This window comes from Dermacentor albipictus, chromosome 1, assembly GCF_038994185.2.
Source record: "Dermacentor albipictus isolate Rhodes 1998 colony chromosome 1, USDA_Dalb.pri_finalv2, whole genome shotgun sequence".
Classification (NCBI taxonomy): Eukaryota; Metazoa; Arthropoda; class Arachnida; order Ixodida; family Ixodidae; genus Dermacentor; species Dermacentor albipictus.
Genome location: NC_091821.1, coordinates 111919010 through 112495725, shown reverse-complemented (window position 1 = coordinate 112495725; position 576716 = coordinate 111919010). Strand labels below are relative to the sequence as shown.

At 45.8% G+C, this 576716-nt stretch overlaps 1 protein-coding gene, 1 long non-coding RNA gene and 2 pseudogenes across 2 annotated transcripts; 2 read left to right on the top strand and 2 right to left on the bottom strand.

Moving 5' to 3' along the window:
• Window positions 1–187446: 187446 nt before the first annotated feature.
• Window positions 187447–567014, top strand: LOC139049438 (proto-oncogene tyrosine-protein kinase receptor Ret-like). The gene is made up of 21 exons (XM_070524812.1): window positions 187447–188822; window positions 407125–407421; window positions 472704–473000; window positions 483014–483261; window positions 491795–491957; window positions 496873–496976; window positions 499122–499229; window positions 503184–503451; window positions 507964–507987; window positions 514964–515413; window positions 516188–516486; window positions 529724–529871; window positions 532086–532193; window positions 540833–541092; window positions 542364–542486; window positions 543786–543856; window positions 547591–547631; window positions 549269–549365; window positions 557342–557441; window positions 562730–562847; window positions 564779–567014. Exons 1-21 carry the CDS (start codon window positions 188729–188731, stop codon window positions 564970–564972), a joined length of 3612 nt encoding a protein of 1203 aa, XP_070380913.1. The 5' UTR covers window positions 187447–188728; the 3' UTR covers window positions 564973–567014.
• Window positions 302669–302797, bottom strand: LOC139055070 (U2 spliceosomal RNA; annotated as a pseudogene).
• LOC139055071 (U2 spliceosomal RNA) lies at window positions 338242–338384 on the top strand (annotated as a pseudogene).
• On the bottom strand, window positions 549637–576505 carry LOC139049440 (uncharacterized). The gene is made up of 4 exons (XR_011508262.1): window positions 576311–576505; window positions 561580–561672; window positions 556944–556986; window positions 549637–549885 (listed from the first exon to the last, which is right to left on the bottom strand). It is a non-coding gene; the product is annotated as an uncharacterized lncRNA (long non-coding RNA).
• Window positions 576506–576716: the final 211 nt, after the last annotated feature.

The window sequence follows — 576716 nt, the reverse complement described above, 5'->3', positions numbered from 1 at the left end:
AAAGTGACCGCCTATGAACGAAGAGAGCGTTTGATTGGCTTGTTCAGACAACCCTGCGGGTGACTGCCCGATGCTTGCGTCGGCGGTTACACAAATTTGACGTCAGGAGATTGGAATAAAAACATATTGGAATAGTTTTACGTTATATGGCCTACTATCGCTACAACGTTTACTTGTGTAAGACTATACAACTTTTTAAATTCATTTATTCCAGAAACAAGTAACGAATCACAAATTTTTCCCACCTCCATATCGTAAGTCAACCAATTAAAGAGCTGCAATTCAAGATTATATGCTGTAATGTATTTTTATTCCCTCATTCTTGTTGTAATCTTTTATTATGATCTTTGTAGTATATGTCCGTCCTACTTTTTTCTGTAACGCCCTCCGAAGGCGCTTCAATGAATGAATGAATGAATGAATGAATGAATGAATGAATGAATGAATGAATGAATGAATAAAATTTCGAGGACACCTAAGCACTTATTATGAGTTGTGAATGCGAAAGCTTTAATAATTGAACGCCGCTAAGCGTTCCTTCGAGTTAGGAACTCCTCGTGGGCAAGCGAGCGCGTTATGATGCTTGACCAACGCCTCCCAAAGGGCACAAGGCCAATGTACTTCGATCCGTGACGTTGTGCTGCCTTGCTCGAATGCCATAGAATTTGATGTGGACGCTCCCTAGTAAGCCGCGCTGATTTTGACGCTACCGCTTTCGTCACCCTGGGCTTGGCAATGGAAATTTCGATCCAAGTAGCATGATGTCATAAAGCGGAGTGCACAGGCCTGCTACCTACGCGTAGGAAGCGCTGGTTTAGCCCAGTGGGCAAGACCATAAGCTTCTGAGCATGGTGTTGTAGGTTCGGAACTCACTGCAGCCAGCATTTTTCAATTATAATATATTGTTTTTTAATACAGTAATTTCTTTATAGCGATTACCAAGGCGAAGCTCGAAAGCAGGCTAGAGCTTGCGCGGTCAAGGAGCGCGCGGTAAACGCTCGCTTCCGAGAGCGACGCGGTAGTCGCTGCGATGCCCTCTCCCCTACACCTGGCGCGCCAGCGCGGCAGCAGGTGTGCGCGTTCGCCTGCTCTGCTCCGTCGAAACGCGCATGTGAAGTGGCGTCCCAGACAACCGAAATTTAGGTGCCCTTTCGCTGCTACAGACGACGGCTTTTTCGCTCAATGGGCCATTTGCTGCCTTTCGCATCAATATATAAATAAATAGGTAGTGACTACAGTGACGGGGCCCGGCACTTTAACATCTGTACTACAGTGACGGGGCCCGGTACTTTAACATATGCACTACAGTGACGGGGCCCGGTACTTTAACATATACACTACAGTGACGGGGCTCGGCGCTTTAACCTCTGCCCTGCAGTTCTTTCAAACATTCTATGCAAACAACTTCGAGCACTTCACGGCAGGCAGTGAACTTTATTAAGGTCCTGAGGAGCGACTCCGAAACCCCCTTATGAGGGAGGGGGCCGCCTCGAGCCGTTCCGACGTTGGGACGGGCAGGCCGTGCCTCACCGCCTCCTCCCACTCTTCTTCCGTGGTGAGATGACCGTGGTCCCGTAACGAGGGACACCGCCAGAGCATGCGTTCTAAGTGCAGAATGGATCTCCGCAATCCGGACACCTGCCCCGCGCGGACGCGGCGTTAGGTTGCCCCTGTGATCCACCACGGCCCCCGCGAACCTGTCGGACGAACCGTATTGGGCGACGTCGACGAACGCGACCGATCGTGGATCGTCGGCGACGGATCCGAGAAGTGCGGCAGCTCGGGCCCGGCGTGTGCCTACATTGCGTTGCTGGTGCACGTTGCGCGGGAACGGCGAGACCGTCACGGCCTCCCGCGACCACGCGTCGAGCACGCACCGCCTTTCCCTGTAGGGTTAAAGTCCAGCGCCTCCAGGATCCGCCACACCGCAGGCGAGGAAGCGAGCCTGACAACCTGGACTAACTTCTGTGACCCAACCTCATCGAAGGTGTTGTGGACCCCCAGCTGCATGAGCTTCTCTGTGCTGGCGCTTATGGGGATGCCGAGCACTTCACGGACCGCGGTATTTTATTCCAGTACTGTCCACAACACCACGTGAATTTCACGATGTCAGCAACTTCCGTGCAGTAACGGAATACATCGATTGCACACATACGGATCGAACGACCGCAATGGGTACTTGTCCACGAATGTACAATCTTTTGCGTATGCACTGTAACACCTATGATGATTATAATAAAGAAAGAAAGTTCACTCTAATGGAAGGGGAATGGTAAAAAAAAAAAGGCACGGCACATGTTCCTGCTTGTGTAGCACCAGACAATGAATATTCTACTGAATTAAGAAAAAGAAGCAGCGGGTAATTGCTCGCTTAGAAGATTGATAAACATGCAGTTCGATAAAATTTGAGAAATAATGATATTGAAGCTTCCAAGACTTTAGAGGAAAGAAAAAAAAAATTAAGACTGAATCATCGCGACGGAACATCACAAGTCGCTGTAGGCGTCGAAGACCATAGCTAGAACAAAATTATTTTTGAACAGCTCCGATAGTGTCCATGCAACAATGGTTGCTTGCGTACTGTAAAATGGTCATATTCTGCGGCATAAAGCTCACGGCACGGTGCGAAAACGTGATCGGAGCGAAAGCGAAACATTGCGCGAGGACATGCATGCAGACGCGAAGTCGGTCACCGCGAACCCGTGCGATCGCTGCATTGCAGCTTCATTCTGTTATGCTACATTTAGTTACACAGAGAGCCATCCCACTATAAGAACATCTTTCACATAGTTTTCTCAGCGATTGCTTACGTTTCACGCAAACCGGTTCGGTGGAATCGATCGCGGCGACCGCTCGCAGTGTCCCAGCTTACTGTACGTAGTAGGCAAAAAGATAGCGTTTCTAAACCATTCTGTGCTTTCTGTTTATCCAACATGATTATTTTAAAGGTAAAATACTGCCATTTCGAGAGTACTTGCAAAATTGTTCAGGAGGGCTGCCGCGTAGTATGTTTAACGCCGACGCATGTGAGGCGCTTCCGACAGATGGCGACTCCGTAAGTCGTCCTCGCCCCCAATACCAGCATCGTTATAGTGACGGCCCCGTCGGTGTAGTGTTGTGTTAAAGCGACGGGCCCCGTCACCGTAGTGTGGATGTTAAAGTACCGGGCCCCGTCACTGTAGTGCAGATGTTAAAGTGCCGGGCCCCGTCACTGTAGTCACTACCAAATAAATAATACTTATTTTCAACAAGCACTTTTTCATGAGTCTGGTTTCCATCTTTATTAGTGTCCCCTTCCCTAACTTAGGAGAAAAAAAAGCAGCTCGCGCTCTTCTTGCAATTAACCTGCCTGTCTTCCCAGTTTTTGTTTGTCTATTTTATGAACACGAACTCCACTGCTTCAATTTTTCTGCCTCGAGGATCCCGATCTACGAACAAATGGCGCAGCGTTTGCAGTTCTGTCAAGGCCTGGACGGGGAGGTGCTGGACGACCAAACGTTTATGACGAAGTTCATTAATCGGGAAGAGAAGGGGTATGATACTTTAGTGCAGATTTCCGATCAGGGGCCTAACAAATTTCCTTGCAGTGGCAAAGCCCGGAGACTACAAGACGGCATGGTAAGACGGGAGCGCTTTGCTCGCAGTTGTATAAACTGTGAATTCATGCCACACAACTCTACTATACTAACGGACAAATTACTAATATATTTTCTGGTGATGAGCACATGGTCGAACAATAAGGGATATCGCTTGAGCCAACGGTTCGATAAAGGGATGATATCTTCGCGTCCTTTTGTGGAGACACATGAACATGGACGCTTAAAGTTCCCGTCTTTTTGTGAACTTCTTTCCTCTTTGGACTAATGTGTTCTGAGAAGTCTCGCGGAGAAATATTGGCGTCAAAGGCCTGAAGTGGGATCCGGGGGCCACTGAATGCTCCACAACTATGCTCCCGTTAACGGAGTGCTGAAAAGTGGCATGTTTTTACTCAGGAACAGCCACTTACAACAGCTCAGCTACAGTATATCGCCTCCTCCCAAATTATGTATGTCCCCAAAGCTTCAGCGCGGAATGAAGCACGGCTGATCGAAAGTCATTGATGATAACCCGCGCGAAATACCGGAGGTGCTTGACAGATTTTCAGACGGTGACATTGAAAGAGCTTTCCAAAGGCGTAAGGGCGCTGGAAGTATGGTATATTATTGCTCTTGGGGGATATCTTGAAGGGGACAAGGGCCATACATCGGTATAAAAGGTTGCAGTTGCTCTGTTTTACTGAGGTCCAGTCCAGGAAGCTTTTTATCACACCTCGTCAGTAACTAAATTTACCCACTTACCTCTCCCAATTTTCTTCTCACCTATGCCGGAATGGCAACGCAAAAGTCAATGAAAACGATCAGGAAGGCACGAGAAGTGCGAACGCGTGCGCAGTTAAAAATTGGCCTTATTTTGCGAGTAGCAAATAGCGAGTCTACGTATGTACTGATTATTGACAAAAAACAGCTATTACATACAAGTTATCAATTTTAGATACTAGATGACTAGTTGTCATTAAAAGCACTGCACGAATAGCCTCTCAACATCTTTAGAACCTGGTTGCAAACAAGTTTTCCAAGAATGAATTGCCGCCGCATGAAAGAGGAGTTTTTCAATAACGCTAATGAATGGTTGCTAAAAAAAGATCGAAAGTTGCGGAAAAAAAAAGAACAAACTTCTGAAGGACTTGTGGGCCGTAAACACATGTGAAAGGGCCCGCTCCAATGAAAAAAAAAAACATTGGTCGTAGCGTAAAAGACTAAAACGCTACATGACTAAACTGCCACAACACCAAATGACAGACCAAAGCAAAACTAGCAGGTTGTCATACAGACTTCCCCTGAGAAACCGAAAATAAAACTTCTATTGTCTAGTTTGCTTTTGCACTGCTTCGAAAGCTTTTGCCATTATTTCGTTTCCGATAAATTGCGATACTTTGTTTAGAAGACGGATAACACTAACAAGACTTTAACAGTCGGTTGTTGCGTGATATTTGGTTAGTTTCGGAAATTTGAAAACGCCGATTAGTTTCTTTTCGAACATGAATACGAATAGTTAGTGTGTAATATTTGATTCGTATTCGAAACTTCGAACATTCGCCCCACTCCTATAGTTAATACTACCAAAGCCAAAGCAGGGCTTTTTAGGTCAAGGAATTGTTAGGTAAATACAGAGACGTACTGCTTTAGAATTTAACAATGCTTACCTTCATGTTGCCCAAACAGTCAAAACCCTTGCAGTTATATGTGCGAGCAGCATCTAACGCAGAATAATCATATCGACACGGTCGCTACTAAGCTCGCTCGCATTGCTGGTATATTTAGATTATTATGCTTCTTTCTTCCTCAGAATAATAATTTGGTCATATACAACACACAATTTCACACAACATGCTGCCACCTTAGGTGGTGGTGGTGGTGGTGAAGTGTAGCAACAGGCGGGTTTAGCCTGGCGAACAAGGCCGGCAATTGCTCCGCCCGAGCGTCTCGCACAATACCGCTGAAGGGTGTCACCATGTGTCCATCAAACCAGTCTCTCTTAAGAACTCGATGAGGAGACGTGAAGTTTCTTTTCGGGCTATAACTGATCCCGCGGGAAATATAAGGTGGTGCAGGCGCGCATGCGGAAGGTTCTTGCTTTGCAGATTCTTCAGGAGAGTGTCTCTTTCATCTTGGAGTAGCTGGCAGGACCACAAAAAGTGCTCAATGTCTCCTGTCTCATTGCATGCCGAACAGTTCGGAGAATTGATTCGCCCCGTTTTAAATAACCAGGCCGGAGTATTTGCAGATCCTGTCCTTATTCGATATAGAAGTGTGGCTTCCTCTCGGTGCAATCGCTTGGTTACGCAGGGCATATGCGGTGGAACCCAAAGCGACGCAAAGTGACTTCGAATGTCAGATTTTTGCACGTTGTTACTCTTTGGGGCCTTGATTTTGGGACGATGATAGAGCGCTGCGTATGCAAGCGCATCAGCTTTTTCGTTTCCTGAGATACCAATGTGGGAAGGAATCCATTGAAACTTTACTGTGAAGCCTTTGTTGTTGAGCTCTTTCATGATGGCTAGTGATTTACGTGGGAACTTGAGGGATGGCAAACCACGGTATATTTGCTGTAATGCGGCCTTTGAGTCCGTAAGGACAACCACATTCTGCGGAGGCAAAGTCTTTAATTTGCGCAGAGCATAAGCTATTGCTGCGCCTTCCACAACTGTCGACGAGGCTATACAGTCCAGACGGCCAGACCACGTATATCTTAGAGAGGGAATATAGAATGCAGCTGCACAGCGGTCTTCGTCTGCCTTGACAGAGCCATCTGTGTATACTTGTAGGTGACTCGGGTAAATCGTGTTCAGGTGTTCCAGGACTAATGGCTTGGCTTCTGCAGATGGAATGCAGCTCTTTGATTGCAATCGTGGTACACTTAAGTTGCATATGATGTCCTCGAATGTCCAGGGTGGTTCTATCCTTTCCCTCTGTCTCGAGCAGCGCAATCCTAATACGCGAAGCGTGTTCAATGCTGCATAAAAATGTGAGCGCGGCCTGTTACCTATACGTCGTAAGAGCGCTCTACCGGGCGTAGACTCACTCAATCGTAGGAGCTGGATCATCAGAGCCTGGGAAGCCTGAAGTCGTAGAGGGCGTGACTCAGCTTCGTAGAGCACTTTCTTGTTTGACGCTGGCTGAGGGACTCCAAGGCAAAGTCGGATACCTTTTCTGTGGATGGCTTCTAAGCGCTCGTATTGGCTGTCTGAGGGTGACATCAGAGGTAGCTGATACAGGATACGACTTGTAACCAACGCCGTATGTAGCCGTAGCATGGACGTCGGGTGGTTGCCTCAGCGTATGCCAGCGACTCGCTTGAGCACATGTAGCCTGGGTGACGATGACGCCACAACGTGGTCAACACCGCGGCGCCAGAGTAGCCTGTGGTCTAAGGTAACGCCCAGAAATCGGACGTTGGTGACTTGTCGAATCTGGTATCCGTCCAAATTCAGCGTCAAACGTGTAGATTTTCTTTTCACTCCAGGGAATAGTACGAATGATGATTTTTCTGCTGATAGTGATAATCCAATCGTTGCCAAGTGGCCCTGAATGGCTTTTACTGCTCCCTGGGCTATTCGTGCAAGGCGGCGATGCTGGTAGCCGGAGACCCAAATGCAGATATCATCGGCATATATAGATATCTTCACTGGTGTTCGATGGTTTAGTACACTTGGGAGGCTACTCATGGCAGTGTTAAATAATAAGGGAGATAAAACACTCCCCTGTGGCACACCGCGAAATATACGTATTTCATCGCTCAAAGTGTCGCCGAGACGAACTCTGATGCGACGATCATTGAGGAACGTATGTATGAAATGCAAGAGATGACCCGTGACGCCTATAACTTGCAACTGGCTGATGATGGCTCTTTGAGACACGTAGTCGTAAGCCTTAGAAACATCCATGAAAACAGCAAGTGTCGACAGGCCATCCGCACTGTAATGTTCTATGTGGCTTAGAAGGTCCAGCACATTGTCTTGAGCGCTTAGGCGCTGCCGAAACCCAGTCATGCACGATGGTAGTTTTCGACCCTGCTCGACATACCAAGTGAGTCTTGTGCATGCCATCTTCTCCATTAGCTTCGCTGCACACGAGGTCAGTGATACCGGTCTGTATGAGTCCAGAGCTGCAGGATTCTTTCCAGGCTTCAGAACCGGTACCACCCATGCTACCTTCCATAAATGTGGGATAGCCCCACTGGCCCAGACTTGGTTAAAAAATGCCAGCAAATCATGCCGTCTCTCAACCGGTAGGTTAGTCAGCATCTGATTACTGATGAGGTCAGGTCCCACCGCACAGCGACGTCGGAGGCTGCTCATAGCTAGTTCCAGCTCTCTGAGTGTGAAAGGAGCATCCATTATAGACGACGATAGCGGCGGTGGCGGGTTGGTTGTGCCAGCTGACCTTCCGGAAGAGTATATTTCAGCGAAGTCATTCGCAAGACAAGCGAGCGTCTTGCCTAACTTCAATGCTAGGGCTTCAAATGGCTTGTTTGGTCGAAAGTTTCCAGCAAGGTTATTAACGACCCACCATATCCGTGGAACTGGCGTGAAGACCGATAGGCTTGCACAAAATGATGCCCATTGATCTCTTCTTAGTTTCCTTGTATAACGTCTAATTACTGCGTTAATCCTGTTATATATAGTCTTCATTGATGGGTTGCCTTTCGTCCTCATCAGCCTCCGTTCCGCTCTTCTACGGGCAGCGCATAGATTTTTGAGCTTTAGATCGGGAGCGGGGAAGTGGTCGGGTAGATTCAGCTCAGCGGTAGCCAATCTCTTGCTACGTAGCATGTCCGCGAACAGGTTTCCAGATGATTCGCTTAGGCCGTCCCTGTATGTATCCCAATGCGTCACAGGACAGGATCTTCGGCCGTTGGTTCGATATCCAGCAATGTTAACGAAGACAGGAAAATGATCACTGCCCATTCTATCTTTACTAGTCGTTGACGATGCGAGGATGTCCGTTGAGTGTAACGTCAAGTCAATGACACTGTAAGAGGCCGGTGGTCGAAAAAACGTTGGCTGTTTGTCATTTGCCACGCAGAGTCCCTCGGTGTTTAAAGCGCTAACAATTTGCTTTCCACGTGCATCAGTCGCCTTGTCGCCCCAGAGAGTATGGTGCGCGTTGAAGTCGCCACATATAATCCTAGGAGCTGGGCAGCGGCTGCAGAGGTCTCTGATAATTTCTCCCATCGAGACCTTCAGGCGAGAGCTCACATACACAGAGGCCACGCTGAGGCTTCGATTTCCCAGCCGCACTTGTACAGCAGTGACTTCCAAAGCACTGCTGCAAAGGTCTTGAACTGGTAGAACGTAATGTGGTATTTCACGTCTCACATATAGCATGGCGCTTCCGTTCGGAAATGTTGGAATACTTTGGTTTCCATGTGCGACATAACCAGCAATTGTTCTGGAACTTGGAAGACCAGCCTCGGACAAGGCCAATATTGGCACAGGCATGTTGCGTAAGAAAAGCGACAGTTCAGGTAAATGGCACGCAAGACCCGCACAGTTCCATTGCATAATAAGTGGCACCTGTGGACGAGATGGTGAACATTGTGTCCTGACCGCATCCATATTGCTAGGTGCTTTAAGAAAAGGTAGAGCTGAGAATCACTGACTCGAGAGCGAGGACTACTTCGAGCATTTCCTTCATCGAGCTAGCCGGCATCTTCTCTATGTGTGATCGTAAGGCCTTGAAGAGAGCACGTAGCACCTGCTGACAGTTCTCCTGTGGTGTGTTTTCATCGCAACGCGATTGGGGTCGCTGCAGTACAGACACATAACTTCGCTGTTCCGGTTGTTCAGCAGTCTTCTCTTCTACGGGGCCTCTGTTCATTGATTTGACTGTTTTAGCCGGTCCGCTGCGTGATGGCACCACTGTGTCCTGGATTCCTGGAGAAGGCTTCAGGCTTGGAAAATCAGTTTCACTCTTTGAGCTCCATTTCATTGCGTCTGACTCTCTGTGTCGTTCTGTCGTTTTCTTCGTCGTATTTTTCTCATCGTTCCCTGTTGGCCCCAAGATAAACGTTTTCTTACGCTTTATTGCCGCTGCCCGCGTAGGACACTTGCTATAACTAGCTGGATGACCACCACTACAGTTTGCACATAGAACGTTCTCTCTGCACGCGCATGTTTTGAAATCGTGCGGTCCTCCACATCTCTTACACCGCTGCTCACCACGGCAGTACTTGGCCACATGTCCATAGCGCTGACACTTGAAGCACCGAGGTGGTGTCTCAACGTAGTCAATGGTCTCGTGTCTTGTGAAGCCCAAGTTGATCTTCTCTGGACGGTCTGTATTTGGAGCGAACGTAAGAACCACGGAGCTGGTTCGCCTGGACTCCCAATCTGTTTCGGAAATTTGGACGCGTCGCATGACTCTCCTTGCATGGTAAACTCCTTGTGGTTTAAGGTATAGCAACAGTTCCTCGTCAGTGTACCACTTCGGAACTCCTCTAATAATGCACGTGTTTTGCAGGTACGAATTGGGCACTCGTGCTGAGATTGCAATCCCTGAGATCGACTTGCAGCTGAGAAGGGAATTCACATGCTCTTCTGTCTGTACATCTAGAAGCAGGGCTCCTTGAGCAGTAAATCGGCTCCTAACTGGCGATGCGCCAAGAATTTTTTCAATATCCGTAGACAGAACAATGGGGTTTACTTTTTTCAGGTCGGCTCCTTCTGTGGCAGGCGTAACAATCACTGGGATTCCGACGGTCCTCTTCTTGCGGTGACGCACAAGCCTGAAGCCTTCATCGTCCAGATCTGTGATGTCAGCTATGTCACAATCGTCAATAAGCGTAGACTCGTCGTCTGTTTCTGTAACCTTGTATCGCTTACAGTCACGGTTGCTCTCAGGGTCAGTCGGTGGCCTCTGCCCCGGTGTCAGGTCAGGCGTAGTCATGACGGGGCTCTCGCCGCTACCAGATCGGGCTCTTCTGCAGGCTCCTATCGAAGCGACGGGAGGCGAAGGCCCTCCCGGCCTCCGGTAGGGAAGGTACCTTGGCGAGTCGTCCGACGTCTTCGACAAATCTATTTGACAAGACGTCGAAAAAATTCAAAAACCCTAGGGAGCGAGACAGCAGTGCGACTGTGCCGAACCAAACTTCTTCTTCCTCCGCTGCCACCTTAATTTGGGCCCCAACAACTCAGTATAATAGAACGATACTCTTTCTGCTGCAGAAAATAGTACTGCGAGCGATAAGTAACCCGCGATTCGACGCTCAAAGTGAACACTTTCTTTTCGTCTCTTGGAATCAAGAAAGTGCATGAATTTGGCAAGTCTTTATTTCTGAAGAGGACGGGATAGGAAAAATCTGGTTATCTGGAGATATTGGCTTGTCTCACTAAACATGGTATGCCATACAACGCACGTAACGAAGAAATCTGGCACATTTCCGCCTCAAGAACACGTAACGGTGACCAAATGATCCGCGACAGATTGTCATTTTTCCTAAATAGAGAGCTAGTATGTTAGTTCTTTTTCTTTTCTTATGTGATATACCTGCTTCGTGTTATATAGTCATCTTCAAAAATTCTGCTATCATTATGCGGCCATTGTGATATTTTAGTTCAGGGGGTACGCATCCTCTAAACTATGTCTGTACTCCTGGAAAGTCTATCCTTAAGTATGGTTGTCATAAAAACATTGAATTTGAAGACCGTCCTTAGCACAGAAAGCGTTGAAAGCACTGCTGCGCTTCTTGAGTACATGTGGACTGAATGACAGACCCTGAGGGGTGTCGTGCGCTCCATCGCACTCATTTGCAGATTTTTTCTTTTTTTTTTGCTCGTGTTTTCTTTTACCATGTTTATTTACCATTATTCCCTCATCCCAGCACATTGTATCTAGCCAGCCTATGCACCGGCTAACCCGCCTGTCCTCCTCCTTTTTTCCTTCCCTTCTCCTCCTTGCTTTGGGGTCTCTCCAAAATATATGCATCCTTCGAAAAATTGCGACAATTAATTTTAACCTTTGCAGAGCACCCACACGGCTCCGTTGATTCTCAGACTGCGTAGCAGGCTAAATGTAATACCGCAATCGAGCCTATAGACGCGGTTATGGGGCTTTCTGCAGAGATCTTCCGCCTGGACAGAAAGGAAAGAAAGAATTGATTTCGCGGCGCTTTCACCTTGAGATTGCCCTCACACCGAAAATCGCGTAACACTGGCGGCCGCGTCCTCGAGATTCTGAGGGACTGAGGAACGAGAGGAAATGCTCCTCTCCCCAAACTGCAAGGGCACAAAAGTAGCGGCCGACACGGCACATCTCCTTAGGAAGTGCACTGTCACAGAAGACACCCGAAGAAGGCACCTACCTCAAGGAGTCGTGTTACTTAGTGACCCGGATGGCCTCCGGGCGTGGGTTCATGGTACCCATTTGAATTCATTCTTCTCCTGCATCGTATACTTTTTCATGGATTTTCCGATGTAGACGCGAGACCAATTCTTTGACCGGGCGGTCGATATTAGAATCTAAAATAAAGATGTTTACACAACCCCCCATGGAGTGACCCCAAGTGCCGACCTAGTGCTTTGGCACCAGCGGATGGTGCCGTCGTACGAAAGGAGGCAAGTTGCAATAAAAAGTCTCGGACACTTGATAACTTTCGTCTACGAAGCATCTTTTCTACAGAGTCAAGTGAATTCTACGAAACTGCAGCTGCTCTACGCAACGGCATACCGTAGTTGCAAACAATGTGAATGTTGAGTGCCAGCATGTTTCGAGCAAACTATACTCACGAACAGCTTTCTGTGGCTAAGAAGGCAAAGCTACTGAGGTGTGGCTACTGCACATGTATTACCGCGTCAAGTAGTCTGGCGGCGTCGCCAGTGTATTTGGTTGCTCAGAACAGACGCAGAATCGGCGCAGCTTCCACGTGCGACGGTTTCGCGTTTGCCTCGACGCGGAAGAGAAAAGAACCCGCAAAATCAGTAAACTTTAAGCCTCAGTGGTGCTTTCTGTCTTACTTAAATGTTGCTAATAAGGTGTTTACGTTTCATCTTCCTCAACTGAACTTAACGTGCATTAAAACGCGGGACTCTTTTCAGAAGCGCCCTCACTTGTGCGTGCTTTGCCTCCGTAGCTTTCCTTTCATAGCCACAGAAAGCTGTCCGCTAGTATAGAGATGACATATTGGTACCGAGCTCTCACAGAGACCGACAACGGGTTTCGCGTCCTGTTACGGCGCACTCTGTGGAGCTCTGTATCAAGGCTACGACAACATGGGTGGACTCTGCTGCTGTGCAGTGTCAGTGACACTGTATGGCGTGGCGATGAGCAGATTTTCGCTCCCTCGCTGCTGCACGCACTGCCGCTGGCGCTCTCGAGGCGGCAACTGCGCGGCGCGCGCAGCAAGCCGGCTCGGCTGCGTGATGAGCCCGCGGCCACTCGCCGCAGCTGTGACTGGTCCTCGCCCCTCCCGTTCGTGGCACCCTAATCCGGCGCATGTGCCGCTCTGCGCCGGGGGCCCACATGCGGCGGCCGCCAGATTCGGAGGGGCCGACCGGGCGCCGATGGCCGCAGGGGGCTCGCGAAAGCAAACAAAAATCGCCGCACCACGGGCCCCGTGTTTACGCAGCGGCTGCTGCCAGAGACAGCGGCGCGCGCGCTTCGACGCTGGGGCCCGCCCACACCCCACCGCCTCGTGCGGCGGGCCACGGGTTTGCCCGCGCAGCGCGTAGCGTTGGGCACAAGTGCACGCGGGGAAAGAAGACTGAGAGAGTGAAATGGTCTGTATGCCAAGTAAGGGGGCGATGCAAGTGCACGGAATTTTTTTTTTTTTTTTACACGGGAAGTGCGCCGAGCTTACGTGCGACGCCGTCCGTGTGCCCATGAGTTTCGATCCACCCTGACAAGGACTGTGGTAAACACTACACGTGGCCGCAGCTACAGCCATCAGTGGAGGCATAATGTGCAGAGAGCCGGCTATGTGTACAGTGTTATTGAGCACGGTAACAAGAGGGCATGTGAGGTCAGGCACATTATTTATGTCAGCGGAAGATATTACGTCATCCTGTAATAACTGCCTAAGAATTCTTATCATAGAGTTTCAGTGCCATGAAATTGATGTACAAGGCTAATTGGGTATTAGGATACGTTGCCTATAGTATATCAGTGCACGTATATTCCCAACCGTACGCCCGACACCGTGGAGTGTCAAGCATATGTGCTTCGGTATCTGCAAAAGCGTAGAATTACTCGCGCACGCACTACGTACTTCTTCATTTTATTATTTGTTGCTCATTGTCACTTTCTTGCGACAAAGTCATTGGCGCGACCAGCGAATGTAAAGGCGGAAATATATAGTCAACCACAAAAGTTTACGGACCACGGGATCTCAGGAAACGTTTAATTTCCGAGCCGCCTCTAACAGTAGTTAGTAAAACCGAACGTCACAATGTTGTTCAATGTCAGATTTTGTGTTCCGTAAAATTTTGTGGTTGAGTGTACTTATGGCCTTTCAGAGTGTGCGGAGGAAAATTCTTTCTGCAAGAGTCCTTATGGCCGCTTTCGCGCCGGCACCGATGCATATCAAACAAGAAGCCCATCATCAGCGAGCAATTTCCCGCCCCGCGCGAAGTTCACTCAAGGGTAGTGATGAAAACACAAGGCACGAGCTCATGCATCCCGCTTGCGCGGCTGCAACAGCGTAGGACATAAGCCGTACCACTGCGGCCTCAGGTTGAATAGTATGTGGCTGGCGTATATTGTTCAGGATGCTACTGAGCAGCCCTGCCGCGGAGGCCGCATGTCTATGCAATGGAAAACGCCTGAGTACCGAGCTTGAGCATACGTGCACGATAAACTACTGCAAGGAGTCAAAATTGAGCCTCTCCACGGCGGCGTCTCCCATAGCTCCCGTGTTGCGCTTTGGGGGGCAAGCTGGACCACATCAATAAAATCGGTGCACGCTAGCAGGGGCAGAATCTCCGCAATCGGAAAGGAGTAATACCCATGCAAGGAATTCTTACCGTTACTTAGAGGAGGCTGTGCTGTGGGGACTTGCTACTATGAACCTCTTAATTTATACAGGACAGTGGAGGTTGCTGAAAGATATGGGCATCACACATCGCTGATTGCCTTGCGTGACGGGTGTTCTAAAAGATAACTTTATCAGTATATCGCGTGTGCCATCGTTCAACTGACCTTTTATTAAGTTTTGTCGGATTACAATTTATTTATTTATTTATTTATTTATTTTTATTTATGTATTTATTCATTCATTTGTTTATTTATTTATTCATCAAAGATACTTTCAAGGGCTTGAGTTAGGGTGATCTGACGAGCATTGCATATTGCACATGCGTGCTCTAATTTAGACCTAAGGACTTTGTAAAGGTTTAGCTCAAACGAAGATTACCCGGGCGAAAAGATATGCGACGCAGATAGCCGGACATGCGGTTATCGCTGTTATTCACGCATTCAATATGGAGGATCGGGGATACGGACATGAATATCTCTAGCAGTGTATCTCTAACAATGTATCTCTTAACACTTATTGTGCGCAACAAACAGGGACGAAGAATAGAAAAAACACAAGGACGAGCGCTCGTCCTTGTGTTTCTTCTATTCTTCGTCCCTGTTTGTTGCGCACAATAAGTGTTAAGATGAATTTGTTCCAACTAGGCCGACTCGCAGTAATGTATCTCTAGCAGTTTACGGCAGACAAGGGAATGTTATTAAGAAAGTAGGTGTGCATGTTATTGCTGGAGGAGCGACGGGAAATACATATGCTCTTATACTCATCAGGGTTTAGTTGCACAAGTCACTTCCTGCACCAGTATAATATTTTGACGATCCCGTATAACTTTGGAAGATTGTATGCCGTTCGCATTTATTGTGGTAGATTACACAGTTCTCTGAAAACATCCATATATTTGAAAAGGGAATGCAGTGAGGAATGTCATTAATACAGATTTAAAAAAACTGATGAGCCTAGCACTGACCCTTGTGGAACAAATGAGGCTACATCATTAGTAGTGGAGGAAGAGTCAGTAAACAGGTACGTACTGGTTCTGATTAGACATAAAGTCTGTGCTAACGCACCAGCATCTATGCTAAGTCATTTGGCTGAGCTTGAAGAAAATCAAATCGAGTGAAACAGAGTCGAAAGCCTTTGCGAAAGCTAAAACAATGAAATTAGTTTCAAAGGTTAATGAACAGGATAATAACAAACTATCTGCGTTTCACCCTATATTTAGCTCGAAATTCCCGTTGAGAAGCGCTGAAGAAAACGGTATTCTTAAAAAAACAAGAGTATTGTGTATGCTCTTGCATTCTGCGGGAAATGCACGTAATGAAATTGGCGGTAGTTATCAGCAAAATTAACAACACCTTATTTATGCCCAGGAACCACCTTACCGACCTTCCAGGCAAAGGGAAAAGGAGACATCTTTTAAGACTGGTAAAAACTTCAGACAGGGCAAGCGATGAGCCCCGTTGGGTAGGTTTAAATACTTCAGATGTAATGAAGTCGGGACCAGTTGATAAGGAAATTTGGGGCTGTTTCAACGTTCTGAGATTCATTCAACGCCAACTGCGTCAACAACTATCGGATCTATTGGCGAAAAAGGTCCATAGGTAAAGGCGTAAAGACGGGAGGATCAGTTTTCTAAAAATAAAAAGAAATTATGGGGTTTCACGTGCCAAAACCACTTTCTGATTACGAGGCATGCCGTAGTGGAGGACTCCGGAAATTTTTGACCACCTGGGGTTCTTTAACGTGCACCTAAATCTTAGTACACGGGTGTTTTCGCATTTCGCCCTCATCGAAATGCGGCCGCCGTGGCCGGGATCCAATCCCGCGACCTCGTGCTCAGCAGCTGAACACCATAGCCACTGAGCAATCACGGCGGGTTTTCTGAAAATACTGTGTTGCAAACCTAGCGTTCGGAGCTGTGCAAGTTCGAGATCAGGTTTATTTACCAAACATGCGTATCACATTCATTATATAATGGTAATACACAGTGAGCCCTAAGTTAGGAAGTGTCATCGTTTAGATGGAACAGGTACGGTGGCACGGATTATCTGAATGTACTGGCTTTCAGAGTCACTGATCATGGTCCAGAACTTGCGAGGATTTGGAACTGAGTAATAATCAGAACGTTTTATTGAAAACAACTTCTTTTGCTCTTCACGATGCGATATGGCTTTCACGATTAATGCGGACATTTGAACACCAACGTTCTACAGCATTTGTTAGCTTAGCGCATCGAAATATCAACTTCCTTTTGTTGCTCAGTAGCTTTAGTAAATCGTTAACCTTAGGCGAGCGAAGATTTCACGGCATTCTAATTTTTTGACACATAGAGGTTGATTAAGATAACACCGTGTTTTAGCAGTTTACCGGTCGGTGAGCAATAGTAGCAATGTATTATATGCCTTTAATTACCGCATGTAATTATTTAGGTGTGGCTGTAACGTATGCTTTACTATAACCTTGAATAACAGGTCTTTTTTTTTCTGAGGGCAAAGCTGTGCTGCTCATTAAGTGAGATCGATTAGACAATGTTCACTGATTATGTTCACTGAGTATGTACGGTCGCGATCAATGAGCTGCAACACTGTGCCCGCGGTCGAAGGGGATCCAAGAGAGCACTCTGGCGCCGAGAAAAAGAAATGGGTTTACAAATAGCAGTAATGGGAATGGTCTTTAGCTGTTGAATTTTTCGTATGTCGGCGCGACCGTACAGCCTTGGAGTCCCTTCGACCACGGGCACCGTGTTGCGGTTCATATTGAACGCGACTGTACCTTGGAGGACTTCGTGTCGGGAAATGTAATCATGAGGCGGTGTAAGATGCTAGCGGAAGTGGGAGTAGTGCGTGCGGGCTCATGGGCAAGCTTGGCAATGTTGAAAACTTCCTGCTTAAGACTCATTTTTGCTTAAGGGTTACTGAATAACTCATCCACACGATATCAAGAAAACTAACCACCCATAAAACAAATAGACGCGAAGTTCAATGCTGCATGCCAGGAAATGTAAGGAATTATGTAGTCGTTCTATGCCAAGTTAGCAGAAGGAGTACACCATGCAGCTGCGGCAGCATAAATACAATATCAGTTCGTGTTTACATATCACTACCTCATTTCATTTCTAAAAGCATCAAATCGAAATGTTGTGCCGAATCACCCAGTTTTTCTCATGAATTGTAGTTTAGTTTAGCACCCTGCTTGTTGTGTTTTAGCTATTGAAACACGGCGGTATTGAAACACGCCGATCTTTAGCCCGCAATTAGAGAACAAGGGAGGTCTGTGTGCGAGCCTTTCTCCCGTGCGCACAGGGGTCCTGCCGGGAAAAAGGGGGCGACGGAAGGCCAGGGGTTGCAACGCGCCAGAGAAGCGATTACGCGCGGCTAAGCGAAGCATCTGGACAGAAAACGCGACCGCGCATTCTTTTCTTTTAGAAGTTATTGCGCCTCGCCGAGCGCAGTTCACAGTCGTTGTCATGTTTCTTTTCCGAGGACGTCCAGGCCCGCGCCAGTGCCGAGGAAAACGGAACCGAGACGTTGACGAGGGTATGACGACGACGTGTTTCAACGACCAGAGGGGGGCCTGCTGCGTGTGGTGCAGCAGGAAGCCAGTGGGCCGCACGGTTTTACGACGAGGCGCGCGACTCCTCCCTTCGCTCGCACTGCAGCGAACGAAGCTCGGGCCGCGCGTGCTCTTTAGCGGCGGTGGCCACCAGACGCCCGGCTGCTCTCGAAGGAGCCGCGATGTGTCGCGCGGCGCACATCGGAGCAGTGGACCGCTGCGACAGGCGATCTCTGGTCCGGCGCTCGAGACAAGGGCGGCACTGTCGCTCATACGTGCACTCCACTCGTCTGGTTTTCGCTGGTGTGCCTGGCCGGGGATCTCCCCCTCTTTTCGCGCAGGCAGGCCAGCAGCCAGTAAGGACAAAAAGCAACCGGCGGCCGCCGTCCAAGACAAGACCGCATCTATCATTACACGCGGGCCCTGCCCCGCGTTCTTCCAGGGCCGCTCGAGGGCCATAAAGTCTCACGGTGCTCCGGCGCCCCGAGCGCCTGCCGCTATATGCGAACGCGCACACGCACAGAGGCGACTGAACAAACAGATGTCTACGAGTCGAAAGCGGAATCGAAAGCCCTGCCCCGCCCCCCCCCCCCCTCCTCTCCTTGGCGCCTTGTTCTCTTCCCTGCAGAATGGAAGTGAAAAAAAAAGAAAAAAAAGATGCACAGATGCTCTGAAGAAGACACGGTGACTGCCACGAGAGGGTGGGTTGATGTGACTCTGTCAGCTTATTCTGCGGTACGTGTGCGCATCGAGCTTTCCGCGGCATCCCGATGCCGGGTTGGCCTTGTCGTTATCGCCTTCCATCTGGAGAAGGCGATAAAATCTGACGGCGGCAGGCGTTGCCGATTCCCTGAACACACACGCCTGAAATTTGTTCCCGCTTAGATGCGAAATGATCGCAAGAATAGGATAAACACACCGCACAACAACTCGAGTGTCTCTTCTGCAACGTGGACACCGTCACTTGAAAGACATGCTTGCGAGAGACACTAGTATAGGATTGCCGCCTTTTCAATGCCAGATCCACAACGTTTCTTTTTTTTTTCGACGTTGTGTGACCGGCGCCTTTGATATTTCCTGGTTCACTAACACATGCAGTTAAACGACGCGTGTTCCTACGAATCGTCCTTGCGTAGCCATGTGGTTCTTTAGGCCATTAAGCCAGGCGCGAGCTAAAGGTGGCACACGATGACTAGGATTGCGCTTCAGCCATGGGTGGGTGAGAGAGAGAGAGAGAGAGAGAGAGAGAGAGAGAGAGAGAGAGAGACAGAAAGGCAAAGGAAAGACAGGGAGGTTAACCAGAGATTATCTCCGGTTGGCTACCCTGTACTGGGGGAGGGGTGGGTGATTTAACTATAAAGTATAGCAGGTGTTTGCCTTGGGGCACAAGAAGTGCTAGCGGTTGTCCGCACATGCACTTCGTATGCGTATTGGGAGATATGCTTCAAAACAATTAGGTAAACATATCCGCGCCCTCAAGGGCAAGGATTCGTTTCCTACCAGTTCAGGAAGGTTTTTTTCCAGCTGAATGACGGGAAGCCTGGAGGATCAATGCTATAGGTTGATTTCGTGAACTTACCAGTTTAGTGGTCGTCGATAAAACCAGCAATATTTAATAAAATTTCAACTAAGGATAAGATTGCAATCGCAGTTTTATTTGATTGAGACACTTTTCACGCTGCTCCCTTGAGCGCCATGTTTGGTAACGTGTTGGTGCGGCAATTGCTCGCCTCAACTTACCTCCCTTACCTCTGTTCACAATGGCAGGGCATGACGGCAGTACTGCCCAGCAAGACAATGCCTTAGCGTTTGTCGTCGACAATTACTGGGTAAGCGACAATAAAGCTTTGGCTGAAGCTTCAGAGGACATGTTAACTGTCACATATCCGTCATTCTGTGCTCCTTACGCTTCGTCCAAATGGTGCGGGCAAATTTGTGTACTGCCCGCGGTTGTGTTTGAGAATACCAACTGAGCCAACAAACAGTTCTGAGAATATAAAAAGGACAAATAAATTTTAGGCGAGTTCTCAATAAATAATTAGGTTATCGTGACTGGGGTCCCACATAGAAGCACCCATGCTCTAATTTAACAAGTATTGCAGTTTGGTAAGATAAAAATTTTAAATAAGAAGTACTGGAAAACCTATGACGTGGGTAACTCAATATACACTCAGCGTTATCAAAAACCCATGCGTGAATTGACAATGAGAGGTTAGACGTCATATCAACACTTGATATTTATATGAATAAACTTGTACTGAAGCGCCACTATTTAAGTCGTAAATGGGTAGTTAGGTGTGTTACGAGTCGACCGAGACACTGGTTATTATTTGCACTTGTTAACGTTTAGTTCCACTGCACAAGACCTGCAATCGTTAGAATCGTAACATTATTGCATCGTCTGCGGCTTCAGATAGCATTCAGGCGTAACTTTTTACAAAGGATTCAACGTGTTGCTAGTCCGCAGTGTCATTGCGGCCACCATGAAGAAGACGTACAACACCTTCTTCTGAAGTGCCCACGACATGATGCCGCTAGGCGAAGACCTCAAGCCGATTTAATGTTAGACCACATACGTTTCACTTTGAAAAAAAAAATTATTTGGACCGTGGCCAACAATAGCGGCGCAAAAAAAAAACAGTTGCATCTTAAAAAAAGAAAAAAAAATCCACCTCCAATCTAGCCTGTGAAAATGGATGTAAACTGAAGCTGGTGTGGATGTTAGACAAGTACCACCACTTCAACTGACGTCGGACGACGTTGCACCAGCACGACCACCACAAGCGACGTACTTCACGCGCGCACGCACATGTTCGGAAGTGCAGCATGCATCCTCATTTTCCCAGGCCCTCTGCCAATCGCAAGTGCCGTACTCAACTGCATTAATAATAAAAAGTAAATCACGCCGAAAATGAGTACAGTACCACTTACACATAAGCTGATAGCTTCGGATTGTTATTCGAACATACGAGAAAACATAATTCTGTTATGCGGAAACTCAAATACAAAACTCTTTTCCAACTGGCGTTTTTGGGAGGACACGCCGCGAAAAATCCCGACCAACTGGAGGCTAACAAATTCGCTGTAAAACTTTTTGGCGAAAACAAATGTTATTACTAGATGTTTGCGGTTAACTCCACTTTCACATTTTCTTTGAATACCAGAGGTTGTATACTATGTTGTACGCGTGAAGCTCACATCTGGCATTCTTATATATTGTTATGCGTCTTGTTGGGGATATGAACTGACCTTACGTGCGTATTTTCAGGCTCTTTTGTACACTTTCACTCATTTACGGAACTGTGTATGTCTTTTATTGTGCTTGTACTTTCGTCTGTGGGTAGAACTTTGAAGATGTGAGTACTATTCGACTGTCGTCGGTGCATATCACGTTTTTGCGCTTTTGTTTTGCTTGCCCTGCGAAAAGGAGTAGCCGCCACCAATAATGATACCAGCTTCTCCTTTCAGTTCGTATTATATAAAAAAAGTTAACTGTTGCATCGAGGTCAGACTAGAGATGGTTAGTGTAGGTTATATCAATTATTTTACGAAATGCAATTCAATTATCCGCGAATAAATTAATGTTGGAAGATACGGCAGATGGAAGGAGGTTATGCCCCCAATACGGAAGCTTGATATTCTCATAATGGCAAAGCCTTTAGTGCAATTCGAAAAGACAGGGAATAGACAGAGACAAAGTACAGCGCTAACTTTCCGCTGACGTTTATTGAAACACAGAGGCAGATATATAGCGAAGCAGGTAAGGAAAGATACTAAAGATACAAAAATGCAAAAGAAAAATCACACTCACATTATGAGTAAACCGCACCAACTAGCCCAAGAATCAGCCTTGCTTGAGATACGCCAGAGTGAATATTACTAAAGCTGAAGTGTATCCACAAGCAGTGACAAGCTGAATGCGATTTGTTAGAAAACACTGAATCCACGTTTGCAGGTTAGTATAACCATTTAAGTTACTTAGTCTGTGCAGCGGAAGTGTATTCAAATTTTTGCCGAACGTTCTTCGAACGATCCAAGATGCGGTGAAACTTGAGAGCGAAAGGTGCAAGCCGGCCGGGTCTCGCACAAGAACATTTTCCGGAAACCGCGCTGTGCTGAGGCAAATAATGATTCAGACTTGAAAAAAATTGACCGGGTAGGGAAACTTGCATGATTTCTTAGTTTACAACAGGATCTGGTCATGGAAATAGGGGGTAGTTAGCAGGCGAACTTTTATTACCTGTCTTGGGCAATGGTACTAGCTTTCCCATTTTCCCCTCATTAGTGTAGGCGTACGTACAGTGATTGCTCAATGGCTTTGTAAGTGCAATTTCGAAGCTTTTTAAAGGTCTATAACTTCACCCACGGCTAAGAAGTTTAGAGCGAGGAGCCTCCAAGTTTGTTACTTTTTTACCGCGCCTATGATTAGCCCCACACAATGATCAATCTCACTTCTTGAAGCACTGCGAAAATGTCAAATTTCAGAATCTTCAAATTTCAATATCTTCCGAGTGGTAGTGAATGCCGAAATACGCAGCACAGTGGTGGTGCAGGAAAAGTAATCCCAAATGTCCACTATCTGATAGTATTTTAACATCAGCCTTTTTTGTATGGATTTGCAGATGGCAGAAATACATCAGAACCTGACATCACTTGTAGCAAAAAGAAGTGCTTTCAGGCTACGAAAGGCAACTTGCTCTAATGACAAAGAAAAGAAAGTTTACACGTGCTCCTAAACGAAGAATGTACATGAGGCTAAATTTAAGGGGTAAAATTCCGGCAGAACCAATCTCACGATGAATGTCGACGTTAGCACGATAAGCATTGAAGCAATATGTAATCACCCACCGCATTGCCACCTCCGAAACTCGTTATGTACGCGGCGTGTATGCACTGTGGGGCTGTCTCTGTGGCGCATCCTTATGGATACGTGGCGTCAGATTACAGTATATGACTCCATTCCCGGAGCCATTACAGTGACTATAGCTGCGCTATCTCGTAGTGCCGCCGCGAAGTACGTGCATGGCGCACACGTGAATACATATTTAGACAAGATTGCCTGTAGTATATATTAGAAGGGTGCGATTCGGACCAGCATCGGATACATTTTAAGGGACCTTTAATGCTATTAGAAGTTTTTCGGAATTTCTCCCAGTTTACGGTATTTCCGTGTATCTGCAGCAAGGCTGCGCTATACTTCAGTATAAGCATTTAAATGCGATTAGCGTTCTTTTGAGAACTTCATTCAGGTTGCGGTGTCTGTTTTTATATCCGCGCCTAACTCATTTCCCGCTAACTTATGTCACGGGCTAGTCAAATGGATAGAACATCGGGCTGCTGTGCTGTGGTAGCCGGGTTTAAAAACCAATCCTCGGACCAATTTGGGTTGTTGCTGGATACGTGCCACTAGGTATGTGCGCCTCTTCAATGACTCTCTTTAACGCCAACTTGGGCCACTGGGTATTTGACAGTGCATGTGCCGCTCTTCAATGAACCATCTTGATGCCAAATTGGGTCGGTGGGTATGTGCCACTGGGTGTGTGGTGTCTTTCATATCTGGAGAGGGCAAGGTCGGTCGGACTCTCGCCAGTTTATTGAGGGCTTAGCCTGAGACAGGGCATGACGTTCGAGGAGGAATGGAGAAGACGGTGCTCGAGTTGCGGCCGCACCGTATCGGAGCTGGCTTCGTTCCCTTCGTTCTTTGTACCGGAGCCTGTGGCAGTGGGGCTGCCACATAACTCGATTCCCCGCCCAATGCGAACTTCTAGGGATCGCGAATAAAAATGCAGGAACAAAAAGAACGTAAAAGACGGCTGATAAAGCGCGGGGAAGTGCATACAAGAAGGGAAAGCGTGATAAATGATGTCCCTAATGAATCCATATATGCAGCGTTTGTGATACGTACAGTTAGAAGTGATAGCAATTTACAGTTGTTGTACAGTCTATGTACAATGTCTAGCGTGGTTGTAACCGAAGAGAAGGCCAGGCAGGGAGCATAAAGGCGAGATCGACATAATATTGCAGTTCAGGAGGTCGCCCCTGAGAGAAATGATCAGGGCATCGTTGCCAATGCCGTGGTTGAAGCAATAGCAAAATACTCACAAACGACACGAAGGAACCCGAAGGTGTGACGAAAGCGATGTGTCACGTCTTGCAGCAAGAGGTACAATGACTGCAGAAGTGATGTGTCTCCTGTGCTCGCAGCGTCCTCGAGGTTGAGGCCGGAGTGGTAGTCGACCCATACGTTGATGTGGCAGTAGAGAGCGGGCACCTGTGCTGGAGCGCTTACGGCAGGCGAAGCCCTGTCCGAGTTGTGGAATGCACTTGTGGAGCGCCTTTCGGGTGCGTATCTCTCGCTAGGTTTGGGTTGTCGTCGGTTCACTTGCAGTCGCAGTGGGAATTCTAGTAGCAGGGAAGGCCCATTTCACAGGCGCATTGTATCGCTAGAATGTGTTGTCAGATGGCGCATATTTAGGGCGTGGATTGGAACGATGGCAGGGTTGGCGTCGCTGTAGACGACATTTGCGCTTGCAGTTATGGGAGGACAATGAGAGCAATATATCCGACGCTGATGGTGAGCCGAAATCCTGGGTCTGCAAGGCTGTTGTAGGCTTTGATGGTTGTTCCTCGGGATATATTTCCAGCGAGTGTTTGATTACGACTGTCTTGCCCGTCGGGGCCGTCACAGCTGCGAGTAGTTGGCAAGATTGATGCGCCATGATTGGTAAAGGTGGTGCAATGCTCGACGCATCAGCATTTTGAAGCTCAGGGGGAAGGGAATGTGAACAAGGCCGCAGGCGGTGGCATGGTCGCGCAGGGGGCATGAGGAGGTGTAATCCCTGCTATATAGTGCTCCTTTCCTCGTGCCTACCTGCAGGTAGGAACTAGGAAAGAAGCACTAGGCAATGGGCTGGGCTGGTGCCATCATGACAACATGCTGGCTGCGTGAAGCCGTTTGTGCAACTGCGTGATCGAAATGCTTTTGATGGGTGGCGTCGGTCGCATTCGAGAATGTATGCTGTGAGACATCGAGAGAAGGAGCGCACGATGTGTGCGTCACAGCGTCTTGCATGTCAGCGGTTGTCGGCATAGAAGAGCGACTGCAGTGTGTGCAAATCATTTCTGACACTGCTTGTTATGTTTAGCATCAATAGACGATGTAGGCGCGGAGGTTAGGCACGTCGCGGGGAAGGGCGCGACATGGGAATGAACGGACGGGAGTTGACAGAAAACGAGGATGTTGACCTCGGCCCACAGCCAAAAACGCTTGAGGTGGAGGACCGCGAAGCGTGATTACAGTATCAGGGGCATTTGACGTGGCTGCGTAGCTGTTTTGTGTGGTGAACGTAGTAATCGTGTGGTTGGTGGCAAGTGGGATGGCACTGCTGGTTCTGGTAGAGCTAGCGCGAAAGTGCGCAGCGCACCGTAAGCCTGTGGCCCTCGAGGCGGCATATCACAAATCAGAGCACGAGGAAACATAGCTACCGTGATGTTGTACCGGTTCTGCTGTGACGTGATGCTCACGGAGGTCGAATGCGGCCTCCAGCTTGAGTGACCAGAACTCCTGGAACGGCGCTGGCTCGAGAATGCAGCGCACCGGTGGGTCCTCAGGCATGCTGCTGACGTCCGTGGTCACTGGGTACACACCCAGTGGCAATTACCGAGTCACCCAAGTTTGCGGGAAAGAGGTTCATTGAAGAGCTGAAGATACCCAGTGTCATAGACCCAGTGACCCAAGATGGTCCGACGGTCGGTTTTGAACGCGGTTCTCTCAACACAGCAGCCCGATGTTGCACCTATTAGACCACGTGGACTACCCAGTGACCAAGGTTGGCGTGAAAGAAGTTAGGCGCAGGCCAAGAAGCAGATAGACACCACCTGAGTCAAGCTCCAAAATAAATGATAATCGCATTGAAATGATGATAATGAAGCGTTCGCTGCTTTGCTGCAGAACCGAAGGTGCACTCTGGCATATAATGGGAAAAGCCTTGACTTGAAACAGCGTTGACACACCTCCAGAATCGCGAGCAAGAACGTGCGTTGGATAGACATAAGATCGCCAATCGCTATTGGCGATCTGATGTCCTTGCGTTGATGGAGCGGGTATCAGTGCCATCGCGCACAGCGGCGGGGCTGAAAGTACGGATGGCATGTCGTTAGCCCCATTTGTGAGGTCAGTACGATCGGTTGAACACATCAGAACCCCATGTGCTATATGCAGGGTGTTTTACGTGACTTGAACCAAGGATTAAAAAAAAAAATGTGCTTAGCCGCAGCTGAATGAAACCAACGGCATATGGTTTGCCGTCATGTGGCGCTCCCGTTAGAGTATTCTTATATACTGCTTAATTAGGCAATTAACTAAGCTAAATTGTGCAAGAATTTTAATATTCACTTTATGGGTCAAGTGCGTTTCGTTGCGATGTAGAGGGGATTTAGAAACGACTGATCCAATTTTCTGTGGCAAGGTAGATGCTGCGTGGTGATTTTTTTCGATGTTTAGAGAAAGCCCGCGAAATATGAAATAAGACCACGTGATTGCAGCGATTTCAACGACACTTCCTGCGAAAGAACCGCGCGCGCGGACCGTGGCAATGTGAGCGGCCGCGCCTCTCGGCATCGGCTTCACAGTGCGTCAGCATCTTTGGCGGTGGCACACGGAAAGGAAGCGTCGTCGTCCCTGATAAGCGACAGGCTCGACGCACGGTTGAAGAGCGCTTCAATGCGATTGCGCAAGAGCGCAGTCCCGTGGTTTTATTTCATATTTCACGGGCTTTCTCTAAACGCTGAAAAAGATCGCCACGCATCATGTCATCATCATCATCATCAGCCTGGTTACGCTCACTGCAGGGCAAAGGCCTCTCTCATATTTCTTCAACTACCCCGGTCATGTACTAATTGTGGTCATGTCGTCCCTGCAAACTTCTTAATCTTATCGACCAACCTAACTTTCTGCCGCACCCTGCTACGCTTCCCTTCCATTGGAATCCAGTCCGTAACCCTTAAAGGGACACTAAAGGTTACTATTAAGTGAACGTGGACTGTTGAAATACCATCCCAGAAACCTCGAAACGCTTGTTTCGTGCCAAGGAGAGACTTATTTTAAGAGAAAATGCGTTCTGAAGCGTCCGCGTACCTATAGCGCAGTTCAAATCGCCCGCCCTCCGATCGAGGAGTACTGACATCATGGTCTCATAGTGACGTTGCGCCGATGGTTGCGCCATCGGTGAGTAGAACGGCGTCCGCAGACGGCGCTGCGGCTTTTCTGCGCAAAACGCAAACGCGCGGCCAGAAACAGAGCCAAGACAGAGCCGACAGCAGAGCGAAAGCGGGAGTATGGTGGCTAGCGGAAGGAGAAACGCGCGACCATAAGCTAGTACTTTATATAATGACGCAAACTTTGACACTCGTCGCAATGGACCCTGACAACGACAGACTGGCTCGCGATGCTGGGCTAAACTTCAGCGATTTGAGCACTGACGAGCGCGAACTGCTGCTGAGGGTTCGCGCTGCCGGCGTCGTTGCGTACTACGACGGCGGCCTTGACACCGGCTCTCCGGAGCGGGAAAGCAACGAGGGCTTCCCACGACATCACAAGGACGTGGCATTCTCACTGCTTGTTCGAAATGAAAGTTTCGCGAGCCAGCAGAACCCGCACAGCACGACGCGTTAACGAAACTACTGAAACTCCAAAGCGTGCGCGGCGCAGAGTCGAGCGCGCAGAGTCGAGCGAAAACGAAACCTTTCCACCATCCATACTACTGAAGAGTAACGTCAAAAGTTTATTTTTTCTTAGAATCGAACAGACGTAGACAAGTACCATTTTCTTCTGTCTTATAATCGAATGAAATGATATTTTTAATACAAGTAGTTGAGTATTAGTAACACAAATTATGAGGAGTGCTTTCGTCATCGGGCTAGTACCGGAATGTCGCTGGGGGGTCTCAAATCATGTCATGCATTTAGCTCAATTTCTCGGTTACTAAAGCTCAGTTCGCGATTAGATTGACGCCTTAGACGTTCTAGAACATTGCTCTACCACTTTAACTTGACTTTCTGGTAACCTTTAGTGTCCCTTTAATGACCATCGGTTATCTTCCCTGCTCATTACATGTCCTGCCCATTCCCATTTCGTTTTCTTGATTTCAACTAAGATATCATTAACTCGCGTTTGTTCCCTCACCCAATCTACTCTTTTCTTATCCCTTAAAGTTACACCAATCATTCTTCTTTCCATAGCTCGTTGCGTCGTCCTCAATTTAAGTAGAACCCTTTTCGTAAGCCTCCAGGTTTCTGCCCCGTAGGTGAGTACTGCTAAGACACAGCTGTTATACATTACTCTTGAGGGATAATGGCAACCTGCTGTTCATGATCTGAGAATACCTGCCAAACGCACCCCAGCCCATTCTTATTCTTCTGATTATTTCATTCTCATTATACGGATCCGCGGTCAGTACCTGCCGTAAGTAGATGTATTCCCTTACCACTTCCAGTGCCTCGCTACCTATCGTAAACTGCTGTTCTCTTCGGAGACTGTTAAACATTACTTTAGTTGTCTGCAGATCAACTACAAGAACAATTGGGACGGCTGCTGAAAGAAAAAAAAAGATATATCAGAAGTTATCACTGGGGATAACTGTTCAAATAAACCAATAGCTTTGTGGGGCAAAACTGGTGAGATGTCCTGTTGTGTGGGAGACGAGCGTGTCTGTAAGGACAAGGCGATAGCGGTGACGATAGCGTCATAACAACGACTGTGTGACGACGACAGAATGACGATGACTAAGATGTCATGACGGCAACGGAATGAAGACGGTGTGACGACGGCATCAAATCGAGAAGACGACATGACGTCAACGAAACGACTATCGACACCTTAACGACGACGACGCAGCGGCGACGATGATGCGCCGCCGGTTTCGCGAAGATGGTGTGACTACGATAGAACGACGACGGCGATATATATTGTAATGGACAGTTAAGGGAGTCCAGATACAACTATTTATTGCGGGCTAACTTGTGCCCTGGGGGTAAATAAAACGCACCGCCGCGTTCTAAACGGGAGATCAGGAAAGCCTTCTTCTTCTCTCTCGAGCGTCGCTTCACCTCGTCTTCTTCTTGTAGACGCCGACAACGGCCACCTGCGATGCCAGTGCGTGCGGCGAAAACACGTGCCATTATTTCATCTGTTCCTCCAATACGCCGTTGTCCTCTTGAGGGGGGCGCACAAGCCTGCGCGCGTTGTTTAATATATATATATATATATATATATATATATATATATATATATATATATATATATATATATATATATATATATATATATATATATATATCCATTGTTTCCGATATGTTTCGCAGATCTCGTTGTACAACCTAAGCCTAATTATTATGTAACCTCTAACTTGAGCATTTCACCTAGCTTACGGGATCTAGCTTTACTGCGCTGAGAAATTAAAGTCCAGCTCAGTGTTGAGGTAACCCTGTCACAGTCTCATATATATATATATATATATATATATATCACACAAGGACGGTGTAACGGCGGCAACATGACGACAGCGGCATGCCTGCGTACAACTATATATATATATATATATATATATATATATATATATATATATATATATATATATATATATATATATATATATATATATATATATATATATATATATATATATGTGTATATATATATCACACAAGGACGGTGTAACGGCGGCAACATGACGACAGCGGCATGTCTGCGTGGCACGCACGGGATGACGCTGTTACAGGGATACCTTAACACCGAGCTGGACCTTAACTGCTTAGCGCAGTAAAGTTAGTTCCTGTAAGCTAGGTGAAAGGCTCAAGTTAGAGGTCACATAATAATTAGGCTTGGGTTTTACAACGAGATGTGCGAAACATATCGGCAACTATCTTGCTGTCTTGTGCAAATTATAAAATGTATTCCACCCCTTATGTAATACCCCTATAAAGGGGTCTTTAAGGCAGTAAAGTGAAGCGCGTAACACCAGTCACTGCTGCATGCGAAATACGCGAAGACAGATGGCCACGTTTACATATATAATAATTTACAGCATATACAATATATCGCTCCAATCTCTTTGTCGTCTCGCACTAATACAAAAGGGATTATGCGCAAGGAAAACGTATCACAAGCCGGAGGGGGCTTCAGTGGGGGAATTAAGTCGCTACCAGCGAAATTGTGTGGACTACTAGCGCATCACACCAACGGGGGAATGAGCGAAAACGCGGGACGCCTGACGTTCGCTCTCCTCCACTCAGCGGCGAGACACGTTCTCCAAAAACAGGCCCGAGTTTGTTTCGGACGCCGTCGCACGTGGACTGAGGCGCTAGATGTAAAGGATGGCGCATCACATCATGATGGCGCGCAAGCATATGCGATGCGCTGTACCGTCGCATCACGTAAGCGCGCGGCTAAATACGTATACATACACGGCCAAGTACCAGTTACTGTAGAAAGTGAGAGAGGTCTTCCGCTGCTAGTTAAATTGAAACGAATGGACACCCAAGGCACGACGAGCGACAAAGAACTCCCCAAATTCAGAGAAAATAATGTGCATGTAAACAATAAAGGACCTTTATTTCCTTCACATCAAGATGCCAGCAAGGCTTTGTGACCAGCTGTATTACGAACTGTGGTGTACTCATGCAGCTAAAATAAACAACAGTCGTTCTGTAAGCCCAAATAAACAGTATAGGTTGAGCTAAACGTTAACAGAGTATGAGAGCCACAACATGAAGCCCCGCGACTGCTGCGTGTTTTTGCTGATGTGTGCGTGTTTGTCTCTTGTTTTTTCTGTAATCTCCCTCTCTTTCTAGGTGCGTGCATTTTTCTTACTTTTCTGTCTCCCCTTACCTCTTCCCCAGGGCAGGGTAGCAAACTGGATATCTATCTTGCGGTTAATCTCCCTGCCTTTTGTATCTCGTTCATCTCTCTCTCTCTCTTTCTCTCTCTCTCCCATGCCGCTGCATTTATGCATATTCAGTTCGGAAGTCACGAATGGCAGCAATTGCTGTCGGCAGCGTTTGCGTTGGAACTATTCATTGCGAAATGGTGTTACCGACTCAAGCAACAATGCCGCACCCGGCTGCCCCTGATACATTGCATAAGATTCTGCAGAGGCGAGCTATATGCGAAGTTTTCGTCATTCGGGGCATGCGTCGAGAAGGTGTATCTATACCACCCTCGGCGCCGGCGCGTGGCGACGATTCTTCCGCGGGCCACACGACTGTCGCCGGCGTCCGGGGACCAACGAACTCGGGTGCACCACTTGTGCCGCTGGTTCGCGCCGGCGGCGGCAGCACCCGTGCGCTGTGCCGCACAGCCGGCCCAGGCGGCTGGAACGAGCCGCGCGGGCGACCGTTCCCGAGCCGATGAAAGGCGGCCGCAGATGGCGCGCACGCAGGCGCTCGCCGCCGCGTGCGGCAATGAACCGGACGCTTCGGGACTCGAGTTCTAACCATAGAGATGTGTGTGGCGCGCGAGCCGCAGGAGGTCCGCCGTGGCGTTTATTTTTGCAGCCTGCATGGGACAGGCGGTCGCTTCGTTAGGATCTACCAGCTGCGGCGGCAGTACGTCGCGGCGGCGGCCGCTTTTGTTTTTCTGCTCCCATCGCGCACGGCTTTCACCTAGAACGTGCGGGACGTTACGGCCAACACCTGTGCCTCTGTCGGTGCGGCAGCGTGCGCGCCAGAAACGGAACGGGCTCGAGCGTGCTCAGCGCGGCGCGTTCTGCTCGACCCCCCTTCCGCGTGTATCGGCCGCGGCTGCTGCTGCTGCAACGTGGGACTCCGGCCGAGTTTTCTTGCCGCGGCGGTGATCGATGAGCGACGCCGACGGGGCGCGTAGACGCGCCTGTCGCACCGGTGCATGGACAATCCGTGCAACACACCAGACACGACGCTTCGGCGTTCTCCCTCGTTTTCCATTTCAAGGCAGCCTAAATTGACGGTCTCGGCGAATTCCTGCTCGCAAGCTGATCCAATGAATATCGCGCAGACGTCGGAATAACTGAAAGCATATTCGTGAAGGTTCGATTGCTCAGTACGGTGGGGCAACACCTGGTATAAAACTGGGTTGATCAGATAGAGAGTTCGGAAGCGACATGCGTCCGGATTACTCGGTTTGACTTTTCAGTGAAGGAAGGCACTACTGCTCACTGATACTAACATGTGTGGCAGCTGCTCAAACAAACAAACAAACAAACAAACAAACAAACAAACAAACAAACAAACGAACGAACGAACGAACTAACTAATGAGCGAGCAAGCAAGCAAACAAACAAACAAACAAACAAACAAACGAACGAACGAACGAACTAACGAGCGATCAAACAAACAAACAAACAAACAAACAAACAAACAAACAAACAAACAAACAAACAAACAAACAAACAAACAAACAAACAAACAATGGGATTCCCAATGCAATTGAACATTATTGCGCATTATTCTGTTGCACAATGCACATAAGTACATTGAAAGCAAGCCCAATCTAATGAAAAACTTTATCATTACAATAAACGGCTTCTTTACAATGCCTGAAATAGGCCATGATCCAAGTATGGTAAGCCGAGACAAAGGATAATTTGTTGGTCGCGTATAGTTGGGGAGGTGAGTCGGGGCTGCCCATGCTGTAGCCATTACACTATGCTCAACTGTAGAACTGGTATTGTAACAGGAGGATAGGTATCACGAAGCAGCGGAATGCATACGAGAGGCGCATCATATTGAGTGTTCTCCAGCTATAGCGCTTCGATTACTTTCACTTTTTACTTCGATTACATTACTTTTGTCATGCGAAGAACAGTAAGCATGTTAGGAACGATTACCCTTCGCAGACGTCGACTTACGCACGCCGCAACCAGCATTCGCGCCCGTAGTTAACCTCACTGCCTGAATACGACACGACCTGCACGCGTGGCGAGTTAATGGGCGTCCTGTGCTCTCTGAAAATTTAGGACACAAAATGCTCTGAGCAGCAAAGCGCTGATGCTTGCCGAGCGACTGACTTCAAGTGCGCCAATCGATCTGGTCCCCATGAAGCGTCGTCGAAAGGCTGCCCGAGACACAAGACAGACCTGAAAGTCCTCAAACAAATGGTGAGAGACAACTCGACGCACAGAGAGGCCGCCACCAAAGTGCGACGGCATCGTGGCCGTCGCAGACGGTCTTCTTCTGCTAAAAATGCTGATACAGTCGTAAGAAAGACGCTGTTTCCTGCAGCTGGTGCTCCCAAGGCGATCTACCGCACTGACAACACGTTGTCTGGTGACGCAGTGAACACGTCTACAGCAAACGCCTTGTCTGCACTTCCGGCATTAAGTCCTCCAGCAGAGCAGAGATTAACGGTGGACTACCGGCCGACGCACCAATGGCGGCACAGATCGCATGCAAGGTCAAGACATGCAAGTAATAGAAATACGAGGGTTTTTGTAAAATGAAGCGTTCCCAAGGAGCTGCAGTAGCGAGGAGCACTGTTACGCGGAGTCCGGTGACGCTGGCGTGTAGCTTGGGTCCTCCTCTCCCAGTCCCCGCCCCGGCTAGTTGTCTGCGACGCTCAGTGTTGGCTTGGCAGTCGTTAGAGATGGAGCTCTCACTCGCTTCTCCCGCCAGATGGGAATTACGCTCTGTGATTCGTTTCTTGTGTCAAAAAAAAAAAAAAACACTGCGCCGGTGAACATTTATTCCCAACTGTCTGAAGTCTACGGAGAAAAGTGTATCAGCGTACAACACGTGCGAAAGTGGTGAGAGAATTCAAAAACGGACCTACAGACGTCCATGACGAACAGCGTTCTGGACGGCCATCGGTTTCGGACGAAACCATTGCGAAAGTGGAAGAAACAATGCTGAAAGATCGAAGGGTGACGGTTTGGGAGCTCTGCGCGATGATCCCTGATGTTAGCAAGAACCGGCATCGACAAAAATTTTGACAGACCATTTAGGGTATGCCAAGGTTTGTGCGAGGTGGGTTCCGAGAAAGCTTACGAAAGACCATAAACGGCAACGTGTTGAAGCGGCCCACAAGCTTCTTCAGGCCTACGAAACCGATGGCGAGGAATTCTTGGACTCTATTGTCACTGGGGACGAGACCTTGGTCCACTACACGACACCGGAAACGAAACAACAATCCCGTCAGCGGAAACATCCAGGGTAGCCGAAGCCGCGAAAGTTCAAACACTGCCTGCCGGCAATGTGATGGCGAGCGTCTTTAGTGACAGGAAGGGATTATTGTTGTACGAATTCATGCCTGCCGGTACAACAATCAATGCGAACCGCTACTGTGAGACATTGCAGAACCTTCGCCGCGCGATTCAAAACAAGATGAGAGCCATGCTCACGAAGGGAATGCATTTGCATCAGGACAACGCTCGTCCTGACATCGCCCGTGCGGCAAACAATCTCATCAACAAATTTGAATGGGATACTGTCACACACCCACCCTACAGCCCAGACATAGTCCCAAGTGACTACCATCTCTTCGCTGAATTGAAGAAACATCTGAGTGGGACGTATTTCAGAACCGGAGAGTAGCTGAAGGAAGAGGTTTTAAGCTACCTTCACGGCGCGGAGGGAGAGTTCTACGATTCAGGCATAAAGAAGACGGTACACCGCATGCGCAAATGCACTGATCTTAATGGCGATTATGTCAAAAAATAGGGGAAAGTCTAACCTTTCCAAAATGTATTATTCAATGCCAATAAACATGTTTTTCAGTACGAAAAATTATTGGGAACCTTAATTTTACGGACAACCGTCGTAATCACGTCCCTAATGAAAGTCATTCGCGCGTTGATAAATGACATGCAGACGCCATCGGCTTGGGATGCACTGCAAGTGCTCGACAGTCTGGATCTGGTTCTTGCGAGCTTCCAATAGCAAACACGATAGCTCTACCACATCATCCGTCCTTCAGACAAGTCAAGGAAGCATCCATTATGCAATGGGATGCCCGTGGACTGAAATTCCGTGCTGCTGATTTTAGCTAATACGTTTTCGCCAATCGATTCCCCATTGTTGTTGTCTATGAATTGAACCTACAGAAACCAGTCCGGCTCTCAGGCTATGAACATTATGTGTCATCGACTTGTATTGACATTAGCAAGGTTATCATCTACGTACGGTATGAACTTACTTATGTTGTTCAACTAGTGCGGCCTCTTGACAGTAATCAGTATGTCTGTTCGACCGTGAAAAAACACAAACCTGCGTTTACTATAGTGGGAGCTTACCTTTCTCCATCAAGTCGTTTCGACAGACAAGGACTGAGTGACATTTTAGATACAACTCCTGGTCCATAGATTGTTGTTGGGGACTATAACGCACATCATTCACTTTGGGGAAGCATCAAGGCAAATTCGAAAGGAAGGAACTTCGTTTCATTTGCTTGCGACAATAAACTTTGCTGCTCTAAACGAAGTCAGTACCACGTTTCTTCACGGCCGGGCGTATGGTAGTTGCTTTAGAGTTAGCTTTTGTCACACGATGTCTTACTGGCAGCGTCCATTGGTTCGCAGATATAGAAACCCATGGAAGCGACCATATTCCTACCTACCTGATGATAAAGGGCCTAGTAAAATCGGCTTCACCAAATCTTCAGCAAACAATAAAGTGGTCAGTGTTTGCATAACTTATGGAAGACGCATGCCACAAAGGCTTTTCGTCCACACTGGAAATTCAGATCGCCAAGGCCATGCAGAATGCTATTCGTTCATTTCGGTCGTTGGAGAAATACACGGATTTGGAGGCGGAAATACAGAGCCTCCGTGCAAACCGCCGGCGAGCGGGGCGACGGTACAGACGGACTAAATTGGTTTATAGCCTTAGAGATGCCAGATGAATTCAAAAGAAAATTCAACGTCGCATTGCTGTACTGCGAAATCAATGCTGGAAATCTTTTTTTCGATTCCCTAGATCCGTGCAAACCTCTGTAGGTTGTCTGGAGAACAGTCCGTGGACTTCGAACAGCTCCTCAACAGCGCCATCCATTTAAATCTCTAGCGCTCAATCAAGGACGCCGAGAAGTCGACGTAGCCGAAGATTACTGCACAAGGATCGCGGGCCTGAAGTTCCAGCTTTGCAAACCTATTCCTATTGTCCCCCCTTGCTCCCAAGATCCTCGTATGGACGCTTCTTTCTCCATCGAAGAAATGGAAGCCGCACTCGTTGGGTGCAGGTGATCTTCGTCATCAGGACTCGACGGCATTGCATACTCTGCGCTTGCAAACCTTGGTCAAGAGGCCAAATATGCATTTATTGGCCTATACAACACATCATGGCGTAACGGCTTGGTCCCTACGACGTGGAAATCCAGTCGCCTTGTTTCACTCCTTAAGCCTGGCAAATCTCCATTGGCATTGTGATCTTACCCTGCAACAGCACTGGCCAGCTGTGTCAGCAAAGTAATGGAGAGAAGGATCCTTACACGGCTAGAATGGTACTTGGAATTTTACAATGTCTATCTAGAGGTAATGGCTGGCTTTCGACGCGGACGCTCGGCAATAGATTGCGTTATTGATCTTGTAACGTACGTATAGCACCAGAAACACCTGAAACGAATCACTGCGGCCTCATTCCTTGATGTTAAATACACCTACGACAATGTAGATCATCATGCAATTCTAGAAGCCTTAGAAGCTGTAGGGATCAAACAAACACGTATTTCGCTGGATACGCATCTGTTTGAATGGAAGACTTTTCTTTATTTTGACTGAAGAGGGACCAACGCCGTCTATTTATACCAGTCGTGGTGTACCACAAGTTGGAGTAGTCAGCCCTACCCTCTTCAACCTGGTGCTCGTCGGTCTCGCCGGTTTGTTACCGCAAACCGTATAGCTATATGCATATGCAGACGACATTTGCATTTGGGCTTCAGGAGTGACACGTGTACAAGTCCGCACACGACTTCAGAAGTTTTCAACGGCCATGTCAACATACTTAAGAAGGGAAGGCCTGGAGCTTTCACCGGAGAAGTGTGCACTCGTTGCTTTTACTCGCAAAACAACGGCCCCATGTGCTTTGCGGATCAATGACCAAAATGCACCACACATACAAACGCACCGATTTCTTGGCGTCATCATTGATATAAACTTGTCTTGGAGTCCTCAAGTGTCGAACATAAAGCGTTTGGCCGTCATTGAGGACCTTCTCGCGTTTCTCGGCGGGAAGTCCTGGGGCGCAACTGTCTCCCCAAAACTACGCCATCGATTGCGACAGTGGCCATTGCCAAAGACGCTCCTTTGACAGTCTACATTGCTACAAATGTCCTGAGAGCACACATCCGACTTCTGACTCGGATTCCCACAAACCATGTTGCTTGCTTGCCTGCAAAGAGGCCGCATTCAACTTTTGCGAAAAGTATTGTAAGACATCTGTCATACTTGCCATCCCAATTTACACCTGCTACACCATTTTCAGACCCATTGTGCTGTCTGCGCCGACCTCAAGTGCGATGGAAAATTCCAGGCATCAGAAAGAAAGCTGGAGCGTCGTTGCAAGCTTTGAAGCAAGCAACTTTGGTACACATTCAGAATGTGCACAGCCTCCGGCAACATGTCTACACAGATGGTTCGGTAAACCTCAACAGCTCTGATGTTGCAGTCATCATCCCGGCAACATCTGAAGAAATCAAACTAAAAGCTTCATGTGTGACCACACCGACGGGTGCAGAACTTGCGGCACTCCGTGCTACACTTGATTTCATTAATTAAGAATCACCGCAACACTGGACAGTATTTGGTGATTCCAAGGCAGCCCTTCCGTACATACAAAGCCCAATGCGTCACGGACTCAATGAACAACTGGCCTCAGAAATTCGACAGATATATTACCGCAGCCGTGATAAGGGACATAACATAATCTTTCACTAGCTTCCAGGACATTGCAACATCAGCGGGAATGACCACGCAGACGAAGCCACCCGATCTGTAATGAAAGTGGTCAATGTGTCTTGGTTGCACTTTCGCGAACAGAAGCTGTAGCTGGCCTGCGACAGATGCCCCATTAATGTACTTTGCCCCTGTGGGACTCGAATGTTTTCACAGTGTGTCGTTTGCGTTCATTGCCTCCGGATATACGCATGCATCTACCGCCTGGGCTACCACGACGTGTACAGACCATGCTCTACCGTCTATGGCTAGGCGTTGCATTTACAAACTCGTATGCTTTCCTTATTGGAAGGGGCAACAGTCCCACGTGCGACTCATGCAGCAGCGATAGCGATGAGACGCTCGCACACGTTATCTGTGTCTGCCCGCGATATAGGGCCCAGAAAGAAGTAAGGTGCAGAGTGTTGGACCAATTGAACAATCGTCCACTATCAGAACTAAATATTTTATGTCAGTGCTCCCAAAGAACATCCCCACTGAAGGCCTTACTTGCGTTACTGCGGTCTAGGGGCCTTCACAATAGACTTTAACAACGCCACCCCATACCGCTCTATAGTGTACGTGGTTTGCTAGTGCTCGTCTCTCTTTCTCCATCTCCTTCTCTCCCCTTCCGCTCTGTTTCTCTTTTTATCACCCTACTCCTTCCACCCGTGCAGGGTAGCCAACCGGAATCACCTCTGGTTGGCTTGCCTTTCTATGCATCATTTATCTCTCTCTCTAGGACACTATACAACATGCTTCTCCCTTTTTATTTTGAACAAAGTGCATTTCCTGACACAGAGACTGGAGTTGCTTGACAGGTGTAAAACTTAGCTAATTAATAAAATTGAACTATTTAATACCATTATATAACTGAGGTCATGGCACATCTTTGCAGAGTTGAAGCCTATCATTCCCCAGTGTTCCTCATGTGGAAAATTCTTGTTAAATTATTGCTGATTTCGCTATTACCATTGCCCTGTAGATGAAAAAAAGCCCGCTCTCTTTCATTTCATCGACGTACATTATAGATATTGAAGCACTGGCCAGTTCAGATATTTGTGGATAATGCAGCGCTGGCCAGTTCAGCCGACAGCTCATCAGCCAGAGAGCGTTCTTCCTCCTCTTTTCTCGAGTGATGGCGCCCACGCGCCTCGTTCAAACAATCAAATACCACACGCATGTAGCAATATGTACGTTTTTTTTATTTTATATGGCCTGTTACCTAAGTCGCTTCCTGCTCGGCCGTATTGGGCTGGTAGGCATCAGAGGTAGGCAAAGGCCCTTATTTTGGTTTCCATCCCTCCCTCTAACGTCGCAAGTCGCGTCCTCATCTCACCTTCAAGTAGAAAATTTTGCCCGCTCTCCCTCGCCCTCATCCTCACGTTAAAAAGGCGACCCTCGCTCTCTTGCCTTCGGTTTAATACAATTTCAAGGAAACCATTTACTCGTCCCGTGAGCTTAGTAGACGAACACGATTGTTTGCCGTGCCATTCCGATTGCCAAAGTCTGATAAGAAAAATCGATACAAGTATTAAGTCACCATCAACATATAGATCACCACAAAGCACCGCATGATGTTCAAAACGTAGATATAAAAAATTTCTTGACTTCTCCAGACAGACGTATTTCACATGGGCTCCCGCTTCTCGTGTTTCTCACCCCGGAACAAGGCCAGTGACGAACCCAAATTTTGCACCGGTGCAACCGGCAAGACGAGGGAAACCGGCGGACACTAGCCACTTTCGGGTGAGTGCACCTTATCTCAAGCTATCAAGCGCTATTCCCGACGACCGCCCTCCCGCCCAGTTAAGCCTAACGCCAGAACCCGCTGCCACAATCTCATCGACAAAAACACCCTCGCGCCACGCGCCGCGTGAGCACGAGCACACGAGCGCTCGCCCACGCCGCGGCGAAGAGCCCCTACGACGAGCCGAGAGGCAGCTGCTGCAAGCGAAATGTCAAAGAACCAGAAAGAAGATGAATCAAATGCAATGCAAACAGATCGGACGGAAGAAAACACCGGAGAAGGTACCTGGAACTGTTACGCAGAAAGCGGCCGAACAATCGAAGCAGAAAGCACCTGGATCACAAGAAACAAGAAATCCCAGAAGGACACCTCGAATTCAAAGACGCCGGTAAAAAACCAACCGATGAGCAAACGCCCCATGCAACACCTTCACAGCAACAACGCAGACCCAAGAGGCCGCCCCTGCTACTTGACGACTTTAAGATCGTCTACCACCCGCAAGCAGGTCTCGACCTCGCCAAATGGAATACCGTCGCAGTCATGCACGCCATCGGTAGAGCGAGTGGACTATCGCAGCAGGACTTCAATAACAAAGTACACGTACAAGTAGAGAGAATCGAAAATTTAATAATCGCAAGCACGGCCGACAAGGAAGACGCCAAGATGCTGGTCAGCATCAACAGAATACAGCTCGGAGGCACTTACCACAACGTAAAAGGCAACATACGAACCCCTGACGACGTCTCCCGAGGCGTTATCAATGGCCTCATACCAGGAACAAACACCGCAGAACTTATGGCAGGAATCCGAACACCGGCACGATACACCGTTCTTCCCGCCCGAATGATGGGTTAATCGACCACGGCAGTCGTATTCTTCGAAGGACCGCACGTTCCCTACTACATCATCTTCCAGAGCGTAGACTTCCGCTGCAGACACGGGACACCGCCAAGACGTCTGTCCGAAACCGATCACAGATTTTTGCTACAAATGCGGCAAGATTGGACAACCACAAGACCATGGCTGCAAACCGACCTGCAAGCTCTGCGGAGAAGCGCACGAAACTGCAAGTACAGAGTGCAAGAAGAGACCGAAGCCAAGCCCTCCACCCTACAATATACGGCAACAGCGCCTTAACAGACTACAAGAAAGAGACAAGCGCTGGAGCTACAGCAGTGTGTTCCCGGAGCTGGGCACCTCGGCCACCAGCTCGAGCAGTGTGAGCGCGAGCAGCTCCCCCAGGCGCAGCAGCTCCAAGCCAATACTGCGAAGTGCTTCGCGCTCACGTTCCCGCTCTCGCTCCCGATCAATCAAGCGCGCGAGCTACGCCGACGCGGTAAGCGGCTCGAGCTACTCGGGTGGTACGACCAGCTTGGATGCATTGGCCGAAGCCGCAGTCATACTGGTCCTAGAAAACAAACTCGCCCAGCAACAAGTTCTACCCAAACAGCAGAACCAGCAGAGCAAACTGCAGTAAGAGCACAGCCAATTGCAAAGCCAGCAAAACCTCATAGACAAGCTACACCGCAGTCAACAGAAACAGCAAGAGCTCACCGATAAACTGCTTCAAAAATGCAAAGAACAAGAACTCACAGACAAGGTGCATCAAAAATGCTAGGAGCTCGAAAACATAAACAGACAGTCGGGAACGACATTGACCAAGGCCGACGTTGAAGCCATAGTAGATGCAATGTATCTGATATTTCAAGAAGCCTTTATGAAGAACATTCACGCCACAATGGAAAAAAATTGTCCAATCAGCAGTCGAAAAAACAGCCGCTACCTTCGAAAACAAGATCGCCACGTTAAACGCCAGAATAGATGGGATCGCGCCACAGCTCAACAATTTTATCGCGCACGTAAAGAATAACTACATCACCAAGGCACAGCTCGACAATTCGCGCCCCACGACTCGGAAGAAGGCACGGGCGAACAGCCACAGCGACTCTCACTCGGTCTCGCCCACTCGCGATTGCCGACTCGAATCCGAATCCATCGACGATGGCGACCCCTAACCACAAGGCAAAGAACCAGCATTCAACTATACGCATATGGCAATGGAGAATATGGCAATACCGCCCTCCGACACGCCAACCTACAAGAATTCGTCAAGCTGAAACAACCCGACATCATAGCACTACAGGAAACCAACGCGCAGAACGTCCGACTGCAAGCATGCGCCACGTATGCACAAACCCGACGAACTGCCACACTGGTGAAGAAAACTCTCACAGCCCAAAAACATGACGTAGAGAACACCCAGACAGAACACACCTTAATCGAGGTTTTACCGGAACGAAAGACGCAGAAAAGCCTATTCGTGGCCAGCGTGTACAGCCCGCGTCGCGACCAGCTACCGGACATCGATCACTTTGTACGAGAAATCAGGAAATCCACAAATGAACATGAACTCGTCATAGTGGGAGACTTCAACGCCTCGCACACGGAATGGGGCTATCATACCACCTCAAAGAAGGGTAGGTAGAGTCCACGATGCCGCCGGCAACACAAACTCACCCTCTGGAATTATCCTCTCCAGACCACGAGAATTGGAAACAGCGTCTCCAGGGACACAAACCCCGATCCTACCTTTACTGCGGACGTCCCCTGGGCAGAGTGGAGTCGACTCCAGGAAACTTTAGGTAGCGATCACCATATCCTCCAATTAGATGTAGCACACACCCGTAAACAGACCAAGACCGGAATTGCACGGCTAACCGAATGGAAATCCTTCAGGGACCAGCTAGGTTCCGAAGCAAGCGTAACTGACATTGACGAGTAGCTCAAAAATGTATTATACACAGCAGAACGTCACACCAAGATCATACAACTCGATGCCTATACACCCGTGGTCAAAGCGCGCCTCCTCCATCTCTGGGAGGCAAGAAGTGGCCTACTGAAGAGATGGAAGCGACAAAAGCTTAACAGAAAGCTCAAAACACGTATCGCTCTTCTTACCAAGCAGGCTCAAGGCTATGCGGACCACCTCATCAGGCAGAACTGGTACGCTTTCTGTGACATGTTACAGGGGACTCTGAGCACGAAGAAGACCTGGCAGCTCCTACGCGCACTCCTGGCAACTCAACCCACCAAATTGAAACAGAAGCAACATTTTCGCACTCTTATCCGCAACCACACCGGATCAGAAGAACGCCCCCTGCGAGAACTACAAAAGAAACTATGCGGAGACGCACTCTCTACCGCGTCAACTCGTAGCAAAGAATACTCTGTAAAACCGAATCCAGAACTCGACCGACCCTTTACGCAGGCCGAAATTCACGTAGCCCCTGTCCAAGCTGACTAGAAATACTAGTCCTGGTAAAGAACGGATCGTTAACAAACACCTACGCAACCTACCACAGCAGGCCACCGAGGCTCTCCTCCGTTGCTACAATGAGTGCTGGGAGAAAGGAGAACTGCCTGCTGTGTAGAAACACTCCGACATCCCATGATCCCCAAGCCCAATAAACCTCTCAGATTGGAGAACCTACGCCCGATCTCCCTCACCTCGTGCGCGGGAAAGCTTTTCGAACATATGGTGCACGACCGCATTACCCAGTACCTGGTTGACGACGGCCACCTACCAGACACCATGTTCGGCTTCAGGCAGCACCTCTCAACGCAGGACGTACTCTTACAACTAAAAGAAGGCCTTCTAGATCACCTAAACAATCGAAGCAAATACTCTATAGTTGCAGTAGACGTCAAGGGAGCCTTTGATAACGTTAGCCACGACGCGATCCTCAACAATCTCGAAGGCACCGGCTGCGGCACTAGGACCTGCGCATACGTTAGAAACTTTCTGATGGACCGCACGGCAACAGTCGGAATCTGCAACATCCGCATTGAAAGCTTCCTACTTCCAAACAGAGGCACCCAGCAAGGGTCGGTCATTTCACCGCTACTCTTTAACGTAGCTAGGATCAAGCTACCCCCACTCCTCGAGACCATACCAGATCCGCGTCACGCGATGTATGCTGATGACATCACGCTCTGGACTAGAGCTAAGAACGTTGGACGGCAAGAAAGTAGCTTACAAGAAGCCGTCGACACCATCGAAAGCTATCTCCGAAACTGCGGCCTCCGCTGTGCCCCAGAGAAGTCTGAGCGTCTCGTCCTGAAAACAAGAACGAGAGGCTGGCCACCTAACTACGAAGAGCCCGACCCCAGCATCTCCCTCAACGGGACAACAATCCCGAAAGTCGACACCATGCGAATACTTGGACTCCACATCCACAAAGACGGACCGGGAGCTCTCAGCCTACCAAGACTAGAACGCACCCTTTCGCACCTCACACACCTCGTCAAGAGGATCTCAAGCCAAAGAAGCGGGCTCAAGGAACAAGACACTCTAAGGATAATACAAGCACTGCTCACCAGCCGCATCACATACGGCACGCCGTACCTGGCTTTAAAGAATGCTGAAATAGAAAAGCTCAACATCATGATAAGGAAGGCAATCAAAGTCTCCCTGGGACTCCTCACCATGACCTCTGCTTCACGTCTCCTTAAGGTGGTCGTCCACAACACGTGGCAAGAGCTCGCCGAAGCGCGCAAGAACAGTCAACTGGAACGACTGAAGCTCACACCCACAGGGAGATCAGTTCTCCGACACCTGAACTACAGCGAGACGTATGTCGCAGACACGGACAAGAAAGAGCGAATCCCACCGGACATTTTAGAGTGCATTTGCATCGCACGTGTCCTGCGCAGCATGCATCCCATATATCACAAATGTAGAAGACAGGCTAGAGCCAACGCCATCGACGACGGGAAGAACTGCCAAAGAGGTTCACATTGTGTCACCTGATGAAGTGTTCTCTTTTTCTTTCTTTCTTTCTTTCTTTCTTTCTTTCTTTCTTTCTTTCTTTCTTTCTTTCTTTCTTTCTTTCTTTCTTTCTTTCTTTCTTTCTTTCTTTCTTTCTTTCTTTCTTTCTTTCTTTGAGAAGGTATTGTATGTCATGTTTTGAGGCTGCAAAAGAACACGTTATGCCGATGATCTCTGTATATGGCTTCGACGTGAGCGACGCATTTGCAATCACACCTGCATCTTGGTCTGTGCTCGCAAAACTCTTATTTATGAGCGTCTCCTCAATAGCCAGTGTTGGGGCGCCAGCCACTCCTGCTTGTTATCGAAATTTATAAATGTAAGCACTGTACGAAAGTTAGCTCATCAGCAACCAAAGTTGAACGGCCACGCCTGCTCAAGATATTTTTCCTAAGACCCTTTTTTGCCACGTCTCTTAATCAGTAATTACGCCCGTAACAATATTGTCAATTTCTTGGCATTATCAATTCAGTGTTAAAAGCTTTGGAGAAGATGGCTTGTTGGGGAGTTAACCTCTGCATTTATTTATAATTCTCTCTCGTCTACGAGTTAAAGGGTCAACTGGTGTGTTCAATAGGATGTGGTCGCAAAAAAAGATGATTCAGTACAGCGATGACGAAATAAGAAACAGTTGATATGCTTCAACCCGCGAAAAAAAAACAATGTCATTAAAGATTGTAAGCACTTGGAACCTCTCACCCTGGCGGCTCCATCCGAGCCCCAGTATGTCATTGCTGGCTCAAGAAAGATCTTAAACACAAAATGTAAGGCATCTGTTTTTATTATAACCTTGTGTGGAGGTTGTTAATTACTAAAGGGTAAAGTGTTTTCGGCAGGATTGCCTTAACAACGATGCACTTCGAAGTATTTGGAATCTAGGTATACCAAAGCAGAGTCAGACAGCTGGGCAGGTTGGTATGGTATCCGCTTCGTTTCTCCAGCATGAAGACACTGCACCGCTTTCCCAGACGCGATAGCAACTGGGGAAGGCTGCGAGTGGACAGCGTAGCGTCGTGAGTGAACGGCGCGAGTGAACCACGCGGAAGTGCTGATAGCGGTGAATCAACAGGTAGACCGAAAGAAGTCCGAAAGAGCAACGCCGCTTCCTCGTACGTCGATCAAATCTGGAGAGGACATTGCGGCATCGTGATTGAGTAATGAGGTGGTGTCGACTTGGGTGCCGGCCCTACTGGCTGCCATAGACTTGATGCAAACTTGCGCAACAATAATGCAATCTGCAACGATAATGGCAGCTAGAAAATTTTACCTGATTAGTCATTATTATATGGCGTTTCTCCATTGTTGTGTTCTTGAACGACAGCAGTAGCTGCAAAGCTGAATTGCACGTTGTGACCAATCAATCTTTCCAAAAAAAGAAAAGAAAAGAAAAAGAAAGTTTAGTCTACAAAACACTTCATGTGTCAAACGAGCAGAAAGGGGGTTAACCGAGGGGCCCGCTTTTTATTAATCAATTAGGCGTGCGATGCTCTCGCACGCGTAATGCGAAGACGCGGGTTCCCCACCTGCGGCAAGTCGTTTTTTCATCCACTTTCAATTTTATTAATTTATAATTTCTTTATTTCAATTAGTAAGTACAAGTAATCTCCCCCATGTTGTCCTTGCCATCTTTGTTTGTTGGCTTCTTATCTCATGTGTCCAAGTTACTGCACTAATGACACTACATGTTCCTGATGGCTTGCTTATGACGCTCAAATGAAATTATCGATTGGGTGCGGCAGCTACTTCCGCAAAGTCAATGAAATCACAATTTTTCTTCACTTTCATTAAGAAAAAAGAAACGAAAAAGAAGAAGTAATTCTCGAGGAAAAATTGAACTATACGAAAAAAATGGTCGGGTACGGTATATAACAGAACCTTAACAAATAAACGAATCAAGGTGAGAAGTGTGTTTTAAACTTTCTGTGCGGCCTTATTTTGCATATGACATAATCCGCTACAGAATGTACGAATCCGCCTACAGTATACATACTATGGGCACTCAAATTAACATGCTGTAAAAATATATTTTAAAGAGATAAAACTGACAAAATTGTCTTATCACTTCAGAACGTGATGAGCTAATATTTTTCAAATACACACTCTCAAGAGCTAACAACGGCAATTTCGGTCGTAGTCGGAAGGAATTAAGTTACTGATCATCAATGAACGCTGAAAACAGACCATAAACTTTAGAATAAAAGAAATGGCAGTCATGATATTTAGGGTCACATTGCTAATAAAAACCTCAAAGTAAAACGTTCCAGGTGTTCAAAATGCCCGTTCATTTTAAGGTTCCAACTGTTTTGTTTTGAAAAAGAATAAATATATAAAAAAGAAAAGAGTTGCAAAACTGTTTGGCTCGTTGTAGAACACCACGAGATACGATTTGCGAATTCCTGCCTCTCTCATGCGTGGACATGCAAACTAGCGTGCCTGCGTTAGATATCCACCGGTACATGTCCATGGAACCCAGAGCCGCCAGAATAACTTCATGTGCAAGGTTGTCAAATGCTATTTTGTGTTAAAGAACACTGAATGAATTTATATCAGCCGTGAGCATCTTGGAGTTCTTCGGGGAATCGCACGAAGCCTTTCAAACCTGGCGTTCGTCGTTGAATAAGATTTCGGCACCCGCAAAACTCCTGAGCTGGATTACATAGCTCGAGCCACCGCGTCAATGAGGTCGTCTTACGCCAAATAAAACTGGTCGGTTCCTTACAGTACACCAGTAAATTCTTCCCAGTTAGTGCAGCCAACATAGCGCTTGCGTTGACCACCAGCAAGGTCATCATTTACGATATATGCCGGCACGTTGTCACTTCCACCAATGTCAATGTCAATATACCAAGACGTAAGCGATGATAAACATGCAACCATGAATATCTCAAGATCACTAGATGCTGTAACCTTGTAAGGTTAAATGTAAAATTAAATGTAACGTAAATGTAAGGCCATTTCAAACTTCTACAAGCACTCTGCTAATTGCAGTGCCAGTCATCGAGTGCATGATGGAGAAACCTGAGAGGTGTGTGCTAGGTCTTGTTTTTGTTTATCGCTGGCTCATCAAAGTTAAAGTAGCATATGTGTCAAACTTATACATTCTACCAAATGCTGAGTGCGCTTCTAAAGTATACGGGAACCTATTTTGAACTGACATAATTTCACAGTACATTGAAGTGTGTTTTTACTATATCATGAGCTGCATGGCACGTTAATTACACAACATTTTGCTCCGAATGGAAGCTTGCAACAATGAAGTGTCTTTTATACTTTAAATCCACCTTTAAATCCTCCTGTGCTGCTAGAGCCGGCCACATTCTAAGAATTCCTCAGAGAACCTAAAAATTTTCGCAGTTTCACGAATCGAAAGTGGTTTACTTCGCTGCCGACGTAATCACACTGACGTTCTGTTTATTTTCAAATTCAGTCACGGTATCCTCACCTGCCCCGAACTCCTCAGTTGTATTATGTTGTGTATTCCGTGCAAGATGACCAGAGAACATAACCTTTCTATGTTCCTGCCTGTCATCGCCAGCACTAAGTCGTCCGCAGAATACTGGGTCTTTATCACGCTTATTTTTATGATCTCGATATTTTTCATTACTCGCTCTCATTGTTCTTTTCCGAGCTTTGGGATGTTGTCTCATAGTTTCCCACATTGTTCAACTGCAGTTCTCCTCCTTTTCCTTTTCTATTCACTTTGCGCCTTGCTGTTTGTGCACTCTTCCTTTCAAGATTTTTCTATTTGTTCGTTGTTTTTTTTACCTGTATTACCCAGCTGTTTTCTTTTTCCTTTTTGAATGTATGCGTGCGCCAGCACTCCGGCCTCATGGCTGTTTCTGGGCATGGTAAATAAATTATTGATTATTATTATTATTATTATTATTATTAGATTTACCAAAAGGAACGTAGACTTAGCACCAAAGCAAGTGAATTTTTCTGCAATCTCATTACATCTTCTTTTCCTCTTTTACTATTTCCGAAACTTGGCTCTGCTGTGAAATTCCCTCTTCAGACCATTTTCCAACTAATTACAAGGTATTCCGCTGCGACAGGGACTTTCATTGGATCTAAACAAAAAAGCTGGTGGCTTACTGACTGCTGTTGACAGTTCACTGAGACGTGTTCGGTGCAATGACATAGTAAATGTAGAGGAGTCGGTTTGGCTAGAGGTCAGCCTAGCATGCTGTGAAAAATTGTTAATTAGATCTGTCTATGCACAATCTAATATTCCCCCCGTCTTGTTTGACGAGGTCATCTATTCGATTGAAAGTGTAATATCTTCCCATAGCAAGCACAGAGCAATCCTTCTTGGCGGTTTTAATACATCTTGAATTGATTGGAACAAGCTTAAGTATTCACATTGCAATAATTACATAAAGAACACATGCGCCGGGCTGTTGGACTTTCTGTCCTTCAGTTCCCTTCAGCAGCATAACTTGATAGCTAAATTCTGTGGCAACGTCTTAGATCTTTGCCTCTCGGATACTCAACTTATAGATGTTCTGATATTTCTCTTGTTCGTCCCGATCAGTTTCACCCGTCACTAAAGATAACTGCCTCTGCGTTAGCCCTGAGGCAGAGCCCCTCCAGCGATATTAATGAATTCTCTCGCTTTGATTTCAAGCGTGGCGATTATGTTGGTTTACATGATTTCTTGACCACCACCGACTGGTCACTTGTCACAGACAAAACCAATATTGATAACCAAGTAGATCAATTCACGAAGCTTGTTTTGAGCAGTATGCCCAAATACATTCCCCAGTGCAGCCCTAAATGCTCTTATAGCCACACTTGTTCTTATCTGAACTTATAACTGCCTTAAAAAATAAACATCGTACCCTAAACACAGAAGTCCTGTGCCTATTGAGCGGAGAGAAAAATTCCGCTTTTTTCGAACTTGCTGCAAACGCCTCTACAAGCGAAAACACGACTCATATATTGCATTCTTGGAAAAGAACGCCGGCACAATTTTGTAAGTCCGCAAGCGCTCTAATAAACGTGGAGAGTGTCTTCGCCTGCTCGACTTTTATCAGAGTAGAAGTCCGAGCAGCCGCGGAATATTTTGCTGCCCATTTTTTTTATCCTTATAAAAGCTTCAGGCTTCAACACTGGCGTCAGTCAGGAGCACACGACGGTTCCTGCATCTAGTGCTGTGTTGTTTGATGAAAAGCTCATCAGCGAATGCCTTAAGCGCTTGAAGCCTTACCTATCCTGTGGCCCTGATCTAATCCCCTCCGCAATTCCAAAAGCTTATGGCCGTATTTGCCCCACTATTGACATCTATATTTACTAACTCTGTGAATACTTCCACTTTCCCTCACATGTGGAAAACTGCTCGTGTTTTTCCTATATTTAAGTCTGGCTGTAAAACCGATGTTTCAAATTATCGCCCAGTTTCTCTTTTCTGTGCCACGTCTAAGATTCTTGAGCTTGCTATTCATAACAGTTGTCCTTTACTGGAAAGAACTCATTGATTCCGAATCAGCATGAATTTCTCACCGGCCGCTTTACTATCACAAATCTCGCAAGCTTTATGGCCCAGACCTCCACGCCGGTACTTCAAAGGGGGCAAGTTGACGCAATTTACTGTGACCTCAGTAAAATTTTCATGTAGTCAGCCACTCACTGCTTCTGATCAAGCTTGCGTACTTTGGTGTTGACTGGCGAATTGTAAATCGTTTGCCCAGTTATCTTCTTGACAGATCACATTATGTTAACGTCAATGATCAAACGCTTTATTTTTACATGGTAAGTATCAACGTCCCTCAAGGATCAGTATTAGGACGACTCCTTTTTTATTTTTATTAATGACGTTCTTTCCGCTATTCGGAATTCTTCATTGCATCTATATGGCGATGACATCCAGATTTTTAAAGGAAGTTCATGCTGTTGATGACCGTCGTATCCTGCAGTCTGACTTGTTTTCTTTTTCTAAATGGTGCAAAGATAATAACCTTGCCTTGAATGCTGCTAAGACCAAAGTCATGAATTTCACACGTAAAACAGCAATAATTTCTTTTTCTTATTCTGTAGATTCTTTAAGATTGTGTAAGGTTTGTGAGATCAATGATCTCAGGGAAATTTTTTGACACAACCTTACACTTTTCTTCTTCCTAAACGCGTTGCAATGTGGGGTATGCGCTCTCTTGGCTCTATTTGAAGGCTGTCAAAGGAATTCAATTCTCCTACAGCGTTCTGGAAGTTGTAGACAAAAATCTGTCTTTCTCAAATCGAGTACGCGACGGTCGTCTGGAATGACATTTCTAGATCCAACAGTGGCATTATAGATCGGGTCCAGGTACAGTTTCTAAGCATATATCATCACCGTTTTGCTAACACGTACACTGTACATTCCTCTTACACTGTTTGATTATTGTCCTTGCTCTTTACTTCGCTGCCGACGTAATCACACTGACGCTCTGTTTATTTTCAAATTCATTCACGGTATCCTCACCTGCCGCGAACTGCTCAGTTGTATCACGTTTCGTATTGCGCGCAAGATGACCAGAGAACATAGACATTTCCATATTTCTGGCTGTCATCACCAGCAATCAGCCGTCCACAGAAAACTGAGTTTTTATAACACTTATTTTTATGTTGTCGATATTTTTCATAACTCACTGTCATTGTTATTTTCCGAGCTTTGCGTTCTTGTGTCATAGTTTCACACATTGTTTAACTGCCCTTCTTCTTTTTCTTTTATATACACCTTGCGCGTTGTTGTAGTAAACCCTTCTTTTTAAAATTATTCATTTGGCGGATTGCGCACAATACCTTGCAGGAGGAGGAGGAATAAACTTTATTAGTTGAAATGAGCCGACGGTAAAATCGTCCGAGGTGGGCGGCGTCCCTAGTCCAGGATGCCGTGGGCCTGAGCTGATAGCTTGGCCCTGCTCACCAGGCGATGCTGGTCTTCAGGGGTCGAGCTTGTCAGCTGTGCCTCCCACTGCTCGACGGTTGGTCCGGTGATGGGCGGTGTCGATGGGTTTTTTTGACATTCCCATACCATGTGGTAGAGGGTATTGGGCGTGGAGCAGAAGGCGCATTTGTGAGTATAGCTCGTGGGATACATGGTGTGTAGCAGGGTGCCGTGCGGGAATGTGCCGGTCTGTAGTCTTCGGAAGATCACCGCCTCTTCTCTTGTCAGCTGGGGATGCGGGGGTGGATAGATCCTTCTACCCAGTCTGTAGTGGCTCAGGATATCGGCGTATCTTTTCGGGACGCTATCTTGTTGGTCTACCGGTGCTCGTGAACCTGGTGGGATAGCCCGGAGAATGTGATCTCGGGCAGCGGCATTAGCCGCTACATTACCCGCCAGGGACTCGTGTCCCGGGGCCCAAACAATGTGCACTTCTGGAAAATTGTCTCGTTTTTCGAGGATGCTGAGGGCTTGTTTGGAAATGCGGCCCTTTTGATAATTTCTACATGCTGTTTGTGAGTCGGTGATTATTGTGATTAGATCTTCCTCTCGCTGTCCCATAGTGGCCGCCAGGGCTATCGCCGTTTCTTCCGCGCAGTCGATGTCTGGAGTGCTTACCGAGGCCGCTGCTACCTCTTGTCCTTGGCCGTTGATCACGCTGATAGCGTGGGCCGCTCTGTTCTTGTACTTTGCTGCGTCGGTGTATCGGACTTCTCCTTGTTTTGGTCCTTCGTAGGCCTTACGTAGAGCTTTCACTCTCGCTCGTCTCCTTTCTCTGTGGTGTTCAGGGTGCATGTTTCTCGGGATGTTGGCCACCGTGATCTTCTCCCGCAGGGGTAGAGGAACCCGCTGTTTTGTAGATTCATATTCAACTGGGTAGCCCAGTCTTATTAACGTGTCCCTACCCGTGCTGGTGAGCTTGAGTCGCTCTATCTGGCTCGTCTTGTGGGCCTCTACTAGTTCCTCCCAAGTATTGTGGATGCCCAGGCTGAGTAGCTTCTCCGTCGACGTCGTCGGTGGAAGCCCCAGTGCCACCTTGTAGGTCTTTCGTATCAGGGTGTTCAATTTGTCTCTCTCGCTGTTCTTGAGACCCAGGTACGGGGTGCCGTAAGTGACTCTACTGATTATCAGGGCTTGTATTAATCTGATTGTGTCCTGCTCTTTCAGGCCGTGCTTTTTGTTTGTCACTCTTCGCACTAAGTGCGCGACTTGGGTAACTGTCGCTTGCAGTTTTTTAATGGCGGCGAGACCGGCACCGTCCTTCTGGAGAGTGAGGCCCAGAATACGGAGTGTGTCCACCTTGGGTATGTTGACTCCATTTAGTGTCAACGTTGGGTCAGGTGTCTCCTGCGGAGGCCGCCCTCTTGTCCTTTTTTTGAGGATCAGGAGCTCCGACTTTTCCGGCGCGCATGAAAGACCGCAGCGGTGTAGATACTGCTCCGTCCTGTCGATAGCTTCCTGCAGGGCGTCTTGTTGTTCGCCTGCCGATCCCGTGCACGTCCACATGGTCAGGTCGTCTGCATACATTGCGTGACGGATACCCCTGATGTTTTCCAAGAGGTTCGGCAATCCCCTCATCGCTATATTGAACAGCAACGGGGAGATCACCGACCCCTGGGGTGTTCCTTTGTGCGGTATTTGGAGCTTCTCGGTCCTGAGATGCCCCAGGCCTATGGTCGCCGTTCTACCCGTCAGGAAGTCCCGGACGTAGTTGTATGTCCGCCGTCCGCAGTTGGTATGCTGTAGGCTGTTTAGCACTGCTTCGTGTGAGACGTTGTCGAAGGCTCCCTTCACGTCGAGTGCCAGGATGGCACTCTTGTGGAATGTGCTGAATACCTTGCAGTTTTTTTTATTGTATTTTTTTACATTGCATGCATGCTCCAGCACTCAGACTCCATGGCCTTTCCTGGACACGGTAAATAAAGGATTGATTGATAATTGATTTATAATAATAATAATAATAATAATAATAATAATAATAATAATAATAATAATAATAATAATAATAATAATAGTAATAATAATTCCTAATGCTTCGACCTCCGAGTAGTCAGAAATTTAGAGCGTTTGTTGTGTAGGCTTCTCTCTCGAGACAGCGACAGCTGGCACATCGTTCTGAACTGCAGGTGTTGGAGAGAGTTACGATTGCAGTCAATGTACGAAGTGGTACTGGAAGAACAAGAAAAGAAAAGCGACAAAAAGCATCAAACAAAAGAAGGCCCATTAAACAGCGCACTTTTCCATAATCTCTCTGTGCTGGGCTAGAAATGCGGTTTGTGGATTTAGCGTTGGTTTAGAGCACATAAAGTTAGGGAGAAGCCGACTTCCCAAGTTTTGGAAACAATCCCTTCCATCTCGGCGAAGGCGGAAAACATGAACGGCGCTCTGTCCTGTGCTCTTCAGTCGCTCGTCCTGCGTTGCGCTGTTCCTGTTTTTATTCTAAAGCGGAAAACATGCTGACGGCTATCAACGTTGACCTCGCAGAAGCGGAGCCATGAACTGCAACGCGGGAGATGCGGTTGTGTTGCAGCCTGATACCTGCGCCAAAGTTGCACTCAGCAGGGAATGCAACCAAAGCCTGTGGGACGTGTGAAACGCGCTGAATTTCTAGCGCGGCGTTTGCGCCTAATGCCGCAGTAGCGGCTGGTTCCAGACATCATTGATTCTCAGTATGCGCGGCCGAAGCGGGCGAGCCAACCATAGCTGAGGACCGGCAACGAAGACAGCCGCGCTGCGGTAGGGTACGCGTGGTGATAACGGGCCGCTGCACGGCGATTGCTCCCCCGGCAGAGGGTGGGACCAGCGATAAGCAGGAGCAACGCAGGCCGATTTAGAGCGACACGCGCGAGCAGTGCTTGCCTGCCCAACAGATACAACAGGCAAAACAGATGCCTGCCTCAAACCAGCAGCGCACATGAGCTCGCGGGAGCGTGTTTTATAACGGCCTATGTCATTTGCCAGCATTTCCGTCCATCGTCACTGGCTCGCACGCCGTCGTGCGGCCAATAGCGCAGGGATCGACCATACGTCATGGCGGAAGAAAGGGAAAGGAGAAGGTAACATGAACTGACCCGTGCCAAAGTACAGCCTCTGAACACCGTCACACGGCTCTAGACAGGGGTGACGAAAGGTACATGCTAGTTTAGTCGACTGCTGAAGCTCTAGCGCGTCAGCTCCAAATGGTGCTCCCGCGCTAAATGGAGAAATCGTTTTCCTCGGCAACCCTCACACCGAATTTCATGAGATTTGTTGCATGTAACAGGAAAATCTAGTGACTCTAGAAGGCATACTTTTGAAGTAGGCCGGCGAGCTTTTCCAAAAATTTTTGAAATCGGAAAATTGAAAAAGAAAGCTGAAGTACCAAGTTTACAATTCTGTAATGTAGCGATAACGACGATATCACAATTCTATAGTATAATACACCTTGTAATATACTTAACACGGGCAATGTTGCACCTCATAACATATTACGCACCACTCTGAAATATAATACTAACCTGCGAGTACGACATTTTCAAAATCCTTGTAAACATTCTAACTGCTTCACGTATGCTGTAAATCCATATATCTAGTTAGCGTGCCTTAGATCTTCCAACGGACGCAATTTGCAGAATTCGATATATGTTTTTCGAGCAGAGTTACAAATGTGTAAACTTCATGCTTCAGTGATTTTATACTTACCAATTTTAGGAAATCTGTGTCAAAATTTCAAGGCCTCAAATCGAAATTTGCTTCTTAGAGAACTGGAATATAACCTTCCCTATCAAATGCAACAAGTTTTATTTAAATCTTTTAAGTGGTTGTCTCATAAAAAGCATACCTGTGTTTTGCATGCATTTGAATAGGGAAGAAAGAGTTGCCCTCGCGATAAAGCTTCCTTTTAACACCAAAACCTAAACCCCGCACTGATGTCATAGTACGTCTATATACAGGGTGGCACAACTATCATGCACCAAGATTTAAAAATATGCAAATGCCGCATAGCTGGACAGAACCAAGATAATGGTGTTGCCCATCGCTTGGACATACTTAGAATATTTTTTTCAATCCTCCTACCCAGATAATTAGTCCTAATCAATTAATCAAATTCTCATATATTATAATTTGATGAAAAGTGTCAATGAGAAAATTGTAGAGCAACATGAAAAGCTCCCGATACAGCTTTCGCTTACTCAATACATGCTAAATAAAAGTGGTTTTCCGAGCGTGAAAGAAACCCGGGAATACACGCGAAATTGCCGCGCGACTGGCCGTTCGAAGCAATTCACTTAAAGCACAACGTTCTTTCCAATTCCAACGTTCCAACGTTCCAACCAATTCCGAGAAATGACTGCTGAGAATGACCAGTGAAATGCATTACGGCTCAAGTTAAGAGTTTTACGTACTGAGTTTTCGCAAAGTGTGGAAACATTTTAACTGGAACAGAAATCCCAGCAGATTTGGAGTACCCATATCTCGGAACTGGCGGAAGACACCGAGTGCCTCGCAGAAGGTTGTGCTTTAAATACTGTTTTAATTAAATTCTGCATTTACAAGCGGTCCCCTATAGTCTAACTCACTGCGGGGTATGCTATGTTAACTTGTTAAATTTTAGTAATTAACAATTGCACTGGCGATTATCACGCAAATTCTGATGTCCGCCGCTGCTGTCAAATTACGTCGGGTAAATATAACAATTTTCTCTCAGAAACGTGCGGCGTACTGTATGTGTGACCTCCGATACTACTGTCCTCGTATCTTACCTGAATACTGTAAAATTAGTTTCGTGTCCAAGTGACAATAGAGCGACCAGTGCTCTATCTTCTTTCTTTCTTTCCCCACCATCTTTCTCTCCCCGTTGTAGGGTGGTAAGCCATGCCTGTGGGTGACTAACCTGGATACCTTTACACTTTCCGTGCGCTCCCTGTCTCTCAAACTACTATGAAGAACAGTAGCCATAAGAAATAATACCGCCATCATTATTTTCTTCAATCAGCCGTGCTCATCGCCTGCTCGGCATGGTATGTCGCTGGAAATGTCATGCCTCGCTGCAATCACCGGGAATCGTCGCTCTGAGTCGGTTGCATTTTTTTTTTTCGGCTGGAACAATTGAAGTATGGAGCTCAGATGCGAAGGCTGATCACACACTGACTGAATATAATCTCTGCGCATGCATACGGACAGCGGGCGTTTCCAGCCTATCTCTGGCTGCACGTCTCATGTAAACGTTTTCCTTGCTCCTTGTAAAAGCGTGAAGCGTTATTTAATCTAATTATCATGGGTCCACTAGGATTCAGATTAACTGCGAGCAAACAAAATATTGACTTCTTTCCTGGCACGTATTTAAAAGAAGCTTGAAATGACCGCATCTATACGACAGACGGAGTCGCAGCGCCACCTGTCACGGGCGTTGTCAACTATTTTCAGCAAACGGCTCACGCAAGGCGCCTTCTCCTCGTGTGTTTCCACTAGGTGGCAGAGCATGCTTTACAGGAGAAAGAATTGCGAGGTAGTGTTGTGGCGCATGTTTCCCATTCCTTTTAAAGATAACGAAGAGCAGACTTGATAGCACATACAAATAACAAATTATTACTAAATTTTACAACTGGGTGTGCGCACTGGATTAAAAGTCATGCTACTTCTATATAATTTTCAATTTGCAGTGTTCGACAGCAAAGTTGCTATGCGAGGGTCTGCAAGAACGACCGCCCTAAGGCGACCGATGTAAACTTCTGCTCTAAATGTCGACGAAAACAAAAAAACTAATTTGAGCTAAAGAACTAACGAATTAAATTTTTTTAGGTGATGTTGGACACGTCAAGGATGATATCTGCGCAATTTTTGTAAGTTCTTCGGGAGATTATGTGCGGACACATACACACAAACTCCAATGAATCCATCTGTCCATCCATCCATCCATCCGTCCGTCCATCGATCCATGCGTCCGTCCGTCCGTCCGTCCATCGCCCAAATTTTAGTAAATGGGAATGTGATACTATAGGTATGTGGAGCTATTCAATGAACCTCCCTCACGCCAGCTTGGGTCACCGGGTGTATACCCCTCTTCAATTATCTTCTTTGAGGCCAACTTGGGTCTCTAAATTTGTGCCACTAAGTGTGTGTCACTCTTCAACAACAACAACAACAAAAAACATTCTTCAAATTTCTGCGGTGCTGGAATCGAGCCCGCATCATATATACTCAGTCCATTTTGTGTGAATATATATTCATACACGCTTCATGCGTGGACTTCGCGGCAGCGCCACTACAATGTGCAGCGTGTGCAGAGGGTATCCGCGAAAGCAAGATGAACGTCATCTACAAAGGCAAAGGTGATAAGGATGAGAAGAGCCCGTACAGTCCAGTTACCGTAACGTCGGTGGTATATAGAATGGTAATGGAAGCTATAAAATTAGATCCGTCGAAGTGGGTGGAAAAAAAAGTTATGTACTGGGAGAACAATAGAATGGGTTCAGACCAGAGAGACGCTTGGAGGATATGTTTTTAGTAACTCACTGCACAGAGATTCAGTAGCTCAGGATATACCTTTATGAATAGTATTTCTAGATATTAACTGAACCTATGACAACATAGACAGGAAATTGTTATGGGATATTCTCAAGCACGAAGGCGTAGACGACGATTTCATGGAGCTGTTGAGGGAGATATGTAAAGACAACCGACTACAAAGCGTATGGGAAGGCCGAAAACACAATGAAGGGCTACAAATTCACTGAGAACTGAAGCAAGGGTGTCCTCTGTCTCCATTCTTGTTCATACTTTTTTGTTAAGAACATAGGAAAACGACTGGAAAAGAGTTAATTAGGGTTTGATTTATCCTGCATGCATAATGGACAATAGGTGCTACAGAGGGTCTCCGGACTGACGTAAGCGAACGACATAGTGCTACTAGCGGACAATGAAAGAAACTGTGCAGACATTTACGAATGTCTGTGGCAACGCAGCGACAAATCTAGGGCTTAAGTTCAGCACAAAGAAGTCGGGAAATGTGATCTATAAAGGGCAGAGAGAGTAATTACGTGGTGTCATTTCAGCAGCAAGTAATACCATAGTCAAGCAATATAAATACTTACACACATAAACGTACACACATAAATGCAGGAAAGACTTATGTGTGTACATAGGCGTACACACATAAACGAAAGAAAGACCTACTGAAGCACCCACGAAGCTAACCTGAAAATAAATGAGAAATGTAATGCAGCAATAATGAATCGTAGAACACTTTGGGGTCACAATAAATATGAGGCGGTGCATGGAACCTGGATAGCAGTAATGATACCAGCACTAACGTTCACAAATACCATTCAGTGCTTAAAATCGGACATCTCGCCGGGGTTGGAAGTTATCCAAAGATCGGTACTCCGATTGGCTTTGGGAGCCCACGGTGAAACCACAAATGAGGCAGTGCTCGATGACATGGGCTGGGCATGTTTTAAGCTCAGAGAAGCGGAGAGCAAAATTAGTTTTGAACAAAGACTCAGGAACATGGATGAAAATAAATGGACAGTTAAAGTGCACAAGTATCTGTACCAGAAAAGCGTGGACACAGAATGGAGGAACAGGGCAAGAAATTTGACAACCAAGTACAGCGTAATTGAAAGCGTAAATACAGAACCAGGAGTCATCAGAAAGAAGGAGAAACAGAGTCAGAGAATTGGATGCAAAGAACGGAAACAAAAAAGACCATGGAGATTTACAAGAATGATAAGAAATATATTAGAACGGAAAATCCGTAGGCTAAAACAAAGTGCGGTGCCTTGCTGTTTGAGGTCCGAGCTGCTCGCTCAAGCACAAACACATAACGGAGAAAATATTCGCAACAAGATGAGGCATGCGCAAATCCCCAGACAACTCAGCACACCCTAATGGAATGCGAAGGGATTCTCCCAGTGAGACCCGTTGGTAAAGTATACTTTCCAGAAGCGCTTGAATATAAAGTGGACGGTAGCATCATACGGATCGGCAAATAATCAGATAAGCAAGTTTAGAGCATGGGTGGAAAAGAAAGCCGGGAAGAGATTGATACGACCGGATCCGTTACAGGCAATGGTAGCGGTGTTAGGTAGATAGAGAAGTTTTGAAAAATAATAAAAAAATTAAGGAGACGTATAAAAATTGCTAAAATAAAATCACGTATAGCATACCTGATTAAATCAAGCAGGCTAGGTAACTGTGTGTCACCGCCCCGTTTCAAAGGAGGTGCTAATAAATCATAATATTCCATCATCATCATTATCACCGTTATCGGAAGCGGGAGAGAGGAGCTCGGCTGCATATACGCATCATGCCCGACGCGTTTCAGCGTCGGCAGCACGGTGCGTTGCTACATTGCTTCAGTGCGAATCGCATTAACGTCTACATACATCGTGAGATGGGTTCTGGCAGAATTTTTTCTTCATATACATAAAAAAATATATTGAAATCGCAAAAGTGATCATTTCATAGCTTAGGTTTGGACACGCTGTATACTTTACTTGCTAGGTGGTATGGATAGATTGAGAAAATTAAATCAGCTTGAAGTAGTGTGTCCTGCGAAAATATTCGATACAGCTAGGCTGGACTGCTTAGCACTATACAGTGGCCATGCGGTCGACTCAGGCTCCGAGCTTCAGGAAAATGAGACGGATGACGTTAAAGCATGAAGATACATAAAAAATGTCCTGTATATGCAGAAAAGGGAAGACGCAACAAAATTGCAGTGAGTGAATTACTAGGTAATGTTACCTCGTAAAGGTTACCATAACGAAACATGTTTAAATGGGGCGCCGAATGCCCAGGGGGCGCAGCTGATCAGTGCTATCCGCTTGACACCTTTGGTAATCTCAGGAATTTCTCTTGTTTTGTTACAGGCGAGGAAATGTAATACTGTACTTCAGTTGTTTTTCACGCTTAGCGGAATCTGAATATTCATCTAGCTGAAATAATGCCGTACGGTACGGTATGAATGGTAATGTATACCGTTCGATTAACTGTTCCGCTGACCACGCGGCACTCCAAAATGATCTTGCACATATCAGTGATTGGTGTGCTACGTGACTCATGTCCCTAAACGTGTCGAAGTGCAAAGTAGTTTCCTTTTCTCGAAAAACTGTTAACTCTCACTTTTCTTATCATTTGGATTATGATATAGTTGACCACGCCCCAGAACATAAGTACTTAGGAGTGCTCCTTACGTACAATCTTTCATGTTCTAATCACACCACCTCCATTTCAGCTAACACCTCCAGATCATTAGGCTTTCTGCGCCGCAACTTAAGAACTGCGCCTTCACCACTAAGAAAACTAGCTTGCATAACTATTGTACGGCCACAGATTGAGTAGGCCTCTTGTACATGGTCTCCTCACCAAAAAATATTTCATCGAACTCCTCCAATGCATCCAGAATAGAGCGAGCCGTTTCATGAAAAAAATATAGTAACCAGTCAATTGTAACCCAAATAAAAGTCGATCTTTTGTTGCAACCGCTAACTACTCGCCGTGATATTTCCCTTCTATTATTATTTCATACATTCATTCACACAGTTGTCCTAACCTTATCAAACCTGAAAAAAGCTTCCTCGACGTCACAAATACTGAACAATTAGTTCAGCTACACCTGAATTTATGGCAATACACACGCTTTTAATTTTTCAGCTTTGCCCCGTGCGGTCCGTTTATGGAACGCTCTACCAGATATCGCTTACCAATCTAAACACAGTGCATTTCACAATATTCTAATCTATCAATATACCGTTTCAATCGTCTAACACGTCTTGCCTTCCTTTCATTTTTTTCCTGCATTATTTCTACAAGTTAATAAAGGAATTTCAGTGATCTTAATTTTTTACTATACTTACTGCTGTATACACGCAAAAACATTTATAATGTTGTTATGCTATTATGTTATTGCGTTTACTGTTTATTGTTATTGCTTTACATATTTTATTTGGTAATGTGGTATTAATTTTCCATGTTGCTTGAATATTATTTTCATTGTACTGATGTTTTTCCCCCGATTTCATACTAATATGTTACCGTATTTCCCCCCTTACACAATGCCTTCTCGAAGGCCTGTAAGGTACATGTAAATAAAATAAAATAACATAATCGAAGGAAGATGTAAGCAATAAGTGCCTTTTATTACATCTAGGGGAAGGCGGGAGATAGATATTACACGGTGAAGGCGGGAGATAGAAATTCAGGACGATGAGCAAAACGAGAACACGGTGAGAGCGGCGGAGCGAAGGTTTCGATAAGTGGACTTGCCTTTTTCAAGGCGGCATAGGCGACAAAGCATATGTCGCCTTGAAAAGACAAGTCTACTTGTCGAAATGTTGGCCCCGCCGCTTTCACCGTGTTCTCGTTTTGCTCATCGTCTTTTATTAGATCTAGGATGATAATCATGAAGTTTCTGATTTGTATAAACCCTCGATGATTGACCGGTGGCCTTAGCTACAAAGATTGAAGCAGGACCGTTAGTGCGATGGCATGTGCTTGTTCTCAAATTAAGTGTGCTTTCAACGTATGTCCGCCAGGTACTCACCCCCATCGTCGTCTTCCTTCTTATCTTTAGGCAATTATCCTGTCTTGTGTTTAGAAGGATTGTCTCGTTTTCTTCTTGCTGCGGCTATAGCCGTCTTTTTTACTACACCTATACTCCTCCAAAGGTTAAGTTCAATGCTAAATTTGTTTTGTTTTTTTACCTTTGGGTCCCTTTTCTACATCCCGAACCGCACATATCTCAAGCAAAGCAATCGGTAACACTTTCGAAGACATGCTGGTCCTGACAAAATCATAGGCAAGTCGGTGTAGCTCCATCATCGCAAATGGGTCGCCTGGTGTTCCGCTGCCGGCTCAACCAGCGTCGAAAAAGTCTATTGGTTAATGAAATGGGAAACAGCGCGAAAAATTTGGGCAAGGAGGCAACAAAACTGCTTATTTTTACTAACGCAGCTCGGACAAACAACGATGAGAGAAGACGCACGAAAATTGACAACACGAGAGCTCGTATTGTCGGCTTTCGCCTGTGTTCTCTGTGTCGTTGATTTTTGTATGACTTCTGTGGGTGTCATTGTTTGTTCACGATGTGGTAGAAAAATTATTTCATGCCAAATAGCTCGATTCAGCATACATCTAAGCAAGAATAGACAAGTCAAACGTGGCACTTACGTTTTCCGTTTCGGCCAAGAATACGGGCCAACTTTCCCATGTTTTTGTGCTTCTGAATTCTCTTCCTTTCGCTCTGTTGGCGTTCACGTGCGGTATTTAGATTAACCTTGGGCAATCGGTGCTAATCCGCGGAAGATCGTCTGAAACAAAGCTAACGAAGCTTACAAGCATGTGTGCACCTTCGTGCTTGATTCCCTCGCTCCTGCGCAAAATTTTTCATTAGCCAAACTCACGAGGATGTTTGTTCTTCAGAGATTGCAATTAGTCTTCCAATTTTGCGTCTTTCAGTGTAACACTTGCCATAGTTATTTGCCCGGTTTAAAGAAACGTGCAAATTGCCTGCACATATGGATGCGAGCTGCTGTCGCGACGGCCGTTGCATGGATGCTGGATGGATGTTATGAGTGTCCCCTATGAGCGAGCACGCACTTTTTTTTCAATAATTTGATCAATACTTAGGTCTGTCAAAATGAGCTCCTCCAGCCTGGCCCTTTCTGTGAAAATAGACCAGTCTGCCATTTGTAATTTCCAATGGCGTGGTTTATTAGATATAATGGGTAGCGTTGATGTGAGTTTGATTATAGCAGGTGAATGATCACTGCCATATGAAGTGTTCAGTACTTCCCCTTTAAAAATCGGCAAAAACATCTGGTGAGCACAGTGCTATATCAAGGCAGCTAAAATTACGTGAACTCGGTGAAAAATATGGTGGCGCACCTGAGTTCAAAAGACAGATGTTGTTTTCGAAAATAAAATCGTCGATAAGTTGTCCTCTTTGGTCATTTTTATCGATGCCCCAAAGAGTGCAATGATAATTAAAATCTCCTAATAAAACAAAAGGCTCCGGCAACTGGTCAGTTAAATTTCCCAGGTCTCGAGTAGTGAAATGGGTATGGGGAGGAACGTTCAGTGAAGAGGTGGTGGCAGTCTTAAATGATAAAACATTGACAGCTACAGCCACGTACGGGGTACTTAACAGAACGTTCCGAGTGGGGATGCCACCTTGGGCGACAATAGCTACACCTTCTAATAGACGGCTGGAGTGCTCGCGGTCGTTTCGTACGACGGTAAAACCTTTAAGAAAATGTGTATTTTTAGGGCCTAAGTTCATTTCTTTAAGGCGGAATGCTACTGCCGATAACCTATTTATGATGTATTTGATGTCACCTAGTCACTTGATGTCACCTGTCTGATACAACTCCCCTGCTTGCGTTGAGTGAGCGATGTGGAGAGATTGTGGATTAGGCCTCTGCAATTCCAATGAATGATGAAAGCCATTTTAATGGAATTAAAAAAAACTACTTATGTGTGTGAGCTTACACGTTGTAGGTGACAAGTATTAAAAAGTTTATTACTGTCATTAAGGGCGATAACTGTTCAGGTTACTTGTCCCTTTCTCGGCGCAGTTACAAGAAGTTTGTTGTTTTTTGGCGCGCTCCAAGGAGCGTGGATCTTTTGGTGTCAATGACGCCGGGGTTTGCCGGTCGACCTTCATCGCCTTCTCCGAGGCGCTGGATGATCGAGAGCCAGACGCCGAGACGTGCGTCTCGGGCCGTGGAGTTCGGTTCAAGTTTGGGCCCTGTGGCACTGCGTTCTTCGATGATGATGGAACAGCACTGGCTGCAGCCACCAAGGGGGCGGGTAGAGTTTCTACAGGAGTACCGGACGTGGACCCTGCAGAGTGGTGTGGCGGCTGTGGCAGCGCCACACCCTGTAGACGGGTGTGGCGCTGCCCCCTTCCGCGTCACACTGGCATAGCCTACTTGAGATAAGTGCCCTAGCCTTTTCGTCGCTTCATAGAATGATATCTTTTCCTTTACAGTGATTACAATTATTTATTTTTCTCTTTTCCAGCAAACCCTTGCAATTGACTTGCAATGAGCCCTTGCATTGATCGCCCTTGCACTTGACAGATTGTGCGGGAGCATTGCAGTTGTCAGAAGGATGGTCATTGGCACTACGCTTCGCGCATGTTTCTTTGCCTCTGTATGATTGTGATGCATGCCCGAACCTCCGGCACTTGAAGCACCACCTCGGATTCGGTATGTATGGTCTGACACTGATCTTCAAATATCCTACGTCAGGTAAACTGGGTACAGTGCTGGTACAAAATGTCAATATCACATGTTTCGTGGGTATCTATTGGCCATTTTGTTGTAGTGTGATTCTTTGTACCTTAATTACGTTTTGCTCCTGAAATGATTCAAGGAGCGCTTCGTCACTGAGGGTCAGGAATTATTCTTCTGATACAACTCCCCTGCTTGTGTTGAGTGAGCGATGTGGAGAGAGTCACTTTAGTGTCACGGATACTGGTGAGTTCAGCAAGCTTTTCAAGTCGATCTTTCTTGGTCAGTTCGAGGAGGAGGCCTCCGCTAGCCACCATTGAGGCTTTGTAGCCAAGTTCAATCGCGTTTGCTAGGCATTTAGAAACTAGGAATGATGACAGTTTTCTTACGTTTGTGTCGCCTTCACTGTGAAGAACTTGCTATTTTGGAAATGTGTCTTCTATTGGTTCCAAGAACAGCAAAGTTGTTTCGGTGCGACCTCTTTTAAGAGGCCGATTTGAAAGTCAGTGGAACGCTTCTGCCATAACATGGTTTCAAAATTCGGCGGCCACCAACGAGCCCAAGAAGGGGAGGCTACAGGCTCCAAGAAACCTGCAGGTGACAGCTCTACACCGCCATTATAACCTAATGTTTCTACCCAAGGTTGGATGTATTACACGCGGTTAACCCTTGCCGCCCGGAAATTTGGAAGTAAGAACAAGTGAGTAGAAGAGAGGAAAGATTGAAAGTGAGAGAGAAAGAAAAATATTGAAGGGGGGGGGGACAGGAAAAGGCGACTGCCGATTTCCTCCAGGTGGGTCAGTCAGGAGGTGCCCTCTATGTGAAGCAGAGGTGAAAAAGGTGTGCTGCCTCCACCGGGGGGCCTTAAAGGGCCAAACACCCGGCATCGGCTCAACCCCAGGATCCCCCTTTCCCCAGAAACGGCTCAGCCGCGCATGGCTACACACGGGAAGGTCCAACCCTCGTGTGCTCGGGTACGGTGGTGTCGCAACGCACCAAACACTTGCTCACGCAGAAGCCCCTGCAAGGATGGCCTGATCTCATTAAATACCGCGCTCAGTGCAACCTTGGTGAACGAGCGCCAAATACACTCTTGCTCCTATGCAGCTACTGGTGGAAGACTGGCACGGTTCCCCAGGAATGGAAGTCAAGTCGCCTGGTTCCGTTCTCAAAGCTGGCAAGTCGCCTTTGGACATTGCGTCATACCATCCGATCGCACTTGATAATTGTGTATAGGAAAAGTGATGAAACGGATGATTGAAATGCGTATGGCGCGGTACCTAGAGCAGCGTCAAATTTACCAAGACACGTTGACAGGATTCAGGCGCAGCCGTTCATCTGTAGACAACGTTGTCGACTTGGTAAGGTACGTCGAATTCCAGAAGGCCTGTAACGTTTGTCTGCTGCCTTGTTTCTAACAATAACAATAAACAATAAATGGGCTTACGATATTGTCACCCATGAAGCCATCCTTAAAGTGTTAGAAGGAATGGGACTTGCTGGCAAGATATATCTCAGGGTTCGTAGCTACCTACAGTTGCGATCATTCTACGTGCTCTCCGGGGATGGCCCAACACCCCATATTACAGCAGCCGCGAAGGCCCTCAAGACGGAGTACTAAGCCCAACGCTTTTTCACCTAGCCCTTATTGGACTACTCGAGAACCTATCGAGCACCGTTCGACTTTCTATCTACGCCGACTACATATTTATCTGGACGTCGGGGGTGACATGGCTTCACCTTCGCGCTCGGCTTCAGAAGGCGGCCTCATCGACATCACGCTGCCTTCGTAAACAAGGGCTGGAGGTGACGTGGGAACAGTGCGCAGTGGTGGCATTTACCTGGACGCCAATGTCGTATGTGGCGTATCGATCAACGAACAAGTGATATCGTCCAGCAGAAGTCCCAGGCTCTTGGGGGTTGTGATTGGCAGAGAACTATTCTGGACTCCTCACGTGAACCTAGTGAAAAAGCGTCTGGTTGCTATTTGTCATCCGCTCAGGTTCCTTGCAGGAAAGAACTGGGGCGTGTCCACACAAACTATGTTACAGCTGTACATGGTGTTGCTTGTTAGGTTCATCCGGTAGAGCCTACCTGTTATATCCAACACCTGCAAAACTAATTTGCGTACTATTCAGAGCATTCAGGCCCAAGCTTTTAGGATATGCCCTGGAATATCACGCAGCGCAGGAACGGCTGAAATTATTGCCATTGCTCAAGATTATTTAACCACGACGCACATCACCGCCGAGGCAATGCTTGCACATGTCAGGCACATTACGCGGACCCCTTGCCCCCAACTTCGCCGCACTCACCTTGGAAAGACCCCGCAACTCATTTATCGCAACTGATAGTGCATATCGTGTCTCGTTTACACCGGGGCACACACCTGCGGCCATGCCGGTGTCTCCTCCATTGTGTTTGGTCCATCCTCAAGTACATTCCGGGATTCACATATCCGGGAATTCAGAAAAGGTCAGATCTACCACCGTCTGCACTAAAACAATTCTGCTTACTCCTGTTGTACGAGAGATACAGTAGCCACGTACACGTTTATATTGGCACATGAACAATATCGACAAGTTCTGGTGGTGCTGCGTTTATACCGACGAGAGAAATAACACTGCGAATCATGACGTCACATGTCACGACGTCCACGGCTGAAGAATTCAAGGCTGTAGGCAGTGCCCTTCAATTTATTGACACATTTGGTCTTGGTACATGGGCTGTGTTTTCCGACTGGACCTCAGCATGCTGTCTGTTCTCCTACGTGAACCTCACAAACAGCTAACATACCAAAGTGCCCAACTTCACCAAGACGTCAAACAGAAAGGCTACGAAATTATTTTCCAGTGGCTACCTGGCCATTGTAGAAAGAGTGGAAACGATGAAGCAGACAAAGCTGCCCGAGATTTACTCAAGAACAAGACAGCGTTCCCATTCATCTCTCTAGGAGACGCTGCAAGGCAGCTTCGTCACCTGCCATGCAAGCTCGCCTTAACAGAGTGGAACACGCCCAATATAAGGCGCACCAGCTCGCACGAACTGAACACTTTGCTCCAACTCCGACCTCCATCTGGGCTTCACTGACGTGAGGCATCGCTTCTACACCAGCAGTGGTTGGGAGTGTCTATCACGAAGACTTACGCTACTTTGATTGGAACGACTGAGAGTGCTGAGTGCGATGTTCGTGGTGGCGAATAGAACATTTAACATTTATTGTGCCACTGTCATCAATTTCAGTCACAAAGGAAAACATTATCTATCGCATTGCGGCGACTGGGCGATCGGCCGTTGTTCGTGCAGGTGCTACTTGAAGACCATTCCCATCACTCGTCGGCCCAGAAACCTGTGAAGGCACTTTTGTCTTCTTGAGGGTGACTGGCCTATGTGAACGACTTTGACTTGCTCATCTCCTCCGAGTGCGTGCGCGAGCTCATCGCTTCTTTCCCCCTCCTTCTCTCTATCGTATCATTCTATTCCCGTCCCCCAGAGTAGGGTAGCTTCCCGACCCATTTCTAATTAACGACCCTGCCTTCTCTCTTTCTATCCTCCTCCTCCCTCGACCTTAATACACTGAGTAAGAATAAAAAAGTTATCATCCAGACTTCTACCAATTACGAAGCCATTTTGAATTTCTCCCAATATGTCATTATGTTCTGCGAATGCTGGCAGTTTTCATTTAATCACCGGTATTGATAAGCTGTATATTACCGATGTAATTGTCAAGGATCTCTATGAGTGAATGCTGTCTTTCCCCCCCTTTACTTTTATAAATTAAATTCATTCTACTTTGTTGCCAACTGTGTGGCATTCATCATTCTTCTAAGCTTTTTTCTACTGCTTTCATCAGGACTTCTTTACATCATGGCCCTAGTTTATTAGTCAGCATAACGGGAACCTCGTTTAACTCTGTGGATGTGCGTTTAGGAATTTTCTCTTCAGCTTTATTCCAGTTGAAATTTCTCAGCACCAGTACCTTTGCCATCTGGGTCTCATTTATGCTCTTCATAAAGCGAAGCTTTGTTTCGCCTCTTCCTTCGACTTTTCCACTGCTGCTGCTGCTGCTGCCTCGCACGCCGCGTCGGGAGATGGTTCAAAGCATGCATATACATGGAAGGAGCGTGGCAGAGAGGAAAGGCGATGCGAACAACTCGTTGGGACCTTTGTACCGCGTCGAATGTTCACAATGCCTTCTGAAGCTCCCTGGGCGTCGCCTCAATACCTTCTTGACGCCTGTAATTATCAGTGACCCCGCAAAAGCATGGCACAAGATAGGTAGAATCGATGCAGCCACTAAACGAGAGAATAACAGCCTTGGCACGCTTCACTCGCAACTCGAATACATGGGGGAGTGCAGGAGAGGGAAAAGGTAAGGTGAGAAGGCAAGGAAGCGCGATTTCTATGGGTGCCTCCATGCGCGCGCCCCGAGGCAGAAAGTACCAAAACCACTTTCTGATTATGAGGCACGCCTTAGTGGAGGACTCCGGAAATTTCGACCACCTGGGGTTCTTTAAGTTGCACCTAAATCATTCTGTAACCCTAATGGTCCACCGGTTATGTAACCTATGCATTACATGACCTGCCAAGCTGCATTTTTTCTCTTACTGTCAATTAGAATATCGGCTATACCACTTTGCTCTCTGATTCACACCACTCCCTTCCTGTCTCTTGACGTTACGTCTAACATTCTTCGTTCCATCGCTCTTTGCGCGGCCCTTAACTTGTTTTTGAGCTTCTTTGTCAGTCTCCAAGTTTCAGCCCCATATCTTAGCACCGGTAGAATGCATCGATTGTACACCTTTCTTTTCAATGATAGTGGAAATCTTCCAGTCAAGATCTGACAATGTCTGCCGTATGCGCTCCAACCCATTTTTATTCTTCTGTAAATTTCCTTCTCATGATCAGGGTCTTCTGTGAGTAATTGAACTAAATAAACGCACTCCTTGACAAACTCTAGAGGCTTACTGGTGATACCGAAGTCTTGTTCCCTTGCCCGACTGTTCCTCATTATCTTTGTTTAATGCATATTAATCTTCAACACCACGCTTACACTCTCTTTGTTAAGGTCCTCAATCACTTGTTGCAACTCGTCCCCAGTGTCGCTGTACAACAATGTCACCTGCAAATCGAAGGTTGCCAAGATATTCGCCGTTGATCCTCACTCCAACTCCTACCTAGTTTAATAGCTTGAACACTTCTTTCAAGCACGCAGTGAATAGCATGGGGAGATTGTGTCTCCTTGTCTGACCTTTTTCGTTATAGGTATCTTGATACTTTTCTTGCGGAGAATTAAGGTAGCTGTGGAATCTGTAGATATTTTCCAAGATGTTTACGTAAGCGTCCTGTAATCCTTGATTACGTAATGCCTCTATGACAGCTCGTATCTCTACTGAATCAAATGTCTTTTCGTAATTATGAAAGCCACAGAGAGAGGCTGATTGTACTCTGGATTTCTCGATAACCTGATTGATGACATGGATGGGATCCATTGTAGAGTATCCCTTCCTGAAGAAAGCCGGTTCCCTTGGCTGAGTGAAGTCTAGTGTTGCATTTATTTTATTGGAAATTACCTTGGTAAATATTTTATATAAAAGTGTAAGTAAGCTAATAGGCCAGTAACTTTTTTTCAGTTCTTCAACGTCTCCCTTTTTGTGGATTAGCATAATGTTGGCATTCTTCTAGTTCTCTGGAACCCTTGAAGTGGACAGACAGTTCGTATAACGGGGTTTCGGTTTTTAAAGCATTATCTCTCCTCCATCTTTGATTAAATCGACAGTTTTTCCATTTCCCCGGCCGCTTTTCCCCGTTTCATGTCTTGCAAGGCCCTTCTATCTCCATCGCAAGTTATAGAAGGAGAAGTTATAGAAGGAGCCTCTGTAAACTGTTCATTACTACTTCGTATGGAGATATCATGGCTGTTCTGGGTACTGTACAGGTCAGTATAGAATTCTTCCGCTGCTTTAACTATATCTTCTAGATTGCTGATGACATTACCCTGCTTATCTTTCAGTACATATATCTTGGTTCGTCCTATGCGAAGTCTGCTTATCACTGATTTCATGCTGCGTCCATTTGCTACGGCTTCTCCAGTCTTTCTCACGCTATAATTTGGAATATCACTTATTTTCGGATTTTTGATCAGTTTTGACAGCTTCGCGAATTCTATAACATCTCTTGAGTTCGACATTTTCATTTTTTGTCGTTTCTTTATTAGGTCCTCAGTTACTTGGGAGAGCTTGCCTACTGGCTGCCTTGGTGCCTTGCCTCCCACTTCAATTGCTGCCTCTGAAACCAGCCTAGTTACGGTTTCATTCATTGCCTCTATGTCATCTTCTAAGGCTGCATATTTATTTACAAGTACCAGCCTGAATTGATCTGCTTTTACCCTTACTGCGTCAAGGTTGTCTTGTTTCTTGGTGACCGATTTGACGCCTTCTGTCTTCAAACTGAGGTGAATCCTAGACATCACTAACCTAAGATAACTGCAATTCACCCTACCTAACACTTTTATATCCTGCACTATGCTGGGATCGGCAAAAAGTATGAAGTCAATTTCATTTCTTGTTTCACCATTGATCCACTTTTTGTTCCTACGCTTCCCGAAGCAGGTGTTCATTATTCGCAGCTTATTCCTTTTTGCGAATTCTACCGACATCTCTCCTCGAATCCTGGAATCGACGCCGTAATTGAAAATTGCTTGCTCTTCAGCCCGCTTTCCCCCCACTTTTTCATTGAAGTCTACCAATAACAGAAGAAACTGAGTTTGCAGTTTTCTCATCGCTAATTCAACATCTTCATAAAACTGATCTATTTCATCATCATCATGACTGGAGGTTAGAGCGTAGGCTTGTACTACCTTTAATCTATACCTCTTAAGTTTTATTACGACTACTGCTACCCTCTGATTATAGCTGTAGAATTCGTGAATGTTGCCCGCTATGTACTTATTGATTAGGAATTCTACTCCATACTGCTTCTTATCTGGAAGTCCTCTATGGCGTAGGACGTGGCCATTTGTGAGCACTGTATAAGCTTCACAAGCTCATCCTGGACATACTCTATTTTCTTTAGCATTGTCATCACGGTGTCTGCCTATCGAGTCGATTACCTTTCCACTCTTATCCTGCCCCTCGTCTACCTTGAGGGACCCCCGCACGCTGCCCTCTTTACCGCCTTTCTTGCCATATGCTGCAGTTAGCTTTTCTGACAAAACCGGGCTCCAGGGTGGCACTATACGGAGTTCCATTATATCAAGGCCGTTGCCGCAAATCCTTAGCAGTACAACGGCTCTCTTGTCTCACCATCTCGCAAGACGCACTCCCCCAAAGAAAACACTTCCGCGCCTGTTGGGTCATTGGTCCGTGTTGGGTCAGCACCGCAATCATAAACTTGTGTCGCCGCCTGTCGGCATCTGCAGGGAGCAGCTGGTCAGGGAAGGCTGCTGCGTGTTGCGCGCTCCTGGAAAACGCGGCAGCCTTCCCTAAAACGCTGCTAGCGGCGCGATTCGTTGCAGATTTGCGGCGTCACGGTCGCCTGCGGACTGAATCGAAGATCTGTCTCGTCGTGTGAATCCCACTTTAGGAAGTGAAGTAATTGAGACGCAGTCACACAGATATAAAGTGAATTCCAGCTATGCGGAAGGACCAATAAATGATTTCACGACTCAGTGGGCGACTGTCGAGATGGGCCAAAGAAGTAGCCACCATGTGTTGTTTCATTGCGTCTGTTGGGAGCCATTACTCGGAATATATTCGAATGATTTAGAGAGTCAGAACATATATAAGTGACTAAGGGCCACACTCATGTAAGCGCCACGTCACCAACTTGGCCGCTAAAAAAAACCTAATTCAGTGACTGAAGAGTGCGTCGCAACTTGTGTGCGTATCTTTCTATCATCTTTGCTACCCTTTGCCCCCTTACCGCTGCATAGTGTAACCAACCTGCCTATACTGGCTAACCTCCCTGTCTTTCCTTCTCTTTGTTTTTTAAATTCTGAAAGCGTGGCGTGCGCAGTCTTCAGACATCGTTTTGAAACGCTGTGATGTCACAGTCATATCTAACGCCACGGAGGGCATCGAGGACGACTGCATCCATGAGTGTGCTACCAAACCAAATCTGAGCAGCGGTGACAGCGACAGTAGTGATGATTGTGGACGGGCACAAGCTGTGTGGCGTACGTGCGTGTATATATATGTGATGAAAACAACAGCGTGCACTCTTTTGCACACAAATATCTAGAAAAATTAAGCCGCAATGGCCCACCGCCGTGTAAGGGATGCCTCTCGTCAAGATTGTGAAAAAAGGCGTGGCTCTTACACGAGTATATAAGGTACTCACTCTATGGGGAATGCGGATGCTAACTCTTTTCTTTACTGCTATTACAATGTTAAAATGCACCGTTCCTTCGTTCCTCGTCATATAATTTTACAAGCTGCACACATTTCTGCTTTATGGTTATGTAGAGTCGATTTGTATGAGCCGTAGAGACGACATAACTAGAAAAATTCGAACATACCTGGGTGCTCAAAGCGTTCTACCTCTCCCTCTTCTTGTGTGTGTACGTGTGTGCGTGTGTGTAAGTGTTTGCGTGCGTGTGTGTATTGGCCAACAACTCTACAGACGGACAGAAAACGTCTTGGAAATCGGGGTGAACGAAAGCACCCTCTATCCACAGACGAAGTGTACATCTTGGTGTGCCCTCTACTGGCCGTGGCTGGCACTTGAACATGAGGGCTTTGGGAAGAAAGCGGATTGTGGGCTACAGATAAGCCTTCGGGTTGCTGAACTAACAGTGAGATTTGCAAGCCCTAAGCGGTCACGCAAACCGTGAGCTTCGATTGCTGCGGGGGCACCATAGTGGAAGATAGGGAGGGACGATAACGTGCAGATGGGTCATGTGGATCATTCTGGGAGCAACCAAATTCTCTAAGCGTGCAAGTGAGCTGCTATCTCAACGCGTTCTCGCTTCATGAGATAAGGATGGCTACGCTGTAGTCAGCGCCTCTCTTTCGGTCATGAAGCCAAAGTCTAGGAGTAAAAAATATATGTATACTCGCATGCGTAAGCAGATAAGGGGAGCGAAGATAACATTTGGGGAGGGAGAACCCTCATGGTCAATAAAAGACGACGCTACACTCTACTCCGGATAACCGCTATCCTTTGAGTAAAAATGAGTGTCTTGTCTGATAACAAAAGATCATCTGAGAAGATAATTCTTTTTTTTTTAATTTCAGAGATTTGTCTGAGTGGATTTTCTAAAATTCTGGTAAATCTCTGGGTTACTTGTGTCTAGAGATTGGCTGTTTAAACGGATCATCCTTCTGTATCATCAAATTCAATGTGCTGTTGGTAATCCAAGCTTTCCTAGCTTTTTTGGGCTTTTATTATTTGCTGTTATATGACTGAGTAAGCGCCCTGAAAAGCTAATAAAACAACTCACACAGTTTGTCACTCTTTTTCGTTACAGCCATCTCTCGTGTTTACTACCAGCAATATTTATTTATGAAACTCCACAAGTGCGAAAAGGGTCATGATCGAAATGGGAAACAATGACCTTTCCAAAGAGGGGAGGGCGACACAGATGAATCAGTTAGCAGAAAAGTAATCATTTGATCGTATCACGTTAACATTAATGACACCTTACTCGATGTATTGTACGTGAACATTTGTGATGAAAGTATGGAGTAAACTCTTGTAGTCCCCTTTAATACTAGTAGAACTGGTAATTGTACTGATGCTTGCGTTTCATTCAAGTACCCTCAATATCTCTTAGCGAAGTGGGCTGTATGATGCAACACCTGAATGTCTATATAACCACCCAGAGGTAAATTGTAGCAAGAGAACAGATTATCAATAAATTAAAGAAAATTAACTCCATTCCACTGATGTGCAGTATAACAAGGAGAGAAAGAGAGAAGTGATAATGGAAAGGCACAGAGGTTAACCAGGCTGAGCCCGGTAGACTACACTGCACTGGGGAAAGGGTAGGGGCTCTGAAAGAGGAGAAGGAGGAGAGAAGTGCACACTTTGCACTCTGCACACGCACTCAAGCGTTCACCCTTCGGTTAGTCACAAGTGGTTATATAGGCTGGTGCATCTGAAGAATCGCAGCGGAGCTGTTGTGGCTTCGCACATCGCAGACGCACCAGACCACGGTCCGAAGATGTTCTGTTCTGTGAAAGACCTGCCATCTAAGCGCCCTAAAGCTATCCAAAGGCCAATCCTCCCATCTTCGTATTTCGGTTAGTCACACAGGAGATGTTTGATCGTTTCTCCTGTGCGACATGTGTTACAATTAGAACTGTGCGCCATTCCAATTACGAATGAGTAGGTATTCGTCGAAAAAGAAAAACAAAACTAACAGACAAGATACTACGTTCATGAAGAACAATTAACATCTCAAAGTCGGCCGTAATTTGGCTAAAATCTTTCTATATATCGCCACTTCAAGCTTTTCCTAGTCATGCGTAAAACACCACCCCCTTTCTCACTGCCTCAATTCAGGTAATGAGAAACATAGCCTGGTATTTGATCTTAGCAAAAAAGCTGAGAAGGACCAAAAACACCAGCACCAACCCTACATTTAAAATCATCACGGCCTAGCAGTGCGTAGCTGTGCTGCTCATCGCATGCCCGGAAGACCAACTCTGGGCAGTCCGGCTGACTGACGACGTCGCCAAGACTCAAGGTCTGGCTGCCGCCCGAGGAAGTGGGCTCCGGCGGGGCTAGTCTCCTGGCCTCCCGCCTTTCTTGACCACCGCAAGGACATTAGTTTTTAAATAAATTTTTGTCTCTGTCTCACTGATATTTTTTCTTCGTTGCTATACTGTGTGTGAGACACCATAAGAATGTCAAATGAAAAAAAAAATAACCAAAGGAAAACAGTAATGTATTAAGGTAATCGTATTTTTTTAACTGACATAATTACATCCTGGTCTCCAAGCACATGTTTGCAGAAGAAAATGCACTCGCCATTTGAAATCTTCTTTGATGCTTATGTTTTGCAATGTTAGCCAGCATGCTGTGACAATGAGTGTATCTTGTTACCTGGGTTAAACTTGTTCTTTGTGCTGTCTCATGTGCTCCCTCAGAATGTAACACATCTATGATTAGTATTTTACCCATGGTCTGAAGTGTTTAACCTTTTAAGAGTGTGCAATCTTGTATTTTATATTGATTATCTGTCCTCCCTACTGTAATGCCGAATGGGCGAAGTAGGTATGTAAATAACTAAATAAACAAATACATAAGGAGATGTTGGCACCGAGGGATGGCAATGGCTGCCCTCTTTAACATGGGTGACATGCCAAATGCATCACACAATATCACAAAGGTAAAAAAAATACATTAAAAATGAGACATGATAAAATAATACATTATAACTGTCACAAACACAACAGATACAAGACCAGCGCTGTCCTGTATTTATGTGTTCCTTGTGGTCGCTGTATTTTCGCGCTGCTTAAACGAGAAGTATCGGTTGCACCAACTTGCCCAAACAAAACTACTCCTAAGCCAGATACAGTACAAATACACGCGTTGTCATAAGAGTGAGAAGTGCGTACAGCATCTACGTATCTGCATTGTGCACACACTGTTATTTTCACCTGGCAAAACTCGCATGCATTTCTCATTCCGAGTATTTCTCCGTAATATGAGTGACCTGCAAAGACTCTTTAGGAGCAGCCAGCGCACGTTTTTGACGAGTAGTTGTTGGCGAAGGCCCCAGCAGCTTCTTTAGGATCATTGGTCTTCGATCGAGCCTCATAATTTTGACATCAATCGGTTTCATGGCTTAACGTATTTGTGGCAGTCCTTATTGCATGCAGACTGCATGTTGAAATGAAAGAACGATGTGCACGTAGCCTACTTGGAAAGTGTTTTATTAACATTGGATAATGTTAACAGCTTTCCAGACATAACTGCTGCAACAAGGACGATGCCCGATGTATACATGAGAGCCTTGACGCCAGATATGCGTAGCGCACATGAAGCATTGATTTGCAATGCACATGAAGCATTGGACCATCCTATGGTCCATGCATACATCCATTGCTTTTCTTTCTTTTTTTTCTTGCGAGCAACGCCTTATCGCTGGGCGTCGCCTACCGACCATTGCAACGACCTTCAACCCAGCCTAGTAGAAAGAGCACGTAGCAAACTGTCTCGTTGAAAAGCAAATCGCCTAGGGCCGATGGCCCCCGAGAAATGGTGCAGACATGGTAGATGGGCTTCCATAGAAGCCAGTATGTTCAGAACACGGCGGTTTGTGTTATATACACCGATGCCATCTATGACATGGACTCCGGGTACTATTCTCGTTAACGAAAGCTGAGGAATCACACGAGTGCCCCATATATAGGCGGCCCACATTTGCTTCCGTTTTTTTTCTCTCTCTTCTCTTCACATGCGAACCAATGAGGAGGGTAACATTTGCCGTCCTTCCCCGATGAACAGTGAGAAATGTCGACGTCAGCATTACGGATTCGTTCACTGACGAAACCACTCAGCTTTGTTGAAACAGCATAAAGCTTTCTTTCTTTTTTTTTCTTTTTTTTAGTGAGTGGTATAGCTTTCATTTGAAACATTTCTGCTTCCTGTGTACTATCCCTAGATAGTCACCCTTTCCTAAAGGACAGACGCTTGCTGTCTAAATTCCTGACACTCAGCTGACAAAGCAGCGTTTTTCTGCCTTAAAGCGGCGTTTTCGTTTTCAATTGCAGAACAGGCTGCAACCATTGCCACAATTGCAGCAAGATTAGTTATAAAGAAATCAGTAGAATACTCCATTTGTGGCGTATTCCTTTCGATGTTACTTTTGCACTGCGCCTGACGACTTTATTCTTGAAAGCCAGTGCAAAACTTCATATATTTTTTTTTGTGTCCATCCTGTGCATCCAATTTACCGTTTACCATATCCATTTCGTTTCAGCCATATTCCCTCTGCCTGTACTGGTGTCGTGATATGCTGTAGTGTACTATCATCTGCATATGCAATACCCCAGTTAGTGGAGAGATTGACAACTGTCGCCGTAGCACAACTGGCAGTGCAACGCGCACGTAATGCGGAGGTTGTAAGTTGAGCTCCCACCGGCGGCATGCAATTTGTTCGTCCATTTTCGTTTCGCTTTTGTTTATTATTTTATACGTTTCAATTTCACAGTTAATTTCCTCGATGCTTTCATAGGCTTCATTGTCGTGACGTCAAAGAACACAGTAGCAATACTGTGAAAGGCAAAACTAGCTTTTATTGGGCGAACCTGTGCCCACAAAACAGGCTACACTTAAAGCACAACGAGAGCGGCGAACACAGTCAGCGATCGTCGAAAATCTGATCAGTGGGTCAAGCGCGTCGGCTTTTGTACAGAATCGTCGAATGTTCCAGACTAATCGTTGGGACCCGCGTGCCTTCCACAAAGTTCTACACCATTCGCGTCAAGCGAATAAATCAGATAACGCAAGCTTCGGCGACAACAGACTGCGGATAGAAGCATCGATAACTTTCCAGAAACTTCGGATACATACATGCGCGTCCCACGCTGTGCGATTTGTTAGGCGGCGAAACTTGGTCGCCCGATAAATATAAGTACATATAAGTACACGTGTCAATATGGTCATGAGCAAAAAAAAAAAGAAATCAGCTCCTTGGTTGCGCTTTTCTCTCTCTCTCTCTCTCTCACACACGCACGCACGCACACACACACATTATATATATATATATATATATATATATATATATATATATATATATATATCTGACACCAAGGACAACATAGGGGAAATTACTTGTGCTTAACAAATGAAATAAGGAAACGATAAATTAATGGAAATTAAAGTGGATGAAAAAACAACTTGCCGCAGGTGGAAACCGAACCCACAGCCTTCTGCAAGTTGTTTTTTCATCCACTCTAATTTATATTCATTTATCGTTTCTTTATTTCATTTATTAAGCACAAGTAATTTCCCCTATATGTTGTCCTTGGTGTCAGTGTTTTTTGGCTTCTTATGATATGACTAATAAAGATCGGGCCCCTCGGTTAACACCCTTCCTTCTCGTTCATATATATATATATATATATATATATATATATATATATATATATATATATATATATATATATATATATATATATATATATATATATATATATATATATATATATATATATATATATATATATATATATATATATATATATATATATATATATATATATATATATATATATATATACATATATATACGTGCGTGTATGTGTGTAAGAACAATATGAAATGTCCCAGAGCTCACACGCTTTCAACTCGACGCGGAGGAAGCCAGCTGGTATAGGCCATGCGTATACGGTATATATGAGCGTATTGTGTGGATGCAGCTGTATCTAGCTTTGCAGATAGTGCCTGTGGCTGAATTGCATCACTGGCTTGCCCTAAAGCCTGCTGGAATGCAAACGCCTGGAAAACACCCTTCATTCTTTATTTTACAGCGCAGCTGTTAAAGGGACTTCCCCAACGGTTTTCGGCGGCCAAGGCTGGCATGCGAGGACTGCGAGGGCTCGATATCAAATGTAACGGCCACGCAGCGTTTGTCGGAGGCCCACTTTTGCTTGCAAACGAATTAATCAATGATTTCTATATAAATTTTACCTTGCGTATATTTCATTCCAATAAGCAAGAACTTACATAGGCAGTTCTTTTTTAACGAGTAATTTGTTATGCTTGTTTTCCACGTCGCCCTAAACCAGGTTTTATTTTCGACTCTTCTTTACTCTTGCAGTATAAAGGAAATGTCTTCTAGTTAGTTTTCCCAATTTCATGACAACTTTTCACGATTCATGAAAACTTCAGGGACCACTTGCCGCAGATGGACGCCAACTCGTATCGGCTGTGAGTTCGGCTCCCACCGGCGGCAAGTTGTTTTTTTCGTCCACTTTAGGTTCCCATTTCCTTGTATTTCTGCATTTTCTTTAAACGATAGCAATTAATTTATTCTATGCCTTCTCTAGTTCCATTGTCTGTTCTCTTCATACGGTTGTAATTAACAAGAAATTGAGCTCCTCGAATCGCCTTAATCTCTTCCCTCGTATACTGTGAGTCGCATATAAGGTACGATGTATTCCTGAGAGCACTAAACACAATAGTATTTACTAGATGTATCTATGGTTCGGCGTTCTTTGCATGATTGTGTGGAAGAGAGAGAGAGAGAGACCGAGAAATTGCTTGGGGATTGGGGAGGAGCAGGAGGAGGAGGACGAGGAAAAACATTACTGATTAATCAAAGGAGGGGAAGAGGGCCAGAGGTCCAGGAGGGTTGCAAACATGAGGACACTGGGCTGGCCCTACTCTTCAAGATAAAGCTTATAAAGGAAGTATTTTGAAATTAAGATCATAAAGTCTTATCTTATGCATAAGATACAATTATATTGATCAAAAGCGTAGGTTCATGGTTCCTAGTAAGCACATTTGACATAACTCTTGTAGTGTTCAGGAAGGAATGGTCTACGGTACGGTCCCATCTAGTCGACACAATTTTTGATGAAAAAGAAGAGCTTGTATGTGTGTGTGCGTGTGTGCATGCGTGAAAACAAATCTGAGCCCGATAAGGATCCAAATATGGCCTTTTTTTTCTTTCTTCCTGACGTGACGTTACTCTTGACTTTGTTTTGCAGGAATAGTGTCTCCGTGACAGAGGTGGTATCGGTGTCTACAAGACAAACCGCCCTGTTCTGAACTTGCTGGCTTCCGTGAAAGCCCGGCTACAACGCGTGTGCCATCTCTGTCAGGCGCCACCTGGCCTCGGCGATTTGCTTTTGAACGAAACAGTTCGCTACGCGCTCTTTCCACTGTGCTGGGTCGAAGGCCGTTGCAACGGTCGATAGGCGACGTACGAAGGCGTGTGTTCACTTTTCTCAGCGACTGCTGAGGTTTGTCTGGCGTAGGGTTGTGGCTGCTGATAACCGAAAGACTTACAAGCGAATTGCAGCGAAAGAGACGCGTGCGGTGGTCGCCTGCCCAATCGGCAGCCCACGATTGTCCAAGCGAGTTGTTTGGAGCCTGGAGACTGCGGCATAAGAAATGACGCGACCTTAGGGGCGCGATCACCCTGTAGACAACGGCGTCACGCTTAAGAGTATGGGCACGTGGTGACCGTTTGTTTACCGTTGCTTTTTCTTTGCTCTAGCTCCCTGTTTTCATGGAAAATTTATAAAAATGAATTGCCAGTGGGGGACATTACGATTCCACCTCTTCAAGTGGATTACCTGCATAGGCAGAACTCACTTGCACAAGTAATCAGAACGGTAATAGAGGTAATTAGCAGTATTCTAGATATTATCTCAATTATGCACGTTCTGACATACGCTGCAATTACTGGACTCAACTCGGGCAGTAGTGAAGCTGCGTATGCTCAGCGGAAGCCTCGATACTAGAAGGAATTTCGAGATATTCGTCCCTAAAAAGCGCAACAAAAAACACTAGCGATACAGCTTACACTTCTAAAAAAGCTTCCTTCGTGCACTGTACGACTAAACTAAGAACACCAATGCATTTTTCAGTGCATTTGGGGGCAGATATTTAGTAACTGGTGGAAGTGTTCGGATTTATATACGAAGTGGATGTGACATTATTTTACTCAGCTTCATTTCTGCAATTGCAACATGCAGCCTAAGGTAAATATTTGAAAATATATTTATATGAGTATTGTTAATTAATTAAAAGAACAGTCTGGCTTGCCACCCTGTTAATGTTTGCTAGTCTAGTAATCTTCCTGAAGAAGCGGCCCTGCATTGTCTGCTACAGGGGATATTTTAAATATATTTTCTAAAAGGAAAGAGAAGAATCAGGTAAAACAGCCTTTAAGGCAGGTAAACGTTGGCTGTCGAAGAGTGTTCATGAAGCCTTCAAGATGACTTCCTGCTCCTGCAAGCTTGGGATGCTTTACTTCAGCGGAAGTAAGGCTGCAAGAAGAGGAACCGGTATGCGCAAAAGAGTGCACATGCACTGTTGTGCATAATAAGTTTTAGCAAGTGTAGAACGCAATGACTGCAGGGAAGCCGCACATAAAATGCCAATAAGCAACTTTATGCTACAAAAAACAAATGTCTCGTTAAATAAAGGTTCTTAGCTTGGCACGGCAGCCACTGGTATAGACCTTTACATATAGCGAATGCCCCTGTTGTGTTAAGTGACCTTTAGAAAACTCATGAACACAACAATCAAACCCCGGCCCTCAGTCCCCAGCAGCTGCGCAGCAACTGACCACGGCGGCGGTCAGACCTGCGACGCAGCAGAGGGTGCTAAGAATCACTGGCTCCGGGCAGGCCGCCATTGGAATATCAACCTGGCAACGTTTAACGCTAGAACGTTATCTAGTGAAGCGAGTCTAGCAGTGCTATTGGAGGAATTAGAGGGCAGTAAATGGGATATAATAGGACTCAGTGAAGTTAGGAGGCCAAAAGAAGCATATACAGTGCTAAAAAGCGGGCACGTCCTGTGCTACCGGGGCTTAGCGGAGAGAAGAGAACTAGGAGTCGGATTCCTGATTAATAAGAATATAGCTGGTAACATACAGGAATTCTATAGCATTAACGAGAGGGTGGCAGGTCTTGTTGTAAAACTTAATAAGAAGTACAAAATGAAGATTGTACAGGTCTACGCCCCTACATCCAGTCATGATGACCAGGAAGTCGAAAGCTTTTATGAAGACGTGGAATCGGCGATGGGTAGAGTGAAAACCAAATACACTATACTAATGGGCGACTTTAATGCCAAGGTAGGCAAGAAGCAGGCTGGAGACAAAGCAGTGGGGGAATTTGGCATAGGCACTAGGAATAGCAGGGGAGAGTTATTAGTAGAGTTTGCGGAACAGAATAATATGAGGCTAATGAATACCTTCTTCCGCAAGCGGGATAGCCGAAAGTGGACGTGGAGGAGCCCGAACGGCGAGACTAGAAATGAAATAGACTTCATACTCTGCGCTAACCCTGGCATCATACAAGATGTGGACGTGCTCGGCAAGGTGCGCTGCAGTGACCAAAGGATGGTAAGAACTCGAATTAGCCTAGACCTGAGAAGGGAACGGAAGAAACTGGTAGATAAGAAGCCGATCAATGAGTTAGCGGTAAGAGGAAAAATAGAGGAATTCCAGATCAAGCTACAGAACAGGTACTCGGCTTTAACTCAGGAAGAGGACCTTAGTGTTGAAGCAATGAACGACAATCTTGTGGGCATCATTAAGGAGTGTGCAATGGAAGTCGGTGTCAACTTCGTTAGGCAGGATACCAGTAAACTATCACAGGAGACGAAAGATCTGATCAAGAAACGCCAATGTATGAAAGCCTCTAACCCTACAGTTAGAATAGAACTGGCAGAACTTTCGAAGTTAATCAACAAGCGTAAGACAGCTGACATAAGGAAGTATAATATGGATAGAATTGAACCTGCTCTCAGGAACGGAGGAAGCTTAAAAACAGTGAAGAAGAAACTAGAAATAGGCAAGAATCAGATGTATGCGTTAAGAGACAAAGCCGGCAATATCACAACTAATATGGATGAGATAGTTCAAGTGGCTGAGGAGTTCTATAGAGATCTATACAGTACCAGTGGCACCCACGACGATAATGGAAGAGAAAATAGTCTAGAGGAATTCGAAATCCCAAAGGTAACGCCGGAAGAAGTAAAAAAAGCCTTAGGAGATATGCAAAGGGGGAAGGCAGCTGGGGAGGATCAGGTAACAGCAGATTTGTTGAAGGATGGTGGGCAGATTGTTCTAGAGAAACTGGCCACCCTGTATACGCAATGCCTCATGACCTCGAGCGTACTGGAACCTTGGAAGAATGCTAACATAATCCTAATCCATAAGAAAGGGGACGCCAAAGACTTGAAAAATTATAGACCGATCAGCTTACTGCCCGTTGCCTACAAGCTATTTACTAAGGTAATCGCAAATAGAATCAGGAACACCTTAGACTTCTGTCAAGCAAAGGACCAGGCAGGATTCCGTAAAGGCTACTCAACAATAGATCATATTCACACTATCAATCAGGTGGTCGAGAAATGTGCGGAATATAACCAACCCTTATATATAGCTTTCATTGATTATGAGAAAGCGTTTGATTCTGTCGAAACCTCAGCAGTCATGGAGGCATTACGGAATCAGGGTGTAGACGAGCCGTATGTAAAAATACTGAAAGATATCTATAGCGGCTCCACAGCCACCATAGTCCTCCATAAAGAAAGCAACAAAATCCCAATAAATAAAGGCGTCAGGCAGGGAGATACGATCTCTCCAATGCTATTCACAGCGTGTTTACAGGAGGTATTCAGAGACCTGGATTGGGAAGAATTGGGGATAAAAGTTAATGGAGAATACCTTAGTAACTTGCGATTCGCTGATGATATTGCCTTGCTTAGTAACTCAGGGGACCAATTGCAATGCATGCTCACTGACCTGGAGAGGCAAAGGAGAAGAGTGGGTTTAAATATTAATCTGCAGAAAACTAAAGTAATGTTTAACAGTCTCGGAAGAGAACAGCAATTTACAATAGGCAGCGAGGCACTGGACGTAGTGAGGGAATACATCTACTTAGGGCAGGTAGTGACGGCAGATCCGGATCATGAGACAGAAATAATCAGAAGAATAAGAATGGGCTGGGGTGCGTTTGGCAGGCATTCTCAGATCATGAACAGCAGGTTGCCATTATCCCTCAAGAGGAAAGTGTATAATAGCTGCGTCTTACCAGTACTCACCTACGGGGCAGAAACCTGGAGGCTTACGAAAAGGGTTCTACTCAAATTGAGGACGACGCAACGAGCTATGGAAAGAAGAATGATAGGTGTAACGTTAAGGGATAAGAAAAGAGTAGATTGGGTGAGGAAACAAACGCGAGTTAATGACATCTTAGTTGAAATCAAGAAAAAGAAATGGGCATGGGCAGGACATGTAATGAGGAGGGAGGATAACCGATGGTCATTAAGGGTTACGGACTGGATCCCAAGGGAAGGGAAGCGTAGCAGGGGGCGGCCGAAAGTTAGGTGGGCGGATGAGATTAAGAAGTTTGCATGGACGGCATGGCCACAATTAGTACATGACCGGGGCTGTTGGAGAAGTATGGGAGAGGCCTTTGCCCTGCAGTGGGCGTAACCAGGCTGATAATGATGATGATGAGAGAACTCAGCTTGAAGTGTCATAGGCGTGAACTACGCGTGGCCGCGATTGGTTGTTCACCCAACACTTATCTAGACGCTCTCTACTTCGGGGCTGTGCTGTTTACCCGCTGTGCTAGCACCGAAAAAACAGGCGAATAAATAACTGCTTTTACATTACTATGTCTTACTACGCAAAGATTTTTCTTTTTTCATGGCATCGTGCTTCGTGCCTGCCTGCTGTTAGCATGGCCTAAAGGACACGCCCGGAAACAAGGTATGTACTATGTACAGACACGGCCGCACGATGGGAGACACACATTGTTATACGTTAGCATTAGGAGTGTCAAATTGAAAAAAAAAGCGTATGTGAAGTGCGGGAACCCAGTCACGTGACAGAGGCAAACACACACACACACACACACACACACACAAACACACACGCACACACCCACACACACACACACACACACACACACACCCACACACACACACCACACACACACACACACACGCACACACACACACACACATACACACACACACACACGTGCACGCACGCACGCACATATATATTCACACGTGCACTTGCTTACCTTTATCGGGTGACCGCTTTTCACCGTCTAACAAATGTTATCGCTCAGCACAGAACGCGCCTGCATGTATTGGAAGCTTGTCTAACGTTATCGACGGTTCCATCTGCTGTCGGCTGTCACTAATCTTTGTCTAATCTGATCGCATGTATGCGCAACGCGAATTGTGTTGTAATTCTGGAAGGCACGCGGGCACCAGCGATTACTCTCGTACCTTCGATGACTCATGTATAAAAGCAGACGCGCTTGACCCGCTGATCAGATTTTGAAGACCGCCCACTGTATTCGCCACTATCGTTGTGCTTTGAGTGTTACTTGATTTTGTGGGCAGAGGTACGCGCAATAAAATGTTATTCACAGTTTTGCTGCTGTTTTTCACCGTCACTACTACCCAACATCTGGTGGAGGTGCTTTTGCGTTCATGTACCGGACGCGCCCCCGTCAAGCCCGAACTCCGAAGACCACACCAACATCGCCAAGGGCCAGCGAGGTAGCCGCAGACTGCAAGGACTGCCCACGAGCCCAGACTTTTGCCTGAGGCAACCAGGAAGGTCGTGGCCAAGTCAATAACCACAATGGCAGCCCCAGCGTGCTCCATGGTGCTTCAAGAACCGAGGGAGCCACCTACTTTTCGTGGAGCTTCGTCAGACGATCCGGACACCCGGCTCGAGACTTTCGAAAGAATATCAGCCTTCAACAACTGGACCTCTGAGGATAAGCTACGCCACATGTACTTTTCCTTGGAAGATGCCGTGAGGACATGGTTCGAAGACTGGGAGTCCACCCTTGCAACATGGGAACTGTTCTGCAGTAACTCCCTGAGGATCTTCCCGAGCGTCGTCCGGAAAGAAAGGGCCAAAGTTCTATTGGAAGCCCGAGTGCAGCTACCTAACGCGAACGTCGCCATCTTTACGGAAGAAATGAGTCGTCTATTCCCCCACGCCAACCCGGAAATGTCCGAGGAGAAGAAAGTCCGCCTACTCATGCGTGGTGTGAAGCAAGAACTTTTGCCTTAATGATACGAAGCCCACCGAAGACCGTCGAAGAGTTTCTTCGTGAGGCCACCAGCATCGAGAAAACATTGGAAATGACGAACCGATAATTCAACCCCCGCACGAACTCTTCATACTGCGCCGGAGTTCAATCACTGGCCACTGACGACCTGCGCGAGACTACCAGAACGGGCCTGCGGGAGGAGCTTCAAAAGTTCCCTTCGACGCACCCTCCAGTAAGTAGCATCCATTGCTGACATCATCCTAGAGGAAATTCAGCAGTCAGTTGGAGTCCCCGAATCACAGCGCCCTCAGGCGGAAGCGATGGCCTACGCCGCCGTAGCCCGCCGTCACGCTCTCCCTCCGCGCCAGGGCCGGGTAGTTCCGCAGTTCCGTCATTCGTCGCTGCAGTCACCAGCTAGCTCGCCCTACCGTCACCCAGTGCAGCTACCCAAGGAGGAATGACGTTTGGCGCGCCCCCGAACACCGTCCACTGTGCTACCACTGCGTAGAAGCGGGTCACGTCGACCGCCGATGCCCATACCGCGGTTTGGGGCTGCGAGGCTTCGCCGTCAAAGCGCTGCATCCGCAGCTTGGCGAACGGCTTCTTCATATCGCAGACTACATCACCGCAACAGAGTGCACACCCCGATGTCTTTCGCGTTCGCCGTCGCCACGACGCTACCTGTCGCCGCTGCGCCGACCATACACTGGCCCAGCTCGGGACTCGTCCGCAAGCCCCTATTAAGAAAACTAATAGCAGTAACTGATGGAGGTGCGGTTGCTGTATGTCGTAATTACGAAGATCCTCCGCCGCCGACGATGACGCTTCAAGATCTCTTTCGACGCAGCCGATTCTGCCCTCATCGACTGTGCCACCGGTACGCTGTGCCTAGAGCTTTCTCTTCTTTCAGACGTTCGCCCCGAACAACCGAACACCCTCTGCACTACAGCGTTTGTTCGCTTACTTCCAAAAGCCCTAACCTTCGTCGAATTGGCCTCAACGGCAACCGTGCCTGATGGCGACTACGTCGTCGCACCTATTCGTCATGTCCTCCTGGCGAACGACATCTCTGTGCCACACTCCGTCATAACCCTTGCCGCTAATCGGATGTGTCTCCCCGTTATCAATTTTGGCTTGACGAAGCAAGTGTTACCTGAAGGCATAGCGGTGATCCACGCTCTTGTCAGTGACAGGCAACCACGTCACTGCTTTTGCAGCCGACGCGTCTGCAGATCCTCCTGATTACCCGCAGGATGCCTTGAAGCTCGGCGGCCCATTACGTCCCATGGTCGCTCCGGACCTCGCACCTGACCAAGCAGCCACCCTATATCGCCTTTTGCTTTCCTACCACGACATATTTGACACTAACAATCGACCACTTGTTCAGACGTCAATTGTTAAGCATCGGATAAACACTGGCGACGCTGTTCCCATCCAACGCCGACCGTATCGCGTGTCCATGGCAGAGCGACAAGTCATTCAGCAGGAAGTAAACAAGATGCTCGCCAGAGGCATTGTTGAGCCCTAATCGAGTCCTTGGGCGTCGCCGGTCGTGCTCGTCAAAAAGAAAGATGGCACGTGGCGTTTCTGCGTTGATTACCGCCACATAAACCTAATTGCTAAACAGGACGTTTACCCTTTACCACGAATCGACGACGCTCTTAATTGTCTTCACGGTGCCAAATACTTTTCGTCCATCGACCTTCGATCTGGTTATTGGCAGATTTCCGTCGATGAGCAAGACCAAGAAAAGACCGCTTTAGTCATTCCAGATGGCCTCTACCAATTCAAGGTTATTCCGTTCGGTTTATGCAATGCCCCCGCCACGTTCGAACGGATGATTGACTCTCTGCTTCAAGGTTTCAAATGGTCAACTTGCCTTTGTTACCTCGACGACATCGTTGTGTTCTCTCCTACATTTGAGACGCACCTTGAGCGCGTCGCAGCTTTCCTAGACTTCTTCCGCAAGGTTGGGCTCCAATTAAACTCATCGAAGTGCCACTTCAGGCACCGACAGATTACAGTGCTAGGACATCTCGTCGATGCTTCCGGTGTACAACCCGACCCAGAGAAGGTTCGAGCAGTAAAGGCTTTTCCTGTACCTCAGTCTGGCAAAGAGGTCTGGAATCTTGTGGGGTTCTGTTCTTATTTCCGATGGTTCGTGAAAGATTTCACAGCAATCGCTCGACCTCTCACTGAACTTCTTAAGAAAGACCTGCCTTTTACGTGGCGATCCCCTCAGGCTGCCGCATTTTCATTCCTTATCATGGTTCTCACAAATCGACCGGTCTTCGCCCATTTTGACCCGTCCGCACCTAAAGAGGTCCGAACCGATGCCAGTGGTTATGGGATCGGCGCCGTCTTATCGCAACGCCAACACGGACACGACCGCGTTATAGCCTACGCTAGCCAGCTCCTGACAACTGCACAGCACAACTATGCGATTACCGAGCGTGAATGTCCTGCTATCGTCTGGGCTGTTTCAAAGTTCCCCCCATATTTATATGGCAAGCCCTTCTCAGTAATCACAGACCATCATGCGCTCTATTGGCTTTCGTCGCTCAAGGATCCTAATGGCCGGCTCGTTCGTTGGGCCCTCCGACTACAAGAATACCTCTACACAGTGAGCTACAAGTCGGGACGCCAACACCAGGACGCAGATTGCCTCTCTCGCAACCCAGTCGAAGGCGCGACCTCTACGTCTGATACTGACACCGATGCCTGTGTTCTTTCTGTTTTTCCACTGCTCCATGTCGCCGACGAGCAGCGCCGTGACCCGTCCTTGCGTATCATCATTGACCGCCTGGAATCGTAACTTGCCGACAGTTCCCTTCGCTAATTCACATATGAAGATGGCGTACTCTACCGCCACAACGTTTACACAGACGGCCCTGCATTACTCCTTGTGATCCCTAAACGCCTTCGCTCGGCCGTTCTCCACGAACTTCACGACCTCCCCACTGCCGGTCACCTGGGTGTGTCACGTACCTACGTCCGGATCCGCCGACGCTTTTGGCCAGGGCTTGCTCGCTCCGTTCGAAGATACGTAGCTGCGTGTGAGAAATTCTAGCGACGCAAGACACCATCGACGCTCCCTGCTGGGTACCTTCAACCACTCGACATTCCAGTGGAACCATTCTTTCGGGCTGGTTTGGACTTCCTTGGCCCTTTTCCTCTTTCTACCTCTGGGAACAGGTGGATCGCTGTGGCCATGGATTACGCCACGCGCTACGCCATCACCCGAGCGATTCCTACAAGCCGCGCCACAGATGTAGCCGATTTTATTCTACGCGACGTGATTTTATTATATGGAGCTCAGCGACAACTTCTCACAGACTGTGGCCGGACATTCCTATCAAAAGTTATCGCGGACATCCTGCAGTCCTGTGCCACGAGGCAAAAGCAAGCCACGTCATACCATCCGCAAACAAATGACCTCACGGGGAGTCTCAATCGCACTCTCACAGACATGCTCGCGAAATATGTCTCTTCAGACCACACTCCCTGGGTCCTCGCTCTACCGTTTATCACATTTACTTATAATTCCTTGCGCCACGAGGTTATTCCCCATTTTTCCTTCTGTTCGGCCGAGAAGCAGCACAGCCCCTGGCACAACCCTCCCTGTTCACGCGGCACCGACTAGTGAATATGCACTTGACGCCGTCGCGCGCGGTGCCCACGCAAGGGAAATCGCCCATGACCGCCTTCTGAAATCCCAAGAGAGTCAAAGGCGTTTGTACAACCGGCGACAACGAGACGTGCACTTCCCGCTTGGTTCTTTGGTGCTTCTATGGTCTCCGACGCGTCAGGTCGGCCTGTCAGAAAACTGCTGTCTCGTTACACAGGCCCATACCGAGTGCTTCGTGCTGTGACTCCCGTCACCTACGAGATCGCCCCTGACGCCCCATCTGCTTCCACGACTTACACGACTGCACATTACACGACTGAAACAGTATCACCCTCCCAGTGATGACATTTAGACGCTCCGGGACGTCGCTTCTGCCGCCGGGGGATTATGCTACACGCGTGTGGTATTTGATTGAACGAGGCGCGTGGGCGCACTCGAGAAAGGAGGAGGAAGAACGCTCGCTGCATCTCGTGCTGTCGGCGGAACTGCCCAGTGCTGCTTTATCCCTTGTAAATATATTTTTTAAATAGTCTCCAGCTTTAATCCTTCGTTGGCGTAACAATAGCATTCGTCCGGCTGACTGTAGAACCATCGTCGGATAGCTGTTTGGGCTTCATCTTCCACGCAAATCACTGTGCTGCCAGGAACTTCTTCATTGGACCGAGAACGTGCAAATTACTAGGGGCGAGGTCCGGACTGTATGGTGCGTGGTACAGACTCTCCCAGTGAAATGACCAGAGCTTGTCCGTGGTTGTGAATGCCACATTTGGCCTCGCGTTGTCGTGAAGCCCAACCGCCAACTTCAACAACTGATAGCAGCGCCGTGCCGCGGAGCTACCGGCAGATAAAGCCGTGCCGGTCCAAGAAAGATACACTGCTGGGAATGGATATGTTCGCATTTACAGCCATAATTTGGCTAAAAAAATAGGGGCAAAGACTTTCTGATTCGCCCTCGTATGTGCAAGTCACATGAAAGCTGGTAGTCATGTATATCTTCCAGATAACATGCCACATGTCAATTACGAGCAATTTCCAACCTCCCTGGACTGTTCGTACAAGTGACAAGGCTCTCCAAAAATAAGTCGTGCAGGCCTTTTTCTGTCCATGTAGGTCGTTGAACAACTGCCTCAAATGATGAAGCCGTCTCACGAACCCGCCGAGTTTGCCTCCACATATCACTTTTGGCCTGTTTTCTTGTGTTTTGTTCCAGTGCCACAGCTTCCTCGCAACATATTTCAAGCTTCAGAAATAAGAATGGAGACGGGCGTGGTGAGACGTGATGTTCCTTCATTTCCTGGTGTGCACAAGCCTGTGACCACCTCCTAAAATTGCAGTATTTCCAATGTAGTATAGGATTGCAGCTATTAATTATACAGTTCAACATCATGCAGTTCTTCACAGCACCACAGCAATTAAAGCGTCATACGGTTGAGCACGAGGGCCGAGGTTCTAGCCAGTGTATGACAGCCGCATTTATTGGGAGGTGTGAAGCACCAAGTAGTTCTGATTCGAGTGCTTATTAAATAACATTAAGCACCTAAGATTAATGGCTTGTTGCTACAATACCCTCAGAACTTTCTTGAACTTTATTGTAGACTTCCTTCCTTCACGATAGAAATTCACTAGGTTGAAAGAGTTGATGCCAGCGTTCATACAAGTGGACTCATGCCTCAAGAACGGATGCTTGGTCAGTAGGATAGCTCGTGGATGAGGGCTGCCACAGCGGACGTCATTGTGTTTACACACACAACTTCAGGGGGCACAAATGCTTGATAACCATGTGGTAGAAGTGGCTGCAGATATTGAAGAGCATTTCCTTCTCGTGTTGGTCCCAACTATGACGCCCCTCCAATAAAAAATCTGAGAACACCTAAGCTCTTAATATGAGTTATGAATGAGAAAGCATTAACCTTCATTTGAACGCCGCTGAGTGGTCCTTCGAGTTACGAACTCCTCGCGGGCAAGCGAGTGCGTTAAGACACTTGTCCAACGCCTGCTAGTAGCACAAGGTCGGTGCACTTTGATTTGTGATGTCATACAACCTTGGTCGACTGCCATAGGGGACGCCCCCGAGTAAGCTGCGTTGATTCTGACGTCACCGCTTTCGTCACGCCAGGCTTGGAAAAGGAAATTTCGGTCCAAGTAACATGATGTCATAAAGCAGAGTGCACAGGGCTGCTATCTAGGAGGTACTGGGTTAGCCCAGTGGGTAGGACACTCGGCTTCTGAGCATGGGGTCGTAAGCTTGAAACTCAATACCGCCAACGTTTTTCTTTTCAAATTATTTAGCTTTTTTTATACATTAATTTTCTTTATAGCGATAACCGAGTCGAAGTTAGAACGTAGGCGACAGCCTGCGCGGTCAAGGAATGTGCAAGTAACACAGGCCTCCGAGAGCGAGGGTATCGTGGCGATGCCCTCACGCAACACCTGGCGCTCCAGCGAGGCAGCAGGTGTTCCCTTTCACCCGCTCTGCTCCGTCGAGGCGCGCACGTGACGTGTCGTCGCAGCCAATGGTAATGCGAGTGCGGTTTCGCTGTTACAGACGCCGGCTGTATCGCTCAATGAACCATTTCATGCTTTTGCATCAACAATTTGGCACCTTTCTATATGCTTGCTAAATGTCAATGGGGCAGGCTGTTGATAGCTTGGGACCCATAGTTCTTTCTTGTTGAAGCTTGGGCAAGTTGGTGGGATATTATTTTGCAATAGTGCAAAGGGCAAGGACGAGACGAGTGCCCATACACAGCACTGAGTGTGTGCATTTGTCTAGTTCTTGTCCTTTGCGCCATAGTTGTTATTCTGGCAGTCAGCTCACTGAATATACCGCGGCTTGGTCTTGCATAATAGAACTTTCTGTTTATAGGCTCGACAAGCCCATGCTGACACGCGCTCCTCTATTCTGCAAATGACAGGGGCAAGGGGGCAAATGGGCTGCTACGCGGTCGTCGCCACCACTGTGGATGCTCTCTACATGACTTTTGAGGTTGTGGTTCCTTGTAGATCTTGCTCTTTAAAAGCAGAGTCAGCCTTAATGCAACTATGATATGGCTGCAACCACCACTTGTGCAAGCATCACAGTAATACATCGAGGATGTCCCCCATCCACAAGATTTAAACCTCAGATGAAATTCACAAAACTTTGAAGTCTTCCTCTGGCTTGGAAAGCACAAAGATTTGACCAATACGTCACCAGGGGTGAAAAAAAAAATCCGCCTGCCTTCCATACTGTGAAAGGGGGTGTACGGTGACGCTGGCGCGGACGTTGGACAAGCACCACAACCACAACTAACGTTAGACGACGTTACACAAGCACCACCAACCCATGTGATCTAGGTCACGTGCTCACGCACGCATGTGGAAGTGCAGCATACATCCTTATTCAAGGCCGACCGCCAAGCGCAAATGCCTTTGTGGATTGACGCTGGCATAGCTGGGCTCGGTCATCCGGGTCAACAATCTGTGGGACACGGCGTGGAGAGGAAGCCACCGTAGCCAGGGTTTATTTAGGCCAGTGAGACATAGATGCCGCAGGATCTCGGGAGTGGCCGATACCGCGGCCGCTCTGGTCGAGCGCACCAGCGTGTTCTATTCTCACGCTACCTGCACGTGATCCCCTCTTCTTCTTCGCCTGCATTGGAGGCGATATTCGCGCCGCTAAACCTTATTGAACTAGCGCTTAGAATTTATTTGCATCAGAAAATGCATAAAGTACGACTGACACACAAGCTGCAGGCATGATAGCTTCGCATTGTTATTCGATTACATGAGAAAACCTAAATCTGTTAAAAATGAATTGTGGGGCTTTATGTGCCATAAGCTCGATCTAATTATGAGGCACGCCGTAGTGGGGAACTCCGGAAATTTGGACCCCCGGCGGTTGTTTAACGTGCATCTAAACCCAAGTACACGGGTGTTTTCGCATTTCGCCCCCATCGAAATGCAGCTGCCGTGGTCCGGATTTGATCCCGCGACTTCGTTCTTAGCAGCCCAACACTATAGCCATGCACTAACCAACCAAGGCGGATCATAAATCTGTTATGTGGAAACTGAAAGCCAAAGCCCTTTTCCAACTTGAGTTTGAGGTCTGTCTGAGTGGACGCGGCCGCTAGGTGGGGGTAGCATCAGCGCAGCATACATACTCATTCTTGCAGGCCCTCCTATCGCAAGTGCGTTATTGAACTAATTGAATTTGTCAAATTAAAATGCATCAGAGAATTCCTAACGTACGAATTACACAACCTACAGACATGATAGCATGGGATTGTAATTCGAACATACGAGAAAACAATTCTGTTACGCGGAAACTCAAGCACAAACCCGATTTCCATTTGGGTGAGCACGCCATGAAAAATCCCGACCAACTAGAGGCTGACAGCTTCATCGTAAAAGAAAAGCAGCGATGAGATTACCATATATTTCATGCTGCTTATCAGAACACCCTAACTTGCACAGTAAGCCCTTCAATATGATAAACTTACGGTTCTTGACAATGCTTTATGTCGTACGTTAGCACGAACAACCTAAGCCACCGTAGCGCGCATATTTCATTAAAGAGTTCTCTTTCTTTCTATGCATGGTGCTTTACCCAGTCCAATATGGGACGCAACGAAACGTCAGTAATCCTTCAATTTACGGAGAGGCAGTAACAATCGCCGATCGCGCATCCTGTGCCAAGTCGGTGAGCGCCGCACTGCTACAAGAAGAGCACACGCATGCAAGCGGCGAGTGAAAGCATTCGTCGACATGAACGGCCATGCAAGAGCAGTACTAAGGCGCGCGCTGCTTCGCCGCGCACCTAAAGCTGCATAGCAACTGCACTTGCCACAATAAAAAAAAAGCAATAAAATTGTACGGCACCCCACCTGTTCGACGAACATGCAAAGTGGAGAGACGCTGGGTCAGTGTACGACGCGCATAACAGCTTGCGACTTCGTTCTGCTGCACGGTTAGACGGGCCGGACACATTCACTCACGCAAAATACGAGTAGCGGCCTCTTCCTGAAAAGTAGCCCGGGACGATAGCTAAGTCTTTGCACCACAACATATTTTTGTTTGTCATTCCTGAATGTAAAGAAAAACAGGGGTGCTATAACGTAAAACTATTCCAAACTTTTCTATTCCAATTCTGCTAACAGCCCTCCACGATTGGTCAAAAACTTTTTTCAACCACCCCCACTTCACTTGTCTGTCACGCGACGTCACGAAAACCGCGATACCTCCCCATCTGATATGATGTGTACACACTGATTATGCATGATTTGACAGAAAAAAGAAAAACAGTTATTTCTGATTCAACCCCTTTTCGCCATTAGCCCTCGGCTATTGGTAAAGTTTTCGGGCTGCACCCACTTCACCTGCCTGTCACACGACGTCACAAAACCACAAAAACTCACCGCGTCAAAATGACGTGTACGCGATAAAGATGCATTAATATGCCGAACAAAACTGAATTTTCTTCGGAATAGCCGCAGGCTGCCCCGTTCCGAAAGGAATAAAAGATGGCTGCCGCCGATCGCTCAGACGCTGGCAACTCGCACCTGCCGGAGAGAATGGGTGTATTTGCGTATAATAAAACTTCTTGCGTGGCCGTGTAACGTTTTCGAGCACTTTCGGCACGTTTACCCCCTCATTCTGCCAAATCTTCTTTGCTGAGGGTCCGTTTTAGCTTCATTCTTGAGCTTCCGTTGCATGCCGCCACGATTTTCGACCAGCCACCGCAAGCTAAGTAAGGGAATGCCGACCAATCGTAGAAGCCGGCACCGCCCTCTTCATCCGGTTATCGAGTTTCAGGGCAGTGGCTCGGCCCCATCGAATCCCTCTCCACTTGAGCGTTCTCCTCGCCTCTTCTCAGCCAATTAGACACGACAAGCTGCTCAGTGTAGTTTATGTTATTCGTTTTTCAAGCAAACAAAAGTGACCTCCTATGGATGAGGAGAGCATTTGATTGGTCTGTTCAGACAACCCTGCAAGTGACCGCCCGGTGCTTGCGTTGGTGGTTACGCAAATTTGATGTCAGGAGACTGGAATAGAAACGTATTGGAATAGTTTTACGTTATAGGGCCCCAGAACAATGAAACTTTCACACCACTCGCAGACAACGGCGACGGTACCAGCGGCGGCACGCCGCCTTCACCGCTTTCCCTTCCGCACTGCCCAGAATATAGTTCACAGCTCACTCGTGTGATGGTAACCAGACTGACCAAGGCTGACTTTTCTAAAGGGCTCATTGCGTTGGTAGAAACGCCATTATGTCGGTGAACTGTGCTGTGAGCTACGGCTACCGCTTGCTAAAGGTCAGTTATGCTTAACAGTGGCGTAGCCAGAAATTTCGTTTAGAGGGGCTCACGTTCCAGCTCAGCCTCCTCCTTAAACAATTTGTCGAGAGATCAAATAAATGAATAATAACTGCATAGCCATTGCCAAAGAAGCTGAAAACGAATTCTTGAACTGTACGCACTCTCAAGACAAGCAAAATATGTATTTTTTCATAAAAAAATACACTCGTATGTCCCAAAAATTGTGTCCGAAATAACTGATATCAATGCTTCCATGTATTTTTTGTATATTTATTAAGTAAAGAAAATATCACATGAACTTTAGAACTATATCAGTTTGAAACCAGGAGAGCAGTGCATGCCGCTGATATGAAAAATGCAAAGGCCCTCAAATGAACAAATTGAGGACAAATATTTTAATGAAACTGTCATTCAAGAACCTTGTTGACATTTTTGTACATATGCAACGGCCAGGGAAAAATCTCAATGACGCTGTCCTTTGTTCAAATGTAATGCGCAGGAGCAGCTGTCGCCGGTCGGGTGTTGTGAACAATTGCACCAAGTTCGCAACAGAAATAATATATAGAAGGCAGAAGTTCTGCAAAATATATGAGGGCGAGGCAAATGAAATTGAGTCAATGCAAATATATGACAAATGGGGTACTTTATTTAAAAGTAGCCTCTATGAGCATTCAGACATTTGTCCCATTCACTAATGAGTCGCGTGATTCCCGACTCGTAAAACTCCTTGGGTTGATGCTACAAAAAGTCTGTAACTGACTCTTTCACGTCATCGCCCGACACGAATCAGGTTCCCTTGAGCTGTTTATTTTTCAATAGCCCCAAAATGTAGACGTCCCAAGGCGAGAGGTCTGGACTGTATGGCGGATGTTGCAGCGTTTCCCATTTGAACGTTGCCAGTTTTGTGTTAACCACATCAGCGACGTGGGGACGGGCAATGTCATGAAGCAAGATCTCCCTATTCGTCAATTTTCCACGTCGTTTGCTCTTGATTGCGACACGCAGCCTATCCAGCGTTCAACAATACAGGGAACAATTCATAGTCTCTCCAGGTTTAGCAAATTCGATAAGTAATGGTCCCTGACGATCGAAATAAAAGTCAACAACACCTTTCCGGCGGAAATGACGGCCTTTGCTTTCTTTGGGGGTGATGAATTCGAATGTTTCCACTGTAAGCTTTGCCATCGTGTTTCAGGCTCGTAGTAGTGGCACCATGATTCGTCCCCGGTCGCAATTACAGGCAAGAAGTCATCACCCTCATTGTGATACTGGATCAGATGAGTCAAGGCAGCGCCGAAATTCTCCGCCTTCTGGCGGTGGTTTAAAACCTTGGGCATCCATTGCGCGCACAAGAGCCTATAAAAGAGATGCTCATGAAATATGGTGTGAACCGAACCGTGGCTGATGTTCACACGCTCTCCCAGTTCACCGGTGCTTATCCTGCGTTCTTGTGTAATCAGCTCACCAACCTTTGGAATTGTGTTGCGGGTGATTGCACGGTGGCATTGGCCCGGTCTTGGATCGTATTTGAAACTTTCACGTCCTTCTTTGAACCGTTTGCTCCAACGCTTCACAGCGGCCAATGAAATACAATGTTCAACGTGCACGGCAGCCACACGGAGACTAATTTCTTTTTGGGAAACGCCTTCAGCTGTCAAACACCTCATGACACCACGTTGTTCAACTTTTGGAGCGCCCATTATGTCCCGCAACCATGTTCAACCCAGTGTATGAGAGCATTAAATAACATTTATCTTCACACCCGCGTGTCACTTGTGCGCTACGCGCATGCCTCGCAGATAATGAACAGAAACATTGTTGCGCGGGGTGGGTTGGCTCACTTTCATTTGACTCGCCCTAGTACATTAGAAATTTGAAGATACAATGGAATATACAAATGCCAAGATACAGCTTGATAAAGGGCAAAAAAGTATCACTGGAAACAAACTTCACTGCACGTATACACAAAACCTCGCAACAAGATATTTAAATATGCGTATAAGTCTCCAATAAATCTACGTATCTAAGAAAAAGTCACAGTATATAATGCGCCAAACAAGGCAAATAAAGATGTTTCGCAATCACAGATGTACAGACCATAGAATCCTAAGGCCTGCCCTCCTCCCTCCACTTCCCTGATGTATCGCGCGCGACGGAAAGCGGTGCGCTTCCTCCCGGCTTTTCTCCCTTGTGCACACAAGACTGAGCCACCATCATCGGCTCACCCATGCCACCCCTTCCCCCTACGCTTTCACTCGCACATACAGCATGCAGCGCCTGGTCATGATGTTATCGCCCTTTGAATTTATACGGGACATCACGGCGATGGGGACGGCAGGAATACGCCTAGAGTGTACAAATAATTGCTCTCGCAATAATATAATAATGGTATCCGTAAACTGAAGCGTCCCATGGTCCATCACTTTCCGCTAAAGAAGAAGTAACAAAATCGAACTTCGCTGCGCCGCAACGATGTCTTCTTTTTTCTGTGAGGCGGGGGCACCGAAATGAAAAAAAAAACGTAAAGGAAAGCATGTTGGCCACAATCGAATGCCTACTTTGGGCACCTAATGTGGCTACCGGAGGAATATCGAAGACAACGTGACATGCTTGGTCGACAGAAAACCACAAGTATACTGCTCGGTATCCTACACCATCGAGACAAAATTTCCCGGAGAGGTTGCGCTCAAGCGACCACGTTGCAATCCATCGAGTCCCCGAAGTTATGGCGGCGAGCGACAATTCATTGTTTCTTTTTCTTGTCTACAAGCCAGTGAGAGAAGAGATAGAAAAAAGGGTGCTTAGAAAGGCAGGGAGGTTAACCACAGGTAGCTTCGGTTGGCTACCCTGCACGGAGGGAAGGGTTAAGAGGGATAAAAGAGAAAGAGAGTGAAAGGCGGAGATAGAAAAAAAGAGGGAGGAGCACGAACAAACCGTGTACGCTACAGAGCGGTAAGGGGCGGCGTTCTTAATGTCTATCGTTTAGCCCCGTAGACTGCAGGAACCTTAATAACGCGAGTAAGGCCTTCAGCGCGGATGTCCTTTGGGAGTACTGACCTAAAGCTTTGAGTTCTAATAGTGGAAGATTGTCCAACTGGTCTAGTACTCCGCACATCACTTGTCTCTGGGCAATAAATCGCGTGCAGACACAGATAATATGCGCAAGCGTCTCATCGCAGTTGCATGTGTCATACGTGGGGCTGTTGGCCATTCCAATAAGGAAAGCACATGAGTTCGCAAACGCAACGCTTAGCCACAGACAGTACAGCATGGTCTGTTTACGTCGTTGTAACCTTGGTGGTAGGTGCATCCGTATGTCCGGAGACAACGAACGCAAATGACAAACTGTGATAACGTTCGAGTCCCACAGGGGCAAAGTGCATTCATAGGACATGAATCGCAGCCCAGCAGCAGATTCGCGAAAGCAGAATCAAGATACATTGACCGCTTTCATGTGCAGATCCGCCGGCTTCGTCGGTGTGGTCATTACCGCTGATGCTGCGATGTCCTGGAAGCCATTGAAAAATTATGTTGTGTCGCTTGTCATGATTGCGATGGTACATGTGTCGAATTTCTGAGGCCAGTTGTTCATTGGGTCCATGGTGCATTGGGCTTTGTATACACTGAAGGGCTACCTTAGAGTCACTAAAGACTGTCCATTGTTGTAGTGGCTCCTGATTAATGAAATCAAGTGCAGCATGGACTGCCGCAAGTTCTGCACCCGTCGGTGTTCTCACACATGAAGGTTGTAATTTTATTTCTTCAGATTTTGCCGGGATGATGACTGCAGCATCATAGCTGTTGAGGTTTAGCGAAGAGTCTGTGTAGACATGTTGCCGGAGTCTGTGCGCCTTGTGAATGTGTTCAAAAGTTGCTTGCTTCAAAGCTTGCAAAGCCACTCCAGCTTTCTTTCTGATGCCTGGAATTTTCAATCGCACTTAAGGCTGGTGCAGACACCACAACGGGTCTAATAATCGCGTAGCAGGTGTAAATTCTGATGGCAAATATGACTGATGTGTTACGATACTTTTCGCAAAAGTTGAATGCGACCTTTTGCTGGCAAGCAAGCAAGATGGTGTGAGGGAATCGGAGTTAGATGTCAGATGTGTGCTCTCAGGACATCTGTATCAATGTAGACTGTCGAAGGAGCGTCTCTGGCAGCGGCCGCTGTCGTAATCGAGGACGTAGTTTTTGGGAGACCGAGACAAGTTCTGAGTGTTTGTGCTCGCACACTCTGGAGTTTGCGGATATTTGTAGTGCAAGTATTTCCTAGTACAAGTATGTTGTACCGCAGGAATCCCAAAAACAGTTCTTTATATAGTTGCCATATTGATGGTAATGTTGCGCTCCAGGTCTTCTCGCCGAGAAATGCAACAAGGTCCACAATGGCGGCCAAGCGCTTTGTCATGTACGAGACGTGAGGGCTCGAAGACAAGTCTCTATCAATGATGACGCCAAGGAATCGGTGCATTCGTCTGTATCGTACACTTTGGTCATTAATTCTCAAAGCATATGGGGCCATCGCTTTGCGAGTAAACGCAACTAGTGCACATTTCTCAGATGAAAACTCCAGTCCTTGCCTTCTTAGGTAAGTTGACACGGCCGTTGAAGCCTTCTGAAGTCATGCGCGGACTCTTACACAAGTCACTCCTGAAGCCCATATGCAGATGTCGTCTGCAAATACGGAGAGCTGAACGGTTTGCGGTAACGAATCGGCGAGACCAATGAGCACCAGGTTGAACAGGGTAGGGCTGAGTACTCTGTCTTGCGGTACACCACGACTGGCATAGCTAGACGGCGTTTGTGCGTCTTCAGTCAAAATAAACACAGATCTTCCGATCAGATAGCTACGTATCCAGCGAAAGGCGTGTCCACCAATCCCTACAGCTTCTAAGGCGTCCAGAATTGCATGATGATCTACATTGTCGTACTCACATTTAACATCAAGGACTAAGGCCGCAGTGATTCGTTTCAGATGTTTCTGGTGCTGTACATATGTTACAAGGTTAATAGCGCTATCTATTGAGGAGCGTCCGCGTCTAAAGCCAGCCATTAGATCTGGATAGACGTTGTAAAATTCCTAGCGCCATTTTAACCATGTAAGGACCCTTCTCTCCATTACTTTGCCGACACAGCTGGCGAGTGCTATTGGACGGTAAGATGACAATTCCAATAGAGATTTGCAAGGCTTGAGGAGTGAAACAAGGCGACTGGATTTCCACATGGTAGGGACCAGGCTGCCCCGCCATGATGTGTCATATAGGCCATGAAGTGCATCTCTGGCCTCTTGACCAAGGTTTGCAAGCGCAGAGTATGTCACGCCATCTGGTCCTGGTGACGAAAATCGCCTGCACCCAGCAAGCGCGGCCTCGAGTTCTTCGATGGAGAAAGGAGCGTCCATACGAGGCTTTCGGGAGCAAGGGTGGATAGTAGGAATAGGTGCGCAAGGTGAATAGGTGAATGCCAGACTTGTTATCATTGCGCAGCAATCTTCGGTTACGTCGACTTCTCGGCGTCCTTGATGGAGGGCTAGAGATTTAAATGGATGGTGCGGTTGAGGAGCTGTTTGAAGTTCACGGACTGTCCTCCAGACAACCGACAGAGGTTTACGCAGATCAAGACTAACAAAAGGATTTCCAGTGTTGATTTTGCAGTGCACCAAGGCGACGCTGAATTTCCTTTTGAAAACGTCTGGCCTCTCTAAGGTCGTAAACCGATTTAGTCCGTCTGTACCGTCGTTCTGCTCGCCGGCGGATGGCACGGAGGCTTTGTATTTCCCCATCAAAATCTGCGTATTTTTCCAATGGCCGAAATGAACACATAGCATCTTGCATAGGTTTGGCGATCTGAATTTCTAGTCAGGAAGGAAAGCCTTCGTGACATGCGTCTTCCATAAGTGATTTGAACACGGGCGAATCTATTGTTTTTCAAAAATTTGAAGGAACAGATTTGGTTAGGCCTTTTATCTTCAGCTAGATAGGAATGTGGTCACTTCCGTGGTTTGCTATATCTGCGAACCAAAGGACGCATCGAGGGAGGCATCGTGAGACAAAAGCTAAGTCTAAACATCTACTATACGTCCGGCCGCGCAGAAACGAGGGACTGCCATCGTTTAGACAACAAAGTTCATGGTCGAAAGCAAAGGAAACGAGGTTTCTTCCTTAGGAATTTACCTTGATGGTTCCCCAAAGTGAATGGTGTCCCCCAACAACAATCCATGGACCAGGAGTCGCATCTATAATGTCACTCAGTCTCTGTCTGTCGAAACGACTCGATGGAGAAATGTAAGCGCCCACTAGAGTAAACGAAAGTTTGTTTTTTCATGGTCAAACAGACATACTGATTACTGTCATGTGGCCGCAATGGAGGAACAACGTAAGTCAGTTCACACCGTATGTAGATGATCATTTTGCTAATTTCATTACAAGTTACAAAAGGTTCATAGCCTGAGATCGGGACGAGCTTCCGTATATTCGGTTCACAGACGACAATAATGTGGAATCGATTGGTGAAAACATAATGGCGAAAATCAGCAATACGGGATTGCATTCCACGAACATTCCATTGCATAACAGACGTTTCCTTGACTTGTCTGAAGAACGGCCGACGCGGTAGAGCCATTGTGCTTGCTACTCAAGGCTCAAAAGAACCGGATCCAGACAGTCAAGCACTGGCAGTGCACCCAGAGCAGATGGCGTCTGCATCTCATTTATCAACGCAAGAAATAACTTTCATTAGAGACCTGATTATAACGACTACTTGCGTGTCTTGACCTTGGACGCGATCTGCGCCGTCATTGGTGTGTTTGTAGTGCACCGTCGATCATTGTTCTGCTGGAAGACTTAATATCAGAAGTGTAAGCCAGGCGTTTGCAGTAGACGCATTCCCTGCGTCACCAGACACCGTGGTGTTAGTGTGGGTGAGCGCCTTGGGAGCACCAGCTGCAGGAAGTAGCGTCTTTCTTACGACGGCCTCAGTATTTCTAGCAGACGAAGATCGTCTGCGGCGGGAACGACACCATCGCACTTTGGCGGCGACCTCTGTGTGCGTTGAGTTGTGTCGCACCATTTGTTTTAGGACTTTTAGCTCTGTCCTGTGTCTCGAGCAGCCTTTCGACGACGCTTCATGGGGAGCAGAGCAACTGGCACACTTGAAATTAGTCGCACGGCAAGCATCAGCGCTGTGCTGCTGAGAGCATTTTGGGCACACGGTCGAATGTTTGCATAAGCCGCTGACATGCCCGAACTTCAAACAATTACGGCACTGGAGTAGTCTTCGCACTAACGGTTGCACTGCATGACGAAAAAATCCAACTTTCACGTGTGACAGCAAGCTTCCTCCCTTGAAAGTTATCTTCACACAACGTGATTCTGCTACGGAACGGATTTCAATAATACTTACATCTGTTGTGGCGGGTTTAACCAAAATAGGTAGATCGTTGTCGTTTGTGTGGCCAGAACGCGTCCAAAACTCTGCCAGGCGAAAATCCACTCGGCTAGAGAAAAACAAACCCGCATTCAAGTGCGCCGCGCGGTGATCTGGGCAACACGAGAAGAAATTTGGAGGATGCTTAGCCTTCGCTTTTAAGAGTGCAATGCGATAGCAATCAAAGTTCCCTGACAGCTTCTCAGACTTCCCGGCAACTGGAGCGTATGGAACTGTTATGTTTACCGGCAAACGCTGTCCGCGACCGCTATGCACGAAGGCGGGCTTTGCGGTAGAAACTCGGCCTTTTGCGTGGGCCGCAATGCGGCCGAGGAGAGTGCCAGCTAGAGATATTGCAAGGAACCGGGCACGCCGCTCCATGGCCCCCAAGACACACGCGCGCCGGCGCGCGCAAATGGCGAATGCCGCGGCCGGTCTGTGAATTGCAGAAACGCTGAAAAAGGGGTTTCTTTGCGTTTTTGTGTAAGAGAATAATGTTTGCTCGTATAGTAAAATTACAATCCGAGAGCTATCTTATCTGTAGGTTGTGTGTAAGTCGTAGTTTACAATTCTTCCACGTATTTTAGCTTGAGAAGTTCATCATACCTTGGTGGTGAAGCAGCGCAGTGACAAGGACAAGGCGAAGACACACAATAATACACGACGCTCGGTGCACGACACTTGCGTGTCTTCGCCTGGTCCTTGTCACTGCGCTGCTTCACCACCAAGGTATGATGGTTAATCGCCAAGTCACCCAACTTTCAACATTATTGAGAAATTCATGGACGGACTGAGTATGCGTGGTTCGAAAATATTTTTGCCGAAACGATGTCCGACGCCGACACCGGATTTTCTGCGACACGGGATCCGGCACGGGACACGCCATCGCGTAAAAACACATGCACTCTGATGGCTCTGGCAGCCGACGGGTAGCGAGTACAAGAAAATTGAAGAGGCTCAATGTGTCCTCGCGAATAAAAGTCAAAGTAGAAAAATAAATAAGAACGTAGTTACTTTCGCTGGCTTTAGTGTCTTGGCATGGATGCTTTGGCGCAGGTGAAAAAAAATGTTGATATTATTTTCTGTGACATGACGGCCCAAATGAATCCCCACAACGCTTCGTAACGTCGGACCTCACTGCATGATTTGCCAATTTGTCTGACAGTGTGTTGATTAGGCTTGTCTCGTTGTATGGTCCGTTGTACTTTAGCAATGTCAATGCACCTTTGGTGTCAAACCTTTATAACAACATTAAACCCACAAAGTTACGGAATTGAAAATCTAAAGCACGACTTCGGAAATATCAATGCACCTTTTGCATCAAATGTTTATGAGAACTTTATACCCATAAAGTTTCTGAATTGAAATCCACGCATTCCGTATATACCGCGGCCTCCGTGACATGCCGTGACGAGCCCGCTCGCCATCAAAGTGCCCTTAAAACTTTGTGCTTGGACGGGCTCTTTGCGTTATGTAACTCCAGGCACATGGGCATTGCCACGAAATCCAGCCCGAGTTCGCAATGTTCGCGCTGAAATGTCTTTTCGAGCGTGAAAAAGACATTCTAGACAAATCCCAGAATGATTTCCGGCACCGGGGTTGTTTTGGTCGGTGGTGCATAACAGTAAGAAAAAATTTCGGGGGGGGGGGGAACTGAAGCTCCATAAGCCCCTCCCCCCTGCCCCTGGCTACGCCCTTCATGCTTAAACATTACATCCTTTCTAATAAATGAAAGCAAATTCGAGATGCGTGAAATATAAGGAGGACTTCATGCAACGAAGCAGGCATGAAATAGCCAAGGACAAGCTCGAGTGCTTAAAGACAAACTTAAACAACATTTTTCACTGCATAAAAAGCCTAGTTTGAGATAGTGTAGATATATAGCAGCCTCCGTGCAAATATTTACGCTTGAAATACGAAACGAGTCCGCCACAAAAAGCTCGTCAATAAAAACACGTTTGTGATACTAAAACTAAAACAGAAAAATAAAAAAGAAGAGCAATTTTGACTAAATCTTGTCGCCGGAAATGGCGCAAAACCCCGAAGGTTGAGAACCGCGCCCCTCTTCGGCATGACCTCCGAGATAAGGCTGCGACCGCGAAGCGCTGAAAATACTGGAGGGGCTGTGCGGGGATCTGCGCCACATCCGCTAACCGCTAACCACCAAATGCACTCGTCGTTCGCTAAGGTGCAAGGCTGTCAATAGGAAAATGAAACAACTACCAGCCGTACAGTTTTGCCACAATTACTTTAATAGTATACTCACACTACTCCTTCATAACCGATCTAGCCAAAGTGAGATGTTGCAATTGACGTTTAACGGACACCACTTCACTGCCCTCAGTAATTTCGAGATACTTGGCAGCCGAATTACGTACACCCTATGAGAACAAATGTAAGAATCGGATTGTGAGGTTTAATGCCCCAAAGCAACGTGCGGACTATATGGATAATAATGGCATAATAATAGACGGCTCGTGATAAATTTTTAATAAACTTAACGATCATCTAAATTAAAGTAGACGAGCCTGTTTGCAATGCGAAGGGCAGCAGCCGCGGTCAGGAACCGAACCCGCGACCTCGTGTCCAGCAGGAGAACGCCATATATCCACTGAGCCACCGCGGCGACAGAAGGGAGGCACAAATGCGATACAAAACAGTGGTGAAAACTATTCATGCGGCTGCGCGCAGCGGCGTACATGCGTAACAATAGTGGCACAGGGAGTAAGAGGCTCGATCGAACGGCGACTCTGAGCAGCGGAGTTCTCGTACGCAACACTGCTTGCCTCTCCCGCCCGCTGTCTGTCAAAAGAAAAGATAGCAGATTGTCGCTCGGGGATAGAAACGTGTAGCCGAAGTGTCACCAACACGGCTGCCAACTTCAGACAGTTGCGACGCAATTGAACACGCAACTGCGCGGTAGAGCGAGACGTCCAGCTGGCGAAATGGTTGCAAAATGAAATGCGCCTAACTGCAGCCGGGTCGCATCGCGTCTACGCGCAGCACCAGCAGCAACAGCCGTGCGCCTGTTCGGGCCCGTGCACAGCAGGCGCGCACGCAGCGCGGGCGCATGCGTCGCTTGGCACGGCAGCCGCCACCGATCCGAGGGCTCCACTGGTGCAGCAAGCCGCCACTCTCTCGCGCTGCAACGATGTTGCGGTAGACAGTGCGCTTTGTTGCTGGGACGCTATTCAATAAGCACGCCTCGCCGCATGGAGCCACCGGCGAAAGGCGCGTGAATGCGCGGCGCGCAGCGCATATATTGCGCGACATTTCCGCATTTAGGTACGAAGCGGAGCCCCTGTACCACCCGCGAGTCGTGCAGCTGATTTCGTGGTTGTACACGGGCACATGGGCTGGCCAAGCCTAAACGAATAAGTGACTCTGAAAGCGAGAGGGGCCTTTAATTACCTTTGATGGAGAGTGCCACGTTGTAGTTAGAATGGAGGGGGGAGGGAATGAAAGAAAGCTGGCAGTATGAAAGAGAGTATCTCACCACACGAGCCACACGCGTGCGAGATTGTCTGAAAGAGACGCTGGGAAACACACTTTTCTAGCGACCGTCCATTGCAGCTTTTCTTTAATCATCTAAGCTGCGCAACTAAAAGGAATGCGGGCCGCTTATGTACGTGTGTTCAGTATGAAAAGAAAGATAGGTAAGAGAGAGGAAAAAGAAAATGCAGAAAGTTTAATCTAGACGGATTCTTAAAGAAAAAACAAAGGCTGTGGCACACGACTGCGGTGTTGGGCCCAGACACTCTTGTCCTGCACAATTTTTTCCGGCAAGTTCCGTTCGCAGCCGGGTATTAAGTTGGGCGAATTGGATAGTAATAATGATGGCGCCACAACAAGAAATGCCAGTGACGTAGAAAAGCGAAAAAATAATTTCGCTCTGGTTTAGAAACTTTGCCCTTGGCACTGTGTTGCCACCATGGACTGTTCATGCAAGTAACATTGCATTGTTAAAAATGATGTCGTACAGTAACAACCGACGCAACGAAGACCTGTACTTGAGAAAGCACGTGATCATGATACAATGAGGCTGCTGCGAGTGGCCAGATATTTGCCCCATTCTTAAAGTAGAACTTTGCGCACAAGTCTTTCTCATCTTTCTATTACCCCTTTCCCGTACTCCACCGCAGGGTAGCCAAGAAGACATTTCTGGTTAACATCTTTGCCTTCTTCCTTTCTATCCTCCTCCTCCTCCTGCGCACAAATGACGCATCTCCGCCAACATCTCTTCAGTGCATAGTCATTAACGCACATGTATGTGCATTCAAACATAGTGCAAGGCTTTTCGCTCAAAACTCCGTGGAGATGAGGTTGGCAATGTCCATAAGTGGGCCATGTCGTGCAATCGAAGTGAGCAGCGATGTAAGCTATACCGTACGTGCTCTACTATATCACAATACTGTGCCTTTAGCACAGTAATCCCCCCCCCCCCCCTGTTTTTTTTCAAGCTGTAAAGGAAATACGAGTACTAAGTATCACGTGATAGCTGGTTTGTCCGACCGTAGAGCAGTGCTGTCATAATATGGAGAGATAAAGCAAAAAGAGGAAGGGCAGAAAGCTCAACCAGTCGAACGACCAGTTCGCTATAAGGCCGATCCAACGACAACGGCGGCATGGCGACACGGCGGCGTTCAAGGTAATGAAGAAAGGTGAAAGAAGTGGTAAATGAAGTGAATCGCTGCAAAATAGCGCTCCCCCAAAACATAAAAATTTGCGTTCATTTGCTGCGACTTAGGGTAGTCCAATGTAGCTGGCACCGAAACATTGCCGAATTTAGCGGAATGAAACTAATCTGAGTCTTTGACAGCAAAAGAAAGTAGAAGAGAGAAAAAAAATTATGGGGTTTTACGTGCCAAAACCACTTTCTGATTATGAGGCACGCCGTAGTGGGGGAACTCCGGAAATTTCGACCTACTGGGGTTCTTTAACGTGCACCGAAATCTAAGTACACGGGTGTTTTCGCATTTCGCAGCCATCGAAATGCGGCCGCCGTGGCCGGGATTCGATCCCGCGACCTCGTGCTCAGCAGCCTAACACCATAGCCACTGAGCAACCACGGCGGGTGAGAAAGAAAGAAATAAAGAAAGAAAGACGGAAAGGAAAAAGAGTACTTTCGTTAGAAAAAATTGGCAACTTCGCTAAGGCTAGTCAGCTTGAATTTCAGATTGTGTTTCCCATTTCTTAGACGGACTTCTCTACGTCATGAATTCACTGCGACACGCCAGCACTGTCCGTTCCTTTGCCACCTGGTAGCGCAGCGAAGAGCCATAGTGTGGCCGGTACGCTGAGCCACGTAGGTCGATTTTATGTGCAGTATTTTCCTCTCGCAGGTTTACATCATTGCGTCGCAGAATGTGGTGATAAATCATTGCATTCAGTCACAGAATTATAAAAAAATTATATCACAGAATAGCGCTGCGAGATTTCCGGCAGCTTACTTTAATTTTAATGCCGACTTCGCAGAACTAACGCAGGTGCCTAAAGAACTTATATATCTCAGCGCCTTAGTGCCTACCATCATTTTACATAGGTTTGAGTGGTGCGACGCTTCTTTACCTTATAAATTTGAGCGATGTAGGACAATATGCGGGTCTCCATCATGAAAACTTCTATTAGAAAACCAATATTTGTGTGTCATATGCTTTAGCCACGAAATGAAGTTTTCTTGTAGCGTCAGTTCTAGATACGGGGATCAGGAAATTCCGCATAAAAATTCACCGACGATTACAATACTCCCCAATGCGAAGTTGCAGCGCAGCTGTTTACGTGTTTTCGTTTCGCGATATATTGGCGGGCGCGAACAATCTGTCTCTTGCGGCACGTTGCTAACGAAATGAAGTGTGGCCCGACTGCCTCGCTAATCGGGAGATTGCGAGAGGCAGTGCGTGGGTGACGCGTGGGCGCGATTCACAGCAGCCGCCGCAGACAGACCTCCGCTAATGCAGTGCTTTGTTTCCATATATGGTATCAGTGGCGTCATCGATGAAAAGGCTGCGTGCACTACTCTGGCGCCCTTTTGTAGCCATTGTTGGCGCAAAGCCCGTCTTGCGCAGCACTCCGCTTTTCTTCTCACGCTTTCGCCACACCCTCCTCCGCCTTCCTCGCACTCTCTTCGATATCACCGTCTTTCATCCGCGCCCCGCGTTCGCTCTTTCATCCTTCGCTGTGCTCGTTCGCTCGATTACGAGGACACCGAGGGACGATGCCGACGCCGACACTCGTCGCAGCAACGGGCGCCTGACAGCAGCGCGATGAAGCCTGACATAGCTATGAAGCTCGTTCAGTAAACGTTGACACAAAATTATAATGGCTGGCTGAACGAGCTTCGTAGCAGTAGTGGACATAAGAATTTGCGCAAAAATAATCGACAGCACAATTACTAATGATCAAAATCTCCCTAATTAAACGTTTATTCCAAGACATTATGGGGCATGTTGAAAGGGAAGAAATTCGCCAATACTCAAAGCAGAACTTTTGACGTGATACGTCTTTCAGTTCCGCAAGCATAGGGGTCGCTTGCTAAAACCTCATGTAACGAAAACGCATAATACTGTTATTGCTTATATATTTGCAACCATACTACCCACGCTCCTTGCTTTGGTATCGTTGTGTGGAGGAAAGAAGCAATTACTTGATGTGTTGTGGTTGGCGTGCATAGATTGTACCGTTGTCGCGCCACACATGACGCAATCGGCGGTAAATTTACCGTCTCGCTCGGTGTTTAGAGACGCGTTTGTCGATCCGATCAGGGGTGGCCGCGTTTTAGAGAGCTCACTCATTCAAAGTAGGTATAACTCATCAAGCTTAAACCTGTGCTCATCAGTAGATATAAAGCTTACAAGTGCGCAATTTGTTGCACAAGTTTGACGCTTGCTTGGCTGCGGCGCGCCGCGTTCGACACATATAGGTTCTAGAAATGGCGTGAAGAGACTCGGGCAGCAAGACTGAGGGATCTCAACTCGCACCCGCCACCTGTGACTATGCTGAGTCCACTACGAATAGGGAGCGAGCAAGAATGCAAAATCAAAATATGGGGACCCCACTAGCTGGATCATGAGTTAAGCATGTAACCTGTCTAATGCTTGAGTAAATGTCGCCTGTGTATACACATCCAGCCGCAAGCGCAAGATGATTAACATGGCCCGCTGTGGCAGCATATTGTGAACGCCTCGTGATAAGTGCGGATATGCATTTTCATGTCCCGTCTTCTTGCACATCGTCGTACGTTGACACAAGTGCTGTCTATACCTGGTTAGTTTGAACTTAGTGTTCCCGCGTCCTTTTCTGATGGAGTTCTCGTTGCAGCGACAGCGGTGGCATCAAATGACACTTATGTGCAGCGCTCATGTCCTCTGCAATGTGCAGTCACCGCAGTTTACTCCCCGCACAGCTGTGGTGCAATAAGACCAGCGTTGGTCCCTCGGTGCCCTTGAGAGGTTTATACTGTCTGAGCACAATGATAATGCCATTTATTTTCTTGTCGCAGGAAGAAGGCATCCCTGCACTTATGTTCATGTGATACAACCCCTCCGCATCCTCCCGGCGGCCGTCGCGACATCACTATTGTTAACCTTTGCCGCATTTCTTCACAGCACTCCTTTTACTCCGAGTAGGTTTACAAACATACCACAGAGCCCTATCAGAAGAAGCTCTTAGTCCATCCATTTCCCCGCACGCGCACACAAATGAAATTGTGCAGAAAACAGCTGCAACAGGTTATCCGCATTCTCAGGTGGAAGTGCGCCTCTGGTTTGAAGAAATTTGCTGCATTCGCGTTTACATTTTTGCAGACACACAAATTACCACGTATGTATATATAATTAAAGAGAAGCTTTTTGGAGCGGCATGACTGAAGTATTCCCGGTCTTATTACGTGGGAAGCCAATCATATCGCTCGCCCTAGTGACGTCACTCGCCCATTCTGCGCAGAATGGGCACACGAGGTTCAAAATACGGGGAGTGGCTCCGCTGCGATTCTAATAGCGATGCAGTGACGGAATGCACTAAGCGAACTTACGAACAACTTTTGGCGTTAGAAACATGTAATGGTAGCACAGATGCGAAAGCAAAGTCGATTCACAAAATTTTAACAGCCGTCGGTGCTGCCGACGCCAGAAGGAACTTCCGCGTTATGGGGGTAGCAGAAGAACTTGTTTGGCCTAGTTGGTGTTTACTGCATATAATATTGACCGCAAATAAAGACGGGGATGGAGGAAGAGAACACATAAACACATACCGTCCGTGTTGTTTATGTGTTGTCGTCTTCTGTGCCCGTCTTTATTTGCGGTCAATATGATATGCGATATGGGGGTAGCAGTCTTGCAAACATCATCATGTCTATCTGTGTCAGTTGAGCTGACGCGAGTAAGCGTTGGACCAGGCTGTTGCGGCCGATTGGCCAGAAGCCCCAATTGACAGCCGAGGATGGCTTGTGCTTTCATCTTTGCGGCACGCTCTGATTTGACAGCTCTACTGAGAAGCTTTAGTGCATAATTGCATTGTACATGCGCTGCTGTGTGAAGCAGTAACATAATAGATGTGCTACGAACATCTACATAATGTATGATGGGCTGTATTTCTCTATTTGCGCAATAGCCTGACTGTTGATACTTCTCATGAGAGAATATTGGGTGGTAGCAGATTGAAGTGTGGCCCTAACAACCATGAAGTTTGTCACTGATTTGTTTTGAGAACTCCTATAATTTTTTATATGCGTAACCCAACGAGGAAATTAAACCCGTCCGTCGCTCCGTCCATCCCTCCGTCCGTCCGTCCGTCCGTCACGTAAGACATCGCTTTCAACATAGAGCCCACAGCAGCAGGCGAAATTAACCTTCGTGCTGCCTCTCGCTTCAACGGGAACTAAGCGGCGAGAACACAGCGCCTGCACCAGGCACACTTTTGCTATCTTCGGCTGGTCGTTTCTGAGCACTCTGGAGCGCTCTCGCGAGCGGCGTTGTCTTCGGCTGGTTGAAAGAGGGTGCGTGCCCTGCGTTCGGCTGGTTCTTCTCGATTGCTCTCCTCTATCTTGGAGCGCTCTGAGGCGCTCCGAGCCCTGTCGTCGGAGCAGTCATCGAGATTGAAACGTCATCGCAGCGCCGCGTCGCTGCTGTTGGCGACGGCCCACCGTAACCTTGGCAATCTAGGCCACTGCATGCTGGCGTCTCGACGAACGCTCGTCCCGCCGGCACGTCCGCCGGTTTTTCCGGCAGCGCCGGGAGCTTTGGATAGGCGAATCATCGGACGTTAGCAGTAGTCACGTGGTTTCGCATCGGTAATTTCCTCCTCGGAGAGCGAGTCGCACGTTCGGCTTGCGCGCTTGTCCCCTACCTTTGAGCTCGGGAAACGACCGATCTACCCGACTCTGCTTCGGGGCATACAGGCGACCAGTCGAAGATACCATTTGTCTCCATCGTAGATTGCTTTCAAGATAGGGCCCGCGCGGCCGCGCCATACGCCGCCGCCGCCAGAGTACGGTTCATCGCGGCGTATAATGGTTCGCATCGAGAGGAGACAGCGTCATCGACCACGTTTACGTACGAGGTCTATCAAATGTAACACTATTAAATTACGTCACGTACTACAGATCGCATCAGCCAGTGCTCGTTTTTCACGAAGCAGCGGCGTCCAAACGCACCATCATCCAAGTTGAAGATAAAAAAGAACCAAACAAGAGAGTGTAAATAACAAATGTATACATTTGCTTCATTTACAAAATCTCTCTCGTCATTTCATACCACGACTACACCCTCTGCGAGTTATCCATAACATGAGTAAACATTGCTACCTTCTTCGTCTCATGCTGGCCTCAGTGTTGTCAACATTTCAGTGTTGCAACTGCACGTCTTCGTTTCACGATTCTTTCGCCGTGTTTCTCACTGTTATACCAAACACAGGATCATACGACGATGAAACAGCAGGTGATTAGTAGCGAATTCTTACGCATAATTTAGATAACTCCCACAGGATGTTCTGCGTGTAACTTTTTTTACTCACCGCTAAGCTGAAGTGACGTAGTGTCGGTGCCTGCAGCTTACGCTATGCGTCCGATGGACGGCAATCCTGTCTTCATAGGTGTTTGCGAATTCGGCCCAAGAATTTTCTTCCAGTCGGTGACGGTCTTACGGTGCTCTGCGCCTGCTGTCCAGTAGTCAACTTGATGGCGCGAAAAAGCCGGCCACAGTTCCCTGGTATCGTGAAAGTAAAGAATGTGAAACGTGCACCACGTTAAGCGTTGTCACTAAAACACACGTACGTTGTATCAGCAAGGTAAGAATTTTTGTCACTCGAATTATGCTGTCTTGTGTGCTCTTCTGCCGGCGCCCAGTTCGATCCCTGAATTCAGTGTGTTTGAACGCGGCTACGATATTTATATGTATTTAGTGGTGTAAGTGCATATCGTATGAATTATGCTGAAAGACTGACCGAGCTTCACATTTAGGCCGTGGTGCTTGCAGCATTCAGCTGACATCGCAAAAATTGTTTCGATTGAGTTGAACTGCCATATTTATGTTCAGCCACAGCGCACGTATCCGCTACTTCTCAGACTGGCTTTGACTCGAACTCAGTGATATTTACGGTTTCAGATGTTTTAATTCTATACCAAAAATGTAGAGAAATACTTATCACGAAAGTGTTTTGGCAAGGAGACACAATCATAATATGATATTCATTGCATGCTTAGAAGTAGTATTCAAGCCATCATTCAAGCCACATTAGGAGTGACGAATGACGGTGAGTAACTCAACATCTGGCTTGCAGATAACATTGTCCTGTTCAGCAACACTGGAGACACATTGCAAGAAATGATTGAGGACTTTAACCAAGAAAGTTGAGGACCTTAACCAAGAAAGCCTTTTCGTTCTGCAGATAAATTATCAGTATTCATTGCATGCACGACGTACTCGTTATACGGTGCTTGTTGTGCTGCCGAGTCCACAGTGTTGCATTCAAATTGCTTTCGATTGTGCACGTGTCCTTCATCAACTACTAATACTGTCAGGAGAAGTCGAGTTAAACCCAGGCCCAAGCACCCGTACAAGCGAAAAACAAATTTCCGGTGACATAAGGACAGTACTGACTGAAATTCAATAATCTGACCAAACTTCACTTCTAAAGAAAATGAAATACATGCCACGTAAGCTGTCCCAGAGCGACAGCGCTATAAAGGAGATTAACGACCGTCTTACCAAAATTTAAGAAGATTGCGCATCCCTGGTAGTCATAAAAAAGCAAGTTGACGACATCCGGATGCTTGCCGATCAAAATGCAAAATATATCTCATTGATTGAGAGCAGGCTGGATGAGTCGGAAGACCGCGCAGGACGCGCAAACCTAGTCTTCTTTGGATTAACAGATCGCGAACGTGAAACGTGGACCGAGTCAGAATCGTTAATAATAAAACTATGCCGTAAATAATCAAATATAACTGTTCAGTCGGTGGACATCGAACGTGCCTACCGTTTGGGCAAATTCAAAGCAAACAGCAACAGTTCGATTATTGTTAAACTATCTCATTTCAAAGTAAAGGAACAAATTCTTTCACAAGGTAGGAAACTCAAGGGCACTGAATATAGAATTTCAGAAGATTACTCTCCTAACACCCTAACAGCTAGAACACGTTTAGCCGAATTCGCCAAGACACAACAAAAGCCATGCAAGCTCCGACACGACAAGCTAAATATTGGTAACAAAGCTTACACGCTCGATAGTAACACCCAAGAGGTTGTCCCTCGTACTTTAAATGCCTAGGCCCCAGCAATGCTAACTCCAAGAATTTCTTTTCGTTTGTTTTTACTAACATTACAAGCATTTTACCTAAGCTTAACGCTCTCAGTAATCTTGCCGTCACAATAGAGTTTGATCTAATCGTAATTACTGATACATGGCTTAACTCTATAATAGAAGACTCTGAAATACTGCCATTTTTGCCTAATTTCAATATCTTCAGGTATGATCGAGCTACCAAACGTGGTGGCGGCGTATTCATTGGCGCACATAAGGACCTTCAGTGTACTGAAATTAAGACATCGTCCTCCCTGGAAATTCTGTTCGTCCTGTGTAGCACCTCTTACCCACCCACAATAATCGCAGTCTCCTATCGCCCCCCTGGTAATGATCCTAACTTTGTTGTAGAATTCCACGAAGCATTGCTTTCGGTAACTGAATTACATCACCACTCTCCTATGTTACTGTTCGGTGATTTTAACTTTCCCGCAATAAACTGGACTAACCTGACATCAGCAACTTCGCAACACAGTACCGAAAGCGATCTTGTTAACTCATGCCTAACCTTTGGATTAACGCAACTTGTCACTGAACCTACACGTCAAAGTTTTCATTCTTCTAACATACTCGACCTCATTTTTGCTTCTGCAATACTTTCCGCAAGGACGCGTCTGCCTGGTCTTAGTGATCATTCCACAATCCATGCATAGTACTCCTGTCAGCTTACACAACCTACGATGATAACCAAAGTGATCAGACTGTATGACAAAGGGAATCACTCGGCAATTAACTCGGAACTCGCGCATTTTTCTACTTCATTCCACACCAGTTTTTTATGCGTTCTGTCGAAACTAACTGGCTGCTTTTTAAAATAAAATGCTCGATGTGTTCGCAAGATACGTACCCGTTATCACCCTAACCGAAAAACAGCCGTCCTCGTGGTTTAACATCACGCTAAAGCGTCTTAACAATAAAAAGAAAAGGTTTTTCGTTCGGCTAAACGGTTTAACAACGCAAGCGCATGGAATAAATATTACCTTGCAGAAAAAGAATTCGAAGCTCTAGCCAATAAAGAAAAACGCACTTTTTTTTTGCAAACGCTGCCGAATATGTCAAAATATAGCCCCCCAAAATTCTGGAAAGTTATTAACTCTAATAACTCCCAGCCATTAGTTCTGTTTGATGAACAAAACCATCGTATTCCCGATTGCGAAACAGCTCAACAACTTAACCGTAGTTTTTCTTCCGTTTTCACAATTGAACCTGTTAACATATTACCTCGCTTCCGTTATTTGGATCATGCAGTCATGCCTGATTACCTTTTGTCCTTACGGCATTCAGAAACCAATTGATTCATTAAAACTTACATCATCGCCTGGTGTCGATGAAATGAAACACCAAAACAAATATGAGCGCGGTTTTATGTGCTATTTTTCAGCAGTCATTGTCATAGGAGTGGTGCCGGAAGACTGTAGAGTAGGCAAGATTATTCCAGTCCCCCCAAAAGGTCCTCCAACGTTTTGCACTAGTTATCGTCCCGTTTCACTCACCAGTATTTGTCGCAAACTAATGGATCATGTTATTTACTCTCAGATCGTAAACGTTTTGGTATCCGATAACCTATTTCATCCTGCTCAACATGGCTTCCGTAAAGGTCTTTCATGTGACACTCCACTAGCTTTATTTCTTCATGATCTAAGTTCTAACCTCGACTTGAACGTACCTGTAGATGTCATTTTCTTAGACTTTCAAAAGGCATTTGACAAGGTTCCCCACCAACGGCTACTCCTAAAGCTTTCCCGTCTCAAGATTAATCCATTTGTTCTAGACTGAGTACGTAAGTTTCTCACTAATCGGCAGCAGTTTGTATTTACTAACACGCAGTCATCTAAACGATCTTCTATACTTTCGGGCGTACCACAGGGCACAGTTCTCGGACCACTACTCTTTCTAATTTACATTAATGACCTTCCTACTGAGATCTCTTCTAATATTCGATTGTTCGCAGACGAGGGTGTAGTTTATCGACGCATAACTAACACTTCAGACATGGATTTGCTTCAAAATGACCTAAAACGCGTTGAATTATGGTGTAACAAATGGTTGATGTCTTTAAATACTAAAAAAAATCTCACTAGTTTCTTTCCATCGCAGACAGGGTCACCAAGCAGGGAAATACACCATATAGGGCTCCGAAATCTCATCCCTTGACTCATATAAATACCTCGGCATAACTTTTTCAACTACACTAAGTTGATCACATCATGTCCTTAACTTAGCCAATGCCGCGAATTGAACCCTCGGTTTTCTCCGCCGGAACCTAAGACTTGCTCCCCCATAGGTAAAATTATTAGCTTATGTTACATATGTCCGCCTTAAGTTAGAATATTCATGCTCTGTCTGGGGTCCTCATCAACATAACCTATCTAATACACTTGAATCAGTTTAAAACTGTGCAGCCCGCTTTATTTACTCTATTCCTATCATGCAAGCGTGTCTGAACTAAAAACCCGTGGTGGTCTTACTAATCCAGAATCATGACGTCATATTTCTAGACTGTGTCTTTTACACAATTTCCATCATTAACCACTCCAGATTTTAACTATATTACCAGCTCATCGTCAATCCAGTCGCATTAACCACAGAAAAGCCGCGTATCCTCCCCCGGCGCAAACTACCTCCCATCTACGATAATTTTTTGTGAAAACCGCAAGGGACTGGAACGGTCTGTCTGCCTACGTCACGCACCACTCTGACGCACATCACTTCAAGGCTGCTCTCGAATCACTGTTTTGTTAAACTAAGCCAATCCCTCACGTAATACCCCATCTCTAGGGCCTTTGTGGTATAATAAACAAAAAAAATAAAAAAAGTGCAAGAGTAGGTTGAAGATTATTTTCGGAAGAGAAAGGTAATGTTGAATAGCCTGCCGAGCGAACGAGAATTCATGATCGGCAGTAAGCCTTTAGAATCCGCGTAGGAGTACGTTTATCTAGGCCAATTACTCACAGGGGACCCTGATCGTGAGACGGAAATTTACAAAAGAACAAGAATCATGACCGGGAGCTCACCGCAGTCGTTGAAAAGAAAACGGTACAATCATTGCATTCTCGAAGCCGGCTTTTCTGAACATCAGGGTTTAGTTCGCGTGAGTGCCACCACGTGGCGTAGTGACTTCAAAGTTTTCAAACTTCCCGCAGTGACATAGTGATGACGTCAGCAAAACAAAAATAAAAGAATTAAAAGCTATCCCTGTGCCCTGAACTTCACCACAAAGCTTGTCCCGCCGGCGTTATCAGTGTTTTTGATAACGCGTAGCCGCTCGTCATCTGAAAAGGACTTATCATCCTAAGGACCTTTCGTGGCGACGAGCGATGTTTCATTCCGGGGTTTTCAGAGGCTTACCGAAAGGCAGCCACGGTTCTTTTCTTTTATGCTACGGAGTAAACGGGCTAGGGTAATCGTCGGAAGCACTCCGCGGCAGCTTTTCTTCAGTCGGCAAACAAACTCCTTTTAAACCTCGCACAGCGTCTGCGAGAGACTGTTGAGCTGCTTTTGATTTTCGCCTATCGGTTCCATTAAGGTGCCCCCAATTATTTGCCTAGCGATTTTGCAATCCGCACTCATGGGCTGCTGCAGAAGCTGCAAATCGGTATGTGCTCAGCTATTCAGATGGCATTATTTTGAAAACAGCGCGAATAAAGAGACACAGAAAGAGGCACACGACACAGATGGATACATGGATAAATTGGTTTTGCACCTTCAGGTAATAGGCACCACACAAGAATTCTGCAAACTGCCTCTGTCCTGTCATGGTTGTCCGCGTGCGCGAAAGAAGACCGCTATTTAAGATTATTGCGCAGTAATACACGCGGTATATGTCTGTTCTACATATTGTCTACCATGTCGCTGTTCCGCCTTCATAACATATCCGCAATGTAGACTAGCAGATATCGAGCGCCAAAACGCCTGCCCACATACGCAAAGGTCTCACGCACAACTTCTCCCACTTACTTGTGTTCGAGCGCTGTGCTACTGTCTTGGACATCATTAAGGAATTTCGAGGAAGGTGACAGTTGGTACATGAGATAATTTGTTCGCATCCTCATTGCGCGAGAATTGGCACCAGCTGTCGAAGGATGACACTGCAGAGTGCATTGTATTTAATGTGATGGAGTCCGCGTCCCAAATTTCAGACCCGACTCACCCATTAACGACTGACGACCAGGCATCTCGCTTATATGTCCAGTCACCAGACACTTCGCGGGCGCTGGCGTAGGCCACAGGACCTACTGGACCTCTCTTCAACACTTGCCGACAATGTCACATTATTTCTCATCATCAAATATCGCCTGAACCAGTCCTGCAGCCAACTTATTTGTCTCGAAATTTGACCACCCTGTCAACGTTATAGTTTTTTATCTTTAATTTATCTCCTACATTTAAGTTAGTGCTGTCCTGACATTCCTAGCAGTTTCATCTTTGCCAAGATGATAGCATTTTAATTCGCAAGCATTCTTTGTCGAGTACCCCATCAACATATGTCACGCGAATTGTGCAATGTCTTGCATCTGCGCAAAAATGCGCAATTTGAGAAGACATGTGAATGTTATAATAGTGTGAATATATATCATTGGTAGCATCATAAGAAACGAAACAAAAAGAATCGATCAGAGAGAATACACATATGATCAGATTTATGTATATCTTTAGAGATGCACAGGGCTCCATAGAAAATGCACGGGAACGCCTATAGTAGGGATGGGTCAACTAAATTTTGTGGCTGGGTCAACTTGAAATTTGGGGGTGGGCCAACTGAAATGTTAAGGTGGGCCAGCAGAAATTTGGCGGTGGTCCAACTTCAAATTTGGGCGTGCGCTAACATGAATTTCGGGGTGGGCCAACTTAATCTTGGGGGTGGGGCAACTTGAAATTTCGGGTTGGCCCAACTTAAATTTTGCTGTGGTCCAACTGAAATTGAGGGGTGAGCCAACTGAACTGGGGGTAGGCCTACTTGAAATTTAGGGGTTTGCGAACTGGAAATTTCAAATTCGAGGGTAGTCCAACTTGAAATTTGGGGTCTGCTAACTGAAATTTGGGGGCATGCTTGCGCATACTTAGACAACTTCAGTGCATGTAGTCGCTGCATACTTTTGGTCGCTTCTGTTCATGTTTCAGGAGATTTTCGAAAGACGTCGTAACAATAGCACGCCCCCTTACCATGCAGCTCAAAAAGTCCTTTTGTTTACATGAGGCCTTCTGCAAGTTTCTGCCTTCTTGCCGTACATCAGCCTCCTGAATTCACTATCAAATGTAGCCCATTATGACGACTACGATACCATGAAAGTCCGCAATGATACAACGGCCATGGGATTGAAGTCCTTTAAATCAACTTTACCGTGGACACGGCAGCCACTTTTTCGTACTTGGAATGGAACTATTTCATTAATGAGCACGATTCTTAAACATATACGCAAATTCACAGTTTCAAGAAATTGTGTTTATTTCTTGGCGTACAGTCGCGTATCGTCATGGTGTCGCTGCGCCCTTTGCGGGATTTCATCACTGCGAGAGCCAACTTGGCCGAGTGCAATGGAAAGCTAACCGGCCAGAGCGTGTAGGGATGAAGCAGTAACGCAGAAAACGCCGTGGAACATTATTAATGAGAATTTTTCGATCTGCAATGAGGATGAAGTCGTACACTGGAAGCATGCTGATAACTGTGATAGGTGAGCGCGATAGGCGATTATAGCCCGGCATTAGTGGGAGGCAGACGAGAAGTGCGGCCGTATAGGTGTGAGAAAGTATTTTGTTTATCAAGTCAATGTCCCTGCGATTCATGTTTTCGAAAGTGTTAAGGTATTTATGCGATAATAGCTACGTGTTTTTGCAGTTTCCTGTCCTATTGCTTTGGTATTTGACTAGTCAAAACGAAACCAAACGCATCGAAAACGAAACGACGCTTTTGCGCGTGATACGCGGAATGCGTTGCTGTAGCTAAGCGTGCGCTTCTGATTTGCGATGTCCTCTGTAGATGACTTGAACGAACTGGAACAAAGGATTTTAGCTCGAATGTCTTCTCAGAATTTAGATCCTTACGAAGTAGCACCCGAACGTCATGCTTTGAAGGACGAAAGCGGAAGCGACGAATCCGACTTGCACGATAGACCACCGTCCCAGCTACAAGCAGCGCGTCTGGAGAATGCCAATTGGTAAATGCTCACTTGCACTAGGCCTACCAGACACCGATATCCGTCTGCCGACTGTCGGCGACAGCGGTTTTTCCTTCGTGTCGGCGCTTCTGTCACACTGTACCAACGCCGACAATCTGCCGACGGTCGGCGAAGAGCTCAGCGTCGGTACAGTGTGACAGAGGCGCCCACACGAAGGTAAAATACGCACCCATTTACGGCACAACTCGTCGACGGCATCTTGTATCACAGAGAGATCATAAAACTCTGGGTATACTTGCAAACTCGAGCTATACTCACGCGCGTGCCGCACTTGCAACAGCATGTGTGCCGCCACGCATGTGGGACGACGCGAGCGTCGCTCGTTAGCCTAGACTTCTTTTACTTCGTAATACGCATAGAATAAAGCGCTAATAATATACTCACTGCAATTTCAAGCAATAATTATATGTACTTAATGACAGTCGACTTACGTCCAGTAATCTCTTGACTTCATTTCGAAGTATCAAGATTTCACCGCCAGGCCTCGCCACTTACTGGTTTTTCTTGAGCACCAACTTCCTTCATAATTTAATCCCGGGGAAACAGCCGTTTACACGCTTCAACGACATGCAAGCCAGCATGCTTGCAATAATTTTAAGAAATGGCAACACTTTATCACTCAGAAGCACAGAAGGTTGTTCACACAATCTGCCCCCATAACCTCGAGAATGTTATGACAGATCCAATACACTTGTTGGATTCAACGTTAGGGGAAGCTTGAAACGTTGATTGAAACGTTTTAATGAAACACTATAAAAGATACAGATGATGCATGCAACTTTATTTGTTTTCCAAATACGCGCAATGAACTAGACCCACGTTCTCTTTCCATCGCATTAGCTTTGTTGTTTGGCTTCGCCGTAACATACATATAACTTCGTGCTCAACACCTCATTTTGCAGCACGGACGGCAAGACGCAAAGAAAGACATTGTTATAACGTTAAACCAGTTTGACAAGAGCCCTAACATAATTGCTATCGACAATGATGAGCACCATCTATGAGAAAGTCATGAAAAGGGGCAATAAATACGGCGCTTAGAGTTAACTTGGCTTGAGCACCATCTATGAGAAAGTCATGAAAAGGGGCAATAAATACGGCGCTTAGAGTTAACTTGGCTTCTCTCTTACTTACACCTTCGCATATCCTTGGCTCATTATTTTCAAACTGTGGCTTGGCTACAGCCCACCAGAATCGATAAGAGGGGTAAGCCTCATAGCTGACAACAACTATGGAACTTTTCTGCATGCACTGTGCATGTTAAAGTGGGAGTCTTTTAGTTTGAGTCACCCAAAGAGAGAAATAGTGATAGCGATATAAATAGATAGTGAGAAAGGAAGAGAAGGCAGGGAGGTTAACCAGAAGAAAGCCTGGTCTGCTATCCTGCACGGGGAAAAACGGATTTAAAGATATAGGAAGGGACAAAGATGAGTAGCGAAACAGAAATTGGCCCACTAATTCTGAGACGGCACATGTCACTATAACTGCCTATCTCGCATGCCCGTAGACCCCAAGAAGCGAACTAGCTCTCTAGCTGCCATTAGCACATATGTACGTTGTGACCGCCGTCCAATTATCTTCTGCACTGGCAGTGGCCGGCTGTCCAGGGTCTCTAACGCAGTGCGTAGCACTTGCCTTTTCGTGCTAACGTGGGCAGGTGCAGAGAAGAAATGCGATTGTCTTCTCACAGCCACAACTGTCACATGTATGGTTGTCAGCCCATCGAACTATAAATGAGTGTGATTTGGTAAACGTAACACCAAACCACAGTCGGTACAACAGTTTCTTAACACCTTGGTAGTGCAGATGGTAGGTAGATCTTCTCGCCAAGAGTCAGTGAACGTAGGCGACTTTTTTTTTATTGACATGATATAAGGAGATATCGACACACAATTTAAGACGCACAATTTAAGAATTTAAGCGGGTGGTACATACATCGTGTAAATGCATTATCACATATAGTCACATCAGAACAGTCAACCTAATTCACAAACACATGCACATATACAGCGACATTGAAATGAAAGGAACAATAAAAGCGTTACTAACGTCCAACAATGCCGCTGTCTTCAAGAAAAGTATTTAGTGCTTTTAAAGCGCGTCTTCTCCAAGGACGTTGTTTCTTAAAACTGAAAGATCTGCGGTCTAATTTAATTATGGTTGATTTAAGTAGGCGCCTTGGTGTGTCTTGATATGGGCAATCTAGAAGGGGGTGATATATATCTTCGTCTACAAATCCACAATCACATTCGGGGGTTTCCGCACAGCCAATTCTGTGTAAGAAATACTTTGTGTAGGCAGTGCCTAGGCTTAATCGATGAATAAGGATTTCTATAGTTCCGTCTAATGACAATGAAAGTTTGAATTCAATAAACGGATCAATATGGTATAAGTCCGAGCTCTTATAATTCTGGTCAAACCAAGTGTTGCTACACATTTTGAAAGACGCTGTCCTTATAATGTAGCGTAATTCATTCGTTGATATTGGGAGCGCAACCGCATCATCTTTGAGGTGTGCTTGTCGTGCTGCTTCATCGGCGACTGCGTTGCCAGGAATGTTAGAATGCCCTGGTATCCACTGGAATGCTATTGTATGTTTCGCTTCGCTTGCCTTTGTGAGGTTTTTAAGTGTTTCGTATATTATACCATCACTGATTGTTTTCCCTTTTGTGCTGCAGAGTGATGTTAGAGCCGCCTGTGAATCCCTGAAAATTACCCATTTTTGCGCATTTCTTGCTGACAGTTTAAATTTTGTCGTACATAGGATTGCGAACAGTTCAGCCGTTGTGGACGAAGTCGCACGAGATAATTTAAATTAGTCTTGTTTGTTGAGGTGTGGTATAATGAATGATGAAGTTGAAGAGGTTGCTGTAGTAGTAGTAGCTATACTGGAGCCATCCGTATAGACGTGTGTGTATCCTGAATACCTCATATATAGTATATGGTAAAGTGCTAGTTGTTGAGCAGCTAGAATGAACATGTCTCTTTTTCTGAATATCCCGTCTACTGACAATTCAATTTTCGGAAGTGTAAGCAGCCATGGAGGATATTCGACGTCTGAGTTCCAAAATTCATTTCTTGGCAATATGTGAAGAGTTTCTCGAATTTCTATATGAACATAACTTTTATGTCGTTTCATTATGTCTAGAGCCAATGGGTGACTTTTATGCTGTGTTTGAAGACGGAAATAATGTCGGCATGTTTCTGTAGTTCGCATAACTGGAACTTCAGCTATTACAAGAGAGCTAGAAGTCGCTCGTGGAACTCCTAGAAATATGCGTAGTCCTCTAGCTAAAAATCTTTGAAGTTTCTCTTCTTACGTGCGGGAAAGTCCGTAAAAGATGGGCACGAAATACGCAATTTTTGTCGTATTATTGCATTGAACAGTCAGCATGGACGATACTGATCCGCCCCATGATGTACCTGCAAGTCTGCGAAGTATAGTCACTATGACATTGACCTCGTTTACGAGTTTTTTTATGTGAGGTGCCCAGGATAGCTGCCTACGAAATATTATGCCAAGAAATCAATGTTGTGTGACAATAATTAGAGGGTGTCCTCCCAGATTAAGAGTGAATTTTTTTAATTGCCTCCGAGTGAAGGGCAATACAACTGTGTTTGCGTGTGATAGAACCATCATTATTCAAAAGACTAGCGCAATATAGCAGGGACAAAGACAGAGAAGACGACAGGACGAGCGCTAAACATCAACTGGTTTTTTACAGCAAGAGAAGGTACATATATACATTTCGTTGGTGCATGCGCACACAGTGTTAAAATAGTACAAACTCATTCTAATCAAAATGTGGCAGACTGTTCTGTAAGTACATTTTTTCTTTTCTGGACAAGGCAAGTGAAGCCGTGCTGACACAGTTATCACCCTCCCTGTCTATGTGATATGCCTCACTAATCTCGCGCCCCCACCTTGTGCCTCCCCTACCAAGCACACACGTGGCGTCAAACGCAGGCACGCACCCGCATCGCTTACAGTGCATGGCCAAATGGCCGCCCCCCGCTAATGAATCTACTAGCGTTCGGTGCTCTCGTAGCCGTTCATTTAGGCAGCGTCCAGTCTGCCCCACGTAGCATCTACCGCATGAGAGAGGTATGCGGTATACGACCCCAACCATGCAGGGTACAAACTTGCATTCATGTTTTTTGGCGCAGACCGGTTTATGCTTCTCGTTTACGGTCTCGTCTGCTGGTCGTATCAGCCTCGCACTAAAAAGGAAATTCTAGCATATAATTCGGCTCACTCAAAATTGGTTAAGAGGGGCATTGCAAAAAATTGCCTGCGTGGTGCTCTCGAAAAGTCCTGCCACCATAAGATTGAGGTTAGCTTGCAGATGCAAGTGCTCCGGTTGCAGAACGCCGGTTTTCCGAAAGAGATCGTGACGGCTGTGGCGGAATGCCTTCTGAAAGAAATCAGAGCAGGTGGACTTCCTGGCGTAGCAGCCGAAAAAAGCTGCAAGAAGCTGAAACGTACAGCTATTCCGTACGTGCACCAGCTATCGCACCGGCTGAGGAAAGTTGGTGAAAAGTGCGGCGTGGACGTGATGTTCACTGCCCCCGAAAAGCTGGTGCGCATGTGCAAAGCCGTAAACGAGAAGCATAAACCGGTCTGCGGCAAAAAACGTGAATGCAAGTTTGTACCCTGCATGGTTGGGGTCGTATACCGCATACCTCTCTCATGCGGTAGATGCTACGTGGGGCAGACTGGACGCTGCCTAAATGAACGGCTACGAGAGCACCGAACGCTAGTAGATTCATTAGCGGGGGGCGGCCATTTGGCCATGCACTGTAAGCGATGCGGGTGCGTGCCTGCGTTTGACGCCACGTGTGTGCTTGGTAGGGGAGGCACAAGGTGGGGGCGCGAGATTAGTGAGGCATATCACATAGACAGGGAGGGTGATAACTGTGTCAGCACGGCTTCACTTGCCTTGTCCAGAAAAGAAAAAATGTACTTACAGAACAGTCTGCCACATTTTGATTAGAATGAGTTTGTACTATTTTAACACTGTGTGCGCATGCACCAACGAAATGTATATATGTACCTTCTCTTGCTGTAAAAAACCAGTTGATGTTTAGCGCTCGTCCTGTCGTCTTCTCTGTCTTTGTCCCTGCTATATTGCGCTAGTCTTTTGAATAATGATGATACACCAACTAGCCCAGCTTTCTGCTGTGATAGAACCATTCCTCTCTCTCTAAAAAATTGGTTCATGATACTTATGCCGTCTTGCAATGCCATCTGAAGTAGTCGATCATTAGATCCAGGTGCCCAAATACACACATCATCTGCATACTGTGAAAACATTAACTGTGATGGCAGTCTTCTTGTTAAATCAGCCATGACGCAGTTAAAAAGAAAGGGGCTGAGTACGCTTCCCTGTGGTACTCCCTGTTTGACAATATGTTCATCACTCTTTCCTTCACCCGTCTGAACAAATATTTTGAGACCTGATAAAAATGCAGAAATCCATCGCAAGGACCTGCCAGACAGACCAAGTTCCAACATGCTTAGCAGAACATGAACGTGACTAACGGTGTCAAATGCCCTCTTGATGTCTAGGAATACTGCTATAGTCATGTTTCCACCTGCACGCTCATGCTCCACACAGGTTACTATATCTAATATTGCATCCATTGTGCATCTATGTTTTCTAAAACCTACTAAGTAGTTGGACAACACCTTCGTTTCATTACACCACCATTGAAGTCACGCGTCAATCATTTTCTCCATTACTTTGCATAAACAACTTGTCAAACTAACGGCGCGGAAGGATTCAAGGCACAAGGGCGTATTACCAGGTTTTAAAATTGGTATGATTCGAGCGACTTTTTAAGAGTCAGGTACAGTTTCCTCTATCCATAAGTTATTATAGATGTCTAAGAGAGCATTTGTACCTGTCGGTCCGAGGTTTCTTAGCATATTGGACGTAATGCCGTCCGGACCAGCAGCGGACTTTTGGCAACATGACGCAATTGCACATTGAAGCTCACTTAATGTGAAACTATGATCTAATTGAGGATGTTGGGCCCAGTAGCAAGCAGTAATTTTCTGCTTAGCTAACACTACTGAAATATCAAATTCTGCACATTGCGATGAAAAAGCAGGTCTGGAAATAAGCTCACAAAATTCATCTGCAACTATTATCTCACATGGGTCCCGAGCTACAGCGAGAGCACGAAATGCGAAGCTGTGTGTTACAGGTCCGCTAAAAGAACGAATTGCTAGAAAAATTCGTGGGACAGACGTGTCAGGAGACAGCGTGCCGAAGAAATTGTGCCAGTGCTGTTTGCCTAAATTTTCCATGAGTCTGCGCATTACATTGTGTATTTTCTGAGCGTTTCTGTATGCTTCTAAACTTCCGCTCCGTCGGTACGCTCTTTCGGATCAGCGTCTGATGGCTCTTAAGTGTTCAAACACTTCGTCAACTGCAGCATAATCTTTTGGAATTGAGACCTCCTTTGTGCATATGTTCATATTATCCTGCAGAAATTGTGTAAATCTTTCCACTGTTGCATGTTGATTAATTTGATCCGTTAGGCGGTACCGAAAAGCTTTCCAGTTGGTTGCTATAATGCCTGATATCATAGTGCATGCTAGGGTGATTTACAAGGATGGGAAAATGATCACTTCCGTGCGTATCCATATCTGTTGTCCATCCCACATCATTCACTAGATCATGTGAACACAGGGTAACATCAACATAGGCGACTTTTCCTCAAACTACTTCACTTCTCCGAGGTGAATGTACAGTGCCGTCCACTGCTGTGTAGAGCGCTCGAGCGGCGGGCTTTGCGCTGCAGGGCGACACCTGCCAGCAGTTGCTTGGTCCGAGATAGTGTGCCCAAGAGCACGCGCAGCCTAACAGACATGCAGAACTGCTTTTGACGAGTGACGACGTTGAAAAGCGCCTTTGTTTACCCTAATCTGCACTCGGTCTCAGGGCACTTGCGGCACGGCAAATGCCATAGAATGAAACGTATGCGATGATAACGCCTGCCGGTCCTTTCGCAACAAATGAACCGCGCTCACGGCCTGTTCGAGATAACAAAGGCGCTTACGAACATGACCGCTGGTTAAATACAATACATGCAAGTATTAGCACGTATTGTATTATTATATGTATTATTATTATTATTATTATTATTATTATTATTATTATTATTATTATTATTATTATTATTATATTACAGCAGTGGACTGCACTGTACAATCGCATAGTATGGAGCGAAGTGTAGCAGCTGAATTTGTTCTGGCGAAGGGAATTGAAACACATCTGCCACTGCCGCGTGCAGAATGCATTACATAGTATGCCATAAAGTACTATTTTTTAAACTAAGCTTACTTGTAAAACCAATAAAGCATTTCCTTACGAACCGCTTCCAATTCGTTACGGCTAATGGGCGTAACTCTACACTAATTGAATTTCGATCGGATGTACCACAAGGATCTCTGCTGGTACCACTACTATTTCTTATATATATTAATAATCTGACTGCTTAAATATCTTCCAACATACATCTGTTCGCAGATTGTGTTATCTTCCGGGAAATTAAGAGCACTAATGATACGATAACACTCCAAGCTGATCTGGATAATATAGATGACGGGTGCGGGAAGTGGCGAATGGAATTAAATAATAACAAATGCAAAGTAATGTGCGTATTCAGGTCTAATTCTACTCCTAGCACCTACGATCTGAATAATGTTCACTTATATTTCTTCGTATCGTATAAATATCTTGATGTACACATTACAAATAACTCGAATGGGACCATTCATATACAGTACGTCATTAACATTGCTAATCGCATGCTCGGGTACTTAGCTCGAGTACCGACTACTTTAAAGTTACAGTTTTACAAAACTAATACGCTTGAAACTTGAATATGCATCTGTAATATGGGATACCAGTCACGTAAACATCATTACTTCACTTGAACTGGTACAAAATAACTCTACCCGTTTCATTCTTTCTAATTATAACCGTGCCACTGGTATAGCCTTAATGAAAACTAGCCTACCTCTTATTCCACTAGCTAACCGCCACAATATAGCGCATCTTTCGTTATTCTATAAAATTTTTAATCACACCATACTTCACGAGAACTTCATCCTGCTGCCTCAGTACAGTTCAAAACGTGTTGATGATCGCAGTAACGTAGGAGTTGATTCATGTCACACGAAGTCTTTCTTTCAGTCTTTCCTCCCCCGCACATCTCAGGAATAGAACCACGTACCTCAAGTATCGTAGCCATCACCGATAGCAAACTTTTTCGCGAAACATCAGCTAATATTGTATAATCAGGAGAATCATTGTATTACCATAACACACTGAATTTGTTTGTTTGCTATACACTTCTACTGTGTAGCCACTCCCCTATTTAATGCCATATGGTGCTGAGGATATTTTAAATGAATGAATGAATGAATGAATTAATGAATTAATTAATTAATAAATACGTTTGCTAGTGCACAATATTGTATAATCAGGAGAATCATTGTATTACCATAACACACTGAATTTGTTTGTTTGCTATACACTTCTACTGTGTAGCCACTCCCCTATTTAAAGCCATATGGTGCTGAGGATATTTTAAATGAATGAATGAATGAATGAATGAATGAATGAATGAATGAATGAATGAATGAATGAATGAATGAATACGTTTGCTAGTGCACAAAAAAGCTTGTGGGCGTTGAGAAAAGAGTGAAAGAGGCTGAAGTGTTGAGCTTATGCGTGGAATCCATAAAACAAATAGACGACGCAAATTACAGCTTATAAAAAGTAATCGTCCGATCTTATTTGATCTACCTGGAATAGCCCAAGTGTTCTATTGGACTAAGCGTATCTCTCAGAGGACTTCTACTAAAACTCGCAATACAAGACAATTCCCTTTTATATGAACTGCGCAATAAAAAAGAAATGTGGTCGCCATATTGCATGTTGCCTATACATAATTAATGCACCCACAAACAAACGATCGGCTATCGTCGGTGCGCAATATTCGGCGACTCAAAAGAGGCCCCTACAATGTCTTGTCAGTTCTTCGTCCAGGGTCCCGGGAACTACTAGTGTCGGAGATACGAGAAACGCACCATATGATCGCGAAAGAACTCTCTCTTCGTATCCTTATCTTACCCTCCCATTTTCCCTTCTCCCAGTATATAGGGTAGCCAACCGGGGTCAGACCTGTTAACCTCCTTGCCTTTCATTTATAATTTTATCTTTCTCCCCTTGCCTCCCCGCCACAAATACTTGTACTCGAGAAGCCCGTTGTGTTTCGTGATGAAGAGCTTGGTTTCAACAATGAGGATCGACAATTTGCATTAACCTTCAACCGCGGCAGAAGCGTGATTGTTTTGTCCGTCCAGACGCACTAGAGGTTGCGTATTGGTACGGCTGCCAATATATCCGCACGCTGAGAAGCGTTTTCGAAAATGTTGTGAAAGGGATTGACAAGGAGAATTGTCGAATGATGGAAAACGCGTTGATCCATTGCCGAAGTTCTCTGCTGCGCTGCCCACGTCTGGGCAAACATGTCCGCTAGAAACGATTCCCGGGAATAGCTCGGGAGCTTTTAGATATCTGGCTGGGAAACAAAGCTTTCGAAAGGCCTCGAGGTGAAAAACACCCGTAAAGAATCTGACTCGTTTGAAAAGTGCCTAAATCATTCTTATTAGCATAAAAATTTGAGAGGTGCTGGCAAAAAAAAAAAACGCCTCTATTCCTTATCGCATGAGAAAAACGAAGATTGTTCTCGGAAACGTAACGAAGTTGCAGCATGTGAACTTTCAGTACAAAAACTGGGTAAAAATGTGTATGCACGTGTCCAAGCGTATAAGTGTATAATACTTTCTAATCACGAGACATGTCGCAGCCGGCGCCGTGTGAACGCGCTCATTCATATTACGCAAACACAACGAGGAAAAAAATGTTAAGTTAGTGAGGAATCGGCTGGTATTGTTCGAACTGTGTATATAAACGCAGAAGTCTGCAGAAAATATTGGCGCAATACTACGTACGGATATATTTGCATATAATGCCACTTGTATTCACATTAAACCATGCGTTCAAGTACTGTGCGACGCGCTGATGGACTCTAATATGCCCGAAAGAAACCACAAACGCACGGTATTGAATAACCCGCTGCTGTGACTTGTGGCTATGACGTCATGTTTCCGAGCACAAAGTCGCAGGTGCGATTCGCGGCCATGGCGGCCGCATTCTGATGGAAACGTAATGCAATAAACGCTCTTCTACTAAGCTTTGCGCGTCTTTTAACGCCCGTCCAATGTTTCGGGCATTCAAGATACATTAACGATGAATGGTGCATAGTGAACGATTGCGATAAGTATACGAGGCCTATTCCCTGCAGATAATCTTGCCTACGGTCTACGTTAGCTTCTATTAATTGTTTTTTGCACAAATAAATCAGAATATACGCTGCGTGTTACGTCGACAGAGTGGTTGGATTCAACCTTCCTACTTCGTGTAAGAGGGGACACCTATGAAGCTGTACACCCCGCATGCGCCGGGTTGCGTTTCACATAACAGGCGTGTTCTATTCGTGTGCATTCCAGAGAATTTAGATTACGAATGCCTGCGACAAAACGTTGACTTCAATAGTCAGTACTCTGTTTCCTCAAACTCCGCAGGAAGCATTGGCATGACGAAACGGTTGGTTTTAATGTCTCAAGGCTACACCCGGTTATGAGGCACGCCGTTGTGAACAGCTTCGGATCCCTGTTGACTTCCTTGGACACTGTAATGCGCGCCAAAATCTCAGTAAGCGAGCATTTTAGGCGTGGTGAGGAATCGAACCCAAGACCTCGAGCTGAACTCGAGTACCACGTAACCACTGAGCCACCTCATGAAGCGGACAAAAAGCGTGCCTCGCTTTATATTCAAAAACAATGCGGACAGCGGGACTCTGGGGAGCAGTGCACCAACCAGACTGGAGGAGTGGATCTCTCGGTCACCGAACATCCCGCACAGGAAGGCCCTTATGGTCTAAAAAAAACATTCCTTTGCTACTTCTGAAATTCTCAAGGGCCAGGCGGCCTCTCGCCGAGGGCTTCGCGTCTTGGTTTTGGTCTGGGTTCGTCGAGGAGAAGGACGCATGACAAAAGGCCGCAGTAGCCTTTTCCCACCGGAGGGCATGAGGGTGCTTGAAGTGGAAAAATACGAACTAACAAAGAATAAAAACAAAGACATGCGACACTAAAAAAGAAGTGGTGTTCTTGGAGGCCGTATTTTGCCAACGTACGAGCATTGTTATGTAGACTCACCAAGCCAATTTGTGATGTGATGGCGCTGATGGTGCAGACAAACGCACGCACGCGCGCGTACTCGAACGCACAGACAGCCACATACATACATACATACATACATACATACATACATACATACATACATACATACATACATACATACATACATACATACATACATACATACATACACACACACATACATACATACATACATACATACATACATACATACATACATACATACATACATACATACATACATACATACATACATACATACATACATACATACATACATACACGCACGCACGCACGCACGCACGCACGCACGCACTACCTCCCACACAGACGGGCACGCCCGCACAAACCTACTCGTGTCGGCGTGCGGGCAAACACAAAAGCGTGCAACTTGCAGGGCTCACTAACTTCCGAAATAAACACAGGACTACGCAGGAATGGGTAACGTTTAAAAAGGCAGGTGCCGCTCAGAAGGCTCATCTGATGCAGTCGATGCGTGCTTGACGCAAGACCCCTGGCTCCATGGCATATGACATGCTCTCTCTCATTTTAATTTTTTGTATGTATTTCTTTTTACTTAATTCCAGAGTGCTGCGTTCTCCGTGGTCTGCCACGTCCACCGTTGCACTGAGTCCCAGCAATCGCGAAAGCAACCGGGTAAACGTAAGGATTCTCAAGGGAGTATATAATCATATGGTGAAAAGGCGACAGCTTCGCATTGCCCTCATTAGAAATCGCACATGAAAGACAAAAAAAGAAGAAAGTCTGAAAAACTGCAAGAACTGCAAGAGGACTCATGCAAATCATAAAATTGTATGCGTTCCGCACGGCTCATAACATCGTGAAAATAACAGCGCACAAACAAACAAAAAATAAATAGTACCTACATGTGATGGCATTTGAGTGGTTTCGCAGAGGGTCAGAGGGCTCAGCGAGGAGCTGCACAGTGTTTAGCGCGAGTTAAAGGTTCGCGATGTGCTGCTTGTAGGTTCCGTTCTAGCGAATTACAAAGAGTTTCGCACTTTGTTTGGGCGTGACCACAAAATCCCATTATTGTTCCCCAGGAATTCTGCCAATTAGGGGAAGCCGCCTCAGTGGCGACAGACATGGCGCTCCAACAAAATAGGCTGCAGTAACGGAACGTTGAAGTCAATTCGTTCCTGCCACAACTTCCAGCACAGAGGATGCTGACATTAGATGGTCTATCAACATAAACGAAGGAAAGACCTACTCAAGCACCCACCAAGATCGTATAAAAATGAAGGGGAAGTGGAATGCAGTAATAACGAAACAGAACACTATCGGGTTACAATAAATATGAGGTAGGGCGTGGAATCTGGAAATGAGTAATGGTGCCAGTGCTAACGTTCGCAAATGCCATTCTGTGCTTAAATTCTAATATCTTGTTGGGGTTGGAAGTTAACCAAAGATCGCTGGAACTGCTGGCTTTGGGGGTCCACGATGAAACCACAAATCAGGCAGTGCAGGGCCGGTACTTTGCAGCGATGCCTTTTCCGATTCTATTCTTTTTCAGACTTTTCGCGCTTGGCCAGTGGTCAGAGCGGCGGTCTGCCCACGTTATCAACGGGATCGGGTGGCCGTGTGTGGTGGATGATAAGAATAGCATAGAATAAGGCATAAGGCATCGCTACAAGATAGCAGCCCAGGATGACATGGGTTGGGCATCTTTTGAAGTAAGAGAAGCGCCGAGCAAAATGAGTTTTGAAGACAGACTCAGGAACAAGGACGAAAATAAAAAAAAATCGGCTAAACTATACAAATACCTGCGCCTCAAAAACGTGGACGCGGAATGGAGGAAGAAGTCAAGAAAGTTGGAAACTGAGCGCAGGGTGATTAAAAGTGTAAACAGGCTACCAGGAGTCATCAAAAACAAAGTACGAGAAACAGAGACGTTAAATTGGATGTAAATGATGCAAACAAAAAGCCCATGGTGATTTACAAGAACGGTAAGGAAGAAATTAGAAGGGAGCATCTGTACTATAACACAAAGCCTCGCTATTTGAAGCCCGAAGTGGTTGCCTAAGGACTGAAACGCACCGGAGCAAACATTCGCAACATAATGAGACATGAGCCTGCTGCAACAAAAATCCGGAGGAAACTCAGCACATTCTAATGGAATGCGAAAGTATTCCCCCTGCGAGACCTGCAGGTAACGTACACCTTACAGAAACGCTGATATTTAAATTGGATGGAGGCATTAACCTGTCAGCAGTCGAGATAGGCATGAGATGCTTAGAGTATTCGTGGAAAAAGAAGCAACCAAGAGATTCATAGGACCGGATTCGTTACAGGCATAAGTAACGGTACAAGATAGACAAAGAAGCTTAAGGAAGAGAAAGAGAGATTAAAGAGACGTACGCAAAATGTAAGATCGAAAAGCATGTAAAACATACCTGATTAGCTCAAGCAGGCTAGGTGAATAATTGTCCGCACCCTGTTTCGAAGGGGATGCCAATAAATCATCATCATCATCATCATGCTAGTGCCTGATGACGTGGTCGACCGAACGCTCATCATTATTGTGTGGATGAATCTGCATCGCTTAATTCAAAGGCATTTGTTCCTCTATAGATATGCTGTCGCTCCCATCGCCCCCGTTGGAGTGACGTAAAACGTTACCACGCAAACGTGTGGTGGAGCTGCCGTTAGTGCTGTAGCAGAAAGATTGTCGTCTCTGTACGAGGTGAATGAACTCGGTAGCGTAAGTATACCACAATTTTGAGAAGCACCACAAGCACATGAGTTGTTAGGGGCAAATTTTACAAGAAAAATTTTGATGGCCCTAATGCCGTAAAATTATAAAGCTGTGGATATCGAGAAATAATTTGTCAATCGGCGTGATAGTCCCTCTTGTTTTCCGTCTCTCATTTCGCCGGTATTGTGGCTGCTCAAAGAGACGGACTCTGAGCAGACGAAGAGGAAACGAAAAGCTTTATACAATATCTACAGATATAGCAGTAAATAGTGTACTTGTGGCGGTAAGAGCACCAGACAGACGGGGTGGCTGGCGGCAACTCTCTCTTCTAACTATGGGCTGGTTCGGCCTTAAATCCCTTTGACGACCCATCGTCTGCAGGAACGATGGGTCGTTCATGTTATCTACCCATCGTATGCTGCGTCGCATTCCTTTTTCGTCACGGGAGTCTCGTTGCTGCGTACCATCGGACTCCACGGGAATGGGTCAGCAGTTCCGTGGAACATTGAAGGCTGTCAGCGGATGTTTGAAGCCCAGCACAAGGGCAACCACTTTACAAGAACGCGAAATGGGGGGGGGGGGGGGACGCCTGTCACTTAGATGATAGGCACGTGGTGTGGCACAATACCAGGCGTTGCTCGCAGCTCTCGTACTACTGCTAGCGTCTTCGCGCAGCTAGCTTCAGCGATGCACCACTCGACGAGAAACGAAGAGACACCGCCAATTTGTGCCGTTCTTACCGAATTAGTGGTATAGCTGCACGCTCAGCTATACCCCTAACGCACGATGTTTATGACGAGTGACTTGAGCGAACTTGTAGGGCCAAACTCCGGCACCATGTCAACCGATAAACCCGAAACCTTGCAAACGGCAGTAAGAGCTCGAGCTGGACGCTCAATTAAATCAAGTGAAAAAGCGCATAAAAACAACTCCGTGAGCACACGTAAACAAGTTTCGTAAGTGTTTTCCCTGAAAACTGTGGTTTGTCCGTGGCGGATTTTGCAAAGAAATAGAAAATAAAAACAAGTTGAAGTGGTCACTACTTGAGGAAGGTTCACTGAAAGCTTTACGTAAGGTTGTTCGTTTTCTCCGATACTTGAGAGTGGAGAGACTAGACGGAAAGATGACGGGGCCGGGGGGGGGGGGGGGGGGGAGAGAGGGATTCAAATACGAGGGAGAAAGATGGAAGGTGCGCAGCAGACGTGGCTGCGTTGATAACCGGAATGATGATAGAATTCAGCCGCCGATTCTAGATCAACAGACCTACTTCTTCAGAGACGCAACAACGTGCACCAAAGTTTTCGATTTTCTCCCTCTTGCGGTCTGGTAAGTCTTACGCGACCTAAAGGCATTCCCGCGGCGCCATGTTACGCAAGACACGCGAAGAAGAAAAACAAAACAAAAAACGCACAACACAAGTTGAGTAAAGGCTTTTCATTAGATCGCATTGCTTCCGGGTTGTACCGGACAGACTAAAAAAGATATAAATAAATGTGTACTATACTTGTCAAGCTCGACATTGCGAACACAATCTCAGGCCAGATGCCTGCATGGACCATGTTTAGTTGATGAAGTAAAACGTTTAACGTCTCAAAGCAACATCTATAGCCTGGAGAGACGTAATGAAGGTCTCCAGATCCATTCTGACCATTTGATGTACCTCATAGCGTGAGCCTGAATTTAAGTATACTACACAAGCGTGTTTGCAGTGCTGCGTGCCAGTTTCACCTCTTCCGCATGAACTGAGGCTGCTTATCTCAGTTTTTGATGGCTGCAGATAGCATGCGGCTGTTTGGACTCCCGTGTAATTGTGTCTGGCTGCTGTTATCCACCTTTACTGCAGTAACGTTGACCATGCAGCAGCGGTAGGAGACATCATCTGTCACTTTTGAAACGTGAATAATTCTCTATCCCCCCCCCCCCCTCACACACCTTTTTTTTTATGCGAAGCATATTACTAGAGCTCAACCCAGCTCCTCAGGCGCGGCGGTGTCGCCTTCAATACCACGTGACACCGTGACGTCACGACAGAGGAGAAACGGGGCTCCAACTCGCGCCGTCGCTCGCGGCGTTGCCTTCAAGGCTGACCACGTGACACTGTGACGTCACGACAGAGGAGAAAAGGGGCTCCAACTCGCGCCGTCGCTCGCGCGTCACGGCGGTATATAAGCAGCTGCGCTTGCCTCTGCTAGACACTCACGAGGTGAGATGCCTCCTGGAGACGGAGCTGCTCGTTGGAATGAGAAGCGAAGGTTGCGGCGTGCTACAGAGACTGTTTCTAGGTGGCTTTGCTACGGCGCAGCGACTACGCGCCCCGCATCGGACGCGGTGAGCGTCGAGCAACGCAGCGTTCGGCGCGACAACGAAATGTGCGCCTGAGCAAGCGCCGCACGCCTGAGCCGACGCCGACGACACCGGCTTTTCTGCGACACGAGCTCTATAACGCTGTCGCGTTAAAATAAAGGCTAGTATGCTTCGCATCCTGGCTCAACCTTAGCTAAGCCACAGCCCGTTTTTTTCATTTCTACAGAAAATACAGTTTTGAAACCCAGTATATGTTTGCCCCAATATTGACACAAGTGTTCATGACGACGTCTTTATTTGCAGGGACCATCTCGAAGTCAATGAAGCGAGAGGGCAAAGTAGGACTTGTCTCACGTCAGGGAGCCGAAATCGACTTCCTGTATAGACGACATGCACATGTGCATAAGTAGACATGTACATAAGTTGAAGGAATCCACAAGCCTGTTTCTCCTGCTCTGGACGCGTCCCTTTCGGTATTTTTTTCTGCTTCAATTACGTGTTCTGTCCGGACAGCGACATCACGTGGACTATATTGCAGCCGTAGTGTTGCGTAAGTGGTCCAGAGAGGTTCGCCTCATGGAGGTATTTTATAATCGTGCGGCGATGCGTGCGCTGGCATTTACTTCTTCTTTTCTCCTAGAATATATTATCTTTCAAACTTCTTCATCAATATTTGCCCCTTCTTTCAAGCATCAATCTGAACATAATTTCAACTTCACGTGGGCATTTACACAATATACAAAGCATAGGTGGACAGCTCGGCAACAGCCACAGAATGTCGCCCGAATGCTGTTTCTCACTTGTGCAGCTTACCGCCTTTTTATTCGTAACCGCTGTCCCTGTTGCTGCCTTTTCAGTAACGACTGCGCTATCACCTACGCAATGGCACGTGGATGACATCGACGAAACGCCCCAAGTCTGTCCTATCGGTCACGTGTGCGATACATGCGGCCAATCCGTCGGCACGTCACCTGTTCGCCTAGATATCGCCTCAACGCTGCCATTCTAGATGAACCAATAAAAGACCCTTCAGGCTCAATGATATCATTTAACAATGGGTTAAAAGCCGTGAGCGTGCTTCCTCCCCAGCGGTGGACAGCTCGGCAACAGCCACGGAAACTAAATGTTGTTTGTTGCTCGTACAGGTATGTTACCACAAAAATGCTCGCTGCTTTAGGCACAGCTATGTCAGCTGTTATACATCCCCCAGGTAAACGGGAGGTGCGTCAAGAGCGCCAGTTTTTCCCCTGGTGCTTCGTAGGCACCAGGGGAGAAACATAAAGAGAAATATAAAAACAAGCAGAAATATCGCAGTTCTGAGAAATATAAAAAGAAAAAAAGTAAGCCGGTTGTTATGGCAACCGTTTTGCTGATGCGCGAGGGGGAGACGGTCATCCCTATAGACGTCTGCAATGCGCTCGAGGAGTGCATGCTCGATTTTCTAGGCAGACGTAAGAGGAAACGAGGACGAGTTGCGCTTGCTCTTGAAGTCTATTTTATTCGAACAGCTGCCATTTTCAACCTCTTTCTTCTTGTGATGGCAGTTTATTTTTGTGTGTGTGCTTGTTCATGTACTGATTATTTGCCAACAGCACATTCGTATTTTCTAATATTTTACCCTATTCCGTTATACGTGAGCCAGCATGCCATAGCACGTGACCGCGTTTCGCCAGGACGTTAACAGACTAATGGGCTTTATTTCGAATTCTTATTAGAAAACTTTGTACAGCCGGAGATACAGTACACAAAACAATTTTTCAGGACTGAGATCTCGTATCTATAGTACAAACAGCGCATTCTATAGGCTCATACACGTAACAAAACTTCTTACAATTTCTGAATAATAAGTATTTCTGATATGGTTGTGAAAATTCTACCGAAGCAAGTCGTTTGTCCTAATAGTTATCTGTGATCACTTATACAAAAAATTAGCAGTGAGCGAGGCCCGTTGAAAGGCTGAAGACAGCACATTTTGCATTCACAAACACAGACAATACAGAGATTCGGGGAAGGTGGAGTTGTCCGTGCTGTGGCAGTGGTGTTAAAAAAAATGGAGGCGATAAGTTATATGCTTACACACAATGCGATTGCTGGGACAAATGTCAGCACTGTTTATCCATAGCAGTGCTTTCAATTCATGTACGTCGACTCTCATTCTATTTTGCTGCGGGATTCATGCTAAAAATATTGCACAATGATTTAACAATTCAATTTTTTTTGAATTGCTAGTATATTGAAGTAACATGTTTGGTAATGCTGCATTATCAACAGTTGTCTGAAAATACTGATCAGTTTCTTACATCTAAACTATCTTCATGAATGAATTTCTTATTCACTAGTAGATAAGGCACAGACGGATTAGTTTGTTCATTCAAAAGACGCAGCGCGACTGGGATGGAGACAAAGAAACACAGACCACTACACAAGCACCGACTAACAACTGTTTTTATTTGCACTGAAACCAGCCTATGTATGCGCAAAAAGGCTTACCATGTAGCATCGCAGTTAGCATAGATATCGATACACATGATCAACGAAAAACAAGATACCGCAAGCGTTTAAGAATACGTTACTAAACCCATAGAAACAATAAGAACAAGATGTGGTCTTCGAACATAGTCTACTATCACCACGTATCTCAATTCTACGGCCTAAAGCGGTCACTATGCATAAGAAATTATGATAATGGAAACAAGGAACATGTGCACAGAACAAGGTATCCACACACTTGGTTCGAGCGGGCTTCTGCAACGAAAAAAAAAGCAACTTTAAAAGTGGGCAAAACTTTTTAGACCTAAACAAAATCTCCAAGAAACTCAATCTTATCGTCACTCAAAAATATGGATGGCTTGCTGACGCAGTTGTCCGCCAGTATTTTGATAAAAAAAAAGTTTCCACGATCTCTCACTCGGTCCTTTCTTTTGCTTTCATCAGAAGCTTAGTGTTGTGAAATTTTAGTTTGCAGCCGCACAGCTTGCAATGTATAGCGAGATAGCTGCCCCCCGCTGCGAACACTCGGTGATCCAAATGTGCTCGCGCTTCTTCAGGTTGTCCTACCCGCTCCACTCATTTGCTGAAGGTTTCTAGTTCTTCTGGAGAGGTTTCGGCTGAGGAAGCATTGTCGAACACGGATAATCTTGTGCTTGTACAGCTTTTGACTGAAATACTGTCTAACCATAAGGACACCGCTCGCGACATCGCAGAGATATAAAGCCCCGTTGGCACGCGCTTCGAGGCACTTGAATCCCGTATTTCTGCTCTTGAAGGGGCGTTTGCCATACCTGCATCATGTCTGCAAAACGGATAGTTACGTAATTAGGTAGATGCACCCAAACGCGTAGTAACTGAGTTGACTCGAAGGAACGATGACCTTGAAACTCGCTCCCGGAGGAATAACATTACGTTGCACGCATTAGTAGAAAATTATGGTGAAACTTGTGATTCTCTTCTTTGCAAAACATCTGAAGTATTTTAGAACAATATGGAGATTCAATGCCCTCGAATTTAGCGCCCCCATCATTTTGTAAGCGTTCGTGAACGCCAACCACGCCCTGCAATTTTGAAAGAGCTTCACTTTAATAATAAGCTCACTGAGTTGAGGAATGGTTTTAAGCTTAAGGATTCTGGACTTAAGTTTTCCAAGGACTTTTCTCCAAGAGTTCATGGTATGAGGAAGAAATATTGAGAAGCGTCCAGTATGCATCGCACCAGCGGGTCTTCTGTTAAGCTTAGATTTGACCACTTTTTTATCGATAACAGTCAGTAAAATTGGTGCGATGACTCTAATTCTCTTAATGTTTCTAATCGTCGCAGTACAGCAACAGCTACCAAATCATATTCAGCAACAGTTTAACCCTCTTCAATCCGAAGCAATCTTACCATCTTGAATACCAACGCTAAAAAGTATATCTAATAAATTCCCTCATTTCGTCATATTCACCCGATATTATCGGTATTACCGAAACTTGTTGACATGAAGGTACAATGACTCAGAGTTTATACCACCAGGCTACGTTAGCGTGCTAAACAATCGTCAAAATAAAAAAAAAGGTGGGGTTGCACTGCTTTTTCTGTCGGATTTCAAATTTAAGGTACTCGTGTCTCCACTGGACATAGAATCAATTTGCTGTAAACTATAATATGGGAAACAACCTTTAACTATATGCGTTTAGTGCTGGCCTCCCCTAATAGTCCTTGGGAACTTCTTGACGGCCTGGAGCAGTTTAGGCTACGAACAAATCTATCTGCCTCAAATTTCATCCTACTTGGTGATTTGAATGCTCCCGGAATCGACTGGTCGTCTCTCTCCCTTTTCAATCATGCTGCTGCACTAAACCAAAAACTTATTGGCTTCGCAGTTTGTCTTGGCTTAAAGCAGGTCATTTGCGATCCCACCCGTGGTGGTGCTGTGTTGGATTTGGTTTTTCTTAGCACTGACGTAACCAACACGGGTTAATAGTGTGAAGTAGTTGAAGGTATCTCGGATAATGATGCTGTTTTTCCATCTGCCAAAAGGCCGATGTATAACCAAAGTTGTACTCTCTCCACCTTTTGACACTTCTCAAAGGCTAATGATGTGTGACATGAGTAGTTGGCTTATCATAAGAAGCCAACAAACAATGACACCAAGGACAACATAGGGGAAATTACTTGTGCTTAATAAATGAAATAAAGAAACGATAAATTAATGGAAAGTAAAGTGGATGAAAAAACAGCTTGCCGCAGGTGGGAACCGAACCCACAACCTTCGCATTTCACGTGCGATGCTGTACCAATTGATCTACCGCGGTGCTGTTTTCCCATCCACTTTCTTGGGTATTTATGTGTCCTAGTAGAACCCTGGGAGTGTTAGCCAGCGCCACCACTCACAGACCTTGGCGGTGGACGTGGAACGTCTTTTTTGCCGCAGGCGTCACGAGAACGTGATCTTTTTAGGGTCAAGGCAACTGGTCAATAAACCACATATGCTACCTGAAGGCATCAATGTTGCCGGATTCGAGACCCTCGTTATGTAATAACGTGAAGAAAGGGGGTTAACCGAGGGGCCCGATTTTTATTAGTCATATCATAAGAAGCCAACAAACACTGACACCAAGGAAACATAGGGGAAATAACTTGTGCTGAATAAATGAAATAAAGAAACCATAAATTAATGGAAAGTAAAGTGGATGAAAAAACAGCTTGCCGCAGGTGGGAGCCGAACCCACAACCTTCGCATTTCGCGTGGTTGTATTTTCCTGTATTCTTGACACTCAGTCTCTAGTCACGTTGACGCGCTTGTGGCTTGTCTCGAAAGCGCTGTAAAATCATGTATAGTGTGCTTCGTTCCGTCAAAAACTAAGAAGAAAAGCAATAACCTTACTTGGATGAACCGCGAACTGCAGCACTTATCGTGGCGTACTAAGGGACTTCCCTCTAAGCGCTAAAACAATCCTCAAGCATGTATGTTATTTGCACGGTAAAAGAAAAACTCCAACCAAAAAAAAAACATCTCGGCTAAAAATTTAGTCTATATAGTTCAGTTTTCTAAGCTGCTTAAGTCTAACCCTCGCAAACACTCTGGTCTTTTATCTCACCTATAGCTTTCCTCGTTCCATATCTTTCAAAATTGGCACAGTGTTAATAACGATATATATATTAGAAATTTCAGAAGCGTTTAATACTTACTTTCAGTCTGTATTCACTTCGGATGATTCTAGCGTTACAACATTTGCGACTAAAAATTCTCATGTAATCGATATCATCGTTAGCTTAGAAGGTGTTTTGAACCTGGTGCTGAATTTATATACTGAGAAACCTCCCGGGCCTCATGGAATTCACTATTCTTTTCTGGTACGATTTGTGCTATGGACATCTAGGTATGTGTTTGTTATATTACAGAAGTCCCGAAACAATGGTGTTCCTTCTTCCTGAAAAAGAGCAAACGTACTACTATTATATTGTTACGTAGGAAGACGCATACGATAAGCTATATGCAAGTATATTCACAAGGAAATACGCCGCACCACGCCAATAGGCAACAGCCCGCGCTAGCCTCTCATCGTCGTCGTCGTCGTCTTCACACTGCTCGCCACTTCGTCATCGCAAATACTGTTCCGTAGCAATATAAATCAAATGACAGCTAGCATTTATCAAATTATAGGCCTATTTCTTTTAACGCGAACATCATGTAAGATACTTGAACACATTAACTATAAGCATATTGGGGTGCTCCTTGAAGATAATAACCTCTTGGCCAGTTTTCAACACGGCTTCAGGCGCGGTTTTAGTATTGTGACTCAACTCACGGAACTCGTCCATGATCTTTCTCTTCATATCTATCTAGGTAATAAGATTGACGCCATTTGCATAAGCTTTAGCAAGGCTTTTGACGCTGTACAATACTCTAGATTGCTTTTGAAACTCCACAAAATTTTAAATAATCCTAAGTTAGTTTCCTAGCTTTTCAGTTTCTTATCTTTACAGCCACAATTTATACGCCACGATTGTGCGAAATCATCTGTGGTTTATGTCCCCTTAGGGGACCCGCGGGGATCTGTATTTGGCCCGCTGTTTTTCTCATTGATTATAATGACCTCCCAAAACACGTCACTTCAACGATACGTCCCTACGCAGACTATTCTGTTACGTACAGTCCAGTTGGCTCTCCCACTAATCATCAACGCCTAGGGGATGTCTTTTCTGCATTATGTAAATAGTGTGCTGCCTGAAAAATAAACATCAATTCTAAAAAAAAACTTTTATAATGTCTTTCACTAACAGCGAAACGCCCTTACTTCTTGATTATAATTTCAACCGTATACCACTAAGAAGTGTTTCGTACTATAGTACGATACAAGTTAAAAAGAAAACAGTAGCTGGCAACCAAGGCACACGGACCGCGCGGGGTTGTGTTACTCCGCTAACCAATCACAGCAGCAAACGAAGTCATCGTTATGTGACGTTTTCAAAATGGCGCCATACTTGATACCTCCGGTGCGTCCGCTGTTCCTAAAGAGTCTTTTTATCGGGGTAAGCAATGGGGTGTGCAACAGACATGGACAAAGTGTATGGAGCCTGAGCCTTTCACTCTTAAAAAGTCAACGGTACAGTTCATTTCACTACTGAGCCGTTTTACTCATGAAACGTCAATGCCAACTGAAGTGAAACTTGACAGTAAATAGTTGCAGCGAAGCGAGCGTTTTATTTAAGTTCAATAAACAATTAGGCTTTCACCATTCCACTGTAACAGACGAATGAAAATGTACAAAATTATACGCTTATAATTTTATTTTTATGGTTACCGCCTTATTTAGGTAGCAGGGAAAGTTTTAAATACGAACTATTTCCAGCCTTGCGGAGAAAAAGTGGCTGGTGGTTATGAGGGCGTGGGAGGGGCTTCACTGCAGACTTGAGTTGTATCCCACTGTAGAAGTATTTAGGAGTTATTTTTACACCCACCTTGTCTTGGTCCAAACATTTAGGTTACATCTGTAGTAAAGTGTTAAGAAATCTTGATTATCTCTGCTTCACCTGGTCTGTTGCCCCGAGGGACACTAAACTAGGGCCATAGAAAACACTGATTCTTTCAATATTAGAATATGCATTCTCGGTTTGGAACCCGTATAAACAGTGCGAAATTAATGCTATTGAGTCAGTTCAGAGGAAAGCTGTTCATTTTGTATACCATCGCTTTGAACCAGATTTTTTTCCCGTACAGCTGCTCTTTTGGAACGAAACCTCTAGCTTCTTTCAGGACGGCGGCCCACTGAATTTCGAAGATTCTGCACTCGTTCAAGAAATCCCTTTTTTACCTCTCAAGTTCCCCCATTTTAATTCCTGTTTGCCAAACATCAACTAGACGTTACCATGCCTCAAACATCAGACCATTTTATACACGCACCAAGACTTTCAAAAACAGCTTTTTCCACAGAATTTGTTGCTTGCTGAAGCCGGATTATTACGTCTCTCTCACTATTTAGATGGCATTGCTGATGCCTTCTTTTTTCTATATTTTTGGTGTATTTTTGTGTTCCCGTCTGTACACACCACAGTCACTGATTGTGAAATCATTATTCAAAAGACTAGCGCAAATAACAGGGACCCAGACGGAGGAAGCGACAGGACGAGCGCTAATCCAAACATTAGCGCTCGTCCTGTCGCTTCCTCCGCCTGTGTTATCTGCGCTAGTCTTTTGAATAATGATGTCACAGCAACTAGCCGAGCTTTCTGCCTTGATGACTGTTTGTGAAGACACTACTGTTATAGCCTTAACAGGCTGCAGTATGCATAGATAAATGAAATTGTCTCAAGCAGCAAGCTCTGAAGTTTGGTATTTCGCACTGAGAGTTTGATAACGAATTAAGTTTTCTTCTTCATTTTTTATGCTGTATGAAACTAAAATATACAGACCAACAACATAGACGCCCAAACGAGCATGTCGCTCACTTGTCTTTTTCAAGCGAAGGTTGTATTGCCTCGCTCGTGTTGGCGTCGGTGATGGTGTTGCCGTACGAAAAATAACTCAAGCCGTGCGAAAATAAAATTTGCTTGTAGGGCTGCGGATCCGAACCACCGACCTCCGGTTTGCGAGATCACCCCGTTAACCGGTTCAGCCACTGTCGGCTTTTTTTTTGCTTTGTTACATGGAAAACAAAACTGCAGATATATTACAGAGCGGACACAGCTAAACACTCAAAAATCGGGCAAGCACACACTTGCGTCCAGCAAGTGCATCAGGTCTGGCGGAGGTTCCTGTGCAGCGTACACACTTCTCACATAAGCAGCACTTTCGCGAAAGAAGGATTTTGTAGATCGCGGGGCTTTCGGCAGGCGATCATACAGTCTTAGTTTCTCCATAGAATGTATAAACCAAGTGCTATGAACATGCCATAGGGAGGACCACTCGTAACCTTGAGCGGTAGAAACATAATTGAATATGGAGTGATGTCAATGTCCTTTCTAAGCGTCCGTTGGAAGATGTCACCCAAAAACACAGCACCCCTAAATCTATGGAACGGTGATCTATGGTCTCGGCACGCGGACAGAGTCGAAAGCTTGTTGCTCGCAGCAAAAAGCAGCCCCTCGAATTCAACCAAGTTTTGACAGGGAGCATTTCCGAATGTAATTTAAGGAAACATGTTCTCACTGCAGGAGGTACACACATTTTTCAGAAGTGCGTAAGTACATCCTGGTAAGGTCGGCTTAAATAAGGTGCACGATACAAAGGATCTCGAAAAATCGTGTCCACCAATGCCACAGAAATTGTTTTTCGACTCGCAGTGAACATGTACTCCAGGCTGAATCCAACTTTCAAGAAAATAAATGTGTCAACGACCTCCTTGAAAGAGTCCCAAGGAGCCTGTGGGACATCTTGGGCATTTGATAACAATACTATATCAGGAAGATAATGAACTAATCGGAGTTAGAACATTTCACAGAAAAACGGATGGTCACTGTCTCGAAAAAAAGAAAAAAAACAGGCGAGAAACAATTTGCCTGACGAAAAGATGGACCAATCCTAGACCAGCACGTTGAAGGGGGAGGAACAGATTGTAGCGCCGCATCGATTCACAACTCGAACTCCAAATAAACGTTGCAAATACGCGATGCAGTGCCTGAATGCGAAGTCGTGAGCAGTGCAGTACTTGCAGCACATACATAAGACGGGAAGCTAAGAACACGTTGCACACTTCAGCCCGCATGAACAATGACCAATTCCGCCCTCGCCATAAATTTACTTTACGTTGAATTTTTCCAACTTCTCCCGACCAATGAGTGTTGCTATTTCCATACTGTGAGAGAGGCACACTTAAAAATTATGCGTGGCTCTGCTATCGCAAACACCAAAGACCAGCGGAGCTGGGGGAAGGCCAGTAAAGTAATGAGACACCGCACGCTTAGTCCAACATATGCTGGGCTTCCCCCAGCTCCGCTGGTCTCTGGCGTTTGCGATAGCTGAGCCCCGTAAATTTTTTTTTCAATGCGAGAAAGAGGACCACCGAAGCGAGCGCGCGGGTTTTTATCGGAGAGAAATGAAGTCACACCACCTGTGTCCACGACGCGCCGCTCCTTCTCTCCCGCTAGGATTCACCCACCTTCGCCGCGTCGCTATGTTGTACGATGCTATCTTTATATTCGCTAGGCTCCACCCACCCTCGCCGCGTTGCTATGATGTGCGTTGCTATGCTGCGCGATTGTATACTCTGATTTCACTCTCTCTCAGCTCTCTCTCCCCCTGTTCGGTGAAGCTGCGGACGTCAAGAGAAACCCAGCGAGGTTCTAACAGCTCCACTGTAATAACGCAGATCTTTTTTCTATTGAGTGCCTGTGTATGTGATGGCTTTGTGACTCATATTCCAAACCAAAAACATGAACTTTTTGAAAAGTCATCTCTTGCACCAGAAGCTGCACAAAAATGTTCCGTAATTGCAAGAGTAGTCTTTACACCATTTTATCAGTAGAAAAAAAGGCCACGTCGTCTGCATACGCAAGAATCAGAACCTCATTAGTCGGCAATTGAAACCCTTTGAATTTTTGTTCTTTCAGAATGATCATACATAGTGGCTCTAAATACAAGCAGACCACAAGCGGTTACAAAGGGCATCCTTGTCTTACTGATGATACAAGCCTGATGGGAACGGAGAGAGGTCCATTCACTATTAGCCTCGTTGAGCCATTAGCATAACATATTCTGGAGCAGGGATGCGATGTTTGTATCCTATAGTACAGTAAACAGAAACGAATGATTATCCCTGTCGAAGGCCTTAGCGAGATCCAGCTGCACTATTACTACCTGTCCAATCCCCTCAGCTACACACGCTAGCACCACTCTCGCAACACGATTGCTTGTCTGAATGGACCGGCAACTGATGGCACTTGTTTGATGATTGCCAACCACAGATCTTATCACGACTTGCTAATACCTGTGCAAAAATTTTATAGTCCACACTGCATAAGGAGATAGGCCGATATCCGTCCACTTTTTGCAATTTAGTCCCACCATAGTTTTTGCCTATGAAGACAGTGTGCCCTTCGTACATCGTGGCAGTTAGGTACCCTACTTCCAAGGCCTCACGGTACACCTCACGTAATAATGGTGATAAGAGGGAACGAAAACGCTGTTAAAATTCAGCAGTAAGGCCATCTGGGCCGGGCGTCTTGCCTTTCGCTAACGAATCTATGCATGGAGTGACCCAATTAATATCAATGCTTTCATTTGTGTGAACATAATCATCCTAATTTAACTGGGGCAGCAATGATACAGATTCCTTCAGCATCTACATCCAATGGCTTATGGTCTCTAAATGGTTTTTGATAATATTCGAAAAACGCTTTAGTTGTTAGAGTCGGCTCAATAACAATGATTCCACCAGACTCAATATCTAGTATTTGTTTAGACAGCACGTGTCGGCACTCATCACCCACGGACCTACTGCAAGGCTGTTCTTCCGGAAACCGCTGCTGTCGCGCACGCACAGTGCACCTCTCTATTTTTTGTGTACAAAGTTTGTAACTGCGCATGGGTACTATGAATATCATCAATATACTGACCCGGATGTAGACATTCAAGCTCATGAAATTCACTCATAAGTTCATTACCGAACGCTAATTACATGTAATTAAGAATGCTAAGGAGATGATTACAGAAAGTTAATTACCGTAACTGCGCTAATTACGCACGTAAGTGCGGAAATTGCTCTGTATATAGAGGCTATCAATCCGTACGCTCGAATGGCGAACATAACGTTACCGTGATTTATATTTTTCTCAGTTTGAAAATTTTGTGCAGAAAAAAAACACCCTATATATATATATATATATATATATATATATATATATATATATATATATATATATATATATATATATATATATATATATATATATATATATATATATATATATATTGCAACTGACGATGGTCTGCTACGGACCACCATCAGTTGCACTTCGCTCCCCGACGAGGCACGACGTGTATCGGTAGAACTACTGAACAATAACAACACTTTGCAATGTGTTGGACCCGGTTCAGCTCATGTAGCTGGGACCTCAATGAGGCGCGACGTAATGCTAACGCATTTCTTTCGCATTTACTGCTCATCGCCGCTGAATCTTTCTCTATGTGGTTTCATATATCAGTCTCTACATATTATCACTTGCCTGCAGTAATCATACTTACATGTCGCTGTAGAGGCTGTACAGAACTTCTTGAAGAGAAAAGAGAGACAAAAATATTTATTTCACTTATTTCGCGTTATCTCTGTATAAGGTGCCAACAATCATGAACACCCTTCGACAGCCGGATGCAATAATGCAAGGCAGCTTCAGCAGCCACCATTGCCGATCCGTATCTATTCCTGCGATACGAAGGACGATCGTAGGGATATTGTCTCACGAGATTTCGTTGCCACTGACCGGCACACAGCAGTGTGGCGTCGTTTGACGCCACTTGTGGATAACTTGGCGCCTCCCTTTGCTCCAAAAATGCGTCCTGTGCATGACACTCTACTGGGAATACGACACTTCCCGCGCATGCTTTTCGAAAATTCACGAAGTCTTGTTGGCACTGTTTCACTATCAATTGAAAATTCTAATAACCGCCGTTTGATCGATGCAGGCACATGCTATAGGGCGCAACCCCTTGCGGCCGTTAACGGGGCGTAGTAGAAGTGTAAATGAGATACCCCTGAGATGCCCGCGCCTCGCATCTATGACATTGAAGGATGACAGAATGTTTACGCACCATTGCAATACCGTTATTGAGCCGAACCAAGCTTCAGTTTAGCACTTGATGGTCGCTGTTCTTAACGCATATAAGATTCAAATGTTAGCCACTGTATACGCGCCAGTAATATGCAGGCAAGTATGAAATGTGAACAGTAAAAAAAAAATGGCAAACATTCTGATTTGTGAAGATGGAATGACAGCGAAAGCTGACGACAGTCGAAGCTCTCAAACGAAAAGCAGAGTGCTTCCGCTGCCATTTCATCTTCACAGAGTGCAATGGTTGTCATTTTTCGCGTTGCGAGTCTGGCGTCGTTGCTCGTTCGGAGGTACCCGGGCTCGCGATTGTCGTTTTCGTTCAGCAGTGCGGGAACGCTCTTCGCCGCTGGTAGTTTCGCGCCGGCGCCGTTTACATTCTCGTTGCTGTTCCCTGCGGCGCTCCTCATACGCATGTTGTTCTTCCGCTGTAGGAACTATACGTGTCCGCCAGATCGATAACGCAGCCGTTTTTAGCGCCGATACTTCTCCTGTTTATATACTGCGATAACCTTGATGTCACGCTATTGCTCAAGGCGAGCATTTTAATCTGTTCCGCATTTTAACATCTGCGCTGCCGTACTGCACCCATATGTGTTTCTTAGAAATCGCTAAGTCCGTTTCTGTTGCCGCACGCCGAAAAAACTACGGAAGGTTAGTCATATACAGCTTTCGCTGTAAAAAAAGTAGAAGGCCTCTTGTCCATTTTTATTTGAAAATACGATGCGGCATGTTGGCACGACATATCTTCAGAAATCAGCTTCTGCGCAAGAATCCCGCCAGCGGTGCACCCACAGCCGATTACAGAGCGGTCCAAGTGCGTGGTCAAATTTTAAAGGGCCCCTCACCAGGTCTGGTCATTTTGAGCTGACAAGCGCAGAGCATACATTGCGTTATATGGCCGTGTCTGCAAAGTATTACATTGCTACGCGCCGCGGAAAGACCTGAAATTTCAATCCGAACGCCGTTTTCCTTTCTCCTCGCGGCCGCTGCGCTCCAAGCCGGAGGATGACTTACTCGCGTCCCTGCGCCTACGTACTCGAGTCCGCTGTGTGAAGTCGCTCGTGGTGACACGTGTATTCGAGAATTATTCAAGGCACCATCTGTTATTTGTGTGATCTGTTGCTTGAATGTACGAATTGAAGTTTAGAGAAATAATAAAACACACAAACGGAATGTCTGCGTGTTTGTTGCTTAACTTCGCACCGAAGCAAGATAGATGTACTTCGTCTGCCTGTTCCCACAGTCATACGGTCAGGTGCGTAGGTACCGAAACTACGCTATTTTCTACTGGGCTCCAGCGCCCCCCATGATCAGGCTCTGCGATCTGCTTGTTCTGCCTCGGTATTCGTGTAGCACTGACTCATACTGCTAGTCATATTTCCTTGTGCGCAGCGCGCAAAATTGTGCGCGGCGCGAATGAGACAACAGCTCGCGCGCGACGCCGTCAGCGGAAATTCTTAGCGCCGGGGAACAAAAAAAAAGCGAGGAGAAAGAAAAGGGAAGGCGGGGCCCGTGACGTATGTCACGCGATCCTCGAGGTCCGGTATGGGAGAACGCAGGGAAGGAATTTCGCTTGCGAAGGCTAGACAGGGCGCGTGGTGAGAGAGTCACGCTATGCAGTGGAGCCCGCCTGCTGAAATCATCGGTTCGCGGCACTGAAATATTTCTATCTCGGCTATTAATGAGCCGACTTGAAAAATTTATTGCGGCAGAACGCTCCCTAGAGGACACATAACTTCCAGCGTATAACCAAAATTTGCCATAGGACCTGGTGAGGGGCCCTTTAAATTTCGCCTTTATGTCCAACCTGGAAATACATACATACATACATACATACATGCATACATACATACATACATACATACATACATACATACATACATACATACATACATACATACATACATACATACATACATACATACATACATACATACATACATACGGGACCATCTTTAAAAAGACAAATTTTAATACAATCAGATCAGGTAAAAGCTGAAATAGATAACCACGTAGCAACCAATAAGCAAATATTTAATGAACAATATTTAAGTAAACACGTAACTAGCACAAGTACAAAAATACTATGAATTGATATATTTTATTCTCGCTTTTAAAGTTTAAGCTGAGCTAGTCTGACCTTTTAGGTACACCTCATTCATGTTTCTTTCCATCTTTTATTTTTTTTATATACAACTTGTTGGTTTTATGTTTTTCCCTACTTCCCATTCGTGGTCTGGCCCTAGTAAAGGGAACATGTATTCACATTTTCGTGCATGCGTTCACTACGCAATTTATAGGCGTTTTCTTTTGTTACTTGACTTACCGTATTTCATCCACTGCATGACAATGACCGCATTTATGTCAGATTACCGGGTATCTGCTTCTACATGTTGCACTAGTAAATTTTAAGCTCTGAGCGGCTGCGGACTGTAGATATCTCTGGCCACTTTCAAGATGTCTCCTACATCTTTTCGTCTGTAGGGACCTCCGACTCTCTGTTGAAAACAAACCTTGACTTGACTGGAAAACGTACAACGCTTGAGGACGATCAGGAGCAGCAGAAAGAACGCTCGCTTTTTTCACCCCGTCATTTAGATGCTGCTGATGAAGAACACGCAACGTGCACTGCGCTAACAACTAATATCAAACCCCTTTTGGGAAGAACACGATGCGCCGAGGCCATTGCCGCTTGTGTACTAATGAGAAAGCTTGTGCGTTCTCCTGAACTTACTCTTGAGTCTCCACGTATTCGTCGTGAGAGGCGGAGATATTATCCGACTGCGAATTGCGACGGCCGCGCCGACTTCTTTCGTAGTAATTTCGCCTTTGTTGCAACTAAGAGAATTATAGGCGCGTCTTAGTGGAAATTTTCATTACGTGGAAATTGCCATTAAGCTCGGTCTAAAATAAGCACAAATCACAAATTTTCTCAGCATTATCGCGACTGCCTACAAGAAACTACAATTGCACAGCAGTACTAAAGTGAAGCAAAGCGAAGGGAAGAGCACTTTGCCCTTGAGCGAAGAATATTTTATCAGTCTACAGATGAGAAATCTTGGGCATACGTGTCAGCTCAATTATAGTGTTGCAGCTATTTCCAGTGGCAGTATACAAAGGTAGACAATTCGCAGAGCCAGGAAATTCAGGGCAAAGAAAAAGAAAGAAAGCAATATATAGCTAAACAGGTACCGAAGTGTGAGTATACGCCTGCTCACAAAAAGAGTTTTTTTTTCTTCTTTTTCTTTTTTTACAGGAGACGCGCGTCAAACATTGCGACGCTGATCTGAAAAACGTTGAAGTGAGCTTTTTGTTTGTGCTTTATTTTTCATTTTCTCGCACAATTACTATCAAACGTGATCCTTGGCATTATATATAACAGAAAAGCCTGTAACGCTTTCGCATCAGGGAATCGACCATGCAAACTCAAGTTTCCGAGATCTGGATTCTCTATCGAGTCATCCATCAACGCACATCGCCAAGCCGCTGGAGGAGCTCACGCATCCGGATGAGAGTGACGCACTCATCAGAAAACACATAAAATGTTTGGACCGAATATCCAGATGCGAGAAAGGGTGTTAGACAAGAGAGAGAGAGAGAGAGAAACGAAGAAGAAAAGGTAGGGAGGTTAACCAAGCACGTGCCCGGTTGGCTACCCTACACTTGGGGAGGGTAAATGGGAAGAATAGATAAGGAGAGAAGAGAATAATAATCATTCGTTCACAGAGTCAGTCGCAGATGAAACTCCGCTATTACAAGCGTTCGTACAATCCAGCGTCCTTCACGATGTACAAAAGGGTTTTTGTGGCCTCTTGCACGTAAGAATGCATAGGCGATGGTCCAAGGATCTTTTCTTCCCAGTGGCTATAGTGTTGGGCTGCTAAGCATGAGGTCGCGGGCTCGAATCCCGGCCAGGGCGGCCATATTTCGATAGGGGCGAAATACGAAAACGCTCGTGTACTTAGAATTAGGAGCACGGTGAAGAACCCTAGGTGGTCAAAATTTCTGGAGTCCCCCACTATACCGTGCCTCATAATCAGAAAGTGGTTTTGGCACGTAAACCCCCGTAATTTAATGTTTCTTGTCTTCCGAGAGCGCTCTATTATCTAACAGGTTGAGTTGAGGTCGTAGAATACGTCGTTGAGTGACAAAGGGTGGTCAGTGACACAGAAGGTGCTCTAGGGTCTTATCGCACCAGCACTAATTGCACGCCACACTGTTGGTCATCCCTATTAGGAATGAATAGGCATTGGTAAATGCGACGCCCAGCGACATGCGACACAGTAAAGTTGTTTCGCGACGGGAGAGTCCAGTTGGCAGGCGAAGTCGCAAGTTAGGGTCGAGAGAGTACAAGCGTGAGTTGATGAAACCCGGTGAATTACATCGTAGAAGTGTGATGCGGCGAGCAAGTGATTGAAGTTGCCGCGCAGCATCCGTTCTTCAGAGTGGTATAGAAACCCGCTGTCGTTTTTGATGAGCCGAACGCGCATCTTCATCTGCGCTGTCATTGCCGACAATTCCGCAACGGCTCGGCAACCAGCGAAATACAATGTCGTGTCCTTTTTCGAGCGCGTGATGGTGAGCATGCCGCATTTCGTCATTTCGTACACTAGCCACTCGTGTAACCCATGACGTATGGCAAACTATAGAGTTTTTAGGGATGCTTTGGAATCACAGAGAATGGCCCAAAGATTTGGTAGCTGCTGGAGAACGTAATTGAAGAGCCGAAAGTTCCGCTACTGTAGATGTGGTATTGTGTCAATATTTAAATTTCACAGACACGGCGTCCGATAGAACGACTACTGCTCCGGTAGAGCTGTTGAAATTGGTGCAGCCGTCCGTGTGAATGTGTATGCGGTCAAAATGACACATTGATGAAAAGCAGAGACAACTGATTTAAGGCTAGCCATGACAAGTCTGCCTACTTAGCAATCCCAGGAACTGAGAGGTACACGTGAATCTGCCGGAGACATACCAATACCGATGTTGAGCGCTTCGCAGACTTGAATCCAGATGGTATCGAGTCATGGTGTCTCATCACAATACCACAGAATGTATCCTGTGGTCTTAGCACTGACAAGCAAAGCAGGCTAAATTGTGGGATGGTAGCCGTGAAAGTTGTCGAATGTGCGCTCTTAGTGTCTCAACGACTATGTGAGGGGTGAGCGTGTGCTTCTGTACAATAACAATAATTTTCAGTTGTTGAAGAACATCTCGGGAGGCCCAAACATGTCTGAAGTGCTTGGGCTTGTACGCTCTGTAAAGCAAGGAGATTAACCTTGCGCGTGTTCAACAAGACTGGAAGACTGTATCGCAGAAATCTGAGAAGTGTCATGTATAGCATGGGTGGTCCCCACGATTTTCCAGCTACTAATTTATATCTATTCTGAATACAAACGAGTTTCTTGATGCATGTAGGAGACATGGGCACTCCAGGTGAGGTCACGATCCACAATGACGCCTAAGAATCCGTGTATTTTCTTGTACACAATTGACTGGCCCTCGAAACACATCGGAAAGAAAGACATCGGTTTTCGTGTGAATGCCACTAGTGCACGCTTTTCGGTAGATATCATCATACCTCGTCAGCGAAGGTATACCGCTATCAGGGTTGTCACTTTCTGTATTCTAGCGTGCACTCGTGGCCTTGATGCGCCGCACGCCCAGATGCAAATGTCGTCAGCGTAGAGCGAGACATTAGCCATCTGTGGTAGCGTTTCGGCGAGCCCTACTGGAACGAGATTGAAAAGAGTCTGGATCGACACTCCGCTTTGTGAGACACCATGACTGGAGATATACCTATTTGTCGGGCCATCTTCTGCAAGGACAAACAATGATCTCAGTGAGAGATAGCTCCTAATATTCCTAGACGTGACTTTCAAGTTCGGCAGCCTCAAGAGCTTGGATAGATAGAATAAACTTCATTCTCCAACGGATAAGGTGATCTACCCACCCCCGACACGCAGGTCAGGGGGCTTGGAGAATGGTTTCCAGGGTTACGTTGTCGTAGGGACCTTTTACGTCTAAGAAGAGTGCCACCGATAGGCACTTTGTAGCCTTTTGTTGCTGCATGGAGGTGACAAGATTCATGACGCTGTCAATTGAAGAACGTAGACGTGTAAAACCAGTCATAGCCTCAGCGTAAATGCTAGAGTATTCGAAGTACCATTACATACGTGTCAGCAACATCCTCTTCATTGCATTACCAATGAAACTCGCGAATGCGATCAGCCGGTATGATGTAAGGTCCAGCGGAGACTTCCCAGGCTTGAATAGAGGATCCAGTCGGCTATACTTCCAATTGTTGGGGACTATGTCGTTATGACAAGATTGATTGAAGATATCCAAAAGACAGCATTGTGCTGTTGAACCGAGGTGCCTTAAGGCAGCGTGGGTCACCCCCTCGGGACCGGGTGATGACGACCGCTTGCACGCAGCCAACGCCGCTTGCAGCTAGCTCTCCCATAGAGAAAGGCACTACCATGCTTTGATCTTTCGCGACGTGAACGTGATGTAGCGAGAAGTCAACCAGCAGAACGAAGTCGTCAGTAACTTTCGTACAAAATTCTCCCGCGACCTCAAGCTCTGGGCGATTATTATGTAGAGCCAGCGCTGGGAAGTGACGACATTGTGGAAGTGAGCGAAGACCATGAAAGACTCTACACACATGGGATAACGGCTTGCGAAGGTCCAGCAATTCGCAGAAGCTCTTACATAGTTGGTCATGAAGCTTGCTCATATGACGCTTAACTTTGTTCTGCATGCGTCGGGCTTCCCTCAGGTCGTAAATAGATTTTGTACGCCTATCTCGTCTTTCAGACCACCGGCGGATCATCGGAAGCCACTCCAATTCTTGGTCGAAATATGTGCGTCTTGTAGATGTAAACGCCAGCGTAGAAGCCTGCAGCGCTTGTTTGATCATGTCTTCAAGAGTCCCGGTATGTTCATGTCTGCACTTTCCCTCGATCGAAATTCGGTATGCTTGCCAGTCTATATGTCTTGAGACCACAGGGGAAAGGGAGCTGTCAAGGCCTCTGCTAGTCATGTACGTAGGAATATGGTCGCTGCCGTCAGTTTCAATGTATGTGAACCATTCAACCTTGGAACTTAAACTATGCGACACTAATGTCAACTCCAAACAGCTGCTGTAAGTCACTCTTCAGAGATAAATCGGGCTTCACTGTTCAAAACTCTCTGTCCATGCTCGGCAGCGAGATCAACTAGACTCGTGCCTCGTTGATTCGTCTTGAAGTTTCCTCAGAGTGGATGATAGACAAGCTATAAAAGGAAAGAAAGGCTTGAGCCAGTTCACTGAGAAAAATGAGGATTGCCACACGGCCAGGGAGTATCTCGATGACAAAACCGAAAAAGAAGCATGAGTACGTAGTGAGAGAGGAGAGTTAATTCGAGCCCGAATTCATTGACATTGGGAACGACGGTGATAAAGGTGATAGTCGCCAATGTCGGTGAATGCACACCACGTCCAATCAATGCCACCGTCACAGTATACAGTGTGTGTAGTTTGGGCCGCTTAGTGCATCTTTTTAGCACACAGAACTCCTGTCGTAAACCGTAATTGCGGTGCATGGGATTTTCGATTATCTTTGGGCATACAAACCCTCTAAAAAGTGAAGGATATAGTTTACTCGATCGCGGATTCACCACCGGGGCACTTGTTGAAGGAGGACAGCCCTGAAGCTTCGAAGTTTTGGTGTGCGCTAAAAGATTTAAAGTGTTGAACACACTATGTACTACACGTCTGGCAGCCAGCTCCGTCCTGTGCAGTCTTCGCGATTTTTATAGAAGGTGGGCCTTAGCAGTAACACGCTTAATTTTGCTGTTTGGCGCTTAAGGCGTTGTGTCTTCAAAGACAGCCTTGCAATGAAGTTTTTGATTCGGCTCGCAGAAGATATGAGCAGCCAATCTGCTTAGCACCACTACCCGAAAGCAAATTCTCTGGTTGGAAAACCGGAAATAAAATTACAAGAAATCTGAAGTTCAAGAGCAAAAGCCACGGCCACGGCGGCCGCATTTCGATGGGGGCGAAATGCGAAAACACCTGTGCACTTAGACTTAGGTGCACGTTAAAGAACCCCAGGTGGTCGAAATTTCCGGAGTCTTCCACTAAAGCGTGCCAAATAATCAGAAAGCGGTTTCGGCACGTAAAACCCCATAATAAAGAAACATTTGAAAGCGAACCAGCGTAAGAAATGGGGCGAAATTCTCATGTCGTGATTCTTGGCTTCGTCCCGTTTACTTTTTTTATTTTTCTCTGGCCAGAGCCCACCGTTCTTTGGAATGAGGAAGCTGCCAAACAAGGGTGAAGAACACTTCTCTTGCTCAATAATAAGAGTTTCTTTCTCTCTGGTTTTCTTTCATTATCCGAGCAGAGCTAGCAAGGGATTTTCCATGTGGCACAAGGGAGCACCTACGAATGAATGTTCCCTTCCTATGCGCCACTACGGCTGCAACGAGACGATCAGGCATCTCCTTGGTGAGTTGCGCTGCTGCAGTGCGGCTATAGTACTCTTGACGGCGCTTGACGGACCGGATGAACGCGCCTTGACGGAAGAGAGAACCCTAGGACACTGGTCCAGACCCCATTGCAACACAGAAGACTTTCGACGCATTACTTCGCTCCTTGAGAACATGTGGTATGTGTGACCAACTCCCTGTATTTCTAGAACACTTCTCCCCTCAGCACTCCACCCCGACACGATGATGATGATAGTTGTGGCCTTTCGCTTGGCATCGGGTGGGCACATCATGGTGCCTTGACCAAAATGGTAAAACAGAAAAATCTACACCAGTTCTATGAACAATACGTATGCGCCTTGTTCACTGCCCCCCTGACCAGCGAAGTCTCGCCTTCGTGATGGAAGTTACCGCCAGGGAGTGCAGGTTTGTGTCGTAGCGGCTTCTCGCTTACACGAAACCAAGTGCCTAGGTAAGTGTGGCGCCATCCGGTTGACAAGAACACAAGCGATCACATCGGAGAACAGTAAGCTCGATGGTCTCCTCGTCGTCCCCGCATTCCCTGCACTGCACAGCACTGTCGAAGGGTTAAAATCCGGGCCAGTTGGTACATAGTTGAAGGAAAAAATAGTCACAAAAGGCAAAACAGTTCTTCTCTGGGCAAATGTTCACCAGACGTTGTGGTGTGAACCTCTCTTCTTGTTTTTTGTCTTTTGTGACTGTTTTTTTCCTTCAACAGCACTGTCGTCCATCGACGGGTAGAAGCGGCGCCTATGTGCGTAGGGCGCGCCTAAGGATGGCGCGCACTACGCGCAATCCATCGCATTCATCGCCATTCATCCGTTCTGCGCAAGGCCGCCACCATGACGGCCTTGCACAGAACAACCGGGAAAGGAGCCAGCCGCGCACCGTAGTTATTGCGTCGTTGATCGTGCTTCTCTGTCTTATTCACATTTCCAGAGCAAAATAAGCAACAACCTTCGCATGTGTGGGGTGGTCAAAGCTTCAAGGAATGTCGAAGAAGAATTGTTGCACGGTGGGTGGCTCAAATACCAGCAAAAACGTGCCGGCGATACGGTTCTAATCATTCCCCACAAAGCCACATCAGCGGGAGCAACGGCAGCAATGGATCGCTGCCGTTCAGCCGGAAATTTCTTGTTCTGATCCTTTCCTTTGTCGTGTCGGTGTTTTTTTCTATTCGATCATATTTAGAGGGGTAAGCGACGAAGTTCGTCTGCAGTGCAGCATGTGGTTTAAAGGTATTTCGCTAAAGTTCTGAATGCCATTTGTCGCTTCTACTGTTTGCCGCTTCTTTACCGCGTAGTCTTTACAATGTAGTCCCTTTTTGTATGTGAATTTTGTGCTCAACTGAATTCTTTCTTGTTATGCTTACGCCACAGAGGACTAAACCTGGTATTGCTGCCAGCGCCGATCTACTTTGACTGGCGCTGATCGATCTTTAAATATATCATTGGCATCTCTCTCTAGGCATATTAAAAAAAAGTACTGAAAGGTTGGTCAGACTTTAGCTTTGTACGTTTCCGAGCAGCTTCCTTACGGAATTTAAAATTAGAAAAGCTGCAGCTGGAACGGCAGTTCGTCGGTGGATGCAGCTGAATTACATCGGTGGTACAGCGCTAACACACGTTCTTATTAACCCGTGCGTTTGCTGACTTCGTTGACTAGTGTACGCGTTTCCATCAAAAAATTATTAATTAATCTTCTTAAGGCGACTTGGACCGCACCTATTCGGCGATGTCACATATATACATTGGAAGAAAGATCACAACGGCATGTGCAGCTATCGCACCATGCGGATTTGTTTGACATATAAGTCTGCAGTCACGACAGCTGCTTATTACTGCGGTACAGAAGCAGCATTACGGCAAGGGAAGAAAAAAAAAAGGATCGAGACATCGCATTACTCAACAAAATTTTGCGTGTAAATGGGGTTCATGGCGTTTGTCTGCGGGACGCACCTAGGACATATGTGAACCGGGTTGTCCCAAACACCGGTAACACCGTCGTCGCAGCACATTGGCGGCTCTCACAGACACCTGTCGAACGGGCTCCTCGTGTTTGACAAACAACAACGCTGAGGCGTGAGAATTCACCCCGAGATATCTGTATTCATTCGACACTGGTATGCTTCATCCTCCAGGAAGCAGCCCATTAATGTCCCCCTCCGTGCCCGAAAATTGCAAAATGGCCCATTTTCTGCCATTGAAGTGGAGACCAAGACGCCCCAGGTAATCGGCAGCTAGAGTTGCCAAATTTTGGAGGTCATTGCTGCGCTCTGCCAGTAACACAAGCTAATCCACGAACAACAAGCCAGGCAGCGTCGATGTGCATGCCGCGCCATCACACATGAGGCGGCACACGAAGTCAACTCCTGATTCCAGAAGAGCTTGCTCCAGCCCCACCTACATCATGTAGAGCAGCGGGGACAGAGGGCAGTCCGCATGAGTCCTCTTGTAATTCTAACAGGCGGTGTTTTGGCGTCTCTGAAGCACGCCATCACCGAGTTATCTGGGTACATCTGGCGGAGAAATGCTACCCACACACGAGGCATCTGTTGTTCTAGTCGGCGGAACAGCTCATCATGCGGCACACTGTCATATGCCTTGGCGACATCAAGAAAGCATCCGAGGAGACCTCTTGATTCCCTACATGCCGCCTCAATAGTTTGGGTGAGCATGAAAAGATTGTTTTCCAAGCGTCCATTCGCTCGAAAGCCATTCTGGAGCTCAGACAAAATGTCACTTTTCTCTGCCCAGGCACTCATCCACGACTTCACGACTTGAGCAAAGAGCCAATACAAGGCATTCGTCATTGTTATTAGCCGACGATCCCTTAGTAGGCGAGCGTTGCCTCCACTGTTGTGCACAAGGCTCACTCTACCGTTCAACTAGTCGGATGGGATCGAACCGTCCTTCACAATGGTAGTGAATATTGCAGCGATGTGTTCTCGAGCAGACTTGCCTTGGCATATCTGGAAGCCTGCCGGTATGCCGTCGAGTCCGGTAGTAGTGTTTGCACTGATACGTGGAAGTGCGTGGTTAAGATCAAGCCTCGTTATATCTACCATATGTCTTCTTCACTCGGGCGGTTGGGTTCCTCAAGGTTGCCATTTAATGCTGCTGCAGAATGGTTGTCATGTGGACGGCTTAAGAGGACTTGTATGTGAGCTGTTACGGGCCTCGTGAGGTCGCTTACCGGGTGGTCGCTTGATTTGTGCCGAATTTCGGGTGCCCGGGGGTTGCGATCTAACGATGACACGTAATTCCAGAATTTCTTGGTCCCGTTACACTCTGTCTCTGCAACAGATATTCCATTTGTTTGCCGCTATCCTCAGCTATTTTGAGCTGCAACAGCGCCCGCATCTCTCTTTTCAGACGGAGGTATTCCTCCCATGCCCATATACACTCATCTAGGAAGGATAATTTAGCAGCCGCTCTGTGAAGGTGGTTTGCGGTTCGTCTTGCTACAAAGGCTTTTTGCACCTCTTTGTCCCACCAGCTTTTCCGCTCTAAGACTCCGCGGGAATTCACATGGATTTCATGCTTTTTCGTGAAGCGTCCTCATTCGCTCACAAATTGTTCATAGCTTGGTGTCTCCGTCGGTTGAAAGTACTACTCGAGTTGTTCAGCGATGGCCTCGCACGTCGACTGTGGGTGGTACGTCTTGGATGAGTTTCGGTGTTCCTTTTGATTCATACGCCAGGAGAATCTGGAAAATGTCACCTTGAAACGGTTGTGGTCGTTGCCAAGGCTGAATTAACCACTAACGTCTATGTTCACGAAGCCAAGATGTAATGCCGTATTTGATGTCACGAGCACGTAATCTTTACAGCGGCGACTGTTCCTGATGCACAATGTGTATTGGCCTCCGTAATCTGAGCGAAGATTCACTATATCAAGGGCCAGCGTACCCGCCAGCGTCACCAGTAACTCCCCAGTGACGTCTTGGAATCCATCCATAGCTTGGAGGTGTCCATTGAAATCACTCATTATTAGCACTTCTCGCTGGGTTGCCCATCTTGTTACTTCATTTATGATGCACTGTGTCGTACCTAGGTTACACCCACAAGGCCGGGTAGCCCCTGCAGATAGCCTTCCACCCGCATGTGTTCGGCCCATGAGCAGTTCAGCCTCCTCCAATCTGTTCTAGTTTTCCAGAGGGCACTGATTCCTCCCCATTTCCTTGATTCACTCGAATGGTTTAAACCAGACCACTGCCAACAACATTTTTGTACTGGTGGCATTTCCATTGCTCGAAGGTGTGTTTCCGCCACTGCAAAAAGTTCCATGTCTTCGTCGTCCATCATCCGATAGAGCTGTTCCCATTTGCTTGAGGTTCGAGCCCGATGGAGGTTGAGGAAGCCTATATGGACGTTTCTAGTCCTTTTGCGGATGCGGAGGCGGCGGCGGTGAGCAGTTTCCTTCTTTAATTCTTGTGCCAGAATCGCTTCTGCCGCTTTTATGGACTCGCCATCTGTTGTATGGCTTGTCCCAGAGCAGTCATAATGGTGGTCGTTGGGTTTACCCCACCTGTCCTCTGTTGAGGGTTTCCCGACGGGTGAAGCCGTAAAAAAGCACAGAGCCTAAGGTGCCAGCCTCTGCCCCAGTTGTCCGGCGGCATACCCGCTGTAGGTAGTGTCACGCATCTTGTCCTGAGGTCTTTTGTGACACTCATGAACTCCACGCGCGTTCCGATGTCCGAGCAAACTTGGCGTAGGCTTTTGTTCCAGGAATCGCACTTTACTCGCAGGGCATCGTCTCTAGGTACCATCTCTGGGACGTCGTATACACGAAGACGTGGCCTTCAGCTCTCTCTTTGCAAGTAGTTATTTGGGTCTTCAGCCTTTTAGCTGTGCCATGAGAAGGTGCGCCGTTGCCCTTAATGTCGCTGAGTCCAGCGTGCAGTAGAACGATCACTGCTGTTACCTTCTAGACGCCCGCTGCTCTGTCAGTGGCTGGCCGCACCGTGGCCAAAGTAGTCGCTGCATTTCATTGACGCCCAACCGCGATTCTTGAAAGCGTAGCGTTATCTTCAGTCGAGGGGCGGCGCTGTGCGGCGCTGTGCGGGACTAATTCGGTGGAGTAAAGGAACAACTTCGAGTCGAAAATAGCTTGAGAATAAGGGGGGAAAGAGTCACATAGCGTTAGTGTGCGCACTTCTCTCCATTTTCATCTTATATAACCTTTTATACCCTTTCCCCAGTAGATAGTAGTTAGACGGTATTTACACTGAATAAGCTTCCTGTCCTTCACTGTCTTTCTCCTTCTGCCTTCATATGCGAACACAATGGAAATACTGACTTGGTTTAGTTCTTCTGCGAGCGTACAGAAGCAAGGATGCCGGTGCGACACAAGAAGAGCAAACGGTAACACTGCAACACGTCTTTACGAAAGCTGAGGTCTGTTTTTGCCACCAACATTGCATACGCTAACAACTTATGTATACGTTCAGGAAACGCGGGAAATCACTCATAGTCACCATCATATAGACAGAACGAACTCGCACGTGGCATGCGGGCGCGAGCGCGCTTATGCCCTTGGGTCTGAACGCGTTGACGCACACGGAAGTGCGACCACCTGTTCGCGACTGGTTGGCAAGGGGCTCGTACATGCTGTCGGTTTTAATGGGAAAATGTTTGCCTCTTTTCAGGCACATGCGGTCGGTCAGTAGCTATAGGTTCCCATCTTGCCTCGTTTGGCTTTCTTTAATAAAAAGAAATGCGTGACCGATGGTGGAATCGTATCTCTGTCTTCGAGCACAGCAGCCCGATGCTCTAACCATTGGGCCACGATCGCACGCATACGTCTCTCGCGCTAAAGGTGACTAGCCCTTCGATACGCATTACGTGTCCGTCACATGCTAGTTCGTCGCACTCTTACTTCATGAAAGCAAGCGACATGAGACGCTGTGTTAAAAGTTCACCAGAATCGGGGTTAGCCCACATTCCCCATTCTTCTTCTCGTAGCAGTTAACGCTACGTGAAAGCTCGTTGACATTGTACTTCTTGCATGATCGGCCCAGGTCGGACATGTCGTGACGTTTCTTTGTCGAAGTACAAATGTAATTCGTCGTTTTAACGTACCATATGTCGTCACAGATGTCACACTGTGTATTTCAATCGCTTACGCTTCCTGCAGTCTACGGGCCTGCGAGATAGGCTGGGATAGTGCCATGCGCCACTTCAATTTTGTGCGCCGATTACCATTCATATACTCGCCTTAATTAGTCCTTCTTCCTATTTTTAAAGGGAAGCTTTCTTTGCCTCTTCCTTCGACTTTCCCACTGCTGCTGCCGCTGCTGCTGCTGTCAAGCACACAGCGTCCGAGGAGGTGGAGGGTTCAGAGCTTGTGTACACGTGACAGGAGCGAGTCAGAGAGGAAAGGCGACGCTAGAAACTCGTGTTCACCCCTGCGCCTAAAGTGCACAATGCCCTCTGGAGCTCCCTGTCCATCGCTACTTTAGCCTCTTGACAGCTGTAATTATCCGTGACTCCACTCAGTAGCATTTTAGAAACTGCAGCGTTTCCCTTTCAACTAACGTGCGAGTCCAGAGGGGACGTAGGTACATCTGTAAGAAGGAGGGAGGAGAAGAAGCAATTCCCATGCAAGGGAAGGGGGGTGCGGTGACGTGAGAAAGCACGGAATACGATGGCGGTTGCGAGGAAACTGGATAAGCTTAAGTTCAAGGTACGGTACAATACGTTGCTGGTATTTCTGAAAAATAAACACCATACAAATATGTCAAGCGGACAAACCACGCGGGGCGTGCAGAAGCAGAGCCGCATTAATTAAAGCGCACCGCCGGGTTCAGGTGGCACTACGGAAGCGGTTGACCGTCAAATCAACACTTCTGTTCCCGGTGGTGGTGGTGGTGGTGGTGGTGGTGGTGATGTTGAAGCAGGCGGGGTTAGCCTGGCATACATAGCCGGCAATTGTTCCGCCTGATCCTCCTTCGAATTGAGATCAGTGGTGTGTCACCAGGTGTCGATGAGCCCCGTGTCTCGCAGGAAGGCTATCAGAAGTCGTTGCGCTCTCTTCCTCAATGCCGCGGGCCCTCCGGGGAAAACAACATCTTCAAAGGTCCCGTGCGTGAGACCGCTTTTTTGTAGGTTGTCGACCATTACTTTTCGTTCTGTGTCAAACTGAGGGCATAGCCAAATGAAATGTTCGATGTCGCCAATGTCACCACAGAAAACACAGAGTGGGGAAGCGCGAAGCCCAGTCTTGAATAACCAAGCTGGGGTGTACGCGGAGTCGGTCCTGATGCGGTGTAAAAGCGTCGCTTGTTCACGTGTAAATCCATGAGTCACACAGTATTCGTGCGGATTCTTGAACATCTCTCTAAAGTGAAGGCGGATTGCACCCTTAGGGTTTCGAAAAGCTTTTGGAGCTTTCACTTTTGGGACACATGTCAGCGCTAGGCGTGCAAGAGCGTCAGCTTCCTCGTTCCCATCAATTCCTACGTGTGATGGAATCCACTGAAACCTTATGTTAAATCCTTTGCTCGTTAGGTCGTCGATCAGGGCCAGAGACTGCCTTGTAAATTTCTCTAGAGGTAGGCCCCGATGTAATCTCTGTAATGCTGACTTGGAATCCGTCAGCACCACGACATCTCGTGCAGAAAAGGCCCGTAGTTTCCGCAAAGCCGCGGTGATTGCGGCACTTTCGACTGTTGTAGAGGAAACTACGCGATCCAGTCGGCCAGACCATGACACATCAAGGGATGGTATGCAGAATGCCGCTGCACAGCTATCTGTTTGTGCGCACACCAAACCGTCTGTGTACACTTGTAGATGGCTTTGAAACACAGTGCTCAAGTGGTCCAGCACAATGAACTTGGCTTCGGCAGTTGAAATGGTGCGTTTCGTCGGTAGGTGGGGTACATTGAGGCTGCAGGTAACGTCCGGAAACGACCATGGCGGGTCAAGGCGACTTAGTTTAGGCCATTCCAATCCTAAAAATCGGAAGGTGTTCAGCGCCGCATGGAAATGTGAGCGAGTTCTTGCTCTTAGCCGCCGGAGAAGCGCCGTGCCTGCGCGTGACTCGCCCAGCCTTAATAGCTGCGTCAGCAAGGCCTGAGATGCCAAGAGGCGGAGTGGAAGAGACTCTGCCTCATTAGTGACTTTCTTGTTTGAAGCCGCCGTTGGAACTCCCATCGCCAAGCGAAGTCCCTTTCTGTGCACTGCCTCCAAGCGCTCGAATTGACTCGATGACGGTGATATCAGAGGGAGCTGATAGAGAATGCGGCTTGTTATCAGTGCAGCGTTCAGTTTAAGCATGGATATAGGATTGTTACCCCAACGTATACCTGCCAATCGACGAAGTGCGTTGATTCTTTGCACTGATGCAGCCACAACACTTTCGACCGCACCACGCCATAGCAGCCTGTTGTCGATGGTGACGCCCAGGAATCGAACATGAGTTGCACGAAAAATTGAATGCCCTCTGATATTCAGCGTCAGACGTGTTGACTTGCGTCTCACTCCCGGGAAAAGCATGAAGGCCGATTTTTCTGCTGATAAAGATAGGCCAAGCGTCTATAAGTGGCGATCGATAGTGGAGATTGCGGCCTGGGCTATTCGGGCCAAACGTTTGTGCTGGTACCCCGAGATCCAAATGCAGATGTCATCTGCGTAGATGGACATTTTAACTGCCGTCCGACCTACTTTCAGGGCATTTGGAAGGCTGGCCATGGCAACGTTAAAAAGCAAGGGGGATAGGACACTTCCTTGTGGGACGCCGAGGGAAATTCGTCGCTTGTCACTAATTACACTTCCGAGCTTAACTTGGACACATCGATCACTGAGAAATTCATGGACGAATCGAAGAGCATTTCCCGAGACGCCCATGGCTCGGAGTCCGTTGATGATGCCTGTATGAAGCACACAGTCGTATGACTTGGCAACGTCCATAAAGATGGCGAGTGTGGAAAGGCCGTCTGCGCGATAGTGCTCGATATGGCTCAGTAGATCCAAGACACTGTCCTGGGCACTCAACCGTGGACGAAATCCAGTCATACATGATGGCAGTCTATTTCCTTGCTCGAGATACCATGTTAACCTCGTACATATTAGTCTTTCCATCAACTTTGATGCGCATGATGTTAGCGATACTGGCCGGTATGAGGTGAGGTTTGCAGGATCCTTTCCAGACTTGAGCACTGGCACCACCCATGTTGTCTTCCATGCTTCTGGGATCTCTCCTGTGCTCCAGACGTGATTAAATATGTCCAGAAGTGCTTGTTTTCGTTCATATGGCAGATTTGTCAGCATCTGATTGCTGATCGAATCGGGACCCACAGCACAACGTCTTCTTAATTTGCTAAGCGCCAAATCCAACTCACGAAAGGTGAACGGCGTATCCATGGTATGTGATGCTTCAGACAACAGAGGGTGCGATACTGCTGCTGATCTGCCAGATGTGTATACGTCTGCAAAATCTTCTGCAAGGGTTTGCAAATCTTTTCCTTGCTTTAAAGCCAGTGCTTCGAATGGCCTGTGCAGGCGAATCTTTCCGGATAGGCTATTCATTACTCCCCATATCCTTGTCATGGGAGTAAACGCCGATAAACTCTCACAGAAAGCAGCCCATTGAACTCGTCTTAACCTTTTTGTGTGACGACGGATGACAGCGTTTATCCTGTTGAATTCAGTTTTCGCAGATGGATTGCCCGTTTTTCTCATTAGTTTCCGCTCCGCTCTCCTACGCGCTGCGTAGAGGTTCTTTAGTTTCAAATCAGGAGTAGGGAAATGATCTGGCAGTTTCAACATTGAGGTAGCCACTCTTTTGCTCCGCAGCATATCTGCGAACAGCTCACCAGGGGATTCGTCCAACGCTTCTCTGTATGTGTCCCAGCGGGTCACAGCACAGAATTGTCGTCCAGCAGTGTGAAATCCGGTGATGTTCGTGAAGATCGGAAAGTGGTCACTGCCCATCCTGTCTGGGGCCGTTGTTGACGATACGACAAGGTCTGGAGAATGGATAACGAGGTCTATGGCACTCCATGAATCTGGTGGCCTGAAGAAAGTCGGTTTGCCATCGTTCGCGATACATAAGTCAGCAGCATCCGCGGCTGTGACAAGTTCCTTGCCTCGGAAATCTGCAGTCTTATCTCCCCAAAGCGAATGATGTGCGTTAAAGTCGCCACAGATTATTATAGGAGAGGGGCAACGAATGCAAAGGTCCTTTATGAACGCCTCCATGGAGACCTTCCTGCGCGGACTTATGTACACCGACACCACACTGAGTTTTCGTTTTCCTAGGCACACTTGCACAGCGGCGACTTCCAAGAAGGTAGAACAAAGGTCTTGCACTGGTAAGGTGACGTGAGGTATTTCTCGCCTGATGTATATCATCGCACTTCCATTTGCAAATGATGGTATACTCGGATTTCCATGTCTGATGTACCCTGGGATCGTCCTCCCATTTGGGAGACCGGCCTCCGAGAGGGCTAGAATTGGTATAGGTATGTCTCGAAGGAAAAGGCTGAGTTCAGAAAGACGCTGTAGAATACCGGCGCAGTTCCATTGCATTATTAAGGGCACTTTTGGACGACGGAATGGACCAAGTGGGCGAGACATTGCCATTATCCTACTGAGTGTATGTGGAAGTAGAGCAGAGTATTACTGACTCAAGAGCCAGCACTGCTTCCAGCATATCCTTCGTCGAACTAGCAGGCATCTTCGCAACGTGGGAACGTAGTGCCGTGAACAAAGCGCGTATCACATGCTGGCAGTTTTCCTGCTGACTGTTGCCAAATGGTACTTGAGGTCGGTTTACTGCGGCCGCATAGGTGCGTTTTTCGGGCTCTTTTCGAACAGGTTTCTCAGCCGCTGGGACCGTTTGCGTTGGCTCAGTAACTTCATTTATCGGTGTGAGACGCGGGAAGTGGGATGCGTATTCTGTTTCCAAACCAGTCAGTTGTGGCGCTCTGGATGTCTTCTTCGTGTTCGATGGTGCGCTTGCACTCTTTGGACCCAGAACAAACAACTTATTTCTTCGCTGAGCAGCTGTCCGCGCAGGGCATCGACCGTAGCTAGCAGGATGGTCACCGCCGCAATTTGCACACACAAAGTTGTCTTTACTAGCACACGTCTTAAAGTCATGAGGTCCCCCACAGCGCTTGCACCTCTGTTCCCCACGACAGTACTTAGCGATATGTCCGAAGCGCTGACACTTAAAACAGCGTGGTGGTGTCTCCACGTAGTCGACAAGCTCGTGTCTGGTGAAACCAAGGTTGATCTTCTCCGGGCGTTCAGAATTTGGAGCAAATGTGAGAACCACCGTGTTAGTGCGCCTTGACTCCCACTCACATGACGAGGTTTGGACCCGACGGATGATTCTTCTTGCATGGAACACGCCCTGAGGTCTCAGGTAGGTGAGTAGCTCTTCATCCGAGTACCATTTAGGGACTCCTCTAACAATGCACGTATTTTTCATGTAACTGTGTGGGACACGGGCAGATATGACTATGCCGCCGATATTCTTGGTCTCTAGAAGGACGTTGGCTTGTCCTTCTGTCTCTACATCTAAGAACAATGCTCCCTGTGCTGTGAAGTGGCTCTGCACTGGTGCTCCACCGAGAATCCTTTCAAGCTCAGAATACAGGACAATAGGGTTTACTTGCCTTAAATCATCTCTTTCGGATGCTGCAGTGATTAACACTGGAATGCCCTCCGCCCTGTCTTTACGATGGCGCACAATTCGGAAACCACCCTCGTCCATGTCCAGGTCTGAAGGGTTTGCCACGTCGTCGTCGATGATAGTTGACTCGTCTTCAGATTCACCAGTGTCTTGTCGCTTGCAGTCAGGCTGGCTTGTACAAACCAGCTGGAGTTTCTGACCCGGTGTCAGCCCTTGGGAGGTCATGGCGGGGTGCTCGTCGGTGCCAGCTTGGTTCCTTCTAGCACCTCGTGAGGCGGCGGGTGGGGCAGCACCCGTCGGTCTCCGATACGGAAGGTATCTTTTCGAGTCGACAGACGTCTTGAACCGTTCTGAGCAGTAATATTACCAGAAAATAACGATAAATGTAGGCAGAGCTACTCAGACAGGCTAGCAGCAGGTTCGTCGTCTTCTTCTTCCCTTCTGTTCCCTCCGCGTTAGCTTTGTGGCTATGGCATTGCTAGAGGCCGTAGATTTTAACCCAACCGCAGCAGCCACATTCAGACGGGGGCGAAATAGAAAACGCAAGTGCACTTAGATTTTGGGACACCTTAAAGAACATCACGGTGTCAAAATTATTCCGGAGTGCGCCACTACGCCCTGCCTCATAATCCGATTGTGGTTTTGGCACGTACAGCCCCATAATCCAATGCAAGTTTAATACTTCTGCACAATGCGATGTGCAATGTTAGGCAATGACTCAACCCTCTCGGAGGTTATGCAGTACGGCGCACAACAATGCCTCAAGCAAACACCTCTCCCTGTGTGCTCTGTGTACTACGCAGACAAACAGCAGTGGTGCACGCAAGGTAACGTTTAACATCAACTCACCACTTTCGTATTAGAATAAGCGTTGAAGCACTTAAGCCTTAGTGGTCAACATCACCGCTAATTATCGTCAATCAAAGGATCCAGCACGGAAAGCTTCGCTTACATCGATTCCCACAATGCGTGGGATCTGCATATTTTTAAAATCCCTGTTTCCTTTTCATGCGTGCAGGGTAGCAAACCGGACTTTTTGCGGTTAAGCTTCCTGCCTCTTCTTTCTCTCTCGCTCTCTCTCTCTATGAAGAGCCCAATCATCGGCATGTGACAAAATCGCGCCGAACTGCCAGAATACAAACCATGCCGTCGCCGTTATACGACCGTCGTCACCATGTTGCTGGTGTCGTCAGACGCACGCTCGCGTTACACGGACAACTGCTCGCCTTGCATAAACACGTCTGTCCACGTGGAAATACTTTGCGGAATCCCAGACAATGCTGGATAGCCAGCTACCTGCAAAACACTTAGTATAACATCGATTTCCACTCTGCTTAGAAGCCGCGCCTTTTTGTTTTCTTCTCCGGAGCAATATGTCTCGCGATGGTGCAGGAAGCTTTGTGAGTTGAACATTTTGTTTGAAAATTTCTGTCATTATGAACAGGAGACCATAAATATGAGCGTTCTGTCGTTCGATCACCTGGCGAAGCTCACTTAAAGGGACCGCAAGTAGACCAGAACGGCCTATAAAACATATTTGCCCCTTGTGAATTCGCCAGTTGCGAACTTGGTGCGTTTGCTGGCACCGCTAACCGCGTTCCGATACCAACGACCTGTAACATTTACATGGGAAGGATCATGACACCCAACTTGTAGTACTACACAGTGTTTCCAGCTCCTTGAGCCACTATATGTACCTACACTGACGAAAATTGCATTGCGACCCCCCCCCCCCCCGGCTCTCTCGTCTTCGAGATTTACTCGCCTCGCCTACCAGGCGCATTTTTTTCTATCATGTTCTTTCCAACGGGAATTCAGGGCACTGGACAGTACTTTTATGTGCCAGACGTCGAGGTGCTTGATTGGGTCCACGCACGCAGCAGTGTATGAACAACACCACCAACAACAAAAACGCCAAGCCGACACAGCCCAGCTGCGTGCTCTACTTTTCTTTTTCTTTGTGCTTGCCGCTCTCTGAAAATTAATGACAAGCGAAGCATCGTAACCGCAGTGCAGGCAGGTCGAAAAAAAGATGCGCCAATTCACTTTCCACGGTTGTTCTGTATACCTACCACAATAGGCAATATTTAGGTGGCGTTGCTTTCCCCTGCAAAAAAAGAAAACAAGTGAACATGCTATCAATGCGTTTTTTAGAGCTGTTGGCCGTGTGCCCCATATTTACCTGACGTCTTCAATTCAGGCTCCTGTTTGCCGTTCATGTTTCGTCTCGTGCAACGAAGTACACGGATATGCAAGTATTTATTGACTAAAAAGCTATCGAAAGTGTCTGACGAAGCAGCAGGCATCACAGCATTGAGAAAACAGCGGCAAATCACAAGCCTTACAACATTCTCTCTGTAGCATTGTCCTTGTTTATTAACCGCAATGCATATGTGAAAATCGGCTGCATTTGCTATGACAATTTTAAGAAAACCATTCAATAAGACCACCGCGACCTAGCTCCCCCTCCGCAAAAAGAAAAAAAAAAGAACTTATAGCCAATATGGCAAACGTAGCTAAAGAAAGGAACAAAGAAAACTAAAGAAGAAAACTAAATGATAGAGAGGCGTTCTACGAGCACAAGCTACCACAAGTTCTTGGCATTGCACTAGAAACCAGCAAACATACACGCAAAATGTCACGACGTTTGCAGAAACTTTTAACATAGCTAACAGCGCTCTCGGCATAGTCCCTCAATACAAGTCAAATTAACTTATAGGATTGCTGCACACAAGAAAATTTCAGATTAAAAATAATTAGATTATGGCGTTTTACGTGCAAAAACCACGATCTGTTAAGAGGCACGCCGCAGTGCCCTGGACCAATTTTTACCACCTACGGTTCCTTAACGAGCGCCTAAATCTAAGTACACGAGGGCTTTTACATTTCGCCCGCATTGAAATGCGGCCGCCGTGGCCGGGATTTGATCCCGCGACCTCGTTCTTAGCAGTGCAACACCAAAGCCACAAAGCAACCACTGCGGGTAAACAAAATTTCATAGGACAGTGAGAGCATATCTCTGCTTATCGAATCAGTTCAACTATTTTGACTACAGAAAGAGCCCGCCTATTTAAATGGCTCAAGCTCTCACGCAGACATCCTCGCAGTTCTTCATATTGTGTAAAGTCATTGATGCTCCGCAGAACAATATATATATGAACAGTTGTGCGTTGGATGCTTCCTCACACGGTGCAAAATTAATTAATTAAGCAATCAATAAGAAATAATTTTTGCTTAGTAGATACTACAGACTGCATAGTGCATACTTAATATACTGCAGACCCTTCGATCCATGCAAAGGAGCAATAGAATGCATATAAATAATGGTGAGCAAATCGGGAACAAGCCAAGTACTAATTTATACAATTTTTCATCACACTGTGTCTGTAAACGGCCGTTCCAGTGTGATATTGTTTGGGGGAAAAACAGAATTTAAACGCACCAGTTCGAGCATAATAAGGTGTTAGTCAGGATGATGCTGCCTCGTGCACCGTGTTACTTCAGGTGTTCTGTAAGTCGATCGTTTCATTTCAAGCTTGTTGAGAAGGTGGAAAAGGAATTCAAGCCTCAGCTGCTTTCGGCATGATTCAAGAGTAGGTATAAATTTTTAGAGAATATTATAGAATAGAGGGAGAGTCCAGACATGCGAATTTATAAGTAAAAACCTAACTGCCTTTCTCTGTATTTTTTCAAGAGGCATGATATATCACTTAGTGTAAGGATCCCATGATAGGCTTGCATGCTGTAGCTTTGTTCTAATAAATGAAAAATGACAGTAATATTACACTAGGAGGGGCATCCTTCAGCTTGTGTCTTAGGAAACAGTTTGCAGAAAGCAGAAGAAGACATATTAATGTGCATGTTACACGACAATGTGGAAGTCAAAGTAACGCCCAAGTATTTGTAGTTAGTCTCACGCAGTGCTGAAGAACCTAGTGCATAAGAAAAAGTTAGGGGTTTCTTTTTACGAGTAATACGAAAAAATACGGATTTCTCAGCGCTACTTAAAACGCTCATTCATTACGCTACTTCAATACGTTGTTTAAATCCCTTTCGAGCACAATCTGTAGCAAACACAATCATCGGCAAATGGTCTAATTTGCACATCGGAAGTTAATATTTTAATGATGCCATTCATATACACTGGGAACAGCAAATACCCCAAGACATTACCTTGCGGCACCACTGACGTGACTATAAGAGGAGTGTAAGCAACGCCGAGCTGCAGACGGTCTAAAAGGGCATCCGCGGTAATGTGAGTTTCACGTTCACAGACAGTAAAGAGGGGTCAGCAGGACACGGCACATGCAGGCATCTTGGTTAACTCGTCGAACCGAATGCATTCAGGCAGCTTTCTGCGTAGCCTATGGAGAATATTATTGGCGTTCGATGACGTAATTTGTAGAGAGGTCAGTGTGTTTGAAAAGTAAGCTAGGCAGTAGACATTCCGGCTGCTACAACGTTTCTAGTTATATAGGTGTTAAAGGACGACATATAAATTGAACTGTATGGACAACCAACGAAGTAATGGTTAGTCCACTATTAACTGTTGAAGCAAACAAAGAAGAGGGTTCAGAAAAAAAAGGGAAAATTCACCGAGTTGGCACTGCTTTTTTATAATACGAGCAGCACGAGCGACGAGGACACATGAATTCACACAGGACGAGCGCTCGTCCAGTGTAAATTCTTTTTTTTTTTGTACTCGCCGATCGCGCTCTATTGTATACGCATGCAAAAATGATACTTTTTCATCTAGTATGAGCTATTGACATTATATTTTCCTTGAAACCACGCTCCGGCACTACCAGCACAGAAAGTGTTAAGAGAAATTGTTGGGTTTAACGGTATAACACTGAGGACGAGTTACAACAAATGATTGAGGACCATAACAGAGAGTGTAAGAGTGGGGCTGAAGATTAATATGCAAAAAAACAAAGATAATGATCAATAGCCTGGCAAGGAAACAAGAGTTCAGGATCGCCACTCAGCCTCTAGAGTCTGTGAAGGAGTTCTTTTACCTAGGTCACTTACAGGGGACCCTGATCATGAGATGGAAATTAACAGAATAAAATGGGTTGGAGTGCATACGGCAGACATTGTCAGATCCTGACTGGAAGCTTAGCATTATCATTGAAAAGGCAGGTGTATAATCAGTGCATTCTACTGGTGCTAACATATGGGGCAGAAACTAGGAGACTGACAAAGAAGCTTGAGAACAAGTTAAGGATCACGCAAAGAGCGATTGAACGCAGAATGTTAGGCGCAACGTTAAGATACAGGAAGAGAGCGGTGTGAATCAGAGAGCAAACTGGGATAGCCGAAATTCTAATTGACATTAAAGAAAGAAACGGAGCTGGGCACATCATGTAATGCGTAGGTTAGATAACCGGAGGACCATTAGGGTTACAGAATGGGTTCCAAGAGAAGGGAAGCTCATTCGAGGACCGCAGAAGACTCGGTGGCGTGATGAAATTAAGAAATTCGCAGGTGCTAGTTGGATTCGGTTGCCTCAGGACAGGCGTAATTGGAGATTGCAGGGAGATCCCACGTCCTGCAGTGTACATAAGATAGGCTGGGTGATGACGATGATGATGATGACAGAAATAGTTAATGACTGGCATCGGTCGCCTTTCTTTAAAATCTTAATAACAGAGATAAAAAAATAGTAAGATGTTTTAATACCTTCTTCGGCCAGGTCCTTGACGAGTGGTTATAGATGCCAATCACCCAAGGTCTAACATATCGGGCAGAAACTTGGAGACTGACAAAGAAGCTTGAAAACAAGTAAGGACCGCACAAAGAGCGATGGAATGAAGAATGAAGACGGAGCAGTGGAATCGCATGCACTTGGGAGCGTAATCCTACAGTTCTTGCCTGACAAACCATTGCCAATACGCGTACTACTTGGATTCACGAGTCATCCAGTCGAAGAATATTTAGAATCTGCAACTCGGTGCTACAACTGCCAGCGATTAGGCCACGTTGCAAAGTCCTACCATGGTCAATTGCGATGCAAAATCTGTGCGGGAGCGCATGATTATAAAGTCTGCACCTCTAGAAATCAACCCAAGTGCGCCAACTGTAACGGAGGCCACACAGCTTCATACGCTGGATGTCCAAAGCGTCAAGTTGCTCCGCTACTCAGGCGACAAGCAATATTACATGGTCGGACCCCGAAGCAAGGCTCGCCTCCTCCGAACTTAGATGCTGTCAGCCCAATGAAAGCAGCTCCTCCGTCACAAACAGCAAAGCGCGAGAAAACGTATGCGATGATGACTAATGGTTTACACGAGATGAAAGTCAAACCAAGCAGGAAAGACAGCCAAAAAAGGACGTCGCCAAGTGTTGTTGACCGCCATCATGAGCCTCAGCAGGCATTCGTCCCTTTGAGAACAAAAGCACCTGCTCATGTGTCCCGTGAAGTGGAGTAATCTCAGCAGCATATGTTGATGTCTATGCTCTTTGTTGCGTTAAAAGCAATTCTGCGGACGTTTCCTATGGCGAACAGCCTTCCAGAGGTGAGCGCTGTTCTTTCGTTAGAACCACTGGTGCTACAAAAGTAGCTTACAAGATAGCATAATGGCTCGCCAGGTGGATAACTGTTTTCGAAACACAACCGCACTTCAATGGAATGCAAATGGCATTCGACCTAAGCGTGCAGACTTCAGGAAGCTTGTCTCGAAAGACAGGTTCCTCGTTGCATGTCTTAACGAATGCGGTGTAGATCGTGATTTTTGCCTCTCGAACTATGTAATATACTCATCTTCACGAACTTCGAACCCTAGCCGAACTTTGTTATGTGTTAGACGAGACGCGATCTACCTTCCTGTCTTCTCTTCTCCTCGGACTCTGATGTGCCTGAGTTCATTGCCTGTAAAGCTAAGTTTAAGAAGCTGCTAGTGACCATTGTTTGTGTTTACATGCAACCAGCGTCGCGCATTACTGAGTCAAATTTCATGCATTCCTTCAAAGGATTCAAGGACCAATCCTATTCTGCGGTGACTTCAATGCTCATAAAGTTAACTGGGGAAGTAGCCACACTGATTCTGGAGGCAGGTCTTTAGAAAAAGCTATAGACGCATGCGGCCGTGTTGTGCTTAATGATGGATCGATTACATTTTCAAGAGGCTACAATTACGTCAGTTGTCTTGATCTTACTACAGCCTCCCCTGACCTTACGCGCTGTATTAGATGGCGCCCTGATTATGAGACACGGGGTAGCGACCACTACCTAATTCTCATAGCACATCCCCTTATGCATCCGGCAAGATCTAGAGTAACTAAACTTACTAATTCGCAGGTATTTCGAGAATATAATTCTGGGGTACTGAACCAAATAGATGACCTGGACACACTCTTGTCATCTGTACTTAGTAATTACTCCAGGGCTACGCGCTACATAACTCTTCCGAAAGGACAATACCATGTCGACGCAGACTATGAACAACTCCCAGCAGTTAGACGGAGAGCAGAGCGTCAATTTCGTCGTTCCGGACGACTTGAAGATTATCGAGAAAGTCAAGCTGTACACCGAAAATCTAACCGGGACATGCAAAAACAGGGACAGCAACGGTGGCGTGAGTTCTGTACGTCACTTACCCCCTTCACTCCCTTACCGAAAATGTGGAGATTAATAAACACCATTGGCGATCCGGTATCACAATGTTGTCCCTTCAAAATCACTGCAACAGCTTTTGGCTTATCTGAACGAGAAATCGCAAACAGGTTCTGCTCAGCACTAGTAAATTTCCCACAGCTTGTATCAATTCAAGATCAATCTAGCTTTTCAGTTCAGCAACAGATTGAAGATACTTGCAATTTACCTCATGCCCAGTTGGATATTCTGTTCTCTCTAAGAGAGCTGCAGCATGCTCTCTCGAAAACACGCCAACGAACAGCGACTGGTCCTGACAACATCTCTTATTGCACCTTGAAAAACCTTGGCCCAACAGGCTCTCGTACACGTCTTCAACAAAATTTGGAAGGAAGCACATGCTCCTGTGAGCTGGAGGATCGCTAACGTGGTCCCATTGCTAATACCTGGCAAAACGCCACTGTCTCTTGACTCCTTCCATCCTGTTAGTGTAAACAGGGGCGCTATAACGTAAAACTATTCCAAACTTTTCTATTCCAATTTTGCAATAAGCCGGCCGCGATTGGTCGGAAACTTTTCTTGGACCACCCCCACTTCACCTGTCTGTCCGGCGATGTCACAAAAACCGCGATAGCTCAACATCTCATAAGACATGCGCATCTGATTATGCGTTATTCGACTGAACGAAAGAAATATAGTTATGTCTGATTCGACGCATTTTCGCCATTAGCCCTAGTCTATTGGTCAAGAGTTTTCGGGCTGCACCCACTTCACCTGCCTGTCACGCGACGCAACAAAACGGCAAAAACTCACCGCGTCATAGTGACGTGTACGCGTTAAAGATGCATTAATATGCAGAACAAAACTGAATTTTCTTCTGAATAGCCGCAGGCTGCCCCGCTCCGAAAGGAATGAAAGATGGCTGCCGCCGATCACTCAGGCACTGTCTACTCGCACCTGCAGGAGAGCATGGGTTTATTTGCGTATAATAAAACTCCTTGCGTGGCCATGTAACGTTTTCGAGCACTTTCTGCACGATTACGAGCTCGTTCTGTTCACTCTTTTTTGTTGAGGATCCATTTTAGCATCATTCTTAAACTTCCGTTGCATGCCGCCGCGATTGTCGACGAGCCACCGCAAGCTACGTAAGGGAAAGCGGACCAATCGCAGACGCCAGCACCACCCGCTTCATCCGGTTATTGATTTTCAGTGCAGTGGCTCGGCCCCATCGAATCCCTCTCCACTTGAGCGTGTTCCTCGCCTCTTGTGAGCCAATTAGATAAGACAAGCCGCTCAGTGCAGGCAATTTTATTCGTTTTTCAGGCAAACAAAAAGGACCTCCTATGTATGAAGAGAGCGTTTGATTGGCCTGTTGAGACAACCCTCCAGGTGACCGCCCGATGCTTGCGTCGGCGGTTACGCAAATTTGACGCCAGGAGATTAGAATAAAAATATATTGGAATAGTTTTACGTTATAGGGCCCCAGCTGTATTTCAAAGGTGATGGAAAAAATGGCTGTGGCTTAGGTAAGGTTAAGCCCAGGATGCGAAGCATACTAGCCTTTATTTTAGTTGTTGAACCACTGTTTAGCTTGGTGAACTGCTATTGCTTGGCTATATTTGGTTCGGCTAGACGAAGAAACAACTCATGCGTTACTCTGCTTCGCCTTGGACGCCCCGCATTGGACGCGGTGAGCGTCGAGCAACGCAGCGTTCGGCGCGCCAACGAAATGTGCGCCTGAGCAAGCGACGCACGCCTGAGCCTTAGAAACAGCTCGTTTCTAAGGCAACACCGCATTCACTAGAGGCGCTTTTGTACCGCTTTGAAGCATCGTACTCGTGGCTCAGTGGTAGCGTCTCCGTCTCACACTCCGGAGACCCTGGTTCGATTCCCACCCAGCCCATCTGGCAAGAGTTGAGCCAAAGCCACTTCTCCTCTGTCGTGACGTCACGGTGTCACGTGGTATTCAAGGCGACACCGCCGCGCCTGAGGAGCTGGGTTGAGCTCTCGTAATATGCTTCGCATAAAAAATGGTCGATATTAGACTGCAATGGTGGATAAATCCAGCAGTTGTCTACTAGATGAAATGGCTGGTTTCAGAAAACGTAGATATGCAATGGACTCCATCTTTGACTTAGTAACTTTTGCTGATCACGAGATGAGCTGTGGGAACATTGCCGTTGCTGTGTTTATTGATGTTAAGAAGGCCTTTAACTCGGTCAGTCACCTTCATGTTCTACGTCAACCCTCAACTCTCGGAGTGCATGGACGCGTTCTCAAATGGATCACTAACTTCTTGAAAGACAGATATATATAAATACAAATGACGGACAAAGCGACGTATACACCATAAACAAAGGAGTTCCGTAAACAAGTGTATTAAGTCCACTTCTCTTTAATGCAGCAAAGGCAGGCTTACCAGCAGTCATTCTAGCAGGCATAGACATATCTATGTATGCTGATATTTGCATATGAACATCGGACACGTCTCTAGAAGTTGTCAAGCATCGGCTGCAGGAGGCTTTCAACGCAATAGGTGATTATTTAAGAGAACGGGGCATGCAGATATGCAAAATCAGTGGTTTTGCCTTTCACAAGAAAAAAAGTTAAAAATTTTGGTCTTTCAACAGACGGCGAAGAAACCGAGCTGGTTCGGAAACATCGTTTTCTCGGTGTGATTTTAGACCACCATATTCGATGGACTCATTATTTGAGCACCCTGGAGGACCAAGTTCGTTGTGTGATAAATGTTCTCCGCAGAATCGCAGGCAAGAAGTGGGGGTGGAACAACTACATCCCTCCTTCACGTTCCCTCAGCACTTGTCCGTCAGAGAATTGGTTACTCCGCCACTGTACTGCAGAAATTATCTGCGACGTCCCTCCACCGGCTACAGCTGTTGCAGGCTCGGAGCTTACGAGTGTGCCTAGGTGTCCCGCAAGCTACATCCAGTCATCTCACTATTGCAGAAGCGCGGGAACCACATTTCAGAGTAATTCATAGCCTGGAAACATGCCGACATCTCTTCAGAATTTCTATCCAGCATTCTGTGCACCCACTAGTCTCTCTGATAGAGAACCTGCCGGGTGCACAGATACACGCCATATTTCAGGAGCATAAATCACGACTTCCACGATCAGATTTTTGGCCCTCAGACCTCTGCTACCCACCATGGCTTCTGCAGGCGGCGCAAATAGAAACGTCAATGGAAGGGCTTAAAAATAAAAGCGATGTTTGCACATTAGCAGCAAAACAATTATCGCTACGTTACCTATTTGACAAGTACCAGGAATCTATTCACGTCTACGCGGACGTTTCTTTAATCAAAGAAAGTGCGACTGCAACTGCCATCCTTAGAGGTAGAGTATGCTTGTCGACTAGGATGCACGTCGTCAACAACAATAGCGGAATTAGTGTCAATTTTCCAAGCCACTTATTTTATCAAAACATATGAGACACCAAACAAGGGGGGTAATTTGCACGGACTCCTTATCGGCTTTAGCATGTCTTGAACATATTGACGACAGCCAGACACACGCACGAATAACATATGAAGTACTGAACAGTTTAACTCAGGCTAATGAAAGGAAACATGAAGCGATATTACAGTGGGTCCCGGGACATGCTGGTATAGCAGGCAACGAGCTAGTGGACTCGGTGGCAAAATCGGTGCATAAAGATGCAGAAATTCAACTCACCCCTTTACCACCAATGGACACAAAACCCCTATTGAGAGTACTAAAGAAAGACTTGTGTATGTAAACTTGGCTTAATGAACATACTAAAGAATGAATTCTTTACGAAGTGGACCCTCAACTCATATACCAGCTGGATGTAGAACTTGAAAAAAGTACCCAGACACTAATTCATCGACTGCGCCTTGGGACAGCATACACCAAACATTCCCTACATCGCATGAAACTGGCTCCTTCGCCGGCTTGCTCCTGTGGCCACGACGATGAGGATGTTCGCCATCTACTCCTCGAGTGCCCCATGTACCCGATACAAAGACGGCAACAAGAACAAGAGCTACACTCCATCGATCCTCACCGGCCTTTCTAACTCGCAAAATTGCTGGGCCCATGGCCATCGAAAATAGCACATCGAAAAGCATTGAACGCACTTGAGCATCTTTACGAAGAAACATGCCTCCTTAACAAGTACTAGATACTGCACTGAATAATCACAGCATGTTACTATAACTTGCTCCTATTATTTATAAATATTAATGCTTGTACATTACCCCCCGTGGTTGCTCAGTGGCTATGGTGTTGCACTGCTGAGCACGAGGTCGCGGGATCGAATCCCAGGCACGGCGGCCGCATTTCGATGGGGGCGAAATGCGAAAACACTGGTGTCCTTAGATTCAGGTGCATGTTAGAGTACCCCAGGTGGTCGAAATTTCCGGAGTCTTCCACTACGGCATGCCTCATAATCAGAAAGTGGTTTTGGCACGTAAAACCCCATATTTTTTTAATGCTTGTATATTACGTGTTATACTTTTTTTTTATTCTGTGCATACATTATTTTAACTCTTGTAATTCATTATCTGCTTATATGCTCATCGCAATCTACATCACGGGCGTTTGTGTGTGTTTGTGACTGTTTACAAACTCATTGTGGTGCAACTTGCATTTCACTTTCCTATTGTTATGTTCACGGGTGTATAGGACTGTGTACTGTGAAATTCTGACCTTATGGCAGAATTTCTTCTCACTTTCTTATCTATTTTTTTATATTGTTGCTTCCGCTATGAGAAAAGGAGTAGCCGTCACCATTACAAGGTGACTACTTCTCTTTCTTTTATTTTCATTTCAATAAAAAGAAGAATGTTCGGCGTAACGTTAAGAGACATGAAGAGAGCGGTGTGGATCAGGGAGCAAACGGGCATAGCGGATATTCTAATCGACATTAAGAGAAAGAAATAGAGCTGGACAAGTCATCGAATGCGTAGGCTAGATAACCGGTGGACTGTTAGGGTTACAGAATGAGTGCCAAGAGCAGGGAAACGTAGTCGAGAACGGCAAGACTTGGTGGGGTGATGAAATTAAGAAATTCGCTGGCGCAAGTTGGAATCGGTTGGCGCAGCACAGGGGTAATTGGAGATCGGAGGGAGAGGCCTTCCTCCTGCAGCGGACTTAAAATACGCCGATGGTGATGATGATGACGACACGTAGATTTCTTAAGCCTGTCCACGATAAAGGATGGAGGAAGTCAAATAACCTTAAATATTTCAGTAAACAGTACCCAGTTGAAAATGACAACAGAGGTTGTGTTCAGTACTACAGAAATTTCTGTTGTACAACAGGATTTTTCTGTAGTAACTACAGATTCCTGATGGAGCGACAGACTTTTCTGATGTACAACAGACATTTGTTGTTGCTACTACAGAAGTACAGTCTGTCGTATGTCTGTTGTTACAACAGAAAGCTGAAGCTCTACAACAGATTTTTGTAGTACTACAGAAAAACTTGTCATCACTACAGGCACCCTGTTGTCCCAACAGAAATGCTCCTGAAGTAACCCGAAAAACTTCTGTAGTGCTACAGAGAGCTGTTGAAATACTACAGAAACCTATTGTGGCAACAGGCCCCCAATTGTCACAACAGAAGTGTTCCTGATGTAATGCGACCAACTTCTGTTGTACTACAGAAAAATGTTGTTGTACGACAGAAACCTATCATTGCAACAGGCCCCCAGTTGTCGTAACAGAAGTGTGCCTGAAGTAATGGACAAACTTCTGTTGTACTACAGAGAATTGTTCCACAACGGAAACCTATCGCCGCAACATGTACCCAATGATGACAACAGAAGTGCACTGAAATTGTGTGATGCGACAAGCTTCTGTAGTGTCCGGTTGAAAAAAAACAAGAGGAATTCCTGTCGCAACTACAGAAATTCTGTTGTACGACAGAAGTTGTTGACATTTCTTAATTGGGAGACATTTCTGACGTTATGACAGAGATTCTGATTTCGCAACAGAAGCATTCTGTCGCGGCAACAAGAGTTCTGAAGTCGGAACAACAGCTTTATATCCTGACAGCGACTCCGACGTTATGACACCAATTCTGACGTCGCAGCAGAAACATTCGGTCGCGGCGGCCAAGAGTTCCGAAGTCGCAACAGAAGCGCTTTCCGTCGCGGTCCTTTAAAATTGTATGTTTTCGCATCGGTAGTGTACACTGTACTTTTCTCTTGCGCGGTATTCAATCGCGCTTCTCTGAAGCCGGCGATGCTGATGGCACCGACACCGGTATTAAAGTCGACGTGGCGAATAGACGACGCGGCACCAGCAGCGCCCTACCGGCCTCCTCAAAATCGGTGGCTGATCAAAATCATACCATCTGCGGGAATGGCTGCGTATCCGTTTTTTTTTTTTGAGGGGGGGGGTAAGATGTGGCACACAGGCCTGTGGACTTACATGTGCTGTTACACTGACACATTAGTTAATTTCCCAGGAATATTTCACAATCTTAAGCGAAGCGGAAAAGAAGATTTGGGTTGTTCCACAAAGTTGCGTGAAAAGCTGTCTCGCTCGGGTCTCATTAATCTGGTACAGTGCTGCCGTGAGAAGCCAGTATGCTGTCAGAAAGAACTCTCATCCACGAATGTTTATCTAGCTATTTTGCATTGAACACACGAAATATATGCGCGCTCAAAAGTGTAAAGAACGAGAGACAACTGTCGAAACTAGCAGTAATAACCCTAAAAGTCAACGTTGTCTATTTCTGAATTCCTTATTTAATATGGATATCGTACATCAAAATCGATGTTCTAGCACTGCACGATGTACCTGTCAATGGTACGAACACTCTTGCTCTTCTAGAGATGCGGCACTTGACGCGGTGGAGTGATAGCGGATCTTGCCTGTCAAAATGCAAATGTAAACACCAGCGTATCAGCACGTCGTACTATTCACATGGCCAAAACGTACACTCGAACAGCATGTCAGGGGTGGTGCAGTGAAGCCCCATTCTACCCACTGTATGAACGATGCCTTTTCTCTGAGTGACTATGATTGTGCTCTCCATTCTCTGACTATGCACAACTGGTGAATATCGCGTTGCTGCTACTATAATAAATACCATGAAAGAACGAAAAAAAAAAGTCAGGGGTGGTGCAGTGGTAAGATGCCGGGCTGGGAATCGTGAGGTCGCATGTTCGAATCCTAGGCGAAGACGCTTTTATTAAATTTTTTTTTACTTTTATGTTTTTCTTTTCTGTACTAACAAATTTACATAACCTTACGGACGTCTCTGTCAATTTTTAATTAAATATTGATCAGGAACTACAGAACTTTCTACTACAGGACGTCACACTACAGACAACAGAACTACAGACAACAGAACTACAGACAACAGAACAACAGAACTACAGGCAACAGAACTACAGGCAACAGAACTACAGGCAACAGAACTACAGAAACAACGTCCCAAAATACGACAGACTGTGAAAATTTCCTGTTGTGTTTTTCAACTGGGTAGTCAACAAAAAAAAGGAAAAAAGAAATTAAGTGTGAAAAAAGGCTAGCAGATGGTTTAAATATGAAGTCCTACGAACGAGTGTGGTGGTGGTTTCATAGAAAAAAATATTAAATAATCAATTGTAACACTTTGCTATCCGTTTTCGGAATGGATGCGCAATGAGACTTTAAGTGGTAAAAGAAAAGAAGGAACAGACAGCGAACATTTATGACCCCAGGAACTGCATCTTGGCCTACGACATCTGGTTGCGTTTGAATGTGTCTCAACAAAAAAGTCCGCTGCTTACTGAAAACTCAAATTTATTGATACCATCTCGCGTTTTTGCATATATAGCAAAACAAGCATGCCAACGCCCATTGAATGTCTTCGAAGAAGGATGATTTCGAGCGACAGCATATCATACATCTGGGGCTGAATTCACACAGGTTCTCGTTCGTAAGTGCTCTTCGCCATTGGCTTCGCTAACGATATGTCAATCATCGCGATTGGCTGAATATTTTAGGAACAAGTCAAGCGTAAGAGCTTTTTGCGAATATGGGCCCCGGCGTCAAATGTGGTTGCTTCCGGCGAAAGCTCAATCTTTCTACAGGAGCATCCTTACATTTAGTGATCAGGCTTCCTGCTTGTGTAAACTAGCTGCCAACCGTCCAGTTGCAAGATATGCTATCAATTTTTGTTGCGAATATAAACAGTGTTAGCGACCGACATCAGCACGAAGAGTAAATAATTCTGTAGCATGCTCCGTGTCTCTGCCGCTGCGGGGAGGAATACGTCAGGCCGGAATTGCAAATGGGAACCACGCGGCCTACGTGGAACTGGGTGTTCCCGCGATAAAACGCCGTTGCGACGCGCACTGCCGGGGAACCGAACCAGCCGATATTATCTGACGCGTGCACCGTTCAACGTGGGTCGCTTCGAACAAACGATCGCGATACCGCACGTGTTCCCGACGATAGCGGCGGCACTTCCGCGCGGGCGGCTGTTTGCCTCTTCATGCTCGAGCGCGCACCCGCCAAGCAGCCCCCTACGAACTGGAACCGAACGGCACGCTTGTTAGCAGTGAGTGGGGTGGGCGCTGCTGCGGCGAGTGCGGCCTGTAAAGGGGAGAAGGAGGTGCTGCTCTTCCCCACTCGCACAGCGCACGGGGAATCGAACCGGGTGGAGGGGGATGACGAGCGCGCGTGTTCTTCCGTGCGCAGCGTGGCGGGCGCATGCGCCGGCAGACGCGACGGCCCGCGAACAGCCGGTCCAGAACCGGAGCGCAGACGACGAGTCGGGCCAAGGTGCGCGGCCCGCACGAGAGCGCTCGCACTTGCGTCGGGGCACCAGTTGCGCGCGCCGCTCCAGCTGAACACGGCTGCAACCCCACTGGGGCTCGCCGCGCGCCCGTCGTCGACGGCCACCACGTGGTGCACGCTCCGAAGCTGAAGGCGAGGACCGCAGTTACTTTTGCACGGACCTCTTTCAGCATATCCCCCAGTTCGACAAAGTTGTTCGACGTGACCGTCAGCGGCTTTGCGCTGTCCCGCAGGTACTGACGCGGACTGTGAACTGTCTAGCAAGGTCGGTTATTGGCTCCGTCGCGAACGTTCCTTGCGGTTGCCACACGTGTTACCACTGTGCATCCTTGCGTCTATTGTGCTATTCGCGCTCCTATCGCTCGCCTGAATACAGAGGGTGGAGTTTTGTGCGATTAGGGAATATCCCCAGTAGGCGTCTGCGGTGCTCTTGTACATCATAAGTTACACAGCAGGTCAGCGTTATTTTTCAACATAATAGAATATGCTCAAAGTTTTTGTCAGTGAAATGGGGGGCATGTCACAAATTATAGCTGAGGGTATATCCAGAACTCTCGAACAAGCTGCTTAAGTGTTCCTTCTGTAGCTGCACTCCCGAAAAAAGTATAACGAATGCCAGCGACCGACAAGCCGCGGCCCGCATATTTTTCGGGGCTAAGGCCCGCATGATCAGAAGGGCAACCTTGTTGACTGTTTTCCTCCCCTGAAGCCAGACGCACACCGTTGTGCCAGCGTAGCCACTGTCAAATCGAATCAGCAAACAGGTACGGCCGTTCGATCCGAATTGTTTAGCGCCGTGATCGTGAGTGGACGTGTGTGCAACAGACGCGAAGAGTGCTGCAGCCAGGGAAACCGAAGGGAGGCGCAGGAAGCGGGCTTTCCGAGCACCGGATGCCGGGGGCCGAACGTTTGTCGAGCTTTCTCTTTTTTCTCGCGCTGCCCTGCTGTCGTCGATCGGCCGGATAGTCCGAAAGTGTTGTCGGCCTCGCGCTAGCAAAATGTACCATGCGGAAGTCATTGCACGTCGGAAACGATGGTACAGCGTCCGCAACACTGTTTTAGCTGTCGCAGCTTGGCTACGGGTCGACGCCTAGTCCCAATTTCGCCAAACTTGTGCGTGCAGTCAGTACCTGCGCAACTCGTGTGCCGTTGCGGACTTTGCTGTTGTCTGAGTGTCTGGCACTCGTAGAGCGCAGAGCGGAACGCGTGCGAGTGAGAGATTCCAGGAGAACTCGACCATTCCTTGCTACGGACCAAACCCGCATCAGTGACTATTCTTGGCCGTTGCCGACGTGGTATTTACGCACAGTTTGGTGAGGGTTGGTCGACTTGGTGTCACAGTCTTCGCCTCCAGGACAGCGCAAGCATGCGGTCTGCGACAAAGCTTGTCACCTGCGCCGCCGTTTGCATCTGGAGCCTCCAGCCGTCTGCCTTGCTGTCTACTGCGCCGACTGATGTGGGTAAGCGCTCTGTCGACGTGGCACTTGCTTCAGTGGCACATATGGTAATTGAGTGCGAGAACCCAGGCTCTGATATGACAGCGAAAAAGAGAGAAAGAAGAGGAATTTACCAAAATAACCTCCTACCTTCCCCGCCCCCTCTTCTTCCTCTCATTTTAAAAGTGGGCCTTCTCAGTCTTCGTTTACTTTTTGTTCTAGCGCTTTTATTAGCCATATTGTATCTGCAAGTTAGAGTGGCAACTGTCGCAGGCTTACTTCGTGTCTTGTTTTCTATTCGTGGGCAAAAAAGCGTCGCTTCTGCGTTCACTCGTGTTCCATCAGCGCGAACTTGTAGCAGTTAATGAAAGTGTTCGTTTTCTCAGAATTTCAACGTTGGAACAATAACGATGGTTTAGCTATTCAGTTGCTCACCTGAATAGCAGTCCAAAACGGTGTTCAAAATAGCGGTACAATTTCACATGCTCGCACGCGCGCCCGCGCACTGATGCGTGCATACAAAGAGCTAGACAGACAGACAGAGACAACAACAACAAAAAGAGGAATAACGTGAGAAACTATGTTGAACCTACTAGAGTAATTCAGTGGGCAGCACGTTCAAAAATTATATTTCAGAAGATCGACCCATTGAACAAGTTTTTTTGTCAACGTCGAGAGCGTACCTCTTTCTAATGACATACACATTTATGACACTTGGCCCACACTTAGTGCTGTGCTATAGTAGTGATGTGGTTCTGACCTAAACACTGCTGTAAAGCAGCAACGCATTTAGGACTTAATGTTGTAAATCTGTACGTTATTATAAGGAAGTATCCTCTGGATGTTGCTATTTGAAACTTATTAAAACTAGCCCAAGATTTTCAAATATACATTTTTGAAAATTATGCCATTGAGTTACGCTGGTGTCCTGCAATGAAACATGAAACTCAGCAGATTGCCGAAGGGGCAATGTACAAAATTCATGGACATGCTTAAGCACGAAAGAAATACCTACGGAAGAAGTGGGGGATGGAAACTGTACAACCCCATATTTAGGTGAATACTTCTCAACAGACGAATTACCAGCAATGACACGTGTTATTATGTCCTTTCACATAATATTTTCCCATGTTGTTTGCACCTGGTTTTGATATTTGATTAAGTCGCTCACATAACTAGAGACTTACAGGTGAATAATGTTGGCACATTACTGTTATTCGATAATTGTTTCTGTAAACGCAAATATGTGTAAGGTGGAAACTATCAGTAGAAAAAGAAGAAAATAACCTCGACATAGTGCGCGCGCAATAAAAGACCTAGAGTCGATAATGGCGACAAAATTATTCGCTGAGAGCCGTAACTATAAAGCTGTTCCCGTGCCTCACGTCACTGACTGAAGTCACATTTCGAACCGCATACTACAGTCGTTTTTCTACATAAATTTCACTCTTGTTACTCTATATGTGGAACAGTGATCGTTTGTCGCAGAAAATCTGGCTTCCAGCGTCGACAATCCTTTCGGAAAAATCATTTCGAACCACGCATACCCAACCACGCAGGCCCTCCACGTAGCGCAAGGTTGTTACTGAACTAATTAAATTTCTCAATGTAACATATGTCAGAAAAATCGTAAAGTACGACTAACACGCAACGTACAGACATGGTAGCGTCGGATTGTAATTTGAATATACGAGAAAACTTAATTCTGTTACGCGGAAACTCAAAGCACATACCCCTTTCCCAAATCTCAAAGGCCATAAAGCGGCGCGGCCGGTTCCTTGCAACAGCTCTAGGTGGCACTACCCTCGCCCGCATCGCGGCCCACGCAAGAGGCCGCGTTTCTACCAGAAAGCTAGCCTTTGTTCATAGTGTTCGCCACCAGTGTTTCCAGGTAAACTTTACGGTTACATAAGCTGCAGTTGCCGGGAAGCGTTAGAAGCTGTCGGGGATTTGTGAATGCTATCACGTTCCACTCGTAAAGGTGAAGCTTAAGCGTCCTCCAAACTTCTTATTGCTGTTAATGTCTAAGAATCGATGTTTCGGGAAATCTTTGTTTTCAGCTCGCTACACCGGTGGATACAAAAATTACTTTTATTATTCTTTTCAACAATGCTCCATAGTGAAAAAAAATGAAAGCAAGACGAATGCACGCCCGTAATCAGATTATCTTAACATACATTTTCTTGTAGAATTTTCTTGCAGTACTATATAGATACTAAGATTCGTTACAGAATTCACCCCTCTATAGTTTTCAGTTGTAAATTTATAGGCGTGCGCAGGTGCCACGAGAACTAAATCAAGCAGCATCTGCACTGACCATTTACAAAATTTTAGATTGGTAGCTTCTTTCGAAGAAATATAAATAAATGACAAGCGAATGTTTTTTTAATGTAATTGGAAAACTTGGAAGCTATTTTGTCACCGGTTTCTTTGCAACAATTTTTCAAATGATTCAAGAATGATAACATGAGGTTGATACGAGTGATTTTCAGCAGTAATATGTACTTTTGTACGATCAAATCTCTTGGGCATCCAACTAAGCAATTTATCCTACGAGAAGTGTCAGAGGATGTCAAGTGCTTGCATGGTTCCAGAAGGGGTATCTGCCAAGAACCATTAGAAAGACCAATCCGTGAAAACTACGAAAGGCCACCTGTCTCAGTGATAATAACTGCAGTGCATGGCGTCGGAAAATTAGTCGGTCTGACAATTTACTAGCCTTTGTATATTGTGAACAAGGCTCCCGTGAGGGAGCCGAAACGAAAACATATATTTTAAACCATCTTGGTCGGTGTCCGCACCTTTTCCTTTCAACTAGCCTATACTCGGTGCGCATCCCAAACCCTCTATCTTCCTTCGGCACACTGTGCAAGAGCTGCACTCTCGAGCAAACCGACTCATGGGAGTCAATGCGTCACGTACGAGATTATTCGACGCTTCGTTTTATAAACTTCCATATGCTCATGCTGGGAACTGTCAGCAGAAAAAGAACGATAATCTCGACATTAAGCGTCCAGGAAAAGACCCAGCGTCGATAATGGCAACAACGTTATTCGCCGAGGACTCGGGCGCGTAACAGCGGAGTCGAGCCTGGCACACGATTAGTGCCAGGTCACGAGATTAGGCGAGGGGGGGGGGGCATTATTAGCGAAGCGGAATGAGTTACTGTTGGTCGAATTATTTCTGCATCGGGCTGAAATATCTTGAATAAACCTGCTTTCACCATCGCCATCATCATTGTCAACTTTTTTTTTGTGTACACCACAGGACGCAGCGTTATTCAGACACCCCCCCGTCTTGCATTAGCGCACTCCATCATATTCCCGCGTGCTTCCTAATGTCATCACATCACGTAATGTTTTGCCGTCCTCAATTGCGTTTCTCTTCCCTTGGTATCCAATTTGTTACTTTAACAGACAACCGGTCACCTCCTCCGCACCATTACATGATATACCCGCCTCCACTTCATTTTTTATAGTCTCAGCTAAACTATCAGATACGCCATCTACACTATGATTCATACTGCCGCCTTTCTGCCTCAGCGTTGCACCTACCGTTTTCCATTCCATCGCTTGTTACGCGGTCCTTAGTTCTTTTTAATTACAATAGGAATTATATGCACCCACCAGGCGAATTTTTGCCGTCATCGTCGGCGTGGCCGCTATGTTCCGTAATAAGTCCAAGGGTGATAACGCCGTCGCTGTGTGCTATATGTGCGAGTGAAAGCTTGCGAGGGGAGCCGACGATCGCGGCGCGCGCAAGGAAGGAAAGCGGGGAGGAGGCGCGCCGTCTTCCGTCGCGCGCAAGGCTACCGGGTGATGGAAAGGACAGCATCTGTAGTTGTATGATTCATTCGGGCACCAACTTGTTCTTCAATGTCGAGCGGGTTTCTCGCTTTCTTTTTTTAGCTCGGCGCAGGCAACAAGTTGCTTTTGGTTAGCTGGTAGGCGTGTTGGAATGACTTTTTGTTGCAAAATATTTTGTTGGAAGCTTGCGAGGTTTACCTGGCAGCATGCCTAGCACGAAGCCTCGAATAACAACGATCACAACGCGGACTCATCGAAGTACATAAGTTCAGCCAGCATGTATATAACGATGCGAGTTCGAGTTGTGTAAAGCCGTACGAGGACAACATGTGGTGCAACGAATGTGCCGCTATTGCTCCGTTGTAATTGCGTCAGCATTGTGCTTGCGACGTGTGACTTACAATTCCCGCGTAGTGGCGTGACTTTCCCTGCAATCTTCCACGCGACGTTGCGTAATGTACGAAATGTGCATCTCCACCTGTGAGTTTATGAAACATGTGGGTTGTGTTGGTACGCAAACAGTGATTTTTCAAGAATTTAAGAAACCGCGGCGCTGGGGAAGCGAATGAGAGAGAGACTAGAAAATATGAGGTCGTGCGTGTTTTCAGAATTTTTGCAGTTATAGCGCTTGCTGCCCCCGTGAATTTGACTCACTTAGTCTGAGGAGTTGAATGGCGGTGATGCGCATGGAATCATATCTTTAAAGCTGTGACCCACATAATTTGAATTTGCAAATTTGTCATAGCACATTCTTTCACTGACCGTTGGTTGTACGGTCTTATATACCCCGCAAATTGGGGTGGTGAGTGTGGGTTTAGAGTTCTCGTAATGACAGCTCAGTGTGGAAAAATCGCGATCGGCTCGAGCTTCAACTTCGCGGTGCCTCAACGCGCATTTGGAAACCGAGCCGATCGTGCAAGCACCAACTGCTATATGCAGTACCCACGTTTGTCCAAGTATGCTTTAAAACGCGTGATTTCTCTGTCCTGAAACAACATTGTGCCAATGGCGATGACAAACAAGGCGAAGATGTGAAGTTAGTGAAGGGCGTGAGCTTTGCACTGCCCCGAATCGTTAATGGTGCAGGACGACAGCCGTCACTGTCGAAGCACAAGTGTAGAAGTACAGAGGAAGTTAGGCGACCTTTGCTAATATCGCACCGAATGGGGCGACAGCTGCTGTACCGTACGTCGGAATACATGTGCAATCGCATTGTCCTCTCTTTCCCCCTCCCCCTCACTTCATATATATCTATCGCCTGTCTTTATTATTATTTTTTTTTGCTTCCTGCAATTTTTCTTCTTTCAGAATGTCTGGCTTGGGAACTGGGATTTTCGTGGTGGAATCGGGGAGCCATAAAACAACACAGACCGGAACAACTGGGTTCAGAGCTTTATTTCAAGCCCGGACAAGAACTTTTTTTTTCTTTTGTTTACCATATGCCGGTGCTTATGAGCAGCAAAATTTTACATGAAGTTCTTGCCAATACGAGGAGAAAATAAAGGTGCGACCTCCTACATAGTTTACTAAAGGAAAGCTCAATGGAACAGTTAACTCGATAAGAAGCTTGTAACTAAGAAGTTAATTATTGTAATTTGTTTATTAAGTGAATGGATTGCTTTGGTTTCTATTGCAAATGATGTGCTCCAGGGCAGATATTTCATCTGTAGTGACGTAACTGAAGTAAAGTTTGTAGAGCTTTATTTAAAAAAACTGTATAAAGTAAAAAAAATTAACAATGTAACATATTACTAGCCTAAAAGAGCCCAGAAATACCTTTATTAACGAGGTATTTTGGTCAGCTGATCAGCAGAATCACATCAAAATTAACGTCGTGTCTTCTGACTAGCTGATTACGACAGAAGTTCGGAGGATGAGTCTATTGGTAGGAAGCAATTGCATCTTTCATTCATGTCTTGTTTAGGCAGTGTCTTTATTGTTTATGTTTTAGGGCAATCAGTCTAATGAGCTGTGTAAGCTTGCGACAGCTTCAAGCTGATAATTCCATCGGACTGACGTACCGTCTCCAAACACCCAAGCAGTGCTGTCACACTTCTTTAGAGACAGCGGCATTGGATTGATGGTTTCATCCCCTGTCTCTTTAAACCAGCGTGTAATTTATCGCACGAACTTAGTGTCAGCATCTCTGGATGTAAGTGTCCCTTTTCAATTTCTTGAAAAACAAAGACGACTTGTGGCACCCGCTCTGAACTTTATCGAGGACCGCGCATCTGTGTCTGTTCAGAGCACATTTTCTTTTCTTCAGGCACCTACGTGTTTCTTTTTTTTTTCACATGTCATTCGTCTCTGCAGTCGTTTCTTTTTTTTTTCTAATCATTCACCGTGATCATCTAAAGCAGCATTGCATGCGTATGGCTAATAGTCTTTTTCTTTCTTTATTCATTTCCTTCGAGGAGGGGGCAGGTGAGAGGGGGAGCTAGAATGGTTGGCTGGCCCAGCCACTCCGGTTCTCATAAAAGTCTTTGTTTTCCTCTCTTGACGGGTGTAACTATTCTTCTGCTGTTCACATTTTCTTCTTGAATTTATTTTACATGATAATGATAACTGGCGCTTTTCATGATGAAAAGATAACGTGGTGGCAGAGCGCGAGTGAATGGACGGCACGGGCTAGCAGTCAATGAGTGCCATGTGGCGACGCGCACGCGAGTTCACATGTACGGCGCCATTATTTCAGCCAGACATGCGATACACTTCTTTCTCTGTTCATTGTAGTCGCTGCCTCGTCCTGTTTCCGTCAGACGCGATCTCAGTGCCAGCAATTTATGGCTTATTAGTGCGCTTCGTCCCAACATCTGCGGTACTCTGGAGGGGTTTGTTTGCTCGTCACTTTGGTGACATTTCCCGGTTCCTACTTTTGCTTGCAAGCGCAAGTTACACGCACGTAGTCCGATCGCGGCGGACTGCCGATGCACTAACACGACTACACACACACACACACACACACACACACACACATATACACATATATATATATATATATATATATATATATATATATATATATATATATATATATATATATATATTCACATGTGTACTTGTTTATCTTGAACGGGTGAGCACGTTTCACCGGCCAACAAATGTCATCGCACAGCGCAGGGGGCGCGTCCATGTATCGGAAATTTCTTGAAAGTTATCGATGGTTCTACGCAGATGTCGCGTAGTAGTGACGGTAAAGGAAGCAGCAAAACCGGGAATGACGAAACTACCGTTTTATTGGGCGAACCTGTGCCCTCAAAAAACGGCGATAGTGGTGAACACAGTCGGCTATCGTCGGAAATCTTATCAGCGGGTTAAGCGCGTCGGCTTTTATACATAAGTCATCTAAGGTTCCACAGTAATCGCTGGAACCCGCGTGTCTTCAAGAAAGTTCTACACCATCCGTGTCGCGCGATGAAATCAGATTACACAAGGTTCGGGGATAACAGACAGCAGCCGATAGAACCATCGATAACTTTCGAGAAATCGCACAGCGCAGGACGCGCCTGCATGTATCGGAAGTTTCTCGAAAGTTATCATAGGCGAATTTTGCGAAAGAGCACAAAAGTGCTTCTGCAGTTCTTGAAGGCTACTGGACTGAACGAGTGCTTGTGACAGTGGACTTTCCTCTACGGCTGACTCTGCGAATGACTGACTCTTCACTATTTTTCTTCTCTCTCCTTATCTATTCTCCCCTTTCCGCCTCCCTATGTGTAGGGTAGCCAACCGGGCACATACTTGGTTAACCTTCCTACCTTTCCGTTTTTGTTTCGCCTCTCTCGTTCCCTCTCTTCTGTTGACCGCAACTATAGAATATCAGCTACAACCATTTGTTCTTAAATCCATAGCGCCTTCTTATATTTTAACTTTACGCCCATCATTTTTCGTTCCACGGCTCGTTGAGCGGTCCTTAACTACTTCTCAAGCTTTATCGTTATCTTTAAGTTCACACCTCCATAGATAGTGGGAATTAATTGCACACTTCAAAGAAAAATTGGTAAGCTGCTGGTATTGAGTTGGCAGTGCCTGCATACGTAATAACGAGCCTGGATCATACGCGGATAAACTTATTTTTAGTCATCTGGAAATTTTCTTGTGATTCGGTTCACTTGTGGCTAATCGGCCCAGATAAATGTAGTGTCGCAGATATTCAAGAGGCTGACATCACAAGATCTTGTTTCCTCGCCAGGTTATTCAGCATTACCTTAGCCTTCTGCAGATTAGTGCTAAAACCTACCCTTATACTTTGTCAATTGCGGTCTCAAATCACTTATTCCTAATCCTCTCGACCACTGCTAAATAGGACAGAGTGATTTCCTAACCGTAGGCTGCTGATACATTTTCCATTTATCTTCACCCCTAATCATTCCCAGTCAAGCATTTTCAATACTTACTCTAAGTGTGCAGTGAATACAAGTGGGGAGATAGTCTGCTTGCCTGACACTTTTCTTAATCGGTATTTTTCAGCTTTTCTTTGAAGAATTATTGTAAGTGTGTAATATGCGCAGGTATTTCCTAAGATACCCGGATATGCTTTCTCTGCTCCTCGCGACTACGCAATGCTTCCATGTCTGCTGGTGTTTCTACTGAAGCGAAAGTCCGGATTGGCTGTGAAGGCCATATACAGAGGTTGCTTATATTCCCGTCTTCTCAATTTTGTGATTGGTAACATGGATATATTATCCATCGTTGCATATCCACTTCTAAACCGAGCCTGTTCTCTGCTTTGATTACAGTCAGGTGTTAATTGCTCTGATACTATTCAAAGTAACATTAGTGAATCTTTCTTACAGGGTTGAAAGCAATCTGATGGGCCTATAATTTTAAAGCGGCACTTTGATAGGCTTTAACCCCGGGGCTTGGCGTCGTAGTCGTTTCCTCGCCGGATATATTGATGGATATGTATGTATATATACACAAAAAACCTTGGCCGCTCCATGGGTATGGGTTGGGTAGCGGTAGACAACTAGGGCCACCGGGTGTGTGTCCGAACAGACAACTTGCGGCTGACTGCCTTCTGTTCTTGAAAAAAATTTGCATTACTGTGCATGCGCCACTTGGTACGTGCCCGTTATGAAGGCGAAAGCCTTAGCTGCCTGATCAGACGGTGGCCTGGAAAACGCGGCGTGCGGTACAGAAAGTCGTGTGAGCTCGCCTCGCGCGCTCGGTACGCTGGCTCAGGCCTCGACAGAGCAAAGCTGGCAAAAGGGAACGCAGCATCTGCCGACGCCAACGCGCTGGCGGTAGATGCTCGCTTGCGTTCGTTGCGACATGGACGACGCTCGGCCAGGTCCAAGCGGAGTCGACGGTAGCCCTAAGAAGTACGCGACGCCTGAAGAAGCTACAGAGCAGCGCGCAAGGCTGCACGACGAGCCAAACGGCAGGAACAAGCCCACAACTGGGATCCTGCTCGGATTGCGATGCGCATGGGACGACGAAGTGAGTCCGATCTCGATCTTCGAGCTCTAGAAGTGGAGACTTTTGAAGGGGAGCTGTGCCGAAACTGTGGCGGCCAGGCGGGAGGAACGTCTGGCCGCCACAGCTTCAGCTTCTGCTGCAATTCTGCTTGATCTATCGAAAGCGTTTGATCAGGTGAGCTATAACAAAGCAATTTAAATACTACAAAACACTATTGGGGATGGAGAAATTACGAATTGGGTGAAAGACTTTCTAAGCGCCCGAACACGGTTCGTACGTGGTTTTCGAAGGTGCATCATCAAGGACAGCTCAGGTGTCCCCCAAGGATCCGTCCTGGGGCCATTATTACTCCTTATTTTTATAGATGACATCATGGCCGACATAGACTGCAAGATTAAACTTTTCTTAGACGAGTGCATGATGAACAGGTAAATTAAAGATCGTGATGATCACTCGGCATTGAATCTTTCACTAGACAGCATAGCTCACTGGTGCGAGCAGTGGCAATTGTCTATCAACATAATAAAAACAGTCTGTATGACGATATAACAAGAAAAAAGAACGATCCGAATTTACTTACATAATTAACAACGCACCACTGCGAAGAGTTACACGCAGAAATATCTCGGTGTCACTTTGAATTCGGATCTGAGATGGGACAAGCATATTAACAGCGTTACAGTAGCGGCTCTGTGTAAATTGTTTCTCATACGAACATATCCAGCTTTTCTGGACACGTACCAACTAGCGCCCCAAGCGGGCCCGGCACGAAGCTAGCGCGTTTTCAATGGAACGAGCGGGTTTTTCGCGAATAACAAAAGCTGCAGGCCGATTATTGAAAAACGCAGGTGACAAACGTATTCTGGAAGACAGTCCACACGAGCCAAATGCAGTGATCACTCTATGGCACGTAAAAATTTTGTTCCCACAGCAGTTAAAGTTTTAGCAATGGAAGCCTATGGAAACGACGAAAATTTGTGCTCGATTTTTGAGGCAAGAATGATGACTGTAATAAAACTATCCAGTCTATCGTAATACGCAGTGGAGCGTAAGTAGTCCGGAGACTCAGCTTTCGATTGATGCCTCTCTCGACTCTCCACATATGGCGTAAGACTGTTCCCGAAAGCGATTTTTGTAACACTGTCGTGAAAATTGCCTTGGTATCTATAACAACATGAGCGTACCCCTCGGCGAAGCCTCGGTAACCGTGGCCGAGTGGTAAAATACCGAGCACCTTTCGTCCCGCATCACGGCGGCCGCGGTTCGATTCCCCCTTCACAGCGGTTTTCTTTTTTTTAAGCAGCATACGACCTAGTTTTGTAGTCTCTCACTAGATGGCAGAATCACAAAACCCAAGATTTGCTTTCGGTTTCGGTTTTGGTTTCTCAGCAGCGCATTATTTGAAAGCCGCATAGGGATTATAGTCTCCTACCAAATGGCATAAACACAAAACTCAAGAATTGCTTTCGGTTCTGGTTTTCCAGTGGTGCTCTTGAAATATTATGCTTTCTGTTTTTCCTTCATAAAACGTAGCAGTATCGTGTTCATTTGTTAATTCATCGCTTTTATGAAGGTTTTATTCATTAGAATTCATAACTAGAAGCTTGCGCATGGCTTTGTGTTACGAAAAAAAAAACTTTCGTGCTTTGTAGCGTGGAACCTGCAAGAACAAGATGGCTATTCTTATTGCGTTCTTCTGGAAGGTCCGTTTTCTTCGACTTTCGGCTGTCCTTAATGGCACACACTCCGAGCGAATGACGTCCAGCTGTGCCACAATGTTACCCGGTCGCCAGTGCCATGCCTATGCAACATTCCTGTGGAACAAAGGGTCTGCTAGGCTGAGTCGCTGCCAGAACGTTAATTATTTCTAAATATTCATCCAAATAAGAAATGTTCCAACTAGGAGATGTGCAGCGTCTGGATTAGTAGCTACTGTTAATGTGTTCCCTACAGCCAAGTGGTATCAATCCGTAGGTGTGGCCGTAAAAAACCATTTGAGTAAATGTCCTTCGTTCGGTGCATTTGCTTTTAATGGGCAGCATTCTTTGTCGAGTACCCCTGCAATTTGGTAGCAAAATCGTGCAATATCGTGCCTGTAACGCCAAAAGCTTGACGCATTTCCCATATAAATATATAGGTCGTCATATAAAGTGTTGGGGTGACCAACTTGAAATTGGAAGTGGCATCAGCATAAATTTGGGCCAAGGTGAATTTAGCAGTGATATGGGAGTGGCCCTACCTAAATTTGGGGTGAAATGGTAGTAAGCGAAGCTGAATTTGAGGCTGATATGGGGGTGGCCCAACCTAAGTTTGAGGTGATATAGGGGTGGGTAAGCCTAAGTTTGGGGGAATATGGAGGTGGGTCAGCCTGGATTTGGGAATGATATGGGGGTGGGAGAACCTAAATTTGGGGGTGATATGGGGGGTGCGCCACCCTAACCATGGGCGTGATACGGGGCTGGGCCAAGCTGAATGGAGGGGGGGGGGGGGGGGGGGTAGGGGGGCTAAGCTAAATTTGGGAGTGATTTGCGGTGGGCCATCCTAAATTTGAGGTGATAGACGGGTGGGCCAGGCTAAGTTTGGGGCTGATAGGGGGGTGGGCCAACCTGGATTTGAGGATGATATGGGGGTTGGCGAACCTAAATTTGAAGGTAACATGGGGACGCGCTAACCTAACCATGGGGGTGATGTTTGGCTGGGCCAAGCTGAATTGGGGGGGGGGGGGGTAGGTGATGGGTGGACTAACCTATATTGGGGTATGATTTGCGGTGGGCCATCCTAAATTTGAGGTGATCGAGGGGTGGGCCAGCATTAGTTTGGGGCTGATATGGGGGTGGGTCAACCTAGATTTGCAGGTGGTATTGGAGTGGGCCAATATAAATTTGGCGGTGTTGTGGAGGCGGGCCAATCTGTATTTGGGGGTGATATGGGGTTGGTCCTACCTAAATCTGGGGGCAATCTCGGGGTCGCTCAATCTGAACTTGGGGGCGATATGGGGGTGGGCCAACCTAAATTTTGGGGTGCGTCGACTGGAATTTTGGGGAACGATTTATGAAAATTCGTGGATGGACCAACTTGAAAATTAGGGGTGGCCCAGTTGAAATTGGGGATGGGCCAACTCCAAGTTTAAGGCTGGGCGAAAAAAAATCGGGCGTGGCCGACTTAAAATCGGGGGGTGGGCCAATTTTAATTTAAGGGTGTGCCAACTTGAAATTTGGGGGTGGGCCTATCTAATGTTTGGGGGTGGGCCAATTGAAATTTGGGGGCCTGTTTATGAATAGTTAGACAACACCAGTGGTGTCTCTGCATCTTTTTCATCATCGCAAAGTATGTATATTAATAATTGTTACCTAATACTCCTCAAGGTGAGCTACCATCGAGCCTTCCCAGCCCACTGGGCTGATAATGTCACAGTAGTACTCACAGAAGTACAGAAGTGACAACTGCGACGTTCAATGCGGAGATCACATGAACAAATCGCAGACTGAGCTGACCATTTTTGCACCAATGTCATTGCTAACACTACTCGCTCGTGCTGGAGGCAAAACAAGCTGACAACTATCATAATTCAACTTTCACTCCCACGCTAGTCGACACGCTCTCAGCGCACTATTTCGCCAATCATTGGATAGAGCCTTGCTGGATGTTTTACTGTCATGTTGCGTCGTTTTTCACGAAGGCCGTCTCCCGAAAAGAGAATAGATTTTTGAGATTGACGAGGCAAGCTAGAATATAACTCAAACGAAGCAAATGTATAAACGGTTATAGTGATTTTTCAAAAATGAATATAAGTAAATAAGATTTCAGATGGTATTGTTTCGACCGGGCATGACAACGAGTTTCTCCCGCCTGTCACAGTGCTTTGACCGAAAACCTAATCATTTAGCTCAAACGTGTTGCCCAATACTACATGTGCTAAATGCAGAAAAGTGCGGTGCGTGGTCACAGCTTCAAAGCCAGTCTATTTTGTGTACGGTTGTTGATATTGTAGTAATGTGGAGTTTTCTTCTTTATAAGAGCACAAAAAGAAAAATATAACAGATGGTAGCTAAGCGCAAAGTAAATTGGAAGATCTGAAACCAGCAATTATTTTTATATTGTGGATTGGTCTTCTCCGCCGGTAGATCGCTGTCGCATTACTTCAAAGAATTTCATTTGTGTGCAACTGCAGCAAAACGAAAATACTACCATTTCATTGCCAGGACCTTTATGCCCTCCACACACACAAGAAGGACACCAGATAATTGGCAATATCAGTTTATAAACTGACATTGTTTTGCTAATTTCAGTGTAGCGTGGTGCCTGCGGACGGAGTATTTTCTTAGTATCAGTCCAGTGTTAGCAGTGAGAAGCAGTTCGGTCTACCATTCCCATGAGGGCATACTAGCCATTGTAGCGCTTTACTGTAGGACAAATTAAGTGCTAAAAACTTGGTGTGCCTTGTCCTTTCCGCAGGTCGTCCATCCATTCTGTTATGGTGACGATCAACGTTGTGTCCGTCAGGCCTCCTCCTCATTTTTAGCTTCACCATCACGAGAGTGGACAGAGAAAGGAAGCTTTCTTCACAATCAGCCCTAGCGGGATTCCACCACTCGTAACTGCTGCAATTAGCATTCAGTGACTGGGCATGCTAAGCACATCCTTAGTTTCACAATGACTAGAGTACGCACAAAAAGTAGAGCTTTGGTCGCTATCACTACCACGAACCCATGTCAATGCAGATATAAGTACGTGCAGGGGCTGAGTATGCTAACCTCTCCGTTACCACCTGCTTCCACCACCTTAGATTTTCCAGGCATATCTGCTTCTTGTTTTCATCGCAGACGCATGCAGGATAAACGCGGATAACTAAAAAAATCTCAGTGCCCTTCCACTCTGTGAAGAAACATGACCTGCAAAGCTGTGTATGTGGGTCCCTTAATGATGAACTGCACCTCCACCGTATGTTGGCCCCGCATTGCACTGTCTTCGAGATCGGCCCACATATGGGGAGTGCTTAACGCCTGCTTCATCTCCGCCGCGGGTCTCCCCGGCATGGCATTACATTCGGGATCAGCCCACATATGGGGAGCGCTGAACGCATGCTTCACCACCGCTGCGGGTCGGGCCGGTATTACGCTACCTTCAGCGTTTGGCTCTACACGCGGACGCGATAGTGGAGAAAGTAGCCCTTAACAGGAAGCTTTAGCTCTGGTGGTCCTATCTTAATAAATGTAAAAGGACAATTCGTTTTTCTCGACAGCCACTGCATCTAATTTGACAAGGTTTGTTGCATTTAAAACAAGAACTCAAAATCTAGTGTCTGTTGGTTTCGAATTCTTGAATTAGGTCATCATTTGTTTATTCAAAATTGTTCAAAATTGCAAATTTAAAAAAAAACGAAACCATCAAGTTTACAACTCTCTTTCGGCAAAGAAAACTGATATAAAAATTATGTACATTGCATCTAACAGCACATCTAAAGCAGACAAAATTGATATATTACGCATGAATCTTAAAAAATTTAGTAATACGGAAATACAGCTTTTCTACAACCCTTGTTCACAACGTAACGACTTCACGTAAGATATAAATCGGCATATTGGAATTGTCTAATGGATGCTGTTTACAGAACCGCGATATCAGTTCTTGATCTGGAGTTATTAATTTGTAAACTTCGTGCTTGTGTACTTTTCGCACTTTCGAATTGTTTAATATCTTTTACCAAAATTCAGGCCCTAAATAGAAATTCCGCTTCCAATAGTCACTAGAATTTACCTTTCTCTCCCGAATCCAACAAATTTCGTTAAAATCGGTCCAGGGGTTATCTAAGGAAAGGGGTTCGGCGTTTTACATCTATTTGAATAGGCCGAGTCAGAGTAGGGCCCGTGTTAAAGCTTCCTCTTAACGACTTCGCTGTAAAAAAAAAAAAGAAGAAGAATTAAAGAAAACAAAAACGCTGCATCTATCAATATCGCCGGCTCAGATTTCGTCAGGATGGTACCGTCCCCATCGGCACGGCTCTATGAGCAGCTACCAAGCTGTTCACTTTCGTTATCTTCCTTCCCTTGGCGGCCGCGCATTGTCTTGATGCCAGCGGCGCGCTAAATCTGCACCATCATTCCGTCATGCATCGCTTCTGCGACCAAGCAAGCTTTCGGCGGCACACGTACACTGCCGCGTTGACACCAAAACTTTAAACTGCTTGCTTTCGAGAAAACAGCATGAATAAAAATGGAAGGCGACGATAAGGCCACGGGGAATATGTTCGCGGGGCCATACTATTGATGACAGCATACCGAAAGGCTAAATGTGGTCAGGTTGACTTTACAGGTTTGGAAGGAACGACTGAAGGTCTAGCTGCTTCATTATCACATAAACAGCGCTTGAAGTTGTTAGCGCAGTTTGTGTGTTGTTCCTCCTTTGTGTCCCGTCGTGAACTGCTGTTCTTTCTGTGGCTTTACAGACGTTCCTTTTCTGCGTCAGTTACGCCTTCCAAGAGTGTTTACTTGGAAAATGTTTGTTTGCATGGCTCTTACAGAAGTATGTTTAGTCGAAAGTTTTTCGATTGGCTGCATAATCTCGAGGACGGGCTCCAAACTGCTCATTTTCTTTAGCCACGTAAGAACCATTACTGAAAATTTAATTAACGTAGCTTTGTTGATTACGCAAACAACTTCTCAACTTACTCCGCATCTAGAGATTACCAATCTGAACACTCGAATGATAAAATGATGTTAACATTGTTTGTATCATTTCAATAGTTTTGTTTCGTGCAGTTAAAAGCAGCCGGCATATTGATGGTGTTGTAGACTTCTTATAAAGTAAGTGTGAAAGCTTGGACAGGTTATCTTGGCACAAATCAACTTCATGAGCTTAAGCACATGTGCCCAAACTTGCACGACTGCCTTTACAACCGATTCTGATATATTATACAAGAAGCACCTCAGCGCTACGGTACATCCCACAAGGTGTGCGAGAACATTGTGTGCGCTCCTGATTAAGTGTCTGAGCGTTGGTGGCATCAGGCTCGGTTTCCTGGCATCATAAGGAATAAAAACTGCTGCCTGGAGGAAAGCATTGGGTACATTTTCAGTACTTTGTAACATATGGATCATCACGGATGTGCACGTTAGAACGAAAAGTACTGAAATATTAAGATGAGGCTTTCGCTGGATGTATTTTAGCTGTGTAATGATAAGATCTAAAGAAAAAATACTGTGATTTTGTGACAAATAATGCTGACATGAAATACGAGCTCCGACACAGTAGCCGTGATGGAATTGGCCCCTGGACTATTGGGATACATTGAACCACGATACGCTGGTTTGATAGTTCGCGCTTGAATTTCCTGTATGTCGGCGCCGCTGTGCAGTGTTGGAGGCCCTTTTCAAACGACAAGCACTATTTTTCAGCTAATATTGAAAGCAACTGTATTCCTTTTTTAGGGGGGGGGGGTGCTTTTTTTTTAGCGTCTAACCACAGTTCCAAAGTTATCAGTTAGCTCAAGATGGCCTGCATGTGTTTCTAATATCCAGTATGTTGTCACGGATTCAATAGCGAAAGAGCGTTATCTTATCAGATTGCGCGCGTGAAGCGAATACTGGCCTACATTCGCCGTCACATTTGAGGACCCGAGATTGCGCTGCAATGTACGACCATTTCAGTATGACGAACTAACGCCTTGATCCGTAGATCGGAATCAGAGGAAGCACTTTGCACGCAGCCATCGTTGCGCTTTGAGCGTTTTCTTTTCCAGAGCAAGCTCACTTTATAATGAGTTATATTCATGACTCACTCTTTGGAAGTGTTTTGTTCTTGACATCCCTACAATGTGAGAGTATAGAGGCGCTCCATCTTCATTGAGTGAACACTTGGAAACGGACTAGGCCTTTTCTTGCGTCTGCGTTTACACACTTACCGCATCAATTTATTTTTTATAACCTAATTTAGGAGGCTGTAAAGCACAGCAACCTTTTATTAACAGGACGTTTTAATAACACAGAAAATATAAATGCTTGTTAGTCGGCTTTCACCTCATGGTAAGGAATTTCAATAAAGATATCTTTATGATAATTAAAAGCCTATCCTCTTGGCAACGTTTAATCTGAGTTCCTCTTTGCAAGCTGATACAGACTTGCAGGTGGTTCGTATCGGGGGCCCTCAACATATGTCTAACCGTCCAACAAAGAGTTATTCCGAATGTTTAATTTCAGGAAGCCGTATTACCCTCCTGTCTTTCATTCCCGTTCGCAAACACGCATAAGACGAAAGTGCTGCATGAAGAGCATCGTTAGTCAAAACCAACGTGCTAGCGTTGCTCACCTCGCTTATATCGCTGTCATTTAGGCTTATATACGAAATATATATATTTTATATCGACGCATCACGAATCCAAAAAGACCTGTCCGTGACCAGCCCAGCTAGGTTTCTTTCATTTCGTACTTCGTAGTAGCTGCTAATAGTAGCTCACGAAGCAGAGCACTGAGTGGGGATATTGCAGAGAAGGTGTTCTATATACTGTCTCGTCACCCACCAAAAATTGCCCGCCGTGCTACTGGCCATTCCTAGAAAATTGTGTATGTGACGCCCAGTCATTTGCAACACCGCAACTTTGTTCTGCGATTGGAGAGTCCAGGTGAGAGACAGGGTGGTTATGTAGAAAAAGACACGCTATTTTCTGCAGTAACATAGGAAAACATGAATGAATGCCTTCATTTATTGAGAAAAAAGAAGACCAAGCATCAGTGGAAGCACGTCTCAGCAGATTGGGAAAGAAGCGGGGGACAAAGAGGAAAAGCTGGAGGCCTGGTGGCAGGCGAGGGCGCAGTTTAAGGGCGAGAGAATATAAGCAAGAGTTGGTGAAACCAGTTGAATTCAAGTGTAGATCTGTGATGTGGCGAGTAAATGATTGGAGTCACCGCCAAGCATCCGTCATTTGCGGTAGTATGAGCACCCGCCGTTCTTGGTAACAAACGTTTACTGAAAACCAATCTTCGCAATTAATTATTCATCAGCCATACCTCGCCACGTATTTCTTAGTGGCAGGGTCAGTGGATTTCAACTACGCTGTCGCGACAAGTTACGACTATAACGTGGCGCTTGCGGTTACGGTTGCCATACTCGTGACTCTTACTATTGCGCGAATACTATAAACATGGGCTTACTGCACAAGTTAGTGAAAAGACATTTTAGAACCGCGTTTCTCACCTTACATACGCGCAACGCAATCACCATTGCAGCATGTTACGGTGCGCGTCCTTTCAAGACAGAGACGAAAACAAAAGAACGTGTTAGAAGACACGGTACCGACTTGGGCCTCGTGCCAAACATATCCAAGCCAGCAATATTTGTTTTATTTCAATACCCTAAAGGCCCAATGCGGGCGTTACGTAGGGGGGGATTCATCAAAGAAAACTTAACAATATACAACACAGAATATAAACGGATGAAGACAGGAATAAACAAGTTAATAAGCCAGGTACAAGTTGACAGGGGAAGAAATGCTAGGAACAGGTACTGAAAAAATGCACATGTAGCAAATCCCACAAAACAAAAATCGCACTTTCAGAAGTTACAAAACATGTCATCTAACATTCCACAGAACGTTACGGCCCACACGCACACACTGAAAAAAAAAAGAAAAAAAACGCACATCATTCTAGTGGAATTTTCTAAGTATGGGGGGGGGGACCAAAGAGCTGTTTGAAATGATGATGTTCCAGCGATAGCCGCAATGCTAGAAGGAAGCGAATCCCACTCTTCAATAGCCAGGACCAGAGGTGAGTATTTGTATCGTTCTGTCCGAGCGAAAATGGGTTTAGTCTTCTTCATGTGATCTACACGAGCCGGTGTGTGCGGCACCGGGAGAAGATGTGAACTTGCGTATGGTGTGTTGCTGTGGTAGAGAGTATGGAAAAAAGATAAACGGCTGAGTTTTCTGCGCATGACCAGAGGCGGGAGACGGAGCGATATTTTCAGTACTGTTACACTTTGATACCGAGAGTAACGGAAAAGGATGAATAGAGCAGCCTTGTTTTGGATACATTCCAACATGTTAAAAAGATAGGTATAATGAGGGTTTCAGATCACGGGTGCGTATTCTATCACAGGCTTGATTAGCCTGTTGAATGCGTGTAGTTTTGTATCCTGGTTGGCTTGGCATAGTCGGCGTTTAAGAAGACCAAGTTTTTTTAAGTCTTTGGTAGTAATCAGTTCAATATGAGTGCTCCAGGATAAATAAGAGCTAAAATTTACACCGAGGTATTTTACCGACGCTGAAGTTTGAATGATAGTATTATTAACTGTGTGGGCATTAGGAATCGTCTTAGCAGCGGAAGTAAACTTGAGATGTATAGTTGTGTCTACGTTAATTACCATTTGCCCTACCGCACCAATGAGTTAGCTCATCAAGATCAGTCTGGAGAGCAACGATGTTAACAATCATGCCGTCGTTTCTATGCAAAGAGGTTATGTATTTAAACTTCTCGAGTGACAGTCCAATCCGCCACCTACGGGAGCGCTTGAAGCCGCCGGCGGCCATATTGTTAGAGGAAAAGGAGCACGGCTACAGTACGTGGCTGCAAGCACGCGCGACGCAACTGTGCTTGCGGTACTGCGATGAAAAATCAAATGAGACCCCTTTAGGAAGTATATCAGTCCGGCATTGTGTGTCGCTGTTGTAAAAAAATGGCTGTGGCTTAGCTAAGGTTAAGCCCAGGATGCGAAGCATACCAGCCTTTATTTTAACGCGACAGCGTTAAGGAGCTCGTGTCGCAGAAAAGCCGGTGTCGTCGGCGTCGGCTCAGGCGTGCGGCGCTTGCTCAGGCGCACATTTCGTTGTCGCGCCGAACGCTGCGTTGCTCGACGCTCACCGCGTCCGATGCGGGGGGAGACGCCGCGAGCGACGGCGCGAGTTGGAGCCCCGTTTCTCCTCTGTCGTGACGTCACGGTGTCACGTGGTATTGAAGGCGACACCGCCGCGCCTGAGGAGCTGGGTTGAGCTCTCGTAATATGCTTCGCATAAAAAAAAAGAATGTCATGGTGGTGGGTGCCTTGTGTTCTGTGTACAATATGTTGCGAGAACTGAAAAACAGTCGTTTCCTGTTTTCTTCATTCAGTAACCTGCCGCGTGCATCGGCACTGTGATGCCCTTTCGTCGATACGTGGTGCCGGGCCGTATTGACAAAACATCACCTTGAAATATAGTATCCTTATGCCATTTCTTAAAAAAAATCACTATTAGTGTATTAATGAGCATTTTTGCTTTAAACCTAGAAAACAAGAAAAATATTCAACGGTAGGTCTCATTTTTGTCGTTTCAGTTCTAGCTGAAAAGAGTTGGTGAAAGTAAATTTACAATAAAGCTAAGGCGACCCACCATCTGCACGAAGCCGCAAGCCTACATGCGCTCCAATGAGGGTAACCTGCCAAAGTTAAAGTCATGCGTCACTGGCGGCTCAAGCAATCTTTACTTTTTTTTTCGTTTCTGCATCCGTTCTTCCTGCGTCTGCGGCAAAAACGAGAAGTGGGAAGGCAGATAAATGGAAATTGGTGGAGGCAGGTGGTAGCGTAATGGTTAGAGTGCCCATCTCCCAAATGCAAGATGCTGCATTTGGGAGATGGGCTCGAATCCCGGTGGTTTGTTTGGGAAGACAGCTTTCTGTGCACTCTGGTGACTGCGACGCTCAGAATTAGGCGGCAGCCTGACGACAACGGTCGCCGTCAACGTGACAGAATAAGCGGGCGTGCAAGGTCCCACTTAAAGCCGAAAGTATATTCAGAGGAGATACGCTATACTCTTGTCGGCAAAAAAAAAAAGAAAAACTGATGAGTAACGAGCGGTGCTGTTGAGCGAAGCTGTAGACCGATAATGTCACCATAGACATGACCACCCTCCAATCCCGGTGCTCAGCGGAAATATACGTCGACAGCATGTCAACTAGCGTGTTATAGATACTTCATTAAGGTCGTTGCGTGTTTGTGTTGTGCCTAGCAGGAGCGAGTAGTATAGGAGATTTCATTGGAGAGAAGGCGGTGAGCGAAGTCCGCGAAAAGTAATTGAGGATAGCCATATTGAACGTCGACGCCGTGTTGAAGAAAGCCTGCGACTTCAGTTGCTCAGCCGACAGAAGGCTTGAGTAGTAGCATACCGCTGGGCGTATTTGGTAACCACAGCGATAGACACACACTTTGCGGAAGTAAACAGAGGAAAGGGACGTAGTGAGTTGGCCGCCCTTTTCAAGCTCTGCTTGAAAAATGCATGTGGCGAAGTATGACGCGCCAAATAGTATATGCCAACCCAAATGAATCAGCGCGGTCATACTTGCGCGACATGCCATGGTGGCCTGCCACCAGGACATCATGAAGTTGCAGCGATTACAGTTTGCATTGGGTACTTGAGAATTAGAACGAGCACATCAGAGACGTCCGAGGGATGTTTCTACGGTATAAGAAGACATCGCTCTCGCCCTCCACCCCCCCCCCCCCCCCGAATAACTAAATCATGAATATAAGCTTACGAATAGGGGCATCATAAGATCGAGCACTAGGGCGCTTGTTGATCTTGTTCAGGATGACGTCAGCGTTTCGTTCAGCGTTTATTTCTGAGAAAATGAGTTGGGAGTTACGTTTATTTGCATCACAATGATGGGCGTAATCAGGCAAACATTGACAGCATTTCATTAGAGGGTGCCTGACTACTCCGTGGAGATTACGTTTAACAATGACAACAAACACAGAAAGCTTTGCTTACATCGATTCGCACATACGTGGGATCCGCATAATTTTGTGACTATCAATTTAGATGCTTCAGAATGGCGCTCATTAGCGCAACATTTCCATCCACAGTGAGCATAAGCGGCTGTCGTATCCACAGTAGAATTGATTTAAATGGCTTTAATCCCATGGACATATCGTCGCCAACTTCCGTGGGAATGCAGTTGTCAAAATGGAATACAGGTGACAGGGAAATCAGGAGGTTGATGAACGGCAAGTAGGTGGAAACTTGCGCATGACCTCAGGGATATAAAATGACTTTTTGAGCAGCTTGGTCAGGGGGCCATGCAATGGTTTCCACGTCTATTAAAAATCCTCCAAAATATTAACAGAGGCCGACAAAAATGCGGGCATTTTGGGAAAAGTGAAACCGCTGGAAATTTCACGACAGCCTTAGCCTAAATATAAAAGATGACTTAAAAATAAGAAACCATAACGTTGACAGGGTGGCCAAATTCTGGCACAAATAAATCGGCTGTTGAAGCAGTTCAGCTGAAACGCAATGGTGCGAAGTAAGGCGAGAATGTCGGCAAGTATTGAACAAAGGTCAAGTAGGTCCTGTGGCCGACGCCAGCGCTCGGCAGCTGTCAAACGACTGCACGTATTAGCGAGATGCCTGGTCGTCAGTAATTACAGTATTATTCGGGTCTGAAATATTGGACGCGGACTCCATCACATTGAATACAGTGCATTCTACGGTGTCATTCTTGGACAGATGGTACCGACTCTCCAGCAATGAGGATAAGAACAAATTCTCTCACGTGCCGGCCTTCACCTTCCTCCTACTGCCAACATTCCTTTCCCTCCGTAGTCGCTTAGCTTTTATTGGGTTCGGCTGCTAATCACGAGGTCTCGGGATCGAATCCCAACCACGGCAGCTGTATTTCAATGGGTGTGAAATGCGAAAACCCGCGTACTTAGGGTTAGGCACACGTTAACAATCCCAAGTGGTCTAAATTATTCCCGAATCCTCCACTACGGCATGCCTCATAATGAAATTGTGGTTTTGGCAAGTAAAACCTCATAATGCGTTATGTAACATTCGTTAAGGATGTCCTGGGCAGTAGCACAACTCTTGAATACAATTAAGTTTCAGGAGTTGCGCGTGAGGTCCTTGAATATGTCATCATCATCATCATCATCATCATCATCATCAGCCTGGTTACGCCCACTGCAGGGCAAAGACCTCTCCCATGCTTCTCCAACAACCCCGGTCACCTACTAATTGTGGCCATGTCGTCCCTGCAAACTTCTTAATCTCATCCGCCCACCTAACCTTCTGCCGCCCCCTGCTACACTTCCCTTCCCTTGGAATCCAGTCTGTGTATAATAGCTGTGTCTTACCAGTACTCACCTACGGGGCAGAAACTTGGAGCCTTACGAAAAGGATTCTACTTAAATTATGGACGAGGCAACGAGCTATTGAAAGAAGAATGACGGGTGTAACGTTAAGGGATAAGAAAAGAGCAGATTGGGTGAGGGAACAAACGCGAGTTAATGACATCTTAGTTGAAATCAAGAAAAAGAAATTGGCATGGGCAGGACATGTAATGAGGAGGGAAGATAACCGATGGTCATTAAGGGTTGAATATGTGGATAGCCTTTATGGCGTTCGATAGCTGCTAGTCTACATTGCGGCTATATAATAAAGGCGGAACGGCAACATAGTAGAGAATGTGGAGAACCTACAAATCCCGCCTATATTACTGCACAATAATTTTAAATAGCGTTCTTGCTTCACGCACGTGGATAGCCGCCAAAGGAGACTACTTTGGAAACTAACTGCAAGTACTGTATATGTCGTACCCAAGGATGTACCTGGCCTGGTGGCCAGTAAATGTGACGTAATATTGCGAGCAGCTTCGGCCATAGCATGCTAACGGATGACGACACCGACTGAAGTGACTAGCGCAAGAGTGGACAAGAGAGAGACGCTACAAGGACAAGCGCCCAGTTGGAAGTTTGCGCTTATCCTTGTCGCCTCTTTAGTGTCTTGCGCTAGTCACTTTAGCATGGAATACCAACTAGCCCCCTCTCACACCCTGCGACGACACAGGGACAGTTTGCTCAACTCTTGTTTCGTGACTTTTGGGTCAAGATGAAAAACCGACATATCCATGTATATGTCTTAATACTTAAGCACATCTAGATTTGCAGCTGCGGCGATAGCCCATGAGTGCGCATTGCAAAGTCGCTAGTGAAATAATTGTGTGCACCTTAACAAATTCGATAAGGGAAAATCAAAATCCATCCACGACGGCGTCTCTAGTAGGCGCGGTGCGATGTTCGGACGTTAACAATGTATGCCGATTGAAGAAAGGCTGCCCCGAAGTGCTTCTGACGGTTAGGCTAGCTTCTTTACTCCGTATAATGAAAAAAAAGAAAAAGAAAAGGAAAAGAGAAGAAAAAAAAAGGAACCGAATCAAAAGCCCAGAATCAACAATTGCTCGTCGCGAGTAAACGCTGGATGACGAGCAATTTCCAGGCGACGAGCGAATACGCTTGATCAAGAACACTGATAACGCTGGCGGGACAAGCATTGTGGCGAAGTTCAATGCACAGGGATAGCTTTTACTTTTTTTTATTTTTGTTTGGTTGACGTCATCACGCGTCACCGCGGGAAGTTTGAAAAGTTTAAGGTCAGTACGCCACGTGGTGGCATTCACGCGAACTAAACCCTTGTGTCCAGAAAAGCTGGATACGGGCGCCTACCATTCACACCAACATGTACTAAGCTCTTAACCTACACAACATTTGTGCTCCCACTCTTAGAGTATGCTAACACTATGTGGTTTCCGCATACTGTCGCTAATTTAGTCAAAATTGAACGGGTACAAAGGAGGGCCGTTACATTTATTCATAACAAGTACAAGCGAACCGACTCACCCACTAACCTTTTAGGATATTCCGGACTACCTACGCTAGGGACAAGAGCAAATTGGCACGTCTGAGGTATTTGCACCAACTCCTGCTTAAACACAGCCGGATCGATGTGTCCAAATACATCGTTCTTGCAGAATCTCGAACAGTAAGAAACAAACATGCATACACTCTAAGAAAATGCGCTTAAAACAACGACGGTTTCAAACATTCTTTATGTCCCCTGACAATCAGTGAATGGAATTGTTTAGACCCATCAATTACTAACACAGAATCCTTTGCGAATTGCACGTCGAAAATTGAAAATTGAAAGTGTTTTTGGTAACTAGCCTTCGGTTTCTTTTTTTTTACATCGAAGCTGTATATGGCTAGCCGATTCCTCTGTACGTCCATCTGCCGCCTCCAGCGCAACCCTCCGGTGCAATCCCATGCGCATGCGCGAAAAAAAAGGAGAAAGAGGGGCGCGCCATTGGATACGCCAGTAGTGACGTCATTGCTCTCCGTCGCAGCCTAGCGCGCGCGCAGCAGTTTATCTCCGGCTCTGAAATGGGAAGGTCACGCGTCATACTTACTCCTGAGGAAGAGCAGCTTTCGATCAGCAACGCCGCCAGCAGAACCGGGAAGCGTTTTTACAATTGCTAGTAGTTACAGCGGGGCGTGGCGTTTCTCACGGCGCTCGACATTTCTGCACAGGCGCGAGTAAGAGCGGGTGCGAGAGAGAAAATTTGGGGGCCTTCGCTCCTTGAATATGTGAGTTTGCTTAGGCACAACGGAGGATGTTTCTTAACGCGTGTTGTATGTGTTTGTCCCATGACGGCATTGCGGAGTGCGGTCCAGTTTGTTAAGGCCCGTTTATAGTCCGACGTTCTCGGCGCGCGGGCGAGCGTCGTTCGCGGTCAGTCAGGCTACGTCGGTTGCGCTGCGCCAGCCGAGATGCCATCCCCTCTATACTTCAACGCGCGCGCCGTAGGCTGCTATCTTCGGAGCATGCGCCGAAGGTTCGCCAAGTCGCGCGCCGTCCGCTAAAGCCGTTTGCGGAGTTGTGTTGGCGCCTTTTTCTTCGCGCGCAATGCATTGTGGTGCGAGAGTTCCGCCGACTTCGACGCGCGAATGGCTCCGGAGCCAAATCGGCGCCGGGCCCGTCGGGGCGCGTTGGAAGCCGCCGGTTACGTTAGCTGCGCCGGTGCGCCCGACTATAGAGGTGTCGTTTTCGCCGACGTGACGTACCGTGCGCGCGCGCGCGCGCGCGCGTGCGTTACGTCGGACTATAAACAGCCCTTTAACGCCGAGCCTCTGGCTGCCCGCGCGGGGAGGCAGAGGGCACGGACGCCCCATTTGGTAATCGCTGTGTCTGAAGGGCCAAGGTTCTGACAGCGTTGTATAAGTCGCGGGTCGATTTTTTAGTCGCGACGATAGATTGCATTTTTTACAAGCACTGCTCCAGGAGGGAACATGTAGCCGGTAAACGGAGGCCTAAAGGGCCGTTTATAGTCCGACGTAACGCACGCGCGCGCGCGCGCGCGCGCCCGCTACGTCACGTCGGCGAAAACGACACCTCTATAGTCGGGCGCACCGGCTCAGCTAACGTAACCGGCGGCTTCCAACGCGCCCCGACGGGCCCGGCGCCGATTTGGCTCCGGAGCCATTCGCGCGTCGAAGTCGGCGGAACTCTCGCACCACAATGCATTGCGCGCGAAGAAAAAGGCGCCAACACAACTCCGCAGACGGCTTTTGCGGACGGCGCGTGACTTGGCGAACCTTCTGCGCATGCTCCGAAGATAGCAGCCTACGGCGCGCGCGTTGAAGTATAGAGGGGATGGCATCTCGGCTGGCGCAGCGCAACCGACGCAGCGTGACTGACCGCGAACGACGCTCGCCCGCGCGCCGATAACGTCGGACTATAAACGGGCCTTAAGGAGAGGAGAGCACCTGAGGTTATATTAAAGCAGACGGCGCGGGATCTCCAGGGCACCCAATCGCTAGCGGAGGGATCAAAGCGGGAAGCAGGGCGGTCCTTGGGTTGGGGCCGCGGAGACCAAAGCGTGCCAGGGGTCGTTCGCATAAAAAATTGGCTGTCCGCTGTCGCGGACAGTCAATCTTATAGTCCCCTGGCACGCGCAGGCCTCAGCGAGCCCCAACCCACGGTCCAGTCCGGGTTCTAGCTTTGATGTCCCCGTTGCCGCTTTGGAGTCCTTGAGGTGCCGCCAATAATGTTAAATAATGACACGTTGTTTCAACTAGTAAAAACACGATTGAATAAATATAATTACGTCCAGCCGCTCACTTGTAATGCTAAGTTCAGCAATACCGCGCCCCGCGATTTCTGCCGGCATGCCTTGGGACAAACGCATACAACATGCGGTACAAACGCATACAACATACAACAACAGTCAGCCTTCGTGACTGAGCCTTGTTGCTGACTGCCGGGTTTCGCGTGACAAGCCACCGCGATGGCTTAGGAGAACCTGTTTCTGTATTTGTGCTTGCAGATTCGATGATAAATTATTATTATTATTATTATTATTATTATAATTATTATTATTATTATTAAACGAAATGCTTAAGCAGAATAGCAGCTACTTTCAGTGAGTTATCTGATGTCACCTCTTTCAAGAAATCGCTTGGACGCACGTCACCACGCGATCTTACACTTGTGAACATAAACATTAGGAGTCTACGTAAATACGGGGAGGGATTAAAAGTGCTAGCTGAATTTTCGCTTGATTTTGTAGATGCTTTTGTGCTCACAGAAATCAATGTGTCAGAATATTTCCTACATATGTTCTCGTTAAATGGATACAGGTGTTGCAGCATAACACGGACTAACCGTAGAGGCGGCGGCATTGCTATATTTGTAAATTCAAAATATGACCCTTCACTGGTAGACTTTACGTTCAGACATGCGGAATGCCTCGCCGTAAAGGTTCGTTGCTTAAATTATGAACTGTTATTGTTAGCGGTGCACCGGCCCCCAAGTAATAGTGCTACTCGTTTTGTTGTGGGACTAGAAGAAGCATTGAAGAGCTGGTCATCAGTGGATCAAGTTTGCCTGGCAGGGGATTTCAATATTAACATTCTATGTCCAACAAACACCTTAGTATCAGATTATTCATCCGTTTCGGCATCTTATGGTTTCACGTCAACGGTGATTGCCCCGACAAGAGTCGAAATTTTGAATGGCCGTTTTGTAACGTCTTGCCTAGACCATATTGCGGCTCGAGCGCCTAATCATTCGCTCACTTCTTGTGTTAATTATCACTCATAGATTATCTTACCACCATGCTATCGCTTGCCATGTATTCCTAAGTCTGTCGTTCGTTGGCACGCAGTATTCAAGTGATAAAGTCAGAACCACGTCAGAATTTCAGATTAAGTTTGTGAATCAAAAGAAACTTGACACTCTCATTGTGAATTTCACCTGGTCTTCGTTGATTGACGGTAGGCCCCCAGACCAAGTGTACGATAGCTTTTGTGAGCATCTTGCACATTACGAAAGGCACTGCACATTTTTCAGGAATAAAAAGTGCAGAAAAAGCGATCCATGGATTAATTCCGATATTATGCAAGCCATATCTCACAGAGATTGGCTTTGTAAAAAAAGTAAACGCACCCCTAACAATAAAGACCTCCAATTAGAATATAAGATTGCAAGAAATAAAGTAGTTGCCCTTCTCCGCGCTGCAAAACGTCGCTTTTTCTTACACAAATTTAATCAATTGTAGAAAAGTGCCAGCAAAACTTGGTCGCTGATAAACCATCTCAGAGGGAAATCCGAGACTGTAAAACCTGTGATAGAACATTTTCCCGGAAACCCTGTCGAGACAGCCGACTTATTCAATCATTTCTTCGGTCAGGCTTCAACAGAGGCGTTATCTAAGCCTCGGCAAGATGTGACGCTTGGTGATTCTTTGACAGAATCTGCATTTTTACCGCGGCTTTCGAAATCTGACCTTGCCCGGATCATTTTCAGTGTTCGAATGAATAAACCGCCTGGAGTAGATGGAATATCTGTAAGCTTGCTGAGAAGAAACTTTGAGGCGCTTTCAGGTATTGTGCTTTTCCTGTTAAATGGCTTCCTAGATCTTTGCTGGAACTGGAACTTTGCCACAAAATCTAAAAACTGCTTTAGTTAAACCACTCCATAAGGCAGGAAAGAAATCTATTATTGAAAACTATCGGCCTATATTTATGTTGCCCGCATTATGTCAGATTACAGAAAAAATTTTGCTTGAGGTTATGACTTCTTTCATTCAAAAGTTTTCAATTTTGTCTGACCGACAATTTGGTTTCGTGCAAGGCCTGAGTACAATTTCGCTCCTGGAAAAATTTGCAGATGATTTGTATTCTGCTTTTAGACTCAATCTCTTTAGTTGTGCTTTGTTTCTCGACGTATCCAAAGCCTTTGATTCAGTTTGCCATAACATATTACTTCACAAATTATATCTTACTGCTTTTAGGGGCCCCTTCTATACTCCAAAACTATCTTACCGACAGGTCTCAAATGGTTATTATAGGTACCAAATACTATAGCAGCAAATTATCCCTTGGTGCTGGTGTCCATCAAGGGTTAGTTTTATCGCATCTTTTCTTTAATATATTTGTGAACGATTTCATTTCAGTAATCCCAAATGGCAAAGTGTATCAGCATGCAGGCGCTATCGTCTTTCTAACAAAGCATGTTAATTACAAAAAGGCTGTTGAATATTTGCAGGAATTGGTGCAGGAAGCTATGGTCTGGCTTTTTTAAAAAACAAATTTACCGTCAATAAAAAAAGACAAAAATTATATGCTTCAAAAATCCCCTAAACATTGGGACCACGGTCATTCCAGTGTATCTTCATACCCAAGACTGCTTATCCTATAAGTGTACTCCTGTCAAAAATACAAACTCATTTAAATATCTCGGCATTCATTTCGATAGTGACTCGTCGTGGCATAATCACGGGGCGCATGTATGCTCCAAACTAAGATCTGTCGCATGTTTACTCTTTCACATTAAAAGTTTGGTGCCGTTTTAGACTAAAAAAATGATAGTACATTCCCTTGCATACAGCACCTTAAGGCATGGTATAACGGTTTTCGCTTTCTGCTCCCAACGTTGGCAGGACAGATTTGATAAGCTCTTAAAAAAATACATTAAAAAGTGTGGCGTATAATCGCGTGACACCATCAAACAAAGATATTTTTCATGATCTCGGTTTCCCGTCCTCTCAATCTTTATTCATTTCTACCGTTGTGCTGCGCCATTTCTGGACGGATGAATTTAAGCAACCGCACGCCTCCCCGCAACCGCTGCGCAAAGAAAAGCGCTTCGTTGTGCCGCGCGTATCTACTAGATACGGAGCAGCAAGACGCTGCGTGTATGTCCCCAAGATATTTAATCATTTGTCAGACGACTATTTTTCTGCGGACTCTCGGTCTAAATTGAAGAGTCTATTGCGCATGTTGTAATACAGATGTATGTACTAATTTTCCTTTTGTTTGTCGCAGTTTAGTTGTGATTACTCTCTGCTTTTGTTTCGATGCCTTGGAAACCTGATCTACGTTTATCACGCTCATTTGTTTCCCCTTTTCTTTGTTGGTCTTAAATTTGTGCTTGTATACTGCAACCACATCGCTTAGCTGACGATGCCGGGCCCCGTCACACAAGTCACCATTGGCTCAGATGGGCCCGTTTTGCTGTACTGATTTTCTTGGGTGCTTAATAAAGATTATTATTATTATTATTATTATTATTATTATTATTATTATTATTATTATTATTATTATTATTGCAACTTGAATACTTTCACTTTCCGTCATCTGCTGAAAACTGCTCGTATTTTTCCTGTATCCAAGACTGGCTGTAAAACCGGTGTCTCGAATTATCGCCCAATTTCTCTTCTCCGTGGCACGTCTAAGATTTTTGAGCTTGCTATTCGCAATAATTGTCTTTGACTGTGAAGAGTTCGTTGATTCCGAATGGATTTCTCACCGGCCGCTCCATGGTCACAAATCTCGCAAGTTTCCTGAGACATCTCTCCGCGCCGGTACTTCAAAGGCGGTGAGTTGACACCATTAACTGTGACGTCAGCAAAGCTTTTGATGTAGTCAGCCACTGACTGCTCTGATCAAGCTTACGCACTTTAGTGTCGACTCGTCAGTTGTCAATCTCTTGCGCAGTTATCTTCTTGATAGATCATGTTATGTTAACGTCAATGGCCAGACGCCTTCTTTTTAGGGGGCAACTATCGGCGTCTCTCAAGGATCAGTATTAGGACCACTCCTTTCTTTTAAATTTTTAATGATGACGTTCTTTCCACTATTCGGAATTCTTCTTTCCTTCTATATGCTGATGAGATCAAGATTTTAAAGAAAACTCACACTGTTGATGACTGTCGCACCCTGCAGTCGGACCTGTTCCTTTTTTTTTCTCTAAATATTGCAAAGATAATAACGTCACCTTATATGCTGCTAAGGCCAAAGTCATCACTTTTAGACGCAAAACAGCAAGCATTTCTTTTTCTTATTCTGTAGATTCTGTACCACTGTGTAAGGTCTGTGAAATCAATGATACCGGTTTACTTTTCGGCACAACTTTACACTTTTCAGTTCGTACTAAACGCGTTACAATGTGGGGTAAGCACTCTCTTGGCTCTTTTTGCAGACTATCGAGGGAATTCAAGTCTCCTACACCGTTCTGCAAGTTGTACACAACTATCTGTCTTCCTCAACTCGAATATGCCTCGGTCGTCTGGAATGGCTTTTCCAGATCCAACAGTGACATTGTAGATCGTATCCAGAAAAGGTTTCGAAGCACATATCATCACCTCTTAGCTAACACGGACGCTGGACTTTGTTCTAGCATTGTTGAATTATTGTCACTGCCATTACTTCTCTGCCGGCGTAATCTCGCTGACCTTCTGTTTCTTTTCGAACTCCTTCACAGCATCCTCACCTGCCCCGAACTCCTCAGTTGTGTGATGTTTCGTATGCCGCGCAGGATCACCAGAGAACATAGGTCTTTCCATGTTCCTGCCTGTCATCGCCAACACTCAGATCGGACGTAGAATATGGAGTCTCTATAACACTTCTTTTCATCACCTTGATATTTTCTTAACTCACTGTGATTTTTCTTTACAGAGTTGTGCGTTGTTGTATCATAGTTTCACATATTGTTCAAGTGCCTTTCTCTTCCGTTTTCTTTTGTATTCGCCTTGCGCCTTGCTGTATGTACACTATTCATTTCAACTCTTCTTTTTATTCATAGCTTTTTTTTCTTAGATTATACTCCCAGCGGTTTCTTTTTTTTTAATATGAGTGTGCGCCAGCACTCCAACCTTAGGGCTGTTCCTGGGCACGGTAACTACATAATTGATTGATTGATTAGTTGATTGATTAATTGATTTATTTATTGATTCTTTTGTTTGTCATTCACGAAGTGCAGCTCTTTGTTGCATGTGCACGTTTTTGGGTCAATCCAGGACGCGTTTGCCAAACTGGAAAATATGGAACAAGCGAGGGTAGGAGGTTATATTTTTAGATAACAGATTTGCCCAGTGAAGTCCTATGTTTTTCTAAGAATAGAAGCTTTAGTTTTACAGTAACATATGCATTTTTATTCCAGCATGGGGAGGTGAATCTGAACTTTCCACTTCTTTGTATTACCGTATATTTTGAAGAAAGGAAAAAAAGAACAATGCATTTCTTGGTCCTTACTGTAAGTATAGGACTCGGCCCCATTCCTAGCGTGGCTTCTTCGAAAAAAAAACAACAAAAACTACCGTCGTATGCGCATCTTACGGCAAAATAAGTGAGCTACAGCATGCAGGTGGCTCTTTCTCTTAGCAACTGAAACTCGGAACCAATTTGGTGAACAACAATGGCAGCTGTTTTCCTGAGCGATGCGGCCCGACAAATGCAATCTTGTTGCAAAATGTAAGTGAAGGAAAAGCAGCCATGAAATTCTTCTGTTAAAGTTGTCAGATAAAAAGCTCAGATAAGTCAACAATATAGCGCCACCGGCTCCGCTGTCGGCCATCCGGATGCGGTAAGCAAGGTGCGTTTGTAAACGCTGCTCTCAGCCACAGCCGACCCGGTGCATTTGTCGCGCTTCAGCACAATGGAAGGTGCAACCGCAGAGAAGGGCGTCGGAGACGGCGTGCGAAAAAGCTTCGTGTGTTCCACGTGCACCGTGTAGCTCCACGAGGTAGCGTACGAAGTTTAGCTTGCTGCATCTGTCCTTGACATCGTCGCGTTGAGCGGACTAGGTATTAAGCAAAAGTGCTTATTCCTTCTCTCTTTCTCTTTGACAGAGCAGTTTCTTCGGTATACTTATGACCTTAATGCCGCGGTGGCCAAGCAGCCATATAAAACCAAGTAGTACTTCATTCAGCAAGATTGTATTGAAGTTAAAGCACCAGTTGGTCGTGTCGTTCGGCTCATACTCACAAGCAACAACGGCAACAAACGAACGCAGTCACTAACAAAAGCTTGGCAGCTCACTGTTATATATGGTGCTAGCTCTTCGTTACGCTTAGATAATAATGTTTAGGTTAATTGATTAAAGTAACTTGTTCTGCGAGCTGGTAGTATGAAAAAAGATCGACTTCTAAAAGCTCGAAGCATATGCTAAGTGCTTTTACCCTACATAATATTTATTAACACAATAAGCGAATGGCGCTAACGCACCATTCGCTTATTGTGTAATGTGGTGTAAAGTTGTGTATCGTTGTGAAGGTCACACATAGTACCACTTACAATAGAGCAGGCTAAGCACGTTCGACAAACGAAAACCTTTATTTAGCATGAACTCAAGTGAGACCTACTTAGTGAAATAAGTGGGCAATGCTTTTTGTGTGCCCTTCGTCGGACTGAAAGCGCTACTGCAGTCGACCTTATTACATCGACGTTCACAGCCTGCTCAGTGGAGAATCATAGGAGCTACGCAAAGCAAAGCTGCGGATCGTCGAATGCCGCCGTCGCCTCCGTTGCCGTCAAATTTTTGGTTCGCTTACAGGATATTGATCACTGTTGCCTTCATTGACATTCGCGTTCTCTCCGCCTTAGATGGCTTTAAAGACGTCGTCAGTCGTCAGTTACGGCTACATCATGACGTCGCCATCAACTGCGACGTATGAGTCGGCCGTCGCACTCGCTGAGGCGTTACAACAAGCACTATACGAGTTGAGCGATTCCTAGAGCAGTGCAGCAGGATTATTTCTGACGTGGGCATGCTCGTCAAGTGGGTCGCTAGCGCTCACGTTAGTGGTAGTGCACCTCGGTGACGTCTGCGGAGAGTAGTGGCGACACCACTACGTGGTGTTCATTGTAAAGCAACAAATCAGCCATGCCATCGGGGACACCTATATTTCTTCATTATACAGGTAGATTGGTTGTAGTGGTCTTCGTTGCAAAGGAATTTACGATACACATGGAAGATGGGAATTCGGCCGAGACATAATGAATCCTTCGTTATACATGTCATTTCACTGTAGAGGCGTTCGTTGTAATGGCGTTCGACTGTATACGGCTTCGCACTAGATCATCATGCGTCATCACAGTGATAACTACGCACAGCAATGTCGTAGCATCTTGGGACGGTGCGAGTGCCGCGTGTGGCAATCTGTACCTGTCAATTTATAAGTGTCTCACACAAATACAGAATATCGGGTGTTGTATTTGTGCAACCGATTGTCTACAACCATACGATGAGTTGAGCAGCAAAAGAATATTATTCTTCAAAGAAATAATATGTTCTAACAAAAACACCTTAATATTATCATCAATCGAAATAACAGACCGCAGGGTGGACCGGGTGAATGCATTTATAACTGAACATTCATATCGATTATGGGTCGCTCGCGCTATTAAGAGTTTAGTACAAAGTTAGTAAAAGATAGAGCTATCAAATCATACTTCTTTCCTGAGCTTTCTTATGCTAGGAGCGTAGGGCTGCTACTATTCACTGGAAAAATTCCCTTTTCGACTATTTCAATGCACACACTGCCCCATAACAGTTGTTTCAGCTGTTTCCTATAGGCCGCGAGCGAGTCGTATACATAGACGAGAACGCAGAAAGCTGAGCCGCAGTTTTCTTTTTTTTTTTTGCGACTCATCAACGCATGCCCTACAAGGAAGGGTGGGTTACTTTTTGGTACGTCGGCCACATGCCGGCGCACTACCACATCGGCTTCCCGCCATTTTATCCTCCATAATGCAAGTTCTGCCCCTGCTCGTCTCTTTCTGGCGTCCAGCCAGGTCGACCGGGCAAGCCCGGTGTTGCTTAGAGCTCGGGCGTGGCGTCGGGACTGTTTACAGTTGTATGTGCAACACATCGATGCGGACTTGCAGACCTGTCGCATCCGAGTGTGGTTCGCTGCGAATTTGCTGCTGCACCAATACACGTGTAAGCTTGCCTGGAATGAACAGACGCTGGCGTATGTTGCTATCAGGCGGGAAAAAAAGTAGGATGACCACATTGCTAGTGCAATTTGTTTATGGTGAGTTTTGAAAAGAGAGGCGACCGATGAACGTCGCGCTGTTTTTCAAAGGCCGTTAATAGGGTGATAGCTTGGTAAAGCTACACCGGAAACTCAGGAAATACTACCTTTAGGAAACCGGTGTTTTCAAGTAGGTACCCGATGCGTTTATCTAGAGTGCCTTGTGCAGTTAAATATTGTGTAATATCTTTTTTCAGCAGTCATTGCCAACTATCTGCTGCCTACTGCATAACCAAAGTAGTATCTAATCTTAAAGGTGGTAACCGACATTCGCCTGAAAACTACCGATCCAATTTGTTAGCACGATTCTATTGCAAGCATCTTGAGACATGTCTCTCATGTATCCAGTCATCATGAGACAAATAACTTCTTTTTTGATGACTAACGTGAAAACTCATGTCAGAATTACACTATAGCAGCAATAACAAACGCATCGACTGTATTTTTTTTTACTATGCCAGAGCCTAATAGCCAAACTAGCCGTCATGACTCTTTAACGTTAACTTGGCTTCGTATAATTTCTTGTCTCTTCGGCAGCAGTTTGCTGCTGTAAATAAATTCAACTCCTCTCTATCAGGGGTAACACCGGCTGTACCCAAGGTAGTGTAGTCAGCTAGCCGTTTAATTTTTCTAATGTATAATAATGGTTTAATTTGCCCGGTAGGATCTCTTCCTGCATACGACTCTTCGCGAATGACAGCGTATAACTGATAGAACTATTAACTGCCAGGGTGATCATCTAGCTTTGCAAATGGACCTTTACCTGATACAACATTGCTGCAACCGTAGTCAAGTGACACTCAAGACGTCTAAGTGCAGCGTTAATTATTTCAACTACAAGAGATCCGTCTTTACTATCACGTATATACGCAATTTGTTCCGCGGAAATTCCTCGGAAGTCTACCTATAAATGCTATGACATTTATATTTTTTTCCAATCTTTCCTGACACCCCAATGTTGATAAGATATGCGCTAATGCTAATAAAGCTTTAGGATTTTTCGTGTCAGCCATTTGCATTTAATTTTCTCCATATACAATTAGACAACCGGCCTAACAAACATTTGTACACCCACAGCTATACGCTTCATCAATCTGGTCTCCTCATCAAAAGTATTTAATAGATAAGTTGGAATCCATCCAGAATCTTTCTGCCCGTTTTATAACGAGCGTATACAATCGTCAATTCAGAATTGTATATATAGTGAAATTAACCGTGATAGCACGTTTGTGGACTTGGATTCCCGCCGTTTGGTTGCTCTTCTATGCCTCTTTTCATAAGTACTTTTAGAATTTGTGGTCTGGCCGTATCTCGCTCGAAATTCCTTCTGTCACATCTAGTCAAATTCATAATCATCTCAGTGTCAGGGGCATTTTTTACCACACACAGTCTTTCAACAAACCTGCACTGCCACGTGTCATCGCTATATGGAATAATCTTCAAAGAGATGTTGTTCCGCTAAGTGATGCTATTAAATTTCGCGAACAATTGGAATTGAGTATGTCAGCTTGATTTTGTACAATGATACTCATTCCGTTTCGTTCGTTCCTTTTGCGGCCTTCATTATTAAAATAAATAAATAAATAAATAAGTTCTACAAAACTAGAAGTGCACATACGGCAAACATAGCTGTAAAAAATGGAGCTTGATAATCAAGCGACCGACACAGCAGTTCTGCTCAACTTAGCCCCGTGAAGTCGCCAGTAACCGCGTTGTGTTCGCATCATGTTTTTTGCTGCTATTTCAGTTAACGATGAAGGTGCACTTTGGCAAACGGATTTTTCAAGGAACGTATGGCCTTCCCGCGTTAGATGTGTACGAGGGGATGTCGGAAAACATTCAAGATTCTAGATCTTTTCTCTGGGCCTGTGCCATTTTCAGGAACGTTTGATGAGTGAATGTGGGCACAAGAAAACAGGAAAGTGTTTACTTGCGAACCGGGCCATTGGTGCACAGTGGTTTTTCTAATGTTGCCTCTGTTATAAAAATTTGTAGCGCGTTATGGACGGTGCCACGTACAGTCATGTAATATGTAGGAAACATTCGTTCAATCAATATGCTTCAATGTGCAGCAGTATCAGTTGGCACTACTAAAAGGGCTTGGCTTCGCATGGCCCGTTATGAGACTGATGCCATTTGAAATTTCTTTCGTCGCTTGCAGACTCACTGAAGTGACCGAAAAAGTCGTCTTACCAAGCCTGTCCTGCTTCCAGTCAGCGATAAATTTTAGTGGATTTCGCGTGAGGCTTTCGTAAGGAATAGGACAGTTACGGTATTAAACCTCGTATTCTATGCTATCATTACATAGAGAGTTGCGATAGAACAAGAAATAGGGAAAAAAGAAAGGTAATACGAAAAAAAAAGAATGGTCGTGAAGGTCCGGTTGCATCATTCCAGAGTTTCTCCCGCGGACCCCCCACGAAGTCGCCTTTATGAACGCATACATTGCGGCTACACGTTATGAACGCATATATGCATTGCGCGCTGGCCGCCACTGTGCAGACTTTGCTGGAGCTTATCATTCAACATAATTTGGGCTGACAATATGCGCCCGCGCACATCCTGGGCCTGAAGACTAGACTGCGTCATCTGCGGTGTTTTTTATCTTCATTACTTCCGCGGCCCCGCGTCGACACTGGTAGTCGGGGAATGCATTACACTAATTTCCCGAAAGAACGCCTTCCGCATGCTGGCGTCGGTGCCCCAGTGATTGCAGTGATAAACATGCTGGTCACCTAACAGAAAACACGAACGCCAGCACCTGCCCCCTACCCCTCCCCTCCACCCCCCACCCCCGCGGTTTGTCTTTCATTTCGTTTTCCGACCCCAGTGTTCTGCAATGAGCGCAGATGCTGCTCTCTCTCTCTCGTGGTGCAGACTAGGCGACTCATCAGTGCGAATCGCTGATAAACTCTCACCACGTCGTCAATCCTCTAGCTGGCGCGTGTAAGGGGAGTGAGAAATGCACGTGGTGGTGGTCTTGCGCATTCCACAATTCTGGAGTCTGCTTTTGATTTGAACGTTAGTGCCATGCTGCGAATAACGAGGCACGATTTCTGGCGTGGTTTATAATGGTGAATGCGAACGCGTTATGATTACCGCGAGTTATGCGTCAAGGCTATGCTGCCCGTAAGATGGGGTAGTCATATGTTTACAGGGCTCTCAAAAATCATCTATGGCAAAGTTCCGCTCCCTGAAGCTGCGACAGATGATGCATTAACCCCAACATTGCTCTAAACACTGAGTGCGGATTTTCCGTTACGCGGTTGGATCTAGCAGCGCAAATAACGGTCTCTCTCGCACCCGCTTTCAAGAATATGTCTGCCCGTGTTTCCCCGAAGTTAAGGCTTCCACTAACCTTAAACAACGCGAAAAGCACTGAAACGTCCTTCTTACACGTGTGTTTGTTAGCTGCTCATTAAACTTATTTATTTATTTATTTATTTTCACCACTCGAAGCTTTACAGACGGGAGGGGTGAAAGAGAAAGGAAAAGTACAAATAACTGGCTAGTTTGCCTAAAAGAGAAGGAGCAGTGGGCATCACGCTTGATACATAGCTCTCCAAGTACAAACATTCAATTGAAGAAAAAAATGCTGTTAGTACAGGCAATACCTTCAATGGCAGATTTAAATACGGAGGCGTTGAGAACGGTGACGACGGAGGTGGGCAAGTGAGAGAGAGATATATATTAGAGCGCAGCTCTTTGGCGTCCGTTCCTGGGTTTCGCGTCGTCGTCGGCGTTGTCGTCGGCCTCGTAACCAGCTCCGCCCCCCTTTCATCCCCCCAGCGCTAGCAGCGACCGACTGATACCGCTGGATGCCGCTGACGCCGCTAGAGAGTCAAGATAACGTGACTGCATAGAACACCGTCGCCGCCATGCAGAAAGAGGAGGAAAGGGTCCCCCCCCCCCTGTTCTTGTGTGGCGGATAGGGTGCTCTTCAGTTGCCGACGCGCCGGTTATTTCACGTAGGCCCCGGCACGTCGACGAATACGTGACCACCTTCCCACGGCTAGACCTGGTTCTTAGCGCTGCGGAAGCGAGCGTATCATATTGTTTGTGTCGGCATCGGCGGCGTTGTCCCTGAAACCAACTCCGCAGCTGGGGTTGACTCACTATCGGCGTCAGCGGCATCAGTCAGTCGCTGCTATCTCTTCCCTCCTCCCTTTATCGTGTTGTCCGCTTGCTGCGCGCGCTTCTGCCCCCATCGTTTGCCGCTGGGTGTACACGCCGCCCCCCTCCCCCCTCTTCCTGCGAGTCTCCGGTTGTCAAAGCGCCGGCTCGAACTTAATTCCTTTCTTCGCTCCTCCTCCAATGCAACCCCTGTGCGGTGGCAATCAGAGAGCCAGATCGGTGGCGGCGGATCTGTATATGTGCACCGCCCGAGCCGAAATTGCCGCTGCCGTTCGCCCTGTGCGGTGGCAATCAGAGAGCCAGATCGGTGGCGGCGGATCTGTATATGTGCACCGCCCGAGCCGAAATTGCCGCTGCCGTTCGCCACTGCGAAATTATCTGCCAGTTGCGCATACATGTGTTGCTCGATTTCTTTGCCTCAATCTATCGAAAAGGTGAAACAGCTTATTTTTTATTTACAGAAAAGCAGAGAGGCCCGCCTGAGCTATAACTTGCTCTGGCCTGCTACTCTACACCGCGGAAAAGAGGCGGGGAGGAAAAGGGCTGATGAATGATGATGATGGTATGAGGAAGAGATGCGCACATACAAGTTCAGATAGTTGTAGCATCTCTAAAGCCGTGCGTCCAGCTCAGTGGCTTGGAGAAAGGGTATAGCGGCACTCGTTATCAGGGCTGCGCTGTTTGCATTAGGCCAAGGACCTCAAAGAAACTCGTCTGATAGCGGCCTCTTATCGACCTTTGCAATGGAAGGGACCAGCTGCTGTCATTCTTGCGCGTACGTGGGACAGTGGGCAAGTGAATTACCCATGAATACGCATGGAATCTATTCTAACGAGTATGTAAAATAGAAAAAAAAGTACACCCTATTAATAGATGAGACAGAACAGCGGAGAAAGAAGAAGGAAAGTCATAAAGGTTAGCCAATATTCATAGTTGGTTAGCGCATAGTTAGCCAGCAATTGTACATGGCTGCCTCTTGAAGCAGGAATGCTTCTTTGTGGTTGTATGGATAAATAATCATTATCAATAATATAATTCATAATTCTTGAGATATGTAGTTTCAAAGATGAAAGAGACCGCCTATTCATCCTCATTTTATTTTTATTTTATGTTTCGCTGAGATGCGCCCAGAGTATTCGTGCTCTGATCTGACGCTCAGGCAACCTGCAAATGGTGGCTTTTACGGTCACGATTGTGATCATCCTGGCTCAAAAGTGCCGCCAAATGATTGCGAAGCGCTTAATCGCAGGAAGTACACGGATATGCTATAGCGTGGCTGGCGTACGGGTTTTCTCATCATTTGCGCCAATGTCGAGTACGAAGGAGGTCAGGTAATAACCGTCGCCATCTCAGTATAACGAATGAATGAATGAGTAAATGAATGAATGAATGAAATAATTTATTTAATGACTCAAGGAGCAACCATAATGCCTGAGTGCTGCCGCACGCATAGAATAAGAAGAAGGCTACAGGAGAATATGTGTTAAAAACCTCAATGCATGCAAAGAAGAAGTTAAATACAGCAGTGCACAAAGTAAATACAGATTAAAAGTGAGGAGAAAGGCAGGTGAACAAAGTGCGAAAATAGGAAATAACAATGTAAAGCTCGTAAAAGAAGAATGACAGTAAGTTATGAAAAATATAGAGATCATGAAAATAAGAGTTAGAGATATTGGGCATTCTGTGAACTGTTGAGTTCACAGAATGCCATCACTGTGTCATCACTGTTCGTGAGGACAGGCAGGAATATGGGAAGGTCGAGGCTCTCTGATGACCTTGCGTGGAATAATAATAATAATAATAATAATAATAATAATAATAATAATAATAATAATAATAATAATAATAATAAGAGGCAGTCATGTTTCCACTGCAGGAATGCTCAGGACTCGAAGACGATATTATTTAAACATGACGCGCGCTGTTTCCTTCTTGTCATTTTACCTGGCGCATGTCTGACACTTTAAACAACGCTGAGCACGAGGTCGCGGGATCGAATCCCGGCCACGGCGGCCGCATTTCGATGGGGGCGAAATGCGAAAGCACCCGTGTACTTAGATTTAGGTGCACGTTAAAGATCCCCAGCTGGCCGAAATTTCCGGAGTCATCCACGACGGCATGCCTCATAACCAGAAAGTGGTTTTGGCACGTAAACGAAAAAAAAGACACTTTAAGCAACGCGTTACTAATGTGACGTAACAAATAAAGAACGTATATATATATATATATATATATATATATATATATATATATATATATATATATATATATATATATATATATGTGTGTGTGTGTGTGTGTGTGTGTGTGTGTGTGTGTGTGTGTGTGTGTGTAGTAGGTTATACCATATGCGCGCCATACCTTTCTTTATTTTTTTCATTTTCTTTGCTCTGGGAATGTATCAGCCGTTGACATCGTATTGTTTCCTTTTTCTTGTTTTGTGATTTGCCGCTCGGGGTGAAGCCATGTCAGGCCTAAAGATACGCTCTTTCCACCTATAGTCGGATACAACTTTAGAAAAAAGGGGAGGCCCCGCCCAGATGACCGAAGCGGCGAAGTCACCGGCCGTCCGGCGCATGACGTCGGTCCAGAATGCGCGCCCATTGGTGCACCCGCCTCGGAGGAGTAAACGCCCCCTTTTTTCTAAAGTTGTATCCGACTATAGAAGTGCTTCCTGACTGCTTCTGCTGGCGTCGGCCTCGCCGACTGTTTTCCCCGAAACGGTCCTACCGGAGCACGTACTTCTCTACATTTTTGTCGGCTCCCGCTTCCATCTTTATCTATGCCAACTGTGTTGCTACCTAAGCCCGCCCCCTGTCTGTTATTCGCAGCGGGGCCTGGATTAAAAAAACAGTTCGCAATCAACAACGGTTCATAACATGGTTCGCAGGCCAACCGTGATGGCGAGCGAGATAATGACGAAAGCACTGGTTCGTGATAAACAATTCTTGCCAATAAAGCTTTTTCCGAATCCGGCCGCGCTTGTGTGCGCGCAGCAAACACTGAACCAGTAACAGCTACGCTTAAAACCGTGGATGACTAATGATGGTGGGGGATGGCGCAGCTTGATCAACGTGTTTTCGAAGTTAGTCTTTCCGCGAATCGGACGAAATTTATACGTACATGAGCTGAAGGCGTGATTAGGTTTAGCTGTACTGCCAGTCCTAGGTAAGAAATAATAAATTGTGGGGTTTTACGTGCCAAAACCACTTTCTCGTTATGAGGCACGCCGTAGTGGTGGACTCCGGAAATTTCGACCACCTGGGGTTCTTTAACGCGCAGCTAAATCGAAGCACACGGGTGTTTTCGCATTTCGCTCCCATAGAAATGCGGCCGCCGTGGCCGGGATTCGATCCCGCGACCTCGTGCTCAGCCGAACACCATAGCCACTGAGCTACCAGGGCGAATTAGGGAAGAAAAAAAAATTAGAATATGTCAATTATTGCGGCAGAATTTCTAGTTCTGACACTTAAGGAATGCGTGGCTTCAAACGAGAATATTATTACTGAAGACGAGGATGAAACAGAAGATTTGAGCGTTACGATGCAGATATTTAGGCAGTGGGAAAGAAGAGGGATACGCATACAGTTTGCCGCGAATGCGGCTGATTTAGGAAAATAAATCTAGGCGAGAAAGGTCATCCGCGATCAATGGTGCACTGTCGGAAAAGTGTATTTGCAACCATTCCGGTCGCCGAAGCTTCCCAGCTCCCGACTCTCTTTTAACATCCATGCAGGAAATAACGAAGCTTCTGCATGTTGCTCCTACACCTTCACGCGAAAGACGCAAACGGACGACGACACAGAGACAGTACGACACACACAAATATGTGCCCAATGCATATGTGCCGTGGCACTCGCACATCGGCGTTATAGTGTTGTTTAGGTTAACTTTAGGCGAACACAACTCACGAACGGAACTTGGAGGAAACGGTTTTACACTATTTAGCCGGTTAAATATCATGCCACATTCTTGTGTATGACGTCACTAGTGACGTCGTTACTACCGCTTTCTACTTCCGGGTTTCCAGGAATTTCGCCAAAGTCGTGATCACGTGGCGGGCCTCTAAAGTCTACGATTCCGTGCTTTGGTGTGCGGTAATCAGCGATTTATTATTATTGCTAATCATTCCAGACACTTCAGTAGCTCAACTTGTAACTAAGCTTATCCTCTGATATCACATGTATAATGAAACCCATGAATTCCGTACTGTATTTTTTTTATGCGAAGCATATTACGAGCGCTCAACCCAGCTCCTCAGGCGCGGCGGTGACCATGAAATCACGTGACACCGTGACGTCACGACAGAGGAGAAGTGGCTTTGGCTCAACTCTTGCAAGACGGGCTGGGTGGGAATCGAACCAGGGTCTCCGGAGTGTGGGACGGAGACGCTACCACTGAGCCACGAGTACAACGCTTCAAAGCGGTACAAAAGCGCCTCTAGTGAATGCGGTGTTGCCTTAGAAACGCGCTGTTTCTAAGGCGTGCGTCTCTTGCTCAGGCGCACATTTCGTTGCCGCGCCGAACGCTGCTTTGCTCGACGCTCACCGCGTCCAATGCGGGGCGCGTAGTCGCTGCCCTGTAGCCCATTGTCTTACACCCCTTGGCGGGTCGACGGGAACGCTGTCGCGTTCCACTCTTGAAGGCGAAGAAGTAATGCATGAGTTGTTTCTTCGTCTAGCCGAACCAAATATAGCCAAGCAACAGCAGTTCACCAGGCTAAACAGTGGTTCAACAACTAAAATAAAGGCTAGTATGCTTCGCATCCTGGGCTTAACCTTACCTAAGCCACAGCCATTTTTTTCTGATTAATTTTTAATGTTGTCCCTGGTCGTCTCAGCAATTTCTCATCATTTATGATTATTTCAGACACTTGAGTAACTCAACTTGTAACCAAGCTTATGCTCTGATTTCATATATACAATGAAACCCATAAATTTTGTGCTGTTCTGTTTTTATTTCTATGTTTTTCTTATTTATTTTGAATTTCCTACCCGGTCGTCTCAGGAAGGGAACCGGAAGTGCTGCGCAAGAAAGGACATCGTCACTCGGTGCTCGTGCCACTAATAAACTTCACGCAATAATAGCTGTACCTGCAGATTGCCAGCGACAAATTTCTCGAGACACCGATATTACGGCCTTCGAAAGTGTCTGCGTCGTGTCCACGAGCTTCCATCCCAACGCGATATCGAATCGCGACGGCTTAGATCAGTTTATAGAGAGCACGTGCCTAACGCGGGCAACAGATCGCGAGGCGCCGCGTTGGCGCCCTCTGACTGGCGGCGTTCCGCGCCGGACGCGCCTCTAGCTAATCGAAGCGCTCGTTTGTGCTCTCCTTCGGTCGGCCGGCGGCGACATGTTGACAGTTGCGACGAAGCTTATCGCCCTCGCCACCCGTCGTCGACCGTCTAGCCTGGTCGTGTATAGGTGCGCAGAGGCAACACTCCATCTAGAGGTGCAGAATTCGCAGGTTGGTCACCGTTGGGGACTTCTTCAGTGTGACAGTCGTTGTTGGGGGCCGCGTAGTAAGCGACCGAATACGGATACACTGGGCTGTGGCTACGACGACATGTTGTGAAACACCGACCGACTGCCTCGAGACGCGCTCGGTTTATTGAATTTTCGCTGTGCACGGTATCTAAGAGCGGATATATTTGCATGGCTCGTTACGGCTCTCCATCGTCACCGGCGTCGGTGAAAAGTCTCGTTTCGCAGGCTTCTGGATTGGCACCGTTGCACCTACCGCATGATTGAGCCATCGCGGAATAATATACATTGTTGGGTTTTCACTCCAATGCATACCACCTGCTCCACACTGGAAGAGCAAAAATATTTAAGGACAGCACGGTTGAGATAATATCAATTTTCTTTATCTTAGTTCTTCTTTAAGCGCATTACTGACAGTCAAATACATTAGTAAATGATTTATAAACACGTAACAAACAGGCCTTTGATGTCACAAATTAACTTCAAAATTAGTTGTTTTGGGCACACATTGAAATTGTGGAATCGAAGTGGAGCAGTGATGAAGTCGTGTATGTACGTGTATCAGCAATGTAGAGGCTGGTACCATTTTTTGGATATCCTTTCCTAATTTAGCAGAGGTATGCACTGACGCTCCAATTATTATCACAAGAGTTCTTTCTCGCGCAATGCCGGATAAGCTTTTGTGAGAAACTAATGTCTGTGCGACAGAGTTTGAGGACGAACATTTCTAAGCTCATGCGAAAAATTCCTATTACATGACACATGCCTAGAGCACTGACCGTCTTCAACTTCTGGATTGAAACGTGTTAAAAAATGATTATTTAGGATTTTTAGTAAATTTAGCTGTCAGTGATTATCGCATTTACTGCCATCTGCCACTGATACTCATGTGCTCTTGAATAAGGCCTTCACTGTGCTGTCTTTAAAAGAAAGGTTGAACTTTTCCAATTCGAAGTAGGTGGCCGCCTATACTGGACACACCATTCATTAATGGACACAGATTCATTAAACTTCAAATTAGGCTGTGGTGTTCGCAATGCCCGCACTTTCTACATATCGTTTGTTATTATTGATATGATGATGATTATTTATTAGCATCTCCTTTGAAACGGAACGGTGACAGTCACCTAGCCTGCTTGATTTAATCAGGCTTGCTGTATAGGTTTTTCATTGTAGCTTTCTAGTACACATATAGCTCTTAATTCTTTTTGTTCTCCCTCAAAACTTCCCTATCTACCTTGTACTGATACTTATACCTGTAATGGACATAGTCGTATCAATCTCTTCCCTGCTTTTTTTCCACCAATACTTCAAACGTCTCTTGCGTATCTCGACTGCTGAGCGGTTGATGCTTCCGCCCACGAAGCGCTTCGGGAAGGTGCGCGTTACCTACGGGTCTCGCTGAGTGAATCCCTTCGCAATCCATTCAGATGCGCTGAGTGGTCTCCGGATTTTCGCTGCACCATACGCATGCCTCATGTTGTTGGGAATATTTGCGCCGGTATATTTTCGTCTTTAGGCAACCAGCTCGAGCCTCAAATAGCAAGGAACGGCCCCTTGTGTTGTCGTACAGATTTTCCCTTCTAATTTCTTTGTTCCCTTTCTTGTAGATCTCCACGGTCTTTTTTCCGTCAGTTATGAAAGGGCACATAGGACAGCCACTACCGGGTGTCCTAGTTAACTTGGACCAAGATTTTTTATAAAAGAACCCCAAGAGCTCTAAAGAAATCGCACCGACTGCATAGTAGCGGCAACCTTGTGTACTTACAGCCAATATTTTTTTTCATCACGAAGTATTAATTAATTCATTGCGTTTAATTAGCGAACTTTTCAAGTATTGCTTGAATCGCAAAGATGTCAAACACAAATTTGTAGGGCAGAATAAATAACCTCTGAATCAAGCATTTATCTCGTGCTGAAGTGTGCCTGGTTGTTTTTTTTTTCAAGAAAAACAAGCCTGCGAAATATGAAATAGATACGCGCGCCGCTACTCAAGCGCCTCCAAGCAACCTTTGAAAGATACACGGCTGCACTAGTTTATCGCCACATCGTACAAGACTACGTCGTGTAGGATGACTCGAGAGGTTTCGCGACCTAACTAGCATGGTGCGATAAGCGCCAGCATCTGCGGACACAAAAATATTGTGCCCGATCATGAGGCACTCGGGATAGCTTTAACCTTCGCGTATCATGAAACAAAGCTATAAAACAAATTCAACCAATGTGAAGAAAAAACAGTGCGCAGAAGTGCACGAAAAAAGAAAAAAGGCAGATCTCGGAACAACAGAAAAGAACGACTCAGGAGTTTATTTCATTAAAAATAAACCAAAAGCACGCAAGGCGCCTGAGCTGCTAACAAAGAAACATGCAAAGTTGCAATTGGTTTAGCCTTTTACCCTTTCTGTCTCGAACTCCGCAAAACAGGCAAAACAAAGCACTTTTTGCCAATTTCCTTGTCGCAAGCTTTTTTTTTTATTTAAGGATAGGGTGGCATCATGAAGGTGTGTTAAACAGTCACGTTTTACACCATATTTCAGCGGTTATTTTCCACTACCACCTGTAGCACGTGCTCAAACAAGTCACCGCCTGTAGCAATACAGTACTTGCTTCTTTCCAACATTCGTGCTGTTGCAACTTTGACCTACGACGTTGTAATCTCGTGAAAGACTCTGCTTATTTTTGCCTTTAGGGCGTCCGATGAGGTAGTTTCTCTGCTATACACGCGATCTTTCGCTGCAATAGACGCGCCGGACATGACACAGCGGTGTCACTCTACTACTATCCGCAGGAGCACCATCGTGTTGAAACGATATGTTCCGAAGGTGCGACAGTGGAACGTTGCAACAGACGTCGTTCACGGGGCACTCGAGGATGTCGGTGACGTAGCGTATCGTCGTTAGTGTGTTCTCAAAAAAGATAGGTCCCATGAAGTTGCCAACAAAAATACCGCACCACACATTAAATGGCTGCTAGTATTAGAGCCGTATTTGTGCCAGAAAGGGGGGATTCGTGTCGCTCCAGTAGTGCGCGTCGTCAAGATAAACTTGTGCATTTCTGGAGAAATTAACCTCATCAGTCCAAAGCACGCGAGTGAGAAAGTCCAATCCTTCTTCACATTTCATGAAAATCCAATTGGCAAAGTCAAGTCTGTTTTCAAAATCTCGGTCTTCCAAGTTTTTGATGAGGATGTAGTACATGGTACGGGTGCATATGACCTTTTTTAAACTCCTCCACACTGATGACCTTAAGGAACCGGCCTCCGCACTGGCGTCGCGCATACTTCCGTGAGGGTTAGCAGCAAAGATTGACAATACATCCGTTTCCGCTTCTTGAACTGTACCTTCGCAGTCCTGTGTCGCTTTCTTGCGAAGCTACTCGTCTCACAAATGACTTTGTACGTTCTAAGTATTGTTGGCGGACTATGGCGTCCTCCACAATGCCACATTCCGAATAGCTTGGCTGCCTTCCTCTTGTCGTCGTGCGCCTCCCTCGGAGCCAGGATTATTTTAGCCTTCTGATCATTCGTGAAGGCGATGACTGTCTTCTTGAAGAGCAGGTCACTGGCGTGGTACCATTGAGATATCCCGTTATTATCTACGCACTGACACATCAAGCAAGAATGGTTTACGTAACCGACAACTACATATGCTGGCCGCACAGATCCGCCAAACCGTATTAGATGGACCTAGCGTGCGCAAGGTTTGTTTATATTGCTAAAGGAAGCAAAAGGAACGTACGTTCCGGGCGCGCCTATCTACAGAACAAGATGAGTGCGCAAAATTACACTCCTAAGTGCGCCGTCATGGTTTCCCGGCTTCGAAATCCCCCTTTGCCCCCTACAGCTCCGCTACGCTTATTAATGCGTCAGCGGCGTGTTCTCATGATGCCGCGACCATCACATAGCGTGAAGCGCTCTATCGAGCTGCCGCGGCTAGTAAAGCCGTGTATCTGTGGCAATTCGTCTGGGAGCGCTTGAGTAGCGGCGCGCGAGCGCGTATCTATTTCGTATTTTGGATGTTTCGCGCGCTTTTGTTTTTTTCTCAGAAAAACCAACGAGGCAAAGCTGAGCACGAAACAAATGCTTGATTCGGAGGTTATTTGAGGGGCCCTACAACTTTGTGATTGATATGTTTGCGATTCAAACAATAATTGAAAAGTTCACTAATAAAATTTAATTAATTAATGCTGCGCGATGAAAAAAGTACTGGCTGTAAGTACACACGACTACGGCTACTATGCAGTCGGTACGATTTCTCTTGAGCGCTTGGTTTCTTTTTTTTTTTAAATCTTGGTACAAGTTAAGTGGGACACCCGGTATACCTATAGCTGACCGGTATTTAGTTTCTCTACCGATTTGTTTGTTTTCCACTCTCTCGCCCTGTAGTAAACACTACTGAAGAAAGAAGAGTAACTTGTGCTGAGCCGATAAGCGCTCAGCTCAAAACTTACTGCCGTGGTTTGATCGCTCCGGCCCTGGACAGACCTCTCTTCTTTGTGCCTGCCCTCGGTAGTAGATACATTTCTTCCGAGTTCCGCGAACTAGAGAAGTTTGTCCAACAATGCTAGTGCATGTATATGCTTAAATTTAACATTGAATAAGACTCATTTCTTCCCCTGAAAGCTGTCTCTGAGTAAGGAAACTTCATATATGAGTATACACCTGACCGATCTTTCAAACAGTTTCTTCTTTTTTCCTTCAAGGAAGAAAAAAAAAGGAGAGAGAGAGAGACTCACATGCCATGTTAATGACACGTTTCTGGGATACATTCAAGGCCAGTGCTTGTCTTTTATCATTTCTCTCTTCGAGCCATGTTCCTTCTGCGGCTCGTATAGAAGCTGAATGCAGGCGTTTCGTCTTGGGCGCGGTGAGAAATTTGCTTTTCTTGTCTGTTCAGTCGATGGCCCTCCTAGGGAAGCGAATAAAGTTTAAGTCACGTTTTCATACCTTGTCGTAGTAACAGTCTAAACTACTTCAGAAATAACGGTCTCCAATTTCACACTAAAGAATCCCTTCTTACACTCGAACTCTTTCATTGCCTGAGTGAGGCAGCCGCTATATTTGCTTTTCGCTCCAATCAACGTCTCGCTACATATACCATTCTCGTGAATTTCCTCGAAGCACTTACGTTTTTTACAGCGAAGCTGTTGACCTGACGGACCTGTATGAATGAGATGTCTGCATGGTCTTAGGAGTGGGAATGGGGGAGGAGGTATCTCGGCTGTGTACGTCCGTAAAGTGAAGAAAAAATATGGCGGCGCTGCGTTGTCTAGTATAGGGGGGCTATCTGGGCTGGCGAACGTCTGTAAAGTGAACAAAAGAAAGATAACGAACGATAGTACGGCGCAGAAGAAAGGAAGAACAAGCCGCCGTGGTTGCTATGTGGCTGTGGTGTTGGGCTGCTAAGCACGAGGCCGCGGGGTCGAATCCCGGCGAATGCGGCCGCATTCAAATGGGGGCGAAGTGCGAAAACACCCGTGTACTTAGGTTTAGAGAGAGAGAGCGCAAACGATAAATGAAAGGTAAGGAGGTTAACCAGGACTAAGCCCGGTTGGCTACCCTACACTGGGGAAAGGGAAAAGGGGACGGAAACATTAAAAGAAGAAGAGAAAGTCCACTAGGGATGTCACTCGGTCCAGATCACAGATGGTGACTAAATCCATCATTATCATCAGCAGCCTGGTTACGTCCACTGCAGGGTAAAGGCCCCTCCCATACTTCTCGAACTACCCCGGTCCCATAATAATTGCGGCCATGTTGTCCCTGCAAACTTCTTAATGTCATCCGCCCACCTAACTTTCTGCAGCCCTCTGCTACGCTTCCCTTCCCTTGGAATCCAGTCCGTAACCCTTAATGACCATCAGCTATCTTCCCTCCTCATTACATGTCCTTCCCATGCCCATTTCTTTTTCTTGATTTCAACTAAGATGTCATTAACTCGCGTTTCTTCCCTCACCCAATCTGCTCTTTTCTTATCCCTAAACCTTACACCCATCATTCTTCTTTCCATAGCTCGTTGCGTCGTCCTCAATTTAAGCAGAACCCTTTTTGTAAGCCTCCAGGTTTCTGCCCCATATGTGAGCACCGGTAAGACACAGCTGTTACATACTTTTCTCTTCAGGGATAATGGCAACCTGCTGTTCATAATTTGAGAATGCCTGCCAAATGCACCCCAGCCCATTCTTATTCTTCTGATTATTTCAGTCTCATGATCCGGATCTGTGGTCACTACCTGCCCTAAGTAGATGTATTTCCTTACCACTTCCAGTGCCTCGCTACCTATCGTAAACTGCTGTTCTCTTCCTAGACTGTTAAACATTACTTTAGTTTTCTGCAGATTAATTTTTAGACCCACCCTTCTGCTTTGCCTCTCCAGGTCAGTGAGCATGCATTGCATTTTGTCCCCCGAGTTACTAAGCAAGCCAATATCATCAGCGAATCGCAAGTTACTAAGGTATTCTCCATTAACTCTTATCTCCAATTCTTCCAACTCCAGGTCTCAATACCTTCTGTAAACACGGTGTGAATAGCATTGGAGAGATCGTATCTCCCTGCCTGACGCCTTTCTTTATTGGGATTTTTTTGCTTTCTGTATGGAGGACTACGGTGGCTGTGGAGCCGCTATAGATATCTTTCAGTATGTTTACATATGGCTGCTATACACTCTGATTCCGTAGTGCCTCCATGACTGCTGAGGTTTCGACCGAATCAAACGCTTTTTCGTAATCAACGAAAGCTATATATAAGGGTTTGTTATGTTCCGCACATTTCTCTATCACCTTATTGATAGTGCGAATATGGTCTATTGTTCAGTAGCCTTTACGGAATCCTGCCTGGTCCTTTGGTTGACAGAAGTCTAAGGTGTTCCTGATTCTATTTGCCATTACCTTAGTAAATACTTTGAAGGCAACGGACAGTAAGCTGATCGCTCTATAATTCTTCAAGTCTTTCGCATCCCCTTTCTTATGGATTCGGATTATGTTAGCGTTCTTCCAAGCTTCCGGTACGCTCGAAGTCATGAGATATTGCGTATACAGGGTGGCCAGTTTTTCTAGAACAATTTGCCCACCATCCTTCAACAAATCTGCTGTTACCTGATCCTCCCCAGCTGCCTTCCCCCCTTTGCACCCGCCGTGGTTGCTCAGTGGCTATGGTGTTGGGCTGCTGAGCACGAGGTCGCGGGATCAAATCCCGGCCACGGCGGCCGCATATCGATGGGGGCGAAATGCGAAAACACCCGTGTACTTAGATTTAGGTGCAGGTTAAAGAACCCCAGGTGGTCGAAATTTCCGGAGTCCTCCACTACGGCGTGCCTCATAATCAGAAAGTGGTTTTGGCACGTAAAGCCCCATAATTTAATTTTTTTTTGCCTTCCCCCTTTGCATAGCTCCCAATGCGTTCTTTACTTCAGCCGGCGTTACTTGTGGGATTTCAAATTCCTCTAGACTATTCTCTCTCACATTATCCTTGTGGGTGCTACTGGTACTGTATTAATCTCTATTGAACTCCTCAGCCACTTCAACTATCTCATCCATATTAGTAATGATATTGCCGGCTTTGTCTCTTGACGCATACGTGCTTCATAGGACTCAATCCTGTATCTTTCAAATATCGCAGCAGCGCTTTTGTGGCCTTTTGTAGCTGCGATATGCGAGGCCATGGTCCCAAGATCTTGTTCAAGGTGAACGGTTTTCTATCTATCTGAGTGAGCTGTGCAGAGGTCATGTCTTTCATTTTCAAAAGATGGACAGTAGCACAGCAGATGTTCAATAATTTCCTCGACACCCCAGGCACTGCACTCGGCGCTACCAGCCATTCCAATCAAAAACGTATATGCATTGGTGAATGCGACCCCCAAGCGTAAGCGGCACAGCATTGCTTCCTCATTACGCGGAAGTCCTGGTAACAGCCTCAGTTGCATAGATGGGTCGAGGAAACGCAATCGATCTTGGGTGAATTCAGGTGTGTGCGACTTCTCCAATGTCGCACGGTGCGCAAGCTTGCTTAAGTGTTGCGCTGCGTCATTCCGCGATAAAGGTACAGCAACAAGGGTTGCTTCTTCGTGTGCTTTCCAGCAGATTCGTCAGCGAGGCCATTGTGGGAGATACCGCAACGGCCAGGCAGCTACTGAAACACGATGTCGTGTCATTTCGCGATCATATGATGGTGCATTTCTCGTATCTCCGACACGAGTTGTTCACAGGACCCGCGACAAAGAGATGTCAGAAGACATTGAAAGGCCGCCTTCGAGTCGCAGAATATTGCCCAGCGATTAGCCGGTTGGTTGTTAATATAATCAACGGCACCTCGGAGGGCAACAAGTTCCGAGCCGGTCAATGTTGTCAAGTGATAAATCTTGTATCGTATGCTTATTGATCGTGATGGTATAACCACTGCGCTGGTAGAGCTGGTCTGAGTGGAAGAGCCACCCGTATATATGTGGACTCGGTCAAAGTAGAAAGTGTGCAAACAATCCAGAGCTGCTTGCTTCAAGGCCAAGATAGGCAGGTCGGTCTTATTCCTGGAACCGTAAGACGCATTTGAGGTTGTTTTAAACACCAGAAAGCTGAGGTTTTACGTGCTGAGGGTGTGAAGCCCGATGGTAGGGAGGCACGATGGGTGCTGACGTAGTTGGAGAAGGACGCCTGTGGTCGTCGTTCTGACAGGGAGGCAAGAGAGCTTGATTGCATCCATGAAACATGACGATCATGGGCCCTAAGCGTGTCGGCGTTAATGTAAGTCGTGATGGGATGGTCTTGAGCCATTATAATGGTTCCTGCTGTTGAGGAGCTCCGCGGAAGGCCTAGACAAACACATAGTGCCTGTGCTTGCATGCTCTGAAGTTCTCGAAGATTTTACTTTCATGTTTTAGCAATCACGGGAGAGCTACAGCGTAGGAATCCGATAAAAAGTGTTTGATATAACTGTAGCATGGATCCCACTGACGATTCCCATGTTTTCCCGGCGATGAACTTGAAGGCGTGAAAAATAGATGAGAGCTTTTTCTTCAAGTGGGCAACCTGAGGGCTCCAAGAGAGGTCCCGGTCAACAATGACACTCAAAGACCGATGATTTCTCTTGTAGGAGATAGGCTGGATGCATACTGGATAACGAGCCATCGCTCTTCGCGTAAAAGCGACTAACGTACATTTTTCTGTTAAGATGGTAAGGCCTTGTGTGTGAAGATAGTCAGATGCCTGTTCAGTAAAGTGGAAAGTTGTGCTAGTTGGTGAGTGATCATCATACCTTGCTGGTGAAGCAGCGCACTGGCACGGACACAGTGAAGATAAACAGGAAAAGACGACACTCGATGCCTGTGTTGCTGCTTTCTGTAGCCGTGCGCGAACCTGCAGGTGAGTGACCGCTGATGTCCAGATGCAGATGTCGTCGGCGTAGATTGAAACACTCACTGTTTCCGGTAGGGATTGGGCCAGCCCAAGAAGCGCGAGGTTGAAAAGAATAGGGCTTAGAACACCGCCTTGGGGAACGCCTCGGCATGTGTAGTGGTCGGTAGTCGGACCATCCTACGTAGGTATGAACAAGGACATTTGTGTCAAGTAGTTTCTGATCCATCGGTATACTCGCCCTCCTAGTTCAATGTGAAAAGTGCGTCTAGAATGGTTTGATGGGAAACGCTGTCGTAAGCGCCTTTCACGTCAAGAAAGAGTGCTACTGATAATCGCTTCCAAGACTTTTGCTGTTTAGGTGCGCGCTAAAGAATCCGATGTGGCACAAATTTCCGAAGGCCCCCCACTACGGCGTGCCTCATAATCATATCGTGGTTTTGGCACGTAATATCCTATAATTTAAGAGAGAAAGGACACGTAATTTCACCGCACGCCGCACATGCGCAGTGGAGGAGGGAACCCGCGCTGGCCGCCGTTGCTGCCGGCTGCGTCTGCTGTCGTCTGCACTCAAGACAACGGCGCGACAGTTGTGAAGGGAAAACGCGGGGATGTGCACTCCGGTAGCCGCCGCGGCTTGTAAGAACCGGATTGTGCATTGTAGAGGTAGGTCATTGCAACAGTTTGCAACTCCAACAAAACTGAGAAAAGTGGGAAGACCACGTACTGTGCTCCCGGCCGAAGAACAAGCCGAGTACGAGGAGAGGCGTCGACAGGAGAGACGCGACTGACTAACGACAATGTGCCCGTGCGAAAGCGTAGAATGCGGCCAGTGAATTCGCCTCCGAAGAATGTCAACAAGTGCAGATACGAGAGTCTACTCGTCGGCATCGAGCGCCAACTGCCGATGAAGATCGCGCACTGGAGGCCGCTCGTAAGCGTCAAGCTATCTCGTTCGAGTCTGCGTCCAAGTGGCAGAAACGTGAGTTGCCACCTCCTTCGAGCTTCACCGAGGCGAATTAGAAATTGAAGATGTGAGTTAAGTGAGTTAAGTGAGTTAAGCAACACTCAGACGGACGACGGGATGAATCTTGTTTCCAGAACGGAACTGAACAACGAATGAACAGAAAGGAAGCACTTTCTCATTAGTATTTCTGGAATCGCTGTCAACGTGGAACTGTTCGTCGGCTCAGGATCAGTGAGATGCGCCGAGCAAGAAACGAATAATTTGCTTAAGAAATAAATAAGTAAAAAGAGACGACGCTTGGCATTTGCCATGTCTGGTGAGTCAACTGCTCCTAAATATGTGTAAAGGCTGGCTTAGGTACAGACGAGCCCAGGCAGAAACAGAAACGAAAAAGGTAAGGAAGAGATTAGGAGGTTTGAGAGACGAATAAAAACAGACTCAGCCGCCGAAAGGATTGCCTCCACGAAAACTATTTTTTTACTACTTTTTACTTCTATTGCTTTCTTTTACTTGTAACTCTTATACTGTACCTCAACGGCCGAGAGAAGCGATATTGGAAAAAAAGTTCGCCTCCATTATTCCGACGTGCCCACGAGGCGATCGTGTCAGAGCCGAAAAATTTCGTCCATACCGAAACTATGAGCGATATTTCCTGGATAAGTCTGTAGACCATGGGCTTAACACTTTTATTTTTAAAGCTTAGTGCCACACTTTTTTGGCTCTTCAATTTTGTACAGTATTGCTCTATACTGCGGTACGGAGCGTTCTTCTTTTTTTTTTTTACAAACCTAGAATGGCGAAAGCGAGGGTGGTAAACATTCCATCTAAAAGTTACCCCTTTTGTAAGATTGAAATACGTTATTCTTCATTTATGCGTAACAAAGAACGAGGTCAGATCAGCACTCACCTCGTCGTGTAATTAGCTTTATTTTAGATCAGTCAAACAATCTTTATTGTGGCTTTGGGCGTACAACATAAAGCGAAAAAAAGCACACTGTAGGCATAGCGTATTTGCGCTGCTTATTCACTTTCTTGGGGAACGTCATACTCAGAGAGCGAGCAGTCGGTACCGTCTTTCGCTCAGTGTGCGACACTGGGGAGGGGGGGGGGGGGGGTATTTTGTAAGTGTGCATCTAGTGGACATGTCAATTTCGGCTGCTGCTGAAGTGCTGATTAGCTGGGGGCCCCTATCTACTTCTCACGTATACCCCAGCCCACCCAATCAGAACTGCAGCAACAGACGATGATAAGGACATGTCCACTAAGTGGACACTTACAGACCTCCCCTCCCCCCCCCCCCCCCCCCCTCAGGTTTGTTCCTATAATACGGCATCAAAAGCGGACACAAAGCAAAGCCACCAGTTTGTTCCACATATTATGATTACCCGTACCACAACATTTCTTTCTCAGTCAATGCCCGCATGCTTGAATTCATTATTGCCAGCGTTGGAACATGGTTTGCTGTTTCAAGTTTCCAATTCTGACACATCTCCGACACGTACAAGTTTCTTTTTACTACCTAAGTATAATAGAAATTGCCTAATTTTATAGTAATGCTTTGTAGTAATTAAAGTCTGCTCCCGCTACTTGGTTTGTTTAACGTTCCAACATTTCTCGTTCTTTCTTTTTTTCTTGGGAATGTTAAGGATTTGCCCTTTCCTCTATCCAAAAAGAAGAAACATATACGCTTACTTAAGAAAATAAACAATCAGCGTAGAAAATGGCCCCTTTATATGCATTAGCTGGGTCACGGCTACGCAAGAGAGAAAGGGCTCCCAGGCACAGCCTCTCGCGTGAGAGCAAGCCACGCAACGATGCCCTCTGATATTTGCGCACTCGCTAAACTGCCACGGCTCGCAAGTATCAAAGCGTTTCTATTCATCGAGCGGTTGTGCTACATATTGCGCTCGACGGTCGGTACGATTGAATCGAGAAAGCGGGACGGCTCTGCTGATCCGTCGCCTACGTCCAACACACTCCACTGAATGCCTGCTTTAATTTCATCGCTTTCCATTTCGCACAGCGTGCCGCAATCCGCAAAGGAATTGAGTCGCGGCAAATTTTTCGGATAGAAAACTCCGGCCGCTCTCCGGGTTATTGCGCGAGTCTATTTGCCTGGAGCGTTTTTTCTTCTTTTTGCCTGTGTCTCGTGATACTGATGCACAAAGAAGTGAAACAAGGAAGGTAAAAAGAGAACTGAACAGGCCTCTCCGCACGGGCGGTGCAGAGACGGAGGGCGGGCGATAACGCATACGCAGGCGCGCCGCGATCCGTGCCGCTACTTGCGGCTGCGGTCACGCGTGCCCATGGCAACGTGGCAGCCATACAAACATGTCAACTAGAACCACTGGTCCGTTGCCCTTGTGTGTTTCCAGATAAGGGCCGATTTACTGGCGATGCCTTTTCCGAAGCTATTCCTTTTCGCGCTTATCGCCTTTCGTCAGTGGGCAGAGCGACGCGCCGCCCGCGTTATCAATGAGATTGGCCGGCCGTGAACGGTGGATGATACGAGTGGCATAGAATCAAGCGGAAGGCATCGCTCGAAAATCTCAGCCACAGTTTTCATCACTCCTACCCCGTTGGTGCACCGATGCACCGGAAAAGCTACGGAGTTGAGCCAGTTCGCGGGTGGTGAGATAAGGGAAACCAGCGAAATACGTGAGCACCCAAGAACGAAAAAGCAGAAATATTTTTTTTTTACATTATTGTGTCTTCGTCTTCGCCGTTGCGTCTTTCGCTGCTTTTATCTTCATGAAAGAAGTGCATTCGTAACTCGGCCGTCTGAGATTTTTAACTACCAATTTCATTTTGCGCCCTTTCGTTGTTAGGTGTATACAGTCGAGCGCCTCTACAACGAACGCCCCTACAACGAAGTGACCTGTATAACGAATGATTTTGGGGGCCCCAAGCGCTTTGTTATAAAGGCGTTCGACTGTACAGGCGCCGACAAAAGTGGTATACTCCACGCAGTCCACGCAGTGGGAGCCGGAGCAACGGCAAACTGCTTCGCAGCGCCATCTACAGGCAGCACCTGGGATCATGTCTGCCGATAATAAAGGGCACCCATTGGCTGTCTCGATCCCAGATGCTGCCTGTAGATGGCGTCGCGAGGCAGTGTGCCGCTACTCCGGCTCCCGCTGCGTGGAGTATACCACTTTTGTCGGCGCCTGTACATACGCAGCAGATTAAAAGTCTGCAAGCTCCGATGAACGATAAGAGAGGAAACCGTGGGCCCAATTTTTGTTAGTCATATCATAAGGACCCAACAAAGACACCAAGGACAGTACAGGGTAAATTACTTGTACTTATTAGTTGAATTAAAGAAATGATGAATTATTGTAAATTAAAGTGGATGACAAAACAAATGGCCACACGTGGGGGACGAACCCACGTCTTCGCATTACACGTGCGATCCTCTTACCAAGTGAGCTACCGCGGTGCCTGTGCCTTTCTTCAGGCGCCGCGGTGACTCAATTGGTAAGAGCATCGCACGCGTAATGCGAAGACGTGGGTTCGTGCTCCACCTGCGGCCAGTATTAGTACACTTCAATTCAATATTAAGCTCTAGTGAATAGCACTAAGAATAAATAAATTCAAAATATAGACAAATATAGCTAGGAAAAAACGGGAAACAACATAAATTACGGTAAAACTTGTTACCGGCACAGAACATAGCCCCTGCAGTACTTCATCGGTCAACAAGTGTTTTCAAGCGACTGCACGAAAGCTGTACCTTCATTTCATTGCAGGAAAAAATTTATAATATAGCCAAAATCTCGAGAAACTCTCTTCAGGAATTCCAAAAACAAGAAAGGGGCTGGCAGATGGAATGGCACACTGTGGTATAAAAATTTTTTAAACAGGGTTGAAGTACCTCAGACAGGCTGGCCAACGTTTCGATAGGTGGATATATAGGTCCACCTATCGAAACGTTGGCCAGCCTGACTGAGGTACTTCAACCCTGTTTAAAAAATTTTTATATCTCTTCAGGAATGGAATAGCATTTACTCCACTTGTAACATCTCAGGAACCCTTTAAAAGAATGAAGTAATATTTGCTCCATATCAAACCCCTAAAACCCTTGTAAGTATGGAAGTAATATTCATTCCAATTTAAACACTTAAAAAGCTCCTGCACGAAATGAATATTACTCCCATTTGAACACCACAATAATTCTTGTGAGAGATGAAGTTAACTAAAACTCCATACGATGGTGTATATTAAACGCTCATTCGGGAATGCGCTAGGCGACGAGGTATTTATTACCACCAGTGATTATTCATGTTTAGTGTTATCAAGACTGCAATGTGCGGATAAAAACATAAAAGCAAGCGTACTGGTACAGCATCAGTTTTTATTTTTGGTGTCATTCAGAAAGTTGCAATTGATTAAAAAAAAATTAATGCAAAGTCGTATTGTTATTTTACTACTTATATTATGCGCATATTCTCAAGTGCAGCTTGCGACGTTGTTTTCGCCAAGGTGTATGTAAACTGATAGCGAAGCTTCCGTAGAAGTCCACGTGTCAAGAAAATGGCGACTCGTTGCAACCGTTGCCATTTACTTATCGGGGGACAACTAACCGCAAGTGAAAAAATAAAGTGATGTCACAACCGGAAGTGGCAGTGACGACACGATATTATGCTGTTGGTACGAACGTTTGAATTTCTTTAGCGTCCGGCATTTCGACCGCTACCCTAGCACTTTTCTTTTGAGGCTGAAGCGACTTTGCGACTGGCCTCAGCTGAAGCGCCAGCATGTCGTTAAACTATAGGAGTGGCGTATGTCTTAATGTCAACATAATTAGGCTGTTATTGACGGCAATTGCTCCAGTAGGTTTCTTATGAAGGTGATGGAATAGGATGGAAATAAATTACAGTGCCTCAGAGGTTTCAGAAGGAAGTGCACTTTTGTTCTTCTAGAATTATGCAATCAATGTAATTGCACCAAACATGTTTTAATGGATGAAAATACCATGGCCAGACCACAGACATAATGTATAGCGACGTATGCGAAACCATTTCCCAGAATCATTTGCAATTCCGTGCGACAACATGTATTCATATCCAACAGTTATCAGACAAGGCAACATTGCCCCATATTATCATTTAGAAAACATTCGACTTACTATTTTGCTGCCCGTCGGGCACTCAGAGCCTGTGTTACGGAGAGTGAACGAACGTAGCGCGACGATTCCTCCTGGAGCGTTCCGCATTTATCGCCACGACGAGACTCAGCGCGTCGGATGCAGTGGCGTGAACTTGCACGATAACAAGAAACCAGCACTCGCACTTGACGCCAATGAATGCCGTGTACTAGGTCACTGAAAATTTGAAGTGAAGCGCACGCCACATTTTGACCAAACACGCAAGGAAAAAAAAAAGAAAACTCTGATGAAACCGCCGCGTTCAAATGAGCAACGCCATTTCGCACGACATAATAGCTGGTTTGCACTGTCTTGCCAAGTCTTGCGCCAGAATCACTGGTTGGTAGGGGTAACCAAGAACGAACTAATAAATTGGGAAATAGGAAAAGAATGACATTTGTTGTTTTAGTACAACAACAACATTTGAAACAGAATATTTACTCATATGACAGTATTCTTATTAAAAATTTTCCTACATTTCTTTTCACATGATTTTTCTAGTTTTACCTAGTGGCGCTTCAGTCGTGCACCACTAAGTGATGTCTCTGGCATTGGGATTTGGCACGTTTTTGTTCCAAGCTTCGCGACCTATTTAGACCTTGGTTTTCGCCACCGTTAAGGCATTTGCCTATATACCGTTTTTTCATGGGCACCACCATATTGCTACGCAGTGGCGCCATCTATGGGCAGTAGGCATGTTGACTTGGGCGAGGAAGGTATGGTAGGGTATGGTAGTTGCATGGTAGGTATACGCTCGGTGGTAGTTTCTGGCCTTTGTTTTCGCGCTCGTGTGGTCTATTCAGTATGATGTGCGTCTTCTACGTGGTAGAGGGTTCTGTGAGACGTACTGAAGTGGTTCAAGGCGGTATGGCCGGACTTTCTGTTGGCGTTGGCGCGAACGGAGCACGCATGTTCACGCATGTTTGAGCCTACAATCAGCCACATTGAAGTGTCCTAACTGTCAGGGTGATCACTGCGCCTCTTCCAAAGACTGTCCCCAGATCAAGAAAGAGATCACCATTCTTAAACAAATGGTGAGAGACAATTCTACCCACAAAGAGGCCGCTGTGAAAGTACGGCGAAGACGACGTCACCGTCGAAGGTCTTCACGACGGAAAACGTCAAGCTTCCAGGAAAAGTCAATACGTCAAGCATCATCATCAGCGGAAGTTTCCAGCACTCTGACCACCGATGTTGGAAGGGAGAATACTGCCAGATCTCTCTCCACAAAGGAATGGCCGCCACTTCCGCGTACACGACCGCCAGAAGAGCCGCACAAGAAGCCGCCCCCTGTACAGCAAGGTGCTGTATCCGAGGAGTCGCGGAAAACAGATGAGCAAGTGATAGCACTTATTAGGCCTTTAATGAATGCCATTCGCGTGTTGCTAAGCAACATGCACACACCGTCTGCCAGAAGTGCGCTTCAAGTACTGGACGCTCTGAGTCCGGTGCTGGCAACCCTTGAGTAGATCATGGCTCCACAGCCACGGTCTTTTAGGGAAGAGGTCCGACAAGCAGCTATTTTCCAGTGGAATGCGCGCGGACTCAGAGCGCGCCTTTCGGATTTCCGTCGCTTCGTGTACGCCAATATGTTTCCTATTATCGTCATTTGCGAGCCGAACTTATCGAACACAATCAGGCTTTCTGGATATGAATTATTTATGTCGTCAACTGTTGATGAAAACAGTAAGGTTTTGGTGTGTATTCGCCGTGACCTCACCTACACTCATCAGCCTGTACCACCTAATGACAATAACCAATATATATGCCTAAACGTAAGGAAAAAGAACTTGGCCTTTACTTTTGTGGGCGCATACCTATCTCCGTCAAGTCGATTTGATTACAAAAGACTACAAGACATCCTTTCCTCAACCTCCAATCCCTGGGTCATCATTGGAGACCTCAACGCCCACCATACATTCTGGGGAAGTTCGATGATCAACGGAAGAGGCAGATCTCTAGTATATTTCGCCTCCAGTAATGAACTTTGGCTGCTGAATGATGGAAGTCCTACCTTCTTACGTGGCTCTACGTACAGCAGCTGTCTTGACTTGGCTTTCGTCTCACGAAGCCTCTGGTAGGTTAATATCTAGTTACTATCACTAGATAGTAACTAGATATTGCCTTGCTTAGTAACTCAGGGGAGTACCACAACACCTACCCAGATGCCATGGCGGGCTTCCGACGCGGTCGATCATCGATCGATAACGTCATCGACCTGGTCACCTACATTCAACATGAGAAATACCGTAAGCGTCTCTGCGCTTCTTTATTCCTCGACGTTAAAGGGGCGTATGACAACGTTACGCGTGAAGCCGTCCTTTCTGCTCTCGCAGAGGTAGGAGTAGGTGGTCGGATGTTTCAATGGATACGGAGCTATTTATCCATGCGATCCTTCTTTGTAAGCACCGAGGGAGGCCATACTTATCTACATTACAGCTACCGCGGCTCCCCCAGGGCGGTGTACTTAGCCCTGTGTTATTTAACCTAACACTAATTGCCCTCCTTGAGCACGTGCCAACCACAGTCAGGCTATCAATGTACGCCGATGACATTTGCATATGGACGTCTGCAGTAACACCCTACAGTTGAGAGCGAGAATTCAGAGAGCCGCCACACAAACTGTTATCTACCTCCGTAATCGAGGCCTGGAAATTTCCTCAGAGAAATGCGCACTAGTGCCATTTACGCTCAAACCCATGGCCAATTACAGTGTAATGATAAATGGCCAAATAATACGACGGGTCCGATCGCACAAGCTCCTAGGTGTCATAATCGACAGGGACTTGTCATGGAGCCCACACGTATCATACGTGAAAAAAAGGTTGACAGGCATCTGTCACCTGTTCAAGTTTTTCGCTGGCAAGACCTGGGGAATGTCGCCCAGTGCCATGTTGCAACTGTACAGGGTGCTTTTTCTAGGATTTCTGCGATACAGCTTGCCAGCAATAAGCAACACAGGTAAAACAAATGTACGCACAATACAAAGTCTTCAGGGTCAAGTGCTCCGGATCTGTCTAGGCCTGCCTCAGAGTGCTTCAACAGTGGCTACGATAGCAATCGCTGGAGACCACCTTGTCAGGACCCACACTGAAATTGAAGTACTCAGGACACATATAAGGCATCTGGCCAGGACTCCCCGTCACCACCTGGCTTCCCTAACAACGGACAGACCACAGACATCTTTCAGCCAGACGATAACCTCATATAATGAATCATTGCCAGCTTGTTTCACCCCGGCTGCGAAACCTTCGATTCCTCCATCGTGCCTCGCTCAGCCAAAAATCAACCTCGCTATACCTGTTATCTCGAAAAAAGCTGATCTATCGTCGCCAGCCCTTAGACAGCTCACGCTACTACATTTGTACGAGAACTACCGTGATGCTACGCATATTTACACTGATGGATCTGTCCTTCCAAGCAGCTCCGCGGCGGCAATCGTCATACCAGCGAAACCTACAACAATCAAATTTAGGACGACTCACGCCACAACATCGACGGCAGCAGAGCTCGCAGCGCTCTTTACTGCCCTTCAACACATTGGTGATGAACCACCACACAAATGGACAATATTCTGCGATTCGAAGGCGGCACTGCAGTCTCTGCTGTCACCTTTACGACGCGGACCGCACGAACAGCTAATATTCCATATTACAGAAATGTTACAACATAAAAGTGATGCAGGCTACGAAATAACCTTTCAGTGGCTTCCAAGTCATTGCGGGATTATCGGCAATGAACGGGCGGATCACGCTGCCCGCTCAGCCCATACTGAGGAGCGCCACGTCCCAATTCCTCTTTCTAGAACTGACGCAGCACGGAAGCTCCGCCTACTTGCTCGGCAGTGCACCGCGTCGCAATGGAATGAGCCACATTTAAGAAACACGTGACTGTACTCACTTGATCCCACACTAAGTTTCCGAGCGCCATCACAGCTTCGCCGTAGAGACGCCACGCTTTTATATCGACTTTGGTTGGGCGTTGCCTTTACTAAAGCCTATGCATTCCGCATAGGGATGACCGACAGCCCAACCTCTGACCACTGCGGCCTTGAAGAATCAATTGGCCATATCTTGTGTGCCTGCCCGCAGTACAGTTCCCAGAGGGCATGCCTTCGCCACGAACTTGACCATCTGGATGACCAACCGCTATCCGAAACAATATTTCTACAACATCGAAAGGACCTACCGTCACAGAAGAAGGCCGTGCAAGCGCTATTGCACTTTTTACGATCTACCGGCCTGTGTGAACGACTTTAACTGGAACGCCTTTTGTGTGTGCGCCTCCATGTGTGCGTGTCTTTTTTTTTCATTTTTTTAGCGTTTTCCTCTGCCATCTTTCTAACCCCTATCCCCCATCCCCAGTGCAGGGTAGCAAACCGGAGACTCATATCTGGTTAACCTCCCTGCCTTTCCTTTTCATTCTCTCTCTCTCTCTCTGAATGTTCCATTCACTAATGTGACCTTATTGCAGTATTATCCTCTTGATCTAAGCTGCGCTTTAGGAGCAACGAAACATACGCGACGATAGTAAGAGCGTGGGTATCGTTCTACTCGATAGCTAGGAGCTGTGCTGTTATGCTTTGACAAGCGTTCAAACTGTTAGCTGCCGATTACATTGCTTGGCTACTTGGTTCGATGGATAAGTTTCAACCCACGAATAAAATTGTTTTGCTTAGTAACAATAGTATACCTTACAGTGTGAATTAAGCTTGCCCAGCAAAGCGACCGTTTACGAACTGCGCGAGCGTCTTAGCAATGGTAGGTGCTCGATTACAGATATCTTTGTTCTATATAGCGCATGGTCCAAGCATACGGAATCGGCGGTTATAGATCTATATATGTTGTGCGGCGTGACTATGTGAGGTCGTATTGCGGCGTTCGCCCGTTTTCTCTTTCTGTTTCGAGAAAGAGGTTGATAAACGATTTTTTTGCTCGGTTCGTTCCGTTTTCTACGACGAACTCAATCGTATTACGGAAATTTTGTCCTCAAAAATACCCATCGCTTTCTTGTTATGTGATCTCTCCCATATATTATGGATTTACAGTGCAAAAGGGCAATGCAGAAGCACCTAGCTTATATATGTATCATTCTGGTTCACCAACCGCAGTGATTGCTGTCGGCCTCATGCAGGGGGCTCGCGTATACATATAGTGATTTTAAAGCCTACTAGATCTGAAATACGTGAGAATGATGCCGGTGTACCACAAATATTTGATAGCGCCTGCCGCTTAGATGTTTCGTTGTTGCTTTAGGTTGGCCGTACACGAACATACGCCCTTATATTTTATGTTTTAGTCCCTACGCCAAGTGATCAGATAGTGAGCAGACTTACCCTTTCATGCTGGTAATACAGAGACACCAGTTCTCTTGGTTGAATTAAATCAGATATACGCAAAATAGTTCACAACACAAACACACACCGCGGCTGATAATGCGCGTCACATGTTTGTGCCCCAAGAGATATTTCCGCGTACTGTAGTTACCGATGCACCGAAAGGCTTCCCTGACCACCTTATATGAACGGACATTGCGTAAATTTCACAGAGTATAATCTAAGACATCTCTAAATCGTTCCGCAGCACACGACAGCAATACTTTCAAGCAGCGCTGCGCCGGAACGCACAAGCCAGAGAGGAGCAAAGGCTCGCCGCGCGCCCTTTCCTCCTCGCCAGATGAAAAGTTGCGTACAGGCACCGGGCACTGGCCGGATGGCGTTCCGGCTATTTCAGCTTCCTGGGGGATCTGCTGATGCTAGCCGCTTGGTCCTTGGGTGGCTTGGGCTACGACACAATATAAGACGCCATTCTTAACAGCAAGGAGGGCGCGCCAGTTTCATGGCTTGCGTGAAGCTGATAAGCAAGCTTGCTTATCACGGCAGCGATCCACAACAGCGTTCGAACGCATATATATACGGATGCACAGTTGTGTGCATACGTATATACATGTATTATACCATATAATACACGGAGCCTGGAAACACTTGCGTCGATATCAATGCTGCTTACAGAGAATCGCAAACGCGTTATGTTTCCTGCATAATATCATTCTTCCGCTCGATATAGGCTAAGTGATCTGGCGCTGCGGTACGCATGGAAAGCTTGTGCGTCCCGGTGATCACAGCAATTTTTGCAGCCCACCGTCGTCAAACGGCGCTCCCCGTGGTGAATGACGAGTGAAGGACCGCCTCGATTTGAGAAAATCGGAATCGAGTTCGGCGGTTTTACGTGCCAAAACCAGGATTCGATTATGAGGCATGCCGTATTGGGGGACTCTGGATTAATTTTGACCACGAGGGGATCTTTAGAGAAAATCGATAAAACTGCACCATGAACTACAACACAAATGAGCTGAGATAGGGAACACGGGGAAGGAGCTCGGTATCTTTTTTCGTGCGCCGTCGTATCGCACTGTGTTGGCCAAGGCGAATGCCAAGTGTGAAATAAATTGTGGAGATTCACGCACAAGGGGTTATGAGGCACGCCATGTAGTGGAGGGCTCCTGATCAATTTTCATTAACTGAGGCTTATGAATTCCAGGTTTTTTTTGCGCTGTTTTCTTTTTTTTTTGCATTCAGCCGCCACCGGAATGCGGGCGCCGCAGCCGGGCATCGCGCCCACGACCTCGCGCTCAGCCGCCCGACGCCGCCACGGGCCACCGCGGCGGGTAACGCCAAGTGCACGCACAGAGCCCCTTCTGTCGGAAAACACCGGATGTCCTGAAAGTTTTCTTGCGTGTATGCAAGAATAAATTAAAACACACGAAAAGCTATATACGGACAGCAACGAAAATCTACATCAGCGGAACCTGACCTACTTTCCGCCGGGTCGTATGCGCACAATAGTTATCGTTTAGCAAATATAACCGCTCATGTACTTTACAATGTTCCCTTGCCGTGAGCGCTTTTACTTTCTTTACCTGCAGTTTCCAACCAATCTGCTCAACATTGCATCGCACACAGCGCTTACATTGTAGTGCGGGTTTACTTTCCTTTCCCTGAAGAAACAGTTCGCATCGAATTTCCCATGCCGTGTCAAACCTATCGAAAACGCACGGATAGGGCCCTACGCACTATACAGTTTTTTCCCGGAAACGACGTTTCTGATCTCACCGCTGCGTAAGTTTATACGAAACCCTGAAGTTAGCACCGCAGTGCCGACGAAGTAAAATATGTAAACGATGCTTACTTGTAGGCAAATAAATATATTTTTCAACTTCAGGCGAGGTCTGATGCGAGGTTTCTCTTTCCTAGCATGTTCTGCGTGCGAGCTTGAAACGATACAGCTAAGCCGCACGAGAGTCGCTACTGGACGTAAATAGAATAAAAGTAAAATAAATATACAGTTAGTTTTCTGCTGGCGCTTTTGTCATTACTTTAATTGCGGCATGCATTTCCTTGGTCGAACACACGCATGTGCACCGGACCATTTGATTTGACGGTGCATGTCTACACTGCGAAATAAGTGTTTCTTATGGTATCTTCGACTGGTCGCCTGTACGCCCCGAAGCAGAGTCGGGTAGATCGGGCGTTTCCCGAGCTCAAAGGTAGAGGACAAGCGCGCAAGCCGAACGTGCGACTCGCTCTCGGAGGAGGAAATTGCCGATGCGAAACCACGTGACTACTGCCAACGTCCGATGATTCGCCTATCCAAAGCTCCCGGTGCTGCCGGAAAAACCGGCGGCCGTGCCGGCGGGACGAGCGTTCGTCGAGACGCCAGCATGCAGTGGCCTAGATTGCCAAGGTTAGGTGGGCCGTTGCCAACAGCAGCGACGCGGCGCTGCGATGACGTTTCAATCTCGATGACTGCTCCGACGACAGGGCTCGGAGCGCCTCAGAGCGCTCCAAGATAGAGGAGAGCAATCGAGAAGAACCAGCCGAACGCAGGGCACGCACCCTCTTTCAACCAGCCGAAGACAACGCCGCTCGCGAGAGCGCTCCAGAGCGCTCAGAAACGACTAGTCGAAGATAGCATTAGAGCGAAGCTCTTAGACACCCGTTCCTGCGGCGAGCGTAGGCGCCGTGGCGCCCCCCGTAACCGAGTGAACGAGCACAGCGAAGGATGAGAGATCGAACGCGGAGGCCAGCGCGGCATGAAAGACGGCGATAGCAGAGAGAGCGCGAGGAGGAAAGCGGAGGAGGAGGGTGCAGCGAAACTAGTAGGGGGAAAGCGGAATAGGAAGGTGTGGCGAATGCGTAAGAATAGCGTATTTCCGCGCAAGACGGGCTCTGCGGCGATGATGGCTACGTGATGGCACCAGAGAAGCGCTCCTCGTCCGTTCACCGATGACGCCACCGATACCGTTTATGAAAACAAAGCACTGCATGAGCAGCGGTATGTCTGAGGCGGCTGCTGCGAATCGCGCCGCCCACGTGCTGCCTCTTGCGATTTCCCGATTAGCGAGGTAGTCGCGCCAAACTTCGCCCCATTTGCACGAGATAGATTGTCCGCGCCAGCCAATATATCGCTAAATGAAAACGAGTATAAATCTGCGCTCAAATTTCGCATTAAGTCTGGGATACTTGGAGAGTTTTTCTAGACGAATTTCGCGCAGCAGAAAACGCCACGGCGGCGTGACGCCGAACTTCCGCTGGTTGGGGATACATGGAGCGAAAAAGTGGCGGCTGCCCCCTCAGTGTGGCCAGACAAGGCAAAACTGCTTTAGTCAACATGAAATGCACAAATAAAGTTTATTGACCTTTGCTCTTTCTTTACAACAACAAAATACAAAAGAAATGCCCTAAACCTTTGTCGAAACTCCTTCAGTTCCTTTTACTAATGTATCAGTATATTTTGTGCCTGTTTAGCTGAGAGATTTCGTTGAAAATTAGCGGTACGGCCCCGCTGTGCGTCAACGAAAAAGATTGACGTACAAACGTGTATCCGCCGAATAATCGCTACAATCGAACCTTCCACCATACCACAATGTGGGACGCTTCTGCACCGCGCATATAAGCTTATCGTTAAATTCCACGCGAGCTGCCGTTGAAGTCACGGCCATGTCGCTAACACAAGGTGCCAAGCCCGCGAACAGAGAAGCGCGCGCGCGAAAAGCATGTGCCGGCGAGGAAGACGGAAGTGACGGAGGCGCCGGCCAGTGATCCATGAGTGGCTGCCCTTGCTGGCCGCTTCCGGCCGCGTCCGACGACGCGCGTCAAATGTCTGGCGGGTCCTGGTCGGCGGTGGCGGGCGTTTTTCTCGACGCCGGGTGCCAAATGCGCGCCGTTGGGCGAAAATCGCCGACTTGCCGCCGTAAAAACGCTCCATGTATCCCGGCCTTTAGGGAGTATCGTTCGTGATTTTTTTTTTTACTTTGTATTCGCGGAAACTATGGCCGTAAACTTTTGCTCACACTCGCCGTGGTTGCTTAGTGGCTATGGTGTTCGGCTGCTAAGCACGACATTAAAACTTCTTTCTGGGCGAGTTGGTGCATACTTGACATAAAACTGTTTACAGCGCAAACACATGCAACCACAAAGTGTCCTGTCCCTTACTTTGTGGTTGCATGTGTTTGCGCTGTAAACAGTTTTATGTCATGCTAAGCACGAGGTCGCGGATCGAATCCCAGCCACGGCAGCCGCATTTCCATGGGGGCGAAATGCGAAAACACCCGTGTACTTAGATTTAGGTGCACGTTAAAGAACCCCAGGTGGTCTAAATCTCCGGAGTCCACCACTACGGCGTGCCACGTAATCAGAGAGTGGTTTTGGCACGTAAAACCCCATAACTTATTATTTTATTTATTTAAACTTTTGCTCGCAATTGTACAGTGCTCAGCGATTCAAACGCAATACGTGGACCGCATGGCTGTCGCCACTTTTTTTGCTTCAAAGCAATAAACAGTGGTCTCCTTAAAAAAGTAGCTGGAACGCCAATGCATTTCATCGGATACCTTGAAGATTAGTATATCGGAACTGGTACTGTCCAGAGAATTCGTTTCAAGTGGATCCGCCTTGCGAACTCACCTACTATATTTTGCAGATTAAACATATGCGGTAGAGTACCTAATTAAGATGTTGATTAGCGTAATTACGTCAACTATTCAACTGAACATTTTTATTTCTCGTAGAAGTAATAGCTGCATCATCGAGTATTATAGATCAAGTGTTAGAATTCTGCTATCTGACACAGGTTCTCTTTGAAAAATTTGGTGCAGCCAAAAAAAAAAAATACCCTGTATACCAGAATGCACCAGCTCGGTGTCCCCAGCGCCCATCACTGACGCAAAAAGTACCTGCAGCCGTGCGGTCCCGGTATCGCGTTTGTATCGCTGAGCACTTGCGTATTTTACACTGAGTCTCCTTTGGGCTAGCGATTGTATCCGTCCTTATTTCTTTGTGGGCGTTCTTTTAGCGCTAATCCCCCTGAACAACATGCCTTTGTCAGCTTACGCAGTGGTGCGCTGATGTTTCTCTTTACTTATGCCACTTCTGAGGCTGCAAGCACGTGTCTTGCGTTTGTGCAATATAATTAAGCAACCGTATGACCATTCCTATAGAGCGAATCGCATAATGAGGCGCTATGCCTTGACACTCCTAACAAGGAGAGATAGAGAAAGGCAGAGAGAGCGAAACAATTTATAACTGGAAGAAGAAAAGACAGGTTTGCAGTGATCGCCTGGCGCTAGCGGAGCGCGCCAGAGCAGAGCTCCCGCACATGTTCGTCGGCACGTGCATAATGGGAAGTATATACCTTTCCAATATGTTTTCTATTACATTATCCACGCATAACTGTACAATCTTCATGAAAATGGTTTCCCATGTCCTATTCGAATATGCAGCGTTACCTACCACAAAAATGTCCGTCTCCTGCATCCGGCAGGGAGCGCTTCCCCATTAGGGTCAAAGAAATACGCAAGGAAGTCATAAAAAATGTCTCCTGGAGGGGAGATTACGTCTCGAAACGGCAGCCGCCGTCTTACCGTTGACTTCAGCATCATGTCGCCCAGAAAGCCATCTGCAGGAAGCTTCTGTCGCAGGTATCTTTAACGATTTGGCAACTGAAGGAGTGAGCCTTGCTCGACATGTCTCTTTGAGACGAGGGTTTGTCCGTGATGTTTGCATGTCGAGTATTGTCACTGACCACAAAGTACACATACAAAATTGAATCATTTTGATATCAACATTGAATGACAGACGGAACGTTAAGAGGCCGAAAGACAGTGGTATGGTTTAGAGAGCAAACGAAAGTAGTCGATATTCTAGTTGGCATCAAAAGGATGAAATGGAGTTGAGCAGGACATGTAACGTAACCGGTGGTCTGTTAATATAACGGAGTGGGTGCGGAGGGATGGCATGTGCAGCCGAGGACGGCAGAGAAGTGACGCATTGAAATTCGTAAATTTGCAGGCATTTATTGACGCATCAGCTGACACAAGACAGAGGTAATTGGAGGTCACCGGGAGAAGCCTTCCTCCTGCAATAAGCGTAAAATTGAATTATGACGACGACGATTTCATCTAGAGTATAATATGTCAAAAGATATCGGGCTCCGCGCGCACTCCTTCTGGCGCGGCCTGGTCTTTCACATAGGCGGCTGAGGGGACCGACAGCTTTACAGGTTCTTTTTCATAACCTCGTTGTTTCCAAAGTGGATTGTTTGCTAGAAGGCATGACACACACGGCGCTTCGAAGCCCAGCTGTGAGCGTCTATATACGGGAAGCCTCCAGCGCATCATTAGGCGCCTTCTTTGCATTTTGCTCGTGCGAAAGCCAATCACGGTTGCTCGCCAGGGAAGCGCCCGCGCGTTACCCGAGGTAGGCCGCCGCGGGCTGCCTGTTCTCCCGGGGATTGAAGCCCCGCAGGCGCCTGCCACCGCGGTCATCCTCTCTTTTCTGCGCGCTGTTCCGTCTGGTTCCCCGTGCAGCACCTCTTTATTAACGCGCTTTCCCTTCTGCGGAACTGCTCGCAGCCAGATTTCGGTCGGCACGGCATCTGTGTACGCTTCTGCGGAACGGTCGTCCGTCGTGCGCACGAAGGAAATTCGCGGAATTTTGGGAAACGCGTCGCCTCGCGTTCCCGGTGGACCAGAATCGTGCGCACTTGAAATGTGCGCCGCCGCCAAGGGGGGGACGAGTGGCGGCCGCAGCCGTGATTCGTCGAACGACGCGAGCGGATGCGGCTGCTTTTGTAGGCGCATATGCTGCGAAATATTCGGGTGCAAAAATTTACAAACTTTATGTTTTTCTTTCTTTTTATTGCCCGCAGTAAGTATTAATTTGGCTACTCTGACTTCCCGCCTTTTCGTTGTACTTCTTTTCTGATATCGTTGAAATCACGTACAAAATCTGTGAAATGAAGTGAAAAGCTCGAAATGAGGAGAAACGCTTATGTGTTCTCAAAAAGGCGGAAAACATATAGTGAAAACAGATAAGTTTGGCACATGTCGTGCCTGACTGGAGGAAGGCAGGATTATTTTTTGCCTCGGCTCGGTCGCGCTTGCAGCCTTTATGGGTGCTCGGGCTATTTTTTTCTGGAAGCAAAGACGCACGAGGGCAATTAAAACGTGACATGGCTCCAACTTGAGACATGTAAAATCATGAGGCATGTGCCAAATAACTCGGTTGGACGTCAGGTCTCTCCAGGATAATCCAGTCCAAATGACGGCCGCATGTTCACCTTCTGCCACTCAACTGCCGAACGCTCTAACGTGAACGACATTTCACTACCTTTTAAAGCCTTACATGCATGACATTTTCATTTTTTTTGGTACGTTAAATAAGGGTACTCTATATCGAAGCACTAACAGAAACACTGGCAAGCCTCAAAACACCCTGAATAATTTGCTATCGTAGCTTTTCTATGTGGCAGTGTGGCTTTTGTTTCCCAAGAAACGTAGTCGTCATGACGCACTCGGTTATCTACTAGTATATTACTACATCCGGCCGTGCAACGAGAAATAGCGTAAGAGACATAGGGTTTCCTAGAATAATTACTAGCGGGAACTCTGGCGCTGCAATCCTTCAGACGACATGGGAATGATGGATGGATTTGTCTGATCTTCGGGCTTGTCGCTTCAGGCGTTCTTGCGACCTCGTTTATTACGCCTTATCTGCCTTCATTGTCTTAAATTTCAGCGCCATCAGTATAAGTGCAGAAGACTGCGAAAACGCACAATCCCTACGAATTGCAGCGGATTAGCCTGTCGAGGTGGCCAAACCGAAAGGCACCAAGCGTCTCAGCGCGCTGACTTGCCTGTGATAAATTCATAAGGGCGTTGTATGGCTCCTTTTGGTGCATGCGTCCGTGCAGTAATGGTCTCCATATGGCGCTTCTGTGCTAGATGTGTGCTGCTGCTGTGTTCGAATCCTGCTGTCGGGCAATTGTAATCATGGTTTTTATTCATTTATTACAGAGTACTTCGTTGAAAATTATGAGTTTAAAAAGTCGCGAAGTCGTTTTAAGCAATAAGGACAAACTTCAGGCAAATCCATATACTTCCCATATTTCCTATGCTGGCTGAAACGTCCCGATTGCAGCTCCGTTGACACTAGCGCCAGAGTTCCCTCTTGTTGTGTGAAACTCTATGCTAGGAGACGAATAGAGAGTGAGAAGAAAGGCGGGGAGGTTAACCAAAGGCGAGTTTCCGGTTTGCCACCCTGCACTGGGGGGGCAGATATAGGGGCTGTAAAGACGACAAAGAGCAAGAGGACAAAAGAAAAAAAGAAAAAGAAAACAGGTAACAGAAAAGGCGTTCCAATCACAGGCTTTAACACAGGCCGGTCGATCTCAAGAAGCGCAGTATATATCGCTTGCACGCCCTTCTGATGCGATATAAAGTCGCGCCGATGTTTCAGAATTCTTTCTTCTGACAGAGGCCGGTCGTCGAACTGGTTCAGCACGACTTAGCGCGACTGCCTTTGCACAATGTACTACGGACACTGGCAAAGAACATGACGAATCTTTTCCGCATCGCCGCAGTCGCCACATGGTGTGGTGCAGACCATACCTATGGGGAACTCGTACGCATTGGTGAACGCCACGCCCAACCATAGCCGACACAAAAGGGTTGCGCCTCTTCGTGGAAGTCTTGGTGGAAGTCGGAGGCTTAAGGTTGGATCCAGGGTGTATAAACGGACAAGCATAAAATGTGGTTCATTCCACTATGACGTAGTGCACTGGCGTGCAAGTAGGTGGCAGTAGGTAGGCAGCATCTGTCCTACACAGCGGGATTGGTAGGCGGTTGTCTTCTGCATGAGCTGAACGAGCAGCTTGATCGGCACGTTCATTGCCGATGATGATACCATAGTGACTTGGTAGCCACCGACAAGTTATTTCATGTCCTTTCTCAGTCAGGTGGTGTATGGCTTCTGCGATTTCAAATACCAACTGTTCATAGGGACAGCGCCGTAAGGCTGACAATAAGCACTGTAGTGCCGTCTTCAAGTCGCAGAAAATAAACCATTTGTAGGTTGGTTCCTCATTAATAAAGTGTCGTGCGACTCGAAGCGCTACGAGTTCTGCTGCCGTCGACGTTGTCAAGTGAGACGTTTTCAACTTGATAGTGGTGGCTTTTGCTGGAATGATGACAGCTGCGGTAGAGCTCCTCAGCAGAACGGGGCCGCCAGTGTATATGTGGGTGTAATACCGGTACTTCTCATTTAATTGGAGTAAGGTAAGCTGTTTAATATCCGGTGATGACTAATCTGCTTTTTTCCTGACGTCAGGTATTGTCAGGTTGACCTTTGGCTGAATGAGGCACCAAGGAGGAGTCGAAAGTCTCGTGGCAGGTGTGAAGCAAGATGGTATAGCCTTTCGATGTACGGATACCATTCGTCAGAACGACGCACGTGGTCTCTCTGCAGGTAGAAAGGTTGGATGGTGGCAAGGAGTGCGGGCAAGGTGCTTTACCTGCACTCTTAGTGCTTCAACTATGATGTGGGTCTTGGTGAGGTGGTCTCTGGCGATTACAATAGTTGCCGCCGTTGACGCACTTCGACGAAGACCTAGTCAAATCCTGAGCGCCTCAACCTGAACGCTTTGAACAGTACGTAGGCTTACTTTATTTGCGTTAGTCAATGCTAGCAAGCTGTACCGCAACAAGCCAAGAAAAGGTACCCTATATAGTTGCAGCATAGCGCTTGTGGACATTCTCCAGGTCTTTCCAGCGAAGAACTTGAGAAGGTAACAGATGCCTGTCCACCGCTTCTTCATGTACAATACGTGGGGGCTCTATGATATATCTCTGTAAATTATGACACCCAAGAATTTGTAAGACCGCCCAATGATTAAATGCCAAAAGTGCACATTTATCCGATGAAATCTCCAGGCCTTGATTGCGGAGCTAAAGTGTAGCCTGAGTGGCAGCATTTTGGAGCCTTGCGCGCAGCTGTAGGCTTGTCACTCCGTACGCCCAAATGCATATGTCACCAGCGTACATTGATAATTTAACTGTGTGTGGGAGGTGATCGAGGAGACCAATCAGCGTGATGTTAAACAACGTAGGGTTCAGTACGCCGCTCTGGGAGACGCCACAATATTTGTAATGTATAGGAATGTGGCTGTCCTCGGTGCTCACAAAGAAGGATCGCATATAGTCTTTCTGTGAAAACGTTGCGTGATAAGTCCTGGTGCTTCTGTGAAAAGATTATTTCATATGTAATCTTGAACCTTGTATGTTGTATGATGGAACCATTCAAGAGATAAGGAGTAGCCGGCGCCTTAAATTGAGCGTCAACATCTCCTTATACCATATCAATAAAAGAAAAGGATCGCAAATAGAGATAGCTATGTATCCATCTAAACATCCGACCGTCGAGGCCTACCTCTTCGAGAGCGGCGCGGATGGCGTCATGTGTAACGTTGTAGTTCGCACCTTTGACGTCGAGGAACAAAGAAGCGCAGAGACCTTTACATCCTTTTTGGTGCTGAGCGTAGGTAACCAGGTCGACGACGTCATAAATCGATGAGCGGCCACGTCGGAAGCATGCCATGGCATTTGGGTAGGCGTTGTGGTATTCCAAGAACCACTCCAGACGTCCGAGGATCATCATCTCCATCACAACCGTTGCCCTCAGAGCTCACCAATGCAATCGGGTGATACGATGAAAGCTCCAACTTGCCAGGCTTCAGTAGCAGAACTACGCGGCTAGTCTTCCAGCTTGGGGAAAGTGTGCCACTTAGCCAGGATTCATCATACATTTCAAGCAGAGCACTCCTCGCCCGCTCACCCAGGTTACACAGAGATCTTGATTCAGACGTTCTTTTGGCGTTACTTATTGCACTTCATATGCCTTCATTGTCGTAAATTTCAGAGCAACCTATACTTTTCAAAGTGCAGAAGATGCTGCGAACGCGCCCAAATGCTACTAATTCCAATGGTTAAGCTTGTCTAGGTGGCCACATCGAAGCGCGCCAAGCATCTCAAGGAAGTGGCTTTCTCGCAATACATTCATAAGGACCTTTTTTAACATCGCTTGTAAATGCATGCGTCCTTGGCGTAATGGCAGGGGTATTTGTCTTTACCTACACTTCACGCAGGCTCGTATAGACGAGTGTAGTGCCGGGCAGAGGCTATGACATTGTGTGCTGCCCTTGGCTCGCTGGGCTGTAGCCAATCAGAGTAGACAGCGCGTTGTCTTCTGCGCCAGCAGACGAAAAGCGCCCGACTCCACGCTTCGCCGGACTTGGCACCTACTGGCTGCGTACATCTACTTGCCTGAAACTAAACGCGGATGTACGAGTTCCCTTTCATCAACAAATCTAGACAAACCGCAGCAGAATACATCGCGAATGCACAGTGCCCGAAGACAACTTCTCAATGCATATAATACAGCGGGGAGTCGGAAATAACCCGCAACATCCGTGAGTAAGATAAAGTTAACTTCTTGGAAGATTAGCTCACCTTCCTCGGTGACACATGGACACGCCAGCACTTCGCTACCGTTTTTACAGCGAATATTCACTGTCGTCGCTATATTAGCGCCGACAGTATCAGACAAAATGACGCCCCGCGTTCACAACGCCAGCCTGCTTGTTTGACGTCCGCTGCCTACACTCATCGAAACCGTAGTCTAGAAAGCGTAGTTTTCATGCTACACTACAGCTATAAAAATGGCTATAAAAAATGTAGGTGGATGGAGCTACACTTTTCTACACCAAGTAAAAAGAATGGCGCCTTCCTACACTAGCTACACTCCTGTAGCCAGTGTAGGTAAAAAAAAAAAGCCCTGGTATCAATATCGGGCTTCTGTGCTAGAGGTACTGCCTTCGAATCCTGCCATCGGACAGTTTTAATAATGTTTATTTAATTACTTATTACGCATTACTTTGTTGAAAATGACGAGTTTACAAAGTCACGAAGCTGTTTCAAGATAGAAGGACAAAGTTCAGGCAAATCTATGTACTTGCCATAATTCTCATGCTGGTTGAACCGCCCCCATTGGAGCACCCGTGGACACTAGCGCCAGGGTTCGCTCTAGTCTAGTACAGATTGTATGAAACTGTATTATAACAGACCACCAAGTGGGTGATTACGAAATCGTCGCGGTGTTCTGCTCCCACGTGACCAACTTCTGCGTCATGACGCGTACACTTCCTGGGCGACAAAAACGAAACGTGGTCAAAGAAAAGCTATTATACTACATCATTCAGGGCGCTTTGAGGCTTGCCAGTGTTCCTCCTAGTATTTCGATATATATAGTATACCTTTATTTAATGTAAACAAAGAACGTCGAACATGGCACGCAAAACTGCTTCTTTAAGCCTGAGCATCTACACAATGTGCAGGTCTCCGGTGACAAGCACTCGTCTTTGAATAGGGAGAACAAACTGAAAAGGGCTTTCGCATTGTCATCACGTAAGCAGGTTCCTCGAATTTAGGCGGAACGTTTCCGGCAAGCGCTACGACGCGGGCCTTAGTCTGTCTCCTGCGCGAGGGTCCTGACCGGGATGCGATTTAGTCCCAATAAGATTATCGGCCGTTTGTTTGAAGGGCTTCGTCTGGTTCGCTCTCCGGCACACGGCTTTTGGTAAATCGCCTAATCCTTCCGACCTTGAGCGGGAATCAGGTGGCCGGCCTAATTGGGACTGGTGTAGGCGAACCAAGACGCGTCGACAAAACAAGTTCAATTCGGCGGTGTTAAATCGGTAAACAGAAGCGCGCTATACAAAGGACTGTAGCTATGAAAACTGCGCCCCACTGTGATAATCTAGAATCAGTGATTGTTCTCTCGATATACTGGCGCGCACGCATGCGTGCGACTTAATCAGCCGTTCGTCTTCTGGAAGTCTCGTGCGCGCTCAAAGATATAAGACTCGCAGGAATACAAGTACCCGATGTCAACGCCGCAGCAGGCAACCAACGTCTTCAGTACTTATGTCTGTTTCAACGCCAAAGAGAAGCACAATACAATAAATCAAGTTTGGTGTATTTGCGCCGTTCTAATCACAGATTTGCTAGCAAAGGCGTACGTGAGCCAGCCCACATATACCGCCTGCAAGTGATTTCTTTCGTGGTGCTAATTCCCATTCTTTCTAACTGATGCGTTTCTCTGCCTTATCTTTTTGTTTTCGATTGGTGGCAGAATGAGGCGTATTGCTCCTAATTATTACCCAGAAACAATGTTCTTATGTTGACATTTTTAAAACACGCCATGACGTATTGTTTTGTAAATACAGAACTCTTTTTTATTCGATTTCTTAATCTGAGAGAATTTTGTAGTTTTAAAGTAACATTGATGATGGTTTCTACACAACATTGAGAGGAAAAGATACATTAGGCAAAAAAAAACATTACTGTATGTGTTTTAAATAGAGGAACAGTTGGGAAACACGGCAACAGGTCACTATAAGCAATTACAAGAAGACAGCGGAACAGACCCACGAGGTCCAGCAAATTTTACCCCGTTGTTGTCTAATAAGAGTGCTGAGAATTAGTTCTTAAATTCGCTCACTGAGAACCTGTCGCTGCCTACATTGAGAGACGATACGAATTTAATGATGCAATCTTGCCAAAAAAAATAAGGGGGGAGGGGGTGCACGCTGTAAATATGAGCTTGTGATCGCATGGTCTTTTTTCAACGCTTTATAAAGGTAAAGCAAAGCAAGCTAAAGCAGTGAAGCGCCGTGACTGGGCAGCAGTGCAGTCTCGTGGGCTCTACAAACCGCAAATTTAGTCGTGCTGGAGGACGTGCCTATTGGCAATGAGGGTGTGGACCTGTTAGGACGCGAAGAAAATGCAGGTTACATTTCCTTGCATGGAACGGTCGGTAAATGTCACTGCCCCAATGCAAAGTGGAATCCTCTTAATATCTTTGAGCGAATTCAGAAACATGAGAAATGCGCGTGTGGTTGATTGTATAGCTTCGTCCAACGCGTATTCTGACGCGGAACTTAAAATGAACGCCTTCTTGCATGTCATCTGGACTTTCTCAGTGTCTGCATGACATTACATCTCTGACACTACATCTGGAGATTTTACATTTCGCTGTAACTGTAATTACGCCAAAGTGCGTCATTTGTTTGCTTTTTCTCGTTTGTTCTGGTTTCCGTCGATGCCAATAGCGTAACGTGAACAGGCTATTATAATCGGAAATAAAATAATGGGCGCGCCGTTGCCGGCAAGTGGTCCGTTCGTGTCCTGCTGCGCGCGCAGCTCCTCGCGCGATGTCCAGCGCGTCGCGACTCGGCGCTGTGCGCACAAAAGTGGCGCCGCGTCTTTGCGCGTCGCGAATGCGAGGAACCGCGCTGGTTTCTCGAGCCTCCGCACGGCGGTTCCTTCAACCCGCCGCGCTGGCAGCGATGAAAGCCTTTGTGCCAATGACGCGCCGTCACGTGGCTCTGGCGCGAGAGAAACGTTTCGCTACCCGCGCGCCGTGACGCTGCAAATATTGCCATAAATTAAAAAAAAGAAAAAAAAAACACGCCCGCGTACCGTGTGTTGGGTGTGCGTTACAGAAACTCAGGTGGTCAGAATTAATCCGGAGTCAGTACGGCGCGCCTCGTAATTATATCGTTGTTTTGGTGTGTAAAGACTCCCGAATACATTTAATTAGTTTTTAGAGCGTTCTACCATGCCTTGAGGCGCCAAACGTGCGAGGCGCAGGTAAATTACATTTCGTGTTCCGTTTACAGCCGTGGTTTCCTTGCACTGAGAAGCCCTGCTAATCAACTAGTTTGTTTTGCTATTCTCCCGTCTCCAGGATCCAGGCTTTTTTGTCCTCCGTGTGTCCTGACGTGTGCGCTTTACGGTTTATCTAGGGCGATGGGGGCGAAATGCGAAAACACCCGTGTGCTTAGATTTAGGTGCACGTTAAAGAACCCCAGGTGGTCGAAATTTCCGGAGTCCTCCACTACGGCGTGCCTCATAATCAGAAAGTGGTTTTGGCACGTAAAACCCCAAATATTATATTATATTACGGTTTATCTAGGGTTAAAAGCAAGCTGGCTTAACGGCCCAAGTGGGAGTTTTCGGCGGTGCCCCTGAAACAATGTTTCGGCGGCGGAACACAACTTGCATGACAAGTACGAGCGACTCTGCCGAGGTGGTTGCAAGTTGTCAGCACATAATTACGCTCTATCCCCATCTCGCACATAATGCAGTTCGTGAATCGTAACGGTATATTCGCTGGATGCGCCAAGTGAAAAGTGGTTCCATCGAAGAATCGCTGGTCTACTGCAGCCGTCTGCATCCTATAGGCTTGAACCATTTCGTGTCGAACCGGTAACAGTTTCCATTTTTTTCGGTTCAGGCAGGTTCTTAGTATCCCGGTCCGGATTTAATTCCGACTAGAATTCCAGTTCCGATATCGTTTTCCGTTAAGATTCGGGTTCTGCTCGACACCATGGCGGCGTGACGGTGGGGACAAGTTACAGTATATCGTAACGACATAACAGAAAAGGTAAGATCAGTGTGTAGTAATAGCAAAAGTGCTTTGTCAGCGAGTAAGCATGACGTCGTTGTGCTGTTTTCGCTTAATGTTGTCTCATCATCATCTTCAATGCCTCGCTCATACGACACGTGTCCAAGAGAGAAGGCTCCCCGAGAAAGAACGTCAGAAATAAAAAAAAAAGCTCAATCCAACTTGTCGAAACGGTACTTATAAAATGTCTTTCTTTAGAGATGAGAAACCATGACAGACAAAGAAGAATTTATCGATCGTCTCAGCGTCTCCACAGATTGGGCGTTCGTATGGGGGCTATTCTTCCTCTTCTACTGTTTGCCGCGTCTGGCTTTTTGCATTTTGGTTATTGTATAGTCATATTTTGGTATAACCTCATAAAAACGCAAATTCCTTTTTTTAAAGAAAAAAACTATTTTTTTTTTCAAAGCAAGAACTAGCTTATGGCATAACAATTTATATCTCATGTGCTGGTGTGGACACTAATGTTTTTAGCCGTAGGACATGGCTTCAAAACCCGAGGTCGACACGAAATTGGTTTGTTTTCCTCGCATGACGATTGACGTCACGCTCGTCTAAGAAGCACCGTAAAACTCGGAATGCATCCTTTCCATGTTAGCCGTGTATTCGGAGTTGTGACTGAAGAGACCCAAAGTTGTCTGAAGAGGAGACCTACGCCTACTACTCGCAATAATGCGGGACAGCGATCTGTTGGATGCTTGCATGAATTTCCTGCACGTTCTCACTCTCTGGCGGAGTATTTGCTTACAAGAATAAATGTGCTGGGAACAAAACACAAACCATTACTGCCATTTACATTTGGGAGGTTGTTAGGTAACCAAGCTACAGCACTTTTCCTTAATAAGGTACACGCAGCGAAAGAAACGGCATTATGCATACGTTAATTCAAGAGGTTAAATGAATAGCTACTTTCTCGTAGTAGGCGACCATCATTAGAAAAGATCTTTGGTCCATGGACACCATAAAAATTACAACATATACCTAAACGCGCAGTGGTACAGCTTTTGGAGGGATCAGGAATATCGAAAGGCTACTAAATCAAATAACGGTACATTTCGTCCATTTATTCTTATTCTTTTTATTTTCTTCTTGTTTGTTTCTTCTTGTTTTATTTTCTGCTTCCTTGTTTACGTGTTCACCTGTGCCTTAGTGTTTCAACGGCTCGCGATTGTTATGGTTGGAATGTGGCACTTAGGAGGAACTTCACTTGAAGCTATCCAAAAACATGTACTTTTCTGTAAAACTTATATTTTGTGTATTCGCAAGCTTTATAAATGATGTCACTGTCTGATTTTCGTTCCCAATTGTTTTTTAATGACTTTACTATTGTTTTCAGCACATTTAATATGTTGCAGAAGAAAATTGTAACCGGCACCACTTACATGCACTAACCTCTGCTTAAATACAATTCATTTAAAAAAATGTGTCATTGTGTGGTCTCCCGCATGTGATCGTACTAGTAAGGTTGCCAGCGTATGAAGCTAAAAATTGATCAGAAAGAAGTTCGCACGGGAAGAAGGTTCCTGCACCAAGATCATGGCTCGTGTTCGCGAAACTTTTCTTGCGAAAATCACCGCGACGATCTTCCCGTTACCCTGCGGAAAGCTCTTTAGAGCGGCACGCCGGAACGGCATTTGCATAGCTATTGCGACGGATGGCGTCAACAATAGAATTTGATACTAGGAAGTGGGAAATCTTAATTTGGTCTCCTTTGTTTGCGCTATTATGACAGACGATAGTAGGCGTTCCTGATAAGAATAAATAGAGAATGTGTGTAACTTTTACATGCCGCAAGGCCTTAATAGACAAGACCAAGCATGCCTTCACCGCATAAGACTCAACGTGGCCTATATACACAAACCACTTCAGGTGTAAGATTCAACTCACGGACTCGCCAATATGTTCTGAATGTAACGTCCCTGAAGACCTGCAGCATGTTCTGTGCGAATGCTGCCGCTATTCTCTAGTCTTTGAAGACGGCACTGTCCTTTCAACGGGACTCGAGCTTGGCAGTAAGGCACATTCTCGGCCCATGCCAAAGCACCACGTGCCACGAAAGTGCTGCTGACGTTCAGGTCATGAGCCTTAACGAAACATTGGGTGTGTATATATATATATATATCAGGTATTATATCAGCAGCATTGTGCCGTTAGAAGCGAAAATCGGAAGATGCTGTATAAAGACCCCTGACACTTCTGCTTCAAAAACGCCTGAAGTACGCTCGGCACAAACAGGCTGGGTACAAACACAAACACGCACGTGTGTGTGTGCGTGCGTGCGTGTGTGCGCGTGTGTGTGTGTGTGTGTGTGTGTGTGTGTGTGTGTGTGTGTGTGTGTGTGTGTGTGTGTGTGTGTGTGTGTGTGTGTGTGTGTGTGTGTGTGTGTGTGTGTGTGTGTGTGTGTGTGTGTGTGTGCTGTTAAGTGCCTGTCCCTGTATATATCCTAATCATCACCTTGTATTAGGAGTAACATGTCAGGCGAACAGCCAGGCTAACATCTGCAGCATATCGTTAAAGCTTGTTTCTCTCTCTCTCGCTCTCTCTGATCAGAGCCCCCTATCCCTTTCTCCCACTCCCACTGCGAGATATTAATCAAGCATGGAGCTATTCCACCATTCTAATAACTCGTACTCCTCGCTAACATTCGACTGTTTCTGTAAACTCGGGTGCGTTGATGTATCTTGAAAAATTCGTCATCATAACTTTAGCCTTTACGTTGCTTCCGACCCAGCCTGTTTGTGCCGAGCGTACTTCAGGTGTTTTCGAAGCAGAAGTGGCAGGGGGCTTTATACAGCATCTTCCAATTTTCGCTTTTAACGGCACAATGCTGCTGATATAATACCTGATATATATATACACCTCGGATTCGCTGTATGCGCCACGAAGCTGCCGAGGTAAGCTTGCAGTAAAAGTTTTTTGTGCAAAGCGTGCTCGACAGAGAGATAGTATTGCCTCTTCAAAAAAAAAAAAACGACGTCACGGGTGCTCTTGAGAGAAGAGGTGTTGGATAGATTGAAGAATAAACGGAGATGTCGTCGTGACATCAGGCCCGGCGTGCTACTCCTGATGGAGTGAGATAGGCGATGCGAAGCCACACTCCGACAGCAGACACCGTATACAGGCAGCAACAACAACCAACACACACACTCACGGCTGCTTACAAAAGGTTCCTCGAGCCCAGTCGGCTCTTATAGACGGCATCGGTGCAAACTTGAAGCTCGAGAAAAAGGACGAAGAAATGCGCCGTAGCGACAGACGCACGGGCACGGCTCACTATTATGGTGCGCGTTGCTACGGCCTGGACTCCACGGGCAGGCTGTTTGAAGGGAGGTGGCATCTTGCTTTCTTTTTTTTTTTCGGTCGTTGCACCTTAGCTGGTGGTAGCTTAGCTCATGGTCCTTCTTCTTTTTTTATTGTAATCCAGTCTTCATGCGTAAGGAAAAGTGTCCACTCCTATCGTTGGCACATTACAAACAGCAGGACTTGTGAGATGCGATGCGACCGGACACAATTCGTACTCGCATATCGCCAAGGCAACACCGAGTCTCAAAGGATGAATGCTTAAAGCAATTGCTCTGCCCCAGGTGTATGACTTCTACACAAGGGCCATTACATCGACATCTGACTCAATTTCTCGAGGCTTTATTTTGGCCCACTTAAACTTCCTTCAGTGCGTGGACATAGAACATAGCGGACATAGAAATCGTTCGGCAGGATGGCTATGTCTGTTCTTCCGCGAAACGAGGTAAATATTATATTCGATGCAAGGCCAGACAGTCTGATTCTACTATAAGTAAAAAGAAAGCAAAAAATAACGTCGCCAGGAGGAGCCTTGTGGCTTTAATTTGTATGTGGTGTAAGCATGTACACTTGAAGAGGGGTTTCTGAGGGGCTAGTACTGCTAGCACTATGACTCACTCTACCATTCAGTTTAAACATTTCGCGGTATAACTTGCCGCAGAACGTAGCGCGAATTTGCAAATTCAGCGTTCTCCCAGGTTCACTTTGCGGAAAGGCTGCTCATTCATGTCCTACGAGCGTCTGTGATTTTTTAGAAATAAATAATAATATAGCGAATGAGGGAAGGGGGGAGAGTGAGGACGCGCCACAGGAGGGTACAGGATCTTGTGTGAGCACGTGCGATGCTGACAGTCTTATCTATTCGATGCACAGATCCCCATCTGGAGGCCATCACGCATTTGCGTCGTGTTAGCACCTCGTTAAAGGCTCCCTGCTATTCACCACAGATAAAGAAAAAAACGAATACAGGAGGAGATTGAATGCAGGCATGCAGGCTAGCAACATCCGCGGGGCGCTCCTATCGCGTGGCATCCGATGCTTGAGACTACACAAAGCAGTAAACGAGATCATCGAAGCTGGACAACAGCTCTTCTGGTGACTGATCTCCACGGACGGTGGTGGCGTATGTCCTGCCTTACTGGAACCCATTCAGCTGCACCTGATGCACAATGCACAAACAAACATGCGTTACCAGCCGTCTCACCACACCGCCGATCTCCGTAATCCTGAAATATTTATGCAGGACACGCGACAGCCCAATCCGCCTTTCCTATTCCGGTGTAGAATGAGCCAGTCTTAAATTCCAGGCGAAGCCAGCCACTGTAAACAAGGACCTCACGCATGATCTAGCGTGCGACACACATTTGCCAGACGAATACAATTTCTATTCAATGAACGAAGGAGCAGGAATTGTGGCGAGTATACATAGCAGTAAACGTGCGCGTGTTGCAGCGACTAACTGAGCTGTTCTCGAATGACGATGCAAGAAACCCGAAGCGCGAATCTCCATACAAGAGTGAACACTTCTCATAAAAAAAAAGAAGAGCTGTGGAGCTGGCTATGTTATTAGGACAGGCGCTTGGATCTAAATGCATATTGATAAGCATTAGATAACATACCATAGAATATGAATAGATAAGCATATGATAAACGCATAAGACAAACAAGAAAAACGAGGTGCCAACTAACAAGCTAAAATATTGGCTGGACATCTGACTGCATGCATGCTAAAGGTGTAGGTAAAGTGAAAAATGGCGCATGCTGCAAAGGGCGGGTAATATAGGTGGTCATCAAAAGCCAGGAATAAGTAGGCAGGGCTATCCTGCAAACATTTCGTGTTTGTAATATGTCCCCCAGAACTCAATTTTTCTCAGTGACAGATGTCCGAGATGCGTATACGGGGCATCCACAGCGGCCCTCATCTCTTGAGGATCTAATTATTGTGCAGTTGGACCTTGGTGTATAGACTAGCTAGGCATCCTATAAAGTAGTAAGCTTGCGCTTCGTCCGTCCGCCAGGAAGTAAAGAAAACTGTGCATCATACTGAAATGACGTCAGACGTGGGAGCGTAGCGACCTTTCGATATAAAGCCGATAGCTGGTCGGTGAAGTGAGGGATAACTGACAAATTAACGTGTGCTTCCATTCTGCTTATGCGGATTTGTAATGTCAATTTTTCCGAGCACTGCCTGCTCTGCCATCTTCAACAGCACGGCGTTAACATTTGAGAGCGTGCAATATGCGTATCTCGGACATTTGTCATTGAGAAAAAAATGGAGTTCTCAGGGACATATTACAAACACGAACTGCTTTCAGGATAGCCCTTATTCCTGGCTTTTGATGACCACCTATATTATCCACCCTTTACATAACGCGCCATTTTTCACTATACCTATACCTTTAGCATGCATGCAGTCAGATGTCCAGCCAATATTTTAGCTTGTTGGTTGGTGCCTCGTTTAGCTTGTTTGCCGTTCCTTGGCCACAATTTTGCGATCACAGCCTTTCTTTGTAGCCGCCAAAGTTTTCAATTTATCGCAGTTAATAAAGAACGAGACCACCAACAATTTTTAGAAGCAAGCGACACTTGAATCACACACTTAGGCAAATTTGAAATCAAGATTCCTCAGCACTCGTTTGGCGGGTTTTGCGATCGTTTAACGCGCATGCTTTTCTCTAAAATTGCGGGTTTGGAAAAAAAAAGTTATTTTTTTTACTTACAGCACGGAGTTAAGCCACTCGTAAGCGCGGCCCTAGCGCGGCGCCGTTACATTGTATAGGTGGGTGGTCTATCGTATATGCTCATACTTGCCACTCGAGACTTCTCGGCATGTGTAGAACTCATTAGGGAATTCCTTTTGTGCAGACACCTTAGAAGTACCATTAAAAGAAAGTATTTGAATTGCTGATTCTTCGAACCGCACACTTAGAATATGGTAGCGCCAAGAGTGTCGCGTATAGAAATAAATGCCGTTCCTATTACCGCGGTATTTACAACTTCACCACGAAGCGGGGACGACGACGAAGTGTTTTTTGATACAGCGCTGTCCTTTCTAGCTCCGGTTTATTTCTGTGAAAATCTAAGTTCATCCGCTGGTCCTCGCTCCCTGCTCGGTCGTGATGGAAGTGGACGACCCCGCAAGTCTGCCGGCGACGGCGGTGTCAGCGGCGGCCGCTTCCAGGAAGCGGAGTGGTCACAGCGACAGCGAGGACACCCCTGTTTACTCTCTCAGCAGAGAGGACCCTTCCGATAACGACTTCCAGCGTGTGCAGAGCCACAGAGCGAAGAGAAGGAACACCAGGACGTCCTCATCGTCAAGCACGCAAACAGTGAGACGCACGCAGAGGAGGGACACCACTACCATCATATTTGTGCCCCTGCTTCCCACCGTCAACATGAAGCTACTTAACAGGCAATCTGTGTCGATGTCACCACAAGCCCTGGTGCCAAATGAAATATCGGACATTCGAGTGAATACCCGAAAAAATCTACTGGCGGTTGATGTCCAACATGCGGCTGCTATGACTGCTCTATGCAGCGTAACGGACCTCGATGGCATTCAGGTGCGCTCTTACATCCCTCTAGGATCTGATGTAGTCACCGGCATTATCTACGACGTAGTCGTCGCCATCTTTAATAACAACTTGCCGATTCTTACCAAGCCAGCAAACAATGAGGTCATTATTGATGTTAAGCGGCTAGGAAGTTCACGCTGCGTGAAGATTGCATTCAAGGGTAAATATATACCCTCGCATGTTAAGGTGGGACACTTCAGACATGCAGTGCGGCCTTACATTGCAAAACCTCTTCAGTGCCGCAAATGCATGAAACTAGGACACGTGAGCAGTGTCTGCGAAAATCAGGCAGCATGCCCCCGCTGCGCCGAGCCCCACTATGCAGATTAATGTGACGCGACTGTAATGAAGTGTTCCAAGGGCGGAGGGTCACATGAAGCTTCATCGAAGAATTTCCCACATATTAAGAAGGAAATGGCCATATTGTAATTGATGGCGAGAGATCATTAATCTCATTTCGAAGCTGGCGATAAAATCAGGAAGCGACGTTCCCGTCGCCGGCGCTCCTCAAGGAAGGCTGTTGCCTCTGCAACGCTCATGCCTCTGCCTACAACACAACCTCCTCCTCTACCGCCCAGGCCAGGCACTGTGGAAAGGACCGCGAAGAACAAGGCCACTGAGAATACCACATCTGCCGAATCTTGGTGGGCTCTACCGAAACGACAGCATTCACCAACAGAATCACAGCAAACTTTTGCTGGACAACTCCCGATGTCTAATGTTGGTGATATGTGCGACCAAGAAAGGCAGGTGGCTGTAATGCTGCAATCGCCAATTAATACAATGGGCATTATACTGAACAAGCTCCAAACACCAGCAGCTCGTAGTGCTCTGCAAATAGTAGACGCACTAATTCCAGTGCTTGCTAGCATCGTTTAAGCATCATGGCTCAACCAAATAGTCCCCTTCCACACTGCAGTTAAAGTGCGTTGATCTTTCAATGGAATGCCATCGGTCTAAGAACGCGTATAGCAGACTTTCGCCCATTCATCTTTACAAGTCGCTTTCCCATACTGGGAATTTGCGAACCAAATACATCAACTCCATTCAGACTGTCGGGTTACGAATCGTTCGTCTCGTTCACATGCGGTGCGAGCATGAAAGTAATCATCTACATCAACACGGACTTTACATATGTCGCTAACGCGGTAGAGCCCCATGACGACAACCAATATGTCTGACTGAATGTCAAAAAGAAGTATGTGTCATTTACACTAATTGGAGCCTACATGTCCCCAGCGGGTCACTTTGACGGCAAACGACTTAAGATAATATTAGTAATGAACATTGGCCCCTGGATTATCACAGGGTACTTTAACACGCATCACCAGCTATATGGAAGCATTAAAATTGACTCCAGAAGTAGGAGTCTTACCTCCTTTGCTGCCGACCGTGATTTGTGCTGTGTTAATAACAGCAGCCCTACAATTCTGCGAGGCACGACCTATAGTAGCTGCTCGGACTTAACTTTGGTGTCACAGCGCTTTGCCTCGAGCGTCCCATGGTTTACGGACATAGAAACACATGGAAGCGACCATATTCCAACATACATAAACATTAGAGAAGTTGAGCAACGCTTCTCTACTGTCTTGCGTACAGTTAATTGGTCATGGTTTAAAAAGGGTATGGAGGACGCATGTCGTGAAAGCATTTCACACACTATCGAAGGCAATTGCAGATGCATTGAAAACATCCATCTGCTCGCTTACAAGGTCAGCAAGGTGAACAGACTTGGACATTGAGCTGGAGAGGCTGCGTGCGGTACGCCGACAGCTGGAGAGGAGGTATTGGCGCACGAAGTCCGTCTTGGATCTGAGGGCTTCACGACGGATGCAAAAGAAGGTCCAGCGTCGTATGAGTAAATTGGAAGACAAGCGATGGAAAACTTTCTGTAAGTCACTTGATCCCCGAAAATCGCTCTCGCACATATGGAGGACAGTTAGGGGCCTTCGCTCATCTCCGCACGAAAGGAAGCCCTTTGCTGCCTGGCCTTCTACCAACTCCGCTCGGAACTTGAAGTGGCTGAAGAGTTCTGTGCATGGGTTGCTGGGTTGGTGATCATCATTACTGATGCAGCACTGAATGACATCCCTGAGGCACGTGTACCGGAAATGAACGTGCTATTTTCCTTCGAAGAGCTCGATGCTAGGTTGGCGACCAGCAGGCGTTCTTTGTCACCAGGACCTGCAAACTACTGCAATGAGTCTTGGCAGAACGGCGCCATTCCTCAACAATGGAAATGGAGCCGCTGGATCCCCATTCTGAAGCATGGAAAGTCTCCGCTTGATCTATCATCATATCGTCCGATTGCGCTTTCGAGCTGTGGTGGAAAGAATGATTCTTGCTCTCTTGGAATGGTACCTAGAGCGATTCAACATCTATCCGGACGCCATGACAAGCTTTCGTCGAGGTCGCTCGTCCACCGACAACGTCATTGACATCGTAACCTCAGTCCAAAATCAAAGAAGCCTCAAACGCCTATCGGTGCCACTTTTTCTAGAAATAAAAGGACCATACTACATTTCTCGTATGTGGCAGCTATGTTAAATTAGAATATGGGGGAGAAAAATAAATTGGAAGCATTAATCAGAAAAGGCCGTCAAGGCTGCGCTTGGTCTGCCTATGACTACGTCAAACGATATGTTGTTACGACTGGGTTTGCATAATACTTTAGATGAAATTGCCGAGGCTCAGCGTACGGCACAGAGGGAGCGGTTGCTAGGTACACCAGCGGGTAGGTATATTTTAGAGTCAATTGAAGAATCGGTGGCTGTGTCGCACGATAGGGCGGCCTTACACGAGTTGAACGTGAACCTTAGGGCAAATATCATGGTTCGTCCGTTTCCGCGGAATGTGCACCCCGTGCACAATCTAGGGAAGCGGGTCGCGAGAGCTAGGGCTTTGTTGCGAGAGGCAAAGGATCAGGAGGAGCAGTCTGCGTTTCTTGACGCCGCATGGATTAATGGTAAAAATGCTTATTCGGTAGTGGTGGTAGATGGCAAAGGGAGCGTTAGAAATGCTGCTTCCATTTATACCAAAGATCCGGGGGTTGCTGAACAGGTGGCTATTGCTCTAGCACTAATTGATTCAAGAAGAGTTTTGGTGTTTAGTGACTCGCGATCTGCGATTAAAGCCTTCTCGAGAGGACTTGTTGTGGAACCGGCTAACAGACTGCTACAGGGTAGGGATATCACTTCGCATACAGTTACTTGGTTCCCGGCGCACATGGGCACAGTGGAGGGAGCCCCGCGTAACCTCAACGAGGTGGCGCACAGGGAGGCACGAGGATTAGTGTACCATGTACTCCTTGAAGGGGCTGGATCTCCCGCTCCTGAGTACAGGGACCAACTGTTCACCTACAACAAAATCACCAAGCTATATTACTTAGGGCGCAGGGCATTCCCGCTGCCACATCCTAAATTAAGTAGGCCGCAGGCGGTTACATTAAGGCTTCTGCAGACACGAACGTACCCTAACCCGGTCTTCATGAATAAAATTACTCCGGACTGCGGGGTTTCAGTGTATTATAGTAAGTGTGGGGGTTTGCTCGATTTAGAGCAAATGCTGTGGCGCTGCTTGGCGTTGGCCGGTGATGGTTCTCGAGGTGAACAGTGGTGGCAGCGGATGCTGCACAGTGAAGTGCTGGCGGACCAACTCAGGGCTGTCCAGGGGGCCCGTGTGACGGCAGAGGGGCTCGGCCTCTCTGTAGCGACATGGGAGCGGCCTGCATCAGTCCCAGACTGATCCCTCAGGACCTAAATAAAGTTCTTCATACCATACCATACAACATCGCCCATGAGGCCATAATGAACTCACTTGAGGCTGTGGGAGTTGGTGGCCGGATGTATAAATGGATTCGGGTCTATTTGACTGAGAGGGGCTTTTTCTTACAGACCGAAGACGGCCCAACTTTGTTCAACCTCGTCATGGTAGGACTAGCGGAATACTTACCGCGGACGGTTCATGTCTCAAGACGAATCATTTTCGGGGTGTCATCATTGACCGTAACCTTTCGTGGAGCCCTCACTGCGTCTATTTGAAGAAGTTAGTTGCTATTGCTCAGGTCTTCAAATTTCTCTGCGGGAAAAACTGGGGTACACCAGTCCATTCACTATTCCACTATTTCTCGGACTCCTACATTACAGTCTACCATTGTTGTCAAATACATGCAAGACGAACTTTCGTACTTTGGAGAGCATACAAGGTCAAGCAGTACGCAGGTGTTTAGGGCTGCCTCGGTGCACTTCAACAGCAGCAACAGTTACCATCGCGGGAGACCATATGATCTAGACACATGTAGCTGTCGACTCTCTCAGAGCGCACATTCGCCATCTGTCAAGGATCTCCGACCATCATTTAGCCTCCCTACCAGTCGAGAGACCTCAAGCGACCTTTTCAAGAGTGATTAGCGTTCATCAAGAGTTAGTACCGTCATCTTTTACACCGGCGGCGAAGCCTTCATCTCCTCTGTGGTGCCTGCGACAGCCTCAAGTGAATTTTACTATTCCTGGAATTACAAAGAAGGCCTATCATCCATCGCCGGCTCTGAAGCAACTTACGCTCCTATTACTGCACCAGACGTATCATGACCACATACACATATATACCGATGCTTCGACCTCACCTACCAGCTCAACTGCCGCATTCGTCGTTCGAGCCAAGAAGGTTACAGTTAAATTCAAATTGTCGCAGACGACTACATCTACTTCGGCAAAACTTGCAGCTCTCCATGCCGCTATGATGTACGTCACCGAAGAGCCAACAGAGAAATAGGTCGTATTTTGTGGCTCTAAGGCAGCCCTTCACAGCATCAAGTCTGCATTACGTCACAAAACTTACTAGCAGATGATATCTGACATCAGGAAAGTGCACCACCATGCTCTGGAAAGAGGGCACACCATTATATTTCAATGGTTTCCTGCTCACTGTGGTATCGTCGGCAACAACCTAGCTGACAAGGCTGCCCCGGTCTGCCCACGAAGATACCCAGACGCGTCTAACACCTTTGGCAAGGTCGGACGATGCCAGGGAACTTCGCCTACTTGCACGCAAAAAGTCACAAGATCTCTGGAGTTCTAGTGCCTTCAATTGCCGATTGCATAAACTGGACCCCACGCTGCAGCTACAACTGCCATCTAGCCTTTCCCGCGGCGAAACAACCTTGCTGTGCCGCTTGTGGCTGGGAGTGGCGTTCACGAACGCCTGCTCCTATCGTTTGGGAATGGCCGAGAGCCCAATGTGCGATTCCTGTGGGTGCGAGGAAACCATCGAGCACTTGTTGAGTACCTTCCCTCGCTACGATGTACAACGCCTCTCTCTGCGGGCAATTTTACATCGACTGGCCTCAAGACCGTTCACCGAGCCAAAGATACTCGGACCATGGCCGCACCCTTCAATGGCACGAAGAGCGATTCGTGTAGTAGTACAATACTTGAAGTGCACCGGCTTAAGAGACCGTTTATAGTGTCCCTGTGTATAGTGTCCCTCCTACACGCACTCAGTGGTTACTCTCTCCCTTTTTTCCCTCTTTCTATTCCCTGATCCCTAACCCCCAATGTAAGGTAGCCAACCGGGTGCTCGTCTGGTTGACCTCCCTATCTTTCCTGTCCTTGCTCTCTCTCTCTTTCTTATTACCGCGACCACCAATGCTAGTCGCAATAACGACTGCGGTATGTTTTAACTGCGAACGTTTTAACTGCACACGTGCTGTGAGCTGCTATACGAGAATGTTTATCTCTGAAGTTGGCGACACCTTTCGCATTGTGCTAAGAGAAATGCAATGATGTATTCAGAGACGCCTGCTGGCCAACATTCTTTGTTCGTTTGGCATTTTTTCTCACACTGCATCCCTGTCAATTAATGTCAAAGCGTTCAGGCTGCATGAAGCAACTTTGCCTCGTCACATGTCTAAAGCTACGTAAACATTGCGCAAGTAACAAAACCGCTGACTCAGGCTTTAGTACAGCAGGGAAGGTGACCGGTGATGACTTTCCAAGTTTGGCGGCATTTATGTTTGGAATGATTGGAGCGCTGCATGAGTAAGTAATTTAATTGGCTGTCGAGAATTCTGCGCATACGAGTTCTTACACCCGAGAAAAAAAAGACTTTCCTTGACTGCCACTGCTTAGCATCTAGTTCTGGTGTGCGCTAGTAATACGTGGCTTAATCGAAGACGTGACCTGAGTACATGGCTTTTGCTTGAGCCCGTGTAATTTTAAATGCCCGTATTGATGAGTTTTGCTGTACACTAACAACTCGGATACAAGAGAAGCCGTAGTATAGGACTCCGGTTTACATTTGTACAGCTGTTCTCGTTTCCTCTCTTTTCTTTCTTTAGCGAGCCTCTGATCACTTGTGCCCTCTGTTCTTTTTAGAAGGTGGACGCTGTGATCGAGAATCGAATCCACCACCTCTGAATCCATTGAGCCACCGTGAGGAATCTGCTAAGGTCTTCTATGCAAAATTTATTCTCTAAATTCTCTGGAGCCAGAAAAGCACGGCTGAAAAAGATGAAGCCGGCGAAAACAACGTACAATGCCGAGCCACGCATGCAAGCGCGCACGAACAAACGCACGCGCCACGGAAGACGCAACTTGAACTGAGATCACGATTGCGGAAGTCGGCGCTGAACAGCATTGTGTGGCCAGTCAGTGGTTGAGAGATCTTTAGGAGCGTCTCCCAACCATTGTGGGTTTGCTGTGTATACAAGTGGCTGCGTTCGGCAGCCGTGACTTCTCACGCCCTCAGCTAGGAGAGAGCGCGTGTTGAAGTTCATTTTTTCACAACGGTCGTACATATAATGCAAAACCAGACAAAAAGCGGACAACTGTGCCTCGCCGTACGGTGAACGTTAGTGGCGAGCATTGTTTAAGAAAGAAAGAAAGAAATAATAAAGGGAAAATCAGAAATCCACCCGTTCGTAGCCATTGCTACAAAGGAAACCCATAAGGGTTCCTCTGAACTCGTATGGGTTTCCTTTGTAGCAGTTACAACGAACAGGTGGGTGTCTGATTTTCCCTTTATTAATTACTTCTCTCCATCTTGTGGGTTTTTGTAGAACTATTACGTCGGACTCTTAGCTTTGGTTCGAGTTTTTGGCGAATTCGACTTCGCCCTGCCATCTTCCAGCCGCCTAGGTAGCTCAGACGGTAGAGCGGCTGCCACGGAAAGGCGGTAGCCCCAGGTTCGAGTCCCGCACTGGGACGAATTTTTGTTCAACTGCGAGGCTTTTCTTTCGAGGAACCCGTATGGGTTTCCTTTGTAGCGGTTGCTACGAACGGGCGGGTGCCTTATTTTCCCTTGATTAAATACCTCTCTCCACCTTGCGGGTTTCCGCAGAACTATAAGGACAAAGAAAGACGCATTTGAGCAACAAACCTATACTTCTGATCTACATTAAAAATTCTGAAATTGATTGTATTACAACAGAAACAAGTCAGTGAATATACAACAGAAACATAAGCAAAGTGAAAACATGGAACAAGCCATAACTCTAGTAAAAAACAAAAATGTACTTGCATAACTGGTTCTCGATTTCTCCTACCCCTGCCACTACTGCTCTTTCTTTTTCAGAAGACGAAGACGAAGAAGTGCGGAACGGTAGATCTTGTTCTGTGGTTCTTCAAAGTTGTGCGCCTTCTGCATATCAGGAGCTTCACCGAAGACGTCGTCCTCCAGAATGGAGGACGGAGGACCTCCGCGCCCTCATGGCAAGGCGAGTCCCGCGGCGGTAGCCCTGTCCGTGGGAAACCGCGACATCACCGACTCTAGGCTTCCCGATTCATCTGACAGCTCAACAGCGGCAGAGATGGACTCGGACAGTGATTACACGCTAGTTCAATCGCGCCACTTGAAGCGCAAGCTTCGCCGGACGTCAGCAGGCAGTGATTCTACTCATAACAGCAGATGTGACGAACGGGTCTTCTCCGTGGGCTACACCCCAACAACGGAAGGTACGAATATGAATTCGTTGAATAGACAATCACTGACCAAATACTTCGATCGAATAGCCTCAGGACATGTGAGAGAGATCCGCATTAATGCTCGGAAGAACATTCTGACGGTGGACGTGAATTCTCAGGCAGTATTGGAGGCTTTGAAAGGCATTCAAGTGGTTGGCAACATCCCAGTTCGCTCATTCCTAGCGTACGGCAAAGATACCTGCACTGGTGTGATATCGGATGTGGACATTGACATAAAGGATGACGACCTGCGATCTCTATTATCGTCGACAGTGCGAATCCTCGACATCCACCGATTCGGCCGCTCCCGGTGCATCAAGTTGGTGTTCGAGTCAGACTCTTTGCCAGCATCGGTCAAAGTAGGTTATGTGAGGCACTCAGTGCGTCCATATGTACCACGACCGTTACAGTGTCACAAGTGTTTCAAACTGGGCCACGTGAGTGCTGTGTGTAAGAATCCTACGTCGTGCCGAAGATGTGGTGGTGCTCATCAGGTAGACTCCTGTGAGACTGATGCCATGAAATGTGCAAATTGCTCCGGAGCCCATGAAGCGACATCCAAGGACTGCCCCAAAATGGTAGAGGAGAGGCAAATTCTGAGAAAAATGGTGAGAGAGAACTCCACGCACAAGGAGGCTGCCGATTCCGTCCGCAAGAAAAGGCGCCGGTTGCGGCAAAGGCGTCGCCGCTCCCAGAGCAAGCCTCGGGGTACAGAGGCACTTCCTTTGAGTACTTGGATGCAAACCGTGCCACAGAGAGAGCAAGGCCGGCACACACAAGATGCGCCTCCCCCAGTATCTCCGCGCCCGTCAAGGAATGAGGCGTCATCCAACGTGCGTCCAACCTCTTCGGCTATTGAGTGGCTTTCGCTACCACTGAGGGCTTCCGGAGGAGATACTCCTTCGGCGCTCCCCAAGTGCCGGGAGAGTACTGAAAGGCTTGGAAATGAAAAGGTGATAGACATGCTTAAACAGCTAGTAAACACTATGCGTATATTACTCTCCGGATTGGCAACGCCAACTGCACTGTCGGTCGTGAAGGCGTTAGATGCTATGGAGCCGCTATTAGCGGCTCTAAAATACGGGTATTAATCATGGCTCTCACGATAAAACACTGGACATTGGAACAGAAGATGCATCATTCTGTTATAATGCAATGGAATGCTCGAGGTCTATGCGGCCGCATGTCTGACTTTAGGCAACGAGTATTCAAATACCGCTTCCCAGTGATCGTGATATGCGAGCCAAATCTCACGTCGGAATTTCGCCTTTCCGGATACGTTAAGCTCTGGTCACGTGAAGATGGACCCAAGAGCAAAGTGTTAATGTGTATACGCAGTGACATGACGTTTGTGCGGAACGCGATCACTCCACATGACAGCAATGAATATGTGTGTGTGACACTAAAACATAAACTACATGTATTTTCGATCATCGGCGCCTACATACCTCCTAGACAAGGACTTGAACTATCTTATCTATCCACTGTATTACAAAGCTCCCCAGGCCCTCATGTTGTTATTGGAGACTTCAATGCTCATCATCCTTACTGGGGAAGTGCCGCAATGAACTGTCGGGGTAGGAACTTGATGGATTTCATACACAGTGAAGGTCTGGCTGTCATCAACGATGGATCTCCAACTTACATCCGCGGCACTACCTACGGAAGTTGCTTAGACCTCACTATTGTATCTCGGAACCTCCTGCCCTTAGTCAACTGGTGCTTGGACATAGAAACGCATGGGAGCGATCATATACCAACATATGTACAGATGAAGTGGTTTGTGCAATCAACTCCACCTGCTGTACGCTGCACTGATTGGTCCACATTCTCTACATCTGTCGAAGAGTACTGCGGAGACATCACTTCACCATCTGATATAGAAGACATTATTGTATCATCAATGCAGAAGACAACTAAGCTCATCTGTGCTCCTACATCCAGAACGGCGATTGATATTGAATATGAACGACTCCGAGCGATCCATCGTAGAGCGGAAAGGAAGGTTAGGCGAACTCAATCGTCATTAGACCTTGTCTTATGTCGACGAGCTCAACGAAAAATACGGCGTCACCTTCAAAAAATGGGAAAACAACGGTGGAGGACCTTCTGTTCGTCTCTGGATCCTCGAAAGCCACTTTCTAGGATCTGGCAGGTAGTACGAAGCCTTCGTGCCCCTCCTCAGCAAAAACATCCTTTCCGTGATCTAGCACTTCACCAATGTCTGACGGAAGTGCAGGTTGCCGAAGACTTCTGTAAGAGAGTCACCCGTACTGATGTTACAGCATGTCCAACATTGGATCGACCCGTGCTACCTCCTAAAGATGATCGTCTTGACCTTCCTTTCACGATGCCGGAATTGGAAGCTGCACTAGCTGCGTCTAGACGATCTTCTGCCCCTGGACCTGACGGTATTTCGTATACTGCTCTGTGCCACCTTGGGATGGAAGGTCGGAAAGTCCTGCTGTCATACTATAACGCCACGTGGTCAACCAGTACAGTCCCGAAGCAGTGGAAAACCAGCCGTTTGGTGGCCCTCCTAAAGCCAGGAAAATCGCCTTACGAAATGTCATCTTACCGGCCAGTAGCTTTAGCTAGCTGTGTCGGTAAGGTGATGGAGCGGATGGTACTCACTAGACTAGAATGGTTCATGGAAAAGAATGAGCTATATCCTGAAATGATGACCGGATTTAGACGTGGCCGGTCTGCAATAGATGGGGTCATTGATCTCGTGTCCACGATCGAACACGAAAAAAAGCGCCACCGACTTGTAGGAGCAGTTTTCTTAGACATAAAAGGAGCGTATGACAATGTACTGCACGAAGCCATTCTTGATGCCCTCAGTAATCTAGGCATCGGCGGCCGTCTCTACATGTGGATTGCAAATTACCTAGATGGACGTACAGTCTTCATGTCCACGAATGCTGGCGAAACGACAAGACACGCTGTGGTCTGTGGAGGGCCTCAAGGAGGAGTTCTCAGCCCGACCCTTTTCAATGTTGCCCTTATTGGCCTTGCGGAAATAATTCCTGATACTGTACGCATCAGTACCTACGCAGACGACATATGCATATGGGCATCCGCAGTCACGCGACCACAAATTCGTGCCAGATTGCAGCGAGCTGTTTCTTTAACGTCTCAGTACCTGCAGTGCCAAGGACTGCAACTGGCCCCAGACAAGTGCGCTGCGATAGCGTTCACACGGAAGCTTATGTGTTGGTATCCAATTATGATCAATGGAAATGCCATCCCATATGTCACCCACCACAAATACCTCGGCGTTGTCATTGACCGCGGAGTTTCATGGTCGAAACATGTGGAAATGTTGAAGAAAAAATTAACTGGGCTTGCTCAAGTTTTTCGCTTTCTGGCCGGTATGAAATGGGGTCCATCTGAGCATTCGCTACTCCGGCTGTACCAGGCTCTCTACGTCGGATACATTCGGTATAGCCTGCCAGTTTTATCAAGTATGAGCCCGTCATGTTTGCGTACGCTGGAAAGTGCCCAGGCGCAGATGCTGAAAACATGTCTCGGTGTTCCACGTTGCACCTCAACCTACGGAACAATTGAGGAGGCTCGCGTCACCCCTTTACCTGTCTATCTACGATGCGAACCTCTTCGAGTATTCCTGCGACTGCTTTGCCGTCACGGACGTCATCCCTTATCGAAACTACCCGATATACGGCCGGACTCCACTTTTTCAAGTGCCGTTAAATGCCAAGCATCTGCCATACCAGCATACTTTGCCCCGGCTGACCTTCCACATATGCCCCCATGGGTAATGTCCAAAATACCGGTACGTCTATCTATTCCCGGAATTTCTAAAAAATCGCGAATACCTACCGTCGGCCTCAGACATTTATCACTTGAATATATGTCGAAAGAATATGACTCCTCGGTGAGCGTGTATACAGACGGCTCGGTCTCGTCGTATGCGTCTGGTGCGGCTTTCGTCGTGCCTGCGCATCAAGTCATTCGACGGTTTCGTCTGCATAACAAGACGACTACAACATCTACGGAATTAGTGGCAATAAAAGAGGCCGTTCAATATATTGTGCGACAGCCTCCTCAAATATGGACAGTTTTCAGTGACGCAAAATCGGCTCTTCAACTACTTAGAGTGGTGTTGAAAGAAAGCGCTTATAGAGTGTTGGCTCTTCAAACTGCCGAGCTCTACACTTTAGCGCAAGAAAACGGCCACCACATCACATTTCAGTGGATCCCTAGTCACTGTGGTATACAGGGCAACGAACTGGCCGACGCCGAAGCGAAGAAAGCACTCGAAGAACGAGAGTCACTGCTTTCAATTCCCTTTTCAAGAGCGGATGCCAACTGTCTCCTCTCCAGTGTCATCCGGAAATTGACAGCAAAGCACTGGGACAATCCAGATAATCGCCACAGACGACTCCAGAGATTGGACCCCACCATGAATTTTAGGCTACCACCGAAAATTCAACGAAGCGATGCCAGTCTTCTGCACAGACTAAGACTGGGGGTAGCGTTTACGCGCGGATACGTGCACCTCATGCGACGCACCGAGTCTCCACACTGTGAGGTGTGCAATGTGACTGAGACTATAGGTCATGTGCTTTGTGACTGCCCAAAGTTTGTGGAAGAGCGTGATAGGTTGGTCAAGGACCTTACGCGTCTCGACAGCGCACCGTTGTCGGAGGATGTTATTTTAGGCTCTTGGCCAGACGCTCAGTCGAGTTTTAAGGCCATCAAGGCATTACTGAACTTTTTAAAAATTACGGGCCTGGACTGCAGACTTTGAGCATGCCCAATTGCTTGCCATATTTTCTACATCTTCCTTCTATCGCCATCGTCACCCATCATGCACCTCTTTCTTCCCTCTTTCTTTCCCACTTCCCCTTCCCCCAATGCCGAGTAGCTGGCTAGAGGAATATACCTCAGGCCGACCTCTCGGCATTTCGTGTCATTAAACTTCTTCCTCTCCTCCTTCTTTTTCAGAAAAAAAGGAAGCAAGAAAATATCATAACGTCATGACAACAACAAAACACTGACAGAAAATCATGAATATCAAAATCTTGACCTGTGTTAAACGATGAAGAAAGTAATAGTGAAGTATTCAAAAAAATTCTTACGCTATAACTGTTCGTAATCATCTGATGATTGGCAAACACACTTCAGAATTAAAAGCTTTGTGAAATCATCCCGTGTTCCTTATAACAAGCAAGGCATCTGGACCCTTGTTTGTTATTCGTTTTATGGCGATGTTAAACTGTGTTTATGTTCATCGCTTGGTGATGGTGATGATGGAAACCTATAAATAAATCGTTTCACTTCAGTCTTTTAGTTTGACTCCATTTCAATCTTCTTGTACGCCGTCAAAAATTATTACATGAGATTCAAAAGTCATACAGCTGCTTGTTTAGGCTGACACAGCCACCCTTATCGTAAGGCTTTAAGGTGTTGGGTAAGTTTTAGAAGACGCACTACTTGCTAAATGTCGCAAAGCAAGCAAGCAAGCACAGCGTGTTCAATCGGAGGCCAGATATGTTGTGCGTGAGTGGCGAAATTGGGTCGAGGATGGGTGGTGTTACATGAATGCGCACTTTTCCTTAAATGCTTGGTGACAAGTTGAGATAGGTTAACAGTGAGGTACGCGTTAATGAAATCGTTTTCTACCATTGTTTATTCGTGCTTAGCGAATGATTGTGCCGCGTGTTACTGAAGGAAAGTTGGAAGTCACGGAACTATAGAGTAACGGCATGCGGGGATGCGACAGAAGTTAACAAATAAAGCATATTCGAGCCGAAAGATGAAGGAAGGGCCAGTACCTGAAGCCAGATTACACGCACTCATGATAAGGGGCCGATGGAAAGCATGCGGACAGATAAATATGATTTCTAAACAGCTATCGTTTTTAAATGGACGGTAGCGTAAACGGCGGTTGTCTGCGATTTGAACCCTCCGTCTCGTCTGTTAACCACGGCTGAGCCGGAAAATATCGACGTTAGGCGGAGAAGGCACACTGGGGTCCATAATGGAAGGAAGGAGCAAGAACACAAAGCAATACTTATTTATTTATCTACGTATTTTCATGCCTTACACCCTTTCCTCAAGACTAGGTTAATAAAACGGGCGTGTGCCTGGTTGCCTGCCCCTTCTCTCTCTCTCTCTCTCTGTCTCTCTCTGTCTCTCTCTCTCTCTCTCTCTCTATATATATATTTATATATATATATATATATATATATATATATATATATATATATATATATATATATATATATATATATATATATATATATATATATATATATATATATGGTGCCAGTGAAGCCCCACAAGTATCTAGTCTCAGGGACATATATCGAGTACAGTGAAAGCTCGTTAATTCGAAATTCAATAATTCGAATTTATGGATAATTCGAACTGTACGATTTGGTCCGGCCAAGCTCCACAGAAGTCTATGTATAAAAAAGTCTGTTAATTCGAACGCGAGAAGGTTCCCTCACGGATAATTCGAACTACGCTCGCCTGGCACACAGCCAGAGAAACGCGCCTACTGCCTACACACAAGGCTGTATTGCCTCCGAAACGGAGAGAACGGCGAGAGAAGGCAAAATCGGAAAAAAATCTAACCGATGCAGGGTCAGCCAGAAGGCAGCGGCGGCTGCCGCCTCTCCGTTCTACGTAACCTCCGAGACTTCTTGCCCGTTGCGAATCTCGGAGGCTTTGCAAATCTTGTACAGCTGCTAATGTTGTGCGGAGATGGCACGGCAAGCGTCAAAACACAGCGAATCAAGTACGTCGCAGTTGCGCTTGCAATCAAGAACCAACGAATCAGGGCCTTCGCCACCTTCACATGTTCAGCGTCTTTGTCTCGGCAGTCTTCATCGGTTGTGCACCTCTGTTTTCAGCTTAGGAGGTATCGGCCGTCGCGATTCATTGTGATGGTGTTAAGCCTCGGCTAACGTTCGTTTCGGTGGACATCGGTGGTGTGGCACAGTCGGACCCAGAGCTTCGACTTGAAGATGGCGTGTGCCTGCGGCACACGCCATTATTTTCTGACACGCCAAATTTCTGACATGCCCTACTACTTCCAAATCGCAGTGTACTGTTGCTCTCCTTCACTTTCGTTAGTTCGAACTTTCGTTAATTCGAACTGAAGCGGCTTCCCCTTGCGGTTCGAATTAACGAGCTTTTACTGTATTAGTATAATGGAAATACATGGAGAATTAGGGCTTTGAACGAGTAACGTCTGCACCTACGGGGCCATTGAATTCCTAATGCTTAGTTTGTTGTGTACCATTCTAAATGGTTTTCTTGGCGCTCGTGTGAACAAAGACAAGCAGTTTACGGGCTATCCGAGTAGCCGACGAATATTTTCCTAATTTAATTGAATTCTTGGGTTTTACGTGCCAAAACCACGATTTGATTATGAGGGGACTCCGAATTGATTTTGACCACCAGAGGACTTTTGACGTGCCCCTGATGCACGGGCACAGGCGCTTTTGCATTTCGCCCCCAACTAAATACGGCCGCCGCGGCCGGGATTTGATCCCACGACATCGTGCTTAGCAGTGCAACACCAAAGCCGCTAAGCCACCACGGCGGTTGTAGTCTTCACATGCGTCGTGTGAACAACCCTTTAATAACTTGGCTCTTAGGCATGGAAGCGTGTAAGGTTTATGACTATAGGCCTATCTTTATTTGGTTGTAATAACTCATGCCGGTGCACCAGTTCAATATCAGATGCTTTCTTGGTTAATCTAAAGTTGTCAGCATAAAGCCTGCTCACTTGTGGTTCAAATGGTGCCGCATGTTGCGTAAGCTGACTGAATGTTACCTTCATGATGAATCTTTTTTCCAGTTAGGTGAGCGATATTACATATACTTAATGAAAATCTAAGTGTAGAGGCCCTCAACTAGGCTTCGCTAATGGTTGGGACTGTAGTGAGCAATAGTGACAGCGATGCGGCAACCATCACAGCGAATCGTCATGCTGAGAGAGGTGACCTTATACGTGCACTAAACTGATAGACTGCTTCATACAATAACTGGAGCGCTGTAGTATACAGGGTGTCCCAACTATCAGGCACCAAGATTTAAAAAATATACAAATGCCCCTTGACTGGACAGTACTAGGTAATGTTGGCTGCCGTCGCTTGGAGATACTCACATTATCTTTTTTTGTATTCTGCCTAATTACATAATTACATTTAATTATTTCATCAAGTTCTCAATTATTATAAGTAGATGAAAAGTGTCAATGATAAAATTGTAGAACAACATCAAAAACTACCGATATAGCTTTATGCAAAGATACGTGCTACACAAAAGTGTGTTACCATCATTTACAGCGACGCTTCATTTAAGACTGTCCCGCCGAGCTGAATCGGAATTGCCAACGCACGCGTGGGTGCCGTTCAAATTCTTGCTGGTCGCCTCGTTGGGGCGCTCCGACGTTTCCTTTGTATGTTTAAATGCTCACATTGCTGTGATAGGCTTAACCAAGCAGCAAGCCTAGATCCTGCCAGCTACGGCGCCCGGTGAACCAAAGTGCTCAATGTAAACAACAACAATTGTAGCTAGTGTCAACGCCTGGTATAATAGCGGCTGCGTATCCCAGAATCGGCCGACTATGGCTTCCATGAAAACTTTAAAAAATTACGGGATTTTACGTGCCAAAACCACGATCTGATTATGAGGCACGCCGTAGGGGGGGAATCACAACAGAAATGGGGACCCCATGGGGTTATTTAACGTGCACCTAAATCTAATTACACGGGCGCTTTCCCATTTCGACCACGTCGAAATACGGCCTCCGAGGCCTGGATTCGACCCCTCGACCTCGTGCTTAGTAGGCCGACACCATAGCCACTAAGCAACCACGGCGGCTATGAAAACTTCATACAGAGTTGTCCAATCCAAAGTAGTATTCAGTTCGGTAGTATTCAAGCCGGTCCAGCTTTGCCATTTCTTTTACTCTATGCGGTAAATCTCCTTAAGACCTAATGTAGGTTAGTCTGCAGAATTTCATGTCGCATTTAAGCTGCCGTGTGAGTTTAAAGACTACTGAGGCGTGGCTCCTATGTTAGCGGACGACCACGTATATACCTGCTTCACACAATTCAATTTTCAAATTCGGGGTTATGAAAATCACCTGAGGCACCTCAAAGTCACGGCGTGTACATGCTACGAAATCCCAAGCAACCGTTGCAGCCGGAAGAGCAATTCATGCTTTCTTCTTTATACATATTGTGTTTTTTTCCTTCACTGTAACTTCCTGCAAAACATGCTGCCGCCTGCCATAGGGTTAAATAAGCGAAAATGTTAGACCCAATGTATAGATTAGGAGGTTGAACGAATTACAGAACTAGAACAAAAAACGAACAAAAAAGGAAAACGAAGCATCGTGTAAGGCAATATATATATATATATATATATATATATATATATATATATATATATATATATATATATATATATATATAGGCATGCATAGCCACGAAAAAGCAAAACAAGCACGAGTTCTTTTTTTTTTAACGCGATTCCGACTGAGGCCCAACAGCGGTCGTGAGAGCGCGCAGCTGCCTGTATAGAACAAACTCGGTGAATCGCGAAGCCTCGGTAGTTCGCTTCCTCCTCCTGCACCCCCCCCCCCCCTCTGCGGTACATGCTCGAAAGACTACAACGCCGGTGGCGTGCCTGGCGAAAGGCTCCTGCTTGGTGAACACTTGTTTGCGCGATCGCGCTTTCAAAAGCGGAACGCCTCGTCAAAAACTGGAAGTGATAACGGGGAAACAAAGTTCGCAGAATTCTTCGACAGATTCATCTTGCGCCTATGAGATGGCGTGCTTGCACGCCAATGTTCTATTTTTTCTCACGTAATGGGAAAATTTTGATACCGAATCCAAGCGCCTGTGGAGATATCTTCTGTCTCGCTTCCGACTTCCTTAATTGCTCCAGTTAGTTTAGCTTGCCCTAGCTCTCGTCCCCATTCGGCTAGGAACTCTTGAGAAAAAGTCCAGCTTATTTAGTCATTCGTGCCTGAAGCTGCCTCACGCTGGCTGTCACTGGTCACCTATAGCGAATATATATATATATATATATATATATATATATATATATATATATATATATATATATATATATATATATATATATATATATATATATATATATATATATAGTACCAGTCTAGGCGTGTGCGAGCCCAAGCGAAGATATTGGCTGTCACAATCCCTTTATGTTATCGATCACTACTTTCGGTTTCGCCTTGTTTCTTCCCTTAGTTTTTAATGATAAATAAGAAGTGTAGGGTAACTAAATAAGTTCTTATATGTAACATGTTCTTGGTAACTTTAAGTTCGATTTCGAACCACATGTTCATGTAGCCATATCCGAATCGTTCTGCCAATGAGTGTTTTATTTACGGGCATCCTTCAATAGGCTTTACTTGAATAATTGGGGCACTGGGGGTAAAACTATTGCACTGGATAACATTTTGTCTGGAACTCACGTTTTATCTTTCTGTCTTCATCAACAAGCCACTAGCTTCTATGTTGTTATTATTATTTGTTTTGAAAACATATGTACACTTGACAGGAAAGGGAAAGCAAGGAACAGGCTGGCAACTGCCACCGGAAGGCGCACAACGCCTGCTTACTCTTCAGAAAGGAGGGGACAGAAACACTGAAATAGAAGGCAGGAAGGAAGGGAAGAAAGAAGAAAGAAAGAGCAACAGGACGAATCTAAAAGAATAACTTAGAACACACAGTACAGGTCACACGCAGTAGGGCCGGTCACTGAAGGTCACGCTACCACAGAGTGTTAAATAGAAGCAATAGTGTCTGAGCTACAAAGGTGAACCTAAGTTAGGTCATTCTAGAAACGTGAGTAGAGCGCGATGAGCCTGATCGCGTCGAGACGTACAACCTCTCGACTGCAAACATTCGTGGAGTGTCGTACACCGCAGGCCAAGGAGATGATAGTCCTTCATTTACGACATGCGCTGTGTACTGAAAGCGAGACACACCAATATCAGGTGCTGAAGTGTCTCGCAGCAGTCGCAAGACGTACACGATGGACTGGCCACACGTCCTTGTCTGTATGAACGTTCGCACATGCTCAATTGTCCGTACACGTACCTACACCTTCTCTCTCCCTTCTCTCTCTTCCCCTTATCCCTTCCCCCAGCGTAGGGTAGCCAACCAGAGCCTTGACTGGTTAACATCCCTGCCTTCCTATATTCATCTCTCTCTCTCTCTCGCACATGCTCACGCAGCCAACCTTAAGCATGAGTAGTTTCTCTCTAGCGTGACGAGGTATGCCTCGACCGCGAACTCAGGGCGGGAACATTCTATTTGCGACGCGCTGGTCTGCATGCTGCTTGAGTAGGCGGCGACGAATCAGCAGACGAGCGTCATCAAGCTTGTACAGAATTTCAGGGCAGACACGGTTGTTCTGAGTGCAAGTTGAAGCCAGTCAATCAGCCTCTTCATTTCCAGTGATTCCTACGTGTGAATGTATCCATTGAGCAACGATAGATACCCCACGTGATGAAATTTTGTGTGCAGAGTCAGTAATGCTGCGTACAACTGGACAATCAATCTGACTGCTTTGTAACCTGCTAAGGGCAGCGCGGGAGTCTGTAAAGATGGCAATCTTCGATGCAGTTCTTGCACGTACTTCAGTGCAACATTAATCGCTGCTAGCTCCGTAGTTGTTGATGAAACTGGATGGGGTATTTGAAAGCTACACATACGTCGTAACGTCGTAGTTGAGTTGAGGGGCAAATATATATATATATATATATATATATATATATATATATATATATATATATATATATATATATATATATATATATATATATATATATATATATATATATATATATATATATATATTCTTTTGGAGGCGGAGGCGCAACTGAAGCAGCATGTTCAGAAATGTCAGCGATGTTCATAAAAAATCCCGCCATTTCTGCCATGCAAGATAACGGATGGTGAATGAAACAATCACGGAGCGATTGACCATTCCATGCGCGGTGCAAACGTTCACTATGATATAGAGCTCTCCGGTCTGCTTGCGGCCTCAGGGGTAACTGATGCGCTTCAGTGAGCAATGCAATCGATTACGCCTCACGAGGGGATCAAGCGTTCTATAGGCCAAGTTTCATTTTTCACTGCACGACCGAAAATGTTTTTTGAGAATTCGGCGACGACTGACAACCGAAACACAATCCTAAATAAGATCACACAGTGCCGCCAGTGTTCTTTAATAATTTGTATTAAAAGGAATTGGTGTCTCTGTGTCGTCACGAAGTAGCAGAAACAGCATGTGCTCCAAGCTGTCCAATTCACGTCGTTTTAACGCGCTTATATAATTACTATACAGGGCAATACTCAACAGTCAAGAATTTCAATACAGCAATCGGGCATATAGAAGGTTAACCCTTCCATTGCGTGTAACGGCCATTATCACACAAGACCGCATTGCGCGATCAAACCATCGGAGAGATACTGCATAAGACATTTCCACTCGTTTACATTGTTTAAAAACGTTTATGCCGCTTTTATAGTTAGGGCGCTTTTCGATTTAACAGGCCGCTCGTGAACTATTCCTGGCGGATGACCACTGGCGTGCCGCAAACGAGCGCAGAAGTTCTCAACTTTCCAAATGTTCGGTACGAGTAAATGTCATTTGCATCCTGGTTGTCTTCCCTCGAGTAATAAGTACACCAAAGGAAAGCAGGAACCACTTCGTTTTAGGAAACCAGCAGCACAAGTTCTATGCGATAAGCACTGGCACTGCGTTCACAGAGGGCGGGTGGTCTCAAGAGGTCAGGCTGTGCTTTTAGTCCTCAGCAAACTTTCCGAGCGAACTGTGCCAGAGGCGCAGATTTTCTTTTTAATTCGACGAAGCAATCACGGAACCCATTTTAAGGACTTCAAGGGTCTGCTTGATTGAATGCCACGAAAGAGTGCGTCGTCAAAACGCTCCCGTTTGCTTAGTAACCATTTATTTTTATCCCGAGGCACGAACCCTTCTCTCGGGAAAGCCAGAGGCATAAGAACGTGTTTCGTACAAGATGTCGTCACTAAAGAGCAATAACAGCCAGGAGGGAGACGCATTCGGGCATCTGTCTTGAACCGTTTTTTTCGTCACTGAGCGCTTTCTATATTTAGTTGCCGAAGCGCTATACCAAGATTTTTCTTGCCACTTTTACGTAATACCATGAACAGCATGCCACTTAATATTGTCGGCATGAATAAATGTTATGTAAAACGCCGCATAGTGCTCGTGACAGTCGTTGCAGTATATCCTTCAAGTCTTATGCTGGCAGATATACAGCGCCATTACGTTTATGTTGAGCCGAATGAATATTTTTGCACTTGCGAAATTATTCGACTTACCATACAAGGAAATAGCACTTAAAGGGCGCCTGCACTTGCTGTCGCATGCATCTGTGTATGAAGTGAAAACTGTGACATGCGGCGTGCTTGCGGTGCGAATTTCTGCGCTAATTTCTCGCTTAAAAAGAGAGAGAGGGAGATAAAGGCCTGCCATGTGCCGCTATGTCCCTGATCTTCCGCCAAACACGCGCAATCTATCAACATTTTCTCAATCATTACTTTGGAAAGACACAAAGATTTGATTCAAAAGTGCTTGTACACAGCCAAAGTCACCAACGGCAAGCAAAATACACCCGCGCGTGGGTCGTGCCCGTATTTCACATGCAGCGCCACTTGCAGCGCTCCTGTGATGTTGCACTTCATTTGTGCCAAACAACTGCCATCAGAGGGCTAAGCTTCGTACAGCGCTCGCATCCACCTTCCTTCCTTTTTCACTCATCGGTCTTTCGCTGGTGAAGTTTTCAAGACGAGCCAAATATATGGAACAGAGATGCCGAACTTGTTGCTTCTGAGCGCGCGCTGCATGCCAAATAACGTGGTAGGGTACTCCGATACTTCTCCGCACATCTCTCCAGCGCAAAAATTCTACGCATGTACGTCCTTTCGCGTGCCATCCATGTTTTCACGTTGAATAAACCGTCAGCATGCCAAGTCGCTCTACGGTCAATATCATCGGGAAACCGAGGTGATCGCCCATCGGCACCCGAGCCGTATGGACTGCGTGTATAGCGTATAGCGGCCGTCTTTTTACCACGCGTTCTGAGAAGCGTGGTCTGCAACGGCCTGCCGTTGTCTCAGCGTTCCTCCAGACTCCCTCGAACCAGCTGGATCCAGAGACAGAGAAAATACCGCTTCAGTTCCAGCTCTCCGTTTAGGCAAGGGTGATGGAAGGCATGGATGGGCCAACTGTTACGATCACAGTGGAATCGCGCAATAGCGTCAGGTGCTGTTCCGTGCTGACGTTGCGATCACACTTCAGGAGCCATGGACAGTGACGAGTAGTGCTCGGGATATGCGTCAGTTGCGCGAAGCTACACCGCTTCGCCAGGTAATGAGGCAATCCTGTAATGGTGTAAGCTCTTCCTTATCGTGGTAGGCAGTGGGTACTAACTTTTCTGCAAGCATCCCTTATCACGGCGAAGAAAAGAAAACCCTTCAAGAGGCGCTCAGTAATAAAACACTATCCTAAGTCTAATTTAAAACTTTTTAAAAAATTTTGTGTGCAGACCGCAGAAGACCAATCTGGCCAACGTGAAATTTTGTTTTACCAAGACAGCTGATATAAGTTTAACAATCGGTGCTGCGTAGGTATATGCCAATAAATTATTCTGATGCTCTTTCTTGATCTTACGTGTAGCTAACATTGGAGAAAATTATGTCATGAGAGAATTTTTGTTAATTCCGTATTGTCTATGTTAACTATATTAACTGCGATATCTGCATTGAGGTTGCGTGCGAAATGTTGTTTCGGCGTTTATTGTCGAGTGTTCGTAATACAAAGCAAGAAATTGGCAACAAGTTGCACGTGCGATTGGTAGTCACTGTGAAAAAAAGAAAAAAAAGAATAACAATAAAATGAATGCCAAGCTTTAAATGCATATGAACCATTTAGAGCGCCGTCAAACATTCCTAATATCTCAGTGGTTATCGCGACCCTCGTAGAAAATGATGCGAGCATAGTGGTGACCGAAAAATGTTACGTCAAAGCACGTCTTGCGTGCCAACGGAAACAATACATTGCGCGTCGCTGGTGACAGAGTTGGAAAAGAAACAGTGCACAGATTACTATACCGTATGAATTTGCGGATGCCAGGCCATGTGGTGGGCCCTGAATAACACTTACAGTGCTCTGAAATATGTGGATATTACGACGAAACAGTTCTCCTTCACTGGAACGAATGCTACAAGAGCAAATTACACAGGGCCCAGAAACAGCCCTGACCACGCGCGCTGTCACCTCTAAAGCTCACGACAGGACCGGTGCTTGTGACCACATCCCAGTGCCTTCAATTTCAGTTCCTTCAACCTCAAGCATACCAAATTCTCATTCGAACACACCCTACCCGCAGAAGGACTGTTCGACTCATCTGGACACCAGGCCAGGTACGGGTAATTGGGAACAACGCTGTGCACGACGCTGGCCGAGCAAGTATCAACCGGGAGAGGCACTTGCGTCGCCTATTTCTCTCTTGACAACAAAGCTGCGAAGAAACGCAAACAGACTACGGCCCCCCGAACCAGAACCAGATCAAGAAATCACAGCTTCCAAATACGAACAAATGACTACTTGCGGAGAAATCCTGGAATACTACCAAAATACTCGCTATGAATACCCTCCTCCTGACAAATCATTAAACATCAAACTACATGGAGACTTCTACAAACAAGCACCTTCACTACGCCACTACTCACCCGCCGTGGTTGCTCAGTGGCTATGGTGTTAGGCTGCTGAGCAAGAGGTCGCGGGATCGAATCCCGGCCACGGCGGCCGCATTTCGATGGGGGTGAAATGCGAAAACACCCGTGTACTTAGATTTTAGGTGCACGTTAAAGAACCCCAGGTGGTCGAAATCTCCGGAGTCCTCCACTACGGCGTGCCTCATAATCAGAAAGTGGTTTTGGCACGTAAAACCCCATAATGTAATTTTTTTTACGCCACTACTCATGCACCGAATAAACACAGAAACATACTCATCACACTATGAGACATGCAATGTACCACGTGCAGACCTTCATCGCATTATATGAGCATGCCCATCAGCTCTAAACAATATCAGACACAGCATTAAACCCCTGAGCAGTGGGAGGCTATACTGCTCAACGAATGCACAGAAGACCAGCTCTGGGCTGTCCTGCTGGCGGAGGACGTCGCTACGGTTCACGGCCTGGCCTGCGTCTGACAGAAAGCGGAGCTTTACGGGGCTAGCCTCCCAACCTCTCCGTAACCCTTTCGATCTAAGCAGGCACTTTTCAATAAAGATGTTTTACATATATATATCCTACATTGTTTTGCAAGTTGCCCACAAGAATCTGTCTTCCTCAACTCGAATACGCGACGCTCTTCTGGAATGGCACTTCTAGATCCAACAGCGACGTTCTAGATAGGGTCCAGAAAATGTTTCTAAGCATATATCATCACCGTTTTGCTAACCCGGACACTGGACCATCTTCTAGCACTGGTAATTATTGTGATTGCCGTTACTTCGCTGCCGACATAATCGAACTGAGCTTCCGTATATTTTCAAACTCCTTCACGGTTATTGATTACAAATTATTGGTTACTTGATTGATTGATTGATTGATTGATTGATTGATTGATTGATTGATTGATTGATTGATTGATTGACTGATAATTACTTTTTATGGTGCATTGAATTTCATTCACAGGTGCACATTCCGTGTCTCTCATCGCGCAGGCACGTTAAAGCGTGTTTACTTCATTCAACAAAAAAAATTGGAGGACGCTTAAGCTTCGCCTTAAAGAGTGGAACGCCATAGCGTTATCGAACCCCGCTCGCACCGCCTACTCAAACGATCTACGCGAGCCAAACGTCGCGATCAGCACGGAGAGCCGGACCACGACGCGCCATGAAGGCGGACGCGATCATGGGGCGAGTGGCGCGCCACTTGTCGGGGTAGCGCCGTACATTGCGAGAAGGGGGTCTTCTGTGTTTGCCGCAGGATGGCTCTCCGTGTGCGCAGAGCGCAGAAGAAATGTAGCGGAAACGTACTTCGCTATTCGTGAAACTGCGACTTCTGTAATTTACATGGTCATATTTACCGATATACACCGCAGTATAACTTTTTACGGTACGTTTCTAAGGCAACACCGCATTCACTAGAGGCGATTTTGTACCGCTTTGAACGATTGAACTCGTGGCTGAGTGGTAGCGTCTCCGTCTCACTCTCACAGTCCGGAAACCGTGGTTCGATTCCTACCAGCCCATCTTGCAAAATGTTTTGTATTTATGAAGTGCCTTCCGGGATTTATCGCTCACGGCCAGTGCCGAAGCCGACGACACCGGCTTTTCTGCGACACGAGCTCCTTAACGCTGTCGCGTTAAAAGTTGAACATTTGAAGATTAAACATTGCTGACTCCGCCTCCAACTGCTACACTGCAGCCGATTTGCTGTTTGCTTTGGTATATTGATGAATGCTACAGGCACAGAAAGGGAGAAAGCATGAAAGTACCTTCTACGGTCTTGAAAATTGGCATAAACCATTGTAGCACGGACATCTACGTCACTTTCCTGTTAATATTCTTGCAGTGAAGCTGTTTATACCTCTAGCCCCCATATACATCCCCCGCATGCGTCCCCAGGAGGCTACCCTGGCCGGTTCGCGTCCGTATCACGGTGCATGGACAGGAATGCGTGGGCCGGTCCCAAAGATAGTGCAATACCGGACCGATCCGCGGTGAAGGTGAAGAAGCCTTCAAGCACTCCGCCAACTTCCAAAAATAAGTTTAACATTTTGGACCCAAAAAGAACCAGATAAATAAATTCGACGCTGTAAGAGAAAAATACAGACACACAAACACACACACACACACCTACACCCTGTGTATATATATATATATATATATATATATATATATATATATATATATATATATATATATATATATATATATATATATATATATATATATTTATTTATTTATTTTTATTTTATTTACAATACTGCTACTCTCATTTGAGAGCGTGGCAGTTGGGCGATACAGTAGGCATGTATGTGAATACGCATTAAGGCAGAACAATAATTGAAAAAAAGGAAGAAAAAAGAAAAGCAATTGCCCAAGTATGGTAATATAAGAAAGAAGCTGAGTTTGGAAACAAAAATGCAAGTTTGCATATGACAGTTAATTAACATGATACTGGCAGTTAAGAACACGTAAGTAAGTAGTTATACAAAAAATAGGAGCGAACTGAAAGATAACACTTAACGCGTGAAGAATATTTAAATTGTGGGAAGGGATGCGCTTAAAACATACACTTTGAGAGCGAGAAGACACGAAATGAAAAAAAAAAGAACAATCTAGGCAAGCAATCAGCAGGTAATGGCAGTTACAACAATTATCTTAGGACTAGCAGTAGGTACAGTAATGACAATTTATTTTGGGAACACAGTGTACCATATGTCCACATTACGACAATCAAACCAAAATGGAAAAAGAAAAGTGGGAAGTCGAAAGCAACACAATGCAAAATTTGTGACGATGACCCGTGCGATGATAAATCGTTTTATTTACGCACTGCAGCTTCCACTTGTGAAGTAAATTCGGACAACGATTCGATGGCGGTTATAGTAGGATCAAGGCGGTTCCATTCAGCAATTGTAAGGGGGAAGAATGAATACTTAAACGTGTCAGTGTTGCATGTGTATTCTGTTAAAGTGTGCGCATGTTTGTTACGTGTTTTTCGAGCCTCAGAAAATGAAATGTACCTGGACGCATCTATCTTATAGTTATTTTTTAGAAGCTGAAACAAGAACTTCAGGCGAGCGTGTTTTGCCCTGGTAGATAGCATTTGCAATCCAGACTGCGTTAGAAGATTAGTCGGTGAGTCAGTGCATTTATACTTATTGTGAATGAACCTTATAGCCTTTCTTTGTACTGCCTCTAATTTTGTTATATTAGTTGTTGTATGAGGAAACCAGACTGTGTTTGCATATTCGAGAACCGGCCTAACGAACGTTGTGTAGGCCAGTAGCTTCGTTGATGTTGTAGAGAGCGCAAGGCTTCTTTTGAGGAAGAATAATTTGCGTAATGCTCCTGCCGTGATATTCGAAATGTGTTTATCCCACCTGAGGTCTGAGGTTAATGTAACTCCCAGGTATTTATGTTGTTCAACTTTAGTTAGTGGTATGCCGTTAATCTCATATGTAAAGTTAGATGGTCTTGTTTTCCTTGTTACGGTCATGACGACAGACTTTTTTATGTTAATTGACATCTGCCAATTAGAGCACCAAATAGCTAGAGTGTTGAGGGATGTATTAAGTGCGATGTTATCGTTATAATTAGTGATTTCCCTATAGATGACGCAGTCATCGGCGAACAGTTTTATATTACAACCAATGTTAGCTGTGATGTCATTAATATAAATTAGGAAGAGTAATGGCCCAAGGACTGAGCCTTGGGGAACTCCGGAAGTAACGGTGACAGTGTTAGATAGCATTTTTCCGTAGGTTACAAATTGTGAACGATTGGCTAGAAATTCTTTTATCCAGGCTGAAAGGAGCCCTGTCCCAACAACACTTTCAACTTTAGCGATTAATTTGTTATGGCACACACAATCAAATGCCTTAGATAGATCAAGTAAAATCATGTCAGTCTGGCCGCGGTGATTGATAGTATATGCAAGATCGTGGACTAGTTCTGTTAGTTGGGTTACTGTTGATAAACCACTGCGAAAACCATGTTGGTAGGGAGACAAGAAGCCAATGCTCTCTAGAAAAACAGTTATGTGCTTTAAGATTATGTGCTCTAGAAGCTTACAGGATGTACTAGTTAATGAAATGGGTCTAAAATTTGAAATTTCTGCTGTGTCGCCTGATTTATGGATAGGTATTACCTTTGCAATTTTCCAGTCGTTCGGTAGTTGTGAAGTCGTGAGTGATTTACGAAAAATTATGCCGAGGTATCTACTGCACCATTCCGCATACCTTTTCAGAAAGTCGTTAGGTATGTTGTCAGGACCACTGCCTTTTTTAGGGTCAAGATTAAGCAGAAGATTAAGTATGCCAGCGTCCGTAATGTCTAATTCGCCAATGCTTACGCCCTGTCTCGTTAGAATGGGGGGAATATGTTATTGTCTGTAGTAAATACTGATTGAAAAAAAAAATGTTATATGCGTTGGCTTTCGCAGTTTCTTCCTCTGGGCTTAAGTGGGACGCTTCTCTATCATTGGTGCGAAACTGCCTCCAGAACCTTCCGGGATTATTAGTAAGAAAGCTCGGTAACGTTACATTAAAATAATATTCTTTTGCTCGTTTGGCTGCAAGCTTGAATTCCGCGATGGCATTAGGAAGTTTCGTCACCCTGGATTTGTTCCCTCCTTTAATTTTTATTGTTCTACGCAATCTTTTCAGACGGCGCTTTGCCTGAATTACTTCTCGGGTTATCCAGGGATTATTTTTTGGCGGCCGTTTGGTTTTAGTGGGCACGTAGTTCGTGACGCAGTAGAGGACGATAGATTTGAACCTAAGCCAAAGGGAATGTACGTCAACAGAGGCATTGGAACCCATTTGGGAAAAAGGCTGGAACTCGTGGTCAAGGTATGTTAGTATGCTATTGTCATCAGCGTTTTGGAAGTCGGATACTGTGGACACAGGAAAGTGGGTAGTAGTACCAACGAGTGGTAACACGCATACTGGTACGTCATGATCTGATATGCCACGAATTACGTCAGTTTGTACATGGTTAATATCGAAATGATGGCTGATAAATATTAGGTCAAGAATGTTTTGAGTGGTTCCCACTGAACGCGTTGGACGGGAAACAACCTGATGAATATTGAAGGTTAACATGAGATCAAATAGTGCATCCGAGGCTGCTGACGAGTAGTGCATGTCATTCCAATTAATGTCAGAAAGATTAAAATCACCCATAAGGGCGATGCGTGAACCATGGGCGTGACGTTGCATGTAGTCGTGAATGGCACTGATACACTCGTCACCCGAGTTCGGGCTCCGATAAACACACCCTAAAACAACGTTTCTACCTTCGCAAAGCAATTTACAAAATACCGCCTCAGCGTCTTTTACCTCAGGCAGAACGGAAAACGCAAAACATTTTTTTATTAATAATATATATATATATATATATATATATATATATATATATATATATATATATATATATATATATATATATTGTGGGAATTTATAAGCTATTATGTCATCTGTACACGATCATCATCATATGGGGTTCATATGGGGTTCTTCTTCATCATCGCTTGTGGGGCTGGTTCTCGAGTGTGCTCCGTGCTGTGGGCGTGGTCGGTTCGCCTAATCTTTTGACGCGGAATAACCGCCGTGATTACTGCTGCGTCACAAGTGGTGGAGTGTGCTCTTCGGTCCCCCGTCCTCTGACTCCCCGCTCAACCTCCTGGAGCTTCGATCGGGTCGCCGATTGTGCCAGCTGTGCGCCAGCATGTCGCAGGACGAGCCAACAGGCACTTCTACTTCCACCATCTCGGCCTCGCCTACCCCAACCTCTCCGTATTGGGTTGTCAGTGGGCACCAGCGTGATCCGCATCTGTTTGCTGGACTTCGCGGTGAAGACGTCGAGGATTGGCTGGACGACTATGACCGAGTGAGTTCGGCTAACCGTTGGGACGATGCGTCCAAGCTACGTCACGTCGCCTTTTATCTGACAGGAGTAGCGAAGACTTGGTTTTTCAACCATGAGGTTGATTTCACGGACTGGGGCGCTTTCAAACAGCAGCTCCGCCACATCTTCGGCACACCGGCTGTTCGTTCCGCCCTCGCAAAAAAGACGCTCGACACTCGCAAGCAACAGCCCGGTGAATCTTATACGTCGTACATCGAGGATGTGCTTGCTCTTTGTCGACGCGTGAGCACGGCCATGACCGAATCAGACAGGGTTCGCCACATCCTCAAAGGCATCGGACCTATTGCTTTCAATGCTTTAGCCATCCAGAACCCCGCTACCGTCACTGATATCGTCGCTACTTGCCAGCGCCTTGACGAACTCGAATCAGTACGGTTGCAGCCAAACACCACTGCAAACACTACCACCGACGACCCTGCGTTACGAGCAATGATACGCTCAATCATTCGAGAAGAGCTCCAGTATCTTGGCTTAGCCGCAGGACCTATGCCTTCTCCTGCCTCCGATACCAATCTGCGCGACGTCATCAAGGAGGAATTGGCATCCATGGCTGGTGCAGCGTACACAGACCCTCTAACCCCTAGGGCCCCATGAACGTACGCACAAGTAGCCGCAGCTACTCCAGTCATCATCCCCCCGATGCCTCCAAAACCAACACCGGCTCACATCGCTTCCATGACTACCAGCGCACCTACCCAAACCAGCTATCCGCAGTGGCGTCCTCCTCGTCCCATCTGCTACTACTGCGGCTATCGTGGCCACATCGCGCGTTTTTGCCGCAAGCGCCAGCAAGACGAGCGTCGCGGATATGATGTATACGAACGGGATGACTTCTCACCCGGAGCTACTTTCCAACGTGTAGGGAGCTTCCATGACCAACGCCGTCCTTATGGTCCACCGCGCGGACGCTCTCCATCGCCTCCTGTAGCATCCGAGACGGCTTACCGTCCTGCGAGACGCCGCTCGCCGTCACCCCTTCGCCGCTCTACGTCCCCACTGAGACCTGCTTCTCAATTCGCCGAGCGCCGTCCGGAAAACTGAATTATGCAGCTTTTGGAGGAAAAGCTGCATCGAACGACAGGACAGAAATTCCTCCATCGCGTCCGTGCAATGTGATATTGGTAGTAGTAGAAGGTGTACAAGTAGAAGCTTTAATAGACACTGGTGCTAGTGTTTCCGTCATTCACCGTGATTTGTGTTCGCGACTTCGGAAAGTTACGACCCCCTATGATGGACCTACGCTACTCGCTGCTCAAGGGGCCTCAATTCGACCTATCGCCATGTGCACAGCTCGTATTTCCATCGATGGACTTCTACATCACGTACAATTTGCAGTGCTAAGTTCGTGTGCCCAGCAGCTCATATTGGGATGGGATTTTCTTTCTACGGCCTCCGCCTCCATCTGCTGTGGACAACGCGTTCTCCACATGACCGACACGACCTATTCACTTCATGCAGATGACACACCCCTTCACTTCCTTGCTGCAGAAGATACCGCGTTACCTCCTCGCCATCAAAGCATCGTTACTATCACGTCTGATGTGATTGACTACGGCGACGTGCTCGTCTTACCATCTGCACGCTGTCTTGCAAGAGGGATAGCCTTTGCCTCAGGGCTCGTTAGGTTTGATCATGGCTCTGCACTTCTCTACGCTACAAACCCGACATCCGAAAAGATTCTCATCCCTAAAGGCACTACATTGGCTTGCGCCACTGCATCAGAGTCTATATCTGTTATTTCCTTTAAACCAGCTGCCTCTGAAGGTCCTTGTACCGGACGGGCCGCATCTCCTTCAGCTCTTGCAGCTGCCATCAGTGCCGACCTGACACCTTCGCAGTCACAACAATTGCTAGCTTTGCTTCAAAAACATGAAGCTTCCTTTGACGCGCATTCATCTTCGTTGGGAAAGACTTCGATTACGACGCATCGGATAGAGACAGATGGTACATCCATCGTGCGCCGTAGACCTTATCGCGTATCGCCAGCCGAGAGGAAAGTCATTGACGAGAACGTCACCGACATGCTCCAACGAAACATAATACGCCCCTCTGCTAGCCCTTGGTCTTCCCCCGTTGTTTTGGTTCGCAAAAAAGACGGCTCTGTTCGATTTTGTGTCGACTACCGAGCACTTAACAAGATCACACGCAAGGATGTATACCCTATGCCGCGAATAGACGATGCCTTGGATTCCCTGCAGGGTGCCGAGTACTTCTCCAGCATCGATCTGCGTTCCGGCTACTGGCAGATACCTATGCATGAGGACGATAAGGAGAAAACAGCGTTTTCAACACCAGATGGGCTCTACGAGTTTAATGTCATGCCATTCGGCCTTTGCAATGCACCCGCAACGTTCGAGCGCATGATTGACACCGTTCTTCGTGGCCTAAAGTGGAAGACTTGCCTGTGCTATCTCGACGATATTGTTGTTTTCTCGTCAACCTTCTCTCAGCACCTGCAACGTCTGGATGAAGTTCTCACGTGCCTTGCCAACGCTGGACTTCAGCTAAACACCAAGAAATGCCATTTTGACAGCAAGACGATCAAAGTTCTCGGTCACATTGTGAGCAAAGATGGCATTCGTCCTGATCCTGACAAGGTTTCCGCAGTTCAGAACTTCCCTCGTCCCGAAAAGACCAAAGATTTGCGTAGTTTCTTAGGCCTCGCTTCCTATTTTCGGCGATTCATACGGGGCTTCGCCTCAATAGCGTCACCTCTGCACAAATTACTGGGTTCTAATGTTCCCTTTGTGTGGTCTCCCGAATGTGAATCTGCGTTCACCCATCTGAAGCGCGCTCTCACATCTGAACCGGTACTACGCCATTTTGATGAAGCTGCTCCTACCCTCCTGCATACGGATGCTAGTGGTCACGGAATTGGTGGCATTCTCCTACAGCGAGACGACACTTTAGGTGAGAGGGTCGTCGCATACGCAAGTGGCGTTCTGACAAACGCCGAAAAGAATTACACCATCACGGAGCAAGAATGTCTAGCTATCATTTGGTCTGTGCAGAAGTTTCGACCTTATCTTCACGGCCGCCACTTTACGATCGTTACAGACCATCATGCATTATGCTGGCTTTCGACGCTGAAGAAATTGTCTGGACGACTTGGTCGGTGGATTCTTCGTTTGCAAGAATACGACTTTACCATTACCTACAAGTGCGGGAGAAAACACCAAGATGCAGACGCGCTTTCTCGCTGTCCGCTTCCTACGACACCATGCCATGGAGCTCCAACTACCATCCGTGACAAGCCTTCGCTCGATCCCTCCTCAGATGCTTTCTTGTTGGCCACTTTCGACGAGATGCCTCCACATGACAACAAATCCTTCCAATTTCATCAACTTGCCGACTCTTACTGTCGGCGCATCATAGACCACCTTCAAGGAGTTTCGCGCCCGCCTAACGCCCGCCTTCGTCGGCAGCTGACGCAATTTAAGATTGACAACAGCGTCCTATGCCGTCATGTCTATCACCCTGACGGTCAACGCTAGGTTCCTGTCCTGCCACGCTCTCTACGTGCTCATGTCCTGCAGGCTTCTCACGACGACATGACTGCTGGTCACCTTGGTTTCCAGAAAACCTATGACCGCATCAAAGGGCGCTTCTACTGGCCTGGATTGTCCGCCAGTGTAGCGAGGTATGTCGCTTCCTGCGCTCTATGTCAGCGTCGAAAGCTCCCTACATCAGCTCCAAGCGGACAACTGCAACCGGTTCCTTGTCCGTCGCAACCATTTGAGGTCGTTGGAGTTGACCTATATGGCCCTCTTCCTGTGACTCTCACCGGTAAACGATGGATTGTGACTGCCGTTGATCACTTGACACGCTACGCCGAAACAACTTGTGTGAGTGCTGCCTCGGCCTCTGAAGTTGCTGCATTCATACTTCAATCCTTAATACTGCGTCACGGTGCTCCTCGCGTCCTCCTGAGCGACCGTGGAAAAGCATTCCTCTCGCAACTACTAGACGAAGTACTCAGAGCCTCCGGAACCACCCACAAGACTACCTCCAGTTACCATCCGCAAACCAACGGCCTCACAGAGCGATTTCATCGCACGCTGTCAGACATGTTAGCCATGTACATTGACCCCGATCACAGAAACTGGGACGCAATTTTACCATTCGTGACCTTTGCATATAATACCGCCGTTCAACGCACGACCGGTTACTCGCCATTCTACCTTGTCTATGGTCGTTCGCCCTCTTCCTGTCTTGACGTCTCTTTCTTCGCGCCGACTGTCCATCAATGTCCTTCCTCCTGCGAAGAATATGTGTCCCGCATTCTGCGTTGTCGCCGAATCAACACGCCTGCGCCCGCATCAACACCGAAGCACGGCAACAGGACCGCAAGCAGCATTACGACGCCTCTCATCGCGTCGTTTGCTTCCTCCCTGGCGAGGAAGTGCTACTCCGGACACCAGTTCGTACTCCTGGCTTGTGTGACAAGTTTCAGCTTCGGTTCATCGGCCCCTACAAAGTCTTGGAGCAGACTTCTCCAGTGAACTATCGCGTGGAACCAGTTATTGTTCCACATGACCGCCGCTGCCGCGCCGCTGAGATTGTCCACGTTTCCCGTATGAAGCCTTTCACGAGACGTTCACCGCCCCTTTGAATTGCGGCCAGGATGGCCGCTCTCGCGCGAGGGGGACATTAGTGTGGGAATTTATAAGCTATTATGTCATCTGGACACGATCATCATCATATGGGGTTCATATGGGGTTCTTCTTCATCATCGCTTGTGGGGCTGGTTCTCGAGTGTGCTCCGTGCTGTGGGCGTGGTCTGTTCGCCTAATCTTTTGACGCGGAATAAACGCCGTGATTACTGCTGCGTCACAATATATATATATATACAGGGTGTCCTACATAAGTCAAGAACTTAAAAATGAAAGGCGCTTCGGAAGTGAATTGAACCGTACGCGTTCTATTCGCAATAGCCTATAGTAACTCAGACAATTTTTTCCCCATTACTCACTAATTCATGAGGTTAATCACCCAACTTTTTCATTATTGGCTGAGGACCCCAAGTATGATAAGCAAATTTGTAGAGCACCTTCAGAAACCACCTATCGAGTTGGTTTCTTTACGATACGTCTCACGTAGTCCTTTCTTCCGGGTTGCGAAGGAAGTCCGCGAAATATGAGAAAAGCCACGTGACGGAGCTTTTGCGCAGTGTTATTGTGCTGCTCTCAAGCGTGCGTTTGGTGAACAAGGTCGGCTGCGTCGTTACTGGCGACGGGAAAGTGGCAGGGCGTTCTTTATCTCATCGGCAGCGCCCGGCCAGCAGCATGCATTTTCGCCGTCATCCGGCGGGAGCCGACCTTGTTCACCGAACGCACGCTTGAGAGCAGCACGATACCACTACGCAAGCGCTCCGTCACGTGGTTTTTTTTCACAATTTCGGATGCTTTCTTTGCGACCCGGAAAAAAAGTACTACGTGAGACGTATCGTAAAGGAAACAACTCGATGGGTGGTTTCTGAAGGTGCTCTACAAACCTGCGTATCATACTTGGGGTCCTCAGCCAATAATTAAAAAGTTGGGTAAATAAACTTAATTAATTAGTGAGTTATGTGGAAAACAAAAAAAGATGTCTGAGTTACTATAGGCTATTGCGAATATTAAGCGGAAATTCGCTTCCGACACGCCTTTCATTTGTACATTCTTGGTTCAAGTTATGTGGGACACCCTATATATATATATATAGTATAGTATAGTTGGCCTTCGAGTGCTTTATTCATTTGAAATCCTCTTTGACGATTGATGAGAGGAGGAGAAAAGAGTGTGGCGACGGCACCTGTGCACGTGGATGGCGCTTCTATGGCTATAACGTCACGCGCGCTGCAGCAGTGGTTGCGGCAGATGCACGGGAGGAGCAGTGACCACAGCGGTGCTTGTGTTGGCGTAGTGTAGTGCCGTGCGAAAAAATGTCATAATGTATGCAGTCCATGTATGCTGTCCATATATGCAGCCTAAGCAGCTTCGCTGGTAATCGCGGTCCCCATATGAATGTTGTGGCGCCACAAATTTTCTCTCTCTTTGCTCTCTTTCCAACCCTATGTCACCCATCCAAGTGCAGGGTAACAAACTGAAGCTCGCCTCTGGCTAACCTTCCTGTCTTTCCTTTCTCTCTCTGACAAACACCAGACTTCAATTTTTTTGACCAACTGCATCAAATAAGGCGGCAAAACAGTCGGTGTTCATGCACATATTAGCACTGTGATAAGGTATTTCACATAGATAAATACATAAATATACAATCAGTAAATACAAGTAAAGAAAAGGAATTGTATAGCCACTGGACGAGCTCTTCACTGCACATGTTGAATACCTGCCAACAGGAAATAATAATCGGGCGTTATCAGGCCGGATATGGTCGCACCAATACGGTAGGGCGTCTTGTACGAACTATACAGGAAGAGCGTATTTCGATGCTCATAGCGCCACAGGTAGCTGCACCGCGCTGCTGTGTAGCATACACTGGATCTTTTGTAACTCTAGCATACACTACAACTGTCATCGCACGTCACAGTATGGACGTAACAAGCCATTACACTGTGTTACGGCACAGCCGAAGGAATTAGTATCTTTGCATTGAAAAAAAAAGATATTTTCTCTTGCGTGCCTAAACATATGTAAGCACGAGATGCCCACATCTTGGATATCTGCATATTCATTTGACGCTTGTTACAATTGACTGTGATAAGCCAGCGAAAAATATCCGTTATATCCAAAGTTCGTTTCAACCAAAATTAGGTTCGCGGTATGTTGTTAAATGGGGAAACTTCGCATATACCGCAGTATAACCCGTAAACGAACAAAAAAAAACAATAGAAAGCATCGAAAATACATAAATAGCGATAAACTAGTTTATACGCAGTAATCGCGTACAACCACGCTGCGCGGCGTCTTCCTGTCCGCCGTTTTCTGGGTGCTCGTTGGTGACAAATTGCCGTTTCCCCGTACTATATACAGCACATACGGTAACGCTCTGCTAAGCCGGCTAAGAAGGGGACGAGAAGAGTTATCATCTTTGCCTATGCCTCCACCCTGTTGTCAGACAAAACGTGGCACGCAACAGCCACGCCAGATCAGGGGGGAGCTTGCGCGTATCCTCCCTCTTTTGCATGCGTAATCATGCGAACGACAATTAAAATTTAGAGTCGGATATCTCGGAGTACAGACACGATAGAAGAATTTTTCCAACGGATACTGTTTAGAAACACGACTGTCTCTGATTTTTCAATACGAACATACCCACTTACTGCAGTTAAAAAAGTTATTCAATTTTATCTAATTGGGCTGCTGACAGCGATAATTATCACCACACTTTGTGTCCCCCTGGCCACGTAACTTATTTGCACAGCTGCTCTTTGCGTGCTTCCCAGTGCCTAATTTTAAGAAAACTGTAAAGCGTAACTTTAAACACCCGGTATATTGTGGTATTGCACTAACATGCCTTTAAAGGGGCTGCGAAACAACCTTCCCTTAAAACCTGAACCACAAGCTGGAACAAGTACGATGTTTTTCAAGGAATATACTCCCCAACACACTTCTGAAGGGCATCTGACAAAAACGGTAATAAAAAGAGCGCAATGTTTACTTTCTGCCTTCTCACTCTGCTCATCGTGCTCATCTGGGCCTGCGCCGATAGCAATGTTTTTGCCTATTGCTCCTTTCTTTCGTTCTTTCCGCGGTGCCGCTATGGTATAACGCTTCGAGGTTGACGTCTGACAGCGGTGCCCACGAGCGAAAAAGCAGCGGTGCACGGCTGACGCGGTGGGCTAAAAACCACTGCTGTGTGTAATGGCGAGCCTGCTGTGACGTAATCAATGACTTCGCATACGGCGCGGGAAAATAAACGGGGTCTCGAAAGCAGTAGGGTACAACAAAGTATTAAAGCGAAGCTTTCTTTGCGGCTTCCTTCAGTTTCTTCAACTGCTATTGCTGCTGTCTTGCATGCTGTTAGATACGGCACCTTTTTCTGAGCCCCCTTCGAGTTCCCCAGACCACATCGAATCGCACCACAGCTAATTAAGGAGCGCAGAAGCTCGGATGCCACATTCCCGAAGCGCGGCACGAGCAAACAAGTTGAAGGCCCTCACTTCGTACCCCGCCGGTGGAGCTATTCAATGCTTGGCTCTTCCAGAAAGCGAGGGGATAGCCCGGCACTGTTCCAGGTAACGTGAGTCCCGAAGCCAGACGGCTGTGATGTACCGGGAAGGCCTGGCAGCGTCGCACCGGTCGCCTTTGAAGAAGGCATTTGCAAACCAGCGGGGCCGTACCGCCGGGAGTAGGGGGGCCCTCGGACAATGGAGCCCAAGCGTACCCCCCGTCCGCCTTTGAAGAGCGCATTGCAAGTCAGCGAGGCAAGACCGCAGGGAGCCGCCGGGTGTGACACCGCCGCACGAGCGCCTAGCATTGGCCGAAAATGGCGTCATATCTGAGCAGACTCTCCCATTGGCCGAACATGACGCGACTTCCAGTCCTCGAAGGGTTTAAAAGAAGCAGGCCAGAGCATTCCAGATCAGTCCCGGATTCACCTCCCTCGAACTTCTTGCCGCGGACCGCAGCGTCCGAGTTGCTGCCGGCCCGTAATGACTGTACGACTTTTACTTGACTCTCACCTCTCTATATATAATGTAAAATAAATCCTCCAAGTTTGTTTTCATCTCGAAGTCCGTCCTCAACCCCTACAACGCCGCGTCGGTAGGCGGTTCAGAGCGTCTGTATACATTACAGCAGCGCGGCAGAGAGGAACGACGCGAGAAACTTGTTTGGATCTTTCCATGGCGTCACATGTGCACAGTGCCCATTGGAGCTCCCTGGGCGTCGTCACATTAGCCTCTCGACAGTTGTGTTATCATTGAGCCCCAGCAGAAGCATTACAGAAATTGCAGGGCTTGCCCTCTACTAACGTGCAAGTCCTGAGGAGACGTAGGTAGAATGTTAGCGAGGGGGACAGGAAGACGAGGCAGATAACTGCGAAATGAGTGAATAACAGCCTTGCCACTCTTAGCTCGCAGTTCCTCTCTAGAGGGGAATGGCGGGACATGGTAAGGGCGACGTGAGAAGGCAAGGAAACATTATTATATATATGACAGCGGTTGCGGACAAACTGAAGGAACGGTACAGTACGTTTCTGATATTTCTGAAAAAATTGGAGGACGCTTAAGCTTCGCCTTCAAGAGTGGAACGCGACCGCATTCCCGTCGACCCGCCAAGGGGTGTAAAACAATGGGCTACGGCGCAGCGATCACTTACGAGGCGCCCGCATCGGACGCGGTGAGCGTCGAGCAACGCAGCGTTCGGCGCGGCAACGATACGTGCGACTGAGCAAGCGGAACGAACCAAAGAACTCGGTGTCTCGGAGGGGGAAACGATGCACGCCAGCCAAACGTCGGGATCGGTACGAGCAGAGAGATAGACAGATAGTGATCTAAAGAAAGGAGGACGCTTGATTCTGCAACCCGTGAGGGAGCAACACGAAGGAAGGAAACTAAGGAGAGGCCCTGACGTCACTCTTTGTGAAGCAAAAGTGAAGCCGGACGTTGGCGTTGCTCATGGCGATGCTCCGCCTTTTGTGCCACCCTCCTCTCTTGTTTACAATTTTCGCGAAACCACGCCGCGCTGCGCGTGGTTTCGCGCGCGGAGCGCTCGCGCTCGCGCAACATACGGCAGAGCACGGTGCAGGTAACACAGCGCAACAAGACACGGTGACTAATGCAAACCCGCCCACACAGCGCCTTTGGCACGGCACGAAACCTACCAGAGCAACACGTGTGTGCGCTCAAACAACGCCGCCATTGTGGCCCAAAAGGCGTGGCCATACAGCAAAAAAATTAAAAAGCAGCAAAAAAATGAGAACCTACCACGTCATTTCCGCCACACATTTCTCCTAGCGCGCGGAGGGTGTAGGGCCTCTCCTTAGTTTCCTTCCTCCGTGGGGAGCAAGGCGAAGTCTCGTCATGGGAGAGGGAGTCCGGGCCGCGACCCCCTCGCACCGGTCCCCGCACAGCCCTGATGCGCGCGTGGCGCGCCACCTGTCGGGGCAGCGCCGTACATTGAGAGGAGGGGGTCTTCTGTGTTTGCCGCAAGATGGCTCTGCGTGTGCGGAAAGCGCAGAAAAAATGTAGCGGAAACGCACTTCGCTACTCGTGTAACTGCGACTTCTGTAAGTTACTTGGTCATAATTACCGATATACACCGCAGTATAACTTTCTACGGCTCGTTTCTAAGGCAACACCGCATTCACTAGAAGCGCTTTTGTACCGCTTTGAAGCATCGAACTCGTGGCTGACTGGTAGCATCTCCGTCTCACACTCCGGAGACCCTGGTTCAATTCCCACCCAGCCCATCTTGCAGGTTGTTTGTTATTGATGAAGTGCCTGCCGCTATTTACCGCTCACGGCCGCCGACACCGACGACACCGGCTTTTCTGCGACACGAGCTCCTTAACGCTGTCGCGTTAAAATAAACCCCATGAAAATGTGACAAGCGGACAACTGACGCGAGGCGTGCCGACGCAAAGCCCGCCACAGTAGCGATGCGGCTGCAGCATTGCTCAACGCCGCGGGTTCGATCCCGCCCGCGGCGGACGGTTTTCGACGGGAGCGAAATAAAAAAAAAATGCTCGTGCATTTACATTTAGGTGCGCGTTAAAATCAGGGTGTGAAAATTAATCCCACGTCCACCCCTAAGGCATCCCTAGGTTGTGGGTTCGGCTCCCGCTGGCGATAAGTTATCTTTTCGTCCACTTTCATTTTCCCCTCCTTTTCTTCATTATTCTCTACATTCCGATTTCAACCACACTTAATTTCCCCGATGCTTACCTTGGCTTCATTGTCTGTTGGCTTTACGTGGTCATGATTAACAAAATCGAGCCCCTCGATTGTCCTTCTTCTCTCGCATAATCCTATTCTGGTTTTACCCCGTACAGCCTCATAATTCTGCCAACACTTCTGCCGCGATGCGATGTGCCACGTGGGGCAACGACAATGCTCAACGGTCTCATAGGTTACTAACAACGTCGCCTCAAGCAAACACGCCTCCCTGTGTGTTCTGTGTACTACGCAGGCAAACAGCAGTGGCTCACGCACTGTAACATTTAACATCAACTCAGCGCTCTCCTATTAGACGAAACCTTGGAGAAATTGAACATTCGCCCTCAACGTCAGCGCTAATTATCGCCAATCAAAGCAGAAAGCACAGAAAGCTTCGCTTACATTGATTCCTACAGAGCGTGGGATCCACGTATTTTTTTGTTATTATGCGAGGAAGTAGGTTCCCTGCGCAAGCGACGGAATAATATTTGGCTCACATGTTAGCACCATTATTGTCTACACATCCGGAGCGTTTTCTTAGCGTGTTCAAGAAGTGTGTCAGCGCGCCTTTAATGGCGTCTTAAATGCTGCAGATTTGTTCACTGGTTTATTTTTTATTATCCCTACGTATTCATTATTTCAATCTCTGATACCGACGCCCTGTAGTTCTTTTTTGCAGACATATTGCTGCTTCAATGATCAGGAATGACGGTGATCATGGAATAACGCATGACGGTGATTAGGAGTCTCCAGTTGCAACGTATTAGTATCTATGTTGCTCCGGATTTGCCTGCCTCGCTTCTAGTGTCATCGCGACGTGGTGTTCTCGAGATATTGGGGGGCTGTATGGGTCCATCGTCAAAGTTGAAATGCGCACACATCTTTCACACATCTTTAGGCTCGTCGGCATAATGTTTATGGCGTAATGTTTGCTTATCGCGTTTGTTACTTCACCGTAAGATCTAACAGTTGTTGCCCTCTTTTCGTCTACCCGTATTATAGAACCACACAGTTTCTCCTCCTGTGAGTCCTTACATACCCCCGTAAGTGTCTTTCGTATTCTACCTTTGGATGAAGTAAATGCCAGTAAATCGTCATTACTTTGCCTGCTTCGTCGTCAAACCATTTCTTCTCTTCGCAACAGGTGCTACGCGACTCTAAAGCAACGATAGCTCCTGCGGGCGCCTCTTGGCATCGACAAGCTTACCACTTTTTCCGTTTGGAGCGCCATTCTTATAAGCGAGAGCTCTAAGGCTAAACTTACGTAGAATTCCCCGTTCTTTTCCTTTCTTTTTTCATGTCGGCATGCCGCACTTATGCAAAAATTTAAGGAGGCTCTGCAATCGAGCCGATGAAACCTGCGGCGGTCGACGCCGCCCGTAAGAATTTCATACTTAACGCTGTAATGTCCACCGTATCACATATACTTTGAAGTTGAAATCGATGTACTGTCTCAAACTGTAATCATTGCGCAAGGAAGCAAGAACGAATGTAGGTATAAGCGAACGACCCTATAACACCTCATTTCAGTCTTCTTTTTTTTTATGTACTAAGCCCTAAGTTTGTTTCAAGCTGGAAATGTAGCGAAACACGCATAATGCGTGCTATGAGAATTACGTACAGGGTTGATAACGCAAGTGACAACAGTTTAAGATATAGAGTTCACGTATATATAGGGCGGCGGCCCGTGGCGTTTCTTCAGTCGTTACGCTGAGCTGCTCGTGCAAGGCCGGAACCCGGTGGCGGGCAAGTGTGAACTTCACGTTCGAGGTTTGCATCATCCCGGCGGGCATCAGGAAATACTTGTCTCCAATCTCGGCCAAATTTACTTCAGGGTGGTGCGTAGTTCAGGTGGTAAAAAGGGGCTACGATAACCTGAGGCGATTCAGCGCCGCTTTCTGAAACGGTTCACTTCTGCGATACTATCGCCGCCATCAGGCGCGCGCTGATTGGCTCGTTGAGCAAAATCGGATGACGTAGCTCATCCGATTTTGCTAAAACAACCAACCAGCGTGCGCCTGACGGGCGAACTATCTCCGAGGTTATAGTATCGCCGAAGTGGATTGTTTCAGAATGCGGCCCCAGGAATAGCGCGCTGATGGCGTTTTCGTCTTAGGACTGTGCAAGACGCACTATAGTCTGAAGGCATTATATTACTCTGTCGGCACGTTGAAGCACATGATTGATTTCATGTTAATGGTTAAACAGTGCGTTAGAGAGAAAAAGAATGCGTCAAGTTGGAAAACAAAAGGTCCTGAGAGGTTGAAATCTCCGTGGGAAACGCCAACTGTTTCGTTCACAACTGAAAACAACGGCGATGAAATCCTCTCCCCTGTGCGACATTTGTGACTCGATGTTTAATTTTGAGTCGTATTTCCTGTCGCCAAAGTAAATTGTCCATGTATTTCTGCGATTCCTCGAAGTGCCTCGAAAATATGCGCTTCTGTCGTGCTTGCCGAGCTTCCGACTTTTGCAGCGCTTATGACGCACAGACAGGAGTGCGCGTGGTCGTGGCTACAGACTGATTACCGTTACTTGCCCCGATCCACGTGTCGCCGGCTTGGTACGAGCTGCGATAAGGACAATACGACAGATGGGCAGCGACAAGCGTCACCGAGTTGAGTGAGCGCCAAGGGGCTGATACTGCGAATGCAGGACAAATTAGACGAGCTTAATTAAATTAAATTGAGTTATGGGTTTTTTGTGCGAAAATCAAAATCTCATTATTATTTGTGTGGTGATTATGTGGACTTCGAGCATGTTCTGTGGGGCTGCGCCTCTGCCGGTCCCCCTTTCACCCAAGAGGAAATGATGAAGCTCATTAGGGCCCAGGACCAGACCTCTCAAATCCTGGTGGTCCAGAGGGCTCGCGAAAGGGTCGTCAGGTTTCACCTGATGATCCCCGAGGGGGCCTAGCCAGGTGACGTCGGGTTTGCTCGCGTCTATTGTGGACCAAATAAAGTTGTTGCACTCACTCACTCACTCACTCACTCACTCACTCACTCACTCACTCACTCACTCACTCACTCACTCACTCACTCACTCACTCACTCACTCACTCACTCACTCACTCACTCACTCACTCACTCACTCACTCACTCACTCATTATGAGGCACGCCGTACTTGGGGACTGCCGATTAATTTTGACCACCTGGGGTTCTTAATATTAGGCGAGCTTTATCGGGCTGAGTTCTCTAAAAGCATTACTTCAATTAAGCAAGGTCAGAACTATGCGCTTACAAGCTGCAATAAACGAAAGTACTGTATAAAAATGCTACAAAACAAAACTCGCTTCATTTTCGGTCATGTGTGTAAAGTATGGGCTGCATTTCTTTTTTACATTTTTGCACTCACTAATCACAACATTGTGATGCACGCGACACTGATCGCAACTGTTTCAATAATTCATCGTAGTATAACATCACTGAACAAACGCGCAGAAAGTGCCAGTGGTTGCCACAAGTGGCAAGAAATACCAGAGGCTGAAAATCGTGGAAAAAATTGGGTAAGCCAGTGCTATAGTTACGCAAGCTGCTCAATGCAATCTAATGGGACTCTTTAACACGGCTTTACGGCTGTATACATGCCGCTACACTAATTGGCGTGCTACAGTGCCATGCGTAAGCAGATAGCGCATCAAGCGGGTGGTATAACGGTAACTCTTTCTACCGGGAAGTATGTTTGCTAGAGTGCTCGTGCGCAGATATACAGAAAGAAAGCGTTTTTGCACGCCGAGCGTATATTGCCGGACAGGTTCTCGCAGGTGCTGCAGTGCAGTCAGTGGCTCATAATGCGGATCGAGTCAATTCTTTGTAGGGATGGCTCTTCTAATCAACTGGTAGGCTTGTTTTTGAAGACGGTGCAGGTAATTGCTACGAAGCTACCCTGCCATCGTTGGCGATTATACGATATTATTCATTTTTCGTCTTCGAACCACGGTACGAGAACTCTGGGCTTTGAAAAGAAGCAAGTTTTGATCCGGCGCGCACGAACATAACGAGGGATTTACCATATTACTGCTTTGTAAGCGTTCGCGCAATTTCCGTAGCGCTCACTGAAGGAAGTACGCATGAGACAGAGGGTGCTTCTATTTGCCGCAGCGGCTGAGTGCATCATTGTGACTTTCTGCTGCTGAACACGAGGTCGAACGTTCGGAGTGCAAAAAACACTAGTGTAGCACCCTTTGAGTGCGCGTTCAAAAAAAAAAAAGAAATACGGAAATAAAATGAATCAACTGGTCAGAATCAATACGAAGCGCCCCCAACACCGGCCGCAATGTAGGTATTTGGGCGAGTTTGTACGGCATAAAAACATAATTGGGTTTTACGTGCTAAAACCACGATCTGATTGTGAGGCACGGCGTAGTGTAGCACTCCGAAAATTTGGACCACTTCGGGTTCTTAAACGTGCGCTCAAACCTAAGTACACAGGTGTTTTCGCATTTCAGCCCCATCGAAATACGGCTGCCGTGGCCGGGATTCGGTCCCGGGACCTCGTGCTTAGAAGCCCAGCACCATATCCATTAAGCAACCGCGGCAGCCTAAGTTGGCACGGATGCATTATGCAGTGAAACAGCGTGGTATAGGCCACAACGAAGACAGTTGTTCAATTTTGGCGCCCGCGCAGTATTTGGTTTTAATTCGGTGGACTTGCTGCGGAGCATATGTATTTAGTACCGCTTGCCTTTTTAATGCCTATTTTATAAAATAAAGCTTTAATTTACAGTAAGCACTTGTCGCGTCAATTCCTTCTTCGTCCTTGTCTGTCGCGCTACACCCTCCAATTTCATGACAGCTCTTTTACGGCGACTCTTATAAGCCTAGCTGCTATTCTCGTCAGTCACCACTGTACTGCGCCAACGATTTATAATGTACAGAGGACGCCGTTGTGTCTGCGCGAGTACAACCTCTTATCCTTTTCAGTTTCTTCCCCCGACCGCAGTCCATATAGGGTCTCACATTTAGTGCAACCTGGGTATACCTTACTGCCTTTCCTTCTCTTCCTTAATATCTATGTCTCTGGCATTTTAAGAACCAAAATAAATAAATAAATAAATAAATAAATTCAGTGAGAACGTTGAAGAAGCCACAGCTGCTTCGCGATTTGCATTGATGTAGCTCTGTTACGTCGCATGCAAGCATGGACGTCGCATATGAACTTCCCATTGACCCAATTTTTTAGCAAAAATGGCAATAAAATTTTTATTTGATAACTTTGCAGTTTGCGTTTAATATACAACAATAAATACGATCGTCGCACAAGCCAACCCTGTTTTGGAAAGCCGGAGCTGATGCACACGAACGGACTGCGGAAGCTGATGTTACAACTATTCAAACAGTTAACGGCGGCGGTCGCACGGGGACATCGCCGTAGCTCATACTAATGGGAACAAAATAACAGCGGTGATAGCCGGTTTCCGTAATGTTTTCTTGCTTTCCCTCTATTTTTAGTAGAGGCATGGGTCTTTATTCACAAAAGAGATTTTACGCTAAGGCTATTTGTAAGAGCAGGTAGCAATCAGTCGTGACGTTGGAGAGATTATTGCCGGAGGCCGCCGGCCAATTGGCGACATCAGTTACGAACGAAAAGCTTTGTGAATTCGGCCCCTGGATTGTCGCGAAATGAATCTTTGCGAAGTAGCCTGTGGGACAAGGCGGATGATTTGAATGAAGCGACCCAGTTTATGCATTCGTCTTTGTATGCTCCGACAGGCAAGTGACCTAGTTTTCTGGACTGATCCGTCTGAATGAAAGCAGAACGAGCAGGCAGCTTATCTTCTGCAGCCACGCAGACGTTTCTCCGGCAGAAAAAACAAAGTTGATGCCTGAACTGCCTAAACCACTTCAGGCTGCGCGGCCTGACTTCGTCGCCTTAATCAGCTATTATAGTGAAGTGGAACGCGAATGTGCAGTATCACGATAACATTATTTGCGTGCAGTGGTTCAAATGGGTTAATCCACGCGAAATGTCCCAGGCTCTAAAAGCGACCATCGCTAATTGTCTTAGAAAAAATTGCGCTAGTTGGCTTTTGTGTGAATGAGGTTTCGCGAAAGTATTTATCAAGAAAAACAAAATGTTTGCAAATAATATTTAAAAAAAATATCAAAAATCAAATATCAAAAATATTTGGAAAAAAATATAGAAGGAAATGTTGGGTGGAAGCAATGTTTTTCAACTCAGGTGTGAAACTAGGTACGATCACAAATCTTTTAGAATATTCTGCTGGCGTGGTTCTTTCGCGTGATGTCATAGGCGAACACAATAAGTTTCCGCGTTTAGTTGGCTCAATGAAAAAGCCAGACATTCATGCATAAACATCGTTATTGTTTCAGCCACAATCATTTTTACCACTTTTTGAAGTAGCTATAGTTACCGCAAAAAAATTTTAGACAATGAAATTAAGTATTTTTTCAGAAGATTACTTCCGAAGTTGCCAAAAAGAGTCTTTTTGACCATGTTAAAACTTAAATTAGGCATTGATGCACTCCAGATAAAAATACGTGCGAGAGCTTATTAATTGCACCAACTTTTCAGCTTGTGATCAAGAATTTTAATTTGAATAAATATTGTTCGAGGCGAGAAAAAAATTTGTGAAGTAAACAACCAACCTCACCGGTAGGCACTATTGAACTGTGTCTTCACTTCAAAACATGTGTGGGTCACATTTGAATTTCTGGCGTGCTTTTGAACTCTTTATGAACAAAATATGGACACACGCTTTTTTACGTGCGGTAAATGGCAGTAAAGTGTCCATTTACGGTTGTTTTAATATTTACGCCCCCGCAACCTACGTTGTAAGAAAATACTAGTACGTTTGTGCGATTAAAGTAAACAATGACTGCTTCCAGGCCGTCGTCAGGACCGGATAGTTAAGAAACGACATATTGTGGCCGGCGCTAATATATCATTTTGTAAGTACTACAGATCAGCAGATTACGAGTTGATCAGCAACCTGAATCACCGACACTCCACGCCAACCGTGGCGTAGGAGATAAATGTGAAAACATTTACAGTTTGCCGTTTTCGTTCTGGGGTGAAGCAGCAGAGAAATGAGTGTGTGACTTTTCTGCCTCCGCGTAGGACACGATGAGGTCAAGTTATGCACCATCTGCCACTTCAAAAAGCTCAAATTTTTGTCATATTCGCCTACCTGACCGCCCCGAGCCCCCAAAATTAGCCGTGGTAAACTGCCGAACATAAGCCGTTTAGATGTACTTATAATGATGTCAAGTGACATAGCACGCGTTCTCTTGCTGAGCCACAGTGCATGTGCAGGCCCGAAAAACAGCCCGCAGCGCATATGTATTCTGCAGTGAAGACACAGTTCGGGAGGGCCTACCGGTGAGATTGGTTGCTGATTTCAAAAATCTCTTTCTCGCCTCAAACAGAATTTACCCGAATTAAAAATTTCTCCATCATAAGGCGAAACGTTGTTACAAATAATGAGCTCTCTCACGTATTCTTATTTAAAGAGTCTCAGTGCTTAATTTAGGTGGGAACATCGTCAAAAAGTAACGTTTTGGCACATTCTGAAGTAAATTTCTGAAATAAATACTTAATTTGACTGTCTAATATTATGTTTAGCAGAAACTATAGCTATATATATAAGTGCAGTAAAAGATTACTGAGGCAGAAACATTAACTATGTTAAGACAAAAATTTAATCACGCACAATTTTTCGCTTTTTATTGATCCAATTAATCGCGGAAAATTCATAAATGAGCTCACATCTGACATCACGGGAAAAAACCACGCCAGTGAAATATTCTCAAACATGATTTGTCATTATACCTAGTTCCACAGCTGAGTTTTAAAAATTTACCTCCAACCAACTTTTGCCTTTTCGCGTAAACTTCACAAGCACTTGCGTAACCTTTTTTTTTTCAGAAAAATACTTCGGTGAAACCTTATTCACGCAATGACCAACTAGGCCTATATTTTGCCCAAAAAATTGCCAATGGTCGCTTTTAGGGTCTGGGACGTTTCGCGTGGAATGACTCAAATGGGAGGTTACGCACAGCGTTGGCCAAAAATGCTCAGTGGCCTGAGCGAGCGCGGTCACTTCGCGCGGTGCATGGAGCCACCACCACTCGCTTGACAAAATTAACTTGTGGACTTCTTACCTTGCGGCTTACGAAATCTCTCAATCTGTGCTGTCCAAATTCACGTCCTATAGGGTGGCGCCCTCTCTATTCAAAATGCGGATATTAAAGGCTATGCTTTTGCTGGCTGGATGCGCCGGACGCGATTTTGAGAGCTGGAAATACGTCACAGTTGTCGGGTTTAGGCACCACCTTTAGGTCTGGACACACAGGGTAGAAAAGAAGCGTGCAAAAGAAATCGGTCCAACGCTGGATGTAGAACGATATGCGGAATTAAGATGCTGACTAAATATGTCCTACTTTCACGCTCTCTCGACGAACGCTTACTTAACTGTCAGAGCCCGCTAGAAAGTGTCACGGCTTTGTCCCAGGAGCCCGGGAGATAAGACGACTAAACAACAACTTGGACATTTGCGGTGCTGGTTTGCGTTGTTGCACTGCAGTCGTGCTTGCATTGCAGCACTACAGTGACGCTCGTCGCTGCACACGCAGTTCCATTTCTTCAAGGTAAGTGCTATCGATAACGTGTCCAATCCAAAAGCGTACTAGAGATCAAAGATCTCTGATGTCAGAGCAATCAGACATCGGTGACAGGAGCGGTATACCGCGTGGACCCATTCGTGATCAAGTCACCGGGGTGGTGGCCTACGCATTTTTGACAAAGTGTATGCTGCAACTTGCTTGAAGAGGAGGGCGGTCGCACCAGTCAAGGAATACAAAGCGCATTGATTGCAGTTTCTAAAGAAGCAGTGCCAGAAAGCAAACCCCAGTGCAGACCAGCCTGTTTACGTCAGGTTTCAAGACAGATATCGGCACGCCGTTTATAGTACTGTGCCGAGGTTTATTGAGATCTGGGGGGGGGGGGGGGGGGGTGCTTTCGGTAGCGTTTATAACGGAGAAGACCATGATTGTTCGCGCACAATTGTGGGCAATTGTTGAAACGCTCAAACTTGGACAGCTGACATCCTTGGCACCGATTTCTGTCGATTATGTACGCTCTTATTTCACGTCGTGGCATAAATATTTGCACTGTGGAAGCTATAGCGCTGTTTCGAGCGCCTGCGAATGTGGAAGGAGGAGCGGGACGGTGTTGGCTCTAGGTTGACCTAACCTTTAAAAAGCGTGTCTGCACATGGTACCCCTGGGCATCATCTTTTGAAGTGTTTTAGCGTGTGTTGGGCGAAACATGCCGCAACGTTAAATTCTGCTTCAAAAGGTCGCCGATCGTTTACACTGCCGAGAGAGATCAACAAGGCTACTAGACGCAGGAAAGGTGGAATGCTTCCACTCGATCAACGCAGCCGTACTCATAAAACTGCCTTTCAGTATCACAACATTGACAGCCTTTAGCAATAATTGTCAAACGTCACTACTCACCGAAAGATTGGGGTCTTTATAAGAAACTTTTGGAGGAGGCGAAACACCTCCTTCATAATATGCAGTGTCCCTACGAAAAGACTAACTCCTCCATGGTAGCGCACAGAGCCGCTCCATGCCTCAATCCACCAAGGAGAGCCTCGCATTCTTCGGTGAACTCTGGAGCGCACAATAAGCAATGTTTCACATTGCCAAGAGCGCTCGGGAACACGCGTTGATGACGTTGACAATAGTATCTTGTATCGCCACTCCGGTGTTCTAGTTGACGTCGTGCGGGCTGGTATGGTGTGGGTCATAGAAGGTGGAAGTGCTTTACGGCAGCTCTTAATAGTCGCAATGCTGTCCTGTATAGGCCAGTGCTTGGTGCAGCTTAAGGAAGCTGTGCAGTTTACGATTCTACAGAAACATTAGCCGACATCCCTTGCGCACCGGCCTGGCTGGAAACGAGGCTGCTGATAGTATTGTGGATGTGGGAGCAGATATAATAGAATATACGCAAGAATTTACGACACACATTGCCGCTTCACGTTGACTTGAGCTCAGCGGAGACAAAACGTTATCAAAGATCCTCCTCCGAAATGCGAAGTGCGGCGCTACCTGATTGAGTTTCCATGCTGTAGTCCTCAAGTTTTGTAACTGCGGTCAGTCGTAGGCGACCAGACGAAACTGTGTTTAACAACGGTAGTGCACGTATACAAAACAAAGTACGTATGAGACCCAGAAACTACACTGACAGAGGCCACGTATACGCCTTTGCGCCGCTTCGCAGTGCCGGTCCCTTTCTTGTGATATCGTGACGCATGATATTACTCGATGTAGGAAAAACAGTTGAGCGAAATGTGAGCGGTAGAACGCTGCACTTTGTCGTTCGTTCCAGTATTTTGTTCTTGCATTGGGATACAGCCCTGATTCATATAAGACGACTTGCATTCGACAGGTGATCTGTACTGCACAAAGCAGATTTCACAAAATAATAAGATTTAGGTAATGCCAGCCCTCCTTTTAGCGGCCAAATATTTCAGGTTTCACAGCTTATGTACAGGCTGTTTCACTTAACTTGGGACAAACTTTAAAGGTATACAAATGCTGCGTAGCTGCTCAGAACCAAATTAATGTTGTTCGTGCGCTATTTTGTGCATTCAAGCACAAAAGTAACTGGAACGCCCATGTGTTTCGTTCGACCCTTTGGGAAACAATATCTCGACACCAGTGTCATCCTGGAGATTCATTTTAAGTGGATACGTCTTGCAACCTCATCGGCAACAATTCAGAAATTGTAAAATGTGCCGTAACATCAATAATTAAGAGGTTATTAGTGAATATCCGTTAATGAGTGGAATATGTGCTTCGATGCTGGTAATGTCCGCCTCTTCGAATAATCCAAGTCATGGTCAAGAACTATGCTATCTGCCACAGGTGATTTTTGAAAAATCCGGAAAACTTACAAAAATATCACCCCGTACACAGTGGTGTTTCATCCGAGCCACAAACAACGAAGCATCATTCGCTGTTTACCGCTTGTCACAATAGTCAAAATTCACCTTATTCCAAATGCACGCGCTTCGTTTTAATGCACTCACGTACGATATCGGAAATTGAATCGAGCGGTCTCATGGTACTAACCTCCAAGAAGAAAAGTAAAATGGGACAAATTGTCTTTAGGAATCGTGTTAATATCCGCGACGGTGAAGGGATTTTTCACAAAAACAAATCATAAAGAAAGGGAGCATCAAATGATCGTGAGACGGGTGTTGTCCGGTTTAGCTATTCCGTTTTGCAGTTAGTGAAAAAAAAAGCAGTGTGAGCAATTGTTAAATCAGCGCTCGTTATCATATATCTTGTTTCCATCGAAAAAGCGCAGCATACGAGGAAAAGGTAATCTTCGTTCTGCCATGATCCAAACTAGCGTTTCGGTTTTCGTTACATGCCTGACAAAGCATTCCCGATGTTCGTTGCTTTCACAAAATTGAAATACGATGGCCGACGTAGCAACAAAGATGCTGTAAGCGCAAGCTTCAGAGTGTATTATGTTGAGATCGTTCCTCTATATTTTTTATCGCTTTGCTAGGCTATCCAATCTGATAAACCTCTTTTTCCATACGTAAGTGTCTCTCCTTTTCTGTTCCACTGGCAGCATTGAGAGTGGATGATAGTGCCCTTTACGAATACATGTAACAGCGAAAAAAACAGCATAAATATTTCGGCAAGCTCTTGACCTTTATGAATCATGATGTAATGGCACAGCATCCCGTCTCGTCTCGTGGGCGCGGAATATGCCAAATGCTTTTCTCGCGTAAATATGATAATAAATAAAGAAACAAGTAAAAAATAAGGATATTTTTTAGGTTTTACGTGCCAAAACCACGAACTCCGGATTAATTTCGACACCCTTGGGTTTTTAACGTGCCCCCAATACACGGTACAGGGGCGTGTTTGCATTTCGCCTCCACCGAAATGCGGCCGCGGCGGCCGGGATTCGATCCCATGACCTCACGCTTAGCAGTGCAACGCCAAAGCCACTAACCAACCACGGCGTGTAGAAAGAAAGAAAGAAAGGAAGAAATGTAAGCGATGTCCTCGCAAGCTCGCAGCGCAGTCACAGCGGCGAAATTATTAACTGTGTTGTACTTTAATGGCGACTAATGTCATAATAACTGCTTCAGAATTACCGCGATACCTTAAAAAATACGCGCTTATTAAATGTTTTTCTTATTAAGTTTTTAGATATGCATGCTTGCTTGTGGTGGTCTGTTTATGTTCGTGAAGGGTGACCGAGGTTCGCCTGCGTGAGATGCGGAAGGTGGTGACGTTAACCGGATGGTATGCATCGGGTCCACTTGCGCACCTGTAGGCCGGCTAGCAAGAGCAAGAATAGGAAGAGAGCTTCGCAGAAAGACGAAACGTGATAGCATCCTTTAAGCTGCTGTGTATATAGCAGATGGTAGAGCAGGACATCTCGCATTTGGGGTCTCACTGGAGAAGCGAAAAATACACCAGGTGTTTCTTTTTATACGAAACACTTTATTTTAAATGAAACTGTCACATCTACAGGCCCCGGCCGTTTTATGTAGATTGGGTACGTGGCAATGCGGGAATCGGCAGCAAGAAAAATTTCACTGATAATTTCGCTAACTGCTAAAATGTGCTAACAACGTTTTGAATAATCACTTTATGGCCCATATTCTAATTGCCAAATTGAAGCCGAGGATTAGTGAAGTCATGCCTGACAAGGAAAAATCTTAACACTAGCACCTCTTTCGCGATATCCTTTCCCAAGATCTGCTAAAAATTGTCTCGGCTTTCCAGTTACGATCACCCCGAGCTGTTAAAGGCAGGATTTTGGGAAACTTAATTCGTAGCCCAATGAACCCCGTAACATGTTTCAAGTTGACATATCTCAAGACCAGTGCTAGTCTTAGGGTTTCTGCAAAGCAGACACGAAATTTACGGAAATCACAGACTTGTCGTTATGGCACTAAAAAAGTCCACGCCTAATCTCACACTAAACAACAATTTTAAGCGTGGTCCGCGTGTAAATTTAATTCGAATGACGTTGCCAGCTTGCACAACGGGACCTAAAACACGCCTGAGATTCCTTCGTGCAAGCGTGAGGACAACACTGCGTATCTGGTTGAGCTGTAGCGCGAACGATCGAGCAGCCTATACATTGTGGACATTAGACGACAGGCCTTTTCACGGAAGAAAACATTCCGGAACCACGAACGCTTCTGTCTGTATGAGGTCCCGGTCATCGTTTGTCACAAAGCCACAAAAGCACCCGCTGCAATTGTTTTTCGTCCAACAGCCAATGTAACGGATTGTGATTGACTGAACGACGAATGCTTGAACGTGTGCGCGCGTGCGATGAAGATTTCGTCTTCTTTTCTGCTCATATTTTTTGCCACCAGTGCAGATAAAGCCAACCGGGGGCTCTGCGTGGTTGACTTCCCTGCTTTTCCATTATCAGTTCTTTCTCTCTTTCTCTCTGACGTTTGTGCTCATCATGTGACACGTGCCACAAGTTTTGCCTTACAGTTATCGACAATTTTCGGCGCTCACTTGAGCTATAACAACGAATTAAAAGATTACGCACATCCCACGCACTGTGGAAATGAATGTTATGCAAGGAATTTTGCAGGCAGCGGGCTGTCCAGCATCATTTTGGGTTTTTTTAAGAGTTACCAGGTAGACCAACGTGTTTGTGTAAAGCAAGCAGTTGCGTGTGTGACGTGTGCCTTTGTGTGACGACACAAACAATCAATGGCGACGACGATAGTTCGACGGCAGCAGCATGGCGCCATTTTTCCGTCTTCTTTTTTTTTCGGTTGCTGTAGTTGTTTTCTTGTTTTCTTTTTTTTCTTTTATCCTGGGAATAAACGTTAAATCCTGTTCCGTTACGACGTGAGCCGATCGCGAAGGCTTGTACAATGTCACACAACGTGTCCGTAGCGTTACCTGCTACAAGAAAAGGACTACGTTCCTTTTCTTGTAGCAGGTAACGTGGGCCCTATCCCGAAGGCACTGAAGTGTTAGCTTCCATGAGGCAAGAATGGAGGAAAGTGGCGAGTGAAATGCTGTGGTAATTGTCTGCGGTCGGTGGGAAACTGGCGTGCTGGCACGTGCTCAAGCTCGTGCTGTTTCACGATACGCATAAGCCAGTTGTCTCAAAGAGCCTGTAAGCGTTGGCGAGAGAAAAAACACGCGTGGAATCGTGGCCTAATTCGTAAACAAGGAACAAAAAAAGAAGCGATCATGGCCCAACGGTTAGAGCATCGGACTGCTGTGCTCACAGTGGGAGGTCCGGTTCTACCATCGGACAGTTCAATTTGCTCTTTGTCGAAGAACATGGAAACGAGGCTAGTTTAACATTAATAATTGAAGCTGGTCATTAGCAAAGTATATGCTATGACTTCGTCTTCAAATGATGCGCGCTTGCTCGAGTAATATACTTCAGGCAGTAAAATTACGCTACCTGGCTCAGGCACATTTTAAAAATTCTATACAGATAAAGAAAAAAGAACCCGGTACATGAACCAGGAGAACAGGAAGAACCGAGACTCCTGATATCATTTAAAGCCAACACATAATGAAAGCAAAGCAAGCATAGAGAAAATTAACTTCTTTAATGTAACTAATTTAAAAAAAGATGGCGTGGAGCATATAGCGCACTTAGGCCTGCTCAGGTGGTCTACCTGAAGAAGTGAACGTTACTCGCACAACATACTGCAATGTCCATGTAGCTTATTTAAAAGGCTCACTAATAATTATTTTTGTTAATATTCGAACACGCGTCACGTATGTTGAAATATTGCAAAATTAAAGCGCGAAGCAACAGCTGCTTGTGTGCTTAGCAGAAATCCTAAAGGTTATGTGAGTGCGTGCGTGTGTGCGTGCGCGCGTATGTGTGTGCGTGGCCGAACAATAAAATAAACAGTAAGAATGAAGGGAAGTTCTTCCGACGATCTTGTTTGTGGCCCTCTGTTTGCAAAAGTGCGGTGAGGAACAAGCGCGTTCAGGACGCCGGTTTCGTCGAAAGCTGGAAGCGCGTCAATAAAACTCTTCCGTATATCTCGCGCCCCACGCGGCACTACGGGCCGCTCGTCTACGCTTTAATACCGCTATGGGCGCGCCTCAACACGGCGGACGAAGAGCTGCCCATCGCAAACGGCGCGGCAGGGGCGCTCGGTGTGGACGGGCGCTACGAGACGAGGTCCCATCTTGGGTCACGTTTTCCCCGCTTTTCCCTCGAGAGTTGTCGGCGATTCCGAGAACGTGTGTGTAAGGAAAGCCGCCTGCAGGGTTTGGTAATGTTTGAGATGATTTCTCCGACTGTCCCTCCTGCATGGCGCGTTTGCGGAGACGAGGGAAATATTACGCGAGTGATGAGGGCATCGCTGTCGGGACGAGGGACTAGAGTGTCGTCGGCTAGCGCTGCGCCGCCTTTTACAGATCTTTTCTTTTCTTTTTTCAACATACTTCGTACCGAAGTGTGAGCCACGTGGAATCCCTGGTTTTCACCTATTTTATGTTCCCTGAGCCTTACCAAAGCGCAAATTAAACAAAATATATACACGCAAGCAGCTGTTACCTTTGCTGAGTTTCTTTCTTGGTAGTTTATTTTGAAGGGGCACAGACATGACGCTCTTTGGCCATACTTGGCCCTTGCGCCATTGAACATCACACATTCATTCATTCATATTTTGAAGGGGGAGGGGGGGTGTTGGAGTCTGATTCTATATCCATTTCTACTCATCCGACGTCGTGGATATTAATCGAACGAAACTAAGGAGCAGAGTTTGTAACATGAGATATGTAAAAAAAAGCGCTTCCTACAGTTCAGATGTAATCTTTAAGCGCCCAATGCGCAGGAAAGGAAATAAGAAAGAGAGCCCTGCTGTGATCCTCTGATACATCCCCGAGTATTTGGAGTAGGATTAACATTTATAAGAGATTTTCCGCGGATTTTGTTTTAACACCGGCCTTCAAACGACATTTCACATACGGTGGGGGAAAAAAATGGAATCCTCACCGACTGAGTTAGTCTGCTGCTGGCATTTGATTTAGGAAGCTGTCTTCCGCGATCTCCTCGTTTATACGCGCCACCCTCTGCGTTATTTTTCAGCAACGGCGAACGGGGTGACTCCGATAGGTCACTCGACGACACCCGCACACGTTGGCCTGCCATCACGAGGAAGCGTTTCTGAAATGCTCTCCTTGTCTCGCGAGGCCGAGATAATAAGCTCCATATAAATGCAGTCACATCTGAAGAAACATGATGCAGCTGCTGTGCTCGCACGCGGAACGAAACTTTAATTTCTAAAGGGAAGTTTCGCTCATGAAAGCTAGAACCACTGGTTTCCGCTTGCTATAATGTTGTCAAAACAACGGCATCAGTGTAAGCATTGAGCGCTTCTTTCAACGTAAAGTGCTATTTCGAGCGAAAGACACAAGGCGCATTTTTCGGGGAGTTCCGACCGTTCGAACGAATGGGTGGATCAACGGGTGAATCAGGGAAATAATGTTTAGCTTTCCTAAATATGACAAAGGCTGGGCACCATGTTGATTTTACAGCTTTCTCATACCTTTTATTTGTGTATAAACTATGTACGAGACACGCCGCTATCAGACTCCAAATCACAGTAATGATTAATGCGCCCGTATCACCACACACGTATACGTATGCACACTGAATAGTACGTCAATGCTTTCTTATCCATTGAGGCTCGTTCGATCGACGCCAGTGGATTTGGTCGCGGTCATCCTATAGTCACGCGGCACATGCGTCCCTACAAGCTGCGTGATATTATCGTGATAACGCAACCGTGGGTGTCATCGGGAGCCTAATTTTAGAAGCGCATTGCCAGCGTCTTCTGCGCATAGTCACTCGATGATTGCAGAGAGATTGTCCAGGTATATCTTGAAAGCGCGTTTTTCCATGTGACCCAAGATATCGATGTCGGCTCTTGTGTTAGCCGACTTTTTCTGGTGAGCGGAGTTATTTATTTATAATTTTCTAACTCCGTTGCAAATTCCTAATGCATTTTTAATGTTTAAATTTGGTAACAACACCACTTAACCGAAAAAATCTGTAAGCTATTAGACGTATCAAACCAAAACTTTTATATGTAGGCTGATATTAGAGGATAAATGATAGAACTACTCAAACGCTGAAAAAAAAACAACAACTGGTTATTCTTGACGAATGAGAGAAAGAAAACGACATAGGTATACGGCAACAGAACAACCATATTTAATTCGCAAGCTCTTGCGCGGAATGAATTCCTCAGCGGCAAAATATTTTATTCTCGTCATGACAGTAGCTCAAACACAACGAGAGAGAAGCTACTTTATTTGACAAAGGGATATTCGGGCCCGCAGGTCCCAGGGTACGACCCCACTGCACTACACGTTTGTGAGTTCATGGAGTTCCAATACGTGGGCGGCCCGGTCAGTGGCGACATTTGTGTGGCGTGCATGTGATTCCGCAAGTTGCACAGCTTTGCGCAATGCGCTATCGCTCCAAGCGTATGTAGTATAAAGAAAGTACAGTTCTGTAAAACAGCCACTGCCAGTCCATCGCTGCTGTTTGAAGTTGTTCTCGTCGTTTTTTTTTCACTGCACGTAATCAGTAAAATGGCGCACACTTCATAGTAACGTTTTTATAAAAATGAATAAAATTTTTCTCGAAATAATTTTTCACCAGCTAAATAACACCTGTTCTAGGTGCAGGTTGGACTCATTTACATATTAGGATTCAATAAACCCATTTAGGGCAAGGACAAAGCTTTGGAAGACTACCTCGGTTCATATTTCGCCGTAAAAACTGATGGCGTTAGATGGCTTCATGAATGCACGAGTTATGGACTGCACTTCCGGACCTAAGATACACATGTATTGCGAGCCGAGCTGTCGCTATTTGCTGTGCCCAAAGAATGTGAGGACTGCCCGCATGTGCAATGCTGCCGTGCACGTTACTCTCTGTCGCAGTTGGTGGAAAGGGTCGTTAAAGCTATTTAGTTGGCACATGTAAAACAGCGTGACTGGACACCGACTGAGTAAAGCGCTAGAGCCCTGGAGTGGTGTGTTGCTTGTTTTCTTTTCCGTGTTTTGTGATATTTGCATTTTAGGAATGGTTTGTCACATTTATCGGCTTCTTATAAGCCCTGGGTGGATTGCTCGTTGGCTCACGTCAGGCTACCGTTATTAGCGAAGTAGTGCGCGTATCACTGCGAAGAGATTAGACCTGGGGATAGCAGGGAGGTTAACAAGGGCTGAGTGCAGCGACTTTCACTGGGGAGGGCGGTGGCAAAATTTTGAGAAGGCGGAGGGAGGGCTACTGCGTGCATCCGAACATTCGAGTTTACACCAGGCCGAGATTGCACCACGCGCGTGCCCCTATATACAGTGTCTACACGATACGCTGTGCGTTCTTTCCGGCCGTCTCTGAACATTGTGTAAAGACCCCTTCGCTACACAGATAGAACACAATTGACAACAGCGCACTTTGGTAACTGTAAATACCTTCCTAGGTATACGAGCATGGTCGATTGCTAGCACAGTAATGCTAATGTGAATTAGAATGATTTGAAACCATGTACGTACGGTCGTGGAAACGATGTTGACTGACTGTGTGCGCGTTAAGTTTGACTACATGAGGATGTGCACGTTTGAGTCTTTGTATGCACTCTTTAGAACGCGTGGCTGACAGAAAAAGTCGCAGTTTCGCCTAAAGGGATAGCATCGATTGCGATAGCAAATTATTAGACATATGTACGAAGTAAGGACAGTAATGTTGTCGGACGTATAAACACGAAACATTCGCTTACTAACTAAATTAACAAGCATGGTGTCGCGCGCGCGCGGGCAAACATGAACACATCTCACTCGATGACCACGGACACTCGCTGTCAGAACGCTGGCGTGATGTAGAGCGGAAGCAGCGAATAGCGAATTGCCCTTCGTGCTGCCTCTCGCTTCAACGCGAACTAAGCGGTGAGAATACAGCGCACACGAAGCCATCAGCCCTCAGCGCTCCTAGACTCTGTACCGACAGCAGATCGCTTTCAACATAGGGTTCGCGTGGCCGCGCTCAGTCGCCCCATTTGTGGCCACCGCAGGAGTAGAACGCCCTCCTCCACCCCCTTGCTGCCTTGCGCGCGATGGAAGGCGGCGCCTTCCTGCCTTGGGCGCTCGAGATCGAGCCACCACCATCTCAGCTCACCTTTGCACGATTTCATTCGCACTCGCAGCACGATGCGCATGCTGGGATGTTATGGCCCTTGGATTTTATAAGGAGCATCACGGTGACGGAAACGCGCCTAGAATGCCCATGTAGTTGCTATCGCAATAATGGCATGTGGACGTATATGACATTCTCCTCCAACTTTGTCTTCGGTTTTGTTTCTTTATCCACCTGAGCATACAGGAGGTTATCACCAGAGAAAGGCATCGGATATTCTTTGTCGCATCAAAAAAGAAGCAAGAACTGGGAGCTGCTTTTATAATATTTTCAATCTGTAGTCTGATGACAGCATAGTACATTCATTGAAATGTTGAAAAAAATCACCGCCCAAGCACTCCGTACAGATGCTTAACCAGCGAAGCTGAAACATGTGGCCCCGGTGTTTATCACTGGGTTAATTCCGACGGTTCATTAAACGACGGCTTGGTAGGCTGCCGGATCCTCGGTACGCAGTTGTTGCTTGCTCTCGGCTGCATGACCCTGTTTTTATGCCTGGGCTGCAGCATCAGCACGGCGTAGACGAGCTCGTTCCCGGTTCTACTCGAAGCGTTGCTGATCGAAAGCTACCTGTTCCTCAGGAGTACGCATGACGCGGGGCCTTCCTATTCCGGGACCGGAGAGAAACTGCTGCGCGCGCGCACGGCTGTTACAGAGAACAACAACGTCACTACTGGCGCAGCCAATCGCGTGCCTCTCTTTCTCTTTTTTTTTTCGCCCATGCGCATGTTGTTACGCGCATGGGCGGAATACTGAGTTGGGCGAAATACTGAGTTTGCCAAATACTGATTATGCGGCCTGTCTCATTCCAGCCTGATCAGTCTGATAAGGTGTTTTCGGCGTACAGGCGACGGACGGACGGACGGACGGATGGATGAATCGCCTAGCCATATAAAGCTTCGCTGTAAAAATGGAGGAGCCATTCAACTCTGTAAAGGTGGAATACCAGCGAAGCAGTAGCACATCACAGAGTAGGGCACGTATTTATTTTCATCATTTGGTAATGGTAGTTACGGTAGCTTTGTGATCGCTGTGATATACACTGATTAGCTCGGTTACAGCCTTAGAGAGGCTCTTGGCCAAAGTTAAATCTATACACGGCCTTTGTTGAGCGACTTGGATTAATGTGGCACTTCAAACCAAACTTTTATAGCACAAATTGAGTGAACCATTTCTTGTCTGGTTCTGATATGCCCACATTTAAGTATCCAGTGATCATCACAGGGGTAGTGTCATCACGGCCAACGCATGCAAAGTTCGTAGTCATGAACTTCTCGATATCTCACTTAGGTGTACCCGGAGATATATACACAGTGGATATCTAAATTCCGTCTTTTCGTTGTATGGCACAGACATCCCCGCAATTGGTGGCATTGTCGTCCTATTGCCAGTCAAAGGCGTATGGTTGCACATGCATTTTCTCCTCTGCATATATGGCAATGCCTCCTGCTCTTGAGTCCACGTGCTGTTTACAAACGAATCCAGTATACCCATCGACTTGAAACAATGCATATTGAATTATTATTATTATTATTATTATTATTATTATTATTATTATTATTATTATTATTATTATTATTATTATTATTATTATTATTATTATTATTATTATTGGCAGAGTGCTTGAAGCCTGCTTCACCACCACCGGAGGTCGGCCCGGTCTTGCACTGCCTCCGGGATCGGCCAACGCTCACCTTTTTATTGTTGACTAACAAATACGAAAACTACATGGAACCCTAGCCATGCACCCTGACCGAAGCCATACATGTAACTGCGAAGATTGAATGGAACAAGGCGTGCCAGCTCGTCAAGAACGAGAAGCAAGGAATTTTGGTCTTCTTCACCCCCAGCACGGAGGCAAGAGACAAGCTCCTACGCCTCACAAACCTGGAGATTGAAGGAAAAGTGCACGAAGTAACCGTTCACCTGGCAGTACCCGACGACTTCTCGAGAGGCGTCATCCACGGAATAGGACTAAAGACCTCACTGCAAAAGATCACGCAGGGGATAGCAGAACATGAGGAGAACCCCAAGGTGCTGGAGATCAGGCGACTAGGACAGAGCAAGACCATCATGCTCACATTCGCCACCAAGGAGGTACCGAGGAAAATCAAATGTCTAGGTGCCATCCTGAACTGTTATTTGTACAAAAAAAAGTACGACGTATGCTATAAGTGCGGAGACCTGGGACACCGTTCCGACGTTTGCGAGAGCAAGGAAGAGAAATGCAGAGGCTGCGGCATCCCCAACCCAAGCGAGGGACACGACTGCAACCCCACCTGCAAGCTGTGCGGCCAGCCGCACCCCACTGGCGCCAGAACCTGCAAGGGGATCTTCAGAACACCATACATCGTTAAGAAACGACAATGGGAGAAGCTGCAGCAACAGGAGGAGGAGGAGAAGAAACTACCAGAGCATCGCAGCCGGCGGGACGCTAGCAAGACGCGGGCCACGAGCAAGGAGCGCCGCCGGTCAGCATCCTTTCCGAGGCTACCACAGCAGGCCACCCCCACCCCGCCAAAGAAGCAAGGGACAACAACCATCAAAAAGGTAGGCTGGGAAGCGGGGAATTCCCATGACTCTGACATAGTGAGGGAGCTCAAAGAGCAAATGAAACAACAACACGAAATGATGAAACAGCAACAGGAGCAATGGAAACTTTACCAGGAGCAAACAGTAGCTCAGATGCAGGAGCTCCGTAATCACGTTATCGAGTTGCAAAGGGAGAACACTGAGCTCAAGGCTCAACTCATTAGAAAACCGGCAGCGCGTCAGGATGCCATGGACGATAAGTCGTCCGAATCCGAGCAAGAGGTATCTGCACCACCAAAGAAAAAGCGAGTTAAAAAGACCGCTTCGGGCCTTGAAAACGCAGAGGGCAGGGCAGAAAAACTTGAGGTAGACATGCAGCAACTCAAAGAGGTAGTACAGCAGGCGGCCATAGCTACCCAGCGTAACGCGGAGAGGATAGACCAACTCTCAGCCCAGCTCAGCCAACTAGTCATCCCAATGGGAACTCGACTTGATCAACTGGCAGAACAGCAAAACCAACTCCTTCTGCGGTTGAATCATGGCCAGACTCAACACTAGGGCAAACACAATATGGCAATGGAACTGTAGGGGCTTTATAAAAAAAAGAAACGTTCTCCAAGCCTACCTTGCGGGATGCGATGGTCCCGACATCATCGCGCTGCAAGAGTGTGGGAAAAACGCTAAACTCAGCGGATACAAAACATACCCAGGCCAGTCGCCAAACACTCAGACTGCTACCCTGGTGAAGAGAAATATCACCGTCATACAGCATGAGGTAGGATGCACGCAGATTGACTATGTGTTAACGGAGATTATACCGCAGAGGCGGAAAGAACGCAGCCTGCTAGTCATAAACGTCTACAGCTCTCCTAAACTAAGGAAAGGCTGTGGCTTCAGGGAGCTCTTTGCCAAAGCGCAAGCATTAGCACAGGGTAAGCAGCGTCTCGTAATAGTAGGGGATTTTAATGCGCCCCGCCAAGCATGGGGATACCACCACTCCCAGATAAAGGGAAGGGAATTATGGGACGCTATGATAAAATGCAATTTAACACTCCTCAACGATCCACTCGCACCGACAAGGCAGGGGAACAGCGTGTCATTCGACACCTCCCCCGACCTGGCCATGATCGGAGCGGACGTTGAGGCTACTTGGCACAACACGAGAGAGAACCTAGGCAGTGACCACAGAATCATAGAGATCGTTGTCCAAAACGGAGCAAACATCAAACGGGAGAGAAAAACCCTAAAATCTATCAACTGGCAGTCCTTCCGCGCCAATGGAGCGGATTGTGGGGCGATCACCGACATAGTTGAATGGACCAATGGCATCAAGCGGGCGTGCAAAGAGGCTGAGGAGGAAGTAGAATTAGATGAGGAACAAAACTGGGTTGATAGCCACATGAGACAGCTGTGGCAGAAGAAAAACGAAGCAGAAACCGAGCTAGCCCAAAAAAGGGGCAACCGTAACCTGAGAAGAAGAATAGCAGCTCTCAACAAGGAAATTGAGAGCCATGCCCAAACCCTAAATAGACAACACTGGAACGACATCTGCGATAGACTAGACGGTCAATTAAGCTCCGTCACCACCTGGAAACTATTGAGACACCTCTTAGACCCAGACAACACCAAAGCTGAGACCAGGAGAAAAATGCAACGACTAACCCACAATTTCCAGGGGTCGGAGGAGGATATGATAAACCAGATTAAAGACAGGTACATAGGAGAAACAAACACCGAAACTTTGCCCGACTACAGTGGCGAAAACAACGAAGAGCTGGACCAACCAATCACCTTAAGAGAGGTCCAAGCTGCCTTAAACAGGCTCAGCGGAAAAACCGCGGCTGGCCCAGATGGGGTCACCAATAAGATGCTTAGAAACCTCGATGACAACTCCCTCCAGCAACTGACAGCATTCTTTCAAAAGTGTTGGGAACGGGGGGAGATACCCGGGGAGTGGAAGACAGCAAATCTAGTCCTCATCCCCAAATCAGGAAAGGAACTCAAACTTGAGAACCTTAGGCCAATATCGTTAACCTCCTGTGTAGCCAAGCTCATGGAACACGTCATACAGAATAGGCTCAACGATTACTTGGAAAGTAAGGAACTCTACCCAGACAGCATGATTGGTTTCAGACAACAACTGTCCACAAATGACGTCATGCTACAACTCAAAGAACAAGTATTGGAACGGAAGACTAGCGACTCGAGAGTCATAGTCGGACTGGACGTCAGCAAAGCATTTGACAACGTCAAACACAGAGCGATCCTGTCACACCTCAGTCACCTAAATGTTGGAAGCAAGCTATACAACTATATCAAAAGCTTCCTCACGGACCGAACGGTGAACATAGAAATCGGGGGCACAATAAGAAAAAACATTAAGCTAGGCAACAAGGGAACACCGCAGGGATCAGTGCTCTCCCCTACCCTGTTCAACATTGCAATGATCGGGCTGCCAGAACGACTCAGAAAGATAGAAGGCCTCTGCCACACACTCTATGCTGACGACCTCACCCTTTGGGTCGACAGAGGGGGGAGCGATGGCCAAATAGAAGGCACCCTACAAAGGGCAATATGGGAAACGGAATGCTATCTGAGACCCATAGGGCTAAAATGCTCGCCGGAAAAATCGGAGATGCTCATCATGGGCAAGCAGCAGGTCAATATCCAGCTCCTGGTCAACAACACCCCGGTACCAAGGGTGGACAAGATCAGGATACTGGGTATGTGGATACAACAAAATGGGAGAAACACCGAAACAATTAACCGACTAGAAGCCACGACCAACCAAACATGCAGGCTTCTCAGGAGGATAGCAAACAAAAACGCGGGGATGAAAGAGGCAAACCTACTTAGGCTCGTTCATTCTTTCATCATTAGCAGAATCACCTACGCTATCCCGTACTTAAAAACAACTAAAGCAGAGAGAGACAAGGTAGACATTCTCATCAGGAAAGGTGTCAAAACAGCACTAGGTTTACCAGCATGCACATCAACCGAGATGATTCTGAACCTAGGAGTGTCGAACACCCTAGAGGAAATGTGCGAGGCGAAACTCACGGCACAATATATCAGACTAACTGGCAGCAAAACGGGCCGATCCATCCTCAGAAACCTGGGCTATCAAAACCCAGAATCACGTGATAGGATAACCGTCATCCCCAAAGAAATTGCTAACAAGTTAAGAATAACCCCTATCCCAAGAAACATGCACCCCATACACAACAAGGAACGCAGGAGAAGCAGGGTCCAAAGACTCCAAGGCTCCCTCCTCCAAAAACAAGGGGTAGTGTACACCGATGCGGCAGAATACCCAGAAGGGCATTATGCTGCAGTAGTAGTGAGCGACAAAGGCGAGCTAGTCTCTAGCTGTAGCGTACGACACTCTTCACCAGATGAGGCAGAGATGGCGGCGATTGCCCTGGCAATCACATACCCATCAACTAGAATAGTCATCACCGATTCTAAAACTGCAATCAAAGCCTATGACAAAGGTAAGGTTTCCAAAGAGGCCGGCAAAATTCTGCAAGCAGGCAAGGAGAACGTACCTAACGACCTAATTAGGATAATATGGGCACCCGCTCATAGTGGACTCACAGGGAACGAGATCGCCAATGAGGTCGCCCGAGGACTCACACACCGGGCCCCAGCGCAGGCAGATTACTTCCTGTCCAAAAAGCGAGAGTTAACCACATACAGAGAAATTCTAGAACACTACAGAATGGGGAGGAGAACTCTGCCTCCCCCCCATAGATCTCTCACAAAGCAGGAAGAGGTAATATGGCGAAAACTGCAGACAGGTACCTTCCCAAACCCGTATATTCTGCACAAATGGCATCCTGAGGTGCACTCTCCAAAATGTAAAAACTGTGAAGGCATAGCAACGCTAAATCACATGCTTTGGGCTTGCCCAGCCCTAAACGGCCTACATGGAAACAGAGAGTCATGGGAATCCTCCCTCCATAGCCAGGAAGAGCAAGCCCAAAAACAGGCCATCCGTCAAGCCCAGGCCGCCGCCGGAAGCCAACTGATTCCGGCCGACGTCTAGGGGGGAGGTAGACGGTGATAGGGAGAGCTGCGTCTCACCCGATCACCCATACTCTCTGACGGGTGTAAATAAAGTGCTATCTCTCTCTCTCTCTTGCCTTTCGCCTCTGGCTGCAGCTATATATCACTCTTGGGCAGAGTTACACCCTTTGGCTTGCCCCTTCTGCCACACAACAATAATCGTTATCTGCCTTGATGCGTTTCCTTTCTTTAACGCTGCGAGCCCGGAACTTTCCAGCAACGAACGGCACGCGCGTTATCAGAAGCTGCACTGCAAAGGGTGTAAACTGTTCTATGCTGATAACGCGCGTGCCGTTCGTTACTGGAAAGTACCGGGATCGCAGCGTTAAAGAAAGGAAACGCATCAAGGCAGATAACGATTATTGTTGTGTGGCAGAAGGGGCAAGCCGAAGGGTGTAACTTTGCCTAAGAGTATACTGGCATCGGTTGACGCGCATATTTACAGGTCTCAAGGAATCACAACTTAGGAATCTGCTGACGAAGTTCGACATACTATACAAACAAAATAATTTAGGATTGAAAGCACATAGCTATTTACATACTTATTGCTTGGTAAAAAAAAAGAAAATGTGAAAAATGTTTGCCAAATACTGATTATGTGGCCTGTCTCAGTCAAGCCAGATAAGCCGCCTTCCGACACATTTTATTGCTGTTATTTTTATGAAATAAAAAAACTAATAGCTTGAGTTCTGCATAAATGCAACCGTGACACTCTGCTTTCTCTGAAATGCCCAACAGCAACTTTTTGTTAGTAATTTCGCGCAACGACATATTAGGAAATGAATCCGTCTATACGTACATACATGTATTTCTTTCTAAAGCAAACTTTTCTTTGCCTACCTCCCCGAAATTTGGCATGTCGTCGTCGGTCTCGCCAAGTAGAGTTGCTTACGGAGCATATATGCAGTGATTATATCGCAGAGTAGAAGCTGTACGTCGCTCAATAAAAGAAGAAAATTGCGTGTGTGATGCTACGTTTCAAAGCCGGTTCCCCCAGAGCAGCAGCCCGATGCAGCCATTTAAATGCGCGTGGAACTTCACGACTTTTTAAACTCGAAATAAAACTCATGCTTTTATGAAATAAGAGAGACATTTAGTATAATAGAAAAGCTAAGAGGTTGGCCTGAATCAAAGTTCTAACCTGCGCTACTCAGCAATGGGGAAGGGTGACGGGAGTAAAAAGAGAAGGAAGGAGAGAGGCATTGATGGTGGTGAGTGAACTTGAACAGCAAAGACTCCTCAGAGTTTGAAATCTAGACCGCTCAAGTGCAAGGATTTGTATGGAGCTTTTGAAACATCCCGCCGACATAAATCCTGCCAAGGTCCTAATAGGGCCTTTTCAGACAAAGGTTGATAGGTAAACTTGGGCAAATCCTGTACCAATGATTGTTTTCCCATGGCATATCGCGGGAAAAACCACAAGACGTGTCCTGTTGTCTAGGGTGCCTCGCATTCCTCGCAGTCCGGATTGCCTGTAAAGCCAACAAGGTGCATGTATCGCCGAGTAAACGACACACCTAGTCGTAACCAAGCTTTCATAACTTCTTTTGATTGTGGGTGGTAATTTCACTCGCATGTTTGGGTCGAGTCTGTGAAGGCGTTCTTGACGCTGAGTCGACAGCGCCAAGTATGTTCTAGTGTTTTCATACAATAGTGTTTACACTAGAGCACTAGTGTCCGGTCGACAAAACGGGATGGACACTTGCTTGGCATTATTGTGAGCCATATTTGCCTCTTCGTCGGCCAGATCATTTTCATATGAACCATGTTGCCCAGGAATGCATTGAAACGCTATACAATGGGCAGTTCTCAGGGCGAAGTCATGAGTTTGTATCATGTAGTAGATATGCATCTCTAGCATGGAGATAATGAGGTCCTCGTTTAAGGACAGAATCAATCACTTGCAGCGCTGGTTTTGCGTCACAAAATATATTCCATACTTGATGCAGTTGATTTCATATAAAACGAACAGCTTAGTTTGGTGGTCGAGTCGGAAGCGCTTACAGATCGTCAAATTCGGTATTACGAATGTAACTTTTTATGTAGTTGGACAAACTGATCCGTTAGTGTACAGGGTGATCATTTTTAGGTAGTATGGAATTTTTAAAAATAGCCTGTTGCACATAACGTAATTGTAGTCCTAGAGTTAGAATATTCTGAGAGGCGGACATCACTTACACGAGAAATCGAAACACATATTCAACTAACTAAGAAAAATGCACTAATGATATTTTGAATTAATTAATTTATGGTACATATTGCAATTTACGAATTGTAGCCGGTGAATTTGCAAGGCGTATCCACTTGTAAAGAATTTCCAGAATGAAGCCAGTTATGAAAAATGCGCCATCGAACTTGCCCTAAAAGTGCAGTATTGTTCCACTTACTTTTTAACAAAACGCTTTTTTATGCATTGAAGAAGAAAAGTAATTGGAACGCCCATGTATTTCGTTGAGAAAAAACAAACGCTCTCTGGACGTCAAATGTGATTCGTCGAAAGCGGGTGACGTTCGTGGCGGGTCAACAGTCCAAGACGCACCCTTGGAGGTTCGCACGAGCAGTAAACGTCCATCGGGGAGATGCGCGCGCTTCAGCAATTGTGCCCTTGGTTAAGGTGCAGCGTGGCAGACCAAGAGACAGTCGCTATGCTTGAGCTGGTAAGCTCTCCAATATACGTAGGCAGGAAGAGCGAATATTTGTCACGATCGGTAAGCTGTATCGTAGGTATAGCCTACAAAAAGTTTATCATGCAATTGTAGCAATGATCGTTCTGATGGGCCCCATTTCATTCCTGCGACTTGCCTAAGCATGTGTACGAAGCTGTCTACCTTAAACTTGAGCATCGTCACTTGCTTAAACCAGAACAAGTTCGGTCATAATGACACCTAAAAATCTGTGATGCATTACGTGTGGTATAGGCGTGCTGTCAAGTGCAACGTGATATCAGTGCATCGTTTTGCGCGTAAGCGCAAGCGCCTGCTCACTTCCCTGCCGCCAATTGCAAACCTCACAGGCGCAAATAAATTGCAGTGGCAGGCGCTGCACGTTGAAGCCTTGCACAAAGTTGTGGTCGTGAAATACCCGAAGTCCATTACAGGTATCGCCAGCGTATGCGCTCATTCTGACAGTTTCTGGCAATCTGTCAGCAAGTCCAATGAGGGTTAAGGTAAGGCTGGCTGTCTCGGCGACCACTTGTTATATTTTGACGTTGACATGAGATGGTTCGTGAAACCTGACAGCTGCTCCACCTGTTCGTCTCTTGCAAGTTGTTTGCGGGATTTCTTTATTGCTCTCCAGCGAACGCGGTGGCTACCCAATAGCACCGAAATTGAAGGCACGTTCAAGGAAATCAATGACGCAGAAGTAAAGGACAATTCGCATGTGAATTAAATCGACGTAAAGGCACCGTGAAACTTGGGTCTGATGAACAAGCGCGCTTGCACGCACCATCTGCTTCTCGTGGGCCGAAGGCGGCAGATATGAAAAGGCTATGTGATATGTAATGCTGTACCCTGTATGTTGTAAACTAGACCCTTTGAAGAGCTAAGGAGTAGCCGACGCCTTAAATTGTGCGTCAGCGTCTCCTTATATCATGCAATAAAATAAAGAAAAAGAGGCGGCAGGCTCGTAAAGCGCAGAGCGTAAACCGGTGTAGATGGTGCACGACCGACCCGAGCGGTCGGGTCGTATTGTTCCAAGTTCTTTTTTCCTACACAATCCCAACGGATTGCTGGTTACATGGGGTTAACGTAGCCATACTTCTCTCACTTTCTTTTCCTTTCTTTCTTTCTTTATGTCCATGCGCGCTATTCGGTGGTTCCTTCACCTTTTATTGACTCCATGCGACCCCATTGTGTCTGCATCAGTCTGTCACCACGCACAATGTACAGCCCTACATATAAAAGAAGAAAAAAAATTGACTCGCCATCCCGACCTTACGAAAGTGGAAAACCACTGAAATGCCGTCCAAGGGGATATCAAATATCTTATTGTTCTGCCTAGCCTTAGCACGACACCGTTGTTGAGCATTAAGATTTTGCATTCTTCGACGCTCATCGTATTCACGCTGCTCTTTGGGAGTCCTAACTTTGCGTAGTCTACCCATAGCGGTCTTGCAATGAATTGAATGAGGTGCTAGGCAGGTCTCCCTTTTATATATGAAGTTTTGTGACCTCACTCCCTGATTCGCACGCTGCTGTTGCCCCTTTCCCACCGGAGCAGCTTATGCAACCGTAATCTTTAGCGGGAAACATACGCGACGAGAATGAACGTGCCTCGCATTGTTCACAGGTGCCTTATCCCCCATAATGTGGTTTTGACGCTTGTTTTGTGCTTTTCTTTATTGAAATGAATACTGAGCTGTGTGTCGTATGCCTGATTCCAAAGGAGATGCACTTTCTTTCGGTTCTTTTTTTTTTCTGATGGACACGAAAAATTCCTGCCAACTGAAGGTCAACAGCTTGGCTGTAAAAAATGTTAGGTGACAGGACCGAAAACGATTTCTGTCGTTACAGAATGGTGCTTTAAGTGAAAGACGTCCGTCAGAGTGTTATAAATACCCTGACCACAAGGCGGGCTTGTTTTTTCTTTTTTTTAGGTAAAATTTAGTAGCGCAGTTTTGCTAACTGAAAAAGAAACATCTTGGACTTTCATTATCAAACTTTAGTGGTATAGGGTTCTGGAGAGTGTACGAATGTTCTTTCACTTTCTCGCTCAATCTGTATATGTACACATCGAGCACCCCAATAATATATTATTGTTGCGCTCGATTTGTAAAGTAGCTGTACGTTCATTTACAAATAAATTGGCATTGTCTATCAAGGACAATAAAACTGTCTTTTAGGTAATATTTTTGTCAGGGCCTGTGTCGTACCTGCACCAATCTGATATATGCTTCACCATCTTAGGAATCGCGAATCAAGCTAACATGCCATCGTTTTCCCTGAAACAGGTCACATTAGGCTTTTACATGAGGTGCACAGTGTCCACGTACATGCTTACATCGATAACTCAGTCACACCTGCAAGTTCAGCTGCCGCAGTGGTGATTCTAGCAAGATCTATCAAGATGCAGCTAAAAACGTCGCTTGTATCATCAACGACAGCTGCAGAACTTGGCCCTCCGTGCTGCTCTTCATTTCATTCAGAAGGAATCTTCCCATCCATGGGTAATCTTCCGCAATTACAAAGCTGCCCTCCAGAGTTTACTCTCCGCACAGCGTCATGGCTCGCGTGAGGTCGCAGAAGTCAGAGAAGTCCACCATCGAAAAGTTGGCGAAGGACACGAGTAATGTATGGATAATTGCCTAGTCGCATGTTGAATTAGCGATGAGAAAAGTGCAAACTCAGTATACTGTAGTAATGGGCGACTTCAATGCCGAAGTGTGGAAAAATCACGCTGGTGAACAAGCGATCGGCAACTAGGGCGTTGATTATAGGAACGCTAGAGGAGAGATGCTGGTAGAATTCGCAGAAAGTAATAAGCTTCGAATAATGAACATATTTTTCAGGAAGCGTAGCAACAGAAAGTAGACATGGAAAAGCCTTAATGGTGAAATAAGAAATGAAATTGATTTCATACTTTCTGCCGACTCCAGCATAGTGCAGGACGTAGAAGTGATAGGTAGGGTAAAGTGCAGTGATCATAGGCTAGTGAGGTCTAGGATTCACCTCAATACGAAGAGAGAAAGAGTAAAATTGTTCAAGAAGAAATAGGTCAACCAAGATGCAGGAAGGGTAAAAGCAGACAAATTCAGGCTGGTAATTGCAAACAAATATGCAGCCTTAGAACAGAGAGATGAAGAGGACATAGAGATAATGAACGATACAGTAACTACACTAGTTCTAGAAGCAGCAACTGAAGTGGGAGGCAAGGCACCAAGGCAACCAATAGGCAAGAGAGAGAAAGAGAGAGAGGAATATAGGAAGGCAGAGATGTTAACCAGTCAAGGGTCTGGTTGGCTACCCTTCGCTGGAGGAAGGGAGAAGGGGAAGAGATAGAAGCGAGAGAGAAGGTGTAGATACGTGTACGGACAGTACTTGCAGTACTCTCGCAAACCAGACGTTCTGAGAAAGCACAAAAGTGCCTTCACTGCCTTCTGAGCCGATGATGGGTGGGGACGGTGCTCTAGTAATGTCTGTTCACTCAGAGGACGATCATCGAATTTCCTGAATGCGTTGGACAAAGATTGTCTTAGTGTTTGAAATTGAGGACAATGGCACAATAAGTGGTCAGTGTTCTCCTCGCATCCGCAAACATCACACGTAGGACTATCAGTCATTCTAATTAGTGCTGGGTGGGCATTCGTGAAGGCAACTCCAAGCCACAACCGACACAGAAGAGACGCTTCGCGTCGGTGCAGACCTGCCGGAGGTCTGAGTTGAAGTGACGGGTTTAGCCTGTGCAGTATTGTGCGCCTTGCATGTGCGGTATTCCACTCTGCTAAGGAGATCTTGCGCGCTAGATTGCGAAGTTGTCTCGCGGCGTCGGTCCTTGAGAGAGGAATGGGGACGCAGCGATCTTCTTGGTTTGACATCCGAGCTGCCTTATCTGCCTCATCATTTCCTATGATGCCGCAATGACCTGGTATCCACTGAAAAGATATATCACGGCCTTTTTCTCCTAAATGATGGACAAGTTCCACGATTTCGCACGTGAGCTGATCGTGAGTTCCATGTCGGAGAAACGGCTGCACACATTGCAAGGCCGGCCATGAATCGCAGAAGACTGCCCATTTCCTAGCACTTTCAGCACTTATCACATGAAGCGCGTCGTGGAGAGCCGCGAGCTCTGCAGCTGTAGACGTAGTGACATGGGAAGTCTTGAACCGCTGGGTTATTCTCATTGTTAGTATAACTACAGCACCACCGGAACTGGTTGATGTAGTTGATTCATCAGTATAGATGCGTGTGCAGTCGCTGTATTTCTCGTGCAAAGAAAGTAAAGTTATTGCTTTAGTGCTGATGACGGGAAGTCCGACTTTTTCTGAAGTCCTGGGATTGTAAGATTTACTTGAATACGGCGCATACACCATGGAGGAATGGAAGGCCTAGCCGCAGGTGTGTAACCTGACCTGAGAGAAGCACGGTGCGCCAAGACAGTCGCACTGAATGTCCTGTGGGGCCTATCTACTGGGAGACTTGCGAGGTGGTGGGTAGGGGTCCGGACGAAGTGTCTTATGTGCACACGCATTGTTTCAATCCTAATGTGCGTTCTAAAAGTGGAATCTTGAGCGACTGCAATAACTCTTGTCGTTGACGCACTCCGCGGTAGGCCAAGGCATATCTTGAGGGCTTGGCCTTGGATACTTTGGATTATATTCAGGTTAGTTCTGCAGGTGTTGGACATGACCGGTAGGCTGTACCGCAGGAATCCAATAAAGAGGACCCTGTACAGTTGCAGCATAGAGTGTATTGGCACTCGCCAGGTCTTTCCCGCAAGGAACTTGAACATATAGGCAATAGGCAAACTTAAACCAATAGGCAAGCTCTCCCAAGTAACTCAGGACCTAATAAAGAAACCACAAAGAATGAAAGTGTCCAACTCAAGAGATAAGATTGAATTCGGAGAACTGTCAAAACTGATCAACAAGGTGAAAATAAGTGAGATTCAAAACTATGGCATGAAAAAGACTGAAGAAGCCGTAAAAAATCGACGCAGCCTAAAATCAGTGAGAAGGAAACCTGGCATAGGACAAACCAAGATATATGCACTGAAAGATAAGTAGGGTAATATCATCAGCAATCTCGAAGATGTAGTAAGAGCAGCGGCAGTATTCTGTACTGACCTATACAGTACCTAGAGGAGTCAGGATACCTCTATTACAAACAGTAATGCACAGGTTACAGAAGCTCCTCCTATAACTAGCGATGAGGTCAGAAGGGCCTTTTAAAACATGAAATGAGGAAGAGCGGCACGAGAAGATGGAATAACAGTCGATTTAATCAAAGATGGAGGAGACATATTGCTTGGAAAACTGGCGGCTCTGTATACGAGGTGTCTATGGACTGCAAGGGTCCCAGAAAACGGAAAGAATGCAAACATTATACTAATCCAAAAAAGGGAGACGTTAAAGAATTGAAAAACTATAGGCCCATTAGCTTACTCCCAGTATTATATAAAATATTTACCAAAATAATCTCCAATAGAATAAGGGCAACACTGGACTTTAGATAACCAAGGGAACAGTCTGGCTTCAGGAAGGGATACTCTACAAGGGATCACATCCATGCCATTAATCAGGTTATCGAAAAATCCGCAGAGTACAATAAGCCTCTCTATATGGCTTTCATAGATTACGAAAATGCATTTGATTCAGTAGAGATACCAGCAGGCATAGATGCATTAAGTAATCAAGGAGTACTGGCCGCTTACGTAAATACCTTGAAAAATATCTAAAAAGATTCCACAGCTAGCTTAATTCTACACAAAAAAGCAGGAAGATACCTATAAAGAAAGGGGTCAGACAGGGACAGGGAGACACAATCTCTCCAATGCTATTCACTGCGTTCTTGGAAGAAGTATTCAAGCTATTCAACTGGGACGGCTGAGTAGTAAGGATCGATGGCGAATATATCAACAACCTTCGGTTTGCTGATGACATTGTTCTATTCAGCAACAATGCAGACGAATTGCAACAAATGATTGAGGACTTTAACAGAGAGAGTGTGAGAGTGGGGTGGAAGATTATTATGCAGAAGACAAAGATAATGATGAATAGTAGGGCAAGGCAACAACAGTTCAAGATGGCCAATCAGCCTCTAGAGTCTATGAAGGAGTACATTTACCTAGGTCATTTATTCACAGGGAATCCTGATCACGAGAAGGAAACTTACGGAAGAATGAAAATGGGTTGGAGCGCATTCGGCAGACGTTGTCAGCTCCTGAATGGAAGCTTACCGTTATCATTGAAAAGGAAGGTGTAAAATCAGTGCATTTTACCGGTGCTGACATATGGGGCAGAGACCTGGAGACTGACAAAGAAGCTTGAGAACAAGTTAAGGAGCGCGCAAGGAGCGATGGAACAAAGAATGCTCGGCATAACGTTAAGAGACAGAAAGAGAGCGGTTTGGATCACAGAGGAAACGGGTATAGCCGATATTCTAATTGACATTAAGAGAAAAAAATGGAGCTGGGCAGGTCATGTTAATGCGCAGGTTAGATAACCGCTGGACCATTAGGGTTACATAATGGGTACCAAGAGAAGAGAAGCGCAATCGAGGATGGCAGAAGACTAGATGGTGCGATGAAATTAGGAAATTTGCGGGCGCTAGTTGGTATCTGTTGGCACAGGACAGGGGTAATTGGAAATTGCAGGGAGGGGCCTTCGTCGTATAGTGGACATAAAACAGTCTGATGATGATGATGATGATGATGATGATGATGATGATGATGTGGCATACGAATAGTTGACGAAGGACACGATATGATATATCAATGATTGCCTAGTCACTGTGGCATACTTGGCAAGGATCAAGGGGACGCAGCTATCCGATCTGCCCATGACGGCGTCAACTGCTTTGCCATTTCTCTTTCAAGATCCGACGCAGAAAAAGAAAGCTTCCGCGCTTCCGCGTAACCCAACATTAGATCAATGGAATTCACGTGACTTCACAAGTGTATGCCTTGATATCCCGGACCCTAATTACAGCTCCGTATCCCGGCCGACGTTCCACGACGTGACTGCACCCTTCTAGTCCGTATATGGCTTGTGGCAGCGCTTTCAAATGCGTACTCCTTTCTGATCGGGATGGCCAACAGCTCAATTTGTGACTTCTGCGGTTGCAGTGAAACTATCGCGCACCTTCTTTGCGAGCGCCCTCGTTTCAACCCGCAAAGAGCAGCCCTTACAGTGACGCTAGACCAACTGGACAAGCGCCCACTCACTGATTATTCGGAACTCGCCTACATTCTTGGAAACTGGTCACTCGAAACTTGGAAACATTCTTGGAAACTGGCCTACACGAACATCAGTGCGCGCCGCTATGAAGGTACTGCTGCGCTGTCTAAAAGGCACCGGATGGTGTCACAAGTTGTCACTGGGCACTGTGACAATTGTATTAGTGGGACGTTGACATTGTGCAGCACTATGCAACGCCTTCGCAGACTGTGTGACAGCGCCCACAGAAACATTTGCGTATTGTGTGACTTGTTTTGTTTTTTTCTCATCTGTATAAGCATACCTTTCCCTATTTCCCGGTACAAGGCAGCGAGCCAGATATATACTCTGGTTAACCTTTCCTTTGCCCTTCTATATCTCCCTCCCTCTCTCCCGTCAGGGTGACCTATCGAACACGAACTGAAAACCATACCCAAGCCGGAATTACAGTTTGAACTGAAGGCAAATCTGAACCGATATTATTGGCAACAACTTGAGTTGGGTGAATAAAAAAATTATGGGGCTTTACGTGCCAAAACCACTTTCTGATTATGAGGCACGCCGTAGTGGGAGACTCCGTAAATTTGGACCAACTGGAGTTCTTTAACGTGCACCTAAATCTAAGCACACGGACGTTTTCGCCCACATCGAAATGCGACCGCCATGGCCGGGATTAAATCCCGGGACCTCCGTACTCAGCAGCCTAACACCATAGCCACTGAACAACCACGGCAGGTTTGATTTGGGCGAGTTGGTTCATCTTGAGTAAAACTTGGAGCAGCGCCAAGACAAAGACAACAATCGAGAACACACACAACAGCGCTCGTCCTGTTATGTGGGTTTCGATTGTTGTCTTCGTCTTCTTCGCGCTGCTTCAGGTTTTACTGATTGGAACGTGTGTGAACGGGAACCGAACCTTAACGAAAAAAAAGATAACAAATAACGGTTACCGGCTCGGAACGAGGAGGAGGAGGAAATAAAGACAGAAGGCAAGGGTGTTAACCAGAAATGCGTCCGGTTGGCTACCCTAATGGTTCAAGCATATAGGGTGCAGTCGAGTAAGCGGTTCATCGAAGTAATCACTTTTCAGTTGGCGCACCCAATGAACATTGTTTCTACTCACGAGCTGTTATGTGCGAGTATGGGGATTGACCACAGGTATATGCTGACCCTTCGGCCATGCCAGTTGTGTTCCGCCGCCGAAACATTGTTTCAGGGGCACCGCAGAAAGCTCCCACTCAGGCCGTTAACCCAGCTCGCTACTAACACTAGATAAACCGTAAAACGTAGACGCCAAGACACACGGATCACAAAAAGACGGTCTCCACGAGGCGGCAAAATAGCAAAACCAACTAGTTCATTAGCACGGCTTCTTGTAACAATAACACGTACTGCAGCCGCTAATGAGTGCACTCACCTTCTCAGTGCAAGGTAACAACGGCCAAAACAGAACAAGAAATGTGATCTTCGTGCGTTTCATAGTTCGACGCATGTTTGACACCTCCAATCGGGGTACAGTGCTCTTAATAATAATTAAAATTAAATTATGTGCTTTGACATGCCAAAACAACAATATAATTATGAGGCACGCCCTATATAATGGAGGGATCCTGATTAATTTTGGCCACCTGGGGTTACTTAACGTGCGCCCAGCACATGGTTCACGCGCGTTGTTGCATTTCGCCCCCATCGAAACGCGGCCGCCAGGGCCGGGATGTGATCCCGCGGGGTTAGCATCGCAACGTCAAAGCCACTACGCCACCGCTGCGGGTACAACGATGTACAATCAAAGGAACCTTATGATAATTCAACTGTAACTGTGAGATTTTCCGTTTCAAATCCGTGCTGTTATACGCCTCTGGAGACAAGCACATTACTAAGTGTATGAGAGTGCTTGACATTTCGTAGACGAATTGAATAGTATCGATTCTACAATTCGCTGCTCGAATATATCGAATATTTGTTTCCTTCGAATACTGTAAGGGACAACAACATTTCTTGCAGTCTACAATAGAGAAAGACTTATGCGAACGGAAACTTATTTGAATAATTCTTGTTTAGCCAGCGTCTGGTTTAGCGGTACCACAGTTGCGCAGACGATCGAGTTCCAGAACGAACACCCGAATGACGTCTCTTATCTACAATAGTTACCAGCCGTTGAGTAAACATGTCTCATCTTAGGCAGCGAATGAATTTGCTGTTTCGATTTCGACACGTAACTTTATTTATTTATTTATTTATTTATTTATTTATTTATTTATTCAAGATACCTTACAGGCCGGAAGAATAGGCATTGGTTAAGGGCAGCTTTAAAATTTTACATGATATAGGGAGCATACAATTACACAAATTATAAGAACAGTTTGCTAATAATGACACTATGAAAGTCAAGTTTACATAAAGTCACAAATCCTCAAAGCAAGAAAGAAAAAAATGCAGACAAGAAGCAAAGCAGATCGGAAGCTAATTAAAGTAAGAAATGCGTGTTTATGTGGTGACGGAATTTTTCGTTAATTAGCTTCCGCCCCCCGTATATAGGGAAGGTCGTTCCGCAAGCGGATGACACGTGGAGGGGCGCATGACAGAAAGGTGATCATGTCATCTTCGTGACGTGAAGGGAGAGACTTGCCGAGTGATGGCTTTGATCCGTGAACGTGCTTGTGAAACAGCGATGAGAATGTTGCATCACGCGAGTGTTCAAAGAAGGAATTGATAAATTGTACTTAATTTGCGGTATGCTCGCGCTGTAGTTGTAATTTTGTGAGATAAATCCATCAACTCTATTCAAAAACGATTCTAGCTTAGATGTTAAATAAATGTAATGAGGGGACCATACTGAAGAAGCAACTTCAAGTTAAGGGCCAACAAATGTTGCGCATGTTCTGGCGTCAATAGCCAAAGAACCGGAAGACGTTGCCGCAGATGTTGATATGTGTAGTCCTGGAAAGGTTTGATGTCAAGGTTACGCCTATACAGATATTTGAAAGAAGCAACTTGAAACGCCGGGTTTTTATTAATATAGCATGAAAAGTTTGAATTGAAATGTTTGGGCGAGTGAAAGTCATTACATTTATTCGGATTAAGCGACATTAACCATGTGCTACACCATTTGCTAATAATGTCAGAGTCATTTAGATTTTTTACGTGGTCGTCAGTTCTAGTAATCACCTGGTAAATTATGCAATCGTAAGGAAAGATCTGCACGCGAGAACACATGTTATTCGGTAAGTGTATAATATATATCAGAAAAAGTAATGGACCGAGGACAGTGCCCTGTAGTACACCGGACGAAACGTAAAAGATGGGGGCGGAAAAATTATTAAAACGCTGAACTGCTGCTGATTGGTAAGAAAGTTACGGACCAAGATAGCGTTAGTGAATCTAACCACAAAGAAGACAGTTTGGAAATTAGTTGGCAGTGAGCTACCCGATCAAAGTCTTTGTCGAGGGTAAAATGCAATTCAGTCGTGAAGTCAAATATTTCGGTTTCGGACGATAAACCCTTCCTAAATCCATGTTGGTTGGAAATAAAAAGTTATTATGTTCTAAATGATTGTAAATATTGGACACGATGATATACTATAGCATCTTACAGCAGATGGAAGTTAGTGAAATGGGTCTGTAATTCAGGGGTCAATTTTTATTGCCACATTTAAAGATCGGAATGATTCCGGCCACGGCGGCCGCATTTCGATGGGGGCGAAACGAGAAAACATCCGTGTACTTAGATTTAGGCGCAAGTTAAAGAATCCCAGGAGGTCCACATTTCCGGAGTGCCCCACTACGGCGTGCCCATAATTAGATCGTGATTTAGACACGTACAATCCCACAATTTTTCTTGAAGATGAGAACGACCTTCCCGATTTCCCAGTCATGGGGAAGTTTTCCTGTCGATAGCGATTTCCTGAACATATAATGTTTTACTCGAGTCTGATATCATGTTTTTAGTATCTGAGTTAATCTCGTCAATGCCTGCTGATATGGACGCTTTCAGATTATTTTTAATGGGTGCGATGCCGTCGACAGTGATGTCGATGGGCTTCAAAAAGGGGTAGTCAAGATCAGCTACCTCACGCAAGTTTGAGTGGTCTTCTATGCTGTATATTGATAATAAGAATGCCTTGAACACGTTAGGACAGTCATGGTCTGGAATAGGAATGTGGTCGTCGTCGTGCAAGGTGATGTTGCTGTTGTGTAAATCCGGACAGACTGGTTCCCAAAATATTTTTTGCGTTAGTTGTGAGCAGGGATGACGAGTCGTGAGAAAAATAGTCATCCCGGGCAGCGCGTACTGCAGAGCAATAGCTTCACTGTATTTTTTCCAAGATGTTGGAGTGCACGCGCGTTTTGCGGCTGCATGCACTCACTTCTTTTTATTTCTCAGTCTGTTAAGTGACTTAGTGAACCATGGGTTGCTTTTACCATTAGCTATTTTAATTACGTGGACATGTTCTGTAATCAACGTTATTAACTTGTTTTTGAACAAAGCCCAGTTATCATTAACTGATTGGTTAAGGACAGAAGAAGGTAGTACACTGCCAAGAAATGTGACAACTTCAGCATTGATAATATTGTAGTTTCCTGTGTTATAATCTCGAATTATTTTTGTTTCCGGCACCAGCAATACGGGACATGACCTTAAGATACACTTGCAATGATTATATGGTCTCTGAAACCACCTAAATACGAGGGCGAATCAGAAATTCTTTGCTCCTATATTTTATTAGCCAAAATTAGGTACGAGAGACGTTCCGAAAGTAAGTTTCATCCTATTTTTAAAGAAAGGATGGCGGATCAGGTGAAAGAAACAATCGCCATAATCTACTGTCGTTGCTGGTGCAAGGACGGAAGGAGGATCCGCGGAAGAGGAATGATGCATGCGCAGAGCGCTGAAGAAAAGAGAGTAGCAGCAGACCGACGTGCCAGAGGGTATTCGAGCACAAATAACGATGGCAGAGATACGTGTGCTGACAGCGTGGTCACCAATGGAAGTGCGTGCTGTTATCCGGTACGAATGAGCACGTGGGACGTCCGTCATTCATGAATGCCTACAGATACTGTATGGTGAAGAGGTCATGTCTCAGGCCTTGCATTGCAGGGCACCGAGTTTTACCAGAGTGGTTTCTTCAAGCTGATTGCACGCTACGACAAATGTCTCAATGTCGGTGGCGACTATGTGCACAAATAGTGCGAGGTGTATAGTTCATGATGCCACGATGTATTGTTTTTTGGCAATAAAGTTTCCGTGTGAAAATATATGACGAAACTTACTTTCGGAACGTTCTTACTACATACAGATAACTACAAATATACGTACTATTCTTCGTACCTTACACTATGTTTCCACGTAGTCCCCACACTTGTTCAGACATTGTTCCCATCGCGGCACTAAATTTGAGACGCCCCTGTGGTAGAATTCGTCCGGCTGACCGCGGAACCACCGTTGGACTGCTTCCTTGGCTTCATCGCTTCGCGTGAATAACTGACCTGCCAGAAATTCCTTCAGCAGATCAAAAACGTGCAAATCACTAAGGGTGATTATAAGCAAACGCTTTCACCATTGCATCCACGTGGGAAATGTCGGTCAGCGACGCATGTGGCTCCCCGAATGCTCATTGTCATGCAAGTCTTCACGGCCTTTTGCGAGCTCACAACGCCACCACCTCACACTTCTCAAAGCTAGACACCTTTCCCCATACGTGGGCTGCATTTCCCTGTAGATTTCAGTGGGTGTTCGTGCCTTGCTCCATCGAAAACGAATCAATCTTCGTTGCTCGTTCGCCGTGGGCATGTGTAGCACAACCACCATCTTCAACAACTGTCAGCAGCGCCGTGCCGCGAAGCTACCGGCAGATAAGTCCGGGCCGGTCCAAGAAAGGTACGCCACTGGGAACAGATATGTTGACTTCGCATTTAAAGCCTTTCTTGGCTAAAAAAATTAGGGCCAAAGACTTTCTGATTCGCTCGTGTATGTCATATCTTCAACATTATTAGGGACCGTTGTTAATACTAAATCCCGTATACTAGAATCACGAATGAACTTGCTGACGATCTGTGACAGGTTGAAATCCATTGTTAAGCAATGAAATCAAAAGAATGGCGGCAGGCCAATGACTACTGCGTCCACTTTATGGAGGGAAGTTTAAAATCGCCGAAGAGATAAATGCTTTCAGCCGGACAAGTCTTAACGGCGTGAGTTGTGCTGTTTCGCAGGTCAATAACAAACAACAGATTTAAGTCAGGAGGACGATATCAGCAACCTAACAATAACTTCTCAAAACGAGTCATGCACGCAACCCAAACAACTTCTTGGTTAGTGTAGAAATCAATTAAACCAGATGTTATTGTCTTCTTAACGCCTATAAGTAGTACGCCTCCGCTTCGTTTGTTATCGTGATCACATCGGTAAATATTATACGTGGTATGTTTGGGACGGATTTCTTCGTCTGAAATGTCAGGTTGGAGAGATGTTTACGTGAAGATGTTAATGTCAGAACCTGTACTATCAAGGAGACACTTGATCGAGCTTGCGCACAAGGCTTCGACTAATAGTAAATGACATTGATAGTGAGGGTATGATCTGAGGTGCCTGCTAGCAATCACAGGTGTGCGTACTATACTTCAGCTATCTCCTCAGCTGCACTACTGTGCTAGCGACGCGATCATAAACGTAGGTTGTGTCATCTATGCGCATTCTGTCTACGCTGAGCTTGAAAAACTTTTTTATTGCCTTCGCGAATTCGATCAGCTTCCTTCTTGCTTCTCGTGTAGCTGGGGAGAAGACTTCTAGTATAGAAAACCCCGACCTTTTAAGCTTTTGCACAGCTGACAAGATGCATTCTTTATCCTTATAGAAGGTCAACTTCGCTTGCCTAATCTGCGTATTGTTTCGAAATGCGTGCCTGACAGCTTTATATATATCGAATTTTTCGGAACAGAATTCAACAATATGTGCCCGAACACAGCCCAGTCCTTTCTTTCGTCGTCCGCTATCTTCGAGAAGTGCAGGTTTGAGAGCCGCATTCTATTGTCAATGTCATCGCACCCTGAAGAAATTGTGGGCAATTGATCAGGTACACCGTGCAGGATATCAGCACTAGCTGTGCTCTCAGCCGAGCTTCCGGATGCGGGAGTACCGACCAGCGCGGGGATGTTCGTGTTCAGCAGCTTAATTTCACCGTCAGCGGCCACCTCTTTTCGTTTGGACGTTTTTAGTTAAGCGAGCAGTACTAGAAGAGAAACTTGGGCGAGTTGGTGGTGATTCATGTTTCGGAAATTAACAGCGCAAACCAGACGAGGACTAAGCAAAAGAACAACACGACACTGGCGTTCTTCTTTTCCTTCGTCCCCGTCTGTTATGCGCTGTTAATTTCCGAAACATGAATCAGCGAGTACTGTTACCTGTTCCTCTTCCAGCTTTTGAAACTTGTTTAGGAGAACTGCCGTATGACTGGCTTTGACACTAGATAGTTCAGAAAGAAAGTGTGAGCGCGCATCTTCTAATTTCCTAATTGCCTCTAATCCAGCAGCACAAGCCTGTTCTTGAGCCTTAGTCATTGGTGCAGGATTTGTTTCAGCGTCTCCCGACAGCATCAGTGTCATTTCAGACAAAGCATAGCACATTTCAGACGCAAGAGCCAAAAACTGTTTCAACGCATCATTCAGGTCTCGTGGGCACGACACCACCAACAAGCAATAATTACTGGATTTAACAAAAGCAGCAGCTTTCAGGTAACCAACCTGGAAAGGCAACGGGCGTAATCAGCGGATGTAATCCTGGTGCCGTGCTCGAGTGAAGTGGCTGCTGCCTGACGATTATGAATGGAGCGACTGACGTCCAACCATGGAGGAAGGAAAATACTAGGAGGGAGCGTCACGGGACAATTTTGAAGCTTAGTTATAAAAAATTTAGGGGAATGGGATGATGGCAAATAGGCCCTCACGTGACAAGCAAGCGGTAGCTTCAGTCGGCTCGCTTTGGTTGCGTCTGCTGCGGGGATTTTGGAATATGCGCACATATTTGGCGTGGCAAACGCACGCCAAGCTTGAGTGAAGGAATTCAAGTGCGTAAAACAGTCGGGTCTGTGTTACGGCAGTCAGGTAAAGCACCAAACCACCACGCGGCTCGCCGCTTAAGCAAAAAGCAGACAGGAACCAATGTAGTAGTGAACGAAGGTATCGGCATTAGGCCCAACAACCCGCCACGACCACCTAAAGGATGATTGATCGCGTTTCGGCACGGTTTCAGGGAAACTAGAAAGCCTTTCGCTCTGCAAACGTGTGAAGGCAAGCAATTGCAAGCCGCCCTTCATACGGGGATTCGTCGCGTTTGGGGGCATCTTCTGGGAAACAATATGATGTATTTCGTCCCTGCAAACATGTGCATGCGCACAAGCGAGCGTCCAGGGTCCGCAGCGACTGCTTTTCCGTGTGAAAAAAATTGTCCCATCTTGTGCCCAACAATCGAATAGCGAGCCGGGGACCGCGACTATATTTGAGGCCCACTGTTATGGAAGACGGTCCCAGTCGATGCTGTCGTTCTGCTTAGTGCCTTCTGCCTTTCAGAAGACCAGCGAGAACTCAACAGGTACGTCTCAACAGTGTAAGGACGTCGTACCACCCAATATTACAAAACAGTGCATGTAAATCTCAAGGAAAGGCGACGACTTTGGCGTTTAGAGTGCACGGTAATGCTATTTATTTATTTCACAACGGAAGACGCACGCCACAACCTTTTGCTAAGCAAACACGCGACAAATAACTATCCCTCGAAAGATCTTGTCTCATCCTATATATAGGTGCTAGACAGCGGAACGAAAATTGGCAAGAAAATACGCACCGGAGTTTCAGGCACACAACAGCTGATTTGACAAAACACTACAGCACGCTCGGACTGGCATACTCCGGACGGTTTTCGAGGTGAGAACGTCGACTGACTGCGACGGTAAGCGCAAGTGATGCTTTGAAAATTATGTCGCCATGGGTCTGGCTCCCCATTTTTTCTCCACGTTTCAAGGCAGCGCATGTGAAGCGAAGGGCGGTGTCCGTAGCACAAACCCAGGCGTTGTACTTCCTACGCGCCTCCGTTCCTTTGACTGCTAGCGCCACTAGGCCACTAATTGTAACCACGTACCAAAGAAACACGAATGGTCCGGCAAAAATATGGGCCTATTCTTACCCGAAAGGCACCGCGCACAAGGCCCCGGCGATTGGGATGGGCGGCTTCAGAGGAGGTTGGCTTGCCGCCCGTGTTGTGTTTGTGTGTTTCCTTCCGCTGTCCCCGTCTTTATTTGCGGTCAATATGATATGCAGTGAACACCAACTAGGCCAAACTGAAGTTCTGTTGGCTTGCCCAAGCTAGCAGAATCACGTGATGCCCCCTCCTAGTATTTTTCCTTCCTCCATGCGTCCAACGTACTCGTGCTGGATGCACGTTACCAGATGAGTTGACTGGCTGTGTCTAAGCTTAGCATGCTGCGCAACCGTGGCGGCCGCGCTGGAAGCGAATGCTCGGCAGCAACATAGCACGAACCGAGCAGTCCGGAACACGCTGCCCAGGTGATGGTGATCTGGAAAGACAACGGACGTAAGCCAGTCATCCTGGGGTTGGTGCCATGCCCCTGTATTGGGACAAAAATATTTTTTTTTTACCACTCGTGAATCGCTAGAAATAAACCCTTTGGTTTGAATCGGTTTAATGAACCGTTTGATTTGACCAATCTCATCAGGTTTGGATTTCATCAAAATGATGCGCTGCGCTGTAGTATTGCCCTTTGGTCTTTTAACGAGCACTATACATATACTACAGGCACGTGGGAGGACCTGTTACTTTTTTTTTCAATGTCATTGTCAATTAGATGTGAGCGTACTGCATACATATACATTTGCGGTATATGCGAGGTGTGTTAAAAAAACATAACTTTTGAAATAGCGCGCCAACCGGCAGAGGGAGTGCGCTGCGGCTACAGAGAACACGTAGTGGCAGGTTTAGGACACAAACTGCTATTTTCCGCGTTTCGTTCTTACCGTTGGTTAGCGAGCTTAGACGCTGAAGTCAGCACGTGCACTAGCTGCTCGTCGGAATAGTGCCGAAGTGACAATGAAAGACCTTGAAGAACAACTGTGTGTTTTGATAGGGACGAAATGCTAAAACACCGGTGTGCTTTGACTTAAGTGCACGTTAAAGAACCCCACTTGGTCCAAATTTCCGGAGTCCTCCTCTACGATGTGCCGCATAATCAGATCCTGGTTTTGGCACGTAAAACTCCATAACTTAATTTTTTAACCTTTGTGTGTGCACGTATGAAATTTAGCTACAAACTTGTCAAAACTTACACAGGGACATTTCAATTGCTTAGCCAAGCATACGGGGAGCGCTGCGAGTCGCATGCGCACTACTATGAGCGGTTTAAACGTTTCGAACATGGCAGAATGTCGGTCGGTGACCATCTCAAGCCTGGACGACCTTCCAAATCAACATGTGATGACCATGTCAAGGCAGTTCGTGCTGTGATTCGTGGAACTCATCGTTTAACTGTTCGGGAAGTTGCGATAAGACGTGAATTTATGGCTATAATATTGAAACGGAGTTGCAGTCATCGCAGTGGGTGGGCAAAGGGTCTCTTTGACCAAAATAGCACGCATGAGTCGGTCAAATATCAAGGAGAGGTTGGTTGTGTTTTAACGCGATAGCGTTAAGGAGCTCGTGTCGCAGAAAAGCCGGTGTCGTCGGCGTCGGTGTCGGCGTCCGCGGCGTTGACCGTGAGCGATAAATCACGGCAGGCACTTCATAAATAAAAAGCAACTTCCAAGATGTGCTGGGTGGGAATCGAACCAGGGTCTCCGGAGTGTGAGACGGAGACGCTACCGCTCAGCCACGAGTTCGATGCTTCCAAGCGGTACAAACGCGCCTCTAGTGAATGCGGTGTTGCCTTCGAAACTAGCCGTGGAAAGTTATACTGCGGTGTATATCGGTAATTATGAACATGTAACTTACAGAAGTCGCAATTACACGAGTAGCGAAGTGCGTTTCCGCTGCATTTCTTCTGCGCTTTCCGCACACGCAGAGCCATCTTGCGGCAAACACATAAGACCCCCTCCTCTCCATGTACGGCGCTGCCCGGACAGATGGCGCGCCACGCGCGCATTGGAGCTGCGAGGACCGGTGCGAGGCGGTTCGCGGCCCGGACTCTCTCCCCTGACAACGCTTCGCCTTGCTCCCTCTGGAGAATCAAGCGTCCTTCCTTTCTTTAGATCGCTATCTGTCTATCTCTCTGCCCGTGCCGATCACGACGTTTGGCCCTCCCCTTTTTCCCCCTCCGAGATACCGAGTTCTTCGGTTCGTTCCGCTTGCTCAGGCGCACGTTTCGTTGCTGCGCCAAACGCCGCGTTGCTCGACCATATGGCTCGACGCTCACCGCGTCCGATGCGGGGCACCTCGTAAGTGATGGCTGCCCTGTAGTCCATTGTCTTACACCCCTTGGCGGGTCGACGGGAACGCTGTCGGGTTCCACTCTTGAAGGCGAAGCTTAAGCGTCCTCCAATTTTTTTAACTGCAAATGCATTGTCCATCAAGAATTTGTGTCACGTGGTCAGATGGTAAACAAGGATATCTACGAGGAAATTCTAGTGCGTTTGAGGGGTGCTGTGCGCAGTAAGAGGCCTGAATTGTGGGAAAATCAGACCAGGATGTTGCATCATGACAATGCGCCGGTTCACGCGTCGTTCCTTGTCCATAGCTATCTGGCAAAACGCCACACTCCGTGACCAGGGAATCACAGTAAGACTCACCGTATTCTCCGGGCCTAGGCCCAGTAGACTAATTCCTGTTTCCTAAATTAAAACCACGTTGAAAGGACGTCGTTTCCAAACCACAGAGGAGATTTAGGACAATGCGACAAGAGGCCTGCATGCCATCCCAGAAAGTGCGTTCCAGGAGACTTTCCAAAAATGGAAGAAATGATGGCAACAGTACATGGGACTATTTCCAGGGAGATGGTGCCTAAAATGGCGTACAATGAGCAATCAAGATGTTATAGAAAAAGTTCGGGTTTTTTTCTAACACACCTGTATCGTATGTATCTAATAATGTAAACAAGCCTTTGTTGGCGAGCAGGCCCCGCGAAATTTTTCCTTTCCCTTTTTTAGAAATTGGCAATACTTGACAGTGTATTCGATATTGGGCGGTCAATTTTCTCAAATACTCGTATTTGCAACTCGATTCGAAAATTTTGCTATTAGAACACCCTGTAAATTTCTACTGCTTTCCCCGTACTCAATATGAATGACAATAAAACGAAGTGCTGCAAAGAGGGAGAACGCGCCGAGGCGCCGCAACGCGTGCTGTGTGCCCTTGCGGGAACTGCCTGAGATGAACCTCAGGCGCTGTAATATGGTACAGCCTGCTGGGGCTGTACAAGAATAAACTTCATTCATATTCACGTAAAACAAGGATTTTTGTATTCTAAGTGTCAGGGAGCCCCTTTCTTGCACCTCATGGCAACGCCTGAGCATGCACCATGCGGACAAGTCGATAGCACTGTGCAGCACTTCTCCACAGGGCTGGATAAAACTTACTTGCTGAACTGGTTCGCGAACCCATTAGCGAACCGTTATAAAATTTTATTTCTTTAAACCGGAGCGGAACTGGAACAAAATCGGAGCGCGCTGAACTCGAACCCGAACCGAACCGGTACTTTTTTCGTTTCGCCACGCTGATATTTGTGCTAAAGTTTATCTTCTATAGAAAGAAGAAAGCTTGGCCATGTGCGATCGAAAGTAGCACCAAGCGGGATCTGTACACAGGCACTTTGTCGTGGAGGCTGAACAGCCCGATACCAGAAGGACTAGAGAAATAAAGAGGCAACAAACTCACTGTGGCAACTAAACTTTATTTCGGAAGAACAGCGAATATATATGCAGGAAAAATCACGTGTACAGTGCGCTTTCTCTGCCCGTTGTGGTTTCGAGCTACTCATAGATGTACATGCTCGACCAGCTAGTGCTTCTACTTGGGCCATGGTTTGAGCGGATGATTGCATCAATTCGCGACCGGGCAGCATTGCTGGCGCCCATAGCTTACGCTGTTGACCAGGCAAGCACGAATACGACCACTCGGCTGTTATGTGTGCCCATCAATACCGATGAAAGGCAGGCGCCTATACGCCTATCGAAGTAACATACAAAAGAAATGAACGTATATGCTTTTTAACAGGCTTTAACTCGAGCGGTTCGAAGGAGCGCGCCTCCGGCTGCTCCGTATGTCAACCTGTTTAGGACAAGCCAAGGCCGCCGATAATTCGCTGGCTGCCCACCAGCGCTCGTCATCACCGGGACTTGATGGAGTCAGGTATTCCACACTTGGAAGCCCTGGCTCGATGGCAGGAGATAATCTTCCAGGCCTTTACAACAAAACATGACATATAAAGGGTTGGTCCATCATGAAGTGAAGTCAAGCCACCTTGTTTCCCTTCTCAAGCCTCAAAAGCGTCCATTGCACCAAACAGTGTATCATCACCCGCAGTGGTGGCCTAGTGGAAGCCGTTGCGCTGCTAAGCCCGAGGGCGCGGGATCAAATCTCGGTGGCGGCGGCCGCATTGCGGTGGGGACGAAATGCAAGAACGCCCGTGTACCATGCACTTGGTGCATTTGGTACCCCGGCTGGTCGAAATTAATCCTCAGTCTTCCACTACAGCGTGCCTTATATCGTGGTTGTGTCTCGTAAAACCCCAGACTTTAGCTTTAACACTGTATCGTCGAGTTGCACTGGCCAATTTTGTTGGGAAGGTTCTCGTGGCCTATCTTCAGTACATTTACTTTCTTTAGCGTTGCTCAGTCGATGCTTTCATGTCACGAAGGGCATGCGCGCATCAGCGTGACATCGCATTCCTGGCGGGAAAGTAGTGAGCGCGGAGCGTTAAATAAGGTAAGTGCGTGCACTATTAACAACGGATATTGTTGGGGTCAAGATGATCCCCAAAGTCTGTAATTTCTTTTTCAGAATGTAGGCAGTTAAATATTTAACAGATATTGTGTGTGTAGCATCAACAGCATCGCAGCAGACATTGCTGGAAAAGCGTAAAAACCCGCTGTCGTTGCTTAGTGCCAGGGCTGTGGTGTTAGGCTGCTAAACACGAGGTCGCGGGATCGAATCCTGGCCACGGCGGCCGCATTTCTGTGGGGGCGAAATGCGAAAAGACCCGTGTACGCGAGAACCCCAGATGACCCAAATTATTCCACAGTCCCCCACTACGCCGTGCGTAGTGGAGGACTGCGATCTGTCGCATCTGTCGATGCGACAGATGCGATCTGTCGAACGGTAGGATTCAGGCGGCGATGTGGACATTCGCGATGCGTAATGAACGATGGTAGCCCCACCTTGCTTCGAGGCGTGACATACGGCAGCTGCCTCGACCTTGCTTTCGTCTCCAACTCTCTCGCCAGATGTGTGAAGTGGTTTCCAGGCATTGAGACATATGGGAGTGACCACATTCCCACCTATCTGAACATCAAAGGCTTGTCGTCTAGATCAGGCCCACGAAATAGCATTCGGACGATTCAATGTGCCAACTTCAAATCTAAGATGGAAGATGCCTGCCGCCAGGGCCTACCCTCTGGGTTAGAGCAAACGATTAAAATTACGATGCAAAACGCCCCTCGCATGATGACGATCTCTTCAACGCGAAATGACTTCGACACAGAATTAGAGCGACTTCAAGGGCTTCGTCGCCGGGCGGAACGTCGATATCGGCGTACAAAATCAATCCATGACCTGAGGGCAGGCAGGAGGATGCAAAAGAAGATTCAGCGTCGTATGGATAGATAGCGTCGGAGCGTTGGGCAACGTTTTGCCAGACACTCGACCCCCGCAAACCACTGTCTCACATTTGGAAAACGGTGCAAGGTCTGCGTTGCCTTCCGGAACGGCGTTTTCCGTTCAAGGCATTAGCGCTTTTCCAAGGGCGGCAAGACATCGATGTCGCAGAAGACTTTTGTGCGCGGATCGCAGACCAAGCGACTCCTCCAGATCCTCCAGCCCGAGCTGATGACCCCCATTCCCGTGATTGCCGCATGGACCTTCCTTTTACAATGGAGGAGCTCGAAGCGGCTATAGCTCTCTGCAGGCGCTCATCATCTCCGGGTCAAGATGGTATATCATACCGGGCCTTGTGCTATCTCGGAGAGTCCGCACGGATAGAATTGTTGAGCCTTTACAACTCCTCATGGCAGGAGGGAAATGTTCCTGACGAATGGAAAGTAAGCCGCCTGGTGCCACTCTTAAAGCAGGGCAAATCCCCATTAGAACTCACCTCTTACCGCCCAATAGCGCTGGCCAGCTGTGTAGGAAAGATAATGGAACGAATGAACCTTGCCCGCCTGGAATGGTACCTTGAATACTACAAGATTTATCCAATTTCCATGGCTGGTTTCCGACGTGACCGCTCCTCCATCGACATTGTAGTTGATCTCGTTTCATACGTCCAGCACGAAAGGTCCCGTAAGCGTTTATCTGCAGCTTTATTCTTAGATGTGAAAGGGGCATACGATAACGTATTACATGAGGCCATTCTCGACGCTCTTTCAACAGTTGGCCTAGGTGGTTGAGTTTTCTTGTGGATTGCAAGTTACCTATCTGCAAGATCATTCTATGTGTTAACTGACAATGGCCCAACTTCGCGACGCTATACCAGCTGGGGCGTTCCTCAAGGCGGTGCTCTCAGCCCGACGCTATTCAACCTCGCTCTTGTCGGACTTGCTGAATACTTGCCAACTGCCATCAAAATTTCAATATACGCTGACGACATCTGTGTCTGGATTTCGGCAGTCACACGTCCACAGATACGTGCGCGACTTCAAAGAGCGGCCACTTTGACAGCGAACTACTTGTGTAAACAGGGTCTCAGCATATCACCAGAAAAATGCGCACTAGTAGCATTTACTCACAAACCGATGACGCGATATGTCATCTCAATCAATGCGCGGACCATTTCCTATGTCCGAACCCACAGATTCGTTGGCGTAATTATTGACCGAGACCTCTGTTGGAGCCCGTACGTGGCCTACATGAAACGGCGCCTGACAGCAACTTCCCAGTTGTTTAAATACTTGACAGGAAAGACGTGGGGGATATCAGTAGATGCAATACTTGAACTCTACAGAGTTCTCTTTCTCGGTTTTCTAAGATATAGTTTACCTGTACTGAACAACACCTGCAAAACAAATATTCGTGTTCTGCGGCAGCACAAGCTCAAGCACTCAGAGTCTGCCTTGGTTTCCCCAGATGCACGTCAACAGAGGCAATTCTTGCGATTTCTCGTGACCATCCAATGCGAACTCACATTACGGTGGAAGCATTGAGAACGCACATCAGACATTTTGCACGTGCCCCCTATCACCACCTAGCAGCACTACCTTCAGACAGGCACCGATCATCATTCTCTAAACCTATCATCAAGTACAACGACAAACTTCCCTCGGGCTTCACTGCTGCATCTAAACCATCGATACCCCCCCTTGGTGTCTTATCAGCCCCACAGTCCTTCTCAGTGTACCAGGAATCAGGAAAAAGTCTGAACTGTCGTCACCTGTGCTGAAACAACTGTCTCTGCTTCTGCGCGAGAGGTACGCAGACAGTGAACACATTTATACTGATGGTTCCACAAACATCCAGTGTTCGTCCGGTGCTGTGGTTATCCCAGCAAAAGCTATTACCATCAGCTTTAGGACTGACCACCCAACAACATCGACATCTGCTGAACTAGCTGCTCTTCGCGCTGCACTTCGTTTCGTCAATCGGGAGCCACCTCGACAATGGTCAATCTTCAGCGACTCAAATGCAGCCCTACAATCTGTACTATCAGATCTGCGTCGCGGGCCATTCGAACAGCTCGTATTCGATATTAGATGGCTACTCCATACATCACAGGAGAAAGGACACCGCATGACGTTTCAGTGGCTGCCAAGTCACTGCGGCGTCACTGGAAATGAAGACGCCGATAATGCCGCTCGGGCAGCTCTTGAAGACGCACAAGAAGAGGCCATACCGCTTTCACGATCCGACGCAGCTAGCAGACTTCTAGTGCTTGCACAGGAGATCCCGCTCTCTCTATGGTGCACACCAAACAGCCAGACCAACCAGAGCAACCGTCAATACCACCTGCCCTCTTTGATGCATCTCGATATGCCAACAGGACTCCGCTGAAGAGAGGCGACTCTGCTTTATCGCTTATGGCTAGGGGTGGATTTCACGAAATCTTACTCCTACCGCATTGGAATGGCCGACAACGCTGTCTGCAATACCTGTCTTTGCGAGGATACGCTGGAACACTATCTGTGCGACTGTCCTGAATATAATGTTCAGCGACAGTCCCTGGCATCTGTTCTAGCGCACCTTGACACTAGACCAATGTCCCTCGACACAATTTTCACATGCCGTCGACAGAAGACATCGCAGGTGAAGGCGACGAAGGGACTACTTCGGTTTTTGAAAGAGACGGGATTGGACAAGCGGCTGTGACAGTGATATCACGTACCATGCCAGATTGATGGGCTCCAACGGACGATGTGTGTGTGCTGTGCTATGTGCTCTCTCTCTCCCCCCCTTCCCCATCTTTCATCTCCCCCATCCCTCTCCCATGTGTAGGGTAGCAAACCGGTTAAGCTAAACTGGTTAACCTCCCTGCCTTTTCTTCTCCACTTTTTCCTTCCTTCCTTCCTTCCTTCCTTCCTTCCTTCCTTCCTTCCTTCCTTCCTTCCTTTCCTTCCTTCCTTTCCTTCCAGCCTCTTCCTGTCCACTTGCTTCCTTTCTTATTATTTTTTCGCTGTAAAGTTTTTATAGTGCACTCAACGCAGAAGCAATTTGTACAACTTAGACCTAATGATGATGATGACGACGACGATAACGATGATGTTGTCCTTAAAGTCTTTCAGCTATGAATAGATAAGACGCTCGGGGTAACAACCTCAGCTTCTTAGCGGGCGCGAAATTCTGCACTCGGTACGTCACATGGGAAAAGTTAAAAAAAAGTGACGATGTCCCATTTCCCTGGCAGTAAAAGTAATGTTAACGGGAAAGCAAGAGAACTTTTTTTTTTGCCCGTCCTTGAGTCTTATTTATTTGTCTATTACCAAAGCTTTTGAAGCAGAACCTATGAGATTGAACAGAGTGGTAGCTTCTTTCTTTCTTTTTTAATTCGTTTCAGGTGTAATCCTCTTTATTTGGAAGAACCAGGCCCGGAATGGAAGTCCAGCGTAAGCCGATCGGCTGCAGAAAGCGCTGCCTCTCCGAAAGGCTTCATGTTTCCGCCGAAGGTGGCAGCTCTTTTTCTATATGAGGAATTTAATCTGTGTTTTCTTGGTGTTTGTACTACTACCATATCTAGCGATGAAAATCTTGCTGTAAATTTCACATTATATCAGGGAAACTGGAAGATTGTGTTTAGGTCGCATATCTGGTGACTTGAGTTTAGACACTTTGACGCACGGTACGATGTCATTTATTGGAGAAAATGAACCGCACCGTTATGTGAAAGTCCAGCAACGGAACTCTATTATTCTTTTTTAAATTTTGTTTCATCTGTACCCTTCATATCTTATTTGGCCATGCATGACACTATGCGTGTGTAGCACATGGTAACAACAACAGACATAAATGTGCGCCCCTTTTCCACATTCTACCCCTCACAAGATACCAGATTATAGTTCTTGCCTGTCTTACCTTAACGGCCTGTCAAGTTTCTTGGATTTATTCGCGTGAACTGCCGAAAAGGCATTGCGTACAGCAGCATGCTTGCTGTTTGTATTGTACGATGTTATTGTTTACTTATCATTTCACAATTGAGGAAGAATGAAGAAATGAACCCACGAAATTAACGTAAAGTACGGGCACCATAATGAAATTCAAGAGGTGTAAGTGCTTTGCGTATGCGCTTGATACGTAGGTGATGCAAATTGCGAAGCTTATATCTAATTCATCGCTTGCCTTGTTTTTTACTTCTTTCGAAATAAGCAGGCGAATACACCTGCTAGTGTGAGCATAATGCTAGTTTTATCTCCAAGCTGGGGTTATTCTATCACTGTAATGCACCGCACATTTCAACTCAACGATGTGAACATAAGCAGCGTTTCCATGCATGTAAATAAACCGCAGGAAACGGCTAGCGACACAAGGCATATGGTTGTTTTGCCTATCATTTGAAGCTCGAGTAATTAATTAAATCCGGCTTTTCGTTCTCTTCTTTTCTTTCTTTTTTTTCTTTTTACTTCAGTCACTGCCGGCTTCGCTTCAGCCTTCTCTTGGACGGTCTGTGGCATCATCCATTGAAAATACACTCGTAGCAGTACCTTCTGATGGGCTAATCTTCATCGCCGTTACGTACTGCACCGAGTTTTCTCTTGAATTTGACAGTAGTGTCCATGCTTTGTGTTCAATTCATGAGTTCGTTTATTGGTTCAGGGTAAATTGTGAATTGATAGGTAAAGAATAACATCGTAAATCACGAACAGCGAGAATGCTGTTGCCCGTTTTGTCCACTGGCTTATCTGTAGGCCTCGTAGATAGCAATTCACCTTTCAGGGTGTCGACCGGTCTCCTATGTCTGCGTAGGAATAATTAGCCGTATCAAATTAAATTAATGATTCTTGAACGAGTCAGAAATGATTCAAGATGCGCCCCATCACGTAAGGACTATATATGTCGTTTCTGTTTTCTCTTTGGACTACGAAAATTGTTTGGTTTCCAAGGGTTCGTTGACCGCAGCGTGGAACGTGTCTTAGAAGCTAATAGTTAACATGCCCTAAAATCAGTGGATGCCACTCGAAAATCACGTTAGCTTGGGGTGCACTTCAGCAACAGCTACGTCAAAAATAACGAGAACACGTTTCTTTCATTCTTTTATTTATTTATTTATTTATTTATTTATTTATTTATTTATTTATTTATTTTCATTCATATTTTTATGGGAGAATGGCTTTCATGCGAGCTCAATGATCGTAGCGTCAAGATGTTAGGTTTGCTACTCAAAAATTGGAAGTGCGACATCGCACTTTACATGACACCTTACAACGCAGACACTTCCGAGCCTGTGAACCACAGCCCATTCATTCGCAGAACTTCAACACGCCCTGCTGCTACTGTGACTACACATTGTGTATGACAATACCAATCGCAAGACTGCTGAGCAGAGTCAACACCACTTAGACAGCGCAAGGCCTGTTCACTCCGATCCATGACATCACGCTACCTGGTCCGAAATTTCCATAGACAAATCTGGCGTGATGAAAGCGGTGACGTCAAAATTACTGTTGCCTACTCGGGAGCATTCCCATTGGATTCTACGGCAGTCGGGAAAGATAACATGACGTCATGGATTGGAGTGAAAAGGACTTGTCCTGTCAAGGTGGTGTTGCAGAGCTTTGGTTCTATAAACCTCCCTCTGGATGGCCTTCTACTCCCAAGAAGACATGTCACAAAGATGATGATCCTCTGTTAGCAGCAAAAAGGAAGTAAAGTAGAAAGTTGAAGTGTATAACGCAGCAAATGCACCATCTCCAATGCAGGATTAACAAAATTACTAAATCTAAACCTGAGGAACATGACCCAGCGGAAATCGGGTGAATCAATCATTTGCACCCGTGTTATGAAGGTACATCCTTACCTCCGCCTCAACAATTCTCCACAACACTATCTGAAAGAGAGAGACATGAGAGTTACATATTCCACCTATATGTCAGAACTCTGAAGCGACACACAATGCTCTGAAAGAAAAAAATTCACTCCGACTCCGAGCGCTTTTAGGCAAATTACATCCAAGCGTGTAAACGAAGTGCACCAATATACGGCACGGGCGTCAGTGGCTACCTCATAGGAATTCCATGACGGTGCCGGTTTGGTTGTGTGTTGCAGACGGCCGCATTCGGGCAGACGCAGCATGACGAGTTGATGTTCCTGAACGCATGACTGGAAACTAGGCAAATTTATTGCACGCGTGCTGCATAGCTGCTGTAAAGTCGCATACTCTGTTCTTCGGTAAACACGTCTTGTCGGCAGAAAAAAAAAGAGCATTCTCCGCTGGGCAGACACAGCGTCTGCAGTCACAGAGCGCCGTGCGTGGCTAACGCGCGCATCCTTTCTTCTGTAGCAGAACGTCGCACATTAGCTGCTTCCCGCAGTTTCTGCGAGCGTCTTATGGCGACTTCCTCTGGTCGACAAAATGTGGGCAGGGCAGCCAAAGAAGCGCTTAAAAAACTAGTTGTAATTGCAACAATCGCCCGAATCCAACGTTCCCACGACCTAATCCATTACATGTCCCCCTACCCAGGACAGCGTATAGTTCCGAGCAGGACAAGGCAAGTCATACAATACCAGGCTGAGCGCAGATATGAATCTAAAATGAGGTGGTGGTAAAAAGGCATTTATTCAAAAACAAAACATCAAGTTCTGTCCTTCGGGCCCAGGTTGATCTCGCATCTTCTATATCGGGTAATCTAGGCCAGAATCCGTGACATAGGAGAGCAGTGTATTAGAATGGAGGCCGTGGACCCGCGCTTAGAGACCCTCCGGGTCAGTATGTGATATCGATCCTCGAGGAAGGTGTCTTTAAATGCGTTCTGCGGCTGTGCACTTCCAATTGCAGGAAATAGAAACCGGACTGACGCACGCGGCACTTCAGGATCGGAGCGAGATTCACTGTGTCCTAAGTAAGGGCCAAAAGACGCTGGTGGGCAGCACAATAATGTGGCTTGGCTTAAAGTTCCCGTCATTCAGACGGCATGCATTCATATATATCACAGATACGTACATACATTTTTTGAAGGAACGTTTTTCCTGTTATACCAAATATCTTATTTTTTAAACTAAATTCGGAGATGGTCGAGCGCACCGTTCGGGAGAATTGGCGTGGAATGGCCCAAGAGACAATGTGTGATCAATTTCGTCGCCGCTGCAATCTTGGCGCTGTATCGTTTCTTGACTGCTCAGTAGAAAGCTCGTGGGCACTTTCATTTCCATGTATTCCTACGTGGGCGGGTACCCACCCATTCTACATTAACGTACACGTGGCCTTTTCCGAATTCAGCGAATTTGTCTATGTACCTAGCTTGGGATAACGCGTTACGCACCTTCTTGAGTGCACTAAGTGCCCTTGAGGAGTCCCATCATAGTATACATGGAGACATTCGTCAGGTTGGATTTCTCTTAGTGCCTGGAATGCATCGAGGATTGCATAAATTTCTACTATGGTCTGAATGCCGTCTGGTCGCCGGGAACGCGTTCGTGTTTCGTTTGTCTGTTCATGTGGAGTGGTACCAAGCTGCGACGGTGGTGTCCGTTGTGCATGCGGCGTCTGTGAATATGGTGTGGTGAGCACTCTGGGTGCACTGAACCTCGTCCTGTGGTCTTCGAATGGTCGGACGTTGGTGCGATTAAGTTTGAGGCTTGCGGCTTGAGGCTTGTAGAGTTGTTGCTCACTATGTTGCTGCTTCCACGGCTGGGAAGGCCACCATGAGGTAGTCTCCTCAAATGTTGCTTGCGTTCCTTTCATGTAACGCCTGAGTCGATTGCCTTGCCTAGTGTTTTGCCACCTTTGACGTCTCATGCGGTTCCTTTGGTCGTCGAGCTCCTGAGGAGTGTTAATCTGGTCCTCTCCCTGAGGAGGCATCCGTGCTATTCTTGGTAGGCCTCTTACTGCTTTCATGGTTTCTCAGTTAGTATTTTCGAGTAATCGATACTGTAGTTGTGTTAACCTTAGGTGTTGCATTGCATATCTTATACGATGCTGCATTGTAGCTTTTATGAGTCTAATTGCTACTTTTGCGCATGCGCCGCCATCTCAGGCCGAAATCCTCCTCGTGAGACATGTGATCTCTATTGCTGATGTCATCGCTCGCTTGACCGAGAGGCCCGCACCCCCTTCTTGCGAGAGCGTAACGTCTAGAGTTTTCGTTTCACTGAATAAATTAAGAGACTGTCCTTTAAGCGTTAGTTGCGTGTTCGCAATATCTGGCGGCTGGGGACCCTCATACTAACACATACAACGTTGTTCCCATAACGTTATTTTCTCGCTCTAAAGAGCTCCTCGTAATGTTGGCTTCTATTATAAAGTCGTATTAGCTATTCTGTCACGCTTAGGAAGTGGCTCAAGAGGATCAGGTCATCTGTATATATTATAAATAATATCCCTTCTACCTCATTAGGCTCCCGTGCAAGAGCAATGAGGGAAATATTGAAGATTGTCAGCGTGTAGATCATAGATATCAGGCTCGGTCAGTAAGGAAGGATTAGACAAAACGAATCACTCTTTCTGGGATGCCCAAACGTATGTGTTTTGGTGTGTTTTGGTGTGTGTGTGTGCGTGTGTGTGTGTGTGTGTGTGTGTGTGTGTGTGTGTGTGTGTGTGTGTGTGTGTGTGTGTGTGCGTGCGTGCGTGCGTGCGTGCGTGTGCGTGTGCGTGTGTGTGTGTGTAATTTGCTCTTGGTTATATCTAATGTACACAGTGCTGTTAATATAGGACCGCATTATATTCAACAGCTTCATTATTGACGCCTAAATTATTGCAACACATTATGTACTACATAAGAACTCGCCGAAACGGGCTGAGCGTAACCAAATAAGTGCTTCCACACAGAAAGCACAGCAATACGTGTTAGCTTGAGGCATTGTTGGTTCACACTGCGTATTGCATCATGGCAGAAGCGTTGACTTGATGGACGACCGCTTGCGTGGTGTCATCTTAACGTTGAAGTGCTTTTATGCGGCTTTGCATCTGCTCGTCCTGCGTCATTTGTTCATGTGGACAAATTTTCATGGTGTTTATTTCTGAGAAATATTAGAAACCCATACTACCGTGCCCTGAATTAACATTTTTCCAATTTGTCCGCAACGGTTCACATGTCTAGCAGTAGCCTTTCCTTTATTGAAGGGACTTCAAACAAGGCATACTTTCTGACGTCGCCTTTCCCCTCTCACGCCCCTTCTCTACCCTTCTCTACTCTACCCTTCTCTGCCTCCTATCTACCTCCTCTCTACCCTTCTCCCTACATCGTCTTGGAGCTGTTGCGCGGGAGTACAAAGATCAGCACGGCAGCTTCTTGAATGCTTTTGTGGGGGGGGGGGGGGGGGGGAGTACTTACGCGTAATTACAGCACACCAGGGGGCATTGTGGCCACGCCCAATAAGGTCCATAGTAAGGTTCCTAGATAAGTTTATATGTTTGTCTAGGTACCTTACACCAGAGGGCATTGTGGCAACGCGCAGTGAGCCCGCGTTGGCAAGATCAAATAGACCCCAAGTGAGCCATACTTCCTAACGTCGCATTTAATTCTCCTTCCTCGCGCTCCTTTTATGTGGATAACACACGCTCTCAGCTCCCTCCCAGTGGAATGCCAGACAGTAGCAGCGTCAGTGGGAAAGTCGCAGGAAGAGGCAAAGAAAGCTTCGTTTTAATATCGACCAAATACACGTCTCTCTAAGGCTAAGTTGCCTAAATAGACCACTTGAAGAACGCTACAAGAAGATAAGGGTGACGATGATGAAATCACTTAGATTGGGCGCATGTTTCGAACCAATGCTAAAGAAAAGATGCGGTTACTTCTCTTTCCACCATGCCATGTGGAAAGATGCGCTGACACTGCTCTTCAGGAAAAGAATTCACCAGAGGTGTTTCCTCAGGACTGAAATAATTCCAAGCGTACATGTACAAGCACGAAAGTCGAATTAAATTTTTGTTTTGTTGATAGGGGAACTCGCGGTGGTTCTTTCACTTCTATTGGAGTAACTGCTCGCTCCACTTGCTCGCTACGTATGTTTGACTCCTGGCATGGTACTCGGGTCACATCAGCAAGCAGGAACAGACTTTCGGGCTCATGTTCGTCCTGATTGAAAGGCAAAAGCTACTAAGAGACGGGGCAAGACAGGAAGGAGCACACCACGCAAACTATATTGCCATGTCGAGCAATTCCAGTGTCCTTCCATCGTTTTTCGTATGTTATTTCTGTTACATATGCTTCCTCGGCTAAGGAGTCTGAAAACAAGGCTGCCTAGAACATAACGTGATTACGTAACGAATTGCCGACCGACAGGGCTTTGCTTTCATATATTTTATTCAAAGGCTAAAGGTCCTGTTTTCAGCGAAGGTTTGATAGTGCTAAATACTTTGAATTGTTGATTGTCATACTTCATCTCCATTATTCTGATGTCCTAATTGACAACAAGTATTAAATGTGCATTAATTTTGTGGTGTCGCATTTTAGACGTGTAATTCGCTGGTTCCAATAATCAAACGGGGCGCCCGTAGAGCTCGTAGAAAGGTATCATTGGTTAGTGCTGATGAGTTTCATTGAGGGTCTTTGTACACAGTGTTCTGAACTTTGACCTAGTGTCTGATATTTCTACGCGACAATTCTATCTCTCTTGCTCAATCATTGTACCTTCATTTTTCTCGCATATCTATAGTTATATCTATAGCATATCTATATCTATATCTATATCTATCTAGTTTTCTGTTCAATTACTGCTCTAGATTTTTCTTGGTCCCGGTGACACGAATATAATTCAGTAAGCAAATATGCTTTCTATGTGTTGAGTAACACGCTGTGTTAAATATTCAATGGTTCTCATATTGCTTACAACAATCACAAGTTATTGTTTCAAATTATATGCACATTTATGTCTACATTATAAAATTATATAAACCAAATTTATTCCAAATAATTATTTCTTATTCAGCGAAGAATCTACAAATATACAATTTTCATCAGCACAAATTCAGGTCGCTCATATAACTGAAGCATTCGTATAGATTTAGGTTTTGAAATTCAATATTTCTGCACCCGTGAAACCCCCTGAACAAAGTAAACAGAACATGTCGCGAACGTTCCGGTGCCTTCGTGGACCTGCGCACCGTTCATTCTTTTCCTGCTATGTGCGAACGCAGAGACTGTGGCACACTGCATGCCATGCTTTCATGAGCAAACGCGGCTCCCTTCTGCAGTTCAAATGCAGTTGACGTTCTTCAGGAAAGTTCTCGGCACAGATTTCATGCAGTTGAGTAAAAGGCTTTTTTTTTTCTGACGGCAAGTTTGCGTTCCATATTAGTAATGATATTGTCGGCTTTGTCTCTTAACGCATACATCTGATTCTTGCCAATTCCTAGCTTTTTCTTCACTGCTTTTAGGCTTCCTCCGTTCCTGAGAGCATGTTCAATTCTATCCATATTATACTTCCTTGTGTCAGCTGTCTTACGCTTGTTGATTAACTTGGAAAGTTCTGCCAGTTCTATTCTAGCTGTAGGTTTAGAGGCTTTCACACATTGGCGTTTCTTGATCAGATCTTTCGTCTCCTGCGATAGCTTACTGGTATCCTGTCTAACGGAGTTACCACCGACTTCTATTGCACACTCCTTAATGATGCCCACAAGATTGTCGTTCATTGCTTCAACGCTAAGGTCTTCTTCCTGAGTTAAAGCCGAATACCTGTTCTGTAGCTTGATCTGGGATTCCTCTATTTTCCCTCTTCCCGCTAACTCATTTATCGGTTTCTTATGTACCAGTTTCTTCCGTTCCCTCCTCAGGTCTAGGCTAATTCGGGTTCTTAGCATCCTATAGTCACTGCAGCGCACCTTGCTGAGCACGTCTACATCTTGTATGATGCCAGGGTGAGCGCAGAGTATGAAGTCTATTTCATTTCTAGTCCCGCCGTTCGGGCTCCTCCACGTCCACTTTCGGCTATCCCGCTTGCGGAAGAAGGTATTCATTATCCGCATATTATTCTGTTCCGCAAACTCTACTAATAACTCTCCCCTGCTATTCCTAGTGCCTATGCCATATTCCCCCACTGCCGTGTCTGCAGCCTGCTTCTTGCCTACCTTGGCATTGAAGTCGCCCATCAGTATACGGTAACCATCCGTATCATGCTCACATGCCATGAATGAGCGTCCCGTGCGGCCACAAATCTCTTTTTGAACCGCATCAGCAAAGAGTTCTTGGTAGCCCACTATGAATGAGCCTGAGTCTGCTCCGAACGGCGCCTTGTGAAAGCTGCTCCCAGCTTTTCTTCTCAGCGGACGCTGAGCGTGCCTCTTCGCTCACAGGTTACGCGGCATTCATTTTGTCGAAATGAAAAATGGCGCCCTTATGCATGAGAGAGTACCGGAGTTGCGGCCTTCGTGTGCTTAGGCATTTCTATGGCCCATAGAAACGGAACTACGGGGGCACGCACCGTACCGGAACTGTTATTATTTTGCTGCTCGTGCACATTACTCTACAAACACACACTTCTCTGGGCCACAGTTCTTTAGGCCGAAAATGTACTTCCTTACACTGCAGTTGCTCTTTGTCCCATTGTCTCAAGCCTCCTCCCTATCCTTGTGCTGTGAATTGTCAAGTTTCTTAGGATGGCCACAACTTTTTCGATAGATTGTAGCTTCTTTAGGCAATCTTACCTCTACTGAACACAGGTTACTGATGTTTTTGCTATTTTTTTCGACGACCACGGTTTACAATCTAAGTTTTCTCCCTGTCCTGTAATCATTTGCCCTGTTCAATGTTAATCTGTCAAGGTGATTCAACTCATGCAGTCGTCATCAGTCAGCAGCTTTGCTGTTAGTGCTTTTAATATAGAAAGATGGGAGTAGCGACAAGCAGGGACGACTGACACGTTCCCATGGCATTGTACAATTTGCTTCAATGCTCTTGCTATATAAGGTAATCCTTTCTCGGCCTTGGTATCGTGTTCTAACTGCGCATCAGAGCATGACAAGTGCTGTTTATACAGCACAAGCTTCTCATATTTCACTGGACGAGGTTATTACTTGCTAGCTACAAAACCGGTATAGTGACAGCCGAGTCGAGCTTACTCGTGAGCATTAGGGGTACTTGCGACGTTCTCTTGATTCATTGGGCTTCCGACTATTCTCTCTGTGGATATACGACCGCAAACGAGTCGCACTGATGCGAACAGCATAGATAATAGTATGTAACGTGACCGTCATACGTCTTGTTTCCAGACGAATCAAAGTAGTAAAAGAGAACCCCAAGATAGCTGGGCACATAACGGAAGAGCTGCAATAGAAGGCCACTTAATATCAGCAAGATGCACCCCAGCGAGGAAGAAGCCGGCTCTAGGACGGCCTCTTTGTGCAACGAAGAAAGAGCAAACGCAGCTACACGGGTTGCATTGTTGTTTCCCATACATTAGTCAAGACACTTTTTATGCTTTAATTCAGACATATGCTCCAACAGTTCATCAGTTTTCGCTAGCCTCCTTGCTATTCCTGTTTGCTTTTTCCCTGTGCGTGCGTGCGTGCGTGCGTATGTGTGTGGGCGTGTGTGTGTGTTCTCCCTGTCTTTAACCTGCTGTTCGTAAGCAGGGAAAGTGGCTGCCAGCTGGCGTTTAGATTGTATGCAAGTGTACGCCCTTCGTAGTTCTCAGGCTCTCACTGTCAAACGAAACATCTTCAGCACATGAATGTATGTGTCAACCGCAATATCATTGAGCTCAAAATAGACCTTCCTCCGTGTGCAAGAGATGGGGTGGACTATGGGCAGATGACGAGACGACCACTTACATGAGCAGCAACGACAAACGTCAAGAGAGGAATATGCACACGTCGAAGCAGCACGTAGAGAGAGGAATTCTATTGGGAGGTCAAGCAGGCGAGCTTCTAGTTGTCCGTAATTTACAAGGAAAGCAACCGGAAGGAAAACATTCTAGAAGTCTAGTTGGTTTAATGGGATATATAGAGAAAAGCGATTGACGTTATATTCATCATAGAGGAGCAAGAGCTCCTCGGTGGCCTCCTGGAAGGTTGACATTAGCTTCACGGTGAAGCAAGCAGTCGCCCACACATGTGGCGACTGCTTTGCGAAAGTTCCACATGAAGGCGCATCGTCCTTTTCAACGTCTGATGCTTCATTCTGTCTTCCTGAACTTCAAAATCGTTCTTCCCTAGCGTAGATCGTCACATGAAACTCATTTTTTATTATCATTTTATCGACATGGACCACTGTAGGCGTTGGCGTATAGAAAGCAGATTGACAAAAAAATGCGTTTGGTATGAGTGGAAAGCGGAGCTAATCTTCTGCGTCGTCCAAAGAGAACCTATAATATAAAAACGGGAACAAAGATTAAGAATCACTCGTTTATTGTAGTAATCTGCATTTTCTTCTTTTGCTTCCACTTTCAGATAATGAAGCAGATACTACGCACTGTGTGAATCGATGTTAAGTGAAGCATTTTCCTGGTAGCTGGTTACCAGTATGAGTTTGCATTACGCAAATTATCATCAGGTGGACCTACGTGTTTGTGTCAGACTTGTACACGTTATAGAAAAAAAAATAACCGATTAGAATTAATTACTTCAATCAAAAATATAATTTAATGCAGTTACCAATTACTGCCCCATGAAAGTAATTGACGAACTGCTCGAACCTAATCGATTACTTCTGCATTACTTTCCTTCGAAATTCTATTAACGTTGTATAGGTAAACTGAATGAACGAGCTGGCCAGGCACTTTCAGTGCGTTCTCTGCAGCTCTTCAAACAATGCTTACCGTATTTACTTGAAAATAGGTCGAGCACGAATATAGGTCGATCGCTATGTATTGTGCTCTCCGAGAAATAAAAAAAAATATTCGAATATAGGTCGACCCATTAGAATCGGCGCGTCAGATACGAGCATGACCCTAAATCTGAGTTACCATATCACCATGGATGAGCAAAACGAGAACAAGGTGAAAGCGGGAGCCAACGTTTCGACAATTGGACTTGTTTCTTCAAGGCGACATATATATATATATATATATATATATATATATATATATATATATATATATATATATATATATATATATATATATATATATATATATATATATTACAAATATGGAATCAATAAACAAAGGGAAAAATTAAAGAAAGGGGAAGAAGAAAACAATAGAAAAAAACGAAAAAAGAATAAAAAAATAGCAAAAGCACTAAGCAACCAAACTACGTATTATTACCTATACGACTCGTGCACCGCCTATAGAAACGCCACTGATAGCCACCTAGCGGGCGCTTCCAACAGCACGCGCGGGAGCAGTAGCAGCCGACAACCCTTTGCAGCAAGGATGGGTGAAGTTCGCGGCTGCGATTTCTCCTTTGTTCGGGCGCCAGACTGCTTCTTCTGCGGTGACAGTTGTAGGGAAGATGCTGACCTCTGTGCGAGCGGTTATGAACACGATGTTACCAATGTTTGGGACAACATGGTCCACATACGTGCAAGGTGCGTCCCGAAGCCAAACGTCATGAGCCCCATTTACACGAAGTGGAGCTCATGTCAACTAGCCGATAAATTTTGTTGAGTAATGCGATCTCTCGATCGTTTTCTTTTAATTCTACCCTTACCGTAATGCTGCTTCTGTACATTGATAATGAGCACCCGTCGTTAGTGCAGACTTATATCAAACAAATCCGCATGGTGCGATGTCTGCGTATGCCGCTATAATTTTTCTGGCGATGAATACATGTGACATCGCCGAATAAGTGCAGTCGAAGTCGCCGCAAGAAGAGTAATTGCGAATTTATTGGTGGAAACGCGTACACTAGTCAACGAAGTCACCAAAAACACGGATTAATAAAATCGCGTCTTTGTGCTGTACTGCCGATGCAATTCTGCTGCATGCGCCGATGAGCTGCCGTTCTCGCTGCAGTTTTTGAAATTTTAAGTTCCCCAAGGAAGCTGCTTGGAAACGTACAAAGCTAAAGTCTCACTATTTTTTCAGTACTTTGTTTATATTATTAGAGAGAGGTGCCACATAATATATTTAAAGGCAGAGCAGCGCCAGCCAAAGTAGATGAGCGCTGGCGGCAAGGCCGGGTTTAGTCCTATGCAGCGTAAGCGTAATAAGAAATAATTCAGTTGAGTACAAAATTCACATGCAAGACGGGACTACGTAGTGAAACAAACAAATTGCTCGGCATTTTAAGTCTGCTCAGGCAGCATCGAGGTGTGATGACTTCCCAAACATGGCGCGAACTTTTCAGCGAAAAATGGAACAAAAGTACCATATGCAGCAACTATTAGCAATTCTCGCACTGAACTACCTCTTTTCTAAACACATTTAAAAAAAACACAATATCTAAGATGCCCATCGGGCGAAAAGAATAAAACTGTTAAAGAATCACTTTCTTGGTATCATTCCGATAAGACACAGCGTGATTTATACCCTTTACAAACGAGGCAGGGTGAAAACCTCGCAGCTCGATTGAACCAACAAGAGTTATGCATGGAGCAACTAGCAACAGTTTAACATGTGCGAAGCCACGCATAAAATCGATGTAAAAACATGAAGTGCGCGACAGCTGGTGCGAGGATTTACCAGGCCACATAAAACCAGCAATATCAGTTCTTGCAAACTTCAGTAGCTTTAACATGCAACACAAAGCGCTCGTGCAGTCGTGCTGCCTAGCTAACCCAACGCGGTAAAGAAGCGGAAAACAATATAAGCAGCAAACGGCATTCCGAACTTCAGCGAAATGCCTTTAAACCGCATGCCACACTGCAGACGAACTTCGCCGCTTACGCGTGTAACTATGATCGAGTGGAAAAAAATACCGACGAGACAAAGGAAAGGATGAGAACGAGAAATTTCCCGCCGAAGCGACGATCCATTGGTACCGTTGCTCCCGCTGATGAGGCTTTGCGGGGAATGATTAGAACCGTGTTGCCGGCACGTTTTCGCCGGTATTTGAGCCCCCCATCCTTCAACAATTCTTCTTCGACTTTCCTTGAAGCTGTGGCCACCCCACACATGCGAAGGGTGTTGCGTATTTTGCTCAGAAAACGCGAATAAAACAGAGAATCACTATCAACGACAAACAAACTACGGCGCGCGCCTAGCTCCTCTCCCGTGTGTTCTGCGCAAGGCCGCCACCAGTGGCGCTTCCATCGGCGCGCACTACGCGTATCGCTTGAAATTCACCATAGCGAATAGATTCTAAAGTTCCCATTGAAACGTTTATGTCTATTGGTTGCAATGTCTTGAACTTATGGATAAGGTATGATTCTCTGTATTTTCTTTCTCGTTCAGAATGGATTTTTGACTGTAAGTTGCAGAGTTTAAGCTCATCAAAGTAATAACCTGGTTGGTAGAAATGCTTGGCGACGGCTTTGGGAAGCTCTTTAGCTGTGTCCGTGTGATGTCCGTTTAATCTGACGTTCATTGATTGCCCCGTTTTGCTGATATATTGTTTTTTACAGAAGGAACATTCAAGCATATAAATCACATCCGAACTTGTACAACTAAAGCTAGTTTTGACTTCGTGTGTATAACAATGTGCGGTGCTTCTAATTTTAATGTCCCCTTGAAGGTTCCTTGAAAGCATGTTGACAACATGTTGACAACATTGAAAGCATGTTGACAACATGCTTTTATTACGGGGCAATGAAGTTGGCTGACTTTCGCGCGCACTAACATGCCTTTAAGGTTTCTGTTGCGGCGATAGGTAACCCTTGGTACATCCGGGAACGCTATTCTCAGATGCTCGTTACTTGATAATATTGGTTGGTATTTTCGTAGGATGTTGTTTATATTTGGGAGTGCATAGGAATATCTTGTCATAAAGGCTGGTGGTCTGTCAGATTCTGGTATAGGCGGTTTCTTAGCTAATTCCTACTGTCTCTCCAATCTTGACGCGACATCATAAGCTACATCAAGAACAACTTGTGGATAGTTTTTTTTCTGCCAGTGTTGTTTTAAGGTCATTTAGGTGGTGCATATAATTGTTATCTTCGCTGCAGATTCTTCTTATTCGTTTCGCTTGTCCGACGAAAATTCCTTGCTTGCAGTGTTGCGGGTGATGACTGTTGTATTCTAAATATTGCTGGCTCTCCGTTGGCTTCCGGTAAAGAGTCGTTCTCAGTTTTCTGTTTTCTATGGAGACCATTGTGTGGAGGAAGTTTATTTGACTAGGAGAGTAGTGAGCAATAAATTATACACTCGGGTGAAAGTGATTGAAATGGCTAATTAAGTCGGTTAACGCGCTTGTGCCGTGTTCCCACATTACAAATATGTCATCGACGTAACGAAGATAGGTGTAGAAATAAAGGGCAGGATTTCAACAGGTCTGCGTCAAGCTGCTCCATGAAAATGCTCTCATACGTCGGAGCGAATGGTGTTCCCACGCTAGTGCCGAAAGTTTGCAGGTAGTGAATAGAATCGAATTCAAAGTAGTTGAGCGTGAGAACTAACCTAAGGAGCAACAGGTAAACTTCAGGAGCGTGCGCTTGGGAATTGATTGCGAGGGATTTCGATGCGGCTTTAATTCCTTCACTCATGGGTATGTTAGTGTAAAGGGCAGCGACATCTAAAGTGACTAGGACTTGGTTGGCACTGATGCCGTCGATAATGCGAAGGAAGGGCGGTGTGTATTGACCAAAAGATGGGAGGGTGTTGCGGATGTTTGATAGGTGGTGTTTTACGAATTTAGATAGTGACTCGGTAGGTGTGTTGTTATTAGACACAATAGGCCAACCTGGGACTTCTGCTGTAAATATTGCTTCGACGGGAACTTTATGTATTTTAGGCAGAAGATAAAAACGGCCTGCTTCTTTGTTCTTGGGCATCATGAAGCGATATTCAGATTCCGTGATTAGTTCCCTGAACAGGAGCTCCGCTATTGTGTTTCGCACAGTATTGCTATAGTCTGAAGTTGAGTTAGAATCGAGCTTTCTGTAATGTGTGTGGTTGCTCAGACACATGGAGGCCTCATTCTTGTACTTGTCTATAGGCCAGATTACGATACTGCTGCCTTTGTCTGCTGGTTTTATTGCAATATTGTTACGGAAGGATGAAACAAGAGAGAGGAACAAAAAGATCGCGAGACGGCTGGGCTGCTGCGTGTTGTTGGTGGTCAGCCATCTTAACAACTCTAACTCATGTTGTATATATATTGTAAATATAACGCTGGTATCGCATGCTGAAAGTCGAGTCATCCAATCAGAAGTGGACAAAATGCTCCGCAAAGGGGTCATCGAGCAATCAGCCAGCCCTTAGGTGATTCGCCTGTCGTCCTTGTGAAAAAGAAAGATTGTACCTGGTGTTTTTTCGTCGATTATCGCAACTTAAACAAGATCACGCGAAAAGACGTCTACCCACTATCACGCATCGATGACGCCTTGGACTGCTTGCACGGAGTTAAATACTTCTCGTCCATCGATCTTCGATCCGGCTACTGGCAGATTTCAGTTGATGAAATGGTCCACGAGGAGACTACCTTCATCACGCCGGATGACTTATATCAGTTTAAAGTCATGCCCTTTGGCCTATGCAATGCTCCTGCGACATTTGAACGTTTGATGGACTCTCTTCTGCGCGGCTACAAATGGGCCACCTGTCTTTGTTACCTTGACGGCGTTATTGTTTTTTCTCCCACGTTCGGCGGCCACCTCACCCGTATGAAGTAGTCCCCAACAGTCTTAACTGCTCCAAACGCCGGCGACATCAGCCCGAGGTTGTGCACGTGCTTCGTATGAAGCCGTACTTTCCCTCATGACCTCAACTTTGCACCGTCTGTGCACTGCCTTCGGAGGTTGGTGCATCGGGACGATGCCCTTTTTTTTTCCAATATAGGATGTGACTAATGCCACATCCTATATGGTCACCGCGGGTATGTGCCAGGGGATGAAAACGACGCTGAAGTAGCGCGCGGGTAGAAAAACAGAGACGAAAACGACGTCGCGTTGACTGCTCGGTCCTATCTTGAAAATGATCGTGACGGGGGCCGAGTCCGCCGCGCGCTGTGTTTTCGCCGCTTATAGTTCGCCTTGAAGTGAGAGGCAGCTGCTGCTGTTTCACTTCCTCACTCCAACGTTTTGACAGTCATCGAGTGAGATGTGTGCATGTTTGCTTGCCCGCGTGTGTCATCATGCTTGTTAATTCAGACAGTAGTGTACTGTACGGGCGCGCGGTACAGTCGCCACGCGCTAGAATCGAGTAAATAAGGCGATTTTTTATTTCGCGCGACTGCGGCTTCGACGTATGGTATCGACATGCATGGCAGGGCATTTTGGCTTGTGGCATGGGCTCCCGCGGCTCCAGCGGCGGCTCTGTTCCACATTGAACTCCATTAGCTCATTATTTTTGCTAGCTTTTATCACGAATATAGGTCGAGATCCTTTGGTCACGAATATAGGTCGAGAGCCAATTACGGGTAATATTTCTGAAAAAAGAAAGGTGGATCTATATCCGGATTAATATGGTATCTGGATGAACAATTGCTTTGAAGAAAATTTTGTCAGTCATTGTACCTAGTTTTTGTTGTGGAGACATCAGCAACAACACTGAAAACTCGCTCGAGGAAAAAAAAAACATAGGGCAAGACTGGCAGGCTAGCCAGCTCACTCGATGTGCGCGCTGGGGGGTGTTATAACGTATACCGACCTTGCGCAAAACAGAGCGATTACTCAGCATCTGGGGTTCCCTATGAAGTGCAGCGCTTCATTGTTGCTGGTACTTGGGGAAGGCACTCCCGCTTGGGCCAATGAAAAGCAAAACAAAAATGGTCGGTATGTGATTTCCTTGCATTGCGTTTTAAGTGGCTTTCGCTATGGAAACATATACCAGCACCTGTTCAGTTCATCTACCAACATCTGGTAGAACGTTAAGATGACTGAACCGATACTGAGCACCCGAGCTGATGCGTGGCACGATCTCGGGCGTCCTAGTCATATATATTTTCGCAAAATTCAGATTCTCATAGCTGCATCGCCTGTTTCTTTTTTTTTTAATTCTGGAGTTTTGCCTGCCAAAACAATGATTTGATTATGGGGCATGCTGTAGTGGGGGACTCCGGATTAATTTTTACCAACAGGGGATCCTTAACGTGCCCCAAATGCACTGGACCCCCACAGGCGTTTCTGCATTTCACCCCTATCGGAATGCGGTCGCCGCGGCCGGGATTTGATCCCGCGACCTCACACTTAACAGTGCAACACCACAGCCACTAAGCCACCGCGGTGGGTGCATCGCCTTTTGCAGCTTGTCCTGTCAATAATGTAACTAATGTAATATAATGTAATAATGAAATAATAATACAATAATGTTCTAATGTAACTGGTTGCCGAAAAAAAAGTAATTAAGTTACCGTGAACGTTGCCGGGTAAACAAAGTAGTCGTTAAACTACTAAATTACCAACATCGTAATTGATCAAAGTAATTAATTACCCATACTTACTTGCGTACAGATCTGACTGTGTAAGGTGAACTGCTATGTCTGACGTAAGCGTGTGCGTGACGACGGGGCCGACAATCGTATGACGCCGACGGCATGATTTTCACTTCGGCCGTACGACGCGAGCTTACACTGTAAACAATATTTCCTTAAGAAGAAGAACGTAAACTTTATTCTCATATCAATAAGATTCGAGTCCGGCGTCGTTTTTAGTGGGTCTGGGCACCCGCCGCGGACCGGTTCCGATACCTTGTCTCGAAGTGGTTTCCTCGGTTCGCTGGACGGCCCAGAGTTATGCTGTCAGGTTAGAGCTGAGCAGTGTGGTCTTCCAGCGCGAGCGGAGGCTGGCGGTGGAAGCGAAGGAGGGGTCGGAACTGCCCGACTTTTTTGTTAAGTCCCGACACTCCCATAGCATGCGATTAAGTGTGGCAACCTCGCCACACGACGTGCCTCTGTTTGTAGTGTACATGTCTGGATACATGGCGTGCATGAGTCTGCGGTTTCTCTAAGAATCGGTTTGTCATTGTCTGTAGTGTAAAAACAGGAATTTTCTGGCAGCTGCCTTGCCAGAAAATTCCTGTAAAGCTCTGTTTTCTACTTTTGTTTTTGTGTTATTTAAGAAGTTCTTTCTGTTTTACATTAACAGAAATGTTGTGTTTAAAGACAGTTATGTGTTTTATGTTACAGAAAAGTTATGTTTTCTGTTTTAAATTTTTCTTTTACTTTAATAATATTTTCCATTTTATTTCACAGAGAATGCATGTGCTAAACAATTATCGATTATGAGACACAGAAAAAGTTCTGTTTTCTGTTGATATTTTTCTGTTACTTCACTTTTTTTTCTGTTCCACTTCACAGAAACTTCATGTGTAAAGACAATTTTCTATCGTGACGAATAATAGGCGAACCAGAACTGTCGCTGAAACCGACGCTATGAAGGGGCATTCCTCTTCGTGAGGGCAGTTGCCGCCCTCACGAACGTTGGCTGCAGCCGATATTCCTTTTTCGACCACTGTTATTCATCAATTCTAGTCTCCATTTTCATGTGAACATCTGTCATGTTTGAGTTTTCTGTCGCGCGTCACATAATCACTATTAAGTAACAAATATTATGTAAATATGCAGCTGGTCTCAAGATGAAAATTAGGCTGTGTGGTCAAAGCTGAAAATATTCAACCGTAGCAAAAAAAAAAAGACAAAGGTCACACGTAGCGCTCGTGTGTCTCCGTTTTTCCTTTACTCAGTTTTCTTGCACTGCTGTTAAATATGGTCAACACTTTTTCTCTATGGGGCTGTAAGAAATAATTTGTAATTTAGGACATTGTAGAAGAAAATGACTTTCTAATTTTACATCGAAACATCACGGGACAGATAAATATGAAAACATGTGTATTAATAGAACTGCTATGCGCACTAGGTTCAGTAAACAAGCAGCATCGCTTTTCCTCCAGGTGTTATAACAGCTTAAAAGTCAATTTCCCAGGCTATAGATAAGCTTCCGCTCGCCATGGATCGCACGCATACGTAAAGAAGGAAGAACAGGAAAAAGTACACGCTCTTTCAAAGCTAGGCAAGCGAAGTAAAAAAACACGCACATCTTTGTGTATAATAGGCAGTGATGGCCAATTTAGAGAACTCCCCCGACCCACTCAGTAAATTTGTTTTCAGTTAGCTACAGCATGTATACAAGCACAAATATGCGACACACAATATCATCTTGATGGGTGAGCAGTGTGTATGAGGCATCATAGCAGGTGTGCATTATGTCACAGTGTCCAGACAGTGTGAAGTGCACATTGAAGAGATGTGCGTATTTTCAAAATGCAGATACAATCGAATGCCTTTTTTGATGTAAAGAGGAACCGTTGTGTAAAGTCAGATATTGGTTTAACCATCGTAGGTGACTGGCAAAAAAGCAAAACTGTTCTCACCTGGAAATTGTTTAACTTAATTTCGCTCTAAGGCTTATTTCTTTTTTATGAATGAATTTATAGGGTTTTACGTGCCAAACCCATAATCGCATTATGAGGCACGCCGTAGTTGAGTGCTAGGATTAATTTTTATCGCCAGGGGATCTTTAACCTGCCACTAATGCATTGGACGCGGGCGTTTTTGCTTTTCGCCTCCATCAATATGCGGCTGTCGCGGCCGGGATTCGATCCGGCGACCTCGTGCTTAGCAGCCCAACATAGTCGCTTAGCCAAGGTGGTGGGTGGGCTTTTTTTTTTCTATAAACCAAAGAACCAGATATTTCATAGAGCCACGTGTGACAAAGAGCAGGTGGCAGCGCTACCACTGTGATAAATGATGCCACAAAGGAGAGCGAGGCTACAGTTTGTTTCGTACAAAAAAAGAAAATTATTTTATTTTAAAGCAAGAAAAACTGATGGCTAAATAAGCCACATGAAAAAAAAAACAGAAACAGCGAACTTCTTGCTACAGTGCAGGAAAGCCAGCTTATATACCAAACCATAATGGTGCTGAAAAAAAGAAAACCCAAAGTGGCCTCGACCTTACGTTGGTGAAGATTTTTGCTTTAAAACTCAGTCGCGAAGACAGCTGCTTATGGAGACAACTTTTGGTGCAAGGCCGTGCTGCCTGCTTGGGCGCTGGACCTTGGTTCCTCTCTCAGGACGCCAGGCTGCGACTTAACTGAAAAACAACAGTGGTGCTTTAATATACATATGGCAGTAGCATGATTGTACATAGCTCAGTGAAGCACTTTAGCTCAAGAGCTTTTTTGGGGAAAACTGGTCAACAAAGCCCTGCCGTGTGTGCGTATCTGAGTACTTACTGTGTGGGAGGCCACTTCCAAATGATGGTCATTCCAGCCAGACGACTATTTGATTTCAGGTAACTGCAGAATATCAGTACGGGGTCAGTCAATGGTACCGTGTACACATTGAAACAAACAGCACTCACCATGGGACCCCCTACACACACACACACAACACACACGCGTACAACGCACACACACGCAACACACATACACACAACATAGACATAACTCCATGTTGGTGGTCACTGTTTGTTTCAAAAATGTAGAAACCTGTACAGAAGATTGCACTCACAAGCTTCATTTTATTATTGCCAATGTGCACTAATCTAGAGGACGTGTGAACCAGTTAATTGAGGCGTCTGTGGTTTTCTTATTTAAGTACAGTTAAGCACACAGAAGGAGACATATTCAGAATTACTATTGCTTAATTTTAAAGGAACACCAGTCAATGAAGACAAAGAAAAAAAAAAGATCCCAGGTTCGGCTCCACCGGTTCAGCTACAAGTGTTACTGCCACCCTCTCACTACCTTGGTTGTTTTGTTGGTTTTATTTTTATGCGTGTCACCTTTTCATGACACTATTAACATACCGTCTGTGCAGCTATGGTTGACACATTTCTTTAACCATGCAGCGAGTTAGAATGTGATATTAAAAGCGAATATGCACATTCTCTCACGACTTCCTATTATATAACTCTTCTAATCTTACTATTCAATTGAGGGTACATGTGGAAATTGCGGAATTGAAGCCGATCAGTGGAGAAGTGACGCAATGTAGATGATAAATGATCATGAGAAACAAATAAATAATAAATAGATGACTTGATTACTTCTTGGCCTCAATTTCGTAATTTGTATATGTGCTTCCGATAGAGTACTTATGAAGTTATTCAGTGAATCGTTTTAATTATCAACCTGAACATTGCAATCTGTCGCTCAAGTAAAGTTCACTTCTTCATGTAATCAATATCAATAGGCCGAATTGCGCTATATGGTCCATGCTCTTTCTTTTTTATTTTTGGAACAAAAACTAAAAACAAAAAAGTCGCAGTATCGCGCCCGAAAGGTGAAGCATCGATTGTGATAGCAAATTAGTAGACAGCCATACGAAGTAAGGATAGTAGTTTTTTTCGGCAGTATAAACCTGGAGGCATTCGCTTACTGGCTGAATGAACGAGCATTGTGTCAGCGCACACAAGCAGACATGAACACATCACACTCGATGAGCGCGGACACTGTGAAAACGCTGGTGTGAGCAAGCGCGACAGCAGCAACGAGCCAAGTGACGTTCGTGTGATCTATCGGTTCTACGCAAGAGCGGCGAGAACACAGCGCGCACAAAGGTATGAGTCGTCTGCAGGTTCCTCTTAGGATACGGCGCGCGCGACCGCGCAAAGTACGCACTTGATGGCGGAGTCGAAGCTGCCCCCCCCCCCCCCCCCCCCCCCGTCGTGCACTGCCTGCTTTCCTCCCTACGTGACGCGCAAGATTGAGCCGGGACCGTCAGTTCGCCTTGCGCCCGGTCGCGAAATGCGCCGTTGCTGACGGAGCATAACGCCCTCCCCTCCCATCTCCCCGCGGCCTTTCCCGCGACGGAAGACGGCGCTCTCCGCTTTCTTCCTTCGCGCGCGCCAGGTTGAGCCGCGATCGCTTCAAACCTCGGCAATATTGCAGGATATTGACGAAGTAAGTTCTAGTGGTTACGTGATGGGAAATGATTTGAGCGGATGAAAAGGCATTTTAACGATGTCCGCTTTCTAAATACTCATTGTATAATTTTTTCCATACGTTGCATAAAACTCGCCCTGTGTCTCCTCATTCTTTGTCCGAAGTTTAGAGCCCTTTACTTCCGAATAAAAGTGGCCGTCGAACCAAGAAGAGTTTCCGGAATAAAGGCTGACTTGCCATGTAGGGAAAGAACGTCTTATTGGCTCACGTCAGTGGAGGCAGTTGAGCGCATTAAGGATCGTTGCGTTGGATCCTATAATTCATAGTTGTCGCCCATTTAGGGATGCGAACGAGCCCCTAAATTTACCGCCGACATTTTGCGCTAATGGTCAATGTCTCGAATACCTGGACGCGCACTGGCTTCTATATACCGGCGCTTTGGATTCGTGAATTAAGCGATGGCAGCATCGTTAAACTGATCTCTTGGGCCCCATGAGCAAAGGTCGTCTGAATCTGTACACCTGTAGACGGAGAAGAGTGAAGGGATCCAATGACCTCTATTTTTCGTTAATTACAATGGTATCAAGAGAACAGACAATGATGCGAGAGAAGGCACAAGGAAAATTATTTACTGTGTTTATTTGAAACGTAGAGATAACGAGGAAGAATGGAAAGTGTCGCATGTGTATCCGAACCCACGATTTTCCGCACGATGCGTGCGGTGGTTTACCAATTAAGCTGCCGGTGCTTTGAGGAGAAAGTGAAAGGAAGAGGGCCACAGAGCGAGCCAAATGATGGCCGAAGAAATTCGCGCAGGACTGGTTTGTTCCATCCTCGTTATCTTCGCGCAGTTGCACATTGACCACGACGCCCTAAGCTGTCCGAGTTGAAGAACGCATCTAGAAATACGAAATTACTCGTCGCCATGGCGAAGTTGCTCAACAGCGTTCTGCTGGCGAGCATTGAAGGTCGCGTGTTTGATTTCCTGTTGCGGCAACCGGCATTCCAACTGGGAATGAAGTACACTCGTGTGCGCGGACTTTAGTTGCGCGTCATAGAAACCCAGCTGGTCTAAGTTAATCCGGAGACCCGCACAACGGTGTCTGTCTCATTGTCGGTGAGTTGCTTTGGGACGTCAAACCCTACGATTATTCGAAAGTAAAATGTGTAATGAAACAATTTCTTTATTACATTATGCCTGCTGCAGTACTACCACTTTTATCTACCGTGAGCTGTGGCTCGGTAAAGCCAGGAAGGACACACGAACGGCGGCATATACGGGTGGCGACGCCGCCCTAAAGCTCCCCCACCAGCTTGCGTGATGAATTTTTGACAGTCTCTACACGAGCGAGACTAAATTGCATTTTAACAGACTCAAAAGTTGAGACTAGCAAATTCCGCGAACTTTTCCCGTGACGAAACGACGCAAATACGAGATTACGTTTTAAAATCCTTAACGTCACACAGGCATGTCTGTGCTCAGATTGGGGCGCAACATTACAGAAAGAGCAGTTTCGCCATTCTTTTTTTCTCTCCACTGCTGAATAACATCTTGTTGCCAAATGACTGAAAAAAAAAATTATTGATTTAGTTTTGCACCCGATAACGTCCCTTTGACGCGTGCAGATACAACATGTACTGCGAAGACGGCAGGGCGTCCCACGTGGCGCTCAAAAAGGAACATTGCGCCCTAAGTGGAGCTCTGCGTTTTCAATCTCGCTGCGCTCTTACCTGCGCTTAAAATCAAATTTAATTATTCACTTTAAACTACAAGAATCCCGGCACCTGATGCAATGGCCAAATGAGTAGAGCTTACTCGAGGGATGAAGCAGGGAGAGTTCCCGTTGTCATTCCCGCGGGCCTTTAAGCGCATACCCGCTCAAATTCTTGTCGCGCAGGGCTCGTCACCTACGAGTGGAAGAAGCGTGCGGGATTGCTCGCTTCAGTTAATCGCAGCGGCAGCGAACGCTGAGGGAGTTCCTGAAATATGAGCGCCGACGGCACCTAGATTGAGTGCTGACCAAGAAATTTGCGCACGCGGCATTTCGTTTGTTCTGCGAGTGCCCCGCGGAGAAACAAAGTGGGCTTGAGAGCCTTTCTGAACTCTTTGTGGGCCGCTAATCTTTATGGAAACTATGGGGGTGAACATAGGATAATATCGCAGAAATTTGAAGCTGAGGAGCGTACATTTAGGAGTGGAACAAAAATTGATAGGTGTAACGTTCAGATATATATAAAAGACCGAGGAGTACATTCCCTATTAGCCCCGTGAACGAACTACAGGGGCGCTGCGAGCGCCGCTCGCGTGACGTCAGGGCAAGGACTCGCGCCTGTCGTCTGCTACAGTTCGGGCGGTGTCCGGGCGCTTTCGGCGGTGTTTTCGTTTGCGCGCCCTCGTTCTCTTTGCTTGTATACTTACGGCGGTCGTCTCAAATATATTTTTACGACTTCTTCATTTGCGAAAATTTATTCAAAGAGCTTATTTCTTAGACGACAATGCAGCTCTCGAAGGCAACGCTACAGTGCCAGCCGAAGGAGCGCAGACCAGCCCATTGCGGGTTTTTCAATCGACAACCACAAAAATATCGAAAATATCAATCCAGTTATGCCATACCTGCCGCGGTGCAACAAGTATATAACAGACGCTGGCTATATATAACTTCTACAACAGTTACAATCCGCTAAAACTGGTTTGCTCACGACGAGTAGTTCATGGTGTAATATAAAATTTTTGCGTCTCTTCACAGAAACGCTCGGCGGTAACACGAGGACTTAACTAATACTGCAGTTAGGTTCTACAAGTACAACTTGCTTCTTTGACTGCTTCTTAAAGATAGGCGATTTTTCACGTGTTTATGTTAAGCGGCGGCAATTTGAAGTAAATCTAATGAAGGCTTACGTCTATTTACAGAATACAAAATGGAATGTACCAATATATATTCCCTTTTCTGTGCTACACGTTCAACTCACTTGAGAAATTTACTGGTGCTTGTTGCTTGAGGAATATACATGACGAATTTGTTTGGCGAACTGACACAGGCTGCTCGGCCTAAATTTTTTAGTGAAATATGCCTGTTGGACCGCATGCTGCAGCCAGAAAGAAGTCGAAGCGTCAATCATTAGTAGTATGGGACATATTGAAGATATAATTCCCCTGTGGAGAGTCAAAAATCAAGTGAATATCAAGTCTTGTGGTGTTTTCTTTATGAATGTTTGCGATTGGATTGGAGCAAACTTTATTTTGCCTGCAGTTGGGCGAGGTTCTCTTTTATGTACCGACGAAGCGAATGATTCTCCGTTTGCACAATTAAACAACGCCGTATCGAGACATGGCGAGACAGAAAGTGCCTGAATTTTGCTTTTCTGGGCAATCTAAGCTGCGCAGTAGTAGCTCGAGAATATTTTAGCCATTCCAATTGGAGCTGTAAAAAAATGCTTTATGGTTTCAATTCGAAATTGTAGTGAACTGATGGGTTTCACGAACAAAGCATGCCTCGCCATACCGACAGTCGGTTGCTACCGTTGCGTGATAGGTGTGCCATATTGTCGATAAAGGCTACTGAGGGCCACTATGAAACATTTCATCGATTGCAATTGATTGGCTCTCGATCTTAACAACGAAACTTTTCTCTCAGGTGATTGCTACTATGGTACTTGTGGATTAACTATGTAAATACTCTACATGACGCGCCGTCATGTTAGCAGCCATGAGCGATTCGTTTTTTGGAAGCCTGTTTCGGAGAGGGGTGAAACTAGCAGCAAACTTTTTCATAAAAAATGGGCGTCTAACTCTTTCTTTCACGTAATAATAAATGGGCCATATTTGGCTAGAACAACTCACCAGAGTTATAAGAATCATGATGACAGCTTCGCTGGGCAATGTCTCTCTAACACGGATAACATGCTGACGCCAATTAACAAGATTTTTCTTTCATGTAAAATGCAATGTCTCTCATAGCTTAATTCTAAGGGAATGTTAAGTGTTTAGCCAAGCATCGTACACAACTTGGCGCATTGAATTTGTAGACATTCTTTTTACGCAAAATTTATGGACAGACACGGCGCATATATGCATTGTAACACCAGTAGCCCCGTTCAACGCTACATAGCTTGCGATATCCAAGCCCCAAATTTTATTGACTCACATGCTTTAGGAGAAGGAACTGTGGTTCAGGTATGGCAGCAGAAAGAAGCCGACATATCATTCAATAAGTGCGGCTCGAGCCACCCATACCCCAAGCATACACGAAGGGAACGAGCGCGCGCGGCCGCCGAGTGAGACGGAGCGAGCGGCGTCCTGGCCGTGACGTCACACGCGAGAGGGCGCCACTCCTAATTCTCGTCGCTAATAGAGAGCTAACGCGGGATATATTATTGTAGTTGACATTAGGTAGAAATGGATACGGCAAGGTCTTACGGTGTGTAGTGCACATAACAACTGGTCTATTAAAGCAACGGAATAGGCACCACGAAAAGGAAAATGCAGTCGAATAAGGCAGGTGATTGGATGAACCGAACGATGGGATTTTAAAATTTGCAAGTATCTCATGGGTTCATTTGACGCACGGTGGGAGTAATCGAACGTCTCTAAGAGTTTGGCCTCCTTCGAGCAGGAAATTTAAGACGGATGGCGATGATGATGATCTTTTATTGGGCCTTGGGTGCTATAACGTAAACCTATTCCAAACTTTTCTATTCCATTTCTGCAATCAGCCCTCCGCTATTGGTCAAGAACTTTTTTAGACCACCCTCACTTTACCTGTCTGTCACGCGACCTCACGAAAACCGCGATAGCTTCCAATCACATATGACATGCACACTGATTATGCATGATTTGACCGAACAAAAGAAATATAGTTATTTCTGATTCGACGCCTTTTCGCCGTTAGCCCTCTGAAATTGGTCAAAAGTTTTCGGGCTACACCCATTCACCTGGCTGTTGCGCGACGTCACGAAACAGCAAGAACTCAACGCGTCAAAGTGACGTGTACGCGTTAAAGATGCATTAATATGCCGAACAAAACTTAATTTTCTTTTGAATAGCCGCAGGCTGCCCCGTTCCGAAAGGAATAAAGGATGGCTGCCGCCGATTGCTCAGGCACTGGCTATCTCGCACCTGCTGGAGATCATGGGTTTATTTGCGTACAATAAAACTTTTTGCGCGGCCCTGGAACGTTTTCGAGCACTTCGGCACGTTTACGACCTCGCTCTGCCAACTCTTCTTTGACAAGGATCCGCCTTAGCTGCAACTTTATTCTTCCGTTGCATGCCGCCGCGATTTTCGACAAGCCACCGCAAACTAAGTAAGAGAAAGCGGACCAATCGCAGACGCCGGTACCACCCTCTTCATCGGGTTATCGAGTTTCAGTGCACTAGCTCGACCCCATCGAATCCATCTCCACTTGAGCGTGCTCTTCGCCTCTTGTCAGCCAACTAGATAAGACAAGCCACTCAGTGTAGGCAATGTTATTCGTTCTTGAAGCAAACAAAAGTGACCTCCTATAAACGAGGAGGGCATTTCATTGGTCTTTTCAGACAACCCTGCGGGTAACCGGCCGGTGCTTGCGTCGGCGCTTACGCAAATTTGACGTCAGGAGATTGGAATAAAAATACATTGAAATAGTTTTACGTTATACGGCCCCTTGATGCATACACGGTGAAAGTCGGGAAATCTTGCTTCAGTCGGCCTAAGGAGCAGCGTGATATTGCCGTATATCTTTTCGGGATATCGTATTAACCGGTTATCGTGAAAAGAGTGGCGAACATTTTCACCTCCACCTGCGCCAGAAATAATGAAAAAAGTGCTGCACGCCACTGCCAAAATTAATTAATTATGAAAGATCGTCATTATTGAAGGTCTTCGTCCAGCTCAAATGTAAAAGCATCGACCGAATGCTCGACCTTCCGTGATATCCTAAAGAAAGAACTGCGGACATTCATTAAGGCTAAAGAAAAGTATTCCTGATATATTTTGTGAGAAACAAATGTTATTATCTCTGCCTTAGCGCCATTCGAATTTTACTCTTAGAATAAAACATGATGTAAAGGAAAAGAAATTGCAAAAATAAAATTTAATCCAATGAAAGCGCAAATTTTTGTCTCAACACTTTAGATTGCGCTTTACTGTGAGCTCGTCTATCTGGGCCCCGACTTTATCTTCAGTTTACTTACAATGATGCCAAAAGGGCCAATAAGGGCATTTTTGAGGGGCTCTTTTTCTTTAAAATATTTAGATTTATTCGTGTAGTTGTTTTATTAGCTATTCCTGGCAGCCTTGTGTCCACATAATCGATTAAAATATTTTGGCATTCAAAAACAGCACAATATTTGAGATAAATGATCCCAAACTTGCAAAAATGAACATAACAAATTGAATTTACACCACCGTTTTCAGCTGTAAATACCACATTGAGGTGGTTCATCTAAAGATTGCGTCTTTCTCAAAAGGACACACCACTACTTGGTACAGAAAGTGAAATCGGAGTACTTTTTCTTCTAGGCGAGAAAAACATTCTTGAAGTTTGGTCCTTCCTCCAAACGGCGCCGACGTCCAGCAGTGCACTTCCCTTGCATTACTCGCCTCGGGGTGGCGAGAAAATTTGTAGAGCGTTTTTGTCAAGAAATTATTCGTTAAATTGTAGTAAAATGCTGTATAATTGATCGACGTTCTCTTGAAGTAGACAACAAAATATAGTATATTGAAATGAGTGGCATGTGGATGTGTGTGTGTGAGAGAGAGAGAGAGAAGGAGAGGGGGAGAGGGAGTGAGAGAGAGAGAGAGTTGGGGCTTCAAAGTGAGAGAGAACGCCTGCTACTACAGAGAACGAATAGGATGGATGGGCATTATTCGTGCCAGTCATTAAACTCCGTTCTGCCCAGGAAGGGCTCTTAGTGTCAGTGTTAGCCAGCCACACGGTGGCCTGCGGTACTCGATCTTCGTCCACCTTGAACGCTTCCATCATTTCACTTGACGCGCACGTTCCCAACTGTCACGCGTATTACCCGAGCGTTCGGGAAATACGCGTGATATATATATATATATATATATATATATATTGCAAACTACTATTTAACAGACAGGGGGGCCCGAAAAATGTTGTGAATGTGCATTTATCTCCTGCAACTCTATAAAGTCTCAACATGATACAGGGACAAAAGGAAATGAGTGCCTCGCAGTGGTCCCAGATCACACCCAGTAGCAGCAGTACAGCGCACATAAAAAATGCACATTTGCTACACATAATTTGAATAATTCACCAAAGAACTGTAGTTGCTGTTTAAGTCTGCAGCATAATTGTATCGCTAGTTTAAGTAATAGTATTGTCGAGGTTATACCCAATGACGTGCAATCAACATAAGATACTTGCAATATTCACACATCGCCATCTCGGCTCTGCGACAGTGGATGTCCAGCGAGGGGGGGTGGGGGGGTATGCAATGCTTTATTGCTTTACAACGCCCCCCCCCCCCTCCCACTCGATTTCCGCTAGATTTGACATCTGTTGAGTTCACAGTACTGCCAGGGCGACGGGATAAATTCTTCGTTCGCAAAACACATTCATAAAGCTTGCGATAGCTCACATGTGTAATTTACTACAAATGTCATAATTAGTCCCCTGTCTTCGAAGTTTACTTACATATTGCCCATAACGCGCCCTTTGTTTTCGCCAAATATAAGAAAAATGTCTTCTTTAACTCACCGAGGACATCGCTGAAGCAAAGACGGAACGTGTTATGAAGTCTGAATATAGGGAAAGAAAAGCGACGGCTCATTAATTACTTGCAACGCTTCTAAACAGACCAGATACGTAAAAATTTTGTCGCACACTGCAGTTACCATGTCCGCCATCCCCTTTTTACAAAATAGAAACCTGTTGTAACCTATAGCTATGTCGGGACACTGGGAAGCATAGCTGATAGCGGCCATATCGCACGCTCTAACACTCGAATAAGAATTTTTTTTACAAAATCTGTGTTTGATCCAACCGCATTTAACTTCGCACAAAGAGCTTCCATAGTGTACCACCAATTTTCGTTAAATTTGGTCTTCGCGGCTTTTATAGTTCTGCCAGGGCACTGGGCTCAATTCTGCCCCGCTTGTTAGACACGCTCAAACGCTCTGGAGTGCTAGCATATGTAATTGGTTGCGAAAGCCCCAATTACCCATCTATTTTTAACTTCACCTCCGCATCACCCATTAACTTGTCCTTACAGTCACCAAACATAACGAAGCTGCCTCCATTAGTTAGCGTGCAGCCGGAAGTACAGCATTAGCGTGCAGCCGGAAGTACGAGTGCGCGCTTTCAAAAGTGGTGTGGGGGGGGGGGGGGGGGGAAATGACATAGATTGCTCCCCTCCTTTTGACAGTGGGGGGGGGGAGGGCAATTGCCCCCCTTGCCCTCCCGGTATATACGCCTATGAGTTTATACTTTGGTGACTAACTCTAGGTGATCTTTCTTTATCATCTTCCAAATTCGCCTTTACTGATCCTTTATTTTTACGGGGATGTGACAAGAGTGCCATTATTAGTGTAGCATATCGGATTCTTTACTGTATAAAGCTCTTAGCATGTGTATGTAAATGACCGTAGCGTTGTGTGGTACATCAGGAAAAGCGTTGCTTTTGATGCGGGTTTACATTTTAAGAAATAAATAAATAAAAAGGAATGGCCACTCAGCACTTATGTCTTATTTGTGCTTACCTTGTCGATTTCTTAGTGACCCAGCTTATTATTTTTTTCGTCATAGTTCTTTCAAGTGGACTGGGATGATAGATAAATGTGCTCCTTCACATGCAGGCTTTTACGCAGGAGCTGTTTCTTTTTTTTTATCTCGCTTAAAGAAGACCTTTCAGCGTCAGTTTCTCGGATATTCTGGTCGTAGTTGTTTCGGCTTTTATGAACCATGTTATTTTAAGGTTAGGCATTCAGCGGATGCAAAGGTTGGAACAAAAACGATTTTTGCGGAAACGTAATACGCCATGGCGGCGCTTTGCTGTTGAGTCTTAATTCAAGAAAGTTCGTTGCCCTGCAATGTTTTGGAAGTGCAGGCTACCTGATCTCTCCCGGCTTCCAGAAAAGCTAGTTTGAATAACAGCTCCGCACATTTCATGCCCTCCCGGACGACCAACGATGGCATGAAAGGCAAACTCCCCTGTATAGCTGTTTCACTGCAGCATTTCTCTTCCAAAGTGCCAGTCTAGTAACGTTGCCGCGATCGTCGCCTTCCCTGGCGGGCTTTCACTCGCACCTACAGCATGCGACGCGTGACGACGGTGTTATCGCCCAGGGACATGCTTGGACTTTATACAGAACATCGCGGCGATAGAGACGCTGATGGCGATCGCAAAAATGCGCCTGGAGTGTCCATATAATTGCTATCGCAATAAAGGAAGGCGAACAACAATAAAGGAAGGCAATAACAAACAACAGTATTTCTTCTGCATAAACCCGAAGCTGGCGCTTACCTGCAATTGAAATATAATACTGAAAGCGAAGTTTGCTTCCGCGTAACGCAGGCTAGGTGCGGTCAGAACATGTAGCAGTCGACAAGAAGACAGGCATGACGGGCTCCCCGGCGTCACGGCGTCTGCGCGACGTGTGGCCACGCTGGGTGCATACGCGTTCCACAGAGTGCGTAGACATGCTCCCGTCTTCACTCTTTGAATTGAGGAGCCCATAGAGTCTACCGCAAGATCTCTTTCTGTATGGGTGCCTGTGCTACCAGCGCGTTTTCTGTACCACCTCTGCTATCAGCGCTGAAAACACCACGCAAGAGCACAGGGCATGAAATACAAAAGGATATTCATCGTTAGCCCCTAGTAATCCGAACTCCCGTGGGCTGTCTGTTCTACGTCTCGTCTACAGTAACGTTGAACAGCACAAACGAAAAACAAAAACGGGATTTACTTCAGCACCAGATATTCGCAGCATTTACTATATACAGCGCCGACACCACCCTTCGAGTGCACGCACTGTACGTACATCGCAAACAAATCACACCTCAGCTATTTTTGTAACAATGTCAAACTTAATGGCGCAAGGTAAAACATAATTCTGGTAATTTAAAGCGGTGGACACATTGCGTTAACTGTATAGTATTAGTTATGAGAAACAATGACACATGCCGCATTTTTACTTTTTACTAAACGTGTTGGTGCAGTTCAATTCATGCAAATTTTGACCATTTCTTTCTTATTTTTGCTGTCCACCATTCGTACATTTAGTTCATCTTTGTCAAAGCCAGAAAGCGAGGCTAGCAGACGACATGCGGGCAATCCTTTGTGGCCACGAGAGGGATGACAGCATATCTTCGCAGCTCGGATGCTAGCACTTTCTGCGATGTGCTTTTAAAATGCGCAGGCAGTACACCAAGCCACGCAGTCTAGTATTCTCGCTAACTATATTCAATATAAAACGACGTAGTCAGTGGCCAGGCAAAATCATTTCCCGAAGGTAACGTACTAAAACTCTCGAACCGCAGCTAACGAAGCAACAAAATCAATACTGGATACCATGTGCCCTCATATGCAGCGGGTTCATATGCCAGCATCAAAGCAAATAAAATATTACACTACAGAAAAAAAAGACTCGCACTTTGCGGTCACTTCAATAAGCTAAACACTTGATCGTATCTAAGAGCTAACGTCGCTGAGTGAGCTTTGTTGAAAGCTCACGCATGCTTTTTTTTCTCTCGCAGCCACAGGGAAAACAAGTACATTCGGAAAGGCAAGAATAGACAATAATACATTTGTCAAGCCTACCGGCTAGCCCTTACGTGTGCTATAACAAAAAAACTAATGCTAAATTTAATACCCAAATCCAACGTTACCTCACAAAGCCTAACGTACGCTGAAATGTCGAAACACATAGTTGCTATATTTTGCCACTGTCTGCCTGAATATTCTTTGCGGGATGCATTGTAGTCTTGTTCTATGTCATGAATACGCGGGAAATATTGGGCAAAAGAATACGTCGTGCATTATTTGTAACCTACTTGAAAAGGAAACCGCTCACCTCTTACGATTTTCGAAAGAAGAAACGGTGCAGTGCCGACGTACGTTGACTGGAAGCGCAGCCATCTTGATTATGGTACGGGGCATCAAAGCAGCACCGCAAACAGCGCGTCGCGCGTGGTATATGCAAAAAACGTCGTGTATGACAATAAAAAACTATAAAATTTTATTTTAGAGTTTTTTTATGCAGTTACAATAACTTTGAACAGTTATATTTTAATTTTGACTCGATTTATAGGCTGGAAGTCAGGAACAGAAAATTTCTGTTTTTTTTTAACAGGTTTCTGTCATAGAGGATTCACAGAAAATTTCTTCTGTGTTATAGAATATTTCTGTAAGTTTTCTTTCAATTAACAGGTTTTTTTCACAGTGTACGACGTGCGGATTGTTGGGTTGTACATAGGTAGAGGACGAGCGTAAGCAAGAGAAACATGAATTGTGACATCATCGGTAGCTACATGTTATAGAACCGTACGTACCTATGACTATGCCATCTGCATGGTGTATGTTACAACGACGATGACATTTGCATTCCGGCGATAAAACGTTAAAACATGCTCGATCTGGGCTGATGGTAAAGGCGGAACCACGTCGTACAGTTTCTACATAGCGTTAGCTGCTACGAAGAGGGTACTTGGGAATGTGAGCCGATCCCACAGATGTGCAGTCTTGCGTATCGAAGCGCGAGCTGTCACGAGGAAAAAAACCCGAGAAAGTGGCACGTTACACACTACATCACTAGGTGGTGGAGATATAAAATGCGACGGGGGCTCCTTCTACTTCGTATGGTTTCGAGCGCGGCTTAGCTCTGTAATAGTTTAGAAATTTGGAACCTTTCAACCGTAAAATTTCTGCATCGTGACGAATTGACGCCAGGTGCAAACGGGCGCGCTCATTTAATTTTACAAATTGCTTTAAGCATGTTAGGGCAACATTTTATCAAGTAGAAACACACTGCAGTCTGTCGCCTTACACTGTGTACAATCACTATGCACTGCCCAAGACCTGCATTTCACGTTTACTATGTTTCATATTTATTCAATGTCATTGCGACCTATAAGAACCGATGATTCGGTTCCTCAATCTTAAGCTTCTGGCCCTTAGTGACTTGAGTGAGCATTATCATGTGCACAAAGATGGACTCAGCAATGTAAAACTTTGATGGGAAAACATGTTTTTCAGGAGTACTAAAAATAAACGAAAAGAAAGGTAACTCCAGGTATAATATAGGGACCGGGTCCTTCCGTTTTCTGATAGCTGCTTAACGATTGAGTGCCCTCCGTGGTAGCTAGTGGCTATGCCTGATATAACCATGCTTGACATAACAAAAATGACATGAGTGCAAGGATAATAAAATGCACTGCAAAGATAGAACTTACTCAAGGATTCCTGACAGAACAAAAAAAAAATATACTGAAGAAAGCCTGAAACAAAGACATATTATACTGTAAAACATACTCAGAAAAAGTATCGGTAGCGAAAAAAAAAAACAAGACGCACAGTAAAGCAGTTGGATAATGAAAAAGGCTGTAAGGCTATCTTTGAATTTTGCAGGATTTCTCGAATTGGCAACAGACTCGGGAAGTTCCAATATTCAATATTGTTTGGCAGAAAGGATTAGTTAAATCATTTGGTAGGTCCACGAATTCGCTGTAAACTACGGGAATTGAAAATATGGCTGGAAATCTGATTAGGAGGAAGCAGGAGAGCGCCATGAATATCCAGAAAATTATAGTATATGTGGTGGAAAAAAGAAAGACTATTGATCCTGCGGCGCATTGACAAAGATGGAAGACCAAGAGAAGACCGTTTTTATCCCTTTGTCGATGCATGAAATCAATATAAATATGCAATCATGATGTCATTCTTTGTCGTTTGGTTCTTTGGCAAAATATGTCAGACTGTTACGAAAATAGGTTGTCAGCACATAGTAATGAACCATTACCGGCAGTCATGTAAGCTGCTAGGATGTCACGGCAAGAAAGGTAACTCAGCATTCCGCGGGAGAAGTGTCCTCGATGTATGTAGAATTTATACCGAGTTTCCAAATTACCTTTTCAAGTTTTTCTCATGTCTCGTCAATTTGAGTCTATGCATGCTTCCCGGTGATCGATCCATGTTTGTTTTCGTGTCTGTTTGTGTATCTGCGCCCATGTGCATGCTTATTTTTTTCTTTTCTTTGTGCATGCGCTCCTGTTGCGTACTGATTCCATACGTACGCAATGTTGCGCATGTGATGCTTGTTCTATGTTTGTGAATCTCACACTCCTTCTTGCGCCCCACCCTGCAGCCTACCGGGTCGAGTGGCCCCGCAAGGTTCCAGTGACTAGGGTTGAGCTACCACCCGACTTCCCTGCGGGCTGGCCCTTTTACACGTTGCGCGCTGTCGTCGTGCCTCTGACGCTGCTCGCGGGAGGGTTGGAGGCCACCCCGGTGCTGGCTGGAGCTCTACCATCTCTTCGCTACAGCCTCGTGTCCGCTAAGCCCCAGATTGGACCCAGGCCACACCAATCACACCAGTCAGCACCCTTCGCTGTTAATGCCGTCACCGGGGCCGTCACGTTGACTGACGCCTTGCGTCCTAACGGTAAGTAATAGAACGAAACTTGTGACCCAGATTCACAAAACTGTTGGTGTATCGAATAATCATTCGGAAGGAGAGGCGACAGGCACGGAGAGTTGTTACAAAGTTATTTCTCTATATATGTTAAAACCACAACAAGGATCAGAGCCTGTATTCACAGAGCAGCTTGCACGTTACAACGTTTCGTAGAAACAATTGCCCGTCAGTCGTGATACCTAAGGCAGTATGAGAAAAGGCAGACGAATTAATGGGAACCAGCTCTCAAGAACGAAAATCACTGAATTCAAATACTGCACACAAGATGAGGCGTAGCAGTGCGGAAAAGTGTGATAAAAAAAAAACTCAGCGCCCTTCCACTCTGTGAAGAAGGATGACCAGCGAAGCTATGTATGTGGGCCCTTTAATGGCGAACTCCACCTCCGCGCGGGTCGGCCCGGCATTGCGCTATCTTCGGGATGAGCCCACGTGGGGAGAGTACTTAACGCCTGCGTCACTTCCGCCGCGGGTCCGCTCGGCATTGCACTATCATCGGGATTTTATTCTACATGTGGACACGATGGTGGGGAAAGTAGCCCTTCACAGCTTCGTTGTAAAAGACAGAACGAAATAAAAATGCTGCAGTTTTGCCCGATAGGCGAAGTATCAGTTGCGATAGCAAACTACTAGACAGTTAGACGAAGTAACGATAGTACCTTTATCGGCTTTATAAACTTGAAAACATTCACTTACTAGCTAAACTAACAAGCATGGCGTCACGCGCGCACAGGCAAGCATGAGCATACTCGATGAACGCGGACACTCGCTGTCGAAACGCTGGAGTGCGGAATAGCGGCAGCAGAAGCGAGCGAATTGCCCTTCATGCTGTCTCGCTTCAACGCGACTATGTACCCACCGCAGATCGCTTTCAAAATAGCGCCCGCGCACCTGCGCGCAGCTGCGCTCAGCCGCGCCGCCGGAGTAGAGCTCCCCCCAGCCGCCATATCACGATGGAAGCTATGGAAGACGGCTCGCGGGATCGAATTCCGGCCACGGCTGCCGCATTTCGATGGGGGCGAAATGCGAAAACACCCGCGTACTTCGATTTAGGTGCAGGTTAAATAACGCCGGGTGGTCAAAATTTCCGGAGTCCCCCACTACGGCGTGCCTTAGAATCAGAAAGTGGTTTTGGCACGTAAAACCCCATAATTTAAAGATGGAAGACGGCGCATTTCCTCCCGCATTTTTCCCTGCCTTGCGCGCGCGTGATCGAGTCACCATCATTCTCGGCTCTCCCTCACACGCTTTCACTCTCACCCTTTTGCTCGCACGCGGCCGCTATGTTATCGCATTTCTACTTTATACGGCACATCACGAAGACGGAATTGCGCCTGGAGTGCTATATAATTACCGTCGCACTAGTCGCAGTTTCGCCCGAGAGACGAAGCATCGATTTCAATAGCAAATTAGTAAACAGCTATACGAAGTATTGATAGTATCTTTGCTGGCCCTATAAACTTGTAAACATTCGCTTACTAACTAAATTAATAAACATGGTGTCCCGCGTGCACAAGCAAACATGAACGCATCTCACTCGATGACCGCAGAAATTCTATGTCAAAACACTGGAGTGAGGGAGCGCGGCAGCAGCAGCGAGCGAATTGAGCTTCGTGCTGCCTCTTGCTTCAAAGCGAACTAAGCGGCGCAAACACAGCGCACACGAAGCCATCAGCAGTCGCCGCACTCTATCCCCATCGCAGATCGCTTTCGAGATAGGACCCGCGCCATACGCAGAAGCCGCCAAAGTAGAACGCCCACCCGCTCCTTTCCCTCCCCTCCGGTGCCTTGCGCGCGACGGAAGAAGGCGTGCTTCCTCCCGTCCTCCTTTGCTTCCTCCCGGCTTTCCTTTCTTGCGCGGGTGAGATTGAGCCGCCATCGTCGGCTCACCCACGCATGCTTTCACTCGCACATACAGCACACGGCACCTGGTGACTAAATTATCGCCCTTGGACTTTATAAGGAACATCACAGCAACGACAGAAATGCGCCTGGAGTCTCTACATAATTGCTATCGCAATCGTGGAGCAAATTGAGCTACACCATACATTTAAGGACAGTCGCACGAAGCAGATGTCTTGGAACATATAGAGGAATTTATGAACGTCTTGTAAGCAGACGAGTACAAATATTCGTGCTGTAGCGTGGTTTCTGGTCGCTATTTGGTTGTCAACGCACGCTATACGCGTAGTGCATCGCCTATAGAGACGCCAGTGATTGCCACCTAGCGGCCTCTTTCAAAAGTACGCTCGGGATGCAGTAGCAGACGACAACACTTTGCAGCAAGAGTGGCTGAAGCTCGCGATGCAATTTTCCCTTTGTTCGGGTGCCAAACCATTACTTCTGCGGTGACAGCTGAAAGAATGGCGCAGGCCTCTATGAGAGCGGATAGATACACGATGCTACCGAGGTTTGGGACAAACCAGTCTGCAAACGGGACAGGTGCGTCCCGCAAACAAGTGCAGCGAAGCCTAGTTATATGAAATGGAGCTCGTGCTACGTGACCTCTTCGTTTTGTTTACGCATTCAATGTATATATAGTATTTTTTTTATTCTACCCTTGTCGCTCGTATTCTTTCTGTATCTCAATAATAGGCGCACGTCGTTGGTGCAGACTTATATCTCGAACGACTCCGCCTGTCGCGATGCCGGCACACGTTGTAGTGACGATGATACACGTGACATTGCGGAATAAGTGCTACCAAAGTAACCCCAAAAAGAGTAATTACGAATTTGTTAATGGAAATGTGTACACCACTAATCAACGAAGTCACCAAAGGCACGGGTGAGTAAAACGCAAGATAGCTCTGCACCGCCGATGCAATTCCGCTGCGTACGTCGGCGAACTGCCCTTCCCTTAAGTCTTAAGTTCCCTTATTGGCCTGCCTAAAAATGCACAAAGCTGAAGTTTTACCAACCTTTGAGTATTTTTCTTTTTGATTGTTATGAAAGAAAGAAGCCAGACGATGTATTTAAAGGCGAAGAAGCGTCGTCCAAGGTAGATGGGCGCTGGCGGCAAGGCCGGCCGGGTTTATTTTTTTGCGGCGTAGGCATTGCACTCCTACCCCGTAAAAAAATAATAAGAAAGAGTTCAACTTAGTACAAAATGCATACACAAAAAGGCACTCTGCGTGGTAAGTCTGCTCCTACGGAATCAATGTGTAATGACTTGAAAAAATATTACGTGAATATTTTAACGAAAATCTAACAGGAATACCATACTGACACGTGTGCTTGTCTTCATCGGGCGACATGTTTCACCGCCTAACAAATAATAATAATAATAATAATAATAATACTTTATTGTGCCAAGTATTGAAAAAAAAAATGTACAAACATCCGGCCTGCCAAAGCCTCATTGGGCTTGAGTGGCAGAGCCCGACAGGCAGCGGAACCACGCAGATAAACATACAGCCATGAACGCACATTAAAAGTTACGGCACATCAAATAGTAGAGTGGCAAAAAAATAATAATAATAAAAATAGACACGGAACCCAAGTTACATATAAAATACACATCAGAATAAAGAGCAAGGAAGGAAAATAAAATAGCACGAAAATACTCAGATCAGTGCAACAAATACTGCAGTAACCAGCGAATTCACAGGAATCATTTGATAAGTGGTGAAGCATGCGCGTACAACGTCGTACACCCACTAAGTAGAGTATCGCAGCATCTTTTTTTATTTTATATTTAGTTTTTGCACGGCGAACACTTGGAGGCAACCTATTGAAGTAAAAGGGAACGTAAAAATCTCCTACTCGCTTTCCATATCTTGTAAACCGTCGGAAAATACAAAAAGCTTCCTTCGGTCGAAGAGACCGTGTGGGAACATACGGAATTTTATAGTCACTAAACCAAAAATGTTTCAGGACAATAGTTTCCATCAAAAGGCGATCAAAATCAGGTAGCGAAAATACCTTAAAAACATCAGAATTGGGGCGCAGGCCTAAATCATAGCCAATATTTTTTAACAATGATCTTAGGAGAGAATTGATCCTGTTCTTCCAACGAACTGCACAGTGACCATAGATCGTTATGCCATAACGCAGTACGCTATAACCGAGAGCGTTTACAATACCTTTGCGTATTGAAAGTGGCATATAGTATCTAATGTTATACAGCACACAGGAGACGGTTCGGAGCTTCTTACAAACGTGGGATAAGTGGTCATTCCAAGAAAGAGCACTGTCAAAGTATAATCCTAGGTATTTCACAGTAGTTTTATAGCTCAGGGGTAGACATTGACATTGAGAACAATTAGATCCGTGCAAGAGCAGCTGCTGGTTCAAATCTACTTTCTTCATCGGGCTGTGAAAACATATAAGTTGGGTCTTAGAGCTGTTTACTTTGATTAGGTTGCGTGAGAACCACTCCATAGCAATAGTTGCTGCAGCTTGAAGAGAAGAAAGGGAGTCAGAGTAGTTCGGCGACTGGGATGCGAGGACAGTATCGTCAGCGTACTGATACAGGCCTGCAGGCACGGCGTTTGAAAGGTCGTTCACGTAGACGTTAAATAACAGCGGACTAATTATGGAACCTTGAGGAACGCCAGTTTTTATTAGCAAAGAAGCACTCTTTGCCCGCCCAATCGAGACGTACTGCGTTCTCTGCTGCAAAAAATTTTTCAAAAGCGAAAGAGAGAGAGAGAGAGAGAGAGAGAATGAAGAGGAAAGGCAGGGAGGTTAACCAGATATGAGTCTCCGGTTTGCTACCCTACACTGGGGATGGGGGATAGGGGTTAGAAAGATGACAGAGAGAGAAAAAAAAAACGAACGCGCACACATGGAGACATACACACAAAAGGCGTTCCAGTTAAAGTCGTTCACAAAGGCCGGTAGATCGCAAGAAGCGCAAAAGCGCTTGCACGGCCTTCTTCTGTGACGGTAGGTCCTTTCGATGTTGCAGAATTCTTTTTTCAGATAGCGGTTGGTCGTCCAATTGGTCTAGTTCCTGGCTGAGGCATGCCCTCTGTGGACTGTACTCCGGGCAGGTGCACAAAATATGGCCAATTGATTCTTCATGGCCGCAGTGGTCACAGGTTGGGGTGTCGGTCATCCCTATGCGGAAGGCATAGGCTTTAGTAAAGGCAACGCCCAACCAAAGTCGATATAAAAGCGTGGCGTCTCTACGGCGAAGCTGTGATGGCGCTCGAAGACTTAATGTTGGATCAAGTGAGTGCAGTCGCGGATTTCTTAAATGTGGCTCATTCCATTGCGACGCGGTGCACTGCCGAGCAAGTAGGTGGAGCTTCTGTGCAGCGTCAGTTCTAGAAAGAGGAATGGGGACGTGGCGCTCCTCAGTATGGGCTGAGCGGGCAGCGTGATCCGCCCGTTCATTGCCGACAATCCCGCAGTGACTTGGAAGCCACTGAAAGGTTATGTCGTGGCCTGCATCACTGATATGGTGTAATGTCTCTGTAATATGGAATATTAGTTGTTCATGTGGTCCGCGTCGTAGAGGTGACAGTAGAGACTGCAGTGCCGCCTTCGAGTCACAGAATATAGTCCATTTGTGTGGCGGTTCATCACCAATGTGATGAAGAGCAGTAAATAGCGCTGCGAGCTCTGCTGCTGTCGATGTTGTCGCGTGGGTCGTCTTAAATTTGATTGTTGTAGCTTGCGCTGGTATGACGATTGCCGCCGCGGAGCTGCTTGGAAGGACAGATCCATCAGTGTAAATATGCGTAGAGTCACGGTAGTTCTCGTACAAATATAGTAGCGTGAGCTGTCTAAGGGCTGGTGATGACAGATCAGCTTTTTTCGAGATACCAGGTATTGCGAGGTTGATTTTCGGCTGAGCGAGGCACCATGGAGGGATCGAAGGTCTCGCAGCCGGAGTGAAACAAGCTGGCAATGATTCATCATATGCAGTTATCGTTTGGCTGAAAGATGTGTGTGGCCTGTCCGCTGGTAGAGAGGCTAAATGGTGACGAGGAGTCCTGGCTAGATGCCTTATATGGGTCCTGAGTACTTCAATGTCAATGTGGGTCTTGACAAGGTGGTCTCTAGCGATTGCTATCGTAGCCACTGTTGAAGCACTCTGAGGCAGGCCTAGACAGATCCGGAGCACTTGACCCTGAAGACTTTGTATAGTGCGTAGATTCGTTTTGCCTGTGTTGATTATTGCTGGCAAGCTGTATCGCAGAAATCCCAGAAAAAGCACCCTGTACAGTTGTAACATGGCACTAGGCGACATTCCCCAGGTCTTGCCAGCGAAAAATTTGAACAGGTGGCATATGCCTGTCAACCATTTTTTCACGTAAGATATGTGTGGGCTCCATGACAAGTCCCTGTCGATTATGACACCTAGGAACTTGTACGATCGGACCCGTCGTATTACTTGGCCATTCATCGTAACACTGTAGTTTGCCATGGGTTTGCGCGTAAATGGCACTAGTGCGCATTTCTCGGAGGAAATTTCCAGGCCTCGATTACGGAGGTAGACAGCAGTTTGTGTCGCGGCTTTCTGAATTCTCGCTCGCAGCTGTAGGCGTGTTACTGCAGATGTCCATATGCAGATGTCATCCGCGTACATTGATAGCCTGACTGTGGTTGGCACGTGCTCAAGGAGAGCAATTAGTGTTAGATTAAATAACACGGGGCTAAGTACACCGCCCTGGGGGACGCCGCGGTAGCTATAATGTAGAGAAGTATGGCCTTCCTCGGTGCTTACAAAGAAGGATCGCATGGATAGATAGCTCCGTATCCATTGAAACATGCGATCACCCACTCCTACCTCTGCGAGAGCAGAGAGGATGGCTTCATGCGTAACGTTGTCATACGCCCCTTTAACGTCGAGGAATAAGGATGCGCAGAGACGCTTACGGCGTTTCTCATGTTGAATGTAGGTGACCAGGTCGACGACGTTATCGATCGATGATCGACCACGTCGGAAGCCCGCCATGGCATCTGGGTAGGTGTTGTGGTACTCCAAGTACCACTCCAGGCGTCCTAGGATCATCCTCTCCATTACTTTGCCCACACAGCTCGCCAAAGCGATCGGGCGATATGAGGAGAGCTCCAACGGCGACTTGCCAGGCTTCAGCAGTGGAACAAGGCGACTTGTCTTCCAGGTTGTTGGTAGCGTGCCATTTCTCCAAGATTCATTGTACACCTCAAGAAGAACCCCTCTCGCTCGCTCCCCCAGGTGACACAAAGCTCGGTAGAACATTCCGTCAGGTCCTGGCGCTGATGTGCGGCTACACAAAGCTAATGCTGCCTTAAGTTCGTGGATCGAGAATGGTAGATCCAACCGGTGATCACGTGGTGGCGGACAGCTGCTCGAAGGCGATGGAATGTTGGTAGCTGTGAGTTGGCCGGATAATCTGGCGCAGAAATCCTCTGCCACGTCAATCTCCGATCTCTTTTGAGAGAGGGCAAGTGCCTTGAATGGGAATCGCTGTACGGGAAGTGTCCGCAGTCCGCGCACCGTTCTCCATAGTTGCGATAAAGGCTTGCGTGGATCTAGCGACTCACAGAAGGCAGCCCAACGTTGCGATTCGAGCTTGTCTAACCGGCGCTGTATCTTCTTTTGCGTGCTCCTGGCGGTCCGTAGATCGTCCATTGTTTTCGTACGTCGGTATCTTCGTTCGGCACGTCGTCGGATTGCTCGAAGTCGTTCTAGTTCCACATCATAATCATTAAGTTTCGAGGAGCATGTTAGAGTACGCATAGTGTCTTGCACCACGCTCTTGATTGCCTCTTCCAGGTCGAAAGATGGATTGGCGTCGCAGTGTTCTTCTATAATAGACTGAAATTTAGGCCAGTCCACTCTTTGGATCGTATCCCGTATTTTGGAAGCGGTCAATCCTCTGATCTTGATGTACGTGGGGATATGGTCGCTTCCGTGCGTCTCTATGTCCGCAAACCACCCTGCACGCCTGACTAGGCTTCGTGAGACGAAAGCCAAGTCAAGACAGCTGCTGTACGTGGAGCCACGTAAGAACGTAGGACTTCCATCATTCAGCAGCCAAAGTTCATTACTGGAGGCGAAAGATACCAGAGCTCTGCCTCTTGCGTTGATGATCGGACTTCCCCAGAGTGTATGATGGGCGTTGAAATCTCCAGTGATGACCCAGGGATTGGAAGTTGAGGAAAGGATGTCTCGTAGTCTTCTGTAATCAAATCGACTGGACGGAGATAGGTAGGCGCCCACAAAAGTGAAGGCCAGATTCTTTTTCCTTACGTTGAGGCATATATATTGATTACTGTCATTAGGTGGTACAGGCTGATGAGTGTAGGTGAGGTCACGGCGAATGAACACCAAAACCTTACTGTTTTCATAAACAGTTGACGGCATGACGACAAACAGCCTGATTTTGTTCGATAAGTTCGGCTCGCAAATGACGATAATGGGAAACATATTGGCGAACACGAAGCGACGGAAATCCGAAAGGCGCGCTCTGAGTCCGCGGGCATTCCACTGAAAAATAGCTGCTTGTCGGACGTCTTCCCTAAAAGACCGTGGCTGTGCAGCCATGGTCTACTCAAGGGTTGCAAGCACCGGACTCAGAGCGTCCAGTACTTGAAGCGCACTTCTGGCAGACGGTGTGTGCATGTTGCTTAGCAGCACGCGAATGGCATTCATTAAAGGCCTAATAAGTGCTATCACTTGCTCATCTGTTTTCCGCGACTCCTCGGATACAGCACCTTGCTGTACTGGGGGCGGCTTCTTCTGCGGCTCTTCTGGCGGTCGTGTACGTGGAAGTGGCGGCCATTCCTTTGTGGAGAGAGATCTGGCAGTTTGCTCCCTTCCAACATTGGTGATCGGAGTGCTGGAAACGTCCGCTGATGATGATGCTTGACGAGGGGACTTTTCCTGAAAGCTTGATGTTTTTCGCCGTGAAGACCGTTGTCGGTGACGTCGTCTTCGCCGTACTTTCACAGCGGCCTCTTTGTGGGTAGAGTTGTCTCTCACCATTTGCTTAAGAATGGTGAACTCTTTCTTGATCTGGGGACAGTCTTTGGAAGAGGCGCAGTGATCACCTTGACAGTTCGGACACTTGAACGTGGTTGCGTTGCAGTTGTCTTCTGAGTGGGGTTCGGCACATCGAAAAAAAAGCGAAAGAAACATTCCACGGAAGCCTAACCTGGATAGTTTACACAATAACAGAGTGTGAGAAACGCTGTCAAAAGCCTTGCTGACATCCAGAAACAGTGCACACACCACTTGGTTACATTCAAAAGAACGATTTAACATGTCAGAGAAGTCCTCCAAGAGCACTTCCGTCCCTTTACCTTGTACAAAGCCATACTGACGCGGTGACAGGGTTTTGTGCTTATCTAAGAAACTTGTCATTGTAAACAGCGGATGTTTTTCTAATATTTGAGTCAAACAGGGCAAGACTGAAATAGGACGATAATTTTCATATCTATTATGTGTACCACCTTTGTGAATTGGGGTAATAATTGCCGCTTTCATGTTCGGCGGGATCATGCCACTTGAGATAATGCTGTTGAACAGCGACAGCAACACTCCTTTAAGTATGTCGAACAAGGTTCGCAGATCATCAACTGAAATGCCATCTATTCCCATAGATCTATTTCGGTTAAGACCGAAAATAATTGAACCTAAATCATCCTCACTTAGCAAAGGTAGGTGTGCGGATTCGACAGTACTGTGCTTAAGAGTACAAAATAAGGGATGCTGTTGCGCACTACCCGAAACTTGCGAGAAAAACTTGAATTCATTAGCTATGTTTTCTTCATCAGTGCCAAAATACGACACAAAATCTTTTCCATCATTGCCACGCCTTTTGACACCTCTTAGATTATTAACCAAAGACCATGTTTTTCTAGTATCTGAGCCTGCTTTTTTAAACTTGTTACGGAAATGTACTCGTTTTGCCTGACGAATCATTGCATTCACTTTATTTCTCGCAACCTTAAATTTTGACCGTGGCAGGATAGAAGCAGCTGCCCTTTTCGACTGGGCCCAGAGCAAATCCTTTTCTTTTATAGCTGATAGTATTTTGGAGGTCATCCACAAGTTTTCTTTATTGCGCTGCCTGATTTCAACCACGCGAGTAGCCGCTTTCTTAAACTCTTGTACTAGCTCAACAAGTTTATCATAAATGTCTATCGGGGACACTTTTTCCAAGAACACTTCCCAATCGTATTCCGATGCCAGTCTGTAGAAGATTTTGGGATCACAGATGGATATTTCCCTTTTGCCGCGAACCGCTGTTGGAGGGTTCGATTTCCGGGCTAAAGAGCAACAAACAAAGTAATGGTCTGATAGTTTTGCTTCGACGATAGCAGACTGTATGGCGAAATTCGGAGCTCTTATATTTATATGGTCGATGCAAGAGACTACCAGTTGCCCTGCCAGAAATTCTTCTCGCGTTGCTTTCTGGATAGTTGGTTGCAGTCCCCATTTTGATCACAGATCAAGGTAATCTGTGACCAGAGCCATAGAAGGGCGAAAGGTATCTATGTTAATATCGCCTATTACACAGATATAGTCTTCATGCGAGTGAGCTGATAGGGCGGTGTCAAGTTCGGCCAAAAAGAGCCTGCCATTAAAACAGGGGGGTCGGTATACTGCAAAGACTATCAAAGAGAGAGCTGGCGTGCTCATACGCAAAGCTACAACTTCTGCTTGCTGGAAGCCAAAATTTAGCTCTGTAATAGTCCAACTGTCTCTCACAAAAACTGCGACGCCGCCCCCTTTCTTTGCAGGTCGTGTGCATGAAATTGCTTGGTAACCCGCTATTGCATACTGGTTAAAAATATCAGCTGAAATGTTAATTTCTGTCAGTAAAAATACGTCAAATGTAGAACGAAAAGGTGAAGTTACGGCCATGAATTCATCCCAGTGCTTTCGGATACTACGGATATTAACGTGCGTTGCGCGAAATGCAAGTTGCGCGTCACTTGTGAAATATTTTGTAGCTTCAGAAAAAGTTGCACACGTAAGGAATTCGAGATTGCTCATGCTTAGCAGATCTTATCTAGGTCAGACAGCTTCTCAATGCGGATGACAGACTTCACTTCTTCTGATTTCTTGGCCAGAACTCTGCCGTTACGTGTCCACACAAATTTGTACTGGTTTTCTTTTCCCTTGGACCTGGCCAATCGGAAAAGCTCCTTGTTTGTCCTTGTCAAATTTTCATTGAAATACAACCGAGGATGAGACTCATCTGTAGGCAAATTGCGAAGCTTTGTCCGTAGCGCAAGCCATTTTTCTTTAGACGCCACGTCACGCATCTGCACAAGGATAGGGGGAGTCAAACTGTCTTGGTTCGGCATTCGATGTATTGAAGCAATAGTATTTGCTTCAAATTCCGGAAAATCTAGTTTTTGAGCTAGATCACCCATGAAAGAAACCAAATTCTCGTTAGGGTTGGTTCGGAGGCCATGTATTTCAAAGTTGCATCGCCTGCTGTACTGTTCAAGATCATTAACTACGCACCTTGATTTATCCAGTAGCTCAGCTTGAGCGTCAACAGTCGCAGAAAGTGATTCCACTCGGGCATGTAGCTGAGTTAACTCTGTTTGGTTAGCTTCCAGGCCAGACTTTACAGATTCATATTTATTAGAAAGGAACTAAATTGACTTTTGAATTTCAGTAACAGTTTCGGCCACTTTTTCAACTGTGTCCTTAAATTGAAGTAGTTCCGCCACATTAGTTACGAGTGCTTCAACCGTAACTGTCAGTCGGTCAAGCTTGCTGTTAACAGCAGAGAAGTCATGACCAATAGAAGCTTCACAATCATCCGAGTCGGAGTGATTGCTTGTGCTGGATTCGCATGATGGACATGTCCAGGCTTCACGCTCAGCAGTCGACATTTCTGTAAACGCATTTTTCGAGATAGTAGCACAGTTCTTTCCAAAGTGGTAACATCTTTTGCAACGAGAACAACTCAAACACTTCCCGTCTACGGGTTTGGTGCAAGTAGAGCATGTATCAGGCATTTTTGCAGTCAGCGGCGAGAAAAAAAAATTAATACAGTATAACTAGTTACAGCAATTGACAAGTCAAACTCACCTGCCAAGAGCGAAAAGCAGGGTTACACAAAGAAGCGCTTCGCCGCTGACTGCGATGATGCCTGGGTGTTGAACGGTTTATATGGCTGTTGGCAGACACCACGTGATCCTCCGCCCGGCTTCTTGCATCCGGGAACTTTGGGCTTGCCGACTGCACGTGGATGCTAACCGCCCAGGTGAACGCATGCGCAACGAGGCAATCCTGATGTCCGGGATCGTCGTACGGGCGCAGCCGCCCCTTTGAAGTTCGCAGCACACCTGATCGTCCTGCCAAGAGCGAAAAGCAGGGTTACACAAAGAAGCGCTTCGCCGCTGACTGCGATGATGCCTGGGTGTTGAACGGTTTATATGGCTGTTGGCAGACACCACGTGATCCTCCGCCCGGCTTCTTGCATCCGGGAACTTTGGGCTTGCCGACTGCACGTGGATGCTAACCGCCCAGGTGAACGCATGCGCAACGAGGCAATCCTGATGTCCGGGATCGTCGTACGGGCGCAGCCGCCCCTTTGAAGTTCGCAGCACACCTGATCGTCCTGCCAAGAGCGAAAAGCAGGGTTACACAAAGAAGCGCTTCGCCGCTGACTGCGATGATGCCTGGGTGTTGAACGGTTTATATGGCTGTTGGCAGACACCACGTGATCCTCCGCCCGGCTTCTTGCATCCGGGAACTTTGGGCTTGCCGACTGCACGTGGATGCTAACCGCCCAGGTGAACGCATGCGCAACGAGGCAATCCTGATGTCCGGGATCGTCGTACGGGCGCAGCCGCCCCTTTGAAGTTCGCAGCACACCTGATCGTCCTGCCAAGAGCGAAAAGCAGGGTTACACAAAGAAGCGCTTCGCCGCTGACTGCGATGATGCCTGGGTGTTGAACGGTTTATATGGCTGTTGGCAGACACCACGTGATCCTCCGCCCGGCTTCTTGCATCCGGGAACTTTGGGCTTGCCGACTGCACGTGGATGCTAACCGCCCAGGTGAACGCATGCGCAACGAGGCAATCCTGATGTCCGGGATCGTCGTACGGGCGCAGCCGCCCCTTTGAAGTTCGCAGCACACCTGATCGTCCTGCCAAGAGCGAAAAGCAGGGTTACACAAAGAAGCGCTTCGCCGCTGACTGCGATGATGCCTGGGTGTTGAACGGTTTATATGGCTGTTGGCAGACACCACGTGATCCTCCGCCCGGCTTCTTGCATCCGGGAACTTTGGGCTTGCCGACTGCACGTGGATGCTAACCGCCCAGGTGAACGCATGCGCAACGAGGCAATCCTGATGTCCGGGATCGTCGTACGGGCGCAGCCGCCCCTTTGAAGTTCGCAGCACACCTGATCGTCCTGCCAAGAGCGAAAAGCAGGGTTACACAAAGAAGCGCTTCGCCGCTGACTGCGATGATGCCTGGGTGTTGAACGGTTTATATGGCTGTTGGCAGACACCACGTGATCCTCCGCCCGGCTTCTTGCATCCGGGAACTTTGGGCTTGCCGACTGCACGTGGATGCTAACTGCCCAGGTGAACGCATGCGCAACGAGGCAATCCTGATGGAAGTGTCCGGGATCGTCGTACGGGCGCAGCCGCCCCTTTGAAGTTCGCAGCACACCTGATCGTCCTGCCAAGAGCGAAAAGCAGGGTTACACAAAGAAGCGCTTCGCCGCTGACTGCGATGATGCCTGGGTGTTGAACGGTTTATATGGCTGTTGGCAGACACCACGTGATCCTCCGCCCGGCTTCTTGCATCCGGGAACTTTGGGCTTGCCGACTGCACGTGGATGCTAACCGCCCAGGTGAACGCATGCGCAACGAGGCAATCCTGATGTCCGGGATCGTCGTACGGGCGCAGCCGCCCCTTTGAAGTTCGCAGCACACCTGATCGTCCTGCCAAGAGCGAAAAGCAGGGTTACACAAAGAAGCGCTTCGCCGCTGACTGCGATGATGCCTGGGTGTTGAACGGTTTATATGGCTGTTGGCAGACACCACGTGATCCTCCGCCCGGCTTCTTGCATCCGGGAACTTTGGGCTTGCCGACTGCACGTGGATGCTAACTGCCCAGGTGAACGCATGCGCAACGAGGCAATCCTGATGGAAGTGTCCGGGATCGTCGTACGGGCGCAGCCGCCCCTTTGAAGTTCGCAGCACACCTGATCGTCCTGCCAAGAGCGAAAAGCAGGGTTACACAAAGAAGCGCTTCGCCGCTGACTGCGATGATGCCTGGGTGTTGAACGGTTTATATGGCTGTTGGCAGACACCACGTGATCCTCCGCCCGGCTTCTTGCATCCGGGAACTTTGGGCTTGCCGACTGCACGTGGATGCTAACCGCCCAGGTGAACGCATGCGCAACGAGGCAATCCTGATGTCCGGGATCGTCGTACGGGCGCAGCCGCCCCTTTGAAGTTCGCAGCACACCTGATCGTCCTGCCAAGAGCGAAAAGCAGGGTTACACAAAGAAGCGCTTCGCCGCTGACTGCGATGATGCCTGGGTGTTGAACGGTTTATATGGCTGTTGGCAGACACCACGTGATCCTCCGCCCGGCTTCTTGCATCCGGGAACTTTGGGCTTGCCGACTGCACGTGGATGCTAACCGCCCAGGTGAACGCATGCGCAACGAGGCAATCCTGATGTCCGGGATCGTCGTACGGGCGCAGCCGCCCCTTTGAAGTTCGCAGCACACCTGATCGTCCTGCCAAGAGCGAAAAGCAGGGTTACACAAAGAAGCGCTTCGCCGCTGACTGCCAAAAATGTTATCGCACAGCGCAGGACGCGCTTGCATGTGTTCCAATTTCTGGAATGTTATCGATGGTTCCATCCACTCTCTGTGACTGAACCTTGTGTAATCTGATTGCATGTGTGCGCGACGCGAATAATGTACAACTTTGTGGAAGGCGCGAGGGTCTCAGCGATTAGTTTGGAACATTCGACGATTGATGTATAAAAGCCGACGCGCTTGACCTGCTGATCAGATTTTCGACGATCGCCGACCGTGTTCGCCGCTGTCGCTGTTCTTTGAGTATAGCCTGTTATTGAGGGCACAAGTTCACCCAATAAAACGCTAGTTTCGTCTTTCTCAGTTTGGCTGCTTTCTTCACAATCACTACCACGTGACAATATGAAGCAGCTAACAGCAATCTTCGCCCTGAGCTACATCTTTTCTAACATATTTCTCAAGCAACCAAAATATCAAATATGTCGTCGCGCGAAATAAAGCTGTTAAAGGATTACTTACCTGTACTCATTCCGATAAAACATGGCGTCATTGATGCCCCTTACAAACGAGGTGAGGCGAAAACCACGTATTTATGAAAAAACTCAACAGTTAGGCATGAATTAACTAGCAATCGTTCAACATGTTCGAAGCCACGCAAGAACAGATCCATAAACATGAACTGCGTCACAGCTGGTGCGATGGTTTAACAGGCCGCATAATACGAACTAGATCAGTCCTTGAAAGCCGCAGCAATTTTAACACACAACACGATGAACTTGTACAGTCGGGCACCCAAGCAAGAGAAACACAGTAAAGAAGCGGGAAACGGTATAGGGGCTAGCGGCATTCAGCAAAATACATTTAACCCGCATCTAGTACTGCCTACACACTTAACCAAGACGTAAAATCAACTTCATCGTTTACCCGTGTAAACATGACCGAGTGCAACAAACACCGAGATGACAAAAGAAAGCCTGCGAACAAGAAATTTCTTGCTGAACGGCAGCGATTCATTTTTTCCGTTGCTCCCGTTAATGAGGCCTCGTGAGAATTATTAGAATCGTGTAACGGCAAGTTTCTGCCTGTATTTTTGCAAGTAACAGCAAAACGAGCACGGTGGAAATCTTCCGTTCTGGCCCCACCGTCTTTGATGTGGAGCTTTTGCTCGAGCCACTGTTTTCGATCGGCAATATGCGTGCCAAGCCAGCAGAATCTGTCCACACTGCGCGCAACATCGCCAACTCTGATAGCATCGTAATAGCTGAGTTCCCGCCGTAGCTTTGGTACAAGTGTCCATTGCGTAACCCTATTTCCAATTGCTCAATTATATTCGTCATCCAGTAATAGATGTAGAGCCAGGATCGCAATTTCCTCACACTTAACTATACGATAGCATGCGCAACCCTTCAGGAAACTGTTATTATTACGATGTTAACCTTTAGCTTCATCAAGTACTATACCATTCCACTCGTTCACAAAGTCCTACGAGTAATTTCCTCGATTTAATACTCATTATACTGATGATTTCGCTATTTACAAAACTCGCAAAGAGGTCAATAATGGTGTGCATTTAGTATAATTGTATTCTCCAAAGCTTATTGCCCCTCGGCAGCACTATTAATTCACCCAATTCTCTCAAGAATACCGCACCTAATTTTTCTAAGCAGACAATGCTAGCACACTGACTCACTACTGAGTCTAGCGTAGTATACACTCATGAATTCAAACCTCTACCGAGTTGCTTTCAGGTTCTCCAACAGATGTTAATACTTCCTGCATGGCTTCAAGATTATCATACAACATTGCGTAGCCCACTAACCCGTTAAAGGGTAAGAACGGTTAAAAAAACACGGGTAATGTTCGAAGTAATTCACCCCCGGCTAGGATACAATGTCAGATTGAGATGCAAGAACTTACCTGAAGTTCACACAAAGTTGAGAAATAAAAATAAAAATAAAGATCACAAAGTAATGCTCATTAAAAGTGAAACTTTCAAACTCTCTCACTAATAATCTGCAAGGTTCTTGAAATATTTTCGCGCACGAAAATCATTAACGCTAGAAGATTCGTTGGAACAAAGAAAAGCGCGAGCTTATATAGTTTCACGAGTACTTTCAACCATGTTTTACCAAATACGAGGGCGAACCAGAACGTCTTTGCACCTATTTTTATTAGCCAAAATAAGGTGCATACAGGTAATTACAAATATACGTACTATTCTACGTACCTTACACTATTTTTGCACACAGTCCCCACACCGGTTCAGGCATTTCTGCCATCGCAGCACTAAACTTGAGATTCCCCTTGGGTGGAATTCGCACAAGCGTGGCGCACCCGAATGCTCATTGTCGTGCAAGTCTTCATGGCCTTTTGCGAACTCACAACGCCACCACCTTACACTTCTCAAAACGAGTCGCATTTCCCCATACGTGGGTTGTATTTCCCTGTGGATTGCGATGGGCGCTCATCCCTTGCTCCATAGAAAACAAATCACACTTCGCTGCTCGTACGCCGTGGGCGTGTGACGCACAACCGCCATCTTCAACAACTAACAGCAGCGCCATGCCGCGGAGCTAACGGAAGATTAGGCCGGGCCGCTCCAGGAAAGGTCCGCCACTGGGAATTGATATGTTGACTTCGAATTTACAACCGTAATTTCTCTAAAAATATAGAGGCAAATACTTTCTGCTTCGCCCTCGTATGAGAGGGCTCTTCCACAGTTGAGATTGTCGACTGTACCGCGCAGTGATCTGCAAGAGATAACCAACGAATTAGTTTTTTTTATATATGGTATTGAAGCTTGAGCTTAAGACTGCCAGAGGTCTCGACGGAATTGCAAAAGAATTTTGCTGGAAATATACCGAGTGACGTAAATATACATTGGCATCCAATTGCGCTAATCACTTTCGTCTATACATTTATACCAATAACGGCCTCCAGTATGAAAAACCGAATCAAACGGTTTTTTTTAAATAAAATGAAATCGTATCACTGAAATCAATGATTATCACTTCATGATAGAAATGATTATTCCATTCGGAAAGTGGCAACCTAGTAGCTGTTAGAAGGAAAGGCTACAACAGGAAACATGACGCGCTTTGGGACTTGTAACAAGAGTGTTGCTTACCAGATATTACTTTCATGTGGTAAACAGTACGTGGGGTAAACGGGGCGTTGTCTTGACGACCAGCTTAGTGAGCACTCTAACAACGTGAACAAAGGGTGCGATGGCTGGCTAGCCTCGCATTGCAGCACCTGCGGTGGCATTCCTCAGTTCCCTAATTGGCCTGTTGTGTACAGGCATTTAAATTAAACGACTAGATTAATAATTGAAGCTTAAGAAATCGATAAGCTGGCCTAGAATGTGTTACCACTCTTTTTCATTTTTTAACAAGGAAAGAAAGAGAAAGGAAAGGCAAGGAGGTTAACCAGAGGCGAGCTTCCGGCTTCCTACCCTGCACTGTGGTGGGGGGATATAGGGGTTGTAAATACGACTAAGAGCGAGCGCAGAAAAATAAAGAAGAAAAGAAAAGGGAAAAGAAAACAGGTAACAGAAAAGGCGTTCCAATCACAGGCGTTCACACAGGCCGGTCGATCTCAAGAAGCGCAGTAGCGCATGCACGGGCGTCTGATGCGATATACGGCCGCGTCTATATTTCAGAATTCTTTCTTTCGACAGAGGCCGGTCATCGAACTGGTTTAGCACGACTGAGATCGACTGTCTCGGCACACTGTACTGCGGACACTGGCAAAGAACATGACGAATCGTTTCCGCGTCGCCGCAATCGCCACATGCTGCGGTGTCGGCCATACCCATGCGGAACGCGTAGGCATTGGTGAACGCGACGCCCAACCATAGCCGACACAAAAGGGTCTGCGTCTCTTCGGGGAAGTCTTAGTGGAAGTCGGAGTCTTAAGGTTGGATCCAGGGTGTATAAACGGACGAGCAAAAAATGTGGTTCATTCCACTATGATGTAGCGCATTGGCGTGCAAGTAGAGCGAAGTCTCCTTGCAGCATCTGTCCTGGACAGCTGGATCGGTGGGCGGTTGTCTTCTGCATGAGCTGAACGAGCAGCTTGATCGGCACGTTCATTGCCGATGATACCACAGTGACTTGGTAGCCACTGAAAAATTATTTCATGTCCTTTCTCAGTCAGGTGGTATATGGCTTCTGTGATTTCAAATACAAACTGTTCATGCGGACCGCGCCGTAAGGCTGACAATAAACACTACAGTGCCGTGTTCGAGTCGCACAAAATCGACCATTTTTGTGTTGGTTCGTCATTAATAAAATTTACGGTGACTCGAAGCGCTGCGAGTTCTGCTGCCGTCGACGTTGTGAAGTGAGAGGTTTTCAACTTGATGGTGGTGCCTTTGCTGAAATGATGACAGCTGCGGTAGAGCTCTTCAGCAGGACAAAGCCGTCAGTGCATATATGGGTGTAATATCGGTACTTCTCATTTAATAGGTGTAAGGTAAGCTATTTAAGAGGCGGTGATGACATATCTGCTTCTTTCCGGACATAAGGTATTGTCAGGTTGATCTATCTTTAGTTGAATGAGGCACCAAGGAGGAGTCGAAGTTCTCGCGGCCGGTGTGAATCAAGATGGTATAGCCTCACTATGTGCGAATGCCGTTCGGCAGAATGAGGCACGTGGTCTCTCCGCAGGTAGAAAGGCTGGATGGTGGCAAGGAGTGCAGGCAAGGTGCCTTACGTGCACTCTTAGTGCTTCAACTGTGATGTGGGTCTTGATGAGGTGGTCTCTGGCGACTGCAATAGTTGCCGCCGTTGACGCACTTCGACGAAGACCTAGTCAAATCCTGAGCGCCTCAACCTGAACGCTTTGAACAGTACGTAGGCTTACTTTATTTGCGTTAGTCAATGCTAGCAAGCTGTACCGCAACAAGCCGAGAAAAGGTACCCTATATAGTTGCAGCAAAGCACTTGTGGACATTCCCCAGGTTTTTCCAGCGAAGAACTTTAGAAGGTGACAGATGCCTGTCAACCGAGTCTTCATGTACTTCATAAGGGCTGCATGAAATATCTGTGTCAATTATGACACCCAAGAATTTGTAAGACCGTACAAATGGTATCATCTGCCAAGTTGATTATTACAGTGTAGTGCGTCACGGCCTTACGCGTAAATGCCACAAGTGCACATTTATCCGATAAAATCTCCAGGCTATGATTGCGGAGGTAGAGTGTAGTCTGAGTGGCAGCTTTTTTGAGCCTTGCGTGCAGCTCCGGACGCCCAAACGCATATGTCGTCCGCGTACCTTAATAATTTAACTATGTTTGGGAGGTGATCAAGGAGACTAATCAGCGTGAGGTTAAACAACGTAGGGCTCTACGCCGCCCTGGGGTATGCCACAGTATGTGTAATGTATAGGAGTGTGGCCGTCCTTTGTGCTCACAAAGCCGCTCTTCATTAAAGAACTACCATTGCTTGCTACCTCTTAGTTTGCGAATACCTTGTATGATGGTTTTGGTAATGGTTTGTTCGAAGCCGCATCAATGGGTATGCACCCGTTGATCCTGCTTCTAACAAACCATTGTTGAAAGTAAACGCTCGCGTGTGCCTTGCCTTCTGTCTGTCCCTGTGGGAAATTTTTTGGGCTGTACATCAGAAAAGATGCCGTCAACGACAATCACTGTAACCTGGGGAGGAGGAGTAGGAGGAAAGAACTTTATTCTGGTCCTGTATAAGATGTTGCCACCTGCCTGGCTAGTCCCATGTTGGGACCGGGAGGTCAAGCCTCCTAGCTCTATCACGGGCGTACTGGACTGCCAAGACTTGAGGGATATGACCGTTGGATTTAATCGTTCCTAAAAACCGATTCCGGGAAATCACGGAGCATATGTTCAAGCGTGCATATCTCCTTTTTGCGTGTTTTGCATATAATATTCATGTCTGCAATGTCATACCATTCCTTCATTTGTGCAGGTGAATAATAAGACTGTGTTTTAATTGCCTAAGTGTAACTGCTTGTGCTCTGTTTGGCAAATAGTGAGGGGGTGCAAACTCGCTCCTTCCCATGTAGTAATGTTTTGTAATTTCAATGTATGTAATGACCGTATCTCTCTGTAAGTTCTCCAATCCAGCAGAATCAGAGCCGTATGTTTTCACCACATATAACGGTATCAACCCTCCCATTATATCCTTTGGTCCATCAAACATCGATTGCCTTGAAATCACAGATGCAGAAATACTCAACCTACTACTTAACTTCGATCCTAAAAAATCCAGCGGCCCAGACGATATTCCAAACGAGTTCCTTAGAAAATATGCGGAATGGTGTAGTAAGTACCTTGGTCTAATAAGCGCTTGCATCTCTTACTGATCAATTAAAGAAAGCCATTGATAACGGTAAATTCACAGCATCCTTATTTGTAGGCTTTTCAAAGGCATTTGACAGCATTGACCAGGAGATTCTTTATCTTAAACTAGGTTCAATTGGTATCACAGGTCCTCCTTTACTACTATTACGCAGCTACTTACGAGACAGATACCAGGTTGTTAGTGTTTCCGATGCTCATTCTAAACCTAAAATGACTAATTTAGGTGTACCACAAGGATCCATATTGGGCCCGTTACTATTTTTACTTTATATTAATGATCTACCTAACTGCCTCACATCTTCTAAATGTATACTATATGTCGACGATACAACAATTACGAATTCTGGCGAATGTCTGTCAAAGGTAATAATCAAGCTTAATAGTGATCTTTATAATTTGTTAGAATGGTGCAAAATGAATAGACTCACCATTAATCCTACTAAAACAAAATTTATTTTATTCTCATCCCAAAATAAATCATCCCTATGCATTCCGCCCATTTCCATTGGTGATAATTTATTACCAGCAAGTGAAGAATGCACGTACTTAGGTGTCATAATTGACTGTAACCTACAATTTCATCGCCATATAACATGTATTAAAAAGAAGTTACCACATGGAATACGCATTCTCATCAGGGCGCGTCCATTTTTTTTTCACGGCCTGTGTTGCTCTCACTCTATTTCGCGTTTGTACACTCCCACATTAACTACTGCATGACCTCCTGGCGTAACACGTACACTACTCACCTAAAGCCAATACAAACCATCCAAAACCAGGCAATTAGAATGATCACGTCGAATCCACACACCGCCAATGCTAAACAATTACTACATGCAAATAACATTCTAGACGTTGCAGCCTTTGTCAAGTACAACCTTCCCACTTTTCAAACTAATAAGTGACAAAACATCATTATCGCTAATTCCTATATCATCTCTAACAAACACTAACTCAACTCGTTTTGCGCTGCATAATAACTTCATTCTGCCTAAAGTGCGCACTAAATATGGGAAACACGCAGTTCACTTTGCAGCCATATCATCATGGAATACATTACCATTTGTCATAAAACTCCTGAAACCACATCGATTCTGTGATGAACTGAAAAATTTTCTGTTGTGTGATATGTAAGTGACATTATGCACTGTATAATCTGATTTTGGTTTTAGACCTGCCATTATTATGTACTCCAACATATAATTAATTTTTTTTCTTAATCTTTTTTGTTTGTTTTTCTTCCTCTTTTACTTTAGTTTTATCTAGTTTCGAAATATTGCTTACTGCCGTTATATTGTCTGTTAATTACTTCATCTAGTTAGATTTGTCTCTCACTATTTATTATTACTAGATTTGTACCAATTGAGCTGTTGCTTGCCAAATGAACTTTTATGTTAACCATGAACAGGAGGTCCCAATCCAGTTTTAACTATGGGACCTCCTTCTGTATACCTCTATCTCTATATTAGTTTTATGTGATAATAAAAATTGATTGATTGATTGATCACTCAGTACTTTGACCAATCTAATAGCGATAAGGGTTGCAAAAGCCCTCTGACATGCTGTTTCTTAGTTTTTCGTTAAACATTTAATTGATCCCTGTAAAAAAATGTATCCTCATTTTATTCATATTGTTACGGCGCAACCAAGAGTGGCATCAGTCAGAAGAAGATTTGACGTGTAGAGGTGAAATCGTTGTCGACAGTCATCTTGTTTATGCATCGTTGCCTCTCTTGTAAATATTGTGAATACATCTTTATATGTGACTTCTACAACGTAACAATATTTACACCGGTCTGTTTGACATACCTGCATTTAATTAATTAATATGCATTTTATATACTTGTATGCATTGAAGTTATAGGTTCAATTAGGCTGTTCTGCTTCGTGTCGCGAGTCCGTTGTGGCATCCACTTTAGATAGACAAAAACAATAATTTGCTAATGTTACCTGTAAAGGTTCAAATTGATTGACATTCAGGCGTTTAAGAAATATAATTTGAAGTATAAGTGGATATGTCCTCGCATTACAGCTTTAAGCATTTTTTTTACGTATGGCTTGCTACACAGCATACATTACCGTTAATGTAATGCGTACAGGCCCGATTCCTGCAGTAAGCGTAAGTGTATATAGTATAGTCGCAATAGTTTGTGTAATTTTATTAAGGCGTAAAAATTAGACAGCTCATGGAAACCAAAAAACTGTGTCCGGCGTTAGGCCGTCGGGCGATATGGCACCAAAGCTCATAGGGAGTCGAACCCTCGACCTTTGGTGTTAAGTAGGGCTACTTAGGCCACCAATATTTCTTTAAAGAAAGCGTGAAGCTGAGGTGAAGAAGCGTCTGCATGACCTGTGGTGTTAATTAAGACAACCTAATTAAAGCACACTTAATTAAGATGTAGTTAATTGGGGCACTCGAACCCACGACCTTTGTTGGGAGTAAAACGAACTTGGAGATCTGGGCGAATCGGCCATATCTCCAAGCTGGATTCCAATTGCTACCGCGCGCGTCGATTCCAGGACCTTTGGTGGGAGTAGAACCCTCGTTATTAGAAGTTTATTAGGGCCGCGGGCCTCGTCAAGCTGCTCTATGAGGAGCTTTTTGTCTGGGGTTCATTTTTTCTTTCCTTGAGGAAAATAAAACTGATTCTGATTCTGACCTCTAGTGGGAGTCGGACCCACCACCTTCGGTGCTAAATAAGGCAAAGTTGATTAAGGCGCTCGACCCACTACCTAACATGCAGATATGGGCGAACTGACCATATCTCCAAGTTGGATTCCAACAGGCATCGTGAAGGTCGATATTCGAACCCACGACATTTGGTGGGAGTGGGACCCACAACCTTCGGTGCTAAATAAGGCGAAGTTGGTTAAGGCACTCGAAGCCACAACCCAAGATGGAGATATGGGCTAACTGATCATATCGCCAAGTTGGATTCCAGTTGGCATCGTGAAGGTCGAGATTCGAACCCACGACCTTTGGTGGTAAATAAGGCAAAGTTTATTAAGGCATGATTAAGACTTAAATCAGGCACTCGAACCCATGAACTTTGGCGGGAGTCGGAGCCGCGAACTTGGGTGTTAATTAGGGCGAATATAATTAAAGCAGAGTTAATCAAGGCACTCGAACCCACGACCTTTAGTGTGAGAAAATAATAGGAAGTAACAACGCATTAGAATTAAAATGTCAAGTAATATAATGAATGTCTCGTGAGTGAGCAGGCTTTCGCCTTCGTCCTCTTTCGTGCGTGCTAAAATTACTCTCAACTTTTTAGCTGGCTGTAGAACTGAATTTTATTAGTTCCCTTATTACTAACTCTTTTTAAATTAATTCTGTTCGTACTGACCATCTTGTTTTGTACATATACGACTATCCACCTTCCCTGGTTTCACAAGAGACTGGCGACATATAATATGAGACAGTCGGTCTTCTCACATACACAACCATATTTCTGCACTACTGCCAAAGCTGTCGTCACAATTACGGTGCAGTGGGCACTCGTAACCACTACTCCCAATTACAAGTCGTCATAGCAGAGTTGACTCCCGTGCACAGTATTCAGAGTAAACGGCGAAGCTGCTTCGAGAGGTTCATATAGCGCAACTAAATGTGCCTGCGACATTCTGCATCTCACACCAGAGCTCCTGTTCTTACAGCTTCAGCGAGGTTGAGGTTGGCGGCAAAACGCTAAGTGTGTGCAAGCATTCGTGGGCGTTCTGAATAATATCTACGATTTAGAGCACGTAAAATCCATTGGGTGAGCTAACTTAGTTTTGGTTATACAATGGGCATAATACCTCTCATGGCACATATTATCTCCTCCGAAGCTAAGTACCTATATTTATCGGGAAGTGTTGTTCGGGGATCTAAGGAGGTTGGAAACAACTGGCTGCCTGATATTTCATGCGCGTAATTATGAATACAAACTGATGTGTGAATGCGCGATCCTTTCCTACACGAACCTATTCGTTAGCGATTCATTTAACTGATGTGTCGCGTCTGCTTGTAATCTTAACCTTCTGTACTGCTATGTCCATAATATTTATAAAGTTAGGCATCTTTATACTGATGAACGGGTATATAGTATGAATTTGTGCACTGTGTGTTCAGCCTTTGTCAAAAATTTCAAACGCACAGCTTGAGGGACGAAAACTGCCGCTGACCAGTGTGGCGGTGTTGCTATAGCACTTCTGGCGGATCGAATCTCAAGAAAGTAAGAAACACTGTTCCTCTCAATGTCTTTCTTTTTTGTTTTTTATTCCCCGTTTTTAGGTATTTTACATTTCCATCGGGGCTAAACTCCGCTTTTACAGCACGGAGTAGTGTTCTTGGAGAATATTATATTATTTCTAGCGGATAACGGTGCTGATAATAAAGGAAACTAATGCTATAGAGGATTTTCAGCGCCATAAGAAGCCCTGTTCCTCTCAATCTCTTTTCTTTGTTTCTTATTCCCCATTTTTAAGTGTTTTACATTTCCATCGGGGCTAAACTCCGCTTTTACAGCACGGAGTAGTGTTCTTTGAGAATATTATATTATTTCTAGCGGATAACGGTGCTGATAATAAAGGAAACTAATGCTATAGAGGATTTTCAGCGCCATAAGGACCGTTTTGAGCGCCTAGTTGAATCTATAGCGCAGTGTAAGTGCATTTAGAGGATCTTAGTGAGTCTGCAAGAGTCCCAGGCATCTCAATAGAGTCATGGACAGCCTTTCGTCGGAGACCCTTCGGATGAGAATAGCTGAACTTACCGAAATGCGGCTTCAAATAGCAAAAGGCCTCTGAGCCTGGAGTTATGACACGAGTTTAGTTAGCCGATTCACGTCTTGCGAAGCACGCAATTACAAATAGAATATTATACGCTATAAATATCTACAGTTGCAGGTCGGGTGTCTCCATTGAGATGTGCGGACTACAAGCATGCCAAATGACGTCACAAGTTCGAGCTCCTAGACAGACTGGAGGGGGAACGAAATGAATTTGGTCGTTCTGCTTCATGTAGCGAGTCCCCCGGGGCGTCCACTATAAATAGGCGAAACCAATACTTTGCTAAATATATCTTGAAAGGTTTAAACTAATTGATGTTCTGGCGTTACTTGAAGTATTATTTGAAGTAAAAGTGACTTTTTTTTATGCAGGTGAGAACTGTTGCTTTATTTTAAGGGTCTGCGAATAATTGTTTTTGAGACCGAACATATACGAATCGAATAGTGCCAGAAGTGAACCGAATCGAATGCCGAATACTTTTCGAATAGTCTTCGAGCAATGAATAGCCGTTATCACAATTAATATAAAACGATGTTCACTTCCAGTAGCCTTAAATTTAGCAAGTTTCTGTCAATACATTGTATATTGTGAAGAGTTGTTTATTAAAATAAGAAATGGAGCATTAGGCGAGTAGTTTCTTCAGAGCTCTTCAGAGAATGCCAACGATCACTGCACAGCGTGTAAAGTACGGCTACCTAAGTGACGTAGCCTGCTGTGCTACGCAAATTCGCGTGCTTTATGTCTATACTATGACCGCGGGAGTGAACATTTACCGTACTTTTGCTCCAATTTCATGCTTATTTGGGGGCAGTTGCCGTGTTGAAATATTCTAAAAGTATCCGAAAAATGTTCGCCTTTATGCATAGTGACTATTCGATTCGAAGACAGAATCGAATACCACAGTATTCAGTTGGTTATTCGAAAGTTTCGAATATTTGCACACTCCTACCTTCTTTGCTCAAGGGGGCGAACTGGGGCGCTGCTAAAATGCACCGCGGGCCGCAGACTTGGCGCACAAAGGCCAAGCAAACATAACGTTTTCTCGATGGCTAGGTCCAGACGTGCTGGTCCCTATTTCCTTTCTAGCATTTGCGGCTTTGCTATAGCATATGTGTGGTACCTGATGTACGTAAAAATGTTTGCTTGCTATAATTTCATCTGATTGTTCGTTGATCTTTCCTTCTCTGCAGCTACCTTGCAGATTCACAAAATACTTGCCCGATTCTAGCGGAATCTATGCAAGAAAAAAATGGTAACGCTGCTCTTTATCTCTAGCAGAGCTATTCGTCCCACAGAGGCACTGACGCGCTGTCTGAAGAGAGTCACGGACGCAATGGCTTCAACTCTTCTGTCAAAGACTGCAAATGTCGTGCACATAACTGTGTAAATCTCTATCCGCACATGTACACTGATCTCAGGGAACGAATAGGCGCGTTTTTGTTTACATATGGACATTTGGAGACCCTTGTGCGATACATCTTTTGTAGTAATTAAGATGAGCGCTTGTCTGTGGTATTTGTTTCCTCTCACGTCCTTGTTTTATTCGCGCTGTTCAACCTCAGTTCTAAATCTTATGTAGCCATTTTCCACCCTTCTGCAGGCCAGCATGCCCATTCTTCTAACTCAGCTTTCTTTTTTTTTTCTTTTTTCCGTTGAACCATGCACTCTCTATATTGTTGCTCCTTCGGTAATTATGAATGGAGCAATCGCCGTCTCCTTTCTGAGATGACAGACTTTTGCATTTTTTTTCTTTTAAAGAAAAATCTTCAATAAAGTATCCGTAGAATATGAAGCTGCATGCAACTCAAGCTGAGACTCCAACTATCAATACGACCTTCTGTGACAATCAAAAGAGACAGGTACAGAGATGGCATGCGTTTGATATTGACACAGTGAAATATAATGACGCCAATTGATACCGCCACCATTCGACATAAACAAGGTCGCTGTAGAGCACGCCACGGTACACTGTTGACACCGTCCATGTGGCAGAACTTTTCGTTGCGCTAGTGAAGGACGCTGGGGGACATGTCTCTCAATTGAAAGCTTGAAATAGCTCTCAGGGCAGGCTTCAGGGCTTTACTTCAATTTTCTTCTCGGGGAATTCGCACGTGGCCGCAACAGCCGACCCTCATAACTGAAGCCACGTTTCTCATGTTTCTATTGTGCTGCGCCGGCAAGTATTAATTTCCAAGTTCACTCGCACAGCTAGGGGATCTCGCCGAACGAATCATTTCTATTTTTGTGAGAGCGAGATCATGTATCGCTCTTCCTCGGATTTTGAAGTAAAATGCAGAATGTAAAATGTTTATTTGAGCACCACAGATAATAAACAGTGATAATACGAGGGGTGATCCAGAAATAAGGTTCCCAAAGAGCTCCAGCCACACGGGAAGGTGCGAGGCGAAATCCGGCAACACTGCTGCGCGCGGCTGTTCCCCGACTCTCGATTCCCCGCGGCCGCGCTTCGCTGCGACGCTCATTCTTGGCTCAGCAGCCGTCCGATATGGAGGTTCCCCTTGCTGATCTCGCCAAGTGCGAGATTCGTTCCGTAATTCGCTTTTTGCATGCCAGATGGACTCCGCCCATAGATATTCATCGTCAGCTGACAGAAGTGTATGGCGAAGAGTGTATGTCCGTTCAACACGTCCCAAAGTGGTGCAGGGAGTTTAGTGCCGGTCGGAAGGAAGTCCACGATGAAGATCCGACTGAAAGACCGTCAGTTTCGGAGGCGGTTATCGAGATGGTCCAACGCGAAGTGCTTTAAAACAGGAGGCTCACCGTCCGTGCACTTGTTGCTCAGATTCCTGGGAGTTCTTACGATACAGTGGAAAAAGCTTTGACTGAAGAATTGAGGTATCATAAGCGTAAGTGTTGTGCTCGATGGGTATCGCGGCTATTGACATCAGACCACAGGGACAAACGCCTTGACTGTGCTCGCCAGTTTCTTCAAAAGTGTCAAGAAGATAAGGAAGGATTGTTCGACTCCATTGTTACGGGAGACGAAACGTGGATGTTTCATTTCACTCCCGAAACGAAACAAAAATCCAGCAGTGGCGTCACCAAGAGTCACCAGTCGCAAAGAAATTTAAACAAACTCCTTCTCCTGGCAAAGTAATGGCCAGTGTGTTGGGGGGGATCGTAAGGGGATACTGCTGATCGATTTCATGGAACGTTGGACAACATTCAATTCAGACAGTTATTGTGCAACACTAAGAAAACTCAGGCGAGCTATCCAGAACCACTGGCGAAGACGACTGGCGGCTGGTGTAACGCTGCTTCACGACAACACCCGACCTCACGTCTCCCGTCAAACCCAGGAACTTTTGACAAACTTTGGGTGGACTGCCATGCCCTACCCACCATACAGTCCAGACCTCGCGCCTAGTGATTATCACTTGTTGCCCTAGTGATTATCACTTGAGTGGCCAACGCTTCTGGAGCGACGATGAAGTCAAAGAAGTGAAATGCTTCCTCAATGGGTTGGCGGTGGAGTTTTACGACATTGGGATGCAGAAATTGGAGCACCGTCTACAAAAATGCGTAGAAAAATATGGCAATTATGTAGAAAAATAGAGCAAACTTTCATCTTTCCAATGATGTAAATTCCTATCAGAATAAACAATGTTGTCTATTTCTGAAATTGATGGGAACCTTATGGCTGGATCAACCTGTGCAGTACAGTCCGCATCAGCTCTTGACTTGTGTGCGTGGCTTAACAGCCTCGGTTTAGGTGCGCGTGACCATCTATCAGCCTACATTAGGGTTTTAATCTTAATATATGCTCATCAGTAGTAAGATTAAGAAATTCCACAGCGTAGTAGGAAATCGTTTGGCATTAGAGTATTGAGCTGCTTCTTCAAGGAAATATGATTCGAACATGGAAGGATACTGCGTCTCTTAATAATTCGATAATGGTGTAGCAGGTGCTCATGCTTCCCGTTAAAAAAAATAAGGGGGGGGGGGGGGTAGGGGTAAGACCGGATAAGCCTCGGAGAGACGAAATAGCGCAGTTTAGAGGGAGGCCAACACCAAATGGAAGCGAAACATAAATAAAACAAGACGCTTTAGAAGTGCCTTAATGTCCCAACATAACCCAGATTAAAGTTTATTCTCTCTATTCTCCCAGCTCAGTGGGCAAACATTCTACGCAGTCTGTAAGGCACGCGTAGAGCGCCTTTGAGAGCTCGACTAAGTAATTTGCGGCAAAGGCCGTTATGAACCTGTACACTTTAATTTTGTAGGCACCCATAACAACCCCCCCCCCCTCTATGTCCACCACCTGTAAACAACGGTCCACATTAAATTCGCCGAAGGCACCGGGGAAACATTCTACGCTTCATAAAACGCGTGAAAAAAATTGAGAAATGAGTAAAAGCAGTTATGTGCAAGGCCATAAACTAACCCGGCCCGGTGGCTTAGCAGCTATGATGTTGCGCTGCTCAACACGAGGTCGCGGGATCAAATCCCGGCTGCGACGGCCGTATTTCGCGGGGGGCGGAATTCAAAACGCCCTGTCCCGTCCACTGAGGACACGTTAAAGATAGTCCTAATCAATCCGGAGTTCCCCGATACAGCATTCCTCATAATCAACTCGTGATTTTGACACGTAAAACACAGAATTCTGGATTCAAACTTTAAACTTTGGTCGCCGATTATTCATAACGCACTCCCTATTCCTGCAAATTTAATTTCGGTGGCTCATTTTATTCTCCAATCATCACGGATAAACACGCATAAAACACTTGGTTATAACGTTTTTGAGCTGTTTATTAAGTTATTTACTACAAAGGCCGTAGTTAACCCAAACGTTTTAAATATTGTGCACACATGAACCACTAAAATCCCCCCGCACCCCCTTTTTCTCACGAAATGTGAACTCAGTGCCAGATTTAGCTGCTCCAAAACAGCGGCAAAACATTCTACGAAGTTCGTAAAACACACTTGTAATGCTCTCAAGCGCATGCATCACTAATTTACGGCATATGCTGTAAATAACTTACTCACTACATATCACCCATAACCTGCCCGTTATTTCCACCAAACATAGACTAGGTGCCACATCAACTCACCCAGGACATGTACACTGGTAAACTTTCTATGCACTTAATATAACGCTCGAAAATATCGGTAAAACAAGTATTCAGTAATATCCGAAACCTAACAAAATGTTTCCAGTTCCTATCAAACCACGAAACTCTAGTAGTAAACCAAGCAGTGGTTGGTTATAATTTTGTCGCTGATGTAAAAGCAATAACTGACGCGGTCAACGCATACTAAAAGAGTGCATTTGCAAAACTGACTGGGAACCCTGAAATTTCATCTGCCGCGGACAGTGGCCCTAGAATTAACGAATTTTTAGAGGGCGTAGTAGAGTTGTTGTTGTTACTAGATCCGAAAAAATCTTGTGGACCAGATAACATTCCAGATAAATTTCTATGCGCAAAAACTTGCCGAGTATTTATTATTTGACGAGAATAAATTCCGGTAACATTCCTGAACACTGGCGCACAGCGCGCGTAATCCAAGTGCAAAAGCAAGGCTGTCTGCAGCAAATTACTAATAACCACACGTATCCCTCGCGTTATCTAGTGAGGCGAGTCCAGCAGTGCTATTGGAGGAATTAGCGGGCATTAAATGGGATATAATAGGGCTTCGTGAGGTTAGGAGGACAAATGAAGAATATACAGTGCTAAAAATCGGGCACGTCCTGTGCTACCGGGGCTTAGTGGAGAGACGAGAACTAGGAGTCGGATTCCTGATTAATAAGGACATAGCTGGTAACATACAGGAATTCTATAGCATTAACGAGAGGGTGCCAGGTCTTGTTATGAAACTTTATAAGAGGTACAAATTGAAGGTCGTACAAGTTTACGCGCCTACATCCAGTCATGATGACCAGGAAGTCGAGAGCTTCTATGAAGACGTCGAATCGGCGATGGGTAAAGTCAAAACAAAATACACTATACTGAAGGGCGACCTCAATGCCAGGGTAGGCAAGAAGCAGGCTGGAGACAAGTCAGGCATAGGTTCTAGGAATAGCAAGGGAGAGCTATTAGTAGAGCTTGTATAACGCAATATTTGCGGATAATAAATACCTTCTTCCACAAGCACGATAACCGAAAGTCGTCGTGGAGGAGCCCGAATGGCGAGACTAGAAAGTAAATAGACTTCAAACTCTGCGCTAACCCTGGCATCATAAAACATAAAATTAAAAACAATTTATCAATTCCTTCATTGAACACTCGTAGTGATGTAGCACTTTTATTGCTGTTTCACAAGTACGTTCACGGACCGAGGCCATTCCCATTAGCTTTGCAAGTTTCTCCATTCACCTCACCAAGATTGCATAATCATTTTTCTTTCACGTGCATCTAAGGTAAAACAGACGCTTTTAACTCATCTGCGCTTCAACGTGTCATCCGCTTGTGGAACGACCTTCCCGATATCCTGGTAGCTGAAGCTAAAAAATATTCCGTGATGGCATAAACATTCATTTCTTACTTTAAATAACTACTTGTCTGCGTTGCTTCTAGTATGCCTTTTTCTTATCTGAGGATTTTAGAGTTTCTGTAAACTTGATTCTTCCTTGTATTATTATTAACAAAGCGCTTTATGTTCTGTTTAATTGCATGCTCTTTATACTATGTAAAGTTTTTGAAGCTTCCCTTACCCAATGCCCATTATTTAGGCCTGTAAGGTATTTTGAGTAAATACAAGAGGTGGGCGTGCTTGGCAAGGTGCGCTGCAATGACCATAGGATGGTAAGATCTCGAATTAGCCTAGACTTGAGGAGGTAATGGAAGAAACTGGTACATAAGAAGCCGATCCGTGAGTTGGCGGTAAAAGGCAAAATATGAGAGAATTTCAGATCAAGCTACAGAACAGGTATTCGGCTTTAACTCGGGAAGAGAACCTTAGTGTTGAAGCAATGAACGACAATCTTATGGGTATCATTAAGGAGTGTGCAGTAGAAGTCGGTGGTAACTTCGTTAGACAGGATACCGGTGAGCTATCACATGCAGGAGACGAAAGACCAGATTAAGAAACGCCAATGTATGAAAGCATCTAACCCTACAGCTAGAATAGAACTGGCAGAACTTTCTCAGTTAATCAACAAGCCTATGACAGCTGACATACGGAAGTATAATATGGATAAAATTGAACATGCTCTCAGGAACGGAGGAGGCCTAAAAACAGTGAAGAAGAAACTAGGAATAGGCAAGAATCAGATGTATGCGTTAAGAGACAAAGCTGGCAATATCATTACTAATTTGGATAAGATAGTTCGAGTGGTTGAGGAGTTCTCTAGAGATTTATACAATACCAGTGGCACCCACGACGATAATGGAAGAGAGAATATTCTAGAGGAATTAGACATCCCACAAGTAACGCCGGAAGAAGTAAAGAAAGCCTAGGGAACTAAGCAAAGGGGGAAGGCAGCTTGGGAGGATCAGCTAACAGCAGACTTGTTGAAATGGTGGGCAGATTGTTCTAGAAAAACTGGCCGCCCTGTATACGCAATGCCTCATGACTTCAAACGGACCGGAATCTTGGAAGAATGCTAACATAATCCTAATTCATAAGAAAGGGGATGCCGAAGACTAGAAAAATTATAAACCGATCAGCTTACTATTCGTTGCCTACAAAGTATGTAATCGCAAATAGAATCAGCAACACCTTAGACTTCTTTCAACCAAAGTACCAGGCAGGATTTCGTAAACGCTACTCGACAATAGACCATATTCACACTATCAATCAGGTGATAAAGAAATGTGCGGAATATAACCCTTATATATAGTTTTTATTGATTACAAGTAAGCGTTTGATTCACTCAGCAGTCATGTAGGCGTTACGAAATCAGGGTGTAGACGAGCCGTGTGTAAAAATACTGAAAGATATCTATAGCGGATCCACAGCCGGCGTAGTCCTCCATAAAGAAAGCAACAAAATCCCAATAAAGAAAGGCGTCAGACAGGAAGATACGATCTCTCCAATGCTATTCACAGCATGTTTACAGGAGGTATTCAGAGACCTGGATTGGGAAGAATTGGGAATAAGAGTTAATGGAAAATGCCTTAGTAACGCGCGATTCGCTGATGATATTGCCTTGCTTAGTAACTCAGGGAACCAATTGCAATGCATGCTCACTGACCTAGACAGGCAAAGCAGAAGGGTGGGTCTAAAAATTAATCTGCAGAAAACTAAAGTAATGTTTAGCAGTCTCGGATAAGAACAGCAATTTACGATAGGTAGGGAGGCACTGGAAGTGGTAAGGGAATACATATACTTAGGGCAGGTAGTAACCGCGGTAGTAATCATGAGACTGAAATATCAGAAAAATATCAGACTGAAATAATCAGAAGAATAAGGATGAGCTGGGGTGCGCTTGGCAGGCATTCTCAGATCTTGTGCAGCAGGTTGCCATTATCCCTCAAGAAAAAAGTGTGTAACAGCTTTTTTCACCAGTACTCACCTACGGGGCAGAAACCTGGAGGCTTACGAAAAGGGTTCTACTTAAATTTAGGACAACACAACGAGCATTGGAAAGAAGAATGATGGGTGTAACGTTAAGGGATAAGAAGAGGGCAGATTGGGTGGGGGAACAAATGCGAGTTAATGACATCTTAGTTGAAATCAATAAAAAGAAATGGGCATGGGCCGGGCATGTAATGAGGAGGGAAGATAACCGATGGCCATTAAGGGTTACGGACTGGATTCCAAGAGAAGGGAAGCGTAGCAGGGGCGGTAGAAAGTTAGGGGGGCGGATGAGATTAAGAAGTTTGCAGGGACAACATGGTCACAATTAGCACATGATCAGGGTACTTGGAGAAGTATAGGAGTGGCCTTTGTCATGCATTGGGCGTAGCCAGGATGATGATGATGATGGTGGTGTGGTGATGATGATGATTTCCTACAGGTTATTAAAATATATTTAGGCAAAATTCTAAATTATATCCATAATAAAAGAATATAATCTTTCACAAACATGGTCTTCGACGTGGATTTTCTACCACAACCCTGTTATTAGCATCCGTTGATGATATTGCAAGTATACATCGTAGTATAGGACAGGCATGTAATTTTTATCGACTATTCTAAAGCATTTGATAGGGTGCCTCACGATAAGTTAATAACTAACATGAAACTAATCAGAAGTCACCCATGTGTTATTAACTGGGTAATATTATATTTAGCTAACCGTGGACAGTTCACTGACGCTGATGGATATTTTACTAGTTCTCTAGGTGTTTATTCATGTGTTCCGGAGGAGGTAAGTGGTAGGCCCAATACCCAATAATATAATATATATATATATATATATATATATATATATATATATATATATATATATATATATATATATATATATATATATATATATATATATATATATATATATATAAACAATCCTGTAAAGCAATTGAACCTTTAGTATCGGTTACTCTTTTCGCAGATGAATGCGTTATTTTCAAAACTGGTAATTTTGCTTGGATCGCTTGGTACGTGACTAAGAAGAATAAAAAGCTGAGCTTTACCTGTATACTGACCATGATCATCAAGCGATCGTCTTTATCAAGCCACGATCGCACTAGCTTCATCCTCTCCCGACGGTGAGGTGCAAACAATCACGTCACCCGTGGATGGGCGTCTACTAAGGGCCTGACCGTTTCGCAATTCGGCTGTTCAGTTTAGGTAGAGTGTATAAGAGCAACTGGACGAGGACGAATAAAGAAACAGATACACAGACACAGCGCTTCGTCCTCGTCCAGTCGCGCTTATACACTCTACCATGGATTCTAACCAACTAGCCCGCCAACGTGTTTTAACCAAGTTCAGTTTAGCTTTTCTGTGTGAGATCGACCGCAAATAATTACGCTGTAAAAATAGGCAACGTGAACTTTTTTCTCTTTCTGGAAGCGGTTATGAGCTACTCGGATGGCGCGATTCAAGTCTTTCATTGGGACCAATCGCATGGCTCTTTAGTTTAGAAAATTAATTAATCTAACTTTGCACAATGACTTGTTTAATTACTACAACAAACAGTTTCAAAATGTGTGCCTCTGTGGTAAAAGTAATCCGCAGCAAGTGATTTATATCTCAGCGTCCATAATTTAAAGAAATTTCCAACGCATTTCATGAAAAACCCGGTATACACGGAACACTTCAAACGGTGTCTTACGCGTTCTAGCAGATACATTGTGGTGCGATTCCAACTTCAGGAAAAATTTTGTTCCCAAAAAGTGTATACGATTTATACAGTGCCGAAAATGGCATTGAACCCACCGTGGTTGTTTAGTGGCTATGGTGTTGGGCTGCTGAGCACGAGGTCGCGGTATCGAATCCTGGCCACGGCGGCCGCATTTCGATGGGGGCGATAACGCCCGTGTACTTAGATTTAGGTGCACGTTAAAGAACCCCAGGTGGTCCAAACTTCCGGAGTCCAACACTATGGCGTGCTTCATAACCAGAAAGTGATTTTGTCACGTAAAACCCCATAATTTAATTGTTTTAAAAGCATTGAAATATTGTACTAGAAGACGCAAAGAAGATGCAAGAAGCGCAAGAGCGGATAGAACAGCCGGCACGGGCCACGCGAATCGCTATCCGAGTTAGCTTCTCGGAAGGCCCCCTCGCCTCACACGCGTTCGATCCTGAGCTCAACTCCACAAGGTCATCGCGGCGTCTCTAGGTGAGCGTGTTTCGATTGGATTCAGAAGAAGCCAAATTGACGCAGCCCGGTATCACCACCACCGGGAGAAAACAACGCTGTTGACAAATCTGCAGTGATCGCACCATCGTATTCAAGCATGAATAGCATATCCTTAATGAAAGACTTCCATCTGCGGCCACAGCAACCACTGCGGCACCTCCGTTGTTCCATGGGTGAAATTGGAAAGTGGTGCTGCATGTATCCCAGCAGCCATAACCTTCAATCTTCATCAGTCAAAGCGGGAAAGGAGCGATCGTCCACGTTTTTAAGTATGCTGCCAGGGCCAAAGAAGGACCAACCCTGTAAACGACATTAACTGCTACCGCAAGGCCTTTGGAAAAAACAAATACGTAATCCTGGACGACGTGGTTGATGTTAAGGGCGGCGATGACTTCTTGTTTTGTAGTCTGGAACGACGACAACGGAAGCGCAAGTGCATTGTGGGAGGCCGTATAACAGTGAGCAAAAGCGGGCCACCTAAAGCTACCAAAGCAGTAGCGTCCTTGAGTGACCGAGAGACCATATCCGGCCAAGTTAAACTTTCCAAAGGCGGTACAACGGTAGCTGCATTCGCAGTGACGGAATCAACGGACAAGCCTAGTTCTAACAATAGCGCAACATCACCAGGACAGCTGCAGCAGCCATCTCAACCTGTAGCTGAAGCGTCAATGGTTCAGCACACTAAAGTGCAAACTAGGAAGTATCCGGAAAGCTTGGCAGGCTGTGGAACAGCTGCGGCGAAGCTGTTGCTTCGAAGGGCAACACAGCGTCACCAAGAAACGCGCAGCGGTAAACCCTGTCTCAAACACATATTTGGAGTGGTCACACAAGCCATTAACCCAGAGAACGCTGCATTCACCACTAAGGTTGCCAACCATCCGGAATTAGGCGGGACAGTCCCGACTTTTCAGTATGAGACCAGAGTCCCGACTTGACCTAGTCGGGACAGGACGGCCAGATATCCCGAATATTGCTTTTTTTTTCTACTGACTAAAAAGCAATAAGCGAGATTTTCTTTTTACAGTTCCTGACAGCTAGCTCGGTTGCACCTTCTTCTCTTTTGTCTTCTGTTGCATCGTCATAAACGTAAAGGCGATTTCGTTCTTATCGTGGTTCTAGGTTTCTTGCAGGCCCTACCATTCGTTGAGCCTCTGTTCGCATTGATAGCTGTGTAAGCCAGATAACTACTACGCTTTTCTTCTAAATCACGACGCAGTAGGACTAAGAAAACTGTGCAAATTTTATGTACGTACAGACTGGCGGCTCATGGCACTGGCAGAGTTGGTCGACGCTAGTCGGTGTAACCCCCGTCCTTACTTCACCCGCTCGAGAGTATGCAACCCTATTCACAACTAGACAACTTTGGGACAGCTGGCAGCCTGCAGAACAGCTGCCATGAATATGGTGCTTCCAAGCACAGCACAGCATCGCCAGAAAACCTGAAGCAGACACCTTAGTCTTAGGCTGAAGCTTATACAGGATGTCCCAGCTAACTTTAGCCAGAGTTTAAAAGTATGCGAATGCCACGTAGCTGGAAAGAACCAAAATAAGGATGTTTGCCGTCGCTTGGAGATACTCAAATTATTATTTTTTCATTCCACCTAATTAATAATTAGATTTAATTAAATAATGAGCTTCTCTAATACTATAATTAGATGAAAAGTGTCAACGAGAAAATTGTAGAACGACATGAAAAACTCCCGATACAGCTTTCTGTTGCTCAATACGTGCTACACAAAAGTGTTTTTCCGAGCGTGAAAGAAGCCCGCGAATACACGCAAAGTGCCTCGAGCGGCCAGTCGTGCGGCAATTTTCAGTGCATTCGCAGGCTTCTTTCACGCTCGGAAGAACACTTTTATGTAGCACCTATTGAGCAACAGAAAGCTGTATCGGGAGTTCTACAGCGAAGCCGTTATCCTCTAGTTGGTCGGGAATTTTCGTGCCCGTCAGCAAAAAAAAAAAAAAAAAGAATTGAACCTAAAAAAAGTTCATAGATCCTTTGGAATCAGGCATACTAGACGCAGCTCAGTATCCATTACAATAAAGAAAAGCATAAAACAAGCGTCAAAGCTGCATGATGGATGATAAGGCACCTGTGAACAATGCGAGGCACGTTCCTTCTCCCGCGTGTGTTTCCCGCTAAAGATTACGGTTGCATAACTTGCTCCGGTGGGAAAGGGGCGACAGCAGCGAGCGAATCAATGAGTGACGTCACCAAACTTCGTACATAAAAGGGAGACCTGGGGCGCGATCGGAGATATTTTGTTCGATACGCGTTCTGTTCAGTTGCTGCAACATCACAAAGTTGCAGTATGCAAAATTTGTGACAGCGGGGCGGAGAGAGCAGCCAATCAGGTAGCGGTCACCTCCCCGGAAGTTTACCTCCGTCGTTTGTCGTCTGCTTGCAAACAGTATACTACAAAGCCAAATGTTTCTCGTCTTCCAATTGAATGAAATCTTTGTCTAAAAAAACGTATTTTTTCTTCTCAAGCCCAAACACGTTTTCAAATAGCAGTATGTGTGACTACTGCAATTTATAACTATTAGGTTCTTCGCGTCGTCCCTAGGTGGTGTCGCGTACAGCGAGAAGGAAAAAGAAAAAAAAACGACGGGGAGAGTGGCGCACTTTTCAAGAGGCAGCCACAACATCCCAGTGGCTCGCTGGCACCGATGATGTTGTCGATTTCTCTGTACAACCAACGAATTATTTGTTTCGAGAAACAAAAACGACGCCGGAATTCACTTTCTGCCATTTCTTCAAACGCGTTTCGCACCCCCACCCACTCTCTTCCTTCCTCTAGAAACGCCAGCGAATCAACCGAAGTTTCCAACGGAAGCGCCATTTTCTAGAATTAAACTATGGATCGGATTCAAACGTGCCATTCGTGCCATTCCGCAGCCGAAAAGGCCGCCTGCTGGATCCAATCCAATCCACCAGGCGCGCCATGCGAAGCCGTATGATCGCTCCAAACTTCTCAACTCCCGTCGCGTTCGGACGAAATGCTCGGTGGGCGGATGATTGACAGGAGCGTGTCGTCATTTTGACGTCACCAAAAACGGGGCGGCGCCCCGCGGCAGGCGACGTCGGGGCGGAGTAGGCCAATCGCGCGCGCCGGTAACCGAACGAACGCGCCGAACAACCATCTCCGATCGCACCCCTGGGGCGCTATCTTGTACCCTCTCGAAAAGCGGACGTTCGGTTTCACCTCACGCGACTTGCCTATATCGATACGCCGCGATACCTGCGCGGCCTGGGCAATCGCGTGAAGCGAAACCGAACGTCTGCCTAGCAACTCATTTATTTCATTGCAAGACCGCTGTGGGTAGACCACGCAAATACTCCCGAAGAGCAGCGTAAACACGATGAGTGTCGAAGAGTGCAAAATCGTAACGCTGAACAACGGTGGCGTGCTAAGACCAAGCAGAACAATAAAATATTTCACGTCCCCATCGACGGCATTTGAGTAGTTTTCTAACAGCTTCGCTGGCCATCCACTTTCGCAGGGTCGGGATGGCGATTCAATTTTTTTCATGTTGCTCTTCAATTTTCATCTACTTTTCACCTAATTATAATATTTGCGAAGTTGCTTAATTAATTAGGACTAATCATGTAATTAGGCGGAATGAAAAAAAATGAGTATCTCCAAGCGACGGAAAGCAACTTTACCTTGGTGCCGTCCAGCTGCGTCAAATTCGCATATTTTTAAACTCTGGCTAAAGTTATCTGGGACACCCTGTATACAGCAGCCGCAGGGGCCATAAATTATAGATGCTACACTCTTAGAGAAGAAACATTGGAAGCATTTGGCACAATCACAAAAGGAAGAGTTTAGATTCTCACTTTATCGGGAGCTGCATGAGGCACTGCAGAATATTGTTAACTGAACAGGTTCCCACTACGGAATGTCTCATAATCACATCTTGGTTCTAGCACGTGAAACCCCAGAATTTAATTTGAGCAGGTTCTATGTCACGACGTATCAGTTAAGACTTGTAGTTGAAGATGAAAGGGGAGTCATCTCGCGGCCCTTTCGAAAATGACGTATGCCCACAGCATCCACTGTACTTAATGCGTCATTTTTCTTGCTCAAAAAACAGGCACGGCTAAAACGAGCAATATATATCGGGGGTTCTCACCACAGCAATATTGGCGGACTATTTACAACTAGTTCCTTTCCTCTTGCCTTTTTTTTTTAATATATAAAAACTGTCTCTGCAGCTGTTCCAGATTTCTTTTACTGTTTCTCTAAATTGAAGTAGAGACCATACCCTCGGTCAATTATTCTTGGGTATACTTTCACTTTTGCGTTACGTGAAGTCCGGCGCGACGCGTCACTGGAACAATGAGCTCGGTCTTTGCCGACTTGTTCTGCGCGCACAAACGCACACAGATGCACACGCAGGCACGCACGCACGCGCATGCAATCATATGCATAGAGCAGACTAAAAAGAAAATTAAATTACGGGGTTTTACGTGCCAAAACCGCGACCTGATTATGAAGCACGCCGTAGTGAAGGGCATCGCACATTTCGACCACCTGGGGTTGTTTAACCTGCTCCTTAATCTAAGTACACGGGTTTTTTCGCATTTAGCCCCCATCGAAATGCGGCCGCCGTGGCCGGGATTCGATCCAGCGACCTCGTGCTTAGCAGCGCAACACCAAAACCACTACGCAACCACGACGCCTATTGAGAAAACTTGTGCGGCCTTCCAGAACGACAACTCAATTGCCAGCGAGGTTGTTTCTTTCGATAACTTGTATTAGAATTTTTTTTTTTGAACAGCCGTAAATGAACCGCACACATTAAAGCATTGCCCGCACACGATCCATAACGTGAACCCATTTCCTGCAAGTACTATAAACGTCTCATCATACTACTTACGAACGAGGGGGGCTTCTGCTATAGCATGAGCTATTCAGGAAAATAGGAGTGTTTTGCCATTCAAGGCAACGACAGCAACAGATAAAGATAGATAAGACGTGCATGCTCACGCCTATACCCTAATGTTGAGAAAAGACGTCCTGACGTGTATTGACTGCACAACGCGATCTGCGCTGCACCGTCAACCGTCGCCTCTGCGAGGGCCTTCGGGCTGCGAGCTCCACTTGTTTGCCGTTTCGATTCGGTTCCCCATGCTCGCGTATGGAGATGCAAAGAATTGGGGAGAGGCCGGTTGCCACAGCTGGCTCCCGACAAGCGCATTCTAAATACTCTGTGAACATGGACGAGAATGCAAATGCCACACGCGCGTCTGTTGGTAGAAAATTGTTCTAAGAACTCCAAGGAAACTCACCCCTCCGGAAAAGACTGGTCGACGAGAAAAAAAAAAGATAAGTGTGCAGTAAAAGAAGCCGAAGCGTTCTTCACAAATTACGAGATCGACCGAACAAAGCAGTCGCCTGCACTACATTGCTAAACAACTAATGGGAGCGCTACGAGCACAGAGAAAAACGATAAGTCACGAAAAGAGACTTTGTTCGTATTCGATTCACACAGCGGGAGTGAAAATTACCGCCAAGACGTTATATATATATATATATATATAAATTTGTTTGTTTGTTTGTTTGTTTGTTTGTTTGTTTGTTTGTTTGTTTGTTTGTTTGTTTGTTTGTTTGTTTGTTTGTTTGTTTGCCCAAGGCCAGCGGTTTTGAACAGCGCCCAATGTCTGTCCTGGAAATGTCCCTACCGCCACTCTTTTGTCGCCTTTCACCCTCTCGAAAATTGCCTCAGAGCACCTAGCCAGGTTTGAGTCACCGGCGATAATCACTTTCACTCTATCCTACTGCCGAGGCTTCTCCCTGCTTCCCTTTCTCATCGTTTCCTCTGTGTTTTGGACTTGACAAGGGGCATTGACCCCTGCGCTCCTGCTTTTTGTGTGTGGCGGCCTCAAGGTAAGTGCAGCTCTTCCCCCTACCCCCTCCCCACGTTGCACGCTATCCACGTGCTTTGTAGACACACTCTCTACTGTGTCGTCGGGAGACTGCGTTCCATTGTCACGACCTTTCTCGTTCACGATGGCGACCCTGTTCAGCTTTTCTTCGGCTGATTGAAGTCTTTCTTCCACAGCCTCGACAGTGTTTGCCAGCGAGAAGCATTTTTGTGAGCGTCGGAAGCTAACGTAACAGATAACGATATCAAATTACTGTTCGCTGTTAGAATTCCAATTGCAGTTCGAATGCTTTTTTTTACCTCTCAAAATTGTGGGGAGCATTAGTATGTCCAATGATACGGCTCTACAACGCGTTCTGCGGTATCTCGTCCGTGCTGTGCAACGCTTGCGAGATTAACCTTTGTACTCGACGCCTGCCCACGCCCTCGCGCACTCTAGAAATATGCTTTTGGGTTTCTAACTTCCTCAGTGACCAGTGTTGCTATGGCGCTTGATGATTCGATTCGCACGAGCATTGCCATCAAGGGCCGTGGTAAATAGTGTAAGGCACGTCACACAAGTGTTTGCACATCTTCTAGCAGTATACGCTTGAAATTGGGCCACGCAAACGTATATTGACACATGCTTGCCTTGGAAACTTTACCTTACCTTCGTGGTGTCTGCACTGACTTCGAGCACACTGATTGTCATTTCTCGTTTGTAAAAAAGAGAACGCAACATAGCTTGCCCGCTCTGAAAAAAAATGAAAAAAAAGTCCATCTGCACTACGGGCACAGAGACCACGTAGGTGGCTATACGCTGGTGGTTCGGCAAGCTCTTTCGGATTCGTTCATTGCCGCGCGATGCTCCTAAATCATACTTAAAATAGCTTACGCCCCTTCGCAGACTGCCGCCAAACCCGCCAGTCTACCATGCTGCTCTCGAATTTATTATTTACTACAGTCTCCACGCGCCCACGCGCGTATTTTTCTTTTTTTCTTCTTATTACATTTTTTTTGTCTAAGGAAGCCCTGCCGCCTATACATGTACTACATATCAGCAACGCTGCAGGGCTGCCTTAGCGTAAGGAGTCTATGGGCAACCAGTGCTGAAGCTTCGCGTGCCATCGGTATAGCGCCCTAACACACAAGCAAGCGGTGGACACAGTTTCCGGTAGCACATACTGTAATTTCGTGTCAGGAAATTCACCGATAATCCTGAGACACATTTTTCACGGATCCTCACACGACAAGAAACCGACGTGCTATGTCGTAGCAGCGCATGCACTCAACGCGACGCGCATGTGGCTATGGATAGAACTTGGCTGCGCCCGTCTGTTATCGTTAAATACGTCGTGCGATCTTCGTAGGCCTCCCTACCGGAGGGCGGCAGCATATTTTGGTTACACACTCAAACAGTCGTAGCGTCTCCCGACCAGGGCTGGTTCCCCATTCGCCGCGAGATCGTACTACAGGCAGCAGCACCGCTGTGGCGTTAGTATGAATAGGTGGTAGACAGCGCACATTGAAATGTACCCGGCGGCATTCTCCTGTGAACTGTTTGGCCGAATTTTCTGGTAAGAAAACGCGCTTACTGTATACAGAGAACTGATCTTATATTGCCCTCCGATGCCACGTTACCGCAAGAAATGCGTACAACTTTTCTATATACGTGAAAGAAGCGCAAACTCTAATTCAACGGGGTACTGGCACCCAACGAGGCAGCCTCTGTTTGGACACTACTTTTCTAGGGGCATTTTCTGTAAGTTTCGCTGGCGCTCCGCCTACTCTGTTAATATTGTTGTACAAGTTAATGATTACCCCGTACTCCGCGAATCTCACACTGGTTTAAATCTCAAACTGGTTTAAAAAGGTATCTATTCTTGTAAACAAAGGTAAATTAGCAAGTTAATGCGCACCTACATCCTCAATTGCACGCATACATCTCCGTTTTCATTATTTTATTTATTGTTCGCTATAAAACGCAAGCAGTTATTGAGTTCAACTAAGCAAGCAGATCATTGTGAATGACTGTTCCATATTAGGATCATGCGTTTGCTACAAACGAAAATATGTTTTATCGCCATTGCAAGGCTCGCACACGACAATGATGCGACAAAGTTGTAATTACTTGAGGAGATAGAATGATTAAGTTGTTTTGTTTCAGCTAATAATGGCCACTCTCTGGCGTCGAGGTAACACTACACCACATTGAAGAGCAAAAGAAAATTATAATAGCCGCCTCTAACTCAAACTTATTACGCTCTACGTCCAGAGACTGCCGTGTCACGCATGATACTCGCATAATACCCTTTTTTTAGCTTTCATTTTGTAGCAGCGAATCAAAGTGCAAAAACCAGCGATTTAATTGCGAGGCAAAATGAATTCACCGTATATATAGTGGCATCAGATTCACATATAAAAAGAGCACCTATAGTCGTCTGCTCAACAAAGCGGGAGTCATGCAATTATCATAAGGGAATTATCCTAATTTAAATTGTATGACGTCCCAAGATATGAGTGCATGCTTACGATTATTTTTCCTCCTGCTGAGCGATGTTCATGCCACCGCGTTCATGTTTCGTGTTATCACAAAGACAGCGGAGTATTCAACACTTCGTGACAAGTCGCTAAAGCATGGCGTGGCATTCACGTCTCGCTGCTACCATTTCATTTGTATAAAACGAGGTAAAATGCTTTTTGTGATGTACTCGAAACACCAAGCACAAAATGGACATGATTGTGGAGAGCGGAGGGTGCGACAATCACACATCGCGCGCTCGACACAGGCAGTCAGTGATCTCACCCCAGCGCAACGACGACAGCACAAGGCTACTTCCTTTGTACATTCTCAAAACATGCAGACTATAGTATTTACGACTGTGCTACAACCACGGAAGAAACGGTTCTTAAAGATTTTCACGTCGTATACGTACATGTACAGTCAACCACAAAATTTTACGGAGGACGAGATCTGACAACAGACTGAATATCTGCGCAGCCTCACAACGCAGCCTAGTATTAGCCTTTACAGCCTCTACCAGTATATGTGAACAACATTGCGATGGTCGGTTTTACTGACTACAAGCTGCTCAGAAAATGAATATTTTCTGAGATCCCGCTGTCCGTAAACTTTTGTGGTTGACTGTACACACGTAGCGCCTAGCACACGACGCGCGGCACAATCCACACTACGTGGGGTTCCGCCTGTGCCCGCTAGGGGGCGACTCTGCTCGATCTCTTAGCCAATAGCTTGCTGGCGTCGCTAATCCAACTTGTCCTTTCTTGCAACGTTACCACGTTACTGTGATGTTCACAGCAAGGTAACCACACTGGCGACACTTGGGCAAGGACGACAAAAGAAAGGTCTGTTCCACCATTGCGTGAACGTAACGAACTTCCATAGCTTGCGTGGCACTCTTTATTTAAAGCCGCCTTATCATAGAGGGCAAGGGTTATCACGCGTGAGCGCGTGCTGTGGGGAAGCGCACGATAGAACAGCTACCTGCAAGAAATGTCGCAACGATTAATGCTGTGAATATTTGCTTTATATTACGACATCGGTGGGCATCAATTTTCCTACCACACAGCTCAAAGCCAAAAATATCCGCCAGTCCACTTCTGTGAAGGTGGTTGGTCAGCGAAATATTAGATATGTTGCTCCTAATCTACGGCAACTTGTTAAACACTGATCCCATGATGTGCGCCCATTACGCACATTGCTCTTCAAGATGATAAATGACACAAACACACGTTTCAATGCACTTTACAGAACCTTGATTTTATTTATGACTTTGAAATTACTGCTAGTATTGCTTTGTGCTCGCTATGATACATGCATATGTTTTCTGTTCTTATTTGAGAAATGTTTTTGGTCAAAGCTAAATCGATGCGTGACCCGTGTGCAGTAGTTGATTGAATCGTATTGTTGAAGTAACCGAGGCCAAAGTCTTCCACAAAGTGGGTGAACAACTGCTTTGTTTCTAGTTTTGAGATGGCAACGTTAAAGGGTCACTAAAGGCAAATACTAAGCCGACGTAGACTGTTTATATACCATTCCAGAAACCTCGTAACGCTTATTTTATGCCAACAAAAGACTTAGTTTACGAGAAAAGTGCATCTGAAGGGTCCGAATAACCTTTTCTAAATTTGGACCTCTCGCCACCCAACCGGGGGAGTGGTGACGTTGCATACGCCATCACCACCCTTTGCTGCCATCGGTGAGTAAAACGGCGCCCGACAGACGGCGGTACCGAGCCAAGACAGAGCGATGCTCATTATAAATTATAAAGACGCCAAATAAACGTACACACACAGGAGAAGAGAACGGGACAGGGCGCCCTGTCCCGTTCTCTTCTCCTGTGTGTGTCCGTTTATTTGGCGTCTTTATATTTTATAATGAACAGCTACCAACTAGCCCAGCAAGAAGTGCTTTTAAGACAGAGCGATGCATTCGCCGCTGCAGCTGCTTTTTGGTCAAGTGGCGTAGAGCGTTCGGGCATCCCGCGACATCATATGGAAGTTGAATTCTCCATTCTCTGCTACTTGCAGTTTGTGCGAGTTTCGCGAGCCAGCAAAACCAGCACAGCGCTACCCGATAACGACATCACTGTGGGTGGCGCGGAGTCGAGCGGAAATGAAACCTTTGGATCGCCCGTTTCGTTGTGAAGGGCGATTTCAATGAGTTCGTTTGTTTAAGGATGCAATAGAACTGGACAAGTAGCATTTTATTTCGTCTTATAATACAACACAATGATGTTTTTTGCAACGAGTGGTTGATTACTAGTGACATAATTCAAATGAGGAGTGCCTTCGTCGTCGGGCAAGTGTGTGAATGTCCCGGGGTAGTCTCTAATCATGGCTCCTGCATTTACCTCAATTTCTCGCTTATTAAGGCTCTGTTCGCGATAATATTGACGCATTAGAGATTATTTAGCACTAATCTATCACTTTAGCTTAACTTAATATTTGCCTTTAGTGTCCCTTTAAGATCTCCGACAACGACCACCGCCGAGGGATTGGCGGCAACGTACGTTGATCAACGCGGAGGTGCGCCCATCTCCTCATCAATCACGTGGTTTGACGCATAGAGTTCTCTACGGTATACTAGAAGGAAATCTGGCGCTGCAATCGTTGAGCGACGAGGGGAATGATGGGAAGTACATGGATTTGTCTGATATTCGTGCTTGTGGATTCGGTTGTTCTTGTAGATTCGTTTATTACGCTTTGTATGACTTCATTGCCGTAAATTTCAGAGCAATTTATACTTTCCTGAATGCAGAAGGTGCTGCGAACACGCATATTCGCTACTAATTGCTACGATTTATCTTGTCGACGTGGCCAAATCGAAATGCGCCAAGCGTGTCAAGGCACTGACCGGCCCACGATAAATCCGCAAGGGCGTTTCATATCGTTTGTCAATGCATGATTCCATGGAGTAATGGTTTCTATGTCGGGCTTCTGTGCTAGAGGCTCTGTGATCGAATCCTTCCGTCGGATGATTTTAAGTATGTTTATTTAATTGTTTATTACGCAGTACATTGCTCAAAATAACTAGTTTACAAAGTCCCGAAGGCGCTTGAAGCCAGAAGGACGAAGTTTAGGCAAAACCGTGTACCTCCCGTAATTCCCATGCTGGCTCAACCGCCCCCATTGCAACTCCCGTAGACAACAGAGAACATTAAAATGGGGGCCCCAAAAGTTTGAGGCCCCAAAAGTTTGAGGCCCCAAAGAGCTTTGCGGGTGTTAGCATTGGGGCACGCAGGAGTGAAGAGCTTTATAGAATAGGGCTCCGCGTTTGCGGATAGCGCCTGCAGCGCCACTTTGGCGTCGAAGAAACGCTGTTATGAAGAATTAAATAAAACACATCATTTTATGATAAAAGTAATTCTGACACTTGTGTTTCCACGTTTAATTACAATTTGGAGGTTCTATTAGCAGCAAGCATATAGCTCCGGTTAGTTTTGAGTAACCAACTTTACGTGCCTTTACCAGCCAAGCTAAGCCGTGTTAGGCGTACGATCCATAAAAGCGACAATCGAATTCGGAATCAGTGGCGTCTAATTAATCAGTCTTCATAACGCACGCTAGTTGAGAGAAAGCGATAACCGCAGTCACTTCTAGCTGGCGAACTTGATGCGTTACCACGAATCGAACCCATGGAGTTTGGTACTAGGTTAGAGTCGTCACCTCGAAGGGTGCCGCCATGTTTTTTGACACACAGCTTTTGGGGACCCCGCCTAATCAGTGAAATAGCATGCCCGACGCAAAACCCAAGCGTAGTTTACGTCTCGCGCATGCGAAGTGGCTTCGACGCTGTTTGTTTGGGGCCCAAACGTTTGGGGCCCCTATTCTAAAACTCTCTACTATAATGCCAGAGTTCCCTCTAGTAATTATTGTATAAAACTCTATGGTTTCACGGAGGTTTTCATTTGTGCGCTTCATATAGAAACCTAGTGGTTTGGATAAAAGAATATTTAAATGATCGAAAACAGTCACTGCGTTTGGGTGGCAGTTTACCGAGTCCACTTCGAGTACTTTCAGGTGTTCCTCAGGGTGCGGTGTTGGGCCCGCTCTTATTCCTGATATATATTAATGATATTCTAAGTGTAGTTGAATGGCCGAGTAAGTTGAAGCTTTTCGCGGATTATTGTCTAATTTATTGCACCGTAACCAATGTGGAGGATCAACTGAGAATTAGTTGTCTACCTAGATAATTGCAGTCAGTGGAGCAACCTTTGGGGCATAGAAATCAACTACACTAAATCAACGTACGCATATCACTAAAAGAGTAAACTTTATACCTTTTAACTATCATATTGATGGTAATTTATTAGTTCATGCTAGTCAAATTAAATATCTAGGTCTTACAACAAGGCAAACTCTGGCATGGCATATGCATATAGAAAACGTGTGCTCGAAAGCGAATCAGAGACTAGGATTCTTGTGGAAGAGACTAGAGCAAGCTACGCGATATATAAGGCTGATCGCTTACAAGACTTTCATTAGGCCGTTGCTAGAATATGCCTCGGTCACCCTCATAAATAAAGACTAAAAACAAATTCAGAAAAAATTCAACGCCGCACTGTGCGCTGCATATGTTCCAAGTGCCGTCGGTTCATACACAAATATGCTGCAGTCCTGCGAATTGGAACCGCTAGAAGCAAGAAAGCTAAAGAATCGGATCAAAATCTTTTTTTTTTGTTCAGGTACTGCATGGACGACTTCAAATTGATAAGTATTTGTATGTAACACTGCCGAAGAAACGAAGCCTTTGGGTTAATCACAATTATGTTTTACAGTCATACTTTGCTCGCAGTTGTCTGTTTCGCTATTCATTTTTTTCCAGCCGTAAATGAACTGTGGAATGAGTTCCCAACCTTTGTTGTTAACTCAAGCGATGTTTGTCAGTTCGAACAATCCTTAGATACGTATTTAAAGGATTACGCTGCCTCTGGATGTACTTGTTTACCTGGTATGCGTGTGTATTTTTTAACCCTCCCGGTAAAAACCCTCAATAGAGGGTCAACAATGTTAATTAATTAATAAATTAATTGTACTTCTAAAATACGTCTGTTCTTAAATTTACATCGCCAGAAACAGTCCCCTGCAATGCAACAAGAACTTATGTTGCTCGACTAGGTGTATTATTCAACCTCATGCGAACGTTCGAGTAATTCGCGACTGCCATTTTATTCTTTAGCCGTTTGGTCGTTCTCTATTCGTAAATTGACTTTGTAGATTTTTGGTGGCAGTTATACGTAACGCCTCGATTTTATTTTGAAGTACTTAGACCTTCTGCTGTGCAATAATTGCACTACACGCAAGTTATCTTGTGTCTACAGATTAATAAACGTGAATTATTGCATATCCTCCTAATCACACGCCGATTACGAGAATCTACAGAACTGTTAGTATTATTGTGAAATTATTCTTGTCGTGTTTGATGTTGTATCACATTGTTTTGCTTGCAAACGTTTCTATGATAAGCTCGAAAATGAAACCGGACCGTTTGTCGATGAATGATCTAAAGTCCGGTATTACAAAATTATTTATAGCAGATATCCTACCTATGTCACTTTGATACACATGGCTGGACCACTGTTGTCCGCCTATAGTTAGGCAAGTAGAATACGTTGGCAGTATTTATGTACCGGTCGTGTTTTTTTTTTCTTTAATCGTCTAGCAGCTCAGTGAACGATACTTCAAATAGCAGCACAGAACGCAGCGCGGTTTTAACGATGCATAGATCGCTCTGGCCAAATCCAGAGAGACGACTTTCCCGGTAATACAAGAGCAGAAAATACATTTATGCTCTCATCGCTCTTGTTTCTCTAACCATGCATGTGTCCTGGAGTAATCTTCCTACGGCTTCTGTCCTTTCTTCAGAGCACGAAGGCAAATTTCGTTAGCAGCTGCATGTACCAAATATAAGAATAATGATGCACGTACCAGTTGTAAGAATATTGATGACCGTCTCGCCGTCAGGAGGCGCTGTTATTGTGCGCTATCCTCATCTATCATTTAGGCGCGTCTTCCAGTTTATCTCACGCATAGTACATTTCCTGCCATGCGATAGAGTAACCTGACTGGTAACTTTCTTTTTTCGCTCATGACGCCCACGCGCACACACTCTTGACGTTCTTTTTTTGCACCACCACCCCTTTTTTTCTGTTTTAGGCATACCGAAAAGGAGGAGTGAGTTTGAACGGAAATTTCAGGTAGCTTATCAATACAGGAGGCGCCACATTTGGTGGACTTTTTCTTTACAATAGCAAAAGTGTCGCGTCTGTGCGTAAATGCTGCTATCTTTTTTTTTCTTTTTCATGTTCTCATGTTTGTTTGTTCTTTATTTCGCCAATGCTACCTGCCTCTAACTTTATTAAGCCATACCCTGCCACTGTATCAAGCATGTGTGCAGAAATAGTTCTGGACAGGCAATTAGTTCACTTGCTATGGCCGCTCGTTCTCGAACGACGCATGCCCACCCGGAACCTCTCTCAAAACGTATAAATACTCTCTTTCTTACCACCTTCTTTAAGTGTGGCGAGCTAAATGAAAGACGAGTATTGTCCGTTGGAGGATGTGCATAATAAGCATCGCTAGCGTAATTACTCCCTAGCCTCGCTATATCATGCTTGCATCTCTCTAGCGCCACCGTAGACAAAAAAAAAAAGATAGTTTTAGATTAAGGGACGCAAACCGGCCTTGCGTATACCTAAGAACACAAATTCTGCTTGGATTTCGCTAGGACCCAAGCGACTTGCGTACACAAGCGAAACGCAGGCCTCTTGTGTTCCGTAATCTAAATCTAAATATGAGGACGGCCGTATGAGCCGTTAGAGGAAGAACAGTTGCTCCTCACCGGCCTTACTCGATGGTCACCCTGTCGCGTTTGTATTTATAGGGCCGGATGGCACACCACGTCATTAGCCGTCACGTCGTCCTTGCATCTTCATTGCAACAGCCGAACAATCTTTGAAGTTTTGCAATTTTCGGCGAAGATATTAGCCCATCGCTGGTCGGCGTTTTTCGTGCCCGCGTCCGTCAGCAAAAACGTGGGCCGATCCCGGTTGCAGTGCCGGGCAGGAGCTCGTACCCCCGCAAGGCTTCAAGCACTCGGCAAAGAGAAAAATACATGCATTCTTTGGAATCGGGCATATACCATTCAGAACACCATCCGTTTCAATAAAGAACCAGCAAAACACAAGCATTTGAACCACATAATCGATAATGAGGCGCTCCTGGTAACAATGCGAAGCACGTAGCGCTCCCCGCATATATACGTTTCCCGATAAAGGTTACTGTTGCACTAGCTGCCGCGGTGACAGCAGATTGCGACGTGGGGAGTAACGTCGGCATTTCTCATATAAAAATAACGAGCCTAGCAACTAATTTCGTTGTTGTTGTAGCACCACTATGGATACGCAGCGCATAGTTAGTTAAAACTCCCGAGGAGCAGCGTGAATATACGAGGAGCGGCAAAGGGAAAAAGAAACGGCTATACGAGAAGCGGCGGCGTGCTGCCCAAAATAACCATTACTCCCATTACTGACATTGCTCTGAATTACCATTACTACCATTACTCTAAAGTAATAGAGCGCTGCATGCCCCCCTTAGTAGTTGTAGTGGTGGTTTTCAACAGTTTCGCTGGACGTCCACTTTCGCAGGGCCGGGATGGCGAGCCAATTTTTTTATGTGTGAGAACTAGTAAGTATACCGAACAAAATGTGTAAGACGTTCATGCAGAATATTTTTCGAAAGGATGGTGATGTCGAGAGACGTTGTTATAGCTTCACGGACCAAATATTATTTTCTGCGTGGCCGCTATGCTGGCAGACCATCGAACAGAGTGAATAGCGGGAACAGAACAAATAATTCGCTCTCTTTTTCTGGGCCACAGCAACGTCAGAGGCAGCGCTGAGTGGCTGCCAGTGCAGTTATAAGAAATCTCAGCACACGTACTGTGACCGGAGATGGCGCATGCGATGTCCCGTGACCGCGGCCCCGCTCCACTTTTTATATGCTTCACTGCATAATACAACTGTACAGCGGCAAAGGTGTCTTAAGAAACCCGTTTATTATGTTATGCATATTAGACCTTTGCCCTACGCGCACACCTCAAAGCATGTGTCGGTCTGAAGTGAAATGAATTAGGCCTACACTTCCTACACATAGAGTGTAATAGAACTTTCTTTTTTTTATATTCTGGTTCACTGTACTACTCATAAATGGCTTGGATTTATATCTGACTTCGGCTAGCTAACTAGCACATAATGGCAATTGCGATACGGCTGTGCTGCATGACGTTTTTCAATCTTCTCGTACAATCGGGAGGATTGGTCGGAACTCAGGAGTCTTCCGGACAAAACGGGAGAGTTGAATCTACATATTATAATAATCCAAATCGCGCTTATAAACTAAAATGTCCCCCCATATGCTGCTGGTTATTAAAATGAAGTTGTGCTTTGTTGGTGGTGAGGGAGCACATTAATAACGGTTGCGACCTCTTTGCGAGTACCACGAGTATACGCTTACTATTTTTAGTTAGTAATGTTACTTCCACTACCTACCTAGGTAGGCAATATTGTGAAAAAAGTTTGCAACCCTGAAGCCAGTAACTACTACAACCTTGTTTCTAAATGTGTAGGTCTGAATCGTCGCGTCTCATTTCGGTCTGCTGTCGGAAGATGTGGTACGATATGGGGAAAGAGCGGTCCCTCTCCCCTATAGCTGACTGTAACGCGTCGCATGCAGCGCTGCCGTCGAATCTGCCATCGCTACACACGTGCTCATAGGCGGACGGTGATATAAACACACCACTTTTTCTGTTAGTATAATGCTGACGGCACGCGAAACTCAGATGTGCTCAGAGATTATATATCGGCGCGGGTCCACTGGTGCGATGTCCTTTGCGGTTGACCTTTGAGGGCCGGGCAGTCGGCGTCGAGTGCAGGCGACTCCAGGCAACTCCCGGCCGTGTCAACGCCCCGACGGGCAGCGTGATTGGTCCACGCGGCGATGGGCGCGAAGGGACCATCTGCAGCGCGCGTCGTCGCTCATCACCAGCACGGGTCACCAGGGGAGGCGACAGCGCCGCGCTCATCGACGGCCTCGCTGACGCGGTGTAGCGCGAGAACGATAGCCCCGGCCCTCGCTGCGGGCGCAATTAACGAGCGCTGCCGTCTCGGCAGCCCGACCATGGGGAGCTGCCCGCGCCGCTGCTCCCGCCGCAGGGGCAGCGGGACAAGCGGCGGCCGAGCAGATCGTGTGGGTGCGCACGCAGCTGTGGAACGCTGCCACGCGAACGTCTCCATCGAGCCCGATTAGCGGCGCCTAACGGGCCTTCTCGGTTAATCGGCCATTATGGAGTTTATAGATGACACGTTATTTGGCGGATAAAGATCGGCGACTTTGCGAAGAGAGACCACCCGCGTGGTTGTTAGTGCTTAACATGGTTATTAGCAAGATGGCCGTCACTCTGTTTTTGTCATCCCATTTGCCTTCACGCTGTAATTTGTCTATTTAGTCTCAATAAGTGGTCTCAACAATGGAGCAACATATAATTGGCATAAAGTGGGAAAAGTCTAGTATGTACCGCAAAGTTATTGAGACAATGGCTGGAGGCTACACTCCGACAAGCGCGTTGATAACATGACACCCACACCAACAAGGACGAAACTCTACCCTTGCAAATGAATTAAGCTTGTCGATAATCTTGATACTATCCATGATGGAAAAGAAATGCAAAAAAACAAGTACGGCTGTGGAAACAATTGATCGATAAACATCCCAGTTAATAGAATCAGTATTTATTCACGATGTGTTCCTCAACGTCTAATTGGCAATAGTCCCGTGAATCAAATGAGTCAGCCATTCTCGCTAATTAAATTCTGTGTCGACTATTGTCTGTGGGCACATTTCGCGCTCAAAGTTCGCCTTCTGTGGGAGCAGCTCGGTATTTGAATTCGCTGACATCGCTATCGGAGAATGTACACGTATAGTGACGAAAATCACACTCCCGAGTTGCTTCTAACTGTTTTGCCTTCTTCGGGATGTGGATCTCAACTCCACATTCTTTCTGACCTACCTATGCCAGTAAACACAGATGTTTAATGTAAAACGTGTAGTTTCGCTAATTTTTTCAAGTGTACAAACAAAACAATTCTTAAACCCATTACTCGAATGAATGTTGGTGCGCCGTCTTAGGGGTGGGGAGGTTAGGAGAGGCTGCGGATTTATTTTGACCCCGTGGGGTTCTGTAACGTGTACGTAAATATAAATACGCGAGCATTTTTTGCACTGCGTCCTCATTGGAATGGAAATGTCACAGCCAGGAATCGCAGCCACAAGCTCGTGCTTAAATCTTCGCACATAAAATTTTAGTGAATGATCAGCCCGAGCAAAAATAATCTCAGACCACTTGCAAAAACAACCCTCGGGTACAGCACTCTGAGGTCGCCTTCACACTAGCCGAGTGCGTCAATACCGTCGTGGTGTTTGGAAGTATCCATATAATGACTCCTCAGTCTTACTTTGTGTTTGCTACACTGCCTCTGGCTCATCCTCACCAGTATATACTCTAAGCTGCCAAAATAATGACCATAGGCACGATTAACATGAAATAATCAAAACAAAAATATATGCCGTTTTGCTTTTGTGAGCGTAAACGTGGCCTTGTGACGCGTTAAGTGAGGGCTGAGCGTTCGCACTTTGCGCAAGCAACACAATTAACATATGTAAAACAGCATGCTCTGGCTATTCAACAACGAGTGGCGCGTTCGATGAGCAAGAAATAACCATTCGGAAGTAAGCAAAGCAATAGAAAGAGGCACAGGCCATATACGTATATGGCTCACGCAGGAATGGTTTCATCTCTTCGCTAATGGGCTCTGACATTCACAATTCGCCCAAGAGGGATGACTGCCATTTCTTGCACTCCACATGCAGCATACTCCAGTGCCAGTTTACTTAATGGAGCAGACGTTCGAAAAACAGGATTGCAGTATATACCATGAATCCGCGTTGCCAGTGCACGTGCATGTTTGGCGCTAGCGGGTATCAATTCGTGCTCGAATACTCCCTCAGACATCATTGCTGAAACATGGAACAATCTAGAATACTCAGCTTAACCTCCCCAGACTTCCTTATTGTGACAGCTGTCATTGCTTCGCCACTCTTTTCGGAGAATAGCGGCGTTCAAGGGGGCTGCGGAACACGATAATCTGGCATGAGGGCAGCTATTCGCGTGCCGGTGCGTGAGTTTCCCCGTCAATCAGGATAACACCGGCATTTCTGACATGTTTCGACATCCCAAAAGCTCATTTAGATGCATTGCGTCATGTGTTTTCGTATGCAATTTCTGTGGAACGCATTAGCGGAAGCTCGTTTTCCGTTGCTTCTGTACGAACTCAGTGAAAGATTTTATTGTTTAAAAGTGCAACCATTTGGGCCCAAACAGTTAATCTACTAATAAATTTGGCTACATTTCGGGCAGTGGATGCCGCGAGTAGTAGGTAGACGCTATGCATCGCTGGTAATAGCTTGACAGACCGCAGAAAAGTGCATGATCTGCCTTGGCAGCGAAACTACCAGCTTTCATCTCGAGACCAACGCAAACGCAAAGCCATGTCTGGAAAAGTACGCTGGGTATGAGTAGGACTACGTTCTTTCGATGTCCTGTTGCCTGCAGTATGAGCTGCAACGCGTGAGCCGTGGCCGGGGTGCTCTCTGGGTCGGCTTTATTTACAGCAGAACTCATCTCACCAAGACTGTCACTAGTAGTCCTATTAGTAGTGAGCAATGTAGCGACGCACCGCATTTCTGAAGTCACGCTTATTTAAGATTTGTAGTGTCAATTCTGAGACTTCCGTTGCTTTAGCTATATGCGACATACTGCAGTATCATTTCACTGTGCTACCCGCCGTGGTTGCTCAGTGGCTATGGTGTTGGGCTGCTGAGCACGAGATCGCGGGATTGAATCCCGGCCACGGCGGTCCCATTTCGGTGGGGGCGAAATGTGAAAACACTCGTGTACTTAGATTTAGGTGCACGCTAAAGAACCCCAGGTGGTCGAAATTTCTGGAGTCCTCCACTACGACGTGCCTCATAATCAGAAAGTGGTTTTGGCACGTAAAACCCCATATATTTTTTTTTAATTTCACTGTGCTATGGTGCTCGTTTGTCAAGGTCGCCCATGAGCATTATGGCATGACGACGACTGTATGACGTCGACTCAGTGACGACAATGGAATGACGTAGGGGGGATTAACAAAGGCAGTATGACGGCTACGGTACGACGGCAATGAGATGACGAATTGTATAACGATGATAGCGTGACGACGATGACGACGACGACGTGAGGCAGTGGGAAGACGACGAGTGCATGATGACGATGACGTGACGACGATATCACGACAACCGGATGGCGAAGCCGGAGTGACAACGATGGCACGACCGCGACGCCATGACTACTATGGTGTGACCACGGACGTATGATAGCGATTAGACAGTAGACAGTTTTAGTTGCACGTACGTAGAGGCTTTGCGTACGTAGAGCTTCTACGTGTGAGGAGTGCGTATGCGTAGAACGTAGCGGGCGCGCGCGCGTCTCACACATAGACGCTCTACGTACGCAAAGCCTCTACGTACGTGTAACTAAAACTGTCTGTTATCTCACGACGCAGTGACGACGATGGCATAAGAGCGACATAATTAGGATTGAACTAATTATGTAAACTCTGGGATTTACTTGCCAAAACCATGATATCATTGCGAGGCACGCAAACAGACGAGGCACGCCCGTTACCTCGTCTGTTTTTCCTTAATTGTATAGCACTTTTCGTGCAAAATTGGAAACTGGAAACAAAAATCGCAAGGAGTTGAGAAATTAAGCGATCTACTAAAGGAGAGAGCCAACGCAACAACCAAACTGCAAGCAAAAGCGAATAATAAAAATGTTAACCGTTGTTTATGAGAATATTTATGGATCAACATCTTTTTATTTAAAAAGGAAGTAGAGAAAACGCCGCCGGAAGTGGAGAATAATTACTTGCTTTGAATGACGCTTCTACAGTTATCGGTCGAACCGCCTCACGTAGCCACTTCTCTGCTGTGCTTATGTGGGTGTTTTTCTAACCTTTTTTGGTGAGCGCAGTACGTCTAGAATCGCAGAGTCCTGCGCTCTACATGGTTGTATGGGACTGGCGGCCGCACAGCGTTACGCAATTCGCGGAATTGTCAAAACTGATCCACAAGGCGAAAATAACTGATATTCGAAACTATAACATGAGAAAGACTGAAGAAGGCGTAAAAAAATGAACGCAGCCTGAAATCAGTAAAAAAGAAATCTGGCATAGGACAAACCATCATGTATGCACTAAAAGATAAGAGGGATAATATCGTAAGCAATCTCGAAGATACAGTAAAAGCAGCGGAAAAATTCTAAGCTGATCTGTATACAGTACCCAGAGGAGTCACGATACCTCACTTAGAAACACTAATGAACAGGATACAGAAACTCTCCTATAACTAGCGATGAGGTCAGAAGGGCCCTGCAAGACATGAAACGATGAAGAGCGGGAGGATAAGGTGGAATAACAGTCGATTTAATCAAAGATGAAGGAGACATAATGCTTGGAAAACTGGCGGCTCTTTATACGAAGTGTCTATCGACTGCAAGGGTCCCAGAAAACTGGACGAATGCAGACATTATACTAATCCACAAAAAAGGAGACGTTAAAGAATTGAAAAATTATAGGACCATTAGCTTGCTCCCAGTATTATATAAGATATTTACCAAAATAATCCCCAATAGAATAAGGGCAACACTGGATTTTGTCAACCAAGGGAACAGGCTGGCTTCAGGAAGAGATACTTTACAATAGATCACATCCATGTCATCAATCAGGTTATCGCGAAATCTGCAGAGTACAATAAGCCTCTCTATGTGGTTTATATAGATTACGAAAATGCATTTGGTTCAGTAGAGATACCAGCAGTCTAGAGGCACTACGTAATCAAGGACTACAGAACGCTTACGTAAAAAGCTTGAAAAATATTGCTACATGCGTGTGGTATTTGTTTGTTTGAACGAGGTGCCTGGGCGCCATCACTCCAGAAAAGAGGAGGAAGAACGAACTAGGCTCGCGCTGTGAATCTAACCGGTCAGCGCTACAACCGTTGTTGTAAATATAATCTGTAAATGGTTTCTCGTCTTACTGGCTCGTCCTTCGCGTAAGAATATATACAGAGGTTCTACAGCTACCCTAATTCTACAGAAAAGCAGGGAGATACCTATAGGGAAATGGGTCAGACCTGCAGGGAGACACAATTTCTCCAAAGCTATTCACTGCGTGCTTAGAAGAATTCAAGCTATTAAACTGGGAGTAAGGATCAAAGGTAAAGATAAATAAGATAAGTAAGGATTAAAGGAGTAAGGATCGACGGCAAATATCTCAGTAACCTTCGGTTTGCCGATGACATTGTTCTATTCAACAACAATGCAGACGAGTTACAACAAATGATTGGAGACCTCAACAGAGAGAGTGTAAGAGTGGGGTTGAATATTAATATGCAGAAGATGACGATAATGATAAATAGCCGGGCAAAGGAACAAGAGATCAGGATCGCCAGTCGGCCACTAGAGACTGTGAAGGAGTACGTTTACCTAGGTCAATTAATCACAGGGAACCCTGATCATGAGAAGGAAATTCACAGAAGAATAAAAATAGGTTGGATCGCATATACGGCAGACATTGCCAGCTCCTGACTGGAAGCTTTCCATTTTATTGCAAAGTAAGGTGTGCAATCAGTGCATTTTGCCAATGCTGACATATGGGGCAGAGACTTGAGAATGAGTTAAGGACCGCGCAAAGAGCGATCGAACGAAGATTGCTAGACATAACGTTAAGAGAGAAAAAGAGAGCGGTTTGGATCAGAGAGCGAACGGGTATAGACGATATCCTAATTGACATCAAGAGGAAAAAATGTAGCTGTGCAGGTCATGTAATGCGTCGGTTAGATAACCGTTGGACCATTAGGGTTACAGAATGGGTACCAAGAGAAGGAAAACGCAATCGAGGATGACAAAACACCAAGTGGAGCGATGAAATTAGGAAATTCGCGGGCACTAGTTGGAATCGGTTGGCCCAGGACAGGGTTAAATGGAGATCGCAGGGAGAGGCCTTCGTCCTGCAGTGGACCTAAAACATGATGATGATGATGATGATGATGATGATGATGACGACGATGATGATGATGATGATGATGATGATGATTGTGGTGGTGGTGGCCCCCCCCCCCCCGAAAAAAATCCTGCGTACGTGCCTGGCGTAGCCCCGCTCTGGACAAGAAAATCCTGGCTGTCCGGCGTGCCCGCGACCGGGCCGGTGGGCTAGACCTGCCGGTCCCGACGTGGGACTAGCCGGGTGCGCGACGAGTTCACCGTCCTCGCCGAACCTGCAATAAAGTCTCTTAACTCACTCGCTCACTCACTGGGTCGGCGTAAGATAGATAGATAGATAGATAGATAGATAGATAGATAGATAGATAGATAGATAGATAGATAGATAGATAGATAGATAGATAGATAGATAGATAGATAGATAGATAGATAGATAGATAGATAGATAGATAGATAGATAGATAGATAGATAGATAGGCGGACGGGCGGGCGGGCAGGTTCAAAACGGATGAAGTAGGCAAAGAATGTTAATCGCGTTAAATAGTGGAGAGGGTTGAGTGATAATACACTGTCCCGCAATAGCTCCACTGCAATTTCACCGAAAATAGAGAGAGAGTAAAGATTTTAAAAAACTGAGAATAGTTAGTAAGTTTGGGCAGTGGTGCGTTGTGACGAAGCCTGCCGCGCTAAGGTGCAAGATGTCGCATTGCTTGGCGGGCCAGCGTATTATCGCTCTACGAGGAGAGTATATGATGGAAAGCACCGGGGTATGTGCATTGCTGGGATGTCGAAACCCTCTCCACCTGTTTTTCTTCGGGAGCGTCGCAAGTGAGCGCCACCAGCTTGATTCGAAGAGCACTCTCGCCATGGCTCGCGCATCTCAGCACATACTGAACGCAATAGTACACCTACGCAAGATAAGTTTTGTGAATACGGACACAGGCGTCGCCGGAAAACTGCGCCCATTGTGTGACGGACAGTATAAGTTTGCAGAAACAAAGCTGCAATGCATACATAATGTACAAGATTTTATTTGATTTTTCTATTATTCTACAAGTGACTAGTGGTAAATCCTCCTGGAATAAAAAATTGACAGTGACTTTAGCCTACGCTAAAGAGGATGAAGGTGAAAAGCCTGCGCGCTTACGAGATTCATTAAATTATTTGACGTTCTCATTGGAATGCGTTGTTGCTTCCTATTGCTTTCTCACACCAAAGGCCGTGGGTTCGAATACATTAATTAACTATATCTTAATTAACCGTGCCTTAACTAAATTCGCCCTAATTAATACCAATCGTCGTGGGTTCTAATACATTAATTAACTATATCTTAATTAACCGTGCCTTAACTAAATTCGCCTTAATTAACACCAAAGGTCGTGGGTTCTAATACATTAATTAACTATATCTTAATCAACCGTGCCTTAACTAAATTCGCCCTAATTTACACCAAAGGTCGTGGGTTCGAATACATTAATTAACTATATCTTAATTAACCGTGCCTTAACTAAATTCGTCCTAATTAACACCAATGGTCATGTGTTATAATACATTAATTAACTATATCTTAATTAACCGTGCCTTAACTAAATTCGCCCTAATTAATACCAATGGTCGTGGGTTCTAATACATTAATTAACTATATCTTAATTAACCGTGCCTTAACTAAATTCGCCTTAATTAACACCATAGGTCGTGGGTTCTAATACATTAATTAACTATATCTTAAATAACCATGCCTTAACTAAAATCGTCCTAATTAACACCAAAGGTCGTGGGTTGGAATACATTAATTAACTATATCTTTATTAACCGTGCCTTAACTAAATTCGCCCTAATTAACACCAAAGGTCGTGGGTTCGAATACATTAATTAAATATATCCTAATTAACCGTGCATTAACTAAATTCGCCCTAATTAACACCAAAGGTCGTGTGTTCAAATACATTAATTAACTATATCTTAATTAACCGTGCATTAACTAAATTCGCCCTAATTAACACCAAAGGTCATGGGTGCGAATACATTAATTAGCTATATCTTAATTAACCGTGCCTTAACTAAATTTGCCCTAATTAACACCAAAGGTCATGGGTTCGAATACACCAATTAACTATATATTAATTAACCATGCCTTAACTAAATTCGCCTTAATTAGCACCAAAGGTCCTGGGTTCGAATACATTAATTAACTATATCTTAATTAACCGTGCCTTAACTAAATTCGCCCTAATTAACACCAAAGGTCGTGGGTTCGAATACATTAATTAACTATATCTTAATTAACCATGCCTTAACTAAATTCGCCCTAATTAACACCAAAGGTCGTGGGTTCGAATACATTAATTAACTATAACCTAATTAACCGTGCCTTAACTAAATTCGCCCTAATTAACACCAAAGGTCGTGGGTTCGAATACATTAATTAACTATATCCTAATTAGCCGTGCCTTACCTAAATTCGCCCTAATTAACACCAAAGGTCGTGGGTTCGAATTTATTGATTATCTATATCTTAATTAACCGTGCCTTAACTAAATTTGCCCTAATTAACACCAATGCTGGTGGGATCAAGTACGTTAATTAACTATATCTTAATTAACCATGCCTTAACTAAATTCGCCCTAATTAACACCAAAGGTCGTGGGTTCGAATACATTAATTAACTACATATTAATTACCCGTGCCTTAACTAAATTCGCCCTAATTAACACCACAGGTCATGGGTTCGAATACATTAATTAACTATATATTAATTAACCGTACCTTAACTAAACTCGCCCTAATTAACACCAAAGGCCGTGGGTTCGAATACATTAATTAACTATATCTTAATTAACTGTGCCTTAACTATATTCGCCCTAATTAGCACCAAAGGTCGTGGGTTCGAATACATTAATTAACTATATCCTAATTAACCGTGCCTTAACTAAATTCGCCCTAATTAACACCAAAGGTCGTGGGTTCGAATACATTAATTAACTATATCTTAATTAACCGTACCTTAACTAAATTCGCCCTAATTAACACCAAAGGTCGTGGGTTCGAATACATTAATTAACTATATCTTATTTAACCGTGCCTTAACTAAATACGCCCTAATTAACACCAAAGGTCGTGGGTTCGAATACATTAATTAACTATATCTTAATTAACCGTACCTTAACTAAATTCGCCCTAATTAACAGCAATGGTCGTGGGTTCGAATACATTAATTAACTATATCTTAATTAACCGTGTCTTAACTAAATTCGCACTAATTAACACCAAAGGTCGTGGGTTCGAATACATTAATTAACTATATCTTAATTAACCGTGCCTTAACTAATTTCGCCCTAATTAACACCAATGGTAGTGGGTTCGAATACATTAACTATATCTTAATTAACCGTGCCTTAACGAAATTCGCCCTAATTAACACCAAAGGTACTGGGTTCGAATACATTAATTAACTATATCTTAATTAACCGTGCCTTAACTAAATTCGCCCTAATTAACACCAAAGGTCGTGAGTTCGACTCCCACGACCTTTGGTGTGGGTCTGTTAACCTTTGGTGTGTCGCCAAGATGGCTACTCCTCACTCGTGGGGCCATTGTGAGCACGAAGATAGCACAAGCGTTACTGCGGCTGCATGGTTCCTGAAGTGAGAAAGACAAAGACCAAAGGGTCGGTGTCGCTGTTCTTGCTCGCGCTGGCGCTTGGCTGGAATTTCTCGGCTGCTCTCTGCGCTGTACCCGAGGTGGCTGCGATTCCAGCTAATAGTGAATATTGCTTGCGTACTTGTGTAAAAATTGGCCCTGGGAGTGTTATACACTGCCTTTCACGGCGATGGCGGCGGATATGGCCGGCGCCGCCATCGACGCCATCGACGCCATGCTCTGAGGCTTCTAATTAAATAAAGTGCCCTGTAGTTGCCTGAAGCATGATTAAATTGAAGGGTTGACACAAAAACGTTGCTTAGGATTTTCGCTTTAGCGAAACGGAATTGTGTGCAGTCTTAGGGTTCTTACTTTGTGCATACCTGAACGCGCGCCTCAAGAACCACGATATGTGATAAATTAATCGAACCAAAACGTCTAAACAAGCTGACGCTAAACAAGCTGATAAATGACAAGCTTTTTGCCATTTGCTTATAGTAGCCAATGTCCCTGTTTATTGGTAGGTCACATAGTCCTCGACATACGTTTTAAATAAGAGGAGCTGCCGAAAAACGGGGAAATTGTCTCTGTACATGTGGTAATTCTAGTTATCTGTTCTATTTGTTTGTTTGTTTGTTTGTTTGTTTGTTTGTTTCACTTGCGTATTCCAGGTTGAAGCACATTACACAGGCATATTCGTGTTCGTAGCTCAGCCCATACAAAAGTTGGCAGGCTGACCAAGTATTCGCTAAGCGTTTTATTCATAAAATCGTTTTATTATTGGCAAGTCGCCCGCATGTATATGTTCCCTATCAAAATTGGCTGTCTCCTGTTATTACGAACCACTGTAGCGTGCCAAACGCGTTCTAAATTCGGGCCCTAGCTGGTCTCGTATTCTCAAGAGCAGAAGCCAACAAACCGCGATGGTGAACATATTAACAAAGGAGACCGGCCAATGACAAGGAGTTTTTAGGTCAAGAAAGAGAGCGAGAGAAAGCATATCTGTCTGTCTCATTGATTGATTGATTGATTGATTGATTGATTGATTGATTGATTGATTGATTGATTTTGCTATTGATATTGTGAAGATCTTATATCTTCGCATCTATTCCCAAAATTACCTAACGAAAGCGCCATACGCCATTGGCCATCGCCATGGTCAGGACCGCCGTGATCGTCCAGTTATCAAGATGATTGCTACTTTTGTTAGTGACGGGCACCCTAACGCTCGCAACTGAGAAAACTTTCTTGCCTAGCAGAATTTCTGTGCAGATGGGCCATCTATAACGAGACTGAACGCGGGATTAAGAATCAAGGCCTGTATTCACGAAAAAAGCACTTATGCTGGAACTTTTCGTAAGATCAGACGACAGCCAATCGTGGTGCCGGACATGTTGTTAGTGATGACGGGATGGCTAATGGAAAACAACACTTACGAACGAGAACTTTTGCGAATTCGGCCCCAGTTTCATACCGTAAAAGTATCGTGCTTCGTTGCAACTTCTGTACAGACATTGTCTTTTGTTGTTGTCTTTTCTCCGCTTAGCTCGACCAGCAAACCGGCCAGCGGAGTGGAGTCTTGTCGTCGAAGCTCGAGTGAACGACGCCAATGGGACCACGAACAGTAGCCGGGCACAACTCCTCGTCATACTGCTGTCGAAAGAACAGCAATCCAAGGCATGCAAGTCCAGGCGAAAGATTTGCTTCGGTTTTGAAGACGGCCTCCGATTCGAATACTCGATCCACGAAGTGGCCATTGCCGGCACTGTGCTCGACCTCGTTAGGCCGCCAGCCACGCGAGCCCTCTGCCCGGATTTGGAACCAACATACGCCGTAAGCCAAGGTCAGTGCCCTTTAGAATAGCGCGAGCAAGACTTAAAAAATAACAAAAATACTTAGCCGGCCTCTAGGCACTCGCCCTTTACACTTGAGCTGTGTTAGCCATTCACTCACCAGTCACGACAGTGCATAGAAATGGCTTAAGTGTATCTGGATACATAAGAGAGTTTTAGACGCAGCTTATGCACGCTCCAGAACCTTGGCCTTGTCAGAAATAGTGCTATAGCAGCACTACACGTGAGCAGAATCCCATATTCTGCCTGGGTTCTTTTGTACGTACGACCGTCAATGTCCACTAAGGCTTTCCGTTTGCCTGTTTGCCGAGTAACACGTAATACCCGAGTGAAAAGTATAAGAAGGAAATTCGTAATAGCAGCCCATAACACTCCCCTTCCCTCTTAACACCCCAATGCTGTTCTCGTACTTTTATCAACCCCACCCCACTCCGCACACACATACACACGCGCGCGCAGGCACGCATTATTTTCTTTCTTGAATGAAATTACTGGTTAACGCTGCTACCAACTTGTGGCAGAGTGCTGCTGGAAAAAAATCTTAAAAGACAAAATCATTTTTATCAAACTCACTGCACTTCGGTCCAAAGTAATCTCTCTTTTTCGTATGTGTTTTTTTTTTCACAATAGCGTGTGTTCCATGCGTTAGTTATTCGGATGGCTGGTCTAACTTTAATAATCAGTCATGTTGCATATTAAGTCATGTATGCGCAGATTGTCAGGCTTGAGAAATTTGGCGCTTCGAGACAGTTTTCTAGATAACTGGCCTGTGCTAGTCAATGCTCGCTCAATTTGGAACAGAGCTGAACTAGGATGCTTGTTTAGGAACGTCATATGGCCAAAAGTACAGTCAACAAGAACGCACGGAAAGGTCCATGTGCCGTTGGGCACCTGGAACCGAATTGAAAAAGCTTTGCGGTCGTGAGTGTTGTTTGCCGTTGGCCGGTCGCCTCCGCTAATATAATGTCCAGCATCAGAATTGGCTGAACTCTTTTTTATTACGAGGTCACTTTTTTTCTTCTGGACACTAAATTAGCGAAGGCGAACGGCCAACTGTAAACACCAGTTACGAACGCGAAGCTTTGTGAATTTGGTCCCAGGTTCGCACGGAAAGGACACACAAGACACGCAGACCTTTCCCTTCTTTCTTGTTGCTCAGTAAGCGCGTTTTAATTGAACATGTACAGTGTTATGACTTTGCACCGGTGCCACCACTATTACGACTTTGAGGTGGTCCCGTAGCGCTCGTCACCCGTTTCGTGACAGAGCGTTGGTAGCGAAGACTCCGAGTCAGGCGTCGGTGAGAATAACAAAAGGGACTTTATACACTATATACAGGTCATTATACAGGACAGGATCGGATCGGCACTGAGGCCGAGAGCTCACAGCAAACGCGACTGTTCCCGCACGGCGACGTTCGGCGAGACTGCAACGCGTGACACATCTCTCTCCAGTCGAGAGCGGCACTCTGCCCCCGGTGGGTCGGCGGATCCGGTTTTCCAGGCGGCTCGTCGTGGCCTTATAATCCCCGAGAAACCATTGTCACTCAAACGGCCCAATACAAAGCCAGCACTCTACGGTCGTCCGAGAGGTCCAACCAGCGACCGCGCTGGCCACCCGGTTCAAAGTTCGCGCGCGCGGTGACCTCCAGGCGAAAGAAGGTGCGGCGCCGGGCTGTCTGGCACTTAGTGACACGTTCGAACATGTTGCTCGCCGATGCTTCTCCGCAGGACACCGCTGCCTGACGGCTCAGCATCTTGACTTGTCAAGGGAGAATTAGGGCGCTGTGTCTTTCGGCGCAGCCCCGGGTTTGTCCAAAGGGCGCTCGCAGGATAAATTCTGCATCTTGCCGATTCGGAATCCGGGCTTGTAGTAATGGCACAACAGCCAACAAGCCCCAGCCTTACCCCTTCTTTGAGCGTTGAGCTCTAACAGCCAACCCCTCCCCCCCCCCCATAGTGTCACTTAATTTTTTCCATCTGAAAATGAATTGATGTCCCCTCATTACACGCCATTTTCAAGCCGAGTTCAGACGACTGACGTACAGGTGCAGCTCTCGTACGCCTTGTTGTGGGTCTTGCGAATGACCTGATGCGGCGTGCCGCAGTGCTCTAACCATTCGATAAGTTTCCGAGAGGCCCAAACGGAAGTATCCTATGTAAGGTGAAGATTAAACGGGGCAAATGACACCAAACGGCCTAAGTACGACATGCCCTACTTTCTTTTACGTGATTGTAATGCCGAACGAAAAGTCTGGCCGCTGCGTGACGCTTCCCGAAAGTGCAACTGGAGCCCGTGCATGGTTCGAGGTAGTTGACCCTAGTCCCGAGAAATGCTTCTTGCAGCATTGGAGTGTCGTTCAAAGCGACCTGCCCCATCCAGCTGAGTGGCGCCGGATAGAGGCACCCATCGGAGAATACAGCCTATGGAGTGTCCCCATTGGCCGAACATGACGCCGCTTGCACGGGCGCCCTATACGATTGGGTGAACATGACGGCACCTGTACGGGTTCCCCAATTGGATGAACGCGACGACGCCTGCACGGGCTCGACGATTGGCTGAAAATGACGTCACCACGACGGACTGAAGGGGGTATAAGCCAAAGAACCATCGAGAAGAGAGAAACGTTCTTCTTGCCGCGGGCTGCAGCGCCCGATTTGCTGCCGGCCGTCGACGACTTTTAGTGTTATTTAATTTTGTTCTATTCCTGTACGTAATGTAAACAAACCTTCATTTCTTTAAGTTCCCTTCAACGTCGGCCAACTCCCGCGCTCAACTACAAGATCAAGTAATACGTAGAGCAAACAAATACATTTTGGGAACGTTCACTTGATAGTGTGACATTGGGAAAAATTATCTGACTTTACACAACCTTGCGAAATTAAACCCAATATTCAGCAAAGCGGTTAGTTCAGGTACGCAGCCCCAAACCTAATCCCTTTTTAAGCACACACTACCACCATAACTTATCTACCAAATACGCCCAAAGTTCTCTTTCGGCAAGAGTTCTACTCTTCCGACAATTAGTACAATTTCGAGAATTTTGTGACTCCCTCACTCGCCCTACAGCATTCAAATTACAGCGTTGCTCGTATAGAGCCTCAGAACGGGCCCGCGTTATTCTACTAAGACTGGGAAGCCAATGGTGGAGGCGTGCCACCAGTGCAATAAAATATGCTAAACTGAGGCGGCGGAAACATAGTCGTGAATTGAAAGCAAGTGTGATTGAAGGATGCAGTAGCAAAACATGCACCGGAGTCAGCCTCCTATAAATTTTACGTTGCAATGGTTTCTTCTTTTTTTTTTCTTTGCGCGTATCACTTCCGAAATAACGGTTATGGGCTGCACCATGCGGTGTGCACGTAAATTCGTAAATGCACACAGGGCTGCAATATTGTACTGGTGCTTCCGCCCGATTCTTTGGCCCTCTTATCATTCACTGTTCACAGCCGGCTGATCCCGCTGATAACACGGACGGAGCGTCGCTCTGACCACTGACGACGCGCGAAAAAGGACTAGCATCAGAAAAAGCATCACTGCAAAATCGGGGCCCTGAATTCAATTTTAACCACTCATTATTTACTTCAAAGAAAATACCAGCTAACATTGGCGCAGAAATAGAAGGCAGATGGGGTATGTCGTTTCAGTGCACATTCGTCAGGAAATGTTTCCATGCCCAGTGATTCTCGATGTACCAAGCAAATGAGGGCTCCAGAGACAAAGCTGCTGGACTGAACGTCGTCCGATCTAGATAATAAAGAATTAGCAGGTAAAGTTAATTGTAATGCGTCGGGCAATTTACCCTCTGGTGGCGCTTTCACGCAGTTATCTTTTGCACGGACTTCTGTACCTAAATATAAATATTCCGTGGCCATTTAGAGGGTAAGTGCGAGAGAAATGCGTTATCATTGTGTCGCACCTCATTATAGTCCCGGATCCATGTTTTAAAGCGCGTTCACTACATTGCAAAGTGTTGTTCAGTAGCTCACTCGACACACGTCCTACCTCTTCAAGGAGCGAAGTGCAATTGACGGTGGTCCGGAGCAGACCACTGTTCGTTGAACTACATACATACATACATACATACATACATACATACATACATACATACATACATACATACATACATACATACATACATACATACACACATGCATACACACATACATACATACATACATACATACATACATACATACATACATACATACATACATACATACATACATACATACATACATACATACATACATACATACATACACATACATCCATACACATACATACATACATACGTACATACATACATACATACATACATACATACATACATACATACATACATACATACATACATACATACATACATACATACATACATACATACATACATACATACATACATACATACATACATACATACATACATACATACATACATACATACATACATACATACATACATACATACATACATACATACATACATACATACATACATACATACATACATACATACATACTCGCACATACAGCATTTGGCGCGCAGTGACGATGCTATCGCCCTTGGATTTCATACGGAACACCACGGCGACAGCTGCGACGACAACGGCAGAAATGCTCCTGGAGTGTCCACATAATTTCTATTGCAATAAAAACAACACAAAAAATGTCTCGAACAGCCACGCTGGGCGCACTGTAGTGCAGAGTGGACTTGAACATTGGGTGCGTCATAGCAGACGACGCGGTCGTCGCCACCCTGAACAGAGTGAGCGAGAGAGCGCGCATCGAGGCCCCCTAGGAAAATGGCACGCTGAATTAACGTCAATACAATTCTCCGCAAGTAGAAATGTCGCGAACTACGGGCTAGTCTTGGAATTTCTGCTGTGTGGACATGACTTGAGTACCGACTAGCTTCATTCCTACAGTTGTAGCATATGCCCTAAATTAATTGATTAATATATTAGCGAGATTTAGGTAACAACTTAATAAATCATTGATTATCATGTATTTTTATGTCCTCCGCCGCTTATTACGCGTTGTAAGAAAATACGTTTTTATCTTCACTGCACTGTCCTAAATAAGTGTGGCCAGTACAGAAACGTGGCATGCGTAGTCTGCCATGTTCATACCACAAGACTTGTAATTACGGAATGTGCCTTCTGCATCGGGTACCAAAAAGCACGATTGTGGTCGCAAGTAGCTTACCCATGTAAGCTATTTGATACAGTGGCACATCTCACAAAGGCGCTGAGTCATGTGCGCCATGCCCTGCATCTCTTTAGTGCTGATTCAATTCGATTCAGTTTATTCGTATGTTCAAATGGCAGTACATATATTTACATACAGTTTACAGGATCCACAGCCATAAGCTAGTACCGCATCAATCAGCTGTCGTATATCCAGATAGCTGACGACATACGCAAAGTAGCACTTCAAGATTATTATCATTCAAGGTCGTGTCATTATTCCAGATTGCAGGCCATAATCTACCTCTTCCTTTTGTCGGCATTTTTGCGGCCGTGCGTGGTGCTTCGTACGTCACGTGGTCGGGACTGCCGGTTTCTCCAGTCGCTCCCTCGTTGCGGCAATGGAAGAAGATACTGCTGAGGACCTTGTTGGCGTGCAGCCGCCGGGTCGGCTTATACGTCCAGGAAACGCGGGAGCGAGTCGAGCCACGCAGACAGCCAAGCCACCGAGTTGTACTGGGACAGCTGCGGCTCCTCGGACGACGACTTCAAGGTTGTTATGCGCCGAACGGTAAAAAGAAGACTGCTGCGGGGGTCATAGCCGGCAAGTGTTTCAACCGTGAAGGATATACCACAGCGCTGGCCGCACACTGTTCTCTTCTTGCCCGTGGACCGTACGACCAATTTGCGGCTCCTGAACAGGCAGGTTCTTTCTTTGTTACTCGAGGGTATCGCACCGAATGAGATTAAAGACGTGAGAATAAACACATGGAAGACTGTCCTGGCTGTAGACGTTTTACATCGTAGCGCACTACAAAGCCTTCGGAATGTCATGGTAATCAACAAAGTAAAAGTGCGATCAATGATCCCTACAGGCAGCAGCGGCACTTTTGGCATCATTTACGACGTCAACGTTTCCATTTCGGCCGATGACTTGCCAATATTAATAAAGCAAACAACAGAAAGAAATCTCACCACGCATCTCACCATATTCGGAAACATACGCTGCGTGAAGTTTGTGTTTGAGGGGGACTGCCTTCTCTCCCATGTCAAAGTTAGCCATGTCCGCCATTCAGTTTGACCTTACATACCGAAGCCCCTTCAATGTCACAAATGCTTTAAGATTGGCCATGTAAAAAGCGTCTCTGTGAACAATGTTCGGTGCCCGCGGTGTGCTGAATCCCATTCAGAAGACGGCGTCCGCGCGACTGTCCTGAAGTGCCCTAATTGTCATGGTTTTCACGAAGCCTCATCGAAGGACTCTCTGTGGGTCCGGAAGAAATTCGCAGTTCTGAACCGCATGTTTCGGGATCATTCAATACACAGAGAGGCTGCCGCTACACTTAGGCGGTGACGGTTTCGCCACCGAAGAGCGCAACGAAACGCCGCACCAAGCAACACGCCGTCTTCCGCCAAAGCGACTGCTGCATAGACGTGGAGCGCCACCAGGAAATATTGAACGAAAACGAAGGAAGTGGCAAGACTCGATCATCCTCCAGAGTGGCCCGCACTTCCAAGCGCAAAACCTGCCACAGAGACACATTGAATACCGCCGCCATCGACGACCGCTGATGCAACGACGCCTGATGATCGCCAGGTCATAATAATGTTGCGGTAACTGATGAATGCTATGCGTGTTCTACTCAGCAACATGAAAACCCCGTCGGCGCGGAGCGCGCTGCAGGTGCTGGACACCCTGGGCTCAGTGCTTGCGAGCCAGATGCCATCGTTTCGACAGGAAGTCCTCTTTTTCCATGGAATGCCAGAGGACCTAAGTCTATTATGTCCTACTTTCGTCTGCTTATATTCGTGAATCAGTTTCCCATCATCGTCATTTGTGAAGCAAACCTGTCATCTTCGATCAGACTGTCCGGGTATGAGTGCATTATGTCATCTACCCACGGCCAATGCAGCAAGATTATTGTTTCCATACGCCGTGATTTGACATATGATCATCACCCAGTGTCACCTGACAGTGAAAACCAGTACGTGTGTTTGACTGTGAAGAAGAGGAAGATCCCTTTCACAATTCTGTGAGCCTACTTATCACAATCCAGTCGTCTAAACTGCGAGTGTTTACGGGAAATTTTGACAATGACTTCACAGCCGTGGATGATCACTGGATATTTCCCTGCCCACAATTATCTCTGGGGGAGCTCCAAGATTAACTCGAGGGGCAGAAGATTGGTGTCCATTGCCTCTGAACGAAAACTTTGTTAGATGATGGAAGCCCCACCTATCTGCGAGGAACAGCGTATAGTAGCTGCCTCGACCTTATATTTGTTTCGCGCTCCTTTAACAGAAGGGTTCAATGGTTTTCGAAATTGAAAACGCGGGAAAGTGACCACATCTCCACTTATCTCACGATTGAGGGACTGACTAACTCCAAGTTCTCCGGAGCCGTCCAATGCATCGACAGGCCGAAATTTAAATCAATTCTGGAAGACGGCTGTCGAGACGACATACCATCCAGCCTAGGAGACGCAATAACGGTTGCTTTGCAGGTTGTCAAAGATTGGATTTTGAAAATCTCCGCACGCACCGAATTCAACATCGAGCTAGGCAAACTTCGGGAAATTCGCCAGCGTGTGGAACGAAGGTATAGGCGAACAAAGTCCACTCATGATTTCAGATTGGCCAGATGCACACAGAATAAAATACAGCGTCTTATGTATAAGCTGGCTTCACAACTATGGATCTCTTTCTGCATGCCAGTCTCTGGATCCCCGAAAGTCTTTGTCTCTTATATGGAGAACTGTTCGTGGCTTCCGTACAACCACTCGACAGCACCACCCATTCAATTCCTTGGCTCATTACCTACAATCTGAGAAGTACATCTCAGAATTCCGGGACTTCAGAAAAAGTCAGATCTACCACCGTCTGCACTAAAACTATTGAGCTTACTCCAGTTGTGCGAGAGATACAGTACCCACGTACACATATATACTGACGGATCGACTACTACGACCAGTTCTGGCGGTGCTGTGTTGAGGCCGACGAGAGTAATAACACTGTGATTCAAAACGTCACATGTCACGACGTCCACGGCTGCAGAACTCACAGCTCTGCACAGTGCGTTTCAGTTTATTGACACAGAGAGTCCTGGTACATGGGCCGTGTTTTCCGACTCGACACCGGCTTTACACAGCATACAGTCAGTTCTCCGACATCGAGCTCCCGAGGAGCTAACGTACGAAATTGTCAAACTTCACTGCGACGTCAAACAGAAAGGCCACGAAATTATTTTCCAGTGGCTACCTAGCCATTGCGGGATTAGTGGAAATGATCAAGCAGACAACGCTACCTGGGAGGCACATAAAGAACTACAGAGCGTACCCATTCCTCTTTCCAGGACAGACGCTGCAAGGCAGCTTCGTCACCTGGTACGCAAACTCGCTTTAACAGAGTGGAACACGCTAAATATAAGGCGCACCAGGTTGCACGAACTGAACACTTTGCTCCGACTCCGACCTCCACCCGGGCTTCAGCGACGTGAGGCATCGCTTCTATACTGGCTATGGTTGGGAGTGGCTTTCACGAAAGCGTATACACTACTTTGATTGGAAGGACCGACAGTGCTGCGCGCGACGTCTGCGGCGGCGAAGAGAACATAGAATATTTATTGTGCCACTGTCACCGATTTCAGTCGGAAAGACAAACATTACCTATCGCATTGCGACGACTGGACGATCGATTGTTGTCCGTGCAGGCGCTGCTTGAAGACCGTCCCCATCGCTCGTCGGCCTACAAAGCCGTGAAGGCACTTTTGTCTTTCTTGAGGGCGACTGTCCAATCTGAACGCCTTTGACTTGCTCAGGCGCTCCTAGTGCGTCCGTGAGCTCACCACGGCTTTCCTCCCCCTCCCCTCCCTCTCTCTATTTCATCTTTCTATTCCCTCTTTCCAGTCCCCCAGAGTAGGGTAGACGACCAGACGCATTTCTGGTTAAAATCCCTGCCTGCTCTCTTTATTTCCTCCTCCTCCTCCTCCTCCAGTGGTACAGTTCAAGGCCATTGCATAATCACTGTATCACGCAGACTGCAGTACACACTAAGGGTGAAAGAATAGCGAAATTTCCGTGGCGAATCGAACGCGAATATTCGAGAAAAACAGCCATCTAATATTGAGTCGAATAGTGAATATTTCTTGATTTATGAACAAAGCGAAATATAAAGGACGTGGGGAGTCCATCTTGTGATAAAAGAATGCTTGTTTGCATCATTCGATACTTGCGACGCCGTGCACAGCTGGATGTCGGGTCGAGTGAAGAGTTCGTGAATGAGAGACAACTGAAGGGCACAACGTCACAATGACTGTATAAAACACGGAGACGTTAGCACGCCACCAAAGGCACGTAGAGTATATTGTGTTAGTGCGATGCACATTGTCCTAAAGAAATTCAAACAGGGTGATTGTCCAAGCAATAAATTGTCCTGAATAAATCGAAAAAATAAGTTCGTAACTGCTTAAAAAGGTGAGGCATCAATATCGTACGATAGGAAATTACTGAGCAGAAGTTAGGTACCCTATATGCGTTTGCTCGTCAACTTATATGTCCATAAACCACGGCTCTCCTACTGCAGAGTCATTCAGAACAGTCACCACTTGCACCTTTCTTTCTGTAGTCTACAAAAAGTATTGTTAACTGTTACATTCGAAGAGAAACAAAGGTTCGAAAGCTTCGAATAGTGAGTTCTCGAATCGAATGCGAATTGAGCAGCAATAACAATTTGACTCGAAATTTTGAATATATGCGCACTCGTAGTACAAGCGTATTCAGCTAAAGCGCCGCTTTATTTTATTCTGCTCGCCTTAGACGCTGACAAATGGCTGGCCTTCGATGCAAGCTCCGGCCAGCTTCGCTTGACGCGGTCCGTCTCGTGGAGCGAGTCGCCGGCCTCGACGAGCTCCGTGGTGATGGCTAGGCTTGAGTGCTCACTTCCCGGGCAACCAAACGAGACAGCCAAGGTGTCACTTGAAGTCGAGGACTTGGATGACCAGCCACCGAAGGCACAGAGAAAGAGCAACCTCGTATGCCGAACGTCAGTTCGAAGTCTCCACAAGGTACGTGGTGAACGTGTCTCCTATTATTATTTCAGTACTAAATATGTGTGCAATGGAGATGTCGTCGTAATTGCTGATGGCGGCTACTCCGTTTCGCTTATCATACAAGAAACAGAAAAATTATAACCGCTTCGAAGAACTAAGAATATAATAAAAACAAAGAACGCGTAATGAAAGCCTGGGACACGTATATACGCGCACGGCCTTCGAGCAACGATATGTGGCTCTTCGCGGATCCACATGCGTCTCGCGGCCAGCTGTCTGGCAATTCAGCAGGGCTCCACTTTTCTTTGTACACGCCGAGCACAGCATCAGTTTTCTTTTACTCAACTTGAGACAAATATTAGTGCGAATAGCAGTTATGACGTAGAAAATAGATCGATCGTGTTCGTAATTATTTACACACTGGCTCAAGCACGGCCAAAGCGCAATTAAAGTATCGCATCAACTATATCATGAGTACTGTGCCGAATATCTTGCGGTGTCAAGCTCAGGGTTCTAGCCAATATGCCACGGCCGCTTTGGGTAAGCGAACAGATAATGCTTGCACTGGGCAGTGAGAGACGCCGACGGTACTCCGTCGGGCTTATCCCGTGCGTCGCAGCGTTGGTCGAGGAGCCAGCAGTTCCAGCATCCTCGATGCCCACGCACTGTGGCGCTCCCTTACATCGCTCCACTGATTCTCATTTAGCTATATATACTCGTGCTGTCTGCAAGATTTGCTGGTTCGTGACAAAAATTTGCACCCAAATTTCGCCAGGAGTAAAGGTCAACGCCATAATCGACAGGACACACTAACCACGCGTGTCTTGCATGTCGACCCTACTTGCCAAAGGTTGGCGCTATATTGAAAGCCCGCATCTTCTGCTGCGCGCAAGTTGTACACTACTTCAGTTTGCGGGGAGCCTCCTAGCCAGTACAGCCGTTTCCTGAGGTGCTTCGGTTGGCACTAAAGTACCCTCAGAGTTCCCTAGAAACACCAGGGGGAGCTTCTAAAAATAACTTTTGGGATTCTCGATATGCATCGAGAAGTTGGATGCACATAACAGCTGTTCGCAGTAATTGACGTAAGATCAAAATTTTGCTGGAGTCACAGGCTTTTCTTCTATATTTTTTTTTTTTGGGGGGGGGGGGGGGGGAGGGCGCCGGTTATGCTAGGAAACCAAGCTAGAGTATTTTAGCAAAGCGGCGATAAGATTCAAAAGAGGGTGCATATGCAACTTGAAAATCATATGTATTTATGCACGTTTCTTGTATACAGGGCTTTCAAGGTTAAACCAACAATAATTTTTTTAAAAACGCGATGCTAGCTACGAAAAATCTGCTTGCACAGGTGGTTTGTGTACACGGCGGACAACATTTCCGCGAATGACTCAAGTCATCAATGGCATAATTATTAAAATATTCTTAATTATCCTTTTTGCTATCATGGTTATGGTATATGTTTACATTTGAAACATCAAAACATTCGTGTTTAACACAACTTCACTCTGTTTGACTCTTCAAGCCAGTACTCAGAAAAACGTCTTACGCTAAAAATTGTTTGTAAGGGGAATATTTCAGCCAATCCTGATGCTAGATCTATCATAGCGAAGCCGGCAGGCCTATGGCTAAGACGAACGAAAAGCTTTGTGAATTCGGCCCCTGAAGTACTTCGGTTCCGAGATATCCACCTTCCAATTTGACACTCAGTCAGCTAATTTCGCTTTCAGAGGCGTGGATCTCGACACAACGTCAAGCGGTAAGGGAACGTTAACGTGAGCTCAAGACAAAATTACGACAGAAACTATCCTAGATAATTATCTAAGTCAATGCGAAGCATTCTTCCTCTGCACGTGGCGCAAAGCCCGAACGAACCCGCGTCCTTCCGGGAAAATGCTCGCTCGAGGACTGTCACATGCGCATGCAGGCCGCGGCACCCTGACGACGTCGAACGATCGGAACAAGAGGCGCTCGCAGATGCTACACGCCGCGCCAAACTCATCTTCCACAGAGTACTTTGAAAGCACGCGTCGATGTCCCCCAAGTGGCTGCGGCCCGTTCAGCGTCGTTCTCTGGGCGTGCCGCTGTTCTTCGGCCGCGCGCCACTTCTCTTCTTGCTCGCGCTCCACGGCTGCGCGTACCTCGTCGGCCCGTCGCTTCGCCTCCTGCTTCGCCGCTTTGATACGAATGCCATACCTCTATATTCTCTGCAGGGCCTCTGCACTCTTACCATAGAGAAGGACATATGATCTTACGCTCATCCTTCACTTGATACTTTCGAGGGTCCATTGTTGTATCAGCAAGTAGAGGCCTGCGCGCAGCATAGCGCAGCTAGCACAAAAATATCGTCTACTTGTGGAGCGCACACCCGTACCGGCGAGTAGAGCAAGGAGAGGAGACGCCGAGCTAGCAGCGGCGTGCGAGCGGGCGCGTGGCGGAGCACGCGCATGTAAAGCCCCGCTCATGCGCATGGAGCAAGGAGGCGGCCATGGCGAGCGGGCGCATGGGGGTGCACGTGCATCTGCGGCAAACTGTAACATTTCACGGCCTCGCGTTTGACCTTGGCTTCGAAGAAGTGCTCCACATTTAGAAAGTCCGTCGTTGCTTCTTTCTGCAGCGGATAGCAAGAGCGCAGCTGCTATCAGCTTCGCTGATATCAGCTTCGCCACACGCAATAAGCCACGTCACAATGACAGCTTGACGTTGTTTCGAGATCCATGGCCCTGAATGCAAAATCATCTGAATGAGTCTCAAATTTGTTTATGGATATCTCAGAACAGAAGCGTTGCAGGAGAATTAAACAACGTGAAATTCTCTTCAAATATGATTGCCTTATATAGAGGAGGAAAACAAGAGGTAAAAGACAGAGAGGTTACCCAGATTAAGTGTCTGGTTGGCTACTCTGCTCAGAGGGATGGGGTAAGAGCAGCAAAAATTAGAAAAGAAGAGCAGATAAAAAGAAGTTGCAGTTTCGCCCAAAAGGTGAAGCATCGATTGCGATAGAAAATTAGCAGGCAGCTGTACGAAGTAAGGATAGTAGTTTTATCGACAGTATAAACTTGTAAGCATTCGCTTACTAACTAGATTAACAAGCATGGTGCCACGCGTGCACAAGAAAACATGAACACATCTCACTAGATGACCGCGAAAACTCGCTTTCAAAACGCTGGAATGAGGACGCGCGGCAGCAGCAGCGAGCGAATTTGCCTTCGTGCTGCCTCTCGTTTCAACGCGAACAAAGCGGCGAAAACACCAGGCACGCGAAGCCGTCGGCGCACCTAGACTCTGTACTCATCGCAGAGCGCTTTCAAAATAGGGCCCGCGCGCCAGGGCGCGGTCGCGCCATAGACGAGGCAACCTAAAGTTTGCCCGCGCGGCACCAGCGCCGAATGCTCCCCTAGCGGACCGATGGAAGTTCCGAGGGTCGTCGCTGCGCCGGCGCGCGCCCGTGTTCTGTACGGCGGGAGCGCTCGTGCGCGTGGTTTTTGCGATGCCGAGTGCGACCTCATCAGCCAGGAAAGGTGGCACGCAATAGTGATGTGTTGTTGATTGCCACAGCAGCCTCGAAAACACGAAAGGTCGTACGCCGCCCGTGAAGTTCTACAGATTTCCTGGGAAGTGGTACGAGAAGGACAGACGACAAGCATGGATAACTGCAGTGCGCCGAGTCAAGTAAGTCTCATACTTTCGCATGCGCGTGTAATATCTTGAAAGCGGAATAGTCATATGCCTGTTGTTAGTGCACGGCCGTTTGTTTAGTCGTGTCGCGTTGTTGAATAATGGTGGCATCCGCCGTTTGTTAGCGGTAAATGCAGGCGTGTTGCGCCGCTAAGCTCTACGACGCGTGCTCGATTCCCAGCCACGGCGGCCGCATTTCGATAGGGGCAAAATGCAAGAACACCCTTGTTACCGTGTGCTTTGATTTTTGTGCACGTTAAAGAACCCCCAGAGGTTAAAATTATTCCTGAGACTCCCCATTACAGCGGGCCTCATAATGATCTCGTGGTTTTGGCATGGTTTTGGCATGGTTTTGGCACTTAGAACCCCCGAATTTATTTGATTGCACTGTGCCTTCCCTCGCGATCGGCATGGACGAGCTCAAGAGAATTATTTCCCTTTTCCAAACGCTACAACTTAAATTACTAGTTGTGCAGGTAACGAAAGGGGCCGCGCGCGCTACTTTTGTGTGGTAGCAGACCGTATTTAATGCAAGCCGCGGTCGTCGCGTGCGTTGGGAAGCGGCAGATCGGAAAGCAGCCGCTCGAGACGTGCGCGTTATGTTTGTTGTTTGCCCATGCTTTCTAAGTATCTAAGTGTGCAAGTATCATAACTTGTAGTGGTACCACTCTTGTAGAATAATATATGCACACAATCACAAGAACGTTACCTTTGCAAACGTATTATTGGGAGTAATTTAATCCCCACAACAAATAGGCACACATACTGTTTCATTCATATGCGATGCAGGTGGAAGCGGTGCCAAACAGACCAATGGCAATCACAACAGTCTTCTCAGCAGTCAGCACCACCGGGACATGTGCTTTCCTACTGCAGCGACGCAGCTCTTGAGCAGCGGCAAGACACGTGTGAAACAGACTCCAGAACAAGCCTTTGTGAAGTGACGGAACCGTCAAGAAGCAGCCCAATGGATCTGCAGTCATCGAGTAGTATGACAACAGAAGTTCCTGCTGCCAGTGTGACTTATGTTGTAATTGAAATAGAAGTGGCTAAATTTCTGAACATGGTGCGTACCTCTAACTCGACGTCGTCTGCGATCTTGTCGGACACCTGTGGTACGCACTTGGCTTCCACTATCACATCACCGTTCACAATTTGTTCAACGCCGTACACGTTCGGAAGCAGACGCTCCCCTATCGTGAGGTTGCCGCCACGAAAAAAAGCTGTCGGCGTCGGCAGCCTTCTTGAAACCGTACGGCAATCTTTGCATCGCTGTTGCGCAAGCAGGCGATCTGCCGCCGTCGAAAACGGAGCGCCGTGAGCATGAGCAGCGAAGAAAAGCGCCGACAACACAATGCAAACAAAGCGGAGACCGCGCCACGGCGCGACCGCGCGGCTTGACGCTTCCACATTGGGGGCGCTGTCAGGAGGCGCAGTAGCGCCGCCTGGCCATGGTTTTCTCGTCTATACCCAACAGCCACCAGAGTAGAGCACCCCGTCTCCCTCCCTTCCCCCCGGTGCCATTGCGCGCGGCGGAACACGGCGCGCGACGACGATGTTATCACCCTTGGACTTTACACGGAACATCACGGGGACGGCGACGGCAGCAATGCGCCTGGAGTGTCCATATAATTGCTTTCGCAATAAAAAAAGAACGCACCAGTTCGCATACTATTGTTTTCGATCAGTCACATCGCTTTTAAAAAGCACACTATCGCTTTTAAAGTAGTTCGGGCCGACGCCGGCTGGAACCAGAGTCAAATAATTCGCTTTCATAAGGGGATGGTTGTCAATCCTCTCGAGCGTAGTGCTGAAAACTTCTTTTGTGCACTGAAACGACAATTGCACGGAAGGTGCGATATCGTCTCTCTGCGCCCCCAAACTTCACGTTCTTGACTTGTGACCATTCCTACGAGGAAGATGTAGGCATTAGTAAAAGCCACTCCTAGCCATAGACGACAAATGAGAGTTACCGCCCATCATAGTAAGCCGTGAGGAAGATGGAGCTTTAGATGGGGATCCAGGGAAGAAAGGTGCAGGTTTATTATGTCTGCCGAATTCCACTGGGCCAGCGTAAGCTCGTGAGCAAGCGCAAAGAGCTTTGCCGCAGCGTCTGTTCTTGACATCGGGATAGTGATGCAATCATCACTTGAACGCGTATATCGAGTGGCTGCGTCTGATTGCTTGTTTCCAATAATACCGCAGTGACTTAGCAACTATTGAAAGACGATGTCATGTCCTTTCTCAACTACCTGATGGACAATTTCTATTGTGTCCGCAGCAAGTTGTTCGTGGGGTCCACGGCGTAATGTAGAAAGCAAACCGTGCAAGGGGCTTCCAATTGGAATCGCAGAAGATGGATCATTTCTGGAGAGTTCCCCGATTGATCAATTGAAGTGCTACATGCAAAGCATGATTGTCTTAAAGTTTCAAATATAAACGTATACCACAATCGTGACAGCAAGAAAATTATTTAAGAAGTTTTTGTTATTTATGTGATTGGTGACCTTAATTCGTCTCAAAAATTTAGTCCGCAAAAGCGCGTAAACCGCCCGTTCAAACAGATTTTCCGTGGCATAGCGTTAAAATTACTGCTCCTTCAACTTTGAATACCCTGTATATACGTGGCCTTTATTCTGTTCAGTATCTTCTTGAACTCTGCGTCATCATGTGTCCTTTAAGTACTTATATATTCATTTTACGTTAAAAATGGTTGTCGGCGCTACTTACAGACCCCATCTAAAATTCAATTAATAAATAACGTCAATCAAACAAATTCGGCAAATCCAGCATATGGCGCGAATCTTCAGTAAAATTGTGTCCTTTTTGTCGTTATAAACGTTTCCGTCTATTCATTTCTGCTTTAATAACAATTAGTCCCTACCGCACGTGACACGGATGTGTGTGCAAGAACTTCCTTTCTAGCTGGAACACGTTTCTTTGAAAATGTGTTTATCTTTGATGTTTTTTTTTTCTGACCTAAATCTTGCAAGCTATTGATTTCTAGCAATATCGCCGGGAAAACGTTGCTAACTTCCTTGAACATTTTCAGTAATTTCTGGTGCCTTGCATTCCCTCTTACGTGAGGGCATCTGGGCTCAGCCAAGTTCTTGGCAAGGGACGCAATGCTCGGGTTTCTTTATCCTGCACATACTAGCTTATGCAAGTGCAAGCCGTTTAATCTTTAATAAAAGCAGATTTGTTATATATGTGGAATGTAATACTGATAAGTGCGTTCCTGGACGACAGCAGCGATATAGATTATACAGAAGCACAACTACATCTGCAGCTTTATTAACATATTTCGAGACTATTGTGTACATGTCTTATTCTCGTCTGTCTGTAAGACAGGCTGCATGTTGTTATGCGAAGAAGCGTGGCAACGCATAGTGCTTGCAAAAGTAGTAGATTGAAATGCTAGCCAGCATGTTCTAACCCCCGTATGCAGAGATGCAACTTAAGTCGAAGCACATGCTTGACTTGATCCGAGTGACGTCTATCGGGAACGCGCCGAAGGAAACGCAGTGAGCGCCTTTGGGCACGTTAACGCCAGGCGTCATCTAAATCAAGTCAAGCATGTGCTTCGACTTAAGTTGCATCTCTGCATACGGGGGTAAGTGTCTCGTTTGAGAAAATTCACCGTGTACAACTTAGCGGGATATTTGTTTTAACGCGACAGCGTTAAGGGCCCTGTGTCACAGAAAAAACGGCATTTGCGTCCAGCGTCGGACGTCATTTCGGCAAAATGATTTTCGAAGCACCCATACTCAGGCCTTCGATGTGGCGCAAGGAAGCTACTGAACTCAAGCTACGGAATTTCTCAAGCTAAAATACGTACGAAAATCGTAAAGTTTCGCTTACACGCAACCTATAAACATGATAGCGTTGGATTGTAATATGAATATGCGAGAAAACATAATTATGTTACGCTAAAACTCAAAGGAACCCCTTTTCCAGCGCTTCTACAATTCATAGGCCGGCCACGGCGTCCGTCATTTCACGGAGCGAAGCGGCACTCCCAGTTCCTTGCAGTACCTCCAGATGGCGCTCGCCTCCGCCGCATCGCGGTCCACGCCAGAGGCCGCGCTTCTACCAAAAAGCCTGCCTTCGTGCATAGCGTTCGCGGACAGTGTTTCCCGATAAACATTGCGGTTACATACGCTCCAGTTGCCGGGAAGCGTGAGAAGCAGTCAGGGATCTTCGAATGCTATCGCGTTACACTCTTAAAGGCTAAGCTTAAGCGTTCTCCATCCTTTTTCTTCTACACTAAAGCTGACGTCACTGGCGCCGCATCTTCATGACATCGGGATCCCCACCTTGTTCGCACATACAAGTTCCCCGTGACCTGTCTGTCTTTACTTTCAGCTAAACTAGCTTATCTCTGTACATCTATTTCTTCTGTCTCTCATGGTTAAACGGTGTAGTGAGTGCCTCCGGACGAAGCGCTAGCTGCTCTATTCTCCGCCTTTCCATTTCCTCTATTTCATTTTCCTTCTTTCTCTTCTCTATTTTAATGACAAAGATGGCACCATTCACTCTGCCACTTCTTAAATGATTCCCTGCAATGTTTCGTTACAGTTATTCGATAAGTTATCAGGACCTACTTTAGTGCCAAGAGTATGTGTTGCATACCGGCAAACTTAAATCAGTGTAAATGTAAGTTTAAAACTTAACCAGTATAATTTATTTCTCATGAAAAGATTGGGGAGCCGAATTCGCAAAACTGTTCATTCGTAAATGCTCTTTGTCATTGGCAGGCCGTCTTCGCTGATGATATGTCCCGCGTCAGTATTTGCTGATATTTTCTCTTACGAACAATTCTAGCGTCAGAGCGTTTTGTGGCTACAGGCCCTGATGTGTCGCATCCATGCAGGGCGACATACTCGGCTGCACTATATCTGTGCTTGACCGAGATTCAAAGGACGCCAACAATTTAAAAGTCCGGTTGGAACAAGATGTGCGAAACCTGTTCGAGCTTGCTGATTCACCGTTCCAGACTTTCATTAGAGACAAGAAGATGACATTCCTTGACGCAAGTAAGTGAGACAGCGTTACTTGCATTTGTGCTTTGCATTTCTTGCGTATAAGAGCAGAATTTGTGCAATTAACAAGCCTTGCATGTTCTCTACGTGGCATGCATAAAGGTTCTATTGCGATAACTATTCTGAGCAGTTGGCACTTATTTATGAAACCGAATCGCATGGTGTCAGTTTGGAGTTAACAAGCTGCAGAATTGCGAGCGTTGTCATGACGCGTTATATCTTCGTCTTCATTATATTTGTTCAGAATACAAAGAACGTACCCAGTCTTTCAACCAAGATTCAGAGGGATGATTAAAAAAGAAACACTAAAATATTTTTTTTTTCTTGGGGCCCTATTTATTCTGCTAGCCAGGATTCAAAAATAGGTAAGCTAACTAATCCTTAAATCTATATTTCGAATCACTCCTGGTATACACGAGCCACTTCCTACCATTTTGTTTGCTGAGTGCTAAAAAGAGAGAGAGACAGAGAGAAGGTATTTAAACGCAAAGCGTAAACAGCGTGCCCTCGTCCTTTGTTCCAATGAGAAATGTCATGTACTTCCCAGTTTTCTGTTGCAATGTACGCCTTGTTTTTGCACTCTGTATAACTTGTTGCTTTATTCGGCTAATTATGGCTGTTCATTTTAAGTACTCGTGATGCGCCACATGCAGAGTTCAAGTTCAGAAAACTAACCGAGTTTTGGGCCTGCTTACCCTATATGTACCACAGTGTAGCATACTAGCCTGGGGGCGGACTTGCAATGAACAACGCTTTCTTACTCTGAACGAACTGTTCTTGCCATTATGAAAGATCAAGGCGTCCCATACAAACAAAGAAAATAGAGTCATCCTTACACAGAAAAAGTGTGCGGCCTATTCTTCGCCCAAATAGGATGCATCAACTGTAAATAAATATCGAGGTGGAGCCATAACGTGACTTGGTCTCAGTTGCACGAAATGTACCGCTTGAAACGGTATCTAAATTACTTCGATCGGTCATCCTAGTGAATCCTTAAATTGGAACAATTACAACCAGTTGGATCCCAATCATAAAAGCGTTTATAACGGTGTTTTCACGTGTTTGATAGGCATCTAAGAGTACCTCGACCCTGGCCATATATACTTGCATAATAAGGCGCATTGTAATCGCTCTTTTGAATTCCGCACAACAAAGCTATTTTAGAGCCATTATACCGGATGTCCCAGTTAACTTGGGCCAAGATTTAAAAAACAAACCAAAAGCTCAAGAGAAATCGTGCCGACTGCATAGCAGCCGTAAGTCGTGTGTACTTACAGTCAGCATTTTTTTCATCACAGTGTATTAATTAATTGCTTTTAATTAGTGAACTTTGTAATTATTGCTTGAATCGCAAACATATCAATTACAAAGTTGTAGGGCACCTCAAATAACTTCCGAATCAAGCATTTGCTTCGTGCTCATCTTTGCCTCGTTGATTTTTCTGAGAAAGAACAATCACCCCTCCCCCCCCACCACGCGAAATATCCAAAATACGAAATAGATACGCGCTCGCGCGCCGCTACTCAAGCGCTCCCAAGCGAATAGCCACGGATACACGGGTTTACCTAGCGCCGGCAGCCCGACGCAGAGCTTCACGCTATGTGATGGTCGCGGCATCATGAGAACACGCCGCTGACACATTGATAAGCGTAGCGGAGCCGTAGGGGGGATTTCGAAGCCGGGAAACCGTGACGGCGCACTTGGCACTGTAATTTTGCTCACTCGGGTCTGTAATTTGGCGCACTCATCTTGTTCTGTAGATAGGCGCACCTGGAACGTATGTTCCTTTTGTTCCCTTTAGCAATAGAAACAAACCTCGTGCAGGCTACGTCCATCTAATGCGTTTTGGCGGATCTGTACGGCCTGCATATGCTGCTATCGCTTACGTAAATCATTATTGCTTCACGTGTCAGTGCGTAGATAATAGAGAGTTTTAGTTTAGAGGACGCAAGCGGCTTGCGTATGCAAGAACTAGGGGCGACGGTACTGCGGATGCGCAGACCTTTACGTCTGGGTCTGCGCATGCGAAGTACCGTCGCCCCTAGTTCTTGCGTGCGCAAGCCGCTTGCGTCCCCTAAACTAAAGCTCTCTAGTAACGGGAGATCTCAACGGTACCACTCCAGTGACCTGCTCTTCAAGAATACAGTCATCCCCTTCACGAATGATAAGAATGCTAAAATGATCCTGGCTGGGGGCGGTGCACGGTGACAAGAAGAAGGCAGCCAAGCTATTCGGAAGGTGGCATTGTGGAGGACGCCCTAGTCCGTCCACAATACTTCGAACGTACGAAGTCCTTTGCGAGATGGGTAGCTTCACTAGAAAGCGACACGGGACTGCGACGGTACTTCAGGAAGTGGAAAAGGATTTGTGGCATCCTTTGCTGCTAGCCCTCACGGAGTGCGCGTGACGCCAGTGCGGAGGCCAGAACCTCAAGTTCATCAGTGTGGGGGAGATAAAAAAATTTCATATGCACTCGTACCAAGTACATCTTCATTAAAAACTTGAAGACAGAGATTTTGAAAACAGACTTGACTTTGCAAATTGGATTTTCACGAAATTTGAAGAAGGACCGGACTTTCTCACTCGCGTGCTTTGGACTGATGAGGCTAATTTCTCCAAAAACGCACAAGTTAATCTTCACAACGCGCACTACTGGAGTGATGGGTATCCCCGCTGACTGGCACTATCACGACACCATACCTGTGGTCGTTTAATGTGTGGTGAAGTATTTTTGATGGCAACATCATCGGACCCATCTTTTTTGACAACACACTAACGACGCAAAGCTACGTCACCGACATCCTCGAGTGCCCCGTGAACGACGTCTGTTGCAACGTTCCACTTGCGCACCTTCGGAACATCTCGGTTCAACACGGTGGTGCTCCTGCGGATAGTAGTAGTCAGTCTCGAGCGTGGTTCGACAGGCTTTTCCCTAGGCAGTGGATTGGCCGGCACGGACATGTACCGTGGCCTGCAAGGTCGCCGGACATGACATCGCTGGACTTATTGTGGGGCTGCGTGAACGATAGCGTGTATAGCAGCGAAACTACCACACCGGACGCCCTAAAGGCAAAAATAAGCCGAGTCTGCAGCGAGATTCCAACGTCGTTGGCCAAAGCTGCAACAGCACAAGTGTTGGACAGAAGCAAGCAATGCATTAAATTGCTTCAGACGGTGATCTGTTTGAGCACGTGCTACAAGTGATAGTGGAAAATACCCGCTCAAAACTGGTGTAAAACGTGACTGTTTAACGCACCTTCATGATGTACCCCTATGCTTAAAGAAGCTTGCAACAAAGAAATAGGAAAAAAACTGCTTTGTTTTGCCTCTTTTCCGGAGTTCAAGAGACAGAAAGGGTAAATGGCTAAACCAGTTGCACCTTTGCACGTTTCTTTGTGAGCGGCTGAGACGCCTTACGTGCTTTTGGTTTATTTTTTATTGAAATAAACTCCTGAATAGCTCTTTTCTGTTCTTCCGAGAGCTGCCTTTCTTTCTTTTTTGGTGCTCTTTTCGGCACTGTTTCTTTTTTAAACACTGGTTGAATTTCTTTTGTAGCTTTATTTCATGATACGCGAAGGTTAAAGCTCTCTCGAGTGCCTCATGATCGAGCACAACATTTTTGCGTCCGCAGATGCTGACGCTTATCGCACCAGGCTGGTTAAATCGCGAAACCTCTCGAGCCATCCTACACGACGAAGTCTTGCACAATGTGGCGATAAACGAATGCAGCCGTTTATCTTTGAAATGTTGCTTGGAGGCACTTGAGTAGCGGCGCGCGTATCTATCTCATATTTCGCGGGCTTTTGTTTTTTCTAGAAAAAAAATAACCAGGCACACTTCAGCATGAGATAAATGCTTGATTCGGAGGTTATTTATGGTGCCCTACAAATTTGTGTTTGACATGTTTGCGATTAAAGAAATAATTTAAAAGTTCACTAAGTAAAAGCAATTAATTAATACTTCGTGATGCAAAAAAGTACTGGCTCTAAGTACACACGACTGCCGCTACTACGCAGTCGGTACGATTTCTCTAGAGCTCTTGCGGTTCTTTTTTTTTTCATCTTGGTCCAAGTTAACCGGGACACCCGGTATATGCTCCCAATGAGTAGTAATTCTCGCACGTCTAATACTGCGTATGTATGTAACGGTATCATTAATTTTTACTGCGACTGTAGTTCAAAACTTAGTTTGCTGCTCCCGTATTTTTGTTACGCCCGCCATTAAGCTAATTCCTCACCCTCAGCTTCGCCCTCGCCATGTTGCTGAAAACAATTTATTCGTCATCGCCGCTGGAGATAGAACTCATGGCCGTGTGGCAATAGGTGGTCGGAAGTCAGACGCGCTAACCGCTGCGCAATCCCGCAGCTACGGTGTTTGGCAATATTGGTGCTGAGTTCTTGTGCAGCACGAGAACTCTAAGAGTAGCGAGGTATGTTCATGTATTTAGGAGGTCTCAGCTAGAAATACTGTATCGGACGAAGGCTCACCATAAGGAACTTCTTGTAGAGATGGCTGTGTCCAGCTGTGAAACGTACTGTCTTACTAAATGTCTGGTGGTTCTTTTTTTTTCTTTCAGAATTCTCTATTTATAAAAAAACGCCTATATTGCATCATTACAAGATGCTTTATCGCAGATGGGCTTAGGCCCCGACGTTGTCAGCGACTACAGTTTCTGCAGTTTGTATTTTGCCTGCATTCTAAAAAAAATGCATTAAGCCAGATTAACTTTAGTTTCGCCTACCAGTATTTATCGCTTGTGCTAATCAGTCTATCCACAGCAAATGTTGGGTTAAGCATGCAATAGGCTGCAAGTTATGCTTTTTTACCCTGCTTACTGCTGATCAACCAGTGGCAGCTCGGATGTGTGAAATTTCTGTGTTAGCTTCAGTGCAACGAATGCAATTTGCAGAGATCGCTGTCCGGAGCACTGGTGCCTGGTTTCCAGGAGACAAGTACAGCTTCACGGTCATCGTGGAGGACGCCGGTCTTGTGCGTAGTGACCTGCCCGCAGAGGTATAGAAACACCGCTTCTGATCTTTCAAGGAAGCTTGCTGCATGAGTTCATTTCAGCCCGCTTACTTGCGACAGTATCGTATAAAGACGCAACACAAGCCCCTCGTAATGCAAATTGCAATGTGACTACAAGGGAGTAGAACTCGTTGCTGGGCAAGTTGGTTGAGATCTAATGAATACGTTGTTGCGCTAAAAGGAAAATAAAGACTTAGGAAAATAAGTCAGAAACGATAGGTCGGGCGCTGAACTTCAACTGATTTTATTCTCACAGCAGAGCAGGGAGAATCAAATGCCCATGCGTACATCAATGTCGCCTAAAGCGATTACAGTGACGTTTTCAAAAGCTGCATCTCGTTGTCAAACAGAAAAACAGACGTATCACTAATGCACTTCGTGCCTCTCTCTTTTATGTGATTTCCCTCCAAAAGTTATCTTGCTAACGTATCACCACTCTTGCCATTCATCTTAATCTCACGCAGTAGTGGCTGACATCTGCCTGCCAAGAAAGCCATGCAATGCGCAGTTAAATGCGCATTACCTTTGTTAATTATAGACAATTCATGCCTCCAAGTCCGGTCATTGACACATCTCCCCGTATGGCCTGCTTAGGACATCCCACATTTCAGCGATATCTCCTATATAACGCCCGTCGCACGCTTCACGTACGGTCTAGTGTGGTTTTTATGGCATCCTGACTTTTTGTCAGCGCGGCTTATGCGCGGACACAGTCCAGCCAACTTGCGTGGCGCCGAGGAAACAATTGGTGCACCAAATTTGTTTACGAGTTTCTTCAAGTTGTGGTAACGTTTGTGGACGTATGGCACCATTGCGGGTTTGCATCTTTCTTGGTCAGGGCTAGGCATATGCTTTTTTTCCCTTCACCTTCTGGAGCAATGTTTTTGGCACCGCCCCTACGACCGAGCTCAGGTAGCCGGCTGTGTGCAGCCATAAAGTTAATTAAAAGATCAATAGCCACTCTTCGCCTTGACTCTGTTCTCATGAAGTCGTGCCATCACGCGATGCAACGATGCAAGCTAGCTTTGATAAGTAGTTGGTGAGGCTACACATAGCCGGCCACCCGAACTCGGTCGTAGGGTCGGTGTCAAAAACATTGCTCCAGAAGGTGAAAGTGTGTGTGTGTGTGTGTGTGTGTGTGTGTGTGTGTGTGTGTGTGTGTGTGTGTGTGTGTGTGTGTGTGTGTGTGTGTGTGTGTGTGTGTGTGTGTGTGTGTACGCGCGCGAGCGTGTGTGTCATAACTTACCATACAATAAAGGAAGAAGTTCGAATGTGCTAGGGCTAGGTGGGGGTGCATTCAGGTGTGTATTTTTTTAGATCAATGTAAACAGAAGAATAATGCACAACTCAGTAGGTGTGTAAACGTGTTCTTTTTTACAGATATAGTTTTCTGTGTGCCCATTCAAGTATATTCATGCTATTCTAGAATCGTATTATCTATGCCTATGGTAGGTTGATGACTTTCTAAGGTCCTAGCTTTACTTTCAGTGATGTATGTATACCAAGTCATTCACCATCTCTCCGCGTAGCGGTTACTTTTCGGTTCAATAGCCAAATAAAGAATAGTCATTCAGTGGCAAGTTCTTTGTTAAAGCAAAATGGAGCATACCGTTCGTATATGAATGCAGAAAAAGAACCAGAGATGCTGTTCTCTTTGTAAAATTTACCTATGAAATAGTACCCAATGCTGTCGCACCCAATGCGCAAATTACAACAACGCGTCTTTCGAATTGTTAGAGAACATCATGTTTTTATGATGCCACAGTAAAAAAGGCATGGCCTGCCTTGAGTGCAGTAGTAGCTTCCGTGGGTTAGTAATGATGCTAACGATTGGTACGAATGCACGCTTACTGTACACAAAGTCGGAAACTGGAGATCATGATTGCTTTGGCATCATTGAAAATCTGTAGCCAAGAATGTTGTAGCTTGGCTCACAGTAGACGTGCTTGGAATAAGGTTGGTTGTAGTGTGCATACTATCTGAATAGAGGAAGAAATTTGACATTGAATAAATATTTCACCTCGTTTGAAAAAAGTTGTCTTACATTATGTAAGTATTCCGCGCTAAAGCACGAGGCTGGAGGACATAGTCTGCAACACGGGATCACATAAAGTTCTCTTCTGCTTCCAGGTGACGTTCCAGATCGAGGTGTCCAACAGCAGCACGCTCAGGACCCCGCTCACGCTTAAAGACACGTACAACATTTCGCTATCAAGAAACGCAACGACGTTTGCAAGGGTAATGATTAGAGAACGTTGCAACCACAACGTTTTGCAATGCGACATTACTTATTCTTGTGTGCACTTTAAGGAGCCTACAATTTTATTTATTTACGATACTGTTGGCCATAAGGCCGTTACAGAGTGGGTTTTAAGGCATCACAAATACAAAACTGGATGTTACAACAATAATAAGCTATCAAAAATACAAACTAGGTTTTCCAACAGTAAATTACATCAATAATGTATCAGTCATAGTAAACGGGTCAAAGTCATAGTTTGAACAGTAGTTATCAAAATACAAACTGGGCGCTACAACGGCAAATTACATCAACGAAGTGTCAGTCATAGAAAACAGGTAGACTAATAATTTGTAAAGTTGTATAACACTTCGGCAATTAATGTGTAAATTACATCATTAAGGTGACAGTCATAGAAAACAGGAATATATTGATTTGAACAGCAGTATTACAGTTCGGCAATCAGCTTTCTAACATCTAACTCATGAAAAACACTCGAATTCATAAAACAGACCATACGTGGTACGTGGTACTAGTTGATAAGAAAAACGTGTATAATATGCATAAGAATGGAAGCAAACATGAACATTCAGGTTTGTAATGAAGTCTTTGGCATTTTTCGAACATTTCAACTGAAATACCCTGCATAACCGATAAATTAACCTAAAGAAGCCGAAAGAAGCTGTAGAAATATGTATGTAAAAAATTATTTTCTTTACGTTCACGTTTGTGTTTATTTAGTCCTATGCTGGAAACAATGAGCGAATGCAGTAATGATTGTGCTAGCATAAAAGCCGAGAACAAGTGCGGCCGCCAGCCATATATAAAATTAATGTTTTGATTATCAAGACGGCATTAGCAGTTAGTGATAGTGAACATAAGACTGTCATCCGAAGGAAGGTTCTTACCGTATAAATCTGTTTAGGGGCCGCACCCCCAACTCGACAGCCAATACTCAAAGAAAAATCGAACCGAGAAGCAATTGCGTTCGGTGCGAGGAAAACATATCTTAATTGTATCTTTGTGAATTAAAACTTTCACACGGCGTTACATGACTTTTTTCATTGATGTGCATTCGTGCGACTTAACACGCACAAAACACATATGTCCTTAACGTGTTTACCTGAATCCGCTTGTCGCATGGCTCATCCGAGAGACGCCAGTCTCTATGTAGTGCAAAGGGACTCTGGCTGTGAATGTGAACTGTCACTTACGATTAGGGCTGGTGCATACTCATAGAAGGCCGTCACTACAGGGAACAATTGTTCGAGGACACCTGAAGTTTCTTCAAGTGCGACTGTTATTACAGTTTCAATTAAGAGAAAATTAGACGTTCACCCAATCGCAACAATTGCTACGAAGGAAACCCACACGGGTTCCTCGAAAGAAAAGCCTTGCAGTTGAAAAAGAATTCGTCCTGGTCCGGAACTCGTACCCGGGACCACCGCCTTTCCGGGGCAGCCGCTCTACCATCTGAGCTAACTAGGCGGCAAGCAGGTGGCAGGGCGAAGGCGAATTTGTCAACAACGCGAAGCAAAGGCAAGAGTTTGATGTAATTTAAGGCATTTATATATATATATATATATATATATATATATATATATATATATATATATATATATATATATATATATATATAGAACTCGAGTTCGGCAACACACATTATCTGCAAATCAGTGGAACCGCTATGGGAAAGATGGCGCCAAAGTATGCTAACATCAGGATGGCATCGTTAGAAATCCCCTTCCTCGCAAATTCGGCCATAAAACCGATATTTTACAAGCGATTTCTGGATGATATTTTCTTTGTGTGGGCCGACAGTGAACAAAGGCAGTTGTAATTCATTTCCAATTTCAATTCTTTGCACCCGTCTATTTCCTTCACGCACAACTTTTCCCAAGGTAGTGTTCCTTCCCTCGACGTCACTTTGTCAATGCGTGGCGGTCGCATTTCCACGTCCCTGTACAAAAAGCAGACAGATCGTCAGCAATATCTGGATTTCTAAAGTATAGCCGCCCTCCCTCCCCCCACCAGTGGAAAACAAGCATCCCCTACTCCCAGGCTCATAGATACAGAAGAATCTGTTCCGAATCTGCATTTGAGAGACACGCGGAGGGACTGAAATTCGCTCTTGTACGCCAAAAACATCCTCTCCAAGTAGTAGACAATGCAATTGAACGGTCCCTCAGCTTAGATCGAGCACATATAATGGGTGAAATAGTGAGCAAGGACAATACCCAATCCAATCCGAACTTGGTGCTCACGTACACCACCAGTGATCCATGGGCCAATGCCATTATCGACCGGTGTTTTAACATCATGAAACAAAGCAGCTTACTCACTTCTATCTTTCAGCGGCCGCCTCATGTAGTATATGGAAGAGAAAAAATTATCCGACGATTACGATACTCCCTAATGCGAAATTTGAGCGCAGCTCTATACGTGTTTCCATTTCGCGATATTTTGAAGCAAAGAATTTGAGAGAGACATGTAGCAGAGTCGGTAATGGTCGAAAATCTGATCTGCGGATCAAGCGAGCCGGCGTTTATACATGACTCGTCAAAGGTTCCAGTGTGATCGCTGGTGCCGCATGGCTTCTAGAAAGTACTATACAATTCGCATAGCGCATACAATCAGATTAAGAAACAATCTCACACAATAACAACCAAAACAAGCGCGAACGAGACCGACCCAACAGAACCAAACAGGCGCGGGCGAGAGCTGTGGCGCGAGCAGACGATAGTACGAAACGAGCGGATCGGCTGAGACCAGACACGAGTGCGCATCGAGCCGTAAGGAGGGTCCGCATGACACCAGCATCGCGCGCGCACGTCACTGAAGGGGCCGCTCTCATTGGTCTCCGCCATTCGCGGCTCGCGTCCTTCGTCTCCCGCTCCAGCGAAGGGGGGCGGAGCTGGTTACGAGGCCGACGACAACGCCGACGCGAAACCCAGGAACGGACGCCAAAGAGCTGCGCTCTAAAAAATTAAGGGATTTCTTAGCCAGGGCGAGGACACAGAAGCCCAATGCGCTCGAGGGTCGTCCACCGTGTGGAAAGCCTCGCTGCAAGGTTTGTCGTCACATGACAACAACAGACGCAGCTGAGGCATCGAACTCGTTCATTGTATATAAAAGTAATGAACAACTTGACTGTGATTTCAGTAACGTCGTGTACAAAATTCGATGCGAGCAGTGTAAGCAGGAATATATCGCACAAACAGAGACCCTTTTCGCCTGCGGTTCAACAACCACCGTGAGCATGTGAAAAGTCACCCGAATTTACCCTTCTCCAGGCATGTTCAACTGCCATATCACTCCTTTGAACGCGAGGGCGTTGTGCTCTTGCAGCCTCCTTTCCAACACACCCGTTTACGCGAGCAGAGGGAATATTTTTTCATCCATAAACTTGGAACGTACGCTGAAGGAATGAATGAGAGTCCGGGACGGCTGACGTGCCTAAGGGATATGCAGTGGTAGTGGGGAGGGCGGGTACATGTTCTGTACTCGAAAATTGAGACTGCTGAATATTTACGCTAGCAGCGGAGTTGAATACACTTGGTTACTGCAATATTAGCGGTTTTTGTCTATTCGAGCACTGCGCCACCAGGTGGCTGAACCATGCAGACCACTCACGTTTACGCCTCGGCCCCTCCGCCCCAGCGCCTAGTCCGCCTGCGTTTACCCGAATACCACACAAGCTAAAATTCTATTCTGAGGGGCTCATTGCCCCTTCTAGGAATCCTCACGAGCCGTAGTGGTGTCAGTTGCCCGGTGAACATTCGAAAACTGCACCACACGGAGGCTCCCTAAAACTGCAAGCCCAAGGACGTACTCGCTTCATATATATCGAATGCGGAAAGCTGGTCGCCCCCCCCCCCCCCGCAGCACAAATGAAAACTTTCCGCGTATGGCTGTGGCTGTCAGTAAGCCTCTTCTTTTTTGATGACGCCTAGGTCCTTTCGCCGATGACAGCGCCGGCGTCCAACCACCGCTTTCGGCTCATGTTGGACGATGGTGACGCGGTGGCCGCAGCTGCGCACGCGTGGCTCGCGGTTACTCCGCACACCGGCATCCTGTACGTGAGCAATGCGCAGCGGCTGCGCGAATTCAACGCCTCCGAGACAAGCGTGCTGCTCGAGGCCTCGTGGGAGGAAGAGGACGAGAGTGGCCTCGCTCGGCGGCACCTCTACCGCGTGGAAGTGCACATCCAGGAGACCGAAGGTGGGGCACCCTGACTACATGCTGGTGTTGCTAACCTCTGATGATATCATAAGAAGCCAACAAACACTGACACCGAGGACAGCATAGGGGAAATTACTTGTGCTCAATAAATGAAATAAAGCAACGATAAATTAATGGTAATGAAAGTGGATGAAAAAACAGCTTGCCGCAGGAGGGGAACGATCCCATAACCTTCGCGTTTCGCGTGCGATGCTCTACCAATTGAGCTACCGCGGCGCCGTTTCCCCATCCACGTGGGATCGTTCCCCGCCTGCGGCAAGTTGTTTTTTCATCCACTTTCATTACCAATAATTTATCGTTTCTTTATTTCATTTATTAAGCACAAGTAACTTCCACTATGTTGTCCTCGGTGTCAGTGTTTGTTGCCTTCTTATGATATGGCTAATAAAAATCGGGCCCCTCGGTTAACCTCCGTTGTTCTAGTTTAACCACTGATGTGCGATCACCACGATGGTACTCCTAGAACAACTAGCTTTGCAACAAAGTACAGTGTAACCTCGTCACAACGAAGTCGCATCTGACACTAAGATACCTCCGTTATATCCTATATTAGTTATAAACACGTTTGTTACATGCTGATATTGGCAAGAGACATATCCATGCGTTAGCATGAGTACTTCATGGACATTCTGTGGGCTATCTATCTATCGATTTACCTATCTACAACTGTTTATCCATGTACGTTTGTATATTGTATCAAGCCCTTTTCCCGACAACCTGGGTCTATATGTAGTCGATGGTCGAATGGTTAGAGCATCGGGCTGCTGTGGTGAGGAAACAGGGTTTGAGACCAAACGTCCGACCAACTGGAGTCACTGAATACGTGGAAATGTGCTTGTCAATTTTAATGCGACAGCGTTAAGGAGCTCGTGTCGCAGAAAAGCCGGTGTCGTCGGCGTCGGCGTCGTCGGCGTTGGCCGTGAGCGATAAATCCCAGCAGGCACATCATGAATAAAAAACAACTTGCAACATTGGCTGGGTGGGAATCGAACCAGGGTCTCCGGAGTGTGAAACGGAGACTCTACCACTCAGCCACGAGTTCGATGCTTCAAAGCGGTACAAAAGCGTCTCTAGTGAATGCGGTGTTGCCTTAGAAACTAGCTGTTTCTAAGGCTCGGGCGTGCGTCGCTTGCTCAGGCGCACATTTCGTTGCCGCGCCGAGCGCGGCGCTGCTTGACGCTCACCGCGTCCGATGCGGGGCGCGTAGTAGCTGCGCCGTAGCCCACTGTCTTACACCCCTTGGTGGGTCGACGGGAACGCTGTCGCGTTCCACTCTTGAAGGCGAAGCTTAAGCGTCCTCCAATTTTTAAACAAACAAGTGTAGCGCATACATCTCGCGCTGACGATCATGACTGCAAAGTATTACGTTGCTGCCCACCGCCCGAAAACAGCTCAAATTTCAAACCAAACGGCGCGCGCCCTCCCTTTAATTTGAGGAAGCTTGGCTCCCAGCCAGAGTGTCACGGTCACACGCACAAATGCCGCATCGCATTGCGATTTACGTCACGTACTCACCGTGGCTAACCATCCCATGCGGAAGGCGCAACGCCGCCGTTCTAAATGCACCGCGCAGAAAAAAAAAACGGAAGAGAAGAAAAAGCGGGGCTCTCGACGCCACGGTGCGGCCCTCGGCTCCGGCATGGGAGAATGCAGAAAAGGAACGCCGCTTGGGAAGGCAGGGGTACAGAGTCTCTCTGTTGGCAGGGGAGCGCACCTCCAAGCGGCATGGTGAAATGACAGTTAACTTTTTCTGTCACCACCTATAACTAACCAATTTGAAAAATTATTTCGGTGAAACACCCCCTATAGAAATGGTTTTACAGCTTCCTGTGTGCAACCAAAATTTGCAATGGGGCCTGGTTAGAAGCCTTTAAGGAGACTGAGGGCATCGTCGTACATAGAAGCGCACACGAGACAAGGGAGCAACACTTGCGGCCAATGAGGTGGAACTTGCTGCAAGCTAACAGCTCGCAAGCAGTCCCGCGCAGAACGCACCGTGGGCCTATCCACACACCTCACACCTTTCAACAGAATCTGCTGAGCTTTAGTACTCGAAATAATTCCCTCTCAAATATCGAGCTTTTGAAAGAATTTCCTCTTTTATTGCGAGAGCAATTGTATGGACACTCCAAACGCATTTCTGCCGTCGGCGTCGGCGTGAGGTTCCGTATAAAATGCAAGGGCAATGACACCGTCGCGGTGCGTTCTACGCTATATTTGCGAATGAAAGCGTGCGAGGGGAGCCGACGATCGCGGCTCAATCTCGCCTGCGAGAAAGGGACGAATACGATAAGTAAGCCGCCGCCTTCTCTCGCGCGCAAGGCACCCAACGTAGCCAGGCGCCGGACGGAGGGGAAGGGGCGTTCTCTCCGGCTGCAGCTGCGCATGTGGCGGCTGTGCGCGGTCGCGCGGCCGTATCTTGAGAGCGATCTACGTTGCGGGTATAGGGTTGGTAACATCGATGAACGATTGATCTATTACAAGTATCCCGCAAAACGATTCATCTTCGTCGATGTCCGCCTTTCATTTAATCGACTTAATCGATTAGACATGTTCGATTAATCGTTTTCTAGAGTTTGACTGGAGTGGCGCGAAAATTTTGAAATCGTACTAGAATGACGGAGGAACATGAGCAGTGACTATGCGGCTGTGATAGAGCGACTGCCGACTGTTTTTGCGAGTCCTGAGTGATGCCGAGCTGAGCGCTTCCCTTTATTCCCCCCTACACCTCCCACGCCTCCATGTGACCCGAAGGCAAAGGCTTGAAATGTCTTCGCAATTCAAGTCTTACTACAGCAGCCCAGTCGTTGATTGTCGTGTCACAGCAATTCGCGCCGGTTTGGAGCATGTATTTGACATAGCGATGGAGTTCATGTCGACTGCAGCAAATCAATAGCATCCGAGAGTCTATTCTCGCATGCTGGTTTGCGCCGGTTTCACCCAAACAACCCAGCCAATTGACATTCCTTCGCTCTGTAGAAAATAGCATGTGGCTTAAAATCCCAAACCTGTAATTTTCTTTTCCAAGGTGCATATTGCATTTTCTTTCGTATTTTAGTAAGATTTCACCTTGCACTTTTGTCATTTTTCTTACTTCTTGTTTACCTGCACTGTACGAGGATTCACTATAGTGTCATGTAGCTTGTTCAATTCTGCTCGAAGTGCCATTTTATAACATATATTGTTCATCTTTTCAAAGGGTACAAGAGCCAACTGTATTTAGTCTTTAACAAATTAAACTTAACTTTTATAAAACTTTTTACACTTTATACATTTGTATTTCTAACTTTGTTCCACCTCTCAAACATTAAAATACTGTCCTACGAACATAGACAACTGTGTTTTAAACTTTTTAAGGTACACGGTAAAAATTTCGACTAATCATTTAATTGATAAAAATCCCTGCATCGAAAGCGATGAAAGGCGAAAATGATGAGTGATTAATCATTAATCGAATAAAAAAATAAACGACCATCTCTAGTTGGGGGCAAAGTCTAGGTACGTCGCCAGCTCGTATCTTTGTGCGTGTTGTGTGTCCTCGCCACTTGCTTTGCGTTGAAGCGATAGACAGCACGAATGTCACTTCGCTCGCTGCTGCTGCCGCGTTTCCTCTCGCCAGCACTTTAACAGCGAGTGTTCGCAGTCATCGAGTATGATGTGTTCATGTTTGCAATGCGTACTAACACCATGCTTATTAATTTAGTTAGCAAGCGAATGTTTACAAGTTGATTCGGCCGATAAAAGTACTATCGTTACTTCGTATGGCTGTCTGTTAATTTTCTATCGCAATCGATGCTTCGCCTTTCGGGCGAAGTTGCGTCTTTTTTGTTATAGCGGGGTCCACAATGCCATGAACTTCTCAGGGAGTCATTCAATGAACTGTGAATGGCTCCCTATGAGGTGTCACTTTCTTGTGCATATCATCTGCGATGGATGCGTTGACGGTGCCTTTGCAGGTGCGGATCAGTAGCGCATTGTCAGACGACAGTGTATATGGAGGCTTAGACCTAGCTACTTAACACATACGGAAAAACTCCAAATACGCTTGCTAATTTTGTACTCTCCATGCATTCTTTTGTATGCCTGGCAGATAGCGTCCTCTAACTTTTTATTACTTATTTCTATAAACTCTCTAATATGCTACATTGCTCTTACAAAGACTCCGTCAAGTAAACGAGGGGACGGTGAATCATATCGAGATTACGCAGATACACGAGCGAGTATGCCTAATATGTGATGGAGGTGGTAACGTGTATTTAAAGACTATTGGGATAGCGACAATTAAGGGGATGAATGACTACACCTGTGCACGCTAAAGAGCCTTGGGAGAGATCTTTACCAGAAACAAATTATTGTTTGGGTATGAAGCATTTGTATGAGCTGGTTATGCAGACAAAAAGGCGAAAGGGAAGAGAAATACGTAAATATTTTGGCACATGATTAACTAAGGTACTAGCGCTCATTCTTATTTTTAATTTTTTTATTTTACAGATGACCATCACGCAGAACAGTGCGGTAAGTACCAATAAGCTAAACAGATATTTGATCTTTCGTCATCTCAATAAATATCAATTAAAGCAGGGTTTAGCGGCTTCATATTTCAAAGTGAACAGAAAAAAAGCGATTTTCTTTCTTGCAATAGCAGTTTCCTTTTTCTTTTTTACGCATAGATTGCAAGTGTTGAAGCATTTAATTACATGCTACAAACTTGTATCTTCGTGGATTGAAGAAAATGTAGCCATTATACCTCGTATACCTCGGGTTCAACACAGGCTGGCAGAATAAAACACTTAAGAGCTGAACTATCGCATGTGGTGCGCATCGTTTCGGCGAATATTGGATTCTGCGCCAACTCAAGAAAAACATCACAAAAGTGCGTCAACTTGTGCAGTACAGGCTTAAAGTAAAACAGCTTTGTGCCTAGAACTGGATTCGTATCCCGGAAGGAAAATGCCCTTTAAAGGGGCACTGAAGGCAAATATTAAGTGGGCCTAGATTGAAAGACTAGGCTCCTGCAAGAAGCAATTGTTCATTTGTAACAAAAACAGAGCTTTTTTAAAAGAAAAAAAAAAACGACTTCAATAGAAAATCGAAGCGACGCCATCTGTTGTCGACTATGTTACCTCTTATGTGGGACGTAGGCACTTCTGATGCACAGAGAACCGCCGCGACGAGTGGTGGGTCGCAAGCACTATTCTTCCACCGTGGTCGCAAGTGGTGGGACGGGCGAGGCGGTGGCAATCGACCGCCCTGCCGGCTCCGGCCGTCGAGGCTCAAGTGACCGTAACCGGTAACCTGAACCCAAGCCCAGCCGCTGAGCGAGTCGCGCAAGCTGAACACCGGCACCCGTCAAGCAGTTAGAGTCTACAAAAGACACAGCAAAGGCATGGAGGGCAGTCACGTGGAGACGATGTCGAGTCCTCCGCTCTGGTGCGGGCGGTTCAAATTGAGGAGTAGCAGCGGAACCTTCGACGGCAATTTCCTACGCAATAAATTTGTATATTGACACAGAGAAAACGATGACAGGCTTCTAGAAGAATACTCTGATGGTCTAACTCGACTTCGACTCAATATTTTCGTGTAGAGTTCCTTCAAGCACCTAATAGGTATTCGAGCGAAACCTTTCATAAAATAATTTTCGTCATCATTAATGTAAGGCAGAGTGTTTAGCCGTGATATATTCACTTACACGCTATTCTGCCGTGAATGGATGCAACTCAAGAAAATACTCTGTCGAAGGCTGCATATCCTGGGCCGAATTCACAATGCTTATTGTCTATCCCCCCTCCTCCCCCCACCCCCAATTTTATCATATCTCCGACTACTCCTTACTCCACCTTGACATCACATTGTTCAACGCAGCGAGGAGGGGCGCAGCAACATTTAAAAGCCCAAATCAGAAAGGATATTTTTTTTTACAGGAAAAACTTGCGATCAACTTTTCCCGCAGTTAAATGTGCAATTTTCGCTCACTTTGCGCGAGAAAGCATCTTAAAAGCCACTTATCAGTACTCTCGCCGTGCAAAGGAAAAAAAAACAAAGTTAGGGCATGAATAAAAAAAAAACGCATTGTCATCATCTCGAAATCAATCTCAGAGTGTAGGTCAGAACCGTAACTAAATAAAGCATTTTGACCCCCACCACCTGGGTCCTTTCTATTCGGAATGTTGCGTGTCAACTCCAACATCTTCAATCAAGACATCGGGATATTCTCATTTATCGGGACGCGCGTTGCACAAGAAAGGCACGCGAAGTCAGAAATACAGGAAAATAAAAGTAAAATCAAGTGGTTGCTCCCTGGAATCGCAGAAAATGGTGGGGGTGTTGCCACACCGACCTGAGCTTGCGCGTCACGGTGCACCCGCTGCGATGCCTGTCTAGACGGCAGTGGTAGCGCTATAGCGTCGCGACTCAGCGAGAGGAAGCGCTACTATAGTATCACCATTAGTTACTGTATAGTGCAAAACATCATTGATTTGACTCCGGCTAATTCGATATTTCGGTTCATTAGAACTCGATCGAAGGTTGGGGCGGCGCCCATGCATTTATATGGGACAAACTTTCGTTATTTCGATCCCGGAATCGGCCCCCACGGACTATTTTGAACTTGACTGGTTGGCATGAACACGCCTGGCCCAAATGGTGACCCCTATCGTGAACCCAACAACTGAAACGTCTGTCTTGGCGGCGCTAGGGGACAGTGAATGCATCGAAGAAATGTTACCTCCCACCGTAATCCTAATTCCGCCAAAATATTTCTAAACAGCAGGCCCAAAACGGCTATTTTTGTCATAGCGTAGGAAGATTTTCAAGCGAAAACGACAGCTCACAATGACTTATTACTCGTTTTTGCCCGTTTCCAACACGAACATTTCCTTTTCAGAGAAAATTGGTAAATTGCCTGCGCGGGTGCAGTCAAACACGAAACCGTGTTTGCAACGTTAGCAACAGCCTATACCGTCAGTATAACTAACTAGTATAAGAACGCTGCTCTGGAGGCAGCATCGTCGCCATTGTCATAACAAAATCGTCAAAAAAAGAAGTTCTCGCGTAGCAAGCCGACAATGAGGCGCCGCTTACAGTCTGTTACAAAATATCATTTAGCAGATAAGTTATTTTACATGCTAAGCTAGAGGAAACAAAGCCGCATCAGGTGTTTTCGGTATTCCTGAGAATTACATGCGTTGCAGGATGAAATAGCACAGTGGTTGGCCTAGCCGTGAACCACCATTATCGTGTATTGTAGTGTCGTTCGATAAATCCGAAATATCATATTAAATGCCAATCGCATGTAAGATGGGACCAAAGGACACACAATCACACACACGCAGCGCTGAGTTTCAACAATTATTTGAAACAATCATTAAAGCGAGATCAAATCCCAGCCACGGCGCCTGCATTTCAATGGGGCCGAAATGCGAAAACACCCGTGTATTAAGGTGCACGTTAAAGAACCCCAGGTGGTATAAATTATTCCGGACTGCCCCACTACGGCGTGCCTCATAATCATATCGTGGTTTTGGCACGTTAAACCCCATAATTTATATTTTAACAATTTCATTGTTGTAAGTCAGCTTTGTGTGTGTCTATCTGTGTCCTTTCGTTCCATCTTAGATGCGCTACGCGAATGGCATTTAATATGACGCACCAACAAGCCTAACGTGCTAACTTAGGCGAAATATCAAACGCGCAATGGATTGCACGGAGTACGACATGTTGTGGTTCATAGACAGTGTTAAATTTGCTGTCCGTGTCCGTGTAGATTACGTGTAAATAAATTTTTACGCTTTGAAGGTAAACTTCGGTTTCGCTTTTTTCTTTTTTTTTTCTGATTGCCAGAATCGGAGGCACGCTACATTTTTTCTTCTAAAAATGTCGCGTGCGCCTTCCGTGCGTCTTGGATTTCTACTTTATTTAGGAGCTTTAATGACATTTTAAAATTATTTTTCTACTTTTAGCCCATCAAAACTGAGTGCGTGTTAGATTCAGAGGTGTGTCAGAGTCAGGCAAATACGTACTGCCAAATGAAACAGCACTGCGATTGGCAGTTTTTTTTTCTTCTTCTTTAATTCGACCCGCTTCATAATTTGGTCAGTTCGTCGGTCCTAGCTGTCAAGGTCGAATTAGTGGCAGTCGACTGTACCACATGTAGTGTCACTTTATGTCGGTGCGCAAGCTGCTACTGAAGAGGTTGATTAGGAGAGGATGAGCAGTCGACCACCGTGTTGAACTACGGTTAATTGCCTCTGACTACGCTGCTTTCAAACAAACGAGCTGAAATCGTCCAGGCTGTTTTGAATGTCACCTCTCTAATAACATTCTGAATATTACACAGACATATTGAAATGTGTTTAAGGTATTGGGATATTAATCATGAAGATTGCTTGCTTTGGTTAAGGAACATTCTTGAAAATATATCTAGGTACGCAGCAGAAGAAATGTTTCTACTTATTTTAGATACACTGGGCTTTCTTGCAAACCAAAAGAACTGTGGCTGGGATCATCCCTTAAAAAAAAAAAAGACTAAGCTAGAGACTCAGATTTTGACTAGTTTTCTTATACAAACTTATTAATGAACACAAAAGTTCGGCAGCAAACCTCTTTCTTTTGGTTCAGTGGCGCCTCAGATATTCGGGAACGACTCACATAAAGTTGTTTTTCGAAGGTTCATCAATTACTGAGGCAATATTCCTGAAGCCCTCGAAAATATGGTTTTTGTTCCAGAAAAGTCAGTCCAGGACGCCTTTGCAGTACATGTAATATCCAGCACTTTTTCTTCCGTTAGCTTCTCGAATTGTTCGTTTCACATTCCCTTGCCTTCTCGTTCTTACTTCCGGCAGATACTCAGAAACACCGTGCTCAGAAGTCTGCATTTGCAATTATGTTGTTGTCCGTCCTGCTCAACACCGTACCATAAGCACTGCTGGTGGGCTATTTTGGGCATATTCAAGTTCTGTCATATTGTAAAGTTCTGTAATAGCGGCATTTTGAGCCAACCAGAAAGCCCATAGCAGCCCTGTGGGTCAATCAAAGCTGACAAGATGACGAATTCGACAATGTCCAGAGTAGTACCCCTGGTGTGACACCGAGTGCTTCAAATACTTTTTTTTATAACATTGCCCCATGATTACGATAACTAACGACACGCTACACAGAAGTTTTCACAGCAGGTCATAGAACACAGAGCAAAATGAATTATGAAAATTGAGCCACACTTAAATCCAAGTTGTCGCTAAGAGAAAATTCAAAATACAAGCAAAAAAAAATATGCAGGTCCCGCACACAGTAGGAATCGATGTAAGCGAAGCTTTCCGTGCTGGATGCCTTGATTGACGATAATTAGCGTTGATTTTGACCGCTAAAGCTTAATTTCTTCAATGTTAAGGCTAACACGAGAGTGGTGAGTTGATGTTAAACGTTACCTTGCGTGCACCGCTGCTGTTTGTCTGCGTAGGGCACAGAACACACAGGGAGAGGTGTTTGCTTGAGGCGTTGTTGTGCGCCATATTTCATAACCTCTGAGAGGGTTGAGCATAGTCTTTGCCTCAGATGGCACATCGCATAGTGGCAGAACGGGAAATAAATCTGTTGTTGAAAGTTAGCGCTGGGTGTCAGATGTGCCTTTCTGTTGTTCTTGTTCAGCTTGCGCTACAACAAAATAAGATATGCCGTACCAACAAGCCCCTATACCTATCCGTATCGGCTTCCACGAGGCGGTCGTTGGCGCACCAAAGTGATGCCAGGTCGTTCCCGTAGTTGCAACGCCTCGCCCGTGGCCCTGCAATACTTAAAATGGTTGTAAAACCTAATGCCGTAGCTTTATTGCTCAATACTTGCAATGTCGTGCGAGCGTAAATCGCACATTACATTTTTAACCAATCATCATAGCATAACCAAAACCATCGCATCGAGGCGATGCCGTGGTCGCCGCTCAACAAGCTTTTCACGGCGTTTTTAATTTGTTCGAAGACTCGTTTGTGTTCTGGGTCCGCCCATAGAGGCGCTCGTAAAATAAAACAAAACAGTTGGGGGCTATAAGAAAAACAAAAATGGCACACAAGTGGAATGGTGATAACCGGTGATAACTATTCAAAACCAATGGCAACATATACAGGGTGTTTCAGCGAACACTTTCAAATTTTAAAGGTTGCCTGTGGTATCCTGTGGCAGATAGCGCCATTCTAGTTTATGAGCCGGTCTACTCGAAGCGGCGGACACTACTTTCACCAAAAATTGAAATGCAAAATCCACTAATTAGCAAGAATTCACTCATTAACTTTTAGCTAATTATCTTATGACCCATATAGCAGTGGACTTCGCAAGGCGGATCCACTTGGAACGAATTCTCAGAACGACACCAGTTTCGAGATATAAATTCCCGAACTTTGCGGAGAAATGCATTGGCGTTCCAATTACTTGTGTGCTTCAGTGCATGAAACGACGTTTTGGTAACAAATTAACTGCAACGCCAATGCATTTCTCCGCAAAGTTCGGGAATTTATATCTCGGAACTGGTCTCTTCTTGAAAATTCGTTCCAGGTGGATCCGCCTTGTGAACTCCACGGCTAGAATTTGTGAATTGCTATGTGGGCCATACTATAATTAGTTATAACTGAATTAGTAAATTTTTATTAATTAGCCGATTTTGCATCTCAATTTCTTGTGCAAATATTGTCCGCCGCTTCGAGTAGACCAGCTAGCTCATCAACTGGAATTGTGATATCTGTCCCAGGCAACTTTTAAAGATTTTTGAAAGTATTCGCTGAAACACCCTGTATAGGCAAACAAATGCTTCCTGCCATAAATGTCGAAGAGTTGTTATTTATTTTATTTAGTCATGTCACCATTTCTTCGGGAAATTTTCTCAGGGTGGAGAAAATGACAGATAATTATTTTACATAGAAGTAGCACAAATTGCAAGTAACAAAATTACACTAAAAACAATGTTGACATCATTAGGGCGTATACTGAGCATTAAAAATCTAATAGTAAATAAACTTATCTCTAAATCCTTACACAAAGAGCATTTTTTAAGCCTCTTTAATTAAAAATTGTCAACGCAGAAAATTGCCAAGCACCACACCAGCTTTCACAGCCAGTAGGCGGAGCCACAAGAGGACGTGCTAGGCGCCATTTTTAAATGACGCGTAGCGCCCAGGCGCGTATATGAGGTTGTCACTTGGTGGAAAGATGTGCCATATGGAATGGATGCTAGAATATCTAAGCGTCAAAATAAACAAAAAAAAAAAACTCGATTTCTGACCGATCTTATTACCTGTCGTTGGCGCACAGTTGTTTGTTGAACCATTTAGGACTTCTCAGTATATCGCCTGTCGGCGGTACTCGGGGAAACGTTCTGAAGCTGTAGGCACGTCTTCGAAGTTCCTGTGAAAAGTACTTTTTCCCCCTTTATTTCCCTTTTTTTCCCACAGTAATGAAATTCATATGTGCTTTTGAACGCCTGGTAACCTGCGCTGTTGTTCCTGTGCAGAGGGGCGCCTGTGCGGTCAGCAACTAAGCGAGACTCAGTGCTTGGCGTCCTGCGGTCCAGGCACGGTGGACGGCCGCTGCCGCTGGCGCCATGGCTCTAACGGGCGCCACCTCTCTACACGTTACAGCACCTGCACTGGGGATCCAGAGAGTTGTCCAGATAGCATCTGCGACGAGCTGGAGCTTATGCAGCCCTCGCTATGTCCACAGGATTGTGCAGAGCACGTCGTCGGCGAGGCTGTGGCAGGGCCGTCCGGCAAAGGAATCGAGAAGGCCATGGGCATTTGTTCGTGCGCCTCGGCCGAGAGTTGCACATGCACCAAACTGCCCGCCCGTCCTGACAGCCGCGACAGTGTGCTTGTCGCCCACCCATGGCCGCCAAGTGCCCATGATGACAGACAGCGTTCATTTGGCCACCAGCCTGCAATTACTGACCTTGGGCGGCGGCCAGGTGAGTCCTGGCCGCACGTTTGCCCATGTTTGGCCTTAGATATGTGCCTCTTGGGCGGATTGGTTTCCGTCACAGCGATGTTTTTCGTCTTTCTGTTTCTTTAAGCTGCAGTGTAATGCGCATGTTACTCTGTTACACTGTTTATAAATAATAGGTCTTCCTCCGCGTTCTCTAGAAGGGGGTGAGGCGTGTTTTATTCTGTACAGAGACAATAATGTCATAAATACACAGGTTTATAATAGATACAAGTTTGTTTTCGTTTTCTTTCTTTTTTCCTTTTTTAATGCAGAAGGAACATGTGCAGTTTCATTTACAACAACAGTTGGTCGTCAACAGCCAAATAGACTGTTGGTTTTCCCTATAGGCTCTTAGTTAACAATAACCTTATAGGCTAGCTACTAGTTTTACGATTGGAATTTTCACTAGAGAACAAGGTCAACAGCAGTGCTCTCTTTAGAAAAGGAAGCACGCAAAAAGAAAAAGGTGCAGGATGAGACCATTTGTAGCATGCAGCTTTGCTTACTGCACTAAGCTTTGCTTTGTTCTTGTGTTCCCAGCATTGACTGTATTGTTTCGCTGTAGATGCGAGTAAAGCTGACGGCAAAAGAATTTGATGGGTGGCTGTCACCACCAGTGGTCTTAACCATGGGCACAATCAGGAAACCAGGAGAAGACAGGAATATACTTGCCCACCTCCTTTCCCCTACCCTTTTCTTTTGTGAATCATGTTTGATGTTTACACTCTTCCTAAGTTAGTTGAATGCATGTGTGCAGAGCCTGGTGGTTCGGTGGCACCTGCTGCTGCAGGGTCCTGTGGTGCTGGTTGTGTGGCATCATTGTGCCTGGCTGGCCTGCTTGTATCAGCCCTTGCAGTGGCTGCACTGGTGGTGCTTGTACGAAGGCAGCGTGTGGCAGCCAAGCACAAGTACCTAGGCTCTAGAGCTTCGCTGTCAGTGCCCTCAGACTACATTGACAGCCGCAGCACCACTTCGCCCGCTGCACCTGATGCCGCTGTGCAGGCCTCTACACCACACACTGATTCCGTAGCAGGATCACCATTTTCCAAGCTGCAGGCAAGTTGCATGCACAGCAGGAGCAGAGCAGACGTGGCACTCTTGCAGAAGGCTGGTGGGGTGCCCTGGGAAAAGTTGTGGTACAGAGAACAAGATTGGTTTACTTGCTGCTGTTGTAATGGTGTAGATGCATGCAGAAACAAAGGAAGCCTTGTTTCGTATGATATTGTTGCTGTACTTGTTCAGCCATTTCTCTAGTTGTTGTTCTTTATAATCAGCTGTTACGTAGCAAAGAGGTACATCTGTAATGTTAGTTGCTGTGTGCTATTTTGTCCTATGTTGTGTGCGAGCCTTATCTGGATTTGTTGACAAAGTTCCATGAATCCATGGGCTGGGTGTCTGTATTGGCAAGCACTGATGCAAAGAAGGCTTCCATTTTCATGTTTACTTGCGGGGAAAAGGGCATTTCTTTCTCCTACCTATTTAAAGTAGGCTGCAACAACAATTGAAAACTTGAAACTGGGGTTTGTTGTCTCTGTTTGTTTGTCCATCTGTTCTTTGCATTAAAGGGACGGACAACTGGCCAGAAAGTGTTGGGAGGTGTTGATGGAAATGAAATGACCTTGATTTATAGCATTAGAATACAGCATGCTGTTTGCAATTTAAGTAGGAATTATAACCCTACAGCTAGAATAGAACTGGCAGAACTTTCGAAGTTAATCAACAAGCGTAAGACAGCTGACATAAGGAAGTATAATATGGATAGAATTGAACATGCTCTCAGGAACGAAGGAAGCCTAAAAACAGTGAAGAATAAACTAGGAATTGGCAAGAATCAGATGTATGCGTTAAGAGACAAAGCCGGCAATATCATTACTAATATGGATGAGATAGTTCAAGTGGCTGAGGAGTTCTATAGAGATTTATACGGTACCAGTGGCACCCACGACGATAATGGAAGAGAAAATAGTCTAGAGGAATTCGAAATCCCAAAGGTAACGTCGGAAGAAGTAAAGAAAGGCTTAGGAGATATGCAAAGGGGGAAGGCAGCTGGGGATGATCAGGTAACAGCAGATTTGTTGAAGGATGGTGGGCAGATTGTTCTAGAGAAACTGGCCACCCTGTATACGCAATGCCTCATGACATCGAGCGTACCGGAATCTTGGAAGAACGCTAACATAATCCTAATCCTTAAAAAAGGGGACGCCAAAGACTTGAAAAATTATAGACCGATCAGCTTACTGTCCGTTGCCTACAAACTATTTACTGAGGTAATCGCAAATAGAATCAGGAACACCTTAGACTTCTGTCAAGCAAAGGACCAGGCAGGATTCTGTAAAGGCTACTCAACAATAGATCATATTCACACTATCAATCAGGTGATAGAGAAATGTGCGGAATATAACCAACCCTTATATATAGCTTTCATTGATTACGAGAAAGCGTTTGATTCTGTCGAAACCTCAGCAGTCATGGAGGCATTACGGAATCAGGGTGTAGACGAGCCGTATGTAAAAATACTGAAAGATATCTATAGTGGCTCCACAGCCACCGTAGTCCTCCATAAAGAAAGCAACAAAATCCCAATAAAGAAAGGCGTCAGACAGGGCGATACGATCTCTCCAATGCTATTCACAGCGTGTTTACAGGAGGTATTCAGAGACCTGGATTGGGAAGAATTGGGGAAAAAAAGTTAATGGAGAATACCTTAGTAACTTGCGATTCGCTGATGATATTGCCTTGCTTAGTAACTCAGGAGACCAATTGCAATGCATGCTCACTGACCTGGAGAGGCAAAGCAGAAGAGTGGGTCTAAAAATTAATCTGCAGAAAACTAAAGTAATGTTTAACAGTCTCGGAAGAGAACAGCAATTTACAATAGGCAGCGAGGCACTGGAAGTGGTAAGGGAATACATCTACCTAGGGCAGGTAGTGACGGCAGATCCAGATCATGAGACGGAAATAATCAGAAGAATAAGAATGGGCTGGGGTGCGTTTGGCAGGCATTCTGAGATCATGAACCATTGCCATTATCCCTCAACAGGAAAGTGTATAATAGCTGTGTCTTACCAGTACTCACCTACAGGGCAGAAACCTGGAGGCTTACGAAAAGGGTTCTACTCAAATTGAGGACGACGCAACGAGCTATGGAAAGAAGAATGATAGGTGTAACGTTAAGGGATAAGAAAAGAGCAGATTGGGTGAGGGAACAAACGCAAGTTAATGACATCTTAGTTGAAATCAAGAAAAAGAAATGGTCATGGGCAGGACATGTAATGAGGAGGGAGGATAACCGATGGTCATTAAGGGTTACGGACTGGATCCCAAGGGAAGGGAAGCGTAGCAGGGGGCGGCAGAAAGTTAGGTGGGCGGATGAGATTAAGAAGTTTACAGGGGCGGCATGGCCACAATTAGTACATGACCGAGGTTGTTGGAGAAGTATGGGAGAGGCCTTTGCCCTGCAGTGGGCGTAACCAGGCTGATGATGATGATGATGATAATTTTAAATTGTCAAAGACAGTCTCGAAAACCAGTAAGTGGCGAGGCCTGGCAGTGAAATCTTGCTACTTCAGATGTAGTCTATGAGATTTCTGTACGTAAATTGGTTGTTATTAAGTACAACATAATTATTGCTTAAAATTGCTGTTGCTAGATTATTTGACGCTTTCGCATTATTCTATGCTTCGGAAATGAAAAGTGCACGCATGGCTACAGCAACATGCTGAACTACGAATCACGTGTAGAAGCATCGTTTTGTTTTCGATCCGATTGGTTTGATTTTGACTGATTAAATAACAAAGCAGTTGGACAGGAAACCACAAAAACACATAGCGACTATCGCAGAAATACTTTAACACTCCAGTAAATATGAATAGCAGGAGCATTCACTTGATGAGCGAAATAATACTTTCTTACAGTTACGGCCGCATTTGTCGTCTGCCTCCCACTAATGCTGGCGTATAATCACTATTGCGCACACCAATCACCGTTTCCAGCATGCTTCCAGTGAACGACTACATGTTCACATCAGATAGAAAAATTTGGAGAAAAAATTTTGCACGGCGTTCTCCACGTTGCCACTTCAGGATTAGACGCTCTGACTGGTATGGTAAGCTTTCCAATGCTATAATAAAATAGGTACCCTGAAAATTGGTTGTCAGTCTGTTTAAGCCATCATCGTCAGTTCACCTTCTTATCTTCATCAGCATCAAAAACAACTTTGCCCACCACTGCCACTGGAGATTAAACTCGTGCCTCTTCAGTAACGTGCAATTGTGAGCCGGATGCATTAACCACTGAGCTTTTATGCTTGGCAATTTCTGTAGGGTTTCGTGCACTATGCAGGCCCTGAGAGTGGTCTGTGTATGTATTTCGGAGGCCCCGACTGGTGATACTGTAACAGATAAAGGCGACATTGTGCACACATCAAAGTAGTTGTTCTTGAGAAGATAGTATTGTCGAATGTTATGGAACCCCAGAGGGTCAAAATTAATCCAGAGTCCCCCACTACATACAGCATGCCTCATAGCCATATATGGCTTTGGTATGTAAAACCCCAGAATTTAATTAATGAAGGTGTTGACTCTGAGAGCCTGCTGCTATAGCAGTAAATCAGTTCAGGCTCAGAGGAATCACTGAAGTTGACCTGATAATTTTTATATGTATTTATTTTATTATAACATAGTACATGTAAAACACACACAAAATGAATGGGCCAGCATGACACCTTAACATATGTCTACAGTGTAGTACACAAAGTGAACTTCAAGTAAATTTTATTCAGCAAAAACTGTCTATTTTGCATGTTCACTGACAGATGGTAGCCTACAAATGATAACAAGGAACGTATAAAGAAAAAAAAAAATTTATGCAGGTCCAACGTACATCTTGGAATCTTTGTGAAGTGAAGCTTTTGTGAAGTATTTAATCAATAGCCATAAATTTGCCCATTTCATTCCTACGTCTTTGGCATAATAGAAACTGGAGTGCGCACATGTGCTCTCACGCACCCGTTCCATGCAATGTGACACACGTGGCGATAATCTCAAAGAGCTAGTTGGCATTGGCATAATAGAAGTATACATGTGATTGTGGCCTAATGGTTAGAGCATCGGGCTGCTGTACTGGGAGACGGAAGTTCAATCCCACTATCGGGCTCATAATTCAATTCTTTTTAACTGTGAGCTATTCGGCAAGACAGCAGCAGCACCCCGCATCCACAGTTAGGAAAGTCCAGGAAGGTTAAAAAAAAAAGCTTCGCTTTAAAAAGAAAAATATCCTACTTCATAACACCGAGAAAGCTAATATTAAGCGAATGTTAGGTGATAATCTAGTGCATGTTTCATGCCTGTCAAGAAAAGCCATTTTATCATCCTATAAACAAACTGAAGACTGGCCAATGCAACAAGAACCCTCTTTTTTTGTGTGTGTGGTATGCTCCTCCTAACTCATGTACATGCGTATTGTGGTGCTGTAGAAGCATGGGAGCACCGTTAAAGGCTGGTGAACCAGTGCACTTCCTTAAGTGTAATGCTTCTGTCTTTTTCCAGCTGCATGGTTAGTGTGTGCATGTTAGCGAAAACATATAACATTCTTTCTTTCTTTAATTTCTGTACTTTGCCTATCTGATAAATTAAATGACTTTCGTTGATAGTAAATGGGTATCCATTACATTGCACACTTAGGTTTGTTTCGTTTTTCACTTTCGTAGAGCGATGCAGTTGGCAAGTTGCAGTTCCTTCTTCGCTGTTCTTTTTGTTCTTGTTATTAACTCGTTGCCGCCATGATAGCTGATAGCAAGTATGTCAACTTATATGTTGGTACCGAAAAATAAAGCTTTTCTGTCAATAAAATGTACTTGAAGATCGACATTTCTCTTATGTACCTCTTTACTATCCTCTTGAGTTTTTGCACTGCTCATAACCATGAATTAGTACCAGCTAACTCGGTCTTTTTTTTGTGTGTGTGTGTGCTATTGTCCATCCTGTCACCTAGTAAAGCTACTAGAAGTCATTGCTAAATTCTTCTATGAGGCAAAATATATTACTCTTTCCATTTGCGCACTCTAGTAGTAAAATATACAGTAGAACCTTGTTCATACGTTTTGAAAACTAAAAATAAAAGCCGCGAGAAAAAACTTACCGACCGGGAAAACGCACGGTCCCAAATAACTAAAAAAAATTGACAGACTCAACTATTGACATCTATGCAATGCGAAGCGAAGCGTCGTGCAGATTGTTGCGGCACATGACGCTGACACGTGTCGAGCTGGTGTTGCTCCGGCAGCCAGAAACGCATTTTGTTGTTTTCCCATCGCGTAGTGTTTCAAGATGGCGACGGCAAACCGAAATGAAATCGAGCTGGTGGGCGACGCCGGATGCCGCCAAACCGAAACATGATGCCCACATCGCGCAGCTTGCAGCAGGAAACAGCAGCGCATTTTGATTATTGCGTACCAAAAGCACGCTGTACGCTACCAATGACACTATGCAGCACACACTGTAAAACGGATAGGGCAAGATGCTTATCGCACTAAGTTTGGCGGCAATAGCTGTGAATGTGGCGTGCAACAACACGGGCAGAGATTTGATGGTACCGAAATAAGAAACTGTGCGCGCAACAAATTCTTTCAGGTTTGCAAACTATTCAGACATAAGACCTCTGTTGAACTGTAGAAAGTTCTCTTTCTGACAATTGTAGTTCAAAAGGCTGCTTGACTGCAGTTCACAAGTTTCAGCTGAAACTGCTCCAGACGCCTGTCGGCATTGCAGGTAGAGGGATTCTGGAATATTTTCATTTCCTCTCTGATCGCTTTTCAGCATTGCAATAATGAAACTACCTGAGAGACTATGCACTATTGGTGGACTCAGTCATGCCATTTACGCAGATGATATTACATTTTGGGTCACAAGAGGCTCTATGGGGGAACAACAAGATGTCTTACAGGAAGGTGTCGATTTCACGGAGACATATCTCAAAGCGTGCGGCCTCTCCTGTGCCCCTGAAAAATCAAAAGTGCTTGTACTGCACAGAAGGAGAGGTCAACCACCACCTTCAATGCCCAACTCTGAAGTCGAATTTAATGGCCAGAGCAGGCTCGGCCATCCTTCAGAAGCTTCAAATCACCATCACTCAAGTCATACATCTGGTGAAATGAGTGGCAAGCAAACTATGTGGGCTCAAGGAAGAAGATGTTCTAAAACTAACACAGGCCCTAGCCACCAGCCGCATCATTTACAGCACTCTGTATTTGGGACTGAAGAACGTGGAAAAGAAGAAGTTGAACAATGTCTTTAACAGAGAAGCTGCTCCAACTGGGCATTCATAACACCTGGGAGGAGATAGCAGAAGCTCACAGAGTCAACCAAATCGAGTGACCCAATCTAACAAAACCTAGTAGAGCCACCCTGTGCCGACTTGGATACACAGAAGGGCTCGAGCTATACAATGAACACAAACGCATACCTCTCCAACTCGGAGAGTGTATTACAGTTGCTAATATACCTCGCAACAGGCACCCGATGTACCACAAGGGCAGACGAGAGGCAAGAATCAGAGCACTCAAGAATGCCTACGAGAAAGGCGCCACAACAAGTACGTTGATGCCGTTCGATACCCGAGGAGTATGGCACACACGGTGAGAGTCGCAGACAGAACAGGAAAGGAGCTTAGTGCAGCAACATTCATTCTGATCGACACTGACTCGGCAGTAGAGGCAGTAATTATGCTCACCATAACAACCTGTCAGGGACAAATTACAATTTTGACGACTCACAAGCAGCATGCAGAAATTTTCAAAAAGGCCATATCTCCACATTGGTGCTCAATCTGTTACTCAAGCTGCACAACCCACCAGACATTCATATTGTGCGGACATCTGGACACGACTCCTTTACGGGGAACATAGCGGCTGATGCTGCAGCCCGAGGTCATGCCAACCGTGCATCCCCGAGAGGCAGTCATACTTTGACGCTCATCCAAAAACAGTACCGAGACATTCTAGAACATTACAGCTTACACAAAAGGAAATACCCACTACTTCATCTCACACTTAGTAGGGATGAAGCCATGCACTTACGAAGACTCCGAACAAATTCCTCCCACAAGCCACATTATTGCACAAAATACATCCCACACTATAAGAATACAGCTGTCAGTTCGGTGGAAAACCCAGTACACTCTATCATATGATTTGGTAGTGCAGTGGTGTTACGGAGGTGCCAGTAAACGGAGTGCCATATGAAGAGCAGGGGGAGGACCTGTTGACCAGCACTTACCCGGAGGACCAGAGACAACTGGTGGACCAAGCAAGGTGGACAGCCGAGGGCCATGACATCCTGGACTAAGGAAGCCACCCACCTCAGGGCAACATGCACAAGATCGCCACCTCTATTTTTTGTTTTTTAATAAAGCTTATTTCATCATCTCTGAACAAGGCCACCAAAGTGCTCTAACTTGTTTTGTCGGGCCCCAGAGCATTTACATAGCAAATGACAATGTCAACTTCGCCTCAACTTTTGCACTGAATTTCACTCAACAGCGAATGTGCTCCCTGATTTGGGCTCTCAAAAAGTTGCAGTTCAGCCCTATATTCTTTGATATTGGCGTAAATATCAACTTTGTTTGGACCTTTGCATTAAGGGGGATGCGGGGATTAAAAGTAAACTTTTGAACCATTCAACCAATTCTAATGAAATTTTTCAGGGTGTTTTTTTCTTGTCATTAGAATACATTTTAAGTGTCATCACCCTGGCAGTAACAGAAAAAAAAAAGTTTTGGTCATCATACTGAACAGTTTGCATAATGAATCCTTACCAACTAGCTCAGCTTTCTGTCGTTCTAAGTTGAGTGTGTCAACTTAGGAAAACTATCATTTGAAATATAAGAGAGCTATAATAGTATTTATTTTTGAATACATACCTTTCAGGTGGCCTTTAATTGAGGGTAAGGGCAGCCACTTCTTTATTTTTAGTGCTGTTTCTGCAACTCTCGCCACTTGAAAACAAAGATTGTTTTTTGTGTTGTTACCATGTCAAATATGAGATACTTTCATTGTGTTCAAAATAACTTAGAAACCTAAAAAGTAGTGCATCTTGTTCTTGACAAAATTTCGCTCTATGGACTGCCTTGAAAGGAGCTTCTGGCAATGCAGTTTGGAAATGATAGTTTTCCTAAAAGTGTTGCTTTGTCAAAAATAACAAAGTGGGAAAAATCAATGTAATTATTACAGAACGTGCTATTTTACTTTATGATGAATACTATTGAATCGTGATTATTTATAAAGGCTCAATTCTACTGCATACATTGGGTCTCCTCCCGTCCTTCAAGACGACACTGCTCGGCAGCAAGCTCTTTAAGTTGTCAGCTTTATTGTCAGCTTTAGAGTTGTGAAGCGCCCTTGTCTGTGCTTGCGAAATGCTTGCCTTAGTTGCTTGCTGGACGTGCTTCGTCATCTGAACTCCACAATCTACTTACGGCTGATCGAGCGCTCTCTTGGTGCTACATTCACTCTCGTCGAACTCTAACACAGCCAACGTTCCAACGCTGCTGCAGTCTCCACTGTTCTCAGGAATGTGAACTTCGTCTTAGGGCTTCTCTTCCACGCTAATGATTAATTTGCATTCTCCATCTGCATTCTCAAACATTGTGCAAGGAGACCTGGCTTACTTTTGCATAGACAGGCTAGTTATGTTGTCTTTACTAAAGGCTGGACGGTGGGTTCTTGGCACCGGTGGCCACTTGGCATCAACCAGGGTCTTGTGCCAATTGTACTCTGCGTATTTACTGATTGTACTTCAATCGTATTCTACCGGTCTGAGTTTGTGTGGGTTTATTTTATTTAGTAATACTGCAGGCCAATACTTTGGCCCAAGCAGGAGGGGCATTACAGTAAGCAAAAAGAAAATACCGACAGGCGCAAATAATGTTGCATAAAATGAACTTAATGCATAAAAAGAAGCGGGGATCACATTCCACTCGCTTACTGTTCGGGGGGGGAAACTGTACTTGTAACCGTTTCTTCTAGCGAAAATTGGTGCAAGCAAATATTCGTGACTGTGTCATGTTCTTCTCGTAGTAGGGCAACACACAGAAGCGGGTAACGACATATTATTTTTTTCCAGAAAGAGTATTGTGTAGTAGTACAAGGCGATTAATTTTTCTGCGTATTTGTAGTGTCTGTATTCTGTTTTGTAACATTAATGAGGACGGGGAATCTTTCCTGGCACATTTTCCGTATATAAATCTCACAGCTTTTTTCTGGACTCACTCGAGTTCCATAATGTCCTTTTTAGTATGATGGTCCCAGACTTCAGCAGCATATTCTAATTTAGATCTCACTATTGCATTGTAGGTTAATATTTTAGTTCCTATAGGCACGTGTTTAAGCTTCCTCTTTACGAACCACAGTTTCTTCAATGCCGCTGAGCAGGTATCCGAGATATGTGTTGACCGTGTGAGTTTATTGGTAAGAGTAATGCCAAGATATTTATATTTTTCGACTTCGGTGATAGCTTTGTTTTCAAGCTGGTAATGAAATTTCCTGGGAAATTTTTTTCTTTTTACTCGTATGTCTTTTTTTCCGCATTGAGCTGCATTCCCCAATTTGAGCACCAGTCAGAGATTGCCACACAGCATCTCTGCAACACATCATGATCATCATGGGACACGATTTCCTTGGAGATAACGCTGTCATCAGCGTATAACTGAATGGACACATTAGAGGAATAGCATCAATCAAATCATTGACATAAATTAAAAATAACAAAGGCCCTAACACACTGCCTTGTGGAATTCCTGAGGTGACCTGACGGGCACTAGAACTGCAATTTCTAACTTCAACAAACTTCCCTATCTTTTAGGTACACACGAATTCACTGTATCATACCAAGAGGAAGTCCAATTTTTTCTAATTAATGTAGTAAGTTACTATGGAGAACCCTATCAAATGCTTTGTTAAAGTCCAGAAAGAGCACATCTATTTGTCTGGATAAATCAAGTATTTGAGAAAGTTCATGTATGGTCGTTACTAGCTGGGCCAACGTGGAGAGTCCTTTTCTGAAACCGTGCTGAAAAGGTGATAGTATGTTTTGATCTTTGAAGAACCCTTGTATGAAACCAGCGACAATATGTTCCAATAGCTTGCAACTCGTGCTAATAATGGATACAGGCCAGTAGTTTGAAAATTTGAGATGATCTCCTTTCTTGTGTACAGGCAGAATGCGTGCTTTGCACCAGTCTGCAGGTATTTCTCCTAATTTTAAGGATAACTTTAAAAAATCTGAAATAAATTTCGATATTTGATCGGCATAACGCCTCAAGAAAGCATTGGGAATGTTATCAGGACCAGCAGATTTTTCATATTTATATTTAGGAGCAGCTCCAGGACACCCTTGCGAGTGATTAAACTGTCATCTACCGACGGGCCATATGTGCTTGAAAGCTCAGTCTGATTGTGATCCGCAAACAATCGTGATCATGATCCATTTACCAGTCAACCCAGGCTTCCCGTGATTGAAAGTGTCATTTTTTGTTTTTTCTGCCAAAAAAAGTTTCAGGTTCGGTTTGCCTCTCAATTCTGGCCTGTCACAGCCGAAAATATTACTTTCTTCTGGTACTTTTTCTGCATGTTATGCTGTGCTGCATCCACAATAAGTTTATTGTGGCTAAAAAGTGCAAAGAACTGTTCTTCAAACAAGGACATTCATTCTGCATTCAATTTCTCTCATTCAGTTTCTCTAATAGCTACAATTAGTATCTGCTGGCTTCTCTTTGTTCTAGAGAAAACTCATGGCAAATGACATATTCTGAACAAATCAGGGGATGTTTTGCTCAACCTTCAAAGTGTGGCCTTTTGTTTAAATAATTTTGTTCCTTTTTGTGTTGGCAGTCTCCTCTGAAGATAAATCCCCAAGGGGCATTTTTAACATCTAGTGCATGTTCATAAAAAAAAAAATTCTAGTTTCACAGAATTTCACACATATCTACTGCTCTTTGAAGTTGCCCTCTTTAGCCTGTCCAAAAGGTCAAAATGCGCAATTGGGGCACGCTTGAACAGATCAACACAACACAAATAAATTATTTGGTGATAAAAGTGCACAAGACATGTCGCTAAAGATTTGAACAGGTCACACCTCCATTTGATTTTTAATTGCAGTGTTATCTAAATAGTTAGCAAAATTTTTGGGCAGATATCTGTGTTCGCCATAACTTGAATCAGGGGAGAAAATCAACTATAATGAGGAGAATACACAATAGGGCATTCCTTGCCATGTAATACTCTGATAATTTCCTAGAAAAAAAAAAGGCACCTGAAATGGCTTCCTGCTTACCTCCACTGGTGGTGGTCACAGGCTCATATGGCATAATTACTTTTCTAAATATGTATGTTACATTTTTAACACCTTTTAAAGTTCTGCATTACATCTCACCGCACTGAACATACTATAAAGTTACTTTTCAATTCCGTGCTTGTAGCTAGAAGCATGCTACATGAAAATCATCTCTCGTGCTCTTTGGACTACAGTGGAAACCATTTATAATGATCCTTGTCTTAACAATATATCAGATGTAACAAGGAGCAGATGACCTTTCGTATATGTTCTAGGTTTAAATAAACCGCTTGCAACAACACTCACATGCCGCATTATTGGTCATAATAATTTAGCCTACTAGGTATGTGCGCCGAAAAAAAAAAGAACACAAAATCCTTGGGGGGAAAAAATGCAAACCGCTGCATTCGCCTGCATGCAGCAGCAAAGGTATATGCGGGGTATACCTTTGCCACACCCGCATTTGTGTCACTCACCCCGCACGACACGTCTTCATTGCATCAACCTACACATTGGCAGCCTCACGCTCCTCTTTGCCTCCCATCTGCCCCTTGTATATCAGTGCAGTCGACTTGCGTATCAGAGAAGTAGAATGGAGAGGGTGTGGCGAAAGTTTGGGGTACGCTGGTGTATGCAGCACCTCATGTTTGTTTTTCTCATTTTTTCCCCTGGATTTCACGTTTCTTTTCTCTTCAGTGCAGACACCCAGCAGCCAGATTAAATAGCAAATAATGTGGCGTGGGAACGTTGTAGTAAATGAATATTTTACCTTAGAATGCAAACAAAAGTTCACTGAAGTAGCTTCTCATTGTTACACGGAATGTTGTTACAACTCATAATAATATAAGTGGGTTCGACTGTACTTCTTTCTGTTAATTAAAATCTTTGGATGTTTGTCTCTTCTTTTTTTGTGCAACTCGGTTATAACAATTATTGGTTATAACAATGGAATTTGCTTGGCACTTGAATATTGTTATAAGTGGTTTTGACTGTATTTGTCTTTCTTTGATGATGCTTATTTTTGCAGCATGTTTCTTTGTTAAATACACAGAATGTTATCTTCACTGTGTTTATCAGTGAGAGGTAATTACAGAAATAATTAGCAATGTCTGAATGATTCTTTGTGTGATATTAGACTGGCTGGTGCTTGAAGGAACACTAAAGGAAAGTACTAAGTCGAGTTAGATCAACAGAGCATTCATTTCGAAGTCTGTCATCGTTTTTTTGTATGCCAATATATCAATTTTTTGCCTAAGGATTTGCCATTGAAGGTCCCGCTGCTGCTTCTCAACTTGAACCGCCCGCACCAAAGCAGAGGACTTGACGTTATCTCAACGTGACCACCCTCTATGCCATTGTTATGTCTTTTGTAGACTCTTTATTAAGCTCTATATACGAAGCGTATTGCTTGGCGGGTGTAGGTGCTCAGCTTGCATGGGTCGCTCTGTGGCTCTTTTTGGGTTCAGGTTGCCAGTTAAGGTCACTTGAGCCTCTGCTGCAGAAGCCGGCAGGTTGGTCAATTGGCCATTGTAAACAGAGGAAAGCGATGCCATTCGCAGTGGCAGGTCACGGCAGCTCTTTGTGAATCGGAGGTGCTGACGCCACATGTAAGAGATACCATAGTCGACAATAGATGGCGCCACTCCAATTTTTTATTACCGTCATTTTCTTGCTTACAAAAGCTCTGTTTTCATTACGAATGACGAATTCGTTATTACAGAAGCATAATCTTTCATTCTAGCTTTGCTTAATATTTGCCTTTAGTGTCACTTTGAGAGAGAGAGAAATAAAACATTTATTATCTCATATGCTTGGTACGGCATGAAGTGTTCAGGACTCTGGCATTCCTTGCCAGAGCTACAGAGCAATTCACTGTGTTGCTAATGACACCAAGATGCAATTCAGTTACTGTGTATGCAATTTGATTGATTACAGTAATATCATAGCTACCTCAATTTGCTGTATAGGTGGATGAGCAGTGGGAGTATCCCAGGGAAAACCTAATCTTGGAGCAAAGTCTGGGTGAAGGAGAATTCGGCCGTGTGGTTCGAGCCCGTGCCCGTGACATCGGCGGTGTGCGAGGCTTCACGACAGTGGCGGTCAAGATGCTAAAAGGTGGCCTAGTTTTTCTCAAAACTATATATAAGCAGCCCACAGTACACTTACTGTATAGACTCGTGTGAGGGCCGCACCTCCAACTTGGCAGCCCAACATTTGGGAAAAAAGCCCAAAATTTGGGAAAAAAAATTCCAATTGACAAGCAATCACGTTTGGTGCCCTGATGCCACATGTGCGCATTGGCGAATTTTCACACACTGCCTACTTCCACATGCCACTACTAAATGACGAGAGCCGGAGTGTGGACAAAATCCTGGGCGTGCACAAGTCGCCAGCTGGGCCAGCACCATTATGATCCAAAGGTTCAGTCCCGTGTAAGGGTCGCACCTCGTCAAAATTTTTTTAAAAAGTGCGGCCCTTACACGAGTATATACGGTACGTTGTCAGATTGTCCTCAGTGCTCAAACCTCATCATTCTCTAGTGGTGTCCAGTGTGTCACTACATTGCTTCAGAGTTAATCGCATAAAGTTGACGTTCACCTTTAGATGCCCAGATAACCATTTATGTTCCATAGATGTCCGTAAAATGTGATGTTTTAGTCATTGCACATATTCTATAGATATCTATATTTATGCAAACAATGTTACAAATACATACTATGGATATCGCAACTGGACAGATGTTTGTCTGTCCTGCAGATGTCTATAGAACATCTAGTAGATATTTTTCAATTTACGCTAGTGAGCCATACTTGCAGGTGCCATAGCAGAAGTATTATGAAGAACAAATTCAGCATAATGTTTGCAGCAGATGCTGTATGGCAGAACGCCATCACAGCAAAATCAAATACATTGCATGCACACATTAATGCACACTCCCGCGGTGAGGAAGTGCAGCGTACTTATTTTCCTGGACCCCTCCCCCACCCCTCACCCCCCTGCATGGCACACTGAGCATATCATATTAACTAATTTTAAAAGTATGTAGTGTCAGAAAATAGGCAGAGTAGATAAATATGACAAGCAGACGTGATAGTTTCCAACTATAATTTGAACAAATAAGAAAACATGATTCTGTTGTAGGGAAACTGGCAAAAAGAGGCCTCTGGGGCGGTGCAACTATTCATGTGTGGTTCAAAAAGTCTTTTTGTCATGTTGTTACAACATACATCACATAATGTAATGTATGTATGTCCTTTAGATGTTATGTTGAGATGTAGATTAATTGATCATACCTGCATAAACACATGTTTCGTAGTACCTGGTGGCATTCCTCTGAGCTGGAAAGATTGAGATCCCCCCCCCCCTCCAAATCCTTAAAGTGGCAACTGTGCCACAGATGGTGTACCAGGCACCCTGCATAGTTCTCGTCATGCTATAAGTGGCCTGGGTGTACTTTTTCACAAAAGACTGTTTATTACGTATTACAATATCATGGTTTGGTTGCACTGCTTTGTGTTGGCCTCACAGGAGCTGGTGTCATTTTATCTGTTTAGAACTGTGGTCATGGACAGCCTTAGCAAAGAACAAGGTTCTCTTAGCAAACTGCTACATACTGTCACATAGTATGTATTTATGGGGGAATAACACAGCAGCAAAACTGTGAATAACTTAACTAACCTGTTATTGGGTGAACCTGTGCCCACAAAAGCAAGTTGCACTCAAAGCACAATGATAGTAGCGAACACAGTTGGCGATCGGTGAAATCTGATCTGCGGGGCAAGCATGTCAGTTTTTTTACATGAGTGATCGAAGGTTCCAGAATAATTGCTGGTGCCCGCGGGTCTTGCAGAAAGTACTACACAATTCGCATTGCGCATACAATCAGATTACACTAGGTTTGGTGACAACGGATAGAACCATCGATAACATTCGAGAAACTTCCGTTACCTGTAGGTGCGTCCTGTGCTGAGCGATAACATTCAACCTTTGTTAGCCGGTGAAAAGTGGTCATTCGAGAAAGATAAACAAGTACACGTGTCAATACTCAGTGTTTTGATGTTTTGCTGATCATCGAGTAGCTTCAACATATAATGCTCGTTCATGGCACCTGACGTGCAGAGTTGTGTTAATGAAGTTACATTTTATGTACTTATCTTACAGACTGAAAGCAAAAGTGACTTACTGTTGTTTAGTGCTCTAATCAGTTGCATTTTATCATTAGTAAACACATGGTGACACATGCAATATAGGTTTAATGAATTAAACTCTTCCCTTAAGTGACCAAACATGAGATTCCATGTGCAAACTTGTTTCCATTCTCACTTTTAGGCAGTTGGACACCAGCTGAGGAACAAGATTTGCTATCAGAATTTTGTATGCTCAAGGAAGTCAACCATCCCAATGTGATACGTCTTCTCGGGGGCTGCACCACGAAAGGTGAGTATTGTGGATTCTTTTTAGTACATATTGTTCAATGCTTTGGTAGATTTTTTTTTATTGTTAACTGTGAAAGTTATTTTCTTGTCTCACTCATGTCACTTGTTTTGATGTTGCCAGCATGCTGCAGGAATAAGCTGCTTGAGTTTATGAAGCACTAGGCCTCACTCTTTGCTGGCCTTTTTTCTCTCACATTGGTGAAATATCTTTAGGTGTTTAATGGCGTTCTAAGCAGGCTTTTACGGAATCTGCCACTGTTATGGTTTTTATGATAGTCTCCTTAATTCCGTTCAAGTTATTCCCCCGTTGGAATTTAATGTTAGACACAACACAAGCAAAAGCAATGGGAAAACCTTACACTATATGTATTTTGGAACAGCACAACAGTAGGAGCGATCAAATAATGGCCATCTTCAACAGTACAAAAGATAAAACTGTACTGCTGCTTCTTAAAAGCACAATTGCAATAGCATGACAAGCTACTTACATTTGGCTTTGCGGAAGCTTTATCTAGTTTTGCCATGCATTAGATTAGTACAGCTTAGCTATACTATATTGTTTTCATAGCTTACATTAGTGCGTCTCAGTCAAAAGCGTCACTGCGCTGCTTTTATGAAGCCAGCAGAAAATAATGCAGATCAAGTCGCACTTGCTTTTACAAGGTAGTGCCACATTTAGGCAGTTGTTCTAATACAGCACCATTTCATCTGCTTAATATCTTTCTATTGACGATCCTTATTGGTGTGTTTTCCTTCCAATTTTTTGTCATGCTTGTGGTCACAATGTTGGCCTGAAGATGTGTATATGTATACACACATGCACACACACGTGCGTGCACACACGCACACACACACACGTACACGTACACACGCGCACATATACATATACAGGTTCAAATCTCAGCCATTCCAAAAACCAACTATTCCCCTAACAACTGCTACTCTCCTTCTGCTTGCCCTTCTTTTCCTCTTCTTTCACTTGGGCCGTTCTTCATTACCGTTACACTCGCTGCCCCCTCTCCCCTCAAGTTCACACAGGAGTAAGACAGGAGTTCAGTACAGGTTTCACAAGGAATGTAAAGCAGAAAAGTACATTTGCAATGGTTGTCATCAAGCTCAGGAATCGCAGCCAAACGAAACATCACAGGATCCAGAGCTTCCACAACAAGGAAAGGGCCAGGAAACCGGGGTAAGAACTTTATGAAGTGCCAAGGTAAATGTGGTGCCCGTCAAACCATGACTAAATCACCTGGTTAGAAAGCGCGAGCAGCACTTTACTGAGAAGACGTATTGAGCTGTGCTTGGTGGTGCAGTATTGCTAGCCGAGCTCAGACGTGCAGCCTGACGCAGCGTCTTGCTGGAATCGTCTTTTGCAGGGCATTCTTGCAGAGACATGTCAAAGCCAAGAAGGTATTCTTGCGATAACCTTGGCGTCCTCCTGTAGAGTAGCTGAAAAGGCATGGCAGACGATGTCGCAGATTTCAGTATCCTTTGATTGTGCAGCCCGGAGATCAAGTACTGCAAATGCCGGCACAGAGTAGTTATTAGCAACAGGGTTGCTTGAAAGGTAGTCAGTGGCTTGGTGACAAGTACCACTACAATGAACAACCGTGAAGCTGTAGTCTTGAAGTTTGAAGGCCCACCGGGCAATTTTGGCATTCAGGTCTCTTGTTGTTTGGAGCCAGCACAGTGCAATGTTGTCGGTAACAATAGTAAAATGCCTGCTGTAGACTTAAGGCCAAAACTTTTCAATGGCCCAGACTACCATGAAGCACTCAAGTTTTGAAGTGTGGTACCGAATTTCTGGTTCACTGAGGCGGCAACTGGCATAGGCAATGGGCTTCTTGTTCCCTTCGGAGTCAGATGTAGAAGAACTGCCCCAAGACTGAGACCACTGGGGTCAGTGTGGATGATACTAAGGGCGTCCTCTTGATAGTGTGCGAGTGTCGGTGGAGTCGTCAGGGCCGCCTTAATGTTCTGGAAGGCTGATTCCTGGTCGGGGCCCCAATGCCACTCCCGATTTTTCTTCAGAAGTTCATTGAGGGGTGCAGCATGAGCGGCGAAGCCAGGGACGAAACAGTGGAAGTAGGAAGCAAAACCCAAAAATGTTTAACTTGTTTAGCCGTTGTAGGAGGCTAAAGCTTGTAGCTTTAAAGGGTCAGGGTTGATGCCGTGGGCACTCACAACATGACCAAAGGAGGTAACTTCCGAATAGCTGAAGAAATACATTGAAGGCTTTATCCGGAGGCCATCATCATCTAGAGCGCGCAAGGCAAGCTCCAAATGCCGTTAGTGTTCAGCAGATCTGGGAACATAAACAATAATTTCACCCAAAGTACACCAATGCCATCGACCACTTCAAGTGTCCAAGGACCCTGTCCACTAGTCATTGGAACGTTGCAGGTGCATTAGAGAGCCCAAAAGGAAGGCAGTTAAAATGATACAGGCCATCCAGTGTGATAAAAGTAGTCTTCTCCGAGTTTTTCTCATCGAGCCCGAGCTGCCAGTAGCTGTAGAGGAGGTCGAGTGCAGTGAAAAATCTGGCCCCATGAAGCTGATCTAAGGCGCCGCCAAGGCAGTGAAGAGGGTATACATCCAGCTTGGTAATGCTGTTTAGGCGGTGATAGTCTACACAAAATCGCGTAGTGCCGTCCTTATGAGAACTACTGGGGACGACCAAGGACTGAACGAGCGAGATATGATGCCACGCTGTATCATAACTTCCACTTGAGTTGTAATTTCAGCCCATTCAGAAGCAGAAACACAACAACGGTTGTGTTGAATGGGCGCATGGGAGCCAGTGTTGATTTGGTGACGAACAAGAATAGTACACTGAAGTTCGCTCAGAAGTTCGCCAAGCACCTTCAAAATTTCACCAGCAATGCTTGGATATCAGACTTCTCGGATGACATTAGGTTTGACTGAAATAGCAAACTTCCAGTCGACGGAGTCATCGCTACTCTCCGGAGAAGTACAGCGTTGCACTGTTGCTAGGAGCAGGGCTGAAGGGCTGCCCCGGGCACCAACACAGTTCCAGAGTGTAGGTGTAGCAGGCTGTCTGATAGGTTGAACACCAGGGAAGAAAATGCAAAAGGAGAGGAGCACAGTAAAGAGTGTGGGATGGCAAATTCATTTTCCGGTCACGAGCAGATGGTGCAGTCAGCAAAGACGTCCGCATCTAAGCATGCGTCCATGTCTTAATGAATGGGTACCCACACAGTAGAAGACAAGAGTATAGTTACCGTAGATGTTGCCAGCAAAGGAAAAGAAAGCGGTGGTGGTGGGCGAGCATGTTCATTTTTGTAGGCCTTCAGTAGAAGCACGGTCGTTAGCACACATATACATGTCGAGAGGACGCGCACTCTGATACGAAAGTAAGATAAATGCTCACGCAATGACAAAGTGCCATTGCTCAGAAAGGAGCGAGCTCCTGCGGCCGCATAGCTGGCCAACTTAAAAATAGAGGGCACTCACAAGGACAGCAGTTCATTCAGGATTGTGTTAGCTACCAGGTCAGGTACTGGATCATGAGGGAGCAATCCTGTTATGCAACCACCATGGTTAAAGTCTATGTGTACACCCAGTGTTGAGCACCAGTTGCAGCCCAAAATTAAGGGTGCACAGAGGTTTTGCATCACAGTGAATGGGACACTTACGCTTTTTCTGAGAGCAGTCATAGTCATCCAGATTTCTCCAAGGGATGGTAGATGAGTTCTGTCAACTAGGAGGAGGCCGGCTTGTGCGACCGTAGTCATCTTCAGATGGCACTGAATGGGCAGCAAATTTGGTGTTATGAAATTAAAAGCTGCGCCAGTGTCCACTAGGGCCTCAATGTTTTCCGGTGGCTCACTTAGCTGAACTTGCATCATGGGCATACCTGTAAGTGGGCCCAGTGACCGGAGAGGGACTTGACGACTTATGCGGGGTCCTGCCCTCGGTGGCGCACAGTGGTTTTCCAACGAAGGAGTATGACGCAAACAGTCTCGACTGTAATGGCCGATCTCGTTACATTCATAGCAGCACATGATTGAAGAGCACTGACGGTATGCGTCGGAGCGAATGATTTGGCCTGCTGACACTTGTTGACTCGGAAAAGGGCAGGAGTGGGGCCATGCAGTGGAGCATTTTACTATGTGAGCCTCCAAGGCAAGAGCTAAGGCAGCATGAACTGTAGACACGTGGGCGAGGTGGACAAAGCATTGAACATTGACGTCGATGAAGGCTTTGGTAGCAATCAAGTTGGCGGTGGAGTTCAGACAATCAGCCAGGGCCTTCCACGACAGGCGCTCGACATGAGCAGCGAGCTCTTGCAGACTGTAGTGGCCCTGTTGCACACACTGTAATTCTGTAAGGTGTAAGTGCTGAAGATGGGCATCACTATAGCGGGACTCGAGCGCCGAGATGAGACTTGCATAGTTGGAACAGTCGGATGCTGGCAAGAACTCCAGAAATTCAGCAGCAGCAGAATCAAGCTGAGCCACAAGGATTTAAACTTTCTGGTGAGGTGACCAGTAGTGGAACGCAGCGACAGAGTCAAACTGCCTACGGAAAGCAGGCCATGACGTGGTACTGTCAAAGGTAGGTAGACTTGGGAAGGGTTGCTGACATTGCTGCTTGACAGAATTGGGAAAGGGAGATTGAGGTGCCATCATGTCCACAGACCACAGAGGTCAGTGGTGAGGTCAGCGATGCGACCTCACCACAGACCTTTCCATGGACGACATACGCTGGACTAAATAGTCCTCAACAGAGAGCAGTTGCTGGTCAAGGCATGCTTGAAAAGAGTCCAGGAGAGCCGCTAGGTTGGGCACAGGCTGATGGCGAGTGCAGTCCGACTCGGCAGGGTGAATGTTTGAAGGCTTTGTGCCAGAATCTGAAGACTGTGATGGCGGCGACTGTTGCATAGGGATGGCGTCACTCGCAGAAGGGGCGTGGTCCAGTTGAGTGTCCGATGACGGCGCCAACATAGTTTGTGGCACTGATGTGAGCGAAGGCATCGTATTGGGGGACTTCTTGCTGTGGGTTAACATGACCGCTGCCACCAAAATGTAACGGGAGTCCGGTGCCTTGAACAGATTCCAAGCAGTACACGACACACCCAAATCTCAGCCGTTCTAAAAACCAACTATTCCCCTGACCTACTGCTACTCTATCCTTCTGTTTGCCCTTCCTCTTCTTTCACTTACGGCCTTCTTCGCCGCCATTACAATATATATAAATATATATATACAAACAAAAAAAATTAGAGACCCGCCGTGGTTGCTCAGTGGCTATGGTGTTGGGCTGCTGAGCACGATCTCGCGGGATCGAATCCCGGCCACGGTGGCTGCATTTCGATGGGGGAAAAATGCGAAAACACCCATGTGCTTAGATTTAGGTGCACGTTAAAGAACCCCAGGTGGTCAAAATTTCCGGAGTCCTCCACTACGGCGTGCCTCATAATCAGAAAGTGGTTTTGGCACGTAAAACCCCAAATATTATTATTATTATTAAAAAAATTAGAGAAGGAAAAACAAGGATGAGACAAGTATAGAGGACTGTAGCACACAGGATGTACAGAGTCCTGTGTAATTGTCTCCTTTCTTTTTTCCCCCCCCTTTTTTTTTGCACTGCTGCTTTTTCTCATTTATGAACAAACTCATCCAAGAAAACGTTTATCTAGAACAAAACTAATCGTTGGCAGCAATATTTATTTATGATTAGCATTTCATCGGCTGTTGTTCGAAGAATAACTCGTCTTTCCAAGGGTTGTCAGTGTCGGTGCATGCACTTAACCTGACAGCATTCTGCATTATCAGGCGTTTGGTGTGTTGCAACACCACATACTCAAGCACATGAGGGTTGGACCCTGCTCTCCTAAGTTCACGTGCTACATGACACCATTGGAAAAAAAAGGATGTTCTACATCTGGCCGCCGTGACCCTGAGTGATGCTGGCTAACACTCCCAGAGCTAGCTCTAGTACACATAAATACCCAAGATAGTATATACGAATTGATAGCCATCAGCATAATACAATTGGTAGTGCAATGCATTCTTAATGTGGAGGTTGTGGGTTTGTCTACCACCTGCGACAAGTTATCTTTTCATCCACTTCATTTTCCCTTTTTCTCATTATTTCCTACATTTCAGTTTCAACCACAGAATTATCCCTTCGCCCTCCTTGGCTTCATTACCTGTTGGTTTTACATATATGGTCATTATTAACAAAAATCGAGCCCCTCTGTTTCCCTTCTTCTTGTAAATATGCTAAGTATTGCAAACATGAACATCCGTGCACGATAAGATTTTGCGACACATACAAGGCAGGATGAACATGTGGTCACATAGAGTATAAATGCAACTTAAACGTCATTCTAAACAAAAAAATTTGGTCATCTAGTTGCTCAAATAGCCGTATCAAGCTGTGGCAAGAAGCCTGCAGCGAGTTCATTGCCTAGCAGTCATATCTCAGAACATCTCCAGCCTAATACCTAGAGGGAAAGGTTTTAAGATGTGAGTGGGGCAAGGAAATCTTGCCAGAGAACATTGAAAGGTATTCAGTTTAAAATTCTAGCTTTCCTTGCTGTAATTTACAAGGCGTACAACACTGTTATCATAATGATGATGTTCCCTGCAACTGTCAGTCATCCCTTCACTAAAGTGAAACATGGATAGGCTATGTATGGCACACTTACTGTGTATGAGAGTGAGAAAAGAAAATATTCTTTATTATGAGTGCAACAAAACACTCTTGTAGTTTGCCATTCTATGTATTGACAAAATAAATTAAAAGGTATGGGACGAAGAGTCAGTGCTGCAGATCCTCTGCATTTTTTACCTATTCTAAAAAAAAGGTATATTTGACTGAATTTCACAGCGTACCAGTTGAGCAGCAGAAATGGGTCCACAAGATAGCATGTACATAGAAGACTGCCCTGAAATAACCATGTGTTAATGACTGAATGTATACTCTAGGCCTGCTTATTTATATATGGGCTGACCCTGCCATATCTAGCAGCCAGTATTGGTCCAGGCCTGGGCACATTGCTTGGGCAGTGTGACACTTTCTTGGCCAGGTCTTGGACTGAGCACAGTCCAGAATACTTTCATGTCAAAATACCACTCTACATAAAAGCCCAAGAGTAAATAGCAGGTTGTTCACTGACCACTGCAAATGTTTCCTGCAGACACTGCGTCATGTATGTGGCAAACACATGGGAGTAACAATAAATAAAAATTGAGGGGCTTCATTTTTATTAACATCCATATGAAGCCAACATACAATTACTTGGCTTCATTGTGTGTTGGCGTTGTGTGGAAACCACATGAGAAGTACTTTCGAGATATTTTTGGTGTGGTGTCTCCTGGTGTCAGTCTGTATTTCATGGTGTGCTAAAACTACGCGGCCAATATGGCAAATGTATGGTATGGGAAATCTGCTTTAGGAGGGGTACACATAGTGCACATCTCAGCTGGGTTACAGGATGGTCATTATGCTACCTAAAATAGGCACGGCAGTGCCAGGCAATGTCATACCAAAATGATACCTTTCATGTGGTAGTCACTTTACTGTGTGCAATACTGCACCCCCTATCACTGTGACTGTTTAATGCTTATGGCAAAACTTCCATCTTTTTATTATTTTTTCTTCATGTTTTACATAAGCATGAGTCAAGAACAAAGCATAGCATGTTTAAATGGGAACAAAAGCTAAACTCTTGAATGCTTTAGTGGCTTCCAGTCACCCACAGCAGTTTCTCCACACTTTTATTTGTAGCACCCTACAAACTCTGTGCTTATTTAATGACAAAAATGCAGCAGATACAACATGTCCTGTTGGAATCTATATACAGTGTAATGAGGCAGTGTTCACGTGCACCTTCTCACCTGGCTCAAAGATGCCCTGAACGAGGAGCTCTGCAGTGCAATGCACCTTTGAATGCAACCAGCATTATAGGAGTTGAAAAGGGCAAGCTAGCTTTCTGCGCCATTTGTTTGAGGATGCCCTACCTCCCCTTGGAGGCACAGATGCGACTGTCCGCGCATTTGCCAGGCAGCGCAAAGCATGCGCAATTGTGAGGCCATCTCCTCCAGTGCCCTCTCTCCCATCTCATTGTGGCTCTCTGCATTGCGACCCCCTTGCCCTTTCCACATGCCTTGCAATCCTCTTGCCCTTTCCACCAGCGCCTGTTCCACCAGGCCGGTTTCACCCCTCTACGTTCCACTGCTACGGGCGAATCAGTGTGAGCCATCACTCCTAGATGGCACTGCCATCCCACAGCCGAGTACGAGCTATTCAGCAAGAAAGTACGAGAGCTGCTGTAGGTAGCAGCCACAGTTAGGAAAATCCGGGATGGCTTGCAAAGAAAGCTTAGCTTTTAAACATTGTGAAGTTCAAAGGTGAATATAAATGAAACAGTTTACTAATGACTAAATGGAGTTCTTGGTAGTGTGAGACCTTACTAACAGGCTGTTCTTTTTTTATCAATATGCAGCCAGTCCATCAGATGCTTTTCTCATATAGTAAGGGCAAAGGTGCCAAGGTGAAAAGGGGCTCCTGCTCATTGTGGTCAATTTATTTATTTATTTATTTATTTTCATAAAATTGGAAATTAAAACTAATGTCACTGCCCTCTCTGCTATCTTTGTCTTCTTGCAGGTGGACCGCTTTATGTAATCGTGGAGTATGCAGAGCTTGGCTCTCTGTTAAATGTGCTGCGGCATAGTCGGCACATGGCCGGAGGGGGTGCAGACGTGACAGTTGTATGCAACCCAACATACATGGCTCAGGAGCCAGCTCTGAGGTCCCCAGAAGAGAATACCGAGGATCCTGCTGAGCCTGAAGTGCCCAGCTTCAGCGATCTAATTTCTTTCGCTTATCAGATAGCGAAAGGGATGGCATACTTGGCCGACATGAAGGTTCGTTCATTTATCTACCCTGGTGTTCCAGTGCTTCTTGTGTATTTGCACACGTGACTATATTTGCTTCACCGAAAGGTAAAATTTGAAAAAGCAGTTATAACCAGTTAACTGAGATCAATGTACCTTTTCTATGTAGCACTGGCTGTATGTCTCAAGCCACAGCATGCTCATTACCACTTCTTCATGCCTATAAGGACACATATCTATAAGCCAAGAGATACTAAAGCGAAACATTGAATAAGGTTTGTGAGGAATTTGGTTTGGTGTGAAAAGAGTTGACAGCCCCAGTGATATTGCACATCCCAGAAGAGGAGGAAAATCAGCATAGCACAGACAGAGTTCAGCCAGCCAGAACTTCGTGAATGCTACTTCCCCGCACTGGTCACACTGGTTACAGTGAATGAATGTTCTTCTGAACTTACTGTGCATTTGTTCTGCAGAAAGGGTTGCTTATTAACAAGGCAAGTGAAGGCTATTTTTCTTGTTTTTAATTTCATGCCTACACTGTGTGATGTTACAGATTTCATGCTTTCTGCATATTGCAATATCTTTATGCACAAAAAGTCTAATTGATGGCTTTTATCGCTAAAAGCAACACAGGTGCTATGAGGGCAGGTGCCTTAGTGGAGGGTTCTGGATTAACTTTGGACACACAGGGTTCTTTTGCAGACAAGCAAAGCTCAGTACATGAGAATTTTGTGTTCCACCCCAACAGAATGCAGTCATTATGGCCAGGAATCAAACACACAACCTTGTTCTTGGCCACAGAACATTTTAGCCACCAAGCCACTGTGGCAGTTAGGAACAAAAAGTCTGCAAAAGTTGCTAGGTTAAATATTTGTTAGTTTTTTATCTAGTATAATCCTTTTATTTACAGGGAAGGTACTAGTCTCGACCGTAAATTGTTACCTTTACTTGATGCCATGAGAAGCTTATTGGGAAACTACTGTGGTGTTATCATGTGCATTTTGCTTTCACATAATTCTTTGTTTTAACAAATATATAACAAGCTTTTACATTCAGTAAAGGTAACATATAAACTATTGTTGATATGTATAGTCAGCAAACCTACTTTACTTTAGTCATTCCTGCCAGTCCCATTAAACTTCAATCCAGTTAATTCAGTTATTTTAGCATTATCTCTTAAGCACACAAGTTTTCACTAAGCTCTTGTATAGAACTACAAAAATATAGTCAATATCATTACCCTTGGCAATATAAGCGAGCAGACGTCTTACGCACATTTTTGCTACCTTCCTCTCTCGCAGCTGGTGCACAGGGACTTGGCGGCACGAAATATCCTTTTGGCTGAAGGAAATGTTATCAAAATCTCCGACTTTGGTCTAAGCCGGGATGTCTATGAGGGTGACACATACCTGAAGAAGAGTAGGGTAAGGGCCAACGTGCTGCCTAGTGCTTCTGCTCTCATTATGCAGCTGGAAAAGAGACTCGCATCCTTGTGTCACAAATGAATATTTAGAAGATTAATGCACATTAAGTGTGCACTTTTAGGACACAATCACAACGAAAATATCACTTTATTACGGCGATCCATGAAGCACTGTTACTGCGGTCACATGAGTGTGTCACAGCTCTGTCTTCTTCTCAAAGGGGCCTTGAAATACTTTTTGAACATACATAGTAAAAAAAATGTTGCCTGCTGCGAACATGTGAGCCAAATATTCCTGCACTGCATATAGCAGGTAATTTGTGATCTCGCGTCAAAAACAGAAAAATTACTTGCTCTCGCTTCCGTAATGTCATGATGCAGCGTCATCGCAAACAGCTGGACCCACCAATGCTATTGGCTGATTTCATGATTGCAAGAACATTCTCAGTAATACACAATTGCTAATTTTTAGTTAAATAAATTGTGCATATATACGTCAGAAATTTCAAAAATGTAGAAAAGTCATTTTATCTTGCACTGCTGGTCTACACATGACAATTGTGTGTAGCTGTGTCTGCTGCACGTAGCCTTCAAGATAGCAGCGGAATGCTGCATAGTATAGTCTATTGCAGCTGACACAGGGTGTTGCAATGAGCCTTTTTGCCACCGAGACACTCAACTTTTGGCCAGGGCTTTGCTCTATTTTCTTCTCCCATGTATACCAGCGTGCTAGTGGAGATGAAAAGAAAGCCACGTATCAGTACAATAACTCCACTAATACTTGAAGGATTTGAAAAAAATTCGTGGCATGAGATTCGTCAGATGATGTCCTTTAATAGTGAGACCATTCTATGATTAGTTAGAAAAGTGTTTCATGGTTCTTTAAGCTTTAAGTGCAAATTTTCTATAGACCTATAGCAGGGAAGAGACATTGACGAAAGATATCAGGATTGCATATGCTTATTACACTCTCAGTTGTCCCACCTCATTAAAGCTTCAAATGAAATTATACAGTATTGTACAATTCAAGAAAAGCAAAATTGTCTTAATATTTCATGTAATTGGTTGTTTGACTTAGTTCAAAACATTGATGCCTTTACTTATGTGGGTTGTCCTCCATATATACTACTGCCTCCTCTCAGAAACAAGGTGTATCCGATTTTGCATATTTATTCTTAAATTTGTTGCTGTAGGCATGGAACAGCATCTATATGCGCATGCTCTTCCTGTTACACTTTGCATTACTCAGTCATGCATCCTGAACCACATTATTAATGTTTGTCATTGTTACAACTTGCAGGGGAGAGTGCCTGTAAAATGGATGGCCTTGGAATCACTGGAGGATCAGATATACAGCAGCAAGAGCGATGTGTAAGCAGCTTAACCTCTTTGTGCAATAGCAGTCGTGTGTGTGTATATGCGTGTGCGCACGCACACAGGTTCTTAAAAATCATTGAAATTGAAATTCAAGGCCCCTAAAAGTCCTGGAATTCTTTTTTTTTTCTCTTTAAAACCCTTCCATTTCTTGAGTAATACACTCTTAAGGCCAATTTTGTGACCAGCGTTTTATGGCGGATCAGAGTGGACCCAGCAAACTTGCCATTTTAGAAACAATGGTACACTAAAAAAAGAAGAAAAAAGCAAGATGTTGCAACCGTCTGCGTGCCACACACCTTCGGCACATTTGCCTTTGATCCACACACCCCGCTCAGCATGACTTTGTCACATTCACACCCTCTCGTGCTCTCTCCTGTCTCCCTTCTACTTAGCTTTCATGAGTAAAAAAATAATAGCACATCGCTTTATCGAGCAGAAATGGCAATCAGCCCAATCATAAACCATGTTGCTTTAAAAAGGAAAAAAAAAATAAGTGCCAGGCCCCAGTGACTTTTTGATTCCTTAACCCACTTCCTGCAAACAGCATTATAATCCCACAACTCCTGGATATGTTTAGAAGGTTTGATGCAATCATGAGAAGAACCCTACATGGTACTCCTGAAAAACATTGAAAGAACTCCATTGTCATCAGAAGAATGCCTGGAAACTCTTGTGCAATGTTAAGATGCTCCTCTGCATCCTGAAGAAACATGCAGCTTGCATGTACCAAAAGACAAGTACTGTCTGCAGCACCATCCATTTGCAAGCATGATATGCAAGACATACCCAGCTAGTGAGCCCCTCCATGAGGAAGACTTTATTGAGTGTAATCTCATTCTTGGCCAATCCTCTATGGCAGGTATGCTCCGCTCCTAGAGGTAAATCAAATCACTGTGTCTTGATCAATGCACCGTGCATGGCTATGTGCAGCCAGGTGCTGTGGCACAGTGCACAAAATGAGCTCAGCAGAAAGACTGTGGTCATTTGTCAGCATGCCCATTTTTTTACTGCAGCAAACTATTTTTCTTAAGCTGTCACAAATGCAGGTTTTATGTACTGCGGCCAGTGAACTGTGGCTGTGCCAGAAATGCAATACAGCATGTGTTCTTTTATGCACTACTAGTGCGTATTTGTTCTGGGCCAGAAATGCTTTGATAAAAATAGATGTGTACACCGGTTGGACAATGGCAAACTTTTTTAATTGGGGAAATGTATGTGAAAATTGCCACTGGGAAGTAGTGATGCTTTTGGGTACATCCTCTATGGAAAGCTAGAATGGATTATGTCATATCTAACCTGGCAGTAAAGCTCGCATAGAAGTATACTTTAGAGGGTTTTTCTCCATGGAGGGCCAATGTAGTAGAAGCCACTGAGAAAAATCCCAAAACTGTATGGAATTCTTTTTAGAGCAAATTGTTTAATGCACCATGACCCTGATGCGTGTACTTCAGCCGTCCAGCAGTTTGGCAAAATTTTACTCAATCTTCCATCTCGACATGGTGTATCATGCGGATCACTCTTGTAAATCATGTAAATATTCCTGAATAAAAGTTATAAAAAGGAAAGCAAATTGGTTAGAATGCTTGGCCTAAATCACAAGATGGTTGGTTTTAAACCAGGTCAGGCATCTTCTTTTTATATCACATTGTGCTGTGCATGAACCAAAGCACGAGGATAGACGGAACAAGGTGTCCCCATTTTCTAGTGCATTACTGCTGTTTGAAGTTAAAAGTATTAGCAAAAAGAAATCATACAATATTTGAACATTCATTTTGCATGTCAAGTGTGATGTTGACCTGCAGAACTGGGCACATCAGGCTCAGAATTGCGACGATGATTGTGCATTGTGCATGCAGATTCCTTGCTGAACACGATCACCTTAGGCATTTCCAAAAAAAAAGTCAGTTTTGCCTTGCAGGTGGAGCATTGATTTCGATAGTAAATTATTACAAACCTATACGAAGTAAGGTTAGTCATTTTATCAGCTGCATAAACGGCCCTAATCATGAGCTTGCTAACTAAATTAACAAGCACATACAGGCAAACACGAACGCATCTCACTCAGCGACCATGGACAGTCACTATCAGGATGCTGGCAGGATGAAGAGCAGCAGCAGCAGCGACCGAATTCCCCTTCGTGATGCCTCTTGCTTCAGCATGAACTACGCGTGCAAGAACACAGCGTACAAAAATCCGTCAGCTATCTCTGGTCGGCTAGCCTTCAAACCCAGTGCACATTGCCTCTAAGATAGGAGGTGCACTCTCCCCCTCCTCCGAGTGTGCGCACATCTTCCTGCTTCCCCCCGTTTGCGAGTGTGAGAAGCACCTTCCCCGCTTTTCTCCCTTATGAGCGCAAGAAGACATTGCCGCATAAAGCCACCATCCTTCTCTGCTCACCCTTGCAAGCTTGCACCTACAGCATACAGCATGCGTCCGCAATGCTATCACACTTGGACTATATGGAACATCACGGCAATGGCGACAATGATGGTGAAAATTCACCTGGGGTGTCCATATATTTGCTATCATAATAAAATACAACTTCACCTTTTCATTATTATTCATTATTCATTATTATTCATAATTTCTAGGCAGTGTGATGCACCTGTACAACACTGTCAGCAGCATGCATTGTAAAATGCCAGTAAATCCCAAATGGACGAAATAGAAAAAGAAAAAATTCCACAAAAGTACTGATAGACACAAATGTATAAATGAACACTTTTGATGCTGCATCACAAAAGTAAGCCTAAAGTTAGTTTTAATTATTGCACTATTATGCATGTACAAATAAAATAAGAAACAAATTTGACCTCTGAAAAGACTGGGCTGTGCAATTTCCCCTAAACATGACATTAGATGCAGTGACAGACTAATATAGAATGTATGGAAGCTTGCGTGATAGTAGTGTGGACGAGAAAAAAAATTCACCAATGATTACGATACTCCCAATGCAAAATTTGAGTCCAGCTGTATACATGTTTTCACTTCATGATATAGTGACTGACGCAGACAATCTGTCTCGTTCGGCATGTTGCAAACGGAGTGAAGTGTGCCGCAACCGCCTCACCAATCTGGAGATCTCGAGAGCCAGCACATGGGTGACGCATGGGTGCGATTCACAGCCGCCACCTCCGACAAATTTACCAAATGATGCGCGCTAATCTGGCACCAATCCTGTAGCCATTGTTGCTGCACCCTCCTCTCCGCTTGTTCGTTCGCTCGGCTACATGCTCGTTCGCTTGGTTAAGCCGCCAACCTCGATGCTCACCACAGGAACAGGCACCTAAGAGCTGCACTCTAAAATAATTACAAACCATGACAATCGAAACAAGTGTGAACGAGACCAAACCATGCAGACCAAACAAGTGCAAGCGAGAGCTATAAGCAGGCAAATAACGATATCAGCGGTACATTACACAGCTATAGGCGAGTCCCTTTTCAAGCCAGTGTAAGCTCAAAAGTTGCTCTACAAAAATAAATATATATAAATTAAGGACATAACCAAAGTGCAGTTTACTCAGCTATGGCAGCTGTGGATCACATGAGCAGTGTGTTACATGAACTGCATAGTGTCCAGATAGCATGATTATTTTTGACAGGAAAGTGTGAGAGCTTTATTGAGCCAATGTTTTGTTTCTTATGGCGAAAAATTCTGACCAAGAAATGATTATCTTGTCCTGAATAAGAGCTTAAAATGCATACCTTTCTTTTTTCTCTTATTGCAGGTGGTCCTTTGGTGTTGTGCTCTGGGAAATCGTCACACTAGGTAAAAAAACCTTTATTTCATGTGTGAAAGTTCTGAGGTTCTTCTAAAGTTCAGAATTTATTAATGCACTTCATATTGCATTTAGCTGGCGTTATAAAAGCCTAATAAAAATTTCTGTTCCAAGGGGCAATATTAAGGTGACTAAACCATTTTAGGTGAAACTTTCCTTTCAGCTGCCAATTATACGCTACTGTCTACAAAATTGTATCCCGAAACTTTTGAAAGGGAGCAGTAACAACAGTGCTATGGGGATTTCAAAGAATTGAACCTTGCTGCCATTTGTGACATCATCAGCTGACAACTCAAGGCTGCATGCTGCTACGAGAAATAAAGCATGGATTTTGTTGAACTCATGTATACATGACTGTCATGCACCAATATATTTCATGTGGCTAACCACAACAAAGTGCTTGAAGCACTGCACTTGTTCAGTTAGGGTGTTCATACCTCTTCTAGGGCCCATGAGCATGTGGCTAACAATGATATGACAATGTCGTTATCAGTAAGGTGGCATTATTTGCCATATTGAAACTGGTTACACAGGGAAGAAAATTGCAAAGTTTGCATACCATGTCTCCTTGCATGGCTTGTCATTTGATTCTCAGAAGTATGTCAGTTGGGCAGCCTGCTCCACTTTTCTTTTTATAGCCATGTGCAGAATCCTAGGCCGCTATTTTGTTGGGATGCCTTTTTCTATACTAATGCCTTTTGGCGCTTTCCCTACTCTGGCCATATAGTGTCACCGCCTTCTGTGAACTTGGAAGAGCCATATGTACGCTTCTGTGTAGGGCATATACTACATATAGTCGATGCAGTCTAGTCCTAGTTTTGCTACATTTACAATAATCATAGTATAGAGAAGTATAAAACTTTTTTTCACATTTATTCACTGCCTTAGACAAAAAAAAAGAAAAACTTGTCCCTCCCCAATTTCAAAAGTAAACAACAACTTGTGCAACCTTGTGGAACAACAAGCCAAACTCAAACAAAGCAGAGTTCTCTGATACAAAGGAATGGTACCATTTGTTGCACTCCTTATTTAAACCTCGGAACGTTTTCATGCCAAAGATGCAATTCCAGTTCCTGTAGAAAATATTTTTATGCCTCATGTGCACTTGTCTCACCACCTCCACACACCTTCGCACAGCATCCTGTCAATGTCGTCAAGTCAATGTCGTCACAATGTTGATTACCATTTCTTCCTGCTGATGGGACATGAGGGCCTGGACACTTTTGGTGTGGAGTGTGGCATTACCAACTGTTTGAAAATGAGCTTCTTTGTTGCCATTTTGATGACATGTTGAATGATCATTTCTTCTTGCGGACATCTATTTTAAGTGAGGACACAGCCGGACAGCTTTGACATGGAATATAGCATTAACAACTGTTTGTGGTGAGACACCAGGAGGTTAAGTTTCTGTGCCTCTTTAGTGACTCTTTTTGCACAAAGTAGCTGAGCTGTAAGCAGCAATGGATGATAAACACAGCCAATCAGCCCTGTTGTTAAAGGTTCTGTGCTGTCACTTACACTTTATGTGCTACTGGCCGATTAAAATTAGTAGGCATATGCATGACTTTGGGGTGTCTGCATTGGGAGAAACTCTCCGCTTTTTACACTGCCTACAATGTCACCACAGGTGCCTCACCATACCCTGGTGTGGGTCCCGAACACTTGTTCCATCTTCTCAAGACCGGTTACAGAATGCATCAACCTGAAGGCTGTTCTGATGAAATGTAAGGCACATTCCCATTTATTATTGTCCCGTTTTACACATCATTTCATGCATTACCAGGTGGAGCACCAGTATTTTTCTGTTGGGGGTTCAGGAGGGCACTCCATCACTTGGCACTCCATGGTGCTAGGAGGGGGGCAGTGATGGGGGGGGAGAAATATTGAAAGGTCACCCCCCCCCAGCCCCCCTGTTCATTGCCCTCTTTAGAGCCACCCCAACTGAGTATAACACAAACATGCCATCTTGCTCTGGGTTGCATTTAAAAGGACTTACGTATTCCCTTGTAATCTTCATTTTCTTTTCATACTTCTTCCTCATAGGTACAGCTTACAACTAATTGTAACTCGTTTACTAATAGTCATTCCAATTCATCATATGTGCATTATTTGCTTAGATATAAAGTCGCCTAGCACTCTGCTGTTCATGGGCACAGCATGTAGAGAAGTTGTATATAGCATTGAGTGATTCATCTCCTTCTTTCCTTTGTCAAACTGTTGTTCTTGTTGCTGTTGCTACTGTTCCTGAAAAACAAAAAAAAAACAAAAAACAAGCACATGCAGCAACCAGCAGCAGCTCTACTGTAGACAGCTGAATCCCTCCAATGTAATCATCTCTTTTTCTTGCTTTCTTTAGCTGTACCATTTTGTTTTATACAGTCGACTTCCATTAATTTGACTCTCATTAGTTCGATTTTTCAGTAATTTGATCATGACCGAAGGTCCCGGATGGCACCCATGCATTTCTATGGGGCCAAACTTTCGTTATTTCGATCCTACAATTGGCCTTTGCTAGAGCGCGTGCGCCTCACTCCTATGATCACCTCAACAGCGACCCCTTTCGTGGCGGCATCTGTTCCAGCAGAGCTTAGGGTCTGTGAATGCATTTACCATAAGCCTGCTCACGTCAAAAATGCCTAATTTCAGTCTGCCCTAGAAGTATATTCAAGCAATAACCGTAGCTCACAATGCCTGATTGTGATATTTACCAGATTCCGACATGGCTTTCTTTTTAAAGTACATTATGCTGAAAATTGCCTGTGTGGTGCTATTGGATACGACTGAAACCGCCTTCACTGCATTTGTATGCTTTAATACATAACACGGATTTATCGCAGCAAAGCTGACTTTAAAAACCCATGTAGCAAATTTGCTTTAAGAAACTGGCCGCCATTGTGCAACATCCCAATGGGACTTGGCCAATGGCCAATGGTTGCTAACAAGTAGGGAAGAAGTCGGTGGCCAAGGACAAGCGAGGGCCATGGTCCACTCATGCCTGGCCATTCACCACGTCAACAAAGTCGGGCCTCTTGCTTGGCCTAGCGTCCTAGGGTGACATAATGCCATGGTTATATTAGACACTTGCCCATAATTTCTGTTAAAAAATTGGATGCGCATTGGATTTCTACTTTGTTTAGGAGCTTTAACGTAATTTCTACATTAGTTTTCTGCTTTGGACACATAAAATAGGTGCACATTTGATTAGGTGGCATGTTAGAATCGGGCAAAGAATGCCAAATGAATTGATGGTGTGTTTTGGCATTTTTTCTACATTTTGTTTAGATGGACCCACCAGATAATTCAATCAGTTTCGTCCGTCCCATCATGGTTGAATTAATGGAAGTCAACTGTATCAGTTTTGTTAATGCTGTTATAATTTCTTAGTACACAGATGTCTTAGCTCACCAATTGTGTATGCATGTACACGTGCAGGCACCCATATGCACATACTCTGGTTTTTTAGATTGGGTCTTTAAAAAGTTACCTGTGTCATATGTTCCTATGAGTGGGCAGCGCAACCCGGACGAAGGACAAGAGGAAGTACACAATACGATACGTATGATACGTATTGCGTACTTCCTCTCCTCCTTCGTCCGGGTTGCGCTGCCCACCCATAGGAACATGTTCAATCACCAACTCACCCAACTTGCCATGTTATTTCTATGTCATATATCGCTTTTGTGCTTTTTCTAGTGAATTTCTGGATGAGGTGGAAATTACCTTCATGACAAATCTAATGTTCAAGTAGTTAATTAAACATATTTATTTATTGTCATTTTAATTATTCATTTTAGAGCTCGAGGTAAAATCGCCAAATTGAATCCGAGCAATAGTGAAGTCGTGTGTGTGTTGGAATTAGTTATGTGTTCTGTTATGTACGCGCAACGCCACATGAGAGAGGCGACGCCAATAGCGCCTGTGTCTGCACGTGATGCGCGGAGCCTATATAAGAGGCATTCGCTGAATAAAAAGGGCTCTCCTCGATCACTCGAAAGAAAGCGTCCTGACTGCGTTCTTGAGACATGGGCTCTCATCGCGACATGGTGTCAGAAGCTGGTGAAGAATTTTTCCTCTGAACGACGCAGCTACGAGCAACGACGTCAGAGCAGCCATCAATGCACCTGTATGGGCTCCAGCAACTGCCACCGCTGGACTTTGACCACACGTCAGAGTGGTCAGCATGGATCGAGCACTTTGACGATTACCAGTTTGCAACGGGACTCCATGAATGCTCCGAGGAAGCCTAGGTTCGCACGCTGCTCTACACAATGGGACGGCAGGCTTGTGAGGTCTTCAGTACGTTCGGGCTGTCAGAGGAAGAGGCTAAAGACTGTGAAGCCATAAAAAAAAAATTCAATGGACACTTTGTTAAAGAATGCAACATTGTTTATGAGAGCGCCTGCTTTCACAGACGCGCTCAAAAGCCAGGCGAGTCTGTAGACCAGTTCGTCACTGCGCTACATGTCTTGGCGGACCATTTTGCCTTCGGCAGCTGGAAGGAACGTATGATCCAAGACAGACTTGTTGTCAGGCTCTGCGTCACAAAGCTCTAAGAAGCTCTACAAATGGATTCACAGCTCACGCTTGCTACAGCTCTGGCAAAGGCTTGCCTAAGGGAGAGCGTCCAACAGCAGCAGTATACTCTACAGGGATACGACGGCCAGTCATCAGAACTTCAAGACCAAGGCCCCAACGTGGACGTTGTGGCTCAACAGAGATGCCGGCAGTACGGCGAGGTGCGTCCGCAGGTGAAACCACCGCCAGCACGGCCAATGGCGGAGGAATGCTGCCGCTTCTGCAGTGGCAATGCCTACCCCAGGGTTGCGTGCCCGGCTAGAGCTGCCAAGTGTCACCACTGCTGCAACAAAGTACACTTTGCTAAAGCCTGTCTGAAGAAAGGGACTACTTCCGCCAAACGAAAGGTAGACGTTTCTGCTGTTAATCAGAAAACAGGAGAGACTTTCGGCGAAGCAGTAAGCGCTGATGGGAAAGCACAATTTGTTCAGGTATGCAAAAATTCTGGGCCAATTCTTGCTAAAGTAGACCCACGCGCAGAAGTGTCCGTGTTACCTTCAATGTTTCCGGGATTACCAACCTGACTAGCGAAAGCAGATGTAGTTTTGCAGAGTGCTAGAGGCAGTAAACTGAATGTGCTAGGCAAATTTGAAGCCGAGATCGATTGGAAAGGGAAAACGTCCTATCAAACATTTTACGTTGTCAATCCATTGCGCAACATTCTTCTAGGATTGCCAGCACTAGAAATCTTGGGAATCGTTAAATTTGCTGATGCAGTCACGTCAGGAAACTTGCAGTATGAGGTGCGTTTTTCAGATAACCCCACTGAATGGTGCGCAGATATAGTTACAGTCGTGAAGCCATCAGGAGACCTGCGATTATGTGTAGACTTTACCAAATTGAACAAGTAAGTCGAGAACATTTTACGTTGCCAATGCTAGATCAGGCTCTTGGTTCACTGTCGGGCGTAAAGTGTTTTTCTAGACTCGACACTAACTCGGGTTTCCACCAGGTGCGACTCAGTTTCATAGTCTGGGAACGATGCCCGGCCAGTATACAATTAGGCTACAACCCATTGCTATCCCACATGCCATAAGCACTCCACGCAAAGTACCAATTCCCCTCAGGGAGCCACTGAAACACGAAATAGAGAGAATCGGGCATATGGGCATAATAAGAAAGGTAGGTAACCCCACTGAATGGTGCGCAGGCATAGTTCCAGTCGTGAAGCCATCAGGAGACCTGCAATTATGTGGAGACCTTACCAAATTGAACAAGTAAGTCGAGGACATTTTACGTTACCAACGCTAGATCAGGCTCTTGGTTCACTGTCGGGCGCAAAGTGGTTTTCAAGACTCGACACTAACTCGAGCTTCCACCAGGTGGGACTCAGTAAGGACTCGGAAGAGTTAACGACATTCTTGACACCATTCGGTAGATATTGTTTCACTCGACTACCGTTTGGAATTACTTCTGCTCCAGAATATTTTCAAAAAAGAATGTTGGAGATACTATGTGGCCTTCCGGGTGTTGTTAATGTTATGGACGACGTCCTAGTGGTTGGCGAAACAAAAGCTCAGCATGATAACCGGTTAAGTGAAGTGATTACACGCCTAGCAAAGGCAAACATGACATTGAACAATGAGAAATGCTTCTTTGGAGTTAAGCAAGTACGTTTTTTGAGCCACATTCTTAATGAAAATGGCATTCATCCTGATCCAGCTAAGATCAGTGCTATCCAAGATTTGAAGCCACCCGAAAACGTAACTGAGCTACGAAGCCTCCTAGGCATGGCCAATCATTTTGGGATGCTTCCTGCCACATCTAGCTGAGGTCACTGCTCCTATACGCATTCTTTTGCATAAAGATATGCTAGCTTTGGGGCTGTGATCAGGAAAAAGCATTCCAAAACCTCAAAGATCTCATTTGTTCAGCACAGTGTATGGTGATGTACGACGCTGTGCTACCAATAATTCTTTCTGCTGATGCCTCGTCTTTTGGTCTGGGAGCAGTTTTGTTTAAAAAACAAAAAGATGGAGAATGCAGACCAGTTGCATTCGCGTCTCGTTCGCTAACGAAAACCGTGCAACGCTACTCCCAGATTGAGAAGCAAACGCTTGCGCTAACATGGGCAGCGGAAAGGTTTGGTGACTATGTACGTGGTTTGGACTTAGTTTTCGAAATGGACCATAAACCTTTAGTATCATTGTTGGGTCTCATGGCAATTGATGCTATGCCACCAAGAATTCAACGTTTTCGCTTACGGCTGATGCGATATAGTTTTTCTGTTGTATATGTTACCGAAAAATCGCTCATCACTGCAGACACTCTCTCACGTTCTCCCTTAGCTCACACAAATCTGTCAAGCTACCTGACGGTCTCTGAAATTACTGCCTACTCGAAAGCTTGTTTATTGGGCGTAGAAACAGCAGATGATTTCCTGACAAGGGTGAGAGAGGGTCAAGCGACCAATGCAGTGTGTAGAAGCATGCGAAAACTGTGCATTGCAGGTTGGCCGAAGAAACAAAATGTTCCTGGCCATCTTGCACCTTACTAGCAGAATCGAGCATGCATTATATAATGGAATGATTAACCTCATTCCATTACATTAATGGAATGAGGTTAATCATTCCTCAATCTCTTCAAAAAGAAGCACTATGTAAGCTACATGATGGTTACCAAGGCATCTCACAATGCCGTAGTATAGCTAAAGGTTTCATCTGGTGGCCCAGACTTAGCACTGAAATAGCGTCTTTCGTGAAACAGTGTGGTATTTGCGCAATGCATGCCCCTGAGAGGATGGAACCAATGATGGCATTGCCAACACCCTCTTGTCCATGGGAAAGAGTCGGTGCATATCTGTGTCAAATTAATGGACAACCGTATCTTGTCGTAGTAGATTATCTTTTACGCTACCCAGAAGTAGACATTCTTCCGTCTGCACAGTCTGCCACTGTGATACACAGACTAAAAGCATTTCCGCTAGACATGGTATTCTTGAATGTATGGTGACTGACAATGGTTCCCAGTTTGTGTGCACAGAGTTCGAGCAATTTGCCAAATCATATGGTTTCCATCATGTTACTTTGAGTCTGAAGCACCCCCAGGGAAACAGAGAAGTGGAGTGAATGGTACAGATGATTAAGCATCTCATTTTGAAATCGAAGGACCCTTACTTGGCCTTACTAGCTTATAGAGCAACGCCTCGGGTTTTGGGAGTCAGCCTAGCGGAGATCCTAATGAATAGAAGGCTCAGGACTTGAGTCCCAATGCTGCCTCAGCACCGTACTCTGGGACAGTGCTCCCTGAAAAAGGTGGTGGATAATGATTGGAAGGTCAGGAAGAGGCAGAGCTGCTACTTTTACCGACGTCACCAATCTATACATCTCCCCATGCTGGAAACAGGCGATGTAGTGTGGGTGACTGACCTCCGTACAAAAGGTACTGTGCTCGGAGCAGCGCCACAACCATGTTCATACCGTATTCAGACGGAGAACGGGGTCGAAGTTTGACAAAATAGGCGGATGCTCAACCGTCTCCTGAAAGAGGAGATAAGTAGTGGAAGTTACGAGTTTCCAGATAGTCAGGAACAGCCCAGCAGTGTTCCATAAAATACTAGCACAGGCAACAAAAGGAACAAATCCTGGGTGCCCCTAACTCAAAAGGAAGCAGACGCTAACCATTCCCAGACTGTGACGACTGCTAGGTCCAGTAGAGTAGTTCGAAAACCTACCAGGCTGGGTGTAGACGACTGATGTATGAAGTGATTTTGTTTTTTGCGGTCCTTTGTTGGTGTGTATCCAATCTGCTGCCCCCCCATGTATAATTCTATACATGCTTGAAAAGGGGGATGTGTTGGAATCAGTTATCTGTTCTGTTATGTACCCACGACGCCACATGAGAGATGACACCAACAGCGTCTGTGTCTGCATGGTGGATCACGTGATCCGTGGAGCCTATACTATAAGAGGCGTTCGCTGAATAAAAGGGGCTCTCCTCTATCACCCGAAAGACAGCGTCCTGACTGCATTCTTGGGACACGAGCTCCCATCGCGACAATGTGTGCTTAACAGAAACCTTAAGATTAGCAGTACCACTTTTGAGATTTATGGCTTCAAAAAATATTGAAATATGCGTTGGTATTCCATTAAAATCATCTCGCACTGCTAGAAGGAGGCTTTTAGGAAACTAGTATTAACTTGAATGTCCATGTGCACATCTTGGGTGCATTTTAGGGAGGGATATCTTGAAAGTGGTATCAGTTGAAAGATTTCTGCTAAGCAGACATGGTTTCACTACTGCTCGGCTTCAATTTTGCAATGTAAACATACATTCCAAAAGGAATAATAGCCGATAGTCTGTAGTCAAGGAGTCAATAGTTTTAGTTAAATCGGGTGCCCAATTTGGTGCCAGCTCACTCAACATAATTTGCAGAAAGTGGTGTATATTCTCATGTAGTAGCGATGGCAAAAAACACAGTAGCAATACTGTGAATGACGAAACTAGCTTTTATTGTGCCCACAAAAACAGGCTACACTTGAAGCACAACGATAGCGGTGAGCACAGTCAGTGATCGTCGAAATCTCATCTGCCGGTCAAGCACGTCGGCTCTTATACATGATTCATCGAATGTTCCAGAGTAATCGCTGGTGCCTGCGTGTCTTCCACAAAATTCTACACAATTCGTGTCGCACATGCAATGAGATTGCACAAGCTTCGGTGACAACAGAAAATGGGTAGAAACATCAATAACATTCCGGAAACTTCGAATACATGCGGGCACGTACCGTTCTGAGCGATAACATTTATTAGGCGGTGAAAAAGGGTCATCTGGAAAAGATAAACAAGTACACATGTCAATATTGAAATCAGTTGCCCAAGTTGGTGCTCAGATGCATTAGTGTTATAAAATACAAAAACTGACTACAAAAGAATTCACAAGGTTACAATAATATTATCACATTACTACTTAATCGACACATTAAGGCCCAGTGAGGTGCAACAGCTGTCACTGAAAATGCGGATTCACTCAGGAGTTCGAAAATTGAAACTCGTGATATTGAAACAGAATGGCAACAGATGAAAGCCGCCTCGCAGCGGTTGCAGTGAAGGCGAAAAAGACGTGCACGTGCCGATTCCTGTCAAAATGCACACTTATTTGATTGTGCCTCTTTTTCCTTTGCAGATATCGTATGATGCTCAGCTGTTGGCAGCCCAGACCACAGGATCGGCCTTGTTTTAAGGAACTTAGGCAAAGATTAGAAGATATACTGCAGGACTCTGCTGTAAGTTGCAAATGCTAGACTATTTTATTTTTTTTAGTACATATTCATTATGCACCTTCTAGTGGTAAAGGTTAAGAAAGCAGCTATGGAGGTGTTACTGGTTTTTATTACAATAACAACTATATGGACACTCCAGGCAAATTTTCGCTGTTGGCATTGCCGTGATGTTCCATATAAAGTCCAAGTGCAATAATATTGTAGCCGCGTGCCATTTGCTGTAGGTTTAAGTTAAAGCATGCAAGGGTAGATTGAGAAGAATGGTGGCTTGATGCAGTGGTATCTTCTCGCACTTGCAAGGGAGGAAGGTGGGGAGGGTGTGCGCCATCTTCTTACACGCACGAGGGGGAGGGGAAGGGGCCAGGTCAGTGCACGTATCCTCTTCTACTCCATCTGCAGCGGCCGAGCGCGGCTGAACGCATCCTATCTTGGAGGCAATCTGCACTGGGTTCAAAGGCTAGCTGGCCGGATAAAGCTGATGGCTTGGCATGCGCTGTGTTCTTGTGCGCCTAGCTTGCGTTGAAGCGAGAAGCAGCACGAAGCGGAATTCACTCGCCACTGCTGCCACTCTTCATCGCACCAATGTCCGTGGTCATTGCGAATGTCCGTGGTCATTGAGTGAGATGTGTTCGTGTTTTCCTGTACATGAGTGATATCATGCTTGTCAATTTAGTTAGTAAGTGAATGTTTGCAGCAGTTTATACAACTGCTACTCTAGTTGACATTAAGAGAAATAAATGGAGCTGGGTAGGCCATGTAATGTGCTGGGTAGATGATCAGTGGACCACAATAGTTACAGAACAGGCGCCAAGAGAAGGGAAACACAGTCGAGGACAGCAGAAAATTAGGTGGGTGATGAAATTAGGAACTTTGCAGGCACAGTTGGAATCAGCTAGGGTAGTGCAAGACAGGGGTAATTGGAGGTTGCTGGCAGTGGCCTTCATCCTGCAAGGGACATAATAATACGCTAATGATGATGATGCAGCTGATAAAATCACTAACCTTACTTCATATCGCTGTTTAATAATTTGCTATCACAATTAATGCTTTGCCTGTTGGGCGAAACTGTCATTTCTTTAATAATGCTAGGAACTTATGGCGTTGTTGTAGTGATAAGGTAGCCATTTTCAGTAATGTTGAGTTTTGTGACGGTGAAGAACACAGTAGTGAAAACTGTGAATCGGGAAAATAACTCGTTAGTGTGCGAACCTGTGCCAAGAAAGAAAACAAGCAACAGTCAAGCACGACAATAGTGGCAAGCACAGTCGGCGATTGTCGAAAATTTGATCTGCAGGTCAAGCACGTCTCCTCTTATACACGACTCATCGAAGGTTCCAGTTGCCCATGTGCCTTCCCGAAAGTGCCGCACAATTCGCATCAAGCATACAATCAGATTATGCAAGGTTCAGTGACAACAGACACAACAGATAGAATCAACGATAACCTTCCAGTAAGTTCCAAATTATGCAGGCGCATCTTGCGCTGAGCGATAACTTTTAAGTTAGTGGATGAAATGCAGTCCCCAAGAAAAGGATAAGTACATGTGTCAATAAGAACACCATGGTTAATATAGAAAATTGTTCTTGATTGATTGATTTTGGGGGTTAATGGTTCCAAAGCAGTGCATAGGCTCTGAGAGATGTCATAGTTGAGGGCTTAGCTCAGAATTAATTTTTTCCATGCAGTGACTGTTTTGCCATGATTGTGCATAAGTGTTTTGTGCCTCTCCTTCATCAGAATGTGGCCGCTGCAGTTAAAAATCAAACCCGAACCAAGTGTTCAGCAGCAGAATGTCATAGCCAGTGAGCGACAATGATGGTTAATGAATTTATTGTAGCCTTCCCACATTGCAGTACATCAGCATAGTAGCGACACAGTGAATATTTAAGGCCAGCTTATGTGCACCAAGTTTGCATTATTTAGATACAGTACTTGAAATACATCAGTGTGGTTCCTATAACAGCATTGTGTGTAACTGAAAAGTGTTAGCATGCAGTTTTGGCATTCTATCTTTACTGTATACTGATCATCACTGGCTTCATTGTCATCATCAGCCTACTTTATTACTGCAGGACGAAGGCCTCTTCCAGCGATCTCTAATTGCCCCTTACTGCATCGCCTGATGCTATTTTCATAATCTCATCACACCACCTCTGCCATCCTCGATTACATTTTTCTCTCTTTTGCTCTTGTTTGTTGCTCTGATGGACCGCTGCCCTATCTATTCTACACATTACATGACCTGCCCAACTCCACTTCATTTCAGTCTCAGCTAGAATATCAGCTACACCCATTTGCTCTCTAATCTATACTGTCATTACACCTGTGATTTTCACTCCATTGCTTGTTGCGTGGCCTTTAGTTTGTTTTCAAGCTTCTTTCTTGTCCCTTAAAGGGCCCCTGAAACGGTTCGGACAAATTTTGTAGGCGCGTAGGGTACAGCTTAAGTAGAACATTCGCACCACAATTTAAGTGAAGCGTTACGTATTAACGGAGCTGCAAGCGATTAGAAGTTACCCTCCTCCCTAGCTATGCTTTTCCTCCTCAACTCGCTCGCCGAGCGAGCGGCGCTAAGCTCCGCCTTCACTGGTTCAGCGTCACGATGCGACGTCACATCGCCCACTTCCGGTTGTTTAGGAGCACGCCCCCTCCCGCGCGAGACCTCTCCGCTAGCCGCTTGGCCGTCGACCAAGAGCTATCGAAGCAGCGTGCGTTGCGAGCATTCTGTCGTAGCGCCGAACGTGTCCGGTACTCCGCTAAAAACAGGCAAGCTGGTCATTTCGGCAAATGACTGGAGGCATAAACTCAAGCTGATGAAGGAACTTTAGCGTAGACGTACGTGAGCAGCCTGATCGGTCTGCACGGTCCAGACACTTGCTGGCGCAGCGCTTAACCAGTCAAACAAAGCGCTAATATTGCTCTAACCAAGTGTAAAGCATTTTAAACATTTTTAAATCAACGTGTTGATGATTACACTCCTGCGAAAAATACACACCAGCAGCAAAGAATACACTTCGTTGCTGCTACTGTGTATGGTTGAGCTCTGTGCCACCAGGTGGCTGCACCGTGCAGACCGTTCACATTTGCCCTTCTGCTCATCTCGTGGCTCATCCCGGCACAGTCAAGCGGCCAGACCCTGTCCCCTTGCGCTTGCGTTTGCCCTAATACTGGACTCGCGGTTTGCAGGTCGCTAGGTTTGCAGTCCACAAGGCAACAAAGTCGAATCATAGTGCTCGCGAAAAGACTGAGACCGACTCTGACCGCGGAGCTCTCGTCAAAATGGAGTACGTTGTAACACAAGCAGACGACACTTGCTGTGTGCCGGAAGTGCTGAAGTGTACTAAAAAACTATTCTTGTGTATTCTCTTTAAGTTATTTTCTTTTTACAAAAACAAAGTAACTAACATTCCAACTATTACGAGCATCATTTGTTCACCATAAAGTTGGAAAAATTATCGACCACGCGCCCTCGTCAGCCAATCAGATAGCTCGCCCATGTGACGTAATATGGGTTATTTGCATCATATGGGTAGGGGCGGCTTAAAATTCCGCCGAGCAGTGCGCTGCGATCGGCAGCGATGGGTATTTTTAAAACCTTATAATAAATTACACGCTTTACGCAGAGCACTTAGATGCATCAATTAATGATCAGAAGAACCTACTCTAACGACTCAGTACGTTTGTAGAAAATCGCCAAAATCGTTTCAGGGTCCCTTTAAGTTTTGTCCCCATTGGTTAGTACATATGGCTATAGAATGTGCTGATTGCATACATTGCCATTCATGATGTAACAGTGCCTGCCATATAACATTACAAGCCATTCTTCTTTGTCTGGAAAGTTCTTTCTCATTATCTGAATTCCCTGTGACTATTTGCCTAGATAAATGCATATTCCTGCACAGTTTCAGGAAACTAACTACGAATACCGAACTCTGGTTCCCTTTCCAAGATGTTGAATTTTACCTTAGATATTTTACATATAAAGCCTCAAATCTATCATTAAACATTGGCTGCATTGGCTGCCGTAGCTTAAGCAAAATTGCAATGCCAAAAATCATGCTGAAAATGCCTGTCGAGCAACCATTTCACCAGTACTAAGTCTGGTATTCAGAGTTATAAAGTATTATAGAGCCATGCTCACGTCAGTATGTCAGGTATGACCTTCCATGTGCTGGCATTCTTGATGTTATTGCTACTAGTGACCAGCAGAAATGTTTAATGTTGATAACCAAACCTGCAAAGAATGAAGTGAAAATTACTTGCATCAAGTAAAACCTAGATAAAAAGGCTTTTCCAGTCAACAGCCCATTATGCCCTCCTTGTCCCTTTTCTTAAAAGAATAATGTAGTAAGTGTTACACAGGAAAAATATGTTTAGAAAAGCACATAACTCAAGCAGTACAGAGCAGAGCAGAGAATAATAAAAGTCGTATTGTAAAAGGTCATGTAATTGCAGGTTTACCTCATCTTTTAAAGAAATGTGAAAAAAAAAATTCACTTTGAACTTTGAGTGGAGAACAGTGTCACCTTCTCGTAATGGAAAAAACAAACTTTACTTAGCACACAGTGTTTTTACATTGTTGCATTTCATATTGCTTAAAACTGTGCTACGTGGCTTAGTTCTGACAAATACAAAATTATGCTCAATAGAGACTATGTGTGATGGTCCGATAGTCAAAGTCTTCATATTTATTCTGGTATGTAAAATAATAAAATCATTCCTTTACAAGGGCTTGTAGTCTGTTTATCCCCTTTAGTCATAAACTGTGGTAGACTGTCAGCAAAAGTGTTGAAATTACATCATTTTATGCAACTGTGGTAGATACTCCACTGAGAAAAAATTTAATGGTACAATAGCTTAATGTTCAATTTTATTGCATCCTTGTAATTACAGAGCAACTAAATCTAAAATTATCATAATTGCAGTCATTTATATATTTTCTTGAAGAGAGCTGAGTTACTGGCTCAAAGTGCAAGCTGAAGGTTTTCAGTGGCTGGTGAAAACATGAGAAAGGAAAAGCTATCCATTCACCACGTCAAACTTCCCATGAAATGTAGCAGTGCCTTCAGTAAAGTTGTCAGGTTTAACAGTATTCTGAGCATTGTAGGAAAATGAAGCCAGATTAGGCAAGCAGAGGGTTCAGTTTAGTTATAGCTCAATGTAGGGCTTTCATAATCACAAATGCACATAATTGGAACTAATAACCAGTGATGTACACAAATGTGCACACCGTGACCAAAGCGGTTATTATAACGAGCATTGTAATAAAAACGTGTTTCTTCTGTTTTCAGTCCTACCTGGTACTCGGTGGCGTGCAGAATCGTTCTTACTATAATCTCAATGGCGGAGTGCCTTCAATGAAGCCCCTTCTTGAGAACCATTCAGATGACGGTGAAGGCAGCGAAGCTCGTATGTATAGGATATATATTTTCAGACTTTTCAACAACAAGAATATTTTCATGAGAGAAAAATATTCCTCCACTTAGCTTGTTTCTGCAAAATTTATTTTGTCTAAAATGCTCTTTCATTTATTTAATGCCATCAATAACACAATATATTATTTTTGGAGTGGTTATATGTTTAGAAAAGGCAACTGCACAGTGAAGTGGGGCTACTATTGTCCGTTGGAATCATAGCTCAGTTCAAGTCCTGAAAAAAAAAATTGTCATTGCAGCGGAAAACTTTTTCATCAGTACAGACAGATGTTAAAGTACTTTATGTGTAATGACACAACCCGTCGTGGTTGCTTAGTGGCTATGGTGTTGGGCTGCTAAGCACGAGGTCGCGGGATCGAATCCTGGCCACGGCGGCCACATTTCAATGGGGGCGAAATGGGAAAACACCCATGTGCTTAGATTTAGGTGCACGTTAAAGAACCCCAGGTGGTCCAAATTTCCAGAGTCCTCCACTATGGTGTGCCTCATAATCAGATTGTGGTTCTGGCACATAAAACCCCACAATTTAATTTTTGGGTGTAATGACACTGTGAGATGCATCTATTTAGTATTTACTTATATTAGTCATCTACTTATGCCTTTCTTTATCTCCGTTATGACAGTTAATATTAGTGTCAATATGTGATACCTTTCTTTACCTCCATTATGACAGTTAATATTAGTGTCAGTATGTGATAACACTCCTTTTTGTTGTAAAGTGAAATGATGTAGCTGGAAGAATGCTGCTTCCAACAACTCCATCTTAAGACCCCTCATTTTCTAGTTCAACAGACCTAGCTAACGGTATAATTGCACTACAAGATGAAAACTTTTGAATCCTTTATGGAGCCTTCATGCATTCTGAGTGACAAAGGCGTCGTGAAAGCTGACCAATGCTTCATTATATATAGTCTAACATTTCAAGCATGAATCTTTGCATCCAATTACGATTTCAGTGCCTACGAACCTAGCAAGTCAAGACACATTCGAGATTGATTGGTTTCGTTGATGCTTTGGTTTCCACATGAGTCAAGATACACAATGTGTCACTGTGTAGCGACAGGCATTTGTTCATTTCATTTCATATTTTATTGACCTCAAAGGCCCTGAGCAGGGGCATGTTACAATGGTCATACTGCATATGCAGTGTTGCCATTTTTCTTGCAGATATTCTGCTAAAACAGTATCTAAAGTTCACCAGAATCTTCTAAATTTCTGTAAGTCCACGGAAAATATGCAATAATATTTTTGAGTAAGATGACAAGACACTTTGAAGTCTGCGAAGATCAGTTATTATCATAGCAATGCTGCAAATATACAAGAAAGGCAGGCACAAAGCTGTCGATTACATTGACGGTAGAGTGCTTGTCGAATGCCTTGCCAAAAAAATTGTCTGTTTTACAAGTAAAATGTGCTGAGAGAATTGTGTGCACAGCGGTTTTATCGCAGTGTGCATTACTAAGGATAGGCACTCGAAATGTTTCACTAAGACAGCATTCAAAATCAGCTAAAGTCTTCGAAAATCATGCCAAGGAAATAATTGTGTAATTTGCAAGAATGCATATTGGCTACTAAAGAACCCATTCACTAGCTCTACTGTAAGATCCATTAAGGTGGAAACATTGTGCTCACCTTGTCAATTCACACAACAGCTTCATGTCATGAGAATAACACTGGTGCCTGCACATAGTGTGCCTGCACATGGAGCCCTTTGTCGTGTCTGCTTCGTCCAGTTTAGCTACTCGATATGGACTGACATTTATACGTACAAAGTGGTCAATCTGGAATACAGCCTCTGCAAACTTGCACACTTGACAGGTGGCATTGCCAGCCTCTAAAAATTTCCTCATTTTTGCTGTACTGCACATAAATGTCGACTAATGCTCACATTTATTTTCATTTCAGCCGAGTATGGCTGCATGCAATTCGAGCGCCGTGGGTCATTCTTCGATGTTGGTGTGTCAGAGGATAGCAATGTCCACCTGCTGACCAAAAAGAATGGCTTCCTCGTTGACTCTCCAGTTGCTTGCTGGTTAGCTCGGCCTGAAGTTCTGACACGGGATGGTTCCAGTGCTGAACGGCCCAAGCAACTCCTCTAGTCGCCACACGGCATGCCTCGGTGGTTCAAGGTGTCCACTCCTCTGTGGGATCCAGCTAGATAGCCAAAGGGCCTCTGGCCTACTCAGTGTCAGAAACGGCTGTTGTAACATGGCCACTGCTTAGTGGCACTTCTGCTCACCGGGCAGCAAGGACTGAACTGTTAGGCTTCTTTGTGTACTGGAGGCCATATCGTCAACATTCCTCAATGTGTTGCATTTTTGTGGCGAAAATGGCTTACGAGGAAAAAAAGAAACTGCATTGTAAATGTCGCTCACATACTTACTGTCACCGAGCATGACTTTGTTTCTTTTTTTCTATATTTTCACCATGGCATTTATCATAGGTCATATGGCACTTCACACTGATGAGGTCAATATTTTTCTATTCATTGGTACAGTTGAATTTTGTTGCAATGAAGTTGCATCTGACTTGAAAATATCCTTGTTATATCCAATATTTGTTATAAGCATATATCCGTTACATACTGATATAAGCAAGAAAAAGTTTAGATTTACTTCATTAAATCTGATATTTCATTATATATCTTGGTTTGTGAAATTGAGGTTCGACTATAATAGCAGCTAAGTTTTCCTTATTATTTAATTTGGCCTTAGGTTGGCTTGTTATTTTTTATGTCAGCGATTTTTCAATGTGACAGCCAAGTCATTTTGTTTCTAGTCGCCCTTGGCTGACTGTTGGCAAAAACACCAGAGGCTGGTAGCATTCACTGAATAGCTTCATAGAGCAGCAAAACTTATTACTTCCTTTGCTTGGCAAGGGAACGATAACAAATTGTATCATGTACTGTAAGACTGTCTGAGTAGACATTTCAGCAACTGGCTCTGTAGCCATAGTAGCCAGTGTTTGCAGTGGCAAAAGGAGTGCTTTTTAAAAAAAAAAATTCTGAGTCTCACTACTAATTATCATTAAACAAACTGGGAAACTTTCTCAGGCACAAATGTAGCACATAGATATTTTGTACTTGTGCTAAAGGAGAAAATATTTTGCGATCTGCATGAAAGATAATTTTTGAAAATTTTTGCTAAACTTGAGAGCTGCTTCTAAATTTAAAGAATGAGTTTCTATGGTTGGTGACAATGGTTCATTAACTTGATGACAAGGAACTTTGTCATGTTCTTTATTGTAAGTATATGTTGCATACAGGCAAACTCTTCTATATCAATGCAATGTACTCAACATCTCCTTGGCCTTAAGTGATACTGGCTTTTGCATTGACAAAAGCATCTTCTACTTACTCTACATGTATGATGCAATAGTTGTTTGGAATTGCTTCATGGATACTGACATTTGGAGAGCACTTTTTGGTTCTTAAAGGCCAGCTGCATTAAAATTTTGGACTGTGTAAAAAGCCTTGTATCATATAGTCAAGATATAGAGCAGCCTCTGTGCAAAATTGTATGTTTGAAATATGAGTGGACGCGTTTAGACATTTGGTGGCTAAGTGCACTTTACAGGCAAAATTTCGCTAGCAGCACGGAATTGTCACAAAATTCAGCACAAAATCGCCCTAATAGTCTTGGATTATATAGAAACAAATGTTAAGAACCGTGTTTGCACCCGCACAGCCTGCAATATATCCGATTTGATTTTAATATTTGTATGAATATTAAGAAGATAACATTCGATAATATTCGAACATTTCAAATATTTGCACACCCCTACTAAAAATCTTTTGCACAAGCTACGAAAAGTCCTACAACATTTAAGTGTACACATCCTCAGAGTGTTCTGAAGGACTTACTTGAAGTCACTGCTTTTATGTACGCGATCATTATATCCATAATCTTTTCCTTCCTTGTACCCCTTAATGGACAAAAAATGCTAATTCTTGCTTAATTCGAAATCAGCACTTATGTATAGGAGTATAATATTTGTTGTATTAAATACTCGATCACATCTTGGTGGTGAGCACTTAAATAACTATACTCACATTGTTTCATGAAACTGTGTGAAATGATGACCATTATGTATTTGTACTTAAACTGAATATCTGACAATATATCAGCTATAATATACTGAACCCTTGAAATTTTCCTCTGAAGGTTATCACCTTTCTTGCTGGTTCTAATATTTATAATCTCAAATGATGTATATAATCTCAAAATTAGCAAATCCACTTTGTTTCTAGGGCTAACTCTCACAGCAACATGAATCATATGAAACTGCCAATTGCGCTCCCACTCAGCGGCTTGTAAAGCATAATTTGAAGGAACCTAAGTACTATCGGCGTCAAATGAAAGTTGAACAGCGGAGCGCGTGGACCAAGCATAAGTGAAGCTATAGTGCGCGCCGTCCAGTCATCACCATTGACAGGCGCGCACATCCGGCACAACGCGCTCGGCATGCCGGCCGCCGTCGCGGCTGCCAGCGATGCCGCGCAGCGCAAATTTGCCGATCGAAAGAACGAATGTGGCGCGCAAGCTGCAAACCGCGCGGGCAAATCTACCTTGCGATGACGGTGCAAACTGCACAACGCGCACCGCTCTTCGCGCCGACAGCGCTTGTTGTTTCGTCAATCTGTGCGATAAGACTCGCCGTAAACTGCAATATTCTAGCTTCATTTTTATTTTTCATTTTCTACCTTTCAATTATAAGAACCAGAACAGAAGCGACATTATCTCACTAGAGGGGGATCGCGCAGTGCGGCCAAACCGTATGTGCACGCCTATCAATGGTGATGACTGGACGGCGCGCACTATATCTTCACTTATGCTTGGTCCACGCGCTCCGCTGTTCAACTTTCATTTGACGCCGATAGTACAGGGAGAAATGTGCTGCTCCATTGGTACTAACTGAAACATTGCTCACTTGAAGGGATACTAAAAAGAAAAATTATTTGTGCTGTGTTAGTAAATTACCATCCAAAATACCAAAAAAGCTACTCTTGCTGCAAGAAGATGTGTGGTAAGGAAGAAAAGATGAAGAAACGAAAGACAGGTGGTGACACCGCCTTGAAGTTTCTGCACCAGATCACCATGACCTAATGGATTTTGAAGTCATCTGCTCGAGCCTAGTTTAAATTTTTTCTGTAAAGATGGACTACCTTGCATTCTAAAAGACCCAACGACTGAACCTGGAAAGTTTCACCAATTTTTACTAAAGTAGAACAGCCGAAATACAAAAAAATACTTTACTATTTAAAAATGAAACTTTGATCATCATTTTTCTTCTAATAATCAGCCTGTTACATGTGAAACCAGCAAAAGCAGAGTTCTTCAAGAATACTTTTTCAATCTAAACTGATTCAGTGCTTCTCGTTAATGTCCCTTTAAGACACTCGCTTTTTTATCTTTTGTTCTTTCTTGGGAATGACGTCTTATGTTTTGTCTTTTCTTAAGAAAGACATCTTATAGCCTATTTTATGGAATGAGCTCCTTTTTTATTCATATGAAGGACGCCCCTTCTAATGTTAGTTTTTACTGGTAATGTTGGCTGTATTTTTGCTCAACTTCAAAACTAACATATAATATGTACATCCACGCACATAAGAGAAAAGGAATCTCAAACAGTGTGTTAATGGCAAAAAGGTTGTAAACACTTGCTGAAGCCAATAATTGGTACACCTTTGTATGGAGAGTTAGAAAGCCTGGATCAGCCTGCTCATGAGCCAAAATTTTATTGTGGCATTTTTTGTTCTTTATAGCCCTATATGTATTTATTTACTTCGCAGGGTGGCAAATAGTACCCATTCAAATTTTTTGCTCCCTGGTACACTGCTCTTGTTGGAACATTGAAGTCATTTGTTTGTGCTGCCAGCTATGTAAAGGCTTAAGCAGCTGCAGCTATTTATCCATTGAGTGATGTTAATAATAGTATAACACACATGCTAACTTCGGCATTCTTGGTAAAAAATAATTAAAATTGCTTGACCATGTGAAACTTAAGTTGCTGCTTATGAAACAAAGCCATTGCCATCGTCAAGAACTGTAAACTTAAGGACCAAAGCAAACCATCCAGCTCAACAAAGCCTTATCAACAAGTTTCTCTTTCTCCTATAAAATTTTCTTGGTGCTGAATTTGTGCACAAAACAATAAATAAAATGAACGAAAGTGCCGAAAAACATACATATGACATTGTAATATTGCATTTGGACTTGCTGATTGTTCCTAAAAGGTAATTATTTTTTTTGCACTGGTTGCTTCTACAGCACTATAGTGTAGTACTACATAGCTGAGAAATACACTTTCCATAAATTACGTATATTGCGAATGCGAGTTATAAGGATATCACATGCAGGCTAGCATTACGTTGCTGTTCCAAAAGCCCTTTCTTCTGTGATGACTGACATGAGCCAGTGTTTCACACAGTGCATAGTATATTGCAGCTTTGAATACAACCATTATTTACATTGTGTCCATTGTGGTAGCATATACTGTCACTTGTGCATTTATTTTGACAACTTTAAATTTTTTCAGATGACCAACAACTTGTTAGCATCTCAATATCGGAAATGAACTCCGTACTGTTCGATTTGTCTGGTATACCTATTTCACTTACTTTGTGGCTGGCAAGTATACTACAGTTGAGCTCACTTAAAGCAAACGTCATGGTCACACATGATGCATTCGTTATTGCAGAGTGTTTGTAATAAGAGAATACACAGAATAAGCCAACGAAATGGCATAAACATTTGTTGTTTTCCAAAGTAATGGGCAAGCTTGCTTTGCTTCTGAAGAAGCAAAGCAAGCTTATCTTACTTAATATGTTACTTAATAATCACAACTTCCAGATTGTTCAAAACTGACAAGTGCTCATTGCCGAGAGCTTTCCTGCGTATGAGCTGTTTCAGTGATGCATTGCAAAAGGGTTGAAATCTGGGCCAGTTGGTACATAGGTGAAGGAATAACCAGTCACAGAACACAAAGGACAAGAAGAGAGGTTCACACCACAATGACTGGTGTGGCGAGTCATTGTGGTGTGAACCTCTCTTCTTGTCCTTTGTGTTTTGTGACTGGTTTTTCCTTCATCAGTGATGCAATGTACTCAGCTGTGGTTGATGCGCTTACACATGGTGCTATTGGTTCCGTAGTCTCCTCACTTTCTTCATCCGATTCATTGCTGACAAAACCTTTCACCTCACGGACGATGTCCTCATCCATGCATGACTTGTGACATCGGCTTCGTCGTCCATGTCGACAAAGTTGTTCCAATCAACGTCAGCAGCACTCAACTGTGCTTCAACAATCCATTGCTGTAAATCTGCAGACGAATCCACATTGCTTCTGAGGTCTGCAATTGCAAACTCTCTTGCTCCAGACACAGACAGGAACCCAGCGTTGCGAAAACAGTTTTGATGCAATGTGTGGTAACATCCATTCAAGCTGCCTTGTTCATTTCTACTGCCATGAGCAACATCAGCCGTAGCAGAATGTTGAGTGCTCAATTGGAAACAGCATGCACTCTATTGCATGCTGGCACTTGAGAGGTACTGCTTCTGTATTTGTGCTGGGGAATGCACAGCTGAGGAACCTGCTAAGCAGTGGGCATGCAAGGAGGTTGGTGCCTTCTCATAGGACACTGAGAGGTACCTCCCTGTTCGCCCTAAAGGAGCTCAGAACTGCAACTTGTTTGTTCTACCTGAGACGTGCTACCATAGACCGCATGAAAATTATAACCGTTTTGCCATCTTCATTTGTAATAACTGAGCATTCATTATAACTGAACTTGTCATAAGTGAGCTCAACTGTAAGCTAAAATTGAGCATCGGGGATGCTCTGCAGATCGAGCATGATGCCAGTGCTCTCAGGTGGCTGAACTCCCTTCTTAAGTTCTGGGCTCGTATGTAGTATCATAGTTTAACAACACCTGCAGATGGGCCTGATGATGCATTGCAGATTGACAGAAAATAAGCGCACAGGAAGACACACACAAACTGCTGAGAAAAAGCACCTGTCCTGTGTCTTTCTCAGCTGTTTGTGTGTGCCTTCCTGTGCACTTATTTTCTGTCTATATGTAGCATCAGTTTCTTCTTTTACTAATGCAAGGCGTAATTAGGAAGATGCTAAAGACTAAGGTGGCACTACAAACTACACTACAAAATGTAATCTAGCAAACCTTGTTGTTGAGCGAGTCTGTGCTTAGATGCGAAGAGTGCCGGACAGGGACACAAACAAATGCCGTGTGTTTAACCATTTGTTCATGCCCCCCCCCCCCCCCCCTTTTTTTGTCCTTGACCACTTTCTTTGTGCCGACTATACAATCGCAACTACAAACTGTGTTCAAGACTAACTGTGCACCAACAAGTTAGTAGTGAAAGCAAAAGGCAATGTCAAAATTAATGTGCCAGTCACAGTATAGATAATTGCTTTGAGCATACTGTATTAAAACGTTGTTGCAGGATCCCTTTCAGTCAATTTGTGGTCATTATCATATCTTCTCTTTGAATTCCCTCCCAAAGATGTATATTGCGTGGACAAAATGGTGTCGTCCTTGGTGTTCATATATTTAGCGCAAGTAGATGCACTGATTGCTGTCATAGTAGCATTCTTACTGCATCACATTTCTGAAAAATCTCAGCACCTTGCTCTAAAGCATTCAATAATATACTCCAATAGCACCAGTCTGTTCAAAGTGATTATCTCGTTCGCTGCATTGTGGTGTACTATGTAGTGACACATGGCATGGGAGATATCCACCAAATCAACTGTAAATTTTTATTCATCTATATATTTAGTGAAGAATTATTCTTCGTAGTAATTCAAGAGGACAGCTGTTGGATCACTTTCATGGTGAAATGTTACAACTCAGGTTTGAGAAGTACCTGTACATGAAAGAGGTGAGTATATGTGGCAATTTAGAAACAAGACCCTTTAGCGTAGTTTACCATGTAGACTTCATGGTTGAATGCTAATGGCGGTAGGGAAACGCACTAAGAATTTGGATGTTGAAAGCTTGTTGAAGAGAATTTACACAAGGTAAAAGGCCTGCGTTTCGATAACAGGATTTTTCCAACTTTGTGAGCTCAGACAATTGAGAGAAAGTGTCACTTGTTCATGAATTATAACAAATATGTAGAGGTGGGCGAATATAAACTTTTTTGAATGCAAATTGAATATTGAATAGTCAAACACAATGCACACTAATTACAGCAGGAACATTTAGTTTGGTATAAGTAGGTACCATGACTGTATTGACTAGTAAATAAAGGAAACATAGCTGATGATCACAAGTGAAGCACCAGTTTTAAACACAAGATCACTTATTGTCATTAAAGAAACTGCACGAATAGCCTCTCAACATCTTTAGAGCCTGGTTGCAGACACACTTTCCATTAATAAATTGCTGCTGTGTGAGCAGTTTTCCAAAATACTAAATAAATGGTCACCGAGAAAAATCGGAGATTGTGGAAAAAGAAAAAAGAAATGCTCCTGAAGAGCGTGTTTGCCACAGGCACATGCAAAAGGATTTTTTGTAAGGAAAACATAGGTCATTCTAGCGTAAAAGATAAAACTGCTACATGACTGAACTGCCAAAAACACTAAATGACAGACTACAAACAAAAATTGCAGGTTGGTGTGTTGGCTTCAAATCTTGCATTACCCATTTTGTTTCTGCATTATTTCGAAAAATTTTATCATTGTTTTACGTCCCATAATTTGCAATACTTTGTTTATCTGACAGAGAACAGTAACCAGACTTAAACAGGCAGTTGTTCCAAACTGTTTCATTAGTTTTTATTATTAGAAAGTAGTGAATAGTTCATTTTCAAATACGAATAATTAGTGTGTAATATTTGATTCACTTTCGAAACTTTGAATATTCGCCCACCCCTACAAATATGTGCGCTGTGAGGAAAGTGACCTCAAGTTAGTAGCCTACATTAGGCAAATGTCTCAATGGCCACTGAGTTTATTCAGTGTAAAGCTCCTCAATGAATCCCATAATGGTTCTCGGTATTGTTGCAATGAACCCCATAATGGTTATCGGCAATCAAGTTGCTTGCTCACGGTCTCCAGAGTGCTTCCTGTTGTGGTGCAGTCTGACAAAAGGCCAACACAAGCCTAAGGCCCTAATCGACGTTACTTATTCTGGCAAACAAAGTGTTCAAATGTGGAGTATGCTGCATCTCATTTAGCCGAGAACCATTGCTCTCCCTTCTCCGTGTAAGAATTGGGCTGCAGCTTTGCAGTAGCTGTAGTAGATCCAGCAGAATACCTATAAATGTTGTTGCTAAAATATTTATGTTATGTTTCTGTTTTGTAAAAAGCTATTGCATTTTTCATTAAATGTAGCCATGTTCTCGTGATGACTTTGTTCTGTCTCCATGTGTGTGCAGTAATTATTGCATTGTACTGAATCTTTGTGCCAGATGTTTTGAATGAAATTAAAGAATGTACAGCATGGTCTCCCAGCAGTTTCATGCTTTGTTGGCAGTGGTAATGGCGACAGCAGCAGGCGAGTGTTTAGCATTGGCTGCTCATTACATCATAGCAGGCACAGGTGCAGTGAATTTGTGAACATTGTTGCTGTTCAGAGGTAAGCTGCCCGGTGCTGAGTCACACGATGCATTCAAGTGCTGTAGTATCGCTCTCCATGCTGCCAGTGCCATAGTTGTGCGTTGCAGAAGCAGGCCATGGCACACTGGCTCCTCTCAGCTCAGTGACGTATGCCAGCTTGCCAGTCACATCTGCTCAAAGAGGTGCCGATGCACTCTCTTCTGGCTGCTGTCTTGCCAAGCCAACAACATGGGTCACTGGGTATGTGTGTGAATAGACAACTTGCTGCAGGCTGCTGTCTGGCCTAGTAGACAACTTGGGTCACTGGATATGTGCCTGAACAGACGGCTTCGGCACTGTGTATGCGATATTGGTATGGCCAAGAATAAAAGTGCCAAGGGGACCACGAGGAGTAGTTTTAAATCGTTAGCGTCCCATGCGAAATGGACACCTTCTCTGTGAAAACGGCTGCTTGATGGATAACCATTGCAACAGAGTTTCAGCTGAGATAATAGAGATAATAAGGGTTGCTACGGGGTTTCAACTGGGGTGCTGTGATTACAAGATATACTATGTTGTGGTATCATTTGTCATTGTGGATGGCAGCAAGATTGCCACTTCATGTGTCTGCTAATGCGCCCATAAGGTTTTGCGATTTATGGATGGCATGGAGATATGCAGCAGGTCACACAAGCTGACATCAGCAATCATCTCTGATGGCTTCTGCCATAATTTTTTGTTATCCTAGCTAATTAGCCGAAATTAATTAAAAATTATAATATCAAATTTTTTATATAGTCTACACATTTGGGCTTGTTCTATGATTTTCCCTAATTTTGCATCAAGCTTTACGAAAAAAAGTTGCAGTTTTACCGGAAGCATTAATATTGTTAGCAAAGAACTAAACAACTACATGGAGTAAATTCATAGTTTTATTGGCAGTGTAAAATGCAGTGAACATTCGCTTACAAATTAAATTAACAGACATAGTGTCATGCATGCACAGGCAAACATGAACAGCTCTCTTTCGCTGACCATGAGTACTTGTTACAAGTGTATGAGTGATGTGATGAGTGATGGCAGTGGGGATCGAACATTTCATGCTGCCTCTTGCTTCACAGCATCTCGGGAACTTTTTTTCTGCATTAGTTCTGAAACCTTGCACCTCCCTGTCTTTCAGCATCTTCACAACTTTCCCACAAGTAGCATTCATTTTATTCATTCAACTATATAAACGCTCCAGGTGAATTTTTGCCGTTGACGTGATGTTCTGTTTAAAGTTCAAGTGCAGCGAGATTGCACCCTGCATGCTGTATTCTGTAGGTGCAAGAGTAATTAAGTGCGCGAGTGTGAGCCTGGAAGGATAGTGGCTTCATGTGTGCAGTCTTCTCGCGCGCCCATTGTTGGAGGTCATGTGATCAAGTGTGTGCTACAGGAGGAGAGTGCATGTCTCTTCCTCAAGCCCAGTTGTGGCTGCACACAGCTTCCTCACGACTGAGTACATGTGTGGCCCATGTGCTGTTGCTTGGAGGTAATTGATGGTAGGCGCAAATGATAACAGCAAACCAAGATGGCTGGTGCGGCCTCACACACGCTGTCCTTCCGCGTGCCTAGTGTCGGAAGTCGCGTAATCTCAATTTGTGGTGGTACCTGTGCCGCACTAGTGCCTTGTGGCAGTGCAAGATGATATATATATCGCGGCGAGTACTATGATATATACCAGAGGGGTCCTTGCTTCGAGCAAGTTTAGTAAACATGTTTCTGAAGCAGGTGTAATTGACAACAGCAAAATCGCTGAAAGTAGGGGTGTGCGAATATTCGAAACTTTCGAATAAAGAATCGGATAGTGTGCTATTCGATTTGGTCTTCGAATTGTACAGACACTACTCATTAATGTGAATATTTTTCTAATATTTCAAAGCATCAACTGTACCCAAATGAACATAATATTTGAGGAAGGGTATGGTAAACTTCCACCCCCACGGGCATAGTACAGACATAAAACACGAAAACTTGCGTAGTGGAGCAGGCTACGTCACTGAGGTATCATTCTCTGTAAGTCGTGCATGCGAAAAAGCAACTTGTGTACTCCATAATGCTCTATTTGGGCTTTTAATAAACAACTCAATAAAGTACTATGCAACAACAAAAACTCGCTAACTTTATAAATATTTGGATGTGAACATTGTGCTTAACGGTCTGTTCTCGAAAACTATTCAGCATATTTGATTCTGGCGCTACACGATTACCATATTTGCTCGACTGTAACGCGACCATGATTGTAACACGACAGTCGACTTTTCAGTCCATGAAATAAGAAAATACTAACACCGCAAGTGAAATATGAAATGAATGGAAAGATAAATGGCACTTTTATTCAAGCAATATCAATTCGGAAATGAGTTCACTTATTGAAATATGAAATGAATGGAAAGATAAATGGCACCTTTATTCAAGCAATATCAATTCGGAAATGAGTTCACTTATTATCGTCATCTAAGTGAAACAAGCCAAGTCTTGCAAAAGCTAAACTATTTCTGAAAGTGATCTCCCATGAATGAACTCATCCATGCTGGTGAGCTCGTCTGACATTCGGTAATCCTTAAAAGACCGCACAACCATTCATTCGGGGCAGTACCAGGCCACTACGAGGTCCTTCCGAGCAGCCCCACATATACAAAGGGCCTCGCATTGGTGCCACCATCCAAGAATCATCAACTCATTAGGCAGTTTTAGTTCAGCATATGTTATACCATTGCGTACACTATAATATAGCAGGGCGGTAATATGCATGTGCAGAACGCGAAACGACCCATAGCGTATAGCGTACGCACGCTATTTCTCAGATTTAGCATTAGTGTCTTTGTGTGGTTTGGGTACCTTGCGTGAAACGTGGCGGTCCCGGCTGCCCGCTTCGAATTGAATTTGGCGTTGCTTTCGTAAAATTCACTTCACTCGATCGTAGCAAATGACTGTGTAAATGGCTTTCGCTTAGTCTTGGGCCGCTTCGACGACAAAGTGTTATGGATAACCTTGTGTAGTTTTCGAGATCGCTTCTCGTTTCGAACGAGTTAAAGCCTAATGAAACTTTTGAGATGTCAACGCCACCTATCGCTGCAGTTGGGAGACAGCCGCAACAACAGCACATGGCCTCTGAGATCCAAAAATCTCGCATGGCATAGAGTTTCTAAATAAATACCCTAGAGGGAAATGTGGTGCTAGTGTCTACAGGGGCTCTCTGAGCATTGCCTCAATCTACCTGGGAATGATGGGAAGTACAGGCTTC

Bases quoted from the DNA above. Each gene is read 5' to 3' on its own strand.
- LOC139049438 (XM_070524812.1), top strand. From the start codon at position 188,729: ATGCGGTCTGCGACAAAGCTTGTCACCTGCGCCGCCGTTTGCATCTGG. The intron at 541,093-542,363 runs GTTCGTTCATTT...CCTCTCTCGCAG, and splicing joins CATACTTGGCCGACATGAAG to CTGGTGCACAGGGACTTGGC. The intron at 549,366-557,341 runs GTAAGGCACATT...TTTCCTTTGCAG, and splicing joins GAAGGCTGTTCTGATGAAAT to ATATCGTATGATGCTCAGCT.